The sequence below is a fragment of the Prionailurus bengalensis genome, chromosome X, assembly GCF_016509475.1.
Source record: "Prionailurus bengalensis isolate Pbe53 chromosome X, Fcat_Pben_1.1_paternal_pri, whole genome shotgun sequence".
NCBI classification, from domain to species: Eukaryota; Metazoa; Chordata; class Mammalia; order Carnivora; family Felidae; genus Prionailurus; species Prionailurus bengalensis.
This window is the reverse complement of record NC_057361.1, coordinates 111,859,147-112,411,570: the sequence shown is the minus strand read 5'-3', so window position 1 is coordinate 112,411,570 and position 552,424 is coordinate 111,859,147. Positions and strand designations below refer to the sequence as shown.

Below are 552,424 nucleotides of genomic sequence, written 5' to 3'. Positions count from 1 at the left end.
TTTCAAGGCTTAGTGTAGAACAGCAATCATCCAGAAAGATAGAGCTCAATGAACAGAACACCGAATTCACAATACACTCATAACTCTATGGACAAGTGAGTTTTGACAGGGGTGTCAAGGCAATCCTATAGAGAAAAGATATTTTTCACAACTAGTACTGGAAACACTGGAAGAGCTCATCTGTAAAAACGAAACTTGACCCTTACCTCACATCATATACAAAAATTAGCTCAAAGTCAGGACATACATGTAAGAGACCAAACCGTAATACATGCCACCTGCGGGGTACTTCCGTTCTCAGCTGCACTGCTGGGGGTGCTTTTCCCCGATGTCAAATTCAATGAAAAGTCAGACCACATCACCCTGGGAATCCCAGTGCAATGGCTAAGGCAGACGCTCTGCAGCCTCACACTGACCCCCACGTGCCCCACGCCCTTCCTGTGTCCCGAGACCTCTCTTCCCTTCCCCTGACCAAAATCTGCCATGCACCCTGACTGTCCCTCTGGCGGAAGGCCATGGCAACACCCCAAGGGCTTTCTGATGTAGTTCAAGGCAGTCACCAGTAGATGGCGCTGCTCTGTTAGCACAAGCCAGAATAGGGCTGCGGCCAAGAGCATTTCGTGCAGCCTTGACAGAATTAGCTTCCTGTAAATGAATACACCATATGGACGAGATACATAGGTATTCGAGTTACACGAGGTGCATGATCTTGAGCAAATAAGAATCCACGAACGGATTATGTGCTTCCGACTGCATGCACGCTACAACCGTGGTTCTCAAACACGGTGTGGGGAGCAGGGCACCCCCACGTCTTCAGGGTCTTTTCAGAACGTCATTGACATTGGGAGATGGTCAGTCCCATGTGGACACCAGGCGCAGTGCGGCTCCAGCAGGGTTGGGAGGGGGCAGCCAGGTCTGAACCCTGAACCCTGGCTCTTCAGGTTGTGAGCGGGTTTGGAAGAGGTAACGTCTTCTGGGTATGAGTATGGCCCGGCCCCTCACTCTCTGACCTTCACTTCCTTCATCTACACAAGGATTCGTAATTCAGAGGTTCAGTGCGGAATCCGTGAAATAATACGCATCAACGACTAAACACTGAGCCCCGGTGCCTGCTTCGTGGAAGGGGTCAGTGAATGAGGACTAGTCTTTATCAGATTAGCCTTATTCCGTAGCTAGTCATCCAAGCTGTTCAGTCTCAGGGACCCCAAAAGGCAGCATTGTGTCAAGGCCACAAACTTCGTCGTTAGATAAAGCTGCCATGCCCCTTCGCAGGGGCCGTGGGAACAGCACTCGCTCCCTCCGCCCCCCCCCCCCCACCAGCCCTGGCGTCCTGACTGACAAAATTCGCATGTGCAACATCCTCCTCACAGGTTGTCATGGGGACCAGAGGCCGCGGCACTGGCAGGTGCCTGGCACATAGGGAGGGCCCCACGGGTCACGGCTGCTGTTGTGGCATCCTGCACGCCAGGAGCACCACCCACAGCGCACCGGCCCACGGAAACAACTCCTTCCTTCTGCCTTGTCTACACCTTGTCCATTACGTCGCCTCCGCCAGCACTCAGACGCGTGGGGGCGGGGAGCAGACATGGACAAGGAGAGACAAGAAAACATAAAGCAGAGGGGATTCCATCCATCCACATGTTTCCAGCTTTGGAAAAGACAGCCATCCGTGCCTTTGATGGCTGTATTGCAGCTTCAGCCCGCAGTGAGATCCCCGAAGCTCCCAGCTTTCCTCTGCTGGCTCCCAGCTTTGCTGGAAACGTCCTGAGTCCTAGCAGCCACAGCAGCAAGACTCTTGGGGCCATTTCTCATCTCTCTCACCAGTGCCTCTGGGAGAACTGAAGGGCGAGAGCCTGGCCACATCCCTGCCTTTGCTCTGTTCTGCCTTCAGCCTCAACTCATCCCTCTGTATGGTTTTCTGTCATCTGTGTCTTCCAAGGAGCATAGGGACATCCCCAGCCTCTAGGCTACAGAAGGCTTAAAATTGCAAAGTCAGCCACATTTCTTTCTCTGGAACCCTCACATAACGTCATACTACTATGCCTGACCTGGGGCTCCTGAGGTCTTTATGTCCCCACTATCCAGTGAAAATATACCTGTCCTGGGATCCCCATCCCATAAGAACACCTTCTGCTTTCTAAATTCATGTTGGTGGTTTATCCTGACAATTTATAGTTCTCAATCATGAAAGGTGATTGGCATGCTTGTTTGTAAATCAATCTCTGGTGAGTTTACCTCAACTCTTGAGTCTTGTAAAAATGAGATCATGACCCTGTGATGGTGAGGACCAGCCCTTAGACACGGTAACCAAGCAGGTTGTGATCACAGATCTAACTGCCTATGGTACGCTCAAAGGTTCAAAGTCAAAGTGTTCCAAGTTGAACTTGTCTTTCCTACAAACCAAAAATACCCTTCTTTTCTTCCTTGGCTTCCTATATTGGGTGGTGTCACCAAATACCCACCCAGAAATCAGAAGTCATCTGAGTAGACTGCATCCTTCTCTCTAATGTATCCAGTTAATAAGACTCCACTTCCTATGGCTTCGGGAATCCACCCCCAGTTTCCAATCCCCATCAGCCTTGTCTTGGTTTACATACAAATTATTTCTCCATTGATTCTCTACAAATGTCCCATCATTGTCTACCTTTTCCCAGGTTTTCAGCCCCACCCCCTGCCAATGCCAAATTCATCTTCATCCCTGATAATGTGATTCATGGAAAACATAAGTATGGCCATGCCCCTCTCTGCTCAAACATCTTTCAACAAATCTCAAAGGACCTGGATTTGCGGTTTCTCTCCAGCTGATCACATTTCACAAACGTCATGGAAATGTCAAACATGGGGGAGTTGAAAAATAACACAGAGAAACTGCATGTTCCCGTGATCTATGTAGAATAAGTATCAACCGATAGTCAATCAGGCTCGATCTCTGTCTCTTCCCCTTTCCTACTACCACGGGATTATTTTTAAACGAATCTCATACATTATAGATGAGTATGTATAGGAAATAGTTTTCAAAAAGAGGACCAGAAAGCCTTATGAATAACTCCAAGCATGCAATTTTCGGATCTGTTGCATTCATCCAGATTGTATCGGCTTATGAAATACTTCAGACATTCCCAAAGCCGGGATGGGGCTGGTGGGGTGGCTGATGCAGGGATCATTTTTTGAGTTTCTAGGCATGGGAAAACTATCCAGCCCCATAGGAGAAGAAGGCACCACAGGTGAGTCTGGCTGTGATGCAAGCAGGTGTAGCAGGTGGTACGATACAGTGCATATTGGGTTGCTCTATGAAGCCTGTGGCAAGCCACAAGATGGGATTGTTCCTGCCGCATTCTTCTAGGGGAAGCCTGTGCTCTCTTCACCTTTTCGTTACCTCCCTTGGATCCATACTAGACTCTGCTGCTAGGAGACTGAATGCCCCACCGTGAGATACCAGGTGCCCTAAGCTACCCTTCCCAACTGGTGATACCTGAGGCATAACAGTTTATTAAGAAAAGAAAGAAGGTCGGTAAATTAATACCTCTCTATGAGAAGTGATCCTCTGGGCCACTATGTGAAGGCCACAGATACATATTTGGGGGTTGTAGGGGTGTTGAGGGAAATCTCCTGATCCTGTTAAGGGTAAGGCAGAGGCAGGGTGACTATAGTCACCTATGGTCCTAGAGAAGATCACATAAGAAGACAGGAGGATATGACACCAAAAGGAAAAGCAGCAAAAGCAAAAATAAACGAGTGTGATGACATTAAACTCAAAAGCCTCTGCACAGCAAAAGAAACCATCAACAAAATGAAAAGGCAACCTACTGAATGGGAGAAAATATTTGCAAACCATGTATCTGATAAGGGATTAATATCCAAATATATAAAAAGAATTCATACAACTCAACAGCAAAAGCACATAATCTGTTTTAAAAAATGGCAGATTTGAATAGATGTTTTTTCAACGTTTATTTATTTTTGGGACAGAGAGAGACAGAGCATGAACGGGGGAGGGGCAGAGAGAGAGGGAGACACAGAATCGGAAGCAGGCTCCAGGCTCCGAGCCATCAGCCCAGAGCCCGACGCGGGGCTCGAACTCACGGACCGCGAGATCGTGACCTGGCTGAAGTCGGATGCTTAACCGACTGCGCCACCCAGGCGCCCCTGAATAGATGTTTTTCCAAAGAAAGCATACAGATGGCCAACGGGTACATGAAAAGATACCATACATCAATGGAAATCAAAACCACAATTAGATATCACTTCATACCTGTTAGAATGGCTATTATCAAAAAGCCTAGAAATAACAAGTGTTGGCCAGGATGTGGAGCAAAGGGCACCTTCGTGCACTGTGAGTCAGAATGTAAATTGCAGGGGCGCCTGGGTGACTCAGTCAGTTGAGCGACCAACTTTGGCTCAGGTCATGATCTCACGGTTTGTGAGTTCGAGCCCCGCGTTGGGCTCTTTGCTGACAGCTCAGAGCCTGGAGCCTACTTCGGATTCTGTGTCTCCCTCTCTCTCTGCCCCTGACCCACTCGCATTCTGTCTCTCTCTCAAAGGTGAGTAAACATTAAAAAAAAAAAAAAAGAATGTAAATTGCAGCCACTATGGAAAACAGTATAGAGGTTGCTCAAAAAATTAAAGATAGAATGACCATATGATCTAGTTAATTCCACTTCTGGGAAAACAAAAACACTAATTTGAAAAAATATATGCACCCCCCACATTCATTGCAGCATTATTTAAAATAGACAAGATACGGAAACAACCTAAGTGTTCACTGCTGGATGAATGGATGAAGAAATTGTGATATATATTCAATGGAATAGATACACATATATACACATGTATATACATACATATGTACATGTATGTATACACTTGTACATACATGTATACATGTATACACGTGTATATACATACATGCATATATACATGTATGTGTGTATATACACATACACACAATGGAATATTATTCAACCATTGAAAAAGAAGGAAATCTTGCCATTTGCAACATGGATAGACCTCCACTGTGCTAACTGAAATAAGTCAAAGAGCAGAAGACAAATACCGTATGATTTCTCTTATATGTGGAATTGAAATATACATGCACATAATATACATATATAGTAAAATATATATTTAGTAATATATATACATACATATGTGTGTGTATATATATATATATATATATATTTGTGTGGCTCAGTCAGTTAAGCATCTGACTCTTGGTTTCGGCTCAGGTCATGATCTCATTGTTCGTGGGTTTGAGCCCTGCATCAGTCTCTGTGCTATCAGTGTGGAACCTGTTTGGGATTCTCTCTCTCTCTCTCTCTCTCCCTCTCTCTCTGCCCCTTCCTTGCTCACTCGCTGTCTCTCTCAAAATAAACAAACATTTAAAAAGAAAAACTTAGCTCATAGATACAGAGCACAGATTTGTGGATGGCAGAAGCAGATTTGGGGTGGGAGAAATGAGTGAATTGTTTGGGGGTCTTTTTTAGTTTACATAAATTGGAAAAAAAGAAGGAATATGTATTTTAAAGTACAAGAATTTGGTAGTGAACACTTTAAGGCAAGTGGCAGATGATTGCACATGAGTGCCAGCCATTGGGGCCTACTGACTTATGCACTCTTTCCTCCAGATGGGTATCTAAGATCCCTGGTAGGTGAGAATTCATTACACAGGATGTTTTTGTAAATCAATCTAAGGTCTTATGTGCAAAATGAACATTGTGTTAATGAAAGAGAGGGGAAAAAACAGACGAGAATGAGACCTTTTTAAAGCCCTAAGCATATAGACTTTTCTTTACTCTCATATGTAGTGAGTCAGGGGTGAGGAGGGCACCATTTGAATTCCAGTAGTTTCCAAAGGGGATCTCTCTGTCTGTTTTTTTCCTCTTAACCCGTTGTGTTTCTTGATAAAGCAGCTATATTACCAGGGGAACTTCTTGAAGTATGGAAGTCGTAATTCTCAAGCTCAAATAGAGTTGAAGGAGTAATTTGAATTGTTGGTTGATGCATTCTACAGTGTAGATGAGCACAGCTGTTGTTCAGCACTAACTACTATGAAGATGAGAAGTAATCATAAAAAACAAGCACGACACAAACAAACAGACTCGCAGAGTCTACAGAGAACAAACTGGTGATGGGCAAATGAGGTGAGGGGGATTAAGGGGCACAAACTTCCACTTATCGAAGAAATAGGTCACAGAGGTGAAAAGTACAGCATAGGGAATACAGTCAATCATATTTTAATAACGTTATACGGTGACATTTGTGATGAGCCTTGAGTAACACATAGAATTGTCGAATCAAGATGTTGTACACTTGAAACTAACATTACATGGTATGTCAATTATATTTCAATTAAAAGATAAGCACAATGGGGCGCCTGGGTGGCTCCGTTGGCTAAGCGTCCGACTTCAGCTCAGGTCATGATCTCGCGGTTTGTGGGTTCGAGCCCTCATCAGGCTCTGTGCTGACAGCTCAGAGACTCGAGCCTGCTTCAGATTCTGTGTCTCCCCCGTCTCTGTCCCTCCCATGCTCATGCTCTGTCTCTCTCTGTCTCTTAATAATAAATAAACGTTAAAAAAAAGTTAAAAGATAAGCACAATTGGGACACCTGACTGGCTTCGTCAGTGGAGTATGTGACTCTTGTGGCTTTAAGCTCGAGCCCCACGTTGGGTGTCAAGATTGCTTAAAAATAAAATCTTTAAAAAACACAGCCCAATGAACCAGGGGCACAATATTAAACACAGGACTGCACTGATGAACATCAAAGTATTAGTTTCAATAATTCTCATTAGAAAGAAAAAAATCTTAGAAATGACACGACTGAGATTTCTTTTCTTTTTTTTAAAAGTGTATTTATTTATTCTGAGAGAGACAGAGAGAGTGAGCAGCGGAGGGGCAGAGATACAGGGAGAGAGAATCCCAAGCAGGCTCCACGTTATCAGCTCAGAGAGTCAGCTCCTCAATGGACTGAGCCAGCCGCCCAGGCGCCCCTGAGATTTACTTTCTTAATGAAATTAAATTTGAATTCATATTATCATTAGCAGTATATATTGGAATAGCGAACATTTATATGGTTATTGTTATTATTACATTTGTGACAGATAACTGCACTGGATTGCAGGGTGTGACTTTTTTTGTCCGGTTTGAATCCATGCAAATCAGCCTTTTTCTTGGTCTCTCTTCAGATGACATCTACTGATTTGGTGCAGCGTGGTTCAATGGTTTGTTCGGAGAGTTCTAGGAACAGCGAGGCCAGCCTTTTAGACTCCTGCTTCTCCTAACACAGACAAGCCTTGGAAAAGTGCATCAAGTGATATTTTTCGAACTCTAACTTGTCATGTCGACACAGCTGTGATTTTCACTTGAATTTGGCAGTCGTGGAGTTTGTTTTTCAGGCTTTATATAAAATCATCCAATTCGCAGCTCCAACAGCATAGTTGGGACTAATATTACAGTGAACAAATGTACCCAGGGCAGGATGAATCAGGCAGAGTTGCTGGAATCGCTACAATTTTCAAGTATACTCTCAGCTTCCTGAAAATTTAAAAACTGCTCCTTGGAGCACCTGGGTGGCTCAGTTGGTTGAGTGTGCGACTGCGGTTCAGGTCATGATCTCGCAGTTCATGAGTTCGAGCCCCGCGTCGGGCTCTGTGCTGACAGCTCAGAGCCTGGAGCCTGCTTCAGATGCTGTGTCTCCCTCTTTCTCTGCCCCTCCCCTGCTCATTCTGTCTCTCTCACTCTCTCTCTCAAAAATAAACATTAAAAATGTTTTTTAAAAACTGCTCCTTAAGAAACATGTTATTTACAATTAATCTTCTAGACTCTTAATTTATTTTTCTTATATTTTTATAGATCCATTCTTAGGGCCATTAAACACACACACACACACACACAAACACAAACGTCTTCTCAGTCATTACTTGGATTCAACTCACTGTCGAACCTATCATTTTTTGGCTTTGTTCTCCACGTTCTTGTAAAAAGAAAACACCTGAGGGGCGCCTGGGTGGCTCAGTACGTTGAGCGTCCGACTTCAGGTCAGGTCATGATCTCACAGTTCATGGGTTCGAGCCCCGTGCCGGGCTCTGTGCTGACAGCTCAGAGCCTGGAGCCTGCTTCAGATGCTGTGTCTCCCTCTCTCTCTGCCCCTCCCCAGCTCGTGCTCTCTCTCTCTCTGTCCCAAAAATAAATAAACGTTGAAAAAAAAAAAAGAAACACCTGAAACTAATATAACATTGTATATTAATTACACTTTTAAAAAACCCTCCAATTTCTTCCCTCCATGAAAGAACATTTTTTATGTTAATAAACTAGCACCTGGGTGGCTCAGTTGGTTGAGCATCCGACTCTTGATTGTGGCTCAGGTCATGACCCCAGGGTCATGGGGTGGAGCCCCCCGTCAGCCTCCATGCTGGGCATGGAGCCTGCTTGAGATTCTCTCTCCAGCAGGCACCTCTTCTCTGAGAACTGCCCACTCCACACACATCCTTGTGTGACAGTCCCCTGGCCATAGCTATTTGGTTTGATACTGGTTGCCTCACCCTAGTTGAGCCAATCACAGTCTTCGTCCTACTAATTTTAGAGTACTGAACTAGACCCCCAAGACTGAGTGATTTCCTGCTAAGTCTCATTAATGCCATTTCTTTTGAGAGTGTTACTTAGGTGACCAACTGGTGATTTCTCCCGAGCTACCTTTGTTCCTGTTCTTGTGACACTTGCTCGTTGGTTTGCTTTCTTGGATTTTGTAAAAATACTTGTGCTCCTCCAGTGACATTTTGTGTTGCTGTTGGAGAAGCTCCCGCTTGTAGATTGTTATCATTTGCAATATATACAAATGTGATCAAGGAAGTATGTGGTATACATCAAGGGTGTATACCAGGGCAGAGCTCTGAGCTCTGTAATTGGAGGCACTGAAGTCAGGGGGTTGGTAGCAGGTGTAAGGGGTCTCCAAGCCAGAACTGAAGTTCTCCCTTTGCTGTCAGGAGCAAACAAGGAGCAAACCTTGGTAAGGTAAGAAAGGTAGTAGATAATCTGACACCTTCCTATGAAAAGTGGCCACTTCATAATGATTACAAATACATGTTCAGATATTGTGGGGGTGATGGGGCATCTTCTGTTCCTGCTAGAATAAGGCAGGGGTGGGATGACCAGCCTGGGTCTGCCCAAGATCAATTCTGAAGTCACGAGAATCAAAAGTAGAAACAGCAAGCATGCGGTTAATTCCTGGTCAAGCCTGTAATAGAATCTTGGTCCACTAAGTCTGAAATATTTCTCATTGCACCACACTACCTGGTCTTATAAAGTCTTAGTAAGGGCAGAGTCCAGAGAGGCAGGCCAGTGAAGATTATTTGTACACTGTCCCTTAAAAATGTCAATACAGGGGCGCCTGGGTGGCGCAGTCGGTTGAGCGTCCGACTTCAGCCAGGTCACGATCTCGCGGTCCGGGAGTTCGAGCCCCGCGTCGGGCTCTGGGCTGATGGCTCAGAGCCTGGAGCCTGTTTCCGATTCTGTGTCTCCCTCTCTCTCTGCCCCTCCCCCGTTCATGCTCTGTCTCTCTCTGTCACAAAAATAAATAAACGTTGAAAAAAAAATTAAAAAAAAAAATGTCAGTACATTTCCCACTACTTGTGTAAAAGTTCCAAAGAACTAAAACTGCATGTCCTCTGTAGGATTTAAACATTCATCAAATAGCCTTATCACTGTCATCATTAAAATCTCCGCTGATGGGAAGGGAGAGTAAGATTGTGGCAGTCTGTTCTCTTTTTTTTTTTCTATTTTTTTTTAACGTTTGTTTATTTTGGGGACAAAGAGAGACAGAGCATGAATGGGGGAAGGGTCAGAGAGAGAGGGAGACACAGAATCTGAAACAGGCTCCAAGATCTGGGCTGGCAGTACACAGCCCAACACGGGGCTCAAACTCACAGACCGCGAGATCATGACTTGAGCCGAAGTCGGACGCTTAACCCACTGAGCCACCCCGGCGCCCCTGTGGCAGTTTGTTCTGATGAAAGATGTGTCCCTCTGGGCAGGGGGGCACAGGTCTCTCCCTGGGATCTCATAAGGATCTTGGGCTTCAGGTGACAGCTCTGTTCTTGCCGTCCAGGCGAGAGGGGCCCAAGCTGTAACGTCTCCTGTCCTGCCCACAGAGCTCCTTAGCATGCAGAGTGCTCCGGGTCTCCCGTGGCAGCTGGAACTGTATTTATAAACAATCCCCATCATTGCCCTCTCTGTCTTAAGGAATGGGTTGTCCACTGGGCTGCAAGCCATCCTTACCCAGCTACGCTCACCCTCACCTCAAACAGTACACTGGTCCCCATCGTGTGTGTCCCTCTCCCCGGGGAGTCTCAGAAATGCCTTTCTGGGTGGCGAGCAGTTTGCAAGGGACTGAGGGGTTAGGTGAGCAGATGGCCAGTGACATGTGAGTATTATTACTAACGAGACTCTATATTAGCACTGGCACAGCCACAGGTGGCAACAGATGGCCTTTCCAAGCTTGTGATGAGGATCCAGGAATGAATCTTTGTCAAAATTCAGATGTGGCATGGGTGCCTGGCTCCGTTGGCTGCTCAGTGATAAAGGAAATTGTCAACTTTTAATGTTTGTGGGCCCTGCTCCTGGGCTCCCCGGGAAGCTATACTAGGTCAAAATGACTTGGCAAAACCTCAGAGCATGGGCTTTGTCTCTGCCCTGAACACACATTATATGTCTGATTCATTTTTAAAAAAAGAAAAAGCGCATTCCAAACACAGAAATAAGAAAAGCAACAACAACAACAAAATCCCTCCCTGGTTCCCGTAAGATTATAATCATACAGCCTTGCATATATGAAAAACATTGAAGTCTGTAAGTTTCTGGAATGTTCTTCCTCATGATGACTTGTGACTTTATATAAAAAACATGTATAACCCTGCACCAAATGTTCTCTCCCCAGAACACTCTCTTCTTCGTGAAGATTGTGTAGCTTGGGCAGCTGTCCTAACGTGGGCTGGAATAATTCTTTTCCTTTCTCTTTGAAAATTTCGAAAAGGGTGTGTTTATTTTGCATTGATACCAGCCAAGCGTGCGGTAGCTTCCTTCAGCTGTCAGAGATTCTCTGAGCTGTCACCATCCACATAGCAGGGAATACTTAAGGTTGGTTCCCCCTGCTCTAACTCCCCAGAGAGATTTTCAGTGGCAATGAGAGGCCCCAGCCTGGATGGAGGGGGTCTAGACCCGGGAAACAGACATTCCGGGGGTGGGGGGTGAGTGTATCAAACACCCTCAATAGGAAGATAGGCTCTCCAGGGCAAGAAGCTCAAGAAAACTATGAGAGACGTGGAGATTTCTCACATCTGCTTTCCATTTGAGATCAGCAGGTATAAACAAACAGAACCCCCCCTCCCCCCGCAACACACACATAAGCACACAAACCAACAAATAAAACAGGCAGGCTGGGGTGTTTGCTCCTGACAGCAAGCTGAGGCAACCCCCAGGGTTCACCTGAGGGGCTGTTTCACCCTTAGGGAACACTACCCCAGCTGCTTAAGGTCCAGTGTCAGAAAACTATCATTTTCTGATTTTTAAATGTTTTCTTTTCTTTTTTACTTGTGAGTAATTTGGGGTTAGCTAGGTCCACAATGGATATGTTGCCCGTGAAAGGTCATGGGGACCCAGGCGCTGGTGCAACTCAAGCAGGTGGAGGCAGATTTGTTGTCACCTTATTGGTATGCGGGAGCGGCTGGCTCTGTAGCTCATGCAGTTCCAACTGGGTCAAGTCTTTGACCTTCTCACTGAGGCCGCATGGGCACCTCTCCGGGTACCACCGCAGTCCACGTTTCCTCACACAGGGAAAACTAACATCCGAAAAGGGTTGTACCATTCTGTATCAGACCTGGCCATGCATTTCTGCTTGCTTATTATTATTTTTTTTGTGTGTATCCTTCTTTAGCATTTAACAATGTTTTTAAGTGGCTTTTACAATTATTCGAGTATAGTACAAGGCACTGTTTCTTTTTGACTGCTTTCTTAGAATTGAGTCATTAACACCACTATCTACTTTAACTGGTTACTTTCTCCACATATGAAAGCTTGTGCCGAATTTATATTAATTTTGTACTCAACAATACAAATGAAATCAGATATAACCTGTAATGGTTTCCCTTCCTTCAATCGGTTAATCTCTCAGTGATTCCTCTCCTTACTCTTCCGCACGGAAGTGTGCAACGTCATTTTTGGAAAGCATTCAACACCGCTCACTTTTGTCTCTTTGTTTCCATACCGATAATCCTCTTTTGGTCTCCTATATATCAAATTAAGAGATTTCTTATCATTTAAACCTCTTTACGTTAACTGGTCATGGAACATCATTCTTTGAAGACGGGGTTCTAGATAACATTTGCAAATATTTGGGGCTTTCCCATTATGCTGCAAAGCAGCCATATTTACAACCTGCTGTACAACGCTTCTCTAGCTGAGAAATGCATGATTAAGCAGGAAACAGTGTTCGAAAATCCTCCCTCAAGTGATGTCCAGATACGAGAGTCCGCAAATACGGACTAGATACGCCTAGATACGCTAGGCTTGAGGGACTGAAAAGGTGAGAAGGAAGGACTCCTCAACCCCCAGAAAAGGACCCCACCCAAGTTCACCTGTAACAAGCCCTGCCTGCACCAGGTAGAGCCAAGGATTCTGGGCTCCTCCCCCGGCCTCGCCCCTCACCAGCTACCGCCTTGAGAAACTTGGGCCCCGCCCCTTCATTCTGACCCTGCCTCCATGCAAAGCCATCAGGCCTGACCCCCCCCACTCTGCTCCCCTCGGCTAGTGCCCTAGGGCACCCACCCCTCCGTCACCCATGAGCCCAGAATAGGGTGTTTAACAGCATTGTACATTTATCCGATTGTTTCCTGTATATATGAAAGCTGGTGATACATTTATATTAATCTCAAATGGCAAACTTCCCCGTATCCTTTCCAATTTTTTATTTTTTATTTATTTATTTAAAAATTTTTTTAAATGTTTATTTATTTTTGAGAGAGAGAGACAGAGCATGAGCAGGGGAGGAGCAGAGAGAGAGGGAGACACAGAATCTGAAACAGGCTCCAGGCCCCGAGCTGTCAGCACAGAGCGCAACGCGGGGCTCGAACTCACAAACCGTGAGACCATGACCTGAGCCAAAGCCGGACGCTCAACCGACTGAGCCACCCAGGCGCCCCCCTTTCCAATTTTTTAAAAGTAAGCACTAAACCTAACGTGAGGCTTGAAGTCACAACCCCGAGATCAAGAGTTGCATACTCTGGGCTGCCTGGGTGGTTCAGTCAGTTAAGCATCAGACTCTTGATTTCAGTAAGCTCAGGTCATGATCTTCCAGTTCATGAGATGGAGCCCCCTGGACTCAGTGGTGACAGCGTGGTTCCTGATTGGGATTCTCTCTCTCTCTCCCTCTCTCTCTCTCTCTCTCTCTGCCCCTCCCCTGCTAGCTCTCTCTCTCTCACACACAATTAATAAACTTAAAAAAAAAAAAAAGAGTTGCACACTATACTGCCTGAGCCAGCCAGGTGCCCCTCCTTTCCAATATGTTGAGATCTTACTCTTTTCCCTTTTTCTTGATGTACGAACATGTATAAAGTCATGGTTGGAAAGCATCCAACCACTCTTTTATTTGTCTTTCAGTTTCCATACTGATTATTCTCTTTCTGCCTCTTAATATAGCATATTAAGAGATTTCTTAACTTCCAACTCTTCTTACATGCCCCAGTCCTGGTGCATCATTCTTAAATATGCTCTCTGATTATGATAGTTAAATCAACATCTGCAGCCTGGGTGCCAATAAACTCTGGCCGACAAGATGTATAAGCAGCAAAAAGTGGCCGCAGCAGCTCATGCAAGGGGCATCCAGAGGCAATGGGTCAGCGAAGGAACTCGAAAGGGCGGGTGGCCTGCAGGCACGGTGTGCACCAGAAGCACTCCTCAGCTAGGAAGCACTTGGCCCGCCCTTCTCCACGTGCAGCTAACTCCGCCCTCACCTAAGACCTGGTGATTTGGGCTCCTCCCCTGGCCCCGCCCCTCTCTTACCGCCCACCGCCCGCGAGGACAACCTCGGCCCCGCCCCTCCATTCTGATCCCGCCTCCCCGAGCGACCTTTAGGCCCGACCCACCCGGTGCGCTCGCGCCCTAGGGCACCCACCGCTCCGTCACGCCTGCGCCCTAGCGACCACCCGGCCTCGTGGGCGGAGCCGGCGCCAGTCCCGCCCTCCGCCCCCCCGCCCCCGGGCCCGGGCCCGCCTCCGCGCACACGCACTTCCCGCCACGCCTCCCCGCCCCGCACAGCCCCGCCCCGCCCCGCACAGCCCAGCCCAGCCCGACCAGCGCGAGCGCGAGCGCGGCGCGATGGACGGCCGAGTGCAGCTGATCAAGGCCCTCCTGGCCCTGCCCCTGCGGCCCCAGACGCGGCGGTGGAGGAACCCGATTCCCTTCCCCGAGACCTTTGACGGCGACACCGACCGCCTCCCGGAGTTCATCGTGCAGACGGGCGCCTACATGTTAGTGGACGAGACCCTGTTCTCCAGCGATGCCCTGAAGGTGACGTTCCTCATCACCCGCCTCACGGGGCCGGCCCTGCAGTGGGTGATCCCCTACATCAGGAAGGAGAGCCCCCTCCTCAATGATTACCGGGGCTTCCTGGCCGAGATGAAGCGGGTGTTTGGCTGGGTGGAGGACGAGGACTTCTAGGCCGGGAGCCCCTCGGGCCTGGGGGCGGGTGCTCGGGGGAGGGTGCGCTGCGCCCGTCGCCGCCGCGCAGATGGCCGCGGGCGGCGCCTCGCCGCGCCTCGCCGTCCCTCCCCCTCGCCGCGATCGCGCGGCCGCGCTCTCCCCCGCGCTGCTGTCCCCTCCCGCGTAGTGCTTGCCTTTGTTCCAGGAATAGCGCTCCAGGTCCCCGCTGCCGCCGCCGGGCCCCGCTCGGGAGCGCGCCGCCGCCCCCTGCGGCCAGCCGGGCCCCTCCCGCGCAGCACACTTGGCCTCGGGCCCGCGCTCCAGCTGCGGGCTGGGCTCCCGTTACACGCCGGACAGACCACCCCCAGCCCGGCCGCTGCGGGCCGCCTCCGCCAGACTGACCGCCAGGCCTGCGGCGCCGCGCGCGGAGACCCGCGCTGAGGCCGGGCCGCCGTCGCCACCCAGCGCACACCGCCGACACACTGCGGCCCGCAGCCATCTGGACTCGGCCGACAAGCGTCTGGGCTGGCCACGGCCCCTGGCCCCTGGCTCCTGGCTCCTGGCCCCTGGCCAGCGATTCCAGCAGCTCGCCACCCACCGCGCCCCGGCTGGAGGGCCGGGCCAGCCTCTCACCTGCAGCGGGACCCACTCCCTCCCACCTCCCGGAGACCTCTTCTGCTCCTGCCAGATGGCCGCCGGGTCCCAGGGGTGCCTGGCAGCCAAATCCAGTCACTCGTTTCCTCCTGTGGACCTGTTAGTTTTGCCCACAATCCAGTTCTCTTCTCAATTCGCATTAATTTCTTAAATATGTGTTTGTTGGTCATCATTCTAACTCCCACATTCTACACAACTCCTGGCACTACCTGGACAAACGTCTTTTCCTTTTTTTCAACAAATGCCAGACACTTAAAAAAGAAATGTCTCAATAAACATGGCACTTCTTCCCTGTTCCCGTAAAAGGGGTCCATGTCTTGTTCAGAAGGGCTTTCCTTTGCCATTCCATGAATAATGTTAGAAACTCTCTCCCCGTTGACTCATGCATTATAAAACGTCAAAGTTAGGATCCTGAGATGGTGGGGATAGAGACCTCACTTGCAATTTGTCAATCCCAGATGATGACTCCTTTGAACTAGTAAGGATTGTTCCAAGCCTCTTAAGAAATGGATCTGTAGTTTGGCTGAGGTGATGTGAGAAGTCAACCAGGAGGCTACTCTGAAAAGGTTTTTTTTCATTTCCAAAAAAGTCATTTGAATGCACCCAAATTGTCAAAGACCATTAATCCCACATAGATGGTGAACAGTGTCACAGTTTTACTTAACCCATTTTTCAGGAAACCAGCAAAATGATATAGGTGCTTTAAAAAACATGTATAGAACCTCCATTATGTGGGTATTGGGGGTGGGAAAAGCATGCAGAAATGAGATTGTTTATGTACAAACTTGGTTGATGACTTGTAGGACAATAAATGTATAAACTTACCTAATAATCTGAAAAAAAAAGTCATTGCTCCTTGTTTATCTACAGTTTAACCATTTATATTTATAGTGCTATAAAAAGCCTGTACTCCCTCACCAATTGTCATCAAAATTAAATACCCTGAGTCAGATGACCCATAGGCGGGCTCATACGCAGTTCTCTGGTGCGATGTTTAAGGTTGTACCGTCAACTCTTTGCCTCATTTCTAAGTTTTGGTGATTTTCCAGAACACAGGAGGGTAGAATAAAACACACCAGTGTTTTGGGGCTTCTTATTTGTCTCCCAACTCTTTCTTCATCTGAACGGGTAAGCTCTTGTCGTTCATATGTTGTGATTGAGCTGGAGGTACATAACCTGCATTATGCGCCTTGGTAATTATTATTATTTTTTGGTTCCTCCAAATAGTGAGACCACCGTTAACCTGCAGTTTGGCACATAACAGGTCAAAGCCTTCAAGTCAGAGGAAAAATTTGAATTGCTTAATGAAATGAGGTTTTTATGATTCACAGCGTTCTTAAAATAGTTGAAAGCAGGCTAATTATGAGGCTCTAATTCAAGGTGTTGGCAGGTGGCCTTCGTGGATGGGTACAAAACACGCTTGTGTTCAGCGTATTCGCTGTTCAGTTTTAAACATAGATTCTGCTAAAGTGGCTTGAAAGGTGTTTTGGAAACACTTCATGGAGTTGGTCCAGCATATTCCCTACGACCTGTGTCCGCCTGGCTCTAGAGGTAGGACAGGGCAGGGACTTTCGGGCATCAATTGAATGATGTCAGTAACCCTCTTCCTCCCTCAACAAAAATGCCCTGCAGTCTTCTTCCTCCTGCCAGTGTGGCTCTGTTTAGGATCGTGCCTTAGTCTACAGTAGCTGTATCGTCCTCAGTCCTTTATTGTGATACATCTGTCTGGGAGATGGTTAACAGTTCTCAAGAATTAAACATGAGAGGGGCATTGGGGTGGCTGGCTCAGTTGGTTAAGCGTCCAACGTTGGCTCGGGTCATGATCTCGCAGTGCGGGAGTTCGAGCACCGCATTGGGCTCTCTGCTTTCAATGCAGAGCCCGCCTCAATCCTCTGTCCCTCATCCCTGCCCCTCCCCCACTTGCACTCTCAAAAATAAACATTAAAAAAATTAAACACGAGCATTTTCTCAAGAATTAATCATGAGGGGCGCCTGGGTGGCGCAGTCGGTTAAGCGTCCGACTTCAGCCAGGTCACGATCTCGCGGTCCGGGAGTTCGAGCCCCGCGTCGGGCTCTGGGCTGATGGCTCGGAGCCTGGAGCCTGTTTCCGATTCTGTGTCTCCCTCTCTCTCTGCCCCTCCCCCGTTCATGCTCTGTCTCTCTCTGTCCCAAAAATAAATAAACGTTGAAAAAAAAATTAAAAAAAAAAAAAAGAATTAATCATGAACATTCTCACAAGACTCCATAAAGGAAGAGAAGGAAGAAATGGTATTTGTAAGGGAAGAAGGGAGGTTCCTTTGCATTAGTATCTCAGTTCCAGTTCAGGCTGCTGTAATAAAACACCACCGACTGGGTGCCTTAAACAACAGAACATTCATTTCTCATAGTTCTGGAGGCCGGGAAATGCAAGGTCAAGGTACTGATACATTAGGTGTCTTGTGAGGGCTCACTTTCAGGACTGCAAACAGCTGCCTTTTTGCCTGTATCCTCACATGGTCATAAGAGAGAGAAAGAGAGTTCTGGTTTCTTCCTCTTATAAGGGCACTAATCCCACCATGGTGGTTCCAACCTCGTGACCTCATCTACACCTCATGACCTCTCCTAATGCCCCACCTCCAAATACCACCATAGTGGGGGTAGGACTCTGACATATGGATTTGGGAGGGGGAAACACACTCAGCCACCCAGGCTCCCCTAAAAGACGGATTTTTTAAAAAGGAATATAGGAGGCATGAGAGAGAAAAGGAAATTAATGCCCCCCCTTTATTTTTTTTTGGTGGTGGTGGTTGGAGCCCCAACTAATACTGACTTGAAGTCCATAATTAAGATAACATGAGACAAATTTTGTGACTCATGTGGACAAAAAAATGTAATATGTAGACACAGGACAAAGTGACCTTTGGTTTAGTGTCCAGAGATCTTGGGTTGCAGGACAATCTTGGTAGAGAGAACTCAGTAAGTGGCTTGAGGGGCACCTGGGTGGCTCAGTGGGTTAAGCATCTGACTCCTGATTTCCGCTCAGGTCATGATCTCACGGTTCTTGAGATCAAGCCCTGCATCAGGCTCTGGCCTGACAGCACAGAGCCTGCTTGAGATTCTCTCTCTGCCCCTCCACGCACCCCCTCTCAAAAATAAATAAGTAGGGGCACCTGGGTGGCGCAGTCGGTTAAGCGTCTGACTTCAGCCAGGTCACGATCTCGCGGTCCGTGAGTTCGAGCCCCGCGTCAGGCTCTGGGCTGAGCCTGGAACCTGTTTCCGATTCTGTGTCTCCCTCTCTCTCTGCCCCTCCCCCATTCATGCTCTGTCTCTCTCTGTCCCAAAAATAAATAAAACATTGAAAAAAATTTTTTTAATAAATAAATAAATAAGTAAACATTTGAAAAAAAAACCAACTGGCTTGAAAGGGCAACTCTCAAATTGTTACGACCATAATTGTCACACAGCTTGGTGAGGGACAAGTGTCAAAGTCTCATTTATTACTGAGTCTGACTTCATACTATATCCATTAGTGTTCCGTTACCTTCTATTGAGGTATATATACTTCAGAAGTATACAGCAAAGTGCCTATATCATGACCATACCACTTGAAGAATTTTCACAAACAGAACACACATGTTTCACCAGTCCCCAGATCAAAAAAGAGAACATTAGAGGGACCTCAGAAATCCTTCTCATGCCCCCTTACACTCACTAGCACTTTAAGGTGCCTCCACATTGATGTCTGACAGCACACATCACTTTTGCCTATTTTTGTTCTTTCTATAAATGGAATGATACAATCTATAGTATTTGGAGTTGGGCTTGTTTTACTCGAAACTCTGTAGGATTGGACCATATATTTGTGTGTGATTATAGTTTGCTTATTGCATTGTATGAATATATTACAGTAAACTTGACCATTCTGAAAAGAATGTGTTATTCAGGAAACCAGCAGAATGACAGTGCTAGTTCAAAGAATCATTTAAACGGTGTGGAGAAAGGAATGCAGTGCTAGAGTTTGTTAATTTAGGTACAAGCCTGGTTGATGTCCAGAAAAAAAAAAATTACCACTTCTTACTATGTTTCCACAAATTAACCTCTTAAATCTATAGTATTTTGTTTTCAGTTTTCACAAGGCCAACTTTCTTTCACTTAAAGGATGTTCTTGATTTAGAGAGAAAGACCTATACAATAACAAAATGGCTGGAGATTTTTGAGCATTTCCTATGTCCCAGGACGTTTACACAGATGTTCTTTCTTAATCCTCGACATCTCCCACAAGGTAAGCACAGTTTATATTTGACAAAACTGAGGCTTAGCAAGGGAAATTAATTTGCCAGAGGCCCAATAGCTGAAAAGTGTCCGTTGTCAGGTGCTCTATGTTTAGCCATCCCCGTAACCCTAGGGCAGAAATCCCTCCCTAACCAACGTGGTGAATGGGAGGCAATGAAAAGCCACCCATACACTCAAACACACGTATTGTATGTATTTCAAAATGCAGTGAAACCTATACTTTCAATGGGTGATTTTATTGCATGTAAATTATAGCTCGATCTAAAGTTGATTTTTAATTTTTTTTAATGTTTATTTTTGAGAGAGAGAGAGAGAGCACAAGCAAGGGAGGAGCAAGGACAGAGGGAGACACCGAGTCCGAAGCAGGCTCCAGGCTCTGAGCTGTCAGTCAGCACAGAGCCCGATTAAGGGCTCGAACTCACGAACTGTGAGATCATGACCTGAGCTGAAGTCGGATGCTTAACCAACTGAGCCACCCAGGCGCCCTTAAAGTTGATTTTTAGATCTGTCACAAAAATTGATCGAATATCCACAATTAAATGAGATTCATCCTATTTCAATATGGTGCCATATGAAAGTTTGAGGACATATGGGATGCCTATTAAGGGAGCTACTAAGGTAGACGTGGTAGTTCAGGGAGAACTTCTAACTGAAGTGAAGAGGTCCAGTGGGTAAGAAATAGTCTTATTCGTCTGGTGAAAATTATGGGAAAGCAAAGAAGAATCACAAAATATCCCAGACAAAGGAATAAAGCAGCTAGAGAGAGCCTGGTCCATGTCAGATCCAAGAATGGCCCAATCCCTAAGCCAGAAACTTGGGCCCATCCCAGATTCCTCCTCTCCCCAACCTCCACTTCCCAAATAATTACCAATAGTTCTAATAAATCTAAATGTCACGTTTATCTTCCCATCCGCTTTTGAGGCTCTTGAAGCCCTCAATAGTTTTCACCTGCAAAATGCTCATTACTGGACTTGACCCACAACCCATCCTCCCCCAACTCTACTCAACGTCAGCCCCAGAGTGAACATTAAAATGTGAATCTAATCATATCAGTGCTCCAGTCTATTTCTCTCCATTGTTCCCTGGTGACTACAGGATAATTGATATATGACTTTGCATGGCGTACAAGAGTTATCAGGATGTAGCGTTCTTTCTGTCCCACCATGTCTTGTCCCTGACTTTTATATACTAATCACACTGTCTCATTCTTCTGAACCTCAGACAGAAGTGGCCCTCTTAAGTTGGAATCAAGTCTCCATGCATTTACTACTTCCTCTATTGAGATGGTCCCCGTCTTAACAAGGGCAGATTTAAATGTTCTTTATTCTATAGTCCCACTGTGCCATATACAAGCACCAAACCATTATCATACCCTAAAAAATAATACAAATGATTATTGTTATTAGAGTTATGGCAAGTCCCATTTATTGAGTACTCAGACCTTACATTTGTTATCTCATCGAATTCCCATAAGGAACCCAATATATATGTATCATTTCACCCACTTTTTAAATGAGAAAATAATGGGTTAGGAAGGTTACGAAATTTGCATAACATCATACAACTGGTGTGACCGAGAATGGACTCAAGCCCTTCTTAATCAAATCCAAAACTGAGATTCCAGAAACATGTTATTTTCCCAGTACAGCCAAATGGACTCTAAATTCCTGGAAGACTTGGACATACTTTTGCACTGATGTATCCATAGTTCACAGTAAGGTGCCTAGGACCCAGGAATTACTTAATAAATGATAAGTGACTGACTTACAAATGAGTGAACAAGTCAATCAAGGTCTTGCAGAGAAGATTAAAAGGGATGGCAAATGAATTGTGAAAGCATTATACTAATATCAGGCATGATAAGCACATCATATGTTAACCAACTAACACACACAATCTGATAAAGACTGGAGGGCTGAATGAACCAATGTAATTCACCAGCAATACAATAATTTTTCAAATTTCAAATATGTTGCTGTAAAAACACATATCTGTGTTGCCAGCACTCTCCCATGTCTGTACATTATAATGTCATGTAGAGATTTCAGAATGTATACGAAATTATTAGGACAATTCATAACTCCCAAAACTATATACGTCCCCAGGCCAATATACAGATCTACTGACCAGTGGACAAATCTTTTTTTAAATTGAAGGATAACTGACATACAATATTGTATTCGTTTCAAGTGTACAACATAGTGATTTCATATTTATATATATTATGTAATGGTCGCCCCAATAAATCCAGTCACTATCTGTCACATACCAAGTTGTTACAATATTACTGACCATATCCCTTATGTTGTAGGTTACATCTCTGAGTTATTTACTTTAGAACTCAACAACTGTACCTCTTTTTTTAACATTTATTCATTTTTGAGAGAGAGAGAGAGAGAGAGAGAGAGAGAGACAGAGCATGAGTGGGGGAGGGGCAGAGAAAGAAAGAGACACAGAACCCGAAGCAGGCTCCAGGCTCCGAGATGTCAGCACAGAGCCAGACGCAGGGCTCGAACTCACAGACCGCAAGATCATGACCTGAGCTGAAGTCAGACGCTTAATGGACTGAGCCACCCAGGCGTACCCTGTACTTCTTTTTTTAATGTTTACTTTTGAGAGAGACAGAGAGAGAGAATGAGTGGGGGAGGGGCAGAGAGAGAGAATCCCAAGAAGGCTCTGAGCTGAGCTCAGAGCCTGACATGGGGCTAGATCTCAGTGACATCATGACCTGAGGTGAAATTAAGAGTGCTTAACCGACTGAACCACTCAGGTACCCTGAAAAAATGTACCTCTTAATCCCCTTCACCTATGTCACCCCGCCCCCCCCACTTTGGCAAAGAAATCAGTTTGCTCTCTGTATTTCTAAGTCCGTTTCTATTTTGTTTTGTTTGCTCATTTATTTTAGTTTTGAGTTTCCACATCTAAGTGAAATCATAAGTCAATCTTTCTCTGACTTATTTCACCAGGGGACACTTCTGACTGGGGAGGAGAGGACAGCAAGAGTGTGCCGACTGATCTAAAATGTTTTCTGAAAAGCTGTGCTAGACCAGCCAGAAAAAAAAAAATGTGTACATGCTCTTGAGGCCCATACAGAGGTTAAAGGTCTGAACTGCACGGAGATGAATTTTCGTTCTTCCTCTCCCTCCCTGTCACTACTTTGCTCTCTTCAGACCCGCTGCACTGAAAGGAGCCAAGGGCCTCTTCCCATTTAAAGGGTGGTGAATTACCTCGCACCGTCTACTCATGTCAGAGTGAAATGACATACATGATCTAGAATAAAAGAAGCCATGTGGACAGAACAGGGCAGGGATTTTTTCTCTTGAAAACTCTGATATGAACATGGAATCAGTTATTGGTTGAATTGTCTCCCCACAAATGCTGTGTAGTAATTCCCACCCCCAGGACCTTGGAACATGGCCTTATGTACAGATAGAGTCTTTGCACAGGTAACCAAGTTACATCAGGTCATTAGGGCAGGCACTAATCTATCATGATTGGTTTCTTTATAAAAAGGGGAAATTTAAAGAGACAGATATCACACAGAGGGAGGATAATACGAAGAGGCTTAGGGAGAGGGCAGCCATCTATCATGCAAGGAGAGAAGCCTGGAACAGAGCCTTCCCTCACAGGCCTCAGAAGGAACCGACTTCTCGGCACCTAGGTGGCTCAGTAGGTTAAGAGTCTGACTCGATTTCAGTTCAGGTCATGATCTCACAGGTTTGTGAGTTCAGGCCTTGCCTCTGGCTCAGCACTGACAACATGGAGCCTGCTTGGGACTCTCTCTCTCTCTCCGCCCCTCCCCTTTAAATTTATTTCAAGTTTAAATAAAGCTTAAAAAAGGAACCGACTTTGTTCACATGATTTTCAACTTCTAGCCTTCAGAACTCAGACAAGCAATTACTGGTCTTTAAGACTCCCAGGTTGTGGTGCTTTGCTATGGCCACATAGGCAAAAATAATACACAACCATATATGTAATTTTTCTTGCTGGAATGCAACCTCTTGGGGTTGAAAATCTATTGGAATTTTACAGATTCCCGAATCAGAAATGAGGCAGAACTGACTGAGTGCTCCTCTATAAGCCCACCTTTTATCTGACTCTATCAGGATATTTAACTTTTCCAGCCATAGACGAGGTAGCAGAGGCTATTGTCCGCACAGACTTCAGAGGTTAGCATACAGAGAAACAGTAAGAAGTAATGTCTTTGTTCCTATTCTGCCCTTCAGAGAAACTTAGAATTTTATTGTCCTGAGGCTCCTCAACCAGGTTTGTATTCAACGAACGAACGATGCCACGTGTGCATTCCCTTCTCTACCACTCACCCAGTCAAGGCTTTGTAAATGTAAGTGCTTTTTCTAAAGAACCTGTCATTCTGCTGATTCCCTGAATAATGAATTAAATACAGTTTGACAGGTGTTCAGCAACAAATGTGTGGGATTCATGATTTGCCACCAAAAGGTGTTGTGCTTTCAAGCAGCATTCTGGAAACGAGGAATTCTTTTCCAGAAGCCTCCTAGTCGACTTTTCCTGCTATCGCCTTGGCCAGACTCACATCGAGGTCCATTTCCTAAGGGGCACGCAGCCGACTGGATTGGACGAGGCAGCCTCTGGGCCCCAACGGCCACCAGTGGGGTGCCCGTCCCCGGGACCGGCACAGGACCGTCGGCTCGCTTGCATCATGCAGGATTCGACGTGGGCCACAGAATGACAGGGGACACACATGCCTGCTCAACGGGCCACGGACCCCACGCACTGGACCAGGGAGGGAGAGGTGCCACACTCACGGAGACTCAATTTCTTTTGCACAGCGTCTGACATTTATTGAAAAGAAGGAAAAGACGTTTGTCCAGGTAGTGTAGAAGAGCTGGGCAGAGTGCAGGGCTTAATCACTGTGTTGAACAAAAGGCACACGTCAGAGAGACAGCTGCGAATTGAGAAGAGAACTGGATTGTGGGCAAAACTAACAACAGGTCCACAGGAGGAAACGAGTGACTGGATTTGGCTGCCAGGCACCCCTGGGACCCGGCGGCCATCTGGCAGGAGCAGAAGAGGTCTCCGGGAGGTGGGAGGGAGTGGGTCCCGCTGCAGGTGAGAGGCTGGCCCGGCCCTCCAGCCGGGGCGCGGTGGGTGGCGAGCTGCTGGAATCGCTGGCCAGGGGCCAGGAGCCAGGAGCCAGGGGCCAGGGGCCGTGGCCAGCCCAGACGCTTGTCGGCCGAGTCCAGATGGCTGCGGGCCGCAGTGTGTCGGCGGTGTGCGCTGGGTGGCGACGGCGGCCCGGCCTCAGCGCGGGTCTCCGCGCGCGGCGCCGCAGGCCTGGCGGTCAGTCTGGCGGAGGCGGCCCGCAGCGGCCGGGCTGGGGGTGGTCTGTCCGGCGTGTAACGGGAGCCCAGCCCGCAGCTGGAGCGCGGGCCCGAGGCCAAGTGTGCTGCGCGGGAGGGGCCCGGCTGGCCGCAGGGGGCGGCGGCGCGCTCCCGAGCGGGGCCCGGCGGCGGCAGCGGGGACCTGGAGCGCTATTCCTGGAACAAAGGCAAGCACTACGCGGGAGGGGACAGCAGCGCGGGGGAGAGCGCGGCCGCGCGATCGCGGCGAGGGGGAGGGACGGCGAGGCGCGGCGAGGCGCCGCCCGCGGCCATCTGCGCGGCGGCGACGGGCGCAGCGCACCCTCCCCCGAGCACCCGCCCCCAGGCCCGAGGGGCTCCCGGCCTAGAAGTCCTCGTCCTCCACCCAGCCAAACACCCGCTTCATCTCGGCCAGGAAGCCCCGGTAATCATTGAGGAGGGGGCTCTCCTTCCTGATGTAGGGGATCACCCACTGCAGGGCCGGCCCCGTGAGGCGGGTGATGAGGAACGTCACCTTCAGGGCATCGCTGGAGAACAGGGTCTCGTCCACTAACATGTAGGCGCCCGTCTGCACGATGAACTCCGGGAGGCGGTCGGTGTCGCCGTCAAAGGTCTCGGGGAAGGGAATCGGGTTCCTCCACCGCCGCGTCTGGGGCCGCAGGGGCAGGGCCAGGAGGGCCTTGATCAGCTGCACTCGGCCGTCCATCGCGCCGCGCTCGCGCTCGCGCTCGCGCCGGTCGGGCTGGGCTGGGCTGGGCTGTGCGGGGCGGGGCGGGGCGGGGCTGTGCGGGGCGGGGAGGCGTGGCGGGAAGTGCGTGTGCGCGGAGGCGGGCCCGGGTCCGGGGGTGGGGCCAGGGCGGGACTGGCGCCGGCTCCGCCCACGAGGCCGGGTGGTCGCTAGGGCGCAGGCGTGACGGAGTGGTGGGTGCCCTAGGGCGCGAGCTCACCGGGTGGGTCGGGCCTAAAGGCCGCTCGGGGAGGCGGGATCAGAATGGAGGGGCGGGGCCGAGGTTGTCCTGGCGGGCGGTGGGCGGTAAGAGAGGGGCGGGGCCAGGGGAGGAGCCCAAGTCACCAGGTCTTAGGTGAGGGCGGAGTCAGCTGCACGTGGAGAAGGGAGGGCCAAAGTGCTTCCTAGTTGAGGAGTGCTTCTGGTGCACAGCGCCCCTGGGGGCCTTTCACCTGTCCCCTGGGTTGAGGGTCCCTTAAATTTTACCCCTTCCTCCCCTCAGTCTCAGTCCTGCTGTGTCCTTTGCGGACCTTGTCTCTTGACACCACTCGAGTGAGATTCTGTGAACACATGTTCCTGCTGATTCGTGCTTATTCGTGCACTGCTCAAACAAAGAAGTAATGCATCGCTGATTACAGATGTGATTGCCTTGCAACAAAAAGGGAAAGCCCCAAATTCCAGCCAGCATAATCCAAAGAAGCATATTTAAAGGATAATGCACCTTGAGCAGTTAATATAACAAAGTATAATAAGAATCTCTTAATTTGGTTTCAAGCTTGCAGGTAATTCTGTGCTGTGTTGCCCTCTCCACAGGTACTTCAACACTGCAGCTTGCTTCTTCATGGCCAGTGGGAGAGGGAGAGCGACTCAGTTTGCAAAATAGAGACATGTTTAATGTAACATAATCACAGCAGTGACGTTCCATCACCTCTGCCACATTCTCTTTTTTTAGAAGCAATTCACAATCCCCACCCACACTCAAAGACATCAGCAGGAGGTCGGGATCATGTGATCACTTTAATGTTAGCCACAGTATGGATAAATGTATTACAGTTTGGGGATCCATTCTTCTGTTAAAGGACATTGGGCGTCTTTCAGGTTTTTAGCACTTGCAAATAAGTCAGCTATAAACATTCACGTACAGATTCCTGTGTAAGCATGTTTTCATTTCTCTAGGGTAAATGCATCGAAGGAGAATTTCTATATTATATGGTTCTTTTAAAAACTCTCATCAAACTGGGAATAAACTAGAACTCCTCAATCTAATGAAGAGCATCTACAAAACCTACAGCTGACATCATACTTCCAGGTGAAGGCCAGAATGCTTTCCACTCTTAGATCAAGAACAAGAGAAGCTTGCCTACTCTCACCACCTCAATTCAATATTGTACTGGAGGTTCCAGCCAGTGCAATAAGGAGAAAAAGAGAAAGAAAGAGAGAGAGAGAGAGAGAGAAAGAAAGAAAGAAAGAAAGAAAGAAAGAAAGAAAGAAAGAAAGAAAGAAAAAAGAAAGAAAGGAAGGAAGGAAGGAGAAAACCTAGATCGGCAGGGAGAAAGAAGGCAAACTTTTGTTATTTGCAGACTACTTGATCGTGTGTGCAGAAAACAGATTCTGTAGGATCTAGCATCAACAGCAACAAACTAGAACTAATAAGTGAATTTAGGAATGTTGCAGGACCCAAGGTGAATGTTCAAAACAATCAGTCATATTTCCAGTAACAAACAAGAAAACATTGAAATTAACAAAAATTTAACACCTTAGAAATGTTTAAAACTTAGGGATAACTATGACAAAAAATGTTAAAAACGTGTACAATGAAAACTACAGAACATTCTGGAGATAAATTACAGCTGATCTGAGTAATGGAGAGATATATGTTCATGGTTTGAAAGGTCAATATTGTTAAGATGTTAATTCTCCCCAAATTGATCTATAGATTCAAAGTCGCAACAAAACATTTTAATATATAAAAAGTAACTGATTCTAAAATCCATATGCAAATAAAAGAACATACAATGGAAAAACTATATTGAGAAAGAACTAACTAGAAGGACTAGTACTATTTGATTTCAAGATTTGTGATAAAGCTATAGTAATTAAGAGTGTGTAGTTTTGTCATAAACAGACAAATAGATTAATGGAAGAGAATATGGAATCCAGAAATAGACCTACACACATATGGACAGCTAAGTTCTGACAAAGTTGTAAATGCAGTTAGGTGGAGAAATTCCTTTCCAAAAAGATACAGGAAAAATTAAATATCCATCTGCAAAAAACACATTGCAATCAATACCTCATATGATATAAAAATTAACACAAAATGGGGTATGCCTGGGTGGCTCAGTTGGTTAAGTGTCTCACTTTGGCTCAGGTCATGATCTCACGGTTGGTGGGTTCAAGCCCCACATCAGGCTCTGTGCTGACAGCTCAGAGCCTGGAGCCTGCTTCAGATTCTGTGTCTCCCTCTCTCTCTGCCCCTCCCATACTTACACTCTCTCACTCTCAAAAATAAATAAACATCAAATTTTTTAAAAAAATTTAACACAAAATGGTTCATAATTCTAATGTAAAACCTAAAATTATAAAACTAGGAGAAAACAGGATAAAAGCTTATACAACCTCAGATTAAGTGATGATTTCTTATCTATGACACCAGAAGCATCATGCATAAAAGGAAAATTAGGTAAATTGGACTTCATCAAGTTAAAAACCTTGTGTTCTTTAAAAAATACTTTTAAGAGAATGAAAAAAAACCAGGCAAAGTCAGGGGGGAAATATTTGTAAATCACATATCTGATTAAGACTTGAATACAAGTCTTAATTAAGCGTCCGACTTTAGGTCAGGTCATGATCTCGCGGTCTGTGAATTCGAGCCCTGTGTTGGGCTCTGTGCTGACAGCCCAGAGCTCAGAGCCTTGAGCCTGCTTCGGATTCTGTGTCTCCTTCTCTCTCTGCCCCTTCCCCACTTGTGCTTTGTCTCTCTCTATCAAAAATAAATAAATGTAAAAAATGGGCAAAATATTTGAACAGACACTTCATAAATATATATGACAAGTAAGCACATGCACCAAAAGTGTTCACTATCATTAATAATTAGGGAATTGCAAACTAAAACCTCAATGAGTTACCACTTCACAGCTATTAGAAGGGCTAAAGTAAAAACAAAACAGAACAATGAAACAAAACTTGACAGTAAAAAGTGCTATTGAATTTGAAGAGCAAATTAATCTCATACATGGCTGGTGGGAATACGGAATGATAGAGTTGCTTTGGAAAATATTTTTGGCATCTCATTAAATTCCTTCATGCAACTTTACAGACTCTAATCACCCCTCTTCTGGGATAACCACTATTCTAAATGCTACAAACATTAGTTTTGCCCATTCTTGGCATTGATATAAAAAATAATCATGAACTTACATACATTCTTTTTTTTAAAAAAAATGTTCATTTTGAGAGAGAGAGAGAGAGACCAGGAGAGGCGAAGAAGCCTGAGAGAGAGAGAGGGAGAGAGAGGGAGAGAGGGAGAGAGAGAGAGAGAGAGAGAATCCCAAGCAGACCCCACACTGTCAGGGCAGAGCCAGACTCGGGGGCTCAATCTCATGAACTGTGAGATCACCTGAGATGAAATCAAGAGTGGGATGCTTAACTGACTGAGCCACCCAGTTGCCCCTATACTTTTTTGTGTTCACTTCTTATGCTGGATATATTTTCTGTAGCAGTCATCCATATTGCCGTGAGTAGTTACTTTTTAAATATTGTCTGTGGGCGCCTGGGTGGCTCAGTCATTAAGCATCTGACTTCGGCTCAGGTCATGATCTCATGGTTCGTTGAGTTCGAGTCCCACTTCAGGTGAACACAAGCCCTGCTTTGGGTGAGCCCCGCTTCTCTCTCTCTCTCCTTCTCTCTGTCTGCCCCTTACTCACTTGTGCCCACCGTCTCTCTAAATAAATAAATAAATAAATATTCTCTAGAATTCCACTGAATGAATATATCACGATTTAGCCCATTGCAATCTAGTAATGTATTTTTTTAAACAATACCACATCAAAATTAAGTGTAGTCTATCTCAGGAATGCAAGGTTGTTTTATGAATTGAAAATCAAATGTAATTTGCTATACTAACCAAGAAGAAGAATGTAGTATACAGAATAATGACCCTTCAAAGATGTCTGCATCCTAACCCCCACAACCTGAGAATATACAGCAAAAGGGAAATTAAAAAAAGTTGCAGATGGAACTAAGGTTTCTAAGCAGTTTATCTTAAAATGCTGAGATTGTCTGGGAATATCTACTCCTGTAAAATCTTAACAGTGAAAGAGGGAGGCAGAAGAATGGGTTAGAGAAATACGGTGTGAGAAAGACAGAACCCATTACTGTTGACTTTTAAGAAAGAGGAAGGAGCCCAGGAGCCCAGAAAGCAGCATAATGTGCCAATACTATGATTTTTGTTTGGAAATGCCCATACCAAACGTCTAGCAATGCAGAACTGTAAGATCATAAACTTGTGGTAATTTGTGATCAATATGTGATAATTTGGAAAGACAGCAATACAAAACTAACATAAAGAGAAAAATCCAGATCACCTGTATGGTTCAGTGGATGGAGCATGGGACTCTTGATCTCAGGGTTGTAAATTCCAGCCCCACCTTGGGTGTAGAGATTACTTAAAAATAAAATGTTGAGGGGCACCTGGTGGCACAGTCGGTTGAGCGTCCATGTTCAGCTCAGGTCACGGACTCACGGTTCATGGGTTCAAGCCCAAGTCAGGCTCTGTGCTGACAGCTCAGAGCCTGGAGCCAACTTCGGATTCTGTGTCTCCCTCTCTCTCTCTGTTCCTCCCATGCTTGCACTCTCTCTCAAAAATAAAGATTAAAAAAAATTAATAACATAAAATGTTAAGAGAGAGAGAAATCCATGTGATCATTCCAGGAAACTAAAAATATATTTGACACCTTTCATTTCCTACTATTAAGGAATAGATAAAATTCATGGAGGGCATCTTGGGACTTTTGGAGTCAAGAAACATATTTAGTTGCACTGGTAAGATTGTTTTATTGAAAAGCATGTATGGATGCAGGCAGAAGTCATACTGTCCGGCTCCTCAGATCCCGTAACACAGCAGATCAAACTGTGTTCAAAGAATCGATAGCAAATAAGGAATCATGGTACAATCATCACTAATAAAATGCATTGACACAACTAGCCCCTTGATATGCTGGGAGAGACACAATATCTTTTCAGTGGCAAAAATAACGAGATCAAAGCAGAGACACTTTTCACAAGATGATTTATTTATGACATTCCAAAGTGTCAATATCGATGCTGGGCGAAGGAACACGCCGGGAGAGGTGCATGGACTCCAGAGGGTGTACAGCAGGAGCACACCTCAGCTCCACATGCTGGGAATTTCTTCCTCCTCCTGCACCTGGCCACGCCCTCACCAAGAAGACCTGGGTCTGGACCCCTCCCCTGTCCCCGCCCCTCGCCTACCTAACCCCAGATGGAATCTCGGTCCTACCCCTTCACTCTGACCACCACCCCCCCCCACCCCCACCCCCCCCCCCCCCCCCCCCCCCCCCCCCCCCCGGCCGCGACTACCAGGCCTTAGGCCCATCCCTTCTCACTCCTCTCAGGCCCTAGCGATCCCACCCCGCATAGCACCTGTGCACCCCGCCTGTAATGTGCCTGCGCCCTAGCGACCATCCGGTCTCTGGGTAAAACCTGCCAAATAAATTCCTTTCCTTCCTTCTCTTTCTTATTAGTCTGGAGCTCCAATGAAATATCATCTTCTCCTTTCATACGATCCTCTATGTGTCTTATTTAATCTGTATTTTTCATATGTTTACCTTTCAGTGTTTCATTCTGGATATTACGACACATCTTTTGGTCCACTGTTTACCTCTTGAGCTTGTATCACCTATGCTTCGACATATCCACTGAAGGAGGGAGTCCCCGTCACCGACTCCTGGGTCAGTGTCTGCCAGCCTGAAAGGCCAAAGCCCAGAGGGTGGCTGAGGCTTGCTCCCGTGTGGAGCCTGGGAGAGAGCAAAGGACTCTCATCCTGGACGTGTGGGGTTAGTTCTCCAGGCTCCGGGCAAGAGGGTGACGATGTAGCCGTGAGGCAGGCAGGCGGAGGTCCGCTGAGGGGAATCTGGGTGCAGCAGGCTCTCGTGAAGGAAACAGCCTCACAGTACAAGCATGTGGATATGGCAGACCACGTTGAAAGTCCCCACACCCAGACCACTGTCACTATTTCACCTGGCACAGCTCCCTGAAACAGTCTCCTTCAAGGGCATTATGTATTCCGTCCGCCTGGGAGGTAGGTGTGGGAAAGCTCTATCATCAGGGATTTCCTGGCAAAACAAAAGTCAGAGAGGATTGTTTCACAGCAAGGTCACCTGAGGTCGCTGGCATCTTGTAGGTGGGTTAAGAGATAGGAAAAACCAACTGGTAAATAATAATATATTTTTGAATATCTGTTAAAACACCGCATTGCCCTTACGTTTCAAAAATTTCCACACTGATTTTGGGTCTTCATTGCTCCATATGAACGTCAAAATCAACTCATCGAATCAAAAATATCCTCTTTGAGTTTCTGGTAAGATTATTTGGGGGGAGGGGGTAGCGAATACTGCACATAATTGGATTAAACGGAGTATTTGCACATAGCCTGACCCCATCACTAGGCATGTGGTGGAAGTATAATTTAACTTAGGGAAATTTAATGTCTTTAGGATGTGGAGTCATTGTATCCCAGATCTGGGATATCAGTCCATTTGTTAGACTATTATTTGGATCCATCTTTAGCTTAAGACACTTCCTCATGGGTTTTCTTTACAAGTAAAAAATACATTCCTGGTACTACTAACATTGAATTATTCTGAATAGGGTGTTTAATATCATTTTACATTTTATCCAATTATTTCCTGTATATATGAAAGGTGGTGATACATTTATATTAATCTGAAATGGCAAATCTCCCCGTATCCTTTCCAACTGTTTAAAAGTACACCCTAAGCCTAAAGCGAGGCTTGAACTCACAACCCTGAGATCAAGAGTTGCATCCTCTGGACTGCTTGGGTGGTTCAGTCAGTTAAGCATCAGACTCTTGATTTCAGTCAGCTCGAGTCATGATCTCCCAGTTCCTGAGATGAGCACCCCCCCCACCCGCTTGGTGCTGATAGTGTGGCTCTTGATTGGGATTCTCTCTCTCCCTCTCTCTCTTTTCCTCTCCTGTTCGCTCACTCTCTCACAATACATAAATAAACTTCAAAAAAAAAAAAAAAGAGTTGCATACTATACTGCCTGAGCCAGCCAGGTGCCACTCTTTCCAATTTGTGAAAATCTTACCTATTCTCTTCCTTTTTTCTTGATGCATGAAGATGTAAAAAGTCATGGTTGGAAAGCATCCAACCACTCTTTCACTTGCCTTTCAGTTTCCATATAGATTACTGTCTTTTGGCCTCTTAATATAGCATATTAGCTTTCTTCCAACTCTTCTTACATGCCCCAGTCATGTCATATACGAATCGCTAATATACTAAGCAAAGGCCTCTCGTAAAATCAAATGATCCCTCATTTTTATCTTTTCAAAATCTGTGAAGGTGACATGAGTTTCTCCTGATCTCGCGATACAGCAAATTCAGCGATTTCTTAACATGGAATCCTCCTTTCGTCCCCTCATCACGGTGCATCACTCTTTGAATGTGCCGCTCTGGATTCTGTTGGCTAATATTTGGGGTGTATGTTGGCTAACATGGGGGTTAATGCTGCAGGCAACATCTGCAGCCTGGTGCCAAGAACCGCTGGCTGAGAGACACATGAATAAGCAGGCAAAGGTGGTCACAGAACCTCACGCAAGGGGCGACCAGAGGCCGAGAGTCAGCTAAGGACAACGCAGCTCCAGAGGTTTGGGACTTTCCCCTCTCCACGTGTAGCAGGCTCCGCCCTCATCCCCAGAAGACCGGAGCCCTGGGCTCCTCCCTCAGCCCCGCCCCTCGCTGGCCTTCCAACGGGGGCCCCCTCAGCCCCGCCCCCCGATTCCGATCCCGCCTCCTCCCGCCAGCCTTAGGCCCGCCCCACCCCCCAGAATCTCTGGCCAGGGCGCGCCTCCCTCGCCTCCCTCGTGTTGCGCCTGTGCGCTACCTGTCTTGTGGGCAGAGCCTGCGCAGACGTCGGGTACCGCCCATGGCCCCCCCTGCTCCTACCCTGGGCACGCGTCCACGGAATGCACTTCTGTTGGTACCTAGAAGTGTAGTAGTGTAGTAACGGGAAGTCGTGGTGTTTGGTAAGGTAAGAGTGAATAAGTACCTCAGGTAAAATCATACCCACCGACCTAAAATAGGACCAATAGGAATTGGGTCCCAGTCTGCACCACAAGAGAGGATCCTATAAGGGATACAAAGTTCAGCTGCACTTGGAGAAAAGGAGAAGTGATTTGAATTCCGCGTACTGCTGAACCTCTCAGGCAGGACAGTGAGACATTGCAGCTTGGGCCCCTCTAGACTGGATGGCAGGAACAGAGCTGCTGACACCAGCACCCAAACAAAGTCTTTATGAAACCCTAGGGAGACACGTGTGCCCAACCACCCAGTGTATTTACAGGCAGAACAGACTGCCCGGGTCTCGATCCCCTTTCCCTTGGGAGATTTTAACGACCACGATGATGTGTTGAGGTTTTTAAAAAATATTTTATTTTCGAGTAATCTCGACACCCAACGTGGGGCTACAGACTGAGCCAGCCAGGCGCCCCACAGAGATGTTTCAGCCGTGGTAAGCTGTGTGGGAGACACGCAATGTTAGCTAGTGGAAATTTTATACGAGAACTGGAAAGTGTGCATGTGTTTAAAGAACAAGCTGCCAAAAAACGTTACTACCCACTTAACTAATTTAACTCTGCGCTGACAAAGCCTTTATAAGTAAGACCCATCATGAAAGATGCCCCAGATGCAAGGGACCAAGATTCTACTGCTGGCTTCGCCAGGCATTCACTGTGTGCTTGCTGCTTCTAGTTTTGGTCCTACTGATTTCTGGACCGACCTTCTGTACAACCATGCTGGTCCTGCTCCTTCTGACTTACCCTTGGGAGTATCAGCAAATTCCCCCACAACTGCCACAATCCCCACATACGTGCTTATGGCCTTCGTGAAGTGCCCCCGAAAGGGTCACTTTTCCTAGGGAGGTAGTAGATTACCTAATCGCTTGAGGGGACTACTTGCATGAACAAAGGGGAGACCTTAACAAAGACAGGGAACTTCCACTGTGGCCTGGAGACCCCGTTCCCCTGGCACCAAGTCCCTGTTGTTAATGCATCAAATTCCACACTTCAGAGCTCTGCCCTGCTTCAGGCGATGATGCACACGGCAGAGCTACAGACTCTGTGACCATGCTGGCGTTCATGTGACTAATACAAGAATTCTACAAGAGAGATTTTCTGAAGCACATAAATTTTATTGGAAGAACACAAGTATTTTACAAAATGCAAGGTACTTAAGCAAGAAATACATTTTAAAGACGGAAGTGAGCATAGCTCAGGGAAACTCAACAGTATGCCTTCTCAATGATATTGCTTGCAGTGAAAGGATATTAACTAGCCTTTTCAAGATATCACTCATTTGTGGGGTGCCTGAATGGCTCAGTCGGTTAAGCGTCCGACTTCGGCTCCGGTCATGATCTCACAGTCCGTGAGTTCGAGCCCCGCGTCGGGCTCTGCGCTGACAGCTCAGAGCCTGGAGCCTGCTTCTGATTCTGTGTCTCCCTCTCTCTCTCTGACCCTCCCCCGTTCATGCTCTATCTCTCTCTGTCTCAAAAATAAATAAATAAACATTAAAAAAATTTTTTTAAATGTTATCACTCATTCTTTTTTTAATAACGATATTTGTTTGTTTATTTATTTATTTAATTTAAGCTTCATGCCCAGAGTGGAGGCCAAACTGGGGCATGAACTCACAACCCTGAGATCAAGACCCTGAGATCAAGAATTGACCTCAGATCAAGACTTGGACACTCAACCGACTGAGTGACCTGGGTGCCCCTGTAATAATTTTTTTTTTAAGTAATCCCCACACCCAATGGGGGCTCGAACTTAACAACCCCAAGATCCACAGTCACATGCTCTACTGACTGAGCCAGAGAGGCCCCCACGATATCACACATTCTTGGGGTCTAGTCCCAAACTCTAAATACAACAAAAGTATCATTGGCTCAACTATGATAGGTGAAAAGCATCAAAGCAAGTAGCTGTGGCAGGGGAACTGGGTCATACAGTAGACAGAAGGGTGTGGGACACGCTCGGAGAAAACATGCCGACTGGAAAGACCAATCAGCCTGAAACTACGGCCCTCCACCCCGTAGGAGAAAAATACACTGTACATCCATGGTTTGACATGTTCTCATATGCAAAATAGTTTGCAAGATTACTTGCACAAGCACAAAAACACAAATTGTAAACAATGACAACATACCAAACGCACGCCAATACCAAAATCACATTAACCCAGTGTCCATGTCTTGTCATATGACAAGTTGCTGATGTCACAGGGCCACTCCTTGAGTCCAAGTCCTCCAGGGGAAGTTCATGGCTTCTGTAGCACTGCTGCAAGTCAATGAAATTTAAAATCCTATGGACAATAAAGGTCACCCTTGTACATCGCCAATACAAATGCGACATATAAAGGGAACAAGCAAGGCAAAACAATAAGAAAGGAGCAGTAATCTCCCTTTTCCCTGTATGGACACTTCCTTCCCCTTCAGTTTGAAAATCTAAAACCATTTGAGGAGAACACTCATCTGTACTCATGGGAGGCTCTTTTTTTTATTGTTTCTTCAACCACTTTACTGAGGTACGGAGACGTATGAGTGACATACGATAAGCTGTACATAGTTAATGTATCCAACCTAATGAGCTGAGGGATCAGTATACATCCATGTATCAACCATCACCATCAATTATGTCATAAGCATAACTGCCCCCTCCAATGTTACATTTCACCCTCACTAGTCAGTATTTTTCTTTGTAATAAGAAGACAACCAAAGGCAGAAGACCTACCCTAAGAGGGCAACTGTTTCCGTATGCATTTACTCTAAGCTCTGGAGGAGAACTCCTGGTGTCTCCTTGAGGCTTTACCCATATCCCACATCCTACGGGTCGGCACCCCAACGGCACAACCCGTCATCTACCCGGAGGGTAGAGTGGCATCTACACCAGGCCTTTCGGCATTCTGTGAGGCCGCTGTGTCTGACTGATGGGGGAGACTGAGGCAGTCAGTGAGTCTCCTCCAGAGTTACTGACCTCAGCCCACTGATGTTCTTTTCCGAAGCTGGAAAGAAGCCTTACAAGAGGGTCTGCATATGAATGGGAAGAGACCAGGCAAGCTCAGAGGGCCAACCTCAATCTCACCCGGCAGGTGGTCTGCTTGGGAGGGGTCCAATCCATATATGGTGATCCTCGAGTGGGCACAATGGATGCTGGGGTAAGCTCATGCAGACGGGCTAGATGCCACCACGTAAACTGTCCAGGAATGCACACGATTTACACGTTCCTCCCGCCATTTCGAGAGGCCTGCGCACTAAGTATCCATCACACAGGCTCCGAGTCCTCCCCTCCTACCAAGGATTCTGTCAGGTCCTGTGTGGCACAAGACAGACAGATCCTCAGCTCCTCCAGGGCACTTGAGAAAGAGAGGCCACGAGAGGGAAAGTACAGCTCAACTTCCAGCGGACCACTGACACCAGCAGAGTGACTCAAATCCTCTCTTAACAAGGTTTCTACTTTCCTTGTTCAATGCAGTTGACTCTCTGGATCACAAACAAGCCCCTGAGGGCACAGGCACGGGCAGGAACAGAAGCGGGCCAGAGCACAAGCCACTACTCATGCAGCTTAACATTCAGGTGAAGGTACTCTGGGCACAGATTGCTCTAGAGGAAGCTCTATACACAGGCCTAACGTTGGCCAGTACGCGGGGCTCACCAGTCCGGGTTGGCGTGCAGGTACCAAGGGGGCCTAGTCTCTCATGGGAGCATGGCATAGGGGCAAAGAAAATACAAAACAAGAGCTAAACTATCCCCATTGAAAAAGGGGACACGACCTCCCCCTTCCCTTCTCTGGGAACATGGACTTTGGAAAACTTGTCATTGTGCACTCTCTGCCTCTTCGGAAAACTTTTGAAAAGCTAAACAAGGGGCGCCTGGGTGGCGCAGTCAGTTAAGCCTCCGACTTCAGCCAGGTCATGATCTTGCGGTCCCTGAGTTCGAGCCCCGCGTCAGAATCTGGGCTGATGGCTCAGAGCCTGGAGCTTGTTTACGATTCTGTGTCTCCCTCTCTCTATGACCCATACCCGTTCATGCTCTGTCTCTCTCTGTCCCAAAAATAAATAAACGTTGAAAAAAAAATTAAAAAAAAAAAAGCTAAACAAGCCTCTTGCCAGTTTTCAAACCCAGCCTCCTGACACATGGAGGGGGAAGCAAACATCACAAGCAATGCCGAAGAGCCAACACACATCCAAGATAATGGAAGAAAATGTCCCTGGAGGAAAAAAGAGGCCTAAGCAACAGCAGCTCCTTCTCAGAAGGGCCTCAGGTGATTGTCACCTGCAACAAGACAGCAGGGGGAAGGATGACCCACCCTACCCCGTGGCCTTCCTTCACAGGCCCATGGGACCACAGAGTAAGGATGAAACAGCAGAGCCTTGCCTGCTGGCAAACCCACACTCCACGGGGAACGTGGAAAACAACACCCTGTTCTAATGAATGAGTCAACTCAACAAGACAGGCATAGTTTCTCATGTCACATCCACCAATGCCCACTGTCTTCTCGCCCCCAGTTATGCTGACCCCAGGGTAGTGCGTGAGAAGGGACAAAGGCAAGGGACACACACCTGAACCCACAATGCCTACCACAATTTCACTCCAAGTCCCTCGGCCCACCCAAGGTCAAGATTCCTTCTCTTCCCAGAGTGTTCTCAGATCCTTTGTGGGCCCCAGATTTCACTAATCAAGTGAAATCAAGAGCCTGAAAATGGAGGGTGATAACCACAAAGGCTCATTAGCAAATGTCCTTGATATTCTAAAGGTTCCCTGCCTCATGGAAGGTTCATTGACAGCACCCACACGCCGCTCCTCTTCCCTCCATGTGCAGAGAATGGTCAGAAGAAGAGTGCAGAATGCTTAGATGGAAACGCTTGGATACAATTCCAACCACATTCCCATCCACAAAATGAGGATTCCTAATGATTCCTGGGAGGCCATTGACCTCCATGGTAGACATACTCTTAGTTTCTTTGCATTGGAGGCCAGAGAACCAGACATGACCCATTTCTTCCCTGGGAACTAATATCTGCCCAGTCGTGAGATGCTGCCATTGCCCATGAACCCACAATGCCTACCACAGTTTCACACTAAGACATACTACTCACCCCCTTGCAAGTCTCTTTACACTCCCAGAGTTTACTCATATATCCCTTCTGGAACCTAGGTTTCACTAATCGCGAGAAATGAATGGCCTGAAATGGCGTATAGAAACAAAGGCCCAAGGATAAATCCACCACCCTGGACACCTGACCCAGGAGGCTCCTGGACATCCAGCTCATCAGCTCATGTCCGTGAGAATCTAAACGTCCCCTGCTTCATGGAAAGTTCATTGACAGCACCCACACGCCGCTCCTCTTCCCGCCATGTGCAGAGTATGGTCAGCAGAAGAGTGCAGAATGCTTAGATGGAAACGATTGGATACAATTCCAACCACATTCCCATCCACAAAATGAGGATTCCTAACGATTCCTAGGAGGCCATTGCTCTGTATGATAGACAAACTCTTTTAGCTTCTTTGTATTGGAAGCCTGAGAACCAGACATGACCCATTTCTTCCCTGGGACCTAATACCTGTCATGCCCCAGAGGCTGCCATTGCCCCTGAACCCACAATGCCTACCACACATTCACACTAAGACACTCTACCCACCCCCTTGCAAGTCTCTTTACACTCCCAGAGTTTACTCATATATCCCTTCTGGACCCTAATTTCACTAATTGGGAGAAATGAATGGCCCGAAATGGCATATAGAAACAATGGCCGAAAGATGAATCCTCCACCCTGGACACCTGACCCAGGAGACTCCCGGACATCCAGCTCATCAGCTCATGTCCGTGAGAATCTAAACGTCCCCTACCTCATGGAAGGTTCATTGACAGCACCCACACGCCGCTCCTCTTCCCGCCATGTGCAGAGTATGGTCAGCAGAAGAGTGCAGAATGCTTAGATGGAAACGCTTGGAGACAATTCCAACCACATTGCCATCCACAAAATGAGGATTCCTAACGATTCCTAGCAGGCCATTGATCTCCAAGGTAGACATACTCTTAGTTTCTTTGCATTGGAGGCCAGAGAACCAGACATGACTCATTTCTTCCCTGGGAACTAATATCTGCCCAGTCGCCAGATGCTGCCATTGCACCTGAACACACAATGCCTACCACACTTTCACACTAGGACACTCTACCCACCCACTTGCAAGTCTCGTTACACTCCCAGAGTTTACTCATATATCCCTTCTGGACCCTAATTTCACTAATTGGGAGAAATGAATGGCCCGAAATGGCGTATAGAAACAAAGGCCGAACGATGAATCCTCCACCCTGGACACCTGACCCAGGAGGCTCCCGGACATCCAGCTCATCAGCTCATGTCCGTGAGAATCTAAACTTCCCCTGCCTCATGGAAGGTTCATTGACAGCACCCACACGCCGCTCCTCTTCCCGCCATGTGCAGAGTATGGTCAGCAGAAGAGTGCAGAAAGCTTAGATGGAAACGCTTGGTTACGATTCCAACCACATTCCCATCCACAAAATGAGGATTCCTAACCATTCCTAGGAGGCCATTGCTCTGTATGATAGACAAACTCTTTTAGCTTCTTTGTATTGGAAGCCTGAGAACCAGACATGACCCATTTCTTCCCTGGGACCTAATATCTGTCATGCCCCAGAGCCTGCCATTGCCCCTGAACCTACAATGCCTACCACACGTTCACATTAAGACACTCGACCCCCCGCTGTCAAGTTTCAGTAAATACTCATATCCCTTCTAGACCCCAGGTTTCATTAATCAAGAGAAATCAAGAGCCTGAAACGTCACAAGGAAACAAAATAGGAAGGATTAATCCTCTAACCTGGACACCTGACCCAGGAGGTTCCCGGACATCCAGAAACATCTGCACATGTCCATGAGAATCGAAACGTCCCCTGCCGCATGGAAGGTTCATTGACAGCACCCACGCAGGTGAAGGTCCCAAGGGTGCAGGTCCCAAGGGGTGCAGGTACCAATGGGGCCTGGTCTCTCATGGGAGCATGGCATCAGGCCAAAGAAAATACCAAACAAGAGCTAAACTATCCCCATTGAAAAGGGGGACACGACCTCCCCCTTCCCTTCTCTGGGAACATGGACTTTGGAAAACGTGTCATTGTGCGCTCTCTGCCTCTTCGCAAACCTTTTGAAAAGCTAAACAAGCCTCTTGCCAGTTTTAAAATCCAGCCTCCTGACACATGGAGGGGGAAGCAAACACCACAAGCAATGCCCCAGAGCCAATACATATCCGGGACAATGGAAGAAAATGTCCCTGGAGGATAAAAGAGGGATAAGCAACAGCAGCTCCTTCTCAGAAGGGCCTCAGGTGATTGTCACCTGCAACAAGACAGCAGGGGGAAGGAGGACCCACCCTACCCCGTGGCCTTCCTTCACAGGCCCATGGGACCACAGAGTAAGGATGAAACAGCAGAGCCGTGCCTGCTGGCAAACCCACACTCCACGGGGAACGTGGAAAACAACACCCTGTTCTCCTAATGAAGGAGTCAACTCAACAAGACAGGCATAGTTTCTCATGTCACATCCACCAATGTCCATTGTCTTCTCGCGCCAAGTTATGCTGACCCCAGGGTAGTGCGTGAGAAGGGAAAAGGCAAGGGACACACCCCTGAACACACAATGCCTACCACAACTTTCATTCCAAGTCCCTCGGCCCACCCAAGGTCAAGATTCCTTCTCTTCCCAGGGTATCCTCAGAGCCTTTGTGGGCCCCAGATTTCACTACTCAAGTGAAATCAAGAGCCTGAAAATGGAGGTTGATAACCACGAAGGCTCATTAGCAAATGTCCTTGATATTCTAAAGGTTCCCTGCCTCATGGAAGGTTCATTGACAGCACCCACACGCCGCTCATCTTCCCCCCATGTGCAGAGTATGGTCAGCAGAAGAGTGCAGAAAGCTTAGATGGAAACGCTTGGATACAATTCCACCCACATTCCCATCCACAAAATGAGGATTCCTAATGATTCCTAGGAGGCCATTGACCTCCATGGTAGACATACTCTTTTAGCTTCTTTGCATTGGAGGCCAGAGAACCAGACATGACCCATTTCTTCCCTGGGAACTAATATCTGCCCAGTCGCCAGATGCTGCCATTGACCCTGAACCCAGAATGCCTACCACACATTCACACTAAGACACTCTACCAACCGCCTTGCAAGTTTCTTTACACTCCCCGAGTTTACTCGTATATCCCTTCTGGACCCTAGGTTTCAGTAATCGCGAGAAATGAATGGCCCAAAATGCGGTATAGAAACAAAGGCCCAAAGATGAATCCACCACCCTGGACACCTGACCCAGGAGGCTCCCGGACATCCAGCTCATCAGCTCATGTCCGTGAGAATCTAAACGTCCCCTGCCTCATGGAAGGTTCATTGACAGCACCCACACGCCGCTCCTCTTCCCGCCATGTGCAGAGTATGGTCAGAAGAAGAGTGCAGAATGCTTAGATGGAAACGCTTGGAGACAATTCCAACCACATTGCCATCCACAAAATGAGGATTTCTAACGATTCCTACCAGGCCATTGATCTCCAAGGTAGACATACTCTTAGTTTCTTTGCATTGGAGGCCACAGAACCAGACATGACTCATTTCTTCCCTCGGAACTAATATCTGCCAAGTCGCCAGATGCTGACATTGCCCCTGAACCCACAATGCCTACCACAGTTTCACACTAGGACACTCTACCCACCCCCCTGCAAGTCTCTTTACACTCCCAGAGTTTACTCATATATCCCTTCTGGACCCTAATTTCACTAATTGGGAGAAATGAATGGCCCGAAATGGCGTATAGAAACAAAGGCCCAAAGATGAATCCTCCACCCTGGACACCTGACCCAGGAGGCTCCCGGACATCCAGCTCATCAGCTCATGTCCGTGAGAATCTAAACGTCCCCTGCCTCATGGAAGGTTCATTGACAGCACCCACACGCCGCTCCTCTTCCCGCCATAGGCAGAGTATGGTCAGAAGAAGAGTGCAGAATGCTTAGATGGAAACGCTTGGATACAATTCCAACCACATTGCCATCCACAAAATGAGGATTCCTAACGATTCCTACCAGGCCATTGATCTCCATGGTAGACATACTCTTAGTTTCTTTGCATTGGAGGCCACAGAACCAGACACGACCATTTCTTCCCTGGGAACTAATATCTGCCCAGTCGCCAGATGCTGCCATTGCCCCTGAACCCACAATGCCTACCACAGTTTCACACTAAGACATACTACTCACCCGCTTGCAACTCTCTTTACACTCCCAGAGTTTACCCATATATCCCTTCTGGACCCTAATTTCACTAATTAGGAGAAATGAATGGCCCGAAATGGCGTATAGAAACAAAGGCCCAAAGATGAATCCTCCACCCTGCACACCTGACCCAGGAGACTCCCGGACATCCAGCTCATCAGCTCATGTCCGTGAGAATCTAAACGTCCCCTGCCTCATGGAAGGTTCATTGACAGCACCCACACGCCGCTCCTCTTCCCGCCATGTGCAGAGTATGGTCAGAAGAAGAGTGCAGAATGCTTAGATGGAAACGCTTGGAGACAATTCCAACCACATTGCCATCCACAAAATGAGGATTCCTAACGATTCCTACCAGGCCATTGATCTCCAAGGTAGACATACTCTTAGTTTCTTTGCATTGGAGGGCAGAGAACCAGACATGACTCATTTCTTCCCTCGGAACTAATATCTGCCAAGTCGCCAGATGCTGCCATTGCCCCTGAACCCACAATGCCTACCACAGTTTCACACTAGGACACTCTACCCACCCCCCTGCAAGTCTCTTTACACTCCCAGAGTTTACTCATATATCCCTTCTGGACCCTAATTTCACTAATTGGGAGAAATGAATGGCCCGAAATGGCGTATAGAAACAAAGGCCCAAAGATAAATCCTCCACCCTGTACACCTGACCCAGGAGGCTCCCGGACATCCAGCTCATCAGCTCATGTCCCTGAGAATCTAAACGTCCCCTGCCTCATGGAAGTTTCATTGACAGCACCCACACGCCGCTCCTCTTCCCGCCATGTGCAGAGTATGGTCAGCGGAAGAGTGCAGAATGCTTAGATGGAAACGCTTGGATACAATTCCAACCACATCCCATCCACAAAATGAGGATTCCTAACCATTCCTAGGAGGCCATTGCTCTGTATGATAGACAAACTCTTTTAGCTTCTTTGTATTGGAAGCCTGAGAACCAGACATGACCCATTTCTTCCCTGGGACCTAATACCTGTCATGCCCCAGAGGCTGCCATTGCCCCTGAACCCGGAATGCCTACCACACATTCACACTAAGACACTCTACCCACCCCCTTGCAAGTTTGTTTATACTCCTAGAGTTTACTCATAAATCCCTTCTGGACCCTAGGTTTCACTAATCGCGAGAAATGAATGGCCTGAAATGGCGTATAGAAACAAAGGCCCAAGGATGAATCCTTCACCCTGGACACCTGACCCAGGAGACTCCCGGACATCCAGCTCATCAGCTCATGTCCGTGAGAATCTAAACGTCCCCTGCCTCATGGAAGGTTCATTGACAGCACCCACAAGCCGCTCCTCTTCCCGCCATGTGCAGAGTATGGTCAGCAGAAGAGTGCAGAATGCTTAGATGGAAACGCATGGATACAATTCCAACCACATCCCATCCACAAAATGAGGATTCCTAACCATTCCTAGGAGGCCATTGCTCTGTATGATAGACAAACTCTTTTAGCTTCTTTGTATTGGAAGCCTGAGAACGAGACATGACCCATTTCTTCCCTGGGACCTAATACCTGTCATGCCCCAGAGGCTGCCATTGCCCCTGAACCCGGAATGCCTACCACACATTCACACTAAGACACTCTACCCACCCCCTTGCAAGTTTGTTTATACTCCTAGAGTTTACTCATAAATCCCTTCTGGACCCTAGGTTTCACTAATCGCGAGAAATGAATGGCCTGAAATGGCGTATAGAAACAAAGGCCCAAGGATGAATCCTTCACCCTGGACACCTGACCCAGGAGACTCCCGGACATCCAGCTCATCAGATCATGTCCGTGAGAATCTAAACGTCCCCTGCCTCATGGAAGGTTCATTGACAGCACCCACAAGCCACTCCTCTTCCCGCCAGGTACAGAGTATGGTCAGCAGAAGAGTGCAGAATGCTTAGATGGAAACGCTTGGATACAATTCCAACCACATCCCATCCACAAAATGAGGATTCCTAACGATTCCTAGGAGGCCATTGCTCTGTATGATAGACAAACTCTTTTAGCTTCTTTGTATTGGAAGCCTGAGAACCAAACATGACCCATTTCTTCCCTGGGACCTAATACCTGTCATGCCCCAGAGGCTGCCATTGCCCCTGAACCCACAATGCCTACCACACTTTCACACTAACACCCTACCCACCCCCTTGCAAGTCTCTTTACACTCCCAGAGTTTACTCATATATCCCTTCTGGACCCTATTTTCACTAATTGGGACAAATGAATGGCCCGAAATGGCGTATAGAAACAAAGGCCTAAAAAGATGAATCCTCCACCCTGGACACCTGACCCAGGAGACTCCCGGACATCCAGCTCATCAGCTCATGTCCGTGAGAATCTAAACGTCCCCTGCCTCATGGAAGGTTCATTGACAGCACCCACACGCCGCTCCTCTTCCCGCCATGTGCAGAGTATGGTCAGAAGAAGAGTGCAGAATGCTTAGATGGAAACGCTTGGAGACAATTCCAACCACATTGCCATCCACAAAATGAGGATTTCTAACGATTCCTACCAGGCCATTGATCTCCAAGGTAGACATACTCTTAGTTTCTTTGCATTGGAGGCCACAGAACCAGACATGACTCATTTCTTCCCTCGGAACTAATATCTGCCAAGTCGCCAGATGCTGACATTGCCCCTGAACCCACAATGCCTACCACAGTTTCACACTAGGACACTCTACCCACCCCCCTGCAAGTCTCTTTACACTCCCAGAGTTTACTCATATATCCCTTCTGGACCCTAATTTCACTAATTGGGAGAAATGAATGGCCCGAAATGGCGTATAGAAACAAAGGCCCAAAGATGAATCCTCCACCCTGGACACCTGACCCAGGAGGCTCCCGGACATCCAGCTCATCAGCTCATGTCCGTGAGAATCTAAACGTCCCCTGCCTCATGGAAGGTTCATTGACAGCACCCACACGCCGCTCCTCTTCCCGCCATAGGCAGAGTATGGTCAGAAGAAGAGTGCAGAATGCTTAGATGGAAACGCTTGGATACAATTCCAACCACATTGCCATCCACAAAATGAGGATTCCTAACGATTCCTACCAGGCCATTGATCTCCATGGTAGACATACTCTTAGTTTCTTTGCATTGGAGGCCACAGAACCAGACACGACCATTTCTTCCCTGGGAACTAATATCTGCCCAGTCGCCAGATGCTGCCATTGCCCCTGAACCCACAATGCCTACCACAGTTTCACACTAAGACATACTACTCACCCGCTTGCAACTCTCTTTACACTCCCAGAGTTTACCCATATATCCCTTCTGGACCCTAATTTCACTAATTGGGAGAAATGAATGGCCCGAAATGGCGTATAGAAACAAAGGCCCAAAGATGAATCCTCCACCCTGCACACCTGACCCAGGAGACTCCCGGACATCCAGCTCATCAGCTCATGTCCGTGAGAATCTAAACGTCCCCTGCCTCATGGAAGGTTCATTGACAGCACCCACACGCCGCTCCTCTTCCCGCCATGTGCAGAGTATGGTCAGAAGAAGAGTGCAGAATGCTTAGATGGAAACGCTTGGAGACAATTCCAACCACATTGCCATCCACAAAATGAGGATTCCTAACGATTCCTACCAGGCCATTGATCTCCAAGGTAGACATACTCTTAGTTTCTTTGCATTGGAGGCCACAGAACCAGACATGACTCATTTCTTCCCTCGGAACTAATATCTGCCAAGTCGCCAGATGCTGACATTGCCCCTGAACCCACAATGCCTACCACAGTTTCACACTAGGACACTCTACCCACCCCCCTGCAAGTCTCTTTACACTCCCAGAGTTTACTCATATATCCCTTCTGGACCCTAATTTCACTAATTGGGAGAAATGAATGGCCCGAAATGGCGTATAGAAACAAAGGCCCAAAGATAAATCCTCCACCCTGTACACCTGACCCAGGAGGCTCCCGGACATCCAGCTCATCAGCTCATGTCCCTGAGAATCTAAACGTCCCCTGCCTCATGGAAGTTTCATTGACAGCACCCACACGCCGCTCCTCTTCCCGCCATGTGCAGAGTATGGTCAGCGGAAGAGTGCAGAATGCTTAGATGGAAACGCTTGGATACAATTCCAACCACATCCCATCCACAAAATGAGGATTCCTAACCATTCCTAGGAGGCCATTGCTCTGTATGATAGACAAACTCTTTTAGCTTCTTTGTATTGGAAGCCTGAGAACCAGACATGACCCATTTCTTCCCTGGGACCTAATACCTGTCATGCCCCAGAGGCTGCCATTGCCCCTGAACCCGGAATGCCTACCACACATTCACACTAAGACACTCTACCCACCCCCTTGCAAGTTTGTTTATACTCCTAGAGTTTACTCATAAATCCCTTCTGGACCCTAGGTTTCACTAATCGCGAGAAATGAATGGCCTGAAATGGCGTATAGAAACAAAGGCCCAAGGATGAATCCTTCACCCTGGACACCTGACCCAGGAGACTCCCGGACATCCAGCTCATCAGCTCATGTCCGTGAGAATCTAAACGTCCCCTGCCTCATGGAAGGTTCATTGACAGCACCCACAAGCCGCTCCTCTTCCCGCCATGTGCAGAGTATGGTCAGCAGAAGAGTGCAGAATGCTTAGATGGAAACGCATGGATACAATTCCAACCACATCCCATCCACAAAATGAGGATTCCTAACCATTCCTAGGAGGCCATTGCTCTGTATGATAGACAAACTCTTTTAGCTTCTTTGTATTGGAAGCCTGAGAACGAGACATGACCCATTTCTTCCCTGGGACCTAATACCTGTCATGCCCCAGAGGCTGCCATTGCCCCTGAACCCGGAATGCCTACCACACATTCACACTAAGACACTCTACCCACCCCCTTGCAAGTTTGTTTATACTCCTAGAGTTTACTCATAAATCCCTTCTGGACCCTAGGTTTCACTAATCGCGAGAAATGAATGGCCCGAAATGGCGTATAGAAACAAAGGCCGAAAGATGAATCCTCCACCCTGGACACCTGACCCAGGAGGCTCCCGGACATCCAGCTCATCAGCTCATGTCCGTGAGAATCTAAACGTCCCCTGCCTCATGGAAGGTTCATTGACAGCACCCACACGCCGCTCCTCTTCCCGCCATGTGCAGAGTATGGTCAGCAGAAGAGTGCAGAAAGCTCAGATGGAAATGCTTGGATACAATTCCAACCACATTCCGATCCACAAAATGAGGATTCCTAACGATTCCTAGCAGGCCATTGATCTCCATGGTAGATATACTCTTAGTTTCTTTGCATTGGAGGCCAGAGAACCAGACATGACCCATTTCTTCCCTGGGAACTAATATCTGCCCAGTCGCCAGATGCTGCCATTGCCCCTGAACCCACAATGCCTACCACACTTTCCAACTAGGACACTCTACCCACCCCCTTGCAAGTCTCTTTATACTCCCAGAGTTTACTCATATATCCCTTCTGGACCCTAATTTCACTAATTGGGAGAAATGAATGGCCCAAAATGGCGTATAGAAACAAAGGCCCAAAGATGAATCCTCCACCCTGGACACCTGACCCAGGAGACTCCCGGACATCCAGCTCATCAGTTCATGTCCGTGAGAATCTAAACGGCCCCTGCCTCATGGAAGGTTCTTGACAGCACCCACACGCCGCTCCTCTTCCCGCCATGTACAGAGTAGGGTCAGCAGAAGAATGCAGAAAGCTTAGATGGAAACGCTTGGATACGATTCCAACCACATTCCCATCCACAAAATGAGGATTCCTAACCATTCCTAGGAGGCCATTGCTCTGTATGGTAGACAAACTCTTTTAGCTTCTTTGTATTGGAAGCCTGAGAACCAGACATGACCCATTTCTTCCCTGGGACCTAATATCTGTCATGCCCAGAGCCTGCCATTGCCCCTGAACCTACAATGCCTACAACACGTTCACATGAAGACACTCGATCACCCGCTGTCAAGTTTCAGTAAATACTCATATCCCTTCTAGACTCCAGGTTTCATTAATCAAGAGAAATCAAGACCTGAAACGTCACAAGGAAACAAAATAGGAAGGATTAATCCTCTAAACTGGACACCTGACCCAAGAGGTTCCCGGGCATCCAGAAACATCTGCACATATCCATGAGAGTCGAAACGTCCCCTGCCTCATGGAAGGTTCATTGACAGCACCCACGCAGGTGCAGATACCAAGGGTGCAGGTACCAAGGGGTGCAGGTACCAATGGGGCCTGGTCTCTCATGGGAGCATGGCATCAGGGCAAAGAAAATACAAAACAAGAGCTAAACTATCCCCATTAAAAAGGGGGACACGACCTCCCACTTCCCTTCTCTGGGAACATGGACTTTGGAAAACGTGTCATTGTGCGCTCTCTGCCCCTTCGCAAACCTTTTGAAAAGCTAAACAACCCTCTTGCCAGTTTTAAAACCCAGCCTTCTGACACATGGAGGGGGAAGCAAACACCACAAGCAGTGCCCAAGAGCCAACACACATCCGGGACAATGGAAGAAAATGTCCCTGGAGGATAAAAGAGGGATAAGCAACAGCAGCTCCTTCTCAGAAGGGCCTCAGGTGATTGTCACCTGCAACAAGACAGCAGGGGGAAGGAGGACCCACCCTACCCCGTGGCCTTCCTTCACAGGCCCATGGGACCACAGAGTAAGGATGAAACAGCAGAGCCGTGCCTGCTGGCAAACCCACACTCCACGGGGAACGTGGAAAACAACACCCTGTTCTCCTAGTGAACGTGTCAACTCACCAAGACAGGCATAGTTTCTCATGTCACATGCACCAATGTCCACTGTCTTCTCGCCCCCAGTTGTGCTGACCCCAGGGTAGGGCGTGAGAAGGGACAAAGGCAAGGGACACACCGCTGAACACACAATGCCTACCACAATTTCACTCCAAGTCACTCGGCCCACCCAAGTTCAAGCAAGATTCCTTCTCTTCCCAGAGTGTTCTCAGAGCCTTTGTGGGCCCCAGATTTCACTAATCAAGTGAAATCAAGAGCCTGAAAATGGAGGGTGATAACCACAAAGGCTCATTAGCAAATGTCCTTGATATTCTAAAGGTCCCCTGCCTCATGGAAGGTTCATTGACAGCACCCACACGCTGCTCAACTTCCCTCCTTGTGCAGAGAATCGTCAACAGAAGAGTGCAGAATGCTTAGATGGAAACGCTTGGATACAATTCCACCCACATTCCCATACACAAAAGGAGGATTCCTAATGATTCCTAGGAGGCCATTGACCTCCATGGTAGACATACTCTTAGTTTCTTTGCATTGGAGGCCAGAGAACCAGACATGACCCATTTCTTCCCTGGGAACTAATATCTGCCCAGTCGCCAGATGCTGCCATTGCCCCTGAACCCACAATGCCTACCACACTTTCACACTAGGACACTCTACCCACCCCCTTGCAAGTTTGTTTATACTCCTAGAGTTTACTCATATATCCCTTCTGGACCCTAGGTTTCACTAATCGCGAGAAATGAATGGCCCGAAATGGCATATAGAAACAAAGGCCCAAGGATAAATCCACCACCCTGGACACCTGACCCAGGAGACTCCCGGACATCCAGCTCATCAGCTCATGTCCGTGAGAATCTAAACGTCCCCTGCCTCATGGAAGGTTCATTGACAGCACCCACACGCCTCTCCTCTTCCCGCCATGTGCAGAGTATGGTCAGCGGAAGAGTGCAGAAAGCTCAGATGGAAACGCTTGGATACAATTCCAACCACATCCCATCCACAAAATGAGGATTCCTAACGATTCCTAGGAGGCCATTACTCTGTATGATAGACAAACTCTTTTAGCTTCTTTGTATTGGAAGCCTGAGAACCAGACATGACCCATTTCTTCCCTGGGACCTAATACCTGTCATGCCCCAGAGGCTGCCATTGCCCCTGAACCCGGAATGCCTACCACACATTCACACTAAGACACTCTACCCACCCCCTTGCAAGTTTGTTTATACTCCTAGAGTTTACTCATATATCCCTTCTGGACCCTAGGTTTCACTAATCGCGAGAAATGAATGGCCCAAAATGGCGTATAGAAACAAAGGCCGAAAGATGAATCCTCCACCCTGGACACCTGACCCAGGAGGCTCCCGGACATCCAGCTCATCAGCTCATGTCCGTGAGAATCTAAACGTCCCCTGCCTCATGGAAGGTTCATTGACAGCACCCACACGCCGCTCCTCTTCCCGCCATGGGCAGAGTATGGTCCGCAGAAGAGTGCAGAAAGCTCAGATGGAAACGCTTGGATACAATTCCAACCACATCCCATCCACAAAATGAGGATTCCTAATGATTCCTAGCAGGCCATTGATCTCCATGGTAGACATACTCTTTTAATTTCTTTGCATTGGAGGCCAGAGACCCAGACATGACCCATTTCTTCCCTGGGAACTATTACCTACCCAGTCGCCAGAAGCTGCCATTGCCCCTGAACCCACAATGCCTACCACACTTTCACACTAGGACACTCTACCCACCCCCTTGCAAGTTTGTTTATACTCCTAGAGTTTACTCATATATCCCTTCTGGACCCTAGGTTTCACTAATCGCGAGAAATGAATGGCCCGAAATGGCGTATAGAAACAAAGGCCCAAAGATGAATCCTCCACCCTGGACACCTGACCCAGGAGGCTCCCGGACATCCAGCTCATCAGCTCATGTCCGTGAGAATCTAAACGTCCCCTGCCTCATGGAAGGTTCATTGACAGCACCCACACGCCGCTCCTCTTCCCGCCATGTGCAGAGTATGGTCAGCAGAAGAGTGCAGAAAGCTTAGATGGAAACGCTTGGATACAATTCCAACCACATCCCATCCACAAAATGAGGATTCCTAACGATTCCTAGGAGGCCATTACTCTGTATGATAGACAAACTCTTTTAGCTTCTTTGTATTGGAAGCCTGAGAACCAGACATGACCCATTTCTTCCCTGGGACCTAATACCTGTCATGCCCCAGAGGCTGCCATTGCCCCTGAACCCGGAATGCCTACCACACATTCACACTAAGACACTCTACCCACCCCCTTGCAAGTTTGTTTATACTCCTAGAGTTTACTCATATATCCCTTCTGGACCCTAGGTTTCACTAATCGCGAGAAATGAATGGCCCAAAATGGCGTATAGAAACAAAGGCCCAAAGATGAATCCTCCACCCTGGACACCTGACCCAGGAGACTCCCGGACATCCAGTTCATCAGCTCATGTCCGTGAGAATCTAAACGTCCCCTGCCTCATGGAAGGTTCATTGACAGCACCCACACGCCGCTCCTCTTCCCGCCATGGGCAGAGTATGGTCAGCAGAAGAGTGCAGAAAGCTCAGATGGAAACGCTTGGATACAATTCCAACCACATTCCCATCCACAAAATGAGGATTCCTAACGATTCCTAGCAGGCCATTGATCTCCATGGTAGACATACTCTTAGTTTCTTTGCATTGGAGGCCAGAGAACCAGACATGACTCATTTCTTCCCTGGGAACTAATATCTGCCCAGTCGCCAGATACTGCCATTGCCCCTGAACCCACAATGCCTACCACACTTTCCAACTAGGACACTCTACCCACCCCCTTGCAAGTCTCTTTACACTCCCAGAGTTTACTCATATATCCCTTCTGGACCCTAATTTCACTAATTGGGAGAAATGAATGGCCCGAAATGGCATATAGAAACAAAGGCCGAAAGATGAATCCTCCACCCTGGACACCTGACCCAGGAGACTCCCGGACATCCAGCTCATCAGCTCATGTCCGTGAGAATCTAAACGTCCCCTGCCTCATGGAAGGTTCATTGACAGCACCCACACGCCGCTCCTCTTCCCGCCATGTGCAGAGTATGGTCAGCGGAAGAGTGCAGAGCTTAGATGGAAACGCTTGGATACGATTCCAACCACATTCCCATCCACAAAATGAGGATTCCTAACGATTCCTAGGAGGCCATTGCTCTGTATGGTAGACAAACTCTTTTAGCTTCTTTGTATTGGAAGCCTGAGAACCAGACATGACCCATTTCTTCCCTGGGACCTAATATCTGTCATGCCCCAGAGCCTGCCATTGCCCCTGAACCTACAATGCCTACCACACGTTCACATTAAGACCCTCGAACCCCTGCTGTCAAGTTTCAGTAAATACTCATATCCCTTCTAGACCCCAGGTTTCATTAATCAAGAGAAATCAAGAGCCTGAAACGTCACAAGGAAACAAATAGGAATGATTCATCCTCTAACCTGGACACCAGACCCAACAGGTTCCCGGACATCCAGAAACATCTGCACATGTCCATGAGAATCGAAACGTCCCCTGCCTCATGGAAGGTTCATTGACAGCACCCACGCAGGTGCAGGTACCAATGGGGCCTGGTCTCTCATGGGAGCATGGCATCAGGGCAAAGAAAATACAAAACAAGAGCTAAACTATCCCCATTGAAAAGGGGGACACGACCTCCCCCTTCCTTTCTCTGGGAACATGGACTTTGGAAAACGTGTCATTGTGCGCTCTCTGCCCCTTCGCAAACCTTTTGAAAAGCTAAACAAGCCTCTTGCCAGTTTTAAAACCCAGCCTCCTGACACATGGAGGGGGAAGCAGACACCACAAGCAGTGCCCAAGAGCCAACACACATCCGGGACAATGGACGAAAAGGTCCCTGGAGGATAAAAGAGGCCTAAGCAACAGCAGTTCCTTCTCAGAAGGGCCTCAGGTGATTGTCACCTGCAACAAGACAGCAGGGGGAAGGACGACCCACCCTACCCCGTGGCCTTCCTTCACAGGCCCATGGGACCACAGAGTAAGGATGAAACAGCAGAGCCGTGCCTGCTGGCAAACCCACACTCCACGGGGAACGTGGAAAACAACACCCTGTTCTCCTAGTGAACGTGTCAACTCAACAAGACAGGCATAGTTTCTCATGTGGCATCCACCATGTCCATTGTCTTCTCGCCCCCAGTTATGCTGACCCCAGGGTAGTGCGTGAGAAGCGACAAAGGAAGGGGACACACCCCTGAACCCACAATTCCTACCACAACTTTCACTCCAAGTCCCTCAGCCCACCCAAGGTCAAGATTCCTTCTCTTCCCAGGGTATCCTCAGAGCCTTTGTGGGCCCCAGATTTCACTAATCAAGTGAAATCAAGCGCCTGAAAATGGAGGTTGATAACCACAAAGGCTCATTAGCAAATGTCCTTGATGTTCTAAAGGTCCCCTGCCTCATGGAAGGTTCATTGACAGCACCCACACGCCGCTCCTCTTCCCGCCATGGGCAGAGTATGGTCAGCAGAAGAGTGCAGAAAGCTTAGATGGAAACGCTTGGATACAATTCCAACCACATCCCATCCACAAAATGAGGATTCCTAACGATTCCTAGGAGGCCATTGCTCTGTATGATAGACAAACTCTTTTAGCTTCTTTGTATTGGAAGCCTGAGAACCAGACCTGACCCATTTCTTCCCTGGGACCTAATATCTGTCATGCCCCAGAGGCTGCCATTGCCGCTGAACCCAAAATGCGTACCACACTTTCACACTAAGACACTCTACCCACCCCCTTGCAAGTTTCTTTACACTCCCAGAGTTTACTCATAAATCCCTTCTGCACCCTAGGTTTCCCCAATCGCGAGAAATGAATGGCCCAAAATGGCGTATAGAAACAAAGGCCCAAGGATGAATCCTCCACCCTGGACACCTGACCCAGGAGGCTCCCGGACATCCAGCTCATCAGCTCATGTCCGTGAGAATCTCAACGTCCCCTGCTTCATGCAAGGTTCATTGACAGCACCCACACGCCACTCGTCTTCTTGCCACGGGCAAGGTATGATCACCAGAAGAGTGCACGAAGTTTTGATGGAAACGCGTGGATACAATTCCCACCACATTCCAGTATGCAACATGAGGATTCCCAGTGATTCCTAGGAGGCCATTGCTCTGCATGGTAGACGTACTCTTTCAGCTTCTTTGTAAAGGGCGTCTGACAACCTGACAACCCCACATTGGGTAGCACTACGGAGAACAGTAGCATGGCCTCTCAAAAAATTAAGAATTGAGCTCCTATATGATGTATCAATCCCGTATGTGGGCGTTTATGTAAACGACAGGAAGCCACTACGTCAAAGACCCATACTCATCCCATATCCTCGCTACAGTATTAGTCTCACCATGTAAGACATGAGAGACTTGTGAGCATCCATCAACAGTATAAATGGATAAAGGAAATGTGGTACATGTATCCAATGAAACAATCCTCATCCGTGGAAACGTGCGCCTATGACAGGGAACCAGTGTAACAACGAACCCACTCCATTTCAAAGGCCTTACCTCGTGCTCCTTCGGCAGCACAAGTGCAAAGGCCTTACCTTCAGGTGTTCGATATCCATTCCCTTTCCGTCACCGACATACATAAGAGGAATGAAAATCCACTTCAGGCTAACAGGGTTTGACATGAAATACTTCACACCAAGAATTCATAACTCATTAACATCCCCGCTGGGAAGTACACATTCATTGAGTACAGGCCTCATAACGCAACTGATGTGGCAGGCTCCAGAGTGGACTCCTGGGCAAGAGCCACCAAGCCGGACCCCACCTTAAATTGGGAGGGTCACCTTGTCTTTCCCTCAGGGTCCTGAGTTTGAGATGCCACCAATTAAACAGTCCCCCTTTTGGAGGCGTCAACCTTGGGACTTATTTTGTTAAGTGCCAGTCCTCAGCAGACTTACCCATAAAACATTCATCTACGTCTTCCCCATCCCTCCCCCCAATGAAATGACCCAACATGACTTTGATGGGCAGTGGGCGGGCACGAGTGTGTGTGGAAGAAGGAGGAGGCAGCACGGTTATTAAGTTGTACAACTGCTTTTGACAAGCAAACAAGCCATTCTTGTTCACTTTTGTACCTACCGCCTGGCGAAGGAACATGTGTTGGGGCACAGGGTTTTCTAAGTACCTCAGGTCTCAGGTTTTCACTGGGTAGGAAGTCGTAATGACCCCCATCTCCCACGGCTTGAAAGTAACTGAACCAAGTACAGGGATAAATGAAAAGTCTCTGAAATGTCAACATGCTGCGGAAAGGCTACATACGTTAGTGTCTAACCACAAAGAAATGTGGATCCTTTGGACTTTGGGGAGTGCACATCAGGCTCTGCGATGCCACCTCCTGGATAAAACTGGTGCGAACAAAGCAACAGAGGAACCAGAGGTGTGTCTGACTCTAGAGGTCACGAGGGTCTTTGGATGCACCTTAGAGCCATTCGTCTTTATGCTTAACACTCTCACACCCAACCGTCAAAGTCTTCGCCGGATTTTCACCAAATTAACCCCTGCCCAGAAAAGAAGTAACTTTATACAGAGAAGGAAAGAGAGGAGACCTTTGGGCACTGCCAGTTGCCAAGCACCCTCCAGCCCCAACGTGTCGCTGAGTGACATCAGCTTCCGTGTCAGACGTCCAAGGCAGCCAGGAAAGAATGCAGCTCAGAGAACGGCAGGGTCTGGGATGCTGGGCTACCTCCTGGCATCACAGCAGAGTTAAAGAGGTCCATTTCCAAAGAGATGCCCAAGGCCCTCTGAGAATAGTTGCTGGCCCTGTGAAAGGAAACAAAATGTACCTGAAATTACAGCCAAAGGCTCAAGAAATGAAGTGCAAGCGGGGTCTGCACAGGTGGCAAGAGGATCTAAACCAAGCCATGATCCTTTGCTCCCATAAACACATTCTGGAAACGGTGTCCTAATTTCTTCAGTACCTCCTGTGTGCTGAGCACTTCATAAAGACGATCACGCTTGATTTTCACACCACGCCTGAGAGCAAGAGCAAGGTGTCATTTCCATTTTGCAGATGTGGAAGCTGAGGCTCAGAGATGACAGGAAGAAAGGGCCGAGGGTCTTTCAGACTCACATACTGGAAACTTATTGTGAACGAAACACGATGGGTGACACGGTCTCGGCAACATCTGCAAAGCCAAAAAATAGCTAGAATGTACGGAAGGGGAAACCTGCAAAGAAGTATTGACCCACATGTTGCTTGAACTGTTAGCCTGTGCTTCTAGGACGGCTGCCACATAAATGCCCGCCCACCCACCCCAGCGGGGGTGGGCCGGGAGACTGTCACCCTCTGGCACCCACTTGGTGTACAGGTCTCATCTTTCTCGCCTCTCCTAGGTACTCCTGGCTTTCAATTAATTCAGATCCACGACTTAAAAAAGTTACACTCAGACCTGAAGAAATGCACCTGAGCAGTGCTCCCACAATCTCGGAGTTCCTGAAGTTTGTGTCTGACCATCCCATCCAGTCCATCCTGCTTCTGCCTGGTAGTAGAAAGCGATTACCAAAAGGATAAAAAGGCTCAAGATCAGGGTCTTGTGGACATCTGACATTCTAATAAAGCCAACACGTGTGTAACAGTGGCACGCAACGGTAAGCAGAGGAACACGAGGAAGGTCCGGGAGAAAGATGCCACTGACTCCTTGAGGAAATTGACTCAAGACATGGAGTCTCTACCACGGAGTTAACAAGTAGTGTCTAGGGAGTGACCCCGACCTTGTGGGAAGCGCCCACGTTAGAGACTCAGGGATGGGATTTCCACACCACCTGGAAGAAAGGGACAGCTGACAGGAGGCAAGTGCTATTCACCCAACACCTCTGGCCTCACACAGCCTAAGGTTGCTCTTACCCGTATGGCTGGTCTTGACTGTCGGTTCAGGGTCCTCTCCTCTCATTACGGGTCCACCGGCTGACCGGAACTGGACGTTCCCATCACAGATCCTGAGGGAGGTGATGATTGTACAAATCTACAAAGAGACTTACCTGTGGAAGGTCAGCTTGGGACCGCTGCAGGAAAATTAGGTCACTTGGAAACTCACAACACGAGTGGATGGGGCAAACTTCCTCTTTCCCTCATCCAGAGCAATTTCTGAAAGTGGTCGGTGGGGCCAGAGGACCCAATCATGCAGCCTGTGTGAAGCAGGCCAAAAGAGTGAAAGAGAATGTAAGACAGGAACTGCATGAATCAACCCACAAGGTAAGACTGCGGCTTTAGAGGCTGGCTGACTGTCCCCTCAGCACGAACCATGGTGCATCCCGCCTTCATCAACCAGCACAGGGGAATTCTTAAACATTATGTTAAGAGGTATCACCACTCAGTGGCGAGAAGGGGTGTCTCAGAACTCCCATGTCGCTCTTCACTAATGAAACCGTCCACTCATACACAATTGCGGGTAACAAACCTTTGGAATGGGTGGTGGTGTTCTCACTTTGTTACCAATGGCTGACACCGACATACCACGCAAGACGATGGGTAACAAATCATTCAAATGGGTTTCGTGTTCTACTTAATAGACCACGAAATGCACATTACAATGGCTGGGCTGTTATACTAGACTTCGTAATCGGTAACACAGTAAGTTCCAAAACTGCTAAAAAGAAAAATGAGCTACGTTAATCACAACAAATTCCCGAAGCATTTCACACATTGCATAATGTCCCTACCACCTGACGTTGAACGTAGGTCTCCGAGGAGGAAACAACGGGACCAAATTGGACATTTGGTTACATACACATTGGAGAATCTGCTCTCGGTGTGCAAGAATGCCCCTAGGATACTACAGGCAATGGGCAAGTAATGAAAGCACCTTCATTTCACACTCACACTTAGATTTTGTTCAAGATCTAGGACTCTGTCTCAAAAGTCAGGCTTGGGGAGGCCAGTTGAGGGTCCCCGTTCCTGAAGTCTGCTTTCCTGTCAGCACCGAAGACAGTCAAACCCAAATACCAGCAGTGGATCTTTCACAGGTCTAAATGGAATCAAAGTACATTTTACGGACCTCCAACGTGTCACCGATACGAGTCATTAAATCGTTTCTACGTGAGCTAAGATACCACATTCAAGTCAATATCAAGAACCAGTCAGCAAAAAGGCTAATAAGGCAAACCCAGCTATCACCATTATCAAAAGGAAGTCCCTGTTGTACTTAACACCAAGTGTCAGATTACGCTCAGGGATGAGGGCGCTCAGGGTTTTGAGCAAAACCACAGCTTCCCTCTCATTTAATTCTCCCCTCGTATACACATTAGGTCTGACACAGGAAGGGAGGTGTATGAGGAGAAGCAGGCAGCCACTGACTATTTCCTAAGCCAATATGCTAGCCCTTGGGGCATTAAGGCACGGTCAGCTCTTGTGGCTAAAGAGGCAGGGACAGCACCCTCTGCGATTGGGGTGCAGTAGGGTGCAGGGAGAGCGGCATGTCCAGTCGAGCCCAGGACCCCTAACAAGGAGGACTGGAGGTGTCAGGGACCAGACTGTTTGTAAATAGGATACCACAAAGTAATTCTTTCTATGGGAGAACACCGAGGAAGGAGCACCTGGGTCAGCACTGAAAGACATAACAAGAAAAAAAAAGAAAAGAAAAGAAATACCACTATGTCACGTGCACAATCGGGGTTCTAATATAATATTCAAAAGTATGCACTGCGACCAGCAAGGGCCATCCAGTTCTAGAACACAGAGAGCAACACTTCTGGGGGTGAATTTGCTTGTAAACAAATTGAAAATGCCCCGTGACGTTCAAAGCAAATGCACTAAAGACTAAGTACAGAATTGACCTGAATCAAGTTGATAAGTGTCATGTGATTATCGTGAGAAGTGAAACCCAGAACGAAGCCAACGGAATTCCGGGATGGCCGGTGACAGGCACTTCCCGGAATTCGCGGTCAGGAAACAGCACCGTCAGCCTGATGGTCAATGCCTGCTATTTTTTACATTGGAAAGAAAATTTTCAGTAGACCCATGAAATAAAACACACAGAGCCGGGTTTTCAGAAACATTTTAATAGCAAATAAGACGAAAGGTTGGGCTCCCGGGCCACCGGGAGCCAGTCACTGTCATAAAGCAAGAAGCACACACATAATTAAAACAATCTTTTCCTCATTTGTAAATTAACGACAACGCCAAAACCGGTTAACACAAAGCTTACGCAAAGGGCCTGGAACAACATTTAATGGAACAAAGTCCTAGGAGTCCCAATTCTCTCGTACACCCAAATCCCCAACTGTATGCGAGGCAAGCCTTCACCAGATTGTTTTGAACTGTGATTTGAGATCACCTCAAAACGTTTATTATTATTCATTTTGAAGACTTTATCTTTAAGCACTCTCCACACCAGTGTGGGGCCTGCAATCACAACCCCCACATCAAGAGTCACAGGTTCTATCACTGAGCCAGGCAGTTTCCCCAGAAAACCTTTGTTTTTAAGAGAATTTATCCATAGCGAACAAGACCAGGAGTTAGCAAAATAAATTATGTCAAACACGCCATTATACTGGAAACATAAGGCACCCCATTAGACGTTGAACGCCTCCTCTGTAAATTGAAATTTACACCAAGCACTTTAAAGGAAATCTATGAGGAGCGCCAACATCAAAACGCAATTGGCTGCCTTAAGGCGAACATGGAAAATTAAATGCCAAAACAGTGTTCAGTCTTGGCTAACAAGAGCGGCTAGGAGACATTCGGCGTGTGAAACTTTCACGTGTCCAGCCGGACAAATTGTTCCGCGGTGCACGCTGAAAATACTTTCACCTTTGGAGAACGCGTATGAAACACAGTCAAAATAAAAAACCAAACTCAAACGGATGCAATGTTGCAAGATCACAGGGAAAACACACCCCACTGCCATTACGTTATCACATGAAACAAGAAATAAGATCCCGAGCAGATCATTCCCATCAGGGGCTTAAAGCACCAAGGCCCTGCCAAGCCGACCCAATAGGCTACCTTCTCATTCGAAGACGGCAATTAATAGAACACCTTTTTTTATGGAAAACACGTGAAAAGCTTCCGGACCGCTACTGGTTGGATACAATGATAGGAAAAACACGAATACGTTACAGAAAAATGCAGCTTTCAGTGATGACTGAAGACAATTCCCGGTGGTCAGTGAACAAGCCCTGAGCCCACCACGCCATCTGTTTCCCCACTTTCACGTTGGAATTATCAGGCGGTTCCCCCGCCTTTTCAAGGCAGCATATGCAGAAGACCGTTCCAAATTTTGAACAACTGATAGGAAGCACACAGTCACGTTAAATGAAAGACAAAACTGCCCTCAAACACAGCCATCGGCTGTCGTAATCACACACATGCCCCCCTCGCCTTACTTTCACTTTCCTTTTGTTTCACATCAAGATAAGAGACAGCCGGTCACCAAGACCCCTCACGCAAATGGCCAAGACCCAGATGTAAACAATAGTCGGTGACAAGTCCCGTCCCCAAACACTGTCCCATGGAAACCAAAATCGGCTCCCAGGCAGCCAACAGCCATCGTCCTGTCTGAGACCCACTCAGGCTCAGCCAACCGCACCCTTTTTTCTGCATTTTTAAGCTGCAGACACCACAAAACCTGAAGACCACGAATCGGGAGGGGGGGGGTACGAGACCCACACTCAGACAAATGAAATGATCTGAAAGACTCATCATGTTGTCACATAAAGCACAACAATGTCCCCAAAGGCAGCTAAGGGCCCTTCCCTTGTCATCAATCCGGAAGCCCATGAGACACAGCTGTCAGCGTGGCTTAGGACACACCATCCGCCCCCCCCCCCCCGCCCGATTCTCTTAAACTCACACTTCAAACAGCCAATTATGAGAGAAAGTCAATTAAACTTACACTTGTGAGATCGGAGCATTGTCAACCGCCATATATCCACAGTACCCGCCATATATCCACAGTACCCGCCATATTTCGTCATCACTGAGGGGAACGGTCTACGGAAGCCTCGTTGCACAAGCCAAACCGTCATCGGCCTGCTCACGTGGTAGGGCTTCATTGCCGGGCGCTTGCCATCCTTCAATGGCCCCGCCTTCAGACATCCGCTTGGAGGGCCTGCAGTGATTGACAGGCAGACTGTCCATTCTCTTAGGTCTACGAGTGGAAACCGCCATACTTCCAGGTCCAAATAAATCACTCAAATATTTGTTCCTATTTTTGTCTTTGTACATCCGTGTCTGTCCCTCAAGGCCGACCCCCCCCCCCGCCTTGTTAGACCTTCGCACATACCTTTTCCTTTGTTCCCAGTCATCTCGCACTTCGGAAATCTGGCTCACCTAGTTTATCCTGACCTAGCTAAATGCGTCCTCCTCCAGGAAGCCTTCCATGCTTACTCCTCCCATCTTCACAGAGTGCACATCACCCCTGGCAAAGACCCTCTCGTGCCGGCACTATCCTTCCCCCACTTGTCAGGCGGGTCGGGGGTGTTGCGAGGCTTTATTGTGTAAACATTGTCACGCAATGGTTTGTGAGGTTGCCCTAACTACTGCGATGGTTCATTTTCGGTGTCAACTGGACCGTCCGTGGATGCCCGAGTTAAACATTATTTCTGGTTGTATCTGGGGGGCTGCTTCTGCATGAGGTTTGCATTCGAATCGGTCACTCAGGAAAGCAGTTTGCCTTGCCCACTGTGAGTGAGCATTATCCCAGGCACCGAGGGCCAGAATATACCAAAAGGCACAGGAAGGAAGAATGGTCCCCTTTCCTTCTGCCTCACTACTTGAGGCGGGACATTTCATCTCATCTCCTCCTGCTCCTATTTCTTTTCTAAGTAGGCTCCACACCCACTGTGCGGCTTGACCTCATGGCCCTGAGATCAAGAGTCATGCCCTAGTGACCGAGCCAGCCAGGTGCCCCACTTTTCCTGCTCTTAGACTGGGATTCATATCATCGACTCCCCTGGTTTGAAGGTTCTCAGGCCTTCATTCCCAGACTGAGTTACCCCACTGTCTTTCCTGGCGTTCCAGCTTGTAGATAGGAGATCGCGGGACTTCTCGGCCTCCATCCATGTATGAACCAGTGTCTTCCTAACATATTCCCATCGGTTCTGTTGTCTGCAGAATGCTGACTAATAAACTGGGAAGATCGCGGCTAGCTGCAGCTGTCACAGATGGCTTCATAGGCCTCAAATAGAACTCTGGAGCAACAGCAAAACCAAATAAAGGAAAATGACTTCCAAACTACGGGGGATGAAAGGAAGACACCAGAAGCAGACAGCCTGATAGTTGGGCAGCGTTAAGGACACAGCCGTTGGCCCAGATGGGTGTCTTATCCACGGAGTCTGGCTGCTGCTCATTTACAAACTCGGTGAGAGCTTGTGGTTGAGCTGGGTTGGGGGTAACAGGTTAACAAAGATCTGGAGGGCAACAGAGTGGTTGCAGGCTTTGTCCAGCAACCAGTGAAGGGATGGTTTGGGGCAGTTAATGCACAGGAGGGGAGGCAGGAAGATAGCCTGGAGCTGTCGATGTAAATGCCGTCCCAGGATCTGCCAACCCCTTCAACACTCGTCTCTAAGGCTTGTCCCTCTGACCGGTTCTGTGGATGGACACATGCTGGATCCTTTCAATGCCTGGCGTGTGAGAACCTGTAACACACGCGTCCTGTTTCTCAAATCGCCTACGTCTCCCTCGTCCTTGGGTCACCAATCGTTCCTGTCCCATTCACGCTCAACCCCAGGCCAATGCCCTGGGCTGCTTCTACCGGTGCGGGAAGCACTAGCGATCACTACTTATCTGCTGTGCATTACGGCCAGCGGTTGCGTTTGTGGGCTGCACCTTTGCTGCTGGGATTCATACGCCAGCTCTTCCTCCTATCAGCTGGGCAACTTCAGATGATTTTTGTGCTTCGATTTTCTCCTCGGGTACATACGTGAATGTGCCAGTAAGAACCAGCTCACTCGGCTGATGGAATATTCGTTGAGTTCACGCAAAGCCCTTTCCTGCTGCCTGGAGCCTTCCCGTCCCCATGTAGCCCACATAAATCTGTAGTTTCTAAACACCGTTCGGAGCACATAGTCCGCATCGTACAACACACTACCTAGGTCTCCGATTGTTGGTTCCACAGCTTTACTGCTTTCGTCTGCGGTCATTTCTCCATGCTAATTAATAAATCAACCGGTCCTGATTTTTTCACTTTCCTATGTCTCCTACCACGTGCTCATTTTAGCAGCACAGATCCTACATCCGTCTCCTATCTCCTTTCTAAATGCATCACCAGTTTCCCACACATAATCATAAAATATAGCTCAGTACACAGCACGGCGTATATGGGGATTCAGTATGTACCTATGTAGGTCCTGAAACAGAACCTTTCCCCGGGAGATCTCCAGAAATACTCCCTCTTGAGGAGTTCCGAAACCCTCTGGTCCAATGACGGGTTGTGCCCGAAGGCACAACGGGAGAGGTGCTCCCATAGAGGAGTTGGCAAAAGGGCTCGGGAAGATGTGGTTGCCTATCTCAGGCCAGTCTCTCAGGAACGTGCCCCAGGCTGAAATGTGTACCCCTGAGACTTGCTGTGGCTCGTGAGAGAGGAGGTAGGTTAACGGACTAGGGACCTTTCCAAGGACATGAGGAAGTCATTTACTTTCCTTGGTAGGATCCGTGGGTGCTGAGTGCTGGGAGAAGTCACCAGATCGAAGGCTGAGACTGTGCTGTACCTGTCCCGCCGTGGTCCAGAAAGGCAAGTCGGCCTCCCAGTCCTGAGCGCCCACACATGCACACACGCTCGCATGTAATTGTGACACTGTGATAGACGGAGATCTCAGGACCTCACAGACGGGCACAACTCGCTGACATACCACAAAGAACGCCTGAGACTGTCTTCCACTAAAAGAAATACAACGCGCCAACAACCTCGAGGCCCACACCTGGCCCCTTTTAATCACAGTATTCTTCCCCCCACTCCAAGGTCACCATCTCCTGACTTCCCTCAGAAGCTCTTCCTTTGCTGTTTAGTTTCACTGACTAAGCTTGATTCCATAACTATTCAGCTTTTCATTACTTTTCACTCATGTAAAATTTGTCTTCGGCCTGAGGAACATCGGTTAGTATTTTCTGCAAGTCCTATCTTCTGGTGACAAATTCTCTCAGGTTTTCCCCTTTGGTGCTTATAAGAAGACCTTTATTTCATCTTCATTCTTGAAATATGTTGTGGCAGGGGGAGGAGTCTCCCACTGGGAAGTATATTCTTTCAGCGCATAGAAGACGATATTTCATTTTCTATTCTTTTGCTTTTTTCTATTTTTTACTTGAGAAGGCAGCTCTCAGGCTAATTTGCTTTCATCCTCTGAAAGCTTACAACTACTCTCTTTGCCTTTGGTGCTCAATAGCTTTCCTAAAGTGTGCTCACGTGTAGATTTCTTGCATTTTTTCTCCACGAGGAGTCTGTTCTCAGCTCCTATCTGCTCATATACTGCTTTGCTTCGTTCTCTTTCCTATTTGCCTGGAACCCCAAGGAAATAGCATCTCTTTCTTTCATACGAACCTCCTGGTGTCTTACGGAATCTGTATTTTTCATATGTGTATCTTTCAGTGTTTCATTCTGGATATTTTCTTACGACACATCTTTTGGTCCACTGTTTACCTCTTGAGCTTGTATCACCTATGCTTCGACATATCCACTGAAGGAGGGAGTCCCCGTCACCGACTCCTGGGTCAGTGTCTGCCAGCCTGAAAGGCCAAAGCCCAGAGGGTGGCTGAGGCTTGCTCCCGTGTGGAGCCTGGGAGAGAGCAAAGGACTCTCATCCTGGACGTGTGGGGTTAGTTCTCCAGGCTCCGGGCAAGAGGGTGACGATGTAGCCGTGAGGCAGGCAGGCGGAGGTCCGCTGAGGGGAATCTGGGTGCAGCAGGCTCTCGTGAAGGAAACAGCCTCACAGTACAAGCATGTGGATATGGCAGACCACGTTGAAAGTCCCCACACCCAGACCACTGTCACTATTTCACCTGGCACAGCTCCCTGAAACAGTCTCCTTCAAGGGCATTATGTATTCCGTCCGCCTGGGAGGTAGGTGTGGGAAAGCTCTATCATCAGGGATTTCCTGGCAAAACAAAAGTCAGAGAGGATTGTTTCACAGCAAGGTCACCTGAGGTCGCTGGCATCTTGTATTGTAGGTGGGGTAAGAGATAGGAAAAACCAACGAGTAAATAATAATGTATTTGTGAACATATTGTTGAAACAAGTCACCCGCATCGCCCTTCTGTTTCAAAACTTTCCACACTGATTTGGGTTGTTTATTGTTCCATATGAATGTCCAGATCAACCCATCTGATCAAAAATATCCTCTTTGTGTTTCTGGTAAGATTATTTGGGGGGAGGGGGTAGCGAATGCTGCACGTAATTGGATTAAACGCACTATTTGCACATCGCCTGACTCCATCACTGGTCACGTGTGGGAAGTATAATTTAACTTAGGGAAATTTAATGTCTTTAGGATGTTGAGTCATTGTATCCCAGATCTGGAATATCAGTCCATTAGTGAGACTGTGATTTTGGATCCCTTTAGCGTTAAGACACTTCCTCATGCGTTTTCTTTACAATGAAAAAACACATTCCTTGTACTCTTAACGTTGAATTGTTATTCCGAACAGGGCGTTTAACATCATTGTACATTTCATCCGATTATATCCTGTATCTATGAAAGCTGGTGATACATGTATATTAAGCTGGAATGGCAAATTTCCCCGCATCCTTTCCAATTTGTTAAAAGTAAGCACTAAACCTAACATGAGGCTTGAACTCAAAACTCCGCGATCAAGAGCTGCGTACTCTGGGCTGCCTGGGTGGTTCAGTCAGTTAAGCATCAGACTCTTGATTTCAGTTAGCTCATGTTATGATATCCCAGTTCGTGAGATCCAGCCCCCTGGACTCGGTGCTGATAGTGTGGCTCCTGATTGGGATTTTCTCTCCCTCTCTCTCTGCCCCTACCCTGCTCGCTTACTCTCACAATAAATAAATAAACTTAAAAAAAAAAAAAAAAGAGTTGCACACCACACTGCCTGAGCCAGCCAGGAGCTGGCTGTTAAATTTGTTAAATTTGTTAAAATCCTACGTATTCTTTTCCTTTTTTCTTGATGTACGAACATGTATAAAGTCACGGTTGGAAAGCATCCAACCACTCTTTTGCTTCTCTTTCAGTTTCCATATGGATCCTTGTCTTTTTGCCTCTTAATATAGCATATTAGCTTCTTAACTTCCAACTCTTCTTACATGCCTCAGTCCTGGTGCGTCGTTCTTCAATATGCTCTCTGGATTATGTTAGCTAAATCAACATCTGCAGCCTGGGTGCCAGTAACCTCTGGCCGACAAGATGCATAAGCAGCAAAAAGTGGCCGCAGCAGCTCATGCAAGGGGCATCCAGAGGCAATGGGTCGGCGAAGGAACTCGAAAGGGCGGGTGGCCTGCAGGCACGGTGCGCACCAGAAGCGCTCCTGAAATAGGAAGCACCTGGCCCGCCCTTCCCCACGTGCAGCCGACTCCCCGCTCACCAAAGAAGACCTGCTGTCCTGGGCTCCTCCCCTGGCTCCGCCCCTCTCCCACAGCCCTCGGCCCCACCGCCCGCGAGGACAACCTCGGCCCCGCCCCTCCATTCTGACCCCGCCTCCCCGAGCGGCCTTTAGGCCCGACCCACCCGGTGAGCTCGCGCCCTAGGGCACCCACCGTCACGCTCCGTCACGCCTGCGCCCTGGCGACCTCCCGGCCTCGTGGGCGGAGCCGGCGCCAGTCCCGCCCTGGCCCCGCCCCCGGGCCCGGGCCCGCCTCCGCGCACACGCACTTCCCGCCACGCCTCCCCGCCCAGCACAGCCCCACCCCGCCCCGCCCCGCCCCGCACAGCCCAGCCCAGCCCAGCCCTACCAGCGCGAGCGCGAGCGCGAGCGCGGCGCGATGGACGGCCGAGTGCAGCTGATCAAGGCCCTCCTGGCCCTGCCCCTGCGGCCCCAGACGCGGCGGTGGAGGAACCCGATTCCCTTCCCCGAGACCTTTGACGGCGACACCGACCGCCTCCCGGAGTTCATCGTGCAGACGGGCGCCTACATGTTAGTGGACGAGACCCTGTTCTCCAGCGATGCCCTGAAGGTGACGTTCCTCATCACCCGCCTCACGGGGCCGGCCCTGCAGTGGGTGATCCCCTACATCAGGAAGGAGAGCCCCCTCCTCAATGATTACCGGGGCTTCCTGGCCGAGATGAAGCGGGTGTTTGGCTGGGTGGAGGACGAGGACTTCTAGGCCGGGAGCCCCTCGGGCCTGGGGGCGGGTGCTCGGGGGAGGGTGCGCTGCGCCCGTCGCCGCCGCGCAGATGGCCGCGGGCGGCGCCTCGCCGCGCCTCGCCGTCCCTCCCCCTCGCCGCGATCGCGCGGCCGCGCTCTCCCCCGCGCTGCTGTCCCCTCCCGCGTAGTGCTTGCCTTTGTTCCAGGAATAGCGCTCCAGGTCCCCGCTGCCGCCGCCGGGCCCCGCTCGGGAGCGCGCCGCCGCCCCCTGCGGCCAGCCGGGCCCCTCCCGCGCAGCACACTTGGCCTCGGGCCCGCGCTCCAGCTGCGGGCTGGGCTCCCGTTACACGCCGGACAGACCACCCCCAGCCCGGCCGCTGCGGGCCGCCTCCGCCAGACTGACCGCCAGGCCTGCGGCGCCGCGCGCGGAGACCCGCGCTGAGGCCGGGCCGCCGTCGCCACCCAGCGCACACCGCCGACACACTGCGGCCCGCAGCCATCTGGACTCGGCCGACCAGCGTCTGGGCTGGCCACGGCCCCTGGCCCCTGGCTCCTGGCTCCTGGCCCCTGGCCAGCGATTCCAGCAGCTCGCCACCCACCGCGCCCCGGCTGGAGGGCCGGGCCAGCCTCTCACCTGCAGCGGGACCCACTCCCTCCCACCTCCCGGAGACCTCTTCTGCTCCTGCCAGATGGCCGCCGGGTCCCAGGGGTGCCTGGCAGCCAAATCCAGTCACTCGTTTCCTCCTGTGGACCTGTTGTTAGTTTTGCCCACAATCCAGTTCTCTTCTCAATTCGCAGCTGTCTCTCTGACGTGTGCCTTTTGTTCAACACAGTGATTAAGCCCTGCACTCTGCCCAGCTCTTCTACACTACCTGGACAAACGTCTTTTCCTTCTTTTCAATAAATGTCAGACGCTGTGCAAAAGAAATTGAGTCTCCGTGAGTGTGGCACCTCTCCCTCCCTGGTCCAGTGCGTGGGGTCCGTGGCCCGTTGAGCAGGCATGTGTGTCCCCTGTCATTCTGTGGCCCACGTCGAATCCTGCATGATGCAAGCGAGCCGACGGTCCTGTGCCGGTCCCGGGGACGGGCACCCCACTGGTGGCCGTTGGGGCCCAGAGGCTGCCTCGTCCAATCCAGTCGGCTGCGTGCCCCTTAGGAAATGGACCTCGATCTGAGTCTGGCCAAGGCGATAGCAGGAAAAGTCGACTAGGAGGCTTCTGGAAAAGAATTCCTCATTTCCAGAATGCTGCTTGAAAGCACAACACCTTTTGGTGGCAAATCACGAATCCCACACATTTGTTGCTGAACACCTGTCAAACTGTATTTAATTCATTATTCAGGGAATCAGCAGAATGACAGGTTCTTTAGAAAAAGCACTTACATTTACAAAGCCTTGACTGGGTGAGTGGTAGAGAAGGGAATGCACACGTGGCATCGTTCGTTAGTTGAATACAAACCTGGTTGAGGAGCCTCAGGACAATAAAATTCTAAGTTTCTCTGAAGGGCAGAATAGGAACAAAGACATTACTTCTTACTGTTTCTCTGTATGCTAACCTCTGAAGTCTGTGCGGACAATAGCCTCTGCTACCTCGTCTATGGCTGGGAAGGTTAAATATCCTGATAAAGTCAAATAAAAATGGTGGGCTTATATTGGAGCACTCAGTTCAATCTGCCTTATTTCTAAATGGGTGATTTTTCAAGAACATGAAAAAGAATCCATCAGGTTCCTAAAACAGTATTGTTTTCCTTTATCGCTTTCTGTGCATCCGTTGTTTTGAACAGGGAAACTTTTGTCATTCCTGTGAAGTTTTTCATAGACTGTACACGGAGCTAGGGGAACATCTGAATTATGTATATGATGATGTCTGTATTCCAAGTAGTGGAAGGCATCATTTACTTTCAATTTGGCTTGTAATATATCACAGTCTTGATATCAGAGGGAATATTTTGAGTTACTTAATATAATAAAGTAGTCATGGTTCACAGGGTTCTTAAAACAGTTGAAAGCTGGCTAATTATGAGATCCCAAGTGGAGGTGCTAGCTGTCAGCTCTCCTGCGTGGGTTTCAAGGATGATTGTGTTAAGCATATTCAGTGTTTGGTTTACAGTTTGTTTATTTATTTATTTTTGAGAGAGAGAGAGAAGGAGGAGGAGGATGGCGACGACGATGACGACAGAGAGAAGGAGAGAGAGAATCCCTAGCAGGCTCCGAGTTGTCAGCCTGGAGCCCCACGCGGGGCTCCATCTGAAGAACCAGGAGATCATGCCCTGAGCCCAAATCAAGAGTTGGATGCTTTAACAGATCGAATCACCCAGGCGCCCTGCTTTTAAACGTAGACCCTGCCCACGTGGTTTGGAAACGGTTTCTAGAGTCAGCCTAGCATGTCCCCCATGATATTTGTCTACCTGGCTCTAGAGAGGTAGGTGTCATGGGCAGGGACTTCTGGGTGTCCTTCAAACAATGTCCTTAACTCCCCTTCCTCTCCCAATAAAAATGCCCTACAGTTTTCTTCCTCCTGCCAGCCTGGCTGTGTTAGGGATCATGCCCTCATCTCCTCGAGCCGTACCCTTCCCGGTCATCTTTCATGCTGAAACTGTCTTGGAGAGGGTCTTAGTTTGCCAGAATCAATCATGCACACTTTAGCAAGAGTCCAGAAAAGGACAAAGGGATGGTACTTGTCAGGAAGAAAGGAGGTTCTTTTTCATTACTTTGCAATCCCCCACCCCTCCACCTTGCAGGTACATTCTCAGTTCGTTGCCCCTCACTTCCCTCTTGCGCTGGACTGGACTCCACACCCATCGAGAAGCCTTATCTTAGAAGGGGGGACTGATCTAAAGACTGACAAAAAAGAAGATGAATATAAGAGGAACAAGAGAGAAATGCAATTAACGATTTATTGACTTATTTTTGCTGGTTGGAGCCAATAAGGACCTGAAAGCTGGAATTCAGATAACAATACACACATTTTGTGACAGTGAAATCCACAAAAATTTAAAGTCTGACCAAGTGGACTTGGAGTGCTTCAGTGCCCTGAGTCTCAGGTCTCAGGGGAATCTTGGTAGAACACACTCATGAAATGGCTCTCTCTTCCCTTAATCCCAGAGGACAGAGAGGGGGTAGGAAGGGAATTCTAAATGGACCCTTTGTGAGTGCCCATGATGTATCTGTCCACCAGAAGCCTGGAGCCGAAGGTGCAGGCTTATAGAATACCAGCAGTCTGAATCTTCTTCCAGGAGCCTTCCCAGGAGACGGATACCCGGCTTCTTCAGGAGTTGAGACACTGCTTTGTCTTCCATCATGAAGCTACTGTTACTCCTTGGGTACTCCATCAAGCCCTTTTGAGCAGGAAAAATTCTTAAATGAAAAGTCACACATCTAATGGGACTAGGTGTGGGAAGGACAGAGATCAATCAAAACACAGTGAAATAGAGTGAAAGCCTGTCATGATCTCAAACCATTTAATAGCCTGGGGAAATGGTCACGACGGAACAGGAAGCAAAAAAAAAAAAAAAATCAGTGTACCGAACAGTCAAGACCCAGTTAGGGCATCGAGACCCTTCTATCTTGCCACCACTGCAGCTCATCACAAAGTCCGGACTGCAAGGTCCTGGCCTGGGCCCAAAGCTCCTTACCTTCCCCTTTGCTCCCGTCGGTTCTCTTGCTGGTTCCACCACCGGCCCCCAGTTTTGTGGCCTATATTAGAGCACTCGGGGGGAGTGCTCTTCATGCCCACGCTCTTACTGGTGCCTCATAGACAGCCCCCAAATCCGTTCTGCCCCGCTTTCGCTTCAGTGGGTCCCCTCTTCTCCAGCCCCAAGGCACCAGCCCCAATTCCGATCTCTTGCCCCCTCTATGCGGGGATTGCAGGGGCCCCGGTGAAAGTGCCCGGCTGATTCAGGAACCTCTCTTCTCTTCGGGCTGTTGGTGTCTCCTTGTGTCTCGTGGCAGCTGAGAGCACGCTGCCAGATGGCCAACAGGGGAACATTTATAATGTCAGCGCCCTGTTGGACCTAAGGAAACAGTAAGCCTGTCATTTGGGCCTTGACCGCGATAGTACCTATTCTGCTATCTGAGCAGAAGAGGGCATATTTAGTTACCCTCGAAGCAAACACGTTCTTTGTAAGATCATTAGGATAGATTTCTAAAATTAACACATAGACCAAAGTCCATATAACACTGTACCTATTTTGACCTGTCAAAATCTCACTCCAGAAAGATTGTTTTCAAATCACATTCTTACTAGTAATGTGAAGAAATGTCTCTTTGCCTCGGTCACTATATTAAATTTTTAATTTTCAAGAAGATGCAGTATCTCAACAATCAAATACTCTTTCCCACAGCAAAACGCTCTCTTTCATCCTGCTTCGCCTCTGTCACCAATAAGATGAGGCTCTTAGAGAATAGTTACTTTCTCCCTCTCTTCTCCTCTCCTCTACCTTACTATAACCAAGACAGTTGGAAACATTCTTCTGTTTTCCAACCCCACTCTCATCCTCTCAAGTGATGGGGCTGGTGGAAACTGTTGACACCAGAGGGTATGGGAATAATTCAGCTAGGAATTTTTATCATTTTTAGGTCTCTATGAGGAACAATATTTAACTTGTACTATGAAAGTCTATCAACCCACTTTCAGGTATTTGATGTTAAATGACATCTTAGGGATGAAGACAATGGTGAAGTTAAATTTAGACCTTTTCAACATCTACAAACACCGAGGTTTTCCCATTTGCTCCGAAGAAAACATACAAGTATATTCAAGTAATGAGTTAGCAGAGTTGCTAGGCACAATGGTGAATGAAAGAGAAAGAACGCCTGCCCGTGAGATATTGAGAGGAGATCAAAGGGTCAGACATCAGACAAAACTTCAGATGTAACCACCCACAAATTTGGAAGCCACATTTCCTTTCACCAAGAAATCTTTTTTTTTTTTTTTTTTTTTGAGAGTGAGAGAGTGTGAGCAAGGGATGGGCAGAGAAAAGACGGGGGACAGAGGATCCAAAGCAGGCTCTGCACTGAGAGCGGCGAGCCCCATGTGGGGCTGGAACCCATGAACTGCGAGATCCTGATCTGGGCGGAAGTCGGACACTTAGCCGACTGAGACACCCAGGCGCCGTTCACGTTCGCCAAGAAACCTTGAGTGGGGGAGTTCGTCTAATGTGATTCTGAACGGGTTGTAAAGACAATGTGAGGTTAAGGTTTAAGGATAGGAACCTTCACGTTGACTTTCAGTTTTATTCTATCTTCATGGAATCACGCAGCCTGTCTTGGAAGCCAGAGTTCGGTGGGTAACACCATGACTAGCACCACCCTTCTCAGGTGTTTACTGTCATTATCATCTCGTCTCAACCCCTGAATAATCGCTCAAATAAGTTTTTTTTTAAATGTCTATTTATTTTTGAGACAGAGAGAGACAGAGCATGACTGGGGGAGGGGCAGAGAGAGAGGGAGACACAGAATCTGAAACAGTCTCCAGGCTCTGAGCTGTCAGCACAGAGCCGGATGTGGGGCTCGAACTCACGGACCGTGAGATCACGACCTGAACCGAAGTCGGACGCCTAACTGACTGAGCCACCCAGGCGCCCCATCGCTCAAATAAGTTTAACGGATATTCTGTGTGTGTCAGTTGTAGCAGGTCATTAGACCACCGAGCACGTTGAGGAGGACACTCTCGGGCAACCCTGGAACCTCAGACCACTATGGGACGTTTAAACCCATTATTTAATGAATTGACATCCACACAATTTGTGCAATCAAGTCCGTAAAGACAAGGAGCAAAGAATTTGCTGTGTGAGTAGCCGTAACATCAAGGCCAGCCCCGTTCTCTCTGCCTACACTAGAACACGCTAATATCTAATACTTGAAAGTAACGAAGACTTACGTGTATTGAGCTCTTAATATGTACAAAGAAATGCCAGAAGTGCCTCATGCACATGAACTTATTCATCATCACTTTAAGATGAAGTCCATAGTTCTGTCCACTCCTTTTAGAATAGCACAGGTAGGGGCGCCTGGGTGGCTCAGGAGGTTAAGCCTCCGACTCTTGATCTCGGCTCAAGTCATGAGCCTGTTTGGGATTCTCTCTCTCCCCCTCTCTGCCCCTCCCTCTCTCATGCTCTTTCTCTCTCTCAAAATAAATAAGCAGAGGCGCCTGGGTGGCGCAGTCGGTTAAGCGTCCGACTTCAGCCAGGTCACGATCTCGCGGTCCGTGAGTTCGAGCCCCGCGTCAGGCTCTGGGCTGATGGCTCGGAGCCTGGAGCCTGTTTCCGATTCTGTGTCTCCCTCTCTCTCTGCCCCTCCCCCGTTCATGCTCTCTCTCTGTCCCCAAAATAAATAAAAAACGTTGAAAAAAAATTAAAAAATAAATAAATAAGCAAACATTCTTTTTTTTTTTTTTTTTACATTTTTATTTATTTTTGGGACAGAGAGAGACAGAGCATGAAAGGGGGAGGGGCAGAGAGAGAGGGAGACACAGAATCGGAAACAGGCTCCAGGCTCCGAGCCATCAGCCCAGAGCCTGACGCGGGGCTCGAACTCACGGACCGCGAGATCGTGACCTGGCTGAAGTCGGACGCTTAACCGACTGCGCCACCCAGGCGCCCCAATAAGCAAACATTCTTAAGAAAATTTAAAACATTAAAAAAAGAGACTCATGCCCTACTGACTGAGCCAGCCAGGTGCCCCTTGAGTACCTCTTTCTACATTTATTGGCCACTTGGTACCTTCTTTTATGAAATATCCATTCAAAAGCGTCACCTATTCTAAGTTTATTTATTTATTTTGAGCCTTTGAGAGAGGGAGAGAGGGAATCCTAAGCAGGGTCCCACTGTCAGCACAAGCCCATCTCGGGGCTCCATTTCACAAATGGTGAGATCATGGCCTGAGCTGAAATCAAGAGTCAGACGCTTAACCGACTGAGCCACACAGGCGCCCCTCGCTTATTTTTAAACTGGTTTATCTATCTTCTTATTGACCAGCAGCAGCTCTTTATATGTTTTTGGTGTTACTACTCCAGCCAAAGGCCATCAGGAACACACCTATAATTGAGCGAGTTGGGTCTGTTACTCCTTGGAGCAAGGGAAAACACAAACCGTGCAGAGCCACGGGGCATCTCAGTAAGAAGATGTTAGAAGAAACTTACCGAAGTTGGCTCGTGTTAGGTAATTTGGGTGACGGTTTTAAAAAGTGAGGCTTTGTTCTGGATTGGATGTTGTCAGGAAGTGGGGGAAATTCTATGACTGTCTTTTTGAGAGAGGGAGAGAGAGAGAGAGACAGTCTTAAGCAGGCTCCACACTCATTGTGAAACCTGATGTGGGGGCTCGATCTCACAACCATGAGAACATGACCTGAGCTTAAATCAAGAGTTAGACACTTAACCAACTGAGCCACCCAGGCCCCCTGGAGATATCTTCTTGTATTGTCTTCTAAGACCTGCTTGATTTTTATTAGAATTGCATTTAATCTAGAAATAAATTTGGGAAGAATGTATATTGTAACAATTTTGAGTCTTTCAATTCATTACCATCTTATATCTTTCCATTTATTTTGTTATTTAAATTAGTTCAGTAATATTTCATACGTTTCAGTGTCAAGGTATTGAAAATATTTTATAGATTTATTCCTCGGTATTTGATAATGTATAATACTATCATAAATGGTATTTTTTAAGATTTTATTTTTTTAAGGAATCTCTACACCCGTGAATCACGAGATCATGACCCGAGCCAAAGTCTGATGCTTAACTAACTGAGCCACCCAGGCGCCCCTCTTATTAATTAAAAAAAAATTTTTATTTATTTTTAAAATTTTTATTTATTTTGAGAAGGGGGAGGGGTCGAGAGAGAGGGAGAGAGAGAATCCGAAGCAGGCTCCACGCTCAGTGAGGAGACCAATGCGGGGCTCAATCCCATGAACTGTGAGATCATAACCTGAGCCGAAATCAAGAGTTGGACCCTCAACCGACTGAGCCACTCGGGTGCCCCTCATATACACATTTTTTTTTTTAAATGCTGCAGTCAACGTCCTTATTGGAACTGCTTGTTGGTAGGGCGTGCATGTCATAAACTTTACGAGGTATTGCCACATTCATCTCAAATCTTGTTCTCCACTGTCAACCAGCATTTTATGAGAACTCTCATTTTCCCACATCCTTCAACATTTGATATTGTCAGTATGTTTACTTTTACCAATCTAGTAGTTTTGAAATGGGAGGCCGTTTTTGTTCTGCTTAAAATCTGTGTGGGAGCTTCCCGATACGTGAGCATATGGCAATTTGGGGAGAATGGTGTGCTCTGAGAGGGCCTGGAAGCTCTGTGCCCCTTCCCACACACCTTGCCCTCCGCGTCTCTTCGCACTGGCTGTTCCTGAGTTCTATCCTTTCATAATAAAGCAGTGATGTGCACAGAAAAGGCCAGGTGAGGACACAGCAAGAAGGTGGCCTATAGAAGCCAGGGAGAGAGACGTCAGGAGAAACAGAATCTGCCCACACTGGGATCTGGGACTTCCAACCTCCAGAGCTAAGAGAAATAAGTGCCCGTTAATTAAGTTAAAAACACCCACACATACACACTCCCAACTCTGATTGCTAGTGTGATTGTGCGTCTCTTCAAATGTCCCTCACTTGGCATTGATTGTTCATGTATCTTTTGGATATCTTCCATTTGTCCTTGTGTAATTACTCCCCTCGACCGTACTCTGTGCCCAGGACGCTGACCCTTTTGGACAGCATGAATGACTCACTTGCCCTCTGGCTTCTGGTTGAGTTTGTCGAGTTGCTGAATTGTTGAGATTGTTGAGTTCTGATTGAGTTTGGCCAATGAGAGACCTCCATCTCTACCAGACCGAGTGGTGACTGTGGCTGAGTTCCTCTACCAAAGACAACAAATGCCCTCCAGGGGCTTTCTTGTTTTATTTGTTTGAAGTTTTATTTTATTTATTTTGAGAGAGAGAGCGAGAAACAGAGAGCAAGCGTGAGCAGGGGAGGGGCAGAGAGAGAGGGAGAGATAATCCCAGGCAGGCTCTACACTGACAGAGACTGAGACTCTAGCCCAAAGACCATGAGCCCATGACCTGAGCCTAGATCAAGAGTTGGACGCTTAACCAACTGAGCCACCCAGGCGCCCCACCACAAAGACCTTTCTCGTTGCCCTGCAATAATGGTGTATAAGAAATTCCTCAAAACTTAAAACAGTTACCTGTTCTCCTTGCTCACATGCTATCGGCTGTCTGGGGCTCTTCTGCGACAGGATGCGGTCAGGGTGGGCTGGGCTCTACGATGCCAATTGCATTTAGATTTGCTTCAGTGAGAAGCAAATGTATCCAGAAGCAAATGTATCCCTGTAGTCCAGACCAAAGGATCAGTGAGTACTTGGGAAGAGCTCCTCTCGCGGCAATCACGGGAATGAAGGACCAACAAAACCTCACAAGCATATTGACGTTCTCTATTCACATCATGTCTGCTCACACTGCATTGATAAAAACAAGTGTATGACAAAGCCTAGATTCAGAGACACAGGTACACTCCACGCCGAGAGTGGGTGGGGGTGGGAGTGAATATTTGCAGAACAATTATCCAATCTATCACAACTTCCTCTGACCGTACACACACTTTTTTCATAATCCCTTCATTTAATTCTCCTCTATTACCCCATTTGTGTGCGCCATGGGTTTCTTGTTAGAACCCTGATTAAGCCTATATCATTCTCACAAGTTTCTATAGATTTTCCACTTTTCAGGGACATACGATACCCCCTCTCATTTTAGTGCAGCCTTTCCCCCCCCCCTTTTATGCTTTCCTTTTTTGTGTGGGTCCTCTTCCCTGAAGGCCCTACCCCATCTCTGGCACCAACCCTTTCCCACCTCTTGTGACTAATGCTAACTTAGTGTGCATATTTCTATAGTTTTCTTCATACCTACCCAATCGTGTATGTGTGTGTGCATTCATATGTAAGCTTTTTTTGAGTTAATATCTATTTAACAACCAAAACATGATGCATTTTTCTACATATTGTTTCTTATGTGAAACCTTACAAAATCTCCCCAAATTGGCTGCCATAGACCTTTCTTATTCCTTTAAAATGCTGAATTATGGGGGTACCTGGCTGGTTCAGTAGGTAGAGCATGCGACTCTTGATTTGGGGGAGTTTGAGCCCCATGTTCGGCGGAGAGATTAGTTAAAAAAAAAAAAAAAACTAGGGGCACCCGGGTGGCTCAGTCAGTTAAGTGTCCGACTCTTGATATCAGCTCAGGTCACGATCTCATGGTGCGTGGGACTGAGCCCCGCATAGGGCTCTGCGCTGACAGGGTGGAGCCTGATTGGGGTTCTCTTTCTCCCCCTCTCTCTCTGCCCCTCCCTGGCTCTCTTTCTCTCTCAAAATAAACATTAAAAAGCTAAAATGCTGAACTATGTTCCATCCATGCTAACTCCATTCCCCTATTGATGAGTGAAGTTCCTGGCTTAAGTGCCGCCCAGACCCCACATTTAGGCCTGAGGTAGTCCTTCCCCCAGCTGCTGGGAGCCTAGGCTTCTGAGAGCCACAGCTGGATCACTCCCCAGTAATTGCTATGGGTTGAAGGGAGTTGCCTGGCCCAGGGGTACCTATTGCCTTCAGGTAAGACCATATCTAATGACTACTCAGCACGGAGGTACCAAGGCCTGGCCTCAGCTCCTCAATCCATAACTTTTCTGAATGGCTATTCCAGCTTTAGAGGTCACTGTACAATCAACTGAGGCCTCAGTTGCAACTGCTATGTGTCTTTAAAACCTCCCTCTGCTGAATCCTGCTTCTCTTCCTCCCTTACAGGTGTTACGAGATCTGTTTCTGAGGGAACTTAAAGTGTATTTGGGGCTAGAACGGGTCCGAAGAGCAGATTACGAGATAGGATTTCGGAGTGCGATTACCTGCCAGCTGCTTAGATGTGAGGACTCCATCACTGGTGGTGGGTAAGTGCGGATAACCTGTGATGTGGTAGTGATGCACCTGTCAAGACTTTCACTAGCAGTGAACAGAGACAGGACACCAATGGAGGGAAATGGACTGGCAGGTGCAATGTCTCAGGGGTTGACTTGTTCAGAAAGTAGTAACTATAAAGATTGTGCAAATAGATGGTTGTAACAAGAGACTACTATAGAACTGCACAAAGACGAGGAAACGCAAACAGTCATTAACACCAATCTAACCTAGGCACCAAAGCCAAGAGTCTCAAATGCAGGCAGAAGGCAGAGGCTGACTACTGGCCTGTAAGCATTAGTCCTCTTTGTATGCTTCTCACAAGTCCATTTTGTTTTCTACAACATGACAGATCTACTCATGCACAAACTAAGCTCAGCCTTTCCCACTCCCTTCACGTGTTCAGAGAAAATCACTAAATCAGAAATGAGTCAGAGGTTGGATTCTATGAACTCAATATACAAGAGTGCTGCCCTATAAGCCCATCTCTTATCTAAACCTATCAGGATATTTAACCTTCCCAGCCATAGACGAGGTAGCAGAGGCTATTGTCCGCACAGACTTCAGAGGTTAGCATGCAGAGAAACAGTAAGAAGTAATGTCTTTGTTCCTATTCTGCCCTTCAGAGAAACTTAGAATTTTATTGTCCTGAGGCTCCTCAACCAGGTTTGTATTCAACGAACGAACGATGCCACGTGTGCATTCCCTTCTCTACCACTCACCCAGTCAAGGCTTTGTAAATGTAAGTGCTTTTTCTAAAGAACCTGTCATTCTGCTGATTCCCTGAATAATGAATTAAATACAGTTTGACAGGTGTTCAGCAACAAATGTGTGGGATTCATGATTTGCCACCAAAAGGTGTTGTGCTTTCAAGCAGCATTCTGGAAATGAGGAATTCTTTTCCAGAAGCCTCCTAGTCGACTTTTCCTGCTATCGCCTTGGCCAGACTCACATCGAGGTCCATTTCCTAAGGGGCACGCAGCCGACTGGATTGGACGAGGCAGCCTCTGGGCCCCAACGGCCACCAGTGGGGTGCCCGTCCCCGGGACCGGCACAGGACCGTCGGCTCGCTTGCATCATGCAGGATTCGACGTGGGCCACAGCATGACAGGGGACACACATGCCTGCTCAACGGGCCACGGACCCCACGCACTGGACCAGGGAGGGAGAGGTGCCACACTCACGGAGACTCAATTTCTTTTGCACAGCGTCTGACATTTATTGAAAAGAAGGAAAAGACGTTTGTCCAGGTAGTGTAGAAGAGCTGGGCAGAGTGCAGGGCTTAATCACTGTGTTGAACAAAAGGCACACGTCAGAGAGACAGCTGCGAATTGAGAAGAGAACTGGATTGTGGGCAAAACTAACAACAGGTCCACAGGAGGAAACGAGTGACTGGATTTGGCTGCCAGGCACCCCTGGGACCCGGCGGCCATCTGGCAGGAGCAGAAGAGGTCTCCGGGAGGTGGGAGGGAGTGGGTCCCGCTGCAGGTGAGAGGCTGGCCCGGCCCTCCAGCCGGGGCGCGGTGGGTGGCGAGCTGCTGGAATCGCTGGCCAGGGGCCAGGGGCCAGGAGCCAGGGGCCAGGGGCCGTGGCCAGCCCAGACGCTTGTCGGCCGAGTCCAGATGGCTGCGGGCCGCAGTGTGTCGGCGGTGTGCGCTGGGTGGCGACGGCGGCCCGGCCTCAGCGCGGGTCTCCGCGCGCGGCGCCGCAGGCCTGGCGGTCAGTCTGGCGGAGGCGGCCCGCAGCGGCCGGGCTGGGGGTGGTCTGTCCGGCGTGTAACGGGAGCCCAGCCCGCAGCTGGAGCGCGGGCCCGAGGCCAAGTGTGCTGCGCGGGAGGAGCCCGGCTGGCCGCAGGGGGCGGCGGCGCGCTCCCGAGCGGGGCCCGGCGGCGGCAGCGGGGACCTGGAGCGCTATTCCTGGAACAAAGGCAAGCACTACGCGGGAGGGGACAGCAGCGCGGGGGAGAGCGCGGCCGCGCGATCGCGGCGAGGGGGAGGGACGGCGAGGCGCGGCGAGGCGCCGCCCGCGGCCATCTGCGCGGCGGCGACGGGCGCAGCGCACCCTCCCCCGAGCACCCGCCCCCAGGCCCGGGGGGCTCCCGGCCTAGAAGTCCTCGTCCTCCACCCAGCCAAACACCCGCTTCATCTCGGCCAGGAAGCCCCGGTAATCATTGAGGAGGGGGCTCTCCTTCCTGATGTAGGGGATCACCCACTGCAGGGCCGGCCCCGTGAGGCGGGTGATGAGGAACGTCACCTTCAGGGCATCGCTGGAGAACAGGGTCTCGTCCACTAACATGTAGGCGCCCGTCTGCACGATGAACTCCGGGAGGCGGTCGGTGTCGCCGTCAAAGGTCTCGGGGAAGGGAATCGGGTTCCTCCACCGCCGCGTCTGGGGCCGCAGGGGCAGGGCCAGGAGGGCCTTGATCAGCTGCACTCGGCCGTCCATCGCGCCGCGCTCGCGCTCGCGCTCGCGCTGGTCGGGCTGGGCTGGGCTGTGCGGGGCGGGGCGGGGCTGTGCGGGGCGGGGAGGCGTGGCGGGAAGTGCGTGTGCGCGGAGGCGGGCCCGGGCCCGGGGGCGGGGCCAGGCGGGCCTGGCGCCGGCTCCGCCCACGAGGCCGGGAGGTCGCCAGGGCGCAGGCGTGACGGAGCGTGACGGTGGGTGCCCTAGGGCGCGAGCTCACCGGGTGGGTCGGGCCTAAAGGCCGCTCGGGGAGGCGGGGTCAGAATGGAGGGGCGGGGCCGAGGTTGTCCTCGCGGGCGGTGGGGCCGAGGGCTGTGGGAGAGGGGCGGAGCCAGGGGAGGAGCCCAGGACAGCAGGTCTTCTTTGGTGAGCGGGGAGTCGGCTGCACGTGGGGAAGGGCGGGCCAGGTGCTTCCTAGTTCAGGAGCGCTTCTGGTGCGCACCGTGCCTGCAGGCCACCCGCCCTTTCGAGTTCCTTCGCCGACCCATTGCCTCTGGATGCCCCTTGCATGAGCTGCTGCGGCCACTTTTTGCTGCTTATGCATCTTGTCGGCCAGAGGTTACTGGCACCCAGGCTGCAGATGTTGATTTAGCTAACATAATCCAGAGAGCATATTGAAGAACGACGCACCAGGACTGAGGCATGTAAGAAGAGTTGGAAGTTAAGAAGCTAAAATGCTATATTAAGAGGCAAAAAGACAATGATCCATATGGAAACTGAAAGAGAAGCAAAAGAGTGGTTGGATGCTTTCCAACCGTGACTTTATACATGTTCGTACATCAAGAAAAAAGGAAAAGAATACGTAGGATTTTAACAAATTTAACAGCCAGCTCCTGGCTGGCTCAGGCAGTGTAGTGTGCAACTCTTTTTTTTTTTTTTTAAGTTTATTTATTTATTGTGAGAGTAAGCGAGCAGGGTAGGGGCAGAGAGAGAGGGAGAGAAAATCCCAATCAGGAGCCACACTATCAGCACCGAGTCCAGGGGGCTGGATCTCACGAACTGGGATATCATAACATGAGCTAACTGAAATCAAGAGTCTGATGCTTAACTGACTGAACCACCCAGGCAGCCCAGAGTACGCAGCTCTTGATGGCGGAGTTTTGAGTTCAAGCCTCATGTTAGGTTTAGTGCTTACTTTTAACAAATTGGAAAGGATGCGGGGAAATTTGCCATTCCAGCTTAATATACATGTATCACCAGCTTTCATAGATACAGGATATGATCGGATGAAATGTACAATGATGTTAAACGCCCTGTTCGGAATAACAATTCAACGTTAAGAGTACAAGGAATGTGTTTTTTCATTGTAAAGAAAACGCATGAGGAAGTGTCTTAACGCTAAAGGGATCCAAAATCACAGTCTCACTAATGGACTGATATTCCAGATCTGGGATACAATGACTCAACATCCTAAAGACATTAAATTTCCCTAAGTTAAATTATACTTCCCACACGTGACCAGTGATGGAGTCAGGCGATGTGCAAATAGTGCGTTTAATCCAATTACGTGCAGCATTCGCTACCCCCTCCCCCCAAATAATCTTACCAGAAACACAAAGAGGATATTTTTGATCAGACGGGTTGATCTGGACATTCATATGGAACAATAAACAACCCAAATCAGTGTGGAAAGTTTTGAAACAGAAGGGCGATGCGGGTGACTTGTTTCAACAATATGTTCACAAATACATTATTATTTACTCGTTGGTTTTTCCTATCTCTTACCCCACCTACAATACAAGATGCCAGCGACCTCAGGTGACCTTGCTGTGAAACAATCCTCTCTGACTTTTGTTCTGCCAGGAAATCCCTGATGATAGAGCTTTCCCACACCTACCTCCCAGGCGGACGGAATACATAATGCCCTTGAAGGAGACTGTTTCAGGGAGCTGTGCCAGGTGAAATAGTGACAGTGGTCTGGGTGGGGACTTTCAACGTGGTCTGCCATATCCACATGCTTGTACTGTGAGGCTGTTTCCTTCACGAGAGCCTGCTGCACCCAGATTCCCCTCAGCGGACCTCCGCCTGCCTGCCTCACGGCTACATCGTCACCCTCTTGCCCGGAGCCTGGAGAACTAACCCCACACGTCCAGGATGAGAGTCCTTTGCTCTCTCCCAGGCTCCACACGGGAGCAAGCCTCAGCCACCCTCTGGGCTTTGGCCTTTCAGGCTGGCAGACACTGACCCAGGAGTCGGTGACGGGGACTCCCTCCTTCAGTGGATATGTCGAAGCATAGGTGATACAAGCTCAAGAGGTAAACAGTGGACCAAAAGATGTGTCGTAAGAAAATATCCAGAATGAAACACTGAAAGATACACATATGAAAAATACAGATTCCGTAAGACAGCAGGAGGATCGTATGAAAGAAAGAGATGCTATTTCCTTGGGGTTCCAGGCAAATAGGAAAGAGAACGAAGCAAAGCAGTATATGAGCAGATAGGAGCTGAGAACAGACTCCTCGTGGAGAAAAAATGCAAGAAATCTACACGTGAGCACACTTTAGGAAAGCTATTGAGCACCAAAGGCAAAGAGAGTAGTTGTAAGCTTTCAGAGGATGAAAGCAAATTAGCCTGAGAGCTGCCTTCTCAAGTAAAAAATAGAAAAAAGCAAAAGAATAGAAAATGAAATATCGTCTTCTATGCGCTGAAAGAATATACTTCCCAGTGGGAGACTCCTCCCCCTGCCACAACATATTTCAAGAATGAAGATGAAATAAAGGTCTTCTTACAAGCACCAAAGGGGAAAACCTGAGAGAATTTGTCACCAGAAGATAGGACTTGCAGAAAATACTAACCGATGTTCCTCAGGCCGAAGACAAATTTTACATGAGTGAAAAGTAATGAAAAGCTGAATAGTTATGGAATCAAGCTTAGTCAGTGAAACTAAACAGCAAAGGAAGAGCTTCTGAGGGAAGTCAGGAGATGGTGACCTTGGAGTGGGGGGAAGAATACTGTGATTAAAAGGGGCCAGGTGTGGGCCTCGAGGTTGTTGGCGCGTTGTATTTCTTTTAGTGGAAGACAGTCTCAGGCGTTCTTTGTGGTATGTCAGCGAGTTGTGCCCGTCTGTGAGGTCCTGAGATCTCCGTCTATCACAGTGTCACAATTACATGCGAGCGTGTGTGCATGTGTGGGCGCTCAGGACTGGGAGGCCGACTTGCCTTTCTGGACCACGGCGGGACAGGTGCAGCACAGTCTCAGCCTTCGATCTGGTGACTTCTCCCAGCACTCAGCACCCACGGATCCTACCAAGGAAAGTAAATGACTTCCTCATGTCCTTGGAAAGGTCCCTAGTCCGTTAACCTACCTCCTCTCTCACGAGCCACAGCAAGTCTCAGGGGTACACATTTCAGCCTGGGGCACGTTCCTGAGAGACTGGCCTGAGATAGGCAACCACGTCTTCCCGAGCCCTTTTGCCAACTCCTCTATGGGAGCACCTCTCCCGTTGTGCCTTCGGGCACAACCCGTCATTGGACCAGAGGGTTTCGGAACTCCTCAAGAGGGAGTATTTCTGGAGATCTCCCGGGGAAAGGTTCTGTTTCAGGACCTACATAGGTACATACTGAATCCCCATATACGCCGTGCTGTGTACTGAGCTATATTTTATGATTATGTGTGGGAAACTGGTGATGCATTTAGAAAGGAGATAGGAGACGGATGTAGGATCTGTGCTGCTAAAATGAGCACGTGGTATGAGACATAGGAAAGTGAAAAAATCAGGACCGGTTGATTTATTAATTAGCATGGAGAAATGACCGCAGACGAAAGCAGTAAAGCTGTGGAACCAACAATCGGAGACCTAGGTAGTGTGTTGTACGATGCGGATTATGTGCTCCGAACGGTGTTTAGAAACTACAGATTTATGTGGGCTACATGGGGACGGGAAGGCTCCAGGCAGCAGGAAAGGGCTTTGCGTGAACTCAACGAATATTCCATCAGCCGAGTGAGCTGGTTCTTACTGGCACATTCACGTATGTACCCGAGGAGAAAATCGAAGCACAAAAATCATCTGAAGTTGCCCAGCTGATAGGAGGAAGAGCTGGCGTATGAATCCCAGCAGCAAAGGTGCAGCCCACAAACGCAACCGCTGGCCGTAATGCACAGCAGATAAGTAGTGATCGCTAGTGCTTCCCGCACCGGTAGAAGCAGCCCAGGGCATTGGCCTGGGGTTGAGCGTGAATGGGACAGGAACGATTGGTGACCCAAGGACGAGGGAGACGTAGGCGATTTGAGAAACAGGACGCGTGTGTTACAGGTTCTCACACGCCAGGCATTGAAAGGATCCAGCATGTGTCCATCCACAGAACCGGTCAGAGGGACAAGCCTTAGAGACGAGTGTTGAAGGGGTTGGCAGATCCTGGGACGGCATTTACATCGACAGCTCCAGGCTATCTTCCTGCCTCCCCTCCTGTGCATTAACTGCCCCAAACCATCCCTTCACTGGTTGCTGGACAAAGCCTGCAACCACTCTGTTGCCCTCCAGATCTTTGTTAACCTGTTACCCCCAACCCAGCTCAACCACAAGCTCTCACCGAGTTTGTAAATGAGCAGCAGCCAGACTCCGTGGATAAGACACCCATCTGGGCCAACGGCTGTGTCCTTAACGCTGCCCAACTATCAGGCTGTCTGCTTCTGGTGTCTTCCTTTCATCCCCCGTAGTTTGGAAGTCATTTTCCTTTATTTGGTTTTGCTGTTGCTCCAGAGTTCTATTTGAGGCCTATGAAGCCATCTGTGACAGCTGCAGCTAGCCGCGATCTTCCCAGTTTATTAGTCAGCATTCTGCAGACAACAGAACCGATGGGAATATGTTAGGAAGACACTGGTTCATACATGGATGGAGGCCGAGAAGTCCCGCGATCTCCTATCTACAAGCTGGAACGCCAGGAAAGACAGTGGGGTAACTCAGTCTGAGAATGAAGGCCTGAGAACCTTCAAACCAGGGGAGTCGATGATATGAATCCCAGTCTAAGAGCAGGAAAAGTGGGGCACCTGGCTGGCTCGGTCACTAGGGCATGACTCTTGATCTCAGGGCCATGAGGTCAAGCCGCACAGTGGGTGTGGAGCCTACTTAGAAAAGAAATAGGAGCAGGAGGAGATGAGATGAAATGTCCCGCCTCAAGTAGTGAGGCAGAAGGAAAGGGGACCATTCTTCCTTCCTGTGCCTTTTGGTATATTCTGGCCCTCGGTGCCTGGGATAATGCTCACTCACAGTGGGCAAGGCAAACTGCTTTCCTGAGTGACCGATTCGAATGCAAACCTCATGCAGAAGCAGCCCCCCAGATACAACCAGAAATAATGTTTAACTGGGGCATCCACGGACGGTCCAGTTGACACCGAAAATGAACCATCGCAGTAGTTAGGGCAACCTCACAAACCATTGCGTGACAATGTTTACACAATAAAGCCTCGCAACACCCCCGACCCGCCTGACAAGTGGGGGAAGGATAGTGCCGGCACGAGAGGGTCTTTGCCAGGGGTGATGTGCACTCTGTGAAGATGGGAGGAGTAAGCATGGAAGGCTTCCTGGAGGAGGACGCATTTAGCTAGGTCAGGATAAACTAGGTGAGCCAGATTTCCGAAGTGCGAGATGACTGGGAACAAAGGAAAAGGTATGTGCGAAGGTCTAACAAGGCGGGGGGGGGGGGGGGGGTCGGCCTTGAGGGACAGACACGGATGTACAAAGACAAAAATAGGAACAAATATTTGAGTGATTTATTTGGACCTGGAAGTGTGGCGGTTTCCACTCGTAGACCTAAGAGAATGGACAGTCTGCCTGTCAATCACTGCAGGCCCTCCAAGCGGATGTCTGAAGGCGGGGCCATTGAAGGATGGCAAGCGCCCGGCAGTGAAGCCCTACCACGTGAGCAGGCCGATGACGGTTTGGCTTGTGCAACGAGGCTTCCGTAGACCGTTCCCCTCAGTGATGACGAAATACGGCGGGTACTGTGGATATATGGCGGGTACTGTGGATATATGGCGGTTGACAATGCTCCGATCTCACAAGTGTAAGTTTAATTGACTTTCTCTCATAATTGGCTGTTTGAAGTGTGAGTTTAAGAGAATCGGGCGGGGGGGGGGGCGGATGGTGTGTCCTAAGCCACGCTGACAGATGTGTCTCATGAGCTTCCGGATTGATGACAAGGGAAGGGCCCTTAGCTGCCTTTGGGGACATTGTTGTGCTTTATGTGACAACATGATGAGTCTTTCAGATCATTTCATTTGTCTGAGTGTGGGTCTCGTACCCCCCCCCCTCCCGATTCGTGGTCTTCAGGTTTTGTGGTGTCTGCAGCTTAAAAATGCAGAAAAAAGGGTGCGGTTGGCTGAGCCTGAGTGGGTCTCAGACAGGACGATGGCTGTTGGCTGCCTGGGAGCCGATTTTGGTTTCCATGGTACAGTGTTTGGGGACGGGACTTGTCACCGACTATTGTTTACATCTGGGTCTTGGCCATTTGCGTGAGGGGTCTTGGTGACCGGCTGTCTCTTATCTTGATGTGAAACAAAAGGAAAGTGAAAGTAAGGCGAGGGGGGCATGTGTGTGATTACGACAGCCGATGGCTGTGTTTGAGGGCAGTTTTGTCTTTCATTTAACGTGACTGTGTGCTTCCTATCAGTTGTTCAAAATTTGGAACGGTCTTCTGCATATGCTGCCTTGAAAAGGCGGGGGAACCCCCTGATAATTCCAACGTGAAAGTGGGGAAACAGATGGCGTGGTGGGCTCAGGGCTTGTTCACTGACCACCGGGAATTGTCTTCAGTCATCACTGAAAGCTGCATTTTTCTGTAACGTATTCGTGTTTTTCCTATCATTGTATCCAACCAGTAGCGGTCCGGAAGCTTTTCACGTGTTTTCCATAAAAAAAAGGTGTTCTATTAATTGCCGTCTTCGAATGAGAAGGTAGCCTATTGGGTCGGCTTGGCAGGGCCTTGGTGCTTTAAGCCCCTGATGGGAATGATCTGCTCGGGATCTTATTTCTTGTTTCATGTGATAACGTAATGGCAGTGGGGTGTGTTTTCCCTGTGATCTTGCAACATTGCATCCGTTTGAGTTTGGTTTTTTATTTTGACTGTGTTTCATACGCGTTCTCCAAAGGTGAAAGTATTTTCAGCGTGCACCGCGGAACAATTTGTCCGGCTGGACACGTGAAAGTTTCACGCGCCGAATGTCTCCTAGCCGCTCTTGTTAGCCAAGACTGAACAGTGTTTTGGCATTTAATTTTCCATGTTCGCCTTAAGGCAGCCAATTGCGTTTTGATGTTGGCGCTCCTCATAGATTTCCTTTAAAGTGCTTGGTGTAAATTTCAATTTACAGAGGAGGCATTCAACGTCTAATGGGGTGCCTTATGTTTCCAGTATAATGGCGTGTTTGACATAATTTATTTTGCTAACTCCTGGTCTTGTTCGCTATGGATAAATTCTCTTAAAAACAAAGGTTTTCTGGGGAAACTGCCTGGCTCAGTGATAGAACCTGTGACTCTTGATGTGGGGGTTGTGATTGCAGGCCCCACACTGGTGTGGAGAGTGCTTAAAGATAAAGTCTTCAAAATGAATAATAATAAACGTTTTGAGGTGATCTCAAATCACAGTTCAAAACAATCTGGTGAAGGCTTGCCTCGCATACAGTTGGGGATTTGGGTGTACGAGAGAATTGGGACTCCTAGGACTTTGTTCCATTAAATGTTGTTCCAGGCCCTTTGCGTAAGCTTTGTGTTAACCGGTTTTGGCGTTGTCGTTAATTTACAAATGAGGAAAAGATTGTTTTAATTATGTGTGTGCTTCTTGCTTTATGACAGTGACTGGCTCCCGGTGGCCCGGGAGCCCAACCTTTCGTCTTATTTGCTATTAAAATGTTTCTGAAAAACCGGCTCTGTGTGTTTTATTTCATGGGTCTACTGAAAATTTTCTTTCCAATGTAAAAAATAGCAGGCATTGACCATCAGGCTGACGGTGCTGTTTCCTGACCGCGAATTCCGGGAAGTGCCTGTCACCGGCCATCCCGGAATTCCGTTGGCTTCGTTCTGGGTTTCACTTCTCACGATAATCACATGACACTTATCAACTTGATTCAGGTCAATTCTGTACTTAGTCTTTAGTGCATTTGCTTTGAACGTCACGGGGCATTTTCAATTTGTTTACAAGCAAATTCACCCCCAGAAGTGTTGCTCTCTGTGTTCTAGAACTGGATGGCCCTTGCTGGTCGCAGTGCATACTTTTGAATATTATATTAGAACCCTGATTGTGCACGTGACATAGTGGTATTTCTTTTCTTTTCTTTTTTTTTCTAGTTATGTCTTTCAGTGCTGACCCAGGTGCTCCTTCCTCGGTGTTCTCCCATAGAAAGAATTACTTTGTGGTATCCTATTTACAAACAGTCTGGTCCCTGACACCTCCAGTCCTCCTTGTTAGGGGTCCTGGGCTCGACTGGACATGCCGCTCTCCCTGCACCCTACTGCACCCCAATCGCAGAGGGTGCTGTCCCTGCCTCTTTAGCCACAAGAGCTGACCGTGCCTTAATGCCCCAAGGGCTAGCATATTGGCTTAGGAAATAGTCAGTGGCTGCCTGCTTCTCCTCATACACCTCCCTTCCTGTGTCAGACCTAATGTGTATACGAGGGGAGAATTAAATGAGAGGGAAGCTGTGGTTTTGCTCAAAACCCTGAGCGCCCTCATCCCTGAGCGTAATCTGACACTTGGTGTTAAGTACAACAGGGACTTCCTTTTGATAATGGTGATAGCTGGGTTTGCCTTATTAGCCTTTTTGCTGACTGGTTCTTGATATTGACTTGAATGTGGTATCTTAGCTCACGTAGAAACGATTTAATGACTCGTATCGGTGACACGTTGGAGGTCTGTAAAATGTACTTTGATTCCATTTAGACCTGTGAAAGATCCACTGCTGGTATTTGGGTTTGACTGTCTTCGGTGCTGACAGGAAAGCAGACTTCAGGAACGGGGACCCTCAACTGGCCTCCCCAAGCCTGACTTTTGAGACAGAGTCCTAGATCTTGAACAAAATCTAAGTGTGAGTGTGAAATGAAGGTGCTTTCATTACTTGCCCATTGCCTGTAGTATCCTAGGGGCATTCTTGCACACCGAGAGCAGATTCTCCAATGTGTATGTAACCAAATGTCCAATTTGGTCCCGTTGTTTCCTCCTCGGAGACCTACGTTCAACGTCAGGTGGTAGGGACACTATGCAATGTGTGAAATGCTTCGGGAATTTGTTGTGATTAACTTAGCTCATTTTTCTTTTTAGCGGTTTTGGAACTTACTGTGTTACCGATTACGAAGTCTAGTATAACAGCCCAGCCATTGTAATGTGCATTTCGTGGTCTATTAAGTAGAACACGAAACCCATTTGAATGATTTGTTACCCATCGTCTTGCGTGGTATGTCGGTGTCAGCCATTGGTAACAAAGTGAGAACACCACCACCCATTCCAAAGGTTTGTTACCCGCAATTGTGTATGAGTGGACGGTTTCATTAGTGAAGAGCGACATGGGAGTTCTGAGACACCCCTTCTCGCCACTGAGTGGTGATACCTCTTAACATAATATTTAAGAATTCCCCTGTGCTGGTTGATGAAGGCGGGATGCACCATGGTTCGTGCTGAGGGGACAGTCAGCCAGCCTCTAAAGCCGCAGTCTCACCTTGTGGGTTGATTCATGCAGTTCCTGTCTTACATTCTCTTTCACTCTTTTGGCCTGCTTCACACAGGCTGCATGATTGGGTCCTCTGGCCCCACCGACCACTTTCAGAAATTGCTCTGGATGAGGGAAAGAGGAAGTTTGCCCCATCCACTCGTGTTGTGAGTTTCCAAGTGACCTAATTTTCCTGCAGCGGTCCCAAGCTGACCTTCCACAGGTAAGTCTCTTTGTAGATTTGTACAATCATCACCTCCCTCAGGATCTGTGATGGGAACGTCCAGTTCCGGTCAGCCGGTGGACCCGTAATGAGAGGAGAGGACCCTGAACCGACAGTCAAGACCAGCCATACGGGTAAGAGCAACCTTAGGCTGTGTGAGGCCAGAGGTGTTGGGTGAATAGCACTTGCCTCCTGTCAGCTGTCCCTTTCTTCCAGGTGGTGTGGAAATCCCATCCCTGAGTCTCTAACGTGGGCGCTTCCCACAAGGTCGGGGTCACTCCCTAGACACTACTTGTTAACTCCGTGGTAGAGACTCCATGTCTTGAGTCAATTTCCTCAAGGAGTCAGTGGCATCTTTCTCCCGGACCTTCCTCGTGTTCCTCTGCTTACCGTTGCGTGCCACTGTTACACACGCGTTGGCTTTATTAGAATGTCAGATGTCCACAAGACCCTGATCTTGAGCCTTTTTAACCTTTTGGTAATCGCTTTCTACTACCAGGCAGAAGCAGGATGGACTGGATGGGATGGTCAGACACAAACTTCAGGAACTCCGAGATTGTGGGAGCACTGCTCAGGTGCATTTCTTCAGGTCTGAATGTAACATTTTTAAGTCGTGGATCTGAATTAATTGAAAGCCAGGAGTACCTAGGAGAGGCGAGAAAGATGAGACCTGTACACCAAGTGGGTGCCAGAGGGTGACAGTCTCCCGGCCCACCCCCGCTGGGGTGGGTGGGCGGGCATTTATGTGGCAGCCGTCCTAGAAGCACAGGCTAACAGTTCAAGCAACATGTGGGTCAATACTTCTTTGCAGGTTCCCCTTCCGTACATTCTAGCTATTTCTTGGCTTTGCAGATGTTGCCGAGACCGTGTCACCCATCGTGTTTCGTTCACAATAAGTTTCCAGTATGTGAGTCTGAAAGACCCTCGGCCCTTTCTTCCTGTCATCTCTGAGCCTCAGCTTCCACATCTGCAAAATGGAAATGACACCTTGCTCTTGCTCTCAGGCGTGGTGTGAAAATCAAGCGTGATCGTCTTTATGAAGTGCTCAGCACACAGGAGGTACTGAAGAAATTAGGACACCGTTTCCAGAATGTGTTTATGGGAGCAAAGGATCATGGCTTGGTTTAGATCCTCTTGCCACCTGTGCAGACCCCGCTTGCACTTCATTTCTTGAGCCTTTGGCTATAATTTCAGCTACATTTTGTTTCCTTTCACAGGGCCAGCAACTATTCTCAGAGGGCCTTGGGCATCTCTTTGGAAATGGACCTCTTTAACTCTGCTGTGATGCCAGGAGGTAGCCCAGCATCCCAGACCCTGCCGTTCTCTGAGCTGCATTCTTTCCTGGCTGCCTTGGACGTCTGACATGGAAGCTGATGTCACTCAGCGACACGTTGGGGCTGGAGGGTGCTTGGCAACTGGCAGTGCCCAAAGGTCTCCTCTCTTTCCTTCTCTGTATAAAGTTACTTCTTTTCTGGGCAGGGGTTAATTTGGTGAAAATCCGGCGAAGACTTTGACGGTTGGGTGTGAGAGTGTTAAGCATAAAGACGAATGGCTCTAAGGTGCATTCAAAGACCCTCGTGACCTCTAGAGTCAGACACACCTCTGGTTCCTCTGTTGCTTTGTTCGCACCAGTTTTATCCAGGAGGTGGCATCGCAGAGCCTGATGTGCACTCCCCAAAGTCCAAAGGATCCACATTTCTTTGTGGTTAGACACTAACGTATGTAGCCTTTCCGCAGCATGTTGACATTTCAGAGACTTTTCATTTATCCCTGTACTTGGTTCAGTTACTTTCAAGCCGTGGGAGATGGGGGTCATTACGACTTCCTACCCAGTGAAAACCTGAGACCTGAGGTACTTAGAAAACCCTGTGCCCCAACACATGTTCCTTCGCCAGGCGGTAGGTACAAAAGTGAACAAGAATGGCTTGTTTGCTTGTCAAAAGCAGTTGTACAACTTAATAACCGTGCTGCCTCCTCCTTCTTCCACACACACTCGTGCCCGCCCACTGCCCATCAAAGTCATGTTGGGTCATTTCATTGGGGAGAGGGATGGGGAAGACGTAGATGAATGTTTTATGGGTAAGTCTTCTGAGGACTGGCACTTAACAAAATAAGTCCCAAGGTTGACGCTTCCAAAAGGGGGACTGTTTAATTGGTGGCATCTCAAACTCAGGACCCTGAGGGAAAGACAAGGTGACCCTCCCAATTTAAGGTGGGGTCCGGCTTGGTGGCTCTTGCCCAGGAGTCCACTCTGGAGCCTGCCACATCAGTTGCGTTATGAGGCCTGTACTCAATGAATGTGTACTTCCCAGCGGGGATGTTAATGAGTTATGAATTCTTGGTGTGAAGTATTTCATGTCAAACCCTGTTAGCCTGAAGTGGATTTTCATTCCTCTTATGTATGTCGGTGACAGAAAGGGAATGGATATCGAACACCTGAAGGTAAGGCCTTTGCACTTGTGCTGCCGAAGGAGCACGAGGTAAGGCCTTTGAAATGGAGTGGGTTCGTTGTTACGCTGGTTCCCTGTCATAGGCGCACGTTTCCACGGATGAGGATTGTTTCATTGGATACATGTACCACATTTCCTTTATCCATTTATACTGTTGATGGATGCTCACAAGTCTCTCATGTCTTACATGGTGAGACTAATACTGTAGCGAGGATATGGGATGAGTATGGGTCTTTGACGTAGTGGCTTCCTGTCGTTTACATAAACGCCCACATACGGGATTGATACATCATATAGGAGCTCAATTCTTAATTTTTTGAGAGGCCATGCTACTGTTCTCCGTAGTGCTACCCAATGTGGGGTTGTCAGGTTGTCAGACGCCCTTTACAAAGAAGCTGAAAGAGTACGTCTACCATGCAGAGCAATGGCCTCCTAGGAATCACTGGGAATCCTCATGTTGCATACTGGAATGTGGTGGGAATTGTATCCACGCGTTTCCATCAAAACTTCGTGCACTCTTCTGGTGATCATACCTTGCCCGTGGCAAGAAGACGAGTGGCGTGTGGGTGCTGTCAATGAACCTTGCATGAAGCAGGGGACGTTGAGATTCTCACGGACATGAGCTGATGAGCTGGATGTCCGGGAGCCTCCTGGGTCAGGTGTCCAGGGTGGAGGATTCATCCTTGGGCCTTTGTTTCTATACGCCATTTTGGGCCATTCATTTCTCGCGATTGGGGAAACCTAGGGTCCAGAAGGGATTTATGAGTAAACTCTGGGAGTGTAAAGAAACTTGCAAGGGGGTGGGTAGAGTGTCTTAGTGTGAAAGTGTGGTACGCATTGTGGGTTCAGCGGCAATGGCAGCCTCTGGGGCATGACAGATATTAGGTCCCAGGGAAGAAATGGGTCAGGTCTGGTTCTCAGGCTTCCGATACAAAGAAGCTAAAAGAGTTTGTCTATCATACAGAGCAATGGCCTCCTAGGAATCGTTAGGAATCCTCATTTTGTGGATGGGATGTGGTTGGAATTGTATCCAAGCGTTTCCATCTAAGCTTTCTGCACTCTTCTGCTGACCATACTCTGCACATGGCGGGAAGAGGAGCGGCGTGTGGGTGCTGTCAATGAACCTTCCATGAGGCAGGGGACCTTTAGAACATCAAGGACATTTGCTAATGAGCCTTTGTGGTTATCAACCTCCATTTTCAGGCGCTTGATTTCACTTGATAAGTGAAATCTGGGGCCCACAAAGGCTCTGAGGGCACCCTGGGAAGAGAAGGAATCTTGACCTTGGGTGGGCTGAGGGACTTGGAGTGAAAGTTGTGGTAGGAATTGTGGGTTCAGGGGTGTGTCCCCTTCCTTTGTCGCTTCTCACGCACTACCCTGGGGTCAGCATAACTGGGGGCGAGAAGACAGTGGACATGGTGGATGCCACATGAGAAACTATGCCTGTCTTGTTGAGTTGACACGTTCACTAGGAGAACAGGGTGTTGTTTTCCACGTTCCCCGTGGAGTGTGGGTTTGCCAGCAGGCACGGCTCTGCTGTTTCATCCTTACTCTGTGGTCCCATGGGCCTGTGAAGGAAGGCCACGGGGTAGGGTGGGTCGTCCTTCCCCCTGCTGTCTTGTTGCAGGTGACAATCACCTGAGGCCCTTCTGAGAAGGAACTGCTGTTGCTTAGGCCTCTTTTATCCTCCAGGGACCTTTTCGTCCATTGTCCCGGATGTGTGTTGGCTCTTGGGCACTGCTTATGGTGTCTGCTTCCCCCTCCATGTGTCAGGAGGCTGGGTTTTAAAACTGGCAAGAGGCTTGTTTAGCTTTTCAAAAGGTTTGCGAAGGGGCAGAGAGCGCACAATGACACGTTTTCCAAAGTCCATGTTCCCAGAGAAAGGAAGGGGGAGGTCGTGTCCCCCTTTTCAATGGGGATAGTTTAGCTCTTGTTTTGTATTTTCTTTGCCCTGATGCCATGCTCCCATGAGAGACCAGGCCCCATTGGTACCTGCACCTGCGTGGGTGCTGTCAATGAACCTTCCATGAGGCAGGGGACGTTTCGATTCTCATGGACATGTGCAGATGTTTCTGGATGTCCGGGAACCTGTTGGGTCTGGTGTCCAGGTTAGAGGATGAATCATTCCTATTTGTTTCCTTGTGACGTTTCAGGCTCTTGATTTCTCTTGATTAATGAAACCTGGGGTCTAGAAGGGATATGAGTATTTACTGAAACTTGACAGCAGGGGTTCGAGGGTCTTAATGTGAACGTGTGGTAGGCATTGTAGGGTCAGGGGCAATGGCAGGCTCTGGGGCATGACAGATATTAGGTCCCAGGGAAGAAATGGGTCATGTCTGGTTCTCAGGCTTCCAATACAAAGAAGCTAAAAGAGTTTGTCTACCATACAGAGCAATGGCCTCCTAGGAATCGTTAGGAATCCTCATTTTGTGGATGGGAATGTGGTTGGAATCGTATCCAAGCGTTTCCATCTAAGCTTTCTGCACTCTTCTGCTGACCATACTCTGTACATGGTGGGAAGAGGAGCGGCGTGTGGGTGCTGTCAATGAACCTTCCATGAGGCAGGGGACGTTTAGATTCTCACGGACATGAGCTGATGAGCTGGATGTCCGGGAGCCTCCTGGGTCAGGTGTCCAGGGTGGAGGATTCATCTTTCGGCCATTGTTTCTATATGCCATTTCGGGCCATTCATTTCTCCCAATTAGTGAAATTAGGGTCCAGAAGGGATATATGAGTAAACTCTGGGAGTGTAAAGAGACTTGCAAGGGGGTGGGTAGAGTGTCCTAGTGTGAAAGTGTGGTAGGCATTGTGGGTTCAGGGGCAATGGCAGCATCTGGCGACTGGGCAGATATTAGTTCCCCGGGGAGAAATGGGTCATGTCTGGTTCTCTGGCCTCCAATGCAAAGAAATTAAAAGAGTATGTCTACCATGGAGATCAATGGCCTGCTAGGAATCGTTAGGAATCCTCATTTTGTGGATGGGAATGTGGTTGGAATTGTATCCAAGCGTTTCCATCTGAGCTTTCTGCACTCTTCTGCTGACCATACTCTGCCCATGGCGGGAAGAGGAGCGGCGTGTGGGTGCTGTCAATGAACCTTCCATGAGGCAGGGGACGTTTAGATTCTCACGGACATGAGCTGATGAACTGGATGTCCGGGGGTCTCCTGGGTCAGGTGTCCAGGGTGGAGGATTCATCTTTGGGCCTTTGTTTCTATACGCCATTTCGGGCCATTCATTTCTCGCGATTAGTGAAACCTAGGGTCCAGAAGGGATATATGAGTAAACTCTAGAGTATAAACAAACTTGCAAGGGGGTGGGTAGAGTGTCTTAGTGTGAATGTGTGGTAGGCATTCCGGGTTCAGGGGCAATGGCAGCCTCTGGGGCATGACAGGTATTAAGTCCCAGGGAAGAAATGGGTCATATCTGGTTCTCAGGCTTCCAATACAAAGAAGCTAAAAGAGTTTGTCTATCATACAGAGCAGTGGCCTCCTAGGAATCGTTAGGAATCCTCATTTTGTGGATGGGATGTGGTTGGAATTGTATCCAAGCATTTCCATCTAAGCATTCTGCACTCTTCCGCTGACCATACTCTGACATGGCGTGAAGAGGAGCGGCGTGTGGGTGCTGTCAATGAAACTTCCATGAGGCAGGGGACGTTTAGATTCTCACGGACATGAGCTGATGAGCTGGATGTCCGGGAGCCTCCTGGGTCAGGTGTCCAGGGTGGAGGATTCATCTTTGGGCCTTTGTTTCTATATGCCATTTCGGGCCATTCATTTCTCCCAATTAGTGAAATTAGGGTCCAGAAGGGATATATGAGTAAACTCTGGGAGTGTAAAGAGACTTGCAGGGGGGTGGGTAGAGTGTCCTAGTGTGAAAGTGTGGTAGGCATTGTGTGTTCAGGGGCAATGGCAGCATCTGGCGACTGGGCAGATATTAGTTCCCAGGGAAGAAATGAGTCATGTCTGGTTCTGTGGCCTCCAATGCAAAGAAACTAAGAGTATGTCTACCATGGAGATCAATGGCCTGGTAGGAATCGTTAGGAATCCTAATTTTGTGGATGGAAATGCGGTTGGAATCGTATCCAAGCGTTTCCATCTAAGCTTTCTGCACTCTTCTGCTGACCATACTCTGCACATGGCGGGAAGAGGAGCGGCGTGTGGGTGCTGTCAATGAACCTTCCATGAAGCAGGGGACGTTTAGATTCTCACGGACATGAGCTGATGAGCTGGATGTCCGGGAGTCTCCTGGGTCAGGTGTCCAGGGTGGAGGATTCATCTTTGGGCCTTTGTTTCTATACGCCATTTCGGGCCATTCATTTCTCGTGATTAGTGAAACCTAGGGTCCAGAAGGGATATATGAGTAAACTCTGCGAGTGTAAAGAAACTTGCAAGGCGGTGGGTAGAGTGTCTTAGTGTGAAAGTGTGGTAGGCATTGTGGGTTCAAAGGCAATGGCAGTATCTGGCGAATGGGCAGATATTAGTTCCCCGGGGAGAAATGGGTCATGTCTGGTTCTCTGGCCTCCAATGCAAAGAAATTAAAAGAGTATGTCTACCATGGAGGTCAATGACCTCCTAGGAATCATTAGGAATCCTCATGTTGTGGATGGGAATGTGGGTGGAATTGTATCCAAGCGTTTCCATCTAAGCTTTCTGCACTCTTCTGCTGACCATACTCTGCACATGGGGGGAAGATGAGCGGCGTGTGGGTGCTGTCAATGAACCTTCCATGAGGCAGGGGACCTTTAGAATATCAAGGACATTTGCTAATGAGCCTTTGTGGTTATCAACCTCTATTTTCAGGCTCTTGATTTCACTTGATTAGTGAAATCTGGGGCCCACAAAGGCTCTGTGGACACCCTGGGAAGAGAAGGAATCTTGACCTTGGGCAGGCCGAGGGACTTGGAGTGAAAGTTGTGGTAGGCATTGTGTGTTCAGGGGTGTGTCCCTTGCCTTTGTCCCTTCTCACGCACTACCGTGGGGTCAGCATAACTGGGGGCGAGAAGACAGTGGACATTGGTGGATGTGACATGAGAAACTATGCCTGTCTTGGTGAGTTGACTCATTCATTAGAACAGGGTGTTGTTTTCCACGTTCCCCGTGGAGCGTGGGTTTGCCAGCAGGCAAGGCTCTGCTGTTTCATCCTTACTCTGTGGTCCCATGGGCCTGTGAAGGAAGGCCACGGGGTAGGGTGGGTCGTCCTTCCCCCTGCTGTCTTGTTGCAGGTGACAATCACCTGAGGCCCTTCTGAGAATGAGCTGCTGTTGCTTATCCCTCTTTTATCCTCCAGGGACATTTTCTTCCATTGTCCTGGATGTGTGTTGGCAATTGGGCACTGCTTGTGGTGTTTGCTTCCCCCTCCATGTGTCAGGAGGCTGGGTTTTAAAGCTGGCAAGAGGCTTGTTTAGCTTTTCAAAAGGTTTGCGAAGAGGCAGAGAGCGCACAATGACACGTTTTCCAAAGTCCATGTTCCCAGAGAAGGGAAGGGGGAGGTCATATCCCCCTGTTCAATGGGGATAGTTTAGCTCTTGTTTGGTATTTCTTTGGCCTGATGCCATGCTCCCATGAGAGACCAGGCCCCATTGGTACCTGCACCCCTTGGGATCTGCACCCTTGGGACCTGCACCTTCGTGGGTGCAGTCAATGAACCTTCCATGAGGCAGGGGACGTTTCGATTCTCATGGACATGTGGAGATGTTTCTGGATATCCGGGAACCTCCTGGGTCAGGTGCCCAGGTGAGAGGATTAATCCTTCCTATTTTGTTTCCTTGTGACGTTTCAGGCTCTTGATTTCTCTTGATTAATGAAACCTGGGGTCTAGAAGGGATATGAGTACTTACTGAAACTTGATTTTGGGGGTTCGAGGGTCTTAATGTGAACGTGTGGTAGGCATTGTAGGTTCAGGGCAATGGCAGGCTCTTGGGCATGACAGAATCTAGATCCCAGGGAAGAAATGGGTCATGTCTGGTTCTCAGGCTTCCAATACAAAGAAGCTAAAAGAGTTTGTCTATCATACAAACTGTACAAACAGAGCAATGACCTCCTAGGAATCGTTAGGAATTCTCATTTTGTGGATGGGAATGTGTTTGGAATCGTATCCAAGCGTTTCCATCTAAGCTTTCTGCACTCTTCTGCTGACCATACTCTGCACATGGCGGGAAGAGGAGCGGCATGTGGGTGCTGTCAATGAACCTTCCATGAGGCAGGGGACGTTTAGATTCTCACGGACATGAGCTGATGAGCTGGATGTCCGGGAGCCTCCTGGGTCAGAGGTCCGGAGTGGAGGATTCATCCTTGGGTCTTTGTTTCTATACGCCATTTCGGGCCATTCATTTCCCCCCATTAGTGAAACCTAGGGTCCAGAAGGGATATATGGGTAAACTCTGGGAGTGTAAAGAGACTTGCAAGGGGGTGAGTAGTATGTCTTAGTGTGAAACTATGGTAGGCATTGTGGGTTCAGGGGCAATGGCAGCATCTCACGACTGGGCAGATATTAGTTCCCAGGGAAGAAATGGGTCATGTCTGGTTCTCTGGCCTCCAATGCAAAGAAACTAAGAGTATGTCTACCATGGAGGTCAATGGCCTCCTAGGAATCATTAGGAATCCTCATTTTGTGGATGGGAATGTGGTTGGAATTGTATCCAAGCGTTTCCATCTAAGCTTTCTGCACTCTTCTGCTGACCATACTCTGCACATGGAGGGAAGAGGCGCGGCGTGTGGGTGCTGTCAATGAACCTTCCATGAGGCAGGGAACCTTTAGAATATCAAGGACATTTGCTAATGAGCCTTTGTGGTTATCACCCTCCATTTTCAGGCTCTTGATTTCACTTGATTAGTGAAATCTGGGGCCCACAAAGGCTCTAAGAATACTCTGGGAAGAGAAGGAATCTTGACCTTGGGTGGGCTGAGGGACTTGGAGTGAAAGTTGTGGTAGGAATTGTGGGTTCAGGGGTGTGTCCCTTGCCTTTTCCCTTCTCACACACTACCCTGGGGTCAGCATAACTGGGGGCGAGAAGTCAATGGACATGTTGGATGTGACATGAGAAACTATGCCTGTCTTGGTGAGTTGACACGTTCACTAGGAGAACAGGGTGTTGTTTTCCACGTTCCCCGTGGAGTGTGGGTTTGCCAGCAGGCAAGGCTCTGCTGTTTCATCCTTACTCTGTGGTCCCATGGGCCTGTGAAGGAAGGCCACGGGGTAGGGTGGGTCGTCCTTCCCCCTGCTGTCTTGTTGCAGGTGACAATCACCTGAGGCCCTTCTGAGAAGGAACTGCTGTTGCTTAGGCCTCTTTTATCCTCCAGGGACCTTTTCGTCCATTGTCCCGGATGTGTGTTGGCTCTTGGGGACTGCTTGTGGTGTCTGCTTCCCCCTCCATGTGTCAGGAGGCTGGGTTTTAAAACTGGCAAGAGGCTTGTTTAGCTTTTCAAAAGGTTTGCGAAGGGGCAGAGAGCGCACAATGACACGTTTTCCAAAGTCCATGTTCCCAGAGAAAGGAAGGGGGAGGTCGTGTCCCCCTTTTCAATGGGGATAGTTTAGCTCTTGTTTTGTATTTTCTTTGCCCTGATGCCATGCTCCCATGAGAGACCAGGCCCCATTGGTACCTGCACCTGCGTGGGTGCTGTCAATGAACCTTCCATGAGGCAGGGGACGTTTCGATTCTCATGGACATGTGCAGATGTTTCTGGATGTCCGGGAACCTCTTGGGTCTGGTGTCCAGGTTAGAGGATGAATCATTCCTATTTGTTTCCTTGTGACGTTTCAGGCTCTTGATTTCTCTTGATTAATGAAACCTGGGGTCTAGAAGGGATATGAGTATTTACTGAAACTTGACAGCAGGGGTTCCAGGGTCTTAATGTGAACGTGGGGTAGGCATTGTAGGTTCAGGGGCAATGGCAGGCTCTGGGGCATGACAGATATTAGGTCCCAGGGAAGAAATGCGTCATGTCTGGTTCTCAGGCTTCCAATACAAAGAAGCTAAAAGAGTTTGTCTACCATACAGAGCAATGGCCTCCTAGGAATCGTTAGTAATCCTCATTTTGTGGATGGGAATGTGGTTGGAATCGTATCCAAGCGTTTCCATCTAAGCTTTCTGCACTCTTCTGCTGACCATACTCTGCACATGGTGGGAAGAGGAGAGGCGTGTGGGTGCTGTCAATGAACCTTCCATGAGGCAGGGGACGTTTAGATTCTCACGGACATGAGCTGATGAGCTGGATGTCCGGGAGCCTCCTGGGTCAGGTGTCCAGGGTGGAGGATTCATCTTTCGGCCTTTGTTTCTATACGCCATTTCGGGCCATTCATTTCTCCCAATTAGTGAAATTAGGGTCCAGAAGAGATATATGAGTAAACTCTGGGAGTGTAAAGAGACTTGCAAGGGGGTGGGTAGAGTGTCCTAGTGTGAAAGTGTGGTAGGCATTGTGTGTTCAGGTGCAATGGCAGCATTTGGCGACTGGGCAGATATTAGTTCCCAGGGAAGAAATGAGTCATGTCTGGTTCTCTGGCCTCCAATGCAAAGAAACTAAGAGTATGTCTACCATGGAGATCAATGGCCTGCTAGGAATCGTTAGGAATCCTCATTTTGTGGATGGCAATGTGGTTGGAATTGTCTCCAAGCGTTTCCATCTAAGCATTCTGCACTCTTCTGCTGACCATACTCTGCCCATGGCGGGAAGAGGAGCGGCGTGTGGGTGCTGTCAATGAACCTTTCATGAGGCAGGGGACGTTTAGATTCTCACGGACATGAGCTGATGAGCTGGATGTCCGGGAGCCTCCTGGGTCAGGTGTCCAGGGTGGTGGATTTATCCTTGGGCCTTTGTTTCTATACGCCATTTGGGGCCATTCATTTCTCGCGATTAGTGAAACCTAGGGTCCAGAAGGGATATACGAGTAAACTCGGGGAGTGTAAAGAAACTTGCAAGGCGGTGGGTAGAGTGTCTTAGTGTGAATGTGTGGTAGGCATTCTGGGTTCAGGGTCAATGGCAGCATCTCACGACTGGGCAGATATTAGTTCCCAGGGAAGAAATGGGTCATGTCTGGTTCTCTGGCCTTCCAATGCAAAGAAACTAAGAGTATGTCTTCCATGGAGGTCAATGGCCTCCTAGGAATCATTAGGAATCCGCATTTTGTGGATGGGAATGTGGGTGGAATTGTATCCAAGCGTTTCCATCTAAGCTTTCTGCACTCTTCTGCTGACCATTCTCTGCACAAGGAGGGAAGATGAGCGGCGTGTGGGTGCTGTCAATGAACCTTCCATGAGGCAGGGGACCTTTAGAATATCAAGGACATTTGCTAATGAGCCTTTGTGGTTATCACCCTCCATTTTCAGGCTCTTGATTTCACTTGATTAGTGAAATCTGGGGCCCACAAAGGCTCTGAGAACACTCTGGGAAGAGAAGGAATCTTGACCTTGGGTGGGCCGAAGGACTTGGAGTGAAAGTTGTGGTAGGCATTGTGTGTTCAGGGGTGTGTCCCTTGCCTTTGTCCCTTCTCACGCACTACCCTGGGGTCAGCATAACTGGGGGCGAGAAGACAGTGGACATTGGTGGATGTGACATGAGAAACTATGCCTGTCTTGGTGAGTTGACTCATTCATTAGAACAGGGTGTTGTTTTCCACGTTCCCCGTGGAGTGTGGGTTTGCCAGCAGGCACGGCTCTGCTGTTTCATCCTTACTCTGTGGTCCCATGGGCCTGTGAAGGAAGGCCACGGGGTAGGGTGGGTCGTCCTTCCCCCTGCTGTCTTGTTGCAGGTGACAAGCACCTGAGGCCCTTCTGAGAAGGAACTGCTGTTGCTTAGGCCTCTTTTATCCTCCAGGGACCTTTTCGTCCATTGTCCCGGATGTGTGTTGGCTCTTGGGCACTGCTTATGGTGTCTGCTTCCCCCTCCATGTGTCAGGAGGTTGGGTTTTAAAAACTGGCAAGAGGCTTGTTTAGCTTTTCAAAAGGTTTGCGAAGGGGCAGAGAGCGCACAATGACACGTTTTCCAAAGTCCATGTTCCCAGAGAAAGGAAGGGGGAGGTCGTGTCCCCCTTTTCAATGGGGATAGATTAGCTCTTGTTTTGTATTTTCTTTGCCCTGATGCCATGCTCCCATGAGAGACCAGGCCCCATTGGTACCTGCACCTGCGTGGGTGCTGTCAATGAACCTTCCATGAGGCAGGGGACGTTTCGATTCTCATGGACATGTGCAGATGTTTCTGGATGTCCGGGAACCTCTTGGGTCTGGTGTCCAGGTTAGAGGATGAATCATTCCTATTTGTTTCCTTGTGACGTTTCAGGCTCTTGATTTCTCTTGATTAATGAAACCTGGGGTCTAGAAGGGATATGAGTATTTACTGAAACTTGACAGCAGGGGTTCCAGGGTCTTAATGTGAACGTGGGGTAGGCATTGTAGGGTCAGGGGCAATGGCAGGCTCTGGGGCATGACAGATATTAGGTCCCAGGGAAGAAATGCGTCATGTCTGGTTCTCAGGCTTCCAATACAAAGAAGCTAAAAGAGTTTGTCTACCATACAGAGCAATGGCCTCCTAGGAATCGTTAGGAATCCTCATTTTGTGGATGGGAATGTGGTTGGAATCGTATCCAAGCGTTTCCATGTAAGCTTTCTGCACTCTTCTGCTGACCATACTGTGTACATGGTGGGAAGAGGAGAGGCGTGTGGGTGCTGTCAATGAACCTTCCATGAGGCAGGGGACGTTTAGATTCTCACGGACATGAGCTGATGAGCTGGATGTCCGGGAGTCTCCTGGGTCAGGTGTCCAGGGTGGAGAATTCATCTTTCGGCCTTTGTTTCTATACGCCATTTCGGGCCATTCATTTCTCCCAATTACTGAAATTAGGGTCCAGAAGGGATATATGAGTAAACTCTGGGAATGTAAAGAGACTTGCAAGGGGGTGGGTAGAGTGTCCTAGTGTGAAAGTGTGGTAGGCATTGTGGGTTCAGGGGCAATGGCAGCATCTGGCGACTGGGCAGATATTAGTTCCCAGGGAAGAAATGGGTCATGTCTGGTTCTCTGGCCTCCAATGCAAAGAAATTAAAAGAGTATGTCTACCATGGAGATCAATGGCCTGCTAGGAATCGTTAGGAATCCTCATTTTGTGGATGGGAATGTGGTTGGAATTGTATCCAAGCGTTTCCATCTGAACTTTCTGCACTCTTCTGCTGACCATACTCTGCCCATGGCGGGAAGAGGAGCGGCGTGTGGGTGCTGTCAATGAACCTTCCATGAGGCAGGGGACGTTTAGATTCTCACGGTCATGAGCTGATGAACTGGATGTTCGGGGGTCTCCTGGGTCAGGTGTCCATGGTGGAGGATTCATCTTTGGGCCTTTGTTTCTATACGCCATTTCGGGCCATTCATTTCTCCCAATTATTGAAAATAGGGTCCAGAAGGGATATATGAGTAAACTCTGGGAGTGTAAAGAGACTTGCAAGGGGGTGGGTAGGGTGTCTTAGTGTGAAAGTGTGGTAGGCATTGTGGGTTCAGGGGCAATGGCAGCCTCTGGGGCATGACAGGTATTAGGTCCCAGGGAAGAAATGGGTCATGTCTGGTTCTCAGGCTTACAATACAAAGATGCTAAAAGAGTTTGTCTATCATACAGAGCAATGGCCTCCTAGGAATCGTTAGGAATCCTCATTTTGTGGATGGGATGTGGTTGGAATTGTATCCAAGCGTTTCCATCTAAGCATTCTGCACTCTTCTGCTGACCATACTCTGCACATGGCGGGAAGAGGAGCGGCGTGTGGGTGCTGTCAATGAACCTTCCATGAGGCAGGGGACGTTTAGATTCTCACGGACATGAGCTGATGAGCTGGATGTCCGGGAGTCTCCTGGGTCAGGTGTCCAGGGTGAAGGATTCATCCTTGGGCCTTTGTTTCTATACCCCATTTCAGGCCATTCATTTCTCGCGATTAGTGAAACCTAGGGTCCAGAAGGGATATATGAGTAAACTCTGGGAGTATAAACAAACTTGCAAGGGGCTGGGTAGAGTGTCTTAGTGTGAATGTGTGGTAGGCATTCCGGGTTCAGGGGCAATGGCAGCCTCTGGGGCATGACAGGTATTAAGTCCCAGGGAAGAAATGGGTCATGTCTGGTTCTCAGGCTTCCAATACAAAGAAGCTAAAAGAGTTTGTCTATCATACAGAGCAATGGCCTCCTAGGAATCGTTAGGAATCCTCATTTTGTGGATGGGATGTGTTTGGAATTGTATCCAGGCGTTTCCATCTAAGCATTCTGCACTCTTCCGCTGACCATACTCTGCACATGGTGGGAAGAGGAGAGGCGTGTGGGTGCTGTCAATGAACCTTCCATGAGGCAGGGGACGTTTAGATTCTCACGGACATGAGCTGATGAGCTGGATGTCCGGGAGTCTCCTGGGTCAGGTGTCCAGGGTGGAGGATTCATCTTTGGGCCTTTGTTTCTATACGCCATTTCGGGCCATTCATTTCGCCCAATTAGTGAAATTAGGGTCCAGGAGGGATATATGAGTAAACACTGGGAGTGTAAAGAGAGTTGCAAGGGGGTGAGTAGTATGTCTTAGTGTGAAAGTGTGGTAGGCATTGTGGGTTCAGGGGCAATGGCAGCATCTGGCGACTTGGCAGATATTAGTTCCCAGGGAAGAAATGAGTCATGTCTGGTTCTGTGGCCTCCAATGCAAAGAAACTAAAAGTATGTCTACCTTGGAGATCAATGGCCTGGTAGGAAATGTTAGGAATCCTCATTTTGTGGATGGCAATGTGGTTGGAATTGTCTCCAAGCGTTTCCATCTAAGCATTCTGCACTCTTCTTCTGACCATACTCTGCACATGGCGGGAAGAGGAGCGGCGTGTGGGTGCTGTCAATGAACCTTCCATGAGGCAGGGGACGTTTAGATTCTCACGGACATGAGCTGATGAGCTGGATGTCCGGGAGTCTCCTGGGTCAGATGTCCAGGGTGGAGGATTCATCTTTGGGCCTTTGTTTCTATACGCCATTTCGGGCCATTCATTTCTCCCAATTAGTGAAATTAGGGTCCAGAAGGGATATATGAGTAAACTCTGCGAGTGTAAAGAGACTTGCAAGGGGGTGAGTAGTATGTCTTAGTGTGAAACTGTGGTAGGCATTGTGGGTTCAGGGGCAATGGCAGCATCTGGCGACTGGGCAGATATTAGTTCCCAGGGAAGAAATGAGTCATGTCTGGTTCTGTGGCCTCCAATGCAAAGAAACTAAGAGTATGTCTACCATGGAGATCAATGGCCTGGTAGGAATCGTTAGGAATCCTAATTTTGTGGATGGAAATGTGGTTGGAATCGTATCCACGCGTTTCCATCTAAGCTTTCTGCACTCTTCTGCTGACCATACTCTGCACATGGCGGGAAGAGGAGCGGCGTGTGGGTGCTGTCAATGAACCTTCCATGAAGCAGGGGACGTTTAGATTCTCACGGACATGAGCTGATGAGCTGGATGTCCGGGAGTCTCCTGGGTCAGGTGTCCAGGGTAGAGGATTCATCTTTGGGCCTTTGTTTCTATACGCCATTTCGGGCCATTCATTTCTCGTGATTAGTGAAACCTAGGGTCCAGAAGGGATATATGAGTAAACTCTGCGAGTGTAAAGAAACTTGCAAGGCGGTGGGTAGAGTGTCTTAGTGTGAAAGTGTGGTAGGCATTGTGGGTTCAAGGGCAATGGCAGTATCTGGCGAATGGGCAGATATTAGTTCCCAGGGAAGAAATGGGTCATGTCTGGTTCTCTGGCCTCCAATGCGAAGAAACTAAGAGTCTGTCTACTATGGAGGTCAATGGCCTCCTAGGAATCATTAGGAATCCTCATTTTGTGAATGGCAATGTGGTTGGAATTGTATCCAAGCGTTTCCATCTAAGCATTCTGCACTCTTCCGCTGACCATACTCTGCACATGGTGGGAAGAGGAGCGGCGTGTGGGTGCTGTCAATGAACCTTCCATGAGGCAGGGGACGTTTAGATTCTCACGGACATGAGCTGATGAGCTGGATGTCCGGGAGTCTCCTGGGTCAGGTGTCCAGGGTGAAGGATTCATCCTTGGGTCTTTGTTTCTATATGCCATTTCAGGCCCTTCATTTCTTGCGATTGGTGAAACCTAGGGTACAGAAGGGATATTTACGTAAACTCTGGGAGTGTAAAGAAACTTGCAAGGGGGTGGGTATAGTGTCCTAGTGTGAAAGTGTGGTAGGCATTGTGGGTTCAGGGTCAATGGCAGTATGTGGCGACTGGGCAGATATTAGTTCCCAGGGAAGAAATGGGTCATGTCTGGTTCTCTGGCCTCCAATGCAAAGAAGCTAAAAGAGTATGTCTACCATGGAGGTCAATGGCCTCCTAGGAATCATTAGGAATCCTCATGTTGTGGATGGGAATGTGGGTGGAATTGTATCCAGGCGTTTCCATCTAAGCATTCTGCACTCTTCCGCTGACCATACTCTGCACATGGTGGGAAGAGGAGAGGCGTGTGGGTGCTGTCAATGAACCTTCCATGAGGCAGGGGACGTTTAGATTCTCACGGACATGAGCTGATGAGCTGGATGTCCGGGAGTCTCCTGGGTCAGGTGTCCAGGGTGGAGGATTCATCTTTGGGCCTTTGTTTCTATACGCCATTTCGGGCCATTCATTTCGCCCAATTAGTGAAATTAGGGTCCAGGAGGGATATATGAGTAAACACTGGGAGTGTAAAGAGAGTTGCAAGGGGGTGAGTAGTATGTCTTAGTGTGAAAGTGTGGTAGGCATTGTGGGTTCAGGGGCAATGGCAGCATCTGGCGACTTGGCAGATATTAGTTCCCAGGGAAGAAATGAGTCATGTCTGGTTCTGTGGCCTCCAATGCAAAGAAACTAAAAGTATGTCTACCTTGGAGATCAATGGCCTGGTAGGAAATGTTAGGAATCCTCATTTTGTGGATGGCAATGTGGTTGGAATTGTCTCCAAGCGTTTCCATCTAAGCATTCTGCACTCTTCTTCTGACCATACTCTGCACATGGCGGGAAGAGGAGCGGCGTGTGGGTGCTGTCAATGAACCTTCCATGAGGCAGGGGACGTTTAGATTCTCACGGACATGAGCTGATGAGCTGGATGTCCGGGAGTCTCCTGGGTCAGATGTCCAGGGTGGAGGATTCATCTTTGGGCCTTTGTTTCTATACGCCATTTCGGGCCATTCATTTCTCCCAATTAGTGAAATTAGGGTCCAGAAGGGATATATGAGTAAACTCTGCGAGTGTAAAGAGACTTGCAAGGGGGTGAGTAGTATGTCTTAGTGTGAAACTGTGGTAGGCATTGTGGGTTCAGGGGCAATGGCAGCATCTGGCGACTGGGCAGATATTAGTTCCCAGGGAAGAAATGAGTCATGTCTGGTTCTGTGGCCTCCAATGCAAAGAAACTAAGAGTATGTCTACCATGGAGATCAATGGCCTGGTAGGAATCGTTAGGAATCCTAATTTTGTGGATGGAAATGTGGTTGGAATCGTATCCACGCGTTTCCATCTAAGCTTTCTGCACTCTTCTGCTGACCATACTCTGCACATGGCGGGAAGAGGAGCGGCGTGTGGGTGCTGTCAATGAACCTTCCATGAAGCAGGGGATGTTTAGATTCTCACGGACATGAGCTGATGAGCTGGATGTCCGGGAGTCTCCTGGGTCAGGTGTCCAGGGTAGAGGATTCATCTTTGGGCCTTTGTTTCTATACGCCATTTCGGGCCATTCATTTCTCGTGATTAGTGAAACCTAGGGTCCAGAAGGGATATATGAGTAAACTCTGCGAGTGTAAAGAAACTTGCAAGGCGGTGGGTAGAGTGTCTTAGTGTGAAAGTGTGGTAGGCATTGTGGGTTCAAGGGCAATGGCAGTATCTGGCGAATGGGCAGATATTAGTTCCCAGGGAAGAAATGGGTCATGTCTGGTTCTCTGGCCTCCAATGCGAAGAAACTAAGAGTCTGTCTACTATGGAGGTCAATGGCCTCCTAGGAATCATTAGGAATCCTCATTTTGTGAATGGCAATGTGGTTGGAATTGTATCCAAGCGTTTCCATCTAAGCATTCTGCACTCTTCCGCTGACCATACTCTGCACATGGTGGGAAGAGGAGCGGCGTGTGGGTGCTGTCAATGAACCTTCCATGAGGCAGGGGACGTTTAGATTCTCACGGACATGAGCTGATGAGCTGGATGTCCGGGAGTCTCCTGGGTCAGGTGTCCAGGGTGAAGGATTCATCCTTGGGTCTTTGTTTCTATATGCCATTTCAGGCCCTTCATTTCTTGCGATTGGTGAAACCTAGGGTACAGAAGGGATATTTACGTAAACTCTGGGAGTGTAAAGAAACTTGCAAGGGGGTGGGTATAGTGTCCTAGTGTGAAAGTGTGGTAGGCATTGTGGGTTCAGGGTCAATGGCAGTATGTGGCGACTGGGCAGATATTAGTTCCCAGGGAAGAAATGGGTCATGTCTGGTTCTCTGGCCTCCAATGCAAAGAAGCTAAAAGAGTATGTCTACCATGGAGGTCAATGGCCTCCTAGGAATCATTAGGAATCCTCATGTTGTGGATGGGAATGTGGGTGGAATTGTATCCAGGCGTTTCCATCTAAGCATTCTGCACTCTTCCGCTGACCATACTCTGCACATGGTGGGAAGAGGAGAGGCGTGTGGGTGCTGTCAATGAACCTTCCATGAGGCAGGGGACGTTTAGATTCTCACGGACATGAGCTGATGAGCTGGATGTCCGGGAGTCTCCTGGGTCAGGTGTCCAGGGTGGAGGATTCATCTTTGGGCCTTTGTTTCTATACGCCATTTCGGGCCATTCATTTCGCCCAATTAGTGAAATTAGGGTCCAGGAGGGATATATGAGTAAACACTGGGAGTGTAAAGAGAGTTGCAAGGGGGTGAGTAGTATGTCTTAGTGTGAAAGTGTGGTAGGCATTGTGGGTTCAGGGGCAATGGCAGCATCTGGCGACTTGGCAGATATTAGTTCCCAGGGAAGAAATGAGTCATGTCTGGTTCTGTGGCCTCCAATGCAAAGAAACTAAAAGTATGTCTACCTTGGAGATCAATGGCCTGGTAGGAAATGTTAGGAATCCTCATTTTGTGGATGGCAATGTGGTTGGAATTGTCTCCAAGCGTTTCCATCTAAGCATTCTGCACTCTTCTTCTGACCATACTCTGCACATGGCGGGAAGAGGAGCGGCGTGTGGGTGCTGTCAATGAACCTTCCATGAGGCAGGGGACGTTTAGATTCTCACGGACATGAGCTGATGAGCTGGATGTCCGGGAGTCTCCTGGGTCAGATGTCCAGGGTGGAGGATTCATCTTTGGGCCTTTGTTTCTATACGCCATTTCGGGCCATTCATTTCTCCCAATTAGTGAAATTAGGGTCCAGAAGGGATATATGAGTAAACTCTGCGAGTGTAAAGAGACTTGCAAGGGGGTGAGTAGTATGTCTTAGTGTGAAACTGTGGTAGGCATTGTGGGTTCAGGGGCAATGGCAGCATCTGGCGACTGGGCAGATATTAGTTCCCAGGGAAGAAATGAGTCATGTCTGGTTCTGTGGCCTCCAATGCAAAGAAACTAAGAGTATGTCTACCATGGAGATCAATGGCCTGGTAGGAATCGTTAGGAATCCTAATTTTGTGGATGGAAATGTGGTTGGAATCGTATCCACGCGTTTCCATCTAAGCTTTCTGCACTCTTCTGCTGACCATACTCTGCACATGGCGGGAAGAGGAGCGGCGTGTGGGTGCTGTCAATGAACCTTCCATGAAGCAGGGGACGTTTAGATTCTCACGGACATGAGCTGATGAGCTGGATGTCCGGGAGTCTCCTGGGTCAGGTGTCCAGGGTAGAGGATTCATCTTTGGGCCTTTGTTTCTATACGCCATTTCGGGCCATTCATTTCTCGTGATTAGTGAAACCTAGGGTCCAGAAGGGATATATGAGTAAACTCTGCGAGTGTAAAGAAACTTGCAAGGCGGTGGGTAGAGTGTCTTAGTGTGAAAGTGTGGTAGGCATTGTGGGTTCAAGGGCAATGGCAGTATCTGGCGAATGGGCAGATATTAGTTCCCAGGGAAGAAATGGGTCATGTCTGGTTCTCTGGCCTCCAATGCGAAGAAACTAAGAGTCTGTCTACTATGGAGGTCAATGGCCTCCTAGGAATCATTAGGAATCCTCATTTTGTGAATGGCAATGTGGTTGGAATTGTATCCAAGCGTTTCCATCTAAGCATTCTGCACTCTTCCGCTGACCATACTCTGCACATGGTGGGAAGAGGAGCGGCGTGTGGGTGCTGTCAATGAACCTTCCATGAGGCAGGGGACGTTTAGATTCTCACGGACATGAGCTGATGAGCTGGATGTCTGGGAGTCTCCTGGGTCAGGTGTCCAGGGTGAAGGATTCATCCTTGGGTCTTTGTTTCTATATGCCATTTCAGGCCCTTCATTTCTTGCGATTGGTGAAACCTAGGGTACAGAAGGGATATTTACGTAAACTCTGGGAGTGTAAAGAAACTTGCAAGGGGGTGGGTATAGTGTCCTAGTGTGAAAGTGTGGTAGGCATTGTGGGTTCAGGGTCAATGGCAGTATCTGGCGACTGGGCAGATATTAGTTCCCAGGGAAGAAATGGGTCATGTCTGGTTCTCTGGCCTCCAATGCAAAGAAGCTAAAAGAGTATGTCTACCATGGAGGTCAATGGCCTCCTAGGAATCATTAGGAATCCTCATGTTGTGGATGGGAATGTGGGTGGAATTGTATCCAGGCGTTTCCATCTAAGCATTCTGCACTCTTCCGCTGACCATACTCTGCACATGGTGGGAAGAGGAGAGGCGTGTGGGTGCTGTCAATGAACCTTCCATGAGGCAGGGGACGTTTAGATTCTCACGGACATGAGCTGATGAGCTGGATGTCCGGGAGTCTCCTGGGTCAGGTGTCCAGGGTGGAGGATTCATCTTTGGGCCTTTGTTTCTATACGCCATTTCGGGCCATTCATTTCGCCCAATTAGTGAAATTAGGGTCCAGGAGGGATATATGAGTAAACACTGGGAGTGTAAAGAGAGTTGCAAGGGGGTGAGTAGTATGTCTTAGTGTGAAAGTGTGGTAGGCATTGTGGGTTCAGGGGCAATGGCAGCATCTGGCGACTTGGCAGATATTAGTTCCCAGGGAAGAAATGAGTCATGTCTGGTTCTGTGGCCTCCAATGCAAAGAAACTAAAAGTATGTCTACCTTGGAGATCAATGGCCTGGTAGGAAATGTTAGGAATCCTCATTTTGTGGATGGCAATGTGGTTGGAATTGTCTCCAAGCGTTTCCATCTAAGCATTCTGCACTCTTCTTCTGACCATACTCTGCACATGGCGGGAAGAGGAGCGGCGTGTGGGTGCTGTCAATGAACCTTCCATGAGGCAGGGGACGTTTAGATTCTCACGGACATGAGCTGATGAGCTGGATGTCCGGGAGTCTCCTGGGTCAGATGTCCAGGGTGGAGGATTCATCTTTGGGCCTTTGTTTCTATACGCCATTTCGGGCCATTCATTTCTCCCAATTAGTGAAATTAGGGTCCAGAAGGGATATATGAGTAAACTCTGCGAGTGTAAAGAGACTTGCAAGGGGGTGAGTAGTATGTCTTAGTGTGAAACTGTGGTAGGCATTGTGGGTTCAGGGGCAATGGCAGCATCTGGCGACTGGGCAGATATTAGTTCCCAGGGAAGAAATGAGTCATGTCTGGTTCTGTGGCCTCCAATGCAAAGAAACTAAGAGTATGTCTACCATGGAGATCAATGGCCTGGTAGGAATCGTTAGGAATCCTAATTTTGTGGATGGAAATGTGGTTGGAATCGTATCCACGCGTTTCCATCTAAGCTTTCTGCACTCTTCTGCTGACCATACTCTGCACATGGCGGGAAGAGGAGCGGCGTGTGGGTGCTGTCAATGAACCTTCCATGAAGCAGGGGACGTTTAGATTCTCACGGACATGAGCTGATGAGCTGGATGTCCGGGAGTCTCCTGGGTCAGGTGTCCAGGGTAGAGGATTCATCTTTGGGCCTTTGTTTCTATACGCCATTTCGGGCCATTCATTTCTCGTGATTAGTGAAACCTAGGGTCCAGAAGGGATATATGAGTAAACTCTGCGAGTGTAAAGAAACTTGCAAGGCGGTGGGTAGAGTGTCTTAGTGTGAAAGTGTGGTAGGCATTGTGGGTTCAAGGGCAATGGCAGTATCTGGCGAATGGGCAGATATTAGTTCCCAGGGAAGAAATGGGTCATGTCTGGTTCTCTGGCCTCCAATGCGAAGAAACTAAGAGTCTGTCTACTATGGAGGTCAATGGCCTCCTAGGAATCATTAGGAATCCTCATTTTGTGAATGGCAATGTGGTTGGAATTGTATCCAAGCGTTTCCATCTAAGCATTCTGCACTCTTCCGCTGACCATACTCTGCACATGGTGGGAAGAGGAGCGGCGTGTGGGTGCTGTCAATGAACCTTCCATGAGGCAGGGGACGTTTAGATTCTCACGGACATGAGCTGATGAGCTGGATGTCCGGGAGTCTCCTGGGTCAGGTGTCCAGGGTGAAGGATTCATCCTTGGGTCTTTGTTTCTATATGCCATTTCAGGCCCTTCATTTCTTGCGATTGGTGAAACCTAGGGTCCAGAAGGGATATTTACGTAAACTCTGGGAGTGTAAGAAACTTGCAAGGGGGTGGGTATAGTGTCCTAGTGTGAAAGTGTGGTAGGCATTGTGGGTTCAGGGTCAATGGCAGTATCTGGCGACTGGGCAGATATTAGTTCCCAGGGAAGAAATGGGTCATGTCTGGTTCTCTGGCCTCCAATGCAAAGAAGCTAAAAGAGTATGTCTACCATGGAGGTCAATGGCCTCCTAGGAATCATTAGGAATCCTCATGTTGTGGATGGGAATGTGGGTGGAATTGTATCCAAGCGTTTCCATCTAAGCTTTCTGCACTCTTCTGCTGACCATACTCTGCACATGGGGGGAAGATGAGCGGCGTGTGGGTGCTGTCAATGAACCTTCCATGAGGCAGGGAACCTTTAGAATATCAAGGACATTTGCTAATGAGCCTTCGTGGTTATCAACCTCCATTTTCAGGCTCTTGATTTCACTTGAGTAGTGAAATCTGGGGACCACAAAGGCTCTGAGGATACCCTGGGAAGAGAAGGAATCTTGACCTTGGGCGGGCCGAGGGACTTGGAGTGAAAGTTGTGGTAGGCATTGTGTGTTCAGGGGTGTGTCCCTTGCCTTTGTCCCTTCTCACGCACTACCCTGGGGTCAGCATAACTGGGGGCGAGAAGACAGTGGACATTGGTGGATGTGACATGAGAAACTATGCCTGTCTTGGTGAGTTGACTCATTCATTAGAACAGGGTGTTGTTTTCCACGTTCCCCGTGGAGCGTGGGTTTGCCAGCAGGCACGGCTCTGCTGTTTCATCCTTACTCTGTGGTCCCATGGGCCTGTGAAGGAAGGCCACGGGGTAGGGTGGGTCGTCCTTCCCTCTGCTGTCTTGTTGCAGGTGACAATCACCTGAGGCCCTTCTGAGAAGGAGCTGCTGTTGCTTATCCCTCTTTTATCCTCCAGGGACATTTTCTTCCATTGTCCCGGATGTGTGTTGGCAATTGGGCACTGCTTGTGGTGTTTGCTTCCCCCTCCATGTGTCAGGAGGCTGGGTTTTAAAGCTGGCAAGAGGCTTGTTTAGCTTTTCAAAAGGTTTGCGAAGAGGCAGAGAGCGCACAATGACACGTTTTCCAAAGTCCATGTTCCCAGAGAAGGGAAGGGGGAGGTCATGTCCCCCTGTTCAATGGGGATAGTTTAGCTCTTGTTTGGTATTTTCTTTGGCCTGATGCCATGCTCCCATGAGAGACCAGGCCTCATTGGTACCTGCACCCCTTGGGACCTGCACCCTTGGGACCTGCACCTTCGTTGGTGCAGTCAATGAACCTTCCATGAGGCAGGGGACGTTTCGATTCTCATGGACATGTGGAGATGTTTCTGGATATCCGGGAACCTCCTGGGTCAGGTGCCCAGGTGAGAGGATTAATCCTTCCTATTTTGTTTCCTTGTGACGTTTCAGGCTCTTGATTTCTCTTGATTAATGAAACCTGGGGTCTAGAAGGGATATGAGTACTTACTGAAACTTGATTTTGGGGGTTCGAGGGTCTTAATGTGAACGTGTGGTAGGCATTGTAGGTTCAGGGCAATGGCAGGCTCTGGGGCATGACAGAATCTAGATCCCAGGGAAGAAATGGGTCATGTCTGGTTCTCAGGCTTCCAAAACAAAGAAGCTAAAAGAGTTTGTCTATCATACAAACTGTACAAACAGAGCAATGACCTCCTAGGAATCGTTAGGAATTCTCATTTTGTGGATGGGAATGTGTTTGGAATCGTATCCAAGCGTTTCCATCTAAGCTTTCTGCACTCTTCTGCTGACCATACTCTGCACTTGGCAGGAAGAGGAGCAGCGTGTGGGTGCTGTCAATGAACCTTCCATGAGGCAGGGACGTTTAGATTCTCACGGACATGAGCTGATGAGCTGGATGTCCGGGAGCCTCCTGGGTCAGGTGTCCAGGGTGGAGGATTCATCCTTGGGTCTTTGTTTCTATACACCATTTCGGGCCATTCATTTCTCCCCATTAGTGAAACCTAGGGTCCAGAAGGGATATATGTGTAAACTCTGGGAGTGTAAAGAGACTTGCAAGGGGGTGGGTAGTGTGTGTTAGTGTGAAAGTGTGGTAGGCATTGTGGGTTCAGGGGCTATGGCAGCATCTGGCGACTGGGCAGATATTAGTTCCCCGGGAAGAAATGGGTCATGTCTGGTTCTCAGGCTTCCAATACAAAGAAGCTAAAAAAGTTTGTCTACCGTACAGAGCAATGGCATCCTAGGAATCATTAGGAATCCTCATTTTGTGGATGGGAATGTGGTTGGAATTGTATCCACGCGTTTCCATCTGAGCTTTCTGCACTCTTCTGCTGACCATACTCTGCCCATGGCGGGAAGAGGAGCGGCGTGTGGGTGCTGTCAATGAACCTTCCATGAGGCAGGGGACGTTTAGATTCTCACGGACATGAGCTGATGAGCTGGATGTCCGGGAGCCTCCTGGGTCAGAGGTCCAGAGTGGAGGATTCATCCTTGGGTCTTTGTTTCTATACGCCATTTCGGGCCATTCATTTCCCCCCATTAGTGAAACCTAGGGTCCAGAAGGGATATATGGGTAAACTCTGGGAGTGTAAAGAGACTTGCAAGGGGGTGGGTAGTGTGTGTTAGTGTGAAAGTGTGGTAGGCATTGTGGGTTCAGGGGCGATGGCAGCATCTGGCGACTGGGCAGATATTAGTTCCCAGGGAAGAAATGGGTCATGTCTGGTTCTCTGGCCTCCAATGCAAAGAAGCTAAAAGAGTATGTCTACCATGGAGGTCAATGGCCTCCTAGGAATCATTAGGAATCCTCATGTTGTGGATGGGAATGTGGGTGGAATTGTATCCAAGCGTTTCCATCTAAGCTTTCTGCACTCTTCTGCTGACCATACTCTGCACATGGGGGGAAGATGAGCGGCGTGTGGGTGCTGTCAATGAACCTTCCATGAGGCAGGGAACCTTTAGAATATCAAGGACATTTGCTAATGAGCCTTCGTGGTTATCAACCTCCATTTTCAGGCTCTTGATTTCACTCGAGTAGTGAAATCTGGGGCCCACAAAGACTCTGAGGATACCCTGGGAAGAAAAGGAATCTTGACCTTGGGTGGGCCGAGGGACTTGGAGTGAAAGTTGTGGTAGGCATTGTGTGTTCAGGGGTGTGTCCCTTGCCTTTTCCCTTCTCACACACTACCCTGGGGTCAGCATAACTTGGCGCGAGAAGACAATGGACATTGGTGGATGTGACATGAGAAACTATGCCTGTCTTGTTGAGTTGACTCCTTCATTAGGAGAACAGGGTGTTGTTTTCCACGTTCCCCGTGGAGTGTGGGTTTGCCAGCAGGCACGGCTCTGCTGTTTCATCCTTACTCTGTGGTCCCATGGGCCTGTGAAGGAAGGCCACGGGGTAGGGTGGGTCCTCCTTCCCCCTTCTGTCTTGTTGCAGGTGACAATCACCTGAGGCCCTTCTGAGAAGGAGCTGCTGTTGCTTATCCCTCTTTTATCCTCCAGGGACATTTTCTTCCATTGTCCCGGATGTGTGTTGGCTCTGGGGCATTGCTTGTGGTGTTTGCTTCCCCCTCCATGTGTCAGGAGGCTGGGTTTTAAAACTGGCAAGAGGCTTGTTTAGCTTTTCAAAAGGTTTGCGAAGAGGCAGAGAGCGCACAATGACACGTTTTCCAAAGTCCATATTCCCAGAGAAGGGAAGGGGGAGGTCGTGTCCCCCTTTTCAATGGGGATAGTTTAGCTCTTGTTTGGTATTTTCTTTGGCCTGATGCCATGCTCCCATGAGAGACCAGGCCCCATTGGTACCTGCACCCCTTGGGACCTGCACCCTTGGGACCTTCACCTGCGTGGGTGCTGTCAATGAACCTTCCATGAGGCAGGGTACATTTCGATTCTCATGGACATGTGCAGATGTTTCTGGATGTCCGGGAACCTCCTGGGTCAGGTGTCCAGGTTAGAGGATTAATCCTTCCTATTTTGTTTCCTTGTGACGTTTCAGGCTCTTGATTTCTCTTGATTAATGAAACCTGGGGTCTAGAAGGGATATGAGTATTTACTGAAACTTGACAGGGGGGGTCGAGTGTCTTAATGTGAACGTGTTGTAGGCATTGTAGGTTCAGGGGCAATGGCAGGCTCTGGGGCATAACAGATATTAGGTCCCAGGGAAGAAATGGGTCATGTCTGGTTCTCAGGCTTCCAATACAAAGAAGCTAAAAGAGTTTGTCTATCATACAGAGCAATGGCCTCCTAGGAATGGTTAGGAATCCTCATTTTCGGATTGGAATGTGGTTGGAATCGTAACCAAGCGTTTCCATCTAAGCTTTCTGCACTCTTCTGCTGACCATACTCTGCACATGGCGGGAAGAGGAGCGGCGTGTGGGTGCTGTCAATGAACCTTCCATGAGGCAGGGGACGTTTAGATTCTCACGGACATGAGCTGATGAGCTGGATGTCCGGGAGTCTCCTGGGTCAGGTGTCCAGGGTGGAGAATTCATCTTTCGGCCTTTGTTTCTATACGCCATTTCGGGCCATTCATTTCTCCCAATTAGTGAAATTAGGGTCCAGAAGGGATATATGAGTAAACTCTGGGAGTGTAAAGAGACTTGCAAGGGGGTGGGTAGAGTGTCCTAGTGTGAAAGTGTGGTAGGCATTGTGTGTTCAGGTGCAATGGCAGCATCTGGCGACTGGGCAGATATTAGTTCCCAAGGAAGAAATGAGTCATGTCTGGTTCTCTGGCCTCCAATGCAAAGAAACTAAGAGTATGTCTACCTTGGAGATCAATGGCCTGCTAGGAATCGTTAGGAATCCTCATTTTGTGGATGGCAATGTGGTTGGAATTGTCTCCAAGCGTTTCCATCTAAGCATTCTGCACTCTTCTGCTGACCATACTCTGCACATGGCGGGAAGAGGAGCGGCGTGTGGGTGCTGTCAATGAACCTTCCATGAGGCAGGGGACGTTTAGATTCTCACGGACATGAGCTGATGAGCTGGATGTCCGGGAGTCTCCTGGGTCAGGTGTCCAGGGTGGAGGATTCATCTTTCGGCCATTGTTTCTATATGCCATTTCGGGCCATTCATTTCTCCCAATTAGTGAAATTAGGGTCCAGAAGGGATATATGAGTAAACTCTGGGAGTGTAAAGAGACTTGCAAGGGGGTGGGTAGAGTGTCTTAATGTGAAAGTGTGGTAGGCATTGTGGGTTCAGGGGCAATGGCAGCATCTGGCGACTGGGCAGATATTAGTTCCCAGGAAAGAAATGAGTCATGTCAGGTTCTCTGGCCTCCAATGCAAAGAAACTAAGAGTATGTCTACCATGGAGATCAAGGCCTGGTAGGAATCGTCAGGAATCCTCATTTTGTGGATGGCAATGTGGTTGAAATTGTATCCAATCGTTTCCATCTAAGCATTCTGCACTCTTCTGCTGACCATACTCTGCACATGGCGGGAAGAGGAGCGGCGTGTGGGTGCTGTCAATGAACTTTCCATGAAGCAGGGGACGTTTAGATTCTCACGGACATGAGCTGATGAGCTGGATGTCCAGGAGCCTCCTGGGTCAGGTGTCCAGGGTGGTGGATTTATCCTTGGGCCTTTGTTTCTATACGCCATTTCAGGCCATTCATTTCTCGCGATTAGTGAAACCTAGGGTCCAGAAGGGATATATGAGTAAACTCTGGGAGTGTAAAGAGACTTGCAAGGGGGTGAGTAGTATGTCTTAGTGTGAAACTGTGGTAGGCATTGTGGGTTCAGGGGCAATGGCAGCATCTCACGACTGGGCAGATATTAGTTCCCAGGGAAGAAATGGGTCATGTCTGGTTCTCTGGCCTCCAATGCAAAGAAACTAAGAGTCTGTCTACCATGGAGGTCAATGGCCTCTTAGGAATCATTAGGAATCCTCATTTTGTGGATGGGAATGTGGTTGGAATTGTATCCAAGCGTTTCCATCTAAGCTTTCTGCACTCTTCTGCTGACCATTCTCTGCACATGGAGGGAAGAGGCGCGGCGTGTGGGTGCTGTCAATGAACCTTCCATGAGGCAGGGAACCTTTAGAATATCAAGGACATTTGCTAATGAGCCTTTGTGGTTATCACCCTCCATTTTCAGGCTCTTGATTTCACTTGATTAGTGAAATCTGGGGACCACAAAGGCTCTGAGAACACTCTGGGAAGAGAAGGAATCTTGACCTTGGGTGGGCCGAGGAACTTGGAGTTAAATTGTGGTAGGCATTGTGGGTTCAGGGGTGTGTCCCTTGCCTTTGTCCCTTCTCACGCACTACCCTGGGGTCAGCATAACTGGGGGCGAGAAGACAGTGGGCATTGATGGATGTGACATGAGAAACTATGCCTGTCTTGGTGAGTTGACTCATTCATTAGAACAGGGTGTTGTTTTCCACGTTCCCCGTGGAGCGTGGGTTTGCCAGCAGGCAAGGCTCTGCTGTTTCATCCTTACTCTGTGGTCCCTTGGGCCTGTGAAGGAAGGCCACGGGGTAGGGTGGGTCCTCCTTCCCCCTGCTGTCTTGTTGCAGGTGACAATCACCTGAGGCCCTTCTGAGAAGGAGCTGCTGTTGCTTATCCCTCTTTTATCCTCCAGGGACATTTTCTTCCATTGTCCTGGATGTGTGTTGGCTCTTCGGCATTGCTTGTGATGTTTGCTTCCCCCTCCATGTGTCAGGAGGCTGGGTTTTAAAACTGGCAAGAAGCTTGTTTAGCTTTTTTTTTTTTAATTTTTTTTTCAACGTTTATTTATTTTTGGGACAGAGAGAGACAGAGAATGAACGGGTATGGGTCATAGAGAGAGGGAGACACAGAATCGTAAACAAGCTCCAGGCTCTGAGCCATCAGCCCAGATTCTGACGCGGGGCTCGAACTCAGGGACCGCAAGATCATGACCTGGCTGAAGTCGGAGGCTTAACTGACTGCGCCACCCAGGCGCCCCTTGTTTAGCTTTTCAAAAGTTTTCCGAAGAGGCAGAGAGAGCACAATGACAAGTTTTCCAAAGTCCATGTTCCCAGAGAAGGGAAGGGGGAGGTCGTGTCCCCTTTTTCAATGGGGATAGTTTAGCTCTTGTTTTGTATTTTCTTTGCCCCTATGCCATGCTCCCATGAGAGACTAGGCCCCCTTGGTACCTGCACGCCAACCCGGACTGGTGAGCCCCGCGTACTGGCCAACGTTAGGCCTGTGTATAGAGCTTCCTCTAGAGCAATCTGTGCCCAGAGTACCTTCACCTGAATGTTAAGCTGCATGAGTAGTGGCTTGTGCTCTGGCCTGCTTCTATTCCTGCCGTGCCTGTGCCCTCAGGCCGCTTGTTTGTGATCCCCAGAGTCAACTGCAATGAGCAAGGAAAGTAGAAACCTCGTTAAGAGAGGATTTGAGTCACTCTGCTGGTGTCAGTGGTCCGCTGGAAGTTGAGCTGTACTTTCCCTCTCGTGGCCTCTCTTTCTCAAGTGCCCTGGAGGAGCTGAGGATCTGTCTGTCTTGTGCCACACAGGACCTGACAGAATCCTTGGTAGGAGGGGAGGACTCGGAGCCTGTGTGATGGATACTTAGTGCGCAGGCCTCTCGAAATGGCGGGAGGAACGTGTAAATCGTGTGCATTCCTGGACAGTTTACGTGGTGGCATCTAGCCCGTCTGCATGAGCTTACCCCCCCATCCATTGTGCCCACTCGAGGGTCACCATATATGGATTGGACCCCTCCCAAGCAGACCACCTGCCGGGTGAGATTGGGGTTGGCCCTCTGAGCTTGCCTGGTCTCTTCTCATTCATATGCAGACCCACTTGTAAGGCTTCTTTCCAGCTTCGGAAAAGAACATCAGTGGGCTGAGGTCAGTGACTCTGGAGGAGACTCACTGACTGCCTCAGTCTCCCCCATCAGTCAGACACAGCGGCCTCACAGAATGCCGAAAGGCCTGGTGTAGATGCCACTCTACCCTCCAGGTAGATGACGGGTTGTGCCGTTGGGGTGCCGACCAGTAGGATGTGGGATATGGGTAAAGCCGCAAGGAGACACCAGGAGTTCTCCTCCAGAGCTTAGAGTAAATGCATACGGAAACAGTTGCCCTCTTAGGGTAGGTCTTCTGCCTTTGGTTGTCTTCTTATTACAAAGAAAAATACTGACTAGTGAGGGTGAAATGTAACATTGGAGGGGGCAGTTATGCTTATGACATAATTGATGGTGATGGTTGATACATGGATGTATACTGATCCCTCAGCTCATTAGGTTGGATACATTAACTATGTACAGCTTATCGTATGTCACTCATACGTCTCTGTACCTCAGTAAAGTGGTTGAAGAAACAATAAAAAAAAGAGCCTCCCATGAGTACAGATGAGTGTTCTCCTCAAATGGTTTTAGATTTTCAAACTGAAGGGGAAGGAAGTGTCCATACAGGGAAAAGGGAGATTACTGCTCCTTTCTTATTGTTTTGCCTTGCTTGTTCCCTTTATATGTCGCATTTGTATTGGCGATGTACAAGGGTGACCTTTATTGTCCATAGGATTTTAAATTTCATTGACTTGCAGCAGTGCTACAGAAGCCATGAACTTCCCCTGGAGGACTTGGACTCAAGGAGTGGCCCTGTGACATCAGCAACTTGTCACATGACAAGACATGGACACTGGGTTAATGTGATTTTGGTATTGGCGTGCGTTTGGTATGTTGTCATTGTTTACAATTTGTGTTTTTGTGCTTGTGCAAGTAATCTTGCAAACTATTTTGCATATGAGAACATGTCAAACCATGGATGTACAGTGTATTTTTCTCCTACGGGGTGGAGGGCCGTAGTTTCAGGCTGATTGGTCTTTCCAGTCGGCATGTTTTCTCCGAGCGTGTCCCACACCCTTCTGTCTACTGTATGACCCAGTTCCCCTGCCACAGCTACTTGCTTTGATGCTTTTCACCTATCATAGTTGAGCCAATGATACTTTTGTTGTATTTAGAGTTTGGGACTAGACCCCAAGAATGTGTGATATCGTGGGGGCCTCTCTGGCTCAGTCAGTAGAGCATGTGACTGTGGATCTTGGGGTTGTTAAGTTCGAGCCCCCATTGGGTGTAGGGATTACTTAAAAAAAAATTATTACAGGGGCACCCGGGTCACTCAGTCGGTTGAGTGTCCAAGTCTTGATCTGAGGTCAATTCTTGATCTCAGGGTCTTGATCTCAGGGTTGTGAGTTCATGCCCCAGTTTGGCCTCCACTCTGGGCATGAAGCTTAAATTAAATAAATAAATAAACAAACAAATATCGTTATAAAAAAAGAATGAGTGATAACATTTAAAAAAATTTTTTTAATGTTTATTTATTTATTTTTGAGACAGAGAGAGATAGAGCATGAACGGGGGAGGGTCAGAGAGAGAGAGGGAGACACAGAATCAGAAGCAGGCTCCAGGCTCTGAGCTGTCAGCGCAGAGCCCGACGCGGGGCTCGAACTCACGGACTGTGAGATCATGACCGGAGCCGAAGTCGGACGCTTAACCGACTGAGCCACTCAGGCACCCCACAAATGAGTGATATCTTGAAAAGGCTAGTTAATATCCTTTCACTGCAAGCAATATCATTGAGAAGGCATACTGTTGAGTTTCCCTGAGCTATGCTCACTTCCGTCTTTAAAATGTATTTCTTGCTTAAGTACCTTGCATTTTGTAAAATACTTGTGTTCTTCCAATAAAATTTATGTGCTTCAGAAAATCTCTCTTGTAGAATTCTTGTATTAGTCACATGAACGCCAGCATGGTCACAGAGTCTGTAGCTCTGCCGTGTGCATCATCGCCTGAAGCAGGGCAGAGCTCTGAAGTGTGGAATTTGATGCATTAACAACAGGGACTTGGTGCCAGGGGAACGGGGTCTCCAGGCCACAGTGGAAGTTCCCTGTCTTTGTTAAGGTCTCCCCTTTGTTCATGCAAGTAGTCCCCTCAAGCGATTAGGTAATCTACTACCTCCCTAGGAAAAGTGACCCTTTCGGGGGCACTTCACGAAGGCCATAAGCACGTATGTGGGGATTGTGGCAGTTGTGGGGGAATTTGCTGATACTCCCAAGGGTAAGTCAGAAGGAGCAGGACCAGCATGGTTGTACAGAAGGTCGGTCCAGAAATCAGTAGGACCAAAACTAGAAGCAGCAAGCACACAGTGAATGCCTGGCGAAGCCAGCAGTAGAATCTTGGTCCCTTGCATCTGGGGCATCTTTCATGATGGGTCTTACTTATAAAGGCTTTGTCAGCGCAGAGTTAAATTAGTTAAGTGGGTAGTAACGTTTTTTGGCAGCTTGTTCTTTAAACACATGCACACTTTCCAGTTCTCGTATAAAATTTCCACTAGCTAACATTGCGTGTCTCCCACACAGCTTACCACGGCTGAAACATCTCTGTGGGGCGCCTGGCTGGCTCAGTCTGTAGCCCCACGTTGGGTGTCGAGATTACTCGAAAATAAAATATTTTTTAAAAACCTCAACACATCATCGTGGTCGTTAAAATCTCCCAAGGGAAAGGGGATCGAGACCCGGGCAGTCTGTTCTGCCTGTAAATACACTGGGTGATTGGGCACACGTGTCTCCCTAGGGTTTCATAAAGACTTTGTTTGGGTGCTGGTGTCAGCAGCTCTGTTCCTGCCATCCAGTCTAGAGGGGCCCAAGCTGCAATGTCTCACTGTCCTGCCTGAGAGGTTCAGCAGTACGCGGAATTCAAATCACTTCTCCTTTTGTCCAACTACAGCTGAACTTTATACCCCTTGTAAGATCCTCTCTTGTGTTACATAATGAGCCTCACATTAGGTTGGGACCCAATCCCCATTGGTCATATTTCAGGTGGAGGGTATGATTTTATCTGAGGCATTTATTCACTCTTACCTTACCACACACCATGACATCCCGTTAGTACAGCACTACATTGCTAGGCACCAGCAAAAGCGCATTCCGCGGACTCGAGACCAGGGCAGGAGCGGGGGGAGGGGTTATGGGCGGTACCCGACGTCTGCGCAGGCTCTGCCTATAAGACAGCTAGCGCGCCGCGCAGGAGCAACACGAGGGAGGTGCGCCAGGACCAGAGATACCGGGGCGGGGGCGCCTAAGGCTCGCGAGAGGAGGCGGGTTCGGAATCGAGGGGCCGCCGAGGGTCCCCCCCGCGTTGGACGGCCAGCGAGGGGCGGGGCTGGGGGAGGAGCCCCGGGCCCTGGGTCTTCCGGGATGTGGCTCAGCCTGTTACACGTGGAGAGGGGGAGGTCCCAAACCTCTGGAGCTGGGGTGTCCCTGCTGTTGTCTCAGCCTTTCTAATTTCTTAGCTGACTCTAGGCCTCTGGACCCCCCTTGCGTGAGGTCCTGTGACCACCTTTGCCTGCTTATTCATGTGTCTCTCAGCCAGCGGTTCTTGGCACCAGGCTGCAGATGTTGCCTGCAGCATTAACCCCCATGTTAGCCAACATACACCCCAAATATTAGCCAACAGAATCCAGAGCGGCACATTCAAAGAGTGATGCACCGTGATGAGGGGACGAATGGAGGATTAGATGTTAAGAAATCGCTGAATTTGCTATATGGTGAGATCAGGAGAAACTAATCATGTCACCTCCACCGATGTTGAAAAGATAAAAAGAGGGATTGTATGATTTTACGAGCGGCATTTGCTTTTAGTACATTAGCAACACCACAACAATGAATCAGCACTCTGATGATGTCATTACCTTCTCTAACATCATAATCACATGTATGCACATAACTTAATTAGGGCCGTGACACTCCAGTGTCCTTCAGAAATCATGTGCTTTTATGAGATAATGCTACAGGTCATGCCCCTTCCCCGCTGCCAAAACAGCTTGGCCCAAACATGATGTGGCTCCTGATGTTCCAACTTAAACTATGCAATCGAATTATGGGTTTGGAGTTGGAATTTTAAGTAGAACTCTTACTAAGTTTTGATATTGCTTGTATATTGGAACATTTAAGGGAAACTTAGTTTCACTGATTTCATAGGCTTACTTTTTAAAATAAGTTGAATTATTTAGTATTTGTGATAGTTTTATTCAACGCTCTGTTTTTTTCCCTCCCATGCTTGCTCTTTCTGTTTTCCCTCCTTGGTAAATGGTAACTCCTTCCTTTCTATTGCTCAAGACAAACACTTCGGTATCTTACTTGACTCTGTGTCTTTCATGCCCATCAGCAAATCCTCAAGTGTGCCTTCAACATGCAACCAGAATCTGACCACTTTCTTACACCTGCACTGTTACTACCCTTGTTCAGACTCCCTTTACCACTCTCCTGGATTCTTCTAATAGCCTCCTTACTGGTCTCTCTGCTTCTTTCTGTGCTCTGCACAGTCAGTTCTTGCATTCATGTTTTGCTGAATACCTGTACATATTTCTGTATGGTAAAGAACTTAGAGTTACACTTGCTGGGTCACAAGGGATCCTTGTGTTTAGCTTTGGTAGATACTGCCAGTCAGGTTCCCCATTTGTTGGGTCAATTAATACTCCTATTTTCAGTTTAGCTTCACAGTAAGGAGAACAGGAATTGGTGAGGAAGAAAACCCGACCACGATCCCACCTCATCAATGCATCAAGTGTATTCATTTTTCCTCAGTCCTTTCTATTTGGGACATGATTTCTTTGTGCCATCGGGATGACACATTGGCATCTAGAAGATGTGTATGCAGCCATTGGTGGTAGATCATGAGGAGTTCCAGACCATAAAACAGAGCAGATCAGGTCCTGTGAGCCAAGATGGGTAGGGCTGCCTCTTCTGGAATGTTAGGGTCAAGGCCTAGTTTCAGGGAGGGCAGAGCCCAGGCTGACCACCATGTGTACTCCTTCTTTCCTCTCCGCCCTGCCTACTCATGCACACATTTATACAATGGATTTCTGGTGATAGTAAACCTGCAGGACAGCTTTGATAGCAATAATCCAGAAAACAGCAACGGGCAGCCTGAACCATGTGTATTGGAGAGAGCCCGGCCCCAGCTCTGCACCTCGCCCTGAGGAGGGTTTGTGGACTGCTTCTATGAAGGTGGGGATCAGGGACTTCTCTCTGCCCTCCTGGAAAACTCTGAGTCACTGCCCAGCTGCCAGCAATATGGGGCCCTGGAGAACACAGGACCAAGAGCCATTGGCCCTTTGTGTCAGATCCAGATAGCAAGTCAGTATTTTCCAGGGTAGCTTTAGACGGGGGGTGGGGGTGGGTGTCATGGGTGAACATGCCTGGCCTGGCCTTGTGCTCAGTAGCTCCAGTCGCACCGTGGCTCAGGACTGTATATATTTCACAGCTCCCAGGAGATTTAGGCTCCCAGGCTTCTTAACATTGAGGTCTTGGGGCTCCAGGAGAACAAGAATGGAAGCTTCAAAGTCTCCTTGATGAAGCTCCGAAATCCCACAGTGCCCCTTCCACTGCCTTCTATAGGTCGAGGAAGTCACAGGCCACCCCAGATTCAAGAAGGTGGAGAAATAGATTCCACTTCCCAATGGAAGGAGTGGTGAAGTCCCAGTGCTGTGCACTCCCAAGGATGGGAGGGACTGCTGTGGCCTTTGTGATCAATCTACCACAGTCTGTGTATGGAAATATGAGCCAATACCTAACGCAGAGTCTCAAAAGCAGAGTGTGGACTCACGAAAGGACATGAGCTAATACATAAGAACAATGTCTGTGTGTGGGATATGAGCTTACTCAAGGTGTGTGGATCCCTTCTGTGGGTGAAAATGGAATAAAAAACTGGATGTAAAGGAACCATCTGTGAATTTGCAAGGAGTTGGAATTTCAGCTCGGTCTTTTCTCTTTGGACCCAAAAAGGAAGAAAAAATAAAGGGAATCTCCTGTCTATCCTCCAGGAGAGCGGAAGGGAAAACGAATATTTAGCCCACAACTTGAATGTTGTGCAAAGTTCAGATGCAGGAATGGGGTTTTATTTTTTTTTTAATTTTTACTATTTAAAAAAATTTTCTCGATGTTTATTTTTGAGAGAGAGAGACAGAGTGCTAGCAGGGGACAGGCAGAAAGAGAGGGAGAGACAGAGTCCAAAGCAGGCTTCGGGCTCTTAGCTGTCAGCACAGAGCCCGACACGGGGCTCGAACCCACAAACCATGAAATCATGACCTGAGCCGAAGTCAGATGCATAACTGACTGAGCCACCCTGGTGCCCCACAAATAGGGTTTTAGACCACTGTCTGGGATCAGTAAAACTTGTTGCTTTGTGATGATAAATAAGGCATGGCTTGGCTGCATCTAGGTTAGAAGTGAAAATGGGATATGGACCTAGCACTCCGAGTGGGCTTAGAATATTGGTTCCTGTTGGTCATCACAGTAATACGTTGTTCTTTGGCAATATCCTTCATCAGAGGCAATGAGAACACTGAAAATACACTCCTGTGGGGTCAGTTTATGCTATTTTCCCATGGGAAGTTCCTTAATATCAGGAATAATGATTCATCAAAACATAATAGTTCACTGAGAATCCTAAACTGGAGACTCAGAGTAGCCTTGGATATCTCCTACTACTATAGCCTGACTTGTGTCCCCACCCCCAATTTCATATGTTGAAGACCTAACCCCAACATGATTGTATTTGGAGATAAGGCTTTTAGGAGGGAATTGAGGTTACATGAGGTCATGAGGGTGCTGTCCTAATCAGATGGGATTGGTGTTCTTATAAGAAGAGGAAGAGAGGGGCACCTGGTTGGCTCAGTCGATTAAGCGTACAACTTCAGCTCAGGTCATGATCCCGCAGTTCGTGGGTTCAAGCCCCGCATCGGGCTCTGTGCTGACAGCTCAGAGCCTGGAGCCTGCTTCAGATTCTTGTCTCCCTCCCTCTATGTCCCTCCTCCACTTGCACTCTATCTCTCTCAAAAAATAAACACTTAAAACAATTTTTTAAAGAAGAGGAAGATCTCTCTCTCTCTCTCTCTCTCTCTCTCTCTTTCTCTCAGCTCACACACATGGAGGAAAAGCCATAGAGAACATAGCTAGAAAACGGTCATCTACCAGCTAGGAAGAGGGCTATCAACAGGAACTGATTTGGCCAGCACCTTGATCTTGGACTTCTAGCCTCCACAACCGTGAGAAGTAGATTTCTGTTGTTTAAGCCACCCAATCTATGGTATTTTGTTTTGGCAGCCCGAGGTCACCAAGACACCTAATCTAGGGTTTTCCTGTGATCTGAGAAACACTGGTGTGTCTTAACTACTAGTAGGTGTTGGTTCTGTGGTCAAACACCTTTGAGAATGCTGCATACCACTAACACCTATTGGAAATCCACAGTGTACATTCGAAGAGTAAAGGTTTCCAGAGCCCAAGACCGAGGAAATATGGTTGGCATTGTTGGAGAAGCACCTATTACCATGTACATCACAGATTTCTAACATAGGAGTACTTTGGAAGCACCTGGGGAATGTTTTTTGTTTTTGTTTTACACATGTGTCCAGGCCCTGACTCTGCCCCATGCTTAGTGAACCAGAATATTTAGGGGTAAAGCATGGACATATATATATATTTTCAAAGATCATAGGTAATTCTGATGAGCAACCTAATTACAAACCACTAAAGGCATAGATGCCTTGTGGGGGTGAGTTTGGGAACCAATGATCTAGGACCACACCCTTATTTTATAGGCAAGGAAATTTAGGTTTGAATAGGGAAAATGATTTGCCTAAGTGTGAACACAGCAAATGCTCGAACCCTTTTTCCTCTGCTATAAACGACCTCAAGATGGCAGTCTGTTTCTTGGTTTAGTCAGTGCTTGAAGGTAGAAAAGTTGAACAGTTACTGGATGAACTTGAGTGTGGTAGTACACAGTCTAGTCAAACGAGTGTCCTTCATGATATGTTGCCTTGGACCAGGGAGTTCCTGGGCTGTTTCTGTGTATTCCTCACGGGCCAGGTTTCCAGCCTGGGAAGTGGAGATCTGAGGGAAAATGATGTGTAACCAGGGAGGGGAGAGGTGAGAGGGCAGCCATCCTTTTCCCATGGAGCCTCTTGTGGCCATGAAGCCAACTACCCTCCCCACAGCACCGTCTCCTCAGACCTGACTGACGGACACAGAGATATGTCAAGCCAAGACAGCCGGGTTTTCCCAGACCACCCACCAGTTGATACACTCTTCGAGAAGGACTACTTTGAAAACTATATCTGATGAAGAACTATTTAGAGAGTTGCTTTCTGAAATCCTGTCATTTCAAGAAACCTTTTCTCTCATCCCTACTGTTTGTCATTAGAATCCGAAGATATTTGGAGAGTTTCAGACTCTCCCAGGCCAATACCAGGATTCTCATCTAGCTGCTAACTTCCAAAGTGACGTTGGGCAAGTCACTTCCCCTTCCTCGGCCTCAGTTTCATCATCCTGTTTATTTTCATTAAACGCCTTCAATAAATCAGTGACAATCTGAATGCTGGTTTCAACTTCAGCAACTCAAATAAGTCGTGTTGGGCAAGATCCAGCATCTCACACACGCTCATCTTACACACTTAGTAAGAGCTTCTCTTTTTTTAGTATCATCAGGGAATTATTCCAGAAGTATAGCAGGCTCCAGACACAGAGCTCCAGCTCTAGCTCTTTGCCATTCCTTTGGATCTGTCACCCTCCAGGACTGGGTTCCATTGTCGGCTCTTAGCAAGATGGCTACAGCAGTTCCCAGGGGCCATATTCAGATCTAACGATGTCTGCGGGCGGGGGGGGGGGGGGGGGGGGCGGGGCGTGGAAACCATGCCTCCTTGCATTTACTTCTTAGGAGAGAGGAAAGCTTTCTTGGTAGCACCGTAGTGCACTTTTCCCATTTCACTGGTCCTGATTGGATCAGTGGGGCTTTTTTCCATCTTCTGACAAAGGGAATGGTAGAATCATTATTAGCTTGCATTAATCATTGTGTGTGTTGGGGGGACGATGGATATTGAAGTCAACTACTTATAACCGGGACAAGGTTTGGACAGGGTTGTTCCAAACCCCCCGAGGATTAAATGGCCATTTAATTCACGATGTCAGTCAGTAATGGCCGTCTGTTCTGTGTTTGTGTGTGGAGAGGGAGGAGCCACCTTATGGAGAATATAATTACTCACGATCCAAAGATTCTGTCATCTTTCTAGATTGACTCAAGGCATGTCATCCAGGGGTCGGAAGTGAGATACAGTGTCAGTCAAGGAACAGAGTTAAATGCAGAATGAGTGGTGGACATTCATGAATTTTGTTTGCTGTGATGGGCTTAAGCAGCAGGCTGTGATTCTATTTTCTGGGCTGTCTAATGCCAATCTGGACCAGATGCTAGCCTGTGATATATGGCATTGAGGGGCTAGGACTCACTGGCATCATGTAGGGGAAGAAATTCAAAACTTCTGAACATGAGAGTACAGTATTGGGTCCCATGAGCATCTACCCATTCACTCCCTGGCTTTGCCCGCCGAAGAAATGTAAGTGTCTGTCCTGTAACCTTGGCCTCAAGAAACTAGTGAATAAGTGAAGCATCAGAAGCTTTCAAAAGCACTTCTCCTAGCTGTCCTCTCTAGACTGAGGATGCCAGCGAAAAGTAGGTGCCATTAAAATGGGCTCTCTGGTTTGTAGTGTGTTAGAGCCAGGAATAGAGTCTAGGAGGTGGCAGTTAACATCAGCAGCAAAGTGGGTATTGTTACCCTAACAGACATCCGGGAGTCTTCTGCCATGCTGTTATACACTGAATTGTGTCCCTCTGGCCCCCTCAGTGTGAATGTTGAAGCCCTAATTCCCAATGTGACTCTATTCAGAGATAGGGACTCCAAGGAGGTAATTAAGGTTAAATTGAGGTTATAAGGGTGGGGCCCTAATCCTATAGGACTGGTGTCCTTATAAGAAGAGGCAGAGACACCAGAGATCCCTGTCTACACACACATAAAAAAAAAAAAAAACACCATGTAAGGACACAATAAGAAGGCAGCTGTCTATAAGATCGCGTTGGGAAGAATTTTTCTCTCCCTCAAGGGTCTTTCTAGATGGATTAAGAATCAAATTAACAAGAGACAGATTGACAGGAGAAAATCAAATTGAATAGAAATATGAATGGGGAATCCACACAGACATGGAAATTCCAAAGACAGGCAGGCAAAATGAGGTATACATGTGATCCTGAACTAAGGAGAAGGGGCAGGGGTCTGGGACTTCAGAGAGAAGCAATGCACTTCACAGGGCGATAAGAACAGCAGATGTTGGTAATTAGATATTTGCCTGCCATACAGATGGGTCACTCAGATAATATTCATCTCTGGTAATAACCCTCATTGTGGGAAAGACCCCAATTTCGATTCTTCTGTGTAGTTAAAGGAGGGACAAGAATTTCTCTTGAGCCCCCAGGGTCTTGACTGCCTTCAGCTTAGAATAATCTTCATACCAGGGTGGCCCATCTTGGGATGGCCTGCCTTCAGTTTCTGTAACAGAAAGAGAGGCCTCACCAGAAACGAACTTGCTGGCACTATGATCTTGGACTTTCTGTCTAAGAGGGGTATGAGAAAATAAATGTTTGCTGTTTAAGCTACCCAGGCTGTGATATTTTGTTATGGCAGCCTGAAGAGACTACTACCCACGCAGAGATCTCTGACTATGGGTAATTAAGCTTGGAGTTCCCAGGAATGAAATCTATGGACATTCCGCCGAGGCCTTAGTTGATTTGTATAACCAGAAAGTTTCTTAAGTCTGGCCAGCAGAAGTGTCTAGTATTTGAGTCGCCATACCAGCCTAACAGCTAGAGGAATAGCTCACATACAATTCCCATGCATGAATCATAATTACACAGATCCAGAATCCTTAGAACGGGGAGACAGTCAGGTGCAAGAAATTTGTTATCACACTTGTGAACGTTTCCCTTGGCCTTGCCCTGAAAGTGCCTGTACCCACTGACCTTGGCAACTTGCAACTGGGAGCAGGACAGTCCCAAACCTTTCAGAGGCTAATGTAACTTCCTTTAAGTCAATGCTAGTGTCACGGGACCCAGAGAACCCCTGCAGTGGTACCTACCACAGAGTAGAGGGGGTGCTGATGGAGGTTAGGGGAAAATGGAGTTCTTCCCTGGGTCTGCCACTCAGCAGGCCGAGTGCCTCCTCTGGGATGATTCTACCAGTTCCTGGCTATACTTAGCATCAGGCAGCATTTACACATTTCTGAGTCCATACTTTCTGTTATTGTTGTTGTTGATGTTCGATCTCAGGGCATGCCCCTCACCCCTTACTGTGGCTGAGAACCCTCTCAGAGGGGGTACATTTTGGTGTTTGTTTGTTTGTTTGTTTGTTTAAGCTCTATGCCCAATGTGGAGCTTGAACTCACAACCCTGAGAGCAAGAGTCACATACTTTACCAACTGAACCAGCCGCCAGCCAGGTGCCCCGGGTGTCCTTTGGAACCCACCAGACCAAGTCCCCCAGTCCTCTCTCCAGATGGAGTGAGTGTTCCTTCTCTCTGGCTGGTAGCTGTCAGGGTTACCCTGAGGTTCTGTTGGTTCTTCTAACCTCCATGCTACAGCACATGGTGCCACGGAAAATACTAAAGTTATCTTCTGCACCCCCTGAGGGTTGCAGAGGCATGGAGGGGAGGATTGTCCCACTCTTTTCTTCCTATTCACCCCGCTGGTACAGGTGGCTCCAGCAAGTCTCCTGACTTCAGAAATCTCCAGCCAGAGACCAGTGCCCGCCTCCTATATACTGCCACATTGGTTACCTGGTCCCTGGAGAAGGGGGTATAGGGGAAGAAGGGGCAAATGGAATCAATTAGAGCTCCACCTCCTTACGAACAGAGCAAGTAAAATTGATAGCTAATCCTTATGGGAATTGCAGAGATTTTTGCCACCATCCCAGACTTAAGCAGATGTTAGCCCTACCACCCAGAGGCTAATGTGGGCCGACAGCTAACACAGGCTCTCCAAGCTGGTGTAGGCTACCATGCCAGTAAGTCTGCACCTTGGCCTTTATCATCTAGCTGATCCAATGGTGCCCAAAATGTTTGGGGGTAAGTCAGTATGTTGCATGGAGCCTGTGACACGCCCTGATGGGAGAATCACAGCAGAGGCTGCAAGGATATAATAAATAGTATGAACCAGCCGCCAATATATAGTGCTGTTTCTCCCACTACCAAGATTTGCAAGCCGGGGAATGAGGGGGTGGAAATAAAGGTCATTACACCTGACCCATCTGCAACATTTTACTTCTAGCTCCTACAACTCTGCTAGTTTAGAGGTTTTAGTTCCCTAGAAGAAACACACCCAATATGCTATGAAACCATGGTTCCGCCAAATTTGAAGCCACTCTTAGCTCCCGAAGCCACTCAAAACAGGTGATCATGGTGTTCATGCTATAGAATGAGGACGAGGAGGAATATGGATGAGACTCAGGGAATCCCTACATGCATTGCAACCCTACCAAGGACCATCAAGGGCTCAGACTCCTCAGGAATGAAGGACTGAGCTTCCCCCATAAGACAGACAAAAATAACGTGAGATTGATAGAGAAATCATAAATGACAGGACCTCGTGGCCATCGCAGAACTGAGGACTTCACTCTCTACCTGTATTTCCCTAATGATTACCCTCTACCTGTATTTCACTGATGATTATTTGCTTTTTCAACTCTCTCACCTCTTATTTAGTCTTGCAAATAGGATAGAGTGGTGGTGATGAATTCACCATTTGGCCATAGAATTGCAGAATATCAATATCCAGTTGGGATAATGAGAGAGCTAGAGAAGAGTCATCACCGGGAGAAACTGAACTATAAACGGAGGCCCCATGACCTCACCTACAACTAAAAATGTTTGGATGGGTAGTTCTTGGTTGTACATGGAGTAATTAAGTTATGCCAGGAGGGAGTATTTTTGGAATCCCTTGAAAGGAAGAAGGGTGTTTGTACATGCTAAGAATCCAAGGAGTAGAAGGTTATTACTGTCTACATTATTTTTCTACTTAACATCCCCACCTTTTAGGAACTGCCAGAAATCACTGAGATTCAGTACCCCACACCACAGGAGTATTTGGGGTAGAAATACAGGTGATGGAAAGACATTAGCATCCAGTAAAGCCCTGGAATATTGGATATCCTTGCTCGTCCTGGAGCCTCCACCTTATGAGACTTTGGTTACCTTACCCAGGATCATTTAGATTCTTTGGTTCAACAAAATTTGGCTTTATAAACCTGACCTCCAGGTTCTCAAGCACTTTTCAGGGAGGATTTGAAGTGAAGCTCTTAGATTTGCAGTAAAAACACCCAAAGGGGGACTTATGGTAAGTCATAACTTGAAAGACAATGCTTACAACTCTCCAACTATTTCCACCCTATACTGGAGACAAGGGTTCTAGAGACAGTGTCTTTGAGTTGCTGGAGAAGACTGTCAATGCTAGTAGTCATTCAAATGACCAAAACCAGTGTGAGTCTGAAGGCAGTCATGGAACTGTATCCAAGGAAGGGGGTTCAAGGGTCACAAAAGAAAGCCCAAGCTGAAGAAGTCCAGGGTCTGGAGTCTGACATCTGTGTCTGTAAAGTCAGATGCTCGGTCTTATCAGGAGAGGACGTGGAAGGGGGAAATGATAGAGTCAAAGTAGAAAATCGTGGGCATTAAGAGAGGCACTCCCTCCCATCTGGTGCTTTCAGAGAATTGCATAGAAAGTTTGGGTTAAAGGATATTTTCTGTTGCTCTAGGGTAGTGTTAGCAGAGCTCAAGAGAACTGCATCTAACTCTACAACAAGCCTATGCTAAACGATGCCAGAGATCTTCAGCTCTTGAAGGTCTGAGGAGCATGGAAAGAGGTTAATAAATCGGAGGATGCTGTCCTTACACTCGTGTTTTTTTTTTTTAATCTGTGGGATGAGAGAAATTATCCCTGCAGTGAATTAGGAGACATAATTTGAAAAGTGAAACCAAAAGCCCCTGCTCTTTGCAAGTTAAAATTTTAAACTGTGACTGTTTAGAAATGTGCATATTTGATCTTTGATAATGGGCAAAAAGATGTGTTTTCTGAGAAGTGGTATATAACTAGTTACACTTTCTACATTGAAACCAATTTGCTTTCATTTGAATATCTGCTGTAAAGAATGCTTTTTTAATGTTTATTTTATTTTTGAGAGAGGGAGAGACAGAGCGTGAGTGGGGGAGGGGCAGAGAGAGGGAGACACAGAATCCGAAGCAGGCTCCAGCTCTGAGCTGTCAGCACAAAGCTCGAAGCCGGGCTCGAACTCACAGACTGCGAGATCATGACCTGGGCCGAGGTCAGACACTTAAATGACTGAGCCACCGAGGCGCCCCCCAAGTATTCTTATTTCTATATAAGCGGAGTGTGCAAATAGACACACATCTATACATTTGTGTGTGTGTGTGTGTGTGTGTGCGTGCGTGCACTTCCCCCCTCTGGTTCAATCATAAGCCATTTGTGACATGACTTCCCATCTATTAAATTCATTCCACTTCTATAAAATAGAATTCTTTATTTTTTTTAAGTTTATTTATTTTGTGAGAGAGATTGCGAGCATGAGCAGAGGAGGGGCAGAGAGAGAGGGAGAGGGAGAGAATCCCAAGCAGGTTTCACGCTGTCAGTGCAGAGCCTGATGTGGGACTCGAACTTAGGAACTTGAGATCATGACTTGAGCTGAAATCAAGAGTCAGATGCTTAACCGACTGAGCCACCCAGGCACCCCTAGAATCCCTTATTTTTGATGGCTACACAGTACTCCATTATATAGTTGTGCTATTTTTATTCAACCAAGCTTACAGTTGGGAAGTTCCTCTGCCCTTCGAGGTCCTTCTTGCCAGACGAAGAATCAAATCGATAGAAGACAGGTTAACAGAAAATCAAATTTAACAGCAGACATATGGGGAATCCACACACACCTGAGATTACAAAAACAGTGAGGCAACATGAGGCTTATAGGAGCTAAGAAGAGGGGTAGGGCCTAAAATAAAAGGGGAGAAAGACCATTAGCTGGAAGCGGGGAGGAGATGTTTGGAAAACAAAGGTCGCCCTGTTATGCAGAGAAGTTTCTTAAGTAAAAAGGAATCTCTGTTCCCAGCTCTCTTCCCGGTACAGACAGGCAGTTGAGGGGGAGGTGAAGAGTTTTTCCTGCATGTGCTGGGTTTGGATTGCTTTTGACTCAAAATAATGTTCATGCCAAAGCGGCCCATCTTGGGGCGGCCTGCCCTGTGCCCCTACACTAATGGTGGACATTTCGTTAATTTCCACTGTCTCGCTATTATGACCAACACTAAAATGTAGGCATCTTGTCTAAACATCTTGAGGCACTCGTCCAAATGTCCATCAACATTCTGTATGACCTCACTCAAATGGGGAATCTCAAACAGCCAAACCCACAGAAACAGAATGGGATGGTGTTTACTGGGGGTGGGGATGGGGGTGGGGTGGGGGAAGTGACGACCTCCGTGTTGGTCCAAAAACACGAACTCCCAGTTAGAAGATGAACGAACTTTAGGGAGCTAAGACAGAGCTGTGATTACAGTTAACAATATTCTGTCATATACTTGAAGGTTGAGAAGAGACTAATCTGGAATGTTTTCACCACAAAAACAGTAATTATGTGATGTGATAGAGGTGTCAGCTATAGGAGGGTATCAAATCAATGCACTACACAGCTTACATTTACACAATGTTAGATGTTCACTTATATCTCAACAAAACCGGAAAACAGTTTTGAAAAATTATAAGTTTTATAAAATAAATCTCTCTCTCTCTTTCGCTTTTTTTTTTTTTTTTTTTTTTTTTTTACCTTAACCGCGACACTGCAGAAATTTGCCTGTGCAGTTTCAGAGAGTGAGGAAGCTCTGGGCTACCTGAAGATTACTGGCCATTTTTAGTTTTAAAGTTTTGCCTTGGGGGTCTACCAGCTCCCCCTCCCCCAAATTTCCTTCTAATTGCAGTAAATGCAGTTTTTAATAAGTTTTAGTTTTTTTTTAATGCAGGTTCTGATTTAGGGGACTGAAGATCTGCAATTTTTTTTTTTTTTTTTTTTTTTTTTTTTTTTACTTTAGAGAGAGAGTGAGCAGGGGAGAGGGGCAGAGGGAGAGAGAGAATCTTAAGCAGGCTTCACCCTCAGCATGGGCTGGACACAGGGCTTGATCCCTTGACCCTGGGATCATGACCTGAGCTGAAATCGGAGAGTTGGATGCTCAACCGACTGAACCACCCAGACGCCCCAATACGTTTTAATTTTGAATCAAAGCAATCCATACAGTTTTCAAGAAATCAAATAATAAAAAAGGCATATAATGAAAAGTAGTAAATCCCCGCCCATCCTGTTCAGCGCAGTTCCCCCCAGCCAGCAGCAAAAACGTTTACACGTCTGTTTAGTGGTTACCTTTTTTCTTCCTTGAGAATATGCTTTCGTTACTATTTTTTGACTTGATAACAGGAGGAATTTTTTGACTTCCTGCCCTCCCAGAACCTCCTACCCGCTCAAAATGGCTGAATCACTATTTTAAAATCTCCTGTTAGCTACTTTGTTGACTTTAATAATACAATCCCCAAACCTGCCTTATTCTTTCAACTAGAGCCAGAATCTGGACTTCCTGCTTTCTGAGAATAACACCACTGCTCCATTTCCTCCTCTCTGCCTGCCTGCTTATTGCCTGGACTCCCACACTGTCCGAGTGGCTCACATTGCCGTCCGGTTCTCCAACCATAACTGTCTTCCCTTCTTAGCCGACAGATTCAGTCTAAAAACGGAAAACCGTAACGTATATTTCCACTGAAATGATTATTCCGATATCGTTCACTGAAGAGCTGAGTTGAACCGGGTGACTGGTCTCCTCTGTGACCGCAGAGTCATGGTGCACGCGCCAATCAGTGTCCGAGCGGATTCCCTTTCTTCCACTCCTGGCAACTGTTCAAAACCAGGCCCCGTCCGAGGTTGCTTTATATCTGAAGCATGCCTTCCTTGTACAGTTTGAAAGGTTCGTTCTCCTCTGCAGTTTCCGTTCGCCACTGGCTTCTCTTTGGGGATGAGGAAATGTATGCCTTCCAGATCATATGCATTTCCTCCAGCGTCTAACTCAACCCATCTATTGCTCAGAATTCATTCCCTTCCGTTGAAAGTCTGTTCCCCCCTTTTTCTCGTTTGGAAGATTTGCCTCCTAGTTGAACCACTATGGTACAGTTAGTTTACCTTTAAGTTCTTAGCAACCTTTCCTCTTGTTTTCCCCCTTCGGGCATCCTGTGACCATTGTCATTTCCTACCGTTTGGGCTGTTTTGTGTTTTTATGGATGCAAGAGCCTCTCAAGTATTTGTGAGGATTTTCCGAGTTTAACGTTCTTTCCTTGTTCCTTGAATTATCTATTTCCTAGACAATCACCTTTTCATTCTATCTTAGGCTTTCCTGGTTGTACTGTGGGCTTGGGGCAAACGATGATTTCTAGCCGCCCATTTACATTAAAAGATAAGGCAGTGGAAAGGCAGACCGGCAAGTCTGCGGGCGGGAGAGTCGAACTGGCCGCTTTGCTCTAGGGCTGGCGAGCCGGTGGGTGGAAGCCAGCCATCCCGCCGGGCCCCCCACCCCGAATGCCACAAAGTTAGTTGCTCTAAATATGTACCTGCAGGCGGACGTTGAGCATCACCGAGGCCACCACGTAGACGTAGGGGAAGTTCGTACGCAGCCGCCAGGCCAGGTCGAAGAAGGTGATGAGGGTGCGCGTGAGCCCCTTGCAGAAGGCGCCGTACGAGCCGCGGGCCGCCGCCGAGGGCGACAGCCGCACCCCCGGGCCCGACAGGGCCGCCGCCGCCGCCATCGGTCTGGTGTAGCCTCCCATGTGGTGCCGGGAGCCCAGGGCTTTGAGCCGGCTGCACGGACCCACCGATCGACTCACGGAGGGACGCACGGGGCCGCTCTCCGCGCGGGAGGCCGACCCCGTGACCGCAGATGTCAGCCGCGCTGCCCGGCGGACGCCCTCCTTCCCCGCCGCGTTCGGGCCGCGGCGATCCGCGATCGTCAGTCCTCCGCGAGGACCACCAAGCTGAGCTGCCTCGAGGCGGGCGGAGCGCCGGAGATCGCGAGCCCCTGGACGCGGAGGGGAGGGGGACGGGGAAGGGGGGACTCAAGCTGGGGGAGGCGGGGGAGGGAGGGGGAGGGGCGCGCGGCTTTCCCGGGAGACCCGGCTTCCACCTCCCGGTGGGTCCTTTTTTTTTTTTTTTTTTTTTAAAGTGTTTTAAATTTCAACGGAAGCAAAACAAAACTTGCTCAAAACGTTAGACAATTTCCTTCATAAACGTGATCTTGAATAGCTTAGAAGCGTGAACCCGTTTTCTGTTGCCTCACATCCCTTTAGGAATTTTTTCAATCCTCACCTGGGAGCGAGTACGAACACACAAAACCTACCCATTTTCTCCACTGTAAAATGTGTACATTCTGTTTTAATGATTCAAGTGACTTTGGAAAATTTTGTTTTAGATCTTTACTATTCTCATGGGAAAAGTTATACAAACAAGTTGCTAGAGGTTTTCAACAGCACAATTAGAACAATGGAAATCAGAGTCCCTGCTAAGTTGCACATTCCTCACCCTGCCCCCTCCATGAACTCCGGTTGGGTTTTCTGTATATACTTTCAAACCTGATATGTTCATATAGTGCTCTTACCATGTCAATAATATATAAGTACCTCACTCTCTTGGACGACTGATCACTACCCCAATATATATGCTGACTAATAATGTTCAATTTATTTAACCAGTCCCCTATAGAATGAACATTCTGAATGTTTCCAGTTTTTCTTATGCGGTATGCATCATTGTATGCATGAATTTTCAAGTGGCAGAAGAGAATGAGGAATATAAGCCTATCTTTATTTATAAAAAAAATCATATAAACATATATATATATATAGACAGAGAGAGAGAGAGAGAGTGCTCAAGGTCAAAAAGTTTTACTTTTTAATATATGTGCTTGATCAAAGAAGTTTAGAGACCCGGGCTCTACGAAACATTGAATTGGAATTTTTTCTGCCAATATGAAAGGCAATAATTATGTCTCATTGCTCCTCTAATTTACATTCATTTAATCATGAAGCTGAGCAAATTTTCTAAACTTCTTAATCTTTCAGTATTATTTTACTCATTGCTTGTAAAACATTAAAACATTGTAAATATGTATTATGAGAAAAGTACAATTCTTCAGATCACAACCCCCAGAAAGACTATTAACAGATTGGTATATGTTTTATCAATTATTTACATATATTAATAGCAAGGCATATATACATATATCACACACAAATCACAAAACAAGAAATGGAATCATAAACATACTGCCCTGACAATTGTTTTTAAACGTAACGATGTATCTTACATATCTTTCCATGTTGATACCTTATGGCAACTGTGTATTATTCCTTATGGATGGCCAATAATTAACTGATCAATATTTAGATGGTTTCAAATTTTTCACTAGCATAAACAATGTTGAGATTAATATTTTTGCGTGCACATTTTTGTATGCTTCTCTGATATTTCCCTGGATTACATTCCTAGAGGTGGAATTCTTGGATCAAAACGTTTTCATCTGGGGTGCCTGGCTGACTCGGTAGACCATGCCACTCTTGGTCTCGGGGCTGTGAGTGTGAGACCCATGTTGGGTATAGAGATTACTTAAAAATAAAATCTTTACAAAAAGGTTTTCAATAAGAGACTCTTAAATATGGAGAACAAACAGAGGGTTACTGGAGGGATTGTGGGAGGGGGGATGGGCTAAATGGATAAGGGGCACTAAGGAATCTACTCCTGAAATGATTGTTGCACTATGTGCTAACTAACTTGGATGTAAATTTAAAAAAAATAAAATAATGAATAAAATAATAAATAAATAAATAAAGGTTTTCATCTGTTTATGGATTTTGATACATGTTGTTAGAACTGCCTTCCACACAGCTTGTAGTAATCTACCTATGAAAACTTTCAACTTTCCTAATAATGGGCATTCACTTTCTTTCAAATCATTGATATCCTGATAGGTAAAAAGATATCTCACTGTTTTCATTTGCATATTGTGATTCCTAGCAAGGTTAAACATTATATGTGCATGTATCCTTGCATGTTTGCATAAAAGGAATTACCGTGTCAAAGTTTTGCAGGCTTAATTTTATTCAGTATTTCCCACTCCCCAGTGAAAAGGTTGTACCAATGAACACTCAGGCTAATGGATCCCGGAGACCCCAGGGGCAGGGGTGACAGTGAAGAAGGGGATAGTTAGGCAGGCTTCTCCTCCCTTTCCCTTGTCTCCCTGCCCCACAGGCTGCCCAGGTCGTGACCCCTTTGTTTATTTTTATATTGAATTTTTTCCTAAGGCAGGCAGGACAGCACAAGCAGACTGATCATGATAAAATCTCAGCCGCGGCCCTATGAAAAACCAGAGTAGACAAAATAGCCTCAGGTGATGCATTAAGCAAAATGCCCCCTCCCTCACACCACACACTAAATATGAAATAGTAGCAACGGGCCAAAATTATCGTCTTTAGGAAATTATACAAGTCTCCTGGTTCTTCTTATCACCCACTCTTAACGTATATGGAAAGAACACATTAACTGCTCTATTGGTCTAGAGGTAATAGATTTAAATGTAATCAGAGGCTTTTGTAGCAGAAGGCACTGAATTGAACGCAGGTGTTTACCCCTCCAAATCAAATAGAAACCATTAGAAAGAAGTGCAAAGTAAACTGGTTCATAAAATTAATGAAAGGGGTGAGGACACAGGACCAAGAGTTTGAGAAATTGCCCAGATGAATTCGGATTGGCTCAATCTGAAGACTCAGTCCTCGTGGAGGGCACCACAGCCCAGCGAATCTCAGGCAAAGCCTGGGTGGGGCAGGAGCAGAAGTCGGTTTCATGGAAGAAGCACCTTCACATTGCCAGGTATGGAGGGTTGAAGTGGCATTAAGGGAGCTGTTTATGCTGAATAAGGGCATTTCCACCACCTCCCCTCCACTGCCCCCCCACCTAGTGGAGGAGTTTATCTCCTGGATGAAAATGGACAGTGTTTCTCTAAAGAAAATGAGTGGGGCCACTTGGGTGGCTCCGTCAGTTAAGCAAGCGACTCTTCATTTCAGCTCAGGTCATGATCTCATGGTTCATGGGATTGAGCTCCGTGTAGGCACGGAGCCTGCTTGGGATTCTCTCTCTCCCTCTCTGTCCGTCTCCTGCTTGCTCTCTCTCTCTCTCTCTCTCTCCCAAAATAAATAAATAAACATACAAAAAAAGAAATTGAGTGATGTGTTTAAAAGGGCAAGGGCTCTGGAATGGGGTGGGGTGGGGTTGGGGGGGGTGGAATTGGTGACTGTGGCAGAAAGTAAAAATAGAGACAAATATTTCCCCTCCCTGAATCCCCTAACTTTGCATTGACCTTGCAGATCCTCTCATCAAGAGGTGGCCTGTGTCTTTTTTTCTTGAATCCGCTATATGACTTGTTTTGGTCCATAGGACCTTGGCAAAGACAGTGCAAGCAAAAGCGAGGAAGGTGTTTACCCGCTGGGGTATGTACTCTTGCTAGTCTTGGAACCCCGGCACCACGTGATCAAAGCAGATGAGCCTTATGCCCCAATCATCCCTGTAGCCCCAACTGATGGCCAACCAACCCCTAGGGGTCGTGTCACCAAGACCACCAGCAGCAACTGACCACAGACACGTGACAGTCCAGCCAACACGAGCAGAGTAGCCCAGCCCAAGCTGTCAATCACCAACAACTTGTTAAGTAAATGAATGGTTGTTTTAAGCCTCTAAACTTTGAGGCGTTGTTTTCATAGCAAAAGCTAACTGATAGCCATGCTCGGGAAGAGAGCTGCAGGGCAGAGCGTCAATCAAAATGGTTTGGTCAACAGTGATCTTTGGTGGTGGTTACTAGATCATGGGAGCCCTAGGACTGAAACAGAAGCATGGCCCATTTAATGAAAAGAATTCTGGCAAACAGAAAGTTGGGTCACCAACCCCGCAGGTCATATCCCCAGAGTCCCTAGGATGAAGTGGAGGCCAGGTACCACAAGGAAAGCTGCTATGGTAACATCCTAATTATGTACTGTAAATCTTCCTAACTATCCCCCAAAGGACCTGCAGCGATTTCCCAAGGTAACTGTTCAGTGGAGAAATAAAAATCCATACTGTCCAGGGATTATTGGACTATGGCTCTGAGCTAGCACTAATCCAGGGGACTCAGAGCAACACTATTGCCCACAGAGCAAGGGCTAAAGGAGGGCAAGTGATAAATGGAGTTTTGGCTTAAATCCAACTCATAGTGGGCCTAGGGGGGCATACAAATTCACTCTGTAGTGATTTCCCAAGTTCCTGGGTTTTCTTTTTTTTTTTTTTTAACGTTTATTTGTTTTTGAGAGAAAGAGAGCATGAGTGGGGGAGGGGCGAAGAGAGGGGGACAGAGCATCCAAAGGTTGCTCCCCCCTGACAGCAGCAAGCCCAACTCAGGGCTCAAACTCACGCACCGCGGGATCATGACCCCAGCCGAAGTTGGACGCTTAACTGGCCGAGCCACGCAGGCACCCCTCAAGTTCCCGGGTTTTCAGTTGTAACAGAGGTAACCAGCAACTGGCAAAACACCCCAACTGGCCTCCTGACCTGTGGGGTGAGAATTTTTCTGTTAGGAAGGGCCAGATGGAAGGCTGGAACTTACTCTCCTTTACAATCCTAGCAGTGATAGCAAACATACATTATTTTGTGTCAGTCGGTCTTCCAAACCCTTTACGTATACTAACATATCATTCCTCAGAACAACGTTACCAAAACAACAACAACAACAACAACAACATTACAAAGTAGACACTATTATACACATTTTACAGAAAATGAAATCAAGGCATTGAAAGTTTAAGCAACTGGCCCGAGGTTGTTTGTAATTGGTGGAACCAGAATTTAAACCAGAATCCATGCTCTTAACTACTATGCTGTCCTCTCCAAAGAGCAGACCAAAACCAATACTATATGCATGGAGGACTCCCAGAAATTAGGGCTACCATCGAGACTAAAAAATTCCACGGTAGTGATCCCCATCACATCCCTGATGGATGTACTTGTTTGGCTAGTGGAGGATACAGGAGGATCCTGAAAAGAAGTGGTATATATGACTTGGCCTTCAGCTGGTTCTAGGGGCACACGTAAGGTTCATGAGCAATGGTTCACACTCCTCGTATGTCTTTGTCTGCCACACGGCCTTCCTTTTCTCGACCCACACTCATGGTTTCATGGGGACTCCAGCGGACTGAATTGTGTCCCTGCCACATTCGTACGTTGAAGTCCTAACCTCCAGTATCACAGAATGTGACTATATTTAGAGATAAGGCCTTTAAACAGGTAATTAAGGTGAAACGAGGTCATCAAGGTAAGTGATGATCCAACATGACTGGTGTTCTTATAAGAAGAGGATATTAGGGGGCGCCTGGGTGGTGCAGTCGGTTAGGCGTCCGACTTCAGCCAGGTCACCATCTCACGGTCCGGGAGTTCGAGCCCCGCGTCAGGCTCTGGGCTGATGGCTCGGAGCCTGGAGCCTGTTTCCGATTCTGTGTCTCCCTCTCTCTCTGCCCCTCCCCCGTTCATGCTCTGTCTCTCTCTGTCCCAAAAATAAATAAACGTTGAAAAAAAAAATTTAAAAATAATAATAAAAAAAAAAAAAAGGAGATTAGGACATAGGTCCAGAGGGAAGACTGTGTGAAGATACATGAAGAAACCAGCCAAGGAAAGAGGGCTTCAGAAGAAATCAACTCTGCCGATATCTTGATCTCTGACTTCTAAGCTTCCAGAACTATGAGAAGATAAATGTCTGCTTTTTAAGCCACCCGGCATGTGGTACTTTGTTATGGCCACCCTAGCCTGCTGATACAGGGACCTCTCTATAACCAGTTGTATTAGTCAGGGTTCTCTAAAAATTTAACCAATAAAAAGTCATATGTGGTGGGCCCTCTAATGGCCACAGGGTATAAACACATTTGTGTTCCATATAAATGCCCACCAGGGGTCATGAACTGTTCTCGAGGACTCACAATTATCATGTGAACAATATGGCTCGCTCAGGGGCCCATGTACAAAGTGGCCATGGTTGCAGAGACAGAGGCTTTCCATGGGCTCAGTTATATGGACTTCCCCTCACCAAGTCTGATCTAGCTATCAGAACAATTGAGGTGTCCAATTCCAACCTGCCAAGAGCAGAGGCCAACGCTGACCACCCCCCACCTCCTCCAAATGTACCATTTTCTTTTGGCGGGAGGAGGCTCCAATCAGCCATCTGCTGGGAGGGTGCTTACAATGGGCCCCTTCCATCATGGAGGGTGCTGCAGTGTGGATTTATCTTCCATGCCTACAACACCTCAACAGATACCACGTTTGTGGGCCTACGCACAATCATGATATCCCATACAACACTGCTTCTGATGACAGACCTCATTTCACAGCAAAATAAGGCAAGAAAGAGCCCAAGAGAATTCACACTGGTCGTACCTTATCCCGGCCATGTCTTATTTTTCATCATCTGGAATGGTGGCTTGCCTGTTCAACATCCATTTGCAGGTAGTTTCTATCTGTTCCCTTGATTTTAGCCTCTGCTGATTTAGGGGTCTGATTATTAGTCTACCAGTAGAAACTACAAGACTCCATTGAACAGAATGAATGTTGAGACTGCAGCCGAGCTATTTAAGCTACACATGTCAGGGGCGCCTGGGTGGCTCAGTCGGTTAAGCGTCCGACTTCAGCTCAGGTCACGATCTCGCGATCTCACGGTCCGTGAGTTCGAGCCCGGCGTCGGGCTCTGGGCTGATGGCTCAGAGCCTGGAGCCTGCTTCCGATTCTGTGTCTCCCTCTCTTTCTGCTCCTCCCCCGTTCATGCTCTGTCTCTCTGTCTCAAAAATAAATAAACGTTTAAAAAAAAAATTAAAAAAAAAAAAAAGCTTTAAGCTACGCATGTCACTGGACCAACGGGAAAAATAGGACTTTGATTGGGGTGATTGATCCTGATCATCAAGGGATGTTTGGTTGCTTTTATGCAATGCAGGCAGGGAGGATTAAGCCTGAAGGTGCGCCCCCCCCAATACTGCAATGTTCAGTGGTAAAAGTTGATGAAAGATTACAGCAACACCATATAGGCAGGACTACAAAGGGCTCATATCTCTCAGAAATGAAGCTTTACCTCAGTCCACCAGGCAAAGAGAACTTGGTAGCTGAGTATGTTAGTGTAGCTTGGTATGTTAATGTATTCTCTTTGCCCTGCCCCTTATATAGGGTGTGTTGATGGTAGTTGAAATTTACAGTTTAGCCCACAAATGACAGAATATCAGTACACGATTGTGACAAACTTAAAGAAGGATGAACGTTGTTCAGCTTTCGTTTTTACATTTTTACATTTTCTTTTTTTGAATAAGCTCTATGGCCAATGTGGGGCTTGAACTCTGGACCCCAAGATCAAGAGTCACATGCTCTACTTACTGACCCAGCCAGGCGCCCCTCAACAGTCTTGAATTTAGAACTGGATGTGATCAGGTGTGAGACTGTTGAGAAGTTGAGTGGGATTTGTTTTGTACAAAGCATAGTTGTACAATGCAAAGTGGGAGCACGCGATTGTAGGAGAGGAAAAGTTTTCCCTTCTTCCCTTCTAGATTCCTGGGCTGGTCTAATAATTAAATTGACATAAGACCGATTAACAAGAGAAAAACAAATTTCATTTCATACATACGGGAGCTCATAAAAACACAAGACTCAAGAAATGACCAACGCAGGCAGCTTTTATACCTTTTAAACAAAGAAACAATGCATTTGTGAAGAACCTGATGAGACAAAGAAGTTTGGGATTAGGGTAGTGAATTGGTGAAGTAACAGAGTTTGTTTATAAAGCCTTCTTGGCTCTGAATTCCCTACTTCTGGTGATAAGGATGCTTTCTACTCTCCTGGTACAGGGATGGTACCTTTCACATGGGAAATTAATTTCCTGTTTTCAGGGGGGCAGAGGGGGGTCAGAGTGTCCTCGCACTGGCTCTTTCTTAAGTGACTTTATTATTTCTTCCCTCCCACCTCCCCTGCCTATGTCCTCTTTTTTTTTCACTAGGTTTTCACGCCCAACATGGAGTCCATACCCCTCTCTTAAGTAACTTTAATTCAAAATAATCAATATGCCAAAGTGGCATATTTTAGGGCAGACTGCTCTGAACCCCACCTTTTTTAAAAAAAAGTAATCTCTACACCCAACATGGGACTTGAACTCACAACCCCAAGGTCAGGGGTCACATGCTCTACCAACTGAGTCAGCCAGGCACCTCTGAACCCCAACGTTGTTGCTGTTTGTTTTATTTAGAATTTTAAGTGTGGAAAAAGACTGTATAGGCACTCCTCATTATTTGAAACTAATCTATTACTGGAAATACGTTGGATGTCACATTTTTGGATGGCAGAATTCTATCTTTTGTTCATTTATTTTTTTAAAAATTTTTTAATGTTTTTATTTATCTTTGAGACAGAGAGAGACAGAGTGTGAGGAGGGGAGGGGCAGAGAGAGAGGGAGACACAGAATCCGAAGCAGGCTGCAGGCTCCGAGCTGGCAGCACAGAGCCCGACGCGGGGCTCGAACTCACGGACCGTGAGATCATGACCCGAGCTGAAGTCGGATGATTAACCGACTGAGCCACCCAGGCACCCCTCTTTTGTTCATTTAAATGGGAAAAATAATAATGCTTCTCATCTCATCCAAAACAATTTTCCCAAATATCACTAAAACACCAAAGGTTTCTGCATAATATAAAACATTTATAACCCAACCGTCTAATTATTTAATATTTCATGGCGATTTCATACAGTGTGCAATGTGAATTATATTCTCCTTCCACACTGCAGGAAACACATTCTGTAACATAAATAGGATGAAGTCTTATGTTTGCATTTTATCTATTTTATTTTGTAAACTACCATACCATAATGTAACAGCGTGGTATTGAAGAAGAGATAAACACATATCAACGGGGAACAAAATAGAGTCCAGAAATCGACTTACATATATATGGCTAGCTGATACTTTACAAAGATGAAGAAGCAATTCAAAGCTTTTTTGCCTTTCAGCAAACATGCTGAAATAATTGAACGTCAATAGTCAAAAAAAAAAAAAAAAACAAAACAAAAGAAAGAAAGAAAGAAAGAAAGAAGAAAGAAAAAGAAAAATTGTGCCTTGACCTGAAAAATAACACCTTATTCAAAAATTCATCCAAACTGGATTACAAATCTAAATGTAAAACATAAAGCTGCAAACATTCTCAGAAGAAAGTACAGGAAAAGCTGTGTGTGCCCTGGGATTGAGCAGAGTTTTTATACATGACATAAAAGTATGATCCACAAAAGAAACAATTGGTAGATTAGACTTTATCAAAATGAAAAACCTGTGCTCTTTGGAAGTCGCTGGTAAGGAAATGAAAACACAGGGTGATGTCAAGAAGTCTACCAGCTCTGAGAGTTTACCATAGGTATAGGCTAAAAAGTGAACTTGTTACTGCTTCGCCGATATTGGCAAAAGACACAAGATTCCCGAGTCTGAGAAAACGACCTTATTACTCCCAGCAAAGCAACTTCCAGGGGATCTGCCGAGTGCCCGTGCTGGTTTCCCACGCTCCCGAAGTCCCAGGGAGGTGATGCAGCAGACTTATCATGGGTGTTGGCGCACGCAGTGGACTCCAGTATAGGACAGCAAGTGGAAACAAGCCTTGTCTGTGTGGGGGGAGACGTCACCTCATCCCTCAAGGCTGTTTGCCGTGACGCAAAAACAATCTCGAGAAAAGCCAGGTAAAGAGCAGTCAGGGCCTTCCAGTCTTGGCATGCCCGGCCAAAAAATGTGCGAAGGCACCGACGGCCCGGCCCGTGGTGGATTGCCTCCCCCAACACTGCACCCTTTAGCCCATCACATTCTTAGCCAAATTTGAATTTTTACATGAGCATGCCATCAGAACACCAGCGTGTGGGGTCAAATCTGCTTAATTTGTCTTATAAACGATTTTCATCCCTGCCTCCCAGAGTCCTGGTCTCACCCAACTCTGACAAAGTCCCCGGGGACTAAGTCTTCTTCGAAACTGTAAGGATGTAGTCCAAGGCCAGACTGTTAGCCATCGCACATAACCCAGGGCCACCCAAGTGTCACAAGCATAGGAATTGTACTGCATCCCGTGTTGACACGTGTGACTTTTCGGGAGCTGCCATTCATGGCGTCAGGAATAAAAGAGTCTCCGGCCAGCATATGCACATGAGTTTTTCTGTTTTCATAGCACGTGGAAGGGGACTTCAGACTCAGCAGCAGGTCGGAGGGCCAGTGCAGCTGCTGTTTGACTCCAGTGGCAATGCCGGACCCAGGGAACAAAAGCAGTATTAATTGTCCCCTATCCTTCAGAGGTCCAACGGAATTCTCTCCCAAGCTCCTAGCGTTGGCGCTTTTCCTCCACCGCCACACAGTCGCTATGTCCCGTACAAGCACCTGTAACTTCGTCTTACCTTCGCTCGGCCCCTGCTGTTTTCATCCTAAGCGTTGCCAAGAGATCCCTTGCTGGGGACCTGCCTTCAGTGACCAAATTGCCCCACCAAGGTGTGAGGACCCAGAGGAAGCAGAGGCAGGTAGCGTTCCAGAGCTCCACGATAGCAGATACTAATGCAGTGCGGAACGTGCATCAAACCGTTTTGACTATTGGCCCGTTCCGGGGTGACGCCTGAGCAAAAACGACGCACCGTTTGTCAGGCTGCAAGTGGATCGGAGAGCGGAAAGCACGCCACCGATAAGACTGACGGAAGCCGCAACAGTGTCCTGGGAGTCAGCTGATCAGACCGGAACGGCAACGTGTGACCTGAAAACGTATCAAAAGTGGTGAGACCATTGGTAGCACCGAGAGGTACACACAGTCCGAGGTCTGATGTAGTCAACCTGTCAGGAGCGAGCAGGGTCGATGCCGAGGGCAACGTGGTCTCCTTCGTTGCAAGAGTCACAAATGTGGCCTGTCGCAGTGGCTTCCGCATCAGAAACATAGGGTCCTGTACTTTGTGCCCAGTCCCTGATGGTAGATGTGCCGCCATGTCTGATGGCAATCTGGGTAGTGCAGGCTTGATCAGCAGCTTGATTTTAGTTGGTCTCATTGGAGAACGGCCCTTTACTGTGGGCATCTCTGTGAGTGACCCAGACAGTCCCATAAGCATCCGTAGTCGGTTTCCACACTCTGTGACTCCAAAGAGAGGTGTCTTTTTTTTTTTTTTAAGTAGTCTCTACACCCAAAGTGGGGCTCGTACTCACAACCCAGAGACCCGGAGTCACATGGTTTTCCAACCGAACCAGCCAGGTGCCCCAAGAAAGGTGTCTTTTTAAAAAATAAAGTTTATGTATTTATTTTGAGGCGGGGGGGGGGGGAGAGAGAGAGAGAGAGAGATAGTGAGCTCAAGTGAGGGAGAGGCAGAGAGAGAGGGAGAGAGAATCCCAGGCAGGCTCTGCACTGTCAGCACAGAGCCCGACGTGGGGCTCAAACGCACCAACCACGAGATCATGACCTGAGCTGAAGTTGGACACTTAAGTGACTGAGCCACCCAGGTGCCCCGAAAGGTGTCTTTAATCTGCCAGTCTAACTCTTCCAACTGGCAGATTAAATGGCTAGGCCATCAACAACAGCCCCAGGGTCGGTAAAAATATAACAGGTTTCATCAAGGGAAGGATTGGCCGAACTTGTGAGAGCAGCCGAGTCCTGCCCATGGAGCGGGAGTGTGGAGCCGGGGAGTTGATCACGCTAAATACTGACAGCCACCCCCTCACACGCACTGTAATAAATCACAGGGGAATTTGTCGACTTGTGTCAGTGCCCCGAGCGGGAGATTCTCTTCTGATGCTTTATGAGCATTTGCAGTAGAGGCCTGGAACACATCACTGTCCTTATACGTTTTCACAACAGTGGATTGAATGGGTACAGAGGGCCCCATCCACAGGGTCACTTGAAGTGCTTTTCTTCACTGAGAGCTTGACCCAGACCCTAATCAGTTAAATTCAGCAGCTCTGGGCATTTCTGCCTGGGAGGAGGGAATGGGGAGGGGACAGGACTGGAGGAGGTCAGCAGAAGGGAAAGGGCTGGAGGCTTTTCCTCCTTCCTCTCCTAGCCCCAAGAGGTACCTGCACATCTCTCTCCTCCCCCTGTGTCTCCTCACACACGGACACCTCAAGCCCTTGGCCACGTCTGTGACCAGCGCCCTTTGCTGGGGACTCGGATGCTTGTTGCCAACAGTCATACAAGCTGAAGTCCTCCCCCCTGCAAGTTCCCCTCTGTACCCCTTTATAAAGCAGCCGAAATCCTGGTGGAGGAGGAAGCAGTCATCCGGGGGCGTGGAGGGAGACAGAGGTCTGCAACAGTAAGCCAAGCTTCCGATTCTGAATGGCTGCCCACTTGGGCTCAACAAATGAACATCTGATGTTTTTCATTACCTACCTACCTACCTGTTCACCCTTGGTTCTGACACTGTATTTCGACTTCGGTGACCCCTTTGAATCAGCCACCATAGTCATAGTCACTTCTACGCAGGGCTCCATGGCTTGCTGTCCTACTGTCATGGTAACAACCCTTCCTCTGCCCACCCAGAAGACAGGGATCAAGAACTAAGGTACTCAAGTTCCAGAAAAAGAGATCACGCTTGTAGTTACCAGGGGCAGGGGTGGTGGCAGGGAGGTGCCCTTGGGGAAGGTGCTCAAAAGGTGCAAACTTCCAGGTATAAGACAAGTAAGTACTAGGGATGTGATATACAACATGATGACTACAGCTAACACAGCTGTGCGATAGGGAAGTTGTTAAGAGAGTGAATCCTAATTTTACCGACTGGTCCATCATGGCTACTAACTCCGGAAATGGAACAGGTGAGCCCTTGCGCTGTGGGGCCAACTGCTCTGGCCCAGAGAATCCTGAGGGTGCTGGACAAATCGAGACCACAGCTCCTGGTGGAGTTTGCCAAATTGTTGCCAAACTCTGATAAGCTCGTCACGAGAGAAGCCAACTAACTCAAGAGACGAAGGTTTGGAAAAGAGAAAGAGAGAAATGTATTTCAGGTGCCAGCATCGGCGGGTGGGAGGGAGGTATGGGGGTGGGGGTGGGGGTGCGGTCCGTCTGTATTCAGCCCATGATCGCGGGCAGGGCAGGGAAGGGGATGCGTTGGGTGTGGTCTTCTAGGCATTCATTCCACTGCTGTCGGGGCTTTTCTGGTCTGGCGGTTGGAATGTTCCAGTCGTTGTCAATGCCCCAAGAAAATGCAACAAGAAATAAGCGCAATGGGTTCTAGTTGAAGCATGAGTTAAGCGGTCTTGTCTCTTTTTTTTTTTTTTTTTTTTTTTAAATTTTTTTTTTTCAACGTTTATTTATTTTTGGGACAGAGAGAGACAGAGCATGAACGGGGGAGGGGCAGAGAGAGAGGGAGACACAGAATCGGAAACAGGCTCCAGGCTCTGAGCCATCAGCCCAGAGCCCGACGCGGGGCTCGAACTCGCGGACCGCGAGATCGTGACCTGGCTGAAGTCGGACGCTTAACCGACTGCGCCACCCAGGCGCCCCTTTGATTGTAACTGTTGGGGTCTACAGATGAGCAGGAGGGCTCACTAACACTAAGAGTTCTGTCGTCACAAAGAAAACATTTTTTTCTCCATTTCTTTCTATTGTATCTATATGAGATAATGGATGTTAACTAAACCTATTGTGGTAATCATTTCACAATATATGTAGGCCAAGCCTTTATGCTGTCCACCTGAAACTCATACAGTGATCCCACTAAAACCACAGGAGCAGAGGGAGAACTATGGTACCCAGTGGAGTTTGCCACAGTTGGAGTGTGCATTGATGTGGGAAACAAAGGCAAGACAAAAAATTCAATTTCCGGGGCGCCTGGGTGGCGCAGTCGGTTAGGCGTCCGACTTCAGCCAGGTCACGATCTCGCGGTCCGTGAGTTCGAGCCCCGCGTCGGGCTCTGGGCTGATGGCTCGGAGCCTGGAGCCTGCTTCCGATTCTGTGTCTCCCTCTCTCTCTGCCCCTCCCCCGTTCATGCTGTGTCTCTCTCTGTCCCAAAAATAAATAAACGTTGAAAAAAAAAATTAACAAAAAAAAATTCAATCTCCTTACTACTTACAGCCCACTGACAAGTCCTTGAAACAGGCAGACTGACCTCCCTCTAGGAGCTCAGCTGCCTCGATGTTGACACTTCGCTAAGGGCAAAAGGCAATCTTAGCTTAACATTATCCTGACCTCCAGGATCCTGTTAAGTCTTCTTTTTTTTTAATTTTTAAAAAAATGTTTATTTATCTTTGAGAGAGAGAGAGAGAGAGAGATCGAGCAGGGGAGGAGCAGAGAGAGGGAGATACAGAATCCGAAGCAGGCTCCAGGCTCTGAGCTGTCAGCACAGAGTCCGATGTGGGGCTTGAACCCACGAACTGTGAGATCATGACCTGAGCCGAAGTCGGACACTTAACCGACTGAGCCACCCAGGTGCCCCATAATATATAAAAACCCTTTGGAAACTTCCTTTATCTCTACACGCCCCCCCCCCCCCGATATATGTGAACAATTATCCTCCAAGCATACGGCCCACTGACATATATCTGAAGGGTCCCATGACTAACAGTTTACTAGACACTAGTAAATGACCCCTCAAGGTCCTGGAAACCTTGCTTCCAAATTCCTTAAAGACTTAGGCTATCCCTAACTCCCTCCCAACTTGCAAGTATATAATCAGCCATGCCTCACAACCCCAGGACAGCTCTTTCTGCCCACAAGTCCTGTGCCTGTACTTTAATAAAACTGATGGGGTTTTGGAGTGGTGGGGGTCAGGAGCTGACAGCCAAAAAGAATTTTGGAGACGTCTCTGGTGCAAAAAGGTGATCTTATTAAAGCTTGGGGATAGGACCCTGGGGCAGAAAGAGCTGTACTGGGGTTGTGAGGAGGGACTGATTATATACTATGGAATTGGGAGAGAGGAAGGTAAAAGAGAGGCCTCCAGAAGGCTTTGATATGCTAAAGAGGACTCCTAAGATGCCAGAGGCCTTGCTATTGTCCAGAAGCTAAGGTTGTTTTCTGGGTGGTAAGGTATTAACATTAAGACAGTAGGCAGTTCTGGAGAAATGTTATACTCTGCCTATCTCAAGGATGTGTCAATGGGCTGGAGGCTATAAGGAAATTTAATTTGACTGCCACTTCCTTCTTGCCTTTGTTCCCCACATCACTATGGAGGGGAGGGTGATATTGGAGCTGCAGAGAACGGAGTCTGTAGGTTTCTGGAGATGAAGCTATTGACAAGATTGCCTTTTTCTTGTAATGTACTAAGACATTTGTAAACGGATGGAGACTTGTCCTGCAGGACTGTGACCTCTATCAGTTAACTATTGGTTTTTCCCTTTCCTTAGTTCTTGGGCAGCCAGGAGTGCCCGAGGAAAGTCACATATATCCCACCTGGGCAGGGGGAGGCGGGTTGCGGGGTATCAGCTTGCCTTATGCTCCCTCATCAAAACCGCCTGTTTGCACCGAAGATGTCTCAAGAATTCTTTCCTGACCTCTGAACCCCAACCTTTCCACATCATGCGCTGTCGTTATAATTATAAATGTTCAGGCTTGAAGCCTCCCACCTGTGAGTCCGTGTGAGGATGAAGAGAGAGCCCGGGGCTTCTGCTCAGGGGCTTGGGGTGATCATTTCCTTCTGGCCATCCCTCATCACAAGCAGTGGCTTACCCTGGGTGTGTGTGTGTGTGTGTGTGTGTGTGTGTGTGTGTGTTTGTGTTGGGGGTGTACCCATTCTGGGCCTGATGCACTTGTGTCTGCTTTTGCGGTGAGACAGGAGGCAGGCCACCTCAGCATTTCACTGTTGCAGCCCAGAGAGAATGGCCGAGGAGCGGAGTGTGCGCTTTCCAAGATGTAGGACATCCTTATCATGGCAGCAAGCTTCTTGTCAGCTTCCCTTTACCCCCACTCCCCACCACACCCCAGTTCACGATAGAAGAAACAGCGTAGCTGAAGAGCCTAAGGGAAGGCAACGTGTAACCTCATCAGCAGTGACGGGGAGCAAATTTCGCCACCCCCAAATACGCTTCTTTGGCATATTTATTATTCTCCCCAAACCCAGTCATAAGTTACCATTTTGTGATGAGGTTTTTGGGGTGATGGGGTTGGTTCGGAGCCGACGGCCAAAAAAAGAATTCTTGAGACGTCTTTGGTGCGAAAAAGGTGATTTTATGAAAGCACAGGGACAGGACCCGTGGGCCGGAAGAGCTGCCCTGGGACCATGAGGAGAGACTGGTTCTATAGTTGGGAGTTGGGGGACCTAAAACCTAGGGGAAGTTTCCAGAGATTTTCATATGCTAAAGAAGACTCCCAGGCTACTGGAGGCCTAGCTATTGTCAAGCTAAGATTGTTTTTCCCTCTAGTTAGGCATTAACATTAAGACAGTAGGGGGTTCCCGGAGAAAGGTCACACTCCGTATTTGCCTCAAGGATGTGTCAAAGGGCTGCAAGTTATAAGGAAATTTAATTTGACGGCCATTTCCTTCTTGCCTTTGTTCCCCACATCACTATGGAGGGGAGGGTGATGTTGGGGCTCCAGGAAACTGAGTCCACAGATTTCTGGAGATTAGGCTATTGATAAGATTGCCCTTTTCTTGTAGTTTACTGAGATATTTGTAAACTGATGGAGATTTCTGTCCTGCAGGACTGTGATCTCTATCAGTTAACCATTCGTTTTCTTCCCTTTCCTTTGTCCTTGGGCAGCCAGGCGTGCCTGGGGAATATCACACAGATCCCAAGGCGGGGGTGGCATTTGTGGGGTATCAGCTTGCCTTATCCCCCTCATCATTTTGTATCGGACATTTCCATTTATAGGAGAAATCTCCATTTGTAAGAGTGTCTCCTCCTCTGTTCCAGCAAGAGGGGGATGGCTCGAAACCTAGAGAAACTTTTACCAGTGGAAAGGGTAACGATTTAAATCTGCATAACAAACTTAACAAACTTACCCTGGTCCACCGTACTTTTCCCCATTGTTAGCCTCCCCAAACTGACTCCCCACCCCCAACATCTTCCTCTTTTTTAGTTTATTTACTTTTTTTTTTTTTTAGTAATCTCTATACCCAATGTGGGGCTTGAACTCACGACCCTGAGATCAAGAGTCACATGCTCTCGTAACTGAGCCAGCAGGCACTCCCCCCTTTTGTCTTCAGCTGAAGGCGGTAGTTAAGGTGATGCCTTCAGCCATTTTGTAGAGTTACCCTGGTTTCCTGGGTCTCTTCCCACATACACCAGAGATACACATTGTTAGTAACAAAAAACCAAGTCCATTTAAAAGATTCAATTGGCTTTATTAAACGATTCATGAATTGGGCCCCATCCCACCTAGCAAATAGAGGGCGCTTCAAGGAGTCCCACAAAGTGGAAGGTTTTAACAGGGGGGTGGGGCAAGAAGTCACTAGGGAAAAAACAAAACCAAAAAACCCCAAAAGATTGTTCCAGACAAGGTGGCTTTACTTTCGGGGGCGGGGGGGGGGGGAGAAGCAAGGGGTCTTATGCAGATTACCTCACCTTTCTTTGGAGAATCAGGACGCTGACTCCTTGGTGCTGACCGAAAACTTCCTGACTGTTTAAGACCACATTTCTGGGGGGAGGCTGAAACTGCAGTTAGATTAGGTATTCACCCCCAGTTCGGGAACTCGGTCTACGTGACACCAACTTGGGCCTGGGGTTTTCTTGTTAAAGAACATGTTATTAAACTTTCGCTTTTCTTCCTGCTAATCTGTCTCAACCAAGAAAGAATCCACTGAGAATATAAGCAAATGGGCATTTAGTTGGGCAACTAAAATGGCAATTTGGGAGACACAGACTCCGGTAGGGACACTAGATTCGTGTTCGCAGGAAGATTAAGAGGGGGCCGAGTTCCAACGGCGAAGTGACAAGCCTAGTTCTCCTGTAGGTCCTCAAAGCGAAACAGGGATTGAAACTAGGTTAACTGGGACTGGTTGGGTTAATACGTAAATGTGGGACTGAAATTTGTTCCCGGGTTGGCTTTCACAGTGGAGAAGGTGGAGGGAGTTAAGTCCAGGCCGAGGGCTGCACCTGGCTTGAGAAGTTTATCGTTTACAGTTTCACCCACTGAGGACGCGCATAAATTCTGCCTCCTTCGTGGCCTCCCTACCCTATTTTAAGAGAGATTCTCTTCGGTAGGCTGGCTTGCTCGGTTTGGAAATCGACTTTTACATCTGTTTTACATCAATCGAATTAATAGACCAGCCCAAGAACCTAGAAGGTGGAAAGGAATTTTTGTTTTCTTCCCAACAGTAGCTAAGGAGCATGTCCCTTACATTCTATTTATTACACACTACCCGGTGTATTTCCTCTGCAACCCGTATCTGCGGGCTTATTGGTGTCTTATTCCCTGGGTTTCCAGTGTCCGGAGCGTGAGACCGAATCAACGCTCAGCAAATATTTGTTCTACATCTGATTGTTGAAGAGGTACAATTTAAACCAACTATGATGTAATATGTTGCCTGTCAAATTGGCAGAGATTTCGAAAGATAGTGCTACAAAGAAAACCACAGGGCCATAATGGAGCCACTAAACTAAGGCCCCAAGTCAGTAAACCCAGGATTAATACCCAACCCGACTGCAGCTTCAACCATCCTAGGAATGTAACCTTTCGCCAGTCAACACGGGAATTTCCTGGTCAGCACTAGGAAATTTACTGATAGACGCTTTCCGTTTCCTTTAGGAGGATGACCTTGCCTAAAACAATGGATTCTTTGCTATAATAATTTCCTTTTTTCCCCTGCTCCCTCTTTACTTTTAAAAACCTTTCCCGTTCCGTAGCCCTCGGGATCTCCTTTCTGTTTGCTAGATGGAATGCTGTCCGATTCATAAGTAGTTTAATAAAGCCAATTAGATCTTTAAATTTTACTGGGGTGAATTTTGTTGTTTTAACAATAGGAACAGCGTTGCAAATGACAGGGCAAAGAGTATCTGTCACCCTCTTTGTGGAAAGTAACTTGGCAATGTGTGTCCCGAACCTAAAAGGATGGCGTTGCCTTTGAGCCGGCAATCCCTCTTAGAGTCATCGATAACTTACAATGAAGGGCTTATCAATGATGTTGAAGGGGAGCAGACTTTGCTGTCCCCAATTATTTTGCCTCTTTGGCATATTTATTTTGGGCTGATTATTTTTGAGAGGCTCTGAAAACAAAGAAGTTACCCCTTCATAAAAGACATTTACATTTACTTATTTCTAAATGTTTATTTATTTATTTTGAGAGAGAGAGAGAGAGAGAGAGAGCACAAGCAGGGGGAGGGGGAGAGAGAGAGAGAGGAGAAAGAGAATCCCAAGTAGCCCCTGCAATGTCAGCGCAGAGCCCGACAAGGGGCTCGAGCCCACGCACTGTGAGATCATGACCTGAGCCCAAAGCAAGAGTCAGATCCTTAACTGACTGAGCCACCCAGGAGCTGCAAGAGACATTTACATTTATAAGAGAAATCTCCATTTTGGAAATTTGTTTTTTATTTTTTATTAAAAAAAATTTTTTTTTTTTACATTTATTTGTTTTTGAGACAGAGACAGAGCATGAACAGGGGAGGGTCAGAGAAAGAGGGAGACACAGAATCTGAAACAGGCTCCAGGTTCTGAGCTGTCAGCACAGAGCCCGACGCGGGGCTCGAACCCACAGACTGTGAGATCATGACCTGAGCCGGAGTCGGACGCTTAACCGACTGAGCCACCCAGGCGCCTCAAATTTTTTTTTATTTTAGAGGGAGCACGTGTGTGTGTGGGAGAGGGGCAGAGGGAGAGAGAGAGAGAAAGAGAGGGAACTCCAAGTAGGCTCCATGCTCAACGTGGAGTCCAACATGGGGCTCGATCCCACGACCCTGGTATCAAGGCCTGAGCTCACATCAAGAGTCACTCAACCAACTGAGCCACCCAGGCACTCTAGAAATCTCCATTTGAATGGGTTTCTCCTTCGCTGTACCAGGAAGGGTATGACTCTGAATCTCCAGAAACTTACCAAAGGAAAAGACAGCAACTTAAATCTGCATAATAACCTTATCCTTGTTTACTGTGCTTTTTCTCATAGCCTCCCATAACTGGCACCTCCTACCTTCAACATCATTATCTTTAGCTGGAAATAGTATTTAAAGTGGTAGCTTAGGCCATTTGGGGGAATTAGTCCATTTTCCTGGATATACATATTATTTAAATTGTTTTTCTTCTGTTAATCTTTTATTTTTTTAAGGTTATTTATTTGTTTTGAGAGAGAGAGAGCACTAGCAAGGGAGGAGCAGAGAGAGAGAAGGAGAGAGAGAATCCCAAGCAGCCTCCACACTGTCACTGCAAAGGCCAACCTGGGGCTTGAACTCATAGACCGTGAGATCAGGGCTTAATCTGAAATCAAGAGTCGGATGCTTAACCACCTGAGCCGCCCAGGCACTCCTCTATCTTTTATTATCAGGGAGAGTTCTGAACTTATAATCTAGAAAGTTAGAGGGAAAATTTTTCCTCCCCTTCTGTATGTACAAAAATTTAACCACAATGATGTTAGATAGGGTTTTTTTTTTTGATAATTAAATAGAAAATAATGCCATAGAAGGATATATAACACCTAGGAAAGATTTTTACAAGATTTTGTTACAGAGTAGAAACAAGGTAGTATGTAGAGAAATAGTACATTTAAAAAGTTTTATTTTAGGGGCGCCTGGGTGGCTCAGTCGGTTAAGCGTCCGACTTCAGCTCAGGTCACGATCTCGCGGTCCGTGGGTTCGAGCCCCGCGTCGGGCTCTGGGCTGATGGCTCAGAGCCTGGAGCCTGCTTCCGATTCTGTCTCCCTCTCTCTCTGCCCCTCCCCCATTCATGCTCTGTCTCTCTCTGTCTCAAATATTAAAAAAATAAAAGGTTAAAAAAAATAAAAATAATAAAAAAAATTTAAAAAAAGTTTTATTTACACTTAGGTAAAGGGGAAAAAGAATGTAAACAAAATGTTGTAATGTTCTGAGTGGTTTTCAGAGGTATGGGCTATCAGGTGATTTTTATTTTCTACTCTTGGTTTATCTATATTTTCCAAATGTTGCATACTTTGTCATAAGAAAGAGACAGTTAGTGGGGTGCCTAGGTGGCTCAGTCGGTTGGGCAACCGACTTCGGCTCAGGTCATGATCTCACTGTTCATGGGTTCGAGCCCCGCATGAGGCTCTGTGCTGACAGCTCAGAGCCTGAAGCCTGCTTCGGAGTCTGCGTCTCCCCTTCTCTCTGCCCCTCCCCTGCTCATGCTCCGTGTCTCTCTGTCTCTCAATAATAAAAGTTAAAAAAATTAAAAACGTGGATACTTCTCAAGACATTAAAAAAAAAAAAAGAGACAGAGAGGGAGACAGTTAGAATTTACTAAACTAAGGCAGTTTTGCCCCCTGGTGGCTCATTCAGTAATCGTCTGTCTTTAGTCCGAGGGAGGAATGTCGTCATCCACCCAAATTAGAGAGTAGACAAAACTGCAGGCTTTAATCCCAAGGCAGAACTTTCAAGATTCACAAGTCCTTTGGTAGGACAAGTGGTTGGGCCCTAAAGGAGTGGTTCCGTGGAGGTCTAATTGTTACCTTTGACTATATGGCAACATGCTCTCAGCTGCCACGAGACAGAAGGAGACACTAACAGCAGGAAGAGAAAAGAGGTGCCTGAATCAGCCGGGCACTTGCGCCGGGGCCCCTGCAATCCCCGGATAGAGGGGGCAGGAGATCGGAATTGGGGCTGGTGCCTTGGGGCTGGAGAAGAGGGGACCCACTGAAGCGAAAGTGGGGCAGAACGGATTTGGGGGCTGTCTATGAGGCACCAGTAAGAGCGTGGGCATGAAGAGCACTCCCCCCGAGTGCTCTAATATAGGCTACAAAACTGGGGGCCGGTGGTGGAACCAGTAAGAAAACCGACGGGAGCAAATGGGAAGGTAAGGAGCTCAGTTAAGGACCAGAGGCCACTGAATCCGGTCACGCAACCAAAGCCTTCTCACAGACATGTCCTACATCATCATGATATCAAGGGCCACCTTCCTCTCCTCCAGGTTCTTAGGGGTCCATGGTTCCTCTTCAGGGGCCCAGGGAGACCCTCACATTTTCCATAAATAGTGATTTCCCAGCTGACCTCTCCTTATCCATCGAGTGTAACAGGAAACGGTCAGCACTGGGTCCGGGTCTGGGCCTGGGGATGCCCCTATCTTAGGACTGTCAGGTTTTCCCAGGGGGAGAAACATAAGGGGGAGAGGAGAGAACTCACTGACATAGGAACGCTCTCCCAGGGTTCAAGGTTTCATGTCCTGGCAATGACCTGTGGATCCAGTCCTGCTTGAAGCTGGAGAACAGGGGAATGGGGCGGACAAACAATGGCTGCAATCGATGAAGTGAACATGCCAGAACAGATTACATATTGGGGAAGGAATCAGAAAGTTCAAGGTGTCACAGATGTGGCAATTTTATAGTGAAGTTACAATGTGAGCCCAGATAATCTGCTACCTGGCTATGTTCCCTGGAAGGCCCAGGAGACAGTCGTTCACCAGGAAGGCACCAGTAAGCAGGGGCACCAGTTTCCCTGTGAAGAAGGTCAATGGTGGTTGTCATCTGTAGACCAGGACTGACAGTAGGAGATGCTGTGGTGGAGCTGGGCCCCCTTACGTCAATGAAGGTTCTGGCAGGAGCCAATGACGATACTGAAGTGGCCTAGGCAAGATCGAAGTCATTGATACTGAACTGGCCTAGGCAAGATCGAAGTCATTGATACTTAACTGGCCTAGGCAAGATCGAAGTCATTGATACTGAACTGGCCTAGGCAAGATCGAAGTCATTATCAAAATAGGCCCTGTCGTGGGCTGAATTGCGTCTTCCCCAAGTTCATGTGTGGAAGTCTTAACCCCTAGTACCTCAAACGACTGTGTTTGGATACAGTTTGAATAGTGTTTTTGAAAAGATAAGGCAAAATGAGATCATAGAGGTGGGTCCTAATCCAATATCTGGTGCCCTTACAAGAGGAGATCAGGACACAGACACCCACAGAGGGAAGACATGTGAAGACACGGAGAAAGCAGCCATCTATAAGCCACGGAGAGAGGCCTCAGATGAAACCAAACCTCGGGACGCCTTGATGTCAGATTTGTAGCCTCCAGAGCTGTGAGGAAATACATTCCTGTTGTTCAGTCACCCAGTCTGTCGTACTTTAATATGGCAGCCTGAGTAGACTAATACAGGCCACAAAACTGGAGAAGCAACCAGAATGCCTTGACCTGCAGTAATCTGTAGTGATGGTGAATAGACATGGTATTCTTGGGGACAAGCGAGAGTGTGGCCAACTAGGGTGATCGTTGACTTGTACACGCCCTAGAAATTTCAATGTGGGGAGCAAAAGGCCGGTGTCAGCCATTGCAACAGAAAATCATGATCCTTCGTCCAGTTTCGAGATCTAAGTCAGTTCACAGACCCAGAGTCCAGCAATTGAAGGGAAGGGTGAGTACCTTTGGGGAAGCACTCTGCAGTGCTATGGAAATCATATGTAATGAATACTCCCCCGATGCTTCTCCAAAGGTTCCAGTGTCCATTTACCTTCAGTTACACTGGGAAGGAGGTTCAAGCAAGCTGGTTACTCACCAAGGCCAGCACTCATATGACGAGGAGAACAAAGAAGCTGTAGGTGGAAACAGGACAGTAGTATGTTGCCATGGACTGAATATTTGTGTCCTCCCACAATTCATATTTTGAAGCCTTCACTTTCTTTTTTTTTTAATTTTATTTATTTTATTTTATTTTATTTTATTTTTTCAATATATGAAATTTATTTTCAAATGGGTTTCCATGAAGCCTTCACTTTCAAGGTGATAGTGCATGGACCAAGAAATGGCCATGTGAGGCTATAACCAGGAAGAGAGCCCTCACCAATCACCACCAGAATCTGGTCATGCTGTCTCCGTGATTTGGGACTTCCAGGCTCCAGGGCCATGAGAAATACATGTTTGTTGTTGTTGAAGCCACCCAGTCTATGGTATTTGTTATGGCAGCCTGAACCGACTAAGACTTATCTCAGAGTCAGACAAATCATCATCAGTGAGTATCCAGAAGGCAGACATCAAGGTGAGACAGTGCGTCAAAAGCAGTTAATACCCAGCAGCACAGAAGTGCGCGTAATTCTTGGCAATTCTGTTACCTGATGGTTTAAGCTCGACTTGTGATAACTTTAAAAAAATATTTGCATGAATTCCTGAGTCTAAAGCTGTCTGATTACATTCTTTGCTATCATTGGTCTCTTGGTTGCTATCAATACCAGGGTCCTGGACTATACAAACTTGAGTGTTGACTCATTTGCAATCCTTTTGTTTCTACAGTTTTTTTGTTTTTTTGTTTTTTTGTTTTTTTGTTTTGGAATGATGCCGCATTCTATGATATCTCAACTGCCTAGAAAGTATCATCATTTAATAAAACCATCTTGTTCATTTAAAATGCAAGTAGTGGTGCGCCTGGGTGGTTCAGTCAGTTAAGCATCTGACTCTTGACTTAGGTTCAGGTCATGATCTCATGGTCGTGAGGTGAAGCCCCGTGTCCAGCTCTCTCTCTCTCTCTCTTTCTCTTTCCCTCTGCCCCTCTCCTCTCCTGCTTGCTCTCATCCCCCCGCCCCGTCTCAATCAATCAATCAAATAAAATGCAAGTAGCTGGAGAAAATAGACCCACAGCATCAAGATGTGGCTTGGCCAATATCTTCACCAAAGAAACAAAGATTATACACAGTGGCTGCGGCATTTTTGCTAATTCATATCAGCTTAACAAAGTCTTATGGCATTTCCTGGCACCCACCTCTTTTTTTTTTTTTTATTTTTTTTTAAAAAAAAATTTTTTTTTTCAACGTTTATTTATTTTTGGGACAGAGAGAGACAGAGCATGAACGGGGGAGGGGCAGAGAGAGAGGGAGACACAGAATCGGAAACAGGCTCCAGGCTCTGAGCCATCAGCCCAGAGCCTGACGCGGGGCTCGAACTCCCGGACCGCGAGATCGTGACCTGGCTGAAGTCGGACGCTTAACCGACTACGCCACCCAGGCGCCCCCTGGCACCCACCTCTTAACACAGAAAATCCTCAGGCCTAGTGAATCCTGATGAGACGATCTTAGCATGGCTTCGGGAGCACCCGTGCAACTGGATTGGCTTAAAGGATGGTGTTGCTCGCAGCTTAAAATCTTCGTAAATGAATGCTGAGGGTTTGTTGTTATTCTTACACGAATGCTCTGAAGAAAGGAATTTTCATATTGACATTAATGGGATTCCTGCAACACTTTAATAAGTCGTGCAGCAGGCACTTAGCAAGGAGCTTAAGGTGGAGTTTTTTTTCCCTTCTTCTAGGGCTACAGTAACCATATATGTTTTTTAAGATTTTATTTTTAAGTAACGTCTACACCCAACATGGGGCTCGAACTTACAATCTTGCGACCAAGAGTCGCAGGCTCTGCCCACTGAGCCGGCCAGGTGCCCCTATTGTAACCATATTTTTAAGATTATTGTTTTCTATCACGGAAGAGAGTTTTGTGCTGTACATAAACTGAGTACCACATGTGTGTGTTTTTTTTTTAACCTGTCAACTCATACTGAGTTATGCCCTCATACGGAAGGGAAAACCTTTATGTTAGATCTGAGGGCCAAGGCCCAGTTTACTGCAGTGGGGCCACCCAGACAGTGACGATCTGAGAAGTAAAGCTGGAGTCTTCCCATAAAGAGTGGCAACAGGCACGAGGGACGGATACAGCTGTAGGGTCCCAAGCAAGGAGGTGGCTTTCGGTTAGGGTGTGTGGTCAGAGTGAGTTGAGGGGTTCCAGCTGGAAGTGACAAGAAGTTTATCTTTTTTTAATGTTTATTTTTGAGAGAGAGAGAGAGCAGGGGAGGGGCAGAGAGAGATGGAGACACAGAATCGGAAGCAGGCTCCAGGCTCTGAGCTGTCAGCACAGAGCCCGATGTGGGGCTCGAACTCACAAATCATAAGATAGTGATGTGAGCCAAAGTGGGACGTTTGACCTACTGAACCACCCAGGCACCGGGAAGTATATCTTGACAGAATCTTAAAGCAGGGAATGAACCAGAGCCTGTGCAGATTTATTCTGAAGAAGCAGGCCCCTGGTAGCTAAAGAGGGAGGGAAGTCACCAAATGGGAAGGATACAGAGACCTAACACTTACACTGGACGCCCTTGAGTCTCCACTGGAATCTCACTGTTACCGCATGATGACGTCTTCTCCTCCCCACGTCCTTGACACACACATGTCATGGACGGCACATAGGTCTCAGGGTTGAGTGGACCTGCCTTCAAGTCATGGTCCTGTCATTTATTTATCTGCTCTGTGACTTTGGACACACTACGTGCCCTCTCTGTTCTTCGATTCCTTCATCCATAAACTAGGAATAACAAGAATACTTACCTTATAAGGTGTTTTTAGGATTAATAGAGGCACTGAAAGTGTAACAAATTGGGATGCCTGGGTGGCTCAGTTGGCTAAGCGTACCACTTCAGTTCAGGTTATGATCCCACGGTTTGTGGGTTCGAGCCCTGCATCAGGCTCTGTGCTGACAGCTCAGAGCCTGGAGCCTGCTTCAGATTCTCTCTCTCTCTCTCTCTCTCTCTCTCTTCCTTTACCCTACTCATGCTCTATCTCTCTCTACCTCTCGCTCTCAAGAATAAATAAACATTAAAAAAATTAAAAAAAAATTTTTTTTTTAACGTTTATATATTTTTGAGACAGAGAGAGACAGAACATGAACGGGGGAGGGGCAGAGAGAGAGGGAGACACAGAATCGGAAGCAGGCTCCAGGCTCCGAGCCATCAGCCCAGAGCCCGACGCGGGGCTCGAACTCCCGGACCGCGAGATCGTGACCTGAGCTGAAGTCGGTCGCTTAAACCGACTGAGCCACCCAGGCGCCCCTAAAAAAAATTTTTTTTAAAAAGAAAGTGTAACAGTTTATTGAGGTGTCTCAACTCACTGGGGTTCATATGTAAAATGGTTTCATTTTATTTATTTCCTATTTCCCAGTAAATATCCCTCAACTGCGCTGTGCCCCTGATGGAGGCATAATACCACATTCTGTTGAGGTGTGAAACTCATTGCCCTCACTCTATGGTAGTTTTTGGCCAGACCATGGGTCAATCCGATCTATCCTTTTGGGACAATTCCTGGCCTTGCAGACATAAGCCATACACGCAAGAATCAGGACATCCGGGGGCCTATTCTTGGCCCTGCCTGCCAATCCCCCAGGCCTCCACTGCTCCAGAAGCTTCTTCCTCTCTGCCCCGGCAGCAGCAAGCACAGTGCCAGCGCGTTCTCTTCACGGGTTTCAGGGAAACCCCGTCTTAGACGCTGGGTCACTTCCAAGCCTTACTTTTATGAGCAGGTCTCTTAGAGTGTCTCCTCTCTCTGCTTGGGGAAGGAAAACATTGTGAAGCCCCAAATTAGACCTCTTATATCAGCTGGGCACTGGGGCAGAGAGCTGGTTTCTCCCCAGCGAGATCGGGGGGCTGGTGGCTGGTCCTAACAGCTGCTGGTCCTCTGAACTCAGAATATGGGGTAATGAGTGTCTTTTGCCTCAAGTTTTGGGCCCTGAGCTGCGGTCCCTGAAATATAGGCATCAGACCAGTAGTCTCCAGGGGCTCCAGATGGGGCTAGGGCATTGACTGGGAAGGGGTGTGCAGAAACTTCTGGAGGTGACGGAACATTCCACATCTTATTCTGGTGGCGATTCTGTGATACAATTCACGGGACCGTGCACCTAAAAAGGGTGAATTTTACTGAATCTAAATTATACCCTAATCAAAGGGAAATAAAAAGCCAGGGGACAGGGAAAATCGTCTCTTCGGGGAACAGTATCCTATCGCGAGGGCAAGCACTTGCGCCTGGCACATAGCAGTCAAGAAATGGTGGCTCCTGTCCCCGGTGTGGGCCAGCTGTACTCCTCAAAGTACGCATCTAGTCACCCTGTCGCTGCCTCTCCTGGGCTGTCCTGTGATTGTGAGAGTGGCACCTCTAATGCCCATGCTGGTGAGGTTCCTATTTCGGCGCGTCTCTGGCAGAGGGAGGGCCGCTTCAGCGTTCCTGCAGGGGGTTCCTGAAGGTGCAGAAGCCCTCCAAAGAGGAAACAACCCTGCCTACGACCTCCCGGGAGACTGGCCGGGTCGGTACTTTGGGCCCTGCCCTCCGCGCTGCCTTTCCCGACCCTCCTGCAGAGACGCAGGACCTCACCCTGAGCCGGACCCACTTATTCTCATATGGAGCATGCCTCCCTGTTTTCAACGGAAAGTTTAAAATATTTTATTTCCATATTTCAAGCTCTTGAGGCTTGACACTTTGGAAAAGGAGGCCTTGCCCAAGGCTTTCGAAGAGCAGTTATAGAGGAAATGCGTGACCGCCTGGGGCGGGCAAGGGGTCCGTAAATTCAGATGTCAACTGGGATCACCCTGTCACGTGAGATTCTCATATAATTGGCTTAACCCCCTGTCCCACATCCACAGGGACCCTACCATGTGTCTGGGCACTCTGAGGAGAACCTGCTTTTCTCCTAATTATACGCCTCTGGCTCCAAGTTCTTGCTTGGGCTGAGTTAGCTCAGGGAACAGATGTTCTCACCATCTCACCCACACTAACCCTGTTCCCCACCCTGGAGACTGGGGACTGTAGAAATTAAGAGCTCTGCCCTGGCTGCACATTTGCGTCACCTGTGGAGCTTTTAAAACTCCCAATGCCAAGGCTGTAACCTGAGCCGGTTCCATCAGAATCTCTGGCAGTGGAACCCAGGCATCAGTATTTTTTACAGCTCTCCAGATGCCAGTGTTGTGCAGCCAAAGTTGAGAAACAGTGGTTTCGAAGTTCAGACAGACTTGGGTTCATTTTTTTTTTTTTTTTTAAGTAGGCTCCGTGCCCAACATGGGGCTTGAACTCATGACCCTGAGATCAGAAGCCACATGCTCTACCGACTGAGCCAGCCAGGCGCCCGGACCTGGGTTCATTTCTTACAACTACAAGTGAATCTATAATTAAGTCAAAGTGAAAAGTTCTTTGGAAAGCCAATTTCACAGAGAAATAAGTGTGGGATGATTGATTCGCTTTCTATTCATGCCCTCAAAAGGATACACACATAGATATGTGTTTATGCTTAAAAATTTCCAGAAGGCCATACTAGGTATGATTAGTAGCAGTAGTTTTGTGGCCCTGTGGTAAGGAGACCTCCTTTTCAATATACATCCTCTTATACTCTCAATTAGTTTAACAATGTGTGTGTTTCCTTTTTGATTTTATCCATTTTTTAAAAGTTTTTTTTAAAGTAATCTCTGTACCCCAAGTGGGGCTCAAACTCACAACCCCAAGATCAAGAGTCACACGTCCCCCCCAACTGAGCTGGCCAGGTGCCCCTCCTTTTTAATTTTAAAGAAAAATTAGGGACGCCTGGGTGGCTCAGTCGGTTGAGCGTCTGACTTCAGCTCAGGTCATGATCTCCTGGTTCGTGGGTTCAAGTCCCACGTCAGGCCCTGTGCTGACAGCTCAGAGCCTGGAGCCTGCTTCAGATTCTGTGTCTCCCTCTCTCTCTGCTCCTCTCTTGCTCATGCTCTGTCTCTCAAAAATAAATAAATGTTAAAATAAAAAAAGAAAAATTCGTTGCAGAGAAGACATTGTTGTAGTCACTGGAGTCAGATGTACTGCATCAGAGTACCGGCATCTGATTCCTCTTGCTTTGCTGCACCCTGAGGAGTAACTTTCATCTTTGCATTGTTGGATGAGACTCTGATGGCCTGCTGACGCTACTATGGGCTGAGACCCACCTCTGATGGATAATTTTAATGTAACCGATGCCCTTTATGGTTAAAAGTAGTAACCCCCTTCTGTTTAAGTGGATAAAAATATTGGGTGGTTCTATAAAGGATGTTATTAAAAAATATATATATATATGAAATTTATTGTCAAATTGGTTTCCATACAACACCCAGGGCTCATCCTAACACGTGCCCTCCTCGGTGCCCATCACCCACTTTCCCCTCCCTCCAGCCCCCCATCAACCCTCAGTTTATTCTCAGTTTTTAAGAGTCTCTTATGGTTTGCCTCCTTCCCTCTGTAACTTTTTTTTCCCCTTCCCTTCCCCCATGGTCTTCTGTTAAGTTTCTCAGGATCCACATAAGAGTGAAAACATATGGTATCTGCCTTTCTCTGACTGACTTATTTCACTCAGCATAACACTCTCCAGTTCCATCCACGTTGCTACAGGGATGTCCACTCTCACCGCTGTTGTTTAACACAGTGTTGGAAGTTCTAGCATCAGCAATCAGACAACAAAAGGAAATCAAAGGCATCAAAATTGGCAAAGATGAAGTCAAGCTTTCACTTTTTGCAGATGACATGATACTATACATGGAAAACCCGACAGACTCAAAAAATATATGTATATATTTTTAAATTTTTTAAATGTTTATTTATTTTTGACAGAGAGAGAGAGACAGAGCATGAGCAGGGGAGGGGCAGAGAGAGAGGGAGACACAGAATCCGAAGTAGGCTCCAGGCTCTGAGCTGTCAGCACAGAGCCCGACTCGGGGCTTGAACCCACAGACCGCGAGATCATGACCTGAGCCGAAGTCGGACGCTTAACCGACTGAGCCACCCAGGCGCCCCTCAAAATATATTTTTAATCAAAGAAAAAATAAAGTTACAGAACCATGTTACGTTTAAAAATATCTGCATATGTGTATGAATTGTGAGCACTGCACATGAATCAGCACTTGTATATACATAAAACGTTTCTGAAAAAAACTATCAGCGGCCACCGTTAAGGAATAGTGTGGTAGGCAAAATAACGTCCCCTCAAAGATGTCCATGCCCTCATTCCCACAACCTGTGAATATGCTTTGGTACATGGCAAGGGGCAGTTAAGGTTCTAGGTGGAATTAAGGTTGCTAATCAGATGACCTTGAGATGGGAGATTATCCTGAATTTTTCAGGCATGCTCAATGTAATCACAGGAGTCCTTATGAGTCAAAGAGGGAGACAGGAGAATGGGAGTGAGGGTGAGAGAGACTTGAAGATGGAAGAAGAGGCCACGAAGCAAAGGATGCAAATGGCCTCTAGAAACAGGAAAGGCAGGCGAACAGATTCTCCCTAGAGCCTGCAGAAGGAATTCATTACCTTGGTTTTGGTCCATTGAGAGCCATTTTGGATTTCCAACCTACAAAACTATAAGATAATGAATTGTTGTTTGAAGCCACCAAGTTTGTGGTAATCTGTTACAGCAGTGATAGGAAACTAACATAAATGGACATCAAGGCAAGAGGATACACTGGGATATTTTTACTTTTCGATTTATATCCTTCTTTAAGAGAAAATGAAACACATTCATCAAATTTAAGAGCTAAGTGGTGACCTGAGACAAATGGTTTTCATCAAAGCTCTGGGGCCCAGAAGGAGACAGGGGCTCTGAGTGGATGGGGCTGTAGACCCACTCAACCGTGTCAGAGCTGAAGCATTTTCACTGGTATCTGTTATTTATATTGGGCTTTGGTGGCTGTATTAGGCCAAGTTCTCTAGGTAGAGGGGGAGAGAGAGAGAATTGGACAAACCTACAGTTTTCCTTTTCTCCTTCTGTGTCTTTCCTTACTATCACACAGAATATTCACAACACCTCTGACACCAGATATGGTGGGGTTTTCCCCTACCTAGCAACTCTCTGTGACACCAGCTGGGTGTCCTACAATTCAACCCAATTCTGACACTATCTACCTGGATGGGGCATTATATCCCACAGGTTAAGGGCTTAGTCTCACAGGACTGCTCGTATCCCACTTCAGATACTGTGCTTTTAACAACTAGGCTATAAATTGCGGGTTCCAAAGACTCCCTTCCTTGGGTTTGATTAATGTGCTAGAATGGCTCATAGAGTTCAAGAAAACATTTATATTCACCAGTTTATTAAGGGATATGATAAAAGGACACAGAGGAACAGCCGGATGAAGAGATACATTGGGCCAGGCCTGGGAGAGTCCTGAGCACAGGCACTTCTGTCCCTGTGGAGTTGGGATGTGTCACCCTTCTGGTATGTGGATGTGCTCACTGACCTGGGATTTTATGGAGGCTTCCTCATGTAGCCATGATCAATAATTAACTCCATTTCCATCCCCTTTCTCCTCTCTGAAGGATGTGGGGGTAGGGGGTAGAGTTGGGCAGGACTGAAAATTCCAAGCTTCTAATCTTGGCTTGGTCTTTCTGGTGACCAGTCCTAATCCAGGACCCCAACCAGAGTCATCTCATTAGAACAAAAGATACTACTAATGCTCAGGAGCTTCAGGAGCCCTGTGTCAGGAATGGGGACAAAGACCAAATATATATTTCTTATTATAAATCACAATATCAGAGACATCTGGGTGGCTCAGTTGGTTGAGTGTCTGACTCTTGATTTTGGCTCAGGTCATGATCCCAGGGTCATAGGATGGAGCCCTGCATTAGACTCCGTGTTGAGTGTGGAGCCTGCTTAGGATTCTCCCTCTCTCTCTCTCTCTCTCTCACCCCCTCCTTTCCCCCCTCCCCCCACTTGCACAATACTCTCTCTCTAAAATAAAAAAAATCACAATATCAGCGAGAGAGATTTATCATAAGGAATTGGCTCACGTGAATATGGAGGCTCATCAGTCCCAAGATCTGTGAGTTGACAATGTGGAGTCCCACAGGAGCTGATGGTTTAGTTCCAGTACATGTACAAAGGTCTGAGAACCAGGAGAACCAATGATATACTTCTCATCCAAAGGCCAGCAGGCGTGAAGCGTAGAAAGAACAGCTACTTCAATTTGAGTCTGAAGGCAGGGAAAAAGCCAATGTCCCAGTTCAAAAACCATTAGGTAGGAAGAATTCTCTCTTACTTGGGAAGGGTCAGCCTTTTTGGTCTATTCAGGCTGTCAGCTGATCGGGTGAGGTTCACCCCCACCAGAGAAGACAATCCGATTTTATCAGTCTACCGATTTAATATATGTGCTGCTGAAGCAAGCACCCAGTCTACCAAATTAAATGTTAATCTCATCCAAAAGTATCCTCACAGCCACATCCAGAGTAGTGTTTGACCAAATATCTGGGCACCCTGGGGTCCAGTCAAGTCAATACATAAGATTACCCATCACAGTGACTAAAAAAGATTTGAACATCATTGATCTACTAAAAATCCACCATTTTGCCGATGAGAAATTTGAAGCCAGAGAAAAGAAGGCCCTCGATCTTCTGAATCTTCCTTACTGCATTTACTTTTGCTGATTCAATTTAGGTGCCCAGCTTCATTCCCTTGTGGAGGTTCCAGGGTAGAATCTGTTTCCTTGCTTTCTCCAGCTTCTAGAGCCCATCACATTCCTTGGCTTGTGACCCTCTTCTTCTGTCGTCAAAGGTAGCAAGATGGGTTGAATTTTCCTCATACCAAATCACCCCAACACAGACTTCCCTGACTCCTTCTTTCACTTATCTTGTGATTACTTTGGGCCAACCTGGATAATCCAGGATAATCTTCCCATCTCAAAGTCAGCTAATTAGCCACCGTAATTCTGTCTACATCTTAATTCCTCCTTGCCAAGTAATATAACATATCCCCAGATGCTGGGGATTGGGAACTGGACATCTTTGGGGGTACATTATTCGACCTACCACAATACTACTGCCAGAAGTCTCTGAAAGAACCCCTCTCTTCACACTGCTGACCTGCGTCCAGAGGGACACTAGCTCCCTGGATCAACACTGAACCCTCCCAGGGCAGCTGGGTGGCTCAGTCGGTTGAGCGTCCAACTTTGGATCAGGTCATGATCTCAGAGTTCGTGAGTTCCAGCCCCCCACATCGGGGCCTGCTTCGGATCCTCTGTCCCCCTCTCTCTCTGTCCCTCCCCCACATGTGCTCTCTCTCAAAAAGAAAATAAACATTAAAAAAAAAGACAACCTTCCCAACTCTCTAGCTCCAGGTCCCTGCTTAGCCAGCATTACCTTCTCAGAATCTCTTCTTGTAGTGATTGCCTGCCTGGAGAGTGGTTGTTTCTTTTGGGGCCAAGACTATAGAACCCAAACCAAGCAGCCAACCTAAGGGCAGCTGACCTGCATTAAATGGCACATCTAATCAAAAACTTGGCGCTGAGGCTTTCCATAATTTGGTGCCCGTCCACTTGTCATTTGATCACGAATTAAGTGCTTCATGAGCACCTACTCAATGCCAGAAGCCGTTCTAGAGGCACGATAGTGAATGCAACAGAAAGCTCACAGGACTAGCTCATAGGTCCTGAAATTAACAGATATGGAAAACTGAGTGCATTGAGGGATGGAAGTCAGAGTGGAATGGCTGAAACAGAAGTGTAAGAAGTAGCATTGGTAACCAGCACCCACCCCAGTGACTGCTTTCTTTACACAGCAAAAAATATACCTTGGGGGGGGGGGCCTCAAGAATGAGTACTGGGACCAGGGAGAGAGGCAGAACAGAGCCTTCTGACCTCCACAGCAGCCCCAGAATTAAAGAAGAAAAGAAAGCAGCACTCAGGGATAAAATGAACTAAGAATAAAGTCCACCTCTCGTCAGCAGTGCGGTGTTGGGAGAATGACCCACGCTGGCTGCTCCGCCCACTACCCAAAGGAAAGCCTGCTTGCTGGGGACCCATTTACTTATACAGAGCCTGCAGTCAGGCAGTCCTTTCAAGGAAGATGATCTTGGGGTAAATAGTTCTATTCAAAGGCAAGGCTGTATCTCCTATTCATCAAAGTCCCCCAGTCATAAATACATAAATATAAATATAAATAGCCAACGAAGGAACACCAAATATTTGAAAGAAATGGCAACATAAAAGAAGTCCAAGACGGGGCATCTGGGTGGCTTAGTCAGCTGAGCGTCCAACTCTTGCTCTGGGCTCAGGTCATAATCCCAGGGTCATGGGATCGAGCCCCACGTCGGGCTCCACACTGAGGGTGGAGCCTGCTTAAGATCCTCTCTCTCTCTCTCTCTCTCTCTCTCTCTGTCTCTCTCTCCTTCTGCCCCATCCCCTGCTTGCACTCTCTCTCTAAAATAAAAAATAAAAAATAAAAAAAGAAGTCCAAAATGAACAAAGAAATATCCTGAAGGGAGCAGATCAAAGGATCTAAAGGATCAAAAATGATCTTTAAAAAGATCCTTTATTGGGGCGCCCGGGTGGCTCAGTTGGTTCCGTGTCTGACTTCGGCTCAGGTCATGATCTCGCAGTTTGTAAGTTCGAGCCCGACGTCAGGCTCTGTGCTGACAGCTCAGGGCCCGGAGCCTGCTTCGGATTCTGTGTCTCCTTCTCCCTGCCCCTCCCCCGCTCATGCTCTGTTTCTCTTTCCCTCTCAAAACATAAACATTACAAAATTGTTTAAAAGATACTTTATTTAGCACCCCCAGGAAGATTAGAAAACACATCACGTGGATAAAACCAAAAAGAGCAATCGGAAAACAAGAAAGCTCTTAGATAAAGATATGATCAGAAGGTACTACAAATATGTGTGAGACAGCACAAGAGCTAAATTGGATTCTCAGGGAGACATAAAAAGTATGAAATAGATTTTACCTGTAACATCGAGCTCATAGAAGGGAAAAATATTTTCCAAGCTGTTGCCACAATTGTTCGGAAAAATCCCTGCTTCCGTACTCAGTGTTGATGGACTCTTGCCATTAACTTTTAGGCCTACAACTTGTTTCCATATTTGAGGGCACAACACATCATTGTGAAAACCAGCATCCCTTAAATCCTGAAGACCTTTTTGACAGTTTCACTTCTTGTATCACAGGCAATATTTAGAATTAGTAACTGGTAAAACAAAAATGAGCCATGTACGAGGAGTAGAATTATCCACGTATTTAAGAGAATCCAGGAATATTTCAATTTATACCAGTAGGTCTGGACAAAATCTTACCATCTCAGTTTTAGGAAAAGAAAGCTGAGGACCATAGAGAGTAGTGCTGAGACTGGCTTTCAAATTTCTAGCCCACTGCGGAATGGAAAACAGTTTAAAGTTAGCTTAAAACCGTCTCAGAGTTTCTAAATTATATGCTCTTCAAAGCTTTGGGGATTGATTCAGTGGAACAGACTTTTAGTAATACAAAAGAAAAAAACAATAGCTACCTTACAAAATAACTTTTTAAAAAATGGTTTTATTTTTTTTAGGTAATCTCTACACCCAACATGGAGCTTGAGCCCACAATCCTGAGATCAAGAGTCGCGTGCTCCACGACCAAGCCAGCCAGGTGCCCCCAACATAAATTTTAAAAAGGACCCACATGGGGATGCCTGGGTAGCTCATTCAGTTAAGCATTTGACTCTTGATTTCGGATCAGGTCATGATCTCATGTTTCATGAGTTCAAGTCCCGCATCGGGTTCTCTGATGTTAGCACAGAGCCAACTTGGGATCCTCTGTCTTCCTCTCTCTCTGAACCTCTCCCGCTCGCTCTCTCTCTCTCTCTCTCTCTCTCAAAAATAAACAAACATTTAGGTGGTGCCTGGGTGACTCAGTTGGTTAAGCGTCTGACTTTGGCTGAGGTCGTGATCTCACGGTTCATGAGTACAAGGCCCGCGTTGGGCTCCATGATGACTGTGCAGAGCCTACTTGAGGTTCTCTCTCTCTCCCTCTCTCTCTGCACCTCCCCCTCAAAATAAAGAAAGAAAGAAAAAGAAATAAACCCTTTTTAAAAATGTAAAAAACTTTTCAAAGGACCCATACGGATAGTTTTAGAGAAACAGAAACAATTCAGCTCAACTGCTATGGGGCTGACAGGGATGCCAATAGCTCTTGACCAGGAGTTATTTATATATATATATAAATAATATATTTATAATTATTTAATAATTATAAATATATTATAAAATAAAATATTTATAAAATATTATAAATTATAAAATAAAATATATTTTATTTATATATATTATATATTATATATTATATTATATATTAATATATATTTAATATTATATATTAATGTTATATATTAATATATTTAATATTTAATATTATATATTAAAAATTATAAAATAAAATATATTATAAAATAAAATAAAATAATAATATTATTATTTAATAATTATAAATATATTATAAAATAAAATATATTATAAAATAAAATAAAATAAAATAAAATAAATATATATATATTTTTTTAATTTTTTTAACGTTTATTTTTGAGACAGAGAGAGACAGAGCATGAACGGGGGAGGGACAGAGAGAGAGGGAGACACAGAATCGGAAGCAGGCTCCAGGCTCTGAGCCATCAGCCCAGAGCCCGACACGGGGCTCGAACTCACGGACCGCGAGATCGTGACCCGAGCTGAAGTCGGACGCTTAACCGACTGAGCCACCCAGGTGCCCCTATTTATATATTTTTTAACGTAAGTTTTTACTCTAATTTTGAGAGAGAGTGAGCAAATGTGAGCAGGTGAGAAGGGCAGAGGGAGAGAGAGAGAGAATCTTACACAGAACGTGACCTGAGCCAAACTTAGGAGTTGGATGCTCAACCGACCGAGCCACCCAGGCGCCCCTTGACCAAGATTTAAACGTCTGTTCTCACATAAATGTGCACATTCCATATGACATTCTAGGGCTTGTGGTCACGAGTTCCCACAGAACTATGATGTCCTGTGAGAAATCACTTGTCAGTGCCTTTCACATTTTACGAGTGATGTCTGTATAAGCTCATCATGTGGGCTCTACCTCTGGGTCTGATGTTAAAGACTATGAAGACTGGGCAAGTGACCTCTCTGAGCTGTTAGACAGTCAAGAAGTTGTAGCTGTTAGTATTATTACTATTATTATAAATTCCTGCTTCAACTGAGGATAATTAAGTACCTACCTCAGAGGATTGTTCTGGTAATTACGTGACATGAGGCACTTAGCACTCTGGTGTGTACTAATCGCTCAGTAAATGGTAGGAGTTATTAGTAGCAGTGGCAGTGTTCTATCTAATGCCAAGGTTAAGTTACAAAGTCAGCATGTCAATTCCAAGTCACATGAAGACTATTCTTTTTTTTTTTTTAAATTTTTTTTTTAACGTTTATTTATTTTTGGGACAGAGAGAGACAGAGCATGAACGGGGGAGGGCCAGAGAGAGAGGGAGACACAGAATCGGAAACAGGCTCCAGGCTCTGAGCCATCAGCCCAGAGCCCGACGCGGGGCTCGAACTCACGGACCGCGAGATCGTGACCTGAGCTGAAGTCGGCCACTTAACCGACTGCGCCACCCAGGCGCCCCACATGAAGACTATTCTTGAAGAGTCCTACAAATTCCCCAAAAAGCGCGCTTTTGTGTGTGTCCTGTCCAGATGTTTTGCTTCTATCTCCGGCTCATCCTGTGGCATCCACTTATGGAATAGGATGGCAAGTGGAATTGTTCTTTGCATTTCTTTTCTTTTCCTGCATTGGCTGGAGACGGAGGGGCGGCATGAACCCACAGTTAAATTTGCATAAATTAAATGCAGCAGATGGGACACCACTGGTTTGTTGGTATTAGGAAGCTGGCTCCCTTCGGTGTCACCTACGTGAGAGCCCTACACTTTGTTACTTTCTTGTGCTCTGAGATGAAACAGACTAAACGTTTTAAAAGGCAGGCCATGAGACTCCTTTCTATAGAAATCACAGAATTTTAGCATCGGAAAGGACCTTGAAGGTGTTGCCCAATGCACCACATGGCAGAATATCAGAGCTCCAGATGTGAGCGTGCTACTTATAAGCCAGATAAGCCATTTAACCCCTCTTTCACTATGCTCACAGGCGAAATGTTAGCCTATGCTGTCTGCTTTCCAAGGTTGTGGAAAAGACTCTCTGAGATAGCAGTTATCAGTAAAGACACCAGCAATAACTAACACTTACCGAAGGCTAAGTTATCTCATTTAATTCTTACAATACTCTTGGGGCGCCCGGGTGGCTCAGTTGGCTAAGCGTTCGGCTCGGGTCATGATCTCATGTTTCATGGGCTCGAGCCCCATGTTGGGTTCTACACTGACCCAGGAACCCTGTTTGGGATTCTCTCTCTCCCTTTCCCTCTGTCCCTCTCTCTCTCTCTCTCTCAATAAATAAACATTAAAAAAAAAAGAAAAGGAGGGTGGAACACTTTCAAGGTACATCTAAAACTGCAAGGGTCTAAATACAAAAGCTTGAAGTAAGGTCTGTTACCTGTACACCATAAAGTAAATTATTTCGAGAACAAATCCTAATGAAGTCACTTGTCAAGCTCTCTGCAGCAGGTCTATTAGGCTCACGTGTTGAAGCACGCATACCATTTCACCCATTGCCAAATAGCCCCTTTCTTTTATGTTTAATTGACAAGCATGAATGCTTCAAAATGTTCTGCATATTTCCTCCTTAGAGCATAATAAAAGGACCCAGGAACATTCCCAGTAAAGCCTGCTTAGTGCCGGATTATACTTTAATAATACATCCTTGGTTCCTTTGGTGTGCCTTACTGAAATATTTACTGTGCATTTTTCTGTAAGGCCGACAGAATGTCTTTATTTTCCCATGTTTTAATTATAAATGTAACAGTAAAATTTTTCAGAGAGACAGACGAGAGGGAAAAAAGGAAGAAAGGAGAAAGGAAGGAAGGAAGGACAGAGGAAGGTGGGGTGGGGGGAAGAGAGAGAGAGAGGGAGAGAGAGAGAAAGAGAGAGACCAAGACCCTCTGCTCTAACACATTCCCAATATTTTTCATTCACAGATGCTCCCTTCAGTCCCTGTTCAGCTGCTTACAGATTTTTCCACAGTTCGTTCATCCCACAGGTATTTATTGGGCCATATCACGTACCAGGCACTCACTGTTCTAGGAACTGAATATGCAACAGTGAGCACCACAAAGTCCCAGCCCTGACTGTAAGCCCTGGGTCCAAATGCTTTCCCTCCCCCACACCTTTCTTGGGGGGTGCTTAATGTGACACCATAAGCATTTTTCCACGTGTCTGCTTTCTGGTTCTTCCTTAGGGAGCTTTGATTTGGTTCCATTTCTTTCTCTCTCTCTTTTTCTTAATTTTAGAGAGAGAAAGGGACAGAGCACACGAGTGGGGGAGAGAGGCAGAGGAAGAGAGAGAGAGAATCTTCAGTGGGCTCCATGCTCAATGTGGAGCCCGATGTGGGACTTGATCCCACGACCCCAGGATCATCACCTGGGCCGAAATCAAGAGTGGGACGCTCAACTGACGGAGCCACTCAGGCGTCCCTGCGTCATTTTTATTTGGATAAATAAGTGAGAAAATAGTACAGTCTACTACCAGTGGCAGAAAACGCAAATTACTAAGATTTGGTAACTAGACTCGTGAGTTGAGGAATGCCAAAGACCCACAGCTGCATTGCATACAAGTACCAGTGGTTGAAGAGGCCAGGGTCACCTTGCACCCTTGAGATATCTCCAAGGTAATGACAGCAACAAAAACAAAATTCCAATAGCAGGGATCCCTGGACACTCATGCAACTCTTTACAGTCTTTAACACCCTGTACGGCAGCTTCTCAAATATGAGCAGTGTGTGGATGCTTTCTATTGGGAAAAAAAAAAATGCTTCGGACCCTTGGTGTTGATTTTTTATTATAATATCACTTAAATATACGCTAACATAAAATGAGACATACTCCTTATGCTTACAATAGTTAAACAACTTTAAAACCAGAAGGATTTTGTTTATTAAATGCAAACGAAACCATAAAATCAATAAAATTCAAAATCACTAACATTAACTTGATGGATGATGGTGTTTTGCTGAAACTACATCACTTTCCCCAAGTGTATACTGGTATGTGCATTATTAAAACACTGCCTCTGAATTAACTATGATATTATCTGCCTTTGTTTGGAGCAAATACATCATTTACACTTTAGATCTGTTATTTTCTCTTAGATCCAAAATAATTAAGACGGTACTCTTTGTATTACTATGACTGTAGATAGAAATGCAAATTATGAGGCTGAAATTGCATGACAGTACAGTTGACCCTTGAACAACGCAGGGGTTAGGGGCACTGATTCCTGCACAGTCAAAAATCCACATGTAACTTTTGACTCCCCCAAATTTAACTGCTAATAGCCTACTATTGACAGGAAGCCTTACTGAGCTAGAATAAACAATCTCAAAATCTGTATGGAACCACAAAAGACCCCAAACAGCAATCCTGAAAAAGAAAAACAAAATTGGAGGCATCACGATTCCAGAATTCAAGATATATTACAAAGCCGTAGTCATCAAGACGGTATAGTACTGGCACAAAAGCAGACACTCAGATCAATGGAACAGAAGAGAAAACCCCAAAATGAACCCACAACTATATGGTCCACTAATCTTTGACAAAGCAGGAAAGAATATCCAATGGAAAAAAGACAGTCTTTTCAACAAATAGTGTTGGGAAAACTGGATGGTGACATACAGAAGAATGAAACTGGACCACTTTCTTACACCATTCACGAAAATAAATTCAAAATGAATCAAAGATCTGAATGTGAGACAGGAAACCATTACAGTCCTGGAGGAGACCACAGGCAGCAACCTCTTTGACCTCAGCAGGAGCAACTTCTTGCTAGATATGTCACTGGAGGCAAGGGAAACAAAAGCGAACGTGAACTATTGGGACCTCATCAAGATAAAAAGCTTCTGCACGGCAAAGGAAACAATCAACAAAACTAAAAGGCAACCTATGGAATGGGAGAAGATACTTGCAAATGACACATCTGATAAAGGGTTAGGATCCAAAATCTATAAAGAACTTATCAAACTCAACACCCAAAAACCAAATAAGCGAGTTAAGAAATGGACAACATATATGCTAACTAATTTGGATGTAAATTAAAAAAAATAAAATTAATAAAAAAAAAAGAATTGGGCAACAGACATGAATAGACATTTCTCCAAAGAAGACATACAGATGGCTAATAGACACAAGAAAAGATGCTCATCAGGGAAATACAAATCAAAATCACAAGGAGACACCACCTCACACCTGTCAGAATGGTTAAAATTAACAACACAAGGAGCAAAAGGTATTAGCCAGGATGCAGAGAAAGGGGAACCCTCTTGCACTGCTGGTGGGAATGCAAACTGGTGCAGCCACTCTGGAGAACAGTATGGAGGTTCCTCAAAAAACTGAAAATAGAACTACCCTACGACCCAGCAATTGTGCTATTAGGTATTTACCCAAAGGATACAAAAATGCTGATTTGAAGGGATATATGCACCCCGATGTTTATAACCACATTATCAAACTATGGAGAGAGCCCAAATGTCTATTGACAGATGAATGGATAAGGAAGTTGTGGTATATATATTATATGTTATTGTGTATATATTATATACACAATGGAATATTACTCAGCCATCAAAAAGAATGAACTCTTGCCATTTGCAAGCACATAGATGGAGCTAGAAGGTATTATGCTAAGCAAGATAAGTCAAACAAAGATGAATACTATATGATTTCAGTCATATGTGGAATTTAGGACACAAAACAGATGCATATAAGGGAGGGGGGAAGGAGAGAGGGAAACAAACCTCAAGAGACTCTTAACGATAGAGAACAAACAGAGTTGATGGAGGCAGGTGGGTGGGGGATGGGCTAGATGAGTGATGGGTACTAAGGAGGGCACTTGTGATGAGCACCGGGTGTTGTATGTAAGTGATGAATCACTGAATTCTACTCCTGAAACCAACATTGCACTGTATGTTGGCTAAGTAAAGTTTAAATGAAAACAACAACAACAAAAAGAAAATGTTATTAAGAAAGTCATAAGAGAAAATCCATTTCCAGTACTGCACAGTATATTTATAAAAAAAAAAGGGGGGGGGCGCCTGGGTGGCTCAGTCGGTTGAGCGTCCGACTTCAGCTCAGGTCACGATCTCGCGGTCCGTGAGTTCGAGCCCCGCGTCGGGCTCTGGGCTGATGGCTCAGAGCCCGGAGCCTGTTTCCGATTCTGTGTCTCCCTCTCTCTCTGCCCCTTCCCCGTTCAGGCTCTGTCTCTCTCTGTCTCAAAAATAAATAAAACGTTAAAAAAAAAATCTGCGTATAAGTGGACCCGCGTTGTTCAAACCTGTGTTGTTCAAGGGTCAACTGTACTTGTTTATGAGGTGGCCACCCACTTAGTACAATTCTGGGAGACAAGTTGAGGACCACAGGTTTAGAAACACTAGTGATCAAGAGCATAAGCTTTGGAGTCCACCAGATCTGAGTTTGTACCCTGGCACTGGCGTTGCCACTTTCTAGCTGCTCCTTTTGACTCAGACAAGTTATTTCACCTCTCTGTTCCTCAGGGTTCCTCCTCCATAAAATGGAGATGATAATAATAGTCCTTTAATTTTGCCAGCAGAAACAGACACCATGACCCACTTTCTAGACATGCATGATGTTGAAGCCTGAGACTGTAGAGACACTTCTGAGCAGCTCTAACTTATTTCGGAGCTCCTCTGTAACTTGAGCACTACACGGAGTTGGGCAAGTTGAAAAACAAAATGTTTCTCTGGCCTCCCACTCTCCCCTCCCGATATCTGCATTCACTGTCTCAGGTTCACGCTTAGAGAGGGAACGGAAAATATGATTGAGCCTAAAAAGGGAAACAACTAGCAATGCCAGTAAACGGACAATCGAGACTCAGCTGAGGCCATGCCACAAGACAGCTGTTTTTATCTGAAGCCCACCGATAAGGGCTTGCTTTTTTGCTTCCTGGTCTGGCATGAATCCCTTGATTCCTGAGGCCCCCAAGGTTGAAAATAGCCTAGCCACCTGCCAATGGTCGGTATATTTTTAGGACCAGCAGGATTGGAAACAGGGCTCTGTATGCCTGGAACTCGAGCCAGGCTGCTGGGTGGGTCTCTCACCTCCATTGGGTCACTAGGTCCAGAGCTGTTGGATCAAATCCAGCCAGTCACGGAAGAGAAGAGGGAGTTCTGAGAGGAGGTGAGGTTTGTCCATGTTAGTGGGGGGAACGCAGGGAGAAGAGGGTGGGTAGGAGCCCTTCGCTGGTGGATATTTGGATAAAGGATGTAGGAAGATTGTGTAAAGGGTAGGACCCCACAGCAAGCAAAATGCACAGCATTAGACACTTTCTTTGTTTAAAAAAAAGTATAGTTAGGGGTGCCCGGGTGGCTCAGTCGGTTAAACGTCTGACTCTTGATGTCTGCTCAGGTCATGATCTCATGGTTTGTGAGTTTGAGCCCCGTGTTGGGCTCTGTGCTGATGGCACCAGAGCCTGCTTGGGATTCTCTCTCTCTCCCTCCCTCTCTCTCTTTCTGCTCCTTCCCCACTTATGCTCTCTCTCTCTCTCTCAAAAAAAAGTTAAAAAAATATAGTTAAAATTGATCTTATTGTCTTTTACCAATCTCTCAAACAAAAAGGCCAATACACTTGAAACTGTCCAAATACTGGGTGTTTGTCAAATTATAACACAGATCCAAAGATTTTGTTCTCTGCTTCCTCTTATCCCCATCTCACTCAAGAGAAAAACGAATCCTTCTGGTCTCACCGTGGTGATTTATCTCATGAGCGATTTCTCCAAGTCTTTCGCCCAAACCAACATAGTCCTCCTAAGCAAACACACATTCACAGAAAGGGAAGACATGAATAAACGAGAGTAGAACAGGAGGGCCGCAGTTAATCTGGGAGATAGAACACATTTCCAAGAAAGTAATGGGATTAAAGCTAATTGTACACAAGTGTTCACGGCAGCTTCAAACTAGAAACAGCAGCTTCAAACTAGCTTCAAACTATAAACAGCAGAAATGTCCACCAACTGGTGAATGGATAAACAAGCTGCGGTAAGTACATACGATGAAATACTACTCAGCAATAAAAGGGAATGAACTATTGATACACACAACAACATAGGTGAGTCTCAAAATAATTACGCTGTCAAAGAAGCCAGGGCAAAATAAAAACAACACGCTGCATGATCCCATTTATGTAAGTCCCTAAAAAGGCAAACTACGTATATTAAATAGGTACAGTATTTTGGGGGCGCCTGGGTGGCGCAGTCGGTTGAGCGTCCGACTTCAGCCAGGTCACGATCTCGCGGTCCGTGAGTTCGAGCCCCGCGTCGGGCTCTGGGCTGATGGCTCAGAGCCTGGAGCCTGCTTCCAATTCTGTGTCTCCCTCTCTCTCTGCCCCTCCCCCGTTCATGCTCTGTCTCTCTCTGTCCCAAAAATAAATAAACGTTGGAAAAAAAATTAAAAAAAAAAAGTACAGTATTTTGTATGTCAATTACATCTCCGTAAAATCATTTAGAAAAATTTTCATTCCAGTCGAGTTCACGTAGTGTCATATTAGTTTCAATAAAGTCATTTTTCTTTTTCTTTTCTTTTAGAGAAAGAGAGTGTGAGCAGGGGAGGGGGCAGAGGGAGAGAGAGAGAGAGAGAGAGAGAGAGAGAGAGAGAGAAACTTAAGCAGGCTCCACGCTCAACATGGAGCCCAATGCAGGGCTCGATCCTACGACCCTGAGATCATGACCTGAGCCGAAATCAAGAGTCAGATGCTCAACCGACTGAGCCACCCAGGTGCCCCCGAGTCATTTTTCTAAAATGCAAACTAATCTACAGTGACAAAAAGCAGATGAGTGGTTGATTGGAGAGTGGGGGGGAAGCAGGGAAGCAGGGACTAAACAAGGTCATGAGGAAATTTTGGGGCGGATACATATATGTTCATTGTCTTGATTGTGCGGATGGTTTCACGGTTGTGTACATATGTCAAAACGTGTCAAACTGTACAGTTGAAGTAAGTGCGGTGTATTGCACACCCATTATACTTTAATTGATCTATTTGGAGAATATGGTTTTTATTTTTTTTTTAATTTTTTTTTTCGACGTTTATTTATTTTTGGGACAGAGAGAGACAGAGCATGAACGGGGGAGGGGCAGAGAGAGAGGGAGACACAGAATCGGAAACAGGCTCCAGGCTCCGAGCCATCAGCCCAGAGCCTGACGCGGGGCTCGAACTCACAGACCGCGAGATCGTGACCTGGCTGAAGTCGGACGCTTCACCGACTGCGCCACCCAGGCGCCCCGAGAATATGGTTTTTAAATTGACTTTGACCCCCGAAGGATGCATAGTGGGAAGTCATGGTGCTGATGTGTAGCATAGGGTGACGTGGGAAGAGAGCACTCCGGGCAGAGGGAAGGACACGAGAAGTTTCTGAGTGGGGGACGGGGATTGACACATCTGAGGAGTTCAGAAAAGTTCCGTCTGGAAGGCGTTGAGAGATCCAGGGGGAAAGTGGCAGGAGATGAGGTGAGTGAGGGCAGCAGGGGCTGGGTCGCGGAAGGCGGCACGTTCATCTCTTCTTTTAGCAAACGTTTGCTGAGTGCTTCCTATGCGCCAGGAGCTCTTCTGTTAGGGACTGTTTCAGTTTTCTAGGGCTGCCATAACAAAGCACCTCAGACCCGGGGGGGGGGGGGGGGCTTAGACCGCAGAAAGTTAATTCCTCAGGTTTCTGGAGGGAGAAGTTGGATGCCGGGGCGTCGGCAGGGTTAGTTGCTTCTCAGGCCTCTGTCCTTGGCTTGGAGATAGCTGGCTCCTCCCCGTGTCCTCACGTGGTGTTCCTCTGTACACATCTGTGTCTTAATTTCCTCTTCTTGTGAGGGTACTAGTCATGTTGGATTAGGGCCCACAAATGTGACATCATTTTACCTTAGTTACCTCTTTAAAGGCCCTCTCTCCAGTACGGTCACGTTCTCTGGTACTGGGGGGTCAGGATTTCAACATACGAATTTTAGGCGGGGCACACTTCGGATCATAACACGGATCAAGCTGTGTACCCAACAAAGATGCAGGGTCTCCTAGAGGGGGTCTCACTCTACAGGTGGGAGACAGAATAAACAACCGTCATAAGAAAGTACACGGACTGTTGCAGAGTGATAACCACGATGGGGGGAAAAAGTAGGGCAGCAGGATGAGAGATTGGGAATATGAGCTGTGTAACAGAAGGTGGAGGGGGGACGGAAGTAAAGGAGAGTTACGAGTTTGGGTTTCTATGCTGGAGGAAAATGGGAAGCTATCGAAGGGGTTTACACGGCAGGGTGACATGGTGTTTGTTGAAAAAGATCACTCTGCTCATAGAAAATAGAATGAAGACTTGGGGAGGCAGGTGGGAGAATATGGCAATAGCCCAGATGCAGGGTCATGCCGCCCTGAATTAGGGGGGTAGTAGGGGATGGGATGATGTGAATAGATTTAAGGTATGTTAAGAAAATTGAACCAATAGGATTTGGTGATCGATTGAATGTGGAGGGTGAGGAAAATGGACTAAATAAGGATGATTCCTAGGATCGTGTCTTCCATAACCAGCTGGATGATGGGGTCATTCACTGGGGTCAGGAACACTGAAAGACGACCTGGTTTGGGAGAGAGGATCATGAGTTTGATTTTGGACGTGGTGAGTAAAACGCCTGTATTTGGATATCCCAAGTGGAGATATCCGACGGTCGATTAGATATGTGGGCCTGGGGGTGCCTGGCTTGCTCAGTCGGAAGAGCATGTGACTTGGTCTCAGGGTTGTGAGTTCAAGCCCCACGTTGTGTGTAGAGACTACAAATAAATACAACTTAAAAAAAAAAAAAAAAAAGATACGTGGGCCCGGAGGTCAGAAGAAATGCATGGACTGGAGGCACAGGTCTGGGAACCAGCAACATAGAAATGGTAGAGGCAATGGGAATGGGTGAGATCCACCATGCCTGGCAAGACTACTTTATTTCTCTGTTCTACTTGCTTTCCCAATTTCAGCAATGACAACTTCACACTTTCTCCACCTTCTTCGAAACTCCTACTGCCCCTGCTCAACCAACACACAAGCACACCACCTCCATCATCAACTGAGTCCCAGATCCCAACCTCTCCTCCTGAATCTTGCCCATTACTCCCTCTCTCTTCTGTATCTTCAGTCAATACCTCTTAATTTTCTCCATGCCATCATTATTTATACATGCTCACGCCTTTCACGTGTCTAGAACAATATTCCTTGACCCTACTTCCCCCTCCAGCTATTATTCTATGTTTTCCCCTTCATTGTTTTTTTTTTTAATGTTTACTTATTTATTTTTGAGAGAGAGAGACAGAGAGATGAGGGGAAGGGCAGAGAGAGAGAGAGAGAGAGAGAGAGGGAGACAAAGAATCCCAAGCAGGCTCTGTGCTCAAACCCACAAATTGTGAAATCATAACCTGAACCGAAATTAAGAGGTGGATGCTTAACCGACTGAGCCACCCAGGCATCCCTCTTCATTGTTAAACTTCTCCCAAGAGCTGTCTATTCTCACTGCTTCCCTTTTCTTTTTCATTCGCTTCTCAACCTACCTTAACCTGTATTCCACCCCCACCATCCACCGAAATTTTTCAAGAAAGATGGCAGGACCTCCATGTTCCTACATCTACTGGGAATCGTTTGATTCTGATCTTTGATATCTCAGGGGCATTTGTCACGGTCGATAGCAGTTCAGAACAAAGACTGTTCCCTGAAAGTACCAGAGGCACACTATTAATTTATGCAAAAAAGTATCTGACAAATACTCAAGTCCAAATGACCACAGCTTGTCATTCTTTCAGGTGAAAGTCAAGTTGCATGAAGAAAGCAGCGAGTGGAGTTTGCAACTCCACTGAGCCAGTTCTGTTTTTTTGAGACTACCATCATACTTTCTATTTTTAAAAGATTATATTTTGGGGGCGCCTGGGTGGCTCAGTCAGTGGTTGAGCCGCTCAGTCGGTGGTTGAGCGTCCGACTTCGGCTCAGGTCATGATCTCACAGTCCGAGGGTTCGAGCCCCGCATCGGGCTCTGTGCTGACAGCTCAGAGCCTGGAGCCTGCTTTGGATTCTGTGTCTCCCTCTCTCTCTGCCCCTCCCCTGCTCATTCTCTCTCTCTCTCTCTCTCTCTCTCTCTCTCAAATAAATAAACATTAAAAAAATGTTTTTAAAAATGTCCACACAGGAACAAAAAAAGACTACTATTATGCAAATAGTTTTGACCTTGTGGGACTTTGGAAAGGGACCTCCTGGGGACAACAATTTGAAAATCATTCTTTTGGATTCATCAAGGTTTACCCCTAAACTGATGAATCACATTCCCTGAGAAGTGGATAGTGGGAAACAGTGGGTTCTGTTAACATGGAAGAAGGAACAGGATCGTGTTGATAGTGTTAAACAACAAACATTCAACTGAGTAAACTCAAGGATGTAATTGGCTTTATTCAGCGATTTCATGAATCAGGCAGCATCCCTTCTAGCAAACAGAAGCATGCTCCGGGTAGTAATACAAAATGGGAGGCTTTTATAGGCAGAAATGGGTGGGACAAGGAAGTTATTAGCAAAAGAAGAAAAGATTTATTCCAAGCAAAGTCACTTTTATCGTGCAGATTACCTCACTAGTGCTGATCAGGACATTCCAGACTGATTGGTTTAAAACTCCACTCCAGGGAGAGGTTGAAACTGTAATTAGGTGTTAAGGCCTGGTGGAGCTTAACATAAGTGACTTCATTTGGGACCTTTGGGCTTTTGTTTCTTTCTAACAACAGCCACTCAAACGTCCCTTCATTGTGAAACAAAACCAAACAAAACAGGTGGTGTGGGATAATGAAGGGGACAATGGCCTAATGAGATGTTTGAATTAAGATATATTTCTGCTGCTTACAAGAGTAATCTAGAGCATAATTGTTGGAGTGGGTGGCTGAGTGGAGGAGCGGGGGTCTTTGGAAACAAGGAGATCAAAGGTAATGGGTGGGTTGGCCATGTGGACATTGGAGGCCCCCAGGAAAATGGCGGCAGGGCTTACAGTAGTAAGGAAGACTAAGAGCCAGTCGTTAAAGTCTCCAGTGGCTATAGAAGAGTGGCCAGAAGTTAAGTCAGTCACAGGGACCAAGATGAGGAGGCATTAGCACAGCTGAACAGAATGGACTTCAAAGGAGGGAGCAATGTTTGACAGCGGTGTTCCCCAATGTGGAGGACACTAACCCCACCTCCCAGCCTATGGAATATGTTGTGTTGCGAAGGCTGCAAGGGAAATGGTGTCCTCAGAGGGAAATCAGGTTTCCATTAAGGTAAGGGGGTGGTGGGGCGCCTGGGTGGCTCAGTCGGTTGAGCCTCCGACTTGGGCTCAGGTCATGATCTCACGGTTTGTGAGTTCGAGCCCCGCGTCGGGCTCTGTGCCGACAGCTCAGAGCCTGGAGACTGCTTCAGATTCTGGGTCTCCCCTTCTCTCTGCCCTCCCACCCCATGCTCATGCTCTGTCTCTTGTCTCTCTCTCAAAAATAAATAAACATGAAAAAAAAAAAAAAAAAAAAGGTAAGGAGGTGGAAAAAATTGTTCAGAAAAGGTGTTGAGAATATAAAGAGTGATAGTTATGTAGCGGCCATTCCAGAATAGGCATGATGGAAGTTTTTGGTTGCTGAGGGAAGAGTAGAACTTTGGGTAACAAGAGAAGAAACAGTATTATGTTGAGGAGTATACTTGGGAGATGGGGGAGAGGGAATATCTGACTAGAGAGACTTAGATTTGGGAAAACACCTCTGAAAAGAAGTCTGTAACTACCCTAGATTTAGCCCTGACAGCCTCGGGGAGGACCAGACTATAAAAATTAATAAAGGGAAACCTCACTAAACTAGGGTCAGGAGGTTGGACCGGGTGGGGGTGGGGGGCTCTCACGCCCTACCATTCCTCTCAATTACAGGCTCAACAGGAAGAGAAGGACCTTGCACATGGCTACTGCTTTACTACCCCAGCAGGAGGAAGGAAGTCTTCCTCTTCCCCTTACACCCCGGCAACAGCCCAACCAATGAGAGGCAGTCACAGCTCAACCAATGAGAGGCCACTATACTTCCAACTCCCAGTTTACTCCAATGGACTTCTTGTTTACAACCGCCCTTCCAACTGCCCCCTTTCCTCTATAAAGAGCCTTCCTAAGCTTTGTTCTCCGGACTTGCCTATGGTTTTGCTGCAGCTTCCTTGTCCCAGATTGCAATTCTCTGCTATTCCTGAATAAACACATTTTTTTTTTTTTTTGCTGGTAAAAAAACTGGCAGTTTATTTGTTAAGGTTAATAAGACAGACCTCCAGAATTCAGCCTAGATTTGGAGAAAGAGGCCATGAGGTTACCAAGGCCTGAGGATTTTGGGGTGGGATGGAGTGGGATGGATGGGAACCGACAGGCTTGTATTTCGTTAGACTGAAGGACACTTCATTTGTTTTTTCAGAACAAAGGAATATCTGCCTCAGAGAAGTATGCAAATTCATACCTCTTAAGAGATGGAAATGTTTCCAGCTTTGAAATTAACTTGTCCTGTTTCTAACAATCTCATTCAAGTTATTTAAAATTGTAGGGGCTTCTGCCAGACCACTTATTCAGTTACAACAAATCACCATTAAGTGCTATAAATTGTTTTAAGAAAGACTATGTATGAGACTATTGTCCTCAGTGGGACCAAAAAGATCCAGGATTGTTCTCGGTTTAAATATTTTAAGATAGTGCTCCAACCTACCAAACAAACAGACAAAAAGGATTTGTTACCTCTATCTAAATCATCTCTACAGATTTAGCCTGAATAAAGTCACTTGGTTTGTCATGATGCTTTAAGGTAATATGACCACAACTAATTACTTCCATAGTGGTCAATGTTACCTAAAACGCTGCTGCACTGGTAGATGACTAAAGGCAAGGAAGTGGTTTGCGTTCCTGATGAGTAAATTACCATAGCAGTGTTTTCTTGCTTATTTTCAGAGGCTTGCTAATGTGGCCACAGATGAGTAGCAAAGAACCCAAAACTCCTTGGTCCTTTGCAATCACAAACAGACAGGCAATCATGGGCTCTCCATCACTGCCAAGAATATACAGTTCCGGAAGCTTGAATACCACTGGCCGAAGTGTATTTTGATGACATCATCATTTGTAATTTTGTTTTTATGGGTTAAATATAGTTTTATTTGGAGGTTTTGCTTCAAAGACTAGGCGCTTATTTGGGTATGCGTAACCAGATTAAACCAGAATTGGCTTCATTTTTTTTTTAAATGTTCATTTATTTTTGAGAGAGAGAGAGAACATATGAGAGTTGAGAAGAGGGCAGAGAGAGAGGGAAACAAAGGATCCGAAGCAGGCCCTGCGATGACAGGACAGAGCCCAATGCCAGGCTCAAACTCATGAACCATGAGATCATGACCTGAGCTGAAGTCTGACACTTAACCGGCTGAGCCACCCAGCTGCCCCCAAACCAGAATTGGCTTCTTAAACACGGACTGTGGGTATTTTCAATGTTGGAATTCATTTATTTAGTAACGTTACTCATCCAAATATATATCTAAACTTTGATTTTACTCCCAATGCCAACATTAAAAATAACTTTCATGGTGTTATATAGAGAACCTCAACAGTTATATAATCACTCCCATTTTACAGATAAGAAAACTGAGGCTATAAGAGGCAAACTTGCCCAAGGTCACACACAGCTCGGCAAGGGCCAGAGATGAGGTTTTCACCCAGATCTGAATGCTTCTTGTCAATGCTCTTAACCACGGCACTGCAGCATAGTGTGCCTGCCTCCTGTAGTGGACATTTGGAAAAATACTTAAAACTGGATTACAGGGCTGTCACTTTTGAAGTACGAAATCCCATGGTCTGAAGTATAATTACATACAAGCTACGTCCTAAGTATGTGTTTTGCAGGATCTCCTTGCCATGGTTTACTCATCCCAGTCGTTAAACTCATCTGTGCGTGTGTGATGAAATGTTCCCAGATGTGCTGTGGCGTGCGTGCTTACCTTAGAAACATTGTTTTCAGGTATATTAGTGCAGTCTGCCTTCCAAGTTTGCCCATGAAGTGAGCAGATGAGCAGGTGGGTGTGACAAGTTAAACATCTGGGAGCCCTGATGAAATTTTAGGTGCTGCCTTTTGGCATGTTCCTTCAACAGGGTGTCCCCAAAGTCTAAGAGCAGCTTAAAAAAATATATATAAATATATTTTATGGAGTACCTACCAGCTTACTAGATAGAAAAGTCCCAGATTGGCCTGCCATTGATGAGAGAAGCCAAGGAGTTAAGCATGAAGCGTTGGGTCACAAGGAGTGCAGGCTTTGGAAAGGAGCAGAGTAAAAAAGGTGAAGACAGCAGGAGAGCAGGAAGCTACTTCGTACCATGTGGGGTCTTCCCAACAACCCTTAACATTTTCAGCAAAGTGACCGAATTTGGAAAATGCTGAATGTGTCAGGATTTCACGTGGGAAGTGGTGAGGCCCATCTGGGTTTGCCGTGGGAACCATGTTTCTGTGCTGGATTCTAGAAGAAACAAAATGGCACATACAAATGTCAGAGAGCACAGAGGCGCTGATGTATGGAGGATGTGAAAGCATGGAGATCCCCCGGGAGGGTCCTGAGATAGAAGCTGGAATCGGGGGTAACCTAAGCCAGTGTCTGGGCTATCCCACCATTAGATAGTATGGACGCCCCCTTGAGTTTTTGTTGTTGACTTGACCAGTGTCGGTAGCCCGTGGTTCTTATTTCTTCTTTCATCATCTCTCAGATTCTCCATAATAATAAGTAACATGTCCTAAAGGCCTTCGATGCTGTAGTCTCTTTATAAGCATGCATTATTTCCTCTCTTCAGGCCATCCGAATGAAAGTTTTACAAATGAAGGATTTGAGCCCAGGGAAGTTAAGACTTAACCCCAGTTTCCATAGCTCATGACTACACGCTTCTTCCTGTAAACCACACCACCTCACACGCGTCATTCCACAGCCGTCGTCTACAGTCAAGAGGAACTCCTGAACTTTGCATCTTTCCCCTGAACACTAAGCCCGAGACCATCTCCTTGTCTTGGTCAATTTTCTCTAGTGTGGGAAACAGAGAGCCTTGTGTAACAGTGTTGTAACCCGACAGGTGCAAAGAGTACAGGTGCCCCGGTTGCCACAACAGAAGGTAAAAATCATCCCACAGGCTCGCTAAGTCACAGGCTCCTCTTGGTGTCCCCGAGGCCACGACAAGCTCCTGGAGCATGAAAAATGCCCCCACCATTTCAAGAATAAAAACCAAAATCATTCATACGCAGTGTTGACATCGAGCAGGCAATTCAATAAATGTTCTTGACTCATTGGTAACTTAGTAATTTTTATAATATGGGTCATTGGGTGAAGGGGATGGGAAATACAGAACCATGTTTCTGTGCTTGATTCTATGTTTGGGTGAGGAATCAGGGCAGGAGAAGGTCTATTTCCAGGACCTCGAGCAGATATTTCTGGCCGGGCCTGCCACAGACTCGTTGTAGTCCAACAACCTCATTGTATAGATGGGTGAATTTCGAGGCCCAGGATAAAGAAAGGGATTTATACAGCTAAAGAAACTCATACAGCTAATTAGCGGGACAATGGAACTCAGTTCCTTCCTTTGCAAAAAGTACTCTAGGTGATTCAAACTGTCTCTCTTCTCTGCCACCAAATGCCTGCTATTAGGATTCCTATTTTTTTTTTTCCAAAATGAGTTATGGCAAGAATGAACAGGAGAGGAGCTCTGGGCAAAGGCTTCCAAAAGGAATAGCAACACACTATGTCTGAACAGTCTAGAAGTAAAGGCATGGCCTTTAATGCCTTTGTATGCCTCGATTTGCCATGTGTCTGGACTGTCAGCAGGTAAGAATGCAGTTGAAGCCTTGTTGATGTTCGACACTGTTTTAGCGACATCTTCCAGCCCCAGCCCCTGTCTCAAGGTAATGGGAGAGCCAAGCAGTATTCCCCACCCCTTTCAGAAGGCCTTTCTCAAACTGACCTCAAAAGGCTATGAGCGATCAGTGTCCCCCGAGTCCTAATCCCAAGATTGCCAGTGCCAATGCCTAGCAAGCAGACTGCCTCTCTCCCGAATTAGTTACCCTCGGCTCTCCCAAAAGGGAGACCATTCGCTCTTGAACAGGCAGTTGCTGACCGATGACTCTGTGTGGCATGAGGCGAGGATGTGAGGATACAGAGTTGACTTGTGGCTGCCCTCAATGAGCTCCCAGTCAAGTACGTGAAGCGGACAGTAAGCAATTTCACAGATCAGCCCAACATAAGTACTTACAATACATCAGGCACGATGCCACGTCCTTTGGATGCAAGGATGGACAAGACCAAATCCAGCCCTCTTCACCTCAGAGACAAACAGGAAAACAATGACAATAACAGTGTTTAACTGCCGCGAAAGAGCTCAGCTCAGGAGCTGGGGGGAAGGAAGTCTGAAGAGAGGGATCTAAAGGGAGTGTTGTTCACAAAACCACCGTGGCACTGAGAAAATTCTGGGAAACCACCAATTGGACTGAGGCAACAAAGGCCTCAAAATGAAAGGCTTAGCACTTTGTCTTAAGTGTTGTCTTAAGAGCTGCAAGCTATGTGGCCCCAAGCCAGCTTCTTAGAACTCCAGGCAAGGACAAGGAACTTCAAGGGGAAGGTTTTGCCGATACTAAATTGCAGGCACAATTGTGACGCAGGCTGAAATCTGTCCTTCTGGAGCCTCCTCCAAAGTTCTTCTCCAGTTGTGATTTCTCCCTGCCTGAAAAGACCTGTCCCAGAAAGAGTCCCAAACGAATTCATTCTGATAGGTGAACAACCGGTAAAGGCTGTGTCTCCCAGACCTGCCTGGGGATAAACCAGTCACCTGGTGTCACTCCTGACGGTACTGTTGACCTTGTTTTTCTCCTGGTGTAATACTGCGAGTTAAAATAAGAAATATATATTTGGTCTACCTCCCCAATTCTGGCACAAAGCTCTTAAAACTCTCGGAATTTCCTAGGTGATGAGAGCGATAAAGGTGTCTTGATACTTATCAACCCCCCTTCAACCACCCATGAGCTTATGTTAATGAAGTAATTTTTGGAAAGCACTAAGGACAGGGGAACCAACCACGTGACTGGAAGGTTGACCCTTTCAGTCCCACCCTGCTGACCTCTCCGGATGGGAGAGGGGCTGGAGGTTGAATCAATCACCAATGGCCAGCGAGCCAATGATTTAATCAACCATGCCTGTGCAATGAAGCCTCCACAAACCCCCACAAGGACAGTGTTCTGAGGGCATCCAGGTTGGTGAACTGGAACCCTTCCACATGTCACCACGCTGGGCCCCAAACTCCACAGGTACAGATGCTACTTTGTGCAGGACCTCACCTTAAGTATCCTCTCATAGCCTCTGTAAGACACTGGTAATCTAGTAAACTGGTTTCCTGAGTCCTGTGAGCTGCTCCAGCGAATCAACTGAACCCAAGGAGGGGGTCCCAGGAACCTCTGACTTATTGCCAGTTAGTAAGAAGTATAGGTAACAACCTGGACGTGCCACTGGCATCTGAAGTGGAGGGCAGTCTTGTGGGACCGAGCCCTTACCCTGTGGGATCTGCCGCTGTCCCCAGGTGGAGAGTGTTACCCTTAGTAAATAAAAATGCCCATTATTTTGCTAACAAAAAGTGGGCTTATTTAGGAACAGCAGAGAATTGCAACCCGGGACAAGCAAGCCATGACAAAAACCATAGGCAAGCAAGTCTAGGGAACAAAGCCAATGAAGGCTCTTTTATAGAGGCGGGGGGGGGGGGGGGGGGGGGCAGTTGGGAGGGCGGTTGTAAAGAAGAAGCCCATTGGAGTTAAACTAGGAGTTCCAAGTACAGTGGCTTTTCATTGGCTGTGTTGTAACAGTCTCTCATTGGCTGGGCTGTTGCCGGGGGAGGAGGAAGCCTTCCTTCCTCTGGCCCGGAGAGTAAAGTAGTAGGCACAGTGCAAGGTCCACCTCTTCACGTTGGATCCACAATTGACCAACAGTGGTAGGGTGCGAGAGCTGCCCCTGCCAAACCTCCCGACTCCATCTAAGTGAGGTTTTCCTTTAATGATTGTCACAATAGTGTCAGAATTGAGATGAACTGTAGGACACCCAGCTGGTGTCAGAGAATTGCTTTGGTGGTGTTGAAAAAAACCCCCACTTTAGAATTGTTGGAGCAGAATTTTACCCGGGGATTTTTATTGAGTAGATCTGGGGTAGGTTCTGGGAATGTTTTTAACAAGGGCTCCAGGTGATGAATCTTCCCTTCAGGCAAATTGTGGAAACCATGAAGTAAAGCATTATCCTCAGGAATTTGCAATGAAGGCTTTGATTCCTAATGTGGGATCTCAAACACACCTACCTAAGTAGTAGAGTGTAAAGGTTTTTAATAATAAAACAGAACTTACATTTGAAGAGCATCCTATAGTTACATTATCACACCTGCTATAAATGTTACCACATTAGAACCTCCTGAGAGCCTAGTAAACTGGGTAGGCCAGGGATTCTTGTCCCCATTTTAGGGATGAGGAAACCCGCCAAAGTGTAGCTTGTAATATAATTAGAGCAAAAACAAATACGCATTAAGTGATGCAAGAACAACACAAAGCCAGATGCCTAACTTTGCAACAGCATATTTTATAACACGGTATTCAAAGTCCGAAGGGATATAGAGCCCAAGGGTAGCCTGAAGCAAATAGGAATCCAAAGCCTCCCAAAGGGGGAGAGAGTTCTACATCTGGAAACTGTTATTTTCTATGTCACCATGAAATTTGTCTACACTGAATTCTCATGTGAACTGTACCAGTTACATTTTCCACAACCACATATTATACCACAAACCAGTCTGACCTGCAAGGGAAGTACAAGCTTTGGGCCTTTTGCAATTGCAATGCTCTGCTGTCTAACCAGTTTGTTTTTGCAGAATGACATGTGGCTGGGTCAAGATGAAGACGTCCTAGTGAAGCCTTGCCTAGGCTCCCTTCCGGGCCTACTTTGGGCTTCAGATACAGTGGAGTCGAAGGATATCATTTCATCCAATTGTACTGATGTCTTTTCTGGATTAGGCATTGTGCCGGCAGCTGTGGGTCACTCTGAGGAATTCATAGTCTAGGTAGGAGAGAAAGGAAGACATAATACACAACCAGTGATTGCCTAAGTCAGGAAGAATTGCAAAGCAGAATAAGCAACGTTCTACGGTGATGGAGCAGGAATCAATAGTTCTCATGGAAGATCCTGGAAGGCTTATTGGAGGAAGTGGCATTTCTGCCGGGCCTTGAAAGAGAGGTAGGCATTCCAAAGAGAGAGAAGGGAATCCAGAAGCAAAGGCATCAGAAACCTGAGCCCAAAGGAGATCTACTGGCAGCCTGTTGCACGTGTGGGGCAAGTGGGGGGAATTCTTTGGGCCTTATACTTGTGGGTAGGGAACTTGTGGCAGCTGTACCTTACTTATCCTTTCTGAACATCATTAACATTTAATTCCGAGCGTTCCATCTTTAACGATATTTCAAGGGGCCTATGGACAATACAGCGTGGCTTCCTTTCAAGGGGGAGTGTTTTGGGCAGGCAGTGCTGTCCCAGGACCCGCTGTCTTCCAGGGATGCCTAGTTTATTGGGTTAGAGCATTGTGTGCATCAGAAAAGGATTACAGAAGTCCTTCTATACCACGCTGAAGGATTGTAGGGACTTGCGACACATTGAAAGATTTTTTTTTTTTTTTTAACATTGAAAGGTTTTAAGCGGATAAGTAACAGGTCACCTATACATCTTAGGTAAGATAAATCCCTTTGGTTGCAGTCTGGGAGATGGCGTGAGCCAAGGCAAGAGTGGAAGGAGAGAGCCCAGCCCGGAGGCTACTGTAGAGCTCCAAAGCAAAAAGTCATGGGGGCTGCACGGAGCCCATAGCACTGAGGACAAAGTGCAGAAAGGCGGTCAATAAGACGTGTCTCAGAGGTAGAATCAATTAGCCTTGGGTACTCACGGGATGGATGGATGTGTGTGTGTGTGTGTGTGTGTGTGTGTGTGTGTGTTTAAGGAAGAAGGGGGGGGAATCAAGCGTGACTGCCCGACAAGTGCAAAGAGAGATGAGCTGACCCTCTGTAAGAGTCTCCGGTCTCCTCAAGGGGCGGCAGGAGGGGAGGGGAGGGAAGAGGAAGGACAGGTCCTAGGCAGCAGGAAGAAATCTGGAGCGCGGATTAGGAAGAAACTCAGAAACTCCGCAGGCCAGGTGGCAGTAAGGAGGCTCCGCCCCCGGCTCCGGTCCCGCCCCCGGCTCCACCTCTTCTCCCTCTTCCCACCCACCCCCAACCGCAGCTCATCCTCGAGGGCGGAGAGAGGTGGCATTTGAGTCCTCCGGTATCCCAGCAGGCAGTGCAGCTTAGAGACGCTGACAAAGGACCGGAGGAGCAGTCGCAGCTGCTTTCCGAGGAGCCGGTGTTGCCGAGGTGAGTCCCCCCCCCCCTCCCGTCCCGTCACCCACTTCCTCCGACTTCGGGAAGACGTGGAAGTTACGTTGGCGCGAGACCCCGCGCAAAGAATGAGCCGTACCCAACCCCCGGGCTTGGCTCTGCGACTGACGGCGGGGCTCCGCGGCGCCGGGATGCGGGTGGGAGGTGGGAGCGGGCAGATGGGGTCCTTTCTGCCCCTTCTCTGACTGTCAGCTGCCCGGCCGCCCGCGGATCCCGGCTCCGGGGTCGGGCCGGCCCGTGTGTGCCTTTTTCGTGCCCGGGCGGAGGCAGCAGGCTCGGGATCCTCCCGGTGCCTGCCCGGCAGAGTTCGGTTGCCCCGGGGATGCGACTCCAGGGACAACTCTTTGGCGGATGTTTCGAGGAGGACTGCGGGAGGGAGGTTGACTCCCCATTCGGGGTGACACCGACCTCGCCCTAACTCCTCCTTCCCCCCCCCCCCCCCAGTCGGTCCCCCCCGGCGAGCAACTGGAAGGAAATCGATGGGGCCGGAGCGAGGCGTCCCGGGATGGCCGGAGGGAGGTGAAACTGGGGTGGCGAGGCAGGGAGGGAGAGCGAACGCCTTCGTGGAATAGTGACAGGGGGCGGTAGTGGAAGGGGTACGTGGCCTGCATCCGTCCCCTTTCCTGGACCTCCGCACGGATCCTGATGGTTGCACCAGCTGCTCGGCTGTAAACAGGCTCACATGACCGGTTTCACATGGAGCCGGCCGGTGTGGGGACGAAGGCTGGAAAGGCTGGGCCCCAGTCAGGTGGAGCTGAAGTCCTAGAACGGACCGTTTGATACTCCCTCTCCTGCCCTCCAGCCCTTAATCAATGTTCTGCGGTTTCGAAGTAACTGACATCTGCCCTCTCCGGACTGAAGTTGCATTTCTGCCCCAGTAGAGTCTAAGAGACCTCACAGCGGGGAGCGAGAGGGCAAATAAGAAAAACGGTCCCGATTGTTGACCTCTGAGGGGAATCAGAGATGGACGCAGACCTGGAAAATGGGATCCTTTGGATCTTGCCCGAAAAGCAGCCCTGTTCTATCGGAATGCATTGCGTTCTTAATGTGAATTCCAGACAGAAGGGGAAAAGTCTACTTTTTCAGCCAGGGCACACCTGGAATTTAATGCATTCTTGATGATGAAAACCGTGTCCACATTTCCTTTAAGTGCTTGGAAATGTGCCTGTAAAATGCTATATACAGGATACTGACCAGGGAGTGAACACCAACTTTTAGATTACATACATATTTGATAGAAAGCAGTGGGAAGTTTGGAAAACAGGAAACGGGGCCAAAATGTGCCTTTCAAGTTGTTCACGTCTACATACCCAAACGGCATACAAGATCAAACTAGTTTCTGAAGCATTTCTAGAGCTCCCAAAAATACGAGGTTTACTCAAATACCAGGATGTTGGAAAATCTGGAGTTTCTCAAGTCTGTAAGGGGTAGTGGTGATAGATTCCCTTTACATGTAATATGTGATTGGATGTAATGCACAACATTCAGTGCAAAGTTACCCCTTGGTAGGCAAAGACAGAAAACAGAACAGGTAGCTTATAAAAGAATGCATGTTTCTCTCCTTGAATTGTTCATGCACATTTTCTTCCCCAATTTTTAATTTTTTTCTCCTGAAGTTTTGACATTTAACTCTAGTTTCTGAAAACGAGAAACTACAAGAAAAGCTTCCCCATCCTCTAATAGCCCAATAAAGTAAGTAATTTGCTACTCTTCGTTTTCTGTTTTTAAAACGTTTAAGATGGAAAATAGAGGAATTTTAAATGTTGTCTAAAATTTACACGAACCGATTATCCATCCGTGTTGCTCTGAATCTTGTTTTGACACCTTGTAGTGTTCTGGAAAAGCTTGCCCTACAATAAATAGATGAAGTGATTTGCTCTTTGAGGCCCTCTGTTTCCTCATCTATAGTATGAAAGTTTTTTTTTTTTTTAATTTTTTTTTCAACTTTTATTTATTTTTGGGACAGAGAGAGACAGAGCATGAACGGGGGAGGGGCAGAGAGAGAGGGAGACACAGAATCGGAAACAGGCTCCAGGCTCCGAGCCATCAGCCCAGAGCCCGACGCGGGGCTCGCGCTCACGGACCGCGAGATCGTGACCTGGCTGAAGTCGGACGCTTCACCGACTGCGCCACCCAGGCGCCCCTGAAAGTTTTGTTTTAATCTCCAGGGTGCCTGATTGCTCTCAACTTCCATAAAACAGTGCAGTTTTTGATCGGGAACTATTCTTGGACAAAATAAGTTGGTCAAATAAGCCAAGATATTGATATCAGCTGGAAAACATACGGTACATAATGAGAGGTATCCAGAGTCCTAGTAGAAATAGGAAGTGTGCTCAAACTCTCATTAGGTAACTTAGCCATGTGGGTTGTCCCTGTCACCTCTGGATCAGGAAATGGAAGATTTAGCCTCAGCTAAATCCTGCCTCCAAAGTTAGAAATAACAGGTACACCCGACTTTCTTGACCTTCCGGGCATAGTACAAAGTGATTGTTTCATTCACTCCAGCTTCTTCCTGAATTAAGTGGACTGTGTGATCAGTGATGAAGTTAGGATGAAAAGAAGGCTCTGGCAGGGTCTCACCTCGTCCGTGCCTTGGTTGGTTCGATCACCGGAACCGATGCCTCCTTTCAGCTTTTCAGCGCTTGAAATTTAATTTTGCCAGCACATCCAGAAATTGTCAGTCAGTCTCAAGGATTGGATTCACACTAACCAAACTCACAAAAGATTTTTATGTTACTCTGAATGCCAGTTTACCGACTTCCAGTGAGAAGTCAAACTGCCCAGCTGACCGGAAGACTCGTGTGGAAGCCAGGGCACCGTTTGTTCTTGCCACTGGAAACACAGACATTGCGCTCCACCTCCCCTTTGGCTAGGGACCCCGTGGAACACTTCTTTCAGGAAACGCCTAGCGAGTGGTTGATACCTCCGGCAAGGCTGCAGCTTTTATCTAAAAACCGTTGCAGTCACACCTTTGTATGCATATAGCCTCGGCACCTGATTGAATCTGGGCCACCCGTAAAAGATCTCTAAACTCTGTTTCCTCTCCATTCCTACTGCCTTCATCTGGGCCCTCGTCTCTTCACGTCACATTCAAGCGTTGTTTGTATTTTCAAGCGTTGTTTGTATTTTCCTGTAACTACCCCGGAGTTGGGAGCCGGGCTTGCCCCGGCGGCGGCAACCGGTGCTCCTGCTTGAGATCTTATCCAGGCAGTTATCCGCTCCAAACCCGTCAGAGCATCTTCTCATCGCCTGCAGCGTGGTTCTCCAAGCGCAGCCTGCGTCAGCCTCATCCGGAGGGCCTGTGAAAGCGCAGGTGACCGGGCCCCACCTCCAGAGCTTCTGGGTCAGTAGGTCTAGCTTGGGACCCAAGAATTGGCCTTGTTAACGAGATCCCGGGTGAAGCTGCTGCCGGTCCAGTACCACATGTTGACAACCACGGGCATCCAGGATCAAGTCTACACCCCCGAACGTGGCTTACAGGATTTTTCACCATCCCTTGCCACTCCCCCATACATGCTATTTTTTAACCACACGCAGTGCCAGAGCTTCATCTTAAGAGTCCCTTTCGGGCTTCGACACATGTTCTTCCGGGAACTCACCCCCCTCTCCACTCCCACTGCAAACTCCTATTTAAGGCACACCGTCACTTTCTTTGGGCCCCTAGAGCTTTTTAATCCACCGGCATTTTAACGCGGTCACATGATACCCTAATTACTATGTATATCTGGGTTTTGTGCTAGACGGAGTTTTTCGAGGGCGGAGACCATGTTTCCATCCTTGCTCCACCTTCCCTAGCACGGTGCCTAGCGTGTAATAAGTGCTCAGTTAATGGTCCCCGAATGACTTTGTGACTCTAAAACGTTGGAGAGTGCCGTAGGTAGCAACATAGGTATTTCATATAACGAAGTAATTAATGTGGATTCATAGGGATTTCGCTTGGAGAATTGCACATACATCTCGAAATAACGGAAGATCTTGAGATCTTGTAAAACAAAGGTTGGAAATAACTAGTTTAAGAAAAATGTGTTTCTTTAAAAAAATGTGTATTCATTTTCGAGAGAGCGTGAGCAGGGGAGGGGCAGGGGTGGGGGGACAGGGGATCTGAAGTGGGGTCTTGGCCGACAGCAGCGAGCCCCATGCGGGGCTTGAACTCGCGAACCACGAGACCATGACCTGAGCTGAAGTTGGACGCTCAACTGACTGAGCCACCCAGGCGCCCCTAAGAAAAATATTTTTTTTTTTAATTTTTTTTTCCAACGTTTTTTATTTATTTTGGGGACAGAGAGAGACAGAGCATGAACGGGGGAGGGGCAGAGAGAGAGGGAGACACAGAATCGGAAACAGGCTCCAGGCTCCGAGCCATCAGCCCAGAGCCTGACGCGGGGCTCGAACTCACGGACCGCGAGATCGTGACCCGGCTGAAGTCGGACGCTCAACCGACTGCGCCACTCAGGCGCCCCAAGAAAAATATTTTTAAAAAGATGCTACTGGAGGGCATCTTTATTATTTTTTTTTAATCTTAAAACATACACTACTCAGCTTTTACAGTGTATAGACTGCTGTGAAGTCTTTTACTTCGGTAAGACCTCAAAGTACGTGGAAAACCTAGAAAATGTGTAAAAACCAAATAGCCTAATACTTGTACAATGAACCGTTTAACCTATAGTGAACAGCAGAACAGTGCCTGTGAAACACCTGACTTCAGGAATGTCCCAGCCCTTAAAAGTCCTAACAGACAGTACTGGAAATTTAAAGAGGAAGAGAGCCGAGTCGATGAAATGGGAAGGAAGAAGCGGTTTTAACACTGGCGAGACTAGAGCAAAAGAACTCACCGCTCTTAACTGTTTAGTATTTAGCTGGCCACTGGCAGGCCTGCACCAAATATGGCAGAAGGAGATAGTTCCTGTGCCCAGATAAAAGGGAGCGGGCCCAGGGGTGGAGCCCGAACCCTGATCAGAGTAAACACGAGAGCCGGAGAGAGGGGGTCCGTAGCCGGTACACTGGAGCCAAGCAGACGGGTCACTTCACTTGTTTCTGGGGAAGTCTGCTTCAGGTTATCCTCAACCGTTTCAAACCTCAACCCACTTTCTGTACAAGAATCCCCAAGGGCCACTTACTCCATTTGATTTTCTCACAGCCTCCCGTGTCCCCCCAGAAAGGGCGGGTGCAAATGACACTATGCCTTTAAAGTGGTTTCTGTTTGCAATCTCCATTTTGAGCCTGTAGTGGGCAAAGGTTTGGAAATTCCCACTTCTCTCCGAGTCTTCTCTTTTCCTTCTGGTCAATCGAAAGGGAGGAAAACAGAAAAAAAAAAAAATCACACTGTGGGGGGTGCCGGTCTCCCTGGACTGATAGTGGAGAGTGTGTGAGGACTTTATGTGTTTAGACTTTTGTGTGAGTGTGTGTGTGTGTGTGTGTGTGTGTGTGAGAGAGAGAGAGAGAGAGACAGAGACAGAGACAGAGAGGGAGGGAGAGAGAGAGTAGTTTACAAACTGGTCACAAGGTGGTGTACAGGCATCGGATTTTCTTTCAGATTTTCATTCATGGTTGTATCCCTGTGCCTTTGTACAGAGGAAAAGGACAAGGCTGTTCCTGCATCGCCAGCTGCCAGCTGCACTGTCTCCCCGTAAGGCTGGGGCTCTTCGGGAACCTAGGCGGCCACTGAGGAGCCAGGGCTGATGACAAGGGAGAGGGGCAGGAGAGCGGGCGGGAGGTGTGGGGAGAGACAGCTGGGAGCGCGTGTTCTCTGTTCTCTCACCTGAACCCCTGGCAAGCAGCCACCATAGATTTACTGCTCCCTTAACTGGGATCCTTTCCCTGTCTTTTATGGACAAAGTGCGCTCAGCTGTGAGGTACAGGAATGTTCCTTGATGGGAGAGACTGTTATCAGTAGACGCCCGTAGGCAAAGCTGCTAAGTGCCCGAGGTTGGGTCCGTGTAGGATGCCCCCAAACCCAAGCCGACAAAAACCCCACAGAAACACAATATGGCATTATGCTTCAAGCCTGGGCCGTCAGAAGTAATCCACACAAAGCCAATGTCAGGATATGCCACGAATACAGTAAGTACAGTAAAAGATCACGTGACAAAATCAGTGAGATCTGTATAGATCAGGGACGTAGAGGGGAGACCACAAAGGGGAAATCTGAAGTAGGCTTTGAAGAATGCAGAACGTTTCTGGTGTCCAGAGAGGAAGAATAAAATAAACCTTGGGTACCCATGCCCTAGTGAATAGCTACTGACAGCCGTAACTATTCTTTCATAACCCGGAACAGAAAGCGTGCTCAACTTAGTAAGTGAAATCGGCTCTCGGTTTCTTTGTAAAACTGAAAAGGAAACACACACACATCAGGACTTGAATTTGGGATCCTCCTTTTGAGAGCTCTTCTCTCCTGGAAAAGCAGGGAGATTTTGTAGAGATGAGGGCACATGTGACAGGGAGCGCACCGGAGGCAGGACTTTGGGAATGAGACCCAGAGGAGATGGTTACTGTACAGGGAAGTGTGGGTCTGGAGACCAGAGATTCGCCACCAGTACCCTGTGCAACCTCGGGTAAGTCCCTTAACTCTCCTGGGCGTGCTCTCCTCTTGGGTCAAATGAGAAGGGCTGAGAGCTAACATTCTTTGACTTGGTGTGTCTTTGATTTGGGGAAAGCGACCTCCTCAACCGATCTGTAGTGAGGCTTTACCGGCTTTAGTATATCATCTCTCCCCCAGAATTTTTGCACTTTATCATTTTGCGATATGGACAGAAGCAAAGAGAAAGCGTTAGTCTCTGGAAAACCATCAGTTAGAGGCAGGTGTTAGGCTTCATTATGTTTGTTGGCAAAGGCTCTAACGTTGCCCTTGGTGACCTGGTGCTAATTCCTCTCCGGTTTCCATTGGTTGGAGTTCGAGAGGCAATTTACATCTCAGCCAAGGTACGTGCGAAATGGGAACGGGGCTACAAAAAAGAAATAATAAAGTGCTAAAGCCGACGAAACACTTCTTTCTTTAATGGTGACTGGGGGATGGACAGCCTATTCATAATTCATGGGAAAAGGTGTACGTATCCAACTCGTAGAGAGAAAGCTTCGAAATGAGAAGGATAAGAATTCTGAGCCATTATGGAGAGCTAGCAAAACTTGCACTCCGACGTATGCCAGTGAACCTCCCCCTAGGGTTAGAAGCAAGAGTTTAGTGCTTGTTCTGTGTGGTTAACTCTGACTTCCCAGTCAGATTTATAAAGCGTGTCCTACTCCTGTGTAACAGAACGTTGCACGTTTTCCTCAGGTTGCCACCCATCTTAGACCTTTGTTTTTCTCACTGTGATGTGTTTCTGTTGCATATACAATCATTTTAGGGGCGCCTGGATGGCTCAGTCGGTTGAGCGTCCGACTTCGGCTCAGGTCATGATCTCGCCGTCTGTGAGTTCGAGCCCCGCGTCGGGCTCTGTGCTGACAGCTCGGCGCCTGGAGCCTGTTTCAGATTCTGTGTCTCCCTCTCTCTCTGCCCCTCCCCCGCTCATGCTCTGTCTCTGTCAAAAAATAAACATTAAAAAAAATAAAACAAAATTATTTTAAAGAATTGCAGTCGTTGTATTTAACAGTTGAGGGCTTTCAGTGTTATTAAAGGATCATGAATTGGAAAATGCAATTAATGGAGATTTGTCACACATTGTTTCTAAATTCCTTCTTGAGTTTCAACACTGGCACCTTTTCCGAATTAGGCCCTGGTAGAGTGGTTGTTTAATGCGAGTTTTCATTTAATTTAATATAACTTAATCTAATTTTCTTTTCTTTATTTTTTATTTTAGGGAGAGAGTGAGCACACTCAGGGCGGAGGGAGGAAGGGACCGCGCGAGAGAGAGAGAGAGAGAGACAGACAGACAGACAGAGAGAGAGAGAGAGACAGACAGAGAGAAGGAGAATGAGAATGAATGACTCTCAGGCAGGTTCCATGCTCAGTGCACAGCCTGATGTGGGGCTCAGCCCCACAACCCTGGGATCATGACCTGAGCTGAAATCAAGAGTCGGATGCTTAACCGACTGAGCCACCCAGGCGCCCCCTCAAATTTTTGTTGTAAACTTTTGAATAGGTATTCAAGGGTTCAGAATTCAAAAGGTACAAAAAGTGATCCAGAGAAACCTCCCCTCCAACCCTATCCCCAGCCACTCAGTTTGTCTCTCCAGGGGCCGCCCTGGCTATCCTTCCACAGATACTTGACCCACGGCCAGGAAATGTCCCTCTACCGCACAAGCGGCAGCATACTCTATACTCCGCATCGTGCCTTGCTTTCCCCACCTAACGCTACCCTTGAAGATCAGTCCATATCCACACTACACAAAGAGCTTTCTCCTCTTTTTTTAAAAAGTTTTTTTCACGTTTATATATTTTTGAGAGACAGAGCGCGAGCAGGGGAGGGGCAGAGAGAGAGGGAGACGCAGAATCCGAAGCGGGCTCCGGGCTGTCAGCACAGAACCTGACGTGGGGCTCGATCGAACTCAGGGACCGTGAGATCACGACCTGAGCCGACGTTGGACACTTAACCGACTGAGCCACCCAGGCGCCCCAAGAGCTGCCTCTTCTTGACAGGCGCCTCGTATCCCAATGATTGGCTGTATCATACTTTATGTTATGACTCCCCTATTAAGGGACAGTTGGGCTGTTTCCAGTCTTTTACTATTGACGACAGCTAGCCCTTATTGAGTGTTGGGCTTTGTTCTGTGTGCTTCACATAAATTATTTAATCCTCAGTACTGAGGATTAAAAAACCTCCACATGCATAATTTCACACAAGAGGAATATTGATGGTGGATAAATTCCTAGAAGCAGAGTCTCTAGCACCAAGGACATGTGCGTTCATTTCTTACCAGCTATAGTCAGTGAGCCAGTTTATAGCCCTGTCAGCAAGGTTAAGAGCGTGCCTGGTTGCTTCCACCATGTGCTATCAAACTTTTTAAAAAATATTTTTTAAATGTTTATTTATTTATTTTGAAAGAAAGAGCGAGAGAGCATGTACGCACGAGCAGGGGAGGGGCAGAGAGAGGGAGAGAGGATCCCAAGCAGGCTCTGCGCTGCCAGCAGCGTGGGATCGAGCCCCGCATCGGGGATCGTGAGATCGGGACCTGAGCCGAAATCAAGAGTCAGATGCTTAACTGACTGAGCCACCCAGCACCCAGTATGTCAGTTTCTATAAAATATTGTAGCATTTGCTCATTTTCATAGAGTGCTTTTTCATAGTGCTTTATATTTCCTCTACATACAGTAGGGGAGTTAGACATGGCCTGTGATTGAAAATGTTCTTTTGGCTTTGCTTAAAAGTTTTCTTGTCTTGCAGTGTTTTAAGAGTTTTTATATAGTTGAATTTATCAATATATTTTGGTTTCTGGTTGTTAGAAAGCCTCAGATTATATAAAAAAAATGACCCATGGTTTCTGGTGTTTTATGGTTTTATTTCTCTACATTTCAAACTTGGATCCATTTGGAATTTACCCTAATAAAATTTTAGAATTTTCCAAGGTGTTAGGAAGAAATTCGACTATTTTCCTCCCCCTAGTTGGATTCCTGGTTTTACCAACATTTATCGACTAACCTATTTTCCATAAATCAGAGGCCATCCCACCTTTTACCCTCAGCGAAATTCTCATCCTAACATAGTTTCAGAATGAGATGTTGAATACCATTTAGTGAGGGCAAACTTGTTTGTTCTGTTTCTAATAGCCAAGCTTACGAAGCAAGTAATAGAGCTAATTATTTTCTGTCAAAAACAATATGCCAGACTTCTGAGAGCACATTGTCCAAATAGAAATGTGTATGGCTCTTAGCAGACAGAAAAGTCGTGAAAGAAAAGACGGAAAGTCGTGGCAAATAAAAACTCAAAATTAGAATGATTTCACCAGATGTTCCTCAGAATGATCTTACTTTTATTGTATGACAACGGACAGTTTGGTAGCGTGGAGACGCCGGGCTGAGGGCAGGAGGCCTGCTGACTTTATTGTCTCTGTCTAGTCTCTTCCTCATTTAATAACCCCAGCAAACACTTAGAACATTGCCTGGCCTACAGTAAGTGCTAAAAGCGTTGCATGTCTTAATTAATTCAGTATGTGTAATTAATAACAAGTTTGTAATCTGTGATGAATTATACACATATTAAATGTTATTACTAATAGAAATGTCAATAGGCCCTTTCAGCTTGGTCAAAAAAACCCCAAACCCCAAACCACCCCACAGCTGTCATGAGCTACATGTGTGCCACAAAGGATAAGGATAAGTCAAATGATGATCCGGGAAAGCTTGGAGATTATGACCTTCCCAATGTTGTCCCTCACCTCCGCATTTCTGCGACTTGGCATAGGCCGTTCCCTCGGTCAGAGAGCCTTTCCTACCTGTGGCCCCCACCCTCCCCCCAGACACAGAAGTATATGTCTTTTTTTTCTTTAGGAACTACCTCAAATGTCGTCCCTTGGCCCCTCTTCCAGGAAGACTAACTCAGGTAGTCTTGTAAATGCCTAGCACTTTTATATAGAGTGGTATGCCTCATGACAGGGGTAGATTAAATATTGTTCCATCAGTTAGACTCGAGTCTTTTGAGGTCAGGGCCGCCTGTGTATCTCTGCACAGCCCCTGACATAGTTGCTGGCTTATAACAGGTGTTCAACTGAAAGGAAAGAATAAAAACGTGTATCCGTGATTACACAGTATCTTCCTTGATGAAAGTTAGAAAGGCCTCAGGCAGAATCAGCACACAGGCCCCTGATAGCTGGTAAAACCAAACAGCTTAATCTTCTGTTCTATTTCTCTTTGACTGCGTGGGAACCTGAACGCAAAGTATTAAGTGGTGTATGGCCTATTTTAAAGGTATGCTCTACCGAGTGAAAAATCAGACATTTCCTGTGATCGCGTCGTTCCAGCTTCTGCATTTTCAAAAGCCACATTCTTAGGATGGTAGCTAAATCGGAACGCTGTTGATTAAAATTAGCCCGAGAAACAAACACAGAAACATCACACACACCAGACCGTCAGACTTCTGCCAGCCACAACTATTCAGAACATACTCGAGAACCCCAGAAGGAATCCAAAAGGTCTCTAGGTTGGAAGCAAATAGTTCTCACGAAGCCTGTGTACTTGACGTAGGAGGGGAGGCACAGTGCCACTTGCATGCCACAGCCTATTTACTGACTTTGAATTTTCATAGAAGACTCCCAAGGACTCCTTAACAAGTCTGGATATTCGGCTTCCTTTCAAGACATTTTTGCTTGTCTTGGGTTTTCGGTAGAAAAAAGATGAAAAGAACTCTTCCACCCATGCGGCCAGAAAGCACTAACTAAAGCATGGTTGAAATGAGTGTGAAAGTAAGTCTCATGTTTTTCTCCCACAAATCACGGAAACTTCCTTTGTTTTATACTTTTTAGTCTTTAAGAAGTCTGGTTAGCTCACATAAAGTCAGGTGTGACAATACTTGATTTATTCTTTTTTAGAGAAGTTTGTTTATTTAAGAGGGAGTGCGAGCGGGGGAGGGGCAGACAGAGGGAGAAAAAGAGAGAGAGAGAGAGAGAGAGAGAGGGAGGGAGAATTTCAGACAGGCTCCATGCCGAGCGTGGAGCCTGACACGGGGGTTCAGTCCCACAACCCTGGGATCGTGACCTGAGCCAAAATCCAGGGTCGGATGCTCAACCGACCGAGCCACTCAGGCGCCCCCGATTTATTCCACTTCTTAAGAAATCCGAGGTTTTAAAAGAGTGCTGTCCGTGATCGCACCTCTTTGAAAGAGGGTGATTAATCTGAGGTAGAAACACTTCTTTATCCTAGCATTTATGTAATTTATCATAGGTTGAAATCTTGAATGTGAAGGAGGGTGTGTAAATTTCTTTGCATAGTTTGGTACTGACCGTATAAGTAGGCCAAGAGGAAAAGTCAAACGGTGTCTTTAAAATGATTTGGGGACCTATTTTAATGCAAGCTGAACATGCTTTTTTGTGGAGGGACAACAAATGAAAACAGGCATCATTCGATTTCCTTCTCTCTTCTTCTCTTTCTAGATTGCCAAAATGCTTTGGAGTTTTTAACTAACTGACTTAAGAAAAGTCCAAAATAGATTTGAGACTGTAAAAACAGAAGCTGCAGCAAGGGGGATTCAGTGCCAATGCATCAACAAAAAAGACAGCCAGAGTTAGTGGAAGGAAATCTTCCTGTTTTTGTGTTTCCCACGGAGCTAATATTTTATGCAGATGACCAGTCAACACATAAGCAAGTGTTGACTCTGTATAATCCCTATGAGTTTGCCTTAAAGTTCAAAGGTGAGTCTCCCAGGTCTATTTCATGGAGTTTTAACTAGTCCCTACTAATTTTTTACTTGTAGAAACTAATTTTTAAAAAACACTAATGGCCATTGTGACTTTTTCTTTCAGTTTTGTGTACTACTCCAAATAAGTATGTTGTCGTCGATGCTGCAGGTGCAGTAAAGCCTCAGTGTTGTGTGGATATGTAAGTCGAAATCACTTCCTGGTAACATGTTTTAAGTGTGTTCATATTTATGTGTTTAACTTGAAAAGGCTCTCGTCCTGAAGCCGTTCCCGCATAGGCATTTGATATATTTTGAATTTCTGCTGGAAGTTTTAGTCTCAAAATTCTTAAGAAGTCCCTAAGATTCCAAACGGGTTGACCAAATACTTAATAGTATTTCATGGTGTTGGAGCTGATATGTGTGTTAATACTTCCACGAACATTTCCTCATCGTTGTGCTTTTAGTCAGAGCAGGGTCATTTATGAAGGTAAACTTCTGACGTATTCTTTTAAATTTCTCTAGCTGTGATAGGGAATTTAGCTTTCTTCGGAACATCCTAATATAGCGGCATTTGGGAAACGAATAACACTACGTTCACAGAACGATGGTAATGTGAGTTCATCTGAAATGATTCAGCTAATAAGCCTGGAAGTTAATCTATACACACAGGAAGGAAGTGTGTGACTGCTCATCTGTAAAAGGTTATCTGAGCTCTTCCAGATAATTTCGTCTTAGGGTGTCAGATAAATGATTATTTGTTCAAGCTGTTCATATTTAATTTTCACTTCGGAGCCAGTGGTGACCAGATGGATCCATTGACCAGCTCTTTTTAAAAAAAATTTTTTTAATGTTTTATTTATTTTTGACAGAGAGGGAGAGAGAGACAGAGCATGAGCGGGGGAGGGGCAGAGAGAGGGGGAGACACAGAATCCGAAGCAGGCTCCAGGCTCTGAGCTGTCGGCCCAGAGCCCGACGCGGGGCTCGAACTCGTGAACCACGAGATGGTGACCTGAGCCGAAGTCGGACGCTCAACCGACTGAGCCACCCAGGCGCCCCGCCATTGACCAGCTCTTAATTTAAGCTACCGAGTAAACCATATTTGTTTAAATCTTCCATGAGAATGAGAAGCACACGTGTTTTTTGTCCGAACACATTTTCATCCTCTCCTGTCCGTAAGATGATATATCTTTAGAGGACGTGTTTTCACAGGTTTCTTTTGATTTTCATTCAGTACACAATAAGCAAAGGACTACTCCAAAGAAATGTGGTCTCTTGCCAAATAAATGTGTTATCTTTGACCTAATCGGTTTGTGTTCTCTATTAACAACGAAGCAAAATAAATGGAATTGCAGATAACTCTCATAAAAATTGAAGTGCTTTAGACTCTTTTCAGAGGAACACAGAAGTGCGTTGTCAGCCTTCTGGTTGACAGTGGTCAGACTGGGTTATTTACTTATTCAATTGCTTGTTTTTACCTGTGTGCATAGACTTGCAATTCTGAGTCTAGGTGAGGCTTGTTACGTAAATGATAAGTGTCAGTAGAAGTCGATGAGACTTTTGTGAGGAAGAAACCATCTTACATATGTCCTATTTAGTAACTTTTGCTGCCCACAGATATCAAGGGGGAAAAAATGCCATTGCTAAAAGGAATTTTCTTTACCTATGTTTTCTTTTACTTCAGACTTGAAAAACATTTTTTACATTTACTTATTTATTTTGAGAGAGAGAGCGAGCAAGTGGGGTGGGGGCAGAGAGAAGGGAGAGAGCTAATCTCAAGCAGCCTTTTCCGCGCAGAGCCGGATACGGGGCTCGAACTCACAAACTGTGAGGTCACGACCTGAGCCAAAATCAAGAGACCGATGCTTAACCAACTGAGCCACCCAGGCACCCCACTTAAGAGTTTTATTCTATGTTGCAGAGTATGTGTTCTCATCAGAGATTTTATTAAAACATTTTTTTTAAGTTTATTCATTTTGAGAGAGTGAGAGATTGCACAGCATGAGCGGGGGAGGGGCAGAGAGAGAGGGAGAGAGAGAATCCCAAGCAGGCTCTGCGCAGTCAGCGCACAGAGCCCGACACAGGGCTCAGTCTCATGAACTGTGAGATCATGACCTGAGCCAAAATCCAGAGTTGGACCCTTAACCGACTGAGCCACCCAGGCGCCCTGTGTTTTCATCGAGTATTTTAGAACCACCCATTTCCTTTTGGTCTATGCTGTGATTTTGTTTTAACATCATTAGCCAATTTCTGTATTTGAGTATTTGGGTATAAGTGAGTTAATGTTCTCTTGTATGCAATCTCTGGCTGAATTCCATTTGACAGGCCCCCAGAAACCTAAACAGCATTTATTTTTTAATGTTTTCAGTGTGATTCGTCATAGAGACGTTCGATCCTGTCACTATGGTGTAACGGACAAATTCCGTCTCCAAGTTTCCGAGCAAAGCCAGAGGAAGGCTTTAGGAAGGAAAGAGGTTGTGGCTACTCTTCTCCCGTCCGCAAAAGAACAACAAAAGGAAGAAGAGGAAAAAAGGATAAAGGAACATTTAACTGAAAGTTTATTTTTTGAGCAGTCCTTTCAACCAGGTAGTCTTGGTTTGCTTTGAAAGCCCTTTGGAGGTCTTATGCATGTCTAACTTGAAAACAGGGAGCTAAGAATCATTACTAGAAAAATGATCTGCCCCCTTAAACCTAATGAACTACTTCCAAACCGAACTTAGAGATCTGGTACCCTAACGTCAAGCAAGAGGCCTCGAGCTAGCCTTGAAACAGGGAGAAAGCGTCTCGGCAGCAGCCGAGGCCGTCAGGACAGGGTTGCCATGGCCTTTTACATGTGTGTGGCCTGAGAATGCAGCTACCGCGCTCGATGGGGCTAGCGCAATTTGGCAGTTATATACTTTTGTTTCTGTGACTTTCCCGTATCCTTTCTCATTTAATTAGTTCGAAGAAGGAGAGAGATTGTGTTTGGCAATAGGCCAAGCTTGGTGCACCGTTCATATTATTTTGAAAAAAAAAATCTCATTAAAGTTGAAGTTAATTAAACTAAGTAGATTATAATATCCCCTGTGGGCTATTAATTGAATCCCTCTCCATTCCTCATTTCCTTCCAGCTTAGATATTCAGAAGCGTTACGATATATTCTTTCAACATTGACACTATCCTCATATTCAACTCTTTGGACATCAGTCCTCCTCCCTCTTAACTTCTCATTATCTTCTTCCAACCCTATTATAAGAGGAGGAAGATAAAATTTTCCATAGAAAAACATGGGAACTTTTTGATAGTGATAGATGAATGTGATAGCAGCTGTCCTTGAAATTGCAACATTATCTATGAGGAATTAAAAACAAATCTGCTTGTCATTACATTAATTCACAGATCCCTATCAGTTTGTTCATCCTAGAGTGTTTATTTGGATACCACAGGGAGTAATGCCTCTTTGATTTACTGTAGGCAAGAGTCTTCTCTGTCCATGCAGGCAGTGCCCAGATTTTCTGCTGTACCAAGACCAGGGACTAGGTAGCAGCCAGTAGATTGCTTTCTTCTCAGCAACTGTCATGGACGGACAGGACCAGATTTTCAGCTTTTGAAGCTGAAAGAGAACCTCTGGTAAATGTCGCTTTGATCTCCGATCAGTATTGCGAAGTTGACTTATAAATATTTATGAAATGCAAGATTCCCCCTGTAAAATGCCTTCTGTAGAATAAGAAGAGTCATATAATGGGTATTTGGTTTTTGATGTTACATTCATAAATGCATAATTGGCTCATTTCTGTTTTTAACAGACCAGTTTATTTTATTAAAAAACTTTTTTTTTTTGGTGTTTATTTATTTTTTGGGGAGAGAGAAAGACCAGAGCGCAAGCAGAGGAGGGGCAGAGAGAGAGGGAGGCACGGAATGCAAAGCAGGCTCCAGGCTCTGAGCTGTCAACACAGAGCCCGACACGAGGCTTGAACTCACAAACCGTGAGATCATGACCTGAGCCGAAGTCAGATGCTCAACCGACTGAGCCACCCAGGTCCCCAACAGACCAGTTTGATAGCCAAAAAACATAAGGGTTAAAAGTTCAGTTTTATCTATCTATCTATCTATCTATCTGTCTGTCTATCGATAGATAGATATTTCCTTTAGTTTAAAATTTATTACAGTTCTGGTGAAAATCATCCTAAAAGGTTAAGTAATTACAGCGTGTACTAATTGAGCATTTTATTCTTATTTTACTTTGATAATGATCCTTTGGTATCTGAAGTGTATTAGGAAATTCTTCTAATTGTGAAATCAAAATAGGTAAATGAATGAGGTGATTTCTGTTTTGAAAACAAAACAAAAAAACCTCTCTAAGCCAGCCATGTCGGGAAGCTGAAGGAAGGCAAGCACCTTACTTGTCTCATTGACCGTCATGTCCTCGGCACCTAGCACAGTGCCCGGCACAGGGTAGTTACACAGGAAGTGCGTACGTGGCCTTCGCTAGGAGGCCTGGACTTCTCATCTGGCAGGGCCTGCTGGCTTGGTTTTCTTTGTCTTACAAGGTTTCCATGGCTCTCGCCAGTCTTCAGAGCAAAGGGGATACCGCAGTAGAGCCCCACATGAAGTCCTGACCGAGCTGTCCAGTTAGCGAGTAGTTACCCCAATGCTCCTAATGTGGCAGGAAACCAAGTAAAGTTTTCTTCTCTAGTAGAGTGTAAGGGTGACTGATGGAGTCTGTGTTGACAAAGTAGTATTTGTCGCTTCTCCTGTTTATTAAATTCATAGTAAATTATGTCTGGTTTCCAGTATGTAGACTTCTACACTTTTTCATTGAGTTTCTCTAAGCCGAAATGTTGAAACGAATCGAGGTTGTTTGGGGGGAGGTTTTGAACTGTCCTTATTTTGCACATCCTTGGCTCAGAAAGATGTTTATTAGACATATTACAAGGGCAACAACGTTGTGAGCCTCCGCGAACCAGCCAGAAAATGGTCAAAGGCTAGATCATGAGCGATTTGGGTTTTATAAATGTATTGAAAGGCAGTAAAAATGAGAAATGTCTTCTCGAGTTGATTGTACTAGAAAAGACATAGCAGTAACAAATTCAAAAAGGAAGACAGCACCTACAGTCCCACACACTTCACAGATCTGCTTATGCAAGTGTTCCGTGTTACTTTCCAGACCTCGTCTATGTGCGTGAATACACTCATACGTACGTTTTTTTCATTTAACAGAAATTTAAGAGAAACCCACAAAGCATACTTTTACAAACGACCACAGCCCAGGTTTATTAGGAAGATGTTTTGAAAAGATGCAGCTGAACCTTAGTGAGTCTGTCTTAATGATATTACTAATGAACTGCCCTGTCTATGCAGTGTTTGAGTCCGTGCCCTCTGGCTTAAGAAAATTACAGTCGTCATTACTGTTTGTAACAGTGAAAGACTGAAAATGACCTAAAAGTCCATCGATTGGGGATTGATTAAATTATGAGCGTCCATGAGATGGGATGCCAGGCAGGCATTTATTTACAAGGATCTGATAGAATGATAGATGGTTATACATTGACCTACTAAGAGGCTCAAATATATTTCTGAGAGGAAAAAGCAGTTATAGAACACTGTGTATATTATGGTCTCATTTATGTTAAAAAAAAGTTTTTACATGTTTATGTGGGTATTTATAAAATCCAAAAGGATCTATATCAAACCTTAACCGTGTTCCCTCTGGGGGGATGGGACCGGTCAGGAAACTGTTTTCTCCATCTCTGTAAAACCTTTGCCAACAACCTTGTAGTTTCAGCAAAAAAGCAATTTCCCTTTTGAAAGATTTCAAGCATCTATGCAAATGTCTTTGGAATTTTTCTAAATACTAAAAGTTCCTTGAGATGATCTTTATTGTGGGTTTGTAGCCAGCAGTGTAGTTTTCACAAACAAATGTTTTCCTTGAAAGCCTATCTCTGCAGCAGATATAAAGATATTTCATTTATTAACTAACATAAGACTTGTTTTTCGGTATTTATGCTATGGTTTCATCTCAAGCAGTAATCACTACAAAATCTGAATTTGTTTTCACCTGTGTGGCTTTGGCAAGGCTCCATTAAACTTCATGCAACAGCTAAGGTGTTAATAATTTAGAAAAGCTGCATTTAATAATAAAATGAGCAGCGTTATTTCATTAATAAAACACCAGATTGTGTTGCTGTTGGCTATTCCTTTTAATGAAAGAAGGGGGGTGCGAAAAGCTAGATGACAGAATGTACTGTTACTGGGTTTCTTAAAAATATGGCCATGAATATTGTACACATACAGCCAGAACTGTCGAATAGCAGGCCTGATCGTGTTTGTTTGTTTTTTTTTTTTTTTAATTTTATTTGATCGTGGTAAGAACACTTAACACAGGATCTGCCCTACTCACACGTTTTTAAGTGCACGATACAGTAGCGTTAACTATAGGCACAATGTTGTACGGCAGATCTCTAGAACTTACTCATTTTACTTTATGCCCATGATTAGCATCTCCCATTTTAAACACACCCCCCCCCCAGTCCCTGGCAACCACCGTCCTACTCTCCGATTCTGAGTTCGGCTCTTTTAGACACTTCACGTGAGTGGAATCATGCAGTATTTGTCCTTCTGTCTGTGACTGGTTTATTTCATTTAGCGGGATACTTGCCAGATACTGCTTTTGCTTTCTTCTTGGCTGTAAATGGGGTAGAGCAGAGGACAAGAATCTTCACGGGTAGCTTTAAAACACTCAAGTAGTGCCTTTCTGCTGCTTTAAACATTTTCAAAAACGGTAGCAGGATGCTACAGTTATTAGGACCACACTTGTCTGGAGACCTACCTAAGATGCTCTCAGAAGGCAGTGCGCTCCAAAATGGAGTAGACACAAGAAATACATTGGGGTGAAACTGATGAGGGTGAGGTTGGGGGCGGGGTAAGAATGGTGACCTTTCGGCAGGAGCTCGCTACCTCATAATAGCCACTTCACCACTCTATTCTGTAATGGCCCAGCAGTTATGGGCTTCCAGATAAGTCCAGCAGATAGGTCCCCATGGAATGGAAATGTTGGGGAAAGAGAGAAGTCAGACAGAACCAGAATCCTGGTGAGTGGTGGGCCGTTTATGTGAACCAACTTTGGTCTTAAGTCCTTTTCAAACAAGCAGGCTCGGGGATTTTTGTCTTTTTACAGAAAACAGAACGGTCTCTTCAGGACCTAGTTTACTGACTGTCTTCCTGGGAGTGGTGTGCATTGCGGCTTTGATGCTTCCTACGCTGGGGGATGTGGAATCGCTGGTGCCTCTCTACCTCCACTTAAGTGTGAATCAAAAATTAGTGGCTGCTTATATCTTAGGTAAGTGTTTGGAGGATGCATTTGGGTCCTATGTGTGGGCTCAGAGGTGGTGGTGGTGCTGACACCTGTTTAATTTTTTTTTTTTTTTTTTTTTTTAGAAAAACAGGTAAGATTGCTTCAAAAGCATGTGTTGAGGTGTTGAGGTAACGTGCACTTTAGGATTTAATTTTTGGCTTTTGCTGAGTTCTTTTTTTTTTGAAGGTCATTTATTTAAGTAATCTCTACACCCAACGTGGGGCTCGAACTCATGACCCCAAGATCAGGAGTCGCCCGCTCTTGTGACTGAGCCAGCCAGGTGCCCCTACAATTAGTTCTTTGTAACCTATTGATCTAGCACCTAATACTGTATTCAGTTATCTTCATTTTGCTGACTTTCAATGGTATAAGACACGTAAAAGATGTAAAATGCATGTATTCCACGATCCAGCATTTCTACTTCTAGGAATTGATTGTAGGGAATCACCTCGACGTAGTGCATACGGTGACCTAGGTGAACACTGCAGCCTTGTCGAACCTCGTGAGCCTTTCTCTTTAAGCCCGTTCCCATATTTCCTGTTAAATTATTCTTTCAGCCATCCTAGCTTGAAATCTTACAATTACCTTAACCGAACAGTTACTCGGTACCTGCCATGTGTCGGGGATCAGGGTTCTGGTGATGACAGACCCTGTCTTCGTAGTCTCCTGGCACCTCTTCTGAGACGCCAAGTCTTCAGTATTCTTTCAGTATTCCTTGGAATGCTCTTCTTTTTTTTTTTTTAATTAAAAAAAATTTTTTTTAGAGAGCACAGGTGAGCAGCGGGTAGGGCAGGGGGAGAGAGAGAGAATCCCAAGCAGACTCCATGCTCAGCATGGAACCCGGTGCGGGGCTCGATCCTACAGCCCTGGGATCGTGACCTGAGATGAAATCAAGAGTCGGATGGACGCTCAGCCGACTGAGTCACCCAGACGCCCCCTTGTCTCTTTTTTTTTAATTGAAAAATTATCTTCTAAATATGACACCCTACCTTCTGTCTGTGTCCCTTCTCTTCCTATTCCTCCCCCCCCCCCACACACACACCCTTGCCCTTTATTTTCTCCCAAATGCTCCATCACATTGCTGTTAGACCGATTTCCCTTCTGGTCTGGTTTTACGGCCACCACTCCCTACTGAGGAGCCTTCAGTGGTTCCCCAAGTCCATAGGAAGAAGTAGGAGTCCACAGTTTGGCATCTAAGGCTCTCCACACTCTGTGACTTCTCTGAGCTAATCTTGTCTAGCTGATTCCCTGGATAAATCCTGGATCGGAGCCTGTTGGACTATTTATTGATTCCCCGAAAAGCTCATTCTGAGAGTCCGCTCAACCTCCCTGGGCTCGCTCTTGCCATCTTCCCTCACCTGAAATGCCCGCCGGTCGCATTCTCCTTTATCATTCCTGTCAGTCTTTCGGGCTTATTTCAGCTTTACCTTTTGGGGCACCTTTTCTGACTGCCCTGGTCCTACGCAATTCTTCTCCTTCTCTGTACTTTATCACTCACTTTTTTTCCTTATGCCACTTATTTAGGACTGAGCATATTCTTCCGTTATTGCATTTTTATGGTTTTACGTATGGAGTCTCTTCAAAAGAGACAGGCCAAACAGGAATACTATGCTTCTGTCTCTTTGTGGTCCTAGAGCCCCGGGATGGGCTCGGAATGTGTTTGTCGATGAAGTTGGCGGGCTTTACTGATACTGGAAAATGCCGTGTCTGCTATTGTGGCTGATGTGACTGGATAAAGCGGGAGGTATTTTTGATGGTTAAAAAATTAGCTATGGCCAGACATTAGTGATTTAATTAAATCTGTCCAGTGACTGCCCATTGCTATAAATTGGATTTCTTCTGTATAATATCAACTGTTCACACTGACTTTGAATTCTTGGTAGAGTGCCTGTCCATGTGCTGTGTTTTATTTGCTCATTGGGGCCTAAACAATTACTTATTGAATGGAAGATTATGTAAAATGCACGGCTTTAACTTTTCTTCAATTTTTTTTCTTTCAGGTCTTATCACAATGGCCATACTTAGAACATGAGCAAGGAATTCAGTTGACTTCTGAAGTAAATTTATCTTGCAAATATGAATGTGGACTGCCTTTTATCTCTTTCACTCCATTAACATGCTATAAACTATTGAGTGATTTACAATAATTGCGAATGTATAATTGCAAACGTATAATATATATTTTAAATTACTCTATAATTTTATTTGAAGGACTCTAGCACATTATGATACAGACAGCAAGGAAGCCTCTGAATTACGCCTAGGAAATTATTTGAAAAAATTCTTTTTATATCTAAACCGATTATGCAAAAGACTTTAACCATCTGATATTTTCTCATCTTTTTTTCTAATTTACTTTGATTAAGGTCGTATGTCCTTCACAGTTAAAGGCCTGAAAGAGCAAACTGACCAGCTTAAATGTAAAATGACACTTCCTAACTACAAACATCAATGTTCCTATGTAAATGATACCTTGTCCTCTCATTATAAACAGTTGCCATGGTGTTTCTAAAATAAGTTTCACGGTTAATGTGTGGAGGGCACCAAGAGAAAAAGCATAAAGTGCTGAGGGATCATGCTTATCCTATCCTAGGATCTCACAGGAGACCAGACATATTTCATTCATCTGGTGAACTACAGCACAGGTTGTGGTCCAGACACAAAGCATGTGGGGGTTTTTGCAACCCTCAGAGTTAGGGTGACTTCTCTATTTGGCCTACGAATTCTAAAGGAAGGTAGGCATTTGTTTAGTTAATTGGTTCACCCTGCCTTTACCTCTGGATAATGCTTTCTGTTAACGGGAGGAAAAAAATCACTTTATCATTTCTTCCTAGCCCTTTGCCTGACTGTAAGCAACTAGCCCAGTCTGGGGTTACCAGATGCCGGGTGGTTTATATGGAGATGTTTTTCACCTTTAAACTCCAAGCCAAGTATACAAAATCCTTGATACGTGTCTATTTTATAACAGTCACGGAGATATTTTTTAAGTTTGTATTTATTAAAACAACTTTACCAAAAAAAAAAAAAAAGCCCCTAAAGCACAACTATTTACATTTCTTTGTAGCGTCTCTGATCTTTAACCATATATATGCAGTTTGAACTGTTCTTATCATAATAACTGATCTTTTGACTTAGGGTTTTTTTTTTTTTTAAGTTTATTTATTTATTGCGAGAGAGAGTATGCACGCGAGCAGGGGAGGGGCAGAGAGGGAGAAAGAGAATCCGGAGCAGGCTCCGTGCTGTCAGCGCAGAGCCCAACGCGGGGCTCGAACCCACGAACTGTGAGATCATGACCTGAGCCGAAATCAAGAGTCGGACACTTAACCAGCTGAGCCACCCAGGCGCCCCTTGACTTAGGATTTTTATCTGAGAGCACAATGCCTTGAGTCTCTTGAAAATCATCTTTCAGATCTTTTTACAGAACAAACTTCTGCACCTGCTACTGTAGTATTCTCAAGGAATGTACATAAACACAAAATGTATGCCTGAGGTTGGTTTTTGCAGGAAATAGTACTTTGCTTCTAAAGTAAAAGCTACGTATACTCTTTCAGAGAAAGTCTTCACTGTTTAACCATTTGGGGAAGATAAATCATTAAATGGATCATGTCTGGACATTGTGTAATGACTGAAAAGCACATAAATGTAATCTATTTTGAACTTTGTACAAAAAATTATGTTTGGAGGCTATCCTTGTTTCTCTGTCCCTTTCAAGTCCTCTGTGTGTATGTGTGTGTGTGCACGTGTGTGCATCCGCGCATGCGTGCGTCTGTGTGCAAGCGCACACGTGTGTGTGAGATAACCCGTTGTAAAGGACAAAAATTACTTTTAAAAAATAAAAGAAAATGGAGACCTCCTGAGTTTCACATTGACTTCCACATTTTATTTGAGTTACCTCTGAGGAACTCAGTTTTAGTCTCCTGTTTCCTAAAGCTGTCTCCTATTCCCGTGAGTTAAATAGGAAAAAGAAGGAGTGAGATATGTGAGCTAAAATGTATTGTTTCTTAATTTGCCAAGGGAATTAATTTGTTTAGATTTTTTTAATAGGTAAGAGTCACATGCTTCAAAAATCAACTATAAAAAGGTATACAGGGGCGTCTGGCTGGTTCAGTGGGGCATGTGACTCTTGATCTGGGGGTTGGGAGTTCAAGCCCCGCCTTGAGTATAGAGATTACTCAAAGGTGTACAGTAAAAAATCACTAGTCGCCCTCCCTGTCCATCCCATTCCTTGTCCCCTCAGCTCCTTTCAAGTGACCACTGTTGTTTAAATATGCTTCCACCGTTTCTTTATCCAAATACATTTCTTGTGTGGCTTACAGCATAATTCACTTACGGTATTTTTACCACGTAAACCTTATCCTAGGGTAGTTGAATTTATGAATCTCTTATGGCTTCTGGATTTTGAATTGTAGAAAACCCCGGACCATTCCAAAGTGCCAAATCATGGATACACACACAAACACCAGTTTGAAGATCTAATGAGAATAATCCATTTAGAGTAACAAAAAAACTTTAAAAACCCAAAGTCCATAATCTTTTCTAAGGCAAACTAAAAGACACTCCTGGTAAAACCAAAACTAGAACAAGTAGAAAGACATCTTTTTGTTCTTGGACATACAGTGTTGACATGAAAATTTCCCTTGTTTGTAAGTTACATAAATTTAACATGGTTCCAATAAGAATACCAAGAGGTTTTGGTATCTCTTTTTTACCCAGACAAGTTGATTCTAGATTCATATGGAGAAGTAGGCACAGCTAGGAAAACTTCTGAAAGAAGATTAATGGGAGAAATTCCACCAGAAATTAAAACATTTATATAACCCCCATAATTCTAGCTGTGGCACTGGGCCATGAAGAGAGCGATCGAAAAGAATTGCAAGCACAGAAATAGACCCAAATACATCTAGGAATTTTTTTTTTTTACATTCAAATTTTTGATCCATTTGGTTTATCTTGGTGGATCAAAAATTTGAATGTAAAAAAAAAACAACCATAAAGGTGCTAGATCACCATGTGGGGGAATTTATTCCTTTATCATCTTGGAAGGGGGTTATTTTTGAAGACTAAATCTGTCACCAATGTCTTTCGTAGGCAGCTTTCCTCCTCTCTTTAGTGTGTCCTTTCCCAGTTTTGTAAAAGGACCCCCCCCCCCAACCAATGAGTTTCCAAAGTAGATTCCCAGAATCGTAAAGCAGTTATGATTAATTCAACTTTAGTCTCAAGTCCTTCCCGTTCATTCGAAACCTGTCACATTTGGACAGGCTGTAATCACCGAGAACTGGGTGACTGGCAGGTGATCACACACTGTGTGTCTGCGCTACCGGGATTTACAGTGCGTTGGAGTGTGCTGGGATGGGGGAAGGGAGGAACAAGATGAACCTCGGTCTTGGACCCAGTTCCGCGCTCAAGCGTGTGGCACACCCCACAAATGCTGCAGGAGTTGGAAGGATCTGAGCTGGCACTTAAAGGGGGGGCTCGATTCATATGCAGAGTTGGGTTCACAAGAAAAGGCAAGGATGAGTGTGCCACAAGATGAGGCCGGTTGTTTCGAAATAATTTCCAGGGAGATATTTGCGACCGTGATGTAGGTGCCATTATTTCCTGTCTGCCATGATTGAAGGCACTGACCACGAAGAACCAAACTCTCCAAGGGGCCATAGGTATTACAGAGTTTAATCAGGAACAAGGTAAAGAAAGAGTTGTCATCGTGAAACAAATATGATTCATCCTGAAAGCAGCCGGCAAACAGGAAATGCACAGCAAGAGTTGTAATTATCTGTCGCGGCAGGTGTTTGTCACCTCGAAATCGTTAGGCCTGCACAATTCTGCCACCCAAGTTAACTTCAAAAGGACTTGTACGAAGTCGGCGTGGAAAGTTCAGGTTTCTAGAAGGGATTCTGGAAATGAGCGTCTTTGCTAGATATTTTTATTTGCGAACATTTAAGGGGAAAGACAGCACAGCGGCTGCCGAGAAGACACCTTTGGGGTTTCAACATGAACACGGAAACAGCGCTGACATTTCAAAACGTTGTTTTTATGAAAAAGATGGAACGTTTCCAGTAGCACCTAAAGCCCCGGCATTTGGAGAGAATACGCTTAAAAGGAACAACTTAAAATGGACCGAAAGGAAATTGGAGGGAGTGGGTTGGAACTAGAAGATCCAGACGGAGAGCCCCACAGAGCCTAGCTGTGTTAGCCCAGCGGGAGAATGCCAAGTTCGTGATTATTTCATTAGGAAAATATTTGCTACACCTATAATCTGGAAGTGATAAACAACATACCAGAGCAGAACATTGCTCTCCAGGATTAAATACCAAACAAAATAACAAAGAGTTGACCCAGCTACAGGCTATCGGGATGAGGCCTTGTCCAGTTACCACATCAAAGACCCTGCCATAGGCAGAAAAAAGAGGAATCAATTAGGACACTGGTTGGGAGAGGCTTTATACTTTATGTAACCAAGAGGAAAAAGAAATGCAAACAGACTAAGCTCAAGCTGGCTGCTTCCTTATTTTGTTCAGTTTCTTTCCGACTTGCCCCCATCACTTGGTGAATCAAAAGACGTCCAAAAATTTGGGGGCACCTATCCTGAACTGTGTCAGCTCAGTACCTAATAAAAACCGGGCCCACTTCAAGGAAGATGATGAAGATTGTCCGGCTCACTCTGTGCGTTTTGCAATTTTGCATGGCAATTGTTTTGTGAATCATGGACTTAATGAACGCGCAAGCTGGGCAGTTCCGGATGTGATCTGGGTAGGTGGAGAAAAGCCCTGGTTCAATAAAGTGAAAAGAATAAATGATGTTATGAGGATGTGGACAGACTTTAGTCCACCAAGGTAGAGAAAAACAATGCAAAAAACATTGTGAGAAAATGAAGTGTGAGTTGTGCTAATAGTAAGGGAAAAAATGTGCTAAATCCTGGGGTGGATGGGGAAATTACTTTTGTACAATCATAGGTCACAGAAGGCAAGGTTATGAATGGATTTATTTGCAGAATTGGAAAGAAAGCTTTCTGTCTTCTAATGAACATGTTGTTGGAGGCAATCACTGAACTAGGCAACCTGTATCTCTTGCGGCTCTCACGCTGTTAGGAAACAGGTCTCTTTTGTTTGTGGGCTTTTTTTTTTTTTTTAATATTTATTTATTGTGGAGAGACAGAGACAGAGCATGAGCAGGGGAGGGGAAGTGAGAGAGGAGACACAGAATCCGAAGCAGGCTCCAGGCTCTGAGCAGTCAGCACATGAGCCCGACGCGGGGCTTGAACTCAAGAACCGCGAGATCGGGGCGCCTGAGTGGCTCGCTCGGTTAAGCGTCCGACTTCGGCTCAGGTCGTGATCTCACGGTCCGGGAGTTCGAGCCCCGCGTCGGGCTCTGTGCTGACCGCTCAGAGCCTGGAGCCTGTTTCGGATTCTTTGTCTCCGTCTGTCTCTGCCCCTCCCCTGTTCATGCTCTCTCTGTCTCAAAAATAAATAAACGTTAAAAAAAAAAAAATTAAAAAAAAAAAAAAAAAGAACCGCAAGATCATGACCTGAGCCGAAGTCGGACGCTCAACCGACTGAGCCCCTTGTGGGTGTTTTCTTGATTAGACTTCATCATTTAGAACAGTTCTGGGTTCACAGCAAACCTGAGCTGAAAGTACCGAGAGTTCCCATATACCCCATGCCCCCTCCCCACATGTGTAGCCACTCCACTATCCATATCCCCCAGTTGTGCATTTTTTTCAATGGATGGACCTCCACTGACAGGTCATTATCACGCGAAGTCCATAGCTTCTATTAGGGTTCACTCTTGGTGTACATTCTGTGGGTTTGGACAAATGTATGATGACCTGCATCCACCATTATAGTATCCTACAGAATAGTGTCACTGCCCTAAAAATCTGTTGGGGTTTTCTTCTTGGAAAATGTTAAACATGTACAGAAGCAGAGAGAATAGTATAATGAACCTCTCCCACATACCGATTACCTGCCTTCAGAAATGACCAACCATGGCCAATCTCAAAGAGCCATTTTGCAAAGGCTATGGGAACATAGCTATAGGCAGATTGGTATTATGTTTGAGGAAAAAGGGTTTCTTCTCAGTAATTTTTAAGTGAGAGATTGAATTATTTTGGGGTGCTCATGTATTAAGGCCCTAGCTGTGCTGGCCCCTTTGCAAATGACTAGCAGCATGGCCATCACCTGGGAGCTTACTGGCCATGAAGAATCTCCCGCCCACCCCAGAACCTACTGAGTCAGAGTCAGCAGTTCAACAAGATCCCCAGGTGATGTGTATGTACATTAAAGTTGAGAAATACTGACTGCCTGACCTAGGCCAGACACTTAAAATAGCCTCATAACGATCCGACAACACTTCAAGGCAGATGTTATCTTGCCCAGTTTACAGATGAGATAACTGAGGCTCAGATAGATTATTCAGTCTTCCCAAGAGCTCACAGCTAAGAAATTTAGATCTGTCTGGCTTCACAGTTTTTGATTTTACCACTTAGAGCATGCAGCCTCCCCACGAGGGAGTTTACTTTTGGGGCAACTCAGTAAAAAAAGAAAAGATAATAGTATGTGTTTACACAACACAAAACAACGAGCCATCTCAGCAACAACAACAGCAAACAACAACAGAAAACCACACGGTCGGCTATTACGCAAGCAATCGCTTCCTCCACTGAAAGACCTTTTCTCTTTCCAATCCGCTGTTATGGCATCACGTAGACAGCTCAATATTTTAGAGTGGTCACAAAACAAAACAAAACACTGGAGCAGCGATCAAAGGTACTCCCCCTTGACAGTGACTGTGGACCCACATAGGAACGAGACTGCAACCAGTCTCCCAGCACAAAGGGAAGATACATTATCGACCCGCAGAGCTGGGCAATGCATTAAAAAAAAAAAATCAGCCAGACTGGTTTGACATCACATGGGCAGGAAGGGTAGGCTGTTGACTGACTGCTATCGCACCTTCCAACCAGCTGAGTGGTCTGAGCCTATCAGACCTGTGCAGGAGAACTGCTTCCACGGAGAAGGGGTCCTTAAGTGGCTGGGTATTGCTGGGCAAGGCCACAGGACATTTTGTTTTCTGAGGAGCTTTTCGAAAAGGAATATTACAGGAAAAGGTAGAAAAAGCACAATTCCTGGATCATGCTCGTCTGAGAACTCATCAGATCTCAGGAACTTCTCCCCTGTAATCCTGGGAGATGAGGCCATCTCCTTCTCTTTCTGCTGTCCTAATGACCCTAGGGACCTGCGTTAATGGGTCAGCACGGCTACTTGGTTTTGCAACGAGTCGATCTGCTGATTAATTAGCCAGTAGCAGGAACCCGATGAAGTGCTCAGCTCAAAGCCCCAGGGATCCAGTTCAGGGCACGCTGCCCTCACAAAGAAAGATCAGGTGAAGAGGCACACAAACTGGCCCGGTCACAGGCACCACGGGGTTATTCTGATTGACTCTCCACTTTACGACCAAATGACCTGGACACAACTCGCTGTTGTGAAACAGTAATCCCACTGAAAAGTAGTAAACCTATTGGCTCCACAAAGCTAATTGCCTTTATGGCTGAGATCAAATTCCTAGTATTTGGATGACTTTATCCCCCACTCTTGTTTTCTTTTTAATATTAAAAATAAAATAATATTAATTTTAATAATTTTAATAATTAAATTTAATATTAAAAATAAAATATTATGAGCTCATTAGAAGCTCTGATGATTTCATAATATTTTATGGCCAACCTCACCCTCTTGCTAAAAAATATAATGAACCCTAAGAATGGAGTCATGATCGGCCAAAAAACCCGGCCTAAGGTAAAACAGATAAGACTTTAAGAGTTATTTTAAGAATGTTTTTCTATTTCAAGATTGCTCTGGCTATGCAGGGTCTTTCGTGACTCCATACAAAATTTAGGATTGTTTGTTCTAGCTCCGTGAAAAATGCTGTTGGAATCTTGATAGGGATCGCGTTAAATCTGTAGATCACTTTGGGCAGGAAAGACATTTTAACAATATTTGTTCTTCCAATCCATGAGCCTGGAATGTCTTTCCACTTCTTTGTGTCACCTTCATCTTCTTTCATCAATGTTTTATCATTTTCAGAGCGCAGGTCTTTCACCTCTTTGGTTAAGTTTATTCTTAGGTAGGTTATTATTTTTGGTGCAATTGTAAATGGGTTTGTTTTCTTCATTTCTCTTTCTGCTGCTTCATTATTCGTGTATAGAAATGCAACCGATTTCTGTACATTGATTTTGCATCACGTGACTTGAATTCATGTGTCAGTTCGAGTAGTCTTTTGGTGGAGTCTTTCGGGTTTTCTATATAGAGTATCATGTCATGTGCAAAGAGTGAAAGATTTACTTCTTCCTTACCAAATCTGCATGCCTCTTACTTCTTTTTGTTTTGCTGTGGCTAGGACTTCCAGTGCTATGTTGAATAAAAGTGGTGAAAGTGGACATCCTTGTCTTGTTCCTGACCTGAGGGGAAACGCTCCCACAAAAGACCTCGAATAGCCAAAGCAATCTTGAAAAAGAAAAAACTGGAGGTATCACAATTCCAGGCTTCAAGTTAGGCTACAAAGCTATACTAACCAAAACAGTATGGCACACAAATATAAACACACAGATTAATGAAATAGAATAGAAAACCCAGGAGTGCCTGAGTGGCTCAGTCGGTTGAGCATCTGACTTTTGATTTCAGCTTGGGCCATGATCCCAGGGTTGTGGGACTGAGCCCCGAGTTGGGCTCCATGCTGAGTGTGGAGCCTGCTTGGGATTCTCTATCCCTGTCTCCCTTGTTTGCTCTATCAAAAAAAAAAAAATAGAAAACTTAGAAATAAACCCATAATTGTATGGTTAATTAATCTTTAACAAAGGAGGAAAGAATATGCAATGGGAAAAAGAGTCTCTTCAACAAATGGTGTTGGGAAAACTGGGCAGCTACATGCAAAAGAGTGAAACTGGACCCCTGTCTTACACCACACACAAAAATCAACCCAAAATGGATTAAGGACCTAACTGTTGAGACACAAAATCATAAAAATCCTAGAAGAGAGCACAAGCAGTAATTTCTCTGACATTGGTTATAGTGACACCTTTCTAGATAGGTCTCCTTGAGGAAAGGGAAATAAAAAAAAAAATAAACTATTGGAAATGCATCAAAATAAAAGCTTCTGCTCAGCAAAGGAAACAATCAACAAAACTAAAAGAAAACCCACTGAATGGGACAAGATATTTGCAAATGACATATCCAAATAAGGGGTTATTATCCAAAATATATAAAGAACTTACCCAACTCAACACCTCCAAAAACAAATAATCAAATTAAAAAACGGGCAAAAGACATGAAGAGACACTTCTCCAAAGAAGACATCCAGATGGCCAACAGACACATGAAAAGATACTCGACGTCACTCATCATCAGGGAAATGCAAATCCAAACCATAGTGCGGTATCACCTCACATGGGTCAGAATGGCTAAAATGAACAACACAACAAACAACAAGCGTTGGTGAGGATGTGGAGAACAAGGACCTTTTGTGCACTGTTGGTGGGAATGCAAACTGGTGCAGCCATTCTAGAAGACAGTATGGAGGTTCCTCAAAAAATTAAAAATAGAACTACCCTGTGATACAGTGGTTGCACTACTGGGTATTTCTCCCCAAATACAAAAAACACGAATTTAAAGGGATATAGGTACTCCTATGTTTATGGTAGCGTTATTTACAATAGCCACATTATGGAAGCAGCCCAAGTGTCCATTGACAGATGAATGGATAGAGAAGATTATATATCTATATCTATATCTATATCTATATCTATATATCTATATATATCACACTGGACTCTTATTCAGCTATAAAAATAATGAAATCTTGCCATTTGTAACAACAATGAATGGAGCTAGAGAGTATAAGCTAAGTGAAATAAGTCAGAGAAAAACAAATACCATACGATTTCACGCATAGTGGAATCTAAGAAACAGAAAAATGAGCGAAGGAAAAAAAAGAGAGAGACAAAACAAGAAACAGACTCTCACCTATAAAGAACAAACTAATGTTTGCCAGAAGGGAGGTGGGTGAAGGGATGGGTGCAATCGTTGATGGGAACTAAACAGTACACTGATCATGATGAGCACTGAATAACGTATAGACTTGTTGAATCACTGTATTTAACAAACATTTTAAATGTTTATTTAAAAAAATTTTAAAAATCTTTTATCTATTTTTGAGAGAGAGAGACAGAGTATGAGTGGGGGAGAGGCAGAGAGAGCAGGAGACAGAATCCACAAAGCAGGCTCCAGGCCTGCTGAGCTGTCAGCACAGAGCCCTACGTGGGGCTCAAGCCCGTGACCATGAGATCATGACCTGAGCTGAAGTCAGACCCTTAACTGACTGAGCCACCCAGGTGCCCCATTGAATCACTATATTGTACACCTGAAACTAATATAATAACACTGTATGTTAACTATACTGGAATTACAATTAAAAAAAAACTTAATAAAAAATAAATGAAAGTAACCATTTGAATTCCAAAAAAAGAATGTCTTCCTAAACACTGAAGAACATTTTTGAACTATTTTTGATACTGTATTGGAATGTCTTGATCACTAGATTTTCCCTCTGAAACTTTCACAAAGATGTTGCTGATGTGTTTATGTGAATGACCTCCTTTGTTAGCAGGACAGTCATTATTTATCCCTCCTTTGCAGATGAGGAAACTGAGGCTGGGAGAGTTGAAGTTACTTGCCCTCCACAAGAAAGCCTCCCAGTGAGCAAGGGTCAGAGCCATGATCAGCTTCCAGACCAGGGAGTGGCCTTGTGTTCTGTCCATTTACCACAGGTTGAAGAAAAAGCCCAAAAGTAGCCACAGAAATTACCCCCTTAAAAAACCGAAGCAGGGGGCGCCTGGGTGGCGCAGTCGGTTAAGCGTCCGACTTCAGCCAGGTCACGATCTCGCGGCCCGTGAGTTCGAGCCCCACGTCAGGCTGTGGGCTGATGGCTCAGAGCCTGGAGCCTGTTTCCGATTCTGTCTCCCTCTCTCTCTGCCCCTCCCCCGTTCATGCTCTGTCTCTCTCTGTCCCAAAAATAAATAAATGTTGAAAAAAAAAATTAAAAAAAAAAAAAACCGAAGCAGCCACGCCCGTGCCAGGATCATTAAAGCAGTTGGAGATATCTTTTCACTTTGGAAATTACAAATTCCACACACAGGCTATTTAGTTAAGGGGAAAACGTTGAGACACGAGTAGCTACATTCACCTGAAGCACATATTTCAGGCCTTTTAGCCTTTGGGTTGAAAGCTGTGATGTGGACCCAGAGCCATGGCACTTGGGGTGGGGCACACAGCTAGCTGTAGTCTTTCCTTCCCTTCCTCACTGCTCATACGCTCTTCACCTAAGGGGAAGTGAGGGTTCTGGAAGGCAGGAGCCCCCACTCAGAAAGTGGTGAGCTAGGGTCCTCTTAGCCATACTTCAAGAAGGAGGAGGGTATTCATTAGCTTGCAGTGTCTCCTGGCCCAAAGTCGGATGCCCTCCCCACCACTACCCCTTGAAATCATTTCTTCTAAAGGCCACATCCTAATGGGTCTGAGTCCGCATTTATGTAAGTGCCGCTGTTCAGTCGAGGAGAACAAGGTGCTCTTTGTGCAGAGCAAGTTCAGTTTGTGCAAAGTGGAAAGATTTCAAAACAGTACAGGGGAGAGGAGGTGGGGGATCCAAATTAATCCCAGCCATGGAACCCCCATGGCTTGACTTCTGCTAACCCCTTCTGGTCTTGGCATGCTTTTGAGTCATTATTTTCTGATGTTATGGGCTACAGAGTGCCTTGCAAAATTCTCTTACCCACCACAAGTGAGTCCCGAGGAGTTGGACTCCAGGGCAGTTGGGTTCCACGGATTATCTCCCCAGAATGACTTATAGGTATCATGTAGATAACGACAGCCTGGGAAATAAATTCCACACAGGCACCACTTACGTTTGAAAGGCCCCAACTGCTGGAGGCCAGACTATTTCATCTATAGTTAAGGAAGGGATTTCTGGCATTTTCTGTGAGCCTTCCAGGCCTCCTGCATCTTATCCCACTCACTAGGTAAAAGGGTGGAAAGAGGAGGTGCTTGTTTGGGATAGAACAGGGTGTGATGGGAAAAATCAGCACAGGAGAGGGCCTTTTGTAGTATTTAGTGTAAGGGTAAAAGTTTTGACAGTTATTAAATAAGTTTGCAGGAGGAAACAATGTCCTTGCTCTAAATATTTATATCACATACCGCGATATCCATAAGATCCTGAAGAAGGTTCTGGTTTGCGTGTTGTAGCAGCTGGATGGACACGCGGAAGAACTGTAGAGGGAATTTGGGCATGGAGTGGGATATGGGCTGGAGAAGTCACTCCTTCAAGCCTGAGATTCTGTGAAAACTGGAGATGCCAATCCATTTTCGTAAGGGGACTGTGCTTTTTGAAATACAAGATCTTTTTTTTTTTTTATGTTTTATTTACTTTTGAAAGAGAGAGCACGAGTGGGGGAGGGGCAGAGAGAGAGGTAGAGAGAGAATCCCAAGCAGGCTCCCCGCTGTCAGCCCAGAGCCCGACACGGGGCTCGATCCCACGAACCACGAGATCATGACCTGAGCCGAAATCAAGAGTCAGACACTTAGCTAACTGAGCCACCCAGGTGCTCCTTTAAAGTACAAGATTATAGAGATCGAGAATAAATTAATGGTTACCAGAGATTAGGGATGGTGATGGGGGTAGGGGGCAGGGTGGGTGTGACTACAAAGGGGTACACAGGGAGATCTTTGTGGTGATAGAATAGTTTTCCTCTTGATTGTGATGGTGGTCACACAAATCTACACATGTAATGAAATGGCATACAACTACACATACACATTGTACCTATATCCATTTTCTGGGTTTTATATGGTACTATAATTATGTGTGATGTAATCACTGGGGGAGACTGGGTGAAGGGCAACTTCCTGTGACTCCATACTTATTTCAAAATCAAAAGTCTTAAAGGGGCACCTGGGTGTCTCAGTCTGTGAAGCATCCGACTTCGGCTCAGGTCACGATCTTACAGTTCGTGGGTTCAAGCCCCGCATCGGGCTCTGTGCTGACGGCTCAGAGCCTGGAGCCTGCTTCGGATTCTGTGTCTCCCTCTCTCTCTGCCCTCCCCTGCTCATGCTCTATCTCTCTCTCAAAAATAAATAAAAATTTTAAAAAAGTTAAAAAAAACCTGAACACAACTCTGCATTTCTTGTAAGTGACCTACAAAACCTTTCATTTATCCCATTTTTCTTTTGAGAGAACCCTCCCCCCACCTCCCCTCCCCCCATATACCATAACTCTTTGACTCTTGAGAACTAAAACTACAGACTTAAGAAACTTATTCTTTTCACTGGGTAGAGAAAAAAGTCCGAGAATGCGTGTGCCCTTCTTTTATTTTAATCTACAGATCTGATGTTTCAGATGAAGGCTATTTGATTGGCAACGCCTTGAGCAGACTGGGAAGGTTCTATATCTGACTAAGCCAGCTCTTCTCCCTGCCATGGAAAAAAAAAGCAGAAACACGTTCAATTCCTGCCATGCCTTCTAGGTGAACAGAAGCGTAAGGGTAGGAAAGGAGGGAGAGGGGAGGCCACGGGGGGTGTGGGGTCTTGTGGTTCTCAAAAGAGAGGCTCCTCTCGGCTCAGAGGGGGCTGTGCTTCTGGGTGGAGAAACGTGGCGAAATTGTCCCACAAGGTCAGGCACTTGGAAGGTTAACAGTTCAGCCAGCCTCGGAGAGGGGGCAGCTTGAGTTGAAGGTAGAAATGTGAACTGGCTTCTCCTCCCCACCTTCCCAAGTACACCAGAAGAGAAGATGGACGGAGCCTGAGCCCTTCAGTGGGAACAGGTGGTTGTAGTGGGCAAGTTATAAAGGGATTTGGTATGGGAGCACCTGCTGCAGGCTGTCAATTTCCTGACACAGTCTTATCTCCCAGAGGCCCCATCCTGACCTTCCTAGATTCCATGCATCTCACTGAAACTTCTTGAATGCATCTCATCTGGCCCATGCAAGCAAGTGCTTGCCTATAAGCCATCTCATATTGTTCTCTTTTGTTGAGTCACAGGCCTGCTGGGCTTGAAGCCTGGTTCTACCACTTACTAGCTATGCGATCTTGGGCAAGTTGTCTCAGCCTCTCTGTTCCTCAGTTTGCTCATCTGTTATATCGGGGTAATATCTGCCTTCCCGGGTTCGTCAAGTGACTGGCACCTCATAGGTGCTTAGGAAGTGTCAACTTCTCTTTGGTCACTGTTTCCCACGTGGATGCCCACATGGTTCCCTTAGACTGGAAGATCCTTGAGAGAGCTTCCTTCTCTTCTTCCCCCACCTTCACTCCAGCACCTAGCCCATGGTTGGGCACACAGCACATTGTTACTGAGTCCTTGTTGGATGGAGCTTTCCCAGCTCCCTCAGTGATGCTGATGGAAACCCAGAAATGGGCACGAGGGAATATCAGTCTTCCATTTCTGAGTATGAAGGTAACATGTTGAATTCTTTACTTCCTTGATATATTGTTATAGGAAAACTGTCCCCGTGATGAGGCCTGCCTTTAGTGCAAATATAATCTTAGACAATTATGTAGCTCAAGTAAAATTAAAGCCAATGCCTCAGTATCTTGACAAGATGGCCTCTTGATTGGTGTATCAGAAGAGGAGCAGGAAAAGAAATCAATTAGGCTGGCATGCTCATTACCACAGAATTCAGAAGGTTATTAAATATAGCAACAGAATCTGGAATCGACCTGGTCAGATCTCTACTTCATTGTCTTGGGACCACACCTCAGTCTTCAGTCATTTGTGAGGTACAGTGGAAAGAGTAATGGATCAGGAAATGGAGACCAGAGATACCGTCCCAGATTGAGTCATTCATTCACTCATTCAGGCAACAAATATTTACTGAAATTTAGTATCAGTAGTCGTGTGAGTTTTTTGAAGTCACTTCATCTCTCTGGGTCTCGTGCCCCCCATCTGTCAAATGGTAACAAATCTAGTTATATCATAAGTATGAGAATTCTGTGAAGGAATGCAGGGGCCAGAGCCTCGTAGACTGTTCCTGTTCTCTACTATTGTCTTCTATGCAATGGCTACGTGCATCGCTTGTGGTCATTTGAAAATTAACGTCCAAAGTCTATTTCAAGGGGGCTGAGGATGTTCTACCTGCCTCATTTTCCTTCCTTACATGTTGGCAAGCCAACCAAGACCAGAGTGAGCAGGAAGGACAGAGAGCTCTGTTATACTGGGCTGAGGCATCATAGGGAATAGCACTCCACTTTGTGTTCCCAAATGGGCTGGACTTCAGACATGGCTCCTGTTATGGGTTGAGTCAGGTCCCCCGAAAAGAGAGGCTGAAGCCCTAACCCTGGGTACCTGTGAATGTTAGGGTCTTTGCAGATGTAATCAAGTTCAGATGAGGTTATCAGGGCGGGCCCTAAACCAATATAACCTAGGTCCTTATAAGAAGAGGGAAATTTGAACAAAGACACAGACACAGAGAGAATGCCATGTGAAGGCAAATGCAGACACACAGGGAAGATGGCGGCAGAGACTGAAGATGTGCAGCCACAAGCCAGGAAACACCTGGGGCCACCGGAAGCTGGAAGAGGCAAGGAAGCGTCCTGCCCTCAAGGCTTCAGAGGGAGCATGCCATGCCCCTGCCACACCTAGATTTTAAGCCCTAGCTCTTGGAACTGTGAGAGAATAAATTTCTATTGTTTTAGGCCACCCTGTTTGTGGTATTTTGGTACAACAGCCCTAGGAAACTAATACAGTCCCTGAACAAAAATAACTCCACCATGTACTTCCCTCTGCCTTCCATGTAGTCACGGTGCCTTTCGTTTTCTGTACAAGAACCCACATGAACATGATGCCTTGGCTCCCTGGGCTCCGACCTAGCTCGCGGCGACATGGCTAAATGCACCACGAAGGTCGGAATCGTCGGTAAATACGGGACCCGTTGTGGTGCCTCCCTGAGGAAAATGGCGAGGAGGCTTGAAAGAGGCCAGCACACCAAGTAGCCTTGCTCCTTCTGTGACAAAACCGAGACGAAAAGACGAGCTGTGGGGAATCTGGCATCGTGGTTCCCGCGTGAAAACTGTAGCGGGTGGCGCCTGGACCTACAACACCACTTCTGCCCTCACAGTAAAGTCGGCCATCAGAAGCCCGAAGGAGTGGAAAGACCAGTAGAAGCTCCACCATTTAACACATTGCTAGCCTATAACAAATAAATTTGTGTGACAAAATTAAAAAAAAAAAAAAAAAAAAAGCAATGCCTCGATCCCACCGTCTAAAAATGTGGTCTCCAGAATGGCAGACAAGGTTGGGTGGAATCCTGAATTCTGCTTTCTGTTTTTCAAATAAGTCAAAATGGAAGGCAAGAGTGCCCCCCATCTTTATCCTCTCTGCTCTCCCCTTTGATGGAAAATGGTAAGAGTAGGCAGGCATGGGTCCCACAGGCATGCGGCTGACTGAGCAAGCCGCTGCTGCTGGGCCTCAGCATGGAGACCATCTTGGGAAGGCCACGGAGTCCGTGTGGGGTTCTGATACAGGCCAGCAGGGCTTAGAGCAGAACTGACCTCATTTAAGTTTTCCAAGCACTGCCGACTTTTCTCCACCTAGACTTCACTCTTGGAGCCAACTAGAAGCTGCTGTCCTAGCAAAGGAGGCATCCCTTCTGTAGGACAAATGAGCAATTCATTTAACCAATGCATCGATGTTATGTTGAAAGTTACTCTTTGAGGGGCGCCTGGGTGGCGCAGTCGGTTGAGCGTCCGACTTCAGCCAGGTCACGATCTCGCGGTCCGGGAGTTCGAGCCCCGCGTCGGGCTCTGGGCGGATGGCTCGGAGCCTGGAGCCTGTTTCCGATTCTGTGTCTCCTTCTCTCTCTGCCCCTCCCCCGTTCATGCTCTGTCTCTCTGTCCCCAACATAAAATAAACGTTGAAAAAAAAAATTAAAAAAAAAAAAGAAAATTACTCTTTGACAACAACCATAGTAAAAACTGATTCAGGCAAGAGTCATCAATGGATCCTAAAACTAGTGACTGAAAGTTTTATGAAAAACATGTTATTTACATAGTCTCAAAGTATCTCCCCATACATTAGTTGTTCAGTACAAAAAGAAAAATTGTATCTTTACACTGGAAAAACATGGCAGACGTCATCTTAACAATTAATCAAAGTTAACATCACCGACAATCACTGGATCCCTTTTAATGTTTGACTCATGCTAGAAATGCATGACCTCTCATCATGAGGACACATCAGGCAAACCCCAACTGGGGACCGTTCTGCAAAATAACTGGCTCGTGCTCTTCCAAGAGGCTGATGTCTTGAAAGACAAAGAAAGGCTGAGGGCTGTTCCAGATGGAAGGACACATGAGAGAAGTAAGAGACGTGACAGCTAAATACAATGTGTGATCCTAGACTGCATCATGGACCAGGAAGAAAATAGCTGTGAACTCAGAAGGACCTATGCTTTAGGTTTCCTATTGGGCTCAAAGGCTAAAGTCCAGAATCTACCATTTGGTTGCAGCCAAAGTTCCCCAGACTTGCTTCCTTTCATGCTCTGTCATGTACCAAACTTCAGCCACCCTGAATGTCTCTGTTCTCCAAACATGTTATATTTCTTGAATTTGCCAACTTTACCATGTTTATCTAACAGAATGTCCTTGTCCTTAGGAAACACATATTGATGTCTGCGATTTACTCCCCAGAGCCTCACACGCAAAAATGTGTGTGTGTGTGTGTGTGTGCGCATGTGTGTGTGTGTAGGGAGAATGGTCAATGTAACAAGATGCTAACACCAGATGAATCTTGATGAAGGGCACGTGAAAGTTCTTTCTGCTATTTTTGCACACAATTTTCTGTACACCGGAAGTATTTCAAATTAAAATTGTAAAAATGTATTATTTCGAGTATTTAACCATGTGCCCGATGCCGTGCTCGGTGTGAGATATTCCAGGGAGAACAAAACACAGGCTTGATCCTTAACCCAGGAGCTCGTAGTCTGGGATGGACAGGACAAAAAAAAAAAAAAAAAAAAAAAAAAGAGGCCAGCACATTTTGGCGTCACAAAGGAAGTTGTGAGAGCACAGAGAAGGTATGCCAAACCTAGACTGCCTGAGGAAGGGGGTCATAGGAGGCTGTTTCTAGAGGAAGTAAAGGGGAGGCTTCAAGTTGGAGGAACCGATTAAGTTTGGGGGTACTAGGGGCATACGCAAGCAGAGTTGACCGACGGACTGCGGGGCACAGGGAAGATGCCCGGACCTGTAGGCAGCAAGGGGAAGCCACCTGCCTCCTGAGGACAGACAACAAGGCATGGATTAGCAGGTGTTGGGGGCCAGGCCAAAGTCCCCGTAGCTTCCTAGCTAACAGAAGAAGCGCAGACATAAGCAAAACAACTTAAGGCTGTATACTGAATGTCCTAGAGACATCAGCCCCCAGACGGATAAATATATGCAACCTGGACAAATGCATGGCCCCAAATTAGTTAGGATCGCTAATAATAGACCGTGAGGCAGGAAGAGAACATCAAGTGATCATAAAAAACTAAAGACGTGATTTTTTGAGAACAGGATGAGCTTCACCAGCAATAAGGATAAGGTGGTACCCAATTAACACACAACAGGGTGGGGAGAGGTTGCTGTTAACAGGAAAAGTCCTGAAAATAGTATCGGGTCCCAGAATAAAGGGAATCAGAGAGGCAGCACGCTGTTTCGGAAGTTGACGGGGGCGGGGCACCTGGATGGCTCAGTCGGTCGGGTCGAGCGTCCGACTTTGGCTCAGGTTATGATCTCACGGTTCGGTTCGTGAATTCAAGCCCCGTGTCGGGCTCTGTGCTGACGGCTCGGAGCCTGGAGCCTGCTTCGGATTCTGTGTCTCCCTCTCTCCCTGCTCCTCCCTTGCTCACACTCTTGTCTCTCTGTCAAAAATAAATAAAGATTTAAAAAAATTAAAAAAAAAAGTTGACGGGGGAATGGGACTTTATTCCCATTGAATTATAAGATACAAGAGCCGGGATGAGTATTCCTAGCAAGAGTGTGGAGGGAGCTCACTTGTTTTTCTGTCTTTGAAAACTTTTGTATCATGGAAAATTTACAAAAAATGAGAACAGCATTAGCTTAAACTGCATGGAATTGCCACCACGTGGGCATTTTTGCCCTACAAGAGCGGCGATTTCGCGTTTCAGATGAAAACGAACCCCCACGTACCCGTCCCCCAGCCTCAGCAATTACTGGCACATGGTCAGTTTCATGGCATCCGAATTCCCACCCATCCCCGGGGCAAACTGACTGGTTCGAAGCAAACTCTCTGGTGGGAGTTTTCGTTGTGCTTTTATTTTAATGATGTCCTAAGAGATCCAAATTACATACAGATACATGGATGTCTATATATAATGTTATCAGTTAATTATTTTTATTCCCTCAGTGAGTAATATATTCACGTGGCTCCAAATTCAAAAGCTACATCACATTGTATACCTCGAATATATACAATTTTTCTCTGTCGCTTATACTTCCATAAAGAAAGACGAAAGCTACACAACAGAAACAGAAGGGCCAATGAGAAGTTGCCTTCTAAACAAACCCTGTCACCCAGCCAACAGCTCTCCCTCCTCAGAGGCAACCTGTATGAACAGTTTTTATGTATCCGTCTGGAGAGGTTTTACGCGTGCGTTAGCAAATAGACTGTGAACTATTCCCACTGATCGGTGCCTTGCCTCTTCCACTTAGCAAGACAAACGTCCTCCCTTCTCCAGCCTCCTAGCGTTCCACTTTTATGAACCACAATTTATGTAACCAGTGAAATCACTATTGATGGACTTTTCGGCTGCTTCCAATCTGTGGCCGGTACAGACAGCGCCGTCCCGACTCACCCTCAACACGCATCTTGCACAAAAGCAAGTAAGTATATCTGGACGAGACACCCCTCAAAGCTGAACTGCTGGACGAACGGGAACGTGCCTTTGGAATTTTGACAGATATTGCCAAACTGCCCTCTATCAGGTAGGCGTTACTGTACCGCCGTCTTCACCCCTCCGTCCGCACCGTTTCCTTGCTGCACGACCCGCTTCCCCCCAGGGCTCCAGAGGAGACAGTTCAACGTGTCAAACTCAGAAACACCCCTCCGACCTCAGTTTCCGATTGGTCTCGCTCTACACTCTCTGGCCCACACGGCCACCAGCCTGTCCTTCCTCCCTTCTCCTTTCCCAGACGCCATCAGTAAGCCTGCTGGCATCCTTTCCTCCTTCCAGGTCAGCCCCATTTAGCCACGCTAGCATTGACCCCTGGGCTCGCTCTCCCCGTGTCCTCCTGCAGCACCTGCTCTGCCAATCCCCAGCCCTGTGAAAATCCCACCACCCATTCTCTCCACCCCCCACTCCCAGGCTGCTGGCTATTGCTGGAGAAGGTCATGAAGTTGGCTCGGCTACAAAGCCAGGCCAGCCAGCCTCAGCGGGGCCCCAAGGGCTGCGAGGCAGTCCTTTTATATATCTGTATCAAATTTCTCTCACTGATTGTTCCAAATCCTCTCCCTCTCCTCAGATCCCCTACCCAACCCCCTCTGCCCGACCCCTCAGTAGAGGGCCAGCTTTGCATTTCGATGATAGGACACAGGTCATTGGGCAGGAGCTCTCAGGGCTCCCTCTTTCCCTAGCCCTGCGCCAGTTCTCTGCCTTTCCCCCAGCCCCCCGTCTGCTTGCCCCCCACCCCTCAGCCTCATGGAAACGAGGCACTTGCTCCTCAAGGTTGCCTCTTCCACCAGTGCCTTTGACACTCCGCCTGCACTTGGCCCCAGGAGCCATCCTCTTTCCCTTTGGGCAATCTCTCCCTCCCCACTGGTGTTTTTTTTTTTCCCTCTCAGCCTAGAAACGCTTCCCACAAATCTGTGTCACTGTTCCGCACTACCGCCGAGCTTTTAAAAATGGAGCCATCTTTAAAATTACACAAGTAATTCACGCCTCCTGGCGGGACTGCCTCCCTCCAAGTCAGCCCCAAAATTTGACAGAAAAATCAGGAAATTACAAGCAAAAGGAAGAAAAGAGAAACCGCCCACAATCGCATCAGCCGACTGTTAATATTTTGATATATTTCTTTCCAAGCTTTTTTTTTAATGCACATCTATGCACTTACATATCTATGGGTATTTTTTTTCTCATAAAAGTGGATCGTAGTGTACATATTGTTTTGTCATAACATATTTCAGACATCTCAGCATTGCTCCGTATTAGCAATTGCTACGGATTACTGACCCTGGGTAAGTAAATTAACCTCCCTGAATCCATTTCCTCCTGTTACGAGGATTAAATGAGATAAAAATATATAAAAACACTTATCGCAGTGCCTGGCACGCAGCATGCTGCATTAATGTTAGCTCTTCTGATCTTCCCACATCAATAAATATAGCCCCACATAATAATTTAATGAGTTCTGTCACTGCTGTGTCTAGTAGGAGTGACGAGTGCGCTTGAGTGAGCCACCAACACACGCTCATTTGTTACATGAGCAAGTATATCCGCGAGATAAACTCCTAAAAGCAGGATTGCTCCTTCAAAGGCTATGGGCATTTATAATTTTGGTACATAGTGCCGGATGGTCCTTCATCCAGTGAGAGTCACCATGAGTTCTTGAACTGAACTCTGATTGATGGATGTTGGGTCTGTTGCAAAGTCTTCACTGCTACAAACTCAAGACGGTGATGGACATTTTTGTAACCAAATCTTTGAAAAAAAAATTTTTTTACATGTATTTATTTTTGAGAGACAGAGCACAAGTCGGGGAGGGGCAGAGAGAGAAGGAGACACAGAATCCGAAGCAGGCTCCAGGCTCGGAGCTGCCCGACTCCGGGCTCGAACTCACAGACCGCGAGATCATCAGATATTTAGTGACCATCTCCAAGGCCATGCACTGTTTTAGGCACTGTGCTCACTTCATGAACAGAACCAGTAAAAGGTTCCTGCCTTGGAGGGGCTTACATCCCAACAAAGAGACACAAATAAAGATAATAAGGAACCTAGGGGCGCCTGGGTGGCTCAGTCGGTTAAGTGTCCGACTTCGGCTCAGGTCATGATCTCGCAGTTGGTGGGTTCGAGCCCCTCATCGGGCTCTGTGGGGCCAGCTCGGAGCTTGGAGTCTGCTTGGGATTCTGTGCCTCCCTTTCTCTCTGCCCCTCCCCTGCTGGCTCTCTGTCTCTGTCTCTCTCAAAAATGAATAACATTAATTAAAAAAAAAAGTCACCTATAGAAAATGTTAGAAGGTGATACATCCTAGAGCAAAAAGAAAAAGCAGAGCAGGCTAGAGGGGATCAGGAGTACTGGGAGGCGGGGGTGGGGGGAGAGAGCAATATTAATAGTTAATATTAATATTTCACAGTACAATATTAAATACGGTGGCCACTCCAGTACGGTTTGACCTTATTCTAGTGATGAGGAATCACTGAAGGAGGCATTTTACTTATATTCATCAACATCTTTGCCACATCCACATACCACGTGACACCTAACAATTCTGTTTAAATCGACTTACTTTTCCCTACTTGGATTTCTTTGTTTCTTTTCTTAAGTAGACCTCACGCCCAGTGCAGAGCCCAATGCGGGGCTTGAACTCTTGACCCTGAGATCAAGATCTGACCTCAGGTCAAGCATCAGACGCTTAACCGACTGAGCTACCCAGGCATCCCTTAAACTTACGTTAAAGGAAGCTTTATAACCCATGTGTAAATAAAAACCAAGAATGGCATGCCGAATGTCTAGAAAGGGAGACTGGAAGATACCTAGGATTGGCCTCTTCTTTTCCTTTTAGAGACCAGCTGGTAAATAAGAACGATCACAACAAGCACTTATAAAATTGTGTGCTTACGATTTGCCAGGAAGCTTACCGTTTTGCACGTAGCAGATAATTTTGTCTTCACAACAACTTCCATGCTATCGGTGCCATTATTGTCCCCAGGGAGAAACTTGGGCACTGCGTAAGCCTCCCAAGTGTCAGTTTGCTCCTAAACAAATGGGGACGATAATGGAGAGAGAGGAGAGAAGGCCTGTGGCTTCTACCCACTCTTCGTTGTGTCTGGGGAGCGCTGGAGAGGGGGCAAGAAGGGGATGGACCGTCCCATCTACGTCATCTCCTGACCACTACGCCCCAAATTCCAGTGATGGAGATTAGAGCTAAATTGTTGCTTTAAAATACAAACAACCCTCCCCAGGGTTAAATTTATTGGCCACTTCCAATTTCCTGTGAAAAACTTTAATCAGGACGTCCAAATTGATGTCAGACTGGCTAGGATGGGAGCTTTTCTTTTCCAGTAGAGTTAATATACAGTGTTGTATGAGTTTCAGGCAAACGATATAGTGACTCAACACTTGTATGCATTACTCGGTGCTCATCAACATAAGTGTACCCTTAATCCCCTTTACCTATTTCACCCATCCTCCCTCCTACCCACCTATTCTCTGGGAACCACTGTTTTCTTCTCTATAGTTTTTTGGTTTGTCTCATTTTCTTTGTTCGTTTGTTTTGCTTCTTGGATTCCACGCATGAGTGAAATCGTATGGTATTTGTCTTTCCCTGAATGACTTTTCCACTTCGCATTATATCCTCTAGATCCATCCATGTTGTCGCAAATGGCAAGATTTCATTCTTTTTTATGACCGAGTAACATTCCATTATAGATATATACCGTGGACACTTCGGTTGCTCCCATACTTTGGCTATTGTAAATAACGCCGCTATCAACACAGGGGTGCAGGTGTCCCTTTGGGTTAGTGTTTTTGCATTCTACGGGTAAATCCCCAGTAGTAGAATTACTGGGTCATAGAGTAGATCTATTCTGAATTTCTTGGGAACCACACTGTTTTCCACACGCAACCCATCAGTCTGCATTCCCACCAACAGTGCATGGGTGTTCCCTTTTCTCCACATACGATGGGAGTTTTGATTAGAAGAGGTGAGAAGTGTCTCTGGAGCATCGGCCCTGGCCCCTTCTGGAAGGGAGCTGACCTGGGCAGATACTAGTGGAGGAGCGGGCACCTGGACAGCTGGAAGGAAACAGGCAGCAGAAAGCTGGGTGGGAAGAAACGATGACAAGCTGTATCAACTTCAACGGTCTCTGCTTCAAGTCTTTAGGGAGAGAGGAGCAGAATCTAAATACAGTCAATAATACATCAGCAGAGACACAGTGCCTAGGTGCTCTTAACCTGCTTCATATCTCAAAGTGTGCTCCTGCTTTTCAACTTCCTGAGAAGTGTGCTGCGTTTCTAAAAAGAGCCGTTTCATTCACATGAAACAATACAGGACTCTGAACCACTCAGTCAAAGAATTCGAACCAGAAAAACGTCTGGTGCAGTTACCATTGAATAACAATTCCACAGAGTCACAGAGATGAATCCAGGTTCCTTGAAAGGTTTACGACCAAGAAAAGTTCAATATAATATAGTAAACCTGGAATGTATTTGATTTATAAAGGAAAGACAAGCTCTTGTATAGAGTAAATGGTATTTTTAAATGGCTTCGAGAAAATTGGAGACTAAAGAAAAGCTTCTCATAGATACAAAAAAAGCTGGGAGCAGAAGGGGTTAGTTCTCTGGGGCAGAGCGGGCATTGCCAAATGACCCCAAATAGCCCACAAATGCAATGTGTTAATGTGGGTCCTATATCACAGAGGAGAATAGTACGAAATCGGTTCTGTGCAGATCATCTACGATGGGATAGAAATCCTAGAGGCAAGCACACTACTCCTGATTTTACAGTGTAGAAAAGGAGATAGCAAAATCCTCTAGTCGAGAGCCTGGTGAACGTGGCACTACATTTTCTAGTATACAAATGGCTTCCTTCTCATGCCCAGCATTTGAGGAGTCCCAGACAAGACTCAAACAACCCTGGAACTTACACTAGAGTTCCTATATGCTAAAGTGAGATTAGCAAAGCTTGTTGCTTGGCAACACGTGCTCTATAAACCCTTGGATCTTGGGGCGCCTGGGTGGCGCAGTCGGTTAAGCGTCCGACTTCAGCCAGGTCACGATCTTGCGGTCCGTGAGTTCGAGCCCCGCGTCGGGCTCTGGGCTGATGGCTCGGAGCCTGGAGCCTGTTTCCAATTCTGTGTCTCCCTCTCTCTCTGCCCCTCCCCCGTTCATGCTCTGTCTCTCTCTGTCCCAAAAATAAATAAACGTTGAAAAAAAAAAATAAAATAATAAAAAAAAATAAACACTTGGATCTTGGGTACGGTGAAACAGACAAAGTACATCTAGTGTTTTGTTTCATTTAATTTTTTTAGTGTTTATTTTTGAGAGACAGAGAGACAACACGACTGGGGGAGGAGTAGAGAGACAGGGAGACACAGAATCCGAAGCAGGCTCCAGGCTCTGAGCTGTCAGCACAGAGCCGGATGTGGGGCTCGAACTCACGAACTGTGAGATCATGACCTGAGCTGAGGTCGAACGCTTAACCGACTGAGCCACCCAGCGGCCCCTGTTTTGTTTCACTTAATTTTTTTAAAAAATGTTTATTTATTTTTGAAAGAGACAGAGACAGAATGCAAGTGGGTTAGGGGCAGAGAGGGAGGGAGACACAGAATCTGAAGCAGGCTCCAGGCCCCGAGCTGTCAGCAGAGAGCCCGACGCGGGGCTCGAGCTCACAGACTGCCAGATCGTGATCTGAGCCGAAGTCGGACGCTCAACCGACTGAGCCACCCAGGCGCCCCCTTGTTTCATTTAAAAAGAATTTCTTCTTTGTCACCAAGATCCAAAGGCTGATACCATGCTTCATAGCTTTCCAGATGCTCACAGCCCCTGACCAACAGGACACTGGCAAATATCTATAAAGTCAGACTCTTCACCTGCCAGTAAGGAGGGAGTAGGAGAGGCTACATACACATTTACTACGTCACTGGGAGTTTAGCGAGCCATAGCTTCTCTCTGAGAATGATTTATCTATGAATTTATCTCAAAGTTAACTAAAAAGAAGTGGGAAGTCATATGAAGCTATTCCTAAGAATTTTAGAAGACTCTGGAGAAAATCAGGTCAGTTTATTTTCTAAATCAAATAGGATTATCTTTTGAAGGAAGTATGCCCTTTAGCTGATCATTTTAAACAGTGATGAATAATTGCATTTGGCCAAATAACAAAACCCAAGATATACAGGGTAAATTCTTTGAAAACAAATAAAATCCAATGAGCGTTTTTTAAATAAAATAAACGTATTTAAACATATTCCCTTACTCTCACTGATGGCTTTCTTATCTTAAGGGAGATTTAACACAACAAATCCTCTAGAAAAGCAGGATCTCAAAATGCAAACACTGTTTAAATGAACCACACACATGAAGTACTCAAATGAATATGCACTGCGGGTGGGAATACAAAATGGTAACATCACTTTGGAGAACAGGCTGGCAATTTCTGAATAAAGTTAAACATGCACTCACCATTATAATATAGCAATTCTACTAGATAGTTACTCAAGAGAAATTAAAGTATACATCCACATAAAAGTTAAAACACAAATATTCATAGCAGCTTTATTCGTAATGGCCCCCAATTGGAAACAACCCAAATGTCCATCAAAAGGTGAATGGACAGGGGCGCCTGGGTGTCTCAGTCTGTTAAGTGTCAGACTTCAGCTCAGGTCATGATCTCACGGTTTGTGAGTTCCAGCCCCACATTGGGGTCTGTGCTGACAGCTCAGAGCCTGGAGCCTGCTTTGAATTCTGTGTCTCCCTCTCTCTCTGTCCCTCCCCTACTCACGCCCTGTCTCTCTGTCTCTGTCTCTCTCTCAAAAATAAACATTAAAAAATTTTTTTAAAAAGGCGAATGGACAAATTGTGCCATATACATACAATGAAATGTGACTCACAATAAAAAGTCACGAACCACTGATACAGAAAGCAACATGGATGGATCTCAAGGACATTCTAATCGAAACCAGCCAGACACAAAAGAGTACATACTATGTGATTATACATGTATGTGAAACATCATAAAGAGAATCTAATCTATGGTGATAAAGAAAAGGAGACCAGTGATAACCTGAAGCCAGCAGCAGGGGTTGAGATTAACTAACTACAAGGGGGCCTTCTCTCTGGCAATGGAAGTGGTCTGTATCTTGACTGCAGGCTTAAACTGGGTGCAGTTTGTGATAAGTATGTAAATTATATCTCAGTAAAGTTGACTTTAAGCATAGTATTAATGGAAAACTCTTCAAAAGTTGAAGATTTTTACAAACATTTTTATTTTTTTGATTTATTTTTTTTTTTTTTTTTTTTAAGTAATCTCTATGCCCAACGAGGGGCTCAAACTCAACGACACCAAGGTCAAGAGTCACATGCTCTACCGAACTGAGCCAGCCGGATGCCCCCAAAAGTTGAAGATTTAAAGTTACTTCTGCTTAGCAAGTATTAAGTATTAAGCATCCTGTTGGAAACTATGCACCAAGATGCAGTCCTTGCAGTGAGGAAACTACTCTCTTGAAAACACTAGGCACACAGAACAAGGTAGCTGAGTGGGGCGGTGGCAGCAGCCTTGTGGACACACAGATGCAGATCTTTGTGAAGCCTCTGATGGGTAAGACTATCACCCTCCAGGTCAAGCCCAGTGACACCACTGAGAATGTCAAAACCAAAATCCAAGACAAGGAGGGCATCCCACCTCACCAGCAGCGTCTAATTTTTGCGGGCAAACAGCTGGAGGATGGCCGCACTCTCTCAGGCTACAATCTCCAGAAAGAATCCACCTTGCGCTTGGTGCTTTGCCCGTGGGGGGGGGCATCACTGGGCCTTCCCTCCGCCAGCTGGCCCGGAAATACAACTGTGACAAGGTAAAATCTGCCGTGTTATTCTCGTCTGCACCCCAGCGCTGTCAACTGCCGCCAAGAAAAAGTGAGGCCACACCAAAAACCTGCGCCCCGAGAAGGTCAAATAAGGCCCCTCTACTGACTCTTACTTTGCTTGTAGGGCAGGCTCCTGCCCAAGCCCCAAGACCCTGTGCCCTCAATAAAGTTTCCCTTCCACTGACTGGAACAGTAAAAAAAACAACAACAACAAACAAACCAACAAACAAAAAATTAAGCACACAGGCACATACACATGGTGGAAGGCACTGGGCTGCTGCTATTTGGAGCTGGTAGATACAGTTTACCAGGATCATTTAAATAGTGCCTACCATGTGGGAAGCATGGCGAAAGGGATAAAAGGCAAAGGAGTCATTAGGCTGGAAAGAAGACCAACGTATAGATTAGGTTGGTCAGGAGAACTGGGATCAGATCAAGGACAAGAAATGGTATTCTACATCACTATGAACCCTAGCTTGTCACTGTCATCTTGTTAGGTGCCTCTCAATAGAGAGGCCAGTCAATCTGGATGCAGCTCGACCGTGTCTAAAAACTGGTACAACGATTGGGACAAAGAGTAGAAAATGACATGGGACAAAGAGTAGAAAATGATATAGGACAAGAGGTTCTTCAGATTCCTTGGCCAGGCTGTAGGGACTCTCTTTGCCCTTCCCATCAGCATGAAAGCCCTCTTGTTCTCCTTTCAGTGTTTGATAAAAAGTTCTACTAAGGTTTTAACAAATACAGGAGATTGGATAAGGAACTTATCTGGAGTGTTTTATTAATCTATGTAGCTTTAGAAATTAAAAGATGGGGAAATAGCTAATTGAGTATCTACCATATAATCTTTTTTTTGGACAAATTCCTACCACAGTATATTTATTTTAAACACTGAAAAAAATATCTGAAGCAAAATTTTTGTATTGAATATACAATTTGATAAGCTATTTTGGGTTTTACATTATATTATGAACATTTTCAAATGTCAAAAATAATATTTAAAATATTATTTTAAACACATGCCTAATCGTTTTTATAGTTATTCAGTTATCTTTATTTTTATTATTTTTTTTTTACTTTTTTTTAACTTGTTTTATTTTTTATTTTTTTAAATTCACATCCAAATTCGTTAGCATCTAGTGCAACAATGATTTCAGGAGTAGATTCCTTAGTGCCCCTTACCCATTTAGACCATCCCGCCTCCCACATTCCCTCCAGTAACCCTCTGTTTGTTCTCCATATTTAGGAGTCTCTTCTGTTTTGTCCCCCTCCCTGTTTGTATATTATTTTTGTTTCCCTTCCCTTATGTTCATCTGTTTTGTCTCTTCAAGTCCTCATAGGAGTGAAGTCATATGATTTTTGTCTTTCTCAGACTAATTTCACTTAGCATAATACCCTCCAGTTCCATCCACGTAGTTGCAAATGGCAAGATTTCCTTCTTTTGATTGCCGAGTGATACTCCATCGTATATATATATATACACTATAACTTCTTTATCCATTCATCCATCGATGGACATTTGGGCTCTTTCCAGACTTTGGCTACTGTTGACCGTGCTGCTATAAACATGGGGGCGCATGTGTCCCTTCGAAACAGCACACCTGTATCCCGTGGATCAATGCCTAGTCGTGCAATTGCTGGGTCGTAGGGGAGTTCTATTTTTAGTGTTTTGAGGAACCTCCATCCTGTTTTCCAGAGTGGCTGCACCAGCTCGCATTCCCATATAATCTTACAACAGGATTCAGAGTAGAGTCACATCGAACCGGAAGTATTCTCAAATTGCTTTAATTAGAGAAATCTAATATCACATTTTTTTAAGGAACTGATAATGAGATGCAAAAAAAAAAAGTGTGGTGTGTGGTGTGTGGTGGTCATTTCTCGGTCCCACACTTGAAGGATGTTGATGAACTGGACAATGTTCAGAGGCCAACGGCTAAGATGGTAACAGGTCTGGAAACCATCTCATAAAGACTACAATGAAAACACAGAGGAGAAAACATTTGTGGCGACGTGGCCACTGGTGCCAAATATCTGGTGATGGACCCTTGAGTTGTTGCCACCTTTTGGCTGTCGTGAATAATGCCGCAAGGAATATTAGCATACCTGTATCTGTTTGCATCCTGGTTTTCAAGGAGTGGAATTCTTGGATCATCTAACAATTCCGTGTTTACTATTTTGAGGAACTGTGAAAATGTTTTCCACAGTCACTACATCCTAGCCAGCAATGTGCAAGGGTCCTATTTCCACATCCTCACTAATACTCGTATATAGCCTTACAAAGTTTTTTTCTGTTATATATCCCCATAAAATAGCTACCTATACCTTTTTAGGTTTAAGGCATACCTATACCTTTTTTTTTTTCCAACGTTTTTTTTATTTATTTTTGGGACAGAGAGAGACAGAGCATGAATGGGGGAGGGGCAGAGAGAGAGGGAGACACAGAATCGGAAACAGGCTCCAGGCTCTGAGCCATCAGCCCAGAGCCCGACGCGGGGCTCGAACTCACGGACCGCGAGATCGTGACCTGGCTGAAGTCGGACGCTTAACCGACTGCGCCACCCAGGCGCCCCAACCTATACCTTTTTAAAACAAAAATGAGGTCCCATTAATCATGTTGCTCTTTCACTTGGCAATCTAGCGTAAACATCTTTCCCATGTCGAGTGACATATGACCATGTTATCATTCTTAATGGGTGCACAGATTTCCATGGAGGGAACATACTGTAATTTGTTTAACCCAACATTTTCCAAAGGCTGTACATAACATAGATCCCACAAGATCGCCCTCAAAACAAGAACTTAAGTTAAAAAGTTAAAGATGCTTCATACCCTATCTCTTTTGTTGGGCTATCACAATGTTAAAGAAACGATTTTAATGGGTTTTCCTAAACTTCCTTAACCATCTTTTATTCTTCAGGACACTTAACTTATTCATATTTTATAAAACACCCTGAGAAATGGTGGCCTAACTGATCTGTGGCAAATACTAGGTTTCTTGTTTTTTACATAGAACTTGCCACTTCAACCAGTTTCAAGCATGCAATTCTGTGGCATTACTTACATTCACAAGGTACACCATTCCAATGATCTATTTCCAAAACTTTTTCATCATCCGAAGCAGAGACTCTATGCCCATTATGAATAACTCCCCATTACCCCCTCCCCAGCCCCTAGTATCCTGTAATCTACTTTCTGTCTCTATGAACTTATCTATTTTAAATATCTCACTCAGCATGTTCTCAAGTTTCATCCATGCTGTAGTACGTACCAGAATTTCATTCCTTTTCATAGCTGAACAACATCCCACTGTATGTATGATGTAATGACACCATATCAACTGGTGATGAACACTGGGGTGGTCGCCACCTTTTCGGCTGTTGTGAATCACGCCACGAGGAACAACAGCATACAAGTATCTTTTTGAGTCCTCGTTTTCAAGGAGTAGATTGGAAGATCGAGGATCTTACGAGAATTCTATGTTTCCTATTTTGAGAAGCTGCCAAAATGTTTGCCACAGTCAGTGCACTATTTTCCATTCCAACCAGCAATGTACAAGGGCCCTCTGTTTCTCCACCTCTTCACCAACACTTGTTAATATCTCTTTTATTACAGCCATCCTAGTGGGTATGAAGTGATACCGCTTTGTGGTTTTGATTTGCATTTGTTTAATGACTAATCATATTGAACATCTTTTCATATGCTTATTGGCCATATGTAAATCTTCTCTGGAGAAATGTCTATTCATAAAGTCCTCTGCCCATATTTTAATTGGGTTGTTCGTCTTTTTGTGGCTGAGTTATAAGACCTGTTTACATATTCTGGATTAAACTCATCACATATGATTTACAAATTTTCTGGTTGTCTTTTCACTGTCTTGTTAATGTCCTTTGAGGCACGAAAGTTCTTAATTTGATAAAGTTCAACTTATCTATTTTTTCTTTAGCTGCTCATGTTTTCAGTGATATATCTAAGAATCCATTGCCCAATCCAATATAATGAAGATTTACCCCTGTTTATCCCCTAAAAATTTAATGGTTTTAGATCTTACTATTTAGGTCCTTGATCCATTTTGAGCTAATTTTTGTATACGGTGGGAGGTAGGAATCCAACTTCACTGTTTGGCATGTGGATATTCAGTTGCCCCAGCCCCATGTGTTGAAAACATTACGTTTTTCACAACATTAAACATCCTTTTCAACCTGTCCCATATTTTTCCCTAGGAAAAATTTTTAGAAGAATTGCTGTGCCAAGAGAGGTGCACATTTTGAAGGCTTCTGATACATACCACCAAATGTCCTCCACAAAGGACATTAAGAACCCACTGCAGTGAATTTAAACACCACTTTCCCCATACTCTCAACAGCCGTGTATACTACAAACACATTTTAAATCTCTGCTAGTCAGGGGCGCCTGGGTGGCTCAGTCGGTTGAGTGTCCAACTCCGGCTCAGGTCATGATCTGGTCGTTCATGAGTTCGAGCCCCACGTCGGGCTCTGTGCTAACAGCTCGGTACCGGGAGCCTGCTTCAGATTCTGTGTCTCCCTCTGTCTCTGCCCCTCCTTCACTTGCGCTCTCTCTCAAAAAAATGAATAAACATTAAAAAAGAAATCTGCTAATCACTGTGGCATGGGAATGTATTCCAAATAAAGTTTAAGAGAGGTTTAGCTGAACTTCCCTTGATAGTCCCAACATGCTAGCCTCAGCACCTTCCTTTCCAAAGGCTTCACACTTATGAAAAGATTGTCTAAGAACAGGACTCAGTGTAATCTACTGCAGAGTTTAATATAAGTCGAGTTAAGGAAGCAAACTAAATCCTCCCTTTCAGAAGAGTGAGACTAGAAATGAAAGTATAATTAGGTTCCTCTGCTAGATAATGTAATTTCAAAATATTTCCCTCCTCAGGGGCGCCTGGGTGGCTCAGTCGGTTAAGCGTCCGACTTCGGCTCAGGTCATGATCTCGCGGTCCGTGAGTTCGAGCCCCGCGTCGGGCTCTGTGCTGCCAGCTCAGAGCCTGGAGCCTGCTTCGGATTCTGTGTCTCTCTCTCTCTCTGCCCCTCCCCCACTTGCAGTCTGCCTCTCTCTCCCTCTCAAAAATAAACAAACATTTAAAAAATTAAAAAAATATATATATTTCCTTCCTCAGCACAAAGTCACAAACCAGCTATTGGCGACTTTCAAGTGTGCCCTCTTTTGTGTGTGTTCAACGGAGAGTTACCAAGCACAAGAGTCATGCCATGAAATCAACTAAACCGGTTAGAGGGTTTTTCTTATAGCCATATCCTAATCATCAAGGAAAAAGAAAAACTATTTTGCTGGTGGTCTGCTATTTACTACTAGTTGAGCACTTCTGAATGTGAACTGTGCCAGGGCTTTTAGAGTCGATGTAGCTTTTTGTGCCCTGTCTCCTTTGCTTCTCTGAAACAAAAATGCCAAGTGTATCTTTATTTTGTTTTGTCTCAAGCTGTAGTCACTAGAAGGAAAATTTTACGGTGAGTGTTTTGTCAGTGGGAACCTGTACTAATATGGAAATCCTGAGAGGATCATTTATCCACACAAAACAAGAAACCAGGGGGAAATGAGCTTTCCACATTTCATCATAAAGCATGCATAATTCATACAAGAGAGGCAACTATTGATGAGGCTGAACAAAATGAGTTTCTTGTTGCCAGAAAGAATCAAAATATTAGGAATCGAGCTCTCTGATTTCCTAAATACTTTCTTAAAGCCCTCAGAAGCTCAATGCCATCATGCATCTGTTACAGTAGCAAAGATGAAGGCAAATGTTTTTCCAGAATCAATAAAATTTTAAGTGGCAGACCGGACCTTGTAAATATCTAGTTCAACTGTATTGTACAGATTGGAAATCTGAAGCCCAGATTGGTGAAGTGACTCTGCTGAAAGTCACACAGAGCAGTGACCGAGCTGGAGCCAAAGTCAGGTCTTCTGACTCCTATACTCATAATATAATTGGGTCATTCCCCTAAAAGTTTGACATAAATAGTTATGTTAATTGGGTCATTCCCCTAAAAGGTGGACATGAATAGTTATGTTACCAGTTTACTTTGAAGTCAGTGATGCCACGGAGATCTCCAATTTCATATATATATAGACTATTGGTCAATTTGTAGGATTCAGTTAATAACTGCATTAATTTAATGCATTTCTTCTGAGAGGCCATGGTCATTAAGGTCTCCCACTATTAAGAAAGTTGAGCAAGTTTCCAAGATTCCTATATATGACTCTCTCCACCCATACATTCTAGACATTTATAAAAATCAATCTCATTTACTCTTGGGTTAAGAACCACAGTGGAAGAAATCTGTAAGAGATCATAGAGTTTAAGGGAAACAAAGTTACCTTTTTGCCAGAGTACTTATTGTTCTTGGGCCTTTTCTAAATGCATAGTTTCAATGATCTGACAGTGAAGTCTACCTATATGATATATTTTTCAAGCTCAACTTTTAAGATCTAAAATATTTAAAAACACTTGAGGCAAATTGTAATTAGTTTTCTCCATAGATATCCAAAGTATCATACGTGCATTTTCATCGTGGATATTTATATATAGTTGCTTCTAGGTGAATTTTAAAAATTCATTTAAGAGATGAGATTAAATATATCTTGTAGTGGGAGTAGTAATAATTCAAGGAGCAGGGACAAAGATTAATGCAGAATTAGAATCTTAACTCATCTGCTTTTAATAGCACATTTGATTTGTCTCTGTTCTAAAGAGCCAATGAAACAGGCCACCTAGATACAAATTCTAACCCCATCCCCCCCTTTTTAACATAAGAGCTTTCTGATAGTGAGAGTTGTCCAACAGCAGAATGAACTGTTGTGTGAAAGTCAGTTGATTACTATAAGATTTCAAGCTAAGGCTAAAAGATCATTCGAGTGGAATTCTTAAAAGGATTTCTGCATTGAGAGGTCCATTAAAAGGCTTCTAAAATCCTATCGTTCCAATATTGTGTTTCTCTCCTACTTTTATAGTTCAGACATCCTTTCATACGTGTATCTGTAGTCATCTTAGATTGCCTTGTCTTGTATCATTATTATTTTTGTACTTATTCTGCTTGAAGGCAGGGATGGCATTTCACTCATCTTCATATATCTTACAATTTTAAATAGAGTTTCCTGACACTTAATTGAATATACTTGAAATTATAAGCTTGATTGGTCGATTTAGTCATAAATCTTAAGAACTGTAGTTTTCACCCTGACCTGAGAATCTGACTTATTACCAGTGAGTCCTCATGTCAGGATGAATCTGGAGTGCTGCTCTTTTATAACGTTATAAGTAAAGTAGGAATATTTGATCAAACATGAATATATATTTAAGGCATAAAAATGATACTCTGAAAATATTTTAAAAACAGGGGCGTCAGGGTGGCTCAGTTGGTTAAGCATCCAACTCTTGGTTTTGGTTCAGGTCACAATCTCAAGGTTTGTGAGATCAAACTCCACATGGGGCTCTGCCCTGGGCACGGAGCCTGCTTGGGATTCTCTCTCTCCTCCCCTCCTCCCTCTGCCCCTCCCCCATTCATATTCTCTCTCTCTCTCTCTCTCTCTCTCTCTCTCTCAAAATAAATAAACTTAAAAAAATATTTTAGAAACATACTTCTACTTTCATTTATCCTTTTATTGACAATGTGAAAACTGGTGTATATGTACATAAACATACATATATATTTATAAACAAGCATATATTTATAATACATAAGAACAAGACAGGAGCGCCTGGATGGCTCAGTCGGTTGAGCATCCGACTCTTGATTTTGGATGTGAAAATTAATGTATATGTACATAAACATACATATATATTTATAAACAAGCATAAATTTAAAATATATAAGAACAAGACAGGAGCGCCTGGATGGCTCAGTCGGTTGAGCATCCGACTCTTGATTTTGGATGTGAAAATTAATGTATATGTACATAAACATACATATATATTTATAAACAAGCATAAATTTAAAATATATAAGAACAAGACAGGAGCGCCTGGATGGCTCAGTCGGTTGAGCATCCGACTCTTGATTTTGGATGTGAAAATTAATGTATATGTACATAAACATACATATATATTTATAAACAAGCATAAATTTAAAATATATGAGAACAAGACAGGAGCGCCTGGATGGCTCAGTCGGTTGAGCATTCAACTCTTGATTTCGGCTCAGGTCATGATCCCAGGGTCATGGGATTGAGCCCCGCATCGGGCTCTGGGCTGAGCGTGGAGCCTGCTTAAGAGTCTCTCTCTTTCTCCCTCTGCCCCTCTCCCCTGCTCACGTGTGCACTAAAATAAAATAAAAAAAAAAGAAGAAGACATACCAATGCTATGTTCAATACGGTCACCTCTTATTCTGCTATTTTTTTAAATGGGTTATAAGATAGATGATTTAAAAAACTAACAAGAAAAATAAGTCAAAATTCTAAAAGTATCCTGCTGCAGGTTAAATTGTGTGCACAAAAAGATAATGTTAAAGTCCTAACCCCCAGTATCTGTGAATGTGACCTTATATGGACAGAGGATCTTTGTCGATGTAATCAAGCTACGATGATGTCATAATGGATTAGCTTGGACCCTAAATCCAATGACTGGTGTCTTTATAAGAACCACATGAAAACACAGGGATACAGGGAGAAGCCCATATGATGACAGAGACAGAGACTGGAGTGATATGTCTGTAAGGCAAGGATTTTTGGCAACTGCCAGAAACTAGGAGAGAAATATTAACAAATTTTCCCTCAGAGCCCCCAGAAGGAAGATCTCTGTTGACACCTTGACCTTGGACCTTCAGCCTCCAGAACTATGAGATAATCTATTTTGACTGTTGAGGCTACTCAGTTTGTGGTACTTTGCTATGGCGGCCCTAGAAAACAAATACATGCCTTTTACTATGAAAACTGACATTATAATCCTTTGGCATGTTTAGGATGACAAAATAATAGTCTTACAATAATTAAAAAAAAATCAACCAGTCTGACAGGTATGAGGTGGTATCTCACTGTTGTTTTGATTTGTATCTCCCTGCCCAGCAATTGCACTACTAGGTGTTTACCCAAAGGACACACAAATACTGATGTACCCCGATGTTTATAGCATAGCAGCACTATCAACAATAAGCAAATTATGCGAAGAGCTAAAATGTCCATCAAGTGATGAACGGATAAAGAAGATGTGGCATATATATACAATGAAATATTACTCAGCCATAATAAGAATGAAATCTTGCCATTTGCAATGAACTAGATGGAGCTAGAATGTATTATGCTAAGTGAAATAAGTCAATCAGAAAAAGGACAAATACCATATGATTTCTTTCACTCATATGTGGAATTTAAGAAACAAAACAGATGGACATAAGGGAAAAAAAGAGCGAGAGAGGGAGAGAGGGAGAGACGGGGGCAGGGGGGCAGGCAAACCATAAGAGATGCTTAACTATAGAGAACAAACTCAGGGTTGATGGAGGGAGGTGGGTGGGGTGATGGGCATTAAGGAGGGCACTTGTGATGCGCACCGGGTGTCATATGTAACTGATGAATCATTAAATTCTACTCCTGAAACGAATATTGCACTCTGTTAGCTAACTAGAATTGAAATAAAAACTTGAAACAAACAAACAAAATAAATAAATAAAAATCAACCACAAAATCTCATCATGTGAAAGTGAGAACTACTTTGGTCTCAAAATCATTTAAGAAATGAAAAATCATTGGGGCGCCTCAGTGGCTCAGTCGGTTACGCGTCTGAATCTTTGTCTCAACTCAAGTCATGATCTCAGGGTTCATGGGATTGAGCCTCATGTCAGGCTCTGTGCTGACAGTGTGGAGTCTGCTTGGGATTCTCTCTCTCCCTCTGTCCCTTCCCTGCTCTCTTTCTCTCTCAGAATAAATAAACATTTAAAAAAATAAATGAAAATCATTTGAACAGATCCTCCTAATACCAAACCTTAAAAGGCAACAGATGGGAAAATTGACTACAAAGTCCTTGATTCTGAGCATATTATAGTAAGTGTGGCACCCTGGAGTACAACTAAATAAAAACTAACTGAACAGAGTTTAAAGGAATTGTCTGAGTTGAAAGAAGTGTATTGAGAATGTGCAGATTACCAAGATTTAATCATCAAAAGCTCCTTATACAACTGAGTAGTAGTCCCGCCCCCATTGTTCACTTTCTCCATCCTTGGTTTTTGTACTCCAAAGGTTTTGTATTTTGAAAGACTTTTTTTTTTTTTTGGCTAAAGTGTCAACCATACAGGAGGACACTATTGTCTGTCAATGATCTACAAATTCAGCAAGGAACATGACTGCCATCACACCTCATCTCATGAGGGCCCCTGTATCTGTTCACAATTGGTCCACCGAGGGTCAGGTAAGTATAGAAGCTGAGTAACGAGGGCGATATTGATAGTTCACTTGTCCTTGGCCAATTTGTAGAATCGTGTCTCAGTTTCCAGAGACCATCATGAACTCAGTCATCTCATAAGTATTCATTTACTCATAGGTTGACAGAATCTTCCCCCACATATGTAACCATTAATTCCACTGGGGCCACTGTCAAACAATTCTTGGTGTAACAGTCTTTTTCCTATGTGGGGCATACCTATATCAGATTTTCATCATTCTGATGACTTCTAATGACAAGGAAAAAGTTTTTATAAATATTTTAGATAACCATCCCTATTTTGTTAGCTGAGGAAATTTAAACTAATTCTCAACTTCATTTCATGAGGATACATTTATATTTTTCAAAATGCTAGTGCTATCCTTTATTACTTAAAGCACTTACTTTAGATTTTACATTTTTAACACATACTTTTTCTTATTCAGAAAACCCTTAAGACTTTTAAATACAAAATTGGGGTTTAAACAAACATTTATAGCCCTTAGGGAACAACTGGAGGCATATGATTCTTGCAGAAAAACCCTAACATATTAAGCCTTATTTAATCAAATGCATAATCATGATCATGAATAAAAAGTAATTCCTAGAAATGTAAAAGACCACCATTTATCAACATTGTCTTTTTTCCACACTTAATTAGAATATAAAATTGATCAGGGATAATCAGGTTAAGTACAAATTGAGTGAAGTCCCAATTACATATTATTTTCTTGCTATTCAATTAAATTTTTTTCATCTTGTTTCCCCTACCTATTCCTTCCAAACAAATTAAACATCCAAGGATTCATGTGCAAAATAGGCAATCCTTGCATCAGCATGTATAACTAGCTTAGTTTTAAAAATAAGTTTTTTTGGGGGGCACCTGGGTGGCTCAGTCGGTTGAGCATCCGACTTCGGCTCAGGACATGATCTCGCGGTCTGTGAGTTTGAGCCCCGTGTCAGTCTCTGTGCTGCCAGCTCAGAGCCTGGAGCCTGCTGTGGATTCTGTGTCTCCCTCTCTCTCTGCCCCTCCCCTGCTCATGCTCTGTCTCTCTCTCTCTCTCTCTCTCTCTCTCTCTCTCTGTCAAAAATAAATAAACATTTTAAAAAAATTAAAAATAAGCTTTTTAGGGGTGCCTGGATGGCTCAGTCGGTTAAGCATCTGACTTGATTTCAGCTCAGGTCATGATCATGACCCGCATGGAGCCCCAAATAGTGTTACATGCTGGCCCTCCCCAACACGTGTGTGCTCTCTCTAAATAAATAAACATTTTTTAAAAAGTTAAAAACTGCTTTAAGACAGGTGATTTTTCTAATTACTGAAAATATCATTAAGAACTAGCACAGGTATTCAGTACAGAATTTAAAAAATTATTTTACTTGTTGATTAACGGAACAATTCTATTTCATCAGAACTTAAAATTTTATTTATTCAGATAAATAAATAGAGTTCTGAATTATGTTTTTAAAAACTCAAGGTGCAGCATGTTTCTACACATTAGCAGCTTGAAAATGTATGATTGTATCTTCAATATAGTTCTTATTTGGAAAACATCTTTGAAAATATCACTACATTGCTTTTAAGGGCAAACACAGGAATTAGACATGCAAGTTCTGTAGATAAAGAGAATTTTAGGAAATTGAGAAAATAAGGTAATAGGAAATAGCCTAAGTTATATCTTGCAATTATTTTTTTAAGTTTATTTATTTATTTTGAGAGAGAAAGAGTGAGCACACGAGCAGGGGAGGGGCAAAGAGAGAGGAAGAGACGCAGAATCCCAAGCAGGCTCTGCACTGCCAGCACAGAGCCCAATGTGGGGCTTGAACTCACAAAATATGAGATCACTACCCGAGCGAAAGTCAGACGCTTAACCGACTGAGCCACCCAGGCACTCCTAAAACACACAATTCTGTTATTGCTCTAACGTGTGTGTGTGTGTGTGTGTGTGTGTGTGTGTGTGAGAGAGAGAGAGAAAGAGACAGAGAGAGAGAGAGAGAGAGAGAGAGAGAGAGAGAGAGAGAAGCAAATGTGTGTTTCTCCATTGGTGAGAAAGTCTTGGGATGGGTGAATCACTTAGCGGAAAGTTCGTCTACTACAATAAATGGAGAATGAGAATCAGAAGACGACACGGGAGTTTGTGACGGTGCTGATGCTAACTGGTGAGTTATAAGAAGATCCTGCGCTGCTACTGGTTCCGCCAAGAGTATTTGAAGATAGACCAGGGGAAGAAAATACCATTCACTGACAACAGAATTCAAAAGATCTCTGTGTACTCCGCTTTGTCTACAAACAAATACAAAATATGTGAAGCAAAGAACTGGCCCTAGTTACAAGAGCGATTTCATACGTTCAGCCTAACAAAGCACACAAAAATCCAAGGTAGAAAAGATGGGCAGAAGATAACTTTTTTCCAAGCTTGCATTTTTATGTATTTCTCTGATACCTCTTAATCAAATGCCAAAACCCCACTTCTAAAAATGTATCCAGCATATATTAGTGTCACACATAAACGTCAGGGAGAAGAACTAAGGGTAATAGCATCCATTTGGGATATTAGTTGGATGACTTCTAAAAATATTTAATAATAGACCAGACTTCTGAATATATACAATAGTAAAAACAGACTTAAAAACCAAGTGAAAAATGGCCAACGAATGTTTAAAAATTCATGTTAATACTCACCAAACATTCACATCAGACTGTTGGGTAGTATCGGGAGAAAGCATGTTGGTCGTGCCTTCGAAAAATCTCTTAGGCGGATCTTTAGCTATCATTTCACCTATGACGAGAAAAGCAGACCAAGGCAGAATATGTTTTATCTAGCATGCTTTTTGCTTTTAGTTGTAAACAATTATTATAAAATACATAAAAACACAGAAGAAACTTTTACTGCCCCATTACCCAGAGATAACCACTTTCCAGTAATTCCTAAATATGTGTGTATATACATGATTGTTTTTAAACAAAATTGGATTTGTATTGAATATAATACTGATACATCGTCTACTTTTTGTTTTTAATGAGTATAATTTTCTCATATTATTTACTAAATTCTACAACGTCATTTTATAGAGCTATGTAGTAAGGCTGTATCATAATTTAATCTCATTCCTTATTTTAAATGTTTAGGTTATTGCTGTCTGTATTTTGCTAAAAATATACAATGAACTAAATAGACCAATTCTTTTATAGCATGCAATGAACAAAATAAATATATTTTTAAAGAATAAGGAGAAGCACCTAATGTCAAAAAACTATACTGCTGTAATCTTAAGTCAAAGTAAATGGTAAAATCTGCACAGTGTTACATAATCGTGTGATAACCATGTCTGGATGAGAGAAAACTAATGTTCAAGCCCATAACTCGTAGAGTGAAATATATATGAATGATGAAACACTAAGGCCTCCTACTCATTAAAAAATATCTCTAGGAATAGGAGCGCCTGGCTGGCTCAGTCAGTAGAGCGTGCAACTCTTGGTTGTGAGTTCAAACTCCACGTTGGACCCAAAGTTTACTTAAAAATAAAATTAAATTAAAATTAAAAAATATACCCCTAGGAATAGAAATTCCACAGACCTTCCTTACGAGTATAATCATGGCTCATAAAACTCAAAAGAGGTCTGGGTATCCTGTCCCATGCCAGATTACAATTATACCATTACGGAGAAATTACTCACCTCTCCTTTGGAGTTTAAATTAAAAGCAAGACAAATCAAAACAAATTCATCATAGAAGAAAATGGAAATTTTCTTTGCTGAAACCATTATTACTTGTAAAATTCTCTTTACAGCTTTCTAATTTCTGCAGATTTCTCAGGATTCCCACTTGAAGCCTTATTTGCTCTTGCTTATTCCCAATGGAAGTAACTGCCTTCATATGCTTGGAGATTCTAACAGTGATCTCATACTCTCTTCCATTTTTTAGAGTTCTCATTGTTTTTCCTCCCTCACCCAGGACCTCTTTGGATTTCTTATGCCCTTTTCCCCCATATTTCATTAATAGGCTCCAAAGAGGACATCACTTATTGTTTCCCAAATGGATATTCATATTCTAAAATAGATAAATAAAATTAAATTTCCGTTTAATCTGTTACTATCTCTAAAATGCCAGATGAATTTTGACCAAACTTGTATAGGCTACCTTCAGACTATGGTCTGACTTAAAATATAGACCACGTAGTACATATAGAATTTGCTTTGGAGTTCTTACGGACACTTCAAAGAAGTGAGTGAGGCAGTCATCCTCCAGAGCAACTGAAAACCAGGTACAAGAGGCTTGTGTGAAACATGACACATCCACCAAGACACTGGACAGAAACCAAGTCTATTATGTCAAAATTGTATTATAAAAATATATATTTTTTTTAATATGGAAGCTTCACAAATTTGTGTGTCATCCTTGTGCAGGGGCCGTGCTAATCTTCTCTGTGTCGTTCCAATTTTAGTATATGTGCTACCAAAGCAAGCACTAAAAATAACTTTTTAAGTCAAATTCCGGGGCACCTGGGTGGCTCAGTTGGTTAAGTGTCTGGCTCTTGATTACGGCTCAGGTCACGATCTCACGGTTCAAGAGATCAAGCTCTGCGTCGGGCTCTGTGCTGACAGCGTGGAGCCTGCTTGGGATTCTCTCTCTCTCTCTCTCTCTCTCTCTCTCTCTCCCTCTCTCTCTACCCCTCCCCCACTTGTGCGTGCATGTGCACTCTCTCAAAATAAATAAATAAACCTAAAAATAAATAAATAAATCACAACTTCTAAGAAAATTCCAGGAATTTTCAATGTCATAAAAACATTTTATGCATAAGTGTCTTAAAAGGAGAATTATTTTAATTTAGTAAAACACTGTCTTTAAGTGTATTTTATTTATTTATGTACTTATTTATTTTAAAGATTTTATTTTTAAGTAATCTCTACACTCAATGTTGGGCTCGAACTCACAACCCTAAGATCAAAAGTCACACACTCCACTGAGCCAGCCAGGTGCCCCTAAGCATATTTTATCTGAAATACTGAAATGACCCCAACTTCCTAACAACTCCTAAACTATTAATATATTTAAACGCTTTCTCAACACTAGCCCCCAACTTCACAGCACAGACAAAATACTCCAAAGCTAGGTCATTGATCCGTCATCATAAAACGATGTGCTTAGTTTGAAAGAGTGTTTTCCAGAACTGATCTTGTCTTAGTCCTAGAATACAGGAAGTACACAGTTAGTTAGATGTGTTGTTAGGGCAACTGCCATTAATTTATCCAAAAATACATGGAAGACTGAAGTACATTTCAATTTCTTTCTCTATAGTTTGCTCTCCTTTCCCTTCCCCTTCTCCTTCTTTTCTTCCCCCCTCCCTCCTCTTTTTCTTCTTTTCCTTCTTCTTTCCTATCTTCTTTTTAAAGCTACTTTTTTAAAGTTTATTTTACTTATTTTGAGAGAGAGAGGAAGAGAGAGAGAGAGCAAGCACAGGAGGGGCAGAGAGAGAGAGAGAGGGAGAGAGAGAGAGAATCCCAAGCGGGTTCCGTGCTGTCAGCGCAGAGCCCAATACAGGACTCAAACTCACGAACCGTGAGATCATGACCTGAGTGTAAATCAAGAGTCGGAAACTTAATCTACTGAGCCACCCAGGCGCCCCTCTTCTTTCCTATCTTAATGGAATTTTCACGAATACACATTTTAAACTTTTAACCTTCTTTCCTATTTATCCATTTTCCCTCCTTATTATGGTTAAACTTTGTATTAACTTTAAAACTCAGTAGTGGTATTAACGAAAAAGGAAGAATAACCTAGCTTAGTGAGGCAGGATTGAGAAATGGGATCCAGGGCTGTGGGAGTTAAAAAAAAAAAAAACACTACTGTTTTTTCCACTGTCTTTTTATTACTGAGTAGGTGGGTATTTTTCATTAATTTCATTAATTTCCAAAATTAATCCCCATAAAGAAGTGAACCGTCAAAGAACACACACCTTAGCATATATTTTAAGTGTAGAAAGTGGGTCTGATTTGTGTCAACTTACTCATACGATGTCAACAAGTAGGTGTGGCGGCAGGCGGGGCGGCAGGGCAGGGGTCGAGATTTAGCCGAATACTAGATGACTGATTCATTCTATCTGTTCATTCACTCATTCCCCACTTTGTTTTCACAAGTAGTTAAGGCAGCTAGCCTGGTGAATTATACTTATATAATGAAAATCCTAAGAGTTGACTAAGCTGGAATTAAATTTCTCAATTCACATTTATATGGCAGTTTATGGCTTTTTAAAAAAATTTTTTTTAAGATTTTATTTTTGAGCAATCTCTACACCCAGTGTGGGGCCTGTATTCACAACCCTGAGATCTAGTCGCATTCTCCACCGACTGAGCCAGCCGGGCACCCCAGCACTTTATAGCTTTTAAAATCGTCTTTATGTAGTTTGAGTAAAATGAAAGGCCTCTAGTAACTTCTCAAATATATTTTAAATAAATCCTTTAAAATGAAATTTTTATAGCACTTGATTTTATATAATACTTTATAAAAATAATTCAAAGTTATATTTATTTTTGCTAGTAGATAAAAGTACCTTTTCTTTTTAATGATCCAAAGATACTTGGTCTAATAGTGTTGGTGGGGCTTTGATTTCTTCTTCTAAAATAAAATTATCACAATCATTACCAGAAAAAAATTTGAACAAAATCAGCTATGACTATTTCATTAGAATAGATCTAAGGACATACACTAAAAAAGGACTATGTAGTATCACATCATTTTATTGCTTTTCTCTAAATCTGGGTTAAAAACAGGAATGCCTCAGGATAGCAAACTGTCTTACAGTTTAGAAGGATTCAGGATTTTTTGAAATTATGGGGGGAAAAAGCTAGAAAGACCTACTGTTCTGGTTGTGACTTGCCTTGAATCAAGGTGAGAATCATCGGTAAATGAGCAGGTGCAGCTGTTTACAGCTCAAGAATTAGCTTTGATCCTTATCAACAAGCTTGGAGAGGAAGACTATGTTCAAACAGGGTTAATGAATAACTGATTCTTCATACATTCACATGTTCTCACATGTCCTTAACTCACTTGATTCTTTTCAATATACAAAATGGTAAACCAAAACAATGACATCTTAATTTAGCAAAACACACATTACTTCTGTGGTTGTCATAGAACCTGGAGCTATAATTTCTTGTAAGTTTCTAAAATTCTTATTTTATAAGCACTTTGGTATTTTCATACAACATGAACTTACATTGGAAATTGTTGCGTAGGACTGGGACTAGGACTTGGAGACAGAGCGGTGTAATTCACATAAGTTTGTAACGATGGAGAAAAATATTGCTAAAACCAAATTAGAACAGAGGGTTTAAAACCACCACTCTTCTCAGAAAGCAGATCAGTGGTTTCCTAGTGGGGGCAGGGGGTGGGGGAGAGAAGGCAATGGACTACAAAAGATCACGAGGACATTGTCTAGAGCGTGGGAACGGTTCTACATCCGGGTTATGGTTAGGGCTACAGGGTTATACACAAGTACCAAAGTTAATGAAGTCACATACTTCAAAGTTGGCGACTTTTGTTATATGTTAATAATAGTTCAAGAAATGAAAAGGAAGGGAAAACTGTCGTTTAGGATCAGATGTGCTATAGCAAAATATATCCCCCCCCAAAGTTTGGGTGGTGAAACGTTAATATCTCATAGGTATTTCAAGGGACACAGATTCTTAGGCTCTCCTTTCTTACCTTCCCAATCCCCCTGGTGGGAGAAGGTGCTGGGGGTACTGGAATTAAACCAATGCACTTTGAAGATGGTTTCTCTAAATCACTGGCACTCTGTGTAGGCAGAAAGCAGTGTACAATTGGAGCACCAATTGCTTCCCTATCAAACACTTAAGGAGATAGCTGCTGCATGGGGAAGGGAACCCTTACTGAATCAGTGAGTGCACCACGGTGAGGAGCTCACATCATCCTAAAACAAGCAGGGAACCCACGATTCACCTCAATAAGCCAAGGCACCCTTTCCCCTTTTAGAAAAAAGAGTCACATGGCAAGTCGAGGGGCTTCCCTAGTGTCCCCAAAGATGTAGAACGTGAATACGTGATATTGAGCCATACTTACTAGTATATACACAAATCCTAAATTAAAAATTTTCTCTTCTGGTTTGACCTGTACCTTGTTTTTGAAGACTACAATACCATTTCCAGGAAACAATCAAAAAGGATTTGGTTAGAACTAAGATACAAATGAGGCAGCAACGATAACTACAGCTATAAAAAATGTTGATAGATTTTATATAGATAGAATCAGTATTGCATAATTCGGGGCTTTGAAATGTGCTCTTTTGTTTTCCGAGACGCAGGTAAAGTTACGTGTTCCCTTACACATCCTAACACATTCACAGATTCACTCCCTCGTGCCAACACCTGAAGTAATTAGAAGTGGGTCAGTTAAGGGAATGCAGCAGCATCCATAAATTGTGTTGGCCCCAAACATAAAAAGGGGCAGACTCCAGAGGCTATCTACTCATTCTTTAGGACCCACTCCCAAACCAGGGATAGATGCCCGTCTAAGGCACTCAGGGCTCAAAGGAAAATAAGATGCCACTGTTTCTGCTGATGACCCATTTTCTAATCTAATCATTCCCAAATCTGGAAACAGACATCTAACCAGAATCTCTCCTACTCAAATTTCAGCTCAATTCCTGTTCTATCATTATCTGAGATGTCCATGGAAAAGAAGCCTAAACATCACTCAACTTCTACAACTAAGTAAGACCATAATGTGTACAGAGACATGGAAAAATGTTACCAGGGGATGTAATGAAATTCCAAATATGTTCAAATTAAAGGTTGCATGTTAAAATGTTAGTGTGAGTATATACGTTACAGGAATAAAAATGCAGTATTTATCCAAGAAACCCACTGTCTGTGGTTTAAGACTCTAATATGTAGTTAATCAATTATGTAGAAAGGAGTGAAATCATTTATTGTTTTGTCATGTGAGCAATTTGACCAGCAGAACTGAACTCTTCTTAGACTTACTAGGACAGAGGAAGCTGGTCCAAAACAACGATGGTTTTGTATCAGACAACTATTTACTGTGAACCCCACTTTCAAATGATGTCAGTTATTTTTACAAGTAAGTCATAAACTGTTTCTTAAGAGCGATCAAAAATGATTTATGCAGCATATAAATTTCAGTTTCAAACGAGAGCTTGGATTTCTAGAAATTACAGCAGAAGTAGGTATTGCCAACACCGAAAATCAGTAAAACTTTCAATAAAAGTGAAATGTTAATACCATACCAGTTTCAAGCTTTCTTCCCAAGACTGACTTATCTGTTTTGCAGTTTGTACCTCCCTACAAAAGAAGAGATATCAGTACTGCAGTTTGCCTAACCAAAAGAAAAGACATAACTGAATAGAGAAATGATCAGAATAGTAATTCAAAGCACACGACTCACCATTCATGCATTGCTTCTCTATTTACTAAATCCATGCCTTCTTCCTGAAAGGCAGAACATGAGAATAAATGAATACCCGTTCCTATGGTTTTACAAAATTGTTTCATTTGGTTGTACCTTTATCATTATTCACTGGGCTCTAGAAGAGCCAGAGTGTAAACAAATCTCTAAACACATGTCTAGTTCTCTACTTTTCATTATTGAACCTACTACACCAAAGATCTATTACTAATGCATTGCAGTACATCAGATATGCAGAAACTTCTTAGATGAAACACTTTGTACCTTTCCTCATACAAAAGAGAAAATGTCAAACATTTATTGTTATACTATTTTTCCTACGATTCATACTATGATACTCACAAATATTACTCATAGTCCAAAGCAAACTAAATGTCTATCAGTATGGGTTTGTTTAAGTAAATGATGGTGCAAACATGGATTTAAATCTAGTCGTTGACATTGAGAAACATGTATTACATATCAAGTAGGAAAAATCCTCACATGCTATTTATGTAAAATTATAAACAAGAGGTGTTCAGAAGGATATTCACCAAAAAGTTCACAGTACTTATCAATGAGTAGTGCGGTTTAGGGTAATTTGTTCTTTCTTTCTTTGTACTTTACCATAGTGTTTGACCTTTTTTATAAATGCAAGTATAATTTCTCACATAGTTATTTTTATTTTTTTTAATTTGTTTTAATGTTTTATTTATTTTTGAAACACAGAGAGACAGAGCACGAGCGGGGGAGGGGCAGAGAGAGAGAGAGGGAGGGGGGACACAGAATCGGAAGCAGGCTCCAGGCTCTGAGCTGTCAGCACAGAACCCGACGTGGGGTTCAAACTCACAAACTGTGAGATCACGACCTGAGCTGAAGCTGGACGCTTAACCGACCGAGGCACCCAGGTGCCCTCACATAAATATTTTTAAAAATAATCCACATATGGAAAGATACTGTGTTCATGAGTTAGAAAACTTAATATTGTTAAGATGGCAATACTATCCAAAGTGATCTACAGATGCAATGCAACCCCTGTCAAGATCCCAGTGGCATTTTTTTGTTTTGCAGAAATACAAACACCCAACCTAAAATTCACATGGAATCTCAAGAGGCTCTGAATCACCAGAACAATCTTGAAAAAGAAGACTAAACGTGGAGGATTCACATTTCCTGATTTCAAAACTTACTACAAAGCTATAGTAATCAGAACAGTGTGGTACTAGCATAAGGGCATATAGACCAAAGGAACAGAATAGAGAGCTCAGAAATGAACACTCAGATACATGTTGATTTTTGACGAGGGTGCCAAACCATTCAATGAGGAAAGGACAGTCTTTTCAACAAATGGTGCTGAGAAAACTGAACACCCACATGCAAAAGAATGAAGTTGAAACCTTTCCTTATACCATATATAAAAATTAACTTGAAATGGATGAAACACCTAAACGTAAGACCTAAAACTATAAAACTCTTACATGAAAACATAGGGCAAAAGCCTTATGAATTGGATTTGATAATGATTTCACAGATGTAACACCAAAAGCACAGGTAACAAAAGAAAAAAACAGACTTCGTAAAAATTTAAAACTTTTGTGCAACAAAAGACACGATCAAGAGAGTGAAAAGAAGCACAGAATTGGAAGAGATATTTGCAAATCTTACATTTGATAAGGGATTAATATCCAGAACATATAAAGAACACTTACAACTCAACAACAACAACAACAACAACAACAACAAAACAAACAACAAATTAAAATATGGGCAAAGGACTTGAACAGGTATTTTTTCAAAGATATACAAATGGTCAATAAGCGGGGCACCTGAGTGGCTCAGTTGGTTGAGCCTCTGACTTCGGCTCAGGTCATGATCTCAAGCTTATTGAGTTTGAGCCTCACATCAGGCTCCGTGCTGACGGCTAGGAGCCTAGAGCCCGCTTCCGATTCTGTGTCTCCCTCTCTCTCTGCCCTGCCCCCACTCATGCTCTGTCTCTCTCTCTCTCTCTGTCAAAAATAAATAAACATTACAAAATTAAAACAAATGGTCAATAAGCATGTGAAAAATGTTCAACATTTGTCATTAGGGAAATGCAATTCAAAACTGCAAAGAGCTAGTACTTCACACTCATTAGGATAGTATTTGTTTATTTGAGAGTGAGAGAACATGAGCGGGGGGGGGGGGGGAAGGGACAGAGGGAAGGAAGGGGAGAGAGAGAGACAGAGAGAGGGAGAATAAGAGAGAGAATCTTAAGCAGACTCCATGCCTAGTATGGAGCCCAATGTGGGGCTTGATCCCACAACCTTGGGATCATGACCTGAGCTGAAATTTAGAGGTGGATGCTCAACCAACTGAGCCACCCAGGTGCCCCAGAATAGCTGTTATTTAAAAATGTGGAAAATAACAAGTGTTGGTAAAAATGTGGAGAAATTAGAGCTTTTAGACATTGCTGGTGGGAATGTAAAATGGTGCAGACTCTGTAGGAGACAATTTGACAGTTTCTCAAAAAGTTAAACATTGACTTACCATATTATCCAACAATCCCACTCCTATGTATATACGCAAAAGTATTGAAAACAGGAACTCAAACAGAGACTTCTACACCAAAGTTCATAGCAGCACTATTTATAATAACCAAAAGTTGGAAACAACCCGGTGTCCACCACCAGATGAATGGATTAAAAAATGTGATATAAACACAATTCTATACAAAGGAATGAAGTTCTGACACATGCTACATATAACATGGTTGAATACTGCAAACATTATGTTAAGTGATATAAACACAAAAGAACGAATATTTTGTGGTTCCACTTATATATGGTACCTAGAATAGTCAAACCTTCATAGAAATAGAAAGTAGAATAGAGGTTACAGGAGAAGGAGGTTAAGTAGGAAGTTACTGCTGAACGGGCATGGAGTTTCTGTCTGGCAGGATGAAAAATTCTGGAAATGAAAAGTGATGATGATTGTCCAACACTGTGAAAGTACTTAATGCCACTGAATTGTACTCTTAAAAATGGTTAAAATGGCTTTAAAAAAAATCCTACAGTCCAAATTCACCCTGGTATTCTTTTTTTAAAAATTTTTTTTTCAACATTTATTTATTTTTGGGACAGAGAGAGACAGAGCATGAACGGGGGAGGGGCAGAGAGAGAGGGAGACACAGAATCAGAAACAGGTTCCAGGCTCTGAGCCATCAGCCCAGAGCCCGACGTGGGGCTCGAACTCCCGGACCGCGAGATCGTGACCCGGCTGAAGTCGGACGCTCAACCGACTGCGCCACCCAGGCGCCCCACCCTGGTATTCTTAAAAACATATTTTACACATAATAAAGTACCTAGGACACAGTTGGGCAAATATGGTGCTAAATATGATGGGGAACATGAAATAAGCAGATGAGCTTTCCCGAAAATGACCTAGAATCATATTTGAGAGACAAATTTTATATACATCAGGTTGGTGCTCTCCAAAGTAAGCATGATCATAGCCCAGGAAGTATACATGGTGATTCACAGAGAAGCAAAAAAAAAAAAAAAAAAAAAAAAAAAAAAAAATTCAATTTACACATTTTAAATCTAAGATGGTAAGAAATGATGGTTTGCTAATATTAGATATACAGACTGACACAGGTGCTCTCACTCAGCCCATGGAGACCAAAGATCTTGCAAAAGAACAGCATTTGGGGGGAGGCTAGTTGTAATGAGTTGCAAGTTAGGTGGCCACATGGATATATTATCTAGTTTTAATTAAACCGAGTTCCACAAAATGGACAAGTATCTTAACAAGATTTCTATAAAGAAATGTCGGACAGAAGATTCATAATACAAGTCTAAGCAAGTGACAGGGAGGTGACAAAGGTGGCACTTGTGCTACTCCTAGCCCAGCACATCACCTTCCACCTTCTTGTGAAAACACAATGCTGAACTAGTCTCTGTCAAGGAGCTGGCTAAAATAATTTGAGGTCATGAACACTACTAGAAATATGGACCCACATTCCCTCTCAATAATGACTCGTAATTAATACAATACATTTTAAAATGTCCTAAAAACATCATTTCGTCTTTATCTCATCCTTTCTGTATTTGTGTTGCTCATATATTCTATGACTCACGTTACATACCAGCTTGGAAGTACATATCCATAATGTAAATACAGTTTACATGTACTGGAAGGATGTGCTAAAACATTTTGCACTGATGCAGTGTATGATCAAAAGAGCTTAAATATTACCGTCTATATAAACAATACACGTTATGGGTAGTCTGGAATAGAAGAGTGGCGTGAGTTGTGTGAATGAAAATTTGACCTAGGCCCTGAAAGTGGTTTAAAATCTGGACAAGCAGAGGGTGGAGGGGAAGGTATTCCAAGCAGAAGGAAGCATGTGAACAAAAGCTTAGAGGAGGGAACGAACATGGCAGGTCTGAGGGTAGTGAGACCGGCTTGACTGAAACAGTTTGTACTGAGAAGCGATGAGGCTAAAACTGGAGAGGTAAAACAGGGCCAGATTTCTAGGATCGTAAATAATTGAAGGGTTGGGACTTAAAGAGTTTGCACAGAACACCATAGTTGTTAGGACCACAGGCTTTGGAGCCAAACAGAACTGGGTCGAACCTGGGCTCTGTAACTTTTTACCTGTCAATCCTAGGCAAGTGAATTAACCTCAGCCTCAGTCTCTTCATTCCTATGAAGATGATGATACAAACTGAGGATAACAAAGTGGTTGTACAGTTCTTATCACAGCGCCTGGCAACCTATGTGAGTAAGTGCTCGCTACAACCTAGCTATACTTACTCTTACTCTTATTCAGTAGGTAATGGGAAGGCATTATAACTTTCTGCACAGGGCAGAAAAAGGTGAAAATGATGTCTCAGAGAAGTGATCTTGCTGTTGGTTGTGGAAGTCGGATTAAACTGACAGAGATAGGAAATCTCTTAGAATATTTCTACAGTACTCTGGATGGACCCAAGGGACAGAAGGAAGTGGGAACAGAGAGGATGTTGTCAAGGAAGAATTAATAGGATTAGATGCCTAATTAGATACAGTAGAAAAATAAGGAAGAACTGAAGGTGAACCTAGAGCTTTGAGTTCTTTTGATGTCATTATGGAAAGTGAGGGAAATTGGGAAAGGAAGTTTAAGAAGTTAGTCTTTAAAAACAATGGAGTAACAGTAAACCTTTTCAACAAAATGTAAAGTTAGTATAGTCCTTCCACCTAATACTGATGTAGACGTTTTCCTGTAGTGAGAAGCTCAAAACACTCTGTAATTTACTCAACGACCAAAAGCAATTTTTCCCGAAGTAGGACAGGATTTTGCTCACTGTTCCGTTGGAAGTTGGAGCATTACCCAACATCAGCTATTTTGAAGGTTGTTAGCAAAAGCAGGTTGACTCTTTTATCATTTATATCTTGCCTGTTTCCAAAATGGATATGAGATGCTTATAATGAAGTATGATTGTTAAAATAAGGATAAAAAGTCAAGAGGGGTACCTGGGTGGCTCAGTTGGTTGAGCGTCCGACTTTGGTTCAGGTCACGATCTCACGGTTCGTGAGTTCGAGCCCCACATCGGGCTGGCTGCTGTCAGCCTGTCAGCGCAGAGCCCGCTTCAGATCCTCTGTCCCCTTCTCTCTGCCCCTCCCCTGCTTGCGCTCTCCCGAAAGTAAATAAATACTAAAAAAACAAATCAAGAGCCACATTATCTCTGAGGGACAAACAGCGCTGTCTGCTAGAAACCCAGGTTAAGGAGAGTTGTTGCACTTGAGCACTGAACTTAGCTTTCAGCTTTTTAGGATCCAAGGTAAAAATGGAAATGGTGAGCTACCCACTGTGCTCTCTGAAGGTGAGTATGCCTGAAAGATTTTGGTTGCCCGGTGTCGGCACAGGGCTTAACAAATGCTTGCTGAAAGAATGAACAATTTGTGAGTTAAGGTCAAATTAAATTTCCTTTAAAACAAGTTAGGCTATTCCCTTAAAGAACATCTCTTCATAAAAAAGACCAGGTACTTGGTAGGTTCCAAGGAAGACCGAAAAACACAGAACAGAAATCTAATGCCGTTGCTTTCCTAGACTAGAAGTGGTAGCAAAGTCCCTAAGACAAAGTAACTGTGAAACTGTGATAACTGATATTGTCCCTGTTAAAATCATGCCCTCTACTCCAGCTGGCACAATGTTTTAAATGGCTGCATTTCATAAAGTTCCCTTACATTTGTGTCTAAACCCAGTTTAATTTATCCAAACCAGTTGAGATAAAACAAAGACTATAATACATGGTGCTAAAGTTTACATCTGTGAAGATATAAATAGGAGAGATGCTAGAAATGCAGAGGTAGTGTGCAAGTAGGTAATTAAACTGATGCTACTTAAGGTACTGCAGAAAAAGTCAAGTTCTTACTAGGTATCAATGATTTTATATCCTATTTGACAAGTCAGGAAATAAATGTAAAATTATAGAACCATATACCATGAACAAACTGTTATGGGTGGAATAGTGTCCCCCTAAAATCCATATGTCGAAGTCCTAACCCCCAGTGCCTCAGAATGTGACTTTATTTGGAGATAGAGCATTTGCAGAAGTAATCAAGTTAGAACCAGGTTACGAGGGTGGGCCGTAATCCAATATGTCCTTATAAAAAGGAGAAATTTGGAAACAGACAAATGTGTAGGGAAAACACCATGTGAACATGAAGATGGCTATTTATAGGTCAATGAGAGAGGCTTGGAACAGATCCTTCTCTCACAGCCCTCAGAAGAAGCCAATCCTGCCAACACCTTGATCTCAGACTTGTAGCCTCCAGAGTGGTGAGAAAATACACTTCTGTTTGGTGAGCCCCCCCGTGTGTGGTACTTTGTTGTGGCAACCTTAGAAAACGAATACACAAACTATCTCAGCAGCGCGGTTACTTATGTTTAGGGCTTTGGTATAGGGAACTAAAAGCCGAGTGCTTCCAAACCTCTTGAAACATAAACTCAATTGGTATTAGGAAAGGAAAAATTACATGAAAAGAATAGTTCCTAGGGGCGTCTGGGTGGCTCAGTCAGTTAACTGTCCAACTTTGGCTCAGGTCATGATCTCGCAGTCTGTGACTTTGAGCCCCGCGTCTGGCTCTGTGCTGACAGCTTGGAGCCTGGAGCCTGCTTCGGATTCTGTGTCTCCCTCTCTCTCTGCCCTTCCCCTGCTCACGCTGTGTGTGTGTGTGTGTGTGTGTGTGTGTGTGTGTGTGTCTGTGTTTTTCTCTCAAAAATAAAAATTAAAAAAAAATTTAAGAAAATTAACTTCCATGGTAATCATCTCACAATACATAAATCAAATCATTACTGTACATCTTATACTTATACTGTATACTTATACTGTACATCTTATACAACCTCATATGTAAATTACATCTCAATAAAACTGGGGGGTGGACAGAAAATTAACTTCCAGCTTCATTTTCTCACGCTCTCTAATACCTAGAAAACAGCTAACAACCCCTGTAGAGAAAAAATTACCCATTAGCCGCCTACTAGGAAAGGGGCAACTTAAACCACACATCTACTTAAATGTTGACCCAGGACCTAATATTGACTTGGTATGTGTGCTTATTTTTTTTTTTAAACGTTTATTTATTTTTGAGACAGAGAGAGACAGAGCATGAATGGGGGAGGGTCAGAGAGAGGGAGACGCAGAATCTGAAACAGGCTCCAGGCTCCGAGCTGTCAGCACAGAGCCCGACGCGGGGCTTGAACTCACAGACCGTGAGATCATGACCTGAGCCGAAGTTGGACGCTCAACCAACTGAGCCACTCAGGCACCCCAAGTATGTGTGCTTATTTAAAAGTAAAAGAAAATTTATTCAAATCAGTTTATAGGAAATACAGGAAATAAAAGAACATATTAAACAACATCACACAGAAGCAGAATCAGAATGTAGGGTAGTCTACATGACAAATGGCCTGGTTTCTTCAAAAAATAAGTGGCATGAAATAAGAACAGGAGGAAAGGCTATTTTAAATAAAAGAGATCTGAGAGATCATAGTTGGAACATGTTTGGATCAGCAGAAAAGATACTTTGGGGAATAATGAAATTTCAACATAGACTGGTTATTAGATGACAATACAGAATAACTTAATTTTGCTAGATGTAATGATGGCATTGTGATTATGCAGGAAAAAAGTCCTTCTCAGAGATTCATACTGAGTGTTTATGGGTAAAAAGATATCAAGATTTACCTTCAAGCATCCTCCTTCCCAAAAGGTTAATAAGATCAATAGCTAAAAAGAAGCCATAGTTAAAGCATACACATAAAGAAATATGCAATTTAAGATATGTGTAAGGGGGTGGCTGGGTGGCTCAGTTGGTCGAGTGTCCGACTCTTGCCTTTGGCTCAGGTTATGATCTCACAGTGTGTGAGATTGAGACCCGCATCAGGCTTTGCACTGACAGTGTGGAGCCTGCTTGAGATTCTGTCTCTTCCTCTTCCTCTGCCTCTCCCTCGCTCATGTTCTCCCTCCCCACTCAAATATTTTTAAAAAATATTTTAAAAATTAAAAAAAAGATACCAGACCATTAAGTTGCTGAAAATAAGTCTTAATTTTCCATTCAATCAGTACCCAGATTGAAGTATTTCTGTTTTCCCATTTAATTTACTTTCTACTTGTGTTTCATTTTAAATGTTTATATAATGTATATTCTGTCACTATGGAAACAGAGTGCCTTATGATTTATATTACAAACCAATTAAATTAATCTTGAGTTCAAGCTTCATAATCAAATAGCAACATGTAATCAATTTCTAAATATTGGTCTCATTTAGAGGAAGCAACAAAGCAAATTGCACAGATAAACCAGAGGTCATCTCACCTACTAGTTTTAGGCTCTTTTGAATTTCTAAAATAGCTCCATACTCACAAAGACAAAGAATGTTTTATCTACTAAAAAGTAAAAGAATCTTTTTACCATACTATTTTGCTACTGGATGATAAACTGGACCTTAGGGAAGTCATGGCGTGAGAGGGCGAGAGGGAAAGGAAGCAGAAGTTGGAATCCTAAACACCAGGCTCATGAGATATTTTGGCTTTTTTGCCACTGAAATAGGGAAAGGGTAGCTGGAAAGGAATCCAGTAATTTGGGGCTAAATCTGGCTCTGATAGTCACTGACCCTGGACATTGGGTAAATTACTAAATTTCTCCCATCGTTAGATTCTGATCTTATAAGGTTGTTGCGAGATAAAATGAGACCACACATGTGAAGTACCTGTTACAGCACTAAGTGAATAATAAGTGCTCCATAACAGTTAAGCCCCTCTTGAACAAAAGTCTGCTTGTAGCTGGGTCAGAAAAATCCCACCACCTGTGGAGGAGTGGGGATTTGATCTTTTGAGTTCTGTGGCTAATCTTTGGATAATTAAAAGGTTTAACTGTATTAGGCGTTTGCTATTAAACACACACATGCACACACACACACGCCTGCACAAAACGTAAGCCAGTGAAGTACAATGTGTCCCTGAACTCGGGTCACTAAGAAATGAGCACAGAACGATAGCATAAAGGCTGTTCATCTGTCAAAAAATTTCATCTGGCGGTTTAAAAAACACCATGATAACTATGGTTATTATGAACCTAAAAAATTAATTTTTCTAGATAGCATTCCTTTTCTTTGAGAGCTCTGAAAGAAGCCAGATTCAAGGTAGAAGAATACACTGTCTTTCTGGAATCTATCAGTTTATAACCCGAAGAAATACAGGACTCCATAGTTGCTTTTGTTTTAGAGGAACCATTCCTGGAATTAAAAACAGAATCACACGTGACCTCACTTGGAATTACTGAACCCTAGGTATTTTTCTAAAGAAAAATAAAGTTTCCTTTTTTTACTGAACAGCTATGAGTTTCGAAAGTCTTCTTACCTGTTTGATTTGGTGAAGGCGACCAAAGGAAGCATGACTAGGAATGGGAATGGAAGAAGGTGGCAAAAACTGAAATTTAAAATATAAAAGTCAATACCCAAAACTAACATAACATTGTTAGTTACACTTCAATAAAAAATAAATAGAAGTCAAGCTGGCTTTAATGTTGCTGATTAATTATTTCTTTGAAAAAAATTTTTAAAGCTTATTTATTCTTGAAAGAGTGAGCGAGGGAGGGGCAGAGAGAGAGGGAGACACAGAATCCGAAGCAGGCTCCAGGCTCTGAGTTGTCAGCACAGAGCCCGACGTGGGACTCAAACCCACGAACTGTGAGATCGTGACATGAGCTGAAGTCGGATGCTTAACTGACTGAGTCACCCAGGCGTCCCTTCTGATTATTTCTAAACATGAATGAAGTCAATGTTGAATTATCTAAAGTATCTGAGTGTCTAATCCATGCTAGCAACAGTATTCGTGAAGTTTAAAATTAAAGAAATAATAAAAAATCCCACTGACTCTTGACTGAAAATTATAGTAATCAAAAGTCTATATACATCAAAACAGAACAAAATAACTGTTAACATAAGAAATACAGAGCAGAACATCAATAGAACATTTTGCTTATCTCTACCTTTGCTCTCCCAAGGCACTAGATCTTAAAATCACCTGATTTTTTCTTGCCAGTTTTGCCTTGCAAAAACAAACAAAAGAACCCTATCCAGTATCTTGGAACCCAGCTGAGAAAAACATACTTTCATAATACGGAATGACTTAAGGCAATCACTTCCAAGTAGCCCAGCACATTTTACTCTTGCTCGTTCAGATACCTGTTGTCTAGACTACTTTTTCCCTTTCTGCCTTATCTCAAAGCTTATGAGGACCCACACAAGAGAGACATGAAAGAATGGAGGGATTTAAAGCTAACTGGGAAAAAGAGGCTTGCAAATTACCTTTAGAATTCATTTATCCATTCTACGTGTATCCTGGTCAGTCCTTAAAATGCCAGATAATGAATCTACCATATCTTACTTCTACATTATATCTTAAGAGCACACTGAGTTGTGAATTTGGAAATACTTGATGAGGTAAAGCACTGTGCTAGGCCCTGAAGACTCAAAGGTAAATAAAACATTTTCCTATCCTTGAGAAATTCAAAGTGTAGGTAGGGAAAACTAGGCCGGTGCCAGAACGAGTCATGATAAGTGAGAAATCAAAACACAGAGACTATATCTCTGCCTGGGGTCCTAGGGAAGGCTTCCCGGAGGAGGGCAGGGATTCAGTAGAGAAGAGGAAGCAGGGTATTTCAGGGAGTGGGAAGAGATGCTTAGACAGAGGCATGTTTGGAGAACAGAGACATTCAGGGTGGCTGAAGTTTGGTACATGACAGAGCATGAAAGGAAGCAAATCTGGGGAACTTTGGCTGCAACCAAATGGTAGATTCTGGTCTTTAGCCTTTGAGCCCAATAGGAAACCTAAAGCATAGGTCCTTCTGAGTTCTTCAAACTCAAAGGTATTTTAAATGTTTATTTATTTACTGAGAGAGAGTGTGCACACACACGTGTGTGCCCGACGGTGGGGGAGGGGAAGAGAGAGAGGGAAAGAAAGAAAGAGAGAGAGAGAGAGAGAGAGAGAGAGAGAGAATATCCCAAGCAGGCTCTATAATGTCAGCGCAGAGCCCGATGTGGGGCTTGATCTCATGAACCATGAGATCATGACTTGAGCTGAAATCAAGAGTTGGACGCTTAACCGATTGAGCCACCCAGGTGCCCCTCAAAGGTATTTTAAACAAGATCATATCTGTTTTGGAAAGGCAACCCTAGCAGCATATACATAACAAACTGAGAGTGGAGGGACAAGGGACCAGAAGCAGGATCAAAGACCAGGTAAAAGATGAGAGTCTGAATAAAAAAGGATGGGAGAAGAGGAGGCGGCAGACTGGAGAAACGATCAGAAAGTGAAGAGGGGCACCCGGCTGGCTCAGTCGGTGCAGCGTGCAACTCTTGATCTCGGGGTTGTTGAGTTCGAGCCCCACGTTGGGAATAGAGGTTACTTAAAAATAAATTCTTTAAAAAAAAAAGGAAAAAAGAGTGAAGAGCTGAAGACCGGCTTGACGTTCCTAGCTGAGACCTATGGGTGGGGGGTAGCCAGGAAAGGCAGTAAGAAGAGTGAGTTGGTACATGGGGAGAAGATGTGTGCTCAAAGAGAGTGTGTTGGACAAATGCTTTTATGAAGTAGTACCTGGTCTGAATTTTTATTCCATTTAAAAACGTATCATATGACTTTTTAAAGGAGCATATTACCTCACTAGTTACATTTTGCTTAAGAAAATATTAAAACCAGTTTGCTTTTTCCTAATCATCTGTTGGACGGTGGAGGAAACAGCAAAGGTTGAGAAGAATAGAAAAGTGATGTGCAGTAACTGAAAATTCACTATATCTAAATTACATTTGACAGTTAGCCACAACTACTTCATTATAATAATTCACTGACAGACAAATAGGGCTAACCATTAAGTATTTCAATATTTACTGGACCCTTATTAGGTTTAAGGAACTGCTTTTCTGCTCAGAGGGGAAGGAAAGATTACAAGAAAAACTAATAAGTCATAGTTATTACACTCAGACACCTTCCAATCCAGACACGAAAGCAAATTATTATATGAGAGACAAGGAAATGCGTGTGAGATAGAGGCAAAGCAGGGTGGGAATAGAAAGCAAAGATTAAGGGAATGGGCATAGGGAGTGGGAGACAGGAGACAGATAAGGCACAAGGTGGCATTTGAGTTGGGACTCATAGGACAAGGAGTTTGACAGCATAAGCAATAGAAAAGGGAAAGTATACAGCATGTTTTAGGAAATGTGTTTTAGGAAAGATTGTTAGTTTCGTGCGAGTGCAACACCAGGTATCTCTGGAGGGATGGAAGATTCCGAGGTCGAGAGGGCAAAGATGCTGGAAAGCCTTGAATGACACACTCAAAAAATTTGGACTGTGCAAAATGATCTACTTTAGTATACACAGACGAGCAGATGATACCTAACAGCATTGTCTATTTAACTTTGGAAGAGACACACTCAGATATTCATCAGCCCGGAGCCTGGTTCACTCTCTATCCAGAGGATGGGTATAAAGAAGGAGGTATCGAAGAGCCCATGACTGCTGACCGGCCAGAAATTCAGACTAGCCTGTTCTAAGCATGTGCCACAGTTGACAGTTCAAGAAAATTCCTAATTCAAATCAATAAGGCTACTAGGTGACCCTTCTTGCCAAAGTCAGGAAACTTTTCTCCATGAAACTTGCATAAAAGGGATATGTTGGACATTTTATTATTATATGGAATAGTGTTATGAACAATGTAACAAGACTTTCTCTTTCAAGCACCTATTTGTATGAACTGTGATAATGGCAATAATACATGTGATAAGCTTAACAGAACACCTGGCACATAGTATGTGCTCAGTAAATGGTGCCCATTACTACCACTACCACCATTATCACTACCATCATCAAATATTTCTAGAATTCAAAGTTTAATAACATATCAACAACAACTGGGATTATATATGGTAGCTTTATAAGACTCGGATGTATCTATTCCTTCCTACCCAGCATTCTTCATTGTTTTCCCCATGTGATCTTTTAACTAATTTATTTGTAATAGACTATTTTTTTTAAACAGTTTTAGGTTCACAGCAAAACGGAGTGGAAGGTATAGAGATTTCCTCTCCTCTCACATAAGCATGGCTTCTCCCACCATCAAAATCTGAACGCAAGTGGTAAATTGTTGTAACAGCTGAACCTAAATTGACATATCACCACCACCCAAAGCTCCTAGTTTACATTAGGGTTCACTCTCCATGTTATACACCCTATGGACTTGGACATACATATAATGGCCCATATCCATCATTACAGTATTGGACTGAGTAATTTCAATGCCCTAAAAACCCTCTGTGCACCACCTATTCATCCTGATCTTTTTTTTTCAACGGAAACTGACTCACTTTTTTCTCATGATAAAACAAGATATACTCAGTATAAAATATAATGGGAAAAAACCTAGCAACACCCACCATCCAGACATGACCATAGCAAATATATCAGTGTTTATTTTTCCAGACCTGGATCCTACCACACATACTGTTTTGTGGTTTGGGTATTTTTTTTCTTTATAATTTAATATATTCTGGCTCTGCATCTGGGGATGCTCGCAGCTTTCAGCTCCTGGGCCAGCATCTTATCAGAATGTCTACTGTTCACGAAATTCTGCGCAAACTCAGCTTGGAGGGTGACCCCTCTACAGTCCCCAAATGCACACAGGATGGTCAAAACATACACCAAGTGGATGCTGAGCAGAATCCTTTGAACAATGAAATGGCATCAAGACTAAAGGTGTGGATGAGGTCACTGCCATCAATATATTGACCAACCGCAGCAATGAGGAGAGACAGAATATTGCCTTCGCCTACCAGAGAAGGGCCAAAAAGGAATTTGCATCAGCATTGAACTCAGCCTCCACTGGCCACCTAGAGAAGGTGATTTGGGGCCTACTGAAAACACCTGCTCAGTATGAGGCTTCCAAGCTGAATGCCTCCCCCCATGAAGGTGCTGAGGACTGATGAGGACTCCCTCACTGAGATCATCTGCTCAAGGGCCAATTAGCAGTCTACAAGGAAATGCACAAGACTGATCTGGAGAAGGACATTCTTTCCACCACATCTGGTGACTTCTGCAAGCCCATGTTTGCCCTTGCAAAGGGTAGAAGAGCCGAGGATGGCTCATTGATTACGAACTGTTTGACCCTAGATGCCTATGATCTCTAATGCTGGGGTAAAGAGGAAAGAAACTGATGTTCTCAAGGGGATCAGAACCATGACCAAGCAAGTGTGTGTCACCTCCAGAAAGAATTTGAAAGGTACAAGAGCTACAGCCCTTATGATCAAGGAGTAGGTCAAAGGAGACCTGGAAAATGCTTTTCTGAACCTGGTCCAATGTATTCAGAACAAGCCCCCTATTTTGATGACTAATTGTGTGATTTCCTAAAGGGCAAGAGAGTTCATGATAAGGCCCTGATTAGAATCATGGGTGTCCACAAGTGAAGCAAGGGGACATGTTAAAAATTACGTCTGAATTCAAGAGAAAGCATGGCATGTCCCTGCGCTACCACATCCAGGGAGACAGCAAGGACAGCTACCAGAAGGTGCTGCTGTGCCTGTGTGGTGGAGCTGAAGTATGAACATCCAGAAGTGGTGCTCCTGTGCTTCCAGTACCAGTTCTAGAAAATCAGCTTGCGACTAAAAGCCCCTTTGTGCCCACACCTATGAGGATGACCTTAGCACTGCCTCCCCACCCCGACCTTATTTTAGTTGCCTAAGCATTGCCTGGCATTTCCCCATTAGTCTCTCCTTTTATTGTATTTTTATAAAAAAATGTTTACTTATTTGTTTTGGGAGAGAGAGAGCTAGCACTGTCAGTGCAGAGCCCAAAGTGGGGCTCAATCTCATGAATCAGGTGATCACAACCCGAGCCCAAATCAAGAGTTGGACACTTAACTGACTAAGCCACCCAGGCGCCTCTAGTCTCTCGTTTTAGCAAAAGAAATGAACAGTTCAAGGAGTTAGAAGTGAAATCTATGATGTGAAACACTTTGCCTCTTATATACTGTCTTATAAACAGGTGAATAAACTGCATTTTTACTGTCGAAATAAAAATAACCTAATATATTCCACATATCTTTCCATGTTAAAATTCACCTGCAATACCATTTTTATTTTTATTTTTTTTAATTTTTAAGTAGGTTCCACACCCAATGTGGGGCTTGAACTTATGACCCAGAGATCAAGAGTCACATGATCTATTGACTGAGCCAGCCAGGCACCCTACCAGCAACCCCGTTTTTATTTTTTTATTTTTCAAAGTCTATTTATTTTTTGAGAGATGGAGAGCGAGGGAGAGAGAGAATCCCAAGCAGGCTCTGTGTTGTTAGTGAGGAGCCCAACGCAGGGCTTGAACTCATGAACCATGAGATCATGACCTGAGCCCAAATCAAGAGTTGGATGCTTAACTGACTGAGCCACCCAGGCGACCCCTGCAATACCATTTTTAAAGGCTGAATATTATATGAATGTACCATAATAGGAAGCACCCATTATATGCCAGGCATGTCTTATTTCACTCAATTCTCACAACAACCCCTCACATAGACATTATTATTGTCCCCGTTTTATTTTTAAAAATTTTAATGTGGGGCGCCTGGGTGGCTCAGTCGGTTAAGCGTCCGACTTCAGCCAGGTCACGATCTCGCGGTCCGTGAGTTCGAGCCCTGCGTCGGGCTCTGGGCTGATGGCTCAGAGCCTGGAGCCTGTTTCCGATTCTGTGTCTCCCTCTCTCTCTGCCCCTCCTCCGTTCATGCTCTGTCTCTCTCTGTCCCAAAAATAAATAAACGTTGAAAAAAAAAATTAAAAAAAAAAAATTTAATGTGTATTTATTTTTTGAGACAGAGAGACAGAGCACAAGTCGGGGAGGGGCAGAGAGAGAGAAGGAGACACAGAATCCGAAGCAGGCTCCAGGCTCTGAGCTGTCAGCACAGAGCCTGATGCGGGGCTCAAGCTCACGAGCTGGCAGATCATGACCTGAGCCAAAGTCAGACGCTTAACCAACTAAGCCACCCAGGCACCCCAATATTTTCCCCATTTTAAACATTAGAAAAGTGAGGGGTGCCTGGGTGGCTCAGTTGTTTAAACTCCCGACTCTTGGTTTGGGCTCAGGTCATGATCTCATGGTTCATGGATTCAAGCCCCACGTTGGGCTCCATGCTGATGGTGAGGAACCTGCTTGGGATTCATTCTCTCTCTCTCTCTCTCTCTCTCTCTCTCTCTCTCTCTCTCTCTCTGCTCCTCCCTTGCTTGCTCTATTTATCTCTCAAAATAAATCAAGTTAAAAAAAAATTTTAAAGAAGATGAGAAAAGTGAGGGCCAGAGAAATTAGGCAACTTGCTCAAGTTCATACAGCTAGTAATTGCTAGAACTGGGATTCAAACTCAGATAATGAAGGCACATTCATTTAACCTATTCCCTCTTGTTGGACATGCATACTGTTGCCACATTTTTTTGCTTACTCTTATAAATAATGTTGTGATAATAACCTTTAAGCTAATCTTTGCAGATATCCTTAATGAATTCTTTAGGAGAAATTCATAGAGATGGAATTTCTGGATCACAAGGCCGTTGATACACACTGCCAAACTGCCCTCCAGAAAGCTTATACAGATTTACTGTCTAGCAGTGTATGAGAACATCAATCTCCTCCTCTCTCTTCAACATTAGATATGATTACTAATTTAAAAAAAACTGTATGCCCATTCTTAGAGAATACTATGAAAATAATCGACTCTCCAAAGCAAGCAGAAAATATTGTGATTTAGCCACAGTTTTGGATATTCTCCCCCAATGCTTCCCTTTATTAGCATTGATCACTGAGAAGTTGTTATACAGTGACATGCACCAAAACCGAAAATATAGGTTTGCCCCTAAAAAAAACCCCATCAAATACACACACGCACCCACACCCACCCCCCCCCCACACACTTTGAACAAGCAGAATTTTAATATATTTAATTCATGCTACTGATTCTCATATTGTCATCATTCAAATGCCCAGAAAGGTAATATAAAATGTGAAACACTCAGGTTTATAAGATTTATAATCTAATTGGAAAGACATGCTAAGCTGAATATAAATATATACATATGCTCTATATAAAGAAATTACGGTACTTGAGCTGTATTATGACGACATGTTATTAAAAACAAAATAAGAGAATTGCATGGTGTGGCAAACTGTTCTGAACTATGAAAGACTTCCCGGAAGAGATTATTTTTAATTGATATCTAAGGGTTGGGAAGAAACTGGTTAGTTTCAGGTAAAGGCCTAGAATTTCCCATTGTGGGGTGCCTGGGTGGCTGGGTCGGTTAAATGTCTGACTTTTGGTTTTGGCTCAGGCCTTGATCTTCTGTTTTGTGAGTTCAAGCCCTGCATTGGGCTCTGTGCTGACAGTGCGGAGCCTGCTTGGGATTCTCTCCCTCTCTCTCTGCCCCTCCCCTGCTTGCTTGTGCACACTTGCTCTCTCTTTCAAAATAAATAAATAAACTTAAAAAAATAAAATTTGTAAAAAAAAAAAAAAGAATTTCATATTGGAAAACTTTACCTAGGAAATCCCAGGAAGACTGCCTGACTGCAACTGAGGAGATCAACAGGAATGTAGTGTGAATGTCTCGGGAAGGTAGGATTTGAATCATTAGCCACAGGAAGGTTCTTACACTGGACAAAATGTGGACTGGACCTGGCTGATTCTTTTAGGAATGACATGGAAAATTAAATGGAGAAAAGGCTTTTGGAAGAGAATCTCCCGCAGGTTAAGTACTACAGGTGGTGTTTGCAAAGGAATTACCTTAGATAATTTTACTACACGAAACAAGGTACTAAAATAGAAATAAAGCATTTCCTGAGATCTCAATAAACCTCACTGGTATCTTTTGCATCAATTTCTCATTGTGCCTTTCTCTCACACTCTAGGGGGAAAAAGTCCTTGGGAGGAAGCAAGAGTATCAGCACCAAGGAATGATGTCATGGGGGTGGGGAGGAGGAGGGGCATTGGGGTGGGTGCTGGGTGAAGCTGATTCCCAAGCATTACCTCCAGTGAAGGAATTACGATAAGAAAGATCAAGCTCATTTCCATTTAAAAGAGAAACCACAGAAAATTAATATTGTGAAGACATCAAATTCTTTGGAAAGAATTTTAACTTGACTACAGTTGCTAATTTTAACCCATTTTCCTTCTGTAGTTACTAGAGATAAAGCACTTAAAAAATCCTGAACAAGAGTTGTGTGCTGTGTTTACGAATGGCTCTGCCTAGTTCCTGCAGTGACTGATTCTGAACATGAATTGAATGCAGGCTAGCAAGACCGAGCATAAAGCAGGGCCAGGAATGTATTATACACTCACTACTGGGTGGGCCATAAATTAAATTTAGTTCGTAGTTACCAATGTGAAAAGCAAACCCTAATCAGACAAATATCAGTAGTCATGACATTAAAATGGACAAACTGCTCAAGAAAAGCACAATCATTTCCAAGAGGAAGATGAAATATTTCTCCTGCTCTGTTTTGAGAAGGTGGGGGTAGAGATGAGGAGATGTAGCTAAACCAAATTAAACAGGGGTGCCAGGAAGTGAATTCCTAGTGGAAGGGTGGGGAACAGGCATGCAAACCCTGGAGTTCTTAGGAGATACAGTGAAGGGATAATTTGGGGGGACGGCATGGTCCCCACAGTCAGAAGAAGGCCTCAGGGGGCACCTGGGTGGCTCAGTTGGTGAAGCATCTGACTCGATCTCAGCTCGGGACTTGATCTTGGGGTTGTGAGTTTGGGCCCCAGATTGGGCTCCATGCTAGGCGTGGAGCCTACTTTAAAAGAAAAAAAGAGGGCCTCAAGTTTCTGATCATCAGAAGTGGGGTGGAGTGATTTTCTGAGAGTGGGGAGGAAAATATTGGCACTTAATTCAGAAAATAATTGTGAGACAGCAGATTTTTACAAGGTTTGGAAATATACATCTTTATCTGCATGTTAAAGGGCACCCATGGTTCTTCAATACCTTCTACCACTGCAATTTTTCCTAAAACACTTTCACCTTCACTGAAATACATGAAAAAAATTTTTTAAATTTTTAAAAAATGTTTATTTATTTTTGAGACAATGCAAGAGACAGAGTGCAAGCAGCGGAGGGGCAGACAGAGGGCGACACAGCCCTGTCTGAAGCGGGCTCCAGGCTCTGAGCTGTCAGCACAGAGCCCGACGTGGGGCTCGAACTCATGAACCGTGAGATCCTGACCTGAGCCGAAGTCGGGTGCTTAACCGACTGAGCCACTCAGGTGCCCCTGAGAAATTTTAATGGTGATAAAATATACATAAAACTTCTCATCTTAACCACTTTTTAAAAAAAAAAAATTTTTTTTCAACGTTTATTTATTTTGGGGACAGAGAAAGACAGAGCATGAACGGGGGAGGGGCAGAGAGAGAGGGAGACACAGAATCGGAAACAGGCTCCAGGCTCTGAGCCATCAGCCCAGAGCCTGACGCGGGGCTGGAACTCACGGACCGCGAGATCGTGACCTGGCTGAAGTCGGACGCTTAACCGACTGCGCCACCCAGGCGCCCCTCATCTTAACCACTTTTAAATGTACAGTTCAATAGTGTTAAGTACATTCATATTGTTGTGCAACCAGTATCCAGAACTCTTTTCAACTTGCAAAAGCGAAACTCTATACCCACTAAATACTTTTCATTCCACCCTCCTCCTAGCCCCTGGCAGCCACCATTCTACTTTCTGTCTGTATGAACTTGGCTACTCTAGGTTCTTGCCACGCCAATTTTAAGGACAGTCCAGTATAGGGTAGGACCCTTAAACTTATGATTCATGTTATCACTCAATAATACATGTATTTTTTCAAGAATGAGGTTTCTAATTTGTGATGTGATATATCAGCTAGAAATGAAAACACCTGGGGGCGCCTGGGTGGCTCAGTCGGTTAAGCGTCCGACTTCGGCTCAGGTCATGATCTCGCGGATTGTGAGTCCGAGCCCAGCGTCGGGCTCTGTGCTGACAGCTCGGAGCCTGGAGCCTGCTTCGGATTCTGTGTCCCCTTCTCTCTCCGCCCCACCCCTGCTTGTGCTCTGTCTCTCTCTTTCAAAAATGAATAAACATTACAAAAAACTTAAAAAAAGGAAATGAAAACACCTGTATTGCTGATGCTTTGTGAAAAGCAAATAGTATAGAAATGCTATAAATTAAGTCTTCCTATAATTCCATGCTCCAGAAATAACTACTGATAGATTGACACATATCCTTCTCAACATCTGTAAATACATGCAAGCTCATGCTATACATAGGATTCTGAACCCTACGTCTAATTACTAGGTACAAAGTTTAGTGAGGCTGCTGAGGGTAGCAGAGTGGAAAGACAGAAGGAACCTGGATGTCTGATGACATCACTGAGCCACTGAATTAACCAACCCTGGAAGCTCCTTTCCTTAGGATTTCTTGTTATTGGAGATAATAAATTCCCTTAGAGTTTAAGCTGCTTCTAACTGGATTTTGTTACTTCTGCCAAAAGCATCCCAACTATCTGTCATTCTCCCAGACAATTCGGCCTATCTATCCCGAAAGCAAGTATAAACCTACATAAGTCTCACAATAATAATGAAGTGCAGACTTTGAACAAAATAAAACCTCATGCATCATGCTGTTACAGCAAGTGAAACCAATAAGCCTTGAAACTCCTGTCATCAGGTAAGTGTAAATGACGTCAGTCGTGCCAAACACAACCTGTTATATAAGATGGTTTGTTTTAAAACACACATTATATTAAACTGAACATTATGCAAATTAAAAGCCTAGAATTCCAAAGGAAAATTATGCATTTTAAAAAATGCCAGGTACATGTCTGTTCTATATATGTACCATTACTAATAAAACTAAAAAAATTAATAATATTTGTGGAGCACTTAGTATGTGTCAATGCTGTGCTAAGTGCTTTACACTGATTTTTTTTTACATGCTGTGAGCATTTTTCCCCTTTAAACTATGTTAAAATACACATAACATAAAATTTACCATCTTAACTGTGTGGAAATGTACCAGTTCAGTGGTGTCAAGTATATTCACATTGTTGTGCTATGTGCTGTAAGTTTCTCTTTTTCTTCCAGTTTTACGGATATATTTTTACACTGATTAATGTACTCATTTCAACAAACCTATGAGGCAGATACGGTTACATTCCCATTTTACAGATGAGGAAATTAGCACATAGAAAGGGTAACGTGTACCCGAATAACCAAGCTAGTATATACGATGCCATTTGTAAGTCCTTTCTTCTCATTCTTCAACCCAATCCAATCTGGCTTCATTTCACCCCACCCCTCTCTCCACAGAATTTGCTTTCAAATACAAGAAATTCATTAATAATCTCCATTTTGGTAACTCAAAGGACATCCTTCAGTCTTTATAACTTAATACTTAAGTATTACTTAAGTACTTGCTCTCTGGCCACTCGATAGCATATAACTTAATACTTTTCCGTGTCTTTTCATGGTACTACTGGTGATCTTTAAAGCTGTTTCCTGTAGCCTCTTTTCTTCTTTTATACTTTCTGCATAGGTCATAGCATGCATTCCCAGAGCTTTCATTAACGATCCAGTGATGGTGCCTAAACATGTGTCTTTAGCTCAGATCTCTATCCTGGGCTTCAAACTGTTCCTTCAAACTGAGCTTCAAACTCAGTGGTACTGAGATCAGTACAACTAACATCTTCACTTAGAGATCCCAGAGAACTTCAAATTTAACATGTCCGACACTAAACTCGTCTTCCCTCCAAAGCCATTCTTCTGCCAATGTTCCCTTCTTCTGTGGCCCCACCGACCCATCAACTGCCCAAGCCAGAGGCCTAGCAGTCATCCTTGCCTCCACCGTTGCCCACCCTCCATCAAATTTATCAACAATTGAGTCTACCTTTCAAATATCTCCCGAATCTCCTACTCTCCTCCATGCTCATGGCCATCGCAGTAGCCAGGGTCACCGCAGCTGCCTCCTATCTGATCATCCTGTATTTCCTTTTGCCCGCTTCCAATCTACTTACCGCTTTGCAGCCAGGGTAGTCTTTCAAAGATGCAAATCTGGTCATGTCAGTCCCAGACTTAGAATTTTTCAGTGGCTTCACATTGACCTTAGAAGGACAAAGTGAAAAATCTTTAGCACGACTTGGAAGGCCCTACGAGATGGTGCACTAATCTATGTGTCCAATCAATGTCATCTCTCCCCACTTTATCCTTACTTCCACTTTAGCTAGAATGCACTTCTTTCAAATTCTCTACACACCATACTCCTTTTCATTTCCAGGCTTTTACACGTGTCATTTTTTACCTGGAGTACTGTCTGCTCCTATAGTCCACATCCCAAGCTAGCTAACTCCTACACATCAGTAAGATCTCAACTAAGAGAGGTCATTTCCTCCCTCAACCCCTCAAACTAGGTTAGATCTCTCTGGCAACTAGATCAGGGCTTAATACATAGGAGGTTCCTAAAAATATTTGTTGGCTTGGCTGAGTAGAAAAGAAGAATGAATAGGTAGGGAGGGCTTTGATGGAGAAGCAAGCAGTCAATAAATATTGTTAAATGAATGAGTAAATAAATGAATGAGTAAAAGCAGGAAGATTTGTTTAACGAACAATTCTATTTTTTTCCTGGTATAATATTAGTGCATTGGGGGAAATAATATTGGATACCATTCTACAAAGAGGAAAATACCCAGTTGCAAGATCAGGAGGCATTATTTTAAAATGGGTTCCAGGCTATAACATTTCACTAGAAAATCACGTAAGAGAAATCTATGAACAACTATACGTCAACAAATTAGGTAATCTAGAAGAAATGGACAAATACCTAAAAATCACATAAATTACCAAACAAACTCAAGAAAAAATAGGAAACCTCAATAGATCTGTAAACAAGTACAGAGATAGAATCTGTTTCAAAACCCTCCCAACAAAGAAAAGTCAGATATAGCTTCACTGGTGAATTTTACCAAACATTTAAAGAAGAATCAACACCAATCCTACTCAAACTCTTCCAAAAATAGAAGAGGAGGAACATTTCCTGACACATTCTATGAGATCAGCATTACCCTGATACCAAAGCCAGCAAAGACACTACAAGAAAAGAAAACTACAGACCAACATTGCGTATGAAGAATACAAATGGAAAAATTCTCAACAATGTAATAGCAAACCAAATCCAATAGTACATTAAAAGGATCATACAGCAAGATCAAGTGGGATTTATCCTAGGAATGCAAATGTGGTTCCATAAAAGAAAATCAATGTAATGCATCATGTTAACAGAATAGAGGGGGGGAAAACCACATGACTATTTCAATAGATGCAGGAAAAGCATTTGAAACAATCCAATGCTTTGATGATAAAAATACTCAAGTACGTAGGAATAGAAAGGAACCTCCCTAACATGATAGAGGGCATTTACCAAAACCTATAGGTAATATCATACTCAGTGATGAAAGACTGAAAGCCTTCAACCTGGAAAACAAGATAAGAGTGTGTGCTTTTTGAAACCAGAGAGAGGTGGTAGTTGAACAACACTGTAAATGCACTAAACGCCCCTGAATTGAATACTTTTCAATTAGTTAACTGTATATTATATGAATTTCACATCAATAAAGAGATTCATTTAGTAAATCATTTGTTCATTTTGGTTTACTGATCTACAAGCTATTACCTACATTTATAGGGTAATTAGTTAAGTGAGAGTAATAATTTAGAGATTACATTTTAACACCATGAAAAACAAACTTTATCTTCAATTCAAGATAAATGTGAGATAAAAGTCAAACTAAAAGCTAAAAACTATTCTTAAGAGAGCCTGCAAATTTTCCTCTCAAAATTAGGACATTCTTTTAAAAATTGGAAGCCAGATGGTCTTATACATAAGAACAAATCTCAATATTAAATCCACATGGGATTTAAAAATTAACTCTGCTGCAGCTGCAGCAAAGCAATCATAACTGTAGTCACCGTGTTTATTTTTCCTTCAGTGATGTTTAGAGCTGTGTTTCTCAAATTGGGAACTTGCTAGAAATACAAATTCTCAGGTCCCGCCCCAGATCTCCAGAATCAGAAACTCTGGGGTTGAGGGCCAGTAGTCTATTTTAATAAGCCTTCCAGGTGCACACTCAAGTTTGAGAAGCACTAGTTAAAACCAACTGCACAAGTCTTGGCCAAGTGAGGCTGCTACAAGCGTTTTCTTACCAGACATTGTTGGGTCATAAGCGTTGTGCTATTTCTTCTAGTTGTTAACGTGTCAGCTTGGAATACCTGTGAATTATCACTATGAAAAAAAGGCAAACATTTAAAATCCATTACAAAACTTTTTTTTAAAGAAATAAGATTCCAAATACTTAAGAAACAATGCCATTAACGTAAATGGCTTCTTTGGGGCGCCAGTTGTGCAGATGGATAAATTGCAATATGTGTGCACGTGTGCATATGCACAGCCTTAGTTGGCTGAGCCTAAACAAGTGTCCCTGTAAGGGAAGAAATTTTCAAGCATGCCACTTTACCTCTAGTCATGCTACCAAGAATAAGTATAATTTATTGTGGCCTTGGAAATGCATCATTTTCTGTGTAAACCTGTAACTGACTTAAATTTATGACTGAAGCTACCATGTGCGATACCAACTCCCTCTCGACTGTGAAGCTTTCACACGAACAAGAGGGATAACCGGTAGAGGTCGACAGAACTGAGATTTTCACAGGTATCTTTTGTTTGATGAAAATATTTTTAACTTAGTTGCACACACTCAAAACATTAAGAGGGTTCACGCAAATAATCCAGATTCCGGATTTCTAGCTTCTCTTGAAAACTCTGCAAGACGTGGCCACACCGGGCCACGTTCCCACGTGGCAACCACAGGCTGAAGCCAAGCAACCGCTGCCTGCTGAAGATGGGGCTCGTCTTTCTCTGCATCGATGGCGCCTCGGCCTTATTTGGGCTTGGGATCCTGAAAACATCTTCTCCTTTTTATGTCTTTTTTTTTTTAATTTTTAAAAATGTTTTTATTTATTTTTGAGACAGAGAGGGACAGAGCATGAGCAAGGGAGGGGCAGAGAGAGAGAGAGACACAGAATCCGAAGCAGGCTCCAGGCTCTGAGCTGTCAGCACAGAGCCCGACGCGGGGCCCGAACTCCCGGACTGTGAGACATGACCTGAGCCGAAGTCGGACACTCAACCGACTGAGCCACCCAGGTGCCCTTTTATGTCTTTTTTTAAAACTTTTTATTTTGAAGCAGTTGAAGACTCACAATAAGTTGCTAGACTACCGAGGGTTCCCGTGTACCTTCCACCCAGGTTTCCCCAAGGAGGATAAAAGTCATTGGTAACATTTCCTTCATTTTTGCCATATCCACTCAGGTGTCAAGTCTTTCAGGTTTTGCCTCTGTAGCTGCTCATAGGGCCATCTTATTCTTTTTAGGCTCCCTGCCAAAAACCAATTCAAAGCCTTTTTACTTTCCTGCGGACTTTGCAATAGTCTCATTTGTCACTTCATCTCAGTTTTGCCCCTGCCACAATCTACCTAACAGACTACCAGGTCACCTTCCTGAAGGACAGCTTGCTCTCCTGCTCACAATATTCAGTAATTCTCTTCATTACCGTGGGCTGAATTTAATTACATTCATTACTATGACATTCAAAGCCCTCCACACTTTAGCTCTAGACTTTTGGATGTGATGAACTAGTAAGATTTCAAAACAAAATCTTGGCACAAACGTACAGTTGCTACCAACTTTCTGTTGTGAAGTAAAGTCATCAAAAAAAAAAAAAAAATCCCAGGGGCGCCTGGGTGGCTCAGCAGGTTAAGCGTCTGACTTCGGTTCAGGTCATGATCTCCCAGCTCATGAGTTCGAGCCCCGCGTTGCGCTCAGTGCTGACAGCTTGGAGCCTGGAGCCTGCTTCGGATTCCGTGTCTCCCTCTCTCTCTGCCCCTCCCCGCTTCATGCTCTCTCAAAAATGAATAAACATTAAAAAAATGTTTTTTAAATCCCACCATTTACCAACACCATCACTTCACTTACAAGAGGACATTTTTTTTTGAACCTGCGTGAGAGTGGGGGAGAGGTGCAAAGGGCAGAGGGATGGAGGAGAGGAGAGAAGGAGAAAGGAAGACTGAGAGAGAAAGAGAGAGAGAGATAAGGAGGGAGAGAGAGAGAGAGAGAGAGAGAGAGAGAGAGAGAATCTTAAGCAGGCTTGAGGCTTAGCATATTCTTGGAATGCTGTCCCAGCTCTCCGGCTTCCCCCTTCCCGTCTGTATCCTATCGATCCATCAGAATCCATCTCATAAGCCTCCTCTCCAAGAACATTTTCCTCATCCCTCAATCCTACTGTCATTTCTCACTCCCTTCTTTGCATCTCCCTAGCACTTTCTTTCCCTCCCTAAGCACAGATCTTAGTCTATCATATATTTAAATCCTTTATTTATTTTCCCTATTAAATTAAAAGCTTACTGAGTCATAATACATCTTTGCAGCATAGTAATTTGTATATAACAGATAGTAACTCAATATTTTATGAGGGGATATGTGGTATGGGTCTAATGTTTACTTCCTTTTCCAATCATTTTTCTCTATGAGAACAGGAAAATATTCTAGCAGTCACAAGAAAGCTGGAGGGACACTAATGGGTTACATATTTGCACTCTTGTATGTGAGGGTAATTCTTAAGGCTGGCAATTATATTCTCCCCTAAATTTTTGTCACTCAATTTTAATAAGACTATAACTGAAAGAAATCATTGAGGAAGCATAGATTTCAATAGGTAGGAGTCACTCAACATGAATTCATAAAATCCTAGGTGATACCTACAACTGAGTTAAGTGCTACAACTTAAAGTAAAGACACTATAACTAGATACAGGTTCAATGCACCACATCAGATGAGCAATAAGCAGCTCTGTCTAAATATCTAAGCTACAAGATGTTTAGGCTAGTTATATCCCCAAAGCAATCATTCACTACAGCCACTATTGTCTTTCCAGGTTTGTACGAATTTAATAAGCCAGATAGTTGGCAAATTTCTTCTGCAAAGGGCCAGACAGTAAATATTTTGGGCTTTGTGGGACATACAATCTCTGTGGCAGCTACTCTGTCATTGTAGTAGGAAAGTGGCCATGGGCAACAAGTAGGCAAATGGGCACGGCTATGTTCCAATAAAACTTTATTTACAAAACCAAATGGCAGGCTGGATTTGGCCCACAGGTAGTAGTTTGACTTTCAAACAGTTTAAATGCAGGGCCAGACTAGAGGTATTTACAGGGGGAAGGCACTGGCAGAAATCCCAGAACTTACTAATACTCAAAGGGCCAGAGAAGTAAAAGGAAAAAAAAAAAAACTACCTTTAAATAAGGTTATTGACACCAGTAGTGAAGTCAGACAAGTAGATGGCTAAAGGGCATAAAGAACCAAGAGGTTCAAAAGTTTTGACATCAGTATTTTTGATTTTTTTAAAATTTTTTAATGTTTTTATTTATTTTTGAGACAGAGAGAGACAGGGAGCAAGCAGGGGAGGGGCAGAGAGAGAAGGAGATACAGACTGGGAAGCAGGCTCCAGGCTCTGAGCTGTCAGCACAGAGCCTGACACTGGGTTCGAACTCATGGACGGTGAGATCATGACCTGAGCCAAAGCCGGACACCCAACCAACTGAGCCACCCAGGCACCCCTGACATCAGTATTTTTATTAATACGAGATGTACACAAAACAGTGCAGGAACTTTTTTGAAAAAAAAAAAACAGTAATTCTTATATTAAAGAGTTAATATTTAAGGAACAAATTCTGCGAATACTGGTGCAAGAGATTGTGTTCATACACAGGAAGCATCAAGCAAAATTGGAAAATTACTTGAAAGAAGTGCAACAATATTTAATGAGCAGTGAAAGAGGCAAGACAACAAGTATTAGAGGCTCAATTTAGTGAGAAAGCGAGGGAAGTGAGCAGTGTACATATACAACCAAATAGAATGGAGGTGAACTTGAATTCTAGTGTAATTCTACTCCAAATTGTTTTCCCTGCCGTGTCACTTTCCTGACCATGCTCTAAACTGGCCATAACAGCACAAAAGCTTCCCTCAGGAGATCATTTGGCCAAGTTCCCTGACATCAGGCATGTCACATATCATCTTCGGGTTACTTCTTTATGACACATGAGAGTCCCTGGACTTGGTCCACCTTGTGGTTTCTTTAACTCCTCGTAGATAAATAGGTAAACTGATTCTCACCTTTCTGTACCAATTTCGCTTCATGCATCAGGAGCTTAAGCTACAGAATTTGACACTGTAAGCATGCTCTGATATGATAAAAATAAAAACTTTTAATCCTTCGCAGAACGAAACAAAGCATGAAGGGATAACTGCGATCACTCTCCTTGTTTCTAGGACTGCTTGCAACTTGTTTTTTCATTTCATAAAGGCTTCCAATAAAACCAGCTTTCTCCTCAAGTGCTTTCTTCTAGCAGAGTGGGTCCATAGCAATTCATTTTTTCATACAATAGGATTAGGGTCTATCCTGAATTTATAGAATGTTCTCGTTTTCAGCTCAACATGAACAGCTGCCTCCCCTTTATTTTTCTATCTGCCTATTAAAAAAGATAATGCATTATTTTTTTGATTAATCTTAGTTTGCATTTCCTTTTGGAACAGTATATTCTCCTTTGCCTCAAATGACCAGAAAGCTGTATTTGGTTAGTTAATGAGCTTAGAAGTTGATTAGTAGTGGACAAAACACTAGCTTAGGAGTCAGGAGACACAGGTTCCTAGTACTGGCCCTACTACGCCATTTTAGAGACTTATAGGCCTCGGTTTCCTCATACATTAAATAAGGAGGGTAGATCTGGTCTCTGAGTTCACTTCTAACTGTTGTGATTTATACCTATCAATTAGTATGATGCGAGCAAAAACGAGGAACAAAGTTACTAACACAGGAAGTGAATGAATTTTTCAAACATTTTTACAATACTGATAAAACTTCATGATACTATGATGTGAGATCCAAGATCTCACTTTCAAACCCTATTTTAAGAAATTATAAGCTTGTGCCATGCCAGATATTGGATATGTGCAGGAAAAACAGTTAACCATCAAGTCAGTGTTTCTAAATCTTATGTTTTCCATTATCAGTCCTCAAAGGAGTCTTCCCTCCCCCTTTTTTTAGAGAGGGTAGGGGCAGAGGGAAAGGGAGAGAGAGAATCTTAAGCAGGCTCCATGAGATCACGACCTGAACCGAAATCAAGATTCGGATGCTTAGGGGCGCCTGGGTGGCGCAGTCGGTTAAGCGTCCGACTTCAGCCAGGTCACGATCTTGCGGTCCGGGAGTTCGAGCCCCGCGTCAGGCTCTGGGCTGATGGCTCAGAGCCTGGAGCCTGTTTCCGTATCTGTGTCTCCCTCTCTCTCTGCCCCTCCCCCGTTCATGCTGTGTCTCTCTCTGTCCCAAAAATAAATAAACGTTGAAAAAAAATTAAAAAAAAAAAAGATTCGGATGCTTAACTGACTGAGCCACTCGGGCGCCCCTCTAAGGAGCCCCCCCCTTTTTTTTTTACATTTTCCCTCCAATTACTCCCTCTTAAAAATTCACACAAAATTTTTGTATGTATAGCTGTGGTTTGTACATAAAAAGGCAAGATGTTTTTCACCACCCTCCCCCCAAGAACGAAGTTGGGGGCAGTACCGGCCATTGAGGATGCAACATTTAGGAGATCAAGTTTCTGTGGTACCTAAACTTTTTGTTCAAATAAAAACTAGGTGTAAAAAAAGGCCCAAGCTTAGTTGCTTGGCAACCTTTTATGATGGCTGGAGGTGAAGGTCAGAGGTGACAAAGCAGCTGAATGACAAAAAATTACAGTCATTACAGAAGATCTGGAGGCAAAGGGTGGGGAACACTCAGTTTCTTCAAAGGAGTGGGTAAGAGATGGGGTGAAGTTAGAAAAAGTCCTGCTCCACACCAATAGGTTGCTGCTTTTGGGTCCCTGTGGACTGTCAGAAGAGTACGTTCAGGTTCACGTGTGTCAACCTCAGGGTAGGTGTGCGCTCTCCCCCCGGCCAGCCCAACCCACTCCTCCCCAAGGCTGAGTGTGAGATCTCCAGACAGCAGGAACACGGGAGATAGCTGCAGAAGCTCGATGAAGAAAGGGATGGGAATGCTATCGTAAGTCACTGTCCCCAACTCCTGCCACCCCCCCCCACCCCTGCTATCTCAAGCCTGCTCACCCAAGCCCACTGATCAAAGGGGCGCTGTTGGATCGTTTCAGCGAGTCGTCTGTGGTGGCTGAACTCGGCAGCAGCTCCAAGTCTAGGTCCATTTTCTCTTGTGCCATGTCCACGTCGAGGAAAAAGCTACTGCTTGGTCCGAACTTCGCAAGGTTTTCTGGCTCCCATTCACATAAGGACAAGTCAACTGGGTGAGGAGAGCAGGGAGAGAGGAAAGGGGGAAAAAGAGAGGAAGCACCACCTTTAGACGAGTGCTCACCTTTGCAGCCCTACCATCCCTAATACCAGTGGGCACAAAGCGTGGCAAGACTGGCTCGGACCCTCGGACCCCCCACAAGCTCCGGGTCCCTAACGCTGAGAAGATACCCCACCTCCAAGTCTATAATGAAAGTGGGGAATTTATCTTAGTCGCCTCCACAATTGTTCGCCCTTATTTCCCTCAGCCAAGGAAACCCTAGGGGACCCTTTCCGGCCCAAGCAAAAACTACAACCTGTCGCCTCCGAGAATCAGTTGGGTGCCGCCCCTCCGCACATGCGCCGGACGCGCGGCCCGCCGACGCACACTTATTACGCAAGCAATGAGGGTTAATGAGGGCGCTTTCGCCAGCCTTGCGGGGGCGGGGGGGCGCACGCGCAGTCAGAGCCGCCTTTTTACCCTTAGCCGGGTTCTCTCTTCTCTCTTCCTAGGGGCGATTAACCGTGGTTGTTCCTCCGCTCGCATGTGAACCGCGGGATGGTTTCGCTGACCGCTATTTAGGAAAGAAAGGGTGGGGAGGAGTAAGGGGTACGGGAGCGCCGTCTTTTCTGCTGTGTCTAATATAATATTGTTTTCTCAGATTTGATTAGCCAATTATCCCCTTATAATTGAGACCTACAAGCTTGTTACCTCTGTCCTGTTAAAGCCAACACTACACATTTGTAGTTTTAAAATAATGCAATATGTCTGGGGGTGGGGGGGGAACAACCCAAGACCTGCCACCTGCTCCCAAAGTGTCCTGGTAGGCAAAACATAAGAGAACATAAGGGAAGGGAAGCAAAAATAATATAAAAACAGGGAGGGGGCCAAAGTGTCCTGGTAGGGCGCTAATCCAATTGAATCAACTGTGCAGACAAATCACTGTTTTCCATGTGGTTTCATTGTTTTTGTTTTTTACCGTAATCATAAGTGTATATTTTTACACTAAATACCATTTATCTTCTCAAAGCTATACATCTAAGAAAATGATTTGAGTTAAAGTAGAGAAGCTTGTTTGCTCAGAACAAGTGTCTCAGAATTTAATATTCATCCAAATCAGTGTTTCCATTTAATAACGCTGTCATGGCTCAAACATTTTAAGAAGTGCTCTTTTAGAATTTTTCAGCACCAGTTTAATGAGCCACGGAATACTGAAATCATAACTCCATGCTAATAATTTTGTAAAACCATACCTTTTAAGAACCGTATAGAGAACTGGCAGAGAAGGCAAGCGAAACTACTGAAATGATAGTTATTAATTAAAATAGTCACTACATGGAATAGCACTTCAGAGTTTAAAAAATGTCTTCATATACTTGTCTCAATTGGTTCAATCATGAACCCTGCTCAGCTAATTACTGGTGAATGTAATGGGATTATCTTGAAACAGTTCATGACAAGTTAATGACATGAACGATCATAATCATTCTTCATTCATTCTGAGAACAGAATAAGAAAAACTTAATTATATTACCAGACATGAGGATGATTTGGAGTCTCCTGACGTAAGACAGGTTAACAATAGCTACCATTTTTTTATGCACTTAATTATATGCCAGGTACTGTCCTAAGCACTTATTAAAAAATTTTTTTATCCATTCTGAGAGAGAGAGTGCAAGCATGTGCATGTGGGGGAGGAGCAGAGACAGAGGGAGAGAGAATCCCAAGCAGGCTCTGTGCTGATAAACGCAGGGCTCAATCCCATGAACCGTGAGATCATGATCTGGGCAAAATCAAGAGTTGGAGCCTTAACTGACTGAGCCACCCAGGCGCCCCATAAGCACTTTAAATATGTGATAGCATTTAATGCTTACAGTAATTCTGTGAGGTAGGCACTATCACAATGCCCATTTTTCAAAGGAGGAAACTGAAGCCCAGAGGGGTTACTCAAGTGACAACTGCTAAGTGGCAAAGCCAAGAGTCCTCTGCCGTTCTATGAGGTGCGTTCAGATGAGGTGCGTCTGGATATTTCTCTGGATACTATTTCTGTACTCATAAACACTTGATAAATCTTTTTAAATTATTGTATGAATAAATGCAGTTTTAAATAACCTGCCATTCACAGCCATCTTGTAAAGAAGGCAAATTACTTCTATTTTACAGTTGATAAAATTCCAGAGAGATTAATGGCACATAATTAGGTAGCAGTAGAATCTGAGCTGGTACCAAGGTCTCCTGAAAGCCACTGTTAAAGTTCCCAGGGTACCTGGAAAATTTACGAAAGATGGTAGTTAAAGCTGAGTAAGTCAGGGTGGATGTCAAAGGCCGTGGTTAAATACAGAATGGGGTCAAAGCCAAATTGAATAGCAGAAAAATAGAGAGGGAGTACATGAGAAAAGAACTAGATCTTACTCCCACTCTGCTGCTCATTTAACTTTTCAAAGAGTTTGTTGATATTCGTGGCAAGTAATAAAGTTTAATAGATATATTTTGAATGAACAGACAATATCATCATGCCTAAGCATTACAGATATCTAATTTCTAAAAATCGAAGTACAATAACACTAAGAAAATAGATTCTAACATGACAAGGAAAGAGCAACCAAGAGACTTGCAAGAAAAGGGGTAGTAATATGAAACAACTACATACCCGAGCTGGCAGGAAGTTTTCAGCTATTACCAAAGAGGAGGAACTCTCTAACTAAAGTGTAGCTAAATGCCAGGAACCTACAGTACATGCATAAGTTAGAATGTCAAAAGGAACGACTAGTACAAAAACAATTCTGTATACTATAGTGGCAAACACAATATTTGAAGAAATTATTTTTACTTCTTCCCATTTTTATACATGATTATACCAACCTAGCTGTGTTTCATGATCAGCTCCTGCTGTTCCACAGCAATACGCCATGATCTCAGATTGCCATTTTGCTTAGATCTATACCTTGCCACTTATGCTACTCCTGTCTTTGAGTGTCCCAGTCTGCTGCCATCTGTGCCAGGCCTCTTCATTATAAAAGGTGACCCACAAATATGTGATAATCAGTTGTCTAGTTTACCAGTTGTTATGGCAACTTTTAAGCAACTGCTTAACCCTTAGTTATCATAAGGGTAAGTCAGAGAAAAGTGGAGGCCAAGGCCACAGGTTACAAGCACCCCAAACCTCCCAAAAGATTTCCATGAAGTGAAAGAAACTAGGTAGGCAGGAATATGTGGATTGAACCTTGAAATGATGGCCAAGGTAGCATCCATATCCTCACACGTCCTTGAGTTTCTCCTAATCGTTAAGCTTCTGAACGTTAGCAATTCTACTAAATTGTTGGACTCCTCAGAGTTAGGGACTCTGCATGTGGTCAGCGAATGACTGTTCAGTAGCTTTTGTGAACACGAGAATGTACTTCTTTTTTTTTTTTTTTGAGCAGATGATGGAGTTGCTATGACCTTGAGATAAAAAGAGATAAATACATTGATCAAAAACAGAGTTTCTAATCCAGTTGGCAGGAAGATGTAGGCAATCTAAAGGAAACTTTCCGAAAGAGTTTTAGAAACTCTGTATTACAAGGAGCAAATATTAACATCGAGGAATAAAATGATTGAGCTTGGCAGGTTTAATATGGGATAACTAAATTGAAGAGGCAGGTAAAAGTAGTTTTGCTCAATTTTGAAACCAATTTCCTAACTAGCAAATTTCCTATATTTCTTTGTATGTATGATTAACACAATACAATGCCATCTTTATCCTAGGGTCATTCAAGTAGTGAGGATTACATGAGTTAATATTTCTAAAGCTCTTAGAATTGGACCTAGCCCAGTAACTGCTATGTAGGTGTTTGTTAAATAAAATAATTCCAGGCCTCACACGTGCCGAATGGCTATTGTTAGGGTCTCCATAAATCCTAGAAAGAAAAAAAAAATTCTGGGTCTGCTACTTGTTCTTCAGGACTTTTCTTAACATCGTCGAAGCCTTGCAAAATGGAGATGACTCCTTGCCACTCGCCATATGAACTTTCATTATTTTTTCACTTCCGTTTTGTCTAGTGCAACCAAATGGGTGATCTGAAAAAGAAATCAGCCCCTCCAAAGGCCAACAAAATCAAGGGATTTAAGAAACGAGCAGGGATCACAGAGGTCAGAGCAAACAAACTGGGAGCGAAAAAACGTGAAAACCACGAGTTTCCATTTCCCTCGAATATTGGCCCAAACTCCTCCTGAAAGATGATGCTCCAGTGTCTCCAAACTATTGGTTCTTTTCAAAATCGGGCGCCAGGGTCCCCGGGCCAATGCCATAGAGGAAGGCGCCGGGCCCCCTGGAAACGCTCCTCCCACTTTGGAGGAGGTTTGCGGGGCGGGGCTCCCACGCATGCTCCGTGCCCGCGGGCTCATTGGCGCTGCCGCCGGGCGCGTGCGCAGGACCCGATAGGTGCCCGGACGCGGAAGACTTGGCCCGGTGGAGGTTCCCGCTTCTGAAGCGTGGGAGGCGGAAGAGGCGGCAGGTTGTAGATTTTGGTCTTGGCCCCAAGGGGTTCCCCCCGGGCCATCAGAACCCAAGAGAGGAAGAGGAGGCACCGCGGCGGCGGGCCGAACCCCCCACCTGTCCTCCAGGCGGGGAGGGGGGGTAGGGAGGGGATAAGCACCCCTCGCAGGGCTGAGGAGCCCCTAGGACCGGGTCCCAGAGCATGGGGGGCTGGACCGGGTCCCCGAGCATGGGGAGCTGGAGCCGTCGAGGCCGCCCGGCCGGGCCCTGCCCGACTGTCAGCTTTACGGTGGTGTTAGCACTGCCCGGGCAGCTGCGGTGTCTGTAGCCCGGCCCCACTTGAGGTCGTCGGCCGAAAGATAGCAACATGAGTTCCGCCGCTGCCTAGTTTCCTCCCCCTCCTCTTCTCCCTCTGTCCGCCTCCTTCTCCTCTTCCCCATACTTCGTCTTTTCCTTTCCCTCTCTCGTGCTCCTCTTTTTCCTCCACCCTGCCCTCCTTCCCTTCCGTCCTCGTCCTTTCCCCCATCTTCCTTTCCCGATTCTGTCCTCCTTGTACTGTTTTCCCGTTTTTCCATCTATCCCCTTTCCCTTCCTCTTGCTCTTTTCCCTCCATCCCTCTCTTTTCTCCATCGTCTTCCCCTTATTCTGTCACCCTCCACCACCACCTCCTCTCGCTACCGTCTCCCCTTCCTCCTCCCCTCACTCACTATCAGCCTCCCTTCCTCATCCTCATCCTCCTTCCCTCCTCCTCCTCCTCCTCCTCTCCTGCTTTTCTCCGCCCCAGCCCCCGCCCCCAAGCCTCCGCCCCTTAGCCCCCGCCCCCAGCTGCCAGTCCCCAGCAGCTCAGTCCTGCAGTGAGAGTCTTGGGAGTCCATAGCTAAGCACCAGGAGCTGAGCACTGCCCGCTGTGCCTGCCCGCAAGTCTCCGACATGGCTCAGGAGAAAATGGAGCTGGACTTTGAGCCTGACACATCTGATGGGGGCGCCCTGAGGAGATCCAGCAGCGCTCCCCTGATCCACGGGCTCAGGTGAGCGGGGTGGGGGACGATGAATAGGGGGTTCAGGGTCTCCTCTATTCCCTGCAAGCAATCTTCCTTCCCTAAAGTGAGACTTGGAGCTCATTTGGGTTCTCCAAACTGGGGGCGGGGGGGGGGGGCTTGTTTGCTTGCCAGTGACTTGGGTCCCAAGGTGGAGTGAAAGTTTGACCCCAAACTCTGGGAAGCGTGGGGGGAAATGAGGCCCTCTTTACCTGGGGGCTCTGTTGGCTCACTCTGAAAGGAACTACAAGGAGCTTCTGGCTCTTCTAACAGGTTGCTTGCCCTGCCTAATTTACACCACTGAATGTCAGACTGAAGCCCCTGGAACTAGACTTGCAACTTGACACCTGTCTCTAAGAGCTGCTATTTCTAAGCTCGGTTTAGGAACCCTGGCATTAACAGAGCATTTACTTTAATAAATCACAATTTATCTAATAACTTGTACTCAAGTGGCGCGTTCCTGTCACATTAAGTGATTCGGATTTGTCCTAATGTTTTCAGATCCCAAAACTGCCTGAAATGCATTCCAGTGAATAAAAAAAAAAAAAAAAAAAAAAAAAAAAAAGAAGGGTGTCCTGTAGCTTAGATCAGTTAAAGAAAACAATGTTTTAGAAAACAATGGGAACAATCAACCCTTGAATTTTAGTGGTAGGGTCTTGTATTGTCATGTGAATAAGTCACCAGAGGGTCTATTTTAAGGTAGAATTTTGTGATGGTGAAGGAGGTTGGCAGACCTCCTGAGCCTATTACATTTCACTCTTAGAAGTAAGACAATTCATCTTAGTAGAGAGCTAATTTGTGAGACCCTGTGGAAAAGGAATTAGTCCAAAAAAGGGGATGGGAGTAGAATTAGCCAAAATCAGTAATCAAGCACAGTGAAGGCAAAGAAACAGGTAATCCTTGTCTGTCAAACTGATTACAATATCTGTATTTTGGGGGGAAATGGATTTACTTATTTTCTTTTACTAAATTTTGAAACTGGGGGGAGGTTGGAGTGGCTCCTTGCTTTCCTAATGCCGTCCTCCGCTCTACATTTATTTTTGATACTATAGGAATAAATTGGTCTTTGGGGTTGTCTTTTAAAATCTGGTAAGCAAAAGCAGTTGCTAGGGGGTCGGGGCCATCCCACTGACCTGCATTTAGACTGTCGTAGAAATAATGCACTGTTTTTTGAATCGGGATCTAAGTAAATACTTGCAAGGTAGCATGATGCGACAGAAGCAGGGGTGAGGAGACTAGACCTCATCCCAATTTTCTCCCTGATTGTGGTCATGAGTGTCAGTTTTCTCATTCAAAATTTAGGAGAGCTGGATTAGGTGATTTCAGCGGTCCCTGGGAACCCAATTCAGTTCAGTCCTGAAAATCCTTCTTGCCCTCTTATTATGGGCATGGCACTCTGCTAGGCAGTGCAGGGAGATTGTACAAAGATGAACAAAAGACCTCTGCCCAAGGAGTTTGAGACACACGCACACTTTTCTTTAATAAAAGGTAAAGTGGGTATCTCAAGAAGAATCTCATTTCCCATTGTGCTCTTTGGACTCAAAGGAGGGATGATTGCGTTAGGTTTGTGTATTGAAGAGAGGCTTCACAGAGGGCACTGCATGGAAATGGGTGCTCAAGAAGAGGAAGGATTTGGGCCGATGGTGGTGGGGGGGGGGGAGACAGAAGAGACGACATGAACAAAACCCCAGGTACGTTTATTTAGCTGCACAGCGGGTTCAAAGGTAGAACATATTTAGGGCAGTAGTGGGAGAGGTGCTAACTGGGCTCATACTGTAGAACAGGGCCTGGCCCTTCTCACGGTCATGGCGCACACAGAAAGCAGCAACAGCAACACGTTTAGGTGCTCTGGGGTAAACAGATGAGGCTGCTCGTGTCTGGTGGGAACCGGTTTGGGGGCGTGGGCTCTGGCCAGAGGCAGCTGGAAGCAACCAGTCTGGAGCTCCGCCCCATACCTCTCCTAGCTGCCCCCCAAGCACTGAGGAGATCAGTATCTGGGTAGACCTGTGATCCACAGCAAGCCACTAGGAAGGCTCTGAAGAGGCCGGTGAGGAGTTTATTCATTGTATGGAGTGAGGAGCCATCGAAGATTCATTGTTAACTGGAGAGTGGGCGTTAATACAGTTGAAGGATGTCTTAAAGGAGAAGACATTAATCATTTTATTTTTATTTTTTAGTGATCTTTCTCAGGTTTTTCAACCTTACACATTTAGAACTCGGAGGAATAGTACAACGATTATGAGCCGTCATACCCTGGTAAGTATAGAAGTAAGTATTTTTAGTGGTATGGATTGGGGAAAATACTTCCAGACGTAGTTCGTTCTTAAGATGATGTGCTATGTACCATCGTTCACTAAAGAAAAAAAATGATTTTACCTATCTTGCTCATGCTGTGGCCCTTGTCAGCTTTTGGTGCAAAACAGAGATCTGCTCAAGACTTTTTTCTTGGCTGTGGGACTTTGTGTTTTTAAAAATTGTTCGTTGTTTTTTTTTTTGTCACTGCTTGCATGATGGTTATGAGGGAAGTCAGGATTAACTTCTAAATATAGCTGAGAAAAATGGTCTTTCTTTATCCCAGGAAGCAAAAAATCGTTTAGACATTGGCCGAGTATTTCTGACACTTACCTGTTGGACAGTGCTATGTATCCAAAGTGAAATCTCCTTTAAAATGCGTGTATTTATATTCTCGGTAGAGTTGCTAATTGTGACTGTTCTAAATAGCCCGAGCTGTCAGGGGTCACCCTATTAGTTGGACGCATTGGGAGAGATTATGATGAGGTTTTTAATATAGTAGCACTTCACATGTGGAGCCCACTTAGCCAGTAGCTGCATCACTCTGAAAGACATCTGAGATGTAAGCAAACAGACCTCTGAATGGCCGCACTAGATTTCCATAGTCTGTGCACAAAGGTTCATCAGTTTGTTTACAGGAGAGCCTCTGACCTCCAAATCATCTAAAATTATGCACAATCATAATAAGCTTCCAACTCAGTAGTGTGTGAGAAGCAGCAAATCAAAAGAGGTGCATTCGGGCTTAAGGTATACTAATAGCTGCTAGCAGAGGAGGAGAGGGGAAAACTGAAAAGCAGACCGGTTTTTAACAACGCAATCTGTGGCTTAGCATAAGGGCTAAGAGCCTGTTAATGGTCCCTGAGGGTCTCACTGGCACTGAACTGTAAAATACTTGATGTTCTTAAGGATACCTGGGTCACTAACCTTTTTTCAGTTTGTAGTGTACCATACCCTGTGTCTTTATGGTATTCTACATGTTACCGAGTCCTTTCACGCTTTTAATCCTCATAGCCACCCCCTGCGAAGTAGGCAGGGCCAAAGATGTCCTTACCAGTTCAAAGAGGCAGCAGCTAAGACTCAGCTGATAGAAATGACTTGCTCAGAATCACACAATTGCTAAGTGGCAGAGCTGGGATTAGAATAGAGATAGGTCAAGGCCATTCTGGTTGGTAAAATCTGTTTAAGAAAGGAGAAATAAAATACACTTTTAAGGAACATTTCCAGCTGAAGTGGCTAGAAATACTTAAAAGGGGGAAATGTTAGCTGTCTGGAGGTTTGATTTACCTCACCTTCTTCCCCGAGGATACTGGAAAATAGAACGGCTTCATTTCGCCCTGTAGATGAGAAATGTTTCTGCTTGTTACGCAGCCATGCTCCCGATATCAGTAGTATAGCAAAGAAGGGAAAATGAATTCGCCTCTCTACACTTGACTTTGCTCTTTTCTAAGATGTGAAAATTCTTATCAACTCTGTCTTGATTCCTCTCTCCCTACTCCCTGACAGATACGTTTTGCTCTGGCTGCACAAAAATGCCTATTTCGCTGAAGGGGCCACATTGGTTCACTTCTCTTTGTGGATCCTTACGTTTTCCTTCCCTCCATCCCCTTCTCCTTTTGAGCTTCCTGGTTTGGGATGCCTTCCGGAGCACCCTTCGGGTACTTCGATCATCGGATGGGTTATACCACGTGTGTTCAATCACAGTGTCCTCTATAAATCTTAATACGCTTACCCACCTCTCAGATTAACCTGCAAAAAGCAAGGTGTTGAATGAAATGGAAAGGAGCGACGCAAGATCTGCAGGAGTTGTCTGTGCAGGATCTGACAACTGATTAGGTGTAAATGCAAGGGGAAGGAGGACTCCAGGGGACTGAACTTTTATTTCTTAGCGGCCAGGGGAAAAGCGTTGCCTTTATTACGAGTAGGGAAATTTCAAGGTATTGGTCATCTGAAGGGCCGGGAGATAAATTCTGGGCATGTTGGGCCCAGGGTGCCTGCCACTTACTCTGCGCTGTTCTCCAAAGCAATATTCTAATTAAAAATTGCGAGCTTCCTAGACCTTTCACTTTCAGTGGCTGACCCTTCTCTGTGAAGGCAGACGGTCATCTTGTATAAACGTCAGCTTTCTTACTCTTAAGATGTCGTTACCTTCACATGTGATGTTTTCTCCAATGGTTCCTAGATTTTCTGTCTCTTGTCACTTTGCTTGGTCTGTTGTCTCCACTCTAGTCCCCTCCTCCCTGGCTTTTTCGCTCCTGCCTTCTTCTCCTGACTCACACATTGAATATCTGGAACACAAACTTGTCTTTTTCCCTACGTCTCTCTTTGTTTTCCCTTGAACCCTCCGAGCTTCTACAAAGCCTAATCTACACCCAGCTGCCTCCAGCTCCTTGTTTCCCAATTTCTTGCCAGCTACTCGACCAGTTTGTGATCTCACTGCTCCCACCACCATGCTATTAAAAAACTGTTCTTGCAAAAATCACCAGTGCCCAGCGGCAGGGGCCTCTTTCCTTCTCCTACTTAGGCTCTTCGCTTTACTTAACACCATTAACAGCACCTCCTTGAAGTGCTTGGCTTTCTTCTCAGTTGGTACATTGCTCTTGTTTCTGGTACAAGACCCAGCATTTCTCCTCCCTGTCTTCCTTTTGGGTCTTCCTTCTAGTTCTTAGTTGACAAGTTGTACATTATATAGATGCAGCATCTACATTTCTGATTTCCTCTACTGTCGGCTTTTTGCACTCTTTACTTTGGCTTTCCTGATGATTTCGTTGCCCCTGGGGTTTCTTTTGTTCTCTGTCACGTCCCTGTTCTCTGCCACGGTATCCTGTTAGTGTTTCCTGCCTTAGAGACTTGCCTCGTGGCCCAGTGCTTTTCAAATGGCCTTATTAAGAGTTTAGTGGTAAACACGTGGTATTTTTATAAGTGGAAAAAAAACACTTTTGCAAAGGATTTTATTTGTAAAGTTTTTCTATTTTCAGAGCCTAGGAGAGGAAAGAGAAAGAGAAAAGGGTGGGTACTGAAGAGATATCCTTTGAGGTCAAATCATATTTCAGTGTCTAACTTTTAAAAATGGCACCTGGATTAGCTTTTGCCTAAAAAACTTGGAACAGTTTATCGCCATTTTATTCTACCTCACTACATTAGGGTTTTTAGAAGTTTTAATAGGATAGGGCCTCTTGTAACTGGATTGTTGTCTTATTTGTCTTACAGCATTACAAATTTGTTTGCGTTTCATTAGGGAGTAAATAGCAGTTGTTAACATTATGGCTATTAGAACCCTGTAAGGTCTCTTGAGATGAATTCTACCTTTCATTCTGGGATCAGATTGTGTTTATTTTGAAGGAACATGATTTGGCCCCCAGGCCATTTTAGCCTTGTGTTGTCAAAAAATGATGCTCTAAGGGAAAGGAATGGTTATTTGAAAAATACACATTGCCGTCCACGTTGATTTTTTTTCTTAACTAGTAAGGTTTGTGGTGTATATTCTACCACAGTGGTATATGTAGTGGTAGTGACCAAATTTTAGAAGTGATTTAGAGCATACAAACAAAATCTCCCTATTGCAGATTTGAAGTGTTTTCGATAAACACTAATCATAGACAAAATACTATACTGGGCTTCTTTGCCTATCTTCCTCCATGGGTGCATTGGTGTTAAAAATGACTACAAGTTTTTTCTTTCCCTTCTTACCTAGTTCTTTATTTTAGATAAGTGGGGTAATGGATATTTCCAAGGCCTGGGATCTTTTTTTACATGAACGTACACAGCTCTGCATTCATTTGGGAAAAGTGTTAAAGTCAGTGCCTGTCTTGCGACAGATGGTGCTTTGAGGTTGGACACCTGGTGTACTTTCCAAAAACCGAGTGTCCTGCCTCTGGTGCATTAATGTTCAGTGATCTAAAGCGCTAGATCTCTGAGAAGAATGTGAAATCTTATTTGGGAGGAGGTTGGACACTGGTACTAACAGCAGACACTGCTTTGTGATTCAGAAAGTAGTAAGTGTTTACTTTTCCTTTCCAGTTGCTGTCGTCGTCACCAAATCGCATTCCTAGTAGCAGACTGCATCAGATCAAAAGGGTAAATTCTACTTCCTAGCTCAGCTGCAGTTGTCTGAATCTTCCATTTGGATTTTATTTTCATTCTGAAGATGTAGATATTAAAAATGAGTCCACTCTGGGTGGCCATAGACAGATGCAAATTCTTCTGAGTGTGCGTGCAGGTGAAACACAGATGTGGCCTGGGTGACAGTCTTAGCATGTGCTGCTGTACTGTAACTATGTCAAAGACGGTAGAAAAGTCTTTTATTTATTTATTTTTTGGTAGAAAGAAGTCTTTTAAATTGTACTTTGAAGTAGAGAACTGTGTGGATGTGGGTAAATACTGTGTCTTCAGCATGTGCTTGTCTTCGTAGGAGGAAGGCATGGATATGATGAACAGAGAAACTGCACACGAACGGTTAGTGCTTCACAAGAACAGAGCAGAGCCTAATGTATGTCTTGCTTCTGAGCACTGACGGCCTGTCATTTTTATTTGTTTTAGGGAAGTGCAGACAGCAATGCAGATCAGCCAGTCATGGGACGAGAGCTTGAGCCTGGTAAAGTTCTCACATGTTTGCTTGGTTTTGATTTTCTGGAAACCTTTATGTCATTCATTGGCTTCATTAATTTTTTTCAGACACTTCTGTCTCCCCCATTTCCAAATTTGTATTCGGTTTTTGATCTCTGCTTTTCCGCCAGGATATTAGATTGCAACTGTTTAGTGTCTGCATTTCTGTTCTAAAAGTGTAGGCGTGTTTGAGTAGTAAAGAAGAACTGTGATGGGCTGAATTGTGAATTACAAGGAAATAACATTTTATGTTTACAGAGTGATAGCGATTTTGAGAAGCCGGAGAAGCTATATTCTCCTAAAAGGATTGACTTCACTCCAGTTTCTCCGGCACCATCACCCACCAGAGGGTTTGGAAAGGTAGGCTCCTTGACAAGGTGTTAGCTGTCTTTCACACACTGAGCTGTTTACTCTAAAACACGCGCGCGCGCGCACACACACACACACACACACGCACACACACACACAAATCGCCTCATTTTTAAAAAAAATCCAATGACTGGAAGGAAAATCCATGGAAGTTTCTGATAGTAACTTGAAGAAAATGGTACGTCAGTCTAGGTACATATTCTCACGCGTGTGTGTTTCTGCGTATGTAAAATATACACACGCAGCTAAGCAGTTCTAAGGATGTCGTTTCTATTATTTTGAGAACTTTTTGAAAGCCAGAGCACTAGAACTATTTTAATATTAAATATGCTTTTTTCTAGCAATGTTTTTCACCATCCTTACAAATGTTTGTGAGCAGCAGTGGGCTGCCGCCAAGTCCCGTGCATAGTCCAAGACGCTTTTCCAGGTAAGTCAGCCTACTTTTCGAAAAATGTGGTTGAAATGCTACACGTTCAGTTTGTGTCTCCCGATGACCTTTTTCCCCAACATTTTCTTACGGAAATTTTCCAACAGACAGCAAAATTGGACACAATGAACATCCGTATACCTACCACCTATATTCTAGCAGTAACGTTTTACCAGAGACGTGTTTTTTGAGACGTGGTGCCAGAGAACGAACCCACGTACACACGCACACGTGCAAGCGTGCAATAATCTATCCTTTGTAAGGATAAGGAAGGGGAAGGGATAGTGGCAGTCAAACCCAAATAGTTTTTTAATAAGGTTTATCTGTTTTGAAAAAACTTGTGGATATTTTGTCTTACAGAATTATTTTTTTTAAGTTTTTTTTTTTTTTTTATTATTACACCCAATGTGAGGCTTGAACTCATGACTCTGAGATCAAGACTTGTGTGTGCTTCCGACTGAGCCAGCCAGGTGCCCCTAGACGATTTTTTAAAATAGCTTAAAATGCCGTGTTTTTTCAGATTATCATATTCCAGGTCAGATCATGTATTGGCAGTTCAGTTACTCAACTTACAACACAGGCATTTTCCATTTTTTTCTACATGACTGTCAATTTTATTGATTTATTTGGGCTATAATGTTTGTCTTGCATCTTAAAAGTACTTCACATCATCCTGTTTGTTTATTCTTTGAAGCAGGAGGAGTCAGAGTCCAGTCAAGTGCATTAGGCCCAGTGTTCTTGGTCCTCTTAAAAGAAAAGGTAAGTGTCCCACTTCTGATATTAAACCTAGTTGAGCTTGAATGACAAATTAGAATTTCTGTCTGAAATTAGCTCAAGGCGTGATTCCTTTTTTCTGAAGAAATAGGAAATATTCTTCCCAATGTATGCTTTACTGATTCTGAAGTTTGTAAATTGGTTACTTAACACTGTCCATATTTTTTACACTTCACAACTGAATCTTATTCATATGTTAATATTACCAATATATATTCCCAAAATTTTGCCTCTCAGTGATCTGAATAGAAAACAGATGCAAGTTAATATGTTGCAGAAGTATGTGCTTATGTCATAGCGAATAGGTCTATAAACATACTCAAATGCCTAGCCCCCGGAGTCTATTTTCAAAAGGCAAAAAAAATTAATGCACGTTTAGTCATTATTCCTGGGCCTGTATCCATGTGATTGCAAGTGTTGGGGGTCATTTTAAATGAGAGTTGTAGCAATAATTTTGAAAAAGCAATGCACTAAGTGATTTCTTTGTGTAGATCTCTGTGGGGGCCAAGAAACAAGTCGCTCTCCTAATATTAGGTTAACAGGTACTCGCAGCTTTAGTGGAAACTCCAGTGATAGCATCATGCCCGGATTCCAAAAGTACGATATTTCAGATAACTTAAAATTAAAGATGGTGTGCTCTGGAAAATAGATTTTGATATGGTGACAATGTTTGTGTTTAGCGAATAAATTTTACTTTACGAACTAGTAGCCTTAATGCCGCAGGGAATTATTTACAATCATAGGAACCTTCTCAGGAGGTATTACGTGACACTAACACCTGGAAACAAGAGCCATCATTATTGTTATTAATTTTAAATATCTTGCAGGAAATTGGTGGAATTAGTACGGTTGTTTAGTTTGAAAGCTATTCCAAAATATACCAGCAGATGGAGGGATTCTTTGCTAAAAAGGGCTAAAGTCTTTTGCTAACAAGGTGTTGTTGAAAGTCCAGCAGTAGCTTTTAGAAGCTCCATATTAAAGCCTGGAAGAAGCAGATAAAGATATAACCTTTCCTGAGTTTCAGCGATTTTCAGAATAGTTCCAGAAGAGAGGTAATATGAATTAACTGATAATATGAAACAAAAATGAATGTTGCATTTGTTCTTGCTTGATCTTTCTCCATCCTAAGAATCTTGTACAGCTTTAAGTTCACAGTTACTAATTTTCTATTGGAGTACAGTTAGGCCCAAGAATTGAATTCTGTTTAATCTTCCATTGTAAAGCTCAGATAAGGAGCCTCAAAACTAAGGTATTTATTTGTGTGTTTTAGATCATGACTTATTTGGAAAGGGGCTTTTTCGGTCTAACCGAGGGTTTTTAGTCTTAGCACTCCTGGGGGCAAAATGTTGTTATTGTGATGGATGCAGTTTTTCTGCTACCTTCTAGATGTTCTGAGAAAATCTGGAAAATTGGGGTAGCCGGTACACCACCAATTTTGTGAATTGACTAATAATTGCTTTCGGTTACAGATGGGCGTTCAGTTATTATTTTTTTTAAAAGAACTCTAGCGAAGAGTAAAAGTATGATTTTTTCATGGGATTTTCTTCTTCCATGCCACACATTTCATTTGTATGTAAAGATGTCAAAGGCTTCCTTAAACCTTACCTGGGTAGTCAAGTCCCCTGGGCCTCATCATGTGTAACATCTTAGAAAAATTAGGTTCCGATTTTCAGTATTTTCTCTTAACAGAGTTATTTTTTTTTAATCTTCATTTTACTCAGTAGTCTAAAGCAACCTTTGAGTTTATTAGACTACATACGTCTCAACCCATTTGACTTCGACTCGGGAAATGTTCCACTATTAAAATAATATAAAATCAATAGTCTTTCCTAATTCTCTAGGATAAATCATTATTCACTGTCAGCTTCAGCTATTTGGGGAGTCTTTATTTCTGCTGTGGTAAGCCTTGATTCATTTTGCCCGATGCAGTCAGTGTTCTCCTCTTCTGTTAAAGAACATGACTATATCCGTAGTGTGCTAAATAAGAAGGGCTTTTTCTTTTCTTTTCCTTTCTTTTCTTTTCTTTTCTTTTCTTTTCTTTTCTTTTCTTTTCTTTTCTTTTTTTTCTTTTCTTTTTTTTCTTTTCTTTTTTTCTTTTCTTTTTTCTTTTTTTTTTTTTTTAGGGCTGCTTACTTTTTGGTTGAGGTTCTATGGAAGCATGTTTCTTCCACCTTAAAGCGCATGGAAAAATAGCTTTGAAGTAATGGCTTTTGAAGAAGTATTCTGAGCTTTGGTTAAACAAAGATCATCCCATTTTAGCACCACGCCCGTATCTGTAAAATTGTTTTACGGTAGCATCATCTCTTTCTGTTTTAGGTGAAATGGAAACAGAAAGCCAGCCCAAGAGGCTCTTCCAAGGCACTACCAATATGCTGTCTCCGGAGGCTGCACAACTGTCTGATCTCAGTTCATGGTAAAAAATGAAATAAAATCGAAAAGATGTTAGAGTATGATCTATTTAAAAAGAGCCACATTAAAAGTACATTGGGATCATTTGTAATAATATTCAACTTTTGATTCATGCTCTGTAGAAGGGAAATCTCCATGGAGGTACAGATACCGTGGAAAACCAGATCATTTGAAAGTCATTGAGTACTTTTTTGGGAATGTGTGTTTCTTCTTGGCACCTTCATTCCTAGCTCCTGTCAGGTCAGCCTCTCTCAGTGGGTGCTAATGGTGTGGGGGAGGGGCAGCAGCTGGCTGGCGGGAGAAAGTGTTCCTGGGTCGCTGTGGACAGTGTGCATCGATCGTGGCTGTTTTGCCACGTTTTGTAGTATATTCTTTTAACTGAGCAGAGAATACCGGCATCCTCTTAAGCATGGCGTTTCCTCCATAGCATTTCCTGTTGTTATAAAAATGTTTTGGAAATTTTGGAGGTATTCTGTCATAATCCTAACTGAGGTTTTGTTGTATACCAATACTTCCTGACTCCTGTGGTCTGTTCACATAATTTCTTTTAGTCTTACTCATCCAAGTTTGGGTGTCTAACTTAAGACCCTTCAGTGTTTTTGTGCAACAGTCAACTTCTCTTCATCTACCTGAAGTTGAGTACTTGGATGCTGATGTACATATTGGAAGGAAGGGGAAGGGATAGTGGCAGTGGCCAGGTAATATGTTGAAATCTTTTAGCATGTATTTCTAATCAACTCACTGAGCACCTGTGTTCTAGACACAACTGTTTGGCACCTTTTGTCAGGATTCTGAGTTTATAGCCGAGGGTCTTTTTTTTTTTAAGAGCCCAACAGTACATTCACTTCAAAAAAAAAAAAAGGATGGAAATACTTATTTAAAAAGCGGGGGGGGGGGGGGATTGGAGGGATTGGACACATGGGTGGCTCAGTCAGTTAAGCGTCCGACTCTTGATTTTGGCTCAGGTCATGATTTCACAGTTTGTGAGTTGAAGCCCCGCATTAGGCTTTGTGCTGACAGCAGGGAACTTCCTTGGGATTTTCTTTTTCTGCCCCTCACACACTTGCGTGTGCATATTCTCTCTCTCTCTCTCTCTCTCTCTCTCTCTCTCTCTCTCTCTCAAATAAAATAAATAAACACTTATACAAAAATAGAAGGACGGTGCCCTCTAAATGGAAGAATTGTGTAATCTACTTATAAGGTATAAGGATTAGCGATTCTTTCTTTCCAAATCAGATACTTGTTTTATGTAAGATAACCTGTACTTCTAGTTGACCAAGAAGTCACAGATTATTCTAGTTTATTAGACTCGTCGATCAGTGCCGTTCTAATGTTGGGACAGATGTCTTTTAGATTGTTCTAGCTATTTTCAGCCCCACAGTCTCTCTTCTCTCTCATATGTGTCTGTCCTTGATGGCTCAGTGTGCTAATTTCGGTATAGAGTGCTTTTCCAGGTATGTAGATGATTGCAAAGAGAAAACTTCTAAAGCTTGTCAACAGGACTAGTGGATGAAACTCTATACTTAGTGGAAACTGCCTATCACTTTTATGGTAAAGTGTGTTTTAATATAGGCACATGACATTATAAATAGCTTTGCTTACCCAGTTACTAACCAAGCAACCAAGTTAGGGAAAAGATACGAAAGCATTTTGCCGAGCTGAAAACATACAGGGTGCGGTGGAGTTTTTAAATATTGTCATGGACTCTACAGGATGCCATAAAACAGGTTCACACAAATAAAAAGGGGAAGAGAGGGTATTTGCCAAGGGTCCCTACCTCTCCTTCAGACGTTTATTCCTCTGAGCAGCAAAATGTACGTTGTCGACCATGGTGGCTGCGGTGAGGGTCCTATTTCTGTCCTATTTCTGTTGCCACTACGCTCGTTCTCCTCCGACCTGTGACTAGCTATGAGAGCCCTGGGGACACTGACATTGGCGATCAAGGGCACTTTGATCCCTGAAGGCAAAAAGTGTCGCTTCACCCTGGAAAGATTTGTTTTATTCACATGAGACCAGTCATCGAGCAGTAACAAGCCAACATGTGGCTCAAGTAATATGTTAAAAAGAAATTTATTGCTCAAAACTCACAAAACGAAGTGTGAAAGGTATGTAAGTAATTAAGCTTTAAAAGATGTTTTTAGTCAGTTCATAGCATCTGGACTTCTGAGAATATTAAAACTTAAAATTGCACTGACTTTTGGGACCCCTTGTATACTAGTGTTGCTGACATGTAGGCCTGCAATGAAGAGATTTTAAACATGAGTTATTCATGATATGTAAAAATTAGATCCTGCCTTTGCAGAAACTGTTTTTCCTGTCTCTCTAATGCAGTTTCATTGATCAGACATCCGTATTCTTAGAAACGGGGACAGAGACGGAGACTGTGTTCTGGTTTCTGTTGCCAAGGGTAACAGTATACTTGATCGCTGAGGAAACCATATTGATATATTTTAGGGAGCAGAGAAGGTACCACCAGATCATAAGTAGATGTTATCTCATCATTTAAGTCATTGTAATTTGTTCTCTGCCCCACCCCATAAAGAAGAGATGGGTTTTAAAACTTTAAGTTAAACTTTATTTTTTTTAAATATAATTTATTGTCAAATTGGCGGACATACCGTGTGTACATGTGCTCTTGGTTTTGGGGGTAGATTCCCGTGATTCATCGCTTCCATACAACACCCAGTGCTCATCCCAACAAGTGTCCTCCTCAATGTAAATTAAGCTTTATATATCAGATAATAGTTTTTAAAATCTGATGTCTGAAGTGTAAATTAAGTGTGAAGTTTGAGTATGGACCCATTTGGGGTTTGTGTCCGGCGTGTTAACTGCCACGCAAAGGAATAGTAGGCCTGCTCTTCGTATCATATTTTTTACTAGATGAAAATTCTGAAATCTTTGCCAACCAAATCTGGGGAGCATTGTTAACCACAAGGCAGGAATTCTGTCATTCTGGATTTAGTCCTTCTGAACATCAAGAATTTTTTTTTAACATTTTTATTTATTTTAAAAAAAAATTTTTTTTTTTTAATTTTTTTTTTCAATGTTTATTCATTTTTGGGACAGAGAGAGACAGAGCATGAACGGGGGAGGGGCAGAGAGAGAGGGAGACACAGATACGGAAACAGGCTCCAGGCTCTGAGCCATCAGCCCAGAGCCCGACGCGGGGCTCGAACTCACGGACCGCGAGATCGTGACCTGGCTGAAGTCGGACGCTTAACCGACTGCGCCACCCAGGCGCCCCATTTTTATTTATTTTTGAGAGGCAGAGACAGAGCACAAGCCAGGGAGGGACAGAGAGAGAGAGAGGGAGACACAGAATCCGAAGCAGGCTGCAGCCTCTTGAGCTGTCAGCACAGAGCCCGTCGCGGGGCTCGAACCCACCAACCGTGAGATCATGACCTGAGCTGAAGTCGGACGCTCAACCGACTGAGCCACCCCGGCGCCCCTGAACATCAAGAATTTGACGATAGCTTGGAAGTTCACCTTTCCATGGTGCTTTGATTCTTTTTGTGTCTTGAGAACTCTTGTTCTGCTCCTTGTCCTTTTGGGGACAAGATTATCTGTGGCACGTTACATAAAGGAATTTTGAGGGCCACCAGTCATATAGTGAAGATTAAGTGGTAGTCTGTTTCTCGCACAGAAAAGGACAAGTTCTCCCATGAAAATTTTCCCCACTGCATCAGTGTTATTGTGACTGCTAATTTAGCCTTTATAGTTTTATTTTAACATTTTTCATTAGATTTCACTTAGTGACTTTAACATTATTTTTAATGGTATATGTGTCATGGCAAGAAAATTTAATCATGAATATGTGATATGTGCAAAGAATAAGACTTAATCATGATTTATTTTATAACAGAACTGTATTCGTATACCTCGAACATGGTTATGTGAGCAGCTTAGACATCTGTGCTGATACTTTAAAGTTCCTATCCCCAAGGTGACTGGGGAAATGATAATATTTAAATGTGTGATCTTAAAAACTTAGAAGTTATGCAGAAAGATAATGCTGGGCCTTCTTCAGGTGAGACGGTAGAGACCAGAGAATGTACCCTAGGGACCAGTTTAACCCACACCAAGCGGTAGGGGATGCCCTGTAAGTCTTAGCTTATACCAGGATCTGTGCTGGGGTTGGTAGAGCTGTGGCTTATTTCTAGTGCATTTACCTGCCTGCCAAATCTAATCTGATAGAATCCAGTTTATTGACCGCTCAAGGCACCAAGTGGCTGACCCAGATGGATAATAGTGTGAGACACGCTGGACATCCTGATTTTGTTGTTACCTTATTATTTGAGTGTTTTAATGATTCTCTTATGCTTTCACCCTTATTTTTTTTAGGCAGAGGGCACTACCGTAATAATTATAAGCATTTTTGTGTGATTTAGATATTGCGTCAATATGTATACACCATGGCTAAAATGAATTAGAATTCGTTCACTGTTTTTAATGTTTATTTTTGAGAGAGAGCACGAGCAGGGGAGGGGCAGAGAGAGAGAGGGAGACACAGAATCCGCAGCAGGCTCCAGGCCCTGAGCTGTCTGCACAGAGCCCGACAGGGGGCTCAAACCCACAAACCGTGAGATCGTGACCTGAGCTGAAGTCAGACGCTCGGCCGACTGAGCCACGCAGGCACCCCATCGTTCACTTTTGATTTGTTACCCCTATGTCCAGTTTGAACTGTCTAGGTCCTCTGCTTTCCTTGCATTGTCTGGCTTTCAGCCATTAGTCTGAGGCTCATTAACACCTCCATCAGAGCTTAAGCTAGGAAGGGAAAAAGATAAACTCAAATTGGACCATATGTTGTTGCTTTTAGAAGGCCTGGTAGAAGGTTTAATAGTGAACACTATGAAAGTCACTTTTGTTCAGTGATCTATGAATAAAAAAATCACGTAAGTCTTGCTTTACATGGATATACTGTGGGCAGTTTGTGACTGTTGGATAGAACGGGTTTTAGTTTTGTGAAAATATCTGGAGTAAATTCTACTGGAGGCTAGATGGAGGTATGCTATTGTACTATAAAGGAACAAAGTTTTACGCATGTTCGTATTTAAGAATAGAGAAGAAATTCCTGAAAAGGAATAAACGAAACGAAAAATTCAGATTTGTATTCTTTTTCTCTTGGTAACTTCTTGGTAACTTCCCTGTTAGCTTTTTTCTCTTAAGGTAATCAGTGGTGTTAGGTGAGAGCTCTCTCTGCATGAGTCATGTTCTGTGTTTTTGAATGAATGCAGGATTCACCTAAGCAAGCAGGTCTTATTACGAATGGAATCTTTTAACCCAGGGCTCACCATAAGTCTGGTGGCTGGAATAAGAAAGTCTTTATTTATATTCAGATTATCTGCTTGGTGGCCAAATTTTAATCTAAGTCTGTTTTTTCCTGCCAAGTAGCACAGAGCGTGTCCTTCGGCTGCCCGGCCAATATGTGCTTTAGGAAAGTAAATTCATTTTAATATTAGTCTAGGCAAAATGCTGCAGGAGGAAAAATCACATATGTTCCAAAGGCAAATATAAAGGCCTTTTGATTTTCCAGTGTCTTAGATTATCTGTGTAACTTTCTTTCAGTACTTTGAATAATTCATATTTTAGACCTATTTTCCCATTGGGTTGAAAAAATATCAGAGCCAGCTAAATTTTCCGAACTTCTTACTTAAAAGTGGTATTATTAATGATGCATTTCACAGCAGTGAGCATAGACTGGGAGTACTGTGGACTATACTGTTTCCATTTTTATTTTTACTTTTCCGAAGCTTATTTGTATTCTGTCTCCACCTAAAAACAATCCACAGGCAATAGAAATGACATTTTGAAGAAAAATAGCAGAGAAGTGTGTGGAGGGGAATGTTACATGTCGTTGAGGTGGGGGAGGTATAGGGCCCAGAAACTTCCAAATGTACCATGGGTTAACACTGGAACTACATTAACTTGGAAATTCATAAAAATGATGTTAAATGCTCTTTTTTTAAAAAAAAATTTTTTGTAGTGTTTATTTTTGAGAGAAAGAGAAAAATAGCGAGCGAGCGAGGGGCAGAGAGAGAGGGGACAGGATCCGAAGCAGGCTCCAGGCTCTGAGCTGTCAGCACAGAGCCCGACGTGGGGCTCAAATTTGCAAACCGCGAGATCATGACCTGAGCCGAAGTCGGACACTTACCGACTGAGCCACCCAGGCGCCCCGATATTAAGTACTCTTAATATTGAGCCTCAGAGCACTTTAGACCAGTGCGGGCTTTTGTAGAAGAGCTAGTAACCAGACTTCATTTAGAATCCATATTTCCCGATCATTAATCCTTCTCCAATTCTATGCTTGCTTCCCTTTCCAAAATTAAAAAGTGTGTGTGTGTAAATCCTAAAACTGCCTGACTACCTCTCCAGCTTTGTCTCTCATTGTGTTCTTGCCCTTTGTACTGAACAGCCACACTAGCCTGCTTTTGGCTCCTAAAACTACCCTTGCTTCCTCCCAAACCACACCTGGTTAATGCCTACCTATCTTCCAAGTGACAACTCACGTGTCACTTTTGGGGAACGTGTTCCTCCCTGTTCCTCCAAATTAGATCAGGTTACCCATGTTGTGTACTCGCAGAGCCCTTTGTATCTTGCTTTTATTGCTTTGATCACAAATTATATATGTATTAGCAGAGTTATTTAAATGTCTGTCTCCTGTACTGTACTGTAAGTTCGATGAGGGCAGGGACCATGTCTGTCTTAGACACCACTGTATTTCTAATGTCTAGCCTACTTCCTGCACTTGGTAGGTACTCAACAAATACTAGAATAAATGAATGTGAATGAATTCAGGCCAGATCTAGAGCATAGAACTTCACTGTTGGATCAGTGGGAATCTGAACCAGAAAGGCAGCCTGGTGCGCAACCGTGAAGGCTCTTAATTGTGAATACTGAAGTATGAGGCCAGGTTTGTGAAGCAGGCCAGATGGGTGATTGGCAGCCATGAGAGCCTGGGCTGGATGGATAAGGAAGGCATCCCTGGGCTGGACTGTAGAGGCCCTGATGCCCACATCAGGTGTTTTGGCGGAAGGATAGGCGCAGAAGCTAGTTGTCAGAATCAGAGAGGCAAGTGGAGGGTGGTGAGGGTATTGGGTCTGTGGCTAGAGAGCATTCCTTTTAGCAGCCTAACTGGACAGTAACTGAAGGCAGCTTGTAGAGATAGCAGGGACACCTTTGGGTTTTGAAAGCAAGGGAAAAGGAAACGGTATAAGAAATTCACAAAATGAGAAGAATAGAAAAGACCAAGAACGGAGGGGGAAATCAGGAAACAAATGTGTTTGAATTGACGGCACCTTGGGAATGGGAAAGCGGTCAAATCTAGAGTAGCCGAACACCTGTTGTTCTGGAGTAGCGGAACCATGAAGCAGTGTACTTAATAGAGTACTTCAGACAGTCCAGGGTACCTCAACCAGTAACCATCGCTCTCACTCTAAGGCTGATGGGAAGGGAAGAAGGTAAATCTAAGGGTAGCAATCTCTTGAGCTAAAGGTAAGGGAGCTAACTCCCTCACAAAAATCGTGACCTGTCAAGGGGGACGCTGACATTCTGGTGCCTCCACGAGAGCACTAAAATGCTACAGAACCTTGAACGTCTTCCTTTGGATTTCTGTGACTTTGTTTTTGCAGGTATCTGAATATAGTCCATTATGTAGTTCATTGCTGTTGCTTTTATGCTTTTTATTATTTACAAATGCTCTTACCGATTCGTGAGTTCTTGAAACTATGTCGTTGCATGTTATGTTTACCTTTACCCTGATAGATGCATCTGCTTATAATTCTTTTTGCTTTGTCCTCAGTTCAGATATTTTGGATGGCAGTAGTAGCAGCAGTGGCTTATCCTCAGACTCACTGGCTAAAGGCAGCACAACCGCAGAGTCTCCAGTAGCATGCACCAATTCATGCTCTTCGTTCATCTTGATGGATGATCTCTCACCCAAGTGACTTACCCATTTCTGATTCAGTGTTTTAACTGCTGTTTCCTACACAAAACATTTCAGTGAGGAACGCAGAGAGCTTTGATCCATAATGAGGATTAAAGTGTGACAGACTTCAACCATTTCGATGCCGTTCTTTTTTGGCATCTCTCTCCTCTAAAGTTCAATTTTACGAGTGTAGTGACCTGACTCATGTCTCTTCTTGCTGATTTCGTTTTGGATCTAGTGACTAAATCTCAAATGACTCATTTTTGATTGCTTAGAGTATATATTTTTTCCCTCCGTGCCTCAGAGAGCACCTATTTTAGAGTCTATGCGTTTAATAAAGGAAAGCACTGATGTGTATTTTCAACAGTGGTTCTTTTTCCCAGCAGTGACATGACAGCTAAAGTTGATCAGAAATTCTCTTGCTTGAGAGATTGTTTTTGTTGTCTGTTGACTACATAGTTTCAAATCTCTTTATTCCACGATAATAGATGGGTTGCTTTCGATTATATTAAATTTTTATTTTTCCGCATCAGCTTAAAGTACATTCTTTTGTTTCCCTTTCCTGTTTGAGCTGCTTACTTGCCATTTCTCACCGAGGGGAGGGAACGCGTAGTTGCTTTCATTACTATCCATGTCGCTTTGCTGGCGGAGTGTATGACGTGAGGATTGATTTTAGTGCTGAGAATGTAAATGGACTGACGGGATGCCTGGATTAGTCACCAGAGGTTCTTATGCCTTAGCTACCGCGGTTGATGTTTTTCTCCCCAAACCTGTTGCCCGAAGGAATATATAAAATATTGTTAATGTTTCTAGGTGGTGTTATCAAGGAGAAGAAATCCCTGCCTTGACCAGATGTGTGGAGCATCTACAAATGAATGAATAATGTTATTTACACACAAAGCACTGTGTAGAAAAGCGTACGCGGAGCTTGACAGCTTGTTTCGGGTGGTATTCCGAGGCCCGAGGTGCCTTGGGGTGCAGTGTTGGGCTGTAAAGGTGTATGTCATAAGGTAGGCTAGAAAAGGGGGCTTTATGTGTCTTACTGCCACATGCTGTTTTGATTGCTGCTTTTTGCTGATTCCTTTCTCGTCCGTGGATTTGTTTGTTTTGTCGTGTGGTGAGTGCTGCTGCCCACTGTGTTTTTGGTTATTGTGTTTTTGCCGCTAGAGTCAGAATCCAGTTCTTGTTGATGCTGCCTTCTAGCAAGGGCAGCTTCGTATCTCCGAGGAAGCTCTCAGGAGCCGCAAAAGCCCATGTTACTGTGCATTCTGCTTTTAAGAAGCTGTTGAGCTGTGAACAGTGGACACGATAGTAAGTCTGAGGTACCGTAAGTTATTTAATTTCTAAAAGAGGAAAATCCTGACAGAGCTATTTAAAAAAGCTGAGTGTAATCTATCGTTGTGTTATTTATTATTTAAAACTGTGTGAAAATGTTGTGATAGATTTCTTTTAATGTTGAGACATCGTGGTTGGGTTGTCTGTGTTTAATATGCCAATTTTCCCGCTAGGATCATAATATTCCACGTCTTAAATGAATGTAAGAAATGGAAACTACTGCCTTTGTGTCCTTTGAAGGCAAAGATTCTTGAATTCTGAAGGAAGATGATGTGCTTTGAGGGTACTCACAGAGTAGTAACACTGTATGACTTGAAGGGAAATCTATCCTCTTTGAATTCTGAGAGAGCGTCGCTTAGCTTGCAGTAAGTTGTTCTGTGACAGCATCACATGTGGCGTCGATTTTAAACTGTAATAACCACCACGATGGCCACGAATGGCTTTGTTTCTCACATGGTTTTCCCCTGTGCAGAGTCCATAATCTTTCAATCCTAACATAAATGTATATATTATGAAGGTCGTTCCCGAGTGTGCCATTTTAAAGAGAAGTTACTTCGAGGGTATTCAGTGTGTTTATTCCGCTTGTGAAAGAACCACGTGAAGATGTTTCTGCCTGTATAATACCGAGAGGTGGTTTTCTCTTACAGGATACTTACCCACCTTCGCTCTACTGTCTTCTTTGCCTTAAAGGGATACTTTTGGCCATGAATTTGGGGCTCTAATTTAGGACTCTTGAGAAACAACCTTTGGAATGTGTTGATATTGAAATTTCTTCTTGAAATTCAGTGGTGGGTTAGAATTGGGACAGGAAAATGAAGTTGTTCCAATAGTAGGAGAACTAGGAGACCAGATGATTCACTTTATTGTTTAAACCGAGGTTCGTTTTTGTTGCTTAAATTGACTAGAAAGTTAAGTTTATGCAGGGATTGTTTTGGAATAAATAAAAAGAGATGCTAACCTTCCAATGAGCTCTGGTGACAGTACCCCTTTATTTTTATATAAAGTCTAATATTTGAAAAGTGGTCATTGTTATAAAAAATAAAATTCTCCCTTCCTATTCTAATATATCCTGTTTCAGGCTTCTATTTGAAAACAAGTACAAGAGATGATACGATAAGAAAATCCTATAGACGCTCTTTTTGCTTGACTAACTTATATAATCACTGTGTTTCATGATAACCGCTTTTGGAATAAATTCTAGAAAATTTTGTGAAATGCTGACCTTGTGTATATCTTAGAATGCAAATTTAATAAAGTGTGTACACATGCATAAAATTCTGTAAAAGTTGTTAAAGGCTCTTTTATTCTTCTGAATGATTCATTTTCTGCCTCCATATCCCCGTATTGCATTCTGTGTGTCTCATCGCAGTCAAGTTCGGGATGAAATGATACCAGGACCACAGAAGAATTAGCTGCATTGAAGTTGGGGCTGTTTCCCAAAACGGAAAGGAAACCGCTCCACACGGTCTGTCAGACTTTTCACGAGCATTCTGTACAACGGGACGATTGAGACCGTTTTTTGCCAAGGCCACACAGACTTCTTACTTATTTTTTCATTTTTCTCTTGCTGTTTGTTTTTGACCTATTCATAAGACCTATTCATTTTGTTCCTATTCATAAATTGTTTTGGAACAACATGGGTGGGTAGACAGGTGAAAAATAAAAGCCTTGTATGCGTGACTCAGGTCATAAACACTCCATTTTCTTTTCAGTATCTTAAAAACATGAACTATTCTATTTCACACTTACGGAAAAGTGGCGACAGTAGCACGAAGAATTCCCGTACATCCTTCACCCAGGTTCCCTAGTTAACATTTAACCACGTTTGCTTTAGCATTCTCCCTCTGTTTCCCCCTCTCTTCTGTATGTGCGAATACTTCAATACTTAAGAATTCACGTATTTTTTTCTAAACCATCTGAGGAGTTACAGAAATGACACCCCGTTACCTTTACATGCTTCAGTGCACTTTTCCCAAAGACTGGGACGGTCTATGTAATAAAACTATCGAAATCAGGAAATTACCTTTGATAGAAAACTACCATCCAATCTGTAGACTCTATTCAAAGGTTTCCCGTGGTCCCAATAATGTTCTTTTAGCAAAAAGGAAAAAAAAAAAAATCTTTTCTTCTGACCCAGGATTCAATCCAAGATTATGTGTTACACTTTGTTATGTGCCTTTGATCTCCCCCAATCTGAAGTCCCCAGTCTCTCCTTTTGCGATTTTCATACTTTTGAAAAGTACTGGCCAATTTTGAAAACTGTGCCTCAATTTAGGTTTCACTGCCGTTTCCTAGTTATTAAATTCAGGTCATGCATTTTGGGCAGAAATACCACAGAAGTGACACTGCATTGGCAGTGTGTTCTTGCAGGATACACGTGGCATCACCGTCCTTTTGCTGGTGATGGGAACCTTGGTCCTTTGGTTCAGGTGGTACCTGCCAGGTTTCTTTTGTACAGTTAATGGTTTCCCTTTGAAATTAAGAAAATACTTTGTGTGGAGATCCTTTGAGGGTATATAAATATCCTGTTTCCTCAAACTTCCCCTCACTAGTTTTAGTGTCCATGGATCATTCATGCCTGGTGGCATTATGATGGCCAACTGATGGTGACTCTCATTCTATCATTCTTTCTACATTTATTGGTTGGCGTAATACCCTAAAAAAAAAAAAATTCCCTTCACCATTTATTTGCATCAGTGTGGGACTCATGGAGTCCTGTTTTATTTAGTCCGTGGGTTTTTTTTTTTTTTAAATTTTTTCAACGTTTATTTATTTTTGGGACAGAGAGAGACAGAGCATGAACGGGGGAGGGTCAGAGAGAGGGAGACACAGAATTGGAAACTGGCTCCAGGCTCCGAGCCATCAGCCCAGAGCCCGACGCGGGGCTCGAACTCCCGGACCGGGAGATCGTGACCTGGCTGAAGTCGGACGCCCAACCGACTGCGCCACCCAGGCGCCCCTAGTCCGTGGGTTTTAAGTCATTTTCGTTATTTTGATATTCACATCGCAGATTTGGACACTGGAGAGAGCCCCTCCAAGCTGGCTCCTGTGTCCTTTTGACCAATCTCTGGTTTTTTTGATCAGTGTTTCACTATGTGGCTTAATATGCCCCAGAATCATACATTCCCTGCCCCAGCCTTGGGATCAGACATTTCTCTAAGGAGCCTTGATTCCTTTAATCTTTCAAAGCCAAGGTGTAGGCACTAGGTATCATCATTACTATCTGGATATCCTGGTCTAAAAGCCTTAGCATAGAGAAAATATATGTAAGTGTGTGTGTGTGTGTGTGTGTGTGTGCATGCACACATATGTATCTGTCTTAAAAATCAAGAGTTCAAACTGGTACCTTCGATTCCAGTTAAACACCACAGGGTTCATTCCAGGGTCCACCCTATCCATATTTGTAACTCCAATCTCTGACAGTGAGGACCCCGGTTCCCGTTATCCTCAATACGGTTGTTCATTTCCCCTGTATGTAACCGGTTTCTGACCCTGCCTGCCTCCTCAGTTCCAGCCATCTTCGTGCTCTGACCCTGATGGTCCCTCCATTCCACAAGCCCTGGCTGCCTCTGCAGAAGGGAAAGGGAAAACGGGCTTAAATACTCAGGTCTTAAATCTCCCTGGCTCACACCCATCCCAGCCACCACCCCTAAGCTCCTCTTCTGCGTTGAATTGCTCACAGCTCAGGGATTTCTTTTTTTTTTTTAATTAAAAAAAATTTTTTTTTCAACGTTTATTTATTTTTGGGACAGAGAGAGGCAGAGCATGAACGGGGGAGGGGCAGAGAGAGAGGGAGACACATATCGGAAACAGGCTCCAGACTCTGAGCCATCAGCCCAGAGCCTGACGCGGGGCTCGAACTCCCGGACCGCGAGATCGCGACCTGGCTGAAGTCGGACGCGTAACCGACTGCGCCACCCAGGCGCCCCACAGCCCAGGGATTTCTTATGTTCATCAGTTTGACAAATTGATGACAAATTGAAGTCAATTTGACAAATTGACTTACTGAGCCCCGTGCTGGGAACTAAGTGCAGATTAAGTTCGTGCCTTCAAGTAGACCAGCCTGGTGGCATAAGCGGAAGTAATCTGGAAGCCCTGGTGTCGTGTGGTGAAGCACCGAGTGTGGTGGGGAAACACCAAGGGAGAGTCCCTCACAACCTGGGCTGTGCTTCTGGAATGCCTCCCAGAAGAGGTCACACTGAAGCTGAATCTTGAAGAACAAACTTGGGGTGGAGGTGGGAGTCAGGTAGAGGGAAATAGGATACAGGTGCTACCACAGAGACAGGTAACTTGCTAATAGAAGAAACGAGGCTGGAGAGAGAAACATCTGGTATTTCAGGACTTGAGAGTCAGGTTATGGGGGTGGAGGTTATGCGCATAGATGGAAGCAGTGGGATTAGCGGAGAGGAGGGTGAAGGACCAAGTCCCGACCAGCACCAACACCGAAGAGACAGGTTGAAGGAGAGATGGGGCGGCGAGAGAGGTAGGAGAAAAACCTGGAGACAGGAGCTAACACTATCAGCGAAGCTAAGGAAGGCGTTGTCTCCACGGTCACTCAAGATGAGGACTGAAACTCTTCCCACTGGATCCGATAATTCCGGTCCCCCGGAGACTTTCATTAGTGCGCTCTTGGGGAGGTGGGCGGGGCAAAAGCCAGACTGTCGTGGCTTGAATAAAGCGGGGAGTTTAGGAAATGGAGACAGACAGCACAGGCGGTGCCGGAATCTTCTAACTCCCTCCTTCCCTTCTCTCCCAGCCCTTGCTCAGTTACAACCCCCACTCGTTCCCCATTTTCTCGTCTGTATCCCCAGCAGCTAGCACTGTATCCAAAACATAACAGTCACTCAATAAAATTTTGTTGAGTAACTCCACCCTCTAACCAACAGGGGGAGCTAGAGGAAAGTCACTCTAACCTGTAGAGGGAGCTGAAAGGAAGTCAGGGGGAGTGTTCCCCTACAGAAGTTGCTGGAAGAAAACCCCCAGGGAAGTGTTAGCCACACGCTCTGACCTCTAGGAGGAGCACCAAGCTTCTGGTCTTGCAGACATTCCCGAGGAAAACTCGCTTGAGGAGTCTGCGTCAGGGAGTCCAACGTTTAGGTAATACTTATTAATATATACCTAGTAAGTTCTGTTCGTTGCGTGGGGTGCTGATTTTCCATTTATGATAGTGATGTGAAGTTTTCTGTTAGAGTTAGCACATGATATTTTAAAACGTATATTTAAAAAATGAATATAGGGGCGCCTGGGTGGCGCAGTCGGTTAAGCGTCCGACTTCAGCTCGGGTCACGATCTCGCGGTCCGTGAGTTCGAGCCCCCGTGTCGGGCTCTGGGCTGATGGCTCGGAGCCTGGAGCCTGCTTCCGATTCTGTGTCTCCCTCTCTCTCTGCCCCTCCCCCGTTCATGCTCTGTCTCTCTCTGTCTCAAAAATAAATAAACGTTTAAAAAAAAATTAAAAAAAAATGAATATAACAAAAAGTGAGCTCATTTAAAGAAACATCTTAAATAAACAATAGTATGAGTGATAGATATCCAAGTTACTGCCCAAATCTTCAAAGTAAAGTTGAAATCAGAACTTAGATCCAGGAAAGCACTGGGTCACCGTGGTGTGTGGAACTGATGGTATGAAGAAGTTAAAGGCTGTTGAATCTGTGTGGAATGCTCTTTTTGGGTGCCCCCTGGATCCTCTCTTTCTGAGACTCTGATTCTGATTTTCCGTGAAGTGTGGTAAGAGAAGTCTGGTGCCTTCTGAGGAGAAGACACTCCTCTCAGCTTGAAAGTCAAGGGGGAACTTGGTTGGGGCTCAGGAAAAAGGAGCCTAAGGAGCACTTGACGCCTGGTTTGTTAGGTTCTGGTTTGTTTGGAATTGAGGGGTTCGTTCTATTTGTGATAATTGATAGAGTGTTAAATGGCTGGAATTGGCACGGGGAGGGGTTCTTCAAGAGTTCTGGAATGTTCTATGTTGACCTTGGTGATGCTTACATGGGTTTATTCAGTTTGCAATAATTCATTGGGCATTGGGGAGTACGGAAGTGCTTCAGGAGTTCTGGAATGTGCTATGTTGACCTGGGTGATGGTTTATGGGTTCATTTTTAGCAACTGTATATTATTCCCTTGTACAAACATTCCATAATTTATTTAACTAATCCTTAATTGATGGTCATTTAGGCTGTTTATAATTTATTAGTATACACAAGTAATAACATACATTTATTTTTGCTTCTGTAAGTATTTCTGCAGGAGAGATTTTTAGAAATGATAAATTGTTGGGTCAAAGGCTGTGTGTATTTTAGTCATTATTTTCCTTTTGAAAAGGTAATATAAGTTCAGGGTAAAAAATTCAAATAGTGACATGGGCATATAGGGAAAAGTCAGTCTTCCTTCTGCCCTTAACCCCCCCCCCCCCCCCCCCCCCCCCCCGTTCCATAAGGTCCTTCCTCAGAAGCAACTGGTGTTACCAGCTCTTGGTGGCTTTTTTCCAGAGACAGTCTGCATTGCATACGTATTTGCATATTTTATAGGCACTGCTTAAAACCACACATCCACCCCGCCAAGATTTTCCCAATTTATAATCTCTCCTATAGGGTATGAGAGTTCCCATTACCCACCAGAGATGATTCAAGGGTTCTAGAAAGATTTGAGTGAAAGAAACAGATTTTATTGATTCATTGGAAATACAGGTTTCAAAATTCTACAGGTACAAAAGAGCAGTGAAATGTCCCCCTCCCATCTTCATCCCCTAGCCACCCTAGCTTTTCTTCCCCCAAACAGTTGTGTTTCCAGTTTCTTGTGTGTACTTACAGAGAGTTTGCATATGCAAACAAATGCATCAGTATTTTTTCCCAAAATTTCACACAGGCGATAGCATTATTTTTATGAACTGTTACTATGTATTCCGCCCCCCCCCCCCGCCGCCTTCTCCGCCCACCCAAAGTAAAACCTTTGTGACTTATAATAATAATTGTTCGTTTTTTCTCATGAGTCTAGGGGCAAGCTAGAAGGTTCCACTGATCTCAGTCGATCAGTTGAAGAGTCATCTGGGGATCAGTTCGTCTAGTATGGCCTCAGCCGGGATTATTCAGCTCTATTCCACAGGGTCTTTCACCTTCCAGCTTGTTCTTATTGTGGGGTTAGGGCTTCATAAGAACAGAAACCACAGGCCTCTGGAAGCCTAGGCTTGGATCTGGCGCACTGTAACTTCTGTTATATTTTATTGATCAAAGCAAGTCACAGGCTAGCCCAGATTCAAGGCCTGTAAGGAGCTGTAAAGTCACCTTGCAAGGGATGTGGGTTTAGGGAAGGGAAGAAGTAAGTGATTTATTCCATCAAACACAATGCTATAGGTAGGCATTGTTCTGTACCTTACCCTTTTTTCCTAACAATGTATCCTATATTTTGAAGATGACTTCGTATTAGTCCTCAGAGTGCTTCGTCATTTCTTTTTCCTTCCAAGATTTTATTTAAATTCAAGTTAGTTAACATATAGTGTAGAATTGGTACCAGGAGCAGGATTTAGTGGTTCATTGCTTATGTATAACACCCAGTGCTCATCCCAACAAGCGCCCTCCTTAATGCCTGGCATCTATTTAGCCCATCCCCTCACCCACCTCCCCTCCAGCAACCCTCAGTTTGTTCTCTACAGTTAAGAGTCTCTTATGGTTTGCTTCCCTCTCTGTTTTTATCTTATTTTATTTTTCCTTCCCTTCCCCTATGGTCATCTGTTTTGTTTCTCAAATTCCACATACGAGTGAAATCACATGGTATTTGTCTTTCTCTGACTGACTTATTTTGCTTAGCATAATACACTCTAGTTCCATCCAAGTTTTCAAATGGCAAGATTTCATTCTTTTTGATGACCGAGTAGTATTCCATTGTGTATGTATATATACCACATCTTTATCCATTTATCAGTCGATGTCATTTTTTTATTCCATTTTATTTTGCTAGTTCCCTGTTGAGGAAATTTTGACTGCTCCCAATCTTGTTATTACCTAACATTGCTGCAATGAATAACACTGATCATATGTCAGATGAATTTCTAGAAAGGGAACCACTGAGACAAAGGGTATGTGTATTTGTAATTTTGACAGGTATGGCCAAATTCAATTAAATATTTTTTCAACTTTTTACTTGGAAAAATGTCAAACCTATAGAAAAGTTGAAAGAATAGTTCAACGAACACCTATATACCCTTCACCAAGATGAAACATTTTGTTCAGATTTGTTAAGATTGAACATTTGTTAGCGTTTTGCCACCTTTGTTCTCTCTCATGCCCGCTGTCTCTTCCTCTCCACTTTCTCCTCCTCTCCCTCCTCATATATACACACATATTGTTCTGAACCATTTGAAATTAAGTTACAGCCATCAAGGCACTTTTTCAAACACTTTTTCATCCTACATTGCCTATAAACAGAGAGGTTTGGGGGCGCCTGGGTGGCTCAATCGGTTAGGCGTCCGACTTCAGCTCAGGTCACGATCTCGCGGTCCGTGAGTTCGAGCCCCGCGTCGGGCTCTGGGCTGATGGCTCAGAGCCTGGAGCCTGTTTCCGATTCTGTGTCTCCCTCTCTCTCTGCCCCTCCCCCGTTCATGCTCTGTCTCTCTCTGTCTCAAAAATAAATAAACGTTAAAAAAAAAATTAAAAAGAAAAAAACAACAGAGAGGTTTGCTTACATAATCACAATTTTGTCAGCATACCCAAGAAATGGAACATTGATAAACATAACTTTATTTAATTCACGGTCCATATTCAAATTTCCCAAATTGTCCCAAAAATCTCCTTTAGAGCTTTTCTTTTTTTAATTGAGGATCCCAAATTCAGGATCAAAGGTCACGCAAATTTACCTAGGTGTCCTGTCTCTTTAGTTTTCTTTAATACAGGACAGCCCCCACTTTTTTTCATCTTCCATAAAACATTTATTTTGACGATCCTGAGCCAGTTATTTTGCATAATGCCTTGTAATTTGGATTTTTTAGACTGTTTCCTCAGGATTAGGTTCAGTGAAACATTAGATTGAACAATTTGGCAAAAATGCCACCACATAGGTGATTCCTATTGCACCACATCAGGCAGTACATGATGTTGGGGTCCCGTTGGTGATGCCAAGCTGGTCACTTAGTCAAAGTAGTATTCTCCAGATTCTTCCACCACCAAGGTCCTCTTTCCCCTTTGTAATTAACGGATTAGCATTTAAACAGTATGTGTGACCGTGGACATGTCCTGTTCCCTCAAAACTTGAACCAAATAGTTTTCATATTCATTGGTGATACCTATCTGAGTCAGTTTTTTTTAAAGTTTATTTATGTGAGTAATCTCTACACCCAACATGGGGCTCAAACTCGTGACCCTAAGATCAAGAGTCTCATGCTCTTCCAGTGCCAGCCAGGTGGCCATGAAGCAGTTATTTTATTTTATTTTAATTTTATTTTAAATTTTTTTTTCAACGTTTATTTATTTTTGGGACAGAGAGAGACAGAGCATGAACGGGGGAGGGGCAGAGAGAGAGGGAGACACAGAATCGGAAACAGGCTCCAGGCTCTGAGCCATCAGCCCAGAGCCTGATGCGGGGCTCGAACTCCCGGACCGCGAGATCGTGACCTGGCTGAAGTCGGACGCTTAACCGACTGCGCCACCCAGGCGCCCCTATTTTAATTTTATTTTAAAGATTTTATTTATTAAAAAAATTTTTTTAATGTTTATTTATTTTTGAGACAGAGACAGAGCATGAATGGGGGAGGGTCAGACAGAGAGGGAGACACAGAATCTGAAGCAGGCTCCAGGCTCTGAGCTGTCAGCACAGAGCCCGACGTGGGGCTCGAACTCAGGGACCGTGAGATCATGACCTGAGCCGAAGTTGGACACTTAACTGACTGAGCCACCCAGGCACCCCTAAAGATTTTATTTTTAAGTCATCTCTACACTCAATGTAGGGCTTGAATTTACAACCCTGAGATCAAGGGTCACATGCTCTACCGACTGAGCCAGCCAGGTGCCCCCCGAATCAGTTTTTAAATGGTAGCTGCAAAATGATGTTCTCCTAATTCTCTCATTCCTTCCACATTTGCTAGCGACCATTCTGTTAAAGAAAGCTGCACCCTTTCTTTTTGCATATCACTTCAAATTCTTTTGTTAAATTATTATTCAATGTTTATAACCTGTTGCTATTATTGTACTGGTGCGTGAACAGACAGATCAATGGAATAAAGCAGAAGGTCCGGAAGTAGACCCAGGTATATATAAAGATTAAAAAAATAATAATGTTTATTATTATTTTTGAGAGAGAGAGAGAGAGGGAGAGAGACAGACAGACAGACAGACAGAGCATAAGTGGGGAAGGGGCAGAGAGAGGGAGACACAGAATCCGAAGTAGGCTCCAGGCTCTGAGCTGTCAGCACAGAGCCCGATGCGGGGCTTGAACCCACGGTCAGACTATCGACGGGGAGATCATGACCTGAGCTGTAGTTGGACACTCAACCAACTGAGCCACCCAGGCGCCGCTGAAAACTTAATATATAATAAAGGTGGTACACCCAAATCATTGGGGGCAAAGATGACCTTTTTTTTAAAATTTTTTTTTTCTCAACGTTTATTTATTTTTGGGACAGAGAGAGACAGAGCATGAACGGGGGAGGGGCAGAGAGAGAGGGAGACACAGAATTGGAAACAGGCTCCAGGCTCTGAGCCATCAGCCCAGAGCCTGACGCGGGGCTCGAACTCCCAGACCGCGAGATCGTGACCTGGCTGAAGTCGGACGCTTAACCGACTGCGCCACCCAGGCGCCCCAAAGATGACCTTTTTAATAAATACTACGGGATAACTGGATAGCTGTAAAAAATAGATAATTTGGCTCCACACCTCACACTGTATACTGGAATAAGCTCCCACCTGAATCTAAATGTAAAAAATAAAGCCATACAAGTAGTGAAGGAAAACCTGGGTATGGGGAAAGCCTTTCTACGTATGACTCCAAATCCAGATGGAATGAAAACGATGGATAAATTTCAGCCACATAAAAATGAAAGTAAAAACCTTTTGCATGGGAAAAAAAAACACATAAGCAACGTCAAAAGCAAGAGAGATGCAAGTTATGATTTTGACAATACGCAGTCACCTTGACCATGTGGCTCACTTGGGGAGAGGGGTGAATAACCGAATGAAGAAATTACTGGTTCCTGTCACTTAATACTTGAATGAATGACTGGGTGAATCAAGTGGAGGCAATATCCATATTTTCATTAGTTCCCTCTCTCCATTCTGTTTCGATTCCTACCCAGTTTTTAGAGCAAAATCTCTCTTAATTTTTCTCTCGAATTTCCCATCTCTTGTCCTTTTGTTAACGAAACTAAAACTTTAAGCAAGGCCCATAAGCATAAAATCAAAAAGTAAGAGAAGTTGCAAGTTTTAAAGGGAATTTTAGATGCTAACAATGAACAGTACTGGAAAATGTCCTCTTTCCTATCTTCCTAGAAGTATTTTCTCAGGCACCAAAACAAGAAAACTAAAAAGTAGTCTCTTGCTAAGATCCTGCCTACATTTGTTTGATCTTATTGCTAAAATTGCTTCCCAGAATTTTGCTGTAAACCTACAACATTTTAGCTTTCCTTTTGTGAGTTAACTTGTTACTCTAACAACCATAACTTCGGTTCTTCCAGAAAATGCATTCCAGGCCCCCAAAAATAAACACATCGATAAACATTTGCTATGTAACCCAACTGTAAGGTGCGGGGGGGGGGGGGGGCTCGGGGGAGGGGGAAATGCATGTTTCTGAGTGCCTGTGGATGAAGTTTGCTAATGAGCCCTTCAGCAGTTGCACTTTCTTTGCTATGACTCGAAATCCTCCATGTGTTTTTCTATTACACTTAATTTTTTAACATGTAGGATAAGGCTTTCTTCAAATGCTGATTTTTACCTCAGACCTTGAATGAGTCACTTGATTTTTCAAGCCCAGGAAAACAGGCTTTCCTCCAGATACGCATTGTAAAAGGAACCTCTTGGTAGTAGATCCTATTTTCCCTAATATTGCGATGATAGATTGATCCAATAAATGTTACTTGGAAATTTTGCTCAGTTGAAAGGTACTGCAGAAAAATCACATGGATTAGACCATGGCAGTCTGAGTCTGCTACGAATCTGTTTGTGCGTATTTAGTTTTGATAGCCGTATATAAATAAGCACACTGCCTGGCGGCAGTTGCATACAGTAAAACAACACTCTGCAGGGTTTTATCTTCAAGGCTCTGATGAATGTGAATACAAATTAAATTGGGACAACAAAGGGTTTGAGGGTAAAGTGAGGTAGCCAGAACGTAGTGTTAAAGTGCTGTATGATCGTTGGAGAATAAATGAAAAGCAATGGAAAATAGAAGAACATTTTAAAGTGAAAATAAAAATCACCATAAATACACCAGGTAGAAATAGCTATATGTTTGTGGGTTTTGTCTCCATAATTGAGTTCATACTCTATCTAGACAGTATTTTAACCTATGAAAAGGCTTAAACAGTGAGAGCATTTTTTAAAGAAACGGCCATCCAGGGTATTTCAGTTTTATGGGTTCACACACTACTGTGATGAATGGTTTGAGAATCTGTGTCCAGAAATTAATTCACAGAAGTCCTGTTTCAATTACCTGCAGATGTCAGTGTGGATCTGAGTGTGGTTCAACAGTTTGTTCCAGGATTGGGGGGTAGTTGAAGTCCAGTTGCGAACCAGTTGCTTGTTATACAAACACCAGTGTAGTTTGTATGGGAAATATGAACCGCGGGGGCCTTAAGTTGCCGAAATTTCTTTTTACAAAATGTTCATAAGCACAGATGTATTCTCTGGTTACAGACTTCACACAAGATTATACCCTCCTTTTTTCCCGCCCCTGATTATTTGACGAGGCTTTCTTAAATTTGTTATAGTGCGAGAGAAGTGGAGTTGATGTATTTGGACTTATTAAATTTGACTTCAACCCACATGGCAAGTCTCAGGGATATATTATGAGCTGAGTTGGTTTACTTTCTGCTGTTATCATATATTTAAACACAAAGTTTAAAGCCAATAATTTCAAGTCTCAGAGAGCATCCTCTTTGCCATTCCTTCCTGTTTCCTTCTTTTCTACATGATTCTCCTCTCCTCCAACTTCACAACATAAAAAGTCAGGGTGTTTATTAGGCCAGGAAATTGTCAGAGAGACTTGGGGTGGCTCATCGTGGCAAAACCCTGTTCTTTCTTGGGCCATGACACAAATCTAACATCTGTTCATAAGCTAGCAAGCTTCCTCTCAGCTATAATTTGCTATATATATTGGTACATAAATTGTTGGTAGCTTATGTTTACCTAGCAACAGAATCTGTTTAGCAGAAGGCTGTGGGAAAGGAGACTTTCCTTTTTCTTTCTTTTTATTTTTTTTAAAAGCAGTTTCTTCATCTATAAATTTTCTTCAAGTGCAAGAAAGGCAGATATAGTGGCCCAAACAATCTGCCTTTTATATCATTTTAACCCAAATTGCTTAGTAAATGCTTACTTTGGAGATTCTTGTTGCCACTTTGATTACCTTATATATAACTAAATGGCCTCTTTTAAATTTGTTTTTCTTTTATAAGCAAACTTCATACAAATCACTGTGAAAAACTGTCTTTGACCTTGTAGCTGTCAAAGATCCCTGAGATTTGGGACTACTCACCTCTGTCCAGTGTAAATTTCTCCTGTTTCCCAGTGTTCTTAGCATCACTTATGCATTTTAGATGTTGAATATACATTTCAGGAACATTGATCAGGAGACAGAGCAAGACGAATACTGTATGGTATCACGTATGTGTGGAATCTAAAAAAAAAAATGCTGCACTCATAGGAAGAGTAGAATGGAGGGTAGCAGAAATGGGAAGATGTTGGTCAAAGGGTACAAACTTCCAGTTATTGGATGAATAAGTTCTAGATACCTAACGGACAGCATGGTGACTGTAGTTAATAGTAGTGTGTTGTGTACTTGAAACGTGCCAAGAGAGGAGATCTTAAGCATTTTCACCAGAAGAAGTAACTGACCCCCGCTCCTGCACAAAAATCCATGGATAACTTTTGATTCCCCCCAAATTTAACTACCAATAGCCTACTGTTGACCAGAATCCTTACTGGTAACATAAAGTTGATTAACACATATTTTGGATGTTTTATGTATTATACGCTGTGTTCTTAAAATGAAGTAAGCTAGAGGAAAGAAAATGTTATTAGGAAAGTCACAAGGAAGAGAAAATGCATTTACAGTACCGTCCTGTAAAAAAGTCTGCATATAAGTAGAGCCCCACACAGTCCAAACCTGTGTAGTTCAAGGGCCAAATGAATACACCTCAATAAGGCTAGGGTGGAGGCAGGGGAAGAATGTTGGTCAGGAACTAGTTGTCTTTAAGTTAAGTGTGACCAACTCAAGCACCATGCACTGTGTTGTCTGCATTACTTTAATTTTCCTTTAGTTGACTGAGCTGTATATTTCTACCTGATCACTTTCTTAGCTTTCTCATTAGCAGAGCGATGTGTCTGCTGAAGAAAAAAAAAAAAAAGGCCAAAGGGAGAAAACAAGTTCTGACTTCCCTTCACATTAGTTTTAGACGTCATCTGCTGTTAAAGGTTAGAGTGTACTTTATGCGTTCATTTTGAGAAGGGAAGGAGGTGTTGTCCTGTCAGCTTCCTTCACACAACACCAGGGTGTAATTCGCTGCAGGCTTCTGACATGCTATTGCCTTTGTGCAAGTGACTGCTTTCCCATTTTGGTCTACAACTATAGTGTGCTACGAAGTGGCAATGTGGAGGTTACCGACTCACCCCTCCCTCCATAAAAAGGAAGAAGAAATCAAAAGGCGAAAGAACTTCTATCCCATCTTGAGACTTTGGAATTAGCCATAAGAAAGACTATGGCAGAATTGTTATATAGACAAAGTTCCTTGGGCCAGAGCCTTCCCATATCTTTCATTTTGTAGTCTTGGTTTCTGCCTCCTTCAGTCCCTGACTCTTCACGTGCCCAGTGTTGTGAGGGACATGGGAATGAACTAGGATGGGGAGGTAGATTTCTCTGCACTCATTGGTTAAGTGGGGGCATTCACTGATATTATAAACATGCATGCTGGGTGCTGTCCCAGTAATGCCAGGCATATAGGTGAGAAATTAGCATCTTGAGCCATGAGATTGAATCCATTTTCGTGGGGCCGATAGTTAACGGTGAACAAGGGAAGATGAGCTCATCAGAGGAGGGCTGGCAGAAAGAAGAAAAGAGGACAGGGCTTTGGGGACAGGAGGGATACATAACAAGGATCCTGGATGAATGAATGATCAAGGAGGGAAGCTCATTGTCTCATCTTACCAACACTTCAGCAGTGATGCTGTGCCAGGGACCGGAGGTTAGAGGAAGAGGTTAGAGAGAAGAAATTTTAAGAAGGTGATGACTGAAAAAAAAAATGGTGGCAGATACCCCAAAAGTCTTTGGTGGCGTCATTTCTTAAAGAAGGTATAGAAGTCAGATTGCAGAGGATCAGGAAAGGAATGCAGTCCTGAAGGCAAATTTCCATTCTAAAAGTATGACAGAGGGGCTCGTGGCTAGCTCAGTCAGTAGAGCTTGCGACTGTTGATCTCAACGTTGTGAGTTTGAGCCCCACATTGGATGGAGAGATTACTTAAAAATAAAAAAAAAGTTTGGTTACACTTAGAGACTGGTAGCTACAAGGGTAGGTGGACCAGTGTAGGTAGTTGGTACTGTTGTTGTGATGAGATTGAAGAACCCATGGGGTAGGTAAGGAATCAGAGGATCCTACTGATCATCACTATCCACTAGAACATTCTGCAGTTATGGAAACATTCTGCCTCTTTGCTGTGCCATACAGTAGCCACTGGCCACACGTGGCTACTGAGCACTTGAAATGTGGCTAAGGCAATAAGCTAAACTGAATTTTCAATTTGATTTCATTTTAATTTATTTACATTTACATTTTTTTAAGTTTATTTATTTTTGAGAGAGAAAGAGACAGCATGAGCAGGGGAAGGGCAGAGAGAGTGAGAGAGACAGAGAGAGACAGAGAGAGAGAGAGAGAGAAAGAGAGAGAGAGAGAGAAAGAATCCCAAGTAGGCTTCACACTGTTAGCACAGAACCCTACATGGGGCTCAAACCCACGAAACCATGAGATCATGACCCAGGCAGAAACCCAGAGTCCTACCCTTAATCAACTGAGCCGCCCAGGCGCCCCATTAATTCATTTACGTGTAAATAGCCACTTGTGGCTGGGAGCTACCAATAGGACAGTGCAAGTCTCGAGGGAGAGGATAAATGTGGAAGGAGAAAGGTGGAAAGGGATGAACTTTAAAGCAGAGAGGGAGGGATAACTTTGAGAATCTTGAGAGAAAAGTCTTCATGCAGTGTGGGAGATACCTCACATGTCCAATTGCTTTAAAAGAGTTCTGGCCCATAGCTTCAGTTTTTTTCAGCAACCTTTGTCAAGTTCATCTACTAAGCATGGGGAGTTGGGAGATAGAGGCCTGGGGGTGGGGGCTGAGGAGAAAGAGTAGAATATTCACAGCATAAGGTGTGTAAGCCGCAACCAGCCGTGGTGGGAGCCAAGCTGCAGTTGACGGAATGAATTTGTGGTGGGACATGTCTAAGGGGCTTGGTCTGGGCCAAATTTGTACCGGGCCAAATGTGTGCAGTTCCATATAAGGTTCTTTTTGGACTAAGACGTGAACTAAAAGGATCTGGAAAAGATTATTATGCAGTTTAGGCTTAGAAAGTTACGTTCAAGTGTATCTTACTTATATTACTCCACCTTACACGTTTCCTGATACATTTCATTGTTGTCGTTGTTGTTGTTGTTGATTTCTGGTGAATTCAAGCCTTGATAGTATAAAATGTGTTTGAAAGAATCTCACCAGACAGGTTGGGCCCCTTCTGCCTGGGTCGGGTTTGGTGAGGGTAATCTGCCAGATTGTTCTCCTCTTGGAAGACTTTTGGGGCAGCTAACTCCTCTCTGGTATAGGAGTGGCAGTGGCGGCTCCTGATAGCTATAAAAATTACAGCACTGTGCAAACTCATTGCTATTTAACACCATTTCCAGATTCCTTGGGGGGTGGGAACAAGAGATGCTTATGGCAATACAGACTCTGTTGGTGGGAGAGGAGAATTAAAGCAATGGGCAGATAGGAATGGAAACTGATGAGTGAAGGCTTTTGTGTGTGTCAACAACATCAAAAGAATTATGAACTAGAGAGTTAAAAAAATGTTTTTTAATGTTTATTTTTGAGAGAGAGAGAGGAGCGGGGAGGGGCAGAGAGAGAAAAGACACAGAATCTGAAGCAGGCTCAAGGCTCCGAGCTGTCAGCACAGAGCCCGACGTGAGGCCTGAACTCACGAACTGTGAGATCATGACTTGAGCTGAAATCGGACGCTTAACCGACTGAGCCACCCGGGTGCCCTAAGAGAGTTTGTTTGTTTGTTTTAAGTTTAGGCACAGACAGGTATAGACAGCAGTTTAAAATCTATTTTTGTAATAGAAGTATCTCACCAAGTCCAGAATTTTAACTTCAGAAAAAAAGCACATATTCTGGCTAACTAGTCTATCCTGTGGATATTTCTTCATAATTGATTCTTGTCTTTATTGTGGCCTAACATTCTTGGAGGACACTAGTTTATGTCAAAAACCCATGACAAATAACCCTGATTAGAACTTCCTCTCACATTAAGATTTAATATGAGCAGGAGCACCTGAGTATTTCGGTCAGCTAAGCGTCCAACTCTTGATTTCGGCTCAGGTCATTACAGTTTGTGAGTTCGAACCCTGTGTAGGGAGGGCTCTGTGCTGACAGCGTGGACCCTGCTTGGGATTCTTACTCTCCCTCTATGTCTGCCCCTCCCCTGCTTGTACTCTCTCTCTCTTTCTCTCTCTCTCAATAAATAAATAAATAAATAAATAAATAAATAAATAAACATTTAAAAAATAATTCTTAAAAAAAGATTTAATGTGAACACAGTGTGTTTCATTTAATACATTCCAGTGGCCATAAAGGGGCAACTTGACTAACCTATTCTCTAGAATTCCAGCCAGGGCTTTCAGGGGAAATAAAGATGTTGGATCCTCACCTTGCCAATATCAGGTCTAGGTAATTGTCAGTTGTTTCATCCATCGAGAAAGGTGATCTGCTATAAGATATCAAGACATTCCCCCAATTTAAGTCCTCATATCAGAGTATTTCAACCTGCCTAAGTAATCCCAATAGCTACAACCAAACGAAATTTCCAAATATGGGGATACACTCGTGGAAAGTAGACTCTGGCATACCGCTAAGGTATACGCAGTAGCTCAGAAATTTTAGAATTTCAATCCATTCATTCTGGGCACTTGTTAAATACCTTCCAGGAACTCCTAACATTGGTGGTGAGGTGGGGAGAGGATGGAGATTCAAAGGTGGTATGGGATGTGAATCTAGTCCCCAAGGACCTTGTACTCTAGTTGATTTGAAGCTTCTAAAGCAACTTGAGAACAGTTAGTTGCTAAGTTACACAGTAAGGACCAGAAGATTGACTAGAATATATCCCCTTAAAGATAAAAGATGTGTGATAGCTTGGAAAGAGCTGGGGACTAGCATGTCAAAGGCCAGTTTTATCATTAATTGACTGTATCATCTTGGCCCAACACTCTCTAGTTCCTCAGTTGGTTTTTCTATAAGATAGAGATGTTACAACCTACTAAGCTGGCTTCCACAGAGGGCTGCTTTGACAGTTCAATGAGTGGAATTTTGTAGGTGCCCGTCTTGCCTGGGGTGGGAGGCCGTACTGGAGAATTCCTAAAGTCCGGGATAAGTCTTCAAGTCCTCCTCGTAAGATTCTATGATTTTGTGGTAGCAAATGTGAAGTACTTTGAAGAGTGTAACGAGGTATAAAAGGTAGCATCTGTGTCATCATCATTATAAATACTCCTTGTGGGTTCCCAGAGGCTGATGTTCTCCCTACCTCTGCTAAATGGCCTACCCCACAGCACATTTCCTGACTTTTGGCCAGGGTTCTCTTCCTGACCTTGGAATGTCTCTTAAAAATTAATAAGCTGAGTGAACAGCAGAGAATTTCCCAAGGAGGTCCCCACTATTTCCCCACTCCCACAGACATTTATTTTCTCTTCCTTGGCAGAGTATAAACTTCACTACAGGCCACTGAACAAAATAATGTCTTCTTTTAAGATGGTTAAGCTGAGTGACCAGGCAACTCAAAATACAGCGGGGTGTTTCCCAGGGAGGTCAGGTCACCACCATTCCAACCTTCTTCCACATTTATCTTCCCTTCCCCATCCGAATGCAAGCTGCCACGTAAACCCCTGGGCAGACCCTCTTTTGGCCTCCTGGAGAGTCCAATATTAGCCCCCGGAAGCAAGCACCTGAACAGGGCACTCTTGGTGCCTATTGGCAACGGGTTGATGAGAGGTTTCCTTTAACTCTAGATGGTTGCTGTTCCACCCCACCTCTCCCAGTGCATGTCATTGTCCTGATTGAAAAGGCCTAAGGGCAAGGCTTAGAAATGAGTTTAAGCCGTTAGTTATACATCAACTAAGGATAAAGTCCTCTGTGCTGCTGTTACACGTACTGCCTGCTCTGTACCATTCTTTACCATTCCTTTTGACTTAGCATATACTACCTTGGATCGCTTATAATTTTTCCAAAGCATATGGCATGTATCCCTTACTAAAACCCACATAGCCCCTTGAACATTGAGCACAATGTTCTGTATACAATATTCACTTGATTTGAAAAACAAATTCCAAGTAATGTAGAAAATATGATCTTTCGAAGTATTTACAGTCCAAAAGAAATTATACTGCTACTAATCCAAGAAACTTGGAAGTCTGTTCACTTCCACCTTTTCACCTCAAATAATGCAGATGGGTTTAACAGTCCACCACGTCTCACTAATGTTAATGTATGGTTACCTCTGGCAGTCAGCACCAGGATCTAGGAGTGGGGTTTGGGCATTAGTTAGCTTTGCCAATGACTGTGATATATCATCTATTATATATATATATATATATACATACACACACACACACACACACACACACACATACATATATAGGCTTTCTGGACAGAAAAGGTGTTGGGTCAAATCCAAAAACAGCACTGAATTTTCCTACTCTGTGCAGCAAGGAAAATGAAGGCCAAGGCGACCACAATCCTATCTACCCTCTATATCTGCATTTACCAAGATGTTTTTAAAGTCCTTGATGTTAACTCCAGAGAGGCAGTGAAAATGGACCCAAACTGGACAGCTGTAAAGGGTGCCTTTCTGTCTCTTGGGACAGTTAGGCAGCCAGCCAGCCTGGCCAGCTGCAGGAGAAAAGACAACCTGCCCAGGGAGACCAGGCAGAGGTCAGGCAAGGAACCAAAACTGTTTTGCACGAGGGGTGGGAGTTTTGAAAAATTAAAAGCAGGTCAAAGAGGAAGCCAGCGATGGGAATGGAACCCTGTGGCACAGGCCTATGGCTATATACCGTCCAGAACAGGGCGTCACGCTGAACTCTGCAAGTAGGCCAGCCTCAGCTTTGTCAGCGTATGGAGTGTTCAACCTTGGCTTAGATGAATCTTAGTTTCTCAGGCTGCTTCATTTTAAATTCAACACAAACATTAGGGAGGTGAGGAGGGAAACCGATTTTCGGGTCTCCTTAGCTCCTTCTGAACCTGCAGTGAGTGTTTTTTCACCCAGCACCTTCAAACAAAGGGAGAGCCATGTTAGCTTCCTTCTGGGAAAGGAAGGAACTGGGCTCACTGTGGCTTGGGTCGTGCTTGCTACTGAGGCATTAATCAGGGTCCTGACAAACCTGGAAAGGGCTGGTTTCCTCTTCATGTATAGAATCATAAAGGGGGCACAACATTCAAACAAAAGGCCAAGGAAACCTCTCCCAAAGATCCTATCAACTGCCGTTATGGACCAAGAAGTCTGGCCAGAAGGGAAAGCCCATTTTAGAAAAGGACCCTGTTTTTCCAGGCAGTGACATTCCTGTTACTCCGGATATGACTATAGTTCCAAAGAGGTCACTGGGGTAGACCTTAACTTCAACTAGCTTTCGGGGAGTGGCCAATTATTTGTGGTAGGGTTATTTTTCATTATCTCTAGCATTAGGGAGCACGGATATCCTATGCTTAAAATGGTGGTCCATTGTGGGTTGATATCCTACATCGATTCTACCTCTCTCACGTTGTTCACCACAAGTGTAGTTTCGAGGATTGCTTCCAGTTTCACTGGGTGGAGCCTAAGTAATCTAAGCCAATCTTGGTAATGCTGTGCCCCTGGGTGTCTCAGATCTACCTGGCTATGACGATTCATTTGGGAATGGGCACATGACCCAGTTCGTATCAACGAGAGAGGAAAGAATGTTCTCTGTGGGCTCCTAGGAGAGTTTCCTCAGTGTTTAAGAGGTCAGTATCCTTCTAATCTGCTGTCCTGTGTGGAGGTGAGGTCGGAAAGTGCCACGTGGTCTCCCGTGAACTTGAGGACATAGTCAACTCGGGGAAGAGAGCAGAAAAAAGGAGCTATGGCCACAGTAATCCCAGTATTCACTCTGGACTTGCAGCCTTGTGGGCCCAAACCTTTCTCATTCAGCGGGGTAGATGGTGACAAAAGAGGCTGGCTGGTCGCTGAGACAGGAAATCCCAGATCATCCATGGGGACTCTGGAAGACTGATCTAACTGGACTCAGAGGAGACTGTAATTCAGAAGAGCAGTTTATTCATTGACAGTGGAAGGTTGGCCTTTCCAGTGCCTGGAATACTTGTGTCTTCTAACTTCCTTTCCCACTATTAGGGTACCTGGGAAACGAAGATGGTAGTAATAATAGCCACAATGGCAAATAATAATAATAATAATAATAATAATAATAATAATAATCAGCCTAATTTGCCCACAGTTACATAGTTAGTAAATAGCAGAGCACTGGATTTAGACTCTAATCTGAGTCCAAATCCCAGACTCTTAACTATGAATTTATCTAGCCCTTGGTGGCAATCAGGAGGTTATTATGATTAAGGAAAACAATAGCAAACTTTTACTGTGCTCCTGCCATATGGCAAGCCCTGTGCTAAGCACTCCACACATATAACCTAATTGACTCCTCATCAGAATCCAGTGGGGGTAGGTACTATTATGATTATTTCCGTTTGAGGAAACCGAGACTTGGAGAAGTGAGGTAAGTCCCCGAGGCCACGTGGGTAAAATACATGGTGGGGTCACTCGGTCTGACTCTAAAGGAACCACTACTTTTGGGGGAGTCATAACCAAGGGAGGAGAGAGAGAGTAGTATCTGGATTGTCTCCTCTGTTTTGACCTAAAACCTACCTTTGTGATGGCCCGAAGAACTTAGGTCTGCTTCTGTAAACAGTGCCGCGCACTTACCAACAACTTCTTCTGATCCAGGGTTTCTTAGGTAGTATCCACACACAGTTACCAAAGACTTTTGTCACTACCACATCAAGATGACCGATTTTGCATCAGTTAGCCTTTTAAATTGACGCCTTATGGTAGAGAGTTTAGAAGCTGTTCTTAGTCTTTTGTCGATTTGGAGACAGTACCCTGGTCTCAACAGCACCAAACAGTTGAGAGTTTTCTCATTACTGTCAGTTTCAGAGCCTGACATTGGCTGCTGCCGTTCCTACAGCCCAGGAGTCTCCCTTATTTGTAGCCGGTGGACCACTCCTTACGATCTTTGGCATTTTTGTGGTGTTGAATTGCCCGTTCTTGCCCGAACCATGCATCTTTGCCCTGAAGTATGTTTCTCTTGGTTCTTTATTTTGGCCTTTATTTTCTAACTTAATTGTTTGCACTGTTCTATGTTTGGAAGTCTTCTCTCCCCCAGCAAAATGGCAAACTTCTTGCAGGCATCACCCATGTTGTCTGCTTCCTACACATTCCCCGCAGCACCACACAGAATGTTGAGCACGTACTAAGCATTCAGTGAATGCTGATGGAATTGAATTATGAACTATTGTCTCATGTTCAGTCTGTCCTCAGGGGCTTTTGGTTAGCACATTTGGCCGGAATGCCATACAGACAAAACTGAATTAGGAAAAACACATGCAATATATGTTACAGTCAAGTCTCAGAATTTCACATTACCTAATGTTTTTTTAATTAATTTTTTAAAATCCCACTGTAGTAAACCTACAGTGTTATATTTATGTTGTGACTTCTTTTCAAATCAGTTGGTTATGATCTGGTCTCATAAACACTGCCTTTTTTTTTGTATCTCCCAGGTAGGCATTTTCTTCTTTTTTGCCCCTTATTTCACATTTTCCCCTCAAGCAAATCCTTGAGTGAAGTTTTTCTTCTTGCTGAAGAAGTCACTGTTGTGGCCATCCCGTAGTGGCCTAATTCGGAACATGTGCCATTCGGTTCTGTCTTCACTTTTCTTTTTTCTCTCTCTCTTTCCTTTTCCTTTGCACTCACAGCTGCGTGTAGATGGCAGCAGCTCAAAGGTGACAACAGAAACGGAGGGCTCGGCCCTTGCTGTTTCTTCCACGCAGAACAGAGCACGCGCCATGTGAGGATTTGAGTGCAGGAGGGAACCTAGAGAAGTCATCAATTTTAACCTGATCTGGCCCTTAAGGAAGTCAGCACCCAAACCATCGCGAAAACTTTGTTTATTCCTACTGTGGACCTCAAAGCCCCTCTCAGGGTGGGAAGAAGACCACGTTGTCTTTGCTCCACACCGCATACCCCAGACCGTGTGGCCACAGTCCCATATTGTAGGTGCCTTAGCAGGGCTAATGGGCGAGGGGCTGCTCCATGATGGAGGACACAGTAGGCCTGTCTGCTCACCTTCAGTCACGAGGTGTCCTTGAACTAGAGATCAGTAACTGGATTTAGGCAGCCGTGGCCCCCTTTAAGTAGCCATGTGTGAAAGCTGACTTTCATGAGGATGGAAGAGGGCCTTCCCTGGCACCCCATCCCCTGCCCTACGCCTCTCTGCACCTGTGACCGAAATCCCCACCCTGCCAGCTTTGTTCCTCACTAATCCCTGCTGAGGGAATCTGGGCCTGCTCTCCACAGTCCCTTCCATCTGCACTTGGCTTTTGTCTTGAGTCCACAGTCCTGGCAAGTACTGACTTCTTCAAAGCCAGCGTGAGGGGAGTGCATGTTCAAAATCCTCGCCGGGGGTTGGAGAGGGTGGAAACTGGAAAACACGCTCGTTTTGGAGGCATCTCATTCTTTTGGGAAAAATCTGAAACGTCCACTGGTTCATTGTTTGTAAGCTGCCAAGTGTGTTTTTTGTTTGTGTGTTTGTTTGTTTGTTTTTCAAGACCGAGGGAACTGTCTTTAAGTGTCATTCTCAACAACACACGAACTACATGCCACGCTTCTCCCGCCCACTGCAAAATTTCCAGATGAGGTGGAGTTACGGTTTGGCTGCTTCTTGTTGTTGATCACAAAAGGCTTACAGCTGACCCACCCTGAGCAGAAGTAAGGTATTGGTCTTTCTATCATTACCCAAAACTTCCAGACAGTTCCAGTCCTGGAGATTTGTTATACCCTTAACTCTCCTGCCACCTACTTCAATGAAAAAGGAAAATCTGAAAATGGATATCTGCTGGATATTCTGACCTCATGTCTTCCAAAGTTCCCTCACCATGCTTCAGTGGAAAGAAAGACTATGAGTATACATTTGTTAGGGGCATACTTTTTGATTTGGTGAAATGCCTTCCTTCCTGTTGTGAAGCGAGGCTTGAATATTAAACAACGAAACCTCATAAAGCCAGCCTCTCTTTACTCCAAATGGTGGGTAACTGGAACCTAGATTATTGAATCATAGATTTTTTTTAAGGGAATGACTTATTGAAGTATAATACACGCGTAAAAAAGTGCACAAATTATTAGTGTGCAACGGGATGGATTTTTACCAAGTGAACTTACTTACCCATGTAACCTAGCACCCCAATCGAGAAAGAGAACACCTTTCCTGTATTAGTTTCCTAGGGCTGCCATGACAAATTACCACAAATTCCATGGCTTACAACAATAGAAATGTTTCTTTCACAGTTCTGGAAGCCAGCAGTCTGAAATCAAGGTGGCAGCAAAGCCATGCTCCGTCTGGGGAATCTAGGGGAGAATTCTTCCTTGCCTCGTCCAACTCTGATGGTTTCAGACCTTCCTTGGCTTCAGGCCGCATCACTCTGAATCTCTGCCTCTGTCTTCACAGGGCCCTTCTCCTTTTTACCCCTCTTCTCTGTCTTCTCCTCTTCTACCTCTTATAAGGACGCTTGTCGCTGAGGGCTCAGCCAGATAATCCAGGATGATCTCATCTTGAGATCCTTAATTTAATTACGTCTGCAAAGACACCCTTTTCCCTGCAGAAGTTCACATTCACACGTTCTGGAATGTGGATATATCTTTTGGGGGGCCACCGTGCAACCTACCACACCTCCTCATCTCTCCCAGCCACTCCCTGTCAACACTAACCACTGTCCTGGCCTCTCACGGCATAGACCTGCTTTGCCTGCTCTTGAGCTTTATTTAAATGGAACCATACAGGTCTGGGCTCTTTTTGTGTCTGGCCGATTTTGCTCGTCATTGCCCTTGTGAGATTTATATACACGTTTGCTTATAGCTGTAGACCATTCATTCTCATTGCTGTATAGTATTCCACTGAATGACTGTCTCAGTGTCCATCCATTCTACTCTTGCTGTGCCTTTGAGTTATTATCAGTGTTGGCTCTTACAAATATTTCCGTGCATGTGTCTCGGAGCATGTGCACGTGCATTTCTGTTGAGTACATTGGACTGATATTAGCACGCTGGCCTAGTAATTCTGAGTGTATTCCGAATTTTTATAAATATTTATAAAATATTTATAAAATAATTATAATTATAATTCTGAGTACACTCAGAACAGAACAACTGAGGTTGTGCGTGTTCAGCTTTGGTAGATAATGGCAAGAAATTACAGAATTGTAAAGTTGGAATGACTTTTGGAGATCAAGACCAGATGCCTCACTTAAATAAAATGCAAATATCCCAAATGCAATTAATTCAAAGTCCACTCTTTCCCCTGGCCCCAGACCTTTTGAACTGGGCGGGTATTATTGCAATTGTCCTTCTGGCTGGGTACGCCATCAAGGTGCTGGGCCCAAATCACGTTCATTGCCTTTGTCAGATCACACAAGTGAAAGACAGCTTGGTGGCACTGGCCATGGGGGAGGCAAGAAGCAGTTTGGCCTCCTGTTTGCTCCAGGAGTCAGCTGTCTCAAGATTAAATGTTTCAGGCAGGCCCTCTCATCCTCCCTTGTGTGGGCCGAGGACTTAACGTGTGCCTAGTAAAGAGCATTAGACACGAAGCTTTCCTTTAAAGAAATGTATGTTTCAGAAGAGAGTCCCATCTCTTGGACCCCGAGCTATGGAAAGCCAAAGGCAGCTCAACGTCAAAACAGCAACTTAACAAGATGGCTCCTGCCACCCCCCGACCCCCACCCCACGGTGTTATTTTTCAAAAACCATTTAGTGTAATTAAGCCATTGCCTCATAAAGTTGTTGCACCAGGAACTTCAGTTTCCCCAGGAAGAGATGAAAATAAACCGAACGTTTCATGTCACTGTTCCCACGATTCTTAAAAAATCGTGTTTGTCTTTAACAGCATGATATGAAACATCTCTCATCGATAAAGTATTGTTTTACTTCAGGATAACAAGGCAATGGTATCTAGAATGACAATTTTTATGCGCATTTAAAAAATGAATTCTTCATATAGATAGATTACCAGGCACGCTTGACTCCAGCTATATTTTCCCACATAATTATTTTGCTTAAATCTCCTAATTATTCCATTCTGTTGAATACCATCTGTCCTGCTAAGGGACAATTTGTGTCTAAACAAATCAACAGGTTTTGCGTCATTGTCTAGATATGAGGGAGAAGCAGCCCCCAAACTATACTCTGGCAGTTGGGTGGAAATTAACAGAGGCCTAAATCCCACATTGGGAATGCCTCATCTCTAGCTCCCCTGGAAGCTAACTTTCATAACTTGTAGAGCCTAAAACAAAGCCAAATGAATTTTGGAAAGGTCAGTGGGAAAGGGATGGGGGTGGGACTTTCCCAGAGAATGTTTGAGCCTCTGCTCCATGAGCTATCTGGTCACCCAGGCAGCTTATACTTCTCAGGGAGGGTGGAGGAGAGGACAAAAGCCATTCTGTCTTGGTACCTACGTCTGGGATGGGGGTGTGGACACCTGGGGTTTGCCCAGTTGGCTTGCGGGCAGCCATCTCATCCTGGGAACCCCATGAATAGTGTAGTTATGTTGTTATCAGGAGAACCGCTGATGTGTTCCAAATAATCAAATACCGTGCACTGGGAGAGTGCTTCTCCCTGAAGCCAGTTTCAGGCACCCCAGAGCTCCGGTGCTTCTGCAAAGGGCCTGTAGATGTTGCCGTTAGCACTCTACCTTCCAACAATAATTGACCTTTCCCCTTTTTTTTAAATTTTCTTCTTTCTCACCCTCTCTGTCTTGCTCTCTCTACTTACCCCCCCCCCACTTAGTTTTCCCTTCATATGTTTTTTTTTTATTTTTATATGCTTGTTTCTTCCCTCAAACATGTGTCCAAGAAGCCCCTATGGCTCTCAGGGTTAGAAAGGAAGTGAAGTTCGCTGGTCTGAGGCTAGTCAGCAGTTCTGAGAAATCAGTAAGTCCCGGGAGATCCTTTTCCTCCCTCTATGATTGTATCAGCCTCCCTCTCCCCTGCTTGTCTATGTTATTGTATTGCCTTTTTATACATGTTCACTTCTAAATCAGCTCATTCAGAGACTGGAAGCATCTGCCTTCAGCTAATGAACCGATTTGATTTGAAGCCCCATCAAAAGGGACCAGATGAAGGAGTGGAGTAGACTGTCCCCCCGCCCCCCGCCCCCGACCCCCTGCCTCATTTCCCATAGACAGAACTGGCTCCTTCAGAGGCCTTGGTGTGATTAGAGACTCGGTGTCCCCTCCCCCCATGGCCCCATGCAAAGTCAGGGGGAGGGGTGAAGGAGCTCGCCATTATAGTGTTGGGAATTGGCAGCGCTCCCAATCAGGTGGTGGGGCCCATTAGCACACACACATTTCCCGGACTCTCCCCTGGCCCCTGCCCAGAACCCCAGCAAGCTAATCACAAGGCAAACGTGTGTGCCTGAATGTCAGGAGTGAACAGGCAGGTGGCTTGCTTCAGAATTAGCCTGCGGCATCTCTTTTTCTTAAAAAAATTTTTTTACATGTATTCATTTTTGAGAGACAGAGACAGAGCACAAGCGGAGGAGGGACAGAGAGAGAGAGGGAGACGCAGAATCCGAAGCAGGCTCCGAGCTGTCAGCACAGAGCCCGACGCGGGGCTCGAACTCACGAACCGTGAGATCATGACCTGAGCCAAAGCTGGACGCTCGACCGACTGAGCCACCCAGGCGCCCCGCAGCATCTCTTTTTCTAACTGTCATCCAGTATTGGACATGGCAACCACACCGGTTAACACCCCAGATCGGCTTGGGATTATGAATGGAGGGAAGGGAGATCCCCATGCAAGCAAGCAGCTGTCCCCTTGGTTAATTATTGGGATCCACAAGCCCATCCCCATTGCCAGGGCTCCAGTGTCGAGATGATGAAATAGGTGATTAAGGGACTTGGAGGCCAGTCCACACTGCAGCTTTGTCTGGAGTGTTCCAACGACAAGTGTTATTAGTCCACTAATCATAACATTGCCTGCAGTGGAATTTCCTTGGGAAGGAACGGGGCAGAGCCTCCAAGCCAGAGGGCTACGCTGCATGAAAATACTAACACATCACAATTGGCTGTGCTGTGGGAAGGCGATTCCAACATCCAATTCAGGAAATAGGTCACCAGGCTGCTAGATGCACTGTTATTTTGATTTACTTCCTTAGAGTCTTGCAGTTTTTATACACTTCTCTCTGGGTAGAATCAAACTCCTCCGAGTTAGCTGGCTTCTGGACTGCCACGCAGGGCAAGATACAAGCAGGTTCTGCAAACAGAGCCTTGTGTTTTCCGTGGCCAGATCTGCAAGACCACTTGCTTGTGGGACTCTGACAGGATGCCCTTCAGGTTCATTATGCTCACCTTGACTCCTTCCTGTGGGGTCTCCCGGAGGTCTGAGGCCGTGGCTTTTAGGAGCCTGCAGCTGTGCCTGCAGACAACAAATGTTTAGAGAGAGGATGTAGAGATACAAATGGGTTGGAGGGCGCCAGAGCCTTCTCACTAATGAGCATAGCGAAGCTTCCATTTCCAAGGATCTTGGGAGGACGAGATGTACTCATTTGGAGTGTCACGCTGCCAGGGCTGTTAGTACCAGCTGTCGGATTCTGGGACCACCCTGTCTGCGGGGTTAGGGGCTCAGCCAACTCTGTCTTTTATTCTATATCTCTGGTCACTTGGGCCTTAAGAAGCAGGAGTCATGGGGGCTCTGGGGCTCTGTCACCAAGCAGCTGCCTCCTCTTTCCTGGATCAGTCTAGAGTTCCCCCGGTTTTTCCTAAACCCAAGCAGTTGTCCGCTGCCTTGGAGTGTCAGCAAAGGGTATTTGTGGGTCCATTGGTATTTGCAGATTTCACATCAGGCAAAAGCTTATATTTCTTTTTTTTTTTTTTTAAGGTAGACAGATGGTCTGACACTGGGGGCTTGGAACTTACCCCCTGCTCCCTTTTTGTCTTTAACCATTCAACTGCTGGGTATTTCTGGACTTGTAACATCTTTCTTGGTACCCAGAGACGTGCTCTACTTTATTGGGGCGTAAACTCCGGGCTCCGGCTCAGGTGCTCGGAGATGCCCACCCAACACAGTCTTTGAGGTGGTAAAGGGTTCCAGGGGTTCTTTGGGGCATTGAGATACCATGGGAGGCTTTGAAGAGGTCTCTCGGAAAGTACAAGAGGGCTTACTCGGCTTCTCTTCCTTTCCTTCCCTCCCCTCCCCCTCTCCCTCCTTCTCTCTCTTCCCTTCTCCCCCTTCCTCGCCCACCCCCATTACACCTTCCCTCACCTATCTAGACAAATAGTAAGAGGGAATCTTTGTGATCAGCTCCCCTAATATCCTCCTATTTCTTTGCGGGTCTGGACTGGAGAAGAGTTTCACTGCCTTTTAAAATTACAAGTAGCCCATTAAACATCCTCTCTACCCTTAGGTTTTGTTTGCTTGTTTGTGCTGTAACTGTGTAGAGCAGAGATTGCCACACTGAAGTGACTGGAGTCGAGTTTACTGCCCCCCCCCCCCCCCGAACTACCACATGGTGACTGCAGACGTCACCGAGACCGGGAAAGAGGGGACTCCAGAACCGTGAGAACAAGTGCGGAGCAGCGATACAGCAGACAGCAGTGCCGAATGGCCGCGAAGGTGCTGATGTAAGCCGGCCGAGTTTCATTCCCAGCTGGGCCGCTTCCTAGCTGTGGGGCCAGGCCAGTTCCTGAGCCCCTGCTTCCTACCCTCCAGAGGAAAACAAGAGTTCTTTGGCGCAAAAGGGTTGGGAAGGCTAAATGAGAAAATGTAGGCGCCCGGTGCTTTGTTAGGTCAGTCCTGAAAATTCGCAAAGTGGCCGCTAAACATTGACTTTTGTCATTATGAAAATCACCTCCCTGGCTCCCTAGTCCCGCTTCCTGTTGAATAACAACTGAAGGAGCCACAGGAGCCACCCCCCCCCCCCACCCCCATCTGAGTCTGGCGATTTTTCGAGGCTCCCTTTGGAATGGGCCGGCCCCGGCGGTCCAGGGGGTGGGAGGCAGGGAGGGAGGCAGGCATTATTCTCTGGGTTGCAGCTGTAGCAGCCAGTACAGTATCCCCCACATGCCAGATGAATCAAGCTGAGGGCCAGATCTGGGCTGTGGGCCAGAGGCTCCCCACCCTGATTTATAGTGTGGACAGAGATGTGGGTGTTTTGTGAATATATTTTGATGATGATAAAAAAAGAGAGAGAGCGAGGGAGAAGAAGAAAAAAACACCCTTCCTAAAAAATGTGCCGAGGGAAGGAGGTTCAGGCCTATCTGTAAGATTAGAGCAGCTTGACCGTGAGCAGGACGAACTCGTAGGAAGGAGGCCCTGTGGAAGAGTGGCCTGTGATAGGCAAGGCCCCTTGAAACGCAGTGAATTGTGAATGAGGCCCCTGTATGCCAGCCATCGGGGGCACACCAGGCCTGCTGTCCCTCCGCAGGTGTGGAGTGGGGGACTAAGCCTGCATTTTAACTCCCCACGTGCAGGCCCCACAAGCTGGGACAGAGAGCACTGGATTTGCTGGGCTCCGGGGAGAGCCCTGGCTCCCATGCTCCCCTGGTCCTAACACTTCTCCAGAAACCAGCCAGCCTTTGCTTCGGGGGGGGGGGTGGGGGTGGGGGGTCAGGCCTAGGTCATTGCCAACGGGCTGGGGACAAGAGGCTACGTGTGAGAAGTTTGCCCTGGATGGCGCTTGGAAAAAAAACCACATCCAGGGTTTATCCTCAACCTTCAGCCCAACACGTTTGAGAGGGCTCCCAACTCTGGGGCCGAGAGAGCAGAGTGGAAGCAGGGAGGCCCAGCAGGGGCTGGGAGTGCGGGCTCCTTCCGGAATGTTTCCCCTCCCAGACAAGGCAGAGCCAGGCACAGCCCCCCTTGCTTTGCTCAGGAAATGTCAGGCACAGCTGTCCCGGCTTACTGTATTTCATCTGAGAAACAACCTCAACCAGGTTCCCTAGGACTCATACAGATGTCTGAAGACAAGAGATGTATTTCCCAGAGGTGACACTGCTGTGCAGACATCATGCTGGGGTGCGCAGCGCTTAAACTCACACGGGTCTGCAAACATTTTTCCCCCCCGAGGGCAGGGCAGGGAACACTCTCATGCCAACAACCTGTAGTATCTGACACATACGGTCTGTTGGTTTGGGTTTTTTTTTTTTTCCACTTCCTCACCTCTCTATGCTCCTGGCCTGGGGCCTTCCAGTCACGTCAGGCCTCCTCTGGGTACCTAGTACCCCTGCCACCCACCATGCTCCTTTGTACCTTTAAGCTTTCACTCTGTCTGCAACCCTCTCACCCCTTGATGATCCAAAGCCTCCTTGTCCAGTTTTTGGAGGAAACAGCCCCAGGCTCCCCCTGGTGCCCCCATTGTTGCCGGACCCAGTTCTTTGGGTGGGGGGCAGCACATACTACCTGTGTGCATATCCTCACAAACTCCAAATTTGCCAAAGAAGTCTAAAGGAGACAGGCGAGCCTCTCTCTGTTTGGCTGCCTCTCCAGACCCAGCTCAAGTGGGTGTTTTTGGAGCTTTGCCTGTGATTTTTTTTTTTTTTTTTTTTTTTTTTTGCACACACTCACCTCTTTTATGCGTTCACTTCATCAAAACACGGATTCACCACACCCGCAAGGCCAACCCTGGGTTACTTGCAGAACCTACAGGCTTTTCCCCATCAGATGAAGCTTCTCCTGTGCTGAGCCCTGCAAGTTCTCTGCTTTATATTGGGAATGAAACGTGAGACTCCGTGAGAGGGCCTCCAGTCTGTATCACTCGGGGCTGGCTCCTTTGCAGGATGGTGAGAAGCCGCCTGAAAATGAAATAAAATGGCTTCTCAGGCTCTTCTTTTTAATTTCCCATTTCCTGCCTCAAAGCCCAACAAAGGACTTGTGTGTGTGTGTGAGTGTGTGTGACCACGGCCGGAGAGCGCACACAGGATCCTTGTTGTGCATTCACTTTTCCCGGGAGGAAACCGAAGCGGGTATCCTGCCAGCTTGCTTGGGATGTCTTTTCCTAACAGTTTCGTTTGACGTAACCAGAAAGTTGCATCTCTGACTGTCCTACTGCCAACTAGATGCCCACCAAAAAAAGCGTGTTCAGTTGATGTTTGGGAGACTGCGTATTTCTAGCAGATAAGGGAGCCTGCCGCCGCTCTGGTTTCAGGGCGCTGACGCTTCATTCTAACAAAGGTCGGGGTTTCGTCTCCCCGCCACAGTGCTGCTTTTGGATGATCTGGCTCCAGCCAACCTCAGTCGCTGCTTTGGATGCCCCTCCCTCAGCATTTGGGAGCATCTGCTAGGGGCGAAGCTTCATAAAGGTTGAGTTTGCTTTGAGATCCTGTTAAAAATGGAGTAAGCATCGTGGGTACATGCTCATCGCAACCCTGGGAACAAACTGTTGGCTAGGAGTATAGCGGGGCCCATTTACAGACCAAATGTGCTAATTATAAATGGTTCTTATCTTGTCATTAAACAGATCTGGCAGGCCTGGGGCTTGGCAGCCCTTGGGTTAGCTATTAGTTCCATGCTACTGTACCGGCTGGGCAGTCATAAAACTGTATCTTTTTGAAAAATGGTCTATAATGTAGACTAGCCTCCTCTGCACCCATTAGGCCAAATTGGTATGACTTGATGGTCCAATCTTGGGCTGCTCAGATGCTGGATTTCATTTCTGCCCGGAGCTTTAGGCAGACTGGAGGGACAGTCACCAGGGTTGTGTGCAATGTCAGGGAGGAGACTCTGGCCCCCAGTTCCCCACCTCCTTTGGCCTCACTTGCCTTCTTGCTGTGAGGCAAGCCCTCTAGCTCACATACTGATTTTGTGTCCCACTCTGTCAAGTCCTGCTAAGGACTGAACTGCAAGTTGGAGGTTAGTTGGTAAGAGCCTGGGGCATCACAGGCACATGTGCATATTAACAAGACTCTAAGGGGACAAAAAGCCTCCTGGGTAGAGGCCACAGTGCTAGGATGAGAGCTGATAGGGTAGATGGGTTTTTTTAATGTCTATTTCTGAGAGAGAGAGAAAACGTGAGTGGGGGACGGCAGAGAGAGAGGGAAACACAGCATCGGAAGCAGGCTTCAGGCTCTGAGCTGTCTGCACAGAGCCCGAAGTGGGGCTCGAACTCACAGACCACGAGATCATGACCTGAGCCGAAGCCAGACGCTTAACCGACTGAGCCACCCAGACGCCTGATAGGGTAGATAGTTTTGTATTAAGATTCCTCAGACGACAATGAGGACATTTCAGGCTTCAGGAAAGACGTGATTGAGAAAACCGGGTGTGGGGTGGACCAGTCCAAATAGCCCAGAAATCCCACCAAATAGACCACACTGAGTCTCCTGTCACGTGGTGCCAGTCTCTCTGCTCCACCCTGGCAGCGGTAGAGAACATTTATGAAGTACCAGGTGGCTCGTGTGCCTTTGCCAGTTTAGGGACGGGTCCCTGGGATGGCTTATAATGTAGACGAGAAGGCTGAAGGCTTTACCCAGCATTTCTAAAGCTTTATTTGGCTTTCATTTTATTTAAATATCCCCCAGATAGAGCAAGGGCCCAATCTTCTGCTGATACAAAAACATAAATTTGGGAATCAAATCCAACCATTGTTCATTTATTCACTTTTACATGCACGTTTTGAGCGCTCAGTATGTGCCAGGCACAGGGCTTAATATATGACAGGCAAGTAAGATTATATTCCCATTTTATAGACCAGGAAACTGAGGCTCAGGTGCATTATTCCAGGTCACATAGCTCTGAAGTGTGACCCCGGAATTAAAACATGGCATAGCAAAGAGAACAGATTCCAAGGTCAGACTGTAGGGAACATTCTTTGTCTTTGTTTTAAATGGTTTTTTGTTTGTTTGTTTGTTTATTTTGAGAGAGAGAGCTAGCGAGCAGGGAGGGGCAGAGAGAGAAAAGGAAAGGGGGAATCCCAAGCAGGCTCTGAGCTGTCAGCACAGAGCCCAATGTGGGGCACAATCTCACGAACCATGAGCTCATGATCTGAGCCGAAATTGAGAGTCAGATGCTTAACCAATTGAGTCACCCAGGTGCCCCAACATTCTTTGTCTTATAGAAGGATATATGAAATTAAAGGATGTTTAGTTTTGTAAGTGTTCTCTGGAGGGGAACCTGGCCCACCTGGGACAACAGCTCTAGCTCAGCCGGGAGATTTTAGTGTAAGGATATAGGGACAGGAGCCATCAGTATATAGAAAGCATGTAAGATCTGTGGAGAGAAGGAACCAGCCAGAACGACTCGCTCAAGGTTATACAGTCATCGAAGGCAGAGCCGAGCCCAGACAAGACCTCTTTCCCCACAACTACTCCCTGCAGCTGGGTGGAAAAGCATAGCTCTCAGCTGCAACCTCCATCCCTCCCCTTCCCCGGGAGGCTGCCCCAGCCTTCCCCCAACCTGCTCCTCAGTCCCCTTCCTCTTACTTTCAAACAGGAGTCGTTTCGCAGGTAGCAGTAACAGTATTGGCAATCAGAGGAGTTTGTGCTGAGTAGCATCTCAGAGCTAACTGAGGGACTTCCAGGATAAACAGACAAGTCTGGGGTTTTCATCACCACCTCCCCTTGAAGAACTTCGCTCCAAAGGCTCCCATGTGAACGACTCTCCTTCTCAGAAATTCAGTGCTGTCTGTGAGGATGTTTGCAGAGCAATAACTGTCATTTGACCAAGGCTGGTCCTCTCCAAAACAATGACATTTGTCTATTGCTGGTCTCTACCTGTTCCTTTCTCCTTCATGCAGCCTCAGGCCCTCATGCTCCTGTGTTTTTCCCTTCTCTGGCCATGATGGCATCTTACGTTGCCTATCTGTATGGGCACAATGAAAGCATCTCTCTGGAAGGAATATCACAGTGGCCTATGCGTTCTTCCCTAGGCCATCGTTTCAGGGTACGGGAACTTAAGCCCAAGGAATAGATCGTTATCAGTGGAATTTCAGGCGTTGGCCAGCAAGTGGGAGGGTTGTTAAAGGGATATTGAGAGAAGGTACTTTCTGGCACTTCTGAAATCATACTACTGGCTCTGGATGTCAACTCATTTGGTAACTAGTATCTATACCTGGAAAATTCTCAGAACTCCTGACATGGTCAAATGGAGAGAGCATGGGGGAGGTCACATTCAGGCTCTGCCACTTACCAGCTGTGGGACCTTGCTTAAGTTATTTAAGCGTTTGGTGCCTCAATTTCCTCATTCTATAAGACAAGATAGTTCTAGGACCTAACTCTCAGGGTTCTTATATGGATAAAACTAGGTAACTTGAATGCATACAAACACTTGGCATGGTGCCTGGTAAAATGGGAAACACCTAATGAATAATATTTAGTCTTGCCATTCCCTTGTTAAAGCTGCCTTGTCCCTAGGTCCCTGAACTATGTAGATCACTCTGGGTGAACTCAGTTCAACTGGAATTATTGAGTATCTGCTGTGTGCCTAGCCCTGTGCTGGGGGCACTGTGAGTAATATAGTAAAAATCTATGAAGGAGAAGCTACTTTCAAGAACCATCTTCGGTGGGATGTTTTGAGCTTCTTCCCTCTAGCAGCTAGGTGGAGAGGCAGAGCAAAGCAAAAGGTTTAGGCTCATGGGCTCTGCTATCAGGCAGACGTGTGTTCATTTCTGGCCTCCACCTCTCGACCGTGGTGTGACCTTGGCAAGGCTCACTACCTCCCCATGCCTCAGTCTGGGCATGCCTTGGTTCTTTATCTGTAAAATGAGCATCATAATTATATCCTTATACATGATATGCCCATAAACATAGAGTCATAATTATTGCTTTATGCAGTTGTCTTTTCAATCAGGTGGAAAAAAAGGAGTTACAAAAATACATTAATACCTTTATATTTACCCATAAATATTAATATTACATGCACCGGGCCTCTTTCTTTCTTTGTGTGGATTTGAGTTACTATCTAATGTCCTTTCATTGAGGCCTGAAGGATGCCCTTTGCCATCTTTCCCCTCTTTTTTTAATTGAGGTATAATTGACATATAATATTGTATTAGCTTCAGGTGTACAACATGATTCAACATTAGCATATATTGCAAAATGATCACCACAGTAAGTCGAGTGAACCCCTGTCACCATACATACTTACAGAAAAAGTTTTTTCTTGTGATGAAGAATTTTAAGATCTACTCTCTTAGCAACTTTCAAATATGCAGTACAGCCTTATGAACTATAGTCACCATGCTGTACATTCCACCCCTTGACCTGTTTATTTTATAACTGGAAGTTTGTATCTTTTGACTCCTTCACCCATTTTGTCCCCCGCCCCCCACCTCAGGCAACCACCCATCTGTTCTCTGTATCTGTGAGCTTGGGTTAGTGTTTTGGGTTCTACATATAAGTGAGATCCTATGATATTTGCCTTTCTCTAATTTATTTCACTTAGTATAAAGCCCTCAAGGTCTATTCACGTTGTTGGAAATGGCAAAATTTTATTCTTTGTGTGTGTGTGTGTGTGTTTGCGTGGCTGAATAATAGTCTCCTTCATTTGTAAGGATAATTTTTCCTGGATATAGAATTCTTGGTTGACAACTTTTGCCTTTCAACACTTTGCATATATCATCCTACTGCCTTCATACCTCCCTGTTTCTGATGAGAAATCAGCTGTTAATCTTATTGAGGATACTTTGTATGTGATGACCGATTTCTCTCTTGCTGTTTTCAAGATTCTCTCCTTGCCTTTGGCTTTTGACAGTGTGCTTATGATTTGTCTAGGTGCAGACCTTTTTGAGTTTATCCTACGTAGAGTTAGTTGAACTTTTTGGATATGTAGATGAATATTTTTCATCAAGTTTGGGGAGGTTTTGGCTATTATGTCCTCAAATATTCTTCCTGCTTCTTTGTCCTTTTCTTTGGAGACTTCCATTATGTATATGTTGGTACATTTGAAGGTGTACCATGAGTCTCTCAGGCTCTGATCATTTTTCTTCTTTTTTCTTTCTGTTTCTCACATTGGATATCAGTATCTTCAAGTTTGCTGACTTTTTTCTTCTGCCTGTTCAAATCTGCTGTTGAAACTCTCTAGTAAATTTTTCATATCAGTTATTGTACTTCTCAACTCCAGAATATCTATTTGGTTCTTTCAAAAGATCATTTCTACATCTTTATTGATACTCTCTATTTATTGAGATATCATTCTCACGTTTTCCTTTCGTTCTTTAGACATGGTTTCCCTTAGCTCCTTGGATATATTTCAAATAGCTTTGTCTAAAAGGTCCAACATTTTGGCTTCTTCAGGGACAGTTTCTATTGGTTGTTCTGTTTTTTCTTGGGTATGGTCTATTTCTTTGCAGGTCTCATAATTTTTTGTTAAAAACTGGTCATTTTGAATATTATAATGTAACTCTGGAAATTAGGTTCTTTCTCCTTCCCAGTTTTTTTTGTTGTTGCCGCTTGTTGTTGTTTGTTACGTGACTCTTTGAACTTCCACCAGAGCTGGTTGGCTCTCATAGTTACACTTTACAAAGTATAGCTCCCCCTACTGTTTGCTTTGGCTGAACCACAACTCTTGATGAAACTTGAGATGAGTCATTGGGAGAAACAAATTATAAATATTAAACTCGCCTTATGCTTCTTAGATCTCAGCTGAGCAACCTCTTTTCAAGGAACTCATAAATCACAAGGCCATCCAGCATTCATTATCTGCCTTCATGTCAGAAAAAAAAAATAATGAGAAATGATCCTGTTCCATTCTTCTAAGAGGGTGAAAACAACTGCCCTGAAGAGAATAAGCCACAGTCTGGAAAGAGAGTTGAAATCTATGTCACCCAGGATATACGGCCCCAGCCCTCTCCTTCCATTCCTGATTTTCCCTACTTTTGAGAGAAGGGGAGCACACCCCTGCAAACTGGAGTTGGCTAAGTCGTATAGTGTTGCCAGAGATAGGTTCTCTCCCCACAGCATATGGGGGCAACTTTAATGGCAATCTGGAGGCAATCAGAGACTGGGGCAGAAGGACTGGAAATGTAGCCCCAGGAGCATGGTTAGAATATCTCCAGCACTGTAGGTGGAGTTGGGGAGGAAGAGAAAGAGTGAAAGGGAGATAGGCAATGGGAAAAAGAATGGTTGATAAATTCTGCGCCACTGGGACAGGCTTACAGAAAGAGACAGTTTGCTTTTTCTGATTCTATATTTTCACCACATAGTTTTTATTTATTTATTTTTATTAAAAATTTTTTTAAATGTTTTATTTATTTTTGAGTGAGAGAGAATGAGAATAAGCAGGGAAGAGACACAGAGAGAGGGAGACACAGAATCTGAAGCAGGCTCCAGGCTCTGAGCTGTCAAAACAGAGCCCGACGTGGGGCTCGAACTTGTGAACTGTAAGATCATGACCTGAGCTGAAGTCGGACGTTTAACCGACTGAGCCACCCGATGTTCCTATTTATTTTTATTTATTTATTTTTAAGATTTTATTTTAGTAATCTCTACACTCAACATGGGGCTCAAAGTTACAACCCCAAGATCAAGAGTTGCATGCTCTACTGACTAAGCCAGCCAGGTACTCCTCACCAAACAGTTTTTTAATATTGTTATTTGGGTTCTGTGATGTTCCCCAACCATCAACCTTGTACATTCATTTAACAAACATTTACCACATATCAAGTGCTGGGAATACTAATATGAATAAAAACAAGTCCCTCATGGTTATAGGAGAAATCACTATATAGAAAAGTACAGTATAGGGGCGCCTGGGTGGCGTAGTTGGTTAAGCGTCCGACTTCAGCCAGGTCACGATCTCGCGGTCCGTGAGTTCGAGCCCCGCATCGGGCTCTGGGCTGATGGCTCAGAGCCTGGAGCCTGTTTCCGATTTTGTGTCTCCCTCTCTCTCTGCCCCTCCCCCGTTCATGCTCTGTCTCTCTCTGTCCCAAAAATAAATAAACGTTGAAAAGTACAGTATAGTGAGAGCAGGAAGGAAGGCCAGAGAACTGGGAGCCCCAAGGAGGCCTGTCATTCCAGCTTGGAGCGGGGGTAGGAAGTAGGATCCCGTTAAGTTTCTGGAAGGAAGTGATGCTTGAGCCGAACCTCTAACCTTAAAGCACAAGAAGTTAGTTAAGTTTGGCAGGAGGAGCATGTGAAGGTGCAGGCATCCCAGAGAGAAGCACTAGCAAATGCAGACAGAAGCCAGAGGGAACTTCTGGTACCTTCTGCAGTGGAAAAACAACTTTGGAGGATGGACATGTGGTGTATGGAGGGTACCAGAAGGAGATGAGATTAGAAAGCTAAATACAGCCAGATCATGAAATGCCCTGTGTGTTTTAAGGAGGCATCTGTATTTTATCTTAAGGTTATGGAAGAGTCACTGAAGAATTTGCAAGAGAGTGACCTGGGTAGTTTAATAAGGTGGTTGGATGTAGAATCATATACTATTGATGTGCACAGTTGTGGCCCTTCTACCACCGGCAGCAGCAGTATCAACAGGGAACTCATTAAAAATAGAAGTTCTCGAGCCCCATCCGAGACCTACTTACTCAGAAACTCTGAAGGTGGGACCCAGTCATCTGTGTTTGAACGAGCTCTCCTGTTGATTCCAGTGCTTACTCGAGTTGGAGAACCACTGCCCAAGACAGACTACCTAGGTTGGAATCCTAGCTTTCCCGGTGTATAACCATGGGCAAGTGAGAAATTTTTCTGAGCCCATTTCCTCAGCTGTAAAGTGGGGATTATATAGCTGTTGTGAGGATTAAGTACATTAATATATGGAAAGTGCTTAGCGTCATACCTGGTCCTTAGTGTGTGAGCCATTATCACGAAAGTTATTGTCACCCCAATTCCTTCTGAATGGCTGAAAGTTTTTATGCGACCTGTGGGCCTTAGTTTAGTGTCATGGCTCTTCTCCTCCCTTCCTATTCCTTCCCTCGTATGTAGAACAATAACTATTAAATGTGTATTACAAGCAAAGGGGTGGTTGAGGGTAATCCACCTGGAGATAATTGTAGCACCCTAATGAGAATCCAGGTTTGCTGACTATGGAAGAGACAGAACTCAGGGTGTAGCCTTGGACAAACCCCCTTCCCCAGGCTTGCCCTCAGTATGTTCATCTGTGGAGTGAGGGGGTTGGAACAGATGCTTTTGGATGACTTTTTAAAATGTTTATGTATTTATTTTGAGAGAGAGAGAGAGAGAGAGAGAGAGAGAGAGAGAGAGAGCATGTGCACATGTGAGGGAGGGAGGGACAGAAAGAGAGGGAGAGAGAGAATCCCAAGCAAGCTCTGTGCTGTCAGCACAGAGCCCAGCCGGATGAAGGTTTGATCCTGGGAACCATGAGACCATGACTTGAGCTGAGATCAAGAGTTGGGCGCTTGACTGACCGAACCACCCAGGTGCCCCAATTTTGGAGGACTTTGATATTCAGTAGTTCTGCTTACCTTTAAATGTCAGATTCAGCAAACATTTATTGAGTGTTCTTCGAGGAACTTTTCACAAGCCTGTGAGATAGGTATTACTGCTGTCCCCCAGTTGAAAATGAGAACATGGAACCTGAGCTTGTCCCGGATTATAGAGCACCCAATGGCAGGGCTGAGATTTGAGCCCGGTCTGGCTGATTCTAGGGTCTAGGTCTCCTCTGCTTATTACACTGCCTCCTATGGCACACTGAGGCTTCCTTCAGAGAGATAAATGGGCTTGCCCAAGGTCACACAGCTAAGCAAGGGGCAGAGAAGGGACCAAAACCCAGGTTTTCTGACTCCAGGGCCAGTGTTTGGTCTACAAATCACAGTGGCCTCTAACAATGAAGGCTAACAGCATGCTAAGTGCTGGACAGATTAATGGCCCGCCTCTTGCCTACAGGCTCCAACAATCTAAAGTCAATAGACAACACACCAGCAGTGTAACGAACGACCGTGTGGCACAGAGGTCACCAGTCCTCTGCAGGAGCCAATTTGAAATGCCTAGAGGGGTCCAAGAGGCTTTGAGGTAGACTTCCTGACTGAGGACTCTTTCAGGAGCTGTTTGAAGGTGTTATGACAAGTGACATGCTGCCTTTCTTTCCAAGCAAGTAATGGACAGAGTTGAAGATCTCTCCATTCATCCCACTCCATCTCCAAAGTGGAGTGTGTGCAGGAAGAAAATATTAGAACTTCTGTTTCCATTGCCTCTTGATTTTACCACTTTTAAATTTCTATTTTCTGTATATGCTTTATGACATAAAACAGACACACTAAACAAACTCAGGAGTGTGTGTTTATAATTTACAAATTACTCATCCATTATTTATAAATAATTTTCTGCTTTTGTGTATATTATATAATGTCCATAATTAGCATTTAGTATGCAGTACATTAATGTAATTTGTAAACCAGCAATATATATGTACTTAAGTATATGTTCTTAAATATATAAATAAATATATTAACATTATATACATATATGATATTTGGAGATAGACTCAAACATTTTTCTAAATAGGGGTGCAGGGAGATAGGCACCACAGCTCACCGTCATCCACTAGGAAGCAACATTCTGAGGCTTGCTTATATTTTGGAAGAGCAGAAACCCTATCTTCTTATTAATTAGCCATCAGTGTTTCTTGGCTCACTTGGCTTGGTCTAATTGCCTAGGCTGCATGCAGAGATTCTGGCAGAGACAGGGCCCCTGGCCCTGTAGGGTTGACGAGCATAAAATCCAGTAATAGGGGGTCAGTAACATCAATTTTGGTGCTTCCACACAAAGGAATTTTATCTTGTGACTTAAAATGTGGGAGAAAAACGTCATGATGTGGAGAGATGGTCTTTTATTGTAATTATAAAGAAAAGTAGTTTACAGTTACATTGGGATGATTCATATTTTTATTAAAAGAACTGCCCCCCCCCCAACAAATCGTGTATGTATGCACAGAAAAAGACTAGGAGGAAATAGCCCAACGTACTCATTGGAGTGTGCAATTGCAGGCATTTGTATCTTCTTGTTTGGAGTTACCTTTGTTTTCCAGAACTTTTGTAATCAGGAAGAGCACTCTTTTGGAAAAAAAAAAAAAATAAATTGAGCCGCTGCACTTGAGAGAGATGGAAGCATCCTCTCAGTGCGCAATGTAGACTTGCAGAGAGAAAAATGAGCCCTACTTGTTGCTGTTCCCTGCAAAAGGATGCTAAGGACTTGATCACATCAGTGCGCGGTGAGGGCACCGGGGGAGAAATTTCTCTCAGGTCTCAGAACCAGGAAGAGTTGCACTGGTTTGCTTTAGTCTCATGGGTGCTGTGACTCATGTAACTCAATAGTCATCAACCATTTTTGCCCGAGAATCCCCTGTGATTTTCTTTTTATTTTGAAGTAATTGTAGATTTATGTGAAAGTTGAAAAAAAACAGTACAGAGAGTTCCTATATACCTTTCACCTGTCTTCCGTAATGTTGACGGACTTAACCGTAGTACAGGGATCAAAACCAGGAAATTAACATTGGCACATAATACTGACTAAATGTCTTAGTTCAGGTTGCTATAACTAAGTACCACAGACTGGATGGTTTATAAGCAACAGAAATTTATTTCTCATAGTTCTGGAGGCTGGAGGTCTGAGAAATGGGTGTCAGCCTGGTAAGGTGAGGGCCCATTTCTGGGTTGCGGACTGCCATCACATGGCAGAAACGGAGAGAGAGCTCTCTGGAGTCCCCTTTATAAAGGCACTAATCCCATTCGTGGGGGCTCCACTCTCGTGACCTAATTATCTACCAAAGTCCCTACCTCTTAATACCGTCACGTTGGGGGTTAGATTTCAATATACTAATTTTGGGGTGGACACATTCAGTCTGTTGCACTAAACAGCAGAGTTTATTCAGATTTTCCCAGCCTTTCCACTGATGTTTGTTTGTTTTCTGTTCCAGGATCGAATCTAGGATCCCATATGGGATTGAGTTGTCATATCTCCTTAATCCCTTTCAGTCTGTAACAGTTCTTTAGTCTTTCTCAGTCTTTCATGACCTTGACACCTTTTTTTAAGATACTGGCAAGCTACTTTGTAGAATGTCCCTCAATTTAGGGTTGTGTGATGTTTTTCACAATCAGATTGACTTTATGCATTTTTGACAAGATTACCACGTAAAAGTAAACTTTTATTTAAGTGCATCTCTTAATGAAATGGATGGGATTTTTTTCAGGTATCCATGAATAAATACTGCTTTTTGCTAGAAAGACAGTACTCAGCATCTATTCCATTTCTAGTTTTCTTTCTTTATATACATAAGGACTGAGAAATCTCGTTCATAGAAATAAGAAGATGAGAGTTGAAAAGTTTTATTATAACGTGCGACGTAATTCCATGAGTTCCTTCTGAGTTACATACCAAAAATCAGAGTGATCTCCCCAAGAAAACTTTTTTTCATTTTTTATTGCAGTATAATTCATATAGCATAAAATATACTCTTTTAAACTATAAAATTCAGTGGTTTTAGCATATTCAAAAAGTAGTACAACCATTACCACTATCCAATTCCAGAATATTTTCGTCACACCAAAAAGACATTTCTCACACATTAGCAGTCCCATACCCGGCCCTGTCCTAGCCCCTCCCAGGCCTTGGCAACTACTAATTTTCTCTCTGTCTATGGATTTTGCTATTCTGGGCACTTCATATAAATGGAATCATATAACGTGTGGCCTTTTTTGTCTGGCTTATTTCACTTTGCTTAATGTCTTTAAGGTTTATTCTTTTTATGGCTGAATAATATTTCATGGTATAGATATATTAAATTTCTTTATCCATTTATCAGTCGACGGACATTTGAGTTGTTTCCACCTTTTGGCTATTGTGAATGTGTTGTCATGAACATTTGTATACACCTTTTTGAGTGGATATGTTTTCATTTCTCTTGGCTATATATCCCTGGGAGTGGAGTTATTAGGTCTTATGATAACTATGTGTAACCTTTTAAGAAAGTGCCAGACCAGTTTCCAAAGTGTCACCGTCATTATACATTTCTGCCAGTAGCATATAAGCATTCCAATTTCTCCACATCCTTGCCAACGCTTGTTGTTATCTGTCTTTTTTTATTGTAGCCATTCTAGTGGATGTGAAATGATATCTCTTTATAGTTCTTATTTGCATTTTCTGGGTGGCTAATGATGCTGAACATCTTTTCATGTACTTATTGGCCATTTATACAGAGAACTGTCTTTTCAAATCTTTTTTCCACTTTTAATTGGGCTATTTGTCTTTTTGTTATTAAGTTGTAAGAGCTCTAAGTCCCTTATCAGGTATGTGACTTGCAAATATTTTCTCCCATTCTTCATGATGTCTTTTCATGTTCTAGATGGTATAATTTACAGTATGACAGCTTTACACTTTTATGTAGTCCAATTTATCTTTTTCTTTTGTCACTTGTGCTTTTTGGCCAATTTAAGACTCCGTTGCCTAATCCAAGGTCACGAGAATTTATAGCTATGTTTTCTTCTAAGAGTTTTAGTTTTTATAGTTTTAGCTCCTAGTCTCTTGCCATTTCCATGTGAGTTTTAGAATCAGCGTGTCAATTTCTGAAAGAAAAGCCAGCTGGGATGTTGTTGGGGCTTGCAGTGCATCTGTTTGATTCAAATTAATTAATCTGGGGACTATTGACATCTTGGCAATGATATTTCTTCTTTTTAAAATTTTTAAAAAATATTTGTTTATTTTTGAGAGAGAGTGCAAGTGGGGGAGGTGCAGAGAGAGAGGGAGACAGAATCCGAAGCAGGCTCCAGGCTCCGAGTTGTCAGCACAGAGCCCCACGCAGTGCTTGAGTTCATGAATGTGGAGATCAGTGACCTGAGCTGAAGTCGGCCGCTTATCCAACTGAGCCACCCAGGTACCCCGACAACGTTATGTCTTCTAATTCATACCCAAAGAATGTCTTTACGTTTAGTTAGGTCTTCTTTTATTTTGTTCAATAATGTTTTATAGTTTTCAGTGTGCAAGTGTTGCACTTCTTTTGTTAAATTTATTCCTATTTTATTACTTCATTAGGAATGGAATTGTTTTCTTTCTTTAATTTTTTTTATTTTTTAAAAAATTTTTTAATGTTTATTTTTGACAGAGAGAGAGAGAGAGAGAGAGAGAGAGAGACAGAGAGAGCGAGCATGAGCGAGGGAGGGGCAGAGAGAGAGGGAGACACAGAATCCGAAGCAAGCTCCAGGCTCTGAGCTGTCAGCACAGAGCCCGACGCGGGGCTCGAACCCATGAACTGTGAGATCATGACCTGAGCCGAAGTCAGATGCTCAACGTCCTGAGCCACCCAGGCGCCCCTGGAATTGTTTTCTTAATTTAATTTTCAGGATGTCCATGGCTTGTGTATAGTAATACAATTGATTTTTTAAATTTTATTTGATTTTAAATTCCAGTATAGTTAACACACAGTGTTAGAGTAGCTTCACGTGTACAATATAGTGATTCAACAATTCCATACAACACCCTGTGCTCATCACAAGTGTACTCCTTAATCCCTTCGCCTATTTCACCCATCCCTCCTCCTGCCCTTCCTTCTGGTAAACATCAGTTTGTTCTCTATAGCTAGGAGTCTGTTTCTTGGTTTGTCTCTGTCTCTCTTTTTCTTCCTTTGCTCATTTTTTGTATGTGTGTTTAACTTGTATCCTGCAACCTTGCTGAGCATTACTAGCTCTAATAGGTTATCTTGGTCGATTCTTTAGAATTTTCTACATATAAGATTATATCATCTATGAGTAGGGATATTTTTACTTCTTTCTTTCTAATATAGATGCCTTTTATTTCTTTCTCTTGCCTACTTGGCCTGGTTAGAACCTCTGGTACAATGTTGAATAGAGTAAGAGTAGAAATCTTTGTCTTGTTCCTGATCTTAAGGAAAGAGCTTTCAGTCTTATACCATTAAATTTTGTTAGTTGTGGGTTTTTCATAGATGCCCTTTGTCAGATTGAGGCAGTTATACAGTATAGCAGTGTAAATGTATTTTCTCTTATGATTTGCTTAATAACCTTTTCTCTAACTTTATTATAAGAGTACAGTATAGGGGCGCCTGGGTGGCTCAGTCGGTTAAGCGTCCGACTTCGGCTCAGGTCACGATCTCGCAGTCCGTGAGTTCGAGCCCCGCGTCGGGCTCTGTGCTGACCGCTCAGAGCCTGGAGCCTGTTTCCGATTCTGCGTCTCCCTCTCTCTCTGACCCTCCCCCGTTCATGCTCTGTCTCTCTCTGTCTCAAAAATAAATAAACGTTAAAAAATTTTAAAAAAAAATAAAAAAAAGAGTACAGTATATAATAATATGACATGCAAAATATGTATTGATCGACTGTGTTATCGGTGAGGCTTTTAGTCAACAGTAGGCTATTAGTAGTTAAGGTTTGGGGGAACCAAAAGTTACATGTGGATTGTTAAATGCAGGGAGGGGTTGGTGTCCCTAACCCTGCATTCTTTAAGGGTCAACTGTATTTTGTTGAGGATTTTATTATTGTGGTAAAATACACATAACATAAAATTCACCATTTCAACCATTTCAAAGTGTCCAACCCAGTAGTAGCATTTAGTCCATTCACACTGTTGTGCAATCATCACTACTTTGTAGTTCCAGAACATTTTCATCACTCCAGAAGGAAAAGCCATACACATTAATCAGTCACTCCCCATTTTCCTTTCTTCCTAGCCTTTGGCAACCGCTAATCTACAGTCTGTCTCTATGGATTTACCTGTTCTAAATTTTTTTGAAGATTTTTACATCTATATTCATAAAGAACATTTGTCCATAGTTTTTGCTCAGGTGTAAGGTGAAAATGACTTGGGCGAAATTCTTTCTGTTTAGAGAATGACTGTTATAAATTCTTTATCAGTAAGGAGCCCATAAAGAGGGGGCCTAACCTTTCTGCAAAACACGATTATTCACAAGCCCCTTTGTACCCGATTCATTTGGCAAGGGAGGGAGGTGGGCAGAGAAAAGGAGGTAAGCAGTCTTTGAGCTTTGTCTTCCTTCTGTCTGGTGAAAAAGGACTCTGTCCAGCATGACTCCAGGCAAAATGCAAACATTTGTCTTCTTTACCCCCAAATCTCCCTTTTCTGCTGCTCTGTCCAGCCCCCCAGTGGCCTCAAGTAGCCAGGTTCTGGGATTATATCTCTGAGGTCTCTGCCCCCCAGCTGGGACTTTAGGCCCTGAGACTACTCTCATAATTGGTTCCCTGTTGAGTGTCCCTTGCCAACAATTGCTAACTGACCAGATGGCATCCACTTGCTTGAGTCACGTGTTCTTGTTTGCTAAGGCCCCTCCCTAAGTTACCCTGTCCGAATTCTCTGATCAAGAGGAATGTCAAGCCCCAAAGCTGTAAAAAAAAAAAAAAAAGATGGCTTGCTAGAGGCCAAGAAGGAGGTATTTCTGGAGAGCAGGTTGTTCTTTAGGTACTTTTCGAGTAATGTACACAGGCAAGTTCATTATTTGGTGAAGCAGGTTCAGCGAATAGGGAGTGAAAGATTAGACTTCTACGCTCACAGTGCCCCTCCTGGCCCAAGTCTACCCCACAGCTTTGTTGAGAGCTAAAAGTCTCTGGAGAGAATTTGTGATGGGGAAAATTTTTTTCTCTCCATGGAAGCTTCCTGGCTCACACTTCTCCAGACCCCAAAGACACTCCCAGACTCAAGATGATGTCATTGGAGTGTTTTAAAACAGATAGAGAATTTAAGAATTTCTCTGACCTCATGTGCTTTGTGTTTACAGATGAAGTCAAACTTTACAAGACTTAAGTTCATTTACCTTTAGTCCCAAATTCCCTTTCTTGGCTCCATTTCTAAATACACATGGGCCTCTAAGTCTTCTTGGCCATCAGGTACCTGTTGATCAAAAGTGCCACATACTTAGGTGGGACTAATGTGGCTGACATGTCCTTTGAAGTTCAAATAGGGTTGGAAATGAGTGCAGTATTGCTCACACGATGTCAACTTACATGTTTGAAATATAGCGTGTGACACTTGACAGACTGAAAAGCACATGGAAAGACCGTCATTCTTCTTATAGAGCCAAAGACTCCATCAAGAATAAGGGAGTGACTTCTCATCAGGGTCTGCTTCTTTGATGAAGAATGCTGTTTCCAACCCTTGGGCAAGTAGTGGGCTATTTGAAGGGTTTCAGAATTTTAGTAGGCAGGCCTACCCTCCACCTTGCCCTTACTGTGGGCGGCAGTCCCCGCTGAAGGCATATGTTTTTTTCCTACACCTGAATGGTTGATGAAAGCAATTTGCCATATGTACATGATGTACTTTTCCCTGAAGAGTATTCCAGATGGTTTGGGGTTGGCCATTTTCACAGCCAAACCAGAGAAGGCAAATCTCCTGCAAGTAAGCTCCCATTTCTCCTGTCTTCACTCACAGCAGGCCTTAAAGCCCTCTTTTCCATCGGTCAGGTTGAGACCACAGAATCTTTAGTTCAGCACCCCTGGCAATCTAGACCAGTTGCCTCGAGTTGATGTACAAAGAAACAATAATAACTAACAGTTTACTGAGGACTTATGGGTCAAGCACCGGCTAAGTGCAGTACGTGCATTATTTTTTTTTAATTCACGCATTAGTCTTTTTATGATACTATTATTTTATAGACAAGAAGATCAAGGCCAAGGAAAGTTATCTTTGCCAAGGTCAAACTGGCAGAACCTGGGCTGGAATTCTGGTCTGACTTCAGAGACTGACCCCTAAGCCATTACATTATGCTAATTTATTCATTCTATCAACGAGTATTTAATCAGCACCAATGATATGTTAGCACTGTTCTAGGCACTGGGGATAGAGCAGTCAGAAGACCTCCACCCAGTGGAACATGACACCGTGTAGGCCTCCGGAAGGAAGAAGCCCTCTGCGGATCAATGACACAACAGCGGGTGATAATATCCATTTGCCAGCAGGATTAGGGCTCTCAAAAATGTGAGAGCTCCAAATTTGAGCACAGGGAGTGTATGAAAAACGCAAGTCATGAGGCAAAGGGGCAGTGGTGGAGTTTGAGGTCAACTCTGGTTCTATCAGGGCTCTGTGTGCTTAATATAGGCTGTGGCTCATGTTCCAATGCTTGAAGTGGAGAACATGCCCATTCATCTCTGTAACTCTGTAAAGGTCAGCCACCCAGGGCCCCTCTAACCATAGGCCAACCGTAAGCTTCTCAAACACCCCACGTCTGCTTGTCTTTTCTGCCATTAGCAGCTGGATGTGTGAAACTCACAGGTCCCTGCAAGAAACCCTGGACGCAGGTCACAGGTGGGGCTGAGCTCACCCTTCCTACAGATACATTTCTCCCTTGTGAAGGGCAAAGGAGATAGATTAAAGGACACCTGGGCCCATTTGCTTGATAGGGAGACCCGGGGGAGCTGGAAAGGAAGAGGGAGGAGGGGACTGGGGCAGGCTAGAGCTGCACCTTGATTTATTGGCTTGTTTTGCTCCTGTACTTCTGTTTACCCAGCTGGGCCTGCTGCTGCCCAGGGTACTGGCATGTGCACAGCCACTCTGGCCAGTCTTTCGGGGTAGTGTCAGAGAAAGCTATGGACTTGGCCAGCTCCTGGCAAAATGGAGGCAGTTGAGTTTGTGTTTTCTATCTGCAACTTCCCTGCCCCATTATGCTTTTGCTCACCCCCATGGGGCACCCCTCCACACACACCCCAATCTCAGCCACAGAGTCCCTCAGCCCTTCTTTTCCTCGGTAGAAACCGGTGTCGCTCGGGCATCTACGACACACTTACATTAACAGGTGAACATCTGCCAACAGCCTCAAGCCTAATTCTTCTAGCATTTTAAAATGCCGGGCACCTCTTTAATTAATCCATTCAAGAGCAGATTGCCCCGGGAGAGGAAACGAAACAAATAGCTTGCGGAAGCGTAGCAGATCCAAGAACATGAACCAAGTGCCTCGTCTAGACCAGTCTTCTTCTACTAATTGATGAGCAAACAGTCTCCAGAGTAGAATGATCTCGGAACGCAGTGTGTGTGTATGTAGGCATGCATGTGCGTGTGCAAGAGGTGGTGGCCAGGATTTGAGGATTCAAAGGGCCCTTCCAGGCACAGGTGGTCAGTGGTCTGTCAGTGCGTGGAGCAAGCTCTACTTTTCTTCCCAACCAACCCAAGCTGAAACCAAACCGAAGGAAGTAGCAACTGGTGGCAAAGGTCTCTGGGCCTCGGGTGGAGACTAGGAGTGGCGGTTCTCAGTAGGGGCTTTGGAGCCAGACAGGCCTGATTGGGGGTTTCAAATCTGAGCTCCGCTGTTTCTTAACCGTTTGACTTTACGCAAGTTGCTTAGCTTTTCTGAGACTCAGTATCGCCCTCTGTTAAATGGGAGCAACACCCACCTCACTGCATTCTTGTGAAGATTAACCGCTATAAAGTAAGCCAACCACTTAGGAACTGATCTGTATAATCAATACCTGGGGGCTGTGATGATCAAAGATGAGGATTCTGGAGAACAGAGGATGGGGTACCTGAGAGCTTCAGCACTTTGGGTGTTCATTCCTAATGTTTCCACAGTTCAAGGGAAAGATCGGAAGGCAGAAGCAACCCACGTGTCTGTCAACGGACGAATGTAAACAAAAGGTGGTACGTCCACGTAATGGAATATTACTCAGCCGTAAAAAGGAAGGAAATTCTGACACCTGCCACACCGTAGATGAACCTTGAAGACGTTAGCCTAAATGAAATGAGCCTGTTACAAAAAATAAACATTGTGTGATTCCACTTAGGCGGCGGACTTAGAGTAGTCACATTCATAGAGACGGAAAGTAGACCGTAGTCCTGTTTGTTGGCTGCTCCACTGTCCCCTGCCAGCCTGCAGGAGGACAAGCAAGGCTTACGGAAAGATGCTCCCTCAGACGGAAGCAGCACTAAAAGCACGCTAAATCAAGATGAGTGGGAAACTATCCCAATAAATGCATTCAGGATTTTATTTTTTTTAATTTATTTTTGAGTTTATTTATTTTGAAAGAGAGACAGAGAGCGCGAGTGGAGGAAGGGTGGGGGGGGGGAGAGAGAATCCCAAACAGGCTCTGCGCTGTCAGTGCGAAGCCCTATGTGGGGCTTGAACTCACGAACCGTGAGATCATGACCTGAGTCGAAGCCGAGACTCGGACGCTTCAGTGACTGAGCCACCCAGGTGCCCCCTGCATTTTGGATTTTTTAAAAAATGTAAATTTTATGTTCTGTGTATATCATCGCAATTAAAAAGAGAGAGAAAGTTTGAGAATTAATGGGATTTGGGGGCTACCCTTGAGGAGTGAGAGAAAAAAATAAAAGCTCTGGCAAAGGGATGAGTGGCCCAGGGAAAGCGTCGCTGCCGGGATTCTATTATAACCTACCCTGCTGTGAGAGGGTAGCTGATTTCCATAAAGGGACAGAGAGACTGAGAGAAAGAGAGAGAGAGAGATGCAGACAGACAGAAAACAGAAGCAGGAGAGGAGGGTGGCCCGGGGCCATCCGTGTAAAACCAAAGCTACAAAGGAACGGAAATTTCTGAGCCCCCCAAAAGGCAGCAAGCAAGCACAGAAGACCCCACCCCTAGACTGTGGTCACCTGGGGTGGGTGAGCCCCCAAGCCCATTTGGGCCTCAGCTGCAGCCAGACAGGGAGACCTCAGGAGGGAAGCAGGCGGTGATTTGGGCTGGCCCGAGGGAAAAATGGTGGAGATGCGCAAATGCCATGGGTTCAGCTCCCCACCTCATCCAGGCAGGCAGGGACCAGCCTCTTCCCTTTCCCGCCGCCTCCCTCCCTCCAGGCTCCACAGGGCCCCTGGAGGCTGCCCTTCTCCTTGGGTTCAGCTGCCTGATTTCCCTGGATAGGAGGTTGCAGGGGTGGGGCTGCCGGTCCTCCCATCTCCAGGCGCCTCCTTCCTCACCAAGCCACGCTGGCCCCTGCACACGTGGCCCCTGGCCGTGTGGACACACCTGAGTCCAGGAACGACACGGCAGGGAACCCAGCCCAGGCACGGAGGTAATTAGGCACGTCTTCTCCGCTCCTGAAGTAATGTTTGTCTTTCAAATTCTGCCAACCCAAATGGCTTGGGCTGTGATTTACCATCATAACGTTATGTCATACTTCCTTGCTGCTTTTATGACCAAGAAAGACTCCAGGCACAGTAGCCATATTATGTACCAGCAAACTCCTGCCTAAATTAAGTCACTATTTCTGGTCCCTGTCGCTGGTCAAAAATGACATCCAAGGGGTAATTGCTGTTTTAGGGGCACATTTTAAGGCAAATGCAAAAAAAAAATAATGAATGTACCTATTTTCTGACTGAAATTTGCATCCGTCTTCTTACCCTCCCCTGGCAAACATGTTTTATGTTTATTTAAACGGCCCTTAATAAAAATGTACAGCTGCAAAGCATCTTGCTTCTCAATGCTTTCTGGTTAAGAAAATTGCCCATAATTACAGTTGACTTTCCTAGTCGTAACAGAATATTATTTTTCATCTGTGCATGGCTGTGGCCCGATGTGTGAACGTTATTAACGCGGTGGGAGGCTTATCTGAGGTCGCAAGCACTTCATTCGTTCATTCCTTCAGTCAATCAACAAGCTTGTTTGGTGGACTTATTATGTGGGGTTTTAGACCTTTTGAAGCAGAGGGAAAAGCATGTGCAGAGGCACGAGAGAGCAGGCCAGGTCACTGATGTGACGAGTAGCCATTGTTAACCACAGCTGATGGGTCATGATTGGCTGTAAAGTGTAGCGTAGATAATTTGTTACTGATAGTAGTGAAGTTACCAAAATTGCTGAATGATTTACTTGAGTTATGAGTTGGAATGGGTTCAAGGTTATCCTTATAATAACAGCGCCATTCTTGCTTGTTTGCATTTCGGTATCTTTTTTTTTTTTTTAATGTTTTATCTTATTTTTTGAGAGACAGAGAGAAACAGAGCACAAGCAGGGAGGGGCAGAGATAGGGAGACAAAGAATTCAAAGCAGTCTCCCGGCTCCGAGCTGTCGGCACAGAGCCCGAGGTGGGGCTCGAACCCACGGATGTGAGATCATGACCTGAGCCGAAGTTGGACGCCCAACCAACTGAGCCACCCAGGTGCCCCAACATTTCAGTATGTTTTAATGAGAGTTAGAGACAAGGGCCCAATTAATCGCTGGCATGCCAAGAATTGTGTAGTCCCCAAGTATACCCATGGGGTATGTCATACATATGAACATCTATCGGTTATATCACAGTTTAGAACTGGAGTGGCCCACAAGGTGTGTGGTATCTGGGAGAGCGGAGAGAGATGAGCTTGGGGGGCAGGATGAGTAGGGGCAGCTTCTCAGGACTCAGGTAAACACTTTTTCATTTGGACTGCCCCCAAATTTTGCATAGCAAATTGTCATTGATATCAGAGAGCTACTGCTCATTTGTCAGATTCCAGTATTTCCCCCGATACAGAGATGGGATCTTAAAGTAGTGACTGTCGACCCAGACTTGCACATTTAGCCCGTCTTGGAGAACCCATAACTATACTTCTTGCGATCAACTACTTCTAGCACTGGCTGCATTGTATGCTGAGCTCCTTAGAAAAGAGAATGTGACCCAAGAGGCAGGAACCAGGTTAGGTTTCCTGGAGTGATTGTATCGGGGACCTCATATGTCTTGGAAAACAGATGGAAAGGCTCAGTAATGAGTCCAACTAGAAAAAGGAACTTACTAATAATGAACTTGATATACTATCTCTACTAGGCACATGGTGGGGGGGCTGTTGGGGTACAGAGAAAAGATGCCTATGCTGCCTTACCTTTCCAATATAAGATAGATTTCTGTACTTGACCGGAAGATATGAGGAATGATACCTCATGTGATGTGCCAATAGAATAACTGTTTGGCTTGGTGTTCTGATTCGAAGGGTACTCACAATGTTTCCCTGCCCCTGAAAATACTCTCCCCCTGGTGCTTGAATTTCTACTAGTAGAAACTGTGGTAGAGTCATTTGTTTAAAAATCATCCTTTGTTCTTTTAACGATTTTTCTATTTTTCCTTTTTTTTTAAATGTATGCTTTGGGAAAGGAGGGTAGCTTTTAAAAATAAAAGGCACATTCACGAGTGAACTGGAAGCCTGCTAGGATTGCTGTTAAGAAAACCAATTGTGTGTCGATGCGGCCTCAGTAATTAATCAGTGAGCATCCAGCCGCCAAATATCTGATGGGAGGGAGGAGGCCCTCTCCTTCGAGAGGGGCAAAACGACTCCCTTCTGATTGAAAAAGCACCATCCCAGACCTTCTTGCTGCTGACGTGCAGATGTGCATCTGGCTGTAATCTCTCACTCCCTGCTAGCCTTTGCCAAACTGTGTGGAACAGCAATCCAGTTTCTCCCCCATGTAAAGAGACAGAGAGAAATTGAATAGTGAGATAGTTAAAATTCTGAGCGCTGGCTGGGAGAAGGAACATGCCCAAAGCAATAAAAAGACTCTCACTTAAAAGCTGTGGCTGCAGAAAGATTCGAGCAGTTTAAACAACTGGCAGAGTTGACGGGGGCGAAGGGAGTTAGGAGTGTCCAAGCTATGGACAAGACTTGATGCTCCGCAGACAAGCCAAGAAATATTTAAATTGTGTTCAGTCTACTCAGGGTTGATGAACACAGTAGAATCAATGCTGCATAAAATTGGAGGGGATTTGCAGGTAGGTGTCCGTGTTTCTATAAATCTTGCTTCTATAAATCATGTTTCTATAAATTTTATTTTATGGGGGGTCGTTTCAAGTCCAGTTTTATTTATCAAGAATGGAAGCCTAATTGAATGGGGGGAAATGTGCCGTTCTCTCTGAGCTGTCCGACCTAACGGGAGCCTATCGTTCTGTCAAAGTGGCAGCGACTGTACCCAAATTGCAAGACTAGTACATGGAAGGAAGAGATTCCTAAGTGACAGCAAATACCACAGTGCCTTGACCTTTGGATTAAACATTGCAGCCTTGTTTCAAAATGAAAATGTCTCAGGGCGCCTGGGTGGCTCAGTCGGTTAAGCGTCCGACTTCGGCTCAGGTCACGATCTCACGTTTGTGGGTTCGAGCCCCGCGTCGGGCTCTGTGCTGACAGCTCGGAGCCTGGAGCCTGCTTCGGATTCGGTGTCTCCCTCTCTCTCTCTGCCCCTGCCCTGCTCACACTCTGTCACTCTCTCTCTCTCTCTCTCTCCAAACAAAAAAAACAGTAAATAGACATTGTGCAAAAAACTGAAAATGTCCCTGGGAAGGTTAACACATTAAGTTACTAGTACCTCTATGGCAGTTCACCAAACTCAGTGTTTCTCAGAAGCAACTGATGCCACACCTTTCATTTCTGTTGAGAACTTTCAAAATACAGGAAAGTTCAGAGAAGAATATAGCAACCACTTGTGTTCTTGCCGTGCAGAGTGGAAATGCAGTACTATATTTACTTTGACTTCCATTTTTTAAAATAAAAAGAATAAAATACTTAAGGAGAAGTTGAGGTTCTCTTTATTTCCCACTTTCTGTCAACCCATTCTCAGTATTGTGTTCCTGACATGAGTACATGTAGGTACATACTGAGCTAGGCCGTTTCACCGCTGAACAGCAACCTATAGTACAACCGTGACGCACTTAACCTATTCATTCCCCAGTTGACAGATATTTAGGTTGTTTCCAATTTCTTACTGACAGCCCCACCAGTTGTCTACGTGCTCCCATGACACCATACAACTGGCAACGTTTGAGTCTTAAATTTGTCAGTCTGACCAGTGTTTCCCTGAATACTAGTGAGGCTGAACATCTTTTCATATATTTATAGATCATTCCAGTTCCTTCTGTCCGTTGCCTGTTGGTATTCTTTGCACATTTTTCTTTGGGGTTGCTTGCCTTTTAAAAACGTATTTGTTATATATCTTTTGGATACAGTTTATTCTATTTTTGAGAGCGGGAGAGAGTAGGGGAGGGGCAGAGAGAGAGGGAGACAGAGAATCCCAAGCAGGCTCCCCGCTGACAGCAGAGAGCCCGACGCGGGGCTCGAACTCACGAACGGTGACCTGAGCTGAAGTCAGACGCTTATCCCACTGGGCCACCCAGGTGCCCCGATATTTTAATATTTAATGCAGTCACATTTATCAGTCTTTTCTATTAAAATGTGTGAGGGTTTTTGTGTGTGTGTGTGATTAATAAATTCTTCCTTACTCCAAGATCATAAAGGTATTCTATATTTGCATCAAAATGTTATAAAATTTTGCTTTTAACATTTAGATCTTTGGGGCACCTGGCGGCTCAGTTGGAAGAGCATGCGACTCTTGATCTTGGGGTTGTGAGGTCAAGCCCCACATTGGGTATAAAGCTTACTTAAATAAATGAACTTAAAGAAAACTCATCTAGGGGCGCCTGGGTGGCTCAGTCGGGTGGGCATCTGACTTCGGCCCAGGTCATGATCTCACAGTTCGTGGGTTCAAGCCCCGCATCGGGCTCTGTGCTGACAGCTCAGAGCCTGGAGCTTGTTTGGCATTCTGTGTCTCCCTCTCTCTCTGCCCCTTCCCTACTCACACTCTGTCTCTCTCTGTCTCTCAAAATTAAATAAACATTGAAAAAAAATTAAAAAAAAAAAGAAAAAAAAAGAAAACTCATCTAGATCTTTAATTCATTTTGAATTCTTACGTAGGATCTGAAGATGTTATCATGTTTTATCTTTTCTCACATGGATAATTTTAACAACATTTATCGAATAGTCTCTATCGTATCTTCCATGATTTATAATCAACGTCTGTTATATACCTACTTCCCACAGATTTATAAGAGTTACTTTTAGGCTTTTTTTTTTATATTTCACTGATCTATTGATCCATCTGCCAATACCACACTGTTTTAATTGCTATAACGTGACAATAAGTCTTGATAATCTGTCTCTGTTGCTCTCCTCTAAAACTGTTTTGTCTATTCTATTCTAGAATCAGCTTGTTAAGATCCATTAAAAAATCCCATTATGATTTTGACTGAAAACTGATCTAAATTTATAGATCAATTTGAAGAGAATTGACATCTTGATGTTGAGTCTTCTCATACATGAGCATTGTATATCTCTGCTCTTTGAGGTTACCTTTTTTGAAAGGTCTTATCTCGATGTAATTATAGATTCATGGGAAGATGGAAATGTAGTACAGAGACATCCTGTACTATTTGCCCATTTTCTCACAGTGGTTACATTTTGTTTTTTTAAACAGTTTTATTGAGGAAAAAATTGATATACCCCAAACTGGACACACTTAATGTGTGCAATTTGATGACTTTGAAGATATGCATATACCTGTGAAACTAAGACCACGATCAGGTAATAAGCATATCCATCACCTCTGAAAGTTTCCTCCTGTCCCTTTTTCTTTTGGTTGGTGTTTTCTGGTAAGAAACTTAACATGAGACCTACCCTCTTAACAAATTTTTAAGCGGAACATGCAGAATTGTTAACTCTAGGCAAAATGTTGTACACAGGTGCCTAGAACTTATTTTTCTTGCATAATATCAGCAATTACATTTTACATAACTAGAGTACACTATCAAAACCAGGAATTTGAGACTGGCACAATGTTTGTGTATAGTTCTAAGCCATTTTATCACGTGTAGCTTTGTCTAACCACCATTGCAATCAAGATACAGAACTAGTCCATCACCACAAAGATATCCCTCAATGCTGCCCCTTTACAGTTACACCCACCCCATCTTTAACTCCCAGAGACCACTAATCTTTTCATCTCTACAATTTTATCATTTTAAGAATGTTATGTAAATGGAATCATACAGTATGTGAACTTCTGAAATTATCTTAAAAATTTTTTTATTAAAAATTTTTTTTATTAAAAATTTTAATTTATTTTGAGAGAGAGACCGAGAGACAGAGTGCAAGCAGGGGAGGGGTAGAGAGAGGGAAACACAGAATCTGAAGCAGGCTCCAGGCTCTGAGCTGTCAGCATAGAGCCCGACGTGGGGCTCAAACTCGGGAACCGCCAGATCATGACCTGAGCCGAAGTTGGATGTTTAACCGACTGAGCCACCCAGGTGCCCCTGAGATTATATTTTTTTAATCATCTTAATTCCCTGGATATTCGTCCACGTTGTGTGTATCAATAATTTTCTCCTTTTCGTTGCTGAACATGAGTCCATGGTATGGACGTAGCCCAGTTTTTTGAACCATTCATCTGTTGAGTGACATTTTGGTCATCTCCATTTTTGATGTTTTCTGTTTTTTCTATCTTTTGTTTCTATGTTTTTATTTTTTTATCTTCCCGTGGGTTACTTGAGAGTTCTTTAGAGTTTCACTTGATGTATCTACAAAATTTGTATTTATTTTTATTTTTAAGTTTATTTATTTTGAGAGACAGAGAGAGCAGGGGAGGCGCAGAGAGAGAGGGAGAGACTCTCAAGCAGGCTCTACACCGTCAGTGTGGAACCCAATGCGGGGCTCAAACCCACAAACCATGAGATCATGACCTGAGCCAAAATCAAGAGTCGGAAGCTCAGCCAACTGACCCACCCAAGCGCCCCTATCTATAGGTTTTGTGTGTGTGTGTATCTCTTTGTATAGGTATATACATAACTCATTACAGTCTACTGCTGTCAACATTTTACCCAGTAGAGAAAAATGTGTAAACTTCCTTCCTTTATGTCCCCTTACCTCCTCCCCAGTTTAAAATTGCCCTAAATATTTCCTCTACATACATTGATAAATGTATTAAGACAGGGTTTTATTTTATGATTCAAGCATGAAACATAATTTAGAAAACTCAAGAGAAGGAGACCCATTGTATTTACCCTTATGTTTTGCTCTTTCTTTGTTCCTCTTACTTCCTGATGTTTGTAGATCCTTTCTTTCATCCTTCTTTCTTTCTGAAGAACTTCCTCTGGCCATTCTTTAAGTGTTGGTGTACTAGTGACCAGTTCTCTTAATTTTCTTTTATCTGAGAATGCCTTGATTTCTCCTTCATTTCTGAAGGAAACTTTTTCTGAATGTAGAGTTCTGTGTTGGCAATTCTTTTCTTTCAGCACTTGAAAAACATCATGCCACTTTCTAGTGACCTTCACAGGTTCTGATGAGAAACCCACTGTCACTGGAATTTGTTTTCCCCTGATAGGTAAAAGTATTATTTCTCTGAAGACTTTTTTCTTTGTTTTTAGTTTTCAGAAGTTTGACTATGTATCTAGAATTAGATTTCTCTGGGTTTGTCTTCCTTTCTCCTTTTTTTTTTTTTTTTATAGAGCATATGGGAGCTGGGGAGGAGGTGAGAGGGGAGAGAGAGAGGAAGGGAGGGAGAGAGAGAATGAGAATGAATCTTAAGCAGACTCCATGCCCAGGACGGGATCTCACAACCGTGAGATCATGCCCTGACCTGAAATCAAGAGTCAGATGCCTAACTGACTGAGCCACCCAGGCACCCCTAGATTCACTAAGCTTCTTGACTCTGTAGGTGTATTTGTGTCTTTTGCCAAATTTGAGAAGTTTTCAGCCAGCCTTTCTTTGACTACTTTTTGAGCCCTGTCTTCTTTCTCCTCTTCTTCTGGGATTCTGATGCCACGAATATTATATCTTTAGATATAATCCCATAGGTCCTTGAGGCTCTGTTCATATTTTTTGTCTACTTTCCTTCTGTTGTTCATCCTGAGTAATTTCTATTTTTTTTTATCATCAAGTTTACAACTATTTTTTCCTGCCTCTTCCATTCTGCTATCGAGCCCACCCACTGAGTTTGTTTTTTGTTTTTTGCTTCTGGAGCCCTTCCACTGATTTTTTCTTTTTTTTTTTGGTTATTTTGCTTTTTCAATTCTGAAATTTCCATTTGGCTCTTCTTTATATCTTCTATTTCTTTGATAAGGGTGTTTTACCCTTTGTCTTTATATTTGTAATTATTGGCTCAAACATTATTTTTAAAGGTTTATTTATTGAGAGAGAGAGAGAGAGAGAGAGAGAGAGAGCACGTGTGCACGTGCATGAGTGGGGGAGGGACAGAGAGAGGGTGCGTGAAAGAATCCCAAGCAGGCTCTGTGCTGTCCACACAGAACCCGATGCGGGGCTCGGACTCATGAACCGTGAGATCATGACCTGGGCCGAAGTCAAGAGTCAAGCGCTTAACTGACTGAGCCACCCAGGCGCCCCCGGCGCAAACATTTTTGTGAAGGCTGCTGTAAAATCTTTATTGGGTAATTCTAACAGCTCTGGCATCTCTGTCTTGGCCTCTGTCGATTGTTTTTTCTCCTTCATGTTAGATTTTCCTGGTTCTTGGTGTGACAAATGATTTTGATATTTGGGGCATATATTATCATTCGGTATATGTTCTTGAAATCTTGTGGTTTAGCAGGCCTTCGCTGGCAATGCTGCGGTGGAGGACGAAGACGTACAGCCTCATTACTGTCACTTACGCCACGTGAGGAGGGACCCTGTTCCAATCCTGGCTTCCCACTCAGCCCTTTATGAGGTTGTGCTGCCTCTTTACAGTCTGGGGGAGGGTGAAGTCCAGGCTGTCTAAAATCTGCCTGTGCTGGCAGAAGGGGAAGTGGTACCCCAATGTTTTTGTTTTCCTGCGGGTATTTAGCTGGCGTAGGGAACATTACTGTATTGTTAAAAGTTGTCTGTTCTACTACATTGCTCCTCTCCTGGTACTTTGGCTAGAGAGAGTGGGCTTTGTTGGGACTCGTTTTGGTCTGTCCTTGTGGGTGTTTTGGGGTTGCCAGTTTCTCCGGCACCCAGTCTGGGATAGACGAGGCCAGAGAAACACAGAAGGGACTTACCGATGTGGCTCCTCAGTTCCCCAAATCCGGAGCCAGTCTATTTGAGCCTTCTCTCCACCTACCAGAGGCTTCTTATGCTTATTTTATGCATCACATCGACAGGTTTTACCTGAACCTAGTGGGACAAATAGGGAAAATTACTTCTACCTCATCTTGTCCTGGAACTGGAAGTACAAGGTCATCTTCTGTGAGTTCCAAAAATCTTTCATAAAGGTCTTACCCAAGACCCGTGTGTACATGTATTTCTAGATCCTTGCCAAGAATATATGCTCTGACTAGTAGAATTCCTTTTTAAACACTACCTGCTCTAATTGGTTGTTTTCCGTATAGTGAAACGATACTGATTTTTCACACTACTAGATGCAGCATACTTGTTGAATCCTCACAGTTTTAATGGCTTGGAAATTGTATTGTATTTTATATGTAGGCAACTGTATCATCTGCAAGTATGATCGTTTTTTCTTTCTTCCCAATCCTTGCATGTCTTATTTCTTCTTCTTACACTATTGTGTTTGCTGGGTCTTCGATTACAATGTCAGACACAAGCTTGTCTTCTTTTTCTGAGTTTAAAGTAAATGCTTGTATTCTTGTATCATTAGTATGAACATTGTAGGCCTTCGACTACCACGTAAAGATAGGAGTGGGGCGCCTGGGTGGCGCAGTCGGTGAAGCGTCCGACTTCAGCCAGGTCACGATCTCGCGGTCCGTGAGTTCGAGCCCCGCGTCGGGCCCTGGGCTGATGGCTCGGAGCCTGGAGCCTGTTTCCGATTCTGTGTCTCCCTCTCTCTCTGCCCCTGCCCCGTTCATGCTCTGTCTCTCTCTGTCCCCAAAAATAAATAAACGTTGAAAAAAAAATTAAATAAAAAACAAACAAACAAACAAACAAACAAACAAAAAACAAAGAAAGGAGTGCAGAAAAAGAACAACAGTGGAAACTGAAAGAGAAATTAGGAAGCTAATGCAGTAGCCTGGGTGAGAGGCTGGAGTGGCCTGGATTCAGATGGTAGCAAATGAAGGAGGCAAATAGAGAGAGAAAGGGACAGATCTGAACTGTGTTTTGGAGATGGTCTTGAAAACACTTGAAAGGGGGCTGAGGGTAAAGAAAAGAGGAGAAACCAGACTGATGCCTTGTTTGGGGCCCGAATAACTGCATGGATGGTGACGCCGTTGTCTGAAGTATAGAAGGCCAAGGGAGGAATATATTTGGGGGACAAAATTAAGGGTTCTCTTTTGGCGACATTAACTTTGAGATCCAATGCCAGGCATACAAGTGGAGATTCTAAAAAAAAAGACCGTTGGATAGGAGTCTAGAGCTCAAGAGGAGATATCAAAATTGTAGATATAAGCAGCATATAGATACTGTTTAAAGCCATGGGATTGTATGAGATGATCTAGGGTGAGGTGAAGCTAGAAAAGAGGGTGAAGGGCTTTAACATTTAGAGATTAATCAGAGAAGGGAAAGATAGCAAAAGAGACTGAGAAGAAACAAGAAGTGAGATAGGAGCAAAACCAGGAATTTTTCCTAATAAGATGATTGGACAAGCACGTGGAGATACACACGTCCAAGTATACTCATTACACTGTTTTTTTTACAGTAGCAGAAATGGGAAATAAATGTCCGTTAGGGAGATGATTAAATAAATTGTGGTGCATATATACGATAGAATACACAAGGTCGACATTAAGAGGATGACGTAAATCAGTACTTAATGACATATAAGGAGGTCCGTGGCACATTATTCCACGAAAGAGCAGGTTACAAAATAGCGTGCATAGTATGAGCCCATTAACGTAAAATTCTATTGTGGATGGGTTTGTGTGCACATGTAAATAGAGCCATGTAGGTAGTTTTGTTTTTCTACTTTGTTTACAGATGCATTCCTTGAGCCTCGAACAGTGTTTAGCACGAAGCAGGCACTAATACGTTGTTTTTGCAAGAATGAATGAACAAATGAATATTGAAAAATGCTCTCTAAAATGGCCAGAGTGGTTATCTCTACGTCTTGTGATTAAGGGTATTTTATTTTCCTTTCTTTTACATTTCGTTTGGATTCTTTTACAACGAGCAGGCTTTCTTTTTTATCAGGAAGAAAATTCTTTTAATTTTTGAAACCACCTCCACCCTTGTCAGTTACCTATGACCTCCACGTACCCCTATTTGGTTGAATTCAGGGCAAAGTGGTTGCTTTGCCATTGTAAATCCATATTTGGGCAGGAAGATCAGAATGATAGCAGAGAGATATGTTGGCTCTTAGAGAGCTGGAGGCTGGAAAAGTGGACTAGGAGGTGAAGACTGACAGGAGCCATGGGGAAAAAAGACTTGCGCCTTGCAGGAAAGAAAGGAGTGAGGCTGGGTTTTTGCAGAGCAGAGCAGCATAGCACAAGAAGCCGGGAGCCCCTTGCACAACCTGACCTGGGGGGAAAAGGAGCCTGTGGAACCCAGAGAGCACAGTGAGTTTTGCAATCTAAATTCTTAACTCACAATTGTGGATGGACATAGGAGATAATAAAAAAGCCAAGCTACGGTTCCGAGATTGTGCCTTTTGGTATAGAAATGCCTCATTCCCTTTGATGGTGGCGGTGGAAAATGACAGAAGCCTTCTGTGCGAAGAGGTCCTTGGTTCTCTATTTTTTTTTTCTGCGGCTGCAGGAGGAGCAAGTCGGATTATATGTGTGTTTGCCCAAGCACGCTCTGTCCTCCCCTCCATTCCCCTCCATTAGCCTCCTGCTCCCCATCCCCAGAATATGCCTGCATTTCTCCAGCGTGGAAGGTTAATCCCCTGCTAGCGTTTCTCCTGTCCTGTATTATGCTAAATGAGTGCTCATTTCCTTCCCGGCCTTGAGTTACAAAACGCTCTCTTCTGTTGCCCAAGTCTTGGAAAGTGCAGGCTCCAGGAAAAGGGTGGTGGTAGAGATAGGGCTGCCAGATAAAACACAGCATGCCCAGTTAAGTCTGAATTTCAGATAACCAATGAATTTTCAGGATGAGTATATCCCAGATATTGCATGGGACATACTTACGCCAAAGAATTAGTCACCCTTTATCTGTAATTCGATTTTGTTGTGTGTGCAAACTCTGGCAGCCCTAGGCAGAGAAAAAACTCATCTTGCGATGCAAGCATTTTCCCCGCGCTTTTCATCCAAAATTTGCCAGATGTTTCTTAGACGGACTTTCAATTGACAAAGGGGGAAATGACTGACTTATTAAGTTGAAACTAGACTGCAAATTAGTACTAGAGCTGAAATTTTAAGTTTTCAACTTCTTCAACCCACAATTTAAATCCACGACCTCCATGCCAGTCATTTATGGGCTAGAAGGAAGCAGGAATAGACTCAGCAGAAAGGCACAGATTCCCACGAAAAGTAAGATTTGAAAAGAATTTAAGGGCAATGGCTCTCAGGATTTTAATTTCCTTTGGACTGTGGACATGACTACGTTTAGTCTCTAAGGTAGTGTTTCTCCAAGCGTGGTGCCTGAACTACCTGCCTCGGAATCATCTGGGAAGCAGTCTGTAAATACAGACAGAAAGTAAAGCCAACTGATCCTTTTAAGGATTGAGCCTATGGTCTTTGTCTCGCTGGCACCACAATCACTACCCCTTTCATCTCCAGAGCTTTTATTTGATTCCACTAATAGCTTTTATCTGGGGGAATCTCAATGACAGAGGGGTTGTTAGTTACTTTTAAGGTTTTGGTTTTTTTCCCAGCGTGCATGACAAGAGCAAAATTATGAAATGGCAAAGTTATTAAAAGGCAAAATTGAAGACGGGTTTGACTCCTCCCCTGACACACTCTTGGATAAAGGAATCCCAAATAACTATGCGTTGTAAGAGAAGAGATGATTGGCCTCGCCTGCATTCAGTCACCAAATTGAATTTGATCTTGGAAGCTGAAGAAATCTCTATCATCATCATCTTGCCTTGGTACCTTGCCATTCCATAAAATCTCCTCTACTTTTTCTGGGCCCAACTCCAAGAGAACTAATCATATCTTAATAATTTGGTACAGAATCACAGTATAATTCCTGCAGGTCAGTGTTGAACCCTATCAGATTGGAGAGGAGAAACTATTACCCAGAACTGGAAAGAATGAGGTCCAAGAGGTACAGCTTGACTTTCAAAGCATCCCTAGGACATATGCACAACCGGAATGGCTTTTTAAATTATGGAACTACAATTATTCTCTATTAGAGCAAAGCAAAGCAAATGTGTTCGGTCATTCTGTCATTTCACATTTATAGCAAACAGTCTCACATTGGGTCAATTCCTTAATCGCATGCTAATAAAAATAACATAAATAGTTTGGTAACTCACCCCATGCTACTAAAATGCAAGTAACCCAAGATGGCTTGGCTATGTTGTTCTCATCTCATTTTATCACCAGGGACTCGATTCTTCTTAGTTGGCCTTCTGTGCTGCCAGTTGATACTTGCCTAAATATTTCCTTCATACTCAGAACGTTATAGCTCCTTTTTCAGGCTTCAAATATTTCCACCTAATTCTAGAAATACGTGAGGTACGCCTGAAACGCTGACAGCTGTAACTCAGACCCGAAATAGTCAGGCCTACTCTAGGAGGCACACTGAGCAAACAGAACCAGGAGTTTGAAGGTGACAGCTGAACAGGCATCAATAGGAAACTGCCAGGTGCTCGGTTGACCCAGTGAGGGATGGGAACAGACAGATTCTATTTCTAGAAATAGTACAGAGAATGCCAACGAGTCATGGGATAGACACGGTAGTACAAATCTTCTCTTCCATTTTGTGGGTAGCTTGAGAGGATATCTCAGTAACCTTAAACCTGCTGGGAAAATTAACATGTCTCATGAATAATCTTTGACATTGATTTGTTCAACTCCTATTATTTTCAAGTTACTTTGCTAGGCACTTGGAAGGAATATAAAATAGTTTAGGATAGAGGCTCTACTCACATGGAGTTTCCACACCAGTTGGGGAATCAAGACAAGTATAGGAAAGTCATATCTTATGAGGGGTTAGGTTCCTGGTGAGCAAAAACATAACAATTTATAGACGAAATACCCCTCAAAAGTTCCTTTGAAAGGTGCTACACTGGAGACAGATATACCATTTTTGGTAAATCCAGCACAGGCTTGTCTTTATTATTTCCTCCAACGTTATACCAGATCACTCTTCAGTTGAGAACCATGCCAATCGGCTTGCATTTAGGGACCGTATTGAATTCCGAAAGCACATATGTTTAAGCATGAGAATCATTCATGAGAGGCTCACAGGAACCAACACCATATGAGGGAACAGCAGATTCACCTCTCTCAGTTCAAGTGAACTCCAAGGCAAAGCAAAGTGGAATGGTGGATAGAATTACCCACACAATTTCAACTGTGTGCCCACTCTCTCCCTCCCTCGCTCCCTCTTTCTCTCTCGACCCTCTCTCTCAAAGTTTCGGGATATGGATGGGTTCATATAAGAATGGTTTGCTTACACTGTACCTCTCCATACCTATGTGCCCAGATAGGAGAGGCCACAAGAAGGCGAGTTTCACCACTTACTGATTGTATGACGTTGGCCAAGTGAACCCCACAGAGCATCCAGTCCCTCATCCATAAAATGAGAATAATAATTGCATCTTCCTGACAGGATCGTTCTGCCAATCAAATGCAATGCTCACAAAATGCTTCACCTAGTGCCTAATAACATAAAAGCCTTAATAATGGTTAACGTGTGTGTGTGTGTGTGTGTGTGTGTGTGTGTGTGTGTGTGTATCACATTAAAATGTGATGGGATCGCTGCATCATATGGTAGTCCTATTTATAATTTTTTGAGGAAGCTGCATACTGTTTTCCAGGGTGGCCGTGCCAATTTACATTCCTGTCCACAGTGCACAAAGTTCCCTTTGCTTCACATCCTTGCCAACACTTGTTATCCCTTAACTTTTTTTAAATTAGCATTTCTTTTTTATGCTTATTCATTCGTTTTTGAGAGAGAGAGAGCAAGCAAGTATGTGCACGTGCACGTGCAAGCAGAGGAGAGGCAGAGAGAGAGGGAGAGAGGGAAATCCCAAGCAGGCTCTGCAGTGTCAGGGCAGAGCCCAATGCGGGGCTCTATCTCATGATCTGTGAGATCATGACCTGAGTCGAAATCAAGAGTCAGACACTTGACCAACTGAACCACCCAGGCGCCCCTCATCTTTTTGATGATAGCTATTCTAACAGGTGTGAGGTGATATCTCATTATGGTTTTGACTTGCATTTTCCTGACGGTTAGTGATGTTGAGCACCTTTTCATGTACCTATTGGGCCATTTGTATGTCTTCTTTGGGAAAATGTCTATTTAGTTGCTCTGCCTGTTTTTAAATGCAGATTGTTTTTTTTTTGCTATAGAGCCGTGAGAGTTCTGTTTATATATTGGTTATTAACCCTTTATCAGATATGATTTGCAAACATTTTCTCTCATTCGGTAGGTTTATTTTCATTTTGTTGATGGATTCCTTTGCTGTGCTAAAGCTTTTTAGTTTGGTGAAGTCCCACTTATTTGTTTTTGCTTTTATTGCCTTTGCTTTTGGTGTCAAATCTAAAAAAAATATTGCCAAGACTGATGTCAAGGAACTTTTTCTGTTTTCTTCTAGGAGTTTTAGGGTTTCAGGTCTTATGTTCAAGTCTTTAATTTATTTTGAGTTGATTTTTGTGTATAGTGTAAGGGTCCAGTTTCATTATTTTGCATATGGCTGTCCGGTTTTCTCAACACCATTTTTTTTTTAATTTTCATTTTTTCTTTAATCTTTATTTTTGAGAGAAAGAGAGAGAGAGACAGAGATCAGGGAAAGGACAGAGAGAGAGAGAGTGGGGAAAGGACAGAGAAAGAGGGAGACACAGAATCGGAAGCAGGCTCCGGGCTCTAAGCTGTCAGGACAAAGCCCAATGCGGGGCTCAAACTCACAAAGCGTGAGATCATGACCTGAGCTGAAGTCCGCCGCTTAACCGACTGAGCCACCCAGGCGCCCCTCTCAACACCATTTATTGAAGAGACTATCCTTTCCCCACTGTGTATTCTTGACCCCTTTGTCATAGATTGATTGATCATATATGTATGAGTTTATTACTGGGCTCTCTATTCTGTTTCATTGATCTGTATGTGTTTTAATGTAAATACCATACTGGGTTTCTTTTTGTAGTTTTATTAACACAAATGCAATGTGCACATAAGCTGTCTGTCTAGTAATTTTCTCCACTGTGCAGCCTGGCATTGGGATTGGTGACTCTGATGGCCAGCTGGGCTGCCCTTTACACAGTGGCTTTGGAGGACACATTGTGAGCAGTCTCTGCACAGTAAGATTTGTTGCACATCAGCAGCATTTCAAGCTCCTTGACGTTGTGGGCTAGGAATTTCTGGAAGCCACTGAGCAGCATGTGCCTTGTTTTCTTGTTGCTCTCATAACCAAATGTTGGGCATCAGGATCTGGCCCTTGAGTCTTCTGTGCACTCTATTGTCAATGCCTCTGGGTTTCTGCCACTTGGCGTTTAATTTTGACTGGTGCGAAATGAACTTCTTGGTTCTCTTTTTAATGATTTTGGGCTTCACCAGAAGTCTGAGGGCAGACATCTCTGCAGGCAGTGCAGTGCCAAGGTCATACTGTCTTGATAACTATAGCTCTGTAACATAGCTTAGAATCAGGAAGTGTAATGCCTCCAACTTTATTCTTTTTTCTCAAACTTGCTTTGGCTCTTCTGGGTCTTTTGTGGCTCCATATAAATTTTAAGATTGTTTTATTTTATTTATGTGAAAAATGCTGGTAGAATTTTGATAGGGATCGCATTGAATCTGGAGATTGCTTTGTGTGGCATGGACATTTTAACAGTATTAATTCTTCTCATCTATGAGCACAGAGTATCTTTTTTATTTATTTGTGTCATCTTCAGTTTCTTTCATCAGTGTCATAATTTTCAGTTTACAGATCTTCCACCTCCTTGGTTAAATTTATTCCTAGGTATTTTATTCTTTTTGATGCAATTGCAAGCAGGATTATTTTCTCGATTTCTCTTTCTGTTCATTTTTAGCATATAGAACTGCAACTGATTTTTGTATATTGATTTTGTATCCTGAAAGTTTATTGAACTTGTTTATTAGTTCTGACAGCTTCTTTGGTAGAATCTTTGCATTTTCCATGTATAATATCATGTCTTCTGCAAATAGAAAAAGTCTTTCTCTTTTCCAATTTGGATGTCTTTTATTTCTTTTTCTTGTCTAATTGCTGTGGCTAGGACTTCCAGTACAATGTTGAATAAAAGTGGTGAGAGTGGGCATCTTTGTCTTGTTCCTGATCTTAGAGGAAAAGTTTTTAGCTTTCCACATTGAATATGATACTGGTGGTAGGCTTGTCATATGTAGCCTTTATTATGTTGAGGTATATTCCCTCTCTACCTGTTTTTTTGAGTGTCTTGTTTTATCATGAATGGATGTTAAATTTTGTCAAATGCGTTTTCTGCATCTATTGAGATAACCATATGATTTTTATCCTTCATTTTATTAATGTGGTGTATCTCATTGATTTATTTGTGGATATTGAAACATCCTTGCATCCCTGGAATAAACCCCAGTTGATCATGGTATATTATCCTCTTAATGTACAGTTGAATTCAGTTTGATGATATTTTGTTGAGGATTTTTACATTTATGTTCATGAGGAATATTGGCTTATTTTTTTTCCTCTAGTGTCTTTGTCTGGTTTTGGTGTCAGGGTAATGCTGACCTCGTAAAATGAGTCTAGCTAGAAGTGTTCCTTCCTCTTCCATTTTTTGGAAGAGTTTGAGAAGGATTGTTATTAATTCTTTAAGCTTTTTATAGAATTCACCCCTGACACCATCTGGTCCTGGAGTTTTCTTTGTTGTGAGGTTTTTGATTATGGATTCCTTACTAGTAATCCATCTGTTTAGATTGTCTATTTCTTCATGATTCAGTCTTTGTAGGCTGTATATTTCTAGGAATTTATTCATTTCTTCTAGGTTGCCCAATTTATTGTCTCATAGTTACCCATTGTAGTCTTTTATGATCCTTTGCATTTCTGTGGTATCATTTCTAATGTTTCTTGTTTCATTTATGTTTATATATTTGAGTCCTCTCTCCTTTTTTCTTGGTAAGTCTAGCTAAAGGTTTGTCTGTTTTATTTATCTTTTTAAAAAGCTGCCCTTAATTTCACAGATCTTTTCTATTGTCTTTTTAGTCTTTATTTCATTTATTTCTGCTCTGATCTTTGTTATTTCCTTCCTTCTACTGATTTTGCACTTAGTTTGTTGTTTTTTCTTCCAGTTCCTTGAGGTGTAAAGTTAGGTTGTCTATTTGAGCTTTTTCTTCTTCCTTAATGTACGAATAAATCACTACGAATACCACTAGAACTGCTTTTGCTGCATCCCATAACATACTACCGTTAACTCTTCTAGCAAGTGGTTTAGATGTGGTGTATCGGATGAGAGACATGCCTTACGTGTTGAGGAATTTCAGGGGAGGGAGACATAACTGGATGTGTGTTGGCAGGGATGAGTCAAGGGTGAAGTGATTTTGAACTTGATGAGGAATAGGTGACATTGGAGAATTGGAGGGGAGGGAAGGAGTGAAGGCGGAACACAGAGAAAGCCAAGGTATAGACATGTGGGGATGCTCAAGAGACCAAATGTAAGTGGGGGTGGGTGAGGAATCCTGTGTAGCAGAACATTAGGAGTTACTAGGGAAGTGGAGCCATATGACTAACAGCCTTGAATGCCAGGCTGTGATTCTGGAGGAATTGTTTGAGATTTTTCAGGCAAGGGTGATAGGATGATAAAACTTATGTCAATATATTTTCTAAATGTGGCTTATCTGTCCAAGTCTAGCTCACAGCCACTTCCTATTGGAAGCCTTACTAGACCACTTCCCCCTCCTGAATTTCACTGTTCCTTTTCCAAATTCTGTTGACACTGATTGCTCTTCCCCTGCAGTAATTTTGACTTTAACCTACTGTCTCCTCTTGGGAACTAACTATGTTTTGTGTATGTGTGTTGTGTAGGGAGAGGATATCTTTTCTCTGAAGATATAGCCTTGCCTTTCACTTCCTCTTTCCCATATAAAGCTTAGCACATTGTGGGCTCTGAAGGAATAGTTTGAATTAACTCAGTGATTGATTATGGACATGCCTAATTGGAGTAGGGAAAACAAAAATGTCCCACAGGCAGGATGTGTACTGGCTCTGTGAGGAAAGTAGTAAAATTTTAAAAAGGTGGACACGATTCACTGTCATAGACTCATTCCTGAAGCCCCAGAGTCAAGTTTTTTAGACATTTTTCGAAATATCTTTGCCTAAGTTACTTGGGACCTTCCAAGCCAAACCTTCCAAGGCTGGCTAGCTGGCTGGCTGGATTAACTGGTGTAGTGGCTTCAGAGAATGGAGGGCTGACCAGGAAGAGATGCCCCAAGTGCAGCCCTATGTGGGAAACCAGCTTCCTCACAGCCCAGAGAAGGAAGAGAAAGGGCCTCTGTCTTTAATCGCAGCTATTCAAGAAACCAGCTCTGCTGAGAGCAGCAGATGCTGGGAGACAAAAAAAAAAATACATAGTCTTTGCAAAGGAAACTTTTTTCCAACCTGAGGTCAAGCCCAAGAGTCAAACTGTAAAGGGGCTGGGAGGGAGAGCCTGGGTATGAAATGACCAAGAGAGCCTGTTACAGGCCTGTTTCCAAAGAACCACATCTCTATGCCTGTCACAGTCCCTCTTCCCAAACACCCATCAAATGAAATAACCCATCTGTACAAATCTTCGTTTGTTCGGCGTGGAAGCTTGATGCTTTCCTAATAGAAATCTGTAAGTTAACCTGGTTTGCAAAGGCCTCTAAACACATCAACAGAAGAAATTATTTGAAATTGATTCTGGGCAGGACTTGTCTCCTTCCTTGTGTTCACAATGACATTGTCATTGGCAGTTTAGAGCCTTGATACCTGCTGCCCTCCCTGGGCCCCCGCACCGCTTTCTGGATTCCCAGCTGGAACTGTTCCTGGGGCTCCAAAATGACCCTTTCCTGAGCCTCCACCAATCAGAGTCCCATCCCTCAGCCCACCCATCTCGTCCAGATGTTGAGGAGAAAGCATTCTGATTTAACTAATGCACACTAAGGTGTAAGTGAGGTCATATACAAACTAGCCCAGGTGTGTTTGCATTTCCAGAAGAGCCATCATAAGGAACAGAATTCTAAACAGTCGAATTTCCAGGGTTATTTTGGGGCGTTGTGTGATGAGACGAGTCTTATTGGGCCAACTCAAATATACCACATGGGTAACCGCCTCAGCCACGTCTGATGCCATTCCCTGCTCTTGGAATGTTCTGGCCTCTTCCGTCTCTCTCTGTCTCTAAGTTCTGTTTTTCCTTCAGGGCTCAGCTCAAGCCTTGCCCATGAAGCCTGCCCAGAGAGCACCTGGCTTGAATTTCTGCCCCACTCGGAAGTCCTTGCTTCTCACTTGTTCCATCTGGGTTAGTTTGGTTTCCTCAAGCAGATCCTGAGCTCTGTGAGAACAGGAATCATGTTTTAAACTTCTTGTCTGTCTTCCATAGCCCTTGGCATGGTGCTGGGCTCACAAGAAGTGTACAAGAAATTTTTGTAACACTCATTGCTTTCCCACATATTATCCAATTTGAGTCACAGCTACCCCATAAGGTAGGGTGTCATCATGCCTCTTTTACAGAGGAACTTGTTGGGGGGGGGGGGGACACTGCTGGAAAGAAAAAAGTTAATTTAAAATTCCATCTCTTTTCTATTTCTGGAAGTTCTCAATTTATCAGCCAATATGATATTCTTGAGTTTGACCTCTGTGACCAGCACTGTGCAATTGGAAACGTAAAAGAGGCATAGATAGGGGCATCTGGGGGGCTCAGTTAATTAAGTATCTGACTCTTGGTTTCAGCTTAGGTCATGGTGTCACAGTTCATGAGTTCAAGCCCTGCATCAGGCTCTGTGCTGACAGCACAGAGCCTTCTTGGAATTCTCTCTCTCTCTCTCTCTCTCTCTCTCTCTCTCTCTCTCTCCCCCCTCCCCCATTCATTCTCTCTCAAAATGAATAAATTTTTAAAAACTTTTAAAAAAGTGGCATAGACCTGGCACCCTGCCTTCAAGTCAGTTGTGGAGTAGTGCCCCCAAACCCGACTAATCATCGCGAACACCTCAGGAGCTTGTTAACACACAGACTCCCAGGCCATCCCCAGAGATTCTGATTTAGTAGGTCTGGGATAGGCCTCAGGTCTGTTCTCAAAACCACCTGAAGCCTCCTGATAATCAGCCATGTTTGAAAGCCATTGCTGCCCTGAGGCATATATTCTTCGTGCTTGATAAGCCTGTGAAGATGATTGAGTCAGGTGTTCCCTGAAAAGCGAGGCACACGCTACTGACGGGACTGAGGCACACAAACTTTATTTTTATTGTTACATATTTATCTTAATGTATATTAGAAAAATATATAGCCATTCCATAAAATCATGACTTCACAGATGTGATCATTTCCTTTTATGAAAAATGTACATGATTCTGACACATGCTACAGCATGGATGAACCTTGAAGACACTATGCTAAATGAAATAAGCCAGAGACAAAATAAACCCTTGCTCTATGATTCCACTTATATGAGGTACCTAGCATGCTCTCAGAGAGACGGAAAGTAGAATAGTGGTTGCTAGGGACTAGGGAAAGAGGAAATGGTGAATTATTGTTTAACGTGTATGGACTTCCAGTTTTGCAATATTTGGGAGAGAGTTCTGGAGACGGATGGTGGTGATGATTGCACAATAGTGTGAATGTACTTAATGTCACTTAACTGGACACTTAAAAATGATTAAAACGGTAAAGTTTATGTTATATATGTTTTACCACAATGAAAAATGTATTTTTTTTAATTTTTTTTAATGTTTATTTTTGAGAGAGAGAGAGAGAGAGAGAGAGAAACAGAGCGTGAACAGGGGAGGAGCAGAGAGACAGGGAGACACAGAATCAGAAGCAGGCTCCAGGCTCCAAGCACAGAGCCTGACACGGGTCTCGGACTCATAAACCACAAGATCATGACCTGGGCTGAAGTCGGACGCTCAACCAAATGAGCCACCCAGGCTCCCCAGAAAAATGTATTTCAATCAAAAAGAAAGATAGGAAATGTTTACTTAAATAAAAGTAGAGATTGATTGCAGGTACAGCAAATGTGAAGGTGCTGTGCAAACAACCTGTACCTGAGAAACAGTGTTGTGGTTTCACTCTCTAATTTCGCTTAGGAGAACACCAACACCCAAAGAAGGGGAGTGACTGCCCAATGTCCAATGTCGCATATTGAGTCAAAAGCAAGGCCGGGACTAGCACCCAGGTTTCCTGACTCTTTCAATATTTTTTCCTTTATATCATCTGAATATTTGCTAAAATATCATGGTGGAGGCAACAGGCACAGAGGGCAGTGCATATATGCTAGATAAGTCAGGGAGAGCTTGCTGGAGGAAGCGGACCTTGTCAGAGGCCCTCAGAGATACGAAGATGTGTAAATTCGGGGCGATAGAAGGTGGGCACAAAAACAAACACAGGCCCGGAAGCAGGAGTGAATGTGGTTTGTGGTTCATACCGATACAAGGAAGATGGAGCCCCGGCCGGAGCTATGGGTTCGTGCTGAAATAATGTAAGGTTCCTGAACGATAGGTCAATTTAGATTCAATACAGTGAGCAATAGGGCAACCCTTCTGGAATCTTGGGCAGAGCTGTGACAGTGGCAACAGAGGGGCATAGGCAACTCAGAGGCTGATTTAAAGGCAAGTCATGAAGCGGAACAATCAGAACTTAGTCATCTGTGAAAGGGCAGATGAAGGAAAGAGAGAAATCTAGGATGAGCCCAAGGTTTCGAGGCCTGGCTGTTTGAGTCATCGTACGTAGTGCCCTCACCAGAAATGAAAAAAAAGTAGGAAAAGGAGATGCTTCGGAGCAAAGGCGAAACATTTGGTTTGGGGCGTAGGGAGTGGGACGTAATGGTGCAACATCTGAGTGGAGATGGTCTCCAAGTAGCTTGAAGTTTAAGATATGAGATTGGGGTGAGGTTAGAGGTGATTGGACTCCTTTTAATTCTGGATACTTTGCACAAGGATGATCTTCCAGTGACATATTCACTTTTATTTATCATTAATTTAAAAGACATATTGTTTTCATAAAGAAATTGTGGTGTAAGACTTTGAACGCAAGGGAACAGCAACTTAAGTGCCTTCAAAGCCAGAAAACATCAAGGAGAGGGTGGGAATGGCCCAAGTGAGTAATTATGTTTTCTCTTCTGGAAAGAAAAGAGAGGAAAACCATGGTGTAATTTCCAGTTGTCCTTTCTTGGAGCTCTAACGCATAGAAGGATTTAGTGTCCTTGTCACCCAATGCAACCTTTCAAAGAACTGCTGGAGGAGTATTTAGTAATGAACCTTTGGGAACACCTTGTATGGAATCCAGCTCCTCTGCAATTAATGCAGTATGGCAGCTGCCTGAATGATTCATATCACAGCATCACACAGCACCACATCATTCGACAAAGTGGGAACGGGAGGATTGACACTCTTTGCAGTGTTGTCTGTTACAGACTTGCTCAGCGTCTGAAAGGCTATACCCCCTTAAGCATGACTGACAAAACACTTGGATTTGCTATAAAAAAAAAAACCCCTAAAAAATCTCATCTCTGATTTCTGTGAGTCAAATGAGTGGAAAATGCCCGAGTTGGGGGAAAACAGTAGGTTTAGCAGATGTTCTCGTGCACTCTTAGAGCAAGAGGGAAAATGGTCCGCTCTGGCCACATTTACAGAGAGGACTGGGGGAGCCCTTTCTTCTAAACTTGTTTCCTGGAGTCAGGGCTGGCCATTAGGAAACAAGAGAAGTTTCTGCTTGGCCCCTTCACTTCTCTTCCTGTCTTCTGTTTCTCTCCTCACAACTACTTTCAGTAGTCCACAGGCTTACCTCCAAGTGCCCAGAGCTATCCCACGGCCCCACTGTGAGGCCTCTCTAAAACTAATAATAACTACCGTGTATTGAGAATTGACAGTGTGCCCAACAGGCACTGTGCTAGGTGCTTTGTAGATGCATTATCTCATTTAGTCCTCAAACAAAATTATGAGGTGAGTAGCTATTATTCCCGTCATTGTGCAGATCAGGAAAGTGAAACTTGACGAAGTTAAATAAATTCCACTAAGGCACAAGCCCAAGTCCGGCACCCGTTCCACTACATCACACCTTGTCCAAGAGTGAGAGGAGGAAAGGGGGCATGACCTAGCCAGCTAAAGCAGCTACATTAACGCTAGCAACCAGTAGACTCTGACATCATATATGGAGCAATGAACTTCCCAGAAGACTTTAAATCTACCCCCTAAGACAGACTCCACTGATGGTCTAAAAGAAACTAGAAAGACCTTTTCTACCTTTGACAGGGTTAGGGAGAGTTTTGCTTTGACGAGAAGTTTACGGTCACTCTTCAGATGATTTCAGATGAGAAAAGCGTAACACACATTTTCCTTGGGCTTTGCAAACGATTTTGAATTGGCACTTTGTTTCTATCTAGCTATTCCCATGGCTGATCTGTGACAGAATCTTAATGCTAATATTCCTTTCATGATCTCTTTCTGTTGATACATCACTCTTAAGAGTGGCATAAAATTAGAGGGGCACTGGGAAATCTTTATGATTTGCACTTATCCCCCTATTACATCGTAAGTCCTCTGGAAGAGTAGGCTCTCATTTCTTCTTGAATTATTGCCCAATTTGTTATTGGGATTAGTTCACCCCATCGGTTTCTAAGATGAAGGCTCAAAACCAGGATTCTTGGTCATGCTGAAGAAGAAAAAGGGCAAGGGCCAAGCTGCAATTGGGGTCCTGGAAGGGGCAATTGGTCCAGCAGCAGGCAGGGCTCATACTGAGTACTTCTCATTCTCTCACCTAGTCCTCCCTGTGCCAAACGAGATGGCTGGCTGAGGTGAAGGGAGATGGTGAACCAGAGAAAAGGATTTTGCTTTGTTTATTTAATATTCAATAAAAAGTAAACCACCTTTGTATACGCTGGGTTTGGCATCGTACCCTGCAAGAGATACTCTTGGCCACCAACTTTCCTATCTTCAAACCATAGGAAGACAGGGCTGGAAAGGAACTCCTAACACATCTAGTTCTACCCTGAGTTGCACAGATGGGGGACAGAGAGGCTCAGAGAAAGAGACGGATTTGCTCAAGGTCATGCAGTGAGTTAGTCGTGGGCCAGGACCCAGATGTCCTGATTCTTGGATGAGCATTCTTCCACTTCACCACATTGTAACCTCATCAACAGCAGACCTCCGATTAAGGACCTCTCGGCTTACGTCCATTTCAGGTTCCAAAGTATTCTCCTAGCTGGCTTTTGGGACTTGCTTGGTAATTCAAGACCGTTTGGATAGTGCCTAAGTGTCATCCTGGATTGTTCTTCCCAGATCAGCTGCAATCCAGGCCAGGATGGAACGCTGCCACCAAATCAGTCCTCCCTGGCCTCTGCATTATGAGTAAAGGAAAATGAATGTCTCCGTCTTCTGTCTGGGGCTTTCAGATTGCTGAACAGATGTCTGTCTCAAAATGACTCCTTAGCTACCAGGCAGGGAAAAAGACCGGCTACAAGCCCTGATAAGGGACACAAGCCTTTAGAGTGCAAGAGAGCTGCCGTCGTCTACCTCCCTCTTCCCCACAGGACCAAATGTACAACATGTTGAATTTTCCTTGTCAAAGAGGATGTGTACAGACTCCCCTGACTTGAAGCAGCCTGGTGAGCCCTGTGTTTTGGAAAATTGGCTTTTAAGTCCGAACTTGAGTTCTTCTCAGAAGAGCTTAATCTGTTCTTCTATCAGGTACTAGATTCAAGACAGTTTTTTCCATTCACATGAAATGATCAATATTTTCCCAGTCCTGACCCAAAAAGGGAAAGATTCCATTTCATCCCGCCTGCTGTATTACATGTATTTCCATGTTTTACATCCCCTTACCCACCAGCCTGTGGCCCCACATGGGCACTATTTTTGGAACTAACCTAAGAGAAAGGTTGGTGGCACTGGGGTGAGGAATTTGAGAAGGGATTCCTGTGTCTCTAGTGCTTGGCCCAGTAAAAGTAACGATCTGGGTTACCACTCAGTGCTGCAGGTGTTTAGCTCCTGCTGGGACTTTCAATAGCTCAAATATAGCAGGGGACACAAGTTGGAGCATGTTCCTCAGGAAGGGCACATGACACGTGGCCACTCACTCAGCGGGGCCAAAGTTACTGCTCTGTAGAGAATGACAGCTGTTCTGCTGAGGCCCTCTGGAGGGGCTAGGCAGCCTTCCAAGATAAGAAAAGCCATTTAATCTCCACTACTACCTTCTTCCATCAGTAGAAAAGCTCTGGTGAAACTGTCTTTCTCCTACATAGTCCACGTCACGAATGGCCCTCTGTATACTCTATGGGATTCGAGGGATATGCCTAGGGCCAGCTTTGGGCAAAGCTGCAATCAGTGACCATCACACACTCTGAGGCAAAGGGTGTCCGATAGGGCCTTCATTATTTCTTCCTCAGCCATTATGCCGTTAGAAATCTTAGAGCGGACATGCCAATTACAGTCGGCCTCTCCACCATTTCCTTCTAAGGGAAACTACATGGTCCACACTCCCTTGCTGAAGAGAATGGCCCTGGACTATTTTTCAAAAATGGAATGGTGACTTCTTAGGTCATGGATGGGTACCTGACCCAAGAACAGTCGATGTATCAGCTGATGGATGACCTATGTATGAAGTGGCCTAGCAAGAAAAAAGCACTCAGTAGGGCAATGGGGAGTAGCTAGGACATACAACTTGTCTCCCTAGAATGTAAGTGGGGAAAATGCTGAGATTTTCAGTTTGTTGGTAGCAAGAGTATAAGAAATGAGAAGACACTAGATCAAAGCAGAGACCAACTACAATGTTGTTTTGTTTTGTTTTGTTTTGTTTTGTTTTGTTTTGTTTTGTTTTTAATGGCAGAGCATTGGATAACATTCTGGCTATTGAGGAGATAATGAGATTTAATCCCTAGAACTCTCTCAGTTCCTGAATGATGCCAGGTTCTGAGTTCCCATGAGAAGCTTTGGAGGGACATTCATTTGCCTTCATGTAGTTGGGGATCAGGCTGAAGTATGCAAAAAGGAATCTTTCTTCTGTTGAGGGTGATAGGGGAAAATTCCTAGTAAGGTGGGCTCCTTTCCCTTGGAACTCAATCTGCACTATTGGTAAGGCTTCTTAGGTGTTGTATAGAAGTCCCATCCTTGGTCCTTTTCTCCCACTCCACCCTTCTGCCCAATTCTAGTCCAAGATTGATCATCCTCTGATGTGGCCAGCTTCTCATCATGCTGACAAAAGATCACTCTCTAACTTTCTGACTGGGCATCTCAACCCAGGTCAGTCCAGACAGGCAGTGTACAAAGGGCCTCTGTCACCTTGCATGTAGTGGGCATGCCAAATTCACTTTCCCTTCTGATCTAGGCCAACACTATTGAAGATGCCCAACTCAATTTTCAGGCCTTCAACATGGTACCCACACAGACTGATGTGAGCACCAAGAAGGGTTGGGCACAAAGCCCGTGTTGACTTGTGGAAGCTACAGAAGCAGGAGACCTTTAATGAGGGAATAAGCATCCTTCCAAGCCTCTTCCCACAAAAGCTACCATGGATGGTTTTGCAGTACTTTGCAAATCACATAGACACTCTACATTTGGGCTCAGTGTTATGAACAGGACTCTGGAAGAACCCTATCTCTGACTTCACCAAAAGCCAGCCCTATCATCTGTTTTTAATCTGGGCTGAATTAGCCTGTGATGGGAAGCAGAGAAAGATAAATGAGACAAGGCCACTGTTTGCAAACCTCTGGCAATCCTTGGTGGAAAAGATTTGTGGCACTCAGATCTTTGTGCCATCAAGTGGTGAGAACAGACTAGAATTTCTTCTAGAAGAGGAACCTAGATTCTAGACTCCTCTGAGTGGGCCCATCTGAACCAGCTTGTGTAACTAACCTCCCCATTTTTGCTGTTTACGATGGAAGGTGGGCAGACCTGCGATGATGGGGAAATGGTGCTCTAGCTGACATCTCTAGGATCTCTGCAGGTGGTGCAAGAAATGGCCATGGAAGTTCTGGGATGATTCCAGGGCCCACTGAACTAAGCCAAATCCCATTTCACTGCTGAACACACACCCCAAGAATCAATTTTACAGCTTCAATCAGAGGAAAAATGAAAACTTTGAAGCTAATGTACCCCTTGATTTTTCTTAGTGTACTAGGACTTCATGGAAAATTCTAGAAATGGAGGAAAGGAAGAAGAGAGTGTAGAAACTGAACAAGTAAATCACACACAAAATAATACTGTGCGTATTTCCTGGGCTTTTCTCTCCTACTTATGAACTGGACAAGGATGAAAATGACTCTTGTCACAATCGAAGAGTTCATATGCTCTTTTAGTGTATCTTCGTTTACTGTCTGAGTTTGACTTCACAAAGATATGTGTCACACTTTTTCTTGGGCCATCTGAGTAGCTTACATCCTAGAGTCAAGAGCAGATCGGGAGGCAGCATGTGAGTCACCTATGGCAAGGCCAGTCTTCAGTAACTCTGATCAAGACAAGAGGAGTCATTTGGCCAAATGGTTCTTCCTTCTTCCTTGGGCACCTCAGAATCCATCTGACCTTGCTTGCCTCCCTCATTGGCTCAGCAGCCTGGGCTCTGTGCCCCATCCAACTGTTCTGTGAAGAGCTTCATTAGTCAATGGCCCTACTACTCTCCAATGTCCCTGCTACCAGAAAAATTAAATCAGGTTCAATGATAGAAGCACAGAACATCTGGGTCAGAGAGGACTTTAAAAATCATTTTGCCCAGGGGTGCCTGAGTGGCTCAGTCGGTTAAGCATCCAACTTCGGCTCAGGTCATGATCTCGTGGTTTGCGAGTTCAAGCCCCATGTCCGGCTCTGTGCTGACAGCTCAGAACCTAGAGCCAGCTTCGGATTCTGTATCTCCCTCTCTCTCTGCCCCTCCCCTGCTCATGTTCTCATTCTCTCTTTCTCTCTCTCAAAAATAAATAAACATTTAAAAATTTTAAAAAATCACTTTGCCCAGAAGAATGCCAACAAATATAGGAGGAATCACAGAATTAGGAGGTCACCATTTTGCAACCACCACCTTAATAATGGATTCAGGCAATGGCCATCAATATATGCTGAAATGCTAGGGCATGAGGGTATGTTAGTTTGATTTCTTGTTTATGTTGGTGTCTGCCTGATTTCTCCATTGTGAAATTATCTTTTCCCTTTTGAAATTACAAGCCTAACATCACCAACAGTCGAGCAAACTTACATAATGTGTCTTCTGACACAATGCAATGAGGACACAACATCCTTTATGTAATGTTTTTAAAATAAAAATCTGAGAAAAAAAGCACCGTTCTGCACACATTGGGAAATTAAATGCCCAAAAAGGAGAAGGAACTGAGTAAAAAATTGGAATTGAGGGTGCCTGGGTGGCTCAGTTGGTTAAGAGTCCAACTTTGGCTAAGGTCATGAACTTACAGTTTGTGGATTCGAGCCCCACGTTGGGCTCTGCACTGACAGCTCAGAGACTGGAGCCTGCTTTGGATTGTGTTTCTCTCTCTGTGTCTCTCTCTGCCTCTCCCCTGCTTGTGCTCTGTCTGTCTGTCTGTCTCTCTCTCTCAAAAATAAATAATCATTTAAAAAATTGTAATTGGAGTCCTTTCTCCATGATCTTTTGCTGAGCCACCTGGTTCTGAATATGATGATGATGATGATGTTGCTGCTGCTGCTGTTACGTTCATTTTTTTCTCAACAAATATTTTTATGAGTTCCTGCTGTGTCCTAGGTACTGCGCTTGGAACAATGGAGTCGTTAGTGAATAGAACAAAACTTCTCTGCATTCGTGGGGCTTCCATTCATTGTCATCTTATGTCATCTTTGCCTTCTTCATTCCCATTCTCATTATTGTCATTTCATAGTATTTGCCTTCTTTTATTTTTGTTTTTAACTTCAGAAGTTCATTTCATCTACTCCTCTGCCCCCAGTGGGTTAAATGCTCGCTTTCTTTTAAATTTGTGGTCCTTTGCAGAGGTACTCCTAAATGGATATATCTCTAGGACCGGGCACAGAGTAGGAGCTTAATAAATAGTAACTGACGTACATTCTACGTCTGTACTTTAGCTCAATCTATCCCCCTTGTTGGAACAGCATCTCCCTTCTCTCATATTATCCTTTAAGGCAGCCTCATTTCCTCAATTACCTCTTCCCAAGAGGATCTCCTCCTCTTAATGACCGAAGCATTTACTACTCATTCGATTCCTCATCACATACAGTATTGTGACAGCCTGAGGGACTGTGGTTTGGTTATTCAACTCTGTTAACGGCCACTGAAGAATTCAGGTGGGTTCCTTCAAGGTAGAATAATTTCCAGCTTCCCAGGGAGCCTGCGAAGACAACAATGATGCCCTAACAAAAGAGCAGCTAATACAATTTTAGGCCCTGAGAAGAGGAAGTGACCCCTTGACATGCAGAATTTTTGTGGCCTGGTCACAGGAGACTGCTTACAATTCTTCCCCCAATCTGCTCATATGACTCTGGCGAAGTCTTAGGCCCTTGAAATTCAGTACGTTCACCTGTACAATGAAGGGGTTGACCTCTGGGCACTGGAATCCTTTACACTTTTCTATTAGGCTTGATTCCTCCTGACTTCAAGAAGGGAAGAAATAGCCACGACTAAAGCGACTAAATAGCGACTTCTCAAATGGCCCTCCGCATCACCATGTCTGTGCCCTGTTCTAATTAAAAGTGCAGTGCAGAGACACTTGGCTATTGGCCTTAATTAAGGCAGCCAAATGAAAAGTCTAGTATTACAGCCAACGCCCCACATATAAAACAGATTTTGCAAGCCTTGAACTGTGTAATTTTCTTGAGAGGCCTCGCACAAGTGCCATAGGGATCGGGAAAGGTGTTTTCCCTTTTTGGAATGCTGGCTCATACAGAAGCCCTTCCAGAGACCAGGAAATGGCTAACATTTGAGGGCATCCTTGTTTCTCTTTTCCTCTCCCCCTACTGGAGAGAGCTTCCCCTCTGGAGCTCAACAGCTCCAGAGTATATTGGAAGGTGATGTGACGAGCCAGGTGACAGAGTAGCTAAGATGGCTGGGTGACCTTAGCCAAGTGACTTAACCTCTGACCCCTAGTTTCCTTATCTATAAAAAGGGAATAATAGTGGTCCTGCCTCATAGGGTCAGTGTGATAGATTAAATGATATGATGCACTTAGAATAGTGCCTGACACTTAGGTGCTCTTTCAGCATCAGGATAAAGGAACTCTAAATCCAAATATTGGGACACAAAAGTACCCGTGGATGTGCTTGTAGGGATTCAAGGTGATGGATGTTTGAAATTGGGGCTGTCCTAGAAAATGCAGTCTCTGTGCCTAAGGTATCTTACATTCTTCTCTTTGCCCGTGAGTGCCGGGAACTCTGCTCAGGGGCTTGACCCAAGCGGGGATCTACCTCTCACTGGGGGTGGAGAACAAACATGCAGACGCTGGGGCCTGGCAGAAAGCTCAGAGAGCAGCTAATGCCATCAGCCTGCTCCCCGCCTTCTCCCAGAGCCACCCAAAGAACCCAGAAGCTTAGAAAAAGGAAGTAAATTGCACAAGGTCACACACAATAAGCCAGTAGTGGGGAGTTGGTTGCCGCCTCTTGATCTTTTGTCTGAATCTTTTATAAATAAGAGTTTAGAAAGAAAATGTGTACAGCACAAAATAGGTTTAAAAAAAAAAAAGAAGAAGAAACCCACAACACTAGGAGACTTAAACCAGTCCCTATATATAAAGGTTTCTCATCTTCAGTACTACAAACAGTTCGGGGCCAGATATTTTTTTTGTTGTGGGGCCGTCCTGTGCATTTTACGATGTTTAGCAGTGTCCCTGGTCTCTACCCACTGGATAACAGTAGCATTGCCCCCACCCTACCTGTGGCAACCAAAAAATGTCTCCAGACATTGCCAAATGTGCCCTGCTGGGGGAAGGTAGCAAACTCACCTTAGATGGAGAACTACTGCCGGATAGAAACAGCACTGTAAATGCTTCCTCCTCAGCCTTCTTCTCAATCGGAACTATTCTGCCTCCAGTGGGGATACTGTCTAGCCCTGTGGTTGATGGTCCCCAAGTGGGAGGTCTCTAGCTTTGACCTCTCCTGTCTCATATGCCCACTGCCTACTGGACATCTCTCTTGTGCGTGCGATGGGCATCTCAGACGATATGTCCAATACCAAGCTCCTGATTCCTGATCCTATCCTGTTCCCATCTAGTTCTTGCCCATATTCATTCATTTATGCATTCATTCTTCCATTATACGGCATTGCACACCTACTGTATCAGTTCCTTGTGGCTGCCGTAACAAATTACCGCAAACTCAGTAAGGCTTAAAACAACTGAAATTTATTCTCTTGCAGTTCTGGAGGCCAGAAGTTCAAAATCAAGGTGTCAGCAGGGCCACGTTCCCTCCACAGGCTCTACGGGAGGATCCTTCCTTGCCTCTTCCAAGCTTCCGGTGGCTCCAGGCCTTCCTTGGCTTGTGGGCTACATTGCTCCAGTCTCTGCCTCTGTCTTCACACGGCCTTCTCTCCTCCGTGTCTCTCCTCTGTGTGTCTCTTATAAGGACACTTGTCACTGGATTTAAGACCCACCCATGTAAACCAGGATGATCTCACTTCAAGATCCCGAATTACATCTGCAAAGACCCTTTTCCCAAATAAGATCACATTCACGTGTTCTTGGGGTTTAGGATGTAGACATCCATGTCTTAGGATGCCATGGTTCTCATTCAACCCACTATGCACCAGGCATGTTATAAATGCTGGGGATACAGCAGAGAACAAAGTCCCTCCTCTCATGGAAATTATACTAGATTGTAGGCAGTTGGATAATAAATGGATAACTATATAATATATAATGTCAAGTTATAATACAGTATAGTATAATATAATGTAATATAAAATTGCTAGGAAGGAAAATAAAGCAGGGTAAGTAGAGAGAAAATGACAGGGGCTGCTGCTTTTGATAGAGTGCTTGGGGAAAGGCTGTTGGAAGAGGCAACCTTCAAGTCGGAACCTGGAGCACAGGAGCAGGGCATGGGAAGGTCTGGGGGAAGGTGCTAGAGGCAGAGGCGACGGCAGGTGCAAAGGCCTTTAGAAAGGCTCCTCCTTGGTGTGTTTGAAAAAGAGGCTGGGGTGACTGTTGCATGGGGAGTGGATCAGAACAGTGGCAGGAAATGAGCTTGGAGAGGTTAGCTGGAACCAGAGCGCCTGGGAAACTGTGGGCCTTTCCATGGTGTGATGGGAAACCGTTAGACTGAGGCTTGAGATCAGGGGAGTGACATGGCCTGATCTACATTTCGAGAAGGTCAGCGTGGCTGCTACGTGGAGAGCAAAGCATAGCAGCAAGGCACGCATGTAGGGACAGGTGGTGATTCCAGCCAGGGGCAAATCCCTTTGGCTTCATACTCAAAATATATCCGGGGTCTGACCAGTCCTCCGCACCTCTGGGACTACCATCCTTGCCCAAGCTACAGCCATCTCTTGCCTGGACCACCACAACAGTATCCTAACTGGTCTCCCTGCTTCACACCCTGCCTCCCTAGTCTACCCCAAACACAGAAGCCAAATCGATCCTTTAAAAGCATAAATTAGGGGCACCTGGGTGGCTGGCTCAGTTAATTAAGCATCTGACTTCAGGTCATGATCTCCTGGCCGTGGGTTCGAGCCCCGCATTGGGCTCTGTGCTGACAACTCAGAGCCTGGGGCCTGCTTTGGATTCTGTGTCTCCCTGTTCTCTCTGTCCCTCCCCCACTTGTGTTCTCTCTCTCTCTCTCTCTCTCTCTCTCTCTCTCTCTCAAAAATAAATAAACGTTAAAAAGATTTTAAAGCATAAATTAGAACATATTACCCCAGGCTTAAAACCCTCAATGGTTTTCCAGTGCACTTAAAATCCCAACACTCTACCATGGTCCCGTTATCTGGCTTCCACCTACCCCCCGACCTCATTTTCTGCCATTCTTACCCTCACTTGCCACATTGCGGCTACTCTAGTCTTCTTTATGTTTCTTGAACCCTTTCAGCTTGTTCCTACCTCAGGGCCTTTGCACTAGCTCTTTCCCTAGATAGTAACATAGGTGTTCACAGATGCTATCACCTCCTCTAAGAGGCCTCCCTGATTACCCTCATGAAAGTAGGACCCCAGCAGTCACCTTATTTTCTTTTGTTTCCTTCAGAACACTTATTACTCTCTGAAATTGTATCAGGTGTTTAATTTATTATGTATTTATGTGGTTACTTGTTTACACTCTGTCTCTCTCCCCTAGAGGGTGAGCTTCTTCAAGGCAGGGTTCACATCTGACTTGTTTGCTAGTGTATCCCCGGCACCTAGCCCAGTGCCTGGCACACAATGGTCCCTCTGCTAACATCTGTTAAGTGAACACAGCTCTCATGGTGCACAGCTGGACGCTTAGGGACCATCTAGTGTCTGGGCTTCAGAATCACCTGGAAAGCCTTTGAAAGATCCATATTGTCCTGGCTCCTTCCAGACCCATTGCATCAAAATCTCCCAGGGCAGGGTCCAGAAATCTTCATTCTGGATAAGTTTCCTTATGTAACAAATGCTTACATAGCTCTAACCACTGCTGTTCTAAGTAATTTACGAATATTAACTCATATGACCCTCACAATAGTAATTTTAATATTCTCATTTTACTCAGGAGGAAGCTGAGGCACACAGAGGTTAGTAAGTTGCCCAAGGTCACCTGGGTAGGAAGCGGGAGAGTCAGAATTCAAACCCAGGCCATCTAGACTGGTAACTGACATTCTACGCTATCCCTGCACAGTAGATTCTGTGAACAGCTCCATTTGGGACCCGTGGATAAATTTTTTTCTGATGAGGACACTGAGCCCCGGACAAGACAATGGATCTCTCTCTCTCTTTTTTTTTTTTTTAAGTTTTAAGTGTTTTAAGTTTATTTTGAGAGAGAGAGTGAGAGTGAGCAAGAGAGAGGAGGAGCAGAGAGAGAGGGAGAGAGAGAATCCCAAGCAGACTCTGTGCTGTCAGCACGGAGCCCGACACGGGGCTCGAACTCACGAACCGTGAGATCGTGACCTGGGCTGAAACCAGGCGTCAGACATTTAACTGACTGAGCCCCCCCAGGCGCCCCGAGAAAGGACCTCTTTAAAGCCACGGTCAGGGATGAGCCGGGTTTGGTATCTCCCTATCTAAAGAGCGTTCCATTCTGTCCAGTCATTCTGTGTTCTGTGAGGAGCAGGGCCTGGGAGCATGTTGCTCACATAAAAATCCAGTCACAAGATGTTATCTAGAAATGTTTGTGCTATCAGGGCTTATTGTCAGGGAGTGCGGGAACGCACCCTGGTACCGGCTTCTCTAACCATCTTTCTGGGAATACAGGCTTAACGTCAGACACCCCCTTCCCTCAGGATGCAGTCCGCAAAGCCAAAGGCATGGCAGCCTGGCTCAGTGGGGCGAGGACTCGTTGAGACGGTGTGCCACAGCAGTCCCCGTAATGTCCGTGGAGGGAGCAGGTATGCTCGGCAGAGCTTATCTGCCCCAGTCACCAAAAGGGCACCAGGCCCAGGCAGGCCCCACTCCCCCGCCCTGGAGTCCCCACAGAGGATGGTCCAGCCAGATGACACGCATCAATTACTCTGCAAGGCGGCCCTGGGCCAAACAGGCTTTTCAATTTCCAGATGCTTTTCAATTAAAATAAAGGCCACTCTGTAACCTGCCTTTGAATGGACAAAGTTTCCATAGTAGAATAACTATACGAGTTCACCCTTTTTCCATTACTTTTCATTGAGCAACTGAAACGTTTGTAACCAATAAATTATGGCTTGAGTCACATGGCAGCAAGGGGCATGGAAGGGTTAAGTGACTTATGGAAGGTCACTCTGCTAAAGAAAGACTCCTTTGTTTCTGCCTCCCCTTTTGCTCCTGCCTCTGCTAGTGTGCATTCTACCTTTGGGGGAGACAGAGACGCTGGGCTGCCTTGCTCAGAACAACAGAGGGTTGAGCAACGATGGGGTGACCTTGTCCATCTGGAAATTCGGGGTCTCCATCTCTACCCCGAAAGGAACCTTGTGAGCTCAGATTTTCTGTATTGGCCGTCCACACTGTAAGCTCTGACTATGCCTCATCCTCTGGGGCCAGAGGCTGCAGAGGGGGGAAGAGGCCACTTTTAATTCTCTCCAGGCCACACTTAGAGGAAATGTCTGTGGAGGCCTGTGGGGAGACCGGCAAACCTCACCAGTTTTTATCTTGGGCTTGCCTTTCCTCAAATTCCAGCGTAGTAAAGAAGGAAGAGGCCAGACAGTATTTGTCGCGGTGGGTCTGTTGAGATATGACAGCTTCCTCGTTCTTCTTGATTATAAATCAGCTCAGCCCTTAACAGAGTTCAGAGACAGTGGCTGTCTACGGGCCCAGAACAAAGCCTGTTGATCATAGATGGCAGAGTTGGATGTGGTCTCAAGTGATCAGCAGCCCTGCCTCAGACGAATCAATGATATTGTGCTCCACATAGCACGGACGGGACAATTGAGGTCCAGGGTGTCCCCTGCTAAGAATTGAGGAGAGTGAAGAGTCAGTGTTTCCTTGATCATTTTTTCTCTTACTAAACACCCCCAAACTCCTATCCTGTGGATCTATTTATGGGAGCAGAGCTGTTCCCATGTTTGCTTTTCCCCATGCTGCTGAAAGATTGGGTCTAATCCGTATAATCTAATCGGGACTGCCAACTATAGAGACAGGAAGAGGAGGGAATGAGAAATCAGTGAGGGAAAACCCATTTTCAAGTTTTCCTTGAATTCCCCCGAATAGTTTCCTCCCCCACCAGTGCCAAAGCACTTAGTGCGGTCCACCTTGGACCACTTGGACCTGAAATTAACATAGCCAGTAGGGAAGAGGAGGACCCAGTCACCTCCTGTTTGAGAGACTGGTGGTGTTTGTTTTTTACAAGTCTAAATTACTCATGTCAGTGCACCACAGAAACTTGGGGGAAGAATATTCTAGGAACCAAGTGTATTTTGTCTTGGGTCATTTCCCACTTTGGCCTTCTTTTATTGGATGTGTGAGCTTTTCTCGTTTGGATTTACGGAAGACACAGAAGCTACCCCCTCCTGTCTACCCCAGTCCTACCCATTTCTCTCCTGAATGGCCTCTGGGCTGGGATGGAGACTCTCTTGGCTTTGCAAAGATGGAGGGTGTCTCCCCCAGTCCTTTTGAAGCTTCCCAAGAGACTCTGAGGCGTGAGGCTGTGAAAACGAGTTTTTAGGATTTAGTGCTTAGAATATTTTTCCACGTGTCACCCTGAAGCTAGAATTTCCAGGGAAGCTCCATGATATCAGATCCCTTTGGACAATCTCGGTGTCTTCCCATATCCATTAAACTTGTAAAAATATCACAAAAAAGGCCATATCCTCAATGGCTCCCAAGTGGGCTCTTGGGCCAAGATTTTGGTGTCCGAGGCAAGCTTCTTGTGTTTCACCCCATAGGGGATTGTTGTAATCATATCCAACAGATGTGTAGCTTCAAAAAAAGCAAAGGATGGTAGCCTTTAGAAATCTCCATCTGTTGAACATTTTCCCTTTCATCTCCGGAATAGATAGAAACTGTGTGAACAGTGCTGCCCGGCTCTGCACTAGATTACACTCACATTTTGTCTCATTAACGGAAGAGTAAAGACAAGGAACATTTGGGGATTGGCCAGCAGTACCTAGGTCACATAGTTAGAAGCTCTTTGGGCCCTCAATCTGAGATTAAGCTGTATCAGAACAAGGCGAGCCGAATTCCTCCCTCTACAGATGGAGATCAAAAGGCGGTGTCCGCCTGGCCCGCCACAAATCTCTCTGGCATCTGACACTCACTGGAACAGCCTCCTTCACCAGAGGGCTTGGGGACCACGGTGGGCGCTGCTTCCTCTGCCATTTCTCATTTGGGATCATTTGGCTCACTGAATCTCTCTGTAGAGTTTAATTTTTAGGACTGTGATGAGACTTTCACATGAGAGAGTTCCTAGGTGTAAAGGAAATGGCCACGGAATAACGGCACATTTCCTTTCCCACATACTGTCTTAAATCTGCTTAGCTTTTTCTTTCCCTTCTCCCTCCTTCCTTTCCCTTTCTCCTTCCCTCCGTCTGCCCTCCTTCCTTTCTTCCCTCCTCCCCTTCCTCCCCTTCCTTCCCTCTTTCCTTCTTTCCCTTCCTCTTTCCCTTCCTCTTTCCCTTCCCTCTTTCCTCCCTCCCTTCAGCAGGTTCACAACCCCTGGATCTTTCTCTCTGTGTCTCATCCTTGCTTCTGTCAGCACTAACCAGATTCCCCCAAAAGGACTGTTTTGGCTTAAACAGATACAGAGGAGGAAAAATCCACCTTTTCATAACTTACATAAGGAGAGCCTGACCCCTCTCCTCACCCACCAGCCAGCTACCTATTACAGGGCACTGGTCAGGCAGCGACTTCTACACAGTGAACGGTCGCTTCTCATTTGTCACTAGTATATTGTGAATTGGGTTTTTTTTTTCCAAATAAAGCCCCCTTTGGGGGTAACAAAGTCTCAGGACTTCTGAGAGAGTCACTGGCTCTGTTTCATCAGAATCACGATTTTAAGGTTAGTATTTATTCAGTGTATTTTCTTCAGAGTGGGGATGTACCTCCAAGCAGCTGGTGAGATTGGCCACACCATCATTCTCGACCACTGAGGAAGATAACAGAGTATTGCCTGATTTTAGCACAGGTACCCCCAAACACTCTCGAGACCCCATTTAACTGCAACATGGAAGGGAAGAGAGAGGGAGTAAGTAGGTATGTGAGAGAACGCATGCTTCATATGGCTCTGAGCCCACAACCAGCTAGGGTATTGAAACCACCCAGAGGCACCCAGAGGAAAAGTGTCAGCCTCTACTTTTCCCACAGAGAATGTTGTTATACGCCCTTGGGACTGGGGAGGTGTGCTTTAAGGTCATCTAAGGACCCTGAACCCCTTCTACAATCCCCACGCCAATGGCTAGCCAGCCTCTTCTTGTACTCCTCCAGTGGGAGGGACCTCACCTCCAGAGCTGATTCGGTACTCTTGAGTGGCTCGGACCAAAAAAAGATTTTCCCTTCATTTGTTCAGTCTCTCGGTTCTGTTCACTGAGCACATGCTTTTGTGACAGGCACCATACTGTGTACTAGGGATCCAACAGTGGATGGAACAAGAGTGATCCCTGCTCTCGTGGAGTTCACAGTCTAGTGGGGAGATAGATAATAAAAGAACAAAACTCTCCCTATCCAGCTCAACACTCTACCTCCTTACCCATCAGGTTGCCCCAAATGTCACCCAATGACTCAGGAGGATTTTGCTTGATCTATGGGGCCAGAGAAGACCTCCTTTATCCTGAAGACTAGACTTTTATGAATGCAGCCTAAAACTACTTTTTCTTTTTGGTTTACTGGCCACATCACACATTATCACCAGATAACTGTCTGTCTGACTGTCGCCAGAAACTTCTAAGCATCCCCCCTTATTATTATTATTATTTTTTTTTTTTGCATATTATACCTTTCAGCTAGTTTTCTCCTGTCCTATATTTGTGCAACTGACTTTTTGGGACCAAGTTACAGGACTTTACGTTGATTTCTGTTAAATTTTATTTTCCTAAAATACCCTGTCATTCCAGTCTATTGAGCTAGTTTGCCATTCACCAGGATAGGAAGTCCTTTGCAAAATTTACTCAGGGGCCTGTACATTAAACTAGTAACACTGGATTATCAGAGGAAGAGACTAGGTTTTAGCCAAAGGTCAGAGGCCTGACCAAAACCAACGTGTCACAGGAGTTTCACACCGTGGGGTTATACTTTTTTCTTAAACAAAGAAGCAAAGCGACCGTATTCTTCTTTGGTTCAGTGAAATAGTGCCGGGAAGTCCAAGGCAGAGCATAGATCACAGCCTTCTCAGAAAAATCCCCAACCGTTCACTATGCGGTTGATACTCAATTGGGTCTGTGAACTTAAAACTCAGCAGTGTCTTTGTTAGGTGACAGCGGGGGAAGGGGATTTTCAGATGCCAAATCTTCAAGACCACGGGGACATTATTGGAAAAGGTGCCCACGACCAGTAGCTCTTGATATGAGTTAGGGCGCCTCCTTGTCTTGTTTGCATGGCAGGGCTAGAGGCTACACGGTGACTTGGGTGTTCTATGGGACAAAGGAAAGACTAGCCAGTGACCTTCCTTTGGAGGCCAGAGTGAGCAGGTTCCTTGGGTGGTGTGCTGGGGGGTCGGGGGGATAGATGTGTGCTCAGAGACTGGGATTCAGGGGGCTAGCAAACTCGGCCAGCTAGGCTGGCTGGCAAGCCTCACTTAGGCAAACACCCCTAACCTCCTCCACCCCTCCCACCTGGCTCCACATTCTTGAGGTTTTTGTTCACCAGACCTGAGTGAAAGACTGACTGCCTGACTGCTAATTATTCCTGGAAGTGGCATGCTATGAAGTCTGCAAACATTTTCTGCAAACATTGGCCCATAAGAGGCGAGCTGTTGAGTTCTGGAAGCCATGAGGATGGGAGGGAGCATTCCTCAAGCATGAGGCAGTAGGCTCCCTTTGCCTGCTGGATCTCCGCTATAGGGTCGGTGGGAAACAGATGCACTGAGGACAGTCCCCAGGTGGAATGGGACCACCCTGGGGACTTGGGCTTTTCGGACTGGTTTTTCAGGTGAACATATGAGGCTGGTTGGGGGCTCTCACGTAGCTGCCCTGTTGATGGCTTTCTGTTGTGTAAAAAAAAAAAAAAAAAAAAAAAAAAAATTCATCTGCCACCCAGCCAAACTTTGCTTGCACACATGTTTTCCAGAGACAGAGACAAAAATGTGTTTCGGGGGGTAAGGGGGGAGGGAGACTGGAGTGACAGTTACATTAGCCGTATGCAGGGCCATCCTCATCACCTCGGAATTTCCTGGAGATTGTTGCAGCCTCCTGTGAACCCCAGCCAAGGTTCTATCGAGATCCAGGGCAAGCCCCATGGCCAAAAGCAGGCTGGCCTGGCTCAGAGGGAGGAAAAGGAGACTTCAAGGGGAGCATTCAGGTTTCTAAGGCCCTCTGCCCCCCCAGCTCCAGTGACACCACACTGCACCCCCGGCACCTTGCTCGTGCCGAGCAGTGTCCAGCCTCTCCACTACAATTCATGCTCTTTCCTCTGTCCACAACGTTCTTTCCCCCACTGCTTCTCCATCCTAATCCCTACTCATCCTTCAAGACTCACTTCGCTGTCACCTCCTCTGGGAAGCCTTCCCTGACTCCCTCTGAGTTTGGCCTTCTCCTCTGTGCTCCCACAAAACGTTGTATTATAACAATAGCTCACATTTATCTTGGACTTAGGGTGCATAAGCCACTGTTCTAAATCTTTCACGTGTGTTAACATTTAACCCTCACAGCCCTACAGTGCGATTGACGTCCTGACTTTATTGATGAGGAAACTAGGAAACCAAGAGAGGTGAAGGAACTTGTCCAGTGTCACGCAAGTAGGGGGTGGGAGGAGGTGGGGATTTGGACCCAAGCTGTCTGGCTCTGGAATCTGCCCCACTGGAAAGTGAACTCTTTGAGGGCGGGTGAGTAAAATCATACCTGAATTCTCAGAGTAGACACTCCAGAGATGTTGGGTGACCTTAATCGAACCACATGTGACTGCTAAGCCCATGGGGGAAGATCCTGGAAGAGTGGAAAGGGGTCAAAAGAAGAGGTGGCCCCTTGTAACACACATCTGTTTCCTGACCTTGTGAACAGATGTTCAAGCCTAGCAGACCCCTCTGTGGGTGAGTTCCCTCTTCCCAGCCCATGGCACAAAAGCCAGAACCAGGCTGTAGGTCCCACCTTGGGAGGCAGTCTCTGGGAGGCCATTGCCCAAAGCCAGACCCATTTCCACTGGGCCTGTCTTCCTCATTGACAACAGTGTAACCGTGACTGCTCATTTGGTTTTGGTTAAGGACAACAATGTACTTGCTCACTGGGGGAGTAGGTGGGGTGGGAGAGGGCTTTGTTTGGAGGAGTCACACTTAGCCCATCCTGCCCCAATCTCAGGGAGGGATTTGGAGCAGCCAGGAGGAAATCTTTCTGAGTTCTAGAACTTTCTGTCATCAGCCTTGAAGCCTGCATGTGAAGACTTCACCTATGTGCAATTTCTATAGACAAGTATAAGCTGGGCATCATGACTGGATTTATACCTACCACTAGTCCTTCCCAGAATTCTCAGAGGACGTTTTGAGGAAATAAACAGATATTCCTATGAACGATAAGAAATCGAGCATGATGCTCAGGACCCAAAGCACTGGATCGTGAGTCTCAGCATTCAGCTCTGGGGAGAGTGGCTATGTGTGTGGGTGCTGGAGTAGGACTGCCTGGACTGGCAGCTATCTGGCCTTAGGTTCTGCATCTGTAAAATGGGTCTGATAACAACAGCCACTCACCTCATAGGGTTAATGCGAGCATTGGATCACATAACTGAAAACAGCTCCTGGCATGTAATACATGTTCCAAGATGGCAAACTGTTATCAGTCTTGGTTCTTACGCCAATTAGCTTATGGACAAGTCTCGAATTTCTTCAGTTTCCTCATCTGTAAAAGGAGGGGTTGCACCTTCTCCCTACAACCCCTTCCAGCTCCCACTTTTCATAACAACATAGTTTTGCCACCTCAGTTTACATTTTTCTATTTATTTAATTGAGGTACAAGTTATATTCAGTTGGGTGTTCAAACCTCACGGTACAGCTCTGTGAATCGTGTCCCCAGGTACGCATCTGTCTACACCATCCAGATCAAGATCTAGAATGATTCCAGTAAATCACAGGCTTCTCCTGTCCCCTTCCAGTCAACACCTGCCCCCAAAAGTAACTACGATCCTGACCTTCATCACCGTAGATTGGTTCTGCCTCCTTTTGTACTTTCTAGAAATGAAAACATAGAATCTGTAGCATGCTTTGTGTTTGGCTTCTTTTGCTCAGCATGCTGTCTCTGAGCTGCATCTGAGTTGTTACGTGTACCAGGAGGCTTTGTAAAAATTGCTGAGTAGTGTTCCACTGTACAGCTATATTACATTTTATCCTTTATCCAGTTGATGGACATTTGAGTTGTTTCTAGTCGGGAGCTATTATGAATAGGAATACCGCGTCCATTCCTGCACACGCCTTTTGGTGAACATTCTTATGCATCACTATTTGGTGTATATGCAGGAGTTAAATTGCTGGGTCATAGGGTGTGCATCTGTTTAACTTTAGTAGGTATTGCCAAACCATTGCAAGAGTGGTTTTACTGATTTCCAGTTCCATTAGCAACATATGAGCGTTCCATTTACTGTAAATCTTTGGCAACGCTATGCATTGTCAGTCATCCTATTTTCTCCATTTTGGTGTGTGTGTTCTTGACTATAGCTTTATCCAAGTTGCTATAGACATGTTAACACTTGAGTTTCATTGCAGTTTCTTCAACTGGGCAGATGTGACTCTTCAAGAAGGAAGCCACCCTTAGCATAGCCTCTGAAGTAGGCACTACATTCAGGGTAAAAAATATCCAAGCGACATATGTCCAAATTGGCCTTCTGACAGTGGCTGCTTCAGAATAAAGGCTGCACTGTGCTAACATCATTGAGAAAAATGTTACTTGGGAGCAAAAGACAAAAACAGCTCCAACCTTAATTCCTAACTTCTGACGGTACAGGCCCAGGAATTTAGAATTGAATAAAACTGACCACCCATCCAGGACAGCTAGAAGAATCCAAGGGTGTGAGTACCAGGTGATTAGGCACCCACAGGATTTTTAATAGATTCATGGAGATACAATTCGCCTACCACAGTATATTCACAGAGTTGTACAACCATCACCAGTGCTCTGGAATATTGTCATCGCTCCAAAAAGAAACCCTGCAGCCTTTAACAGGCAATCTGGTTCTCTTCCCTTCTAGCTCCTCCCAAACCCTAATCTACTTCCTGTCTCTATGGATTTGCATATTCTGGACATCTCCTATAAATGGAATCATACAGTATGCGGTCCTTTGGAATTAGGCTCTTTCACTTAGCATGTTTTCAAGGTTCAGCAAGTTGTAGCAGATGTCAGTGCTTTATTCCTTTTATAGCTAAATAATACTCCATCGTGTGGGTATACCACATTTTGTTTATTCATTTGTTGAGGTGGACTTTGGTGTTGTTTCCATTCTTTGGCTACTGTGATTAACGCTGCTATGAACATCCAGGTACAAATTTTCACGTGGCTATATGTTTTCAATTCTCTTGAGTATGTACCTTAGGAGTGAAACTCCTGGGTCATGGGGTAACTAACTCTATGTTTCACTTTTTTCGGGAGCTGCCAGGTTGTTTTTTCAAAGGGGCTGCACAATGTTATAATCCCACCAGCAGTGTGTGAGGGTTCTGATTTCTCTACATCCTCACTGACGCTTACTATTTCCCATCTTACCTTTGATTATAGCCATCCTGGTGGTTATGAAGTGGTGTCTCATTGTGGCTTGATTTGCATTTCCCCAATACTAGTGAAGTTGAGCATCATTTCATCTGCTTATTGGCCATTTGTATATCTTCTTTGGAGGCCTGTCTATTCAGATCCTTTGATAATTTTTGAGTTATTTGTGTTTTTATAATGGAGTTGTAAGTGTTCTGTATATATTCTAGATGCAAGTCTCTTATCAGATACATAATTTGCAAAAATTTTCTCCCATTCTGTGGGTGGTCTCTTCACTTTTTCTTGATTGTGTGCTTTGAAGCACAAAAGCTCTTAATTTTTATATAGTCCCATTTATCTATTTTTTCTTTGGTTGCTTGTGCTTTTGGTGTCCTATCTAAGAAACCGTTGCCTAATCCAAGGTCAGAAAGATTTATACCTATGTTTATTTCTAAGAATTTTATAGTTTTAGCTCTTCTATGTAGGGCTTTGATCTGTTTTGATTTAATTTTTTATATATGGTACAAGGTAAAGGCCCAACTTCATTCTTTTGTGTGTGGATATCCACTTGTCCCAGCACCATTTATTTAAAGGACTATTCTTTCCCCATTGGATTGTCTTGGCACCCTTGTTGAAAGTAAATTGACCATAAATGTGAGGGTTTGTTTCTGGTCCACAGCATTTTTAACTGACAGAAATGAATGGTCAGATATGAAGGGCTCACAATAGTCTCAATGTCTCAGGCTAGCATACCCAGAGACCTCTGATCCCTCCACTCTGCAGAGAAAGGGCACAGCCGAGGGAAACAGTAGTCACCGAAATTAGGTCTAATGACTCCAACCTGGAAGCAAATCGTGTTGGAAAGTTACACGTGTTTCCAGAACCAACCTTACTTTCTCTGAAAAGTCACACTTCAATATATATCCCATTCATCTTTCTGAGCATGCTGCCCTGAGTTTAAGAAAAGCCTTTCCCTCCGACTGAGGCCCCTTTCCCCTCAGTTGGGCACTTCATTCAACGTTAACCCTCTTAAGACTGCCCACTCTGAGTTTAAGCTATAGTTGGAGCCCAGACTTTCAGAAAGAAGAGGAGCTTGCCTTCATTTTTTTCTCAAAGGAAAAGGCTCTTGCCCATGACTTGTTTGCCTTACATGCAGCCTCACACTTTGGGCAGCACCCCAGCAAGTGGCGATAGATTTATCTTGAACATGTCCTTCCCACTTCTGCTGTCAGGACTCCTCCAATTGATGGTGAGCACCTGACAGTTGGAGCAAACTGCAAAGGACAGAAAGAGAATCAGACCTGCCCCCAGCTTTGGCTTTACCTAGCACCTAATGACCAGGGCTCATGCTGTGAAGAGATTCTTTGTCTTGACTAGAAGAGTTTCTTGACTTGGGAAGGCAGTATGCCAGAGTGGAAAGGGGGACAGACTTTGGCTGCAGGTAACTTGGGTTTGAATCCTTGATTCTGTATTTACTTGCCATGGCACACATGGAGATGCTCTGCTCAGAACCCCTGTCCTGAAAGAACCCACTTCCCAGCTGTGAGTGCTGTGGTTAGTTGACAGCCTCCAGCTGTTAGTTTCTTCAGGGTCTGTGTCAGCTTTGGCGCCAAGGTCATCCTGTTCTTGGGGTGGCCCCCAGCCAATGACTGATCAAGGAGAAGATCCAAAGCCCATTTCCGCCACACAGAAGATTCCTCTATAAGGCAGTCTTTGCTCTGGAGCTCCCCATTTGGGCTGGTAGATTCTGACAGGTCTCCACCATGATATGACAATCCCCTTGCCCAATCCTGCTCCCTCCCCTTTTCTTTCACAGGTACTATTTCCCACTAAACTGTTTGCACTTCTAACTGTTGCAGAATCTGCTCTCCAGAGAACCCGGCGTGTCTCTCTCAGTTTCAGTTTCCTCTCCTGTGAGAGAAGAATAATGGCATTGTCTCACCCAGGGCTATTAGGATGACTGGAACTAAGTGAAATATCTGGCACAAAATAGGCATTCGAGAAAAGAGTGCTGTTACTGTTAAGGAATCTATGGTTTCCACTGCTACATCCTAACTTTTGAAAGAAATAGATGGGATATCCCCACTAGCTCAGACCTGGAAATAACCTCAATGATCATCAATAGGAGAAGGGATAAATAAATTATGGTGTTTCTATACAACGGAATTCTAATTAGCAATAAAATGGAAGGAACTACTGTTATAGGCAACAACCTGAGTCAATCTTACCAGCATTAGATTGAGCTAAAGAGACTAGGCACAAAAAATACATACTGTGTGATTCTATTTTTCTGAAGTTCAAGAATAGATGAAACTAATTGGTGATGGTAGAGGTCAGTGACTCAGTGGTTACCCTTGGGGGATATTGACTGGAAGCATGAAGGGGCCTTCTGGGAAGTTGGACATATTCTCTATCTTGGTCTAGATCCTGGTTACATGGGTATTCTCTCTCTCTCTCTCTCTCTCTCTCTCTCTCTCTCTCTCACACACACACACACACACACACACACACACACACAATCATGAAGCTTATACTTAAGGTTAAGGGAATTCATATACTTAATTATATATGTCATGCATCATTTTTTTTAAACAAGGGAAAAACAGTGAGGAATTTTTTATGAGCATATATACATGTACGTTTTTTTGCTTAGAAAATGCAGAGAAGTAGAAAGAAAAATATCACCTGTAGCCCCACCCCACAAAGATAACCGCTGGAGACATTTTAGATATTGCATTGCACTCTCCAGCTCTCCTATCACTCCACCTCTCTAGGGTGCTACTTTGGTTCAAGGATACAGGAAGTTCCACCATCACTTCCACTTTCTTGGGAGTAGTGCCGGGAGGATTATTTCTAGGCTCACTTTCTAGCCTCTCTTGTACTCCTTCCCCAGATAGAACCTGAAGCTAACTAGTGCCAAAATTTTAATCTCCTAACCTACACCTCATCCCCACACTGCAGCTGGGATCCCCTAGGTCTCTGGATCCTTTCTAGAACAGTCCATATCAAGGGCTCAGAGTCACTGGATCTCTTGTCTTAACAGGAGTTGAAACACTAACTCAAGCCCCAAAGGGCTTTCTGATGGGAATGGAGCTCACTTTCCCCAAGGCTGAAATGACCAAGGTTCAGAGCAACCAAGCCTTTTGCCTATTTTTGTGTGAGTTGTAGGAGAAAGGCATTTTCCAGATTGCTTCGCTGACCACAAACTGTCGAAGTGACACTGCAGGGAGCATCTTAAGAAAGAATTTAATCAAAACCAGGCAGCTGGAACACAGGGGCTTTCTTCTTAGACAACTGGTTCTCAAAGTGTGGTCCGCAGACCAGCAGTGTCAGCATTACCATCACCATCACCTGTGAACTGGTTATAAATGCAAATTTGGAGCCCCCACCATACACCTGGTGATAGAGACTCAGGGGTGGGACCTGGTCATCTGTGTTTCAACAGCCCTCCAGGTGATTCTGATGCAGTCTCAAGTTTAATAACCTTAGTTCTAGAGGTTTGTAAATTCCACTGCCAAAGAAAGCAAGAATTTACTCACATGTACTCTTTCATGCTCATAACTGGTGCACTGGGTCTTTAGCATGACTTAGGGGCATGTGCCAGATCCATGTAACTTCAAAGTTTCTTGTTCTTTATATCTGGAACTCAAGGAAATGCATTCCTTGTTTCTCTGTTAGCTGAACAAAGATGAAATATAGCCCAATGTTCCCCAACAAAAAGATTTATTAATTTGTACTAATGACTGTTTAGAGAAAACCATAAAAACCAATGGCCTTGTTGAGTGCTCCTTCTCGAGGGCAAAATGTGGATGTTATCTGTAAAATCAACAAATTTGTCACCAAAGTGAAATGTTATCTTTTCCCAAGGATTTTCCCAGGCAGCTCAAGGCCTCAAGGACTAGACAGCCTCCTCCCTCCCCATGATCAGATGAAGAGGGTTAGAGCTTGCAGCCATAACTCAAATGCTTTAAGACAGCTCAGATGTAAGTTTGTTTTCAGGTTAGTAGCTTTGCTCAGATCCAGCTGAAGAAAGGAGACTCTGAACCTGTTGAAAGCCTTAAAAAAATCCCCACAGACCTTTGTCTCCTTAAGATATGAACAGAGCAATGATCTCTTGGCTAGGACAACAAAGGCACAGGCAACAAAAGCAAAAATAGACAAGTGGAATTGCATCAAACCAAAAAGCTTCTGCATGGCAAAGAAAACAATCGATGGAGTGAAAAGGCAGTCTATGAAATGGGAGAATATATTGGCTAACATTTATCTGAGAGGTTTTAATATCCAGAAAATATAAGAAACTCCTAGAGCTCGATAGCAAAAACAAAACAAAAAACAAAACCAAAAGCAACCCAATTTAGAAATGGGCAAAGGACCTGAATAGACATTTCTCCAAAGAAGACGTACAAATGGCCAACAGGTCTATGGAAAGATGCTCAACACTACCAATCATCAGGGAAATGCAAATCAAAACCACAATGAAATATCACTTCACACCTGTTAGAATGGCTATCATCAAAAATGAAAAGATAGCAAGAGTTAGCAAGGATGTGAAGAAATTGGAACCCTTGTGAATTGTTGGAACGTAAAATGGTTCAGCGACAATGGAAAACAGTATGGAAATTCTTACAAAACTTAAAAATGGAACTACCATATGATCCAGCAGTCACACCTTTGCATATTTATCCAAAAGAATTGAAATCAGGATCTCGAAGAGATATTTGCATTCCCATGTGCATTGCAGCATTATTCACAATAGTCAAGATGTGGCAACAGCCTAAATGTCCATTGATGAATGAATGGGTGAAGAAAATGTGGTATATACATACAATGAAATATTATTCAGCCGTAAAAAAGAAGGAAATCCTGCCATTTTCAACCTAGAGGGCATTACGCTAAGTGAAATAAGCCAAACCCAGAAGGACAAATACGATGTGATTCTACTTGTATGAGATATCTAAAATGGTCAAACTCAAAGAAGCAGAGAATAACATGATGATTGCCAGGGGCTGGGGAAGCGAAGGAAATGGGAAGTTGCTAATCAACAGTTGCAAATTTCAGTTAAGCAAGATGAATAAGTTCTAGAGTTCTGCTATACAACATTGTGCCTGGGGTTAACAACACTTTACACCTGAAAATTTGTTAAGAAGATAGATCTCATGTTAAATGCTCTTACTTCAATAAAAAATAGTAACTAAATATGCTATCAAATTCATAAAATTTATAACATATAAAAGATATAATTTATAAATACATACTATTATTTATAAAATAAACTAGAGATCTGAAAACAAAGCCAAAGATATGACCAGTAGTGCACTGTTAAATGCTTAATAGCCTGCTCTCTGAAAATAAACTATATCTATATATCTTGATTATAAATGTGTAGCACACCGTTGACAAATAATAATAAAACATGTCATATTCATTATTACAAATTTCACCAAATAACCCTTACAGAATGCTTTCGTTGATTTTTCCCTGACTCTTGTATCTATAGCCAACCTAAGGCGGCAATTTACAAACAAGTGTGGTTTCAACATGAGTATCGGTAGATTTGTGTATTTGCATTAATGAGTAAGACAAAACTGAAACAACAGAATGTAGGTTGAAATGTCGCTTGTTCACATCGGTGACGTGAGGGACTTCTTTACTAAATCTGGTAACAGTCTCTGAATATACTGGAGGAATATTTCCTACATTTTTTTTTGTATTATTTAAAATGTAACAGCTACAGAGACAGTGCAATTTTAAGTTTAATCTGTACTATTAACATTTCTCCATCAGTTTCTTAAGTCTAGACCAAGGGTCATCAAAATTTTTCTGTAAAGAGTCGCATGACAAATATTTTAGGTTTTGTGGCCACACAGGGTCTCTGTTGCATATTCTTTTTTCAGGTTTTCTACAACTCTTTAAAAATCTAAAAACCATTCTTAGCTTGTGAGCTGTACAAAAACATGCTGTGGGCGGAAGTTTGCAGACCCCCGATCAAGAGAATCAAAAATAATAGATGAAACACTGATTTGTAGCATTTGATAATTTCCAGGATGTAAATACTCTTACCATGGCTGATTTCAAACTGCCGACTTGACGTCACTGAAGGTGGAGTTGCAAAGAGATGAACGGTTGCAAAGCATATATTATTTCCGCTTTGTATCTGGATACAAAGGACACAAAAAAAACCTCAAGAGCACGGATAATAGATAAGTGTAGTAAAATAATTAGGAAGTGATGAGTTTGAGTATTTATTAGCTTTCTTTTCAATCGTGTTGATTTCATTGTAAGTTTCTGTAGTTTAATTTTTAATAATGGCTGTATTGAACAGTTTCCGAAAAATTTAATAATTGGCTCTCACGAGGTGATACAAGCAACTGCTGTGACCACACCAAATTTCAACCTGTTTCTTTTGGTTCTGTTGGATAAAAAGAGAATCTTCACTCAATTTGGTCCATTATTCCATGCAACAAAAGGATTTACTACAAGGTTTCTTTGAAGCTGGCAGTTTCCTTGGCTCTTCTAAAATAGGAAATGATTTTAGATGTTATTTTTACGTATTTTCAAGAAGAGGTCTGTGTCTATTCTCAACAGCTTCCTGACCACCTTTTGCTTCCAAATAATAAGAACTATTTAAAGGAAAAAGGAACTACTATGTTGTGGTTTTAAGAAAAACACATGGCTTTGCTCTTTCAGAAGCAGTTACACAACAGTTCTGCTCATAAACTGGGGAAGAGTTAAAATAGCTTTTCCAAGGTCCCTCCCAAGGCTGTGATTTTCCTCTCATTGGCTCAGGTGATAGCCATTCATTGTACCCATTCATTTATTCAGCCATTTGAGCATCTGCCACGTGACAGCCACTGCCCTGAGCTCTGGAGTCATAGCAGCATGCAAGAGAGACAAGGACCCAGATGAATCAATACTTACACAGATCGACATTTACTTAGACTTTTCATAAGTGCATTACAGGAGATCATATAGCATAGGTGCCTGACCTATTTGGGGAGGTGCGGGATGTGATACTTAACCTTGACACCTGAAGAATGAGTAGAAAGCCAGGCAAAAGAGGAGGGAGCTGTTACAGTAGCAGTGCTAGAGCTAAAGATGCTGGCCTCCTCCGTGGGGACTGATGACCTACCTGCGGGTTCCTGAGCCTGATACTACAACAGGAAGTTAGAGCACTCCTGGTTTTCAAGAACTCTGGAAATTCCCCCCTATTATCTTCCGATTGCTACCTGTTCTCCATTCCCTCTATTCTCTCCTACCGGAAACTTGTTAGAACTTCTCATTTTAGCCTCCAAGTAGTTTCATGTCTCTTTCATATCTTCCGCATCTTTATTCCTCTGCTTTGCATTCCAGATGATTCCCTCAGATCTATCTTCTACTTTACTAATCCTCTCATCAGCTGTGTCTTGTTTGCCATTTGCTTCGTCTAATTGTGTTCTTTTTTTTTCCATTTCCATGCCTATAGTTTGGTTCTTTTGCAAGCCCACCCATATTTTTTAAACTGTTCTATTATTGCCTTATAATTCCTATTCCTTTTTAAAAAATCTTCGGAACATTCTAAGCATACTCACTTGAAATTTTTATTTTACTTATTTATTTATTTTATTAATTAAGTTTATTTATTTTGAGAGAGAGTGTGAGTGCGTAAGAAGGGGAGAGGCAGAGACAGGAGACAGAGAATCCCAAGCAGGCTCCGTGCTGTCAGCACAGAGCCCCACGCAGGGCTTGAACTCACCAACCGTGAGATCATGACCTGAGCCGAAATCAAGAGTCCGATGCTTAGCCAACTGAGCCACCCAGGTGCCCCAGCATACTCATTTCAAAGCCCCTTTCAGATTTCTCTATTAGCTATAGCTCCTAAGAGGTGAATTCTTCCATTTGTTGTGCCAGTCTTGTGGTGGTTTATTTCCTCATAGACTTAGAAAGTTTGAGTTATAAATTCATTTTCAGAGTCATAATTACGAACACAGACTCTCACTATACTACCTGGGTTTGAGTTTGGATTCTGTCACTTAGTAGCTGTGTGACCTTAGGCAAGTTTCTTAATCTCTCTGTTCCTTAGTTTCAGTATCTGTAAGATAGGGCTGTTCTAAGAATGAGCTAATATAAGCAAAGCTCTCAGTACAGTGTCCAGCACATAATTAAGCAAATACTGTGATTTGGCAAGAATTACTTTACCTGGGAGGCCTCCCTGCCTGCATACCCTGGGTTATGTGGCTCTCTCCCTGCGCTCTACTCAAAGCAGCCACTACACCTCTGAACTGCTTTTTGTTTTCCTATCCCGGTCCCTATTTATGAGTTACCCTTCCAGCTACTGGCTTTCTGTAGGAGCTCAGCTCCTACTCCCATCCCCACTCTGCCATTAATACCCGGCACCCAGGATGCACGTCTACTTTTGATTCCTCTGTGGCTTGCATAAATGCCAACTCTTGCTCACTGCTGTGGCTTTGAGCTGCCTCTCCAATTCTGGCACTAGAATTTGTTTGTTTGGTTTTGCTTTCAATCTCCACTACATATTGAAAAACATTTTCTTCATCCTTCAAAATCATTTATTTATTCACTAATCCATTTGGCAAAAATATTAATTGTGATATTATGCTCAGGGCACCTTGCTAGATTCTACAGGAGAATGAAAAATTCCAATTTCTTCCCTCGGGTAGCTGACACTCAAATAATATAAAGCTATGCAAAGTCAGTTGCTATCGTGGGCCTGGGGGTTTATTATTATTATTATTATTATTATTATTATTATTATTTTAGTTTTTATTTTAGTTCCAGTTAGTTAACACACACTGTTATGTTAGTTTCAGGTGTACAATACAGTGACTCAACACTTGCACACGTCACCCGGTGCTCATCATGACAAGTGCCCTCCTTAATCCCCATCACCCATTTCACCCATCTCCCCACTCCCCTCCCCTACATACCGAATTTTTTTTTTTTCCAAACGACGTGCTTGGAGTGGAGGAGGAGCTTCCTGCAGCAAACAGCTCCAGTGACCAAGATGACCAGAAATCCCTGAATGTTGTTTCTCAAGGAGCTTACCTCTTCCTTGGACATGAGATCCTTAAGAGAACCCCGGACAAGACGGGACATGTTTTATTTGCTTTTGTATCCCATGTCTAGCACAGGTCCTGATACATTTGACATCCGTTTGCTGAATTCAGAAATGAAAGGGTACACTGGCAACAGCAAGCCCTTGGTTTCTCTAAGAATTACCACCACCACCACAGGACCGCCCCTCCACCCTCCTTGTCGCTGTGAATGAGCTCTGTCAGAGCGATACGGTTTCTAACAAATGAAAGTAGGTGCAATTCATTTAATCAGTGACTGTCTCAAGGGCAAGCACCAGATGTGGGCTTCTTTGACTCTCAAAGCAAAAATACTAAACTAGAAACAGTGCAGAGACAACAGATTATTCTGATTTTCAGACTGGTTAAAAAAAAAAAAAAAACACCAGGGTAAAATGTTAAGCAGGTAGCTGATGCAATCTGGCAAAGTGAGTGTATAGCTCTATTTATATAAAGACACACATATATCAGGCCATCAGCAGTATTTGTATAAACAGTGACTCTCCTGTGAAGGTAAAGGCCACCCCCCTTCAGTTCCAGTGACTGAGATACATTTTTCCAATCCTGGGGGCAAATACAGACGCAGCAAGTTCCTTCTTCCCCTTGGAAATTTGGCAGGCACACCAACTCTGCCTCTGTTGCCACGTTCCCTTGGGGTTTTATGACTCTGTACATATGGCCTGTGTGAAGGCTTCACTTAGGTCACCTTATGCCTTTGGCGGCCAGCATGGTATATGACGATTCAGGACGACCCTGGTGTTTCCCAGATGGGTCCAGATCTGGCCAGGCAATTACTGCCCTCCAGCTGGGAAATGTGACGCCAGGGTGATGAAGTGGCTGCCGAGAAGGAGGCAGTGTGACTCTGAATCTGGTCTGTTCTTTATTTAAATCCAAAGATTGAACACACACACACACACACACACACACACACACACACACAATTCCCCAGCTGCAGGGGGTTGTTTTTTAGGATTTCGTGCGGGATTCCCCTGAACACATATTTCCTAAGCTAATCTCCTATCCTGTCCCCTGTTTACTTGCCATCTTATCATTCTCTCCTCCTTTGCTTTCCTACTTATTCCCTTATCATTACTTTTAACCCTCTGGGAGTTGCCACTAACCCAGATGGTCTGTTTAAGGCCCTTCGAGACAGAGATGGGGCCCCTAAATCCTTTTCCTGTGTGAGCTGCTTCGTTTCATTCTCTCCCACGGCCGCAGAGAATCCTGTCCTGGGGCCTCGATTCTGAGGGAAGACGGATTCATGGAGGTTGCTCCACTGCCGGTGATACAACGCTACCATCCGGGTGGACATTCTCCTTGATAAAGGAGAGTACTGGAATAAACTTGGTCCTCATCACAGTGGCCCTCGTAACTCGCCCTTCCTTCCACCAACACACCTACTCTTCACTGCTGCTTCTGAGGCAGCAGGGAAAGAGTATGGGCTCTGTATTTTGACAGATCTGGGTTCAAATTCCACCTTCAGCAGTTAATAGGTGGGTGACCGTGGGCAAGTCACTTACCCTCTCTGAGCCTCTGCTTCTCGAGCTATAAAGTTGGAATCAAACAGAATATATATGCAGACACACCCTAGGCACTCTATACATAGGAGCAATGACTGTGGCATACTTGGATGATGGTCACAGTCCTGGGTCCTTCTCGTCTCACCCAAGACAGAGATTCTCATATTTTCTCAGAGTTAAAAGGAGGATCTTGAACATTCACAAAGCATCTTCTCACAGAGCACCGCCCCCCTGAATGCCGAGAGCTTAGTGCAGTGCTAGCTCTCTGAGCTCTGGGAGAAAGAACAGACAGACCTACGCCTGCCCTCAAGGGGCCCCAGCCATCTAAACTAGCAGATAAGATGAAAATGTAAACATTGGAGTTAGTTTTCAATATACGAACGGGGGGGGGGAGCACAAACATTTAGTTCAGAGCAACTGGCATCTGCTAAATCATTCCCTATAGACCACAAGAGCTATGGGAATGCAGAGCAGGAGGGCTGCCGTGGATAAGAAGCCTTCCTGGAGGAGGCAGGGCTTGAGCCAAGACTCAAAGGGCAAGATTTGAACAGACCGTTGTAAGAAGTGGGGGCTCTGGAGAGATGCACGCTGGACAAACTCGGGAGGCAGGCACAGTTATTATTTCCACTTACAAATAAGCAAATGGAAGGCTAGATAAGCCTAGTGACTTCTCCAAGGCCACTCAGCAAGAAATTGGCAGCCCTAGGATTTAAGTAGAGATGTGTCTCTGATGTTGAAGGCTGTGTTCAAAGCTGGCTGTGACAGAAAAGATGGACTTTTGCTGGAGCGTAGGAAATAGGGAGCTATTGATGGTTTTTTAGGGAGGAATGACATGATGAAGACAGCAGCAGACGTTTAGGGGAAGATTCTAGCACTAGAGAGAGGTCAGTTAGGAAGCAGTTACAGTAACTTAGGGGTGAGGCACTGAAGTCCTGACTTCGGTGGGCAGGGCACAGTGGGACTGGAGAATGCATGACAACATGAGGCGTGCCAAAGGGCAGAGCCATAGACTGGCAGGGAAGGGGCTTAAAGAATCAGGTCTGAGGACCAGAACACTGGGCAGTGCCACTGCGGGAGATATTAAGAAGGTGAGCTGATTTGAAGATCTCTGTTTCTATAACCCAGGGCCTGATTTCCTTTATTACTATTGCCTTTCAATCTTTTTATTGAAGAAAATAACGTATACCAAGAGGAAACCAACAAATTCAGAATACGGGATATACTACGACACAACTGCCCTGACCTCTTCAACAAGTCAGGGTCACACACACGCAAAATCAAGAGCATCCACTGACATAGATTAAATAACACCAAAGGGACATAAGTAAATGCAGCGCACAAACCCTTTGCATGTGGATTCTTCTTCTGGATTCAAATCAAAACAAAACCAAAACTTCTAAAACGCATTTTGAGGATGTTGGGACAATTTGAACGTGGACTGGCAATTAGATATTAGATTATTCCGTAGGTGTAATAATGGTTTGTGACGAGGAGGGAAATTTTCCTTATTCTTAGGACAAGAATTCTGCAGAATTGAGGGCAGCGTATCGTGATGCCTGTAACTTACACTCTAGTGGTTCAACAAAGAAATACACATACATGCACGCACATACAAATATATAACACATAGGTCAAAATGTTGAGTGGGGAACCTTGATAGGTATATGCGTGTGTTCACTGCACTACTCTTTCGATCTCTTTGTATTTTTTACAATTTGGAAAATAAAAATTTGGGGAAACTACTTCATGAACATAGTGAAAAGTTAAAACGGTATAAAGGGGTATGTAGGGAACCTTTCTACCCCGGGCACTCAGTACTACCTTCCCAGAAGCAACCGCTGTTCATACTTCCTGAAATTGTCTCTGTATTTACCAGCCTGTATATGTATTTGTAGATCCTTTGAAAAAAAATAGTCGGGTTCATGCTAGAAATCTTCTTGTTAGCTACAGTAGACTCTCTTTTATCTATGCAACTGGGGGAGAGTTGGTCAGTTAACTAAAAATCAGTTAAAGCAGAAGTGCCTGGAGATACCAAGGACAGACGTAACAGGGCATCCAGGGGCAGCGTCTTTTACAGAGGGTGTGGACAGCATCCTTTAATCCCGAGAGGTGGCTCCCAGAGGCCAGGTAAGCAAGCTTCCACTGTCCTGTTGGCAGCTTGCTTTTTTTTTAATCACTTCACAAGCCTTCTTCGGAATTGTTCATATGACCAAGTGTAGACCTGCCTCATTCTCTCAGCAGTGTTTTGGAGGTGTTGCTTTTAGGATGAGTGTGGTCGTAATCATATCGTGCTTGAGGCTATGGGGAGAGCGCACCTGAGTGGATACTGCCTGGGGCTTCCTGAAGTTGCTTGATCCGAGACTTCACTTGGGGATTTTTCCAACAAGCACCCAAGCTTGAGCGATGCCGCCCTAAGCAGGTGGAGAAGCGCGGCTGGGGCTCCAACGGCAGGACCGCCCTGAGGGATGGCAGTTGTACCAGTGGTAAAGGCATGAGAAACCGACAGAGAGAAGGCAAGATGCCAAAGAAATGCTGAGGTCCAAGGACAGAGCCCATAAACTCCCCTAGGAGCTTCGGCCCCTGCCCCCACCCCCCACCAAAGATGATTTGCCTCCTGGTCCACAATCATGGTGGGGGGGGGGGTCACATTTCCAAAGCAGGTGCCACGTTGCCTATGAAAACCGCCAGCACCTGGGCACGGTCAAATCCCACACTCGAAGCAAGGCTCCTCCCTGCAAATGGGAAAGATTTGATTGCGAAATGTGATTCAAGAAATCAGATCTGGGATTGAACTGAAATTGCCTGAAAAATGAAAGCATTGGCGCAATTAACAAAAAGGGACTGGATTCCTTTATTTGTTTATTTTTTTTGCAGCTAAATCCTGCACAGCTTGCAAACCTTGGGAGGCAGCCATCCTATTATCATTCCTGATATGGACTTGAATTTCTAAGAAATGCCTTTTTTTTTTTTTTTGAGAGCTGTGGAATTGAACCTCCACTACAAGCAGTCCTAGGAGTTCCAGTCACAATGTTTCAGGAACGATGCTGAGATAAGAGCCAGAGCTCTGGGGGCTTGAGCGCCCACAGACCCATAAGGCTGTGTACTAACCCCAGATGGGTCCCTTCAGGAGTCCTGGAGAACCCAGACCTGCATCTAAACGGCCCTCTGAATTGGTACTGGGTAGAGTAGGCAGCCAAATCTCTATGTCATTTGAGGGACCCAAAACGCCAGAGGACCCACTGGCTTGTCACACTGCCTGAAACGTTCACACTGCAATGTAAAGCACCGAAGTCCCTGTCTTCTCTAAAGCAAAATGTCTCAGAGATAGAGACATCCCCTATCTTTAAAGCACATCATCAGCTTTTTATTTAGAGCAAAAAGAAACCAAATGGAAAGGGAGGGCAGTGCTCAGTCTAGTCTTTGGTGTGAGCCCAGAGGGTAGGCAGCGGGTGGGCCAAGGAAAGGATGCCAGGAGGGCCCAGGGCCTGCGGGCACGGCCCCTGAGTTGTCGGTAGAAGCTTTGGAAGTGAGCGGGGCGAGGGATGGGGCCCGGGGAAAGGCAAAGTCAGCCGGGGCCTGGGCCAAGACTCTTGTATGTGGCCCCACAGGTACACACTGGCTCTAATAATTGTGACATTGGGAAGCCATCACCACAAGTCTCCAATTCCCTAACTCTGTTGTTGCCATCACCTTTCAGGGTGCGTGCCCTCTGCGTTTTCTGCGAGCCTGCTCAACCCACAGACACATACCATTATTTGGTGGCACAGGTCGATGGACCACAGTGGCAGGGGGCAGCCACAGATATCACAGCTGAGGATCTTGCGATACATTTGTTCCAACTCTGCCGGGTCTCTTAAGAAATCCACAATTCTGATTGTTTTGTAAAACTTTTAACTGCCCCTGCAACACTCTTTGAAGCACATACTACGTGCCACATGCTGGAGTTAACCATATTGGATATATCGTTGATCTAATCCTTACCACAGCCCTTAGTAGATGACTTTCCCATCTAGAAGTCATGTGGCCTGCTGGAATCTTGGAGATTACTTTTCCTAACTCAAACTCACTTCTGAATTGTCTCTTCCTATTGATTCGGCTCCCACAGTGAGAGGTTTTTCTGCAAAGTGAGGTTGCTTGGGATAGCTCTGTTATGGAGTCAGCCTGACCAGGAGCCAGCCTCACCACTTGCTTGGGGACAGTCACCTGTAGAACCAAAGAAAAGAAATAACCAACCTCACTAGGATTGGCCACAAACCAAAAACTCCATTAGAAGGACCCCAAAATGCCTCTGAAAACCAATAGTCAGATCGTTCAATTTGCCACCAGAGAGTGAAAAAGCATCATCAGAGCAAGTGTCCGTCCATTTGAGCTACTTGAACTGCCAATTTGGGGTTTTTTGTTTGTTTGTTTTTTGTGTTTTTTTCTGACAAAAGCCTTCAGTTCATCCAGCAATTCTGCTCTAGGCTCCTCTTGGAATCTGCCTAAAGCAGCCAGATAGCTGCATCTGGGTCACTGTAACCCAAAAAGTCTTAATTAAAATCAGGAAATATGTTCAATCTCCTCTTCTGCGATGCTATAAAGTCTAGATACAGCAAATTATCTTATGAGAAAGTAGAAGCATAAAATGGGCTTTGGGCACAGCATAATCATTTGGGACACACACACACAACACACACACACACACACACACACACACACACACACACACACACGCCAGTATAAATTGAGAAATAAGAAAAGGAAAGTATTTGGCTCTAGATGAGTTTCCTTTTGTAAAGTCTGTAGACAAAGGGGCTTGTCTACTAAAGACACTTTGTTTGGGTATGGGGAGAGCAATCTCCAGCCCACAGGGCCTCAGGCAGGATTTTGCATGGGGGGCGTTTAGGTGGGTGGGGAGGGGCAGGTGGGCGATGACTGACAGGATGAGGGCATGAGGAGGACAGAGGAAGAAAAGGGGGGCAGAAGGAGAGGGTGACAAGCGACTGGAAAGGGAGCAGGCACACAAAGGAGGAGAGGAACAGCAGAGATGTTTGTAGCAGGGGCAGTAAGGGGAGGGCCTTTGCCACTGGCAATCTGCTCACCATCTTGAGGAAGTAATTTCCTGTTGATCAAATACCATTGGGGCATTAGAGGTCTTACACCAATGCCTTATCCAATAATCGACACTTACCGCCTTCACGTATCAATACCTTTGTAACTGAAGTTTGCAGAGATAGCTTTTCAAAATGTATTTGTACTCCGTTGCTTTCTGAAACAGAAACGTCCCGAGTTACCTTTTCTGGAAATCGTGGTAAAATAGACCAGGAGTTTGCTCATGAACATTGGTTTCATTCCTTCAGCAAATAGTTATTAAGGGCCTTCAGTATGCCAAGCACCGTGCCAGGTTCATCCACGTGGACACTGGTGGGCTCCACAGACCTGGAGCCTTCCAACGGACCTTGTTCTGCCTGCAGTTTACCCCATTTGGGGGTGTCGTAGGATCAATGCTACTACTTCTAAACTGTGGGCAGCGACGCGGGTCTTAGGAGTAAGTTGGGTTGTTTGCCCTTACAGTAGAAGGCTCAAGACTGTGATGCTGGCACCACCCAATGCCAGCTGTCAGCTCATGCTGTTGTCACTACGTTCCTTCTCATCTGCCACGCAATTTAACACATATTTGCCTGGGCTGGGGCCTCGCAGCCGCTTGTCTCTTCCACAGAGTTAAGTGTGTGTGATTTGTGATGGCGCTCACTCAGCAGCATTTCTTCCCCCTTCCCTGCCCCCATTTCTAAGCTGCAGGTCTAGTTGAGGTTGCCGGAAGTATAGCTTCTAGAAAAGCGAGGACTTACAGTGTGGTCAGCGGTGTGCTGGTCAATGTTTAACCATTGGCACTCTCGGTCGGTGGGGGAGAGGGGTGCTGATTTATAGTGTTTGCTGATTGCCATGGTGTAAATACTCCCACCGGGGGCAGTTCCAAGCTCCCAACATGATGTCACTGAACAATGAGTAGAGAAGCACATCAGTGCACCGTGCTACAGTGGTTCCCCCACACAGACACAACGGATAATAGTAAAGAGTAGCGAAACAGTTAGGAAGTGATGAACATTGGGCATTCATTAGCTTTCATAGAACTGAATTGTAAGTGAATTTTTAATAATGACTGCATGTGACAAATCAACTCCCAAAATTCACGTTGAACGATTGAACAGTTCACCATCAGCTGAGTGGGGCGGGGGGGGGGGGTGGTACCTCACCTTTCTCTTAGGCTCAGCAGTGGAAAGAGAAGCTAATTAGAGCCCCAGGCCCTCACCCCAACTTTAACCGGGGCATCCCCACTCGTATTCATTTTATGCATAATGGGATTCTGTGTTTGAACAAAGGGTTCCGGTATTTTTTAAATGTGGTTTTCTGGTTTTGTTTTTTTGAAAGGCACCGGTGTAGACGGTCTATGAAGCTCCTTCCAGCTAGGATAGCCTAAGTTAGCCAAGTCTATGTACTCTCCTGTTCCCCCTTTCATTCCCTTGTCCCCTCTTGTCACTCAGGCTTCCTGTTCCCCTTGAATCCTTTTGTCCCATCCCATCTTCACCGAAGAGAGAGCTGTTATCACCTGATTTAAAGTGAGATCCCTGCCCGGCATAGTTTACTCTTTAACACATGAGTGTAGAAGCCTCTAAAGTTCTTTCAAATACAAAGGGATGAATTTCTAAAGGGCAGATTTCCAAGTAGAGAGAGGGTACCCTTAAAATCTACCTGTTTTATATTTTGCATTCTCCTTCAAAAATCTCTGCATTTCAGTGGATGGCTGGGTTACCCCCAAGTGCCTAATAGTATATCTTTATTTTTCTTTATACAACACAGTTTTCTTTGAGTAAAAACTAAAAACTTTTCTTAGCACACGTTTGGTGGCTCTTCCACTGAATGCAAGCTTTTCAGCCATGGAAATGCATAGAAGGGGCCGCAGGAATTATGAATATGACACAATCCTTTTCTGAAGACAAATTCACTCTCCTTAGCCTGCCAGAGAAATTATTTTTCCAGGAAAACTAAACAGTAAGCACATACTTGGATGTTCCTTTCAGGCAAGAGAGGAGCCCTTTCTATCCCATTAAGGTCAGGCAATTGCCCAAATGCTTTGCTTCACTGCCTATCATAACGGGGAGTGTGGGACAGAACCAGCAGGGGCCTACACTCATCTCTCTCCATCCAGCAGTCACAGTGGAGCAAAGTTCATAGTCACAGGCACCCTCTGAAGCCTGCAGTCGGAGAGGCTGAGGCTGGGGCCTCTCGAGAACCACCCCCCCCCCTTGCTACACACACACACACACACACACACACACACACACACGCAAACCTACAATGTTCCCACAACTCAGTGCAGCAGTTCATCAGGGTCAGTGTTCTAGAACCCAAAGTGAGGGATATGGTGCATGGAAGCCGGTGGCCTAGGACCATGGGGTGAGGCACAAAGGTGAGCTTCCTGGTCAACTGCCAGATCTGCAGGGTGCACACTGTTCAAATGCAGATAAGATAGCCAGCAGCCCAGGAGCCGGGGGACAGTGCAGCTTGGCCTAGGGGTATACTCCATAGCTTTGCTTCTCAGGTTCTGTCCCTGCTGCTGACACCAGCAGCAACCTCCCTTTGTTCCCTTTTCACTGAGAGTGATGGCTCCCTATCCGAAGGCTCCAACTGTAAGGAGGTATGAATTCATGCCCAACACATAAAACAGACCCAAAGCCAAGCTCTGTCCATTCTAGGCCAACTTAGGTGATAAATCTTGCTCAATTCCCTGGTCCGAATACCTTTGGCTACCTCTGCAAGCCCAGTCTATTCTTGATCCAAGACCCTTTGGCCAAGGTCCCTGCGCAGTCGGCACTTTCTCCTCTTCTCCGTCCAAGCTGAGCTCACTCTCCCCTGGCTCCCCCCAAAGTCCTTCGCTTTCAGAATCGGAATTTTTTGAACCCAAACTTTCTCTCTTACAAAATTCTCTTCTTTTACCTCTAACTTTATCCCAACCTGGGCTCCTAAATTCGCACGAGTCTTCCAACACTTGAATTCTGGAGGAATATCTAGGGGTTTCTCTAGGGGAATCAGAGGATCTCCTTATTTATTTAGTAACCTCTGGTGGCTGGTATCATGTATAGATCATCTACAGAAGACAGCAGTCTCAGAGTGTATCACTTGCTCTTGACCTTGGAGAGAAGTTTGAAATCTAAATGCAAGCCACCAACGAAATACTGCCTTGTCAATGCACCAAAAGGAGAGAAAGTTAGCCTATCTTTCAGAAGTCTCCAGAGTATCGTGGACTAGCTGAGTAAGTGTAATTAGAAAAAGGAAAAGGAAGTCAAGGATAAATTCACATGTAGCTAAAGAAGTCTCATGATACAGTGAATTTTTCCCAAGGTTTCCAGAAAGCGAGTCTTGCAACCTTTGGGAAATGGTGAGTTCAAGAATTTCCAAAGACTCCCCACCCTTCACCTGGCCAAGGCCTTGATATCACCAAATAGCTCTGATTGCTCTCCTCCAGGCTCGAGAAGCAAGCTGCTTTTCTTTGCTACTTTCCAAAGTGTGGTCATATCCATTATCTCACTTGATTGTTACCATGACCCCGTGAGGTAGGTAGGATAACTGTTCGTTTTCCCCAGGCTTACTTCTGGAAAGATTCCCAGGAGTCAGATTTTGCACCACGGTAAGTTGACAGCGTTGGCTCCATTTTTGCATGCTAACAAAACCTGGCCCGGTCTAATCCTTATGTAAAGGGAAGATTCATCATGCAACGTTGACTTAAGCTAGGCAGAGAGAAGCCTGATCATCAGGGAGTGACAGGATCGGGAGGAGGGTGATCTTGAAAATTATAGTAATTCTACTCCTCCGTCCCCTTCCTGGAGCTAAAACCAAGGCTTTTGAATGGGGAGGGCTTGTGTCACCTTCAAGCTACATAAGCCTTACTTGAAGACTGGATGCTAAGACCAAATTTCTGTATATCTATCCATGTTTGATCAACCCTTACCAGTTAGTCAAGTGCCTACTGTGGACCCAGCTCTGTGGGAGCACAGAGAAGTATGAGATGTGAGCCCTGATCTCCAGGGGCTCACAGTTTTGCTGGGAGCTAAACTTGTACGCACCAGACAGCAATGCACAGTAGCCAAAGTGATGAAGAGAAGGTCAGTGGGATTGATGCAGCCAGGGGAGGCATCCCAGAGAGTCCATTAGGAGCATAAGTTCTGGGTTGGGCGATAAACACAGCTTTGAATTCCAAATCCGCCATCACCAGAAATGTGAGCCTTGAGCAAATCACTATACCCAATCCATAAAACAGGGTGAAAATTAAGAAATACTTCTCATATAAGGCTACCGAGAAGATTAAATGAGCACAATACCTGGCACATAGCAATTAACACTGTTAAGCATTCAACAAATGGTATCATTAAGGCACTATATAACTTTTAATGTTTAGTTTTGAGAGAAAGAGACAGACAGAAAGACAGACAGAGCGTTAGCAGGGGAGGGGCACAGAGGGAGGGAGACACAGAATCCGAAGCAGGCTCCAGGCTCTGAGCTGTCAGCCCAGAGCCCGACGCGGGGCTCAAACTCATGAACCGCAAGGTCATGACCTGAGTTGAAGTTGGACACTTAACCGACTGAGCCACCCAGACGCCCCTGTTAAGGCCCTATTTAAGCTGACCATTGAACAATAGGACAAGACTTGGAGACACTGAGGGAGAGAAAGAGGAAAATCCCAGGCACTGAATTAAAGGCACTAAATTAAAAAAGAAAGGAGGTGTGTGTGAGGATGTTGAGGGTACTGGTCTTACTAAAGCAGAGGGTACCCAGTAAGGGAGCAGGAAAAAAGAAACTTTGTTAGGTCGGGGGCAGCTACATGGTGAAAGGCCTTACCACCAAGTGGAGGAGTTTCGTCTGGATATGGCAGGAAGTGAGAAGCCACCGGAGACTTGCAAGCAAGAGACTAACTTGAGGATAGTGGTCTCAGAGTAAATACTGGCCCGTGGTGTGCTCAGTGACTTGGAGAGGGGCTGAGGGGGTAGCCACTGCTTCAGGTATGAGCTGAGACAGGCCTGGATGAGAATGAGAATATAAAACATTTGAAAAACATTTGGGGAGAAAAATTAGCTAGACAGACTAGGTGATTGGGTATGAGCAACAAAGGAGAAGGAGGAGTACAAAAGGGTGCCGAAGTTTTGAGTCTAGAAGACTTGGAAAGTGGTGGTACCATTGACAGTAAGATGAGAGAAGCAGGCATGGGGGGAAGATATTGGATTCAGTGTTCAATGTGAGATGATGGTGAGATATCCAAGTAGAAATGTCTAGAAGAGAACTGTGAGGCCCCAACGTCCTAGAGGGCATAATTTTTTTTTTTTTTAACTTTTCAACCCCCTTCACCCATTTCTCCCACTTCCTTTTCTTTTACTTCCTCCCTGAACAGAGGCCAACTTCATTCCTGGTTAGACTTGTTATATGAATGCTTTGACAGTCTTACCCCTTCCTTTTTGTTTCTATTAATTATTTTTCTTGTTCTATTACATAAGCTTGGACCTCCAGTAAAATGCTGAATAGGCCGGGGCGCCTGGGTGGCGCAGTCGGTTAAGCGTCCGACTTCAGCCAGGTCACGATCTCGCGGTCCGTGAGTTCGAGCCCCGCGTCGGGCTCTGGGCTGATGGCTCAGAGCCTGGAGCCTGTTTCCGATTCTGTGTCTCCCTCTCTCTCTGCCCCTCCCCCGTTCATGCTCTGTCTCTCTCTGTCCCAAAAATAAATAAACGTTGAAAAAAAAATTAAAAAAAAAAAAAAAGAAAAAAATGCTGAATAGAGTAACTAGTACTGGACATTCCTATCTTGTTCTTAAATTTGAGAGAAAATACCTGTTTCAAAATTTATTAACAAACGCTTACGTAGTGCTTCTATGTGCCAAGCACTTGACACATTATTTAATCCTCCCACAATGATATATATATGCATATATATATAATCATTATTATTATTATTATTATTATTATTATTATTTCCATTTTAAAGATGAGGAAACTGAAGCACAAAGAAGCTGTCTAACTTGCCCCAGGTCACACAGGTAGCAAGTGGCAGAATGGAGAATCACACCTCCACTATCTAGCTTCAGAGACTGTATTTTTAACCACTCTGCTATGCCTGCTACCTCCTGAAATATGGAGTTTTCTATAGATTTCTGGAAGGTACTCTCTATCACATTAAAGTTTCCTTTTAGTCCTAGTTTCCTTAGAGCTTTCTAAAAGCAAATGGTGCCAAGGTGTCAAATACTTTTGCTATATTTATTGAAATGATCGTGTAGCTTTTTCCCCCTTTAATATGCAAATATGAGTTATATCGATATCGTTTCTAATGGGGAATCAGCCTTGCGTCTCTGGGATTAAACCCTACTTGGTTATGTTATATTTTTCTTTTGCAAAAGTGCACGACTTGATTTGGTAATAATTTATTCAGGGCTGTTGTATACTGTTATTTGTCCTCATAAAATTCGTTGTTGGTGTAATGATAGTTTTGGAAAATAAGTTGGGAGCTTTTCAACTTTTTCAATGCTCTGAAGCAGTTTGTTTGATAAAGGGATGATTTGTCTCAAAGGTTTTGTGCAATTTGCCTTAAAAATAAACCTGTGTGTGTGTGTGTGTGTGTGTGTGTGTGTGAGAGAGAGAGAGAGAGAGAGCGAGAGAGAGAGAGAGAGAGAGAGAAGAGGGCTTATGTGTATGCATGTTTGATTCTATTTCAATTTTTTCTCTATCGGTGTAGTCAGATTTTCACCTTGTTCTCAAGCCAGTTTTGGTAATTTATATTCCCCTAGAAAACCATCCATTTCATCTGGGTTCCAAATTTATTGGTATAAATATTAACACAAAATACCAATTATCTATGATTTTATATCTATACCACAACTTCTAATTACAGAGGTAGCCAAAGGTATTCTGACCAGGGAGTTGAGCAAGATTTATCACTAATTGCTAAGAGTATTTAATCTTTCCTATACTCTTTAATATATTCTCAGTGTAGTTCTCTCTCTCTCCTCTCTCTTTCCTTTTCCCTCTTTGCTTTACCCCTAGGTGGTTTATTTATTGATTTGTTTGCAAACTTCCTAACTGTGCCTAGTTTAATGTTTCCAAAGAGCCAGCTTTTGCTTGTATGGATCAGCTTTCCATTTTTTGTGATTGTGTATTTTAGAAATGTTTGCTTTAATCTCTATTAGCAAGCCTATTCCTGCAAAGCCCATCTGTCTGGAATATCCTTTCCTCCTTCCCTTTCACTTGGCTAACTCCTACTCATTCTTCAGTTTATGCATCATGTCTTTTAGGAAGCCTTCCCTGACCTTCCAGCATGATTTAAATGCTCCTCCTCTGTCCTCCCCCAGAGCTTCCAGGGCTCATTATTCTATGTTATCATTAGCCGTCTGCTTGTCTCTCTTCCCTACTTGACTGTAAATTCCTTGAGGGCAAGGACCGTGTCTAGTTCATAATTGTACCTCCAAGTGCCTAACATAGTACTTGGCATCCCCAGTGGGAATTCAGAGGTAGCAACCCAAGAGCTGGCAGGCTGATCTAACAAAGGGGCTCCCACTAGCCTGTTGCCTGAGGTTTGGGGTCTTACAAAAAGGAAGAGCAATGATCTCTGGTAGAACTTCTTTTCTTGTTTTTTAAAAGAACCAAGGGGCACCCGGGTGGCTCAGTCTGTCAGGTGTCCGACTTCAGCTCAGGTCGTGATCTCGCAGTTCATGAGTCCGAGCCCCGCGTGGGGCTCTGTGCTGACAGCTCGGAGCCCGGAGCCTGCTTCGGATTCTTTGTCTCCCGCTCTCTCTGCCCCTCCCCCACTCACACTCTGTCTCTCTCTCTCTCTCTCTCTCTCTCTCTCGAAAAATAAATAAACATTAAAAGTATCAAAACTCTTCGGATGTGTCATTCCAATGGTCATCGCTTGGGGGAGGCGTCCTTCTCCACTACCCTCTCAGCCTTGCACTCCAGGAAGGATCTAGAAGGTTTAACTCCAGAAGGAGCCAAAGCAAAGAATTAGACATAAAGGAGCTAAGACTAAACCGGAGTTAAAAGGTCTATAGATTGCTTCAGGGCGTTTCCCTTTAAAAGCAGCTTTCCTGCCCAGGGGCACTTTCCTACTCTTCAGTGGAGGTGGGGCATCCTCATCCCACACTTCGGCTTCTCTGGTTTCCAGTCTAATCTGAAACACCTTCCCTCTCTATTCATCTCCCCCTCAATGCCCTCCTTTTACTCACCATTGACCCTGTAGTTGTTTATTACTTGTGTCCAGGAGGTGTTTCGAGAATATGAACTGAAGTAGTAGTTTATGAAATTGGCAACCTCTATGCGTCGCTGCCCTGGGTTTTCTTCTGGAAACTTCTGTGGTTAGCAATCGGGTCCAAGGAAAGCAGAACACAGGCCGAACTGAAAGAGAAGTATACCAAAATCATGGAACACCATGAGCTTTAGGGCCAGCTCCTGCCTACTTCTCGGCCCCTTCCTCCACCCTATCAGCCATGGTCTGAAAGCAGACTCTTTCTAGAGACAGAAATCAAACTGGTGACCAAGAGTTTTTCTGCTCACCGTGAATGTACTCCCTGGGAAAGATGGTCTCACTTCCTCATACAATCTAGGTTCCTCTTTGAAGAAAGGATCATGAAACTAAAAATATAAAAAACGCTTTCAAAAGAGAACTCATCCTGAAATTGAACAGAATCCAGAGGAAACAAGGCTCAACGTGGACCCACTCTGGGCCACCTGCCTAAGACAGGACTAAGGGAAGAGAGGTGGCCTACACAGAACTATGTGGGCCCCATGGGTGTTGGGACAGGGCGATGGGCCGAAGGGCAGCCTATTTCAGACCTTTCTGAGGTTGCTTTGCTGGTAGCAAATGTGTTCCAGGCCCTCTGCTAGGCTCTAGGGATATAGCAAAGCACAGTTACCACCCTGAGGAGCTTATAGCATGGTGTCTACGTGGGACACACTGTCCACAATTGGAACCCTCCCGGCTACTGTGACGTCTGGCACCTCAAAGACGGGGACTGCGTCGCATTGATCTCTGTACCCCCAGTATCCAGCATGCTACTTAAAATATGGTAGGCACTCAATTAATATTTGTGTCACCCGAGTGCATGCTGGTCAGTGAGAACAACTTTAACAGCTGGTGACTTGAAATTGGTCACTCTTGTTGTTGTGTTTTACGAGTCCGTGAAGGTATTAAAATAACAGGGTAGGAAAACAGTTGGTGGCTCCCGAAACAATTAAACATAGAATTACCAAGTGAGTCCACAATTCCACTCCTAGGTATATACCCCCAAAGAATTGAAAACAGGGATTCCCACCAGCAACACTACTCACGATAGCCAAAAGGTGAAAACAGCCCAAAGTTCATCAGTGGATGGTGACCTTAAACGGTATGATACAAGGGGTGCCCGGGTGGCTCAAGCGGTTAAGCATCTGGCTGCGGCTCTGGTCATGACCTCACGGTTCCTGAGTTTGAGCCCCGCATGGGGCTCTGTGCTGACAGTGTAGACCCTGCTTGGGATTCTCTCTCCCTGTCCCTCCCCCACTTGTACTCGCTATCTCTAAGTAAATAAATAAACTTAAAAGTGTGATACATCCACACAATGAGATGCTATTCAACCATAAAAAGGAACGAGGTGCTAATACCTGCTACAACGTGGCTGAACCTTAAAGGCATTATGCTAAGTGAAAGAAGGCAGACACAAAGGCCACATATCGCGTGATTCCATTTTTTTGCTATATCCAGAATAGGTAAATCTACAGACAGAGGACATGGATTGGTGCTTGCCAGGGGCTGGGTGAAAGGCGAAATCGAGAGAATGTGCTAAATGCGTAAGGGTTTTACTTTGGAGTGATGGAAATGTTGTGGAACTAGATAGCTGTGATGGGTTGTACAACATGTGAATGTGCTAAACGCCGCTGAATTGTTCAATTTAAAAATAGTTAATTTTGGGGCGCCTGGGTGGCGCAGTCGGTTAAGCGTCCGACTTCAGCCAGGTCACGATCTCGCGGTCCGTGAGTTCGAGCCCCGCGTCGGGCTCTGGGCTGATGGCTCAGAGCCTGGAGCCTGTTTCCGATTCTGTGTCTCCCTCTCTCTCTGCCCCTCCCCCATTCATGCTCTATCTCTCTCTGTCCTAAAAATAAATAAACGTTGAAAAAAAATTTTTTTTAAAAAATAGTTAATTTTATGTGAATTTCACTTTCATACATTATTCTTTCCAGTGACAATATTAGGGTAGCCTTAGGAAAAGTCAGGCTAGAGAAGCCCCAGTGGTGATTCTGGGCAGAGTGGCTAGTTGTGGAAAGTGGTAGGCTAGGTCAGTACAGGGTGGGAACTATAACCTTCTTCATCCCCTGCTCCACCACGTTCCAATGCTTGTTTCTTTCCTACTCAACTAGGTCAAGTGTTTATTCCTATCTCCATTCCTGTCCATATCCAAGAATTGTCTGGAATTATTATTAAGACTATTCCATTTCTCCAAGGACTGTTCATCATAAAAAAGCAGTTGTTATTTGTTAAGAGCTCTTCCGAGAAATCCCCAATATCAAGATGTCAGGAACGCAGGAAGCTGGCAGGAAAACATAGGTCAGTTTAAGACGATGGACTTTTGAAGAAAGTCTTCAGAAAATGTTGGGCTCAGGTGACGGGTGGGCACAAAGTGTTGGGTACCCGGGGAATGCTAGGAAATGCTTGTGAAATGACTGATTCCTTGATTGAATAAATAAAGACATTTACACAAAGGATCTCACGCTAGTGATGGCCCTGCCTTGTTTACGGTCTTCAGGCCACATTTTGTGTAAGAGCTTTCATTCATCCATTCTTTCTTCCATTCAACAAATATTTATTGAGCATCTCCGATGTTCTAGGAAGTACAGTGCTAGGTACTTATCACCGTCAACACGGATAAAAGAAATTCACATACACGAATAAGTCATAGGTATGAAAGGTACAGCATAGGGAATATAGTCAATGATATTGTAATAGTATGGTGACAGTTGGTAGCTACACTTGTGGTGAGCACAGCATAATGTATCGAATTGTTGAATCACTAGGTTGTATACCTGAAACTAACGTAACATTGTGTGTCAATTATACTTCAATTTCAAAACCGAAATTCACATACAGTTGTAAAAAATAGTTTTGGACCTAAATTCAACCTTTTATCATCTCCAAACCTTGAGCTCGAGTAAACCGATGGAACAGTTTACCGATGGATCCAACTGATGGAACAGGGCAAGTTACGGCGATGATGTTTCCACAAACTAGAATATGTGGTCCAACAAGTATGGTTCAGGGGCAACAGAGCAGAGTACTTGAAAATAAGGCCATCTAAGGCAATGGCCGTGGCACAAGGCCCTGGGGGAAAGCCTGAGCAATGTCTTCTTCCCATCTTTCCTGTCCTCTCTGTTCCCCCACCCCAAGCCTGGACCACCAGGAGACGATGAATTGAAGCAGTGTTCCTCTAGACTGCCATGGCTACACACACTCTGTGTGCAGCAGATGCTTTCTCCCACCCCCAGCGCAGCTCATGAGGGGCTCCGTGTGAACACTAGGTTGCCTGAAATTGAGGGGAGGCAATCTGGTCAGAACTAAGGAGGCTCTGCTTCTTGCCGTCTATGCTACAGTTAATCCATTGCCATCTGTCTTTATTTTGCTGACTCACTGTTTTCATTTGGGTTGGCAGTTCTTTTGCTGTTGGCTGCAGTCTTTAACTGTTTACAGAGGGCTGAGATGGATGGAGAATTAGGGGCTTTGCATTCATTCCCTGGATGAAATCCTACCCAGGTACTGTGGGCCTCTTGTTGAGGGGCTGGGGCCAAGGCCCCTGGATTTTGATGGATGGTGGAGATTAAGTGTAGGGTAACACATCATTTAGTCTGATTGCAAGGCCAGATTTCTCCCAAGTGCTGCCAAATGAGCTGGGAGGTCATGTGAATTGTCTGCCCAAGCACAAGTGAGCACGGTGCCTTTTAATTAGAACAAGGATGAAGGATATTCAGGACCTTGGTCTGTCAGGGAACTCGGCGGGCCCAAATCCTATACTTCATTCAAGGTTCTCTTTAGACCTCACCTCATCCATGGAAGCCTTCCCCGAATAAACTTCCATCCAGCCCTTCCTCCAAAGTATACTTTTCCTATGCTTTGAATCGCATCAGCATTTGGTTTCTATTGTATATGACCCTGGCTCACTCTGTCATTTGGGAGGCAACCTTCGGCAGGCTTGAGAGATCCTTTCTTTCTCCCAGTGAGATATAAGTTCATCAAGATATGAAACTCTGTAGCCTTTATAGCTCTGAATGGGATGCTGGGTATTACATCTTTGCAGCGTACAGTTGAGGTGACCATACAGTTTATTGTCCAAACTGAGACACTTTTGAGAGCGCCATTAATAATAACACTGGAATAGCAAGTATATACTGGGACCATCCTGGGCATACCAGTACATACGATCACCCTACCTAAAGCACTTGTTCCTTTTTGATTTCTTTTGTTCCTGCCCTAGTTCCCAGGCAGGACTGGTGGACACTGACACTGAGGAGGCAGATATACCAAAACCCCCTCCACTCCCTCTACCCCAGAAATGATCTAATGCGGACAGAAATTACCTTAAAAGGGTTAAAACTGATACAGGTCCGCCATACATCCATGGCATCTTATTATAAGCCATCTGTCAGATAGCCTGGAAGTGTTTTCCACTGAATTCCTGTAGATTTCAAAGGCCAACAGTGGCTTCCCCTAAGTCACCTTCTCCTAGGATCTAATGACCATATTATAAAGTGGAGGGGACTTGCTTGTAAAAATTATCCCCTTGAAAAGTTAACATTACATGGTCGAACTATCCCAAGTAGATGGCTTCTCCAAGCCATCGACCCCGGAAAATATTCTCTACCAACATGACAGGACTAAAATGTAACCTCCAGAAATTGGAGCCTTCATATACTGCTGGTGGGACTGTGAAATGGTACAGCCACTTTGCAAAACAGCCTGAAAGCTCTCAATTAAACACAGTTACCATAGGACTCAACAGTTCTACTCCTAAGTATATACCCAAATGAATCTAATACAAATGTCCAAACAAAAAAGTGTACATGAATGTTCAATAGCATTATCCGTAGTAGGTTAGACCTGGAAGCCATTCAAATGTCCATCAACTGATGAATGGATTAAACAAAATGTGGTGTATCTATGCAATGAAATGTTATTGAGCCATAAAAGGAATGAAGGGCTGATCCGTGCTACAGCATGGATGAACCTTAAAAACATTATGCCAAGTGAAAGAAGCCAGTCACAAAAGACGGCATCATATGATTCCATTTCTATGAAATGTCCAGAATGGATGGATCCATAGAAACAGAAATATTAGTGGTTGCCCAGCACTGTCCAGGGTGAGAAGTTTGGGTGCAGGGGCATGACAGCTAAAGGGTACAGGGTTTCTTTTGGGGGTGATAAGAATGTTCTAAAATTGATTTTGGTGATGGTTGCACAATCGATTAAAACCCACTGAATTATACATTTTGAAGGGACGAATTGTATGGTCTATGAATCCTATCTCAGCAAAGCTGTTAAAGAAGTAGCCTCCAGGCCTAAGCAGCACTCACAACCAGCTACCCAGGCCAGACTTGTGTTCCTTTAGTAAGGACATGGGCACTCTCTTTCAGGCCATTCTTCTCAGGCTTCAGAATGACCAAGCACCAACTTGGGCAAATGCCTCTTAAGGGCAGACCACAAGGGAGAAGACTTGTCAATACTGGCAAGGCTTTGGCATTTGCTTGATTAGGCTTTGTAGAAATACCCACCACGGAGTCATAGGGTCCAATAATATTTGAAAGGAAAAAGCCTTAGGGTATATTCACTATACTGGTCCCTGTGGAGATGCTCAGAAAGAGGAAGTGACTTGCCCAAGTCCCACATTTGGGCAGTGGCAGAGCAGGGACCAAAACCCAGTGCTCTTCTCACTCCAGTACTCTTTCTCCTGCTCTGGCTTCTCCATTGCCTCCACTTTCCCTACCCTACCCACCACAGCCCCTTTGGGCCTTCCAGCTAAAATACGGGAGGAGTCAAGTCTGAGAATCGAAGCTCAAAATCAGGGTGAATTTGCAATTTTGGAAATATGGTACAACTATGGAAATATGGTTGACTAAATAGCAAGTCAGGAAATCAGCATTATAGGTCTCCCAACATCAGGATGTGGACAGAGTACAGGATTTGACCCCTGGTACAACTAAATTTGTGGAATAATCACATGCTTCTCTTTATACTGTATTTGGCAGTATTAGAAGAGAAAAATAATATTCATCTTAGGAAAACCTTGGTAACTGCAAATTTGCTGGCAACCTTATTTCCTCTCGCTTTCTTGGAAGAAACCAAACGAAAAAGCAGCTGTACAAATTAGCCCTGACCAACAGGCTCAGGACCAAAACAAAACAAAACAAAACAAAAAAAAATAAAGCCAAAAACAAATCAGGCTAAATGTTTAAATCAGAATGGAAAATATATCCAACTATACGCCTACTGGAGCTCTTGAAACTGCTAATCTCCACTTGATTATCGACAACATCCTCTTTCCAAGAGGTCAGGACAAAGCTGGGGACAGTGTGACCCAAACTCATCAGCAGTTTTCCAACCCCCTTCATCTACATTCACAGATTTTTCTGATAGCCCTAACAGAAGTGAAATTATTTATCCTGCTTTGTGAGAGGCAGACGAGTACCGCAGTGAAAAGAAAATGTACTTAGTAGGTCATCAGTCAACAGATACCATGTATCAGGTACTGTGTTGGCGCTGGAGGAAGACATGAGAGGTGAGGGGGAAGACACGATGCCTGGCCAACCGCGGCCATACACCTCCAAAATGAGACAAATCATGGCCACGGGCAATAGTAAAGTTGAGGAAGTAGGAGAGTTTATATATGTTGAATGAGTCAGGGGACCAAGTCGTTCTGGATTAGAGATTTCTTTAAGGGGGGGGGGGTCATGGGATATTTGGCTGAAAGAGAAACTTGGAGTCTGTGGCGGCAGTGTAGGGTTTGAGGTGAGTGGCCAGATGAAAACCACATCAGGGGAATCTTCTCTTTACTCTCTCCTCAGTGCTAGGTTAGGTGCTCTCTCCTCTAGGCTCCCATAATCCTCTGGGCCCAGTTGTAGCACTTTGCAGGCTTTCCTATTATTCTCTGCTTCCTGGCCCCTATTCCCCTTGAACTGATTTTCTTGTGGAAAGAGCCTGTGTCTGGTTGCTGTGCATATCCCTGCTGCCTAACAAAGGGCTTACCCAATGGTCAGCTCTCAGGAAATGTTTATTGATGGGATGGGATACAAGGTTACATCTTTGAAAGAGCAATCTGGAAGAGTGAGCAGGGAAAGGAGACCAGTTGGAAAGATGGCGCCCTGGTACAGACAGGAGGAAATATGGCCCTAACTAAACAGTAGCCATGGTGACAGAGAAGAAGGGAGGATGTCAGATACACTTTGAAGGCAGAATGGACAGGACTTGGGAAACTTATTTTACACCAACCTGAGGAGATAAAACAAAATGGCTATCAAACTGGAGTAGGTTGCCCGCAAGGTAGTGTGGTAGGTCCTGAACACCCTACGAGGATTAGCCAGCCCCTGCTTCCACTTTGTGTGCCATTGGTCGCAGACCTAGGTGTCTATGGGGACCCTGGCCCTTCTGTTCTTTTCACGTTGCAGAGTCCGCAGGGAGCTCAGGCTGACCAGTAGGATGAGGCTCCAGAGTGATGAACCAGCATTTGGCCGTCTTAATCCTATGGTCTCAGCTCAGCTCCCACCACCTGGAGGTGTCAAACAAAGCATTGCCAAACAAAGACATGAGAGTCTCCTTTTCCTGGCCGTGCCTGTTTCGTTCCACCTCGGTCTTTCTGCAGCTCAGGAAGGGAGGGGTGAGAGCAAACCACGGAACTTTTCAAAATTCCGTTTTCCAAAAGCTAAATCAGATTCATTCTGTGTCTCCTGCACAGACTGCATTAGTCTGGGTAATGTAAACACTGTGAGGCCACAGCTGTCTGCCAGCTGCAATGCTGAAGCCCATTTCGGGGGGCATGAAAAAACCTGTCTGTAACTATCACAGACGAGAAGTGTTAGCTAATGAATGGTCCCTGCTGAGTCCAGAGCCCAGCTGAGTTATTTCAGTCTTGGGCCTTAGCAGAGATTTTTATTGGGTAACAAATCTCAAATGCTTCAGTCACCCTCTAGACCCCAGATTGGAGCCAGTCCCTCAATCCCCCCAAAACTAATTCACTCCAGGGACATTCCTGGTTGCAGCTCAAGAATCTTAGCATTTGGAGTGTTGGGTGATCGCTCAAGGAGGGTATGGCGGGGCCTTAATAATCACATGAGCCCTCTCAGGCTCCCTGGAGGAGTGTGGACAGTGGTGTTTTCCAAGAGTAGGACTGTCAATGGCTTCCACCAGGGCCAATCAGCTTTGAGTGGCCTGACCAAGGAACAGTTGGCTTTGAGTTGAACATCACTGTTTCTGCTAAGCCTCAGCCTAATCCTTTGGTTCTTGCTGGCACCCTTCCTACTGTTCTTACTCCTCCTACATGGGCTTAGGTCAGGGGAAAGGCCACAGGGCCAACATGACACCAGATTGAAGGAGATGAGGGCTAGGGCCCAGCCATTTTGTGGGCCATTGGCCTAGAACATGAGCACCTCATAGCTGTCCCCTCTAGCCTGCCTGGGGTAGAAGCAGGTACCCGATTATCAGCCCCTGTACATGTGCACTGTCCTAGGGCTGTCTGTGAATTAGAGACACACAAAAGACAATCAAATGCTAAACCCAAGCCAATGAATTTTTTACTGTGGTAAAATACAAATAGCACAGACTTATGACCTTAGCCATTTTTAATTTTTTTTGAAAAATTTTTTTGAGGAGAGAGAGCGAGCAGGGGAGGAGCAGAGAGAGAGGAGAGAGAGAATCCCAAGCAGACTCCACAGGGGAGGGACAGAGCACGACACAGGGCTTGAACTCACAAACTGTGAGATCATGACGGAGCCAAGATCAAGAGTCGGACGCTTAACCGACTGAGCCACCCAGGTGCCCCACTGTGACCATTTTAAAGTGTATAGTTCAGTGGCATTTAGTGTATTCACAATGTTGTGCAATTGTCACTTCTGTCTAGTTCTGGAACATTTGCATCACCGCCGAAGGAGACCCCATACCCATTAAGCAGTCATTCCCCATCCCCCTCACCCTCTAGCTCCTGGCAACCGTTAATCTGCTTTCTGCCTCTATGGATTTAACTATTCTAGATATTTTATTTAAGCGGACACGTATAATGTGTGGCCTGTTGTGTCAAGCCAGCGTGTTTTTGAGGACCTACAATGTGCTAGTCACTGTAAGAGGCATAAGGATCCAGCCTCAGATGCACACCAGGTATCCACAGCTGCTATGTGTTTTGGAACACTTAGCTCACTCAAGACACGCCGGGTGATTTATTTGCACCATCCTGTTTAAGCCACACAACAACTCTCAGAAGTAGGTGATAGTAATGTCTCCATTAAAAAATTTTTTTTATGTTTTATTTATTTTTGAAAGAGAGAGAGAGAGAGACAGCATGAGCAGAGGAGGGACAGAAAAAGAGGGAAACACAGAATCCGAAGACAGGCTCCAGGCTCTGAGCTGTCAGCAGAGAGCCTGACGCGGGGCTCGAACCCACCAACCGTGAGATCATGACCTGAGCAGAAGGCAGACGCTTAACCAACGGAGTCACCCAGGTGCCCCAGTAATGTCTCCATTTTAAAAGCGAATAGTCCGAGGCTCAGAAACATTGAGTAACTTAGCCAAGGATGCACTAGTAGTTAAGAGTCCAACTTAAGTCCTTCTGTTATTTAGCCCAACTTAGAGCCAATCTGCTTACTTAGAGCCAACGTACTGCCTTTGTGGTATGTGTTGCCTGCCTTGTCTTGCCTGCCCTTAAATCCCCGCTGTGACAGACCCCATAGGCAGGGGATAATCTCATGAGGCCCTTGTTAAAATATACATTTGCTGCCAGATAGGAAGCCTGGCATGAGCGCCCCTAGTGTTCACATGCACTTGGGCACACCCAGAGTTCTCTTTAGTTCCCAGAGCACTGACTAAAACCCCACCCCTTTCTCTCCCACTCATGAGAGCATATGGGAATGTTAGAGTTATTTATAGAGAAATCCTTGAATCTGCTTGAGTTTATTTTTCTAAGCAAATCACATACAAGTTTGCCATTTGATTATTGGAAATGAATAATAACTGATTGTCAGATGCCAGGGTGTCCTGACATCAAAGATGAGAGCCTCTGGTCCAAAGACATCCTCCTTTGTGACCTATCTGGAGGCCCCAGGGAGGTATAACTCAGCTCCGCGGGTTGCAGTTTGCAGGTGAATTCCTGGATCAGTCAGGTTCCCCCTGGGAACTTGCCTGTTTCAAACAAAGGTCTGGAATGGTCTTCAGGAGGCAGCCTCAAAGTCTGTGCACCTGATGTCTAGACTTTTGAACAGTGATTCTGGCTGCATTTGACAAGGACCCTCCTGTCCCAAACACGTGTGCAAGCAACAGCAAAAGTCGGTGAAAATGAAAAGGAAAATGGGAGTTGTTCCGCTGTTTTATAGACTCCAGGATGTATGTTTAAAAGATCCACAAATGGGAGCGGCACCCCAGAAAGTTCAATGGAACTGAAAGAGACAAATATTGATACTCCACAGTCAGCTTCTACAATAATAATGGCACTGCCTGAATTCAAATAAGCAGAACAGATGTTCCTCATGTGTTATGAGTTGAAAATCATGCCTTCACGTGGGATCAGTTAAAATCAAGCTTGAGACTTAGTGTATGTTTAATATAAAAACTCTCAATAAAGAGACTTTGGAGGCAAAATCCAAGCGAGGGCATGCTACAGTCATCTGTGCAAATAATCAACTATTCAGCATTTGCCTGGAAGACATCCAGGATGTAAACGTGTGATGATGGCAATCACCAGAAATGGAGGTGGTAATGAGAGACATGTTCTTTGCCATCAAGTCTGACCAGAGCTCAGCATGTATGGTTTTTCTCAGCATAAGTGGAGCTTGGAGCTTGGTGGTAAGGTGAGCCCTGGGGGAAAAAAAAAAAAAAAAAAGGAAATTCTTTTGACATTTAATATACCTCAGAAAAATTTTCGAGAGATAGGCTCTTGGAAAATGCACGCAACTGTCCCACGGAAGAGCTCATTTCAACTTGAATGAGCCCAGCCCAGGCACTGGGGTGGGTGTAATGAGAGAACTTTGCCATAGCCTTTGCCTTCAGGACCCATCCAGACCACGGAAGCACCTACAGCAGGGCTGGAAGACACGGTGGGAACTATAACCCAACACTCTCATTTCACTGATGAGGAGACAGACGCAGGAATCTCTTCGACGTGCCTCGGGTCGCACAGTGAGTCTGTCCCCAGGCAAAGCTGAGACCTGAGTCTTAGCCTTCATGACTCCACTCTGAGAGCCCACTCAATGAAACAGGTAGAAATCCAAATTGGATATAAAAACATCCTTTCCCTTTCACAATAATGGCATATAATTAGGATATTACAAGAAAAAACAGAGCTGGCCTGCCCTTTCATTCCACAGCACGGGCTAACAGCCCTTTTTGTTTTAAAGAATTAGTGGAGTAAAATAGTCACCCGATCCCAAAGGGAAAACACACACACACACACAAACCAGGCAGCCACAAAGAAAATCTTAATGAGGCCAGGGAAGGGCCGAAGGCATTGGGATGCTGCCCTCCAAGGCAGGCAGGAAAGATTAGAGCCAAATAGTTGGAGAAATGAAGGCATAGGAGGGGTATCATGTGACTGAAGTCCGCAGAGAAACTCTTGAAGGTGATGGATCCAAGGGACTTAGACACTTCCTCCAGATTTGGGGGTACAAGAGAAAGGGGCAGCTTCTGCAATGCATATCAGGGAAAATACACAAGAGGCTGTATGCAGCGGGTTCTAGATGTCCAGTAAACATGAACGAAATGTGGGAACCTTCTTCTTCCAAAAGGTGTCATGAAGGTACAAAGCCACTCTCAAAGAACTTCAAATAAACCAATTTCTGGTTTCATAACAAAAATGACAATACTAATAGTAGCTCCCATTTATTGGGCGCTTATTGTGTGCCAGCCAGCATGCTGAGCTCTTTACATGGTTCCCTCGTTCCATCCTCACAACCACCCAGTGACCATTTTGCAGATGGAGAAACTGAGGCTCAGAGGGGTTAAGTCAAACAGCCAGTCAGGGGTGGTAACCCACCCTCCAGTAAGATCTCCCTTAATCCCCGAACATGGCAACACTCCACCAACCTGCCTCCTCTAATTGTGATGCTTGCTTGAGACTCTCCCTCTGGCAGTAAAGAGCGCTGGAAAAAGTGATGCTTTAGAATGTTCGTTCCGGTTGGTGGGAAAGATGACCTGGAAAGAGAGACCCTGGGACCAGGGAATCAGTTAGGAGGCTTGAACCAGTGAGAGGAAATGACAAGTCGGATTTTGTGAGATTGCTTGAAGGAGGAACTGACAGGCTCTGAAGACATATGGGATCCTACCGTTTTAGACTTCGCTTTTTTCATTTAGGACATCATGGAGATCTTTCCGTGACAGCACATACAAATCCATCTTGCCCTTTTTTGTGACGGCTTAGCTAAGATTCCATTCTTTGGGAGCACTGCTATCATAAACACTATTTCGGTGGGCACACCGGATGTACGTGTACCTTTGCATCCTGGGTATATATACAGGATCGACTCCAAGGGGTGGAATTTCCAGGCTGAAAGAAACATATTTTAAACTTGGATAGGCTTTTTGGAGCAGATTTTCATAGTTGAGGTGATTCATATTTTAAAATAGAGATGGGGCAAAACCTTCCTCGGTAGCGTTCGGGAATAACCGGGTTGGTGACCATTCCGAAGTGTAATCAGAAAGCGCAGGGCCTTCCATGGCTTTCTAAACCGGACAAACATCAATGTTATTGCAACTAATGACAGGAAGAAAGAGAACAGAAGGCATGGTAACCCTTTGGGAACCGTTTTCGAATGTTGGCGATCTAGCAACTCATCTCTCTTCATTACTTAATGTTAAAGGAAGGGGACCTGAGCAGCTGGATGGCTGTGACTAGAGCAGACGGCCTTTCCCCAAAAGGGGGACTTGGCAAATTGAATGGAAGGCGATTTTCAGACATAATAGCAACTTGACTTTATTTGTAGTTTCGAGGCGATTGGCTATCATTTATAGTCAGGGAATCCAAGTAACCTCTTAAAAATAGCTCCCAGAGGGAAGAGAAGGTAACCGTGAATAGTACTGTTAAGTATAATGGTCTAGCCTCCCCACCCCCAAATGACGTTTCGGTACTCTGCCGGCAGGGTCAGTTCTGGGTGACAAATTTCCAGCAATGTCTCCGACCAAAACGCTGCGTAGTCCTGGTGCCCAGATCCTGGGCATCATGAACCAAGTAAGAAGTAAGAAGTGGGCAGGGAAAGGGGTAGCCTTACTCTGAGAGAGAGGGCTAGTTCTCTCTCTCTCTCTCTCTCTCTCTCTCTCTCTCTCTCTCTCTCTGAGAGGCAAGTGGCAACAAATGCAGGCCGTGTTTAGGGAGACACCTATGTATGGGGATAATAAGCCTACTTCTTAAAGTTTTTACAGACTGGACGAGAAAACAGAATACCACCCTTTTGTTCATTCACTCAACAAATGTTTCCTGAGCATTTACGGTAGATAAATACGTAGATTCAAATGGTAATGGGTGCTTTAAGCAGAAAAAAAAACAAAAACAAAAAAACTAGTTCTGTGAGAGAGAAAATATGGGTCGGGCCTGGGCTGTGGAGTCAGGATGGCCTCACCAAGGTGGCCTGACATTTAAAGTGAGTCCTAAGTGAAGAGAGGGGGACCAGTCGCTTAAAAAGTCAAGGGGAGTCGCTTAAAAAGTCAAGGGGAGAGGGGCGCCTGGGGGGCTCAGTCGGTTGAGCGACCGACTTCAGTTCAGGTCATGGTCTCACGGTTTGTGAGTTCGAGCCCCGCGTCGGGCTCTGTGCTGACCGCTCGGAGCCCGGAGCCTGCTTTGGATTCTGTGTCTCCCTCTCTCTCTCTGCCCCTCCCCTGCTCATGCTCTGTCTCTCTCTGTCTCAGAAACAAATAAACATTAAAAAAAAAAATTTTTTTTTTTTAAAGTCAAGGGGAGAGCCTTCAAGGCTGAGGGAAATGTGTGTAAAAGAACTTGGGGGAATCAGACTCTTAGGGTTACCGGTCAGGCAGGAGACTACCTGGGAGGTGCTCCCAGGCTTCCCACCGGGCAAACCAGAGTGCTCCAGGCCTTGTGGTTGCTCAGAGGCCCAGAGACCCAGGTGGGTTCCAGAGATCAACCAGAGCAAGTTGCCCAATGAGGATCCATGGTAATGGCCTGCGTATAGCTTCAGCCAGTTCAATAAGGTGAGCTTCCAGTGTATTCCCAGACCCCAGGGCCTCAGAGAATCGTGTCCCAGTGATTTCCATTTCCGCTCATTGCTTTCCGTCAGCGGAGAATGGCTGCTTGCTGAAAACCTGGGCCTCACCTTGCTTAGGGTTAACGACTGAGGCAGCTCTGGCCCTCAGGAAAAGAACAAGCAGCAACGGAGAGCGAGAGCAGTAACCGGAGCCAAGGAAGCAGCCCCTGCCAACAACTTCCGTTCCTTCTCTTTCCGTCGGCATGGCTGCCCAAGGAGCCCCCAGTGACTGTTTATGGTGATCTGTTTGTTTCGCAATTGACAAAGAAGGAGGGAGCCCTTTCTGACATTTTTGCCCAGAGGCCCCAGATTTTTCAGTATGAAACTGCCAAATACGCAATTTGGGGTGGATATTTGGCTGAATCACTTTGAAGGGCCTGTCAGTGCCTAAAATGGAAATTGTTAGAAAGCAGAGGCGGTTGGTTGCCAGCAACCATGAAATGGTAATGACCAAATCATTTATTTTTGCAACGAAATGTCATCCCCTCACACTACAAAGGCAGGGTTTTTTCTAGTTTGAGAGTACCGACTACCTCTAAAAAGCCTTCCAAAGCGATCCTGTGTGCCACGCACGTGGGCACATGTGCCCTGTCGCTCTCCCAGCCTCCGTCTTCCCGCCTCACCAAGCCTCCTCCATGTTCCCGGAGCCTAGCTGCAACCTGGGATGAATTAAGAGGTTGGCTGATTGTGAAAGGTAACCAGGCTTTAGCCACCCTATAAAACGAGGGGGAGTTCATTTGGCTATTTATAAGATGGTGTGTGGCCGACTTTACCACATGGCAAGGTCAGTAAGCAGTAATAGCCTATGCCCAACAACATGATGTAGGTCTTTTTAACAATCTGTTTGAGTCCGGCTCGAGGAGACATGACACTTCATGAGGTTTTACTGTACGTATCTGCTCAAGTAGCAGGCGAATCAGGCAGGAGCTCTAATTCTGTATCTTTTATTTTTAAACTCTGGTACTTTCTTTTTAGCTTAGGAGGAAGAGGCTGGAAAATACATTGTGGGCTCACACTGGGGAATGAAAGGAGATCCTGCTATTTCTTTGAAAACAGCCATTAAGATACTGTTCCCGAGGGCCGGTTCCTGGCGGCCTCAGGTCCCTCTTTCCTTTTTTCCATATTGACTCTTTGTGTTAGGATCAGTGAAAACTTTTGGCTTCTTTTTCCACAGAAGTGGTTTTCCCCGAAGTCGTTTTGTGATTGTTAGTGTGGGATCCATTTCGTAAGTAGGTCTGGTTTTAAAAATAAGTTTAAAAATAAGACCTTACCATTTAGCCGGGGACCTTGGCCGTCTGAATGGGGCAGTCTCTTGGTATCTCGCTACCTTTGAAGCCCACGCTTCCAGAATCCCTGTTATGCAAGGGGTTATGGCTCTGATGTGTGGGTGAATCCCTCCTTCCAATTCCCTCACAGGGTTGGCTCCAAGGGGAATTATAAATTAGGTCAAGTCTGTAATCTCTGTCCCTTTCCCAAACTTTTAAGAGCCATCTAACCCTCAGTCCACACGCGTCTGGTCCCACTATCTCAGCCTCAGTCTCCTTATCTGTAACATGAAGGGCTTTCACTATGCGAGCTCTGAGCTCTCCCCCAACTCTGACATGTGACAAATCTAATGGATTTACCAGCGCAGAGGAGTATGGCCATTTCCCAACACTTTCTTTAGTTTGGGTAAACCCATTTTCTAGAACGATCTTTCCCTAGGTTGCCCTTGTAAGAGGAAAACATGACTCATTTCCAGTGTCTTAGAGTCCACACTTGGCAGTTCTGCGTGAGGAAACTTTGCTCTCTGTAGAAGGGGCACAGAGCGCCCTGGAAACCGAGCCAGGCACATGTACCTCACAAGGAATGTAGGCACATGAGGCAGGTGGGGTGGGCAGTCCTCACAGGGGCCGGAATCATCCGTAACATCTCATTCCTCCCATGAAGCTGGCCCCACTCAGAAGCAGGATGGTTCAGAGCCGAGCCCTGGGCCAGAAGAGCAGCTCCCCTGCTTACTAGAAGTTTAACCTGGAGCAAGTTAATTAACCTCTCTGTGCCTCAGTTTCCTAATCTGTAAAACACGAATAACAATTGTACTTTTGTAAGGATTAAATGAGGTCAAATAAGCATGTAAAGTGCCTAGAACAATGCCCAGCACACACGTAACAAGTGTTCGGTAAGTGCGAACCATTTTCATCGTTGGGCACACGTGTCCAGATGCAGTCCCAGGAGTGGAGAGGGTCACCTTACATGAAACTGTTCTCTCTCTCAGAGGTGCCCCAGACTCTCTGTGCTTTAGAACAACTTTTGTGAGGTATCTGATCCGAAATAAGTGACGTCCTCCTCTCTGCAGAGCTAAGTGGCCGACGGACAGTCCGTCTATCCCAGCCTTAGTCCGCCTAGGTTCACAAGTCAGTGATAACAACCAGAAGGGTGGCAAACATCTGATGAGAGGGAAACGTGGTCATCTGAACCTAAGCAATCGCCTCCCTTGCCCGCAGAGGATTTGTCATAACTCCGACCTGAAGGCCCTCGGAGGTAACAAAGGATCTTTTAGAAAAGTGTGTTCCCTAGGGCTTCTCCGTGTCTACAGAGGTCCAGACAAGAGAAAACAGATTGCGGTTAGATCCAGGGGAGACATTTGTAGCACAGATAGATAAAACACTGGGCCAGATTCCCAAAGCAGGTTATATGGTGTCTTCCCTTGGTAATTTCAGAAGAGAACAGCTGGTCATCTGTCCTAGATTGTCTCGGACTGTCAGAGCAAGCAAGAAGAACACTTAGAGGTCATCTTATCCAAGCCTTGGTTTTAAGCCTGAGAATTCTAAGACCCAGAGAACGGAGACAATGACCCTATAGTCACACAGCTAATTATTGGCAGGGCCAGTACTTAGGTCATAGGCCAACAGATCACGCCATTGCACCATACTGGTTTCCAACTGCTGTCCCTTCTAGTTCTGGAATGCTCTGTATTGCCAACATACTAAAAAGTAATTGAGGCCCACCCAGAAGGACTCAAAGGTATCGAGCAGTGCCTAACTTCCAGCTCCTCCAATGTATCCAACCTGATTTTGGAGCTCTGGCTGTCAAAGCATTTCAGCCAAGCCTCCTCGCTCAACTAACCGGTCTTCTAAGCTTACCATTTGAAAGCAGCTGTGGTTAGAGCAGAGCTTGCTGACTCAGCCCATGGAGTAAGGATGACTAAACCCAAGAATTTCCTGTTGGGGGGGGGGGGGATGGAAAATATCTTTCAAATGCATTTGTTTCAGGGAACCATTCTGATCAGTCAGGACCTGGCCCACCATGGGCCCATGAGGAAAAGCAGCAGGCTGTCCCCGCTCAGCACCAACGCAGGATTTGCAGATGTTTCCTTTCTTTTTGCTAAACAACCCTGTGGCTGTCTCGGCACCATTTTGGTCTGGCCAGCATTCGCATAGAGCGATATCTGCCAACTGGTACAGCCCAAAGCCAAGGGGAGCGGACGTCTCCCCTGACCGGAGGGGCCTTTCACATTCCCCTGCTCAGAGGCCTTCCCCCCCAGGGGTGAATGGGGGCTGATCTGCTTTATCTCAAGACAGCTTCAATTCTGAGCCCACCTTGAACTCAAAAGAGAGGATCATTTATGCTGACTGATCACAAAACAGTGTGGGCTGGCTTCCATCTCCAGGGTGCACTCTGGGGAGTTTGCAATCTGGAGTAAAGTCATCATTTTCAGGTCTAAATACCACACAGACATCGGACAACTTTAGGAAACGAACATTGACCTTCAGTTGGATTGCTCACCAGCTTAAGGCATTAATTCAGTGAAACTAAAATTTGGATAAATATTTCAAGGCTCTTGGCTGGGAAAGAGTCTGCCTTGCTCAATTAGAAAGTTGGAGACACCTGGTGCATTTGGGGGCGACACATTTTTACAACTTGCAAATTAGAAAGGGGGGCGGGGAAAGAGGGAGAGTGAAGTACTCGGCCATCTTCTCAAAGCAATACATAACTCGAACAGTTCCAACATAGAGGAGTTGAGTCTAAGGTGCTGCCCCATCCTCTCTCTCTCCCCTCCTCATCCCCAGCCGCTCTTTCACAAGGAGGAAACACCACCAACTGCCTTGGAGGTCTCAAAGAGGGTCAAGGATTTATTTTTCATAAGTGAGTAGCAATCTCTTATTCCAATGGGGGGAATGTCCTGGGACAGGCAATGTGGAGTAATGGAAAGCAATCTGGTCTTGGGGGAGGGGGAAGGGAGGAGAGAGAGTGCCCCAGTTCCTTGCCACCTAGCAAGGTGAGCTTGGGAGTGTTATCTGACTTTTCTAAGCCTGTTTCAGATCCTGTAAGCATGTAAGGTACATAAAGTGCCTGGGAATAATATGGCCTTGATAAGTGTTTTCTAAATTTCTTGTGGTTATGAATTCTTCTGTTTGTCTAACGCTTTACAGCAAATACACTATTTCTATTTTCACTATCTTATTTGCATCTTGCAAGATGCATGTGATGTCAGCAGGGTAAAGACTGTTACCTGTCTGATAGAGGGAAGTGAGGCTCAGAGAGGTCAGGAGGCAGTGTATGAAGGATCAAGGGCTCTAGATCCAGTGTTCCTTCGAACATACCACACAACATCTCATTTTAAGGTGCGAAGGTTTTTAAAGGATAAAGGGCGATAGGATCAATGTATCAGATCTATGTCTTGCAACTAAGCACCCTTTGTATGAGGGCTCAAACATTGGAGGAGGGCTCAGAAGAAGCAGTATCAGGCTGTGACTAACAAATAGTATTAAAGATTACAGTAAGACCTTGTCTACTCAAAACACAAGAGGCCAGGGGGAAGTGGCCTTGGAATGACTTGGGTTGGGATTATCTAATATTTTTGTAAAAGAACAATAGGACCTCTGGTTGGCAGGGAATGAACAGTTGCTATTTGGAATAACATGGGCCAGTGTAAAGGGGTTGATTGTAGACTCAGGTGAGTGAGCCAATATATACTTAGTCCACCCCCTTCGAGTACCTGGCTTCTCATGGAGCCATCAGCTGCTTAACAGTAGTGGACTTGTGGCATAAATCTTCTTCAGGTTTCCATAGGTCTTAGAACCCTTGACTCATGGTGTTGATTGGGGCCATTATAGGTCATATAGCCCAATCCCCACCCAGTGAAGCCACTCCTGCTGAGTGACTACCCACTCTCTGGTGACAAAAAACTTCTTACCAGCTCTATGTGTCATTTCTAGCTCTGTGCTCTGGCCAGTCCTGATGATGGTCATCTATGCCATCGTCATTTCTTTTCTTCTCTTTTCCTTTCCTTTCCTTTCCTTTCCTTTCCTTTCCTTGAGAGAGAGTGTGAACTAGGGAGGGGGGCAGAGGGAGATAGAGAGAGAGAATCTTAATCTAATGCTCAGCATGGAGCCTGACATGGGGTTCAATCCCATGACCCTGGGATCATGACCTGAGCCAAAATCCAGAGTCAGACGCTCAACTGACTAAGCTATCGAGGCACCCTGTGCCATTGTCATTTCTGACGACATGGGGCTCTAGGGGAATACAGAGATGTTGATGGCAAATGCATCTCATGTAGGCAACTAGGCATAATCCTGAAAGTTATATGAAAACAAAATGTCCGTAAAGCAAATCCTGTTTTTTGTGTCCTAGGTTGGCTTGTTATTTAAAGGAATCATTGTTCCCTAACTTATCACTTTTTAAAACATAGTATTAGATTTGCATAAAGCAGGGATTTTTTAACCTAGGGTCTGTAGTTCTTGGATGAAACACAGGAAGCTCCATGAATTTTTCTGAAACTATGCAAAATTATGTGTTTGCATTTATACATTTCTGTAAGAAGAGAGTCTACAGCTTTCCTCAATTTCTCAAAGGGTCAGCCTCCCAAAAAGTTAAGAACTATTGGTTTACAGGAAGGTAGAACTGTAACTGTGTTCATGAACATCAGCTTGCAACTCTGATTACAGTTTAGTGGGACGTGGCTTTGTCTGTGTCCATTGCCAGTGTCTGGTTCTCTTCCCTTCTGCTGCCACTGAGGGATGGGTACCCCTGGGGCATGCTGCCAAGCTTTGATCATCCGCCTGCCCTATTTGAGAGGATTTGAGTGGTGATTGGCCATACAGTTTAAACTTTGGAGGCAGACAGCTCTGTGATGTGGGGCAAGTTGCTTAATCTCTCTGAGCCATAGTTTCCTCATCTAATAGATGGGGATAATAACAGGTTATTGTGAGGATTCTAAATGAGATGATGGCTATAATATGCTTGACACATAGTAAGTGCTCAATAAAGAGAAATGTCAACAGTATCTGTACCAGGTGACCAAGTCCTTAAGAAGACCTAAAGCTCTTTTCTGACTACATGGATAGCTCTTTCTGGGGGCCACCTTGCCGCCCAGGACCATGCCCAGTGGCCCATTCGTGGGCATGAGCACAAAACCAATAGGACTTTTGCCATTTTGTCAAAACACAGGCTTTGGCCCGTTCAATGCTGGTCCTCTGCTGTCAAGGAGGCTGAAATCGTGTTTGATTATTGAACATGGGAATTCTATGTAGGGATGCAGGCTGTGGCCACAGGAGGCCAAAACAACTGGTGCAGTCAAATTGGCTCCAGACCTTGGTCAGTGCTTTGGCATGGCAGCAATGACAGTATCCAAAAGGCTTTCTCTCTCTTGTTCCTGTCTGAGTCTCAAAACAGCCAGATGAGGTCAGCAGGGCAGGTGTCAAAGAAGCAGTTATGGGCAGCAATCATAGAAGCAAGTCTGGGAGTTTCAAGGACTTGGTGAAAATGTGAGGTTTTGCAAAAAAAAAAAAAAAAAAAAGCAAAACGAGTTAGCAAGAAATGTTTACTGCATATCCGTTTTTGAGTTTTTTGAGTTTATTGGGAACAAATGAATATAGCACAGAACTAGGCACATAGGAAAGGCTTATATAGTCAGGTTGGGGTGTCAAGAATTCCATGAGAGGGAATCTCGTGAGACAGTCTAACAAGTCATTGGATGGTCTGGTACAATCAAGGGCTGTAAGACTTCAGAGAAGGGAAGACATAAGTCAGTGACAAATGAAAGCTTCTTTTTTTTAATGTTTATTTATTTATTTATTTATTTATTTTTATGAGAGAGCGCACGAGAGCGCAAGGGGGGGAGGGGCAGAGAGCTAGGGGAACAGAGGACTGTGCACCGTCAGCACAGAGTCCGATGCGGGGCTCGAACCTACAAACCATGAGATTGTGACCTGAGCCGAAATCAAGAGTCGGTCGCTTAACCCACTGAGCCACCCAGAGGCCCCAAAACGCTTCTGAAAAGAGGCAGGCCCGGGGGTGGAGGCGCTTCCACGGTGGCGAAACAGGGGGCTGCTTTTGGAAAGTAGCAGGGATTTTAGTTGAAGGGGTCATCGAAGGCCTCAGATGCCCAAACACGAAGGGAAGGGTGTGGACTTGATGCGGTAGGCAGTGAGGAGCGGCTAACGTGTGGCAACGGAGGGGCAAGGAGGGGGAATGGAGTCAGAGTCCGACCGGGAGCCACGAAGAAGAATCCGGACTTAAATGGGCAGAACAGTCTGGGCTAGCAGGAGACCATGGGAACGAGGAGTGAGAGCCTGCTGGTCTCCAGAGCCTTTGCTTCGAGTAACCCCAAGAGTTTTCTCTTTGTTTTTGTTCCTTTCTTTTTTTAAAGTATAATTTATTGTCAAACTGGCTTCCACACGACACCCAGTGCCCATCACGACAAGTGCCCTCCTTAATCCCCATCACCTATTTCACCCCTCCCCCCACCTCCTTCCCCTCTGGTAACCATCAGTTTGTTCTCTATAGTTAAGAGTCTATTTCTTGGTTTCTCTCTCCTGTCTCTCTCTCTCTCTCTCTCTCTCTCTCTCTCTCTCTCTCTCTCTCTCTTTCCTTTTGCTCGTTTGTTTTGTTTCTTAAATTCCATGTATGAGTGAAGTCATATGGTATTTATCTTTCTCTGACTTATTTCACTTAGCTTGATACCTTCTAGATCCAGCCATGTTGCAAATGGCAAGATTTCATCCTCTTTATGGCTGGATAATATTCATCGTATGTATACCACGTCTTCTTTATCCATTCATCTATCGATGGACACTTGGTCTCCTTCCATAGTTTGGCTATTGTAAATAATGCTGCTCTAAACACAGGGGTGCATGTATCCCTTTGAATCAATGTTTTTGTATTCCGATTGCTGGATCGTAACGTAGTTCCATTTTTAACTTTTTGAGGAAGCTCTGTACTGTTTTCCATGGTGGCTGCACCAGTTTGCTCTAGCATAAGTAGTACCCCTTTCATACAGGCACACGTGACCTGCTTTATTAAGACAGCCAGGCAAAATAACTTTCAAAGGAGAAAAACTGAGAGGTGATTCTCCATGTTACAAAATGGTTCTTCACCAGAGGATGCACAGGAGGTTGTTTGACTTAGAAACTCCCCTCAGTTTAGAATGCTTTTGGATTAGAACGGTAGGCTTTTTTTGGATTTAGGAAGAACAACCAAAAATGATAGGGGAAAAGTTTTTTTGAATAGCTGAAGAGGGCGGGGTGGGGAGAAAGCAGTCAAATATTGCCAGTTGTCCTTTCTTGTGATACGTGGGAACTATATAAAACTTACAACTTATGAAAATACTAAGCTTCAGTAATTTTTAAAATAATTTAGTAAGTTGCAATGTATGAGGATTAACCAATAGTAATAATAATCAACATGTATCAAAGGCTTGCATATTACTAAATGATTTAAAGCCGTTACCCTGTTTGATCCTCACAACAGTCCTTTGAGATATATTTTACTATGTTCCCCCCATTTCAGAGATAAGGAAAATGATGCCTTCAGGGTAGTTAACCAAAGTACACGATATCCTTAAAATAACAAGAAAGAAAGTCCCCTAAGTTATGTGCACGGTAGCGCCCGCCTCCCAAGGAGGCTTTGGGGTGCAGAGTAACAAAACACCCCCACAGTCCCGCTCCTCAGCCCCTGCCCGGGGTTCCACTTGATGTAGCAGGTCTTAGGAAGCTTTTCAGGTGGAAGAAACGCCTCTCTCGGCCTGCACAGATTGGTCATGGACCTGGTCCAGCAGTGAACGGATTTTGTTGACATTTCAGCATAAAAGGTACAGAGAGAGACAGAGAGAGAGAGACAGAGAGAGAGAGAGGTCTGCAAAGCGGGGCTCGGGATTCAGTTCCCTGGGTTGTCCTGAGAATTGCTTTTCTAGATTTGAACATTTTCCTTTGGGGGAGAAAACCCAGTGCTGTGAAGCAGTTCCTCCATCTAGGTGCTTATTTCTGAGCTTATTTCTTGAGGGGTCCTGCGCTGTCGTGTTTGGAGTCCCCAGGCTAAAACTAAGATCCTGATCTTGTTGAAACTCTTGGACAGAAGCTAGGAGTAGGAAAATCCTGTTTAGTTGCTATAAGCAGTTTGTAGCTTATAAGAGATAAAACCTTTGATATTCGTTTAGAACAAACTACAGTTAACTCTTGAGCAGCATGGGGGTTAGGGGTGCTGACCTCCTGTACGTTGAACAATCAGCGTATAACTTTTGACTCCCCCAAACTACTAATAGCCTGTTGTTGACTGGAAGCCTTACTGATAACAAAAAATAAATACATAAAAACAGTCGAGGAACACACATTATTTATTTAAGAAAAAAAAAATCTGCATATAAGTGGACCCGTGCAGTTCAAACCCATGTTGTTCAAGGCTCAGCTGCATTCCTGTTTTAATGATGACGGCAGGCTCCTATATATTGAGAGCTTCCTATGTACATAACATCATGTAAGTTTCACAAATCCTTAAAAGTGAGGTGTGAGTATTATCCCCCAGATAACGGAAGAGGACAGTGACAGAAAGAGAGGTTAAGAGACTTGACCAAGGCAAGGCAGTTAGCAAGTGGAGTGCTGGGATTTGAAACCATCATATTCATGAGCGTGAAAACCTTTCCCCTGGAAACTGCAAATTCATTTCCCTGCAAATTTCAAGCAGAGACCCTACTGAAAACTAGTGTGGTTCAAGAAGTGAAAGTGGCTTTGCGAGGAGAGAGATAGGATGTTGTCTACATGGGAGGCGGGGAATCATGTCTGCAGACTGGTTTGCTATGGGAGCAATTATATCTCAACTGGGGAGAGAACAAGGAAGCTGAGGGGATAACATGGAGTCCGACAGCCAGTCCCTTTAGCTGGGCTTGAGCCCTGAGGGGAGAGGGCCAAGGCCAGAGGCTTATCGGCTCCGGAAACTGCATCACCAGTAATACTGTTTCTAAACCCGGTTGTGGTAGAGTCGGGCAGAGGGGACACTCGGCTGGTTGCACTGACCTACACTGCTCTTGTGACTGGTATCTTTTGTTCCTATTTTTGAAGTGCTAGTTGCTGGTATCGAAGGAAGCTTTTGATTTCTGTGTGTTCACTGTGTATCTAACTACTGTACTGAACTCTCATTAATTCTGATATAAAATTACAACTCACATCTCTTGGGTTGTGCAGATATGCAAGCATATCGTGAATTTACACACACACACACACACACACACACACACACATCTTCGTTTTACAGATTAAAGAAACTGAGTTTCAGAGAGGTTTAGTAACTCCCTCTAGGTCACACAGCTAATAAGTGACTGCACAGATTAAACAGTAGACCTACCTTCAGATCCTGAGACCTAAATCACTATACAATAACATTTCTCTTAGGGGCGCCTGGGTGGCTCCGTTGGCTAAGCATCTGACTTTGGCTCAGGTCATGATCTTGTGGTTCATGCGTTTCAGCCCTGCATCAGGCTCTCTGCTGTCAGCGTGGAGCCCGCTTCTGATCCCCTGTCCCCCCCCCTCTCTGTCCCCCTCCCACTTGTGCTCTCTCCCTCAAAAATAAAAAGAAACATTAATAATAATAATAATAATAATAATAATAATAATATCTCGCTTATTCATGTGACTTTTTGTAAAAATGGGATGAAGCTCTTCATGTTCTTTGTAATCTCCTTTCACTTAATACACTGTAATAATTTACTTATATGCCTAAGTATGATTCAATAACATTTTAATGGATGCATAAATACCTTTGTCATGAGGGTAATAATTAACATTTATTGAGTACTTACAATGTGTCAGGCATCTCGACATAGACTATTTCTTTTTTAAAAAAAATTTCATGTTTATTTATTTTTCAGAGAGAGAGAGAGAGAGAGCATGAGCAGGGGAGGGGCAGAGAGAGGAGACATAGAATCTGAAGCAGGCTCCAGGCTATGAGCTGTCAGCACAGAGCCTGACGTCGGGCTTGAACCCACAAACTGCGAGATCGTGACCTGAGCTGAAGTCAGATACTTAACCAACTGAGCCACCCAGGCGCCCCGACATAGACTATTTCATATAAGTTGTATCTACATGACAGCAGGATCACTGGTTGTTGCAATCACATCAGTTCAAAAACTCTGGCCTGCTACTCTCCTACCTGGTGGTGCCCTAACCTGTCGCCCCCAAGCAGCTTTGGGGCGATGGGATCTGCATGGATCGCTATGTCATGTGATGCAAAATGCCCATGTCTTATTGACATGGGTAAAAAGCAAACAGCAAGCATCTGGGCTGGCGGAGGGCATGGCAAGGGTGACAAGAGTGACCCTTGGTGTTGGCAGGGCTTCCTGGGGGGAACCTAGTGTTACTAGTATAAACAAGGGACAGAGAAAAACTATACTCTAGTTTCTGGGAAGCTTTGAGATGATACTGCAAGGAAAACCATGTCAGAGAAGAGATTTTAGGGGCTTCAGGAGCCAAAGAGGAACAGGCACCATTGGTGGGCTAGAGGGAGAAGATATAGGGAAGATATGAGCATCAATATCTTGCTCATAAATGTGATCCTTTCCCATTGATGTACAATGACTACCTAATGCATCCTGGCTGCTATGGACTGAAGTATGTGCCCTCCCCAAATTCCCGTGTTGAAGCCCTCACCCCGCAATGTGATGGTATTTGGAGACGGGGCCTTTGGGAGGTAATTAGTTGAGATGAGGTCATGCAGGGGGGACCCTCACGATACGATTAGTGCCCTCATAAGAAGAGACACCAGAGAGCTTGCTCTCCCTCTCTCCCTGCTGGACATATACTTCAACTGATTCCCTACATTCTGAAAATGTTAGACAAAAGTGGTTTATGCGTCTCCAATGGCTCTCAGAACAGCATTAGAAAAATATATTTTATTCGTTCTTTTAAAGAACTCCATAAATAATTATCGAGTGCCTACTGTGTGCCAGGAACACTTCTCAACAGTGACCAAGGCAGGTGTGATGCTCTATTTTCAGACAGCAGGAGAAAGCCGTGTACAATTTGGCGGCATGAACTCCATTCACAATGCCATGCAGCCCTCACTGCTATCTAGTTCCAAGACATTTTCATCACCCCTAAAGGAAATCTACCCGTTAAATACTCCCCCCCCCCACTTTCTTCCTCCCCACCGTCACCCCCCCCCCCCCCAGCCCTATGAACCACTAATCTACTTTCTGGCTCTGTGGTTTTGCATAATTCTGGATATTTCATATAGCTGGGATCATATAATATGTGTCCTTTTGTGTCTGTGCTCTCACTCTAGCCGTGTTTTCAAGGTTCACCCATGTTGTAGCATGGATCACTGCTTGCTTCCCTTTAGGGGTGAATCATATTCCATCGTATGTGTAGACCACATTTTGTTTATCCATTCATCAGGTGATGACATTTGGGTTGTTTCCACCTTTTGGCTATTGTGAATGGTGCTGCTGTGAACATTGATGAACAAGTTTTTGTTTGGACATAGATTTCAGTTCCCTGGGGCATATCCCTAGGAGTAGAGTTGTGGGTCATATGGCAATACTGTGCTTACTGAGGAATCAGGGAAAGGGCCCACTTTTATACTGAAGAGGAAAAACCACCCAGCAACCAAAAAACTAATCATTTGAAACTTTTTATTTTTTAACATGTTTAAACATTGTAAGTAGTCTGGCCACGTTTGTGACAAAATGGATCCTCCTCTCAAGGAGGCTCAAAGTGAGCCATTCAGTGCATGCTCGTTTCTACAGTTAGAAAAACCACACAAACACCAGTTGCTATTGGCCGGCCACGGTGATACCCTCGCAATCTGTGAACACCCTGAGGACAAAGGCTCATCTGAGTCACCTCTGTTATCCCAGCGCCTGGCACAGTCAACATTTGTTGGTGGAAGGGGACAAGAATGCCACCCAGCCCCCTGGGAGAGGTGATCTTGGACACCCTCTCTTGTCCCCATGTCTTCACAGGGTCCAACCGGGCTTGATAGCACATTCCACATACACAAACAGGCAAATCTCAGAAACTGATGCTTGTCAGACCCGGGTATTCTGAATCTTGTTTTGAACAACATGATCGTCACTCCCTTGGGCGATCTCCTGGTGTCCGATGGTTTGCCTTTCTCCACTGTAACATGGCAATCCTGTTACTGGTTTCTAGTCACCTCACAGGATGGTGGGGAGACTCAAAGCAGATATGGAAGCTGGATGTATGAACATCCCTGGGCCTGTGGAGTTCTCCCCAAGTGGGCAGTGACTGGGCATGATCCCCTTTGGAGCCTGTCACTGCTGTTGACATCGAGAATACTGGTGTGGGAACAAATGCTGTCTTTGTCACGAGCTCAGCTACAGGGGCCTCTCCTTCCCTAAGCTGGCAGCTGAGGCTAAGCACTTGAGATCCCTGGGCCAGCTGTTGTGAAGTAAATGCCAGGCAGTAGGTAAGGCAGGATTCGGAGCTGGGCAGACAGCCAGGCTAGAGTGAGAGCACAGATGGAGGGGGGGGGGACACAAAAGTTGGCAAACAAGTATTTTCCAAGGGGGGGTAAAAAATACAATTTTGCTTCTTAAGTAGACAAAGCACCAAAGGGGGCAGGGAGGAGGGCTGCCTAAAAATTCCTGTTTTAACTCACTATCAGCGAAAGAAGATTCTAATACCAGAAAGGCACTGTGAGCCGTGTTTCCCGAGGAGGCTTGCCTGGGAACACAGAAAGATAGCCACACCCTTTGAAGTTTGCTGGGAGCTTACAAAGGGCAGCGTTGTTTCCACTGAGGAAGAATGATAGCCCCGCATAATGGTGTCCTTCTTCTCCAAACCCCAGACCTTATGTGATGAGGGGCAAGTGAGCCTGCAGGCCCAAGCAAAGGGGGAGGGGGGAATGCTCGGCAAGACACGCATGCTTTTAGCTTGCTTCCGAGTCAACATGGAAGGTCTTCCTAGGAAGATGGTATGGTCCAAGTCAGGAGTCTGGTTCCACTCTATTCCTAGGAGGACTGCTAAACCTTACCAAGATGCCTCGTTCATTTGACGATGGCTGATAAAAATTTCCAGGTGGACATATCTTCCATCATGCTTGATAGACGTCGGTGAAACGTGGTGTGAACTTAAAGGTTATAGGGATAAAAGATCATTGAGAAAAAAATGGCTAAACCCATGGTTTTAAATCAGAATGGGAATGGGTAGGATTTCCAGTGCTGGGATTCCTATCGCACAAAAGGGGAAGGTCAGTAGGCTGGCAATAGCTGTCAAAGGCAGCTCGTCCACCAGTTACTAGGAAACAGAGCCCCCAAATTGAGCTTTAACATCGCCCTGACCAACTTCAGGATGCCTGTGGTATTGCATCATGCATGCGTATGTCAGGGACCACTTCCAAAATTCTGACTCATTTCCCAGGCCAATGAAACCATGTCAGCATATGAGTTTCATTCCTGGTGTCATCCCAGGGAATTTTTGTCAGCCCTGGTGCCTGGGAATGATTCCATTAGACCTGGGAGGAGCGGTGTGGTGCCATGGCAAGAGCTAGGCGAAGCCCTAAGCTCCAGCCCCAGCTCTGTCGCCAATTAACTGTCATTCCAAGTGAGTCTTTTAACCAATCTGTATCTCGGTTTCTTCAGCGGTTAGAAAGAGACTGTTTAATGAGATGATTTCGTCCCTTCTGGCTTTAAAAATAAAAACGTCTGTTTCTTTGTGCTGAATTTGACAAAAGATCGTTGTGGATATGCAAATCATCTGTTTGATCGGTTTTTTTTTTTTTTTGAGGTCTGTAAGGAGTCTTGAAGATCGTCTAGTCCAACAACCCCTTTGTCGTACAGATGTAGAAACCGAGAGCCAGAGAGCAGAAGGGAGTTGTTCAATTAGTGCAGAATCAAGGTTTAGAGATCAGGTTTCTCGATTCCCAGTCCAGTGCATTTCCCACTACATTTATTTTTAAATCAGAGTAATGCATGAGCATGGTTCAAAAATACCAAATAGTACAAGAGAGCTTGGAACAAAAAACAACAGTTCTCGGCCCCACCCCTAGTCCCACTCCTCAGGGGCAACCATTTTTAACAGATTCTGTTTTCAGTTCATCTGGTGGTTACTTCGGCATCACTAAATAATATGCCTCCACTCCTATTTCTTGGTTTATCCATTTTGGATCTTATCTACTGACTCCCGGCTATAAAAAAAAAAATGAGCTCACTTAACATTACTCCCAACCTCCCCTCTTTCCTCCACCTCCCCATGTTTGATAGTGTTATCTTTATGAGATTTTTTTTCATTCACTTTTTAAAGTAACATATGGTAAAATTTACTATTTTTGGTGTATAGTTAGTTTTATGAGTTAAGACAAGTATATAAAGTCGTGTAACTACCACCACAATCAAGATATAGAACAGTTCATTACCCCCCCCACCCAAATTTTCCCATGCTGCCCTTTGTAATCAGTCCAGCCTTCTACCCCCAACCCCAGATAACCACTGCCCTGTTTTATGTTGCTATAATTTTGCTTTTTCCAGAACGTGATAGAAATGGAACAATGGAGTATGTGATCTTTTGAGATTGCATCTTTCACTCAGTATAATTACTTTGAGATCCATGTATCAGTAGTTCATTCTTTTGTATTACCGAGTAGTATTCCATTGCATGGATGTACCACAGTTTATGCATTCACCAGGTGAAGGACATTTCGGTTGTTTCCAGTTTGATAGTATCATTTTTAGCCATCCCATTGGCCACCTTTTCAATTGCAATCGTATTCCTAAACCCATATTTCTTGAGCCATCATCCACTATCTATGAAGTAGATCTTCTTCAGCATAGTAAATGCTTTTGATTGGATTTTAAACACGATACTTTCATTCATTTACACTCGGTTTTAACTCAATTTCATTTGAGGGTATAACTTTTCGTGGGGGTCGGAGGGGTGGATTAAATGCTATCCAGCAGCCCTATTCAGGGCTACAGCTCTTCCAAATGGCTCCTGTAGCATAGAGGGCCTTCTCTAGTAACAGGCGTGCTTGTTGCTGGGAAGATATACATGTACTTTCTTTTCCGACCATTGCTAACTCAGATAGTAATTTTGGGGAAAAAGACCTTTCTTCATGTGGATTTCAGCTTTTGTCTGTCATGCTTTTTCTGTTCCAGCTGCCTTCACCAGCGAGCACAAAGCCACATTTCAAAGGAGACTGACAAATTATCCCCAGCTGCCAGAAGGAGGTTAGCTTTCTGTGTGTTCTGTGTCCCCCTTCTCCGATAACCAACAGGTTAATTTTCTAAAAGGAACTGACAAAAGCAGAAATTGTCTTTTTACCCCAAATGGGGTTTTTTTTTTTTTTGCTCTTTTAAAAGAGGTGAATTTGTGATATTCCTCTCCATTCATGCCCAAATGTATGCTGGGAAATACAGCATAAATGATCACAACTGAACGTTTATTATTTGCAAGATTCATGTTAATGCATTTTTAAAGTGTTTACCAGAGCCAAATTATTTTTTAAACTTGTTAGCACAGTGTCTTTCCTCAAAGAGTAGCCATCTAAAGACTGAATGATATCAGCCTTGGCTATAGAGATGTGTATGTTGTTCTATTTCACTTGCTCTTTGAACATTCTTTGTGTATGTACCTTATCTACTTAGCATTTACGCTGCATAACAGGAGTGAGTCTAATACCTGCACAGTACCCTACACATAATAGGTGCTCAGCAAATGCCTTTGAAATTAAAATGGTCCAAAATAGTGTTATGTATACATGAGGGTGAAGTATTCTGGATTAATGCAATGAAGCAGGCACTCTCGAACACTACTGGGAATGCAAATTGGCACAACTCTCCCACAGGGCACTTTGACAACATGTGCCAAAACCTTAACAATGTTCTTCTTCTTTCTCCCAGTTATTCTCTTTCCAAGGACTTATCCTAAAAAAATAATAATAGAGATGCACAAAAAAATATAAATATGAGGAGATTCATTGTAACATCTTTTAAAATAGAGGAAAAGTAGAAGCAGCTTAAAAGTTGTCCTTACTACGAGATTCTATGCAGTAACATTTATACCATGAAATGCTAGTTATTTACAATCCTGTTTAGAAGATACATCATGAACATACAGTATGATCCCATGTGCGTGCACTCGCTCGTGTGTGTGTGTGTGTGTGTGTGTGTGTAGAAAAAAGACTGAAAAGAAATAAATAGAAATATTAATACGGGTTACCTCTAGGTTGTAGGATTATGAGTGACTTTCATTTTCTAATTTCCGTAATTTCCAAATTCCTTACAATGAGCTCGTATTACGTTATAATCTGAAAGATATCTTTTCCACTTGAAAGAAATAAAGACTATTTCTGATAGATTGAGGGCTTATACTCATAAAGCCCTAGCAGTAAGATATGGAACCATTTCTCAAACCAAGATCAACCCTTCAGATGTCACGTGGAAAGTCACAGCAGCGTTTAGTTTTCAGGAAGACAAAATGAAACCCAGAAGTCTCGTGTTTAAGCATCATGAGCCCAAGTTTGGTATTGAAAGGCAAATGTGTTCATCCTTTCCTCTAGGCCTAGTTAGAGTTCATCCTTCTCTCTTCCCATCCGCACCCCTTTTTCAACTGTATAGATATGTGGAACAAATGTTGAGCAAACTGGAAATAAATAAAATCCAATGGCTTTAAAATACCACAAAGCCCTCCCTTCCTGTGTACTAGTGGCTACCTGCCCACTGTACTCCCCAGAGTATAGGGCTGGAATCAGCCAAAATGGAGGCTTTTTTGATTCAAGCGTGAATACGGCAAATGCTCACAAGAGAGAAAAACTTCTGTCCGTAAAGATTGAGACACAACACGTACAACCTTCTCTCTCCCCTGCGTTCTTAGTTTCATATAATATAAACTAGTGAGCTCTGCTGGGGGCAAAAAAAAAACAAAACTAAGTAAAAACACATAGAAGGTGATACAGTAAGAACTATTCAGAGAAATCTCAGAATCCTAGAGCTTGAAGGAAAACATTCCAACAAGCATAGGCCTCCTTCCAAATACCAGACACTGTGCCAGCTTATCTCATAACAACTATCTAGCAATGCATCCCATTTTACAGATGAGGAAATCAAAGCCCAGGGAGGGGTTGTAAATTGCCTTACATCAGTTGGTTGCCTACAAAGTTTGGGCTAGGTCCTACATCTTCTGGAGACTCAGATGAAAAGATGGGGTTTTCTAGTATAATCTTCCCCTCAGTTCCAAACAGTCCAAATATTTACTGTGCAGTTGTGCTTGGGTATTTTGTTAATAGCTCGGGCTAATCAGGTCCAAAATCAAACTCACAGCCTTCCCCTTGTCTCCCAGTCACCCAGAATCCAAACCAAAATCTGATTGTTTTCTTACTCTCTTTCACCCCACTCTGTAAACAAGTCCTGTCAGTTTTTTCCTTCAAAAAAACCTCCAGATCCTATGCAACCCATAAGACAACCCAACCTTCACCTCCTTAAGAAATCTCTCATCCGGGAGCAGTTAGCATTTGGTCAGCAGCATTCCTCCATGTGACAAACCTAGATTGAGTGTCTACCATACGCCAGGTCCTGAGATGGATAATTCGCTCGTTGTATCTCCCCAACTAGACATTAAAAACTCTGGGAGTCTAGAGTATGAGTTTTTCCACAGCCTTTTACATACCTATTGCAGCTCTGGGCACGTATTGAAGACTTGTTTGTTCAAGAGTAGAACAGATTTAAGGAATCTGTCACCAGCTTGGCAGCTGGAGAACTCTGGGGAATGCCTTAATCTGTGGTTCTTCCTCAACATCTCACAAGCTACAAGGGTATGATCCACTCATTCAATGAAGACAGCATATCCAAATGTAGCTTTTTAACACCATACCTTAACAAATAAGTAATGAGATTTAACTAATATGAGATGTGGGATCCTCAAAGTCAACTGGGGACTTCTGCCTCCAAGAAGATGGAGTAGATACACTGTTCCCCATTCCTTCCACTAAGTACAACTAAAAACCCTGGACATTATATGTAAAACAAACATGAGAAGACCAATAAAGATGCAGAGAAGAAGGCCGACTGGCTAAGGACCTCACGAACCAAAGAATGACTTGGTAATGCGTTCAACAATTACTGTTCTATACCACAGGAAAAACTGTGACTCCCACCTCACCCCTGCCAGCAATGGCCAAATGAGGAGCCTGACCTTCTACTCCAACCCGGCAGTAACAGGGCAATATCCCCTCCTTTCCCCTCCCAGAGTAGCATCAGAAAAAAAAACACAAACAAACAGCTAAAACAAGGGGTTTGAATAAGATCCAGGGTTTCGTTACATAATACCCAAAATGAACAGTATTCAATTTAAAATCATTCATTACACCGAGAACCAGGAAGATCTCAAACTGAACGAAAAAACACAATCAGTAGATGCCAAAACCAAGATGACAAGGATGTTGGAATTATCTAATGAAGATTTTGAAGCCGCTGTCATAAAAATGCTTTACTCAGCACCTACAAACATGTTCGGAACAAATAAAAAGAAAGTCTCAGCAAAGAACTATAAAGTCTCAGTAAACAAGAATATACAGAGGAGAACCAAATGGCAATTTTAGAACTGAAGACCTCAGTGGCTAGGCTCAAAAGAACAGAGGAGACAAATGAAAGAATCAGAGAATTTGAAGATATAACAATAGAAATTACGCAGAGAGAAAATAGACTGGAACTCAAATGAATAGTGCTTCAGGAACCGGTGATGCTGTAAGAAAAGAGGAAAAAGAGAAAAGCTGAAAATTCCCAAATTGGGGGAAAGGTAGAAAAATACATTCAAAAAGTTGAGAGAACCCCAAACAGGATGACTCCAATGCACACTCAGACATATCATAGCCAAACTTCCGAAAACTAAAGACAAAGAAAAAAATCTTGAAAGCAGACAGAGGAGAAAAGATATTACTTACAGGAAAACAATATTTTGAAGAAGGAAATTGGCACCTTTTTCAAGTGCTAAACCTGCCAACCCAGAATCCTATATCATGCAAAGGTATCCTTCAGGAATGAAAGGGAAACAATGACATTCTCGGATGAAAAAACTCTAAGAGAATCTGTCACCATCGCACCTACCCGAAATGAGCAGCTAAAGGATGTTCTCTAAACAGAAATGATTAAAAAAAAAAAGAATTTCTTGGAACATCAGGAAGAAAGAACACAATGAACATGTGAATAAATTAAATCGACTTTCCTTCCCCTCTCGAGTCTTCAAAATTACGTTTGGTGGTTGAAGCAAAAATTATAACACTGTCTGATTGGGTTTTAAATGCATGGAGAGGAGATGTTTAAAATAATTATATTATAAACTGGGGAGGGCAAAGGGACATAAATGAAAGTAAGTTTTCTACACTAACCCAAACTGGTAAAATAACACCACCATTAGACTGTGATAATTTATGTATATACGATGCAATACCTAAAGGAACCACTGAAATCTATACAAAGATGTACACTCAAACCGTTACAGATAAATCCAAATGATATTCCAAAAAATATTCAAGTGACCCGCAGGAATGCAGGAAGAAGAAAAACAGAGAAATGAAAAACAGAAAACAAAAAATAAAATGGCAGACACAGAGCCTAATATATCAACAATGATGTTAAATGTAAATCATCTAAATGCATCAATTAGAAGACAGAGGTTGGCAAAGTGGATAAGAAAAACATCGCCCCACAATATGCACTCTAAAAGAAACTCACTTCAAATATAATAATATAGGGAGATTGAGAGTAAAATGGGTGTCTCTGGCTCTATTAATATCAGATAGGCTTCGGATTGAAGAAAATTAGCAGAGACAGCGTGGGACATTATATGTGACAATGATATAATGATAAAATAGTCCATGAGGAAGATGTAGCAATGCTAAATGTGTATGGGGCAAACAACTGAGCTGTTTTTGAAGCAAAATATGTGAAGCAAAAACTGACAGAACTGAAAGGAGAAACAGATAAATCCCAATTGCAGGTAGAGATATAAACACCCCTCTCTCCATAATTGATAGAGCAGCTAGGCAGACAACAAAGACATAAAAGAACCTAACAATACCATCAACCAACAGGGTCTAATCGACAGTTATAGAACACGTTATCCAACACCAGCAAAATACACATTCTTTTCAAGTACCCATGGAACTTGATGGACCACATTCTGGACTATAAAACAAACTTAAACATATTTAGAAGAATTAAAACCACACACAGTGCGTTCTCTGACCATAATGGAATCAAATTAGGAATCAACAACAAGAAAGGGAACAGGAACATATCCAAATACTTGAAATTAAATGACATACTTCTAAATAATCCACAGGTCAAAGAGGAAGTCTCGAGAGAAATAAAAAATACATTGAACTAAATTTCAAATAAGAACGCAACATTTCAGGGGCACCCGGGTGGCTTTGTCGGTTAAGCATCTAACTCTTGATTTTGGCTCAGGTCATGATCTCACACAGTTCGTGAGTTTGAGCCCTGTGTCAGACTCCACACTGTCAGTGCGGAGCCTGCTTGGGATTCTCATTCTCACTCTCAATCTCTCTCTCTCAATAAGTAAATAAACTTTAAAAATGCAACATTTCAAAATGTGCGGGACACAGCAAAAGCCATGCTGAGAGGGAAATTTATAGCACTAAATACATACAGTAGAAAAGAGGAAAGGTCTGAAATCAGTAAATCTAAGCTCCCACCTCTAGAGCCCAGAAAAAGAAGAGCAAAACAAACACAAAGGAAACAGAAGGGAGGAAAAACCATAAAGAGCAGAAATCAATAACATTGAAAAGAGGAAGACAGTAAAGAAAATCAATGAAACAAAAAGCCATTCCTTTGTAAAAATCAATAAGATCAACAGATTTCTAGCAAGACTGACAAAGATAAAAGAGAGAACAAATAACCAATATCAGGCCAAAACAGAAGATATTACTATCGACCCTGCAGACATCAAAAGGATAATAGGGGAATCTGAAAAGCACAAGCTACCACAACTCACCAAAAATAAATATAGTTAGTAGCCCTATAACTATTAAGCAAGTTAAATCCATAATTTTAAAGCTCCCCCAAAAGAAATCCCTAGGCCCGGATGGTTTCACAAAGAATTCTACCAAACGTTTGAGGAAAAAGTAATGGCCATTATACATAATCTCTTCCAGAAATTAGAAGTAGTGGGAACATTTCCCTATTCATTTCATGAAGCTAATATTACTCTGGTACCAAAACCAAAGCTAGTACGAGAAAACTACAGGTTAGTATCCCTCATAAATATAGATGCAAAAAATTCTTAACAAAATATTAATAGCATATATTCAGCAACACAAAGGAATTCTATGCCATGACCAAGTGGGGTTTATTCCAAATATGCAAGTCTGGTTCAATATTCAAAAATGAGTCAATGTAAACCACCATATTAACAAGCGAAAGAAGAAATGTGACATGATTGCATCCATTGATGCAGAAAAGGCACTTGGCGAAAGTTAACATCCATTCCTGATACAAATCTCTCAGCAAATGAGGAATGGAGGGGAACTTCCTCAACTTGATAGAGGGTGTCTACAAAAATACCTACAGCTAACATTACATTTAATGATAAAAGAACTGAATGCTTTCATCCTAAGAACAGGAAGAAGGCAGGCATGTCCACTCTTATCACTTATTCAACATAATGCTGGAAGTTCTAGCCAGTACAATAGGGTCAGAAACGAAAATAGAAGGCATACAGATTAGAAAGGAAGAAATGAAACTTTTCCTATTTGGTGATAACATGATTATCTATATAGATAATTCCAAGGAATCTATTTTTAAAACTTCTAGAACTAATAAGTGAGTTCAGCAAGGTCACAGGATCAAAGATAAACATATAAAAATCAATTATATTTCTATATAAATGCAATTAATACATGGACACCAGAATCAAAAATACAATACCATTTGTAATTGCCAAAAAAAAAAAAACACTTGGATATATCTAACACAATATACACAAGACTTATATGCTGAGGGGCGCCTGGGTGGCTCAGTCGGTTAAGCATCTGACTCGTGGTTTCGACTCAGGTCATGATCTCACGGTTCGTGAGTTCAAGCCCCGCATCAGGCTCTGTGCTGACCGTGCAGAGCCTGCTTGGGATTCTCCGCCTCCCTCTCTCTCTGCCCCTCCCCTGCTCACTCTCTCTCTCTCTCTCTCTCTCTCTCTCTCTCTCTCTCAAATGAATAAACTTAAAAAAAAGGACTTACATGTTGAAAACCACAGAATGCTAATGAAAGAATAAAAGATCTAAAAAAATAGAGAGACATAGCACATTCATGGGTTTGAAGACACAGCATAGTAAAACTATCAGTCTCCCCAAATTGGTGTACAGGTTTCACATAATTCCTACTCAAAATCCCGGCAAGACTTTTGTTGGATTTTATCTAAAATTTATACAGAAAGTCAAAGGAACTAGAATAGCTAAATTTTAAAAAAGAATGAAGTAGGAGGAATCAGTTGGCCCTATTATCTATCTATAGTCTGTGTAGTATTGGCAGGAGAATAAACACACAGACCAATAGAACAGAATAGAATCCATAAATAGACTTACATAAATATGCCCAACTGATTTTTTAAAGTACAGATGCAGTTCAATGAAGGAAAGATAGATTTTTTGACAAACAGTACTGGAGAAATTGGATATCCATAGGCTAACAGAAAAAAAAAGATAACCTTGTAGTAGTCAGGGTTCTCTTGACAAACAGAACCCAGAGAGAGGGAGGGAGGAAACGAGGCAGGGAGAGAGAGAGAGAGAGACTAGAGAAAGAAAGAGAGATTTATTTTTAAGAGATTGGCTCATGTGATCGTGGAAGCTGGTAAGTCCAAATCTTCAGGATAGGCCAGCAGGCTGGAGACCCAGGGAAGCACTGATGTTGAAGCTAAAGTCCAAAGGCAGTCTGCTGGAGAATTCCCTCTTCCTTAGGAGAGGTCAGTCTTTTTCTTAAGGCCTTGACCTGATTAGTTGAGGTCCACCTATATTAAGGAGGGTAATCCGCCTTATTAAAAGTCTCCTGAATTAAATGTTAATCTTTTCTTTATTTTTTTTTAATTTTTTTTAACGTTTATTTATTTTTGAGACAGAGAGACAGAGCATGAACGGGGGAGGGGCAGAGAGAGAGGGAGACACAGAACCGGAAGCAGGCTCCAGGCTCTGAGCCATCAGCCCAGAGCCCGACGCGGGGCTCGAACTCACAGAGCGCGAGATCGTGACCTGAGCTGAAGTCGGACGCTTAACCGACCGAGCCACCCAGATGCCCCTTAATCTTTTCTTTAAAAAAAAAAAAAAACCTTCACAGCAACATCTAGGTGTTTCACCAAATATCTGGGTACCGTAGCCTAGCCAAGTTGATACATAATTAACTATCACAAACTTCGTCCTAAGTCTCATACCTTATACAAAAATTAACTCAAACTGGGTCATGGACTTAAATGTAAAAAACTACGAAACTTGAAAAACATAGGAGAAAGTCTTCAGGATCTAGGGCTAGGCAAAATTCATAGACTTGATCCCAAAAGCATCACGTATAAAAGGAAAAATCAATAAATTAGACCTGATCAAAACTGAAAACTTTTGCTCTGTGAAAGCCTTGGTAAGAGGATACAAGGACAAGCTACAAAGTGGGCAAATGTATTTGCAAACCATATATCTGACAAATGACTCCTATATGAAGAACTTTAAAAAACTCAACCGTATAAAAACAGTCCAATCAGCAAACGAGCCAAGGACATGAAGAGACTTTCCAGCAAAGAGGAAATATAGATGGTAAATACATGAAAAGATGGTCGCTATCATTAGCCATTAGGGAAATGCAAATGTAGACCCCAATGAAGTGTTACTACACGCCGATTAGAACAGCTAAAACAAAAAATAGTGACAATACCAAAAGCTGGCGAGAATGTAGAGAAACCAGATCTCTCAGGCACTGTTGGTGGGAATGTGAAACGCTGCAGCCACCCTGGAAAATAGTTTGGCAGTTTCTTCTAAAACTAAACATGCAATTACCATAGGACCCAGCAATCATGCTCCTGGGCATTTATCCCAGAGAAATGAAAACTTATGTCCACACAGATCTTATACATGAATGTTTATAGCAGCTTTATTTGTAATAGCCAAAAACTGAAAACAACCAAAATGTCCTTCGATAGGTGAATAATTAAACAAATTGTGGTATTATGGAAAGGAATGGCCACCAAGTCGGATGGATCTCAAGGGTATTACCCCGCGTGGCAAAATTGTGTGCACGAAGATCTCCATCCCTCACTCTCTACCCCTCACCCCCACCCCACCCCCCCATTGCAAACATTCTAGATTCAGTTCCCTAGGATTTAAAAGACAAATTAGCCAAAAGAAGCACCCCAAGTGATTTCAGCTTTGTGGCCATCTCTAAGGCAATGTTTCTTATATATTATCATTATCATCCCTCATCTACAAGACATACACATCCAAGATGTCAGGATTTTCATGCTATGAGATCCTGCTTCTTTTGACTCATTTTCAAAGATGAAAGATGGATGGGGCGCCCGGCTGGCTCAGTTGGGAGGGCATGAGACTCTTGATCTCGGGGTCTTGAGTTCAAGTCCCACGTTGGATGTAGAGATCACTAAATTCAGTTAATTTAGTGATCTAATTCACTAATTCACTAAATTTAGTTAATTCACTAATTCACTAATTCACTAAATTTAGTTAATTCATTAACTAACTTTAAAAAACAAGATGAAATACAAAGACCCACCTGAGTTGTGCTGAGATGAAGGGAGAAAATGATGGCCAGTAGCGGCACAGGAAGAAGAGTAGCAGGAAAGAAGGGAAGATAAAACCAAAAGAGTTGCAGGGACAGGATTGTGTTGACCTGTGCTCCAGCTCTGTAGCTTTGGTCTTAGGCATTCCACTGACACGTGCTCGCTATCTTCCCCATCTGCAGCCCCAGTTCTGAGTCTGCAAACTGATATGGAAATGTCTTTTCTTCAGGGAAGCCTTGCCAGACCCCAAGACTGGGTTAGATCCCTGTGTTACACACTCTCATAACACTTGAACCTAAGCTTGGTGTCATTTATCGCAGTTGTAATGACATGTTTTGAGATTAACTATCTGATGTTATATAACGATGTGTGAGTTTTTCTGTTTAATGTGTCTCTGACTTGGGACTGCAAACTCTATTAGCATAGGAACCCTGTCTCAGTTAACGTTGTTTTTTTTTTTTTTAAGTTTATTTATTTATTTAATCTCTACACCCAACATGGGGCTCAAACCCATGACCGCGAGATCAAGAGTTGCATGCTCGTCCAACTGAGCCAGCCAAATGCCCTGTGTCTTAGTTCACTTTTATATATTCCAGCACCTAAAACTGTGCTGGTCTGGAGAAGGTGCTCCGTACATATTTGTTGGATGAGTGAAAGGGAGGTAACAAGACCCAGATTGAATTAAGCATAGTTACTTAAAATCATATTAAGGAATATAAACTTTGATTTGTATTTATTTTCTGTCTTACAAAAATAGGAAAAACATTGCTTACCCCACTTACCACATCAGATAAGACTGAGTAGATATGAAAATGCTCTGGAGTAAAAAGCACTGTTCAACGACATGGGCTAATACTAATAAAGTGATGGCTTCATACCCTTTGAGCTTTGCAGGCCCATTGCACATTCTTTGAGGCATGAAATCCAAGCCGTGGATGTGTGATGAAAATGTGGACATCAGTGCTCGTGTGGCCATCATTGGGGGGTTCTTTCCACCCACCAAGGATCCCTCCAACCCCTCCAGTAGAGCCCAAGGGTTGGTGGAACCATTTGCTAGTTCAGAGTGCCTGTCCAGGTTAAATAAGGACTGGTACGTACCAAAAATTATGGTTTCTATGACCTCTATTTATTTCCCCCAAGGGAAGAACTGAGTTAGTTGCAAGACCACAGAAGATGTGAGAGGAGACTCTCCTTTAGATTTTGATCTTAGGATCCAAATGCTGTCCATCAGGCTTCTCCAGATTTTCCATGCCCTGTCACTCACATTGGAGCCCTCCCCACCAGCCAGTAAGGAAGCACAGATTCTCCCAACGGGAGGGAGGGGGGAGGAGTCACATGTTACACGTCAGTACATTTCAGGGACAAGCCCAACCTGTTTAGCCTTTAACACATAAGCTTAGCTTTTCTTCTCAATATCCCATGATTCAGCCCCAGGCCACCTAGGCTTCCCCCATGCCCTAGTCCCTTAGGAGAAACAAGGTCCTTGCTGGCTGAGTTCCACATTCGGTCCCCAAGTTACAGTGCACTCTGTAACTCCCCACAGCCACCTGACACCAGAGCTGTTGCTCAACCCTCCCGGTTCCCACGCCTGTGGTGCTTGAATTAGCTTCTCCCTGCCCCCCCCCCCCCCCCCACTAAGTCAACCTCTTCCCAAGCGCCTCTTCTGCTTTCTGCTGTTCTTAACTGAATCCATCCCAGGTTTCTCCTCACCTTCTCCAGCCCGAGCTCTCTGTGTCCTTGAGTATTCCTCGGGCCCCCTTTTCCTTTGCTGACCGGATGAGAGTGGTTTTCAGCAAAATAGCTAGAGCTGGGAGTGACGAATCAAATCGTACTCAACGACAATCTATGCAAGGCCATTTTATGCTACTTTTCTACTGCGTACTTTTTGTGTATGAACCTTATTCCAAGTGCTCTGGAAAAAAAAAAAATACAAGCACCAGAGCCTTATACATTGGGCTTTTCTAGGCTCAACTGCATTTTTGTAAGCAAGGAAAAAAAAGCGTATCAGTTCTTAAAACCAAGAAATACGTTCGAGAGACCCAAGGGGTTTATCCTGTTGGGACCCACGAGGGGAGGCTTCATGAGAGAGGTATCTTCCATGACTTCTGGGGGAGAGAGAGCCAGCTCTGGAGCCATCTCACCAGGCCTCAGCCCTGGTCACTTGCTTGGATGTGACCCACAGGCACAAGTGATGTAAACTCTCTGGGCCTCGGTTTCCTTCTAACACGGGGATGATAACAGTGCCCGTCTGAGAATGTCCTGGACGGTAAATGAGGCAAGGCTCGTAAAGCCCTGGGTGCTGTGCTTGGCATATTGTAAGTACTCAATAAATGTGAGTGAGGAGGAGGGGGGTGGGGAAGAAAGAGGAGGAGAAAGTGAGGAGATGACCTTGGATTCCACCAAATCAAAGGGGCCTGGCCACCCCTCTGTCTCCTTCCCCTGCTCCCCTCCCTCGACTCAAGGCTCCCTGCCTTTACCGGCCAAGACTGTGCTCCTGGGTACAATGTCACTCTCACCCTCCTGCAATGACCAAATCGCTTTAAGGCGGATGCTGTGCATTTTTGCAGATGAAGCCTGAGCTTGTGTTGGCTTATGGCGAATTTTAAAATTTCGAAGATTATGAGCTTGTTTACTAAATAAATATGTGCATTTGGATCTGTCACGTCCTCCCTTGCAGATGCCTTGTCCCCCTCCCGTTGCCGTGGGCTCCAGAAGCGGGGAAGGGGGGGGGCAGTGGGGTGTGAAAATGCCAGTTGTTGGTCTTCTTGGACCCAAAAATTATTTACAGAGCTCAGGATTTATAGTCAGGAAGGAGTTCTTTTTTTTTTTTTTTTTTTTAACAGAAATGGGCAAATCCTAGATACTCTGTGTATACAAACCTCCTTTCCAAAAGTTATGAAAGGACATTTTAACTTTAAATGAGTGCCCTGTTGGTGATACATTCTCACTGCTAAGTTCCATCACAACGTGGCCTTGAGGGGAAGGTCACACGGAAATTGCCACCTTTGGGTCCTGAAATCCCCCAGCAATGCTGTGCCTCCGGAAGTAGGCAGAGGTCCTTCTCTGTGCCTCTGGTTCACTCTCCCACCCCTTTTGCATCTAATGTTAAAGTATAAGCCGGTAACATATACCGAGGGATAGAATTCAACCCAGGGTCAGGTCACCTTGAACAGTTCTGTACAGAAGTCCAACTTTCAATTCTACCCCCCCATGGAAGTTGTCCCCTCCTGCAGCTGCTCTCCACCAGCTGCCTGGCCAGCTGCTATGAGGCCCAAATTACCTCCACCTCCGGGTCCCATCCACACACACCCTGGGGCTCGTTCGCCCGGCCCATGAGCTAGAATTGCCCATATCGGAAGTCAGCCCTGGTTTTCTCCAGTATTTTTTATTTTCCCAAAAAAAGGGCAACTTCTAGACACCCCGCACTCTCCGCACATGGGGCATGAGATGAAACAAAAGCTTGCTCAATCAGACCCCAAGAACCAAATCGAGCCAGAGATGATGTGAGTGTGGAACCAATCAGGAAGTTACATGTGTTCAAAAGGACTGGCTTAACGGGTCTCTTTAAAATATATATATATTTTACTTTTAATCACATCATGTAGGGTAGAACCCTCACTCTCCTTTTCCAATTCCTTGTTGGGTTTTTTTTTTTGGTGGGGGGGGAGATGTTTTGCCTGCTTTCATGTGCCATGTGTAGAATTTGTGGGTAACCAGAGGTTGGGTGCGAAAGCGAGGCTGGGAGCTCACAGGGAAAACAAGAGGTAAAGAATTAAGGATTCAGGATCCAAATCACTGTTGCTTCTGTGTTGAGAGGTTGTCACACAGGCAATTAAGTGTTTATTAATTTCCCAGCAATGTAGTTTGAAAATCAGCACATCAAATAAAATATTTAACACCCAGGAAAAGCCAAATGCATATTCTGCATGTGTGTCCCTAAGTGGTATTTTTATGGAAGGAAACCTTATTTGAAACAAATGTCAGAACAGAAGTCGAGCTTATGAAAGGCGCTGAGAAACCACAGCACATAAGGTTTTAAATGTGGCCCATAAAAAGCATCACCCTCGGCCTCAGTCCTGTGCGTGGTCAGCATGTGTATCTGAAGCATGTGTTCACCTACCTGTGTGTACAGGTGTCTGTACTCATTTGCGTATGTTTCACAGCCAGACCAGGTGGTCAGGTTGCTTCCGTGTGTAAAACACAAATGGAAGTGGACCAGTGGATCCGTCCCTTTGCACCCGACTGCGTGGTCTCGGGACGAGGAAGGAATCTCAAAATGGTGGAGGGGGTTGTATCTGGAGATCCCTTGAGGAGCTCGCTGAGACCAGTCTGAGAATGAAGCTGTTTTCTGCCCACAGCAGAGAGACACAAGGGCCCTAGCCCTGATCCAGACTCAAGCCTCTGTCTGGGTATCTTGAAGGGTATCGCGTGTAGCCTGGGCAAGAGAAAGGAGAGATTCGGGGTTGGTCACGGTCCACGACCAGGGGAGGCCCCCGAGATAGAGATGGTGTGCAGGCCGAGTCGGGGAGAGCTTGCCATTTCTTTCTCTCCTTTCCCGGATGCCTGCCTGCCACCTCGCTTTTTTCATTCATTTGTACATACATTCCTCAAGTATTTACCGAACACCTATTTCAGGCATACGCCTGGGCTCGCCAGGGCAGGAGTATACAGAAGACGTTTGTTTTCTCCTCTCCCTCTCAATGGTTCTTCTCTCCTTCTCTCCCCCCATAATTCAGTGGTAACAGGGGTGGACGGAGGAATATCCAAAATTCATCCCTGTAGGAGATATCTGTGCCAGGAATTTCCGGCAACCCCCAAGGAGAGTGGCAGATTGATGGCACTCTCGTTGGGACTAACAAGGGGGTGGAGGGAGGTGGCGGGGTTGGAGGGGTAGGGAAGGAAGCCTGTAGCCAGGCCGTCTGCCCAAGCCTATTCTATAGTTCCCATTTATCGGGCCCTTGCTCTGTGCCAGGCCCCATACGTGCAGTTTCCCATACCTCGTTCAATCCCCCAGACCACAAGGTATTTGTTACAACTGGCCCTGTTTTAGACGGGGAAACTGAAGCCAGGAAGGGGAAGTGACTTGCCCAAGGTCACACAGCTAGGAAGTGACAGAGCCCCATATCTTCAACTCCCAGGCCTTTGAAAAACTCAGGTGTGGTTTAGACTTCAGCACAAAAATAGCTGAGGAGCTTCCAAAATGTGCTGGGAAATCTGTTTCAATGCAGTTACTTGAGTTTCTATATTCAACAGTAGTAAGTTCGTGGCGCCTGGGTGGCTCTGTCGGTTAAGCGTCCGACTTCGGCTCAGGTCATGATCTCGCAGTTTGTGAGTTCGAGCCCCGTCTCAGACTCTGAGCAGATGGCTTCAGATGCTGTCTCCCTTTCTATCTGCCCCTCCCACGCTCACGCTCTCTCTTCCTCTCTCTCTCTCTCTCTCTCAAAAATAAACATTAAATTTTTTTTAAAAAAACAATAATTTTAACAATAGCTAATATTTGTTGAGTGTTCCCATGTCAGGAACTCTACAAGACAGTTTTAGACTCACGGTCTTATGTAATCATCACACAAAACTATGAAGAATTATTATTATTATTATTATTGTTATTATTATTATTATCCTCATTTTGCAAATGAGGAAGACAAAGCTTAGAAAGTAACATGCCCAAGGTTCCACAGCTAGTAAAACCAGGGCAGTTTCATCCACGTCTCTGTGACACATCAAAGCCACGTAGCTCCTATGACTGTCCTGCCTTAAACCCACCAGGACCTCATTACTTTCAAATACTGACTTCCTACTCACCCCTTTTCTGTCCGTATAACAGTTTCACCCAATTGTGCTCTATAAGGTGAGCTAAGTCATTGTCTCCTCCGTAACCTCCTCACCAAGACCACTTACCATCCCCAATATCCAATTAGCCCAACCTGAGGTCCCAGGGATGTGTCCCTACAGGGGCATTAAGAACCAGAATATTACAAGCACCAAATTTCCAGTCACCCTTATAGGTTCATGGAATCTTAAGAACGTGGCAAAATAAAGCCGTAAGTTCTTAAATTTAGAAGTAATAAATGCTACTTAAAACTTGATTTAAATTTTTTAATGTGTATTTATTGTTGAGAAACAGAGACAGAGCATGAGCAGGGGAGGGGCAGAGAGAGAGGGAGACACAGAATCCGAAGGAGGCTCCAGGCTCTGAGCTGTCCGCACAGAGCCCCACGCGGGGCTTGAACCCACAAACTGTGAGATCGTGACCTCAGCCGAAGTCGGACGCTTAACCGACTAAACCATCCAGGCGCCCCTACTTAAAACTTGATTAAAAAAAAAAATACCCCCCTAGGTCTACAAACTCCCACAAGCAGAATCTCAAAAAGGGAGACAAGAGAGAAGTCTTCCTCTCTGAAAATCAGTTTATTTTATAAATAATGATAAGGTGGCCCTTTTGAGAGTGTTGCTTATCTAAGAGACTCAGAATCTAAAGGTATCTCATATTGATAAATGAACGTATCCCTTGAAAAAGACCATCCTTTATACTTCTTTAATCCTCCATTCTCTTTCCCCCTTGTTCTATAGAACAGCCCCGGAAGAGCCAGGGAAGCTGCCATTTTGTGCCAAGAGATTCTCTTTCCATTTTCCAATAAAGCAAAGAACAAGGAGTGTCTCCCTTATCTCCCCATCCCCTGTCTGGGGTCATGCCCTCGAGGACTTATTCTATTTCAGCTTCTACCTCTAGGCAGCCAGAAAAATTACTCTGAACCACCCGGAGAATGAGCACCTGCTTCGGTTATTGTCCCAATGTGAACATGCTAATCCCTGGGCTTAGGAGAGGTTCGCCTTCCACGCAAAATGGTCCGGCCCTTCTAATGGGTCAACACCGCTGATCTTAATACCCCAGTCTTGATTTGGAACAGGTGGATGCCACAGTTGTTCAATTCTTGTTATGAGCCAGAGCACGGCTCGAACAATATAAGATTCTTCGTAAAGAGTCTGACAGAATGCCAGATGGTATTATTGAGGGAAATAAACTCAATTCCTCTCTGTAACATCTCCAGCTAGTAGCTTCGACCAGGAATAAAGAGCACCCAGCCCTACTGCTTTCTTTATACTCACTAACTAGGCTTTTTTTTTTTTTTTTTTTTTTTTTTTTAGCACCAAAACGTTGGTGAAAACCCGCCTTTTGTCAGGGCACTAGGGCTGCCTAGCCCTAGTTGTGTAGAACATGGTACTGATATAAAATTACCCACGGAATCTATATTTGGCTGTCTGTTCCCCTCCCCCCCCCCCATTCTCATCCAGGCCCTGTCTGGAGATTCACAAACGTCCAGGCTTGGTAAATAAAGCCCAGCATTCTTTTTAAAGACGTGATGAAATCAGAAAAAGACACAGTCTCTGTCCTCGGGGCGGAATCGGGAATATGTGATTCCCCACTTCCGTAACAAATGTAAGACTTTGGGAATGTGTGGTACCCTTTTTCCATTCAGAAAGATTTATTGGGTGAGCCTGCAGGCCATTCTTCATAGTTTGGGGCTGCCATATTTGGTTGCTTTCTACAGAAGCCATATACATGTCCCTTGTCAAAATAGATTGGGAGGGCCTGGATATACTGTGTGTCCTCAAGTTCATTATGTTCTGGATATACATGCAGCTTCTGGAACAAACGTGTTACATGGAAATCAGGAATGACTGCTTGTTCTCAAGAAGCCTAAAATATAAGGAGCGATAAAATATAAACAGTGATTTTGAATTATCTTCTCTGAGTGCCTCTAAATTTCTGTCTCTCGTTTATGGCCTTTCCCCCCCCTCCATTTCCCCTGCTTGAAAAGCTATTAATTTCCCCACCTCCCCATCACCCTAGACTCTGATCCCCATAAACAATCTATGCTTTTTACGTCCTCTTTTTTCAACACTCCCTGTGTTTACTTTCTTAGAGTTGGCATATACTAGAAAGAAAGGTATGGAAGCTTCGTGAGCATCGCAGACGCTTTCAGTCCTGTCTTTGCCACTTGCTGGTTCTGTGTCTTCAGTGAGTTTCCTAACTTCGATAAATGTTCATTTCCTTCCTTCCTTCTTCAAAGGAATTTTAGTTTCTATGGTCAGGCAGCTGCCTCTGATGAATGGCCCCGTCTAGTGGGTAGATTCGGTTTCCATCTTTGTTTCCCATAACTCAGGAGTGAAAAGAAAACTTTACCGAGTGAGAGGGGCCAAGGAAGCACACACTACCCGCTCAGCTGTGTCTGACTGGATCTGCCCTCTCCGGTCTGTGAATACTCCATCCTTCCTCTTGTCTTTTGCGAATCTTGGGCTATTCTAGAAAGCTTGGTCCTTGCCCCTCACTGCCACTTGCCATCTTAGAGCTTCACTCGGCTCTTCCCAGCTCTGGGATGTTGCTCCTGGATGCCCTCTGTGCTTCGGTTTGCTCAGCAACCTCGGCTGAGTTGGAGTTAGCTGTGTCTCCCTCTTCTGAGTAACTGGGCCACCATCAGACATTGGAGCAGAACTCCGCCACGTATCTTGGTGCAATAGTCCCTAGGCCAGGCCACTTCAGGGCTTTCTCTTCTTTTCCACAATGATTCACTCATAATGAATACAACATACAATGTTGTATACGGAGTAAAGGGGAAGAGAAGCCAGGTAGGCTGGTGGGAATGCCTGAGGCCCAAATCTACTCAGCCATCCTTGATCTTGGCCAAGGCTTTCTGCCCTTCTGGGATCCCATTTCCACGGTTTTAACATGCAATGCCTGTCTTTGGGGACCTTACAGGAGAGCCGCAAGGATCTAGGGAGATAACTGGAGAGAGCACACGCTGTTGGGGGTTTTCTATGCAAAGAAAAGATATCCAAACTAAAGAAAATGTTTGAGGGGCACCTAGGTGGCTCAGTTGGCTAAGCGTCCGATTCTTGATTTTGGCCCAGGCGATGATCTCACAGTCGTGGGATCAAGCCCTGCATCAGGCTCTATGCTTGGTATAGGGCCTGCTTGAGATTCTCTCTCTCTCTCTTTCTCTCTCCCTCCCTCCCTCTGCCCCTCCCACCCACTCTCTCTCTTTCTAAAAAAAAAAGAAAGAAAATGTTTGAGACCTGTTGCCATATGTGACCCTTATATGTTCAAACAAACTTTTAAAATTCTTTGAATTCTGCAATTGTTAAAACATTGCTAAGAAGCATAAGTATAGAAAAGAAGCCATGACTACCTCCCTTCTAGGTTAAATAGAAAATGTTTATACTCTGGACCACTTGCCCTCCAGCTGTGCTGGAGCCTCCATGGATGAAGTTCCAAGGAGCAGAGTCCCAGCTTTTGCAATCCAGTGCAAGAAGTTTGGAAAAAGAACCCTTGGTGAGGAGCTTTCAGAAATCATGCCACTTTTTTTTTTGAGAGAGAGAGACAGAGAGAGAGAGCAGAGAGAGAGAGGGAGAGAGAGAGAGAGAGAGAGAGAGAGAGAGAGAGAATCCCAAGCAGGCTCAGCACTGTCAGCACCAAGCACAACACGGGGCTCGATTTTGGGAACTGTGAGATCATGACCCGAGCCAAAATCAAGAGTCGGACGCTGAACCGACTAAGCCACCCAGGTGCCCAGATCGTGCCGCTTAGAGAAAGGCCATGTCAGCTCCCCCAACATTTAGAGCAGAGCGGTGAGCCTCATTCTGAATATCTTCCTTAACGCTGTGACCCGCCGTCCATCTCCCCTTCCACCTGCCTCTTTTAAGCCCCAGTCACAACAAAAACCTGACTGGGGGCTCAGTCCCTGGTAGGTCGTATTCCATAGTCTTCCATGTGTCAGGTTTAGAGGCTCTGGGCATCAGTGACATTGTGAGACTCTCAAAGGACCTATATATATAACCTATGCACACATGGGGTGTGCGTGCGTGTGTGTGTGTGTGTGTGTGTGTGTGTTCTCCCATGCCTGTGTTTATAATATACATGCTAATTATGAGCACATTAGGATACATAATTCTGAACACTATGAATGATGATATTATGAATGCACACATGGGAACGCGCACGCAGCATCCTGTAATCGAACTTTAAAGACCCTATGATCTCCCGCCTGCCAATAGGACAGAATGCCCTCTCCAGTCATCCTGACCAGTGCCCATCTCGCCTCTACCTGAATGCCTCCTGAGAACCAAGAAAACTTGGTTTCATCCCTGCTGTCTCCCTTCACTTTTGCACAACTTTTAGGATAAGCAAGTCTTCCTGATATGACACTAACCCCCCACCCCGTTCGGTTTCTCCTGTAGACGTCCAGCGCCAGCACCCCTTTGACTGGCTCCTCTTATCTTCACGTTGTCTCTGTTCCTTGTCTCACCATCTTTGTAATTCCGAATGGAATTTAAGGCTGTAGCAAGACACGGAGTCAGAACATACATAGTTGCAAGCTCTTATCTCAGGAAGGAAGCATGTGTGTCTGCTCAGTTGGTTGGGAAAATATATTTATTAGTTTGCAAGGGCCGCTGTACAAAGCACCACAAACTAGGTAGCTGAAAACAACAGAAATTTACTCTCTCGATTCAGGAAGCTGCAAGCCCAAGATCAAGTGTCAGAAAGGCCATGTTCTCTCTGGTGGCTCTAGGAGAGGATCCTTCTTCACCTCTTCTAGTTTCTGATGTTTGCCGACAATTCTGGGTATTCTTGGGCTTCAGATGCTTCATTCACTCCAGTCCCGTGGCTGTCTTCTCCCATGTGTCTTCACGTTGTCTTCCCTCTGCAGGGTCCCTGTGTCCAAACGTCCCTTTTTTGTAGGAACATCAGTCATAGTGGATTAGGGTCCACCCCAGTGACCTCATTTTAACTTGATGATTTCTGTAAAGACCCTGTTTCCAAATAAGGTCACATTCTGAGGTACTGGGGGTTAGGATTTCAAATATGAATTTGGAGAGACACAATTCAACCATAAATATATATCTATATCTCTCTCTATATATATATATATTATATAATATAATTGATATAATATAATATAATATAATATAATATAATATAATATAATATATATTAGATACATATAGAAAGAAGGAGGATAGGAGTGCCTGGGTGGCTCGGTTGGTTAAGCATCTGACTCTCTATTTCAGCTCAGGTCATGATCTCACAGATCATGAGATCAAGCCCCATGACGGGCTGTGTGCTGATAGCATGGGGCCTGCTTGGAATTCTCTCTCTCCCTCTCTCTCTGCCTCTCCCCTTCTTGCACACGTGCGTGCTCTCTCTCTCTCTCAAAATAAACTCTTTTAAAAAAGGAAGGACAGTGACCAAAGGTGGGGGTTATATATTATACATATTGGCATATAGTATATACATATGCATGTGTTTGCATATATTATATACGTATATTTCAAGTCTTGGCCCTTGAGAAAAATGTCATGAGGATCCTTTATTCTTTGTTAAGGGAATGATAGATTGCCAGGGCGAAGGAGACTTCTTTTTGTCATTAATACATATCATAATAGTATTATATGTCACATATGTATATATCATCAGGGATAATAATATAATAGGTCAGCATTTTGTATTTATTTTAACGTCTGTATGTTACATATTTTTAATTACTTATATGCTACAATATACAAATGATGAACACAAGTTCAACCTATTAAGTATATATATTTTTTGCAGTGTGTTTTTTAAGTATAGCTGACCCACAATGTTACACATTATTTGCATATTTTAACCAAATATGAATTGCATAAGAACGTGCCAGGCCAACTCCCTGCCCCAACGATTTGGGACTGCTAGGATAAGGGGCTATCACACTCAGTATCAAACCTTTGTTATACACAAGGTACGGGTAAAAGAAATGGAGAGTGGTATTTACCAATAAAATATGTGAAGGTGGGGTCAACTTCGAAGCATTTTGGGGAGCCCTGTGGCTAGGGGACACTGAAACAAAGCCTGAAGTTGGCCTGGATCTCTCTCTTGTTGTGAAGTTGCAGAGTGGCGGGTGCCAGGCTAGCCCAGAGTGAGCCCAGGGTCAACTTGCGGGAGGGGAGACTGAACCCATTTTGCCTCCGATTTCCCAGGAGCCTCTGCTGTTTTGTGATTTCTACCTCTGTGCTCGGGTCTGGCAGCGGGCACGTAGACGTGTCCTAAGGAGGAACAGATATGCAGCCCGTGGTTTAGCTTCCTCCTTCTGGCGGACGGAATCCCCTCCACGGGCGACTTCGGGGGGCCGTGACCATGTGCCTCAGTCAACCCAGTGACTCCAGCAAGCCCCTTGCAGGCTCTCCCAGGACCTTGTAGGCCGGAGGCTTCCCGTTCTGACTACACCGTCTCTCGGTTGCCTGGACTTGGCCCGGCTGGGGCTTGAGAATGTCTTTCTTCCCATGTAAAGCCAGACCAGAGGAGAAGAGCACCTTGTCTTCTCTCTAGAGGTTGACTTAGTTCACTTGCCCGAGACCATCAGAGTGGGGATAGCCTGTGACTCTGTGGCTGAATCCAGTCATGCTGACACTGGTTGTTTGGGTGCTTGACAGAAGGAAGGAAGAAAGTGAGCGGGGCGGGGGGGCGAGGAGGGTAGTATAAGGAATTCTGGCTCTGTCTGGAGTGGCTGGCTAAGAGCTCCTTGAGAGGGAAGTGGGTACCATTGTGCTGAGCAGATGTGAAGCCCTTGGCATCAGCAAGCCAAGAAGGCAGTCAGGTAGGCAAGTGGGCAGGCTGGGGACCTTGACCCTTGACCTCTGACAGGGGCCCTGCACTCTACGAAGAAAGACCCTGCTGCTATTCCAGGCCTTCAGCTGGGAGTCTGGGGAAGAAGTGGTGCAGGGGATTAGCCGATAACCAGACTCAGGCCCTTAGGGACCGGGCAAGGAGGCACAGGGGCAGGTGGCTGGTGGTCATTCATTCAATAAATATTTACTGAGTACTTACTATGTACCAGACACTGTCGTAGACCAATACCCAGTTCCTTAAGGAATTTACAGTCCCAGGATTAAGGAATGGAGAAAAATAGGAGGGATGAGGGCAGTAGAAGGGAACGGGTCTGGGCTTTCCTTTCTCCTTAGTGCGTATGTCTGTCTGTCCATCCGTCCTGTGTGTGTGTGCGCGTGCATATGCACGTGTGAGGTTCGGTCTTCCCACAGCGTACTGGCCACCGAGCAGTACATCTTCAACTACTCCAATATACAGCATGCCTCCCAAATTATAGGCTCTGTAACAATGACCGTCGGTCGGCCTTGCTATCAGAGGACCTTTTTCTAAACCTTTGCTCCCGTTCAGGGCCCCAGGGATGGTGAACAGCCTCGGTCAGGGTGTGCACACACGCACCGAGTCGCTACATTTTGGGTGGGGCGTACATAAGATAGCTCTGGATTTGGGAAAGATGCATGTTGCTCAAGCCAGTTAAAAATCAGCCAGGCAACCTATAAAGTCAACTGTGGTTTGATCTGGACTCAAGCCATCCTTCCGCTGGGGCCGTATATGTGCACCTCGCTTTAAGAAAACCTGTACCCCAAAATGCCGACTTTGAAAGGGAGAGAGGAATGTGCCTGACCATTTCTGGAAGCCATCTAGAGCCCTCATTTATTGACACAGGTGTATCAAAGAGGTGGTGGGGCCCTTGAAGGAACATCTGATTCGATCCTCTGCCTTCTGTTGGTAACATCCGGAAATCATCTCAGGAGAACAGGCCTTTATCTGGTTTGGGCAGACCCCCCCGAGACTGCTAATGGGTTACAAACGCAGCCAGCCCCGTTGCTGTGGGCTGGGAGTCCTGCACAGACACGAGCTCACCTTGTCTTGTAAAATGAGAAAGGACGCTGGGACTTCGTGGCAAAGGGTGTCGTTTTTCGGAAAAATCAAACTCAAATAAATTATTAGATTAAAACGTAAACTGAATTAGGGGCATGGCTTTGGGATTTTCCTTACATTGCATGGAAATTATGAAATACATCCCTTCGTTCAACTTTAAAATTAAACCAACTCAGCTTCTCTGCACGAAAGGGAAGGAGTTCCCATGACCTGATATTTGCAATTTCCACTAAAGTACAGCCTTCTGTATTTATTTGGAAATACTTACGTGCAGTCAGGGTACGGTTTACCCTTGCTATGTAGCCTTGTTATGGTTTGATTTCACATTGGACTCCTCACCTTTTAAGCAACTAAAGTTGTGACCCAACAGAAACTTCTCTTACAAGGGATCTTGGGCTCTTACTTATTTTGCAACCTTTATTTGTGCAGGAGATGAACCATGACATTTAAACTATGCTTGATAGCTTAACAGATTATAAGAACAAAACCAGATGGCCCAAACAAAAATAATGCTTTGATTGCTTTCAAATTCAATGTCAAAAATTAAGAACAGCTTTCCAAAATCCTTGACTTTTTTTTTCCAGAAATGACTTTGGATTTTACATACATATATATACATTATATATATTATACATATATGTGGATTTTATACATAGATATGGGTTATATATATATATATGGATTTTATATATATATGGATTTTATACATGTATGTGCATTTTATATATATGGATTATATATATATATTATATATGGATTATATTTATATTTATATTTATATTTACATTCCCCCCAAATCCAGAAGTATATAAACCATATATATATTTTATTTTATATATATATGGATTTTATACATGTATGTGCATTTTATATATATGGATTATATATATTATATATGGATTATATTTATATTTATATTTACATTCCCCCCAAATCCAGAAGTCTATAAGCCAAAAATTTAACAATGGTCACTTTGAAGGTTAAGAAGTGTTTTCTTCTGTTTTCTGTATCTCTCCACTTTTCTACAGTTACTCTTAGAATCAGTGAGAACGTTTTTAATGACTACTCTTTCATTTAATTTGAATGAAGTCTTTTCTAGGGTTGAGTCAAGGTGTTTTCCTCTGTTGAGAAGGTGGACATTGTTAAGCATTAGCAGTTCATAATTCTTCTTCCGCGCACAATGATGAATAGCGTGCGGTAACTTAAACACCATGCTTCGCCAGCTTGCAACACTGAGCTGGACCTGGATTCTTTAGAATTAATGTAAATTCCACCAAAGTAGTTATTTAATTTTCTAACTCACTTTAATGTACCTTCAACATCATTAGTACAATCACAATCCCCACTTTCTTTGAGAGCAGTGAAGCAACTAATTCTTTAAAACTGGGCTTTATCCAAAGAATTCAATTTTAAAAGCCTCCCAAACCTCGAGGTAGCTGGCAGGGCAAAGTCAAAATGTGACTATTTGAGTTTCTGGGCGAAAGAGTTCACAAAGTGCTAGGATTCTTTTTTCTGTTCTTGTTTTGTCAAAGAATCTTTGCTCCGACTCAGATTCTTTTTGCTTCAAATCAGCTGCAAGAGAATGAACAAACTTTGCTGCAAATCAAAGCCCTGACAGTTATATTTCCTTTTCCCCTCTGTTTCCTTTTGTTTTGACAACAAGATTCTGGGAAAACAATATACAATTGATAACTATGCTGTCATGAGTATACTGAATTTTAAAAATAAATAACTGTCGACCCAAAAAGCTTCCAGGAGCCTATGGAGCGAGTTCTTTTTCCAAACCGTTCCAAAACCAGATGTGGAAATGTTTAGCTAATTCCCCTCCCCAATCCCCATGCAAAGAGTTCATATGTGTCTCTAACGACATCAGAGGAGATGGTGGGGGGGGGGGGCAAAAATCCCGTCTGCTTTCACAAAACACAAACAGCACAAAACTAATTTGGACTGCAACTTTTGTCTCTTTTAAAAAGGATCTTTTCTTCCTGAGATTAAAAATGCTCTGTGTTCACGCCAATATTCAATCTCTTTCCTGTAAGACATTAAGAAATAGAGTTTACATTCCCAGAACGAAACAGTTCATGATTTTTTTAAATGTAAAAGAGGAATGAATGAATGAATGACTGAGACCTATTAAGAATTAAGCTTATTAGGGAGTTCTTGAAAAAAATAAAAGGAAGGAGGAAAATGCTGTCAGAGGAACTAATGGAAAATATATATGCATAGACCACATTTAGAAAAACAGAAAGCTACTGTGCTCTGTAGCTACAGGGAAAGCAAACATTTTGCATCCAGGTGCCATTAGTAGCTCTGGGTTTGTCCGCCTCTATAGCTCAGTTCAGGACAGCTTGTACCAATAGCTGAGCCCTGCTTGGCTATACAAATGCACCTAAGCCCAGTGCTTCTGGAATGTCACAGGGATGATTTGCAATCAAGTCAAAATGGGGCTAGGGCAACGCAGACCTTGAGATCTGCTTTCTAAATGCCCAGCTGCCAATGCCTCCCCCTCCTCCTCCCCCTCCTCCTCCCCCCTCCTCCTCCCCCTCCTCTTCTTCAAGAAGCTGGACAGTAATCCCAAGGTGAGCACTCCCTTCTCTGCATTTATTTCTTCCATGTCCTCAGCTCCCTTAGCTCTGAAGATTTCTGGAGACTTTAAATGGGATTCTGTCCACAGCTCCCGGGGTGCGGTGCCCAGCCCCAAAGATCCCGTCCTGCCAGCACGTCTCAGAAGTTGGAAAGGCCATTTGACTTGATCATTCCACACTGTGTTGTGAAGGACTTATGACCATCCCCCAACACACACACGCAGCCTCTACCCTTCCTGGGAATGGCAGGTAGCGGCGGGGCGGGGGGGTTGCGAAGGGAGGGTGCCCAGTTGTGATGATGCCTGTGCTCAGTAGAACAGAGCAACCTCCAAAGTGTGGAATCCAGCTAGGGTTAGCGAGCTCATTGGCAACTACATTCTGCTCTCCTTCCGGCCTCCTCCCTCCTCCCTGCCACCTCGGAGATGCAGGGTCTCGAATGTGGGTCCCACTGACTTCATTTTCAAGTTTTATCTGCACTCAAAGGCATGGTGTCACACACATGGGCATCTTCATTTGTGTCTTCCCTCATGTGGCAAGCTGTTCCTGGCTATAAATAAATAAATAAATAAATAAATAAATAAATAAAACACACAGGAAAGAGAGACTGTCCTGAGTTTGGAAATTTGTACTAAATGAGCCCCCAAACTTAGTGATGTTACTAAACCCCTTTCTTCAAGACCGATTTGGTGCAATGTCATTCAAAAGTGGGTGTAGAGGTGAAGTGGCCTAAAATGATTGCTTGAGGGGGGGGCTGTCTTGTTTCTCAGAGGCTCTGGGCTTTTTATAACCCTTTTGGGATTATTCCTGAGAGGGCGGAGGGGGATGGGGGATAGGGAAGATGCTTGAGAAAGGGAGCAGAAATGGAAGGCAGGACTCCCTGGGCCAGAACCTGGCCTTGAACTTGGGTCTCAGTGTCGGGTTTGAACAACCAAAATGCAATGGAAGGATTGTTTCTTTGGCCTATTCCAGGAACTACTCAAAGGGGAGGTTTTTGTTCAGGACCAACAGATCCAGGCTATGAGATGATAGTAAGCACAGAGAGGAGCGAGGGGGAGAGAAAGCCGCTCCCAAAACATGCTCTGGGTAGGGTGGACTTCACCAGCCCAGGACAGTAGTGAATAGTGTGGTGGAGTGATTATCTCAGCAAATATCAAGCATCATTCCAGAGCAAGGGGTTTGTTTATTTAACTGTTGACTCATTATCCAAGACCAGCTGGCATCAGAGTTTACTTGTGTTTTGTTGTTGCCGTTTTATTTTGTTTGTTTTGGTTTTTTTGGAGGGGTAAGAGGGTCAGGGTTTTTTTTTGTTTGTTGCTGCTGCTTCTGTTTTTGCTTTGCAAGAAACAAACAGGCAATGCCAGGAGGGATATTTCAGAACAAACCAAGAGGAAAGGGAGGACCCAGATAGACCCCTTAGACTTCTCTTTACACCCAACAGAATGAGAAGTCACTAATGAGAGAGGTAGGGAGGCCCAATCTGTACCAATCAGAGCAAGTGTCTGAAACACAGCATTTCATCCAGGCCAGTGCACTTTTCTAGTGGGCCCATTATGCCACGGTTTCCATCAAAGAATGCAGCAAATTCATCAATATCAAAGGAAGAGAAAGTTGCATTTTTGCAACCGGGGAAAAGAGGAGGGTAGAAATGGCTTGGGATGCCTTTTAGCGCAATGCTGTGCACATAGTAGGACTCAATAAATAATGGTCGAAGGGTGAATTCATATATGCAGGGGTCACTTAACCCATCAGAGAAGAACAAACGTAAAACCCTACAGTCGTGCATATACATTTTCCTTTGGAAGTTTAGGTTTGTTTCTGTTTGGTTTATGTCATTTTCACTTTTAAGATGAGACCTGGGTTGGGCAATATTTGATGATATTCCTCTTCCTTCCTTCGTGTCTCACTTGTCTTCCCCTTCTGATATTGTGTTTTAGACATATGTTCTTAGAATTGCTCTACCTGCCACTCTTTAGGAGGTAAAAGGCCTAGGAAGTGGCTGCAGAGCTTCCCATTGGAAAAGAAAAGAAATAAAAAGCTAGTGAAAATAAAATAAAACCGTAAAGCAAAGAATATGACTCAGTGAGGTGGAAACCGTGGCCGCAAAGAATATTTCAGGGGATACCTCGTCAATCGTTACACAAAGTATAAAGCAGCGTTTTTTGTTTCTGTGATTTCACGATTTTACAACGTGGCCTGACTGAGATATCAGGGAATCCGTCGGTCGCAACAATTGATGACACTGCTGCTAGAGTTTATGAAGTATCCATTGGCTCAATTCAAGTGAGCCACTTGCGGAGATTGCCATATGTGGTTGTCAGTAATAAACCACAATCTCTTCTCTGGCTTTTATTGAGTTCTGTTTGTTCTAAACCAAAAACAAGGCAATGGGGGGGGGTCGTTTATGGTACATGGGAGGACACTGGGGCTGCCAACTGGAATTATACTGTCACCTTATTTAATGTGCGGCCCCAAAATCATTTCATCTTCTTTTTTGTTGGGGTTATACACAAAAAAGGATGCCATTGCTGACCAGTGTAGACACTCATTCTGTATATGGGGGATATGTGTTTTATATCAAAACAGCATGGTAAAAGCCACTTAGAGAAGCCATTTGTAGTCATCCATCAACATGTGAGTTCTGACAATGAAAATTCAGTTCTCTCTCACAAGAATGTTTTCCTTGTCTTTGTTTTCTTTCTTTTTTTCAGTTTTATCGAGGTATAATGGACAAATAAAATTATAGGATATTTAAAGTGCGCCACATGATGGTTTGACATACGTATGCGTCATGAAAGAATTCGCCCAATCAAGTTAATGAACACGTCCATCACCTCACATATTTACCCCTTTTCCTTTTTTGAGAACATTTAGGTTCTACTCTTTTAGCCTTAAAAATACTTCTGTTTTAAAAAAATGATTGTGTTTGAACTTCCAATAGGAAATAAGATGATTTGCCTTTTGTGTTTTTGTATGCTCTAGAAATCCTCACCAGACAACTTCCTGTTTCCTGAGAGTCGTTACCTGATCAGCTACAGGGATGAAAGTTTTGGAGTTGATAGGAGGGATGGTCATCCTCACCTCTGTGTTTTCGGCCTGTTCCGCACAAAGTCCGATGACTGTACTGTGCTCCGCAGACTGGTTCATGGTCACAGTACACCCCTTCATGTTGAATAATGATGTATATGTTCATTTCCATGAGTTACACTTGGGCCTGGGTTGCCCTGCCAACCACGTTCAGCCACACATGTACCAGTTCACCTACCGTGTCACTGAATGTGGCATCAGGGCCAAGGCTATCTCTCACAATATGGTTCTATATAGCACCGAGTTGTACTATGTTTCAAAAGTTACCTCTTCTAAGCAGGTGATCCCAGTGTCATGTGCAGCTCCCCAGCAGTCCCCATGGCTTACTCTGCCCTGCTCCGCGAAAGTAGCCAGTGGCACAGGAACCACAACCCAGAATGGTGAGGCATGCGGTGAGGTGTTCACCTTGTCACAGTCCAACCAGAGGCCCAACTGCGATTGCCCACCTTGTGTGTTCAACGAAGAAGAGGGTGCCCAGGCCCCATGTCACCAAGCAGAGGCTCAGGAGGGCCAGCTTATGCAGCCATCTTCCCTTGTTAATATTTCTGAGGATTGGTCTCTTCACTCAGACGATCTGATTGGGTCCATGTGATCCCCAGGTTTGAGGTCTCCTGTAGAGGCTCTTTATGACGTTAGTATATAATGTTTTCTAGTATCAGACAAATAAGTGTTCTGGCATCCCCTTTGTGAGTGCTTTTGAGAGAGGACAACTCATAGTAACTTCATGAATAAAGCTTTCTTATATTTTTATATCTTTTTTTAAAAGAAAAAATAAAATTTTGATGGCATAAAAATATCAGTTCAGCTCTTTTTATTTAAGAAACACACACATAACTTTTACTATGGGCCACACGCTGTTCTAAGCGCTTTACAAACATGCATGCCTGGTGTCTTCTGACTGGGATGATTGCGCTCTCCTTGAAGGCCCCCAACTGAATCCCTCCCTCTGTGTCCCCATTTCACTGAACACGCTGCACCACTCAGCCCTAGCGCCGAACTGCACACTTTCTTAGTTTGATCAATGGCCGTATCACTTTTCATTCGGGGGAGGCACGGATTCCAACCTGGTGATTTATAAACCACCAGTGGTTCTAAGAATTACTCAAGTCACTTCCCACCAACTAGATGGTAAGCTCCTGAGGCCAAGGGCTGGTTCTTCTGTTTAGCCACAGACTTACATGATCAGAAAGCTTTCACCCAGGTTTGGCTGTCCATTAACTTTCTCAAATACTTGGAAAGGGAGAATAAATGCATTCAACAAACATGAGCGCTACTGAGCGCTACTGCATTTCAGGTACCGTTCTAGGCATTGAGCTAAGACAGTGAATTGAAACTGAGCCTCAGAGAAATTGAGGTCACACAGCTGATAAACAAATAAGTAAACAACGATACATCGCGATAGCGACGAATGCCATGAAAAAAAAACTTAAAACCAGGTAATACGAGAGAAGCTGGAGAAAGGGTCAGAGCAGACAGGGACCCTGAGGAGTCATTTAACCTGAGTCTTGATGTGAAGAAGGAGCCAGCCCTGGCACGATCTGAGAGAGAACATTCCAGAGAGTAGAGGCATCTCATTTAATCTTCACCACAACCTTGAGAGAAGTACTCTTACTATATCCATTTTACAGGACACAGAAGCACAGCATGATTAAGAAACTCGCCCGAGGCCACATACCTATTAAGCAGCAGGCACTGTTGGGGCTACCTGGGTGGCTCAGTCAGTTGAGCATCTGCCTCTTGATTTCAGCTCAGGTCATGATCCCAAGGTCATGGGATTGAGCCCCATGTCGGACTCCGCACTGAGTGGGGAGCCCGCTTAGGAGTGTCTCTCTCCCTCTGCCCCTCTTCCCCACTCTCTGTCTCTCTCAAATAAATGAACAAATAAGTAAATAAATAAACAAACAAATTAAGAAATAATTAGAAAGCAGCGTTGGCGCAATGTACGTGGTATTATACACAGTGGGCATGATATTATAGTCATTCAGCACGCTGGGGGGTGAGGATTTCAACATATGAACGTGGGGGATGCACAGTCCATTGCAGTCGTGGTATTGAAGACACAACTGTTCATGTAAAAATCTCCTGCCCCTTTCTGAGGAAAACCGGATAACCCCCCAAAGCACCATATTCATCCAACGGACGTTTATGGAGCTTGTCCTCTGTTCCAGACGTCATGATAGGTGCTGAGTGTGCAGTGGTGAATGAAACCAGCAGCCCGGTCAGGAGGAAACAAGTATTCCAGCTCAGAGAAAAGCTGTGCAGCGGTAGTGGGGCGCCTGGGTGGCTCAGTGCAGCGTTGTCTGACTCTTGATTTCGGCTCGGGTCATGATCTCACGGTCGTGGGATCGAGCACCACACAGGGCTCCACGCTGAGCGTGGAGCCTGCTTAAGATTCTCTCTCTCTTCCTCTGCCCCTCTCTCCTGCTCTCTCTCTCTCTCTCTCTCTCAAGAAAAAAGAAATACCGCAAGGAGTTTAGTCCAATAGGATGGGGAGGGGCAGCTGATAGTGGCAAGAAATGAGGCTCGAAAGGTAGCGGCGCTTCCCTGCCTCGTCCTCTCTTCAGAAATTCCCAGATTATTAAACGCCACAACACACAGAAATAACTCAACGCTGGACACATTAGACCTGGGTCGCCACGTGCAGGCTGTGTGCTTCACAAATGCAAGGAGCACTTTTCACCGAGACACCCCCTGGGGTTGTGCGAGTCAGCCTCGGAAGAGACTCCAGACGCACATGGTAATAAGAGTCGTTTCCGTGGGCCAGACACCTCACATGTATAATCTCATCCAATCCTCACAATAGGGCTGCAAGAGAAAAATTGGTTTCTCGGTTTTGTAGATGAGGAAACTGAGGCTCAGACAAATCGAGGCCATGCAGTAAGGAACGTCATGCAGATTCAAACCCAGGTTTGTCTGGCTCCAAAGTCCACTTTCTCCCACTGTACTCAACACACCCTCCCCGAGAAGAGAAGCCTCTAGCTGGGTTGGAAGATCCAGCCCAAGATCCAAGGAAGATTTCCTTGTAGAGGTGGGCAATGACCCCACTCTTAGAAAATGAGGACGAGTTAGCTGGGCCGAGAAGAGGACGAAGAACGTTCTTGGTGGGCACGAGCACTGGGGCAGGGTGAAGAAGCACACTGTTGGAAGGTGGACACTTGGGGGCTATAGCTCCAAACCAGGCGAGAAGACGTGTGGAGCCGGATGGCGAACGGGTCAAAGGGCGGGAAGAGATGAAAACGAGAACCATTTCAAGTGAAGAACAACAAGACTTCGTTCCTTTTAGCCTACAAAACAGTTACATGTGGATATAAGCCCCGTTCATGATTAAGAGATCAATTGAGCAGTGTGGGCAAATTTGGAGTGTGGAAAACCCCGGAGCACAGAGAGCAGCCTTCATGGAGGGCATCAGACTTGAGCTGAGTCCCGATCTGTCTGTGACAATGAAGGATTGAATCAAAGAAGGTATCACCAGTTCGAGCCTGAGAAGCTCAGAAGACATGGTGAGCTCTGGATTTAAGTGAGGAAATTGGAGAGAGGAGAGAGGACAGGGGTGAAGATGAGTCCAGATTAGATGTGTGGAGTTTGGTAGATGATAGTAACATCCCAGTGGATGAGACCAGGAATTAGCTCAAGGAGTTGGAAGGGGTGATTCCCGGGAGATACGGCCTTGGAGAGGTCACGTGCATACAGGCAATCAGGACCACAGTGTCAGAATTCCCTAACACTTAATATTCAAGGCACAGTTAGGAAAAGAAGCAGATACATCAAAGGAGACCAAGCAAAAGTGATCAAGAGATGGAAGGAGATGAGTCAAGGTGGAGTAAGCCTAGTCACCGTGGAATTGGGAGCCTTTGAACTAGGCCATAAAGCCGAGAGAGAGAATTTCATTAGGGGAAGTTGGAGGGGAAGGGCATTCTAGGCAAAGGAAACAGCAAGGACAAACACGCAAAGCAACATGGTGGTCAAGAATCAGATCTTGCCCGGTTAACGTCTCGGTATAATTAGGCACGAGTTGTCAGAATTCAGGAGTAGTCTGCACTCGTTGACTTGGACGTGCCATTAGTTAGGGAAAGTGTACTGTGGCCATCTTGGCTGCGTGTCCCTTCTGCACTGGACCGCCTCCTTCTTGAGCACGGGGCACCCTCTCCTACTTGTTTGCTTCTTTGGTTCGCCTTTCTCTTACATGGCCCTTGGTGAAGGTACTCAGTCGGTGCTCAATCCAGTTGACTGGTACCGAAGAAGGGGCGGAGAGTTCCTAAGCATAAGAGCCATCCCAAAGACGGGAAGATAAAACTGTTGTAACCAAAAAAATGCACTTTGAACTGGCTAAATTATGTACCTTTTGAAAGGTTTATTTCTTTATTTTTTTGGTGGGTGGGGGGGCGGGCAGAGAGAGCGGGAGAGAAGATCCCAAACAGGCTCTGTGCTGTCAGTGCAGAGCCCGACGCAGGACTCGATCTCAGGAACCATGAGATCAGGACCTGAGCCAAGACCAAGAGCCGGAGGTTTAACCAACTGAGCCACCCGGGCACCCCTATTTACCTTTTGAAATGCCACGCTTAAAAAAAAGTATTTTCCTCCTTTACTGTGGTAATATTCACTCCATTTTGGAGGGGGGTGCGACTTATAAAAAAAAAAAAAACCTTCCACATAGTGTTCATCATATCTGTAGTAATAAGAAGAATTGTTTTATTGCCATCAAAAGAAATGAGAGTTTTCACCTTTCTTTCGATCTCTGGAAAGCCAAAATTATCTGAAACCGTTTGTTATGGTAATTGCTTGTCAAATATTTAAAAATTAGAGCCGTGGGGCACCTGGCTGGCTCAGTCAGAAGAGCATCTGACTCTTGATCTTGGGTTGCAAGTTCAAGCCCCATGATGGGTGTAGAGATCACTTTTAAAAAAAATTACAGAGGGCTCCCGGGTGGCTCAGCCGGTTGAGTGTCGCACTCTCGATTTTGGCTCGGGTCATGATCGCAGGGTCGTGGGATTAAGCCCCATGTGGGGCTCTGCACTGAGTGTGGAGTCAACTTGAGATTCTCTCTCTGTCTCTCTCTCTCTCTCTCCCTCTACCCCTCTCCCCCACTTGCACTCGCTCTGTCTCTCTAAAATAAAATTTAAATGTAAAAAATTAGAGCCATAATCTGTACACTTAAAAATGGTTAAAGTGGCAAACATTATATTTATTTTCACACAACTTTTTAAATCACCAAAAAAGATTCGAGCCATAATGAGATTTTTCATGCATAAAAGGCGACTCAAAAGTAACATTAAATTTTTGGTTCCTATAACCTGAAAACAGCAAACCAAATTTTTTTAAGTGTGTAAAGTATATGTTAATGTCAAGGGCAAAAAGTCTTTTATCCCTAATTTTAACCATTGACCATCCCTGCATCCGTCCACCAGTAATGATAGCCTGGTGAGGCATTACACTAAGACCCTGCTGTTCAGACACACACGCGCACACACATACACGCACACAGAGGCACACACACTGTGTGTGTTTATAAGAAATGCATTATCAAGGGACAAGTGTTTATTATAAAGGGAAGACTTTCGGAGAACCCACTTTAATTCTAAGCAGTATTAATCCCTATGATTGATCTCTATGATATCCCACTTAAATTGTAATGATAGGGACGCCTGGCTGGCTCAGTCAGAAGAGCGTGCGAATCTTGATCTCGGGGTTGTGAGTTTGAGCCCCACGTTGGGTATAAAGATTGCTAAAAAAAAAAAACTAAATAAAATTAATAGAAAGTAAATTGTAATGACAGTTATTTCCAAAAAAGAGAGAAAGAGAGAAGAGGGGGAAAGAGTGGAGTTAGAGGGAGAGGGAGAGGGGAGGGGGAGGGAGAGAGAGAGACTCAGTTTTGTGATTTTCTACAACTTTTTCAAAAGAAAATAAAGTATTGGGTCAGATTTTGGCTTACCAACTTAATGTCGCTTATACAATCACAAGACATTCTGTACTCGTTATCTATTACTGAACAACAAATCACTGCGAACCACAGCCACGTGTGATCTTACAGCATCTGTGGGTCGGGAATCTGGCACAACTTAGCTGGGGCTTCTCGCTCGGGGCCTCTCAGGATGTGCAGTGAGGCCCTCAGTGCAGCTGCATTCACCTCAAGGCTCAACTGGGGTTGGAGGATCCACTTCCAAGCGCACTCAAGGGGCTGTTGGCAGGAGGCCCCAGCTCCCCTCTGTCGGCCTCTCCGTAGGCTGTCTGAATGTTCTCGTGGTTTGGAAGATGGTGATGATGTTCCCGATCATGATGATCATCACGGTGATAGAAGGAAATGAAGGGGAGGGGAGGGGAGGGGAGGGGAGGGGAGGAGCCCACACTAGATGCCACAGGCTTTTTGTAATCCAAACTCAGAGGTGACATCTCGCTTCTGCCATCATCTGTCACTGTACCCTTGCCTTGGTCAGTTCTATTTTCCTTCTCCGGGGAAAACAAGTCTTACAAGCCGCAAGTTGTAGGACTGACTGATTGGTGAAAAGCGTCCCAGAGGAAGCTTCCATATGTTTTTACAAGGGGACATTGATGACAACGGTTAAAGCCAAAGGAAAACAGTATACAAGGTAAATCAAACAATATGCACGGTGATACCGGGTAGAAATTCTAATGTGGTTTCCAATGTCACCCATGTTAGGGATCATATAAATTCTGTCAACAATCCTCTCACGCAGTACAACTCAGACCAGGCCAACAGTCTTCCAAATCAAGAGGCAGGGGGGTTTGCTCATGCATTTCTATATTAAGAGCAACACAATTTTTCCCCCATCACTTCCTACTTCCGGTTTTGGCTTGCCTCTAATCCAACTCACCAGCATCTGGCTTGGCCTTCGGGGAAGTTCTTGTGACTTGCCCGAAGGGTGATGCGTGAAATGCAACTAGCTCACAGGTTGCTAACCAGCACTGGCTGAGAGGCGCTCTGGGGTCAGGAGCAGGTGGGAGGATTGGGGGCGGGCATTCCTAAACAGGTTTCCAGAAGGGAAGTGACAGGCTGGCCTTTTCCTCCTTTGTCAGCCTTCATTTGTAGGTGTCCTCCGACTGGTAAGGGGGACTTGCTCTGAGACAGAGAAGTAAATGCTAGTGCCAGTTTTCAGATGTAAAGGAACATACAAACGCCCTGCCATTCTCTCCCAACGACTGCCATTCGAAGGCACTTATGGTCTACAGTTACTAGGAGGAATATTTAAATTGCCCAGGCTATTTTCAGTGTTATTTTAACTTTGTCACACACGCCCTATTATATAAACACCATGCTAATGTAAATTATTCACCTCTTAAAGTTGCTTCAAAATTTTTGACTTTTAGCCAAATACCTATTTCAATACACACACACACACACACACACACATCTTTAAAAGAAAAGTTTATTTTCCAAGTAATGCCCATAGAATATTTGGTCTGTTTTCTAAGCTGCATTTACGTAACAAAGAAAAAAAAAAAAAGGCTGGTGGCCAAGTCTATGCAGTGAGTGAGACTGGTTTCTTCGGGGCTAGAGGAAGTCCCTTCCCACTACAGAGGATGGGTCAATTTAGGGACAAACTGACCCAGAGTCAACCTCCATGACCTTCCCACACCAACTCCCTATAATAATTTACAGTCTGCAACCAAAATAAAATAATCTCTTCTCAAAGCTGCCTTCTTAAGTGACCCAAACTACAAATTAATTCTCGTTTTCATTTCGCATTTCATTATCTGCTGAAGTTGTGCTCCATTGGGGTGGAGATTCTATTTGGATTATATTCTGATTATATTCAGATGCACCTGAACTCTACATAGCTTGTGATATTTCGGTCACAGCATCTATGGGGACACTCCATTCCATCAAATCGGCACATGATGCGAAGTTTCTGGATCCTTTCGATGATTTTTTTTTTTTTGCCTGATATTGACTGGTATTTCAAAACATATTTTTACGAGTCATTTAACAAGAAGTTGATCAACTTTGAAGGACAGTCAAGTTCTAGTTGGGGAGTATTTTGATGTGTGCACGCGTAGTGTGTGAGAGAGGGAGGGAAGGGGGGAAGAGGGAGGGAGAAAGAACACTACCTGTTGTATTTGCATGCCTACTATGTATCAGGAGATGGGCTAGGCGTGCAAATACAACAGATAGTGTATTTCCATCGTGTCTCTTCCCTAGGAAGAAAACTCACTCCCGTGTGGCATGGAACATAGCACATTCCGATTATTCAGGTCATCGGAGGTTTGCCACGGTTCGAAGTTTGTAGAGTGACCACGTGAGCCAAGTGAATCTGTTGCAAGCACTGCTTTCGTTACATCACACCCCCACTCAAGGCCCTTTGGAGGCTTCACATCACCTTGCAAGTAAAGCGAAAACTGCCGTGCCTGCTTGCACGCCTCCCATAGTCTATTTGTTCTAGATTGGATGGACACTATTTGTCCTGCCCAATCTCCAACTAATTCCCCAGTAGATATCCTCTGTCCAACTCTTCTCTGTCTCCTGGCCTCTGACCACGTCGTTTCCCCCATTCAGGCCAAACTCCATCTTCCCTTCAAGGACCAGCTTGACACCTAAAAGTATATAATGATGGGCCGCCTGGGCAGCTCAGTGGGTTAAGCATCTAGACTCCTGATTTCGGCTCAGGTCGTGATCTCACGGTTCATGAGACCAAGCCCGGTGTCAGGCTCTGTGCTGACAGCAAGGAGCCTGCTTGGGATTCTCTCTCTCTCTCTCTTTGCTTCTCCCCACTTTGAGTGCATTTTCTCTCTCTCTCTCTCTCTCTCTCTCTCAAAATAAACAAACATGAAAAAATTGTTAAGTATAAAATGATGATGACAGGTTTTCAGGAGAAGGTTTACAGGACTGAGTAGCTAATTTCAAAGTAGATTAATTCCATATTACTAAAGGAGATGTGTTTCAGATTCAGTCCCAAGGGCACCAAAGGCCACCGAAGCCAACTGTTGAGGATGTTGGCCAAAATCTTTACCACCAGCAGGAACCTTCTCACTCCCTCTACTTCCTCTTATCCCTTCTCAGGTGTGCCTTTATTTGGCCAATAATATGTACTGGACACCAGATGAGGGTGCGAGGTAAAATTGTGCAAAGTGCCAAGAGATACCCATAGATAGACATGTCCGATCCCCTGGGAGCTTGTCATCTGCTAGGAAGAGACTCAGAGTAACTAACTTTATTAACGTGCTCGGACAGGGCAGGGCAGAGGCAGTTAACTCCACTCTGAGGTCATATGAGAAGGCTTCAAGGAGGAGGCGGCCTTTGAGTTGGGCCTGGAGGGATGAGGAAATAGGAAGAACAGACATCTCAGGCAGGGAAACACAAAGAAGGTGCGGCCGGAGGGGGGGGGGGGGGCACAACCAGAGGGGCAAATTGGAGCCAGGCTGAAGAGGGCCTTGAAGGCCACATTCAAGGGTTCCCTTTACTTGTGTGATTTTTGTGCCAAGGATTACATTTCTTACATTGCTTACATTTAGGCAGAATTGTGTTTTCAGAGTAGAACTTAGGGGACCCCTAGGAGGGGGGGCAAAACTCAGCTGGGAGATGAGTGGGGAGACTGAGAAGGTGACCTTGGTGACCCAGTGGCACAGATCGAGGGTTTGAACTAAGAGACAGGAGTGGAGGAGAAGGATTTGGTTTTCTTTTTCCTTTTTCATCTTCTTTTGGTCTCTCTTCTGCCCTGGCTCTCTCTCTCCCCCTCCTCCTCGTCTGTGGCCTAGGTATCCCCTGGGGACACTGGACTAAGAAAAATGCTGAGCCCTGGGTTTAGGGCAAATGCTAAAAATGAAAACTGGGTCTACACGTCCAGCTGTATTCCATGCCGATGGATGGGGCTCACTCTGCTCAGTAGCTACTACAAAATCCCACCCGATTTTAAACCCAAGACTTATTTTAGGAGACAGGAAGTGAAAAAAAAAATGACATTTTCCACCAGTCCTAGAACTTCTGCCTATTAAGTCTTTTTTTTTACTTTTTTATTTTTATTATAATGCCAGCAGTTACGTTACAGGGACAAGAAGGAGAGCTGCCTATGAGTCCTGGATCGTTCAGTGTTAACAGCTTTAATGTAAATGTTTCAGTTAGACATATTGACTTTTCCTCCTTCCCTATTTCAACAAAGTATTTCATGGTTTGGAAAACACATCTCGGTTTGAAACAAAGATAGCACCCCTTAGCACCCTTCAATTTCCTGTTCCCTCCTCCTCCCTCTGCCCAGCAAGATATTATTTGCCCCCAGGAGCGTTTTCCTTTATATAGCAAGATCCTAAAAGTGAAGTCATTCAGACTTGGCAGAGCTCTGTGCTTTTTTACGGGACCTCCTTGGTGCTGATCACTTTGGGGCTTTTAAAACTTTTTTTTGTATAAATGGAGCAACCAACTGTCCGAATGCACTTCAGCTTCCTGAACACAATCACGTTGGACATGTTGACATTGATCTATACTGGTTTCTTTCCCTTCTCTCTTTTTCAGAATCGGGTAAGACTCAAGGAAAGTGCTAGAAGTGTAAGGTTAGAAACTGATGATCATAACGTTTAGAGTGAAAGCAAGTGTCAAAACCTAGCCTGGGACTACACTTGAACTCCTATCCTTGCACATCGGAGATGGGTTTTCTATCTCCACATCCCTCTCATTGCACTTTGCTCTATCAGTTCATACGCTGCACAAAGTCATGCTCACTTGTAGGACAGTGACACTGTAGGGCCAGCATGGAGTAGCGAATGAGGCCACCCTGTGCCCCTTCATTGTGGCCTTCCTTCGCGCGAAGGTCCGATCATTTCTGTCATCTGAGACAGTCTTTGATTCAGTGGGCAAAAATCCAGGAATAATTAAGACAATAATAGTACACACCCAACAAGAAAAACATGCCGTGTTTAAAGAAGAAATCCCTGCAGCACTCAAGGCAGTGATTCTGCGTCTTTGAGGATGGAAAAGAGACCTTGAAATCAAAAGCAACAGCCATCAAGGATTTACTAAGCGCCTCTTTGGCAGAAAGGAAAAATGTACTAATTCATTCTACTTTTTCCTGGTGAGATCATGGGGGTGGGAGAAGTTTAAGATTTGAATTTTTCCCCCAAAGTTCGAAGTTTTGCAAAAAGCAATTTTTTTTTATCATAACTAATTTCATAAAGTGCAAGAATTACCAACTGGCCCTATCTTTTTTTGTTTAATCTGACAGATTACTGCTCGCTACTAGCCTTTGCTTGAACCCTGAAAAAAAAAGCCTTTACAAATAACACAGTAGAAGCTTCATAACACGATCCCGGTTGTTTTCTTTCTGTTAAATCTGTAACTCTATCCTGATTTTATCTCTCCGAAGACTTCTGGATATTTACAACATAAGGAAAGTCTTGTTTACCTAACTCAAGGCCTTCATGAAACACGTAATCGTAAGAGACATTTCTATTTAAAATGAACATGCCAAGATACAGACCTTTTCTTGACAACTCCTTTCTCTAGTACCTATTTCCAAACATCCATTCGCAATGGCTTTTCAGAAAACACTTTTCCAGAGATTACTCCAAATACCTTGTTGTGCGTAACTTCCTTGCTGAGTATCTCCAGTCTAGAGCTAATTTATTTTTCTCAGCTGCACTTTCAGACCCTTCAAAGCTATTGCTAAATTCCCCTCCCTCCGCTGACTCTAAGTATTTCTTAGCAAGGTAATCTCTGAATGTTTCATGGTAGACTCCAGGAAGAAAAAATATGTGCTATTTTCCTGAAAACCACTCGCTTGGAAACAGTCCTTTAGAGATGACAATAAACAGTGGCTGGTGTCCCTTTCGTTTTGGGGTCCCAGTGGCCCAGTGACACGTTGCCTCACTAGCGGTGGAGGGCCTCCCTGACGTGGGGCCCGGCCGCTGCTGAGTCGAGCAGGGTTCTAATCCCAGGACGAGTTTCTAAGCACTTCGGACGGAGGGCAATTTAAGTCCTGCGAGTTTGTCCAGTTGGGAAGGGCCTACTAAAATGAGAAGCCATTTGCAGAATTAGGGTTTGCTCCAGAGGTCCTAAGAAAACCTAAGAAAATCCTTGAGACATCATATTCGAAAAATATTTGAAGATTGTTCACTTGAGTAAATACTTAAGCCTGCCCTCCCTCACTTTCTGCGGCCTGGGGCCATGTTACTCACCCTCAAAGAATTCATCAATATTCAACTGGCTCTCTAATTTGCTGATGTAGCAAAGAGCGTTTAATAAAGAAAGCTGTTGCAATTTTTCTTTACAGGACGTGCCACAAACTCGACTTTTGTCTTAAGGTGCTGGAATCTTCTGCCCTGCTACTAATCTAGGTAGGAAAATAAATGCTTACATGCAGTTAGATCAACACAAGCAAATTTACCCACGAAGCCGAGCCTTAAAAGCCCAGAGAAGTCTTTCACCCCAAGGACACTGGAGCTTTATAAATGATCTGAGGATTTAGAAGCTTGCTCAGTCACGTCTGACGGACCGGCAAGCTTTCAGCCTGTCCACGAAGAGTTCTGAAGACTTTAATAGGGAAACTGTAGTTCAGTAATAAGTTTTTAGCGCCCACCGAAGCCGTACAAGTCACTGCAGTTTTAAAACCCTTCCTGAAAACCCAATCTTAGTCGTACAATCCTCTTGGATATTTTTTTTAAAGCCTTTGCAGACCCTGTTAGACTCCATTCTCCCTCCCCCCACCTCTAAAAAAAAAAAAAAAAAAAAAAAAAAAAAAAAAACAAGCCGCAGACACCGGCGAAAGGCCGCGCAGCACTTGCAACGCCTTGGGTCTGCGAGATCGCTCTGGCAAAGAAATTAAACTTTTTACATCAGACCTACAGAAACATGACAGTAAAATGCATGCGAGAGTTAAGGAGCTCAAGAAACTCGAGAGCCGAGCACGGTGGAATCCGTGGTTCTATTTCTGTGTACTGATTTCCTGCGTGCGTGTGTGTGCGTGCGTGTGTGTGCCACTGTTCCATTTTCTTTCCGCACCTGATTTTTTTTTTTTTCCAGCGCCCGCGCGCGCTCCTCCACCACCCCGCTCTCAGGCGCTGGACGCAGGCCGCGACAGCCTCGGCCTCCCTCGGGGAGTGCGGGGGACCCGGGCCGCGGCGGCGGTGTCAGCGCGCGGCTCTGCTCCCCGCGGCCCACTGCTCTCCTCGCTCGTCCGCGGCGCAGGCGGCCAGGCACGGCGGAGTCCACCCAGCCGGAGTGGGACCCGGGGTCGCCGAGAGCCGCCGGGGCGGCCCCGGTCCCAGCGATCGCGCCGGGCAGCATCTCGGCCGCGCGGTGCGCCTAGCCGCCCACCTGCCCCGAGGGCCCCGGGGCCCCAGCCCTCCTTCGTGCGGTGTCCCGGGCTGTGGCCGCCGCGGGCCGCGCTACCCACTGCCCTTCCCGTCCAGAGCCGGCTCGCTTGGAGTCCTGCTTGCTGGCGGATTTGTCCCACCCGGGACGGGCAGAGAGAAAGAAGCCGCGCTCATAGACAGCGTTTAGGCGCTACTTCATAAGGATGGCTCACAAAATGTTTATTTTGACACTTTGCAAATATGCAGAAAAGTTGAAAGAACAACAAGAGGAACGGTCTGTTTACCACCACCCCCCCTCCACCAACTTGGATATAACAACTGTTGCCCTATTGCAACACTTGCTTCCTCTGTGTGTGTGTGCGCGCGCGCGCGTGTGTTCGCTGCATCATTTGAAAATTGCAGACATTGTGACTTTTCACCTCTGCACTTCAGCGTGCATCTTCTAAGTGTAGGGACGTTCTCGTACTTGTCTTCATCCTTCTCACACCTAAGGAAATTAACTCTCCGTCCCGAACAGCACCCACAATAAGGGCTCTTCCCCTCCCGTATCCCCACTTCGTCTTAAAATCAGCTTCCCTTCTTGGAATGGGGCTTGGGTAGACAACTGCTCCCTCCCTCCGTGCTATGTCCCCCAGTGCGGACGGCCAGCCTGTTCGGGGATCCCCTCGTGCCAGGGGCCTCTCTCCCTGAGAGCTTGGCCAGACGGCGGGGGCCGGGTTGCCCCAGTAAGTCTGGACTCACTCGCGTGGGGAGAGCCTCACTCACGCGGTCCCAGACCCCCATCTCTTCCCCAAACCTTTTCAGGCACCCCCAGCGAGCTCAGCGCCGGGGGGGGGGGGGGGTCTTTGCTCAGCCACCTTACTCCCTTCCGGCAGCTCAGAGGGCACCGCGAGGGGACCGATGGGCGTGGGGCGGCGACCGTCTTGTCGGTCTCTGGGTGCGCGCTGCGCTACCTAGAGCCCCTGGCTTTGCCATTTTCCATACTCTTTCTTTTCTCCCTGAAGCCCGCTACTCGGCTCTGCATCGGCTACTCCGCGCGCCCAGTGCCCCCCTCGGCCCTTGGCGGCTGCGGGCCCAGGCTGTGGCGTCGAGCGCCCGCACACCCCCCCCCTCGCCGCTCCCCTCGCCCCCTCCCCCCCTTCCGCCCCCGGGCCGGGGAGAGGCGCGCGGGACGGGGAGGGGTTGGGGGGGGGTGGGAGCGTGAGCACCGCGTGGCCACGCCCCCGGAGCCGGCTTTTTCTAGGGCCGCTGCCGGAGGCTCTCCGCTGGCTCCCCGCTCGCCTCCCGTGCGTGCACAGCTCCGGCCCTCGCTCCGCTCCGCCTCCGCCACGCCGCTCTCCGAGCTTCGCCGAAGCCAGCGCGAGAGCGCGCCCTCAGCGCCGCCACCCCGGCTCCCGGCGCCCCGGTCCCCGTTGCTCGGTGCCCGGCCCCCGCGCCCCGCGACCTCGCGGTCTCCCAAGTCCCGGTCCTGCTCCCCGCCTGGCCCCGCTCTCTGTCTGTGTGCTCCCCCCACCCCCACCCCGTTCCTCCCTCTCTCTTTTGCTTGCTTGCTTGCTCGTTCGCTAGCTCTCAGACCAGGCGAAGCAGCTTCGCAGGAAAATCCCAGAAACCTTTGCAAAAAGCTGACAATGAAATTTAAGAAGTTCTTCGATTTCGGCGCCATTTTCGAGTGGAGCGAGAGGTGACATGCGATTTTTTTTAAAAGGGACTTGTTGGCTGGCGTCTTCCCCGCTAGTAACGTTGGTTACGGCAGACTGGAAAAAAAAAATCTGGTGACAATGCTGAAAAAGTTCAGTGTTGCTTTGGGGTTGTAAAGCGCGTTGTGGGCCAGGGTGCGGGTGAAACAGACCTTGAAAGTGTTTAGCACACGACTACGGCCGGGAAAATTCTTAGGAAACGGGCTGGAGAAAAGCTAACATGGAGGGGTGGGGAGAGCAAACCGAGTAGAGGGGCAGCGACCGACTGTCAGCCTCGCCAGGGTCGGGAGCCACCGGTTTTGACAGACTGTAAATGGACTTTTCGTGGCTCTTATATGCAAGCAGGAAAATATGTGTTAGAAAGAAATGTGGTTAATTTCGCATTGTCTTTTCCCAATTAAAACTTTCAAAGATGTTTAGTTTTCCCTGGAGGAAACTTGACATTAGGAAAGTTTGGCACGAACGCGCCAAGGGAAGGTACATCGTGTGTTTGGGGCGTGGGGAAGAAGGCATTTGCAAAATTAAGACAAAACGTTGTAAAATATGAACGGAAGAAGAGGCGTATTCTTTGGCTCTTAAATGATTTGGCCAAACACAGTTCAGTTCGTCAGGGGGTGGGGCTATGGGCCACTCGAAAGTATCGATTCTTTGTCTATTGTATCAGCGACTGACCATCTCCTGAAGTGACCAGACGCCTCTTTGTAATCTGTTTTCGTAAGTAAATTTCAGTCTAAAGGGAAATCTGTAAAGTAGGGGATCGAGGTGCCTCTTTAGGAATGTAAGTCGTTGTCCTGTCACTGGGAGAGAAGAAAGGGGTTAAGTGAAAGGTACAGATGAATTCAATTCCAGTGAGTTTGCAGAGCGATCTGGACGGGTCCTTCGCCTTTGACACCATTGCTATTTCGAATAAACTTTTGTTTTTCTAAGTAGTCAACTAAGGAAATGTTAAATTAGGGATGACTTTAACATCTGATGTGATGGTTCACATGTTTGTGTGGAACGTAAATATTTAATTGGGAGAGGGTTGTGGAGTTTCAAAATATAACTGTACATTTGCTAAACATGTTTTTCTTTCTTTTTAAGGGCAACCAAGGACGTTTTTCACCATTAATCCCAAAAGTCACTATAAGAGTTGTTTGTACATAACATAGCCAGAACAAGATGGAATTTAGAAACACTTAACTGTATGTCCCAATTGAGGGAGTGGAGTTACTATATTAATAACCGTGTTTACCATGACATAAGCAGTGTAACTGGTAACACTGGGTCTCTGTCTGGTGTTAGGAATGTTGTTGTTAGTCTGATTAAATACTCTGCTCATTTTATCAACTAATAAGTAGGACACGACATCCCTTGTACTGGTTCTGAAACACCGACGTGATTTTTAAATGAACCAAAACACTTAGCAGATTTGGTTGGATGCTTCAAGTGTCCGTTACTTGTATTGAAATGTATTTTAATTTGCAAACCCATTAGAGTTTTGTGGTGGCTTTGTTGTTTTAACTTTTAGGTGTGTGCTTGAGGTTACAGAGTAGTTTCTTCTCTGCTTAATTGACGATTTCGTTTAAAGGAGGGGGAGTGGGTGCCTTGTAACTTATTGCTGATGGGTGTCCATTTTAAGAAGGGGAAAAAGTGGTATCTAATGAGTTAATCATTAAGGAGTATGCACTGTGCCGGCCATTTCAGGACATGAAAGAGTTTCTGTGGAACTGCTTGACACAGGAAGGAGTGAATTGACATCAAGTATTTAAACTGCTTTGATTTATGTTTTGATAGGTGACATTGAAAGGTATAAATTATTTATAAATAACGTTGAATAGCCAGGTTTATACGTAAACATCCAGATATTTTATTTGGGGGCAGTTATCTCTCATTCTTTGGTGCCTCGAGGGAAGAGCTCAAAGCAGGGCGTTTGCTGCAAGAATGGGGCACTGGGGGGGTTAAAAAGGACCCCGGATGCTTGTATGGACCAGCTGTGTTTCCCAGCTCTCTTATGTGTTAGAATCAGCTGAAGCTGCCAGAGACATTTTGGTTATCACCTTTAATCAATAAGTGAAAAGTTTCTTTTTTTTTTAATGGGGACATTAAATGAGACTTACGGTTCATAGCCTGCAGCAGGAAGACGTTTCCCTAATACTTAAAAGCTGGCGAGAGTGACCCGGATATTGCCAAAGCGCCTCAATTTATTTTATCTTACTATTATTACTCTCAGAGGTAAGATTCTTTCCCACCTTCATTCCTGACTCCCACCCCTCTGATTTTCACCCTACACTTTTCCAAGATTCAGCCTCTGGGAAAAAAATACTGAGAGCCACACCCTTCGCTCCACCTGCCAGTCCTCGAAGTCACGCGGTGAAGTTCTAAAAAGTACGTCGATCTGGAATGACGTGTCTTAGTCCTGCGTTTTGCTTTGTTCCTCGCCTTCGGGCGGGACTTGACGGGGCTTCCTTCCAGTCATCATGTCTTTCTCCACCTGCAGGTACCCCAGAACGATCCCCCTTCGTTGACTCCGAGGGGATGCAGCAGCAATTCATGTTTTGAAGTGCTTTAAACGGTTCAAAACGTGAGGCGCTGCTATACCCCCTCGCGGGGAAGTTGGAAGGTTGGGTTCTGCTGGACGTGGGCTCCCGCGGGGCGCCCGCTCCCAAAGGCCAGTTCGGGAGCAGGTAGGTGGGCGGGGGCTTTGGTCTCTCTTCCTCTTCCCTCTACGCCTCTCCCCGCCCTCGAGGCCCCGCCATAGTCCGGGGAAAGGGCCAGGGCTGTGCGACGACTTCGGTGAGGGGGGTGGTCGAGGGCTGCGCGCAGGCGTTGAGCGCCGAGCAGGGACGCGGTGGCCCGCTCTCAGCCGTGCCCTAGCAGCGGGAACAGTACTGCAGTGGGCGATCGGTGCTCTGGAGTATTGTTTCTGCTGCCCGGGCAAGGCTGGGACTGCCGCACGGGCCCACCCGCCAGGTAAGTCCTAGTGCGGCGCCTGCCGTGTCCGCCCCGGGAGGAGCGAGCAGCTAGGCCCGGGACTAGCGCCTAGCGCGTTTGCTGTCCCTCAAACGGTTGCCCGTCTTTGAATACGTAAATGGCTGTGAAAGATGCTTCCTCGTAGCACCCCTTTCCCTGCCCAGGTAAAATGTAAACGATTGCAAAGATCCCTTCCCGATCACTTAGAATACCACCCACACGACAAAAAGGACTACCTTCAAGGCCCAACAAGTCAAGGAGGGCTGGATATTGGAAAAGGAGCCAGAGGTGGCAGGAAGGGCGACCCGCTGCAAGCAGTTCCCAGGCCACTCTGTGGCTCCTGGGAACCGGGCTCACATCCTGCATGTGGAGAGGGCTTTGGAGTGCAGGAAAGATTCACGTTTCCGCCCCTTCCCGACACCCTCTTTCCCTCCCGCCCCCTCCCCAGCTGTGTGGCGGGGACCTTCCTTGGGGTTCGGGCAACGACGGATCGGGGCGAGGCCTAGCATGCGGGTGGGAAGGCCCTGACCTGCCCGATCTGAGGCCTGCAGCAGAGCAAGGGCCGGAGGGGGGTGGCTCCGGGATGAGGCTGTGCGTTTTCTAGCTGCTTCTTGCCTCATCTCGCCAAATCTGGTCCCAGAATTCCACTCTGGAGGCGCTGCCCCAAGACCACCTTTGTCGCTCCAGGGGCCTCACAGAAAAGAGATTGTTACCCCGCTGGCAAGGTACCGGCTTGACACTTCCCAAGAAAACGGCAGCACCCGAGCTGTCGATCCAGGGGCCCTTCGTGCCTCCAAACTCCGACACTGCGGCTCGTTCGTGTCGCACAGCCATCGACCTCTAGAGCCACCTGCACCCCTCACAGGGGGTCCCGGTCGGCTAGGGGCGGGACAGAGCCGGGATAGCCGGCCTAGAGAAAAGACGGCTGATCCCCTGGTTGAGGCCTTACTTTATCTGTGAAAGCCACTAAAGCTGTGCAGGGCTTTTGACCTGGCGCACGGACAGGTAGAGGACAAAGGGAGGTGTGGCGTCCTCCCCACACTTTAGGTCCTCTTAGAAGAAACAAAACACCAAAAGCCCCCCTGGCGGGCGCGGGCTGCCTCGAACTGGCCTCGCGGGGGCCGGGGCCGGGGCCCTGGCAGTCCGGCAGATCTGCGGTGCGGGGAGGCCGGGGTTCCGGGGGGTTCCGGGCGGCCCCGAGCGAAGAGTCGGTCAGGCCCCGGCGCCCACGCGGCCGCGCTCCCAGACTCCCTTGCGCCTGGGGCGGGCGCGGGGCGCTTTGGGGCCCTTCCGGCCGCCGCGGCCCCTCGGGCTCCCCGGGGCGCAGCCACCCGGCCGCCCGGGCCCCGCCCGCTCGCCGCCGCCGGGGCCCCTCCGGCGCGCGGTCCCGGGGCCTGGCCGGCGAACGGGTTCCAGCGCCCGCCTTGCCTCTGCGCCCCCCGGGGGTCGGGGAGGCACCTCGCAGCGGCCTTCCAGCCTCTCACCGGCCTCCCTTCTCCCCCTCTCCCCGCTCTGTACGGGCGCCCCTCGGGCCAGGAGGAGGCCCGGTGGCAGCCGGCGCCCAGCCTCCCCCCCCCCCCCCCGGGAGGACGGTGCCCGCGCCTTCTGGCTCCCTCCGGTGGGCGCCCGCAGGACCCAGGTGAGCGGGTGGCCGGCGGGGAGCCGCGCGGGGCGGAGGGCGGGCGGGGGGGGGGGGCGTTGCCTTCCCGACGCCGGGCCTCCTCTCCATGCCCCCCCCAGGGGCCTCGAGGTCCAGGGCGTCCACTCCGCCCTCGGACTGCGCGGTGCCCTTTGCTGACTTAAAACATTCATCTCGCACCATTAGCCACGGGGTCCAAGTTGCAGTGTGCCTAGATTTTCCTCCAAGGACAAAAATGTGAATAAAGCAATATTTTAGTCAAACATTTCGGTGTTAATGAAGAAGATGGCAATTCGTTCCGGACTATAAATTCTCTTTAGCAACTCTCCAAGGTATTCTTTAAAATTGTTTTTTCAACACTGCTGAATGTGCATCATGACGTGTGGGAGACTTGTGTAAAGCGAATCAATTTATAGTGGGCTGATCCCTTGATCCAGTGTTACACCTTCAAGGAGGCACCTTTCCATTGTTTTCTCGGTTTTTTCCCAACACGTGTTATCTGTTAGTGAGGAAGCTCCGTGCACACAGCACTGTACTCAGTCTGTTAGGCAGACACGGCTCTCAAACTAGGAAAAGCCGAGTCTAGCTCTAAATTCAAAAATGGACATTAAGTTGTGGATTAAGATATACAGGTAGCTTTTATGATCTATAACTGAACATAATCTTAAGACAAATTTAATCACAGGAATTTTTTTTTGAAGGCATCCAGCATCTCCAGTTAGCAGTACTGACTTTTTTTTCCCCCCCCCCCAACAAAGGCACACTACGTCAACACTCTTGGCCGGGATCTGGACGCAGAAGACTCCTGTTTCAAGAAAATACAATCGTCTCTCAAAGTCTGTAATTTATATGCATTTTTAACTCACTAGGTATTGAAAACCACCCAAGTGTCCCACAACATGGGGTAAAATATAATCACTGAGTGTAATATTATACATCCCTTAAAAATGTTATTGGAAAATGTTTTATGATCTGTAAGACAAAATACCCTCTCCCACCATTTCTTTCTCCCTGCTGCTCCCCCATACCCACGCATCTTTGTTCCAACTGGCATGTTCAACTTGGTTTTCCCGCCAAATGAGTCAGTTATGATGGGAACGTCAATTGATTTGAACAGATGTGTGTCAGTGTTACTTGGGAAACTAGATGCCAATAACCAGGGCCACACAAAAAGGCAGTGGTTGCAACTCCGTACAAATTTATGCGGGCATGCAGACAAGGACTAAAGTGGAACCCCAAACAGGAAAACAGTTGGATACACTCCCGTGCTGAGAGATTGAATGATTGTATGCTGCTTTTGATTTCCTTTAATACAGGCAACTGTCCAATTAAAAAGACCTAAGAAGGACTCTGCAGTTCAAATTATTTTGCTGTTTTAAAACACCATACCTATGCAACCCTCGAGGCAGATGGGGCAGCAGATTCGTTTCTCCCGGATCCTGGGCCCTAGAGCTCGGGGCAACACTTGGAAAAAAGTGCTCCCACGCAGGTGGGAGTTCACTTCTACACAGCTTTGCCAAGAGACAGTGCAAGAGGAAAGTAAAAATAGGTTCAAAAAGCATTTTGGGGGCGGGGAGATCAATGAGTTTATTGATAGGCCTGAAAGACTTGAACCGAAGGCTATATCCAAGTTGGCATAAACTTTTAGAAATCTGTTTTCCCATTGGCCTGCAGCATAACTTAGCGTCATAGCCCTAAAATTTTATATATGCATATGTACTTTGAATGATTACATTAATCTTAAAAAACTATATATGTATACAGATACATCTATATTCTTACACACACACCCCAATTCTAGCAAATGTTTATCTCCTTGCCCCCTCCACCCCACTCACCCTGCCCACTAGCTACTGCTCAGTAAATGAACAAAGATCTGTCATCTCTAACACCCCATTTCACCTAGCCACCACCTTAGCCTCCCTCCCCTCCTCCACAATTGATCTCTTTGGCAAGTTCAAAAAGGCTTAACCATCCCCCCACCCCCACCCCCACCCCCGCAGGATAGTAAACTGAGCCATTAGGGAGGAGCCCTGAAAAGATCTCCATTTCCTGTAGTGGCTCAGGCTTTGGAGCACTCCCCCTTACTAGCTCAACAATCTGAGCAGCTGGTTGGGGGGGGGGGGGGTGGGAGGTGGCCGGGGCTTCACCGCCACCACCGCTACCACTGTTGGTCTGGGAGCTGAGAACAGAGCTGGGAGTCCTCATTGCTTTGAAGTGTGATTCTGCTGAGGCAGCTCCTTCACCTGTTCGCCTTCCCCCACCTCCACCCGCTCTCCAGACCAGACCGTTCTCCCAAGACCAGATCTTTTAAAGGTCTTGGTCACAAAAACCGAAATAGTCAGAATCCCAGTAATCCCAGCACCTTGCGGTTGTAGCGTGCTTGTACGTGTTTTTGCAAATATTTTCATATTTTCTACTTGTAACAAGAGAAAAATAGGATAAGGCAGTCAAAAGAACCAATTACAAAGAAGAAGACTGGGGCTTCTGAAGGTTAGGGATTTGGCTCAGGCTGGGCTCAAGCCTCTCCCTCCAGACCTCATGCGGTGCTTCTTAGATCATTACCGGTTGAGCAGAAGCCTCTACACAGTAGTGACTAGAGTCGGAAATGAATTCGTTTGGTTAAAAAAATTCAAGGTGATATTGATCAGTTTTATAATGAGCTTTTGCCTACACCCTGAGCACTTCCTGGGGGAGGCCCAAGATTTGGCCCCAGGATGAGGAAATAGTGACTAAAGTACCCAGCCGTGTACAAGTAGATATGTACAACCCACAAATGCTTTAAGTTCATTAGAATCTGTGGCCCATGTTGTTACTTTCTATAGATTCAACCAAATTAACCTTAAGGAAACAAGTGGAATGTTCAACCGTAGGGGTTAACTTAATGTGGTCACTCACTCAGTGGAACCTTTTTCGGCTGTTACAAGTAATAATTATAAAGCCTATGCAGAAACCTGGAAAATGCTTATGATAACCAAGTTTTACAAATCAGGACATAAAATCATGTGGACACCATGATGGAAATGTAGGTCTAAACAGGAGCAGAAACTGGAAAGACCATGTGAGACAAACATACCTGTTGCCTAAGGTGCTGGGATTTGAGCTGGAGCCTCTTCTTTCTCTCCTTTTCCCTGTGTGTTCGTTATGCCATGTTGTTTTGTTATGTTGTCAAACATAATTCTCTAAAAAGCCTTTAGGGGTCACGGGCAACCCAGAAAATTTGGGTCAAGGATGCACAGACCTCAGACATCTCGGGGATCATCATGTCACGAGAGACCACTGTGCACTTGTGACAGATTGATAACTGAAAGGTCTGGGAGCCACTCCTCTTCACAGCAATACGGCTGGTAAGTGTTGCAAGACCAGCTGATGAAAAGATCGGGAAAAAGTGGGCCCTAAGCAAGGAAGAACGTGGCTGCCACGGCAGGAGAAGGGGCTGAGTTATATTTTCGTAGTTTCATGGGAAGCGGGGGTCAGACTTTAAGTTTCTTTCTAATGAATGGAAACTTCTATATTCGTGCCGGAATGTTAAAACAAAGGATTTCTGCTCAAGCAAACAACTGGAAATACATTCGCTGTAAGCACTGAGCCATAAGGAGGCTCATCGTTAATATGTTGACCCTCTAAAAATGGTCAAGAAACAACAAAAACTGCATGAACAAAAAGCCACAGAAAAAGAATCCATAAAAAAGCTCAGTTTAGGATTTGTAAGGATGGAAATTAGGAACATCCTGGTGATCAACAATGAAGGATGGGGTAAATAAAATATGGTGCATCTAGTAAGTAACACGAGACTGTGCCCCTGACGAAATACGTGATGCTAACAGAAACATGCAAAGTGCTCACAGTTTCCATCTACGCAGTCTAGGCGTATAGGGAGCATTCCGTGTGCAGTTTGGTTTCAATATGGAGATAAAAGGCTGGAAGGAAATAGATCACAACCTTAATAGTGGTGATCTCGGGCGGCACACACGATCAGAGAAAGATGCTGAACTATTTTTGCGATGTGTTCCTAATATGTAATATAAATGTATTGGGAACATTTTGCATTCATAGTCTTGCATCAATAATATGGAAAGAAGGCTAGGAGAAAGTATACCAAGAGTCTGTCAAAGAAAGATGCTGAACTATTTTTGCGATGTGTTCCTAATATGCGGTATAAATATATTGGGAGCATTTTGCATGCATGGTTTTGTATCAATATACAGATAAGAGGCTGGAGGGAGCACACCAAAAATCCTATAATGCTTCTCTGTGGGTTGCGATATGATAAAGTAATAAAAAGTAAGGTACAAAATTATTTTTGCAATATGTTCCTGAATATGTAATATGAGTGTATTGGGGACATTTTGCATCCATAGTTTTGTATCAATATTTAGAGAACAGGCTAGGAAGAAATATATTAAAATTTAATAGTGGTTATTTGTGGGTTCTAGTCTTATAGATGATATCTGTTCTTCCCTTTATACTTTTATGTATTTTCCAAGTAATACTTGTACAAACAACAAAATTCATTACTTTTATAGCGATAATAAAACTTCTTTTTTTTTTTATAAAGAGTTTGTATTTATTTTTAAAAAACAGCATAGCCCCCTGACCTGGGGATAGGGAGAGACTTCCTATTTGGATAGCAATGGGCCTAGCAGACATTTGCAAACCTGTCTGGGCCAACCCTACACAGCTTTGGTTGGTTTTGCAGTGCAAATGTGTGTTCTCCTTTGCTCTTGGCAAAGGGTAGAGAAAGCATAATTTAAAAATATAACCATGACAGAGTAATAATAGTAATATCGCTAAACACACTGCTATCTCCTGTCTAATCAAAGTAACACTTTAAGAAGTATAGAAAGTTGAAACAGGCTCCTTTTCCTGTAAGAGCAATTCACGATGGCGCGACTTGGACGCTTGCCTGGGGCCTCAAGACACATGGGCCCATCTGGGACATGCCTGAGTCAGGAAAACACCTTACAGGAAACCTAATTCCACCCAGCCGATCTTTTGCAGAGGCAGATAAAGCCCCCTGCATCTTGCCACCAGTTCTGCTGAGCTCCAGAGCTGCCCTGGTGTTGGGGAGCCCACGTGACACCCGAATTTAGGCTTTCCCTGTTTTGTTAAGAGAGACATAACCATTTGGAAACATACCAGGCCCCTGGCCCGAGAAGACACCGGCCAAGGGCTCGAGCATTCCTCAGTTGCACTTCTTTGAACGGAGATACCGCATGAGAAGAGGATGTACGGCCTCTCCCACCCTCTTCGAGGCTCTCTTGGGGAAACAGTTTCCCCCAAAGAATTAGTCGCACTCTGGAGCAAGACCCTATCACTGGGCATTACTCTCAAAACATGCATCTTAGTCCTTAAAGCAGAAGCTGCGGTCACGAGGCAAAAATATACTTGAAAGAACATTCTTCCCATTTCCTGGTGTCCTGCCTTTGTTCTGCTTAAGAACAGTCATACAGCCAAAGTCATCCTTGGCGACATGTGTACTCCTCTGTATGTCTTTTTTTTTTTTTTTAAGTTCATTTATTTTGAGAGAGAAAGCATGAGCGGGAGAAGGGCAGAGAGTGTGTGTGTGTGGGTGGGAGAGGGGCAGAGAGATGAGAGAAAATCTCAAGCAGGCTTCATGATCAGTGCGGAGCCCGACGTGGGACTCAATCCCAGGATCTGTGAGATCATGACCCGAGCCGAAACCAAGAGTTGGAGCCTTAACCGACTGAGCCACCCGGGCACCCCCTCTGTATGTCTTTCAGAAACATTTTTCCCCGCCTCATTCCATCAATCTGAGCACATTTTCTGGAGGCCTGGCTCTGTGCTGCTGACTTGTGGGGAGAGGAGAGGACAGAAGCGAGGGGGGTAAGGGGATTCTGAGCCAGAGAGGCCTCGAACACATGAATCCTTTCCTGCATCTGCCATTGGGTATAAAACTGGGATCAGCTGGTGCTTTGACCTTCTTCCGAGCCAGGTCGGACCACACAGAGAATCTGCTTTGCTCAGCCAAATTATCCGGAGTCCTCCTTTCCCTAGGCTTCACTCTAGTCCCTGCCAGACCGAGTGTAAAGTAGGGAAGAGTGTGGGAGGGTCCCCTTACTAAATGGAAGGCCTCATGCCCAGCTGAGAGAGAGAGATCTTTAAGCACTGACCTTAACTCTCTTCATTTACCAGTGAAAAAAAGCTCGAGGCCCTGAATTTCTGGACCAGTACAATGTCCTAGAATTTGGCCAGTGGAGAGACCACTCCCAATTGGGGCTATGCCAAGAAGGGCTGGGTGGGGGGGCAGGAGCAGGCGCCGAACGAGCTGGGAGCTGCCCTTTGCTAAGGGGGTCAGTGCAATCCGTCATCTTACAGAAGAGGAAACTGAGTTGCCGAGAGGAAATACCTCGTAGAGAGGTCGTGCAGAGAATTGGTGGCAACGTTAGAACCGGAACCTTGATTTTCGGGGCTCTCTCCACCGTAATACGCTGTGTATAAAGGACACAGGGAGCCACCCAGGCAGACACTATAAAGAATGTGGGGCCTGATGAGCACCTTTGAAGGTGGGCAAGGCCAGAAGAGGCGGAGAGGGCGGGGGAGGACATCCCAGCAGGGGAGGACGGCCCCGCACAGGCACAGGCAGGCTTGGATATGGCATGGCACCGAGGCAGTCAGGAAATAGGTCTGGAGGAAATTGTTAAGTTCAAGTCTGGCCTCTCAACGTGAGCTCTTCAGACCATTGAGGGTGTCCCAAGGGGTACAAAAAGCCACAGAATACTTACGGCACAACTTCCTAGAGCGCACATTTGATCGAATCGTTTAAAGCCTCGTTTTCCTGTGGAAAGCAGCACAGATCCAAAAAGATAAAACTGAGACCTCAAAAGCATTTCAAGGGTGTTGCAGGCCCCTCCGGGCTGTCCCACAGTCCGGGACTGCTTCCACCCCAGTCCCATTGCAAGTGAGTTTTCAGGCACTGGTCCCTAGACATTCTGGCTTTTTGTTTGTTTTTCCTACCGGTACCAGGGTCCTCAACTTCTCCTGATAACAGCTCTCCTGCTCTTTCCTTGGGTGAACTGCCCCTGCCCGCACCGTCGGCAATAAACTGCTTAGCCTCCAGCCAAGCACATGACCCAGGTCAGGTCAATCATAGCGACTCGTGTCCCCTTCCGTGCCAGCGGTGCTACAGAAAGCTCCCAGCCTCACCAATGAGACTACTTCCCTGGGATTTTTTTTTTTTTTTTTTTTTATCGTGAAATGGAGAGAGTCGTTTCTTCTGCAGTTTCTAAGCTTGGAGCTCTATGTGGCTACGCCCCTACTCACCCCGCTTGACCGTGTCCATCACTGGGAGGAAGCTCACCTTCAGCAGGAGAGAATGAGGATGACGTGTACATAGAAACACATAGAAACACAAGACGGAGATTGAGGGAAACGACGCCTTGAGTCCCTAGACCCAGGTCCGGAGCACATACTCTGTGCCTTTATTTATTTATCTTGTTAAAGTCTTTTTTTAAAGTATATTTGGAGAGAGAAAGCGCGCGCGTGCACGTGTGTGAGCAGGGGAGGGGCGGGGGGGGGGAGGGGTAGAGAGAGAATCCCAAGCAGGCTCCATGCTGTCAGCGCAGAGCCCGTCGTGGGGCTGGAACTCACAAACCATGAGATCATGACCCGAGACACAGTCAAGAGTCGGACGCTTTACCAACAGCCACCCTGGCGCCCTTTGTCCCTTTTTTAATAGCTGGTTTCACTTATTCACTCACCAAGTGCTTACTGAGTGCCTGCTTCCATGGAGTTTACATTCTAGGGTGAGTTGTGCTTCTGTCATTTGCAACGGAAAACAATGCTGCCTGCCAGATCTCAGAATTTACAAGCTAGGATAAGGATCAGAGAGAGAGAGAGAGTCTATACTATAAACAAGGGAAAGTCTGAAGTTTCTGGAGCAGGGGAATCACGTGATCTTTCACAGCCCTCTGGATTTGAGGCAGACCAGGTTGGAAACAGGGACTTTGAAAGGGCTGGAGTGGCCGGGACTCTGACTTGCTCCATTTTTAAAATACCCTCATGAGTCAAGCTTCCCGGGAGGAAACTCAACTTGGAAGATAAAATGCTTCCAGGAAGTGCTCCAGGCCCCGCTCTTGCGGTGCTCCCACCCTCACCTTCACGGGTGGTTCGGGTTCAGCCTTCCCCCGCCTGCACCATTTTCCAGCGCTTTGCCCGTTTGCTGCCCGGACGCTCATCTGTACGTGCAGCACCCGCCACTGGCGGGGACATATTAGCTGGAGGGAAGGCCCTTAGGAGCTCCCAGCTGGGCTGCTCTCTCCCTGCTCCGACCCACTGCACCTCTAGGAGCCATTCCGGGTGCTTCCTTCTCCAGAGGGCTCCCCGGACGGCCCCCCACCCCCGCCATGCCGAACCTCCTCGGAGTTTCTGCCACACCCATGTCCGGGCACCTGCTCACAGAAGTGGATTTTTTTTTTAATTTTTTTTTAACGTTTATTCATTTTTGAGACAGAGAGAGAGCATGAACGGGGGAGGGTCAGAGAGAGGGAGACACAATCTGAAACAGGCTCCAGGCTCCGAGCTGTCAGCACAGAGACCTACGCGGGGCTCGAACTCACGGACCGCGAGATCATGACCCGAGCCGAAGTCGGCCGCTTAACCGGCTAAGCCACCCAGGCGCCCCAGAAGTGGATTTTTTTTTTCAGGTGTGCGTCGTGCGATTCAGTAGCAAGCTGGCTGAGGGCAAGAACCAGGCTCCCCTTTACCACCCCCGCCCCCCACCCCGGGAGCCTAGCCCTGTGCCTGACACAGCAGAGGGCGTGCTCAACCCAGGTTGGTTGAGGGACTGATGGTGGAGACAGCTCAGAGATACGGGGATCTGAAGTCCTTTTCCCGGGGCCAGTCTGAGTTTAGGCCGATTTTAGCATCATCGTTATTTCACAGCATCTTCCTTCACTCTCCAAAGTGTCTTATGATAAAATATACTGTCACCTACTTATCTGGAGAGTACCAAAGGGGCCGTTGACACAGCCAAGTTGAAGCGGCTCCCGACCTAGGACAAAATATTTATAAAAGCCAAACAGCGGTATACTGCAATGCCGTGCTCTGTCGCTTGGAATTGAACATGCAAGGAACAACTTTCCTTGCAGAGCTCCGGAAAGTCTTGCCTGCTCGACTGCGGCCGGCTCCCACGCGCTCTCCAGCACACAAAGCATTAGAGCCACAGTGCAGCCTGTCACAAGATGCACATATTGCCCCCATCCATTTCATGCCACGGGCACGTAAAACAGCACGGTTGGCCCCACAGAGACTGGAAAGGCACACGGGCCCAGCCCAGGAGCGGAAAGAAATCAAAGGCAGTCGTGAATGGGTCGGGAGCCAAACAGACGGGGAGAGCTGCCGCAGGACGGGCGTTTTGGGCCCCCAGAGTCATGGCTTCGTCCTGCCACCGCAGTGGGGTGCTCTGTCTGCCTAGGACACTCACAGTCTTCAGAGTGGAGAACACCCGTGCCTAGCAAGTCTCTCTTTGACGGGCTAATGATGGCCACGGATTGTTTGACGCTCCTCCCCCTGGGGTACGGGGTCTGGGTTCCCTCCCCTCGAGTCCGGGTTGGCCTCAGTGACTTGTTACCCCATGTGGCAGAAGTGGCCTCAACAGCTTCCAGCCGGGTCTCTTGGAGCCCCGAGCTTCTACGTAGAAGTCCAACTACTCTGAGGACTCCGAGCCGGAGAAGCCATGTGGGCAGATGCCGTGGAAAGGCCCTGAGACCCCCATAAGGAGGGGCACAGAGGCCCAGGGGGCCCATTACTGTTGCAGCCCCCCGTGGTTCAGGGTCATCCCTGCCCAGTCCTCGGATATCACAGGCCATCCCGGCCAAATCGCAGATTCCTGAGCAAAACAAATGATCGCTGTTGTTCTAAGAGACAATGTTTTGAGGTGCTTACGTAGCTAGCAATTGACAAGCAGGACACTCCCTCCCGCCGTGTTGGTCTAGCGCTTTGTGTAGCCTAAGTAGGCCATGCTATTTAAGCCCTACAACCAAATGTGAGGCAGGGGAAGGGAACAGCAGGTGGAGGGAACAGAGGACCCTGTACTGCTGTGCCCCGAGTTCATAGAGTATGATACTACTGGTGGGTGGGAGGGTGGTTAGTAGAGGAGAAGACCAATGTATTTAGCACTATGTGCTCATTTTTCCTTTCTTTTTATTTCTGGCGAGTGAAAATGGCTTTTGTTGACCATAGAGAGACACAATTATACTTAAAAATAAATTTACGTCACACTCATTAAGATGGCTACTACGAAAACAACCCGGAAAACAACAAGTGTTGGCCAGATATGGAGAAATTGGAACCGTTGAGAGTTTCTTTCTCTTTTTTAAAGTTTCTGTATTTTGAGAGAGAGAGAGAGAGCACATGAGAGGGGCAGACACAGAAGGAGAGATAGACAGAAAATCCCAAGCAGGCTCTGCACTGTCAGTACAGAGCCCAACGTGGGGCTCGAACCCACGAACCATGAGATCATGACCTGAGCCAAAACCAAGAGTCAGATGCTGAACCAACTGAGCCACGCAGGTGCCCCAACCATTGCGCATGTCTTAAGCGCTATCGGCAATAGCCAAAGTCTGGAAAGAGCCCAAATGTCCATCGATGGATGAATGGATAAAGAAGATGTGGTATGTATATACAATGGAGTATTACTCGGCCGTCAGAAAGAAGGAAATCTTGCCATTTGCAACGACGTGGATGGAACTCGAGGGTATTATGCTAAGTGATATAAGTCAGTCAGAGAAAGACAAATACCATATGACTTCACTCATATATGGAATTTAAGATACAAAACAGATGAATGTAAGGGAAGGAAAGCAAAAATAATATAAAAACAGGGAAGGGCACACAACATAAGAACCTCTTAAATACAGAGAACAAACTGAGGGTTGCTGGAGGGGCTATGGGTGGGGGGATGGGCCAAAAGGGTAAGGGGCATTAAGGAAGACACTTGTGGGGATGAGCACTGGGTGTTATACGTAGGGGATGAATCACTGGAATCTACTCCTGAAATCATTATTGCACTGTATGCTAACTAAGTTGGATGTAAATTAAAAGTAAATCAATAAATAAGTAAATAAGTAAATGTACGATTAAGCCTCTAACTCTTTTTAAAAAACAAATAAATAAATGCTCCAGCTTCTTGTTCTTGGTGGTCCATTCTGGGAGGCCTCTGGGTGCTTCTTTTTTTTAAGTTTATTTCTTTATTTTGAGAGACAGAGAGAGAGAGAGAGAGAGAGAGCACAAACGGGGGAGAGTCAGAGAGAAGGAGAAACAGAATCCCAAGCAGGCTTTGCACCATCATTGCAGAGCCCGGTGCAGGGTTCAAACTCATGAGCTGTGAGATCATGACCTGAGCTGAAATCAAGAGTTGGATGCTTAACGGACTGAACCACCCAGGTGCCCCAACCTCTGAGTCCTTCTAAGGACTAGGGGAAGAGCTAGGGGAAATAAAACCCATGTTTTTTCCACAGGGATGACCTCAGTCATGCACACACTGATATTGGCTTTCTCTCTTGCCCCGTGTCACTCTCTCAGCTCCTTGACTCCAAATTTCGGAGACCAATGCCCAAATAAACCACCTTCTCTCAAACCCTTTTCTCAGCCTCCACTTTTCAGAAAACCCAAATTAAGATGCTGTCCATGTGAAGATGCCATAATCAAATGTCTGTGTCCTGGTCCAGGCATTCTAGAGTGCAGCCAGTGGACAGGCCTGACCCATGCCACGGAGCTTCCGTGGCATGGGTCATTTCTCATCCTTAATGAGACTCATCCGTAATGAGTATGTTCATTTCTCATCCTTAAATATGGATCAGGGTCCACAGTGGGGACTAGAGTAAGGCAAGGTGCCGAGTGTGCACAATTTTAGGAGGCGCTCGCCCTCACGTGCTGCCCCTGCATTTGGATGAGCCTGAGAAGGGAGTGCTTCCCGAAATTTTGTACCCTAGGCGTACCTCGTGCTGGTTCTGGCCAAGACACTAGTAAAAAGCTTCTAACATTAAAAGAAACAAATAGGAAAAAAGAAACTCAAATGAAAAGGAAATAATGCACACTGCAGAATGCTTAACAATCCACAATATCCTTGGAGACCTAATTCATCAAGCAGGAGCATTTAGAGAACAAGAAAGAACTCTTGCAAATTAAAAGTTTAGGACGGCTCTCAAAGAGTAGAACAAAAAGGCAAAAAGTGGGAAGATAGGACCAAAAAGAAAAAGGACATTACAGAATTGGTCCAGGAGACAAATATTAGATAGACATTCTAGAAAGAGAGCAGGAAAATTAAAACAAAATGGGGGGGGGGGGTGCGTGGAGAGGAGATTATCCAAAAAATATTACATGAAAATACCCAGAGCTGAAAGACATGAGTTTCCAGTCTGGAAGAATACAGTGTGCCCAGCACAGTGAGTGAAAATCACCCAACTCAAAGCAACGTCATCATGAAAACTTCAAATACAAGGATAAAGAGAAGATTTAAGAGCTTCCAGGGGAAAAACAAGAGATTAGATGAAAAGGACCAGAAATCAGAATGGCTTTGGATTTTTCAAGGGAAATACTGGCCACTAGAATACAAGGAAGGAATGCGTTCAATATTAAAATTCATATCCAACCTAGAGTTCCAAATCCAGCCAAACCAACAATTATGAAGATAGAATTTTCAAACATACAAGGCCTCAAAAATTAACTCTTGGGCACTTTTTCTCAGGAAGCTACTGGAGGATGCATGCCGCCAAAATGTAGAAGAGAGAGACGTCGCTTCTGTAAATGGCAGACTAGGCAATGGGGACCAACACTCCTGCTGAAAACATCAAAGATGGTGAACAAAATAATTTTAGTGAGAAAGTAGTGAGTCAAGACCCAGGAGAGGACAACAACCCAGTAAGATAAGACCAGCTCTTTGGGTCACTTTGGCTCAGGGAGATTTTTCTAATCAAGAAGAAGCAGCCAAGAGATCAGGTACTTCTGGTGGACTCCCAGGGACAGGGAACAAAAGTCAGAGTCCAGGTTCAGGCCAGAATAAAAAGTCTGGTAAACCATCGCCTGCCTTGGACTACATCCTGAGAAATGGTGCCCTAGGAGTAAGGATGAATTGGATGTAAATCATGTCTCACATGCCTGTCTTCCATTCATCTGTGTAACTCACAAAGTCTCATACCCTGAAATCAGGTTAAGTTTATTTCAGATAGCTGGGAGCCCCAGGCACCTAGGGAAAACAAATCAAAATCTTCTTTGGAGGAACAACAATATCTTAGTCTTCAAGTTGTTTCTTTAAACTAAGACCAAATGTCCAACACAAAGACACATAAAAATTTAAGACACTACGATGAAGAACCAGTAGAAATAACAGCCAGTAGAAATAAATGCAGAAGAACCTCAAATACCAGAATTTTCAAGCACGACTGCAAAACAGTGCTGCTTATTCTGTTCGGGAAGAAAATGCCAAGATTTACAATTGTGGCAGGAATTGGAAAACTATACAATGGGACACAGATTAAAAGAGAAAGAAACCAGAACGTGAGAGGAAACCAATTAAGACAAAGATATGGGATCCATCAAATAGGGGCACAACACAGGAGAGGTGCAAAGGCAGTTCCCAAGGTCATAGTGGAAGAGATGCCAGCATGAAACCCGTGCACTAGACCTTGAGAGCTACAAGTTCAGACCGGAGAAGGGGGTGGAAGGCTTCAAGAAGGTTGTTTCCCAAGAGGGAAAAAAGTAGAACTGATAGGTTATCAACTGGGTTGAAAGCTGGGTTACAAGGTTAGTGGACACTCTGAGACCACTTAGCCAGGGATTTGAACAAACGAGAGAGACAGACAGAGGGGTAGAGGCAAGTCAATGGAAAATATTCAAAATTGTAAAATCAGGTCACTTACTTGCTACTTCCAGCACTCTACATACCTTCTTGCCTACCTGGCTTTCCTTCTGGCCTTATTTCTTTTTGGTCTGAGGGACCTCCTTCAATGGTTTCTTGTAATGAAGGTCTGCTAGGGACACATTTTCTCACCCTTGGCTTATCTGAAGCCGTTTCCCACTCATTTGTGAAGGCCAATTTTGGATGGATGCAGAATTCTGAGTTGACAGGCTTTCTTTCTTTCCCCAGTTTAACAAAGTTGTTTCATTCTCTTCTGACCTCTGTCGTTTCTCAGGTCAGCAAGAAATCTTATCCTTGCTTCCCTATATGTCATTTCGGGATTATTTTTTTATATTTGGTTTTTAGCATTTGACTATGATATGCCTAGCTGGGGTTCACTGAGTTTCTTGAAACTGTAAATCAATGTTGCTGGTGGTGGTTTTTATTAATGTGGGACATTTTCAAATGCTTTCAAATGCTTCCTGCCTCTCACTCGTTATTCCCGAAGACTCCAATTACACCTACATTATATCATTTCATATTGTCTGACAGGGCCCTAAAACTATGGTCATTTTTCTTCTTTTTTTTAATCTTTCAGATGGGGTTATTTCTCTTGGTTGCCTTTAAGTTTCACTACTGTTTCTTCTACTATTTCTTTTCTATTTTAAGCTCATCAAGTGAATCTTTTATGTTACTTGTACTTTTCAGTTCTAGAATTTCCCTTTTTTCCCGGGGTTTTGTTTTTCTGCTAGGATTCCTTATCTGTTCACTCACTAAAACCCTAGTTTCCTTAACGTTCTTTGACCATATTTGTAAGTGCCGTGATCTCTTTCTGTTAGAGCATCTGGGCTCCCTCAGGTTGTTTACAGTCACTTTTTTTTATCTTGATAATGAGACCCTTTTTTTTTTTTTTTGCTTCTTTGTGTACGTAGTATTTTTTATTGAATGCGGGACATTATGAAGACTATATTGAAGGTATTCTGAATTCCATTATCGTCCTCTGCAGAAGAAATAGGCAGGTCACTTACCAGCTAATAACCATTATGCTTGTGTAGGGTTGGTTAGGACTGGGGCTGGGCAAGATGGTGAAGGAGCCAAGGTGCCTGCAGCTCTGTCCTGCCCACACCCTTTCGGATGAGAGCACTGCTGAATAGAATTCACTGTCCTACCCCCTTCTTACAGAGGGAGAAATTTGAAACCAGGAAGGGACCTCTCCAAGGCCACAAGGAGATGAATGGCAGGGAATGGGCTACGTGCCCTGACTCCCCGGCCAGTTCTCTTCCTCCCACGTCCTTGTGTTTATGGCACTCTACCTTGTCTTTTAGAGTCTTCCCGGTCTCATGTCCTTAAAACAGATGAGACAATAAAAATGCAGGTGTACAGCCAAAGCCATAGCTCAGGAGAAGATGATGGGCCTGATCTTGGATGGCAGCAAAGAGCTCGAGAAAAGCAGACACATTCAATAGGTATTTAGGAGGTCACGTTTTTATTGTAAAAGGGATGTCCCCTCCCTTATCCTTGTTCGTCCTCTGAATAAGGCTCTGAGAGCTTCCCTCCATCGCTCCTCTCCATGAACAGTGGTTCCCTGAAAGCCTGAGGGCAGTGAATGATCTGGGGACGTTTCGAGACCCCGACAAAGTGATTTTCGCACTCACAAGACAACAGGACAGTTAGCAAAAGTAATGGCCACACTCACAAGGTGGGCAGTCTGTGTGGTCCTGCTATTCTGGGATTATGGTGCTGGAGGGACTTGCTCAGGCTCACATGCTCCTGGGCAGATAGATAGTGCTCTAGACTCAAGCTCTGCCCCTATTGACTGGACCCAGCACTTTCTGGGTCACCAAGTGAAGACGGGAGCGCGTTGAAGAATGGTACTGGACACGTGAATCCCAGGCCGCCTCTTCCAGTCTCCCCACAGGCTCCCGCCCACTTTCTCATCCCTCCCACCCATAATGCATTCATTCTCTTCCCTCCCAGTAGAGCAAAATGGCTTCTGAAGCCATTGCCAGCAAAGATCCCCAGTCTTACTTTTTTTTTTTTTTTAATTTTTTTTTGATGTTTTTATTTATTCTTGAGACAGAGGCAGAGCGTGAACAGGGGAGGGGCAGAGAGAGAGGGAGACACCGAATCCGAAACAGGCTCCAGGCTCCGAGCTGTCAGCACAGAGCCCGACGCGGGGCCCGAACCCACGAACTGTGAGATCACGACCTGAGCCGAAGTCGGACGCCCAACCGACTGAGCCACCCAGGCACCCCAATCCCCAGTCTTTCAACAACACACCACTTGTTCACTCTCTGGATGGTAAGGAGGTCCCAGACCTTAAAAACCCAAAGGTGTCTTCTAAAGCACCATAGCCACAGGGGTGTCTGGCTGGCTCAGTCGGTAGAGCATGTGACTCTTTGTCTTGGGGACATGAGTTCAAGCCCTTCGTTGGGTCTAGAGCTTGCTTAAAATTTTTTTTAAAAATTTAAAATTTATTCATTTTTTGAGATCGAGAGAGACAGAGCATGAATGGGGGAGGGGCAGAGAGAGTGGGAGACACGGCATTTGAAGCAGGCTCCAGGCTCTGAGCTGTCAGCACAGAGCCCGATGCGGGGCTCGAACTCACGGACCGCAAGATCATGACCTGAGCTGAAGTCGGACGCTTAAGCGACTGAGCCACCCAGGTGCCCCCCCAAAAACCTTTTTTAAATTATAATAAAAAATAAAGTGCCAGAGCCACAGTAACAACAAACTGAGTTTTCATACTGTGATAGCTATTCTTACATTAAGAAGGCTCTTGAGAATATATACTATTTCTGTTTTAAAAGTCCTATCATTTAAGAAAACACAAATGTATATGCAGAGAGAAAAGTCAGGAAGTATGTCCACCAACTTCTAAATTGTGGTTCTCTCTGGGATGGATTTCCCTGGAGATTTCCACTTTCTTCCTTTAAATTTAACCTATCATATGTATGTATTTTACATTGAGAATGTATACCTTCTACAACCAGGAAAAAATGATAAAGCTATTCTGACTAATAAATGAATAACTTTGGTTAATTTTTTAAGACAGAGAGTGCAAGCTGAAGATAGGGTCAGAGAGAGAGAGAGAGAGAGAGAGAGAGAGAGAGAATCTTAAGTAGGCTCCACACTTAGTGTGGAGCCTGATGCAGGGCTCGATCCCACGACTCTGGGATCACAGCCTGAGCCAAAATCAAGAGTTGCACGCTCAACCGATGGAGCCACCCAGGCGCCCCATTGGGTTAGTTTTTAAAGAACATTCTCAGCATTGGGTGTATGGTTCAAATGTACATCCTACCGTGGAAGTTTTCAGCCATCTAGGCAGGGCTGTGAAAGGGACTGCTTTAAGCCAGGGCCTTCCAGAGACCACAAACAGGGAAATAAAGAGCTATTTTGATTTTGAAACAGTTAATGTTTTTAAAATAGCATACAGGTGTTAAGAAGACTGGCAATAAAATTCGGGCAGCAGTTGTATTAAGAATTACCATTTAGGGACGCCTGGGTGGCTCAGCCAGTTAAACGTCTGACTTCGGCTCAGGTCATGATCTCGCAGTTCGTGGGTTCGAGCCCTGCGTCGGGCTCTGTGCTGACAGCTCAGAGCCTGGAGCTGCTTAGGATTCTGTGTCTCCCTCTCTCTCTGTCCGTCCCTCACTTGTACTCTGCCTCTCTCTCTCTCTCTCTCAAAAATAAATAAACATCAAAAAAAATTTTTTAAAGAATTATTTGCTGACTACCTACCCCATGTTATTGGAAGTGGACTCTCAGTGGAAACTGAGGCCCAGAGAGGTTGAGAGGAAGTGTTGGTCTTCTCATGCAGTAGCCTGGAAATGTGTGTGACACACACACGCAAAAGCAAGAAGTCATGGTAATATATAAAATGTGATTACAATTAGGATAAAAAACACTGTGCGCTTACAATTGTATTTGGATGACTTACCTTCTACGTTTCTGTATTTCCCACATTTTTGAAACTCAGAGAACATTAAAAACCATAGCACAAATTGAGGCTTTCTTTTTTTTTTTTTACGTTTATTTATTTTTGAGACAGGGAGAGACAGCATGAATGGGGGAGGGTCCGAGAGAGAGGGAGACACAGAATTTGAAACAGGCTCCAGGCTCTGAGCTGTCAGCACAGAGCCCGACGCGGGGCTCGAACTCACGGACCGCGAGATCATGACCTGAGCCGAAGTCTGATGCTTAACCTACTGAGCCACCCAGGCGCCCCGAGGCTTTCTTTTTGATATAATCAGAATGATAGAAAAATCATAATGATTGAAAAGATACGAAAAAAAAATCAGAGTGCATTAGCTTCCTTTTAAAAATAATCCCCTTTCTCTGTTTTAGTTTCATCAAAAATAATTTCATGTTTTCTGATGATACACATTTAAATATATACATAAAAGTTCAAGAACCAAGCAAACGACCTGATCAGAAAATGGGCAAAGCACTTGAATAGACATTTCTCCAAAGAAGGCATACATTTAAATAACGAGGCGCACCTGGGTGGCTCAGTTGGTTGAGCATCAGACTTTGGCTTGGGTCACAATCTCATGGTTCTCGAGTTTGAACCCCACATTGGGTTCTCTGCTGTGAGCACAGAGCCTGCTTTGGATCCTTGGCCTCCCTCTTTCTCTGCACCTGCCCCACTCATGCGCATTCTCTCTCTTCCAAAAATAAATAAACATTTAAAAATAAATAAATAGGGCGCCTGGGTGGCTCAGTCGGTTAGATGTCTGACTTCGGCTCAGGTCATGATCTTGCGGTTCATGAGTTTGAGCCTCACGTCGGGCTCTGTGCTGACAGCTCAGAGCCTGGAGCCTGCTTCGGATTCTGTGTCACTTTCTCTCTCTGCCCCTCCCTTGCTCGTGCTCTGTCTCTGTCTCTCTCTTTCTCTCAAAAATAAATAAACATTAAAAAAATTTTTTAATAAATAAAAAGCTAATAAACACATGAAAAGATGCTCAACATCACCAATCTTTAGAGAAATGCAAAACAAAAACCACAATGAGGGGCACCTGGCTGGCTCAGACTCTTGATCTCAGGGTCATGAGTTTAAGCCCCACATGGGGTAAGGAGCCTACTTAAAGACAAAACAGGAGTGCCTGGGTGGCTTACTCCGACTTTGGCTCAGGTCACCATCTCACAGCTCGGTGAGTTCAGGCCCCGCGTTGTGCTCTGTGCTGACAGCTTGGAACCTGGAACCTGCCTCAGATTCTGTGTCTCCTTCTCTCTCTGCCCCTCCCCTGCTCACCCTCTGTCTTTCTCTCTCTCAAAAAATAAATACACTTTAAAAAAAAGACAAAACAAAACAAAACAAGAAACCCACAATGAGATACCACTTCATACCCACCAGGATGGCCATTATCAAGAAATCAGGGGGCGCCTGGCTGGCTCAGTTGGAAGAGCATGGGGCTCTTGATCTGTGTTGCGAGTTCGAGCCCCACGTTGGGGGTTGAGTTTATTTAAAATTTTTGTACATATTAAAAAAAAGAAAAGAGACAATGACAAGTGTTGATGAGGACGTGGAGAGACTGGAACCCTTGTGCACTGCCGGTGGGAATGCTAAATGGTGTAGTCACTGTGGAAAACAGCATGACAGTTCTTCAAAAAATTAAACATAGAATTATCGTATGATTCAGCAATTCCACTTCTCGATACGTACCCAAGAGAGTTGAAAGCAGACTCCCATAGATATTTGTACACCCGTGTTCACAGCAGCCGTGTTCACAATAGCCAAACTGTGGAAGCAACCCAAATGTACTCATTTGCTAGGGCCGCCATAACGAAAGACTACCGACTAGGGGGGCTTAAACAAGAGATTTATTTCCTCACAGCTCTGGAGGCTGGAGGCTGGGACCAAGGTGCCAGCAGGGTCAGTTTCTCTTGCGACCTCTCCTCACGGCTCGTAGATGGCCTCCTTCCTGCCACGTCGTCACGTGGCCTTTTCACACATCCTTGGTGTCTCTTCCTTTTCTTACAAGGACACCAGTCCTATCAGACTAGGGCCCCATCCTCTGACATCATTAAATCTTAGTTACCTCTTCAAAGTCCTATCTCAGTACAGTCACACTGGGGGTTCTGGGCTTCATCGACGGACGAATGGATAGATTCTGGCACCTGCTACAACATGGCTGAATCTTGCAGATATCACGCGAAGTGAAAGGCCGGTTCCAAAGGGACAGATGTTGTATGAGTCCACTTACATTCAACCACGTAGAGCAGTCACATTCACAGGACAGATGGCTTCCAGAGGCGGGGGTGGGGGGGTGGGGGGGGCGGGGCTGGGGGATTATTGTGTAGTAGCGTGGAGTGTCGATTTCGGAAGATGAAAAGGTTCTAGGGATAGATAGTAGTGATAGTTGCCTCACAAGGCAGATGTACTTAAAGCCACTGAATTGTACACTTTAACGTGTTGAAAGTGGTCAATTTTATGGCCCATGTATGTTACCACAAGAGACACACGAGAACCTCCCTGAGATAATAATCATTACGATTTGGGGAACTGAACTTCGGCCTCTTTTTCTACACTCACATATACACATATCACATGTTGTTTTTTCTTTTCCGTCCTTGGAGAAGCCCCATTCATCAATCTGACAATAGTCTAATTGTACGTCAGATGTCTAGAGAATCCCTTCAAATATAAAGCACAGAGAATCAGAATGCAGATGGCTGTGTACTCACCACTCAGCTTTAACAAATTTTAACATTTGCCCGTGCTTGCTTGAGATCTTTTAAAAAAGTCTTTTTTATCATGTGATATTTAGTACCTACGGTATTGTAAAGCGCGGGCAAAATAAAAATGCCCAGTTGAGAACCCACATCACCCAACCTCAGCATGAGGCCCCGTGTTCTTCCCCGTGTCATCCCACCTCTTCCTCCCTACACCTCCCTCCCCCAGGAAACACTATCCTGACTTCCATGTTTATTATCCCTTCATGACATTATCCCTAAGTGACCACCTGTCACTTAGATAGATGGCTCTGTTCTGGCCACCTTTTGCTGCCTCAAAAACTTCCTCAAAACATAGTGACTTAAAGGATCAACCATTTAATTATATCTCATGATTTTATGGGTCAGGAATTCAGGCAGGGTTCAGCGGGTGATTCTTTTATTTCACATAGCAGACGGGCTGGTCTGGAAGGTCCGTGTGGGCTCCACTCAAGTCTGGAGACTTGGTGGGGCTGGGTAAAAGATTGAGTACAGCTGGGACTCTTTATTGGAAGCTTCCCAAATGACCGACTCCGGGTGGTCAAATTTCTCGTATGGTAGCTCAAGTCTTCCAGAGTGTTCTAAGAGAGCCAAATAAGGCTTACAAGGCTTCTTATGACTTAGCCTCAATAGTCCCTGAATATCACTTCTGCCGCCAACTGTCGAGCAACTCTCTAAGGCCAGCCTGGATTCCAGGAGAGGGCAGTTTGCTCCACCTCTTAAGAGCAAGGTTAGAATTTTTAGCCACCTTTATTCTGTCACAGTCCCTGGATAATATGGTTTTTAGTATTCTTAATGCCAGATGGTGGCAAGGCCCTGTCCACCTTCTCACTTAGGCTTATCCCGATAAGTTGTTTTTCTTCCTTTTTTAAAAGATTTTATTTTTAAGTAATCTCTTCACCCAACGTGGGGCTTGAACTCACAACCCCGAGATCAAGAGTCGCATGGTCCACTGACTGAGCCAGCCAGGCACCCCCTTTTCTTCCTTTCTTAAAAACAACTTATGATGAAAAATTTCAAACACAGAAAAAGGTAGAATTGCATCATGAACTCCGCATATACCCATCACCCAGCTTCAGCGATTATCAGCTCATAACCAATCTTGTAGTCATGACCCTACCTATTTCTCCTGACTCCTGCATTATTTTGAGATAAATCCCAGACATCAAACCATGTTCATCTGTAAATAATTCAGCATGTATTTCTAAAAGATAGGACATTTTTTTTGCCATAACCACAACATATTATTCCACATTTTAAAAACCACAATAATTCCTTGGTATCAACGTATGTTCAAGTCAGTGTTCACATTGCCAGTCCTGTCATGTCAGAGATGTGTATTTTAAATTTTTTTTAATGTTTATTTATTTTTGAGAGACAGAGAGCGAGACAGAGTGCAAGCAGGGGAGGGGCAGAGAGAGAAGGAGACACAGAATCGGAAGCAGGTTCCAGGCTCCGAGCTGTCAGCACAGAGCCGGACACGGGGCTCGAACCCACGAACTGTGAGATCACGACCTGAGCCGAAGTCGGACACATAACCGACTAAGCCACCCAGGCGCCCCAGAGATGTGTATTTTAAAGTTTACTCGAATCGGGATATAAATGAGGTCCATATGTTGCTACTGGTTGATATTTCTTTAAGTCTCTCTTCATAGGTTTCCCCTTTCGTGTTCTTCTTTGCAATTTTATTTGTTGAAGAAACCAAGTTGTTTGTCCCGCTAGACAAACAATGGATAGTATCTTAGATGCCCTGAAAAACAGGAATATTTTTACTTTATCAAACTTAAAAACTTTCCACATTCCCCAGTTTTCACTTAACGAGCACAAGACTCCTTTCTTGGCACCTGAGGCCACAGAGGTTGTTGGTTGCCTCCCCGGCACCAATTCCCCGTTACTTTACTTCCTCTTTACCAAGTTCTGATTTTGTTCTATGGGTCTCGAGGGAAATGCACTCTATAATCTTAGCTCCGGAAGTGGGTCTGATGGGGCAAAGGGCGATCCCACCCGCAACCGCCAGTGACTGGTTAAGAAGTGGACATTTGAGCCCATTCTGTCTAGTGAGACCCAAGGAGGGATTTGTCACCACTTCTAAAAGCAAGTTGACCCAGAGAGCCATTCTCCACGAAGCTCGCACTCAGCTGATGTCATCTGACGGCGGGAGGGCCGAGGATGAAGCTGGCAGGACAGACAGCGGAGTATGGGATGGAGACCACGTGGGTTGGCATCAGCACGGAGCAGTGGATCAAACTGATCAGGCTTGAGCTACCCCTGGGCTTCCCAGTCCCATGGCCAAGACGCCTCCTTATTGTCTAAGCCAGTTTGAGCTGGGCCATCTGACTGGAAGTCTAGAACACCCTAACAGACTCACAGCCCTTAAGAGGACCCCGATCCACCTCTCTGGCTTTCTCTACTATCGCTCCCTTCTACATCCTTTCTGCCACGGCCAAAATAGTCTTCTCGCCATTTCCCGCGCTGCCCTGTGATTTTTTTTTTTTTTTTAACCCGTGCCTCTGCTCAGAGACCCTGTGGCTGCAAACCGTTCCCCAGTTTCCCTTCCTCTCTATGTACCTATCCAAACCTTTCCCTTCCTCCCACGCTGCATGTGAAATGTTGCTTGTCCCTGACGCTTCTTTCAGAATGCCGCCTGCCGTCCCCTCCTCTTTCTGGGTTTTCTTTGAACCCGGGTTACATTATGTGCGCCCTCTCCTTCCAGCACAATGGAGCCTTGCGTTGCATGACGACACCCGTATACTTGACCCCTCTCCCCTCCTAGACCTTAAGCCCTTCAAGGGCAGGGACCGGCTGCATTCCGCTCTATCCCCGAAATGCCCAGCACAGAGCCTGAGACACAACTGTTTTCTAGGAGGGCTCCGTGGCCTTTGAAAGCAATTGGTAGATTTCCAAATTTGCCCGTAACACACGCAAACACAGTTTGAAAACGGGGAGGGTGGGATCAACTGAAGGCAACATCTTCCCCCAGGTTCCAACCAAAGGCCGGGTGGCCCCTTGGGGACTTTGACCACACCTGAGTAACTCGAGAAAGGGTTCCAACAGTTAACAGAAAGGGGACTTCAGACACGCAGAGCTTCGGGGAGACCCAGTCTGAGGAGGGACCGGACAATTTTAAGGAAGAGGTGTGGCACAAGCGTCGGTCCTGGGGTCAGATCCCAGTTTGGGAGGACTGGTTATGTTCCAAGACGTCACCTTGGACACCTTCCTTACATCTGTGGGGCTCAATCCCCTCATCTAAGAAAATGGCGGGAACGAGAGTGCCTACCTCGAGGGTCTGGCGCGAACAGGAACGAAGCAGCGTGGTCGACGTGCCTATACCCGTAGTATGTGTGCGGTACGATCTCGCAACCGCCCCTCAAAGCAAGGAAGACGCTGCTCACAGAGTGGGCGGGAGAAGGGAGTGAAAAGCAGGGGGAACGGGAACGGGACGGTGGGGGTGGGGAGGGAACAACGTACGTCCGAGTAGACCTTTCTGGACTGCTCTCTTACTATGTTCCACCCTCGGAACGAACTTCAACTAGGATACGGGGGCCTAAACAAAAGACACTAACAGACAAATCAAACTGCCGCACAGGTGAATCACACAGCCACGCCGGAAGGGAGGCAGAAGAAAATAACTCCGGGCAACAGTATTTCAACCGGATGCTGTAAGGCTTGCGACGAAGCGATCCGCGCCCAGACACTGGGCTCTTGTTAGGTAAATCTGTTACGGGCACATGTAACCACTTTTACGATCCTGGGGTTGGACAGGGTAGGGAATTGAGCCAGATTCTCCCAAAGCACAAGGTTCACAAGGAAGGGAAGGAGAGGGCTAGAATGAATCGTGCCGTGTGGATTAGAGCAGACACCAGTGGGAACTCATTTTCACACGCAGACGGATACAAACATAGACACGTGTGTGAGTGTGCATGCTTCGTCTTCTAGCTCTGCCCACTAGGAGGACCCGGAGGCAGGGACACCCCAGCGGTAAGTGAGGACACCTCACTGCCACATCCTGGTGTCTAACGCCGGTCTTCAACACCAGCCGGGGCTCCTGGAGGTGACGGCTGATTCTGGCCCGGGGCTCCGGGGGAAGCCGTGGGCAATATAACTGAACCATAGCTCGCAAAGGTCGTCGTAATGAAGGAAAGAGAAAAAAATGTCGGGAAAGGGAGCTTCGCTGTAAAGCCACCAAGGTTGAAAGTCACTTCGGTCATGAGTCACAACGACGAGGCTCGCTGTGAAGTGCACCCAGATCGTGTAAAGAGAAAACTTGAAAGAATCTGGCAGTTTTTACCAGTAATGCTTGAAGTTACAAATAATAATGAAAAACCATTAAAAAAAAAATCATTACTCTTTCAAGTGGTTTGAAGTATCTATGAAATCCACATTTAAAAATGGCAAAGAGCACACACACAATCCTTCATGCCAGGAAGTTATTTTGTCTGAAGCTGCCCATGGGATCGTAAAAGGAACTGTCTTTGAAAAGGGTTCCTAGCGCTGGAGGAAGGCAGTTTACATTCCTAGTGATCGGCCGTAACCTCAAAAAGCTGCTTAATGTTCAAGTCATTTGGAGTTATTACCTTTAATGAGCTTAATATTTTTCTCTATGCTGTCAGTGTATTCGTTTGCACATAAAAGCTGGGCATGAACGGTTAAGTGGCAATGAACTAAGAGGGCAGGTTCTGGAATAAGAACTGGTTCTGCCTGGGTTCAAATTCCTTATCTGCCCCCTCTGGCTGTGTGATCCTGGGCAAATTACGCAACCTCTCTGGGCCTGCATTTCTTCATCTGCAAAATCGGGATGATCAAAAAACATCTGCCTCGGGGCGCCTGGATGGCTGTCGCTTAAGCATCTGACCTGATAAGGGATCAGGTCGTGATCTCCAGGTTTGTGCGATGGGGACTCAGTCTGGTTCTGTGCTGACAGCACAAGCGTGCTTGGGATTCTCTCTCCACCCCTCCCCTGCTTGCGTGCATGCACGCGCACACTCTCTCTCTCTGTCTCAAAATAAATGAATAAACATCTTTTAAAAACACAAAACAATCTGCCTCATAGGGGTATCATAGAGATTCAACAGTGCTTACTTAGTATGACTCCATTCCATACGGTAATCATTCAGTATTAGCTGGTATTAACAAGAAACAGAATTTTTTGTTTCTTGGGTTTTTTTGCTCACCCTGAAATGTTGAGCATTTTGCTTCTAATTCTAGGTGATTCAGATATAATTTTTCAATAGTTTATTTGCTTTTTGAGCTCCTATCACTTATCCAACAAATACTTAGCACTGTAGTAGCCAGGCAGATGTTGGAAATGCGGCGGGGAAAAGACCGGCGAGGTCCTGCCCTCACAGGCCCAAGGTCTATTAGGGAAGCCAGGCAGGAAGCAGAGAAAGATCGATCGGCAGGTGCTTCTAAGGGAACCCCTCTGCCACAGATGTCACCACGTAGGCCACGTAAGGTCAACCGCTATCCGACCCCAGTGACCCTCCCAGGAAGGAGGTAAGGTGCGCTGCCTTGCGAGGAGCCGTGCCGAGGCTGTCACCCACCTCGTGTTGCGGGGTTGTGCCATGCGGCAGTTTCTCATCCCTCCCCCGCCCCCGGCTTCGGGCTAAGCCATGGGACCTGCCACCTTGCCTGCCGAGTGGGGACAGAGCTGCCGGCTAGAAAAGCATTTAGTGGGGCGTGGAGGCGGCTCCTCCACGACAGGGCAACTAGCCCTTGTGTCGTCCGCCCTCTCTGGTTTGGTGTCATCCTGTGGGACTGGGGATGCGGGCAGCCGCGTGGCGCCGGTCTCACTTACGCCGAGACCGCGTCCGCCTGGACGGTTTCCTCCCCAGCCCGACAGTGCTGAGGGCCACGAGGAAAGTGAAACGGAATGTGGCAGAGGGCGACTTTGAGGCTGTTGGAGGAGACCGGGGAAGGGTCCACTGGGGTGGTACGTGAGCCAGCCCGGCTGATCTGGGGGAACGGAGTGGCAGGCAGAAGGAACAGCAGTAACGGAGGCCCTGAGGCAAGGTGGGGGGACTGGCAGGTCTGAGGAACTGAGAGAAAAGCAGCGAGGCTGCAGCGAAGTGAATAAGGTGCACGTGAATTTTCCAAGGAAGAGAGATGCTTACCCCTTCCTTAAGCACCAACGTTGCCTTGGATGGGAATGTTCCTTTTGTTTAGTTTTAAGTTTCTTTCTTTTGAGAGACAGAGAGAGAGAGAGAGAGAGAGAGAGAGAGAGAGAGACAGAGACAGAGACAGAGACAGAATCCCAAGCAGGCTCCGTGCTGTCAGCACAGCACAAACTCATGAACGGCAGGAGCGTGACCTGAGCTGAAACCAAGAGTCGGAGGCTCATCCGACTGAGCCGCCCAGGCACCCCGTGGGAATATTCCTCAAACAAGACTCCGTGTTCCCGTATCTCCTAAAATCAAGCAAATGACATTTCACTTTCCTCTCCTCATGCACCTCCCTTATTATACAAGGCTGTAACGGAAGCGCAGCCGAGGACTACTGACGCGTGCCC

The 552,424-nt window shown here is 45.1% G+C and overlaps 7 protein-coding genes, 3 long non-coding RNA genes, 2 other non-coding genes and 4 pseudogenes across 20 annotated transcripts; 8 read left to right on the top strand and 8 right to left on the bottom strand.

Moving 5' to 3' along the window:
- Positions 1–24,405: 24,405 nt before the first annotated feature.
- RTL8C (retrotransposon Gag like 8C) lies at positions 24,406–25,705 on the bottom strand. Its single transcript, XM_043569844.1, has one exon. The coding sequence runs from the start codon at positions 25,654–25,656 to the stop codon at positions 25,315–25,317; it is 342 nt and encodes a 113-aa protein (XP_043425779.1). The 5' UTR covers positions 25,657–25,705; the 3' UTR covers positions 24,406–25,314.
- A 23,391-nt stretch (positions 25,706–49,096) lies between these two features.
- On the bottom strand, positions 49,097–52,807 carry LOC122476839. The gene is made up of 2 exons (XR_006295620.1): positions 51,736–52,807; positions 49,097–49,187 (listed from the first exon to the last, which is right to left on the bottom strand). It is a non-coding gene; the product is annotated as an uncharacterized LOC122476839 (long non-coding RNA).
- A 2,608-nt stretch (positions 52,808–55,415) lies between these two features.
- Positions 55,416–58,276, bottom strand: LOC122476838. The gene is made up of 2 exons (XR_006295619.1): positions 57,023–58,276; positions 55,416–56,864 (listed from the first exon to the last, which is right to left on the bottom strand). It is a non-coding gene; the product is annotated as an uncharacterized LOC122476838 (long non-coding RNA).
- A 34,139-nt stretch (positions 58,277–92,415) lies between these two features.
- LOC122478025 lies at positions 92,416–94,997 on the top strand. Its single transcript, XR_006295813.1, has 2 exons — positions 92,416–92,619; positions 92,778–94,997. It is a non-coding gene; the product is annotated as an uncharacterized LOC122478025 (long non-coding RNA).
- Positions 94,998–139,002: 44,005 nt separating this feature from the next.
- Positions 139,003–140,595, bottom strand: LOC122476951 (small integral membrane protein 10-like protein 2A). Its single transcript, XM_043569876.1, has one exon. It carries the CDS (start codon positions 140,325–140,327, stop codon positions 140,100–140,102), a length of 228 nt encoding a protein of 75 aa, XP_043425811.1. The 5' UTR covers positions 140,328–140,595; the 3' UTR covers positions 139,003–140,099.
- Positions 140,596–169,441: 28,846 nt separating this feature from the next.
- On the bottom strand, positions 169,442–169,514 carry TRNAR-UCU. Its single transcript has one exon. It is a non-coding gene; the product is annotated as a tRNA-Arg (tRNA).
- Positions 169,515–197,878: 28,364 nt separating this feature from the next.
- On the bottom strand, positions 197,879–300,278 carry LOC122477833 (P2R1A-PPP2R2A-interacting phosphatase regulator 1-like). 4 transcript variants are annotated; one of them, XM_043571251.1, is made up of 12 exons: positions 300,202–300,278; positions 299,711–299,897; positions 293,709–293,787; positions 291,527–291,613; positions 278,840–278,908; positions 268,956–268,999; positions 268,798–268,852; positions 267,237–267,326; positions 266,749–266,837; positions 266,083–266,147; positions 262,214–262,310; positions 197,879–198,369 (listed from the first exon to the last, which is right to left on the bottom strand). In XM_043571251.1, coding segments are annotated over exons 2-12 (783 nt in total). In that variant the 5' UTR covers positions 299,818–299,897; positions 300,202–300,278; the 3' UTR covers positions 197,879–198,368. The 4 variants fall into 4 exon arrangements, 3 of the variants coding, with proteins under 3 accessions (XP_043427186.1, XP_043427188.1, XP_043427189.1); XM_043571253.1 differs by lacking the exon at positions 197,879–198,369 and adding an exon at positions 261,269–261,814; XR_006295769.1 differs by lacking the exons at positions 197,879–198,369; positions 266,083–266,147 and adding an exon at positions 257,422–257,439.
- On the top strand, positions 199,567–223,183 carry MOSPD1 (motile sperm domain containing 1). 2 transcript variants are annotated; one of them, XM_043571256.1, is made up of 7 exons: positions 199,567–199,703; positions 210,565–211,058; positions 211,746–212,003; positions 212,115–212,190; positions 214,356–214,573; positions 219,144–219,305; positions 221,321–223,183. In XM_043571256.1, exons 3-7 carry the CDS (start codon positions 211,850–211,852, stop codon positions 221,350–221,352), a joined length of 642 nt encoding a protein of 213 aa, XP_043427191.1. In that variant the 5' UTR covers positions 199,567–199,703; positions 210,565–211,058; positions 211,746–211,849; the 3' UTR covers positions 221,353–223,183. The 2 variants fall into 2 exon arrangements, with proteins under 2 accessions (XP_043427191.1, XP_043427190.1); XM_043571255.1 differs by lacking the exon at positions 210,565–211,058.
- On the top strand, positions 236,635–237,819 carry LOC122477836 (annotated as a pseudogene).
- Positions 248,099–249,952, top strand: LOC122477835 (annotated as a pseudogene).
- On the bottom strand, positions 263,894–264,000 carry LOC122478058. The gene has a single exon (XR_006295825.1). It is a non-coding gene; the product is annotated as a U6 spliceosomal RNA (small nuclear RNA).
- LOC122477832 lies at positions 280,582–284,285 on the top strand (annotated as a pseudogene).
- Positions 300,279–304,232: 3,954 nt separating the features above from the next.
- Positions 304,233–476,900, top strand: LOC122477829 (PABIR family member 2). 5 transcript variants are annotated; one of them, XM_043571249.1, is made up of 10 exons: positions 304,233–305,387; positions 307,574–307,652; positions 311,706–311,762; positions 312,097–312,140; positions 312,225–312,279; positions 312,549–312,650; positions 313,001–313,086; positions 313,781–313,845; positions 316,177–316,273; positions 325,007–326,813. In XM_043571249.1, the coding sequence occupies exons 1-10, from the start codon at positions 305,290–305,292 to the stop codon at positions 325,074–325,076; spliced, it is 753 nt and encodes a 250-aa protein (XP_043427184.1). In that variant the 5' UTR covers positions 304,233–305,289; the 3' UTR covers positions 325,077–326,813. The 5 variants fall into 5 exon arrangements, with proteins under 5 accessions (XP_043427184.1, XP_043427181.1, XP_043427185.1 ...); XM_043571246.1 differs by having other exon boundaries at positions 304,248–305,387; positions 324,068–326,813; XM_043571250.1 differs by having other exon boundaries at positions 304,250–305,387; positions 313,784–313,845.
- On the bottom strand, positions 394,107–394,427 carry LOC122477831 (annotated as a pseudogene).
- Positions 476,901–505,702: 28,802 nt separating the features above from the next.
- On the top strand, positions 505,703–506,598 carry PLAC1 (placenta enriched 1). The gene has a single exon (XM_043571245.1). The coding sequence runs from the start codon at positions 505,759–505,761 to the stop codon at positions 506,395–506,397; it is 639 nt and encodes a 212-aa protein (XP_043427180.1). The 5' UTR covers positions 505,703–505,758; the 3' UTR covers positions 506,398–506,598.
- Positions 506,599–518,606: 12,008 nt separating this feature from the next.
- Positions 518,607–526,695, top strand: LOC122477154 (collagen alpha-1(I) chain-like). Its single transcript, XM_043570023.1, has 10 exons — positions 518,607–518,678; positions 518,767–519,240; positions 519,695–519,784; positions 520,064–520,478; positions 520,626–520,740; positions 523,485–523,708; positions 524,349–524,644; positions 524,766–525,347; positions 525,534–525,679; positions 526,106–526,695. The coding sequence occupies exons 1-9, from the start codon at positions 518,607–518,609 to the stop codon at positions 525,603–525,605; spliced, it is 2,340 nt and encodes a 779-aa protein (XP_043425958.1). The 3' UTR covers positions 525,606–525,679; positions 526,106–526,695.
- The last annotated feature ends 25,729 nt before the right edge of the window (positions 526,696–552,424 follow it).

What these genes read in the sequence shown, in the direction of transcription:
- PLAC1 (XM_043571245.1), top strand. Translation starts at nt 505,759, where the DNA reads ATGAAAGTTTTGGAGTTGATAGGAGGGATGGTCATCCTCACCTCTGTG.
- LOC122476951 (XM_043569876.1), bottom strand. Translation starts at nt 140,327, where the DNA reads ATGGGAGGCTACACCAGACCGATGGCGGCGGCGGCGGCCCTGTCGGGC.
- LOC122477833 (XM_043571251.1), bottom strand. Translation starts at nt 299,817, where the DNA reads ATGGCACAAGAGAAAATGGACCTAGACTTGGAGCTGCTGCCGAGTTCA. An exon ending in CCTTTGATCAGTGGGCTTGG is followed by an intron (nt 293,788 to 299,710) that starts GTGAGCAGGCTT and finishes TTTTTTTCATAG; the next exon opens with TGATAATTCACAGGTATTCC. An exon ending in GGGAAGAAAGCTTGAAACTG is followed by an intron (nt 267,327 to 268,797) that starts GTATGGTATTAA and finishes CTGCCTACACAG; the next exon opens with AGTGCCAGTGATTTAGAGAA.
- LOC122477154 (XM_043570023.1), top strand. Translation starts at nt 518,607, where the DNA reads ATGCATGCGAGAGTTAAGGAGCTCAAGAAACTCGAGAGCCGAGCACGG. An exon ending in AAAAGACGGCTGATCCCCTG is followed by an intron (nt 524,645 to 524,765) that starts GTTGAGGCCTTA and finishes AGGTCCTCTTAG; the next exon opens with AAGAAACAAAACACCAAAAG. An exon ending in TGGGCGCCCGCAGGACCCAG is followed by an intron (nt 525,348 to 525,533) that starts GTGAGCGGGTGG and finishes TCGCACCATTAG; the next exon opens with CCACGGGGTCCAAGTTGCAG.
- RTL8C (XM_043569844.1), bottom strand. Translation starts at nt 25,656, where the DNA reads ATGGACGGCCGAGTGCAGCTGATCAAGGCCCTCCTGGCCCTGCCCCTG.
- MOSPD1 (XM_043571255.1), top strand. Translation starts at nt 211,850, where the DNA reads ATGCATCAACAAAAAAGACAGCCAGAGTTAGTGGAAGGAAATCTTCCT. An exon ending in GTTTGCCTTAAAGTTCAAAG is followed by an intron (nt 212,004 to 212,114) that starts GTGAGTCTCCCA and finishes TTTTTCTTTCAG; the next exon opens with TTTTGTGTACTACTCCAAAT. An exon ending in CCTCAGTGTTGTGTGGATAT is followed by an intron (nt 212,191 to 214,355) that starts GTAAGTCGAAAT and finishes TAATGTTTTCAG; the next exon opens with TGTGATTCGTCATAGAGACG.
- LOC122477829 (XM_043571246.1), top strand. Translation starts at nt 305,290, where the DNA reads ATGGCTCAGGAGAAAATGGAGCTGGACTTTGAGCCTGACACATCTGAT. An exon ending in TGGTCCTCTTAAAAGAAAAG is followed by an intron (nt 313,846 to 316,176) that starts GTAAGTGTCCCA and finishes TTTCTGTTTTAG; the next exon opens with GTGAAATGGAAACAGAAAGC. An exon ending in CTGTCTGATCTCAGTTCATG is followed by an intron (nt 316,274 to 324,067) that starts GTAAAAAATGAA and finishes CTTTGTCCTCAG; the next exon opens with TTCAGATATTTTGGATGGCA.